This window comes from Channa argus, chromosome 19, assembly GCF_033026475.1.
Source record: "Channa argus isolate prfri chromosome 19, Channa argus male v1.0, whole genome shotgun sequence".
NCBI classification, from domain to species: domain Eukaryota; kingdom Metazoa; phylum Chordata; class Actinopteri; order Anabantiformes; family Channidae; genus Channa; species Channa argus.
The window spans coordinates 1,976,712-2,534,175 of NC_090215.1; the positions used below are offsets into that span (position 1 = coordinate 1,976,712).

Below are 557,464 nucleotides of genomic sequence, written 5' to 3' on the forward strand. Positions count from 1 at the left end.
GTTGCAAAACAATTATGTGACAACCTTTATAGGAATAATTTGTTTTTGACTTTCAGTCAGGATTTAGAGTTCATCATAGTACAGAAACAGCACTGGTAAAAGTCACCAACGATCTTCTCATGGCTTCAGATAGTGGACTTATGTCCGTACTCGTCCTACTAGACCTTAGTGCCGCATTTGACACCATTGACCACAACATTTTATTACAGAGACTGGAACATGGATTTGGAATAAAAGGAACCACACTGCATTGGTTTAAATCTTATCTGTCAGACAGATTCCAACTTGTTCATGTTAATGATGAATCCTCTTTCTGCACCAAAGTTAGCTATGGAGTTTCACAAGGCTCTGTGTTAGGACCAATACTTTTTACTTTGTATATGTCTCCTTTAGGCAAAATTATTAGGAAGCATTCCATAAACTTCCACTGCTATGCTGATGATACCCAGCTCTATTTATATGTGAAACCAGAAGATACTAACCAATTAGTCAAACTTCAGTCATGCCTAAAAGACATAAAGGCCGGGATGTCCCACAATTTCCTACTTCTAAATTCAGACAGAAGTGAAATTATTCTATCTGGGCCTAAAAATATGAGAAATATGCTGTATAACAATATCATTACTCTAGATGGCATAACTCTGGCCTCCAGTGCTACTGCTAGGAACCTTGGAGTTATTTTTGATCAGGATTTGTCCTTTACCTCACACATAAAACAAATCTCCAGAACAGCCGTCTTCCACCTACGGAACATTGTCAAAATTAGGAGCATCCTGTCTCAAAGTGATGCCGAAAAACTGGTCCATGCATTTGTTACTTCTAGGTTGGACTACTGTAATTCCCTACTTTCAGGATGCCCCAGTAACTAAAGAGCCTGCAATTAATCCAAAATGCTGCATCAAGAGTGCTGACTGGAACTAGCAAGAGAGATCATATTTCACTTTCACTAGCTTCTCTCCATTGGCTTCCCATTAAATCTAGAATAGAATTTAAAACCCTGCTTCTTACAGATAAAGCTCTTAATGGTCAGGTTCCATCATATTTAAAAGATCTCCTAGTACTATATCGCCCAATTAGACCACTTCGATCCCAGAATGCAGGCCTACTTGTGGTTCCCAGAGTTTGCAAAAGTAGAATGGGAGGCAGAGCCTTTAGCTATCAAGCCCCTCTTCTTTGGAACCAGCTTCCAATGCAGATTCAGGGGGCAGACACACTCTCTAATTTTAAGAGTAGGCTTAAAACCTTCCTCTTTGATAAAGCTTATAGTTAAAAATGCTGAGTCAACCTGTGTATTCTCTGATTTGGTGAAAAGCGTAGTCATGTTTTTCAGAAAATCCTCAGGTTTTAGGAGGCTGTTTCCAAACAAGCCCTTATGGTTTAGACTGTGTTTTCAGAGGGCACATTTAAAAAAAAAAAAATGTTAAATACAAATATAAAGCTTTTAAAACACAACTTACAATTACTGAAATTAAAAGACAAAAATTGAAAAAGGCATTAAAACCACTTTTGTCCTTCTAGACATTTGCTGAATATGTAGATGCAGATAATTTAGGAAAGGAAAAGATAGAAGTGCAACAAACGTCGCTCCCATTCCTAGTTTTATACACACAAGTTGCACGCACAAACACCTTTAATGGGGGATCACTGAGGCCCAGGTGACCCTTAGGAAGTAAATCCAACTTTGGCAAAGTAAACACATGATTGGTGGTGAGTGACAATTTCTGAGATGTGACTGTTTTACAGTGTGAAACAGTGAACATGGGATGGAGAAAAAACATTCAGCGTTTAGTTCAAAACAATCACTGTAAGACAGTCGTCTCACTGAACTGACAACAGTTGTTGTTTTGCACTTGTGCAGAGGAGGTTTTGGAGCAGGCCGACTACCTGTACAGCTGTGCGGAGACAGAGAAACTCTACAAGCTGCTGTTGCAATACAAGGACAGGTACAGTAAACTACCATTTATGCTGCCCGCATCCTACGTCCACTAGTGTCCACGCAGAGTCTGCAGATGTCTTTGTGCACCCCAATTCTGAGTAGAACCTGTTTGTGGACGTAAGGTCAATCTAACTTTACACCAATGGGAGCAAAGCTGATTTTTGTACGAGCAGTCGCTGAGTTAATCTACGAAGACTCCAGTGCTCCATTAGGACACTGCCTGTTATTGTTTGGGTAATTTGTCTATTTATGAGACTGATATGCAGTTTACACCAGATCTTAAGGTTTCGTGATTAATGTCATATTTCACACGCTGCTTTGGAAGTGTAGGAAATAATCAGTCTGATTATGGTTCTGTCGTTAAAGCCAATTGTTTGCACACTACGTACACACATGTATATCATAGGAAGTGGACTAATAACTGATTGCTCGGTTATGTGTATTTGAATAAACTCGTGTCGACCCAGTGATGATGCAGAGTTCCTGTGGAGACTGGCTCGGGCGTCTCGCGACATGTCCCTCCTGCCTGACATTGAGGCTGAACGGAAGAAGCAGCTGACGTTTGAGGCCTTCGAATATGCAAAGAAGGCCCTGGAGAAAGATGATCAGTGTTTCGCAGCACACAAAGTAAGAACATGTTTATTTGGGTTTTTTTTTTTTTTAATTTTCTTTACATAAATGTTTTAACTAAATGGAGTTTTTGGATTCATTAGCACCTTAAGCAGGTTCTTAAAGTTTAACAGCAACTTTAAAGGAAAATGACCCATTTAACATTGTTCTTCTCCTAACACAGTGGTACGCTGTGTGTCTCAGTGATGTTGGGGATTATGGTGGAGTCAAGATGAAAATAGGAAATTCATACATCATCAGGGACCATTTAGAGGTTGGAGGGGCACGTGGATATGAGCATGTCATATCATTTTATCAATTTTGTTTTTATTCTTAAGTAAAACCCTTTGCTTTTTCTAGAAAGCCATCCAGCTCAATCGCAAAGATGCCACGTCCTTACACATTCTGGGCTATTGGTGAGTCTCTGTGTGTGTTGTGGTTAGTTTTTATTAAGCAAACCATAAGCATATCTTTCATACATGCTTCAGTAGCATGTAGGGAGAGCGGAGACTGTTCAAAACAATTTGTGCTGGAAAAATACTAGTTTTGTTTTTACTCTTTGGGGGGAAAATAACTTGTTATTTATGTGAACTAGTTTCAGGTTCCTGGTGCTTTTTTTTTTTTTTTTTTTTTTAATAGGTGTTTTGCTTTTGCTGAGTTGCCGTGGTATCAGCGCAAAGTAGCAGCTGTGGTGTTTTCAACCCCACCTGTGTCCACATATGAGGAGGTGAGAGCTCGTCCATTTGGATCACTCTTGTATCGCTCTATTATTTGCCTTTTTTTCCCATCTGCTTTTTTGGCATGGAAAGCTAATTTGGATTAAGTTGTGCTTTTCTGTCTCTTTTAGGCTTTGGAATTCTTCTTGAAAGCTGAAGAAGGTAAAACCCTGCATACTAATAAAGTCACAATGGTAGCAAAAGAAAAAGCTCAAATTCTTAAAAAAAATAAAAAATCAAGACGCTTTGCTTGTCAAGGATTTCATTAAATGCATTAAAATGACTTGCGTGTGTGTTTTACTCTTCTCAGTTGATCCAAACTTCTACAGCAAAAACCTGCTGATGCTTGGGAAGACGTACATGGCCATGAGAGACAGAGAGAATGCTCTGCTCTGGTTAACCAAGGCAAAGGACTATCCTGCTCACACACTGGAAGACAAAGAGGTACATGCACCGTCGTTTGGATTCTCCACCTATATTAGTATGAGGAGTGAGCAGACTGTGTTGGTGTGAATCGTGGCATTTACACTGTACTTAATTCACTGCAGGTCCATAAAGAAGCCATCGACCTGCTGAAGAAGCTAGGATGAAGCTCTCGTGACCATTGGCTGGATTAGGATTCTACTGTTAATAATTGCTAACAAAATGTTTCTATCTATGACATTTGTGATAATTAGTCATGTAGAACTGTGAGTTGCCATGCACTCAGAAAGCCGTCATGTATTTAAAGAACAATATGTCCAGCTTATAATTACTAAGGAACCTTTGATAATTGTATTATCTTTCTGCATCAGCATGTCTTTTTAAGCCTCAGTTATTTTTACACGGACTTTACTGCGATGTCGAAAGCATTGAAGAGTTAAGACTGTGTGGACATTACATCCATTAATGCTTCATTCCAAATTCCAGTTTTTGCTCAGATTCAGTCTTTTTTTTCTGATGATTCACATTTCTGTTTATGTAATCTGCTCATTAATGTATTATTGGCTGGATGTGGCACCACTGGTAAAAAAAAAAAATCAAAAACTCAAACATGACAATAAGAGTTTGTTTGGAAGACAATTTCTGCAAATTCCTCAAATTGCTTTGTTATAATATTTTCTTTCGACTTGAAGATAATATATATTATATAATTAACTAATGTAACTTTTTATAGGTGGGTTATGGCAGCAAGAATTAAAGTCAAGCCACTAAAGTGGATGTTATGAAAATATAATTATAATATTTGTTGACAATGTGCTAAATACACCAACATGTAGTGGCACACGGGTCTCTCTAAACCCAATGAATGATTCCACGCCTGTATTTACTGAGCTAGAGAAGCTACCAGACCTCTAGGGGTAGCAGAGGAAAAATAAAGCATTAAATGCTTTCATCACTAGGGACATAAAATGCGTGTGCATGTAAAAGAGAAATGACCAAGAACTACATGACAGACACGGGACATTATTGAACTTTTGTGGGCAGTCGCCAGAACAGTCATTAACAAACACCATCCTACTGCTCAGTCTCTTCATTCAGGCCTTGGACTTTGCTTAAGATGTTTGTACATGTTTTCATCCATGTTTATTTTTACTGGGCTGAGAGATTGAGTAATGATGACAGGGATCAATTGAGCACATTGGGTATTATATGAATGGGATATGGTTCTGGTCTGAGTGCAATGACCCCACGATGGTGAAAAGAGCGAACAAACACACTCAGCAAACTCACTCCCAATATTAAAAAACTGCTGAAAACAGAACTCTGCCGCACCTTCCTATGGACTTTAATCTATTCTGTCTTTAAAAAAAATAGCTCTTTCTTGAACTTGCATCTCAGGAAATGTGAACACTTAAATAAATGTAAAAGTGATCCAATATTAAAAAAATAGCGAGTTAGACTTTGAAAAGTTTGATTCACTTGAAGCCACAAAATAATTATTTGACTTGAGCTGCAAGGTAGCGTCATTAGAAAGATCAGTTTGCTGCCTTCTGGGAAGGGGCAAAATTGAGATTGCCAAAAAAAAAATATGCTTACTGAAAGATTTTTATTCAGAAAATGTGACCAATTTAAAAACCAACAATTTAGGCTATAGATTTTACGAATTCATTCCTAGACCTTAGGGATCTGCCTGTAGATCATAAAACCCAATTCTAATTCAACAAAGGCATTTTCATCTAAGCTATTTGTATGAGTCTTGGGTCTTCAAAATATTTTCCAGGACACTAGTCCTATGTAGGCAACGGTAAGTTATTGCGCCCAACTGCTGAAATCGATTAACATATCAGTCAGATCAATCAAGTGTCATTAGTTTGGCCTTAAAGTCATGAACAAATACTTGTGCCGAGATGAATTCAGAGCAGCTGTGAAGATGGTTAAATATGTTTAACCAGGTTTGGAGAAAATACAAACGCAAAACACATGGAGGGGTTTATTCACGTATTTATTTTAATCTCATAAATCCATCTCTCTTCATTTAAAATGGCTGAAAGCAGATAAAAATGAATCTTCTATACACATCGTCTCTGGTAAAGGGGCATTCTGTACAGTGTAGTTGGTGTTTACAGTGTGTATCTACACGCGATATGTTACAGTGTGGATGCGTTTCAGACGGCCTCAACCGCAGTCTGCACAGGTAATGTCTACTGACAAACAGCTGATGAAGGCAGCCGGAAACACCCCAGCTATTTCTGACAAGAACCAAGGCATCACAGATTTTCCAAGAATGGAGCAGCGGCTCCATGTATGTCATTATAATATGTAAGTATTTTATTATTTTCATTATCTTTATACAATGAATATTCACATACACTTGCTTTTTCTTTTATTACAGGTTTCTGTTCAAAAGGAAGCACAAAGGTATGTAGTTGTAACTTTAAAGTCAGCTCCTTTTGCTACAGTAAAAGGTTTCTGTTCTTACTGTCATCCCTCCTTGCTGCTCCTCCCAAGGGAAAGCTAAGACTGACTGACTGATTACTTGACTACTTACAAGCTACTCCAAAAAATAAAAAATAAAAATAAGAAAAGCTGCTGTCTAAAGCTGCTTGTTGCTGTTTGCAGTGGTGGAAAAACTAAAATGCTGCCGGGAAAAAAAATGGCCATTCAATGCCATTTTTCTTTTGCCATCTGTTTGCGCACTGACTCAAAGAACAAGCACCATAGTTGTCATCTAGGAACAATACAGTCAGCATGACATCCTGAAAATCAAAGGGCATGGGCCCTGAAGCACTGTAAGAAAAGGGGAAGGGGGGGTGGGGGGTGCAAAAAGAAAAGCACAGCATATAGTAATGTGGCGTATCATCAGTCTCCAGATGTTGGGCTGCAGACGAGACTGTCATGTCATTATGTCTTTAATGGAGTATTACTTTTTTGTATGTGAATTAACGTGCTTAGGTTTTCTGCAGCCTCCATTGTACTGATTTACACACAGACCTGAACTGAAGTCCTCTTCAAACCTGAGCTGAATATGATCTCAGAAGAGGGCTCAGCACTATGGCTTGAAGGCCATATCAGTGTAGCTAAACTACAGTCATACTGTGAGACTGCAGGTCCACACTCTATATGACCTGTTTTAAAAGGGGAACATAACAGATTTTCAACTTGCTTCCTATGATTGTAGTTTGAATAGTACATTGTATTAAACTGATGGGTTTTTGGTTTGGATGATGTCACCTGGAGGAGTTTGGGAGAAGCAGGCTTATAAAAACTACAACCTCTATATGAGCAGCCAGATGACATCAACAGAACAGAAGATCTTCTCCCAATGATGTGATTCCGAGGGGTTTTTCAGCAAGAGTATGAGTCTGAAACAGTGTAAATGTCCAACCTAAAACCATAGGATGCAAGTTACAAATCTGTAAATGCGCTGTTTTCAAACCCCCTTAAAAACCCCAGAAAACCCTTCGGCTTAGTTTGCCCAGGTTGCATGCAGTATTTGTTGACTTCATATCCTTCAAGACTTGAAATGTAATGTTTTATTGAACCTCTGATCTACGTTATCATTTACCAAATTATATAAACACTGCATATGGCACATTCTAGATCAGCTATGGTGAGTTAATGATTATGAAAAATTTGCAAATATTCTCTTTATGAAGCAATGGCTTGTTGCAACTAGGCAATGGTTTTCATTTACTGAGAAGCTGACACTAGTGACTTTCATCACATGTATAGATGCACGAAAATGAGTAGGCTACATTTATATGAATGCATGAAGGAGATGTCCCATGGACCTCAATACAAACACTAAGATGGTCATAAGGTGTAATTTTTTCCATTTGTGACAAGCTGCATTTGATATTCTTCTTTAAAAATCTCTGCGAAGCTTCAATTTCAAAGAGGTGAAGGGGTCAGTTGAGCACACGTGAACAACTCACTCAGTGTGGCTTTTATCTTCGAATGCTTCTATGACGTTATATGAGTGCGTCTTCTGTGGGAATCTTACGTTCTGACTAAAGCACATGCCCACGGTCTGATATAGGCCTCATTACTATTAGCCACAGGATCTAGTTCTCTCTTCGCTCGCACGCACACACACACACCTCTTAAGTAACAATATTGCAGCGTTCTTTCTCACATGGCCCTCACACTTCAGTTTTTTCCTATTTCATTATCCAAACATGAAGATCCCACGTCTCTTCTTTCTAAGCCTGGTGTTTAGATGTGGGAAATTCATGTTCTCTTCTTCCAATCCGTTCATTTTATGTCTGTCTTTTTGATGTTGATGCTAAAGAAGCACTTATCTGAGACAGGTCCATGCTAAAGCTCTTTCTGTGTGTGTTTGGCGGGTGGTGCGTAGTGGTGGACGACGGACCATCTTCACAGGCAGCCATGCAAACATTCAAAAAATTCAAATAATTACCACGAGTCCAAAAAGGTTGTGGGGGGGAAACCAGGCACCAGAGTCCAATACTACTTTTTGCCTTTTAAAAGCTCTATAGAACTAGAGCTTTAAAAGAAAATTCCACTTCAATGATAAAATCCTCTCAAAAACGCTATCAGTCTCTTTTAAAAAGCCAGTCAGTGGTGGTGGGGAGGAAGGAAGTTTTGAAATATTCATGATTTCTGTTTTAAAACAGACAAGTAGAAATGCTGAAATGCTTGCATATTTCATGGTGGGGCATTCATGTAATATGCAAGGGCTGGGGAACAACGAAAACCAAGGCTGCAAATTAAGATTTGGTTTAAAATGACAAAATAGCTTATATACATTGGTAGTTATCTTGTGCAATTTTTTAAGTTTGTTTTACTTGGCTGAATAAACAGCAACGGGGTGGAAGAGAAAATCGAAGAGGACTCATCCTCTATTCTTGTCCAAATCCTTCGGTTTCCTCGATGGCGAAGAGCAGCTTTTCTTTAAGCTGTTCATAGCTTTTATAAGGAGGCAAGTCCAAGCGGTTAAAACTGAGGAGACAAACACAGCGGAGCAAGAGGAGTAAAAAAAAAAAAATTAGGTTTTTAACAGAAAACATTTAGTGATTATCAACACATACTAAACAATCCCCTGAACACTGTACTCACCACGTGTGGCTTCGAGGAAGCCACGTGTCCTTCCCCACCTTCTCAATACAAAACTTCTGGGGCCCGTTACTTCCTGTAATGCAAAACAAGATTAGGACCGAGAAGAACAGATCGTCAGTATGTGGACAAGTCACCATGTAGGCCAAAAATAAAAAAAATTATCCTCAAAAGGTTCAGCAACACATAACGCAATGACATTCGTCAAAGCCCTTTAGACTGCGTTTCAACAGAACAACCAAAACCCAAAGCTTTATCGACTGTTAAGGATTTTCCAGTAAACACAATGATTTTTTATGGCTTCCTGTTCAACAGTAGAGGGAAAAAAAAAATTTTTCTCCCATAGCCACAATAAATTTCCAATGACATAAAGGCACAGGTAGCATAAATTAAAGGAAAAAAAAATCTCTCAAATTAATGAGTCATGTTACTGTGGTTGAACTTTAGATTGTAACTGTATGTTGATCTTAAGCCTCACAAATAAAAGCTGACACCTGACATTTAGTATCTTTGAGTATAATGTGTAGCCTATATGTAGCTCTTGATGTCTGACTGATTGCAGTACATGTGTTACTCTCTCTATGAATGTGTGTATGTTGGTCACTGACCCATGAGTTCCGCGAAGCCGCCCAGAGGAAGTCTGCAGGTTCCGGTGACAAACTGCATGAGGCGCAGTCGCACCTCGTTGTCCACTTCTTTCACCAACTGCAGGGGAGGACGTGAAAAGACATAGACACTACTCAGTCAGACACACTAACAACTAGTCACACTGGTCAAGATTCTAGAACATGCCTTTCAAGTAGGGCTGGGTAAAATCAACACCATCATATTTTTTGATAATGGTATTGATGACAAGGACAAGTCAGCCGTATGTTTTTAGTCACACGTCATATCAGCAGTTTTTACAACCAACCAAACACAATCAGTGATCAAAACTAATACACCTGGATATCATTAAATACTAAATAAACCAATTTAAGTTGAGAAAAAAAAAATTCAATATCAATGAAATGTTTTACTTAGTGTATCTATGCACTATATTTAATCTTTCTCCCTTTTTGTCAAGAGTTTAGACATATTACAGTGCATCAAGCAGCTATGTTGTCAGAAGACTGATACTGATAATTAGTGATGGGTCAAACGATACCAAAGCGTGGGTGCGTGCATGAAGCACAAAGAGTGAAACCCCATCTCACCGTGTGTAACGCTTAGCGCAACATCACATGACCGATACAGCTGATGCATCGTAAGGAAGTGACACATCAAGAAGTGCTTCATTCAACAGTATTGTAAAGAATGAAAGAAGACTTTGTTTGGTTCTGTTTGAGTGTGTTAGTTTTTTGTTCCTCATCAGTCTCGGATTTTATGGAAACATCAAGAAAAAGGGAATTTTGTCCAGTCTGGGATAATTTTTATCTTAAAACAGCAAATACTGCTGTAACATAGAAATTTTGCCACTGTGGGACGAATAAAGGTTCAACATATCATGTTTTTTTTTCCACATGAAAACTTATTTGCAGGTGAAATGTCAGCTCTGCTCCACAGAGATATCTTAAATAAATACGAGCACTTCATAATTTCACGTCCTTTACTTATACTTCCTAGCAAAAATGATTGTTGTACATTCTGCATTTCAAAAGATCAAAGTTTTGTACATTCTGCAATTGACATTGACATTGTCATATTATTTTGTTTATATTCAAACTTATTGGAATATATACACTTCTCTTTCATTCAGTTAGCACTTAAATATCAGACGATTATGTAAACAGGACCATTCATTACTCCTTTGGTGTCCATATGTCAGAATGGATGAACCTTCAGTCTCCATACACTTTAACCACATTGCCTGCAATGGTTTTTTGTAATCCAGCAATACAACAACACAGTGACAACACAGTTAGGGAACAGTGCCATACACTCCATGAGGTCTCATCTATCACTACTCATAATATTACAATAAGGGAGGAATTAAGATAAGAAATCTCATTCATAATCTGATATAGCACAGCTATAACAGTTAGCTAGTGGATTGGAAAATGGTGCCTAGGTTTATTCTGAGCAGAATACGTTTATGTGCGTTTATGCGACATTACCTGCCAGAACCAGATGATCTGTTTGCTGTTCCTGGTGTAATGGCGATACACTGTGTTCCTCTGCCAGTCCTGCAGGTCTACCTCTTGCATGCCACACAGCATCACCTGCATTACCAAACACACACAGTTTTTTCCTTTTAGAGTTGTGAGGACGTTCACTGACATAGTTTTTAAAATTGCAAAAAGAGTAAATCACTTTTCACCAGCACATTTAAAGCACATTGATTTTATACGAACGTGCCTTCACCAGAAATGAAAGTAATTTTTTTATTTATTAAAAGGACAAAAACTTTTGCACCAATATAATTTTAAGTATTTTGCTAGAACTTCTTTATAGACATCTGGACTATTTTTGTTAACTCTCTTTATAAAAGATAATTTGTTCTAGTTGAATATAGATTATCATTATGTTAGGTATGAGGCATAGGATTAGTAAAATACAAAAATTGTTGCAGAAGTGTGGATAAATTAATGGTTATAGACTAAAAAAAATGATAAAGAGGAAACTGCTGTGCTGGAAACTGACTTTCTAAAAGATTCTTCAACTTTCAAGAGTTTGTATTTTGTGGGTTTCTGTTAAATTAATGAAGGCAACAGACATCCAGGTGGAGCTGGCCCAAAGCTAAAACCAGAAGCGCTACACAACATGAAGACTACTGTCAAATATTAAAGTGTGCTTTAGCAAGACACTGAACAACTGAATTTTTACAAGTAATTTATAGGTAACTAGTGTGTTTAAATTTAATGTTATAGTGGTGGCCATCACATTAATTCTAAACCTCAATCTCCTAATGGTGGTATCAAATTAAAACATGACCAGAAAAGTTTTTTCTACAGAAAGCTACATTATTTTTTCATATCAAATTGTGACTGATTAACCAGAAGAGTTCTATGGATGTTTATTGTGATCAAAACAAGCAGAGATGAGAGACATCAGCATTCAGAAACAGGAGAATGTCGACATGAACTTCCTGAGCTGCTCACCTCTAGTTCCTTTTCATCAAAGTACTGGAGCCACTGAAGTGGTACCACCTCATTGAAGCCATCCAGAAATGCCTTGGTCTGACCTTCAACCCCACGGGAGAACCTCCACTCTGCCATCAGACTGCAAGCCAGACAGCAAACATGTAAATTCCAGAACAGTGTTCACTCTAATGATCTTCACATAGATAATATGATAAAACAGTGGTTAGACTCAACCTTATATACTCTTCCTTGTTCTCTTCAGTGACAAGGACATTGGCACCATCAGGCTTGAGGTCATGAGAATTGATCTTCCCCAAAATCTCCATGTCCACTGAGAAGTACATCTCCAGACCACACTCTTCAATGTTGTTGTCCCTGGGGAGATGGGAGATACTGTTAGTCACAGCTTGACAGAGAACACAAACTAGTATTGGTGCAAAAAGAACAGATGTGTTGCTGCCATCAAATTCAAAATGAGCAAATATTTTCCATGACATGGAAAAATATCTGTTTCAAATCTGATATGTCTTTTATGTTCTATTGTGAACAAAATATGTGTTGATGAGATTTAAAATCATTGCAGTCTGTTTTTATTTACAGGGCAAAGGATAATCTGGCATTGCTAACCATGGCCATGTGAAAGTTAATTCCATGGAACAAGTTTTACTATAAATGTTAAACTCCACGCACAAAGAATAATGTAAGCCAACAAGGAGAAGTGAGAAAATATCCATCCAAGTACCATCTGGCCAGATTCATTCAGTTGTTTTGAACATTGATTTACCATTGATTGAAAGCTGTGCCCCCTTCTCTTATCAAATATTGACATGACTACTGAATGCTGTGTAGACAGATGACACACATTACCTGATCCATATGAGTGAGTTGTAGAACTCCGGGTCGATGGATTCAAGATCTTTGAGAATTAGCTTCTTATTAAGCATGCGCTTATAGAAAGGCAGAGAGAAGCCTGTGTCAATGAACTTGCCATGGAAAAGTGCCTGGAGAAATAATTATGAAGGGGATATTTTTAGCGTGAACAATCTGAAAATGTCTAAACCATAATCTTTCTTTGTGCACCTCCCTGTGCTATTGTAGGTACAATATCAACTTGCCATTGCAATGAAGCGGCCTATGAAGCAGAAGTAAGAAAGGTGGTCTGGGTTGATAGCAGATGCTGGGTTGATCTGTAGACAGTAGTTGCTCTTGCCGGCATACTCGAACAGACAGTACATGGGGTTCAGCACTTCATGGGACAACAGGAAAAACCACTCTCTGAAAAGTGAGGTTTCAAACAAAGAGGCACAAAAAGGAAAAATAATTCAAGGAATGAGGAGAATGAGAGAGAGCGCGAGTGTGAGAGCAAGAGTGAGGGAGAGAGAGCCGGGGTGGGCAGAGGGTTCAGAATGTTCACAGTTACAATTTCAGTTTACATTATAATGAAAAATATTCAAAACAAGGGATGTCTCCAAGGTCTGTCTTTCATATTAAAATCAGACATATTCAGTTGCTACCTGGCTAAGCCACCATAGTCCAGACCCTCCTCCCCTCTGAAGATGACATAGAGTCGCCTCCTCAAGTCATAAGGCTTGAGGGCCATAATCTGAAAGCACAGAAAGCACAAACAAGTTCAGCTATCCAACATCAATGCCACTAAATATACTGTATATTAAAGTCAAGTATAGTAAACTCATAACCAAAGCATGCATGGTACACTCGAAATAGAAATGACTGTTTGTGCTGCACGGATCAGTGTGAATTGGAACAGCACAGAAGTTGGGGGACGCTCTTACTTGTTGAAAAGAGTCTTCAAACAAAGTTTGTCTGGAGACAGTGATCTTCACGTGGCTAGGGAGAGCATTAGACTGAGGAAAAGAAAGAAACATTTATGCAGACATATAAAAATGAAGTAATTAAAATATGTGACAGGGCAAGAAAGGAAACACCAACCTGGCACAAGTAACGAAAATGAGCAAGCTTCCATCGGAAGCTGCGCTCATAAGCAATCTGTGGGCCTTTGGTGCTGACAAGAACAAAAAGCGGTAAAAAGGTTAAAAATGTAGCCAGTATTATGCTGACATGCAATCTTTTTTCTATAGAGAAGCAGTTTTATCTTATATAACAAAAAGTGAAACACAGGTGAAACATGCTCTGGTACGTTTTTTTTTTTTTTTTTAATTTACCCCAAATACCCCAAGCATTAAATAAATAATAAATAAATAAAATAAATTCACTTTTTCAGAATTATACAACATACTATACAAAATGACTCTTAAGCTACTGAAGAAAACACAGCCTCGGGTGTAGCTTCATGTCTAACACACAAAGTAAATGATGCATTCTTACACAGAGGACTTTCCAGTGCGGGGGTCATTGAAAGTGGTGGTTCGGGTGTTGTGATCCACGAAGTAACGAACCCCTTCTCTTGTGTAGCGGATCTCCCACCCTTCAGGCAGTGGATCCTCATTCTGTAGCCTGCACACAGACAAAGATCAATTATTATTAAAAAAAAAAAACAATGAAAGCGGTTTATAAGAGATTGTTCTGGCTCTGTAATTCATAATCTGCTGCAAGTCATATTAGATTACCAAAAAAAGTCCAATAACTACTACTACTTTCACGTTTACAAGTATATTTTTTAATACACTTTCTATTTTCCATTTTAATCATATTAGACAACAATGGATTAAATAGAGTTTGCTTGCACTGAGCTCACCCTTGAGTTCGGGGATCTTCCCACTGCGTTGTTTTTGTGTTATGGTTGACAAAGTACACTCTGTCATTTGAATCCACACGCCTCTCTAAAGTTGACAAAGACATAGTCTGTATCTCAATACTCAGCATGGACACTGGGCTGCACGACATGGCAACATACAGTTCATAAATATTGTCAGAACAAGAACACATTTTTTTGGCATCTGGCTTCTGTCCACCACAGTGGAATTAAAATTAGACATTATAGATGTGAGTGGAGTCACGACTTTCAGATTTAATTCAAGGGGTGGGCCATTAAGCATTTGTGAATTACATCTATCCACACACACACACACCTCTATTTTGGTGGCTCATAAATAATGAAACAAACTAACAGCACCACACACGTAGGGAGTGCTTTTACTTGGAGTAAAAGTCTTTGCAGTCAATGACTGCTTGAAGTCAGGAATCCATGGACATGACCAAATGCGGTTTCCTCCCTCAAGATGCTCTGCCAGGCCTTTAATGCAGCTGCCTTTCGGTGGGACTTTCTGTCTTCAGTCCTGTCTTTAGTAAGAGGAGCGTTTGATCGTTCGAATGTTAATTTGGTCTTAGCCTTATGATGGACTGAATTACTTGCATAGACAGTACTTTGGATGCCATGTTGATGGTTCCAGTGAACAGCTACCAGATGCAAACGTAAGACTCTCCAGACTTTTTATCTGCTTGATTAGTCATGGAGTAAAAACCTGGCCATTCAATTGTTAGTCAGCCTTTTGTTCCAATATTTATGACCAAGCAAAACTGGTCGGGGGCGTGTGTATGTAAATTGCTATAATTCCTAAATGGTTAATGGTTAATACCTTCAAAATGTTCACAAAGTTTAAAAACAATTATCCTCACGAGCAATGTCTATCAGTCCATAACCTGGATTAATCTTTTTTTCTATTAAGACCTCCACTGTTGTCCAAACATATAAAAACACATCAACCAGACACAACACTCCATTGGGGACATATTTCTACATTCCAAAACACTTGATCAAAAATTATAAAAAATAATAATAATAATTCCCACAAATATTCTTAATCACCACAAGAAATCCTACACATCGTCAGCTGATATTGCCCATGTCAGACAGCTGTACAAAAATCAGGCTTTAAAAGCTGCATTAGTAAAAGCAGCTAATCCATATGGGGATTAAGTTAGAAATACCTTAGGAAATAATTTGTATATTTCTTAATAAAAATTTTTGGCATGTAAATCAGTACGATGAATACTGGTACATTTCAACGTTTTGTCTTACTTTAAATGCATATAGACACATATTGAAAGGCCATTTTTAACAATAGTAACTCACCCCAACCAGGAGGTAGTGGGCCAAGAGGATCATTCTCAGCAGACATCATGGATGCCTGGAAATCAGGGATACACACATTGAAATTCATAAAAAAAAAAACAGAAAACAAACAAAAACAAAAACACAGAACAAACAAATCAGTGAAACCCTTTCAAACAAAGACAAACTGACAATAAACCTGTGGTATATGGTTGTAGCTGTGGTATATACAGGTTGTAGGGCTTCAGTTATTATGCCTCAGCTAATTTGTGTTGTAAACTAATCATCAGACATGACATCGCTGATCAGATCAAAATTAGTTTGTTTTAAAACATCTACGCAAAATGTCCATAGACATCTACTGATTTCTAATACTTAAACTGTACTGTGTGCACTAAAACCACGCGCTCTCATTATTCCCTCTCCCAAACATGTCACATCATTGGCACTAATCATCAATGACATGAGCTAAACATACATACAATACATCAAGCTATTAAAGTTAACCATGGGTATCACCTAGTATCTGTCCGAGCACGGACACCACACTCCAAAGATACAAAACTTTTCGATATGTTAATACAAACACCCCAGGGACAACAACATGCTCATTGGTGTCTTTTCTGTCTGTCTGTGCCCAGCTCCTCCAAACAAAGACTAAGAGAGCCCACAGAGAAGAACATTACATCAGGTGAAAAAATATATGTATTAATTGAGCTTAATATAACTATAAGTGTTAATGTAGGGTACACGCCATAAAACACTTGCGTTAAAAGTAGTTAAAAGTAATTGATTTGCCTTGAAAAAGTTTTCAGATAGTTATTTGTAAAAAAAAATTTGAAAAGCATTTATCATTTTTCTTTTAATTCACAAATATGTACCACTTTGTGTTGGTCTTTCATATAAAATCCAAATAAAATGCATTTATGTTTGTGGTTACATATTTATTTATATATTCATTTATGGCATAATTACGTTAACCATTTCCTATTGGCAAGCTACTACTGGCATAAGGTAAAATTTCAGCGGTTTGGAGATTTATTAAAACAAGTAACAGGGACAAAAGTAAAGCTAACTGCTGCATGGCTGCTCTCTGTCAATCAGGAGGACTGATGCTCACTGAAATACACATGCAGCAGTGCAGGTAAGGTTGTCGATTTTCCTCAAAATAGCAATGCCCTCAAACTATTCAAATTAAGGGGGTTGTGGGAATGGGAGAGTGGGTGTGGCGAGTATTGTCTTACAGAGTAGAGGTATCTCTGGTTAAACTGGTGCATGGCTCCCTGGAGCTGGCTGCGTTGGCTCTGCCACTGCTCAAAGTTACGGACTGATTCCATAGTTGGACGCTGCCATGTTGTGGTGCGGGTGTTGTGGTCCACATAGTAGATCCGGCCCCGGTCATCCACTCTGCGCTCCCAACTGGCACAGCGAGGGAGACAAGACATTAGAATAAACACAATAATACAGGATTAAAGGCAGACGGCTTAGCCAGCCAGGTAAGTCAACTTCCATTTTATTATTCCTACATAGATGTGACCTGAAGACCAAACTACGACAGTAAGCAGACACAAATATTTAAATAAACTAAAAGTAAATGATTGCAAACCAACTACAGAAATAACACTTTCAAATTCACTGGCTTTCAGCTTGTTCATTTAGGGGTCGGGCTCAGGACCAGCACCAAGGCACTTGGTGGTTGGCACAAACCTAAGAATTCACTTGGGGTTTTCAGACAGGCTCAAAACTATACATAAAGGGTTAAATCTACGTATCGCACACCTAATATCTTCGGTTGAATGTCACTTGGCAAATTTCACCAAATTTTTGCATTAAATACATTTTGGAACCACTGACTTAATATGAGTAGGTGAACGTGTATTTTTGGTACTGTATGTTTAAAGTCAATGTACCGATGTCAGACCAAAAAATTCTTGGGGTTTCCCTTTATTTAAGATGTTAGTTAAAAAACAGCTTAATACTTTAAAGCCCATATTGCCATGACAGTCGTCCAGCTGCTGTGCTGTGGACTGCAGCTTGCATATGCATCTGAACACCTAGGTAGTAGTGCCTTAAATGACAATGTCCCCATGGGAACAATAAAGTGTCTTAAAATTAAAAACATAAATAAAAAATAAATGAAAGTTATCATTTAAAGTGGAAAGCCAGGTAAAAGTAAAGACAAACAATAACCCTGGCGGGAGTGGCTGTGGTCTTTCCCAGGTAGTAGTCCTGGTATTGTGGTCTACATAGTATGTTCTCCCATGTGGGTCTTTTCTCTGCTCCCACCTACAAAAACAAGTTGAATACGAAAGAAAAAAAAGCTTAATTAGTTTGTGCAAGGTTAGTACATTATCATGAGATATATCCTGTCTGATATTTAAACAGTAATAGGCTTGAAAACAGTTATGTTACACAGTTAGGACAGTGAAGAGCTGGTGGTGGTTATTACCCTGGTGGTAAAGGATCTGAAGCTCCAGCACTGGGGACTTGCTGCCTGGGCTTGACTCCATCTGTGGTTACAGTTGCACTGCTACTACTGCTACCACCACCCACTCCTGACACATTAGCTTCCCCCAGTACTAGAGTGGAAGAAGATGAGGAAGAGGAGGTTGTGATGGTGGTGGCACCCTGGGCTGTTGAGATGAACGTGGAAGCAGCAGCATTGCAATCGTTGGGCTTAGCAGCAGAAGAGGAGGCTGGAGGCTGTGTAGGGGGTTGCAAAGGTTGCGATGTGCCATTTGAGACTGTCTCAAAGTATTGCAGAGCAGCATCTGGACTGCAATTCTCATGGTCATTTCCAGGTGGAAAAGCATCAACTGTTGTAGCACATGATGGCCCAAGACCAGCATCACAAGAATCCCCATTGACTGTGGACATATCACAGAAAGACAATGGGGTTATAATAGATGGTACATTTACATTTAGTCACTTAGCAGATGCGTTTATCCAAGGTGACTTAAAATTGAGGTACAAGGCAGCAAAAATCAAGTCAAGGAAAAAACTTCAACGCAAAGCCCAATCAGAAAAGTGTTCACATTTCATGGAACACTTTCTCAATCCATGACTTTGTGTCAGTGATACTTTAAGTGAAAGAGCTGCCTTTTAAATACCTGTCAGTACCCATTAAGCAGGATTTCTACTCCTTCCAAACTGCATGTCAGACATCCTTGCGAACCCCCTTCCCACCTACAGATTTCTAGTGTCAGCTTTGGGGTATTCCACCATTTCTGTAACTTACTGAAATCAATGATGTCATATTCTCACCTGTTTTGCAGTGTGACCTATCAGCAAGTGAAACCAGTTTCTGAATAACTTGCAGAGGGACATGAATACAGTACGCAAACAAAACAATTTTCCACTAACTTCAACAAAGAGTGCTACAGTGGTCCAATTTAACAAACCCACTTCTAATCAGTAACCTGCACTTATCTCCAAATAAAATAAAGATTTTCAATACACACGCTCAACCAGTTCCAGTTGTTTTTGATATAAGCATGTGTGAAAATACTTTACACCTTAGAAAGAACGTTTGATGGCTTTGCTTCTTTTTGAACCATCGCTTCAGTTCTCATGTATCTGAGTTCGTTTTTTTAAATGTAGCAGTCCATGTTACATACTGTTTACTAGTAAACTATTAGTATTCTGAAAAATGCCGTCCTTTTCTTTCAGTGTCCTCCAGCAACAGGCGTGCTGACAGCAGCAGATATCGCAGGCCTCAGGTAATTAAGGTGAATGTAGTTTACTTCACTAATCTTCAATAGGACCATATGACTCATGAAGAACAAAGCTGTCTGAATCCCAATGAATATCTGTTAGAAATACGCACATGTAGAACTGCAGAGCTCTGTCAGTAAGTTGCATTACTGCATCTTTGACAGTAATAACAGTTGCTTTTACATAGATTGATGAGATATTTTGTCCAGTACTCAAGTTGAATATATGATGTCTTGGCACCAATATCAGTATGAGGTCCAAAGCTCACACCCTTGTGTACTTGTGATCGTAAAGCTTCTGATACCACACCTGATACCTTACGTTAATCTCACATTGGTGAAGCATGTAAGGAATCTAGTAGCAGAAATGCTTTAAAGTATTCATAATTATGCTTACATTAGTGTGTAATCACTTGCTCCTCTAAAGCAGAAGTTACTGGTTGCCACCAAGTATGTTTTGGCACAAAAAACACGACAGAATTTCTGTTCATGTGGGATCTGCAGGTTTGCCTGCTAGTTCTTCCTACACTTTACTCAGTCATCAGGTGCGTGCTCCTTCCAGACTGTCATAGGTTAGAAATCTATAAAAGTTGGTGGAAAGAGTGTTTCAGTGAGAACTGTGCAGTGTGAAAGTCTTTCCTAATCTTCAGTTGTGTCTCCGATTTTCGGCTTCACTGCTGCTACTTGCCCAATGTCTCTCATTAGCTGCACGTTGAATTAATGAGAATTAAGCTCTCCTGTCTGTCAGTACTCAGTATAGGCAAGTACTATGACTCAGTCTGGTAAAAAGTGGTATAGGGACATACTTGATCATAATAAACAATAACATCGCCATACAACCAGAAATGACAAAATACAAAAAAGCTGAAACATACCACACAAACCATAGGAACCAAATTTATCTGAAATCTTCTACTCTACAAAAGTTAAAAATATTGTAAGGAGGGGGGTATGTGTGAATAAATATGTCTGAGTGAAATGCTACATTACCCAAACTATATACTTTGTAAGCATATACTTACATGGTATATATATTATACTTTGTAAGTATATACTTACATGGTGTATAATATACTTAAGTATTATATAAACTCCTATGTGTGCTCATTGCGCACAAACGTCGAGCAGATTTTCACACGAGGACGGTTCTCACTCAGGAGATCTCCCGCTGTGAGTTACATGTCTGAAAGGCCACTCTGGACGATGTCGTTGAATTTTTGGATGGTTCAAAAAAGAACCAAACTAGACGATGAGGTTTAATTTTGCTAACATTGTCCGGAGTTCATATGGCAAACATGCTTAACTCACCTGTCCTACTCTCTAGATCACTGTCTGAGGGTTGGTGGGCTGGCGTGGAGTTGGTTGAAGAATCTCCATTGACAACATGACCAAGGGCAGGGCTGCAGGAGTTGGAGGGTACCTGACCATCCGCAACACTGGAGGCTGAAGAATCCAACCTTGGGAGCAGGTCTGCACCATTCACTGTGCTTTAGCATAAAAACACCAAAAGACACTAAAGGGCAGAGCAAGGATTCCTAATTAATACATTCTAACAATATTTAATCAAATAGGCTATAAAAGTAAAATAAATGTAATACTAAGAAGAAATAAAAGATTTGCTTTTACTACTTGCCCAAAATAGGCAAGGAATAAATTCAAGTTAGAGATGTCAATGATAGAGAGCTAAATGTGTGCTGTCGGATAAAAGACTGACTCGTGATATTGAGACTATTGTCTTGTAGAGGTAGAGACAGGACATGTCAGGATGGCATGGTGAGGTAATGGGCACAGCTCAAGAGGCTCTTTTGTGATGCAACAGTGGAGTCTCTGCCACAGAATGGCCCACACTAAGCCTGATACACAATCTGCAATATGACTCAAATCATTGCTTTGTTTGGCTAGAGACACCAGAAAGTAATAAGAAAAACATTTTACCAGCAAGTAAGAAAAAAAAAAGAGGCAGATATCTAATGAATTCTACTTCTCAGCATACCCTTAAACCCTAATACCATTTAATATACTAATAGGCAGTATAAATTTCACAGTGGAGCTCAGAAAAGACTGGCAGACCTACTAATGATGAATATTTTTTCATTTCTACTACAATATCAGTTTTAACAATTTGGTACAAAGACAAAAGAGACCAGCAATGAAATTTTGTATGAGGACACACACAGTTAGATCATCATACAAGTTTGTACTATTTCAGCCAGCACTGAGACCAATATTATGTTCCACAGCAATCCCTTCTTAACTGAGTGAGGAACAGTGCTTACAGGATGATAGGAGAGAAAGAGGAAATGGTAAAAAGCAAAGTAAAAGGGAAATCAAGGGACAGACAAGATGAGTAAGGCTCAGACAAAAACTCTGAGAACTACATTAGGAATTAGGCTATGGTAATGGTGTATATTGTATCGTATTGTCCAGATCTTAAGCAAAGCGGTTTTATGATGCATACATTTTTGCCTAGGGCCCGACACACTCAAAGATCACCACGGTCTCTGAATGCCACTTTTTTTCTGTGTGACAGATAATACATATTCACACAAGTGGGGGAACTGATTAAACTTAAAGCATGTATAGATGGAACTGAGAAAACAGAACAGAAACTTCTGCTGCACAAACAACAAACATAAACAAACACATGCTAATGGAAGAAAATAGAACTAAAGAACTCTATGAACTCTATGCAGCCTATTAGCATCCTTTATTTAAGCATAAATATGTGCTTTTTGACTAGTAGTTGCCCTAACGAGGCCCATTAAGGAAGAGTAATACAGGTGAAACAGCATAAAACGCCTCCAAAAATAACTGGTTAATTTAGTTTGTTCACCTGTTGCCAGCCTTTGAGGAAGTGGAGGATGAGTCACCATTTTCATGGATGGCATCACCATTCTGCTGGACTTCTGGAAAACAATGTTTGAGATAATATCTGAAAATGGATATTCTGTAAATAAATTCATTGTAATCGAGGTTTAGGTCATAAATAATAGTGTTTGGTATCTGGAAATGTTTTGTGCCATTTTTTTTATCTTCACTGTTTATCATCAAACTGACAACCCCACAGTCCACCATCCCTAACTGAGCTCACTGGTGCCATTCACTGCATTGCCATTAGTGAGTGGTGGCACTTCCTCCCGGTCGGTGACAGTTAGTCCATCTAGGTAGACCGTCAGCTCCCCTGTGGGCACCACAGCTCCCTTTTGCTCCATGCTCAGCTTCAGCACTTCCTTCACATTCTCCACTGCAGAGAAGGGATTACAATGGATGAATATCAAGAAAAATCAGGTTTAATAGGTTTACATTAAAAGAAAAGACTCAATAGTGTGGGATTAACTGGCAACCTCTTCAACTCACTGGTTGCCGTGGTAATTCTGACACAATTGTCCCCTTTTATCTTTAGCAATATCTCAACGATGGAGACTGGTCAGACATTACAAGAACATTTTTTTTATTCTGTTTAATAATATGGTTCTGTAGATCTGATGTAGCTTAATCATACATTTCATGTCATGCTGCTCCAATGCTTGCATTAGGTCCAGTGTGGCTTTGCCCAGCAAAGCATCTGCTTTCAGGGTGTGGTGACTCCATACTTTGAAATCCACCTGTGTGCACGGTCTAACATTCCTAGAAAGTCAGGAACACACAAACATACACATCTCACAGAATTCTTAAAATAACTACACCACACAAACTTACACCAACATCAGAAGAGAGCTATCAGAAACTCAAAAAAAAGAAAATAATAAAATCACATGACAAAGCTACAGACTGGTTCATCATGCTCCCTCTTCTTCTGTATTACTATAAAAAAAAAATAATAAAAATGTCTATGCTACATATACTGAAATAGCTGATATCTATGTAGCACCAGTTGAGTTTTGAAATTTAAAAAAAATTACAAATAGAAATAGTACTGTTATGTAACAGTGTGAGGCAAAGCCTAGTTACTTGCACACTTATCAGTAACACAAAGAGCAAAATATGTATGTTTAACAAATCAAACCATTATTAAGCACTTCCTCCTTTCTGTTCTCACTCAAAAATCTACACTACACAGCATAGTCGTTCTTTTCATGGTTGAGCACATCATCTTAAAAAGAAAGTTCTAGAATTGCTGTATAACGTAAACACCATGTTCTTGTGGGCGATAATTACCCAAAGAGGACGATTAGCTGTTTCTGACATTTAGCATAGTCATGCAGAAACCAGAGTGGTAAATGTCTGTAATGTTCAGGCTGCTGGCACCACTACTGTCTCAAATGATACAAAGACCTCTGTTTGTTGTCACACAGAACTACCCTTCTATATGTTACAGATGATCCACTAGAAGGCTTTTGTCATTATATTCACAAAAAGCCTTTAACATTAGAATGTATTTTTAAACACACACATTTTTGCATAAGGTAGATATTGTCTGTCAGCATAATGTGTAAAAACTTCAAAATCAAGTTATAAAATGCACAAGAAAGTTAGGACAAAAAGTAGTGCTGATAGCAGCTGCTATATTAGCTGCCTGAGTCACAACAGCGCTGTAGACTGTGACTGACCCACTGCAGGTTACAAATGTCAGGATGGTCTGCATCCTGTCTCAAACTGATCATGCATGTGTGTACTTAGTTGAATTACTGACAGTCCTTAGGTAGCTGTGTGGGGTAGTATTTCTTTTCCCCCAAAGTCTGTAAAACAAATGTTTTCTTGTTCTTGCCTAACTGTTTTACACATGTAGGCCTAAAGGTAGATGACATTATTTTATGGTTGCATGTTAATTGTTTCTTGAATTATTTTATTTTTATTGTGTATTTCTGTATGTTTAAACTATGTATTGTTTGAGGATGCCATTAAAAACAAGCAGATGTGCCTTAAGGGATGTCAGAAAATTAAATAATTTTTTGTTGTTGTTGCCAAGGACCACATTTTGAACAATGTGAACAGACACTGAACTTGGAATATTGGTGCCATTAAACAGCCCTACAGACTGGTTAAATTGTTGCGTCTTACAGAGTGAGCCTCTCTTCCCATTTAGGACTGGTGGAGCTGTGAGACTTCGATGTGCGGCGTGACTCCCCCTCTGCTGTCACCTCCACATAAATAGTCGTCCCAAACAGGCTCTTCTTCCTCTTGATTTTGGCACAGGAAACTAGTGGAAGATGCATGAAGTAAAGTTGTACTTTACATATATATTACAAATAAACCTATTTTCACATAGAAACTTCTTACACAGTGCATTGGTGTCCGCTCTTTGAACGAGGTACAGGACCTTGACTCTAAAGCTAAAGCCACTACTGAATATTGGGGCCAGTGACACACCAAGTTGATCATTGTCGACATCAGCCCATTGGTAAAAGAGACCACTGTTCAGCTTAATGAATCAATCAGACATCTTTGATTAGAAGTAGATATAAACCATCTGTAGTGAGCCAGAGCAATGTAAAAAGGATGAGCTAACATTGCTTTCTACTATTTGTATATCCAAGGTCCAGGGTCTAACACTTTCTCACCCTTCATGCAAGTGCAGAATGTGAAATACTACATGCTCAATGGCTCTCAGCGTTTAAGCACCACTTGTCGAAAAGAACGATGATGCAGCAGTTGGTCTTTGACAACACTGGTTGTGCACACTGACTTGGTGTGTCATGGCCCTTACAGTGTTTAGACTCACCAACGGCATGGAGCTGTGAAGTTCCTCTGTGGTTATGGCTAGACTCTGCTCTCGATAAGAACGTGGCCATGTCATACACCACAGTGGGAAACCTTTAAAACCATACACAAACACAAAGACAAACAAAGCGATCAACCAAAGCATCCATGCTACTTTGGTGTATGGCCCCCTGTACTTCTACCAGCTTTTGGCATAATGTTGCTCAACAGCCTCTATTTATTCCAACTAAATGTCTACTAGGCCAAAAGGTTGTGATCTTATCATAACTTAGCAAATTTATCAATTATGTATTTACTTAATATTGTCTCTTCATATTTTAATAGGACACAGACATAGTACTGGGGAGGGGGGAAAAAAATCGTTATACTCACAACTGGTGTGCTGCTTGACCCTTTGGTTCAGCCTACGCCATGTCCCATGGTTCCTCTGAAAAAGAAAACAGCTCTTCTATGATTAAGGCATCATGTTATAAGTTTATATTTACATATCTCACCACATGTAGCCTCACACACAAATTGTTATTAACACGTATTAACTGTTATATTAACCAAAATAAATAAGACATTTGGCGAAATTAAATGGATTTTTACCGTCACACAATCATATAAAATCTACTTTTAAGTTAGCTGGAGAGTGGGCAAGTTCTCACTTCAAGTGATAACCAATCACACCTATTCTTCTTGTATTGGCAACCAGCTTCAAAACATTGGTCTTTTTTCAGTCACAATGTTTTTGTGAAGCGGATTTACCTTCAGTGATGCTAACTACAAAACATACACCATTTGAGCCGTACAACTTTGTGATGCCTCTCTCCATTTCCCCCACAACTCATCCCTTAGAGCTTCATAAAGCAATTGCACATGTAGTTTAGTTCTTCCTGGTCCAATTATACAAACACACAGGTACTGCAATGTGAATCACAAAGGTCTATAATAAACCGTTAAGTGACAGTCAGATTATAACTTTTATGTTTAGAATATTTCAGGTGCTTATATACTAACCAGGTTAAGCAGAACCTGTTCAAAGCCTGTGTGATCACTCACATGTTCACTTCTAAGTCCTTGAGTTTACGCTGACAGACCTGCACTACAGTGACTTCTTTTTCCATTAAAACAAAGACGTTTTACTACATTTAAAAAATAACACTGGTCATTTTATAAATTAGACATTGTCCAAAATCTCCATACAGACACAAAAAAACAAAACTGAATCTTCTCTAATCACATCTGCAACCTGAATGAGTTTGTTTGTCTGTGTCATTTGTTGTTGTCCAAACCCAATGAAAAAACAAACCAAGCAGACGAACCTGTGGGCAACATATTTCTTCATTCCGAAAACAAGGAGTCTTGTATTTCAACAAATGTTGCCCTTCATGAAACAATATTTCCCTTGTACCAAAGCCAATTAACCACACTTACATCAGTGTAGGCAATATTTATAGTAATGGATTTAATTTACAGTAATGAAGAAATGTGTCATCCAGCAAAGCAGTGTGTGGGGCTCATCAGATATTAATATCAACAATAATGGCCAAGATGAACAAGCTAATGCAGGATGCAGACTCACACCTAACGAAACATCAGACAAGATTCAAATTTCAATGTTTGTATGGCAAGTTTGGACAATACAATTAATATAGAAAATACCAAAACACCACCGGTTAGGTACCAAAACTACAGGTTTTCTGCCAGAGTTCTGGTTGCACCTGTACACACTATGTCAAGCACGTTGTTTAAGATTTACATAATCTATAGACTGGTAAAAAAAAAACAACAACTCTGGTTTAACATGTAAATGTCTTGTCTAAATGCCACAATATAAACCAGTACATTTCCTGGTCCTGCTCAAAGCATTCAACTAGGACCAAGCATTTTTTGACTTGACACAAAGGTTGGCTGCTTTAGCAACATAGACCCCAAGTTGGAGCAAGCAGTTATGCAATTTACATGCAGATGAGCAAATATAGTTTAGCAATCTGCAACAGATTAATTCACCATTCAAAATTTCAAAGCCCAAGTTAAAACTGAACTTATTTTTCAGATTTACTCAGTGCATTTAATGTCAAAACCTTAAACTTGCTCAATATCTAATTTGTAAATACTTATCTTTTAGAAAACCAGGAGGAAGGTGCTTTGGATAGAAGCACTTAACAAATGACTGGATGTAAATCAAATTTGCACGACAATATTTAACACTTGACCAACATTTTAAACATCCATCAAAACTACACTGGGTACAAGTTGCCATTACAACGAGGTAAATTGCTAAGATTAAAATGTGATAATTTAATCATACTTGATTTTCCATTACACTGTATTTCTGATGTGCTCATCAGCCTGCAGAAAGAAAAGCCAAGTAGTTTTACTCTAGGAGTGGATTTGCTTACCAAACAGCTAGTCCCCATCTCACTGCTAGACACTAACACTTCTTTAGGGAACATTGCTGACAAACCTAACAAAATGTATTATGGATCTTTTATTTCATATACATAACAATTTAAACAGCAAAATGAACAGTGCAGTCCTTCATACAGCATGAGGGTTACCTGCACTGCAATCCATCTGGGGAGGCCATGTCATTAGGTGGTGGGGGAGAGCGGGTTGCTTACATTAGCAGGATTGAACACCTCCTTTAAAAAGACACCCCAGGTGCACACAACCGGGCAAAGAAAAAAAATCCTCCACAAGAAAAAAACAAGACAATTCTGTTCTAAACCACAAGATAAAAAGTATATTTAGAACAGAATTCTGTAAAAACAGAAAGCCACTTCTTTTATACTTGCTGTAGGCTTTCATCAGTCCGTTTAGACCAATGCAGTTTCACTGCAGCTGTGCAATGACCTTCAGGCATCCCAAATTTGTTAAAACTATAAATCTTAGCCAAGGCAATGACAGGTTGCTTGTGCTTTTACCTTCCTTGGATACAGTTTTTCAAAAGTTAAAAAAAAAAAAAAAAAAAATAGTAATCTTCAACCTTTATCTCAACAACAATCAGGAGCTGTTTTGTAATTCTCACAACTTTTCTTTATCTTGGCACGACACACCGGGGACAGGCTCCAACCTCTACATTTCCCCAAAGCTACTTTCTTGCTTTTCAAAGGTCAATGTGCAAGCATGTCTGCATATGTGAGAAAGAGAATCAAACAAGGATATTTCAAAGCCATGCAGCAAAGGTGGCTGCTCAAATGACAGCTTCCTGCAATTCTCTCCGAAAGTGACACTAATATATACAGTATACAAGTGTCTAAGCTGCCAAACTGGTGTTTGTAGCTGAGACAGAGCAGTCTGCCCACTACTGGTCCACAAATACAATAGTCAAGATCTGTAAAGAATCATCAGTCACTGAAACAAATAATAATCCTGTCTGACCCTTTTCTTGTGATGTATACACAACGGGGAATGAAAGACAACTGGACCTAGACTTTATTCATATAGATTTCGCCATCTGGTATTTGCTAAGTGCAACCTAATTTTGTCCCTAATGTTTTCTAAACTCTCTTTACTTTTCTAGTCTGTCCTTATATCAGGAATACTACTCCTCTAATATGTTGTATTAAATTGCAATGTTTCAATGTCAGTTTTTCGTTGGTTTAAAAAACTAAATCTCAAACCTTTTAAAACAATACAATAGAAAATTATCAGATTTAGGTTGAGTAAACAATGTCATAAACAATGACATTACAAACGACTGGGTTAGATAGTTGTCGGTTGCAAACTTCTGTTGAAAGCCAACAGTGATCACAGCACACAAACATGGTTAAAAAACACTGGTTAACTTTGGATAATCTAACGTTGCTCACATGCTAACGTTAGGTAGTGGTAACGGATGGCCTGCGGACTGTCTTCCTCTAAAACGCGAAATAATATTTGCTGGAACATATTTTAGTGACAGACAAACGTCACACGTACAAATAAACAATTTTAGCTAACGATACATAGCGACGTAGCTAACTTGGCGAGAGGCACTAGTCTGCAACGATGGCTAACTTTAGTCGGCTCGCTAAGCTAGCAATCCAGCTACAGGCTACAAATTCTAATGTTGTGTTGTTTGTTGGAGGTAACGTTAACTACCTTCACGCTAGCTAACCAACCTTGTAACGAGTGTAGGATAAGTAACGGGTTAACCAGTCCACAAACAAATGAAACCCACAGCACAATACGCTGCTCCCACTATTCGCTAGCGCTAGCTGCACAACTTGCAGTAAAGCAAACACGGCTAGTTTGGCAGCTAACGTTACAAAGTTAGCCAAGTTAACGTTAGACGTCAGCTATGTAATTGCCGCCGGCTACTTAGCCTACAAACTAACTTATTTAGCAGCTTTGCGTCTTGTACGCCATGACGGAGCTTATCAAACAGCTCGGTTAAATGTGGAAGGCGGACTTGTCAAGAATTCATTTCTGGTGTTTTTGACAAGTCGCTGGTAACGTTAGTTAACAGTTGAAGGCACGCGAGCAGCGGTGCTTGTTTTACCTTGATCGTTGTTCCGCTCCTTTCCTTCTCCGTCTGTTTCCGCGCTTCTCCGAACGTTACGGTTGTCGGTGAAATGCCCAACCGCACAGGCCACAGAGTCTGCTACGGTTCTCTTTCCATCTCCTCTGACCAGCGAAACGCTCCGGCGACGAACGCCACCCCAAATCCTGCTGTGTAATCACACGGGGCAGGGGCGTGAGCCCACTGTTGTTATGGTGGACACACACCAGACGTGCATAACATCTACAATTTTAATTTACACATGGTGGATATTTTTTTAAAATATAACGTGTTATCTGTATTTGTCACTGTATAAAAGTTTGTTATTTATGTGTTGTCGTACAGTTGTATAAATACATCTGAATTGTTTCATGAAAAAACCTAATTGTGTTACTCTAAAGTGTGTCAATTTTTCCTAATGTAAATTAATTTTTTTTCGTACAGACTGACACTGCTACCTTTTTGTTTTCTATCAAATAGTGCAGAATGACCTGCAGTCACTTTGAGGAGGCCTCCCACTCAGAGACGCTGTGATTAGTTTTCACTCAGAGCTATTATCAGCTCATCAGCTGCACACTGAACAGTGAAAGGTCTGATTTGACAAAGACTGTCTGGGACTTTGATCGTGACACATTCAACTCTCAGGGAGAGAAAGATAAAGCCTAAGACGTGGAATATTCCTCATATCCAGTGTCGCCATCTACCAACCTCTTATTGTTGCGTATCATTACCAAGTAGTTATAATATTAACTGTATAACAACGTTAATACCCATATAGTAATAAAAAGCAGTTGAGACAAGCGGAGGGCGCCAAAGTGCATTTCTGTAAACACTTTCATTAAATACCTGCAACGTGTGGTGTAAGTAGGTGTAAGAGTACAGTTTATGAATAAACATACATGATCTGTGATGTGAAAGTATTGTTTAATCAGACATAACTTAGTTGTTAAATGACTTTGTGTATTTCTGTGATGAAATGGTAGCAACATGTCCTATACCAAACTTCCTATCCCACCTACAATATCCCAAATTTTGCCCCTTTCGGATCCCCCGTTGTCCCGTGTTTAGAACATTCTGCACCAAATTGTCCTCTGTATCTGTCCTTTCTGCCCTGTCTGCTCATCAGCTTCAATTGTAACTGTGAACAAGTGACCAAGATCATTCCCTGCCTTCTTGTCACTATGCAACCCCCCACCGAAACTCTGGCCCCGGAGCTCTGGCTCAGTCTTGATCACCTAAATGATAACTAGTCCATATCTTAGTCTAAGTCTTTCTAACTTTTCCATTATTGTTCCAGGAAGAAACAGACCATGCAACTATGAGCAGTCCCTCAACTTTAACAGACCCAGCTCCAGCTTGTTTCAGTAATGAGGACCATCCCATGACTTAATGAAATCCAGAGTAATGAGATGTTGAAATAGGCACGTTAAATTGCTATAAAACATACAAAAACAAACAAACAAAAATAATAACAAACTATGAAGATTTTATCTGGGGTTTTTCCAAAATTTTGCAATTATGTTTGTGAGGTCTTGTTGGCACCTAAAAGTTTGTGAAACCAATTAGAAATACTTTATTTATCTATAGCATTATCTATAACTTTCTGCAGAATTTGTTTGTACAATTCAGAATTCACAACTCCATTAATACTGGTAAGATGTCCTGGTCATGAAGCTGCAAAGGAAACCTAAATCCTAAAACTGCCACTGCCACATGTCACAGATGGGATAAAGTTCTTAAGTTGGAATGTGGAGTTTAGTTTGCGCCATGACACACTTCCACATTTTCACTTAGCATTGAAGTGACTATGAAATTCACTTCAGTTCCCTTTGCTTCACAAAAAATTGGAACCAAATTTCACTGTGTCTTCCAAAGAAGTATTCTACTTTTTGTGGCGTTTTCTCTTCTGAGAGGAAACAGCAGAGGCAAACATGTAATGTGGAAAAACAAATGCAGCTTTTATTCTCCTTCCTTCCTTCTTTTCATTTTATCATAGAACTGGAGGTTAATCTTAAGTATTTGATATTTATAGCATTGATATTCTAATGTTTTAACTGTTGACATTCTCAGCATATCCATGATAATCTTGTATTTTTAGGGTTCTTTATGCTGGTACTTACAGAGTTACAAAGAAATAAAATGTCAACTGATCAGACTCATTACATCCTCCTGCTGATGCAGCTGAGAGAAACTTCCAGCTTTTGACTATTTAGGGTTTCACTAGTTTCTATTTCGGTCTGTACTTGTGCTTTTAGGACAGACATGGGACCACTAGGTTCTTATTAGTTCATGCTTGAGATCAATGGGCCGATTATGACAGTTGTAAAAAAAATACAGTGATCCTGAGATATTGTGTTAATGGACAGATGGAAAACATAAAAACATAATGCCTTCAGCCTTAGATGTGATGCTGTTACTCAAAGAAAGGAAAATAACTGTCTTAAAGATTTATAATTTAATTTTCATCACTATTAATTACACAAGGACAGAGCAGCTGTCAACACAATAGCAAACATACCTCCTAAAATACCCATCAAACTCTAATTCAGTTTTTTTTTACATCCACCTAATATTTTAGCAATTTAAACAGAAATTTGATTTTGGGTGAATGTATACCTTTTTAGCACAGGATATCTCACTGGGAATTTAAAACTATATTTCAGCAACAGTACTGACATTTACTACACTACTACTACACAAACACTGATGTGAAATACTATATTCTGTCACACAGCCCAATATTATTATGACCAGTGTATGTTTACTTTAGCCAGCAACTGCATTAACAACTATATTCTGTGGGTGGCAGAGTACAGCATTCTACAGAAAGTGGAATATTTGAAATAAGTTGAGAGACTTAGACCAGGGCTCACCAACATGGTGCCCGTGGGCACCAGGTAGCCCGCAAGGACCACGTGAGTAGCCCGCCGGCCTGTTGTAAAAATAGCTCACCGTTTGTTGCTGTTCTTTTTTAAATCACATTTGATAGTTAGTGTGAGAAATCGTTAACATGATCCGTGTCTTCACATAGATGAATATCATTAATTTAATTAATTATTAATAATAACATATAATTAACAGTAAATTGAAAAAGTTGGTTATTTCAAAAGTGCGTATTAAACTGGTAGCGCTTCACATTGATCGGTACCCAAGAAGTAGCTCTCAGTTTCAAAAAGGTCGGTGACCCCTGCTTAGAGTAACTTACATGTTAGATGTACTGTAGCAGTATGTCTAAGTCATTTGTGTACTTTTATTATTTCTTTCATTCTAAAAGTTAAATTGTGTTTTTCACATCAGTGTATTTTTGTATATACAGTGTAAAAAGATGAGAAATTAGTTTACAGAAAAACTGCATAGTGCCCGCAAGAGCAAAGCATTAATGTACTGCTGAACTGAATTAAAGCAGATCATAAATAAGTCACCATGTCCTGTTGGGCATATTGCTTCTGCCTCACCTTGGGCTTTGTAACTGTGATCATTGCAGATCGTAACACTTACTAAGCCTGCAGTAAATGACAAAGTTATTACTTTACACATTGCAGACAGCATTTAAATCAAATAGGCTAGTTTACATCAGTTCATTTGCAGAAGATAGAATAACATGTAAAAAAGGCACAGTTAAAAATAAACTGATTCCATATGAAGTGAAAATTCAGGTTGATCTGTCATCGATTGGACACATTAGTAAAACAAAACAATACAAAACGTGTGTATAGTCACAGATGATGGTGCTGCTAATTTACTGTTGAAATGCAACATCAAACATATATCAAACATATGCAAAACATGATAATGCTGATATGATACAGTAAGTATTGTTTGAATTAGAAATATTTTAAGACCATTTATGTTTCACCAGAGGTATATTGCTGTAAATAACTATTTTCCTACCGATTTATTCTATTCATGTAAACCTCTCCAACAAAATTGCTTCTGATCTTCAAACAAAATCAAACATAAAACAAAGGAAACCTGCAGAAACACAAAATTAGGTTTAAGTGAGTCTTTTTCATCTATTTGAAAATGTCTTAACAGGTGACAACACATCATCAGAGGTTTTCAGGATAGTTCACTGTTTCCCATAAAGTTAGAATAATCATTATTTCAGACACAGTCCTCTTTTTTGCAAAGGTTAATTGTGGTTTCATTTTCACTGTATGTTTGGAAGAGATTGATCAATAAAGTTTTGAGAAGATATACACTTTATCTATCAGGAACAAATTACATTGTCACAATAATTTAATGAATAAGTAAAAAAATAATGTATTCCTACTTTATGGGCAACATCGTGCTTGAACTGCATCAAAGTGGGACTGGTTACAAAGCCAGTTCCACAACTCCAGGACTCCAAAGAGCCACGGTGAGAACCTTTAGCTCCAACGTGAGAAAACTTTGCACATTTGTGAACCATTTGTTACATCTGGTTGAAATAAATGCAGAATTCTGTAATAACAAGATAATGGATACGGTCAAGCGTGGTGGTGAGCGTGTGATAGCGTGGGGATGCTTTGCTGCTTCAGGGTCTGGGAAACCCAACATAACTGAGGAAAGAATAAATTCTGTTCTCTCTCAAGTCATCTGTCAGCAAGACAGGAATCCCAAGCATAAGTAAATGAATACATGTAATGTACAGTAGGGCCCCCAGACTGAAGTTTATTTCTGCAAGGTAGGTTGCATATTCAATAAAGTCTCATATATTAATACCTACATTTTTTTTATTGAAAGTAACATTTGTAACACACAAATTCTACTTCTAACCTTTCACTGCTTGATTCATTGCAGTGTTTCTGGGTTGTGTTGGTTGTTCTTTATCTCAGTGTGGCCAAGTTTTCTACCTATAAACTCAATCACTTTGAAACAACATACAGTCACCTAATATTCAGGCTCTGTTCCAGGGGCCTTCTGACCTCTATGTCTGTTTAACACTCCATCCATGGTCCCATGCTTATGATCCATCAGTCTGCATGTTGATGTGGAGGAATAAACTGCTGTGCGGTGCCGATCCAAGCCCGGTAGAAATTGGGGAGGGTTGCATCAGGAAGGGCATCCGGCGTAAAAACAGTGTCAAATCAACATGCGGACAATGATCCGCTGTGGCGACCCTGAACTCACGGGATAAGCCGAAAGGACAAAAAAAAAAAAAAAAAAGGAAATGAGAGTAAGTGACAGCATCTCTGCTCACCCACCTGTTAGTGTGTGCATTTCAGTCTATTTTTGTCTCTGAGTTTTGTCATTTCATCTCATATTGCATGTTTGTCCTCCAACAGAAGCACATTGACCTGAAGAAGCAGCCGGACTGGGGCAAACAGTTGTACGCAGGTTGAGAGCGCCTAAGCTTGGCAGGTTTGGATGCCACCTTAGATGGAGAAGGGAGGTCATTTGGAGAAAAAGAAAAGCAGTTTTCTTTTGGAAGGTGGAGAAAACAGACAAAGAGAAAGTGTTACAGTGACGCTGCCTGATATTTGGTTAATCAGTAAAAGCTGCAAACACTAAACTTTATTAATCTGTTCCAGTTCCAAAAAGGCATGTTTAAAACAAGGATGCTGTTTTTTCTGTGTACATGAACAACAATATGAACATGAACAACATGATATGCATATGGTTTGCAATTATATAGCACCTTTCTACCTATTGGCTCTCAAAGCGCTTTACACTGCTTCTTATTCACCCATTCACACTCACAATCACACACACACACTCGCACACCTTTGGGGGAGCTGCTATGCAGCGGGCCAACGCTCACCAGGAGCAACTAAGTTGGGGTTCAGTGTCTTGCTAACGGACACTTCAACTTGGGACCGGAGGAGCCGGGGATCCAACAAACAACTGTGGGATTGGTGACTGCTCTAGCTTCCTGTGCCACAGTCGCCCCATGATCCTCTGTCCTTCATACTCCTCTCTCTTCGGAAACAGGCTCCTCTCTGCCTTGTTTCAAAGGCCCTTTTGAAACAACTAGACTATGAACATAGATTATTCTTTTTAAAGTTGGAAAAGTAAAGAAGGCATTTACTCAGGTTCTGTAATTACGTACAATTTTGAGCTACCAGTAGTTCAGTTGAGTAGTTGCATTTTAGGTAAACTCACTGCCTAATAATTATAATACAAATAGAATAAACCTGATAATTAATTTGCAGATGTAGATTGTATGTTTTTAACTATATTAGTTTTTACAACTATTACCTAATAATGAGCAGGGTCAGCATACATTAAAATACATGGTAATAAAACTACTACAATTACTTCTATTACTACTACTACTAATAATAATAATAATAATACTAATAAGATGACTATACTTGTATTTTTTACCAAATTTTATGAACTCAAATACAGAAACATGTCCATCCTTATTTGTTGATAAACTGCCATATACTCCGGTATCAATACTTGTTTGAGTCTTTGGGACCTCTGAGGTTGCCTTCTTCTTCAATTATCATTTTCCTAGCAATCATTAATTGAATGTAACTCTTGTTCTTGTACCATTTATAAGCGGATGTCTGTATCTATATGTATTTTTAACTTTATTGTGCCAAGCTCAGTGTATTACTGGGCAATCCCAGAAGATATTTGAGTGATTCTTTATCAGTCATCTCTATCACCAATCCTCTCCAGCTCATCTCCTGCTGTTGTGTGTTTATTGAATCTTGACATAATTAGTAGGTTCCTAAAAAAAAATCTAGTTTTAAGTTTTCATTCAATTCCTTTCCAGGATGATGCTGTGTTCTGTGACAGCACAGTATGTCAATTGTACCACATGTTGGTAGTTCTCAAGAATTATTTTCTTGTTTAATATGAAGGGTCTGTTCAGCCAACATCCTTTTATTAATATAATATTTTATATGTCCTGTTCCGCCTTTGTGGGAGTTCTCTTATTCCCAGTCTGAGGTAATGTGGATAAGTGGTAGTTCTAATGTTTTGGTCACCCTATTTAAAGATGCTGACATAACCACCTCCTAAAATAATGTGCTCCAGTATGACTCCACTGCCCACTATGACAGAAATAATAAACACAACTGAAAAAATGAGAAATGATAACCATGTAAATGTAGAATTTCTGACCGAGCTGCTGTTTTGAATTCATTACTTGTGGTAAATATTCTGACTGCTTCTCAGTTACTCATTCACATTCTACTATCGTTTCCTCAGCATGAAAATATAAAATATTACTATGTTGCAATAACAAAGAAAATAAAAAAGGATTACAATGTTTTGATTTATTCAAATAGGATTTAGTCACCAACCAGTCTGTACATAATGAGTTGCTATGCCATGTTGTATCAACAATATTATTAATAAGTAATCATAAACTAACAAAGCTTACAAAACACTGCAGTAAACCGCTTCAGAGTTCCGTCACTTCTGTCCATGTCCTCCAGAGGTCCTCACTGGTTTGGCCAACAGAGCCTCATGCTTTTAATTGCTGCTGTTTGTGTTCAGCTTTATTTAATCTTCTCATTAGTCTCTGTGTATGCACATACTGTACAGAAGACTGTAGTTTTGGTACTTTCTCAGTCCTAAACCTAATCTGTTTGCACAAATGAAAACTATCTCTAAATATTTGACGGATTAATATTTTTTTTCAAAAAAGTCTAGAGGTATAATTAAAAACATGTAGTCCTACAGACACATCCCTGAGTCATATCACACACTTCATGACAGTGCATAAATGTACATGACTAGTTTTTGCAATTTGCAGATCGATTTTATGGCTGAAATAAACAACAACCACCTGTGAAACCCCTGACAGGATAATCATCTCCACGGGTGGTCTTTTCTAAACATAGTGATAAGAGATGGCTGGAGTTATGGGAGTCTAATTAAATCTTATTTTACTGCATAGTCCCACTGATGATATGTGTAATGAAACAATGACTTCACATAAACACATTAAAATAAGATAAGATTAAGATATAGCTATTAAATTGTCCCTGTTGCATTTCTCCTATAATTCAATGAAATGTCACTGTGAAAGATCTAACCACCCTGCAACCCCACATCAAGTACCAGCTCAGACCACATACAATAATGGGGTCTCTGCCTAATCATTCTCTAAGGCCAAACAGCTGGTCCAGGTTGAAGACATCACTGTGGCCTTGTTCCATCTCTTCACTCTACAGGCTCTCCAGGAACACTGTGGCGAGGAAGGTCTCCTCATCAAAATCTGATAGATCATTGCTCCTTTGGGTCTCCACCAACACATGGATGTCTGCTGTTTCCAAAGGGGCTTCACCAGGGGTGATATGGGTCCCCCATACTGTCAGGTCATCCTTTTTTATGATGGGGTTCAATAGTTCCACAACCTCCGAATTGAGCTCACTGCTGAGGGCTGAGTCAAACAGGGCATCGCAGTCAAAGTCCCCCTTCAGAAGTCCTATTTCCTTTTGCTCATCTATAGAATAGAGTGGAGAGCTGGAGCACCGCAGCACTTTACTGGCACCATTTCTGGTGCCCACTGATTGTTTCCTCTTGTGGCCACCTCTTCCTCTGACCACTGGCCAAGATCCCAGCATGATACCCTCAGCAGGATGGGGGTCCCAGTTTCCAACCCCAGTTGCCTCTTCAAATTCTCGAAGGAGCCTTTGGGCCTCTGGGTTGATGCACAGGCCTCCTATGGGACTGCAAGGGCCTCTGGGTTGGGGCTGGAGGTTGACCCTCGGCCTGTTCTGCAGTGCTGGGTTGATCTGGACTGGTGGCATTCGTCTTTTCTTGTAGGCACCACTCAGGAGGCGCTCAGCATACTGTGGGTCAGTCTTCCAGAAACCGCCCTTTCCTGGCTCATCTTTCTGCCGAGGAACCTTGATAAAGCACTTGTTGAGTGACAAATTGTATCGAATGGAATTCTGAAAACAGAGAAGCATATTCAGGTAAAATATTTATTATTATTTATTTAAAAAACAATTTCTATTTAACTCTATGTTAACCATATGTCTCGGCTTATATTCAGACATAGGAGCTTCTAAAAAACTGGATGGTGACATAATAAGCCAGGGTAACTTCATTCTCCACTGTCAAACAGTGCATTTGCTCAAAGGTCAGCTCTGTCAAGACACTTTCATTAGCTATGGGTCAACAGCATAAACTCTCATTTCAAACCATCAAATTTTCTGCATTTAACCTGATATGCAGAAAATGGAAAGTGGAAAGTGAAGAGAGAAAAGAACAGAGCAACAAAAAGCAACAACAAAACATGGGGCAGGTTGGTAGGACCAGTAGCTGCACGCTGAAAACACACAGATCCAAAGCCGGGGACACCTGCAGAAAGGGACAGAGAGAGGGAGACAGAGAAGGACAAAGACAACTACGGGAGGAAGAACACACAAAGTTAATGTCACATAGTGGTGACAATTGTGGGGTGAGAGGAGAGGAGACAGGGTCAAGAGGAGGAAGTAGCTCAGTGCATCGGGGGGTGGGTCCCCCAGCAGTCTCAGCCTACAGCAGCATAACTATGACTAACTATAAGCTTTATCAAAGAGGAAGGTTTTAGCCTGGCTGTCACCTGGTTTTTTCACCTGGACATTTTAGTTTTTTTTAAATTCTCAAAATCATATGTCCAGCTGAGGCTTTCAGAGGTAAAGTCAGTACTACTCTCCTTTATATCAAATGTAATGTGTATCTGTGCCAGTGCGGTTTTCTACCTGCCAAGTGGGGTCAGCATGGCGGTAGTAGCAGAAGTTATCAGTGATCCACTTGTAGATGCAGGACAGAGTAATCTTGGTCTTTTTACTGGCTTGCATGGCCATGCAGATGAGGGTGGCGTACGAATACGGCGGCTTGATGTGAGCGTTGGTCTTGTAGTCCACCTCATCTGGACAGGGACCATCCGTCACAATGCCAGGGAGGGACTGCATCCAGCTACAGGCAGCCTCTGTGGGCTTCCCCAGGGTCAGGGGCATGCCAATGGAGCTGGGTTCCCTGGCTAAAGAGGAGGCTGGGGCGCTGGAGTGCAGCTGCTGGCCGAACAGGTGCGGCTGTTGGTGGGCCTGCTGTGGCTTGTTGGCACCGAGAATGGAGAACTCCTGCAGCCACCGAAGGCTGGTCAGGCTGTCATCCATCTTGACGGAGCTGCAGCAGATGTTCTTGTTGTTGACGACACCTTCCCATTCCTCCGCCTGAGCACCGGTGGTCACCACCTCCTCCTCCAGACCCACGAAGCCTTCGGGCCAGGGGTTGGTACAGCTCAGAGACAGCATGGCTCTCCCCACTCCTCTCTGTCACCTCAGTTCTCCTCCTTCCCCTGCTAGCACCTGCAGGACTGAAGATACACATCCATCTTTAACAGTGTGAAAGTGTGAAAAGTCTGGGACAATGATGACCCTATTAGAAAACAGAGCCTAAGGTAAAGTGAAATATTTGTAGATTCCCACTTCAGTGCTGTGCCATGTCTTTCACATTAATGTCTGGTTGATTAGAAACTATAAACCTAAAATACATATTAAAAAAGTATAGTAACACAAAATATATCTCTTCATTTAATTAAATCTACAAATCTTGTTTAGCAGTTGAATTTGTCAAGCACCTTTATAAAGTTATATTATATACTATATCATTTATTATCAAATCGTCATGTATTTGTCCAGCTCGGTTGTTAAAGACCTCCAGAAGGAGCAGGCTCTATTTAAACAGTTCACTGGTGCAAATAATTCTTTGAATAAACATCCAAACTCACCTTTTGTCAGCTGTAATGTTGAGAGCTGTTGAGACCTTTAGCTATCCAAACGAGCAGCTCGCTGATGTGCACCCACTGCTTGCTTGGTTTGCACCTGTAGTCAATTTGTGACTGAGAAAAAAAAAAGAAATGAAAGGAATTCCTATGGATATCCAAAACTTTTCAAACTTCGACTTTGATTTTTTGCTTGCCTTGTACCTCACTTGTAAGTCGCTTTGGATAAAAGCGTCTTCTAAATGACTAAATGCAAATGTTTGTCCAGCAACCATACACAGTAAATTTAGCAGTGTCCATTTTATAGTTTAAATTTAGGGTCAGTGAACATATTTCCACCTCTTACAAGTAGTATTAAATCCTCAGTGTCAATTCAGCTTTGGTAAGAGTATTTGTATTTTTTACACAAAACTAAGGGTCAGCCCAGTTTACACTGGAATAAGTGTTACTCAAGTTTTAGACTATGAGGAAAATAACACTAACAGGGTCTTTTACGTTTGACACTATACAATATCAGTGTTAATCAAAAAGAACTCCAACGGTATTGTAAATACCAATAGTGTTATTTTATTTTTAATTTCTACTTAACTCCATTTAACAAATGTTGCAGTTTGGTCAGAACAATGTATTCATATCTCTATAAACATTTATCAAAAGTATAGAAATCCAAACATGAATCCTTAAAGTTTTGTTTTATTTTAGATTATTTTATTCCATGTATACAGTGTAAAATAAGTTAAGTTGACTTCTAAAAATCAGATGTATCATTGATGTTTGTCTTTTTTTCCATCTTTACAGTTTAGTGTCAACTTTAATGCATCATTTTATCAGTCTACACAAAAACATGGCTGTCCACTAGTTCATGATTACCTATATTAAAGCATAATTGGTAGTATATTATTTCTTAAATATCATGTCAATGACAAAACAGTAACACTGCTGTAGAATACTAAGAAGAATACTGCATTGATGATATCTACTAAGGTACTTAAAAAAGAATATTTTATTGATTTATGAATTTTGTTTCTCACAGCACATTGTGTGTGTGTGTGTGTGTGTGTGTGTGTGTGTGCATAGAGCTTAGCTTTAACACCATGTATGTCGGCCACTATCATGGAGCCTGTTAAACTGAAGTTTTTATGCACCACCTTAGAAAACAACCCATTTTAGTAATGTTACTTAAATCTGGGACAACCATGCCAAACAAGTGAAAAAATATATATAAACAACCAAATATAAACAGAATATTTAAGCTATTAAGACAGAACTAACTTGTTTTCTAATAATTAAGCTATGAGTTCTTGTAGCTAGCTAGGACTTGGCTTGCAGCCAAGGTTAATGTCAGCCGTTTGTAACTGGTTAATAAAAGGTAACCGCTAATGTGCCATTCATGCTAACAAACCCCCAACACAGTCTTTCTATTTCTCTCTGGGACATCTCAGATACAACACAATCACAACACACTCACCACAATAATGTTACTTTTTGTAGACACCGTCTCACTTATATCGTTATTAAAACGCGTTAAAGCATAAATTGGCTAATTGCATGTGGCACATTTAAGCTAGCCGCTGACTGTGCCGTTAGCCCTTTGCAAGTCGGCATTTTCAGATGCAAAATTCGCAAGTTTACAGTGACAAAATATATTAGGTTAGTATAAAACACAGACGTGGCTAAGATATAAAATATAGATGTTTAATATGTAACAGTTAAAATAAGAGAGGGCTTACCACAGTCACAGAAAATGGCTTTGATAAAATCGCGTCACTAAAATTCCGAAGCCCTCGCGGATGAGGCGGAGGTGGGCGGAGCTTCGCAGAGCGATTTCGGAGTGAATATCTTACACTGGAAGTGTTGAGCTGCTTCGACTCTGCGCGTTTTACACTGTGGAATCCAACTCGAGATATTCTCGCCGACACTGGTCGGGATCGTGCTCTTCCTGATGTTGGAATACTCTGAAAGAGTAAATAGATTTTGCCACTAGATCATTTATACTGGCCAATTAACTTTAGAGAAACCCACTAATTTCTATAGTAACCACTCTTAACCCTTATGCTGTGTTCCGGTCAAATTTGAAAGTTCTCTGAAAAATGTTGTTATTTGATCAGACTGACCCAAGATTCCATGGCGTTGTCCACAGAGAGGATTTCAACACAAACTAAATTGCATTTTGTTCGTTCTATTTAACTTTACTGTGTTCACTGTGAGGCAGCACAATGGAAGATTGATATACTGTAAGTGAGGCACTTGATTATATTATTTAATCACCACATTGATGACAAGGAAATAATCCAGGAAACTGACAGTGAGGATAAATTCGGGGAGGAATCATTAGAATCTGAAGAAGGTACAGAATATAATCCAGAGCTAGAATGAAATGATGGGGAGGAATACAGTGATGAAGAGGATGGTCATGCTCAGCCTGCACATTAAAGTCAAAGAATGTGAACTTATCCTGGTCTTCATCCCCACCTCAAAATCAAGGTAGCCTTTATTATATTTATTATAAAAGAATATAGTTGGCAAAGCAGGATGGAGATTTAGTAAGGCCTCCGGCTAACTAGGTGGTGCAGAACTCCAATCTATGAGAGAGAGAACACGCAGATGAGTAACTTAACAATGCCCTGTGAGATATGGAGTCTAAAACATGAGACAAGACTTACTAGAGTGAGTGGGGAGACGAGCTGAGTCTGGAGGAGAGGCAGGGGTCTTTAATCTTGAGACACTGATCTTGGAATTTTGTGAAGTTGTCAAGTGTAGTTTTAGGATAATTCTCATTTTACACAAATAAAATCTTCCCAGTCACCTTCAACCAGGAACACAACAGGTGTTTATGTGACTGTATAAAAATTTCAAATTGTTTCAAAACAAATAACCTTGGTAACTTTGACCCAAGTCTGTAAGAAACTGTATACTATGTTTCATCTGATTTTATTTTTGATAGTCATATTAATCCAGCAATTATGCTTTTCAGAACTCAAATTTAAGAAGTATAAGCTCAGATCAATGAGGCATATAGGCCATAAATAACAAAAACAAGTTCAAAACATGTAATGTTTACCAAAACTTAAGTTGATCTAACACAACAAGTAGTGATTATATATGTATTATTACATCTTTTATGATGAGTCATAATTAAATGGTTATTTCTGACCAAAATTGTTTAACATGAAATTAATGCAACATGAGGGTTAAGTCAACTGTGGCTGCTGCCTGGCAGGCTCTCAAACTGAGGACTGAGGACACTCAAGGGACCTTCATTTTTAGATTGTATTAAGGTACTTTAAGTTTATGTTTTACTCCACCGCTTTTAAATGTGACATACAATAGCATCAGATAAGATTTTAGAGAAAATATAAATATACTTATAAAATATAATTTTGCACTGGAGATTTACATTTTACTTCTATACATGGAGATGTTGTATTTCACTACATTCAATCATATCTAACCAGTGGTTTCCAACTCTTTTGACAATTTTTTTTTTTTACAATCAAATGTGTTTAAGCTGGTAAATCCAACACCACCTTGATTAGCTACAACAGAAAAATCCTGTTGAAGCACTAATGCATCAGTAAATCCGGAGATGTTTTACTGCAGAACAAGTTGTTTTACTTGTACTTTCATTGCTGGTAATTTGAACCTCATTACCTAATTATGCTTATATGTCAAACTATTACCTGGACTAATTGTGTACTTTTATACTATTGCCTCAGGGCAACTTATGATCCTGAAAGCTTTCACCCCTGGTCTGCTTGTTTGTTCGTTAGTTGATAAGAAAAAGGAACAAACAGTCCTGGCAGAATCATTTCTAAATATGAAAACAAAAAGGTCTGGCCCCTTCCTCGCTCTATTAGGGTGGCTGAGTGGTTTCCTGAGACCTGTCGCAAAGGCAATTGTAAAGCAATGAAAAGCCTTCCTCATCTCTCTGCCCCTGATGTCCTTCAGAGTTGGATGCAGAGTGTGGCGGACAACTTCTACTTTTAACGGGCCAAGTAATCTATGACCAATGCTGTGTCCTACTTCTTTCATGTAGAAGAAAACAGTGAATATCTGTACCAGTACTGAAAGTAGGACCAGGGTCTAGCAGTTATTGAGACTGGAGCAGAGACATGTGGGGGCACCTGGATGAGCTGAGCCAATCAAAGCAGACAGTGACAGTTTCCACAGAGAGAGAGAGAGAGAGAAAGAAAGAAATGGTAAGCAACACACAGCTCCACTTTTTTTATTTTAAAGTTGAAGAGCTGAATTTAAAGTGGGTAATGTCCTAATGACTGCATGAGGTGAGCAGAAATTTCCAAAAAACATTAAACTAAAACTGTGATTATTCAAAAACCATGAAAGATATCAAATAGCTGAATGGAGGATTAATCTCTCGCCCATCTCCCGTATGTACGTTTTTTGTTAAAAATGGCCAAAAGCCCAGACAGTGTCTGTGAGGAGCTGAAGATTCTCTCCGTTCATTTGAATGAGAAAAGATTTCTTAAAAAGCTGATAAAGATAGAATATACTATTTATAGTAAAACAGGAAAAGCAATTCGATAAAAATGCGTTTTCAGATGAGACTTAAAAGATGACACTGAGTCAGAGAGCCTGATTTTATTTCACAGTTCTGGAGCCATGATGGAAAATGCTCTGGGTGAGTGGCAGAAGCATTCAACAAACTCGCTTCAACAAACACACTGGCATACTTTATGTGAAGAAATTTCAAAAAAGGACTCAGTGGACATATTGCCCCCTAAATTGTTTTATCCTTGGGCATTTCTATTCACAATCACTAACATTTGGTTTTAATTATGTTTGCATGGATTTCTTTTGAATCCTCTGATTTTAAAAATCGATTTTAAACTTTTAAAAATGATTTAAAAGGCTTGGAGTTCCACAGGAACGGAAACTGGAAAATGAAGACTTATTACAGTTATTGTTAGTATAATTATAGTCCAAGTCGATGAGCTCAATTAAATATGTTAAGCATCTGTTCTTCACATGCTGTGTTTCTATTGTTTCATTCTTTCAGTTTGAGATTGGTGGACAACCGCTCTCCCTTCCTCCACCACAGTCTTCCCTCCTTTTAATCTGTTATCGACTTGGTGACTGTTACACATGAGGTAAAGCCGTCGTCCACCAATCCCCCAGTTGCTGGTTTGATCCCCAGCTCCTTCGGTCACAAGTTGAAGTGTGAGAAAGACACTGAACCTAAAGTTGCTTCTGGTGAGTGTGTGAATGTGAAGGAGAATCAGTGTAAAGCGCTGTATAAGTGCAGACCGTTTACTTTGGTGTGGTCATACTGGTTTGTGACCTCGGTGACAGTTATCCTTTTTCTCGGGGTCTCCTTCTCAGGACTGGTCTCCTAGTTATTGCTCAATATCCCGACATTAATTGTAGGTGTTGCACTTTGTTGTGATGTGTAGATACTCTGGTATGAAAATGTGAAAAACACAGTGGAGCATTAATTTGCTGTGAATTATCACTAACTATTTGAAATTGTCTATTTCATCTTCTGAACTCATTATGAGGATGAGACAAAGACGTCAACAGCAGGATCAGAGATTTGTCTTTGAAGTATCTACTCATGCTGAGTAACATGTTACTGTTGATCCAACTCAGCCCCAACATGGGTTTTAAGAAGTGTCTCACTGCATCCTGAAGATCTGGTAAATCCATAGTTGACACATGTCATGTTCTTGTCCGTGAAGTCATGAAGTGTTCCAGAATATGCAAATGAATATTTGAAATAATTGAAATAAATACATTCAGTTAAAATAACGGATATCTATAATTTGTGAACAAGTCACCCACTGTAAATCATCAAATTATAAACACCTAGAAATTATATTTTTTATACAATTTTTACACCAGATCACATTGATTAATGCAATAATAACATGTTGTAAACAAGATCCACAGTCCTCTTTCTGTAGAAAAAAAAGTCTCAAAGAGTTTATGAGGCTTTATGAGGCACATTAGGTCAATTAAAAAATTTATGAAATCTGCCAGCCTCCTCAGTTATACATGTCACTCTATGACAGCTGGGATAAGCTCCAGCCTCCCCGTGAGCCTAAACGTTTTTGCCTGGGACCTGTTAGCTCCAACCTCAGACGTTTAGCAGGATATAAACGTTGTAATCATCAAATGTGTATGTACAACTCTGGTTTGTAGATTTTATTAAAAAAAGGTCACCCAGAGACCATTTTTGTTAAGTTAGAGCTAATGGTAAACTGAAGCTTAATTAACTGAGTTTTATGTATTTAATATTTAAAGACTTATATCTGAAAAATGTAAGTCATTTTCACCAAAATTAACTGTTAAGTCGTGGAGGATGACATGAGTATATAGAGAGCAGATGAATACTTGGAAAATGATGAATCCCAGAGCTTCTTTAAATGTGTGTGGATCTAATTTCCTGACGAGAAGCTGCTCCAGAGAAGGTCACTCTGAACTGCCTTGATGTCATGCAACTATTCACATACACACAAATGTAAAATTAAACTTCTCATTCAGTTTATGGAGCATTGTTTAATGCATTGTTTTTCTGCACATAACAGATGTTCAAAATGTAGCAGAGAATTAGCCACCAAGCCTGCAGCATGAGGATGCTATTAATTTGTAGACATTTTATTGTCTTATTTCCAACTAAATCTAACATGTTGCTTCTTTATCATGGAGACAAAATTAATATGGGGGAAGTTTCTTTAGAAACAAATGACAAGACACTGAACCCCAAGTTGCTCCCGGTGGATGCTCCCGGTGCATGACAGCTGCCGCCATCGGTGTCTGAGTGTGTGTGTGAATGGGAATCAACATTGTAAAGTGCTTTGGATGAAAGTGCTATATAAGTGGCCATTTACCACTTACCAGTAGTTGCTCATGCTTTACTATTTTCAGCAGGGTTTATCCGTGGCAGAACATTGAAGTTCATCTTTGCAGCCAAGCACCAACTGTGAGAAGCAAGTGGTTTGCTTAGTTTCCAACCGGTCATTTAAAGACCCCTGGAAAACTACTGGAACACAAGGTTAATTCTTTTGTCGTTGCTACACACTGAAGAAGACGCAAAAGCACTGTAAAAGACAAACCACCAGAAAAACAAAAATTTCTGGCTGAGGCTAAAAGCCAGCTGCCTCTTAAATCCAGAGCTTCCAAGGCTGGAAAAAATCTGACTTTGGCAAAAGCTTTCGATATTTGATTCACAGATTTCAAAAATGTATTGAGATGGGTGGTTATCAAGTGAAGTAAATGAAACAAAGGTTTCTCAGGAACAACATTTGAAGAGTTCTTTATTTCTATTAAAGGAAAGGCAAATAAACATGTACAACTCCCCCTTCTACTGATGAGCCTGAGCCCACATCTGTGAACTATAAAGTATTACGTTTATTTGACCCAAGCATCAATATGGATACCAGTTGATTCCATGGAATCAAAAAAAACATACAGATGTATTCAATATTTCATTCCAACTTTAAATATTCTGATATACATCTTATTATAGTGAGTGTATAGTATGCACAGTTGATTTAAGATTTTTTTCAGTGAATTTTCCCTTTAAATCCAGGACACTAATAGTGATAACAAATGTTATTAATATAAATCTTCCATAGTGCAACTATAGATGGAAATGTGACTAAGACTCCAATTTAATTCACTTTACAAAAACACATTGATTTATTCTATTCCAAGCAAAAAATGTCTTTTTAAAAACCCATCAAAGGAAGCGTTAAGTGAAAGAAATTCAAGGCACTTTATCTTTCGTAATTATTCTTGGAATTACATATGAAGGGAATTTACAGAACTAAAAAAGATGAAAAAAAAAACACCTATTTTGGGAAACAATAACAGAGTCAGTGATCGTAAAGGCAGGTTTCTGACTTAGACTAAAGAAGTACTTAAAAAAAATTTAACAAACATTTTAAGCTGCCATTCACCCATAAAGTGCATCACGTGACCTTTTCCCAGGCCTAGTTTGAGATAAGTCAGCTTTGATTATACACTTCATTATAATCTAAGAAGGAGAACGGCAGCTGGCGCGCACATGCACGCAAGCGCACACACATGCACGCACACGTAAAACCTTTACCTCTTAGGTCTAAAGTATGGCTTTTGGTTAGGATAGGTAGGCCTGTTACCAGTCTTCATGCTGATACAGCACCAACAAGGTTGAACAGTCATCTATGTCACCAAGTTCCTCTTGAAATACCAGAACTAGACTTTTGCCATTATTTTCAAGATGTAAATTTTTAAGTATACACTTGTGGATAAATGACAGACATTGCATCACACCGACCTACATGGATGAGGACAGCATGAATCAGTAAACTGGGAGAGTTAGTACCTACTTGAATTTAATGAGGAGCATTATTCTGCATTGCTTGACTGAAAAAACCCTGATCAATTGTTCTTGAGACTCTTAAAGGCTTAGTTTACCTAAATGAAAATCTAGTCATCTCCTAAGTGGTTTCTCACGTTGAAGATGGATGTTATGTGGGATTTTGAACCATTTGGCTCTGAAGCTTGTTCTGCCAATGCAACACGCTTCAGAACATTACACCAAATTCCCTGTCAAGGTGATATTTCTGGAGCATCCTGAGTAACCACAATGTTTTTTATGCAAAAATAAGTTAGTGGTAAACATTTTTAAGGTGTGTTTCCGATTATCTCTGGGCACCAGAAATGCAATTCCATTTACTTTAACAGTATGGTGACAGAGGCAGAAATTGAAGAAGTGAATTTCTTAATATATTCGGTAGATGAACCCAAAACCATCTGCATGGGGACAACCAAAAGTTTGCGTTTTCAGCAGCGGGGACAACTGAACTTTAACTTATACCCACATTAATAAAGTTCAATTTCCTTTAAGGAAAATGATAGTGTAGTCTTAGTGTATACACTGAGAGCAGGCAATGAGCGAGATGAGCTTTAGTGTTGGAAATATTTATGCGGTCAAATCGATTAAGTCAATGCCCAAAACAAAAACTGCCACAGTATTGTAAAAATGAATATGTGTATAAAAGATGTTAGTGTATACATCTGCAATTACATTCCTCACAGAGAAAATTTATTTGACTTAGTGTGAAAAGACAAACAAAGCTCCTAAAAAAGGAGGAGATCTGTCCAGACAGTGGATGGCAGGAAAAAGCAGGAAATGAAAGAAAAAAATCTAGCATTTTTATTTCTCAGATCCATTTGGTTACTGATGCTTTTCCTAGGATATTTCGTTTATCCAGACTTTTTTCTACGGGGGCATTGTTTCTCTGGTTTCAAAAGAGAGCCTAGTGTCACTAATAAGGAGCAATGGTCATTTGCAGAAACGTTTGAGATGTTTTCTGAAGATGGTCATCAAAGCATGCAGTGATGCGATTTTTTCCCCCATTTTTTTTGGTCAAGATGCCGAACAGTGAATCGCTGAAACAGATTTTGTCTGGTGGCCACAGCACAAGGGTCACGGCTGAAAGCCATGGAATTCCAGATATAACTCTCATAGAAAGTTGGACACAGCCTTCAGAACACAGTTTTCTCTAAGTGTCCAATTAAATGGACCATTGGCCATGATAGGGGAAATAGTTTGAGTACAAATCCACTCGTTTTTAGCCATATGCAGAAACTCTGAGGAAAGGGCTGCATCAAACTGGAAGGTCAATCTGCAAGCTGGAAAGGGGAAATGGCAGTTGTGGTGTGTGGAGGACCAAGAGAGGGTCCAAAAAGGAAAAATCCAACGTAAGAAATATGTGTTGTTGTAGGAGAAGGTGTTGGAGGCCTGTGTTGGTTGTCAGTGTTACGGTTTCTGCTGGTAAAGCTGGGTGACCTGGATGACTGGAGGAGACGAGCTGAGCGTCGGGCCACACCAACAGGCAGAGGACCGCACCAGTTGGACCTCACGCCTGCCACTGAAGAGAAGGAGGTCACAACAGAAAAGCATTCAGCATCTGATGTTTGACAGATGTACACGTCAGACAACATAAAGACAGCCTGAAAAATTCACAAGGAAATGCTCAGTAGAGGAGAGATGCTATAACAGCCCAACGTGTGAGCAGTCCACGTAGAAACAGAGACATGTTACTAATGCAACGACACCAGCATGGTACAGGTACACATCCACTAAAAACACAGCAGGAAGACAGTTTTTTTCTCTCCCCTCCCTCACTAAAGTAGTTAAAAAACATATTAGGCCTGTAAGACTGGTTTAAACTTCCAAATGCAGTTGTTTGGGAAAAGGATTTAGGTCTTTCCAATTTTTAGACACTTTACTGCAGTTATTCAAATTCTATTTGTACCTATATTTTCTTCTATATCAGCCATTATTAAAAAGTGACACCTACTTTTAGAATTGTTTAAACATCTATTTTAAAAGACATAAAAATGTAAAACCTTCCTGGTGATATCCGAACACAGTGCAAAGACTAGAACCAATGGCCGACACGAAGTAAATTCTTCAATTGTGTGAGAAGATGGGAAAGTGAAAGACCTGGGATTGTAAATACACAAACTGTAAAAAAATAAGTATTTACCTTTACTTATTTTTACACCACTCTCACAGTCATTTACTATCTATACACAACAGATAGTAAATGACTACTTCTAAATGAGGATACACCTGATAATAAGTTACAAATGGCACTGACGTTGTTGAGGTCAGAGCCTTCTTAACTAAGCTGAACAATCAAATTGATCTCTCTCACAAGTGGGTTTGATGTGATTCGACATGTTGAACTGACTAAAAAGTTGCTAATGGTCATCTGACCATTGCCAATGGTAAAAGACCAATGGTGTGTCACAGCCCTAACAGCTGACAACTTAAATTTACATCACAATCAAGTGTGTAAAAAAATACGAGGTCCGACCCCTTTCCAAATCAACTATAGACTGCATGAAGGATATGCTGTGTAAAGTAATGCAGGAATCCATTTGTGATTAGCTAAGATGCAGTTCTAGTACATTATTACCGAACCGCAACTGCACAAAGAACTACGAGCTCTTTTTTCCTTTCATATGTTGAGAAGGAAAAGGATGAGAAAAGGAGAGAGGAAAACCAGAAACCGAACAACTTACAACGACAGCAGTTGAACACACACCACTGTGTATGTGAAAGAGAGGCAGTATCAGCATGTGTTAGTCTCGAATGATGCAGGGAAGCAGTGTGGCACATCCAAAGTTACACAGGGCACAGAACACGGCAGTACAACGAACACAAACCACAGCTGGGGATAAATCATTTTCAGTTCACTCAAAGCTTCACTTAAAGAATGACTTTTACTGCACTGTTTTTATAAAATACATTCTCAAGCCTCTGGTGGACTTTTTTCTATAAAACCAACATAGTATAAGGGGCTAAGAGGGGACATAATATTTGTCAGAGAGAATAAGGCCTTACCAGCTTTACAGAATTAACTGAATTAACGGACTGAAAATGACTTCACCACAGCCTTGAAATATTTCTTGACTTCAAGCACTTAAAAGAGAATTTTGGACATAAAGAATATGTGAAGATATCCTTTGAAACCGCTTTAGCAAAAAATGAGACACCACCATTGTAGTACAGCAGTTAAAAGGGGGATGCAAGTTAAGGAGAAGGTCAGCTGCTATATGAAGTACCTCACATGATATGGGGGGCTTCATTCAGACTGGGGCAACACTGCTGTGAAATGAAAGGGCGAAAAAAAAAAAGAAAGTGCAACATTTTAAAAAGAAGCAAACTTTGTGACTATGATCACTGCAATTTTTTAAATAAATCATATCCCACAAGTTCCAGTCTAAAAAACGGGGGGTATGGTGTTTATGCCATGAACTTTATTCAGTAAAACATTTGTTGATATCAGGAAACCAGAAACATAATCCCACCTGATATTCAGGAAAAGGAAAAGTTGGTAAGGACTAATAAAAGAAGGCAGTGCACAAATGGAGGATGATACTGAGCCACGGGAACATAAATCAATCAAAATGTGATTAATTTAGAATTCAATTTTTAAGATCAAAGGCAGAACCTTTTCTGGAGTTATCATCTACGGGATAGTTGGGTTAATTAAAAGCTTCAGTAAATTTCAGCTTCCCTCCTACAGCTCTAATTTTGGGAGAAGATGTGTAAGAATGGTAGTAAATTGAGTATTTAGTCATTACTCCCTAATAATGAATACATGACGCTCTAATTCCAACTAATACAAATATTTGCAATTAAGATGATGTTATCTGGAGAAGGTCTGGAGGAGGTTCTGGGGACATAATTTGGTAGAAATGTGTTATAATAGTTAATTATAGAGTAAAAAGAGGCTTTGTTTCATTCATGTACTTTCCAAACTAGAAGCAAGTTCTAAGTGGTGAAGCTGCCCTTAAATCCACAATTCTCCACCGTATAAATTATAACAGCAGATTATGAGGGTACATCTGACTGCTTAACAGCTGTGGTATCTGCATACTTGCTTAAAGTGGGCAATATTTATAGCACGTCAAATTTTTAGTTTTGGTTTCATTTGTACTGGAGTGTAACATATTTATTCAGCATGCAGTTGACTGCAGAACTTTGCATCTTTTTATGCAGAAAGAGCAGAGAGAGTAAAACAAAGATTCTTTTGTTTATCAACTTAAAATTTAATGTATATTTAGCTAGTACAGATGTTCCACCATCACCAGAAATAAGAAAAAAGGTCAAAGAGTGAATACAATATGCAAGACCTTGCTCTAAAAACTCTATTTACTTTTCAGAGAATCGTGCCTGTTTTTAATGCAGTGCTGCCTGGGGGGCTAAAGATCACATGCATCCAGCTTTGACCTTTGGCCTTGCCCCTTGTGTACGGAGATTCCTCCTTATTCTCTAAAGCTTTTATTTTTTTTTTGGTCCTTTCAACTTATCCTGTGAGTTCAGGGTTGCTAGTGGATCATTTGTCTGCAGGTTGATTTGTCACGGTCTTTATGCTGCACGCTCTTCCTGACGCAACCCTCCCCACTTTCTTCCGGGCTTGGGACCGGCACTGCACAGCTGGGAATGGGGATGGGCTGTTGGAAGATTAGTGTCTTAACCAGAGACACTTCGGAATGTGGTCGGGAAGAGCAGGCCACAAACCTCTGACCCTATGGTCCCTACGAGGACACTCTCCCAACTGAGCTACTGCTGCCCCTGTTCTCTGAATCTTTTGATGATATTATTTATTGTAGATGTTGGGATCTTCAAAGTCCTCGCAATTTCACGCTGAGGAACATTTTTCTGAACTAGTCTGTCACAGATTGGACCTCTGCACATCTTTACATTCGAGAGGCTCTGCCTCTCTGAAATCCTCCTTTTATACCCAGTTATGTTACTGACCTGTTGTCAATTAACCTAATTATTTTCCATCCTTTTGTTGCCCCCGTTCCCACTTTCTGGAGATGTGTTGCGGACATCAAATTCAAAATAAGCTAATATTTTCCATGAAATGGTAAAATGTCTTTTTATTTCTTAAACCATAATCACCCTCTGTTTTAGTTAAAAGTGTTAAACAGTTAATGGGACATAATCTCTTTAACCTAACTGAAGCATCTGATAATAAACAGATTCATTAGCAGCAGCTAAAGCAGAAACATTTTACACTCATCAGTAGTAATTCTCGAGAAACCTCAGAGTGACTGGGGATTATGTTAATGTGCTAATGCTATTAATTCTGTAGAAGCGAAGAATGTGAGCCAAGTGTGGGTGTTGTTGTGGTGTTTGATGGTGAACACACTCATACAGCTTCATCACTACTCTGTGTTGAGTTTGTGTGTGTGGCTTTTACCCAGTGTCGTCGGGCAGCTCCTGATCAGCCTCAGCAGCTGACGACTCCACATCTGGGTCTGCACTGGTGTCACTGCCCTGAGCTGACAGACCCCATGGAGACTCTGGGCTCACATACTCCCCACTGGGATGAAAACACATAACCAGATACTTGATATAGATTTAATTACTACATTTAATGTCAGTTTAGCAGTGAGTGCAAATACTACTATTATTTGTTCTATCTCTGATGCAGCACATTGTGTGAACCACATACATGTTTTTCTAGGTTACATGTGTTTCCCCTTATCCATTGTATTATACTGTATATGTTCAATTCTACTGACTTGATTTGTTTCTCCAACTGTATGATGGCCTGCTCCTTCTCCTCCAGCCTCCTCTTCAGGGAAGCAATCTCCTTCTGCTTCTCTAGCAGCTCCTTCTGGAGACGGTAGTTGCTCTCTTCCAAAGTCTCACAGAATGCCTGAAGGGAGGGAGAAACAAAGACAGCGACAGGAAAAACAAAGGTGAAGGACTAACACAGGCAACAGAAGCCTTATTTGGTATTTAAACGACACATTTACTGATTTTGAACTTGCATCTTTTAGCTTTAGTTTAAGTAGTGCATGTAAATGAATGCCATTAAACTTTGACTTCCCTTTATCACAGTATCTTTCTACTTCTAGCTAAAAAGTGTCTCCAGATGACATCACTTGGAGGAACCTTCACGTTCAGATTATATTATCTTGCTCATACTATGGAGGTTGTGATCATGGTCAACCAGCTTTTACAGAGGTCCTCCAGAAGACATCATCTCAACTTCTAATGATGAAAAACTCATCTGGGTGATGTCATCTGGAGGAGATTTTCAGCTAGAAGCAGAGAAATATTTTGATATAGGGAAGTTTAACAGCATTATTACATGACATTACAAACTAAAGCCATAGAAGGAAAGTTGAAAATTGGTGAAATTGCCCTTCAACAATCTCTGCAAAGTATTAAATTCATTAATTACTGCACAACATGTAAACTTGTAAACTTCATTTACAAACTTAAAATGATAAAACTGAACAGATTGGACACAGTTCAAACTGCATCTCATGAAAAAACCAAGCCATGAAGTCTCAAGTGTATAAAACTATTCCTAAATTTCTGCATGTTTCAAGAACAGTGACCGTAATTATGATGAAATAGACGTCTGAACCACCAGGAAACATATCACAGAAACCGTGCAGATCCTTTCCTGTTTGGTAAATGTTACAGGATTCACACTACAATAATACTTGTATCATCAATAATATTTCTTAATAATTTCCATTACTAATACTGCTATTATCATTTTTATTATTAGAATTAACAAATGCTACTTTAACATTTCAATTCACATCGCACATCACCATGAACCACTTCTTCCTCAGCTACCATCACAACAGTAACTTTTCAGTAACCCTCCATCAGTCCTTTATGGCATAGTGGTTAGACAGATGCCAGACTATTTGGAGTTGGTCAAACAATACTTAAGGAATTGGAGGACAATGATTTTGTGGTCTGATGAGACAAAGTAGCAAAACAAGCAAACAATTAATAAATCTGTCCAGTTCTTTCTCTGCATCACTCTGAGCTTTTAATCCATGCTATTACTATTACTCCGATTTTGGCTCCCCGTTCGTTTTCCTATTGATTTAAAAAAATTTTTTTTTGTTTTTAAATGTTTTGATGGTCTCGCCCCACAGTATCAGTCTGACCTCCTCCTGCCGTACACTCCATCACGCTGTCATAGGTCAGCAGTTCACTCACTCACTTTTAGTCTTGCTCTTCATAAAGAGGAAGCTTCGAGGTGGATTCGCTCTTTCAGTGGCTCCCCAAAATTGTGAAACGAGTTGCCCTTGCACATCAGCTAGGTCAACTAATTTCCTGTTTATAAATCCTCTCTTAAAACACATTCTCTTTGGCATTTAACTAAATTACTATTTTATAATTGTTAAATGTCTTATATCTATAATTTTTTTATGTGTTTTTTTTGTCTAAATGTTTCTTTACAGCACTTTGGCCAATTGTGTTGTTTTTAAGGTGCTTTATAAATAAATTAGAATTGGATTGGACTGAAGCAACTGTATTTATTATATTAAGGTGAGTCTGTGCCCTCATCATCACATGGCCTCAAACGACTTCATATCTCACTATAAAATTTGGTTATCACTTCAAAAAATTTTAAATGCAGCATTAGTTTACTATATGAACCATATATGAACTCTACTATCAAAACAGCGTATGCAGTTAAGGGCCACAGTGGAATTTGTTCTGTTTGTACCTATAAAAATGTAAGAAACAAAAATATTGTATGTTTGTATTTATTATTTAGTGTCACAGTATATTAGAGTACTTGACAGCATTTTGACGGGTGGGTTTATCACTGCTGGTTATACTGTAAATGCAAATCATTTGATTTGTACCTTTAGTATTTGACCTCTCAGAAGCTTTCCTACACTAACAGCTACATTCACAATCCCCAAAGTCATTTCAAAAAGCCAATGAGCCAAAGAGGTGATAAGGTTTTAAAAAAAACATAATGCTCTTTAAAAAGGTGATGAGGCCATGTACAACGATGTGTACTTACCCTGCTCTCCTCCAGACTATCAAAGGGTCCAGGTGGATCATCCAGACATAAAAACTCTCTCACTGCCTGGCTGCATAAGAGAAAGAAAGATGTAAAGTTTATCAGCTTTTGACTACATGACACCTATATTTGCTATCACTGAAGATATCACATAATTATGGGCTCTGGGCTCATAGTATTATATGCACATACCAGTTGGCTATGTCCTTGTGTGCTACCAGGTTTTGCAAAAAGGCCTGCAGTCCCAGCTGCCTGTCTTCCAGAAAGTCACTGTCATAGTTGTCTTTGAACCACCGCTTAGGAGGCAGTGAGAGGCGGAAGCCTGGAAACATCTCCTTCAGCTACAACACAAACAGACACACAGTGAAGGAGTCTCTCCTATATGTAGCTATTTCAGTGTGTATTAGCCATGATGGCTGTTAAAAGTTAGTGGGAATCATTACAGAGACCATAAGAAACAGTGGCTACTTTTGCTTCCAAACAGTAAACAGAGCAGTAGATTGGGGCACAGATGTTTCAAGCAGATTTCACCAATGCCAGTCATCCCAATGCCCATCTCTACATTTAACTCCATCAATAAAAAGTCTTCTTCGTTTCCTTTGCGCTGTTCCCTTTCAGGGGTAACCAAATCAAATCATGTGCCTCCATCTAACTCTGTCCTCTGCATCCTCTTCTCTCACACCAAATAACTTCATGTCCTCTCTCACTACATCCATAAATCTCCTCTTTGGTCTTCCTCTAGACCTCCTCCCTGGCAGCTCCAACCTCAGCATCCTTCATCCGATATATTCACAGTTTCTCCTCTGAACATGTCCAGACCACCTCAATCTGTCCTCTCTGACTTTATCTCCAACACATCTAACATGAGCTGTCCCTCTGATGTCCTCATTCCTAAACCTGTCCATCCTCGTCCCTCCCAAAGAGAACCTCAACATCTTAAGCTCTGCTACCTCCAGCTCTGCCTCCTGTCTTTTCTTCAGTGCCACTGTCTCTAAGCCGAACAACATTGCTGGTCTCACCACCGTCTTGAACACCTTTCCTTTCATTCTCGCTGATACTCTTTTATCACACAACACACCTGACACTTTTCTCCACCCGTTCCAACCTGGTTGCACTCGCCCCTTCACCTCTTTTCCACACTCTCCGTTGCTCTGAACCGTTGACCCTAAGTACTTAAAGTCCTGCACCTTCTTCACCTCTGCTCCCTGTAACCTCACTGTTCCACCTGGGTCCCTCTCATTCACACACATGTATTCTGTCTTGCTGCAGCTAAGCTTCATTCCTCTGTTTTCCAGAGCAGACCTCCACCTCTCTAGATTTTCCTCCACCTGCTCCCTGCTCTCACTACAAATCACAATGTCATCTGCAAACATCATAGTCCACGGAGTTTCCTGTCTAACCTCATCTGTCAGTCTGTCCATCACCAGAGCAACAAGAAGGCTCTAGCCGATCCTTGATGCAGACCCACCTCCACCTTGAACTCCTCTGTCACACCTACAGCACCTCACCACGGTCTTACAGCTCTCATACATGTCCTGCACCACTCTAACATACTTCTCTGCAGCTCCAGACGTCCTCATACAATACCACAGCTCCTCTCTCTGCACCCTGTCATACGCTTTCTCTAAATCTACGAAGACACAATGCAACTCCCTCTGACCTTCTCTGTACTTCTCCATCAGCATCCTCAAAGCAAATACTGCATGTGTTGTCTCTTTCTAGGCATGAAACCATATTGCTGCTCACAAATGTTCACCTCTGCCCTTAGCCGAGCTTCCACTACTCTTTCCCACAACTTCATTGTTTGGCTCATCAGCTTTATTCCTCTGTAGTTGCCACAGCTCTGTTCATCTCCCTTGTTCTTAAAAATGGGCACCAGTACACTTCTCCTCCAGTCCTCAGCATCCTCTCACTCTCCAAGATCTTGTTAAATAAACTAGTCAAAAACTCTACTGCCACCTCTCCTAGACACTTCCATACCTCCACAGGTTTGTCATCAGGACCAACTGCTTTTCCGCTCTTCATCCTCTTCAATGTCCTCCTCACTTCACTCTTACTAATCTTTGCTACTTCCTGCTCCACACCAGTCACCTCTTCTACTCTTCGTTCCCTTTCATTTTCCTCATTCCTCAACTCTTCAAAGTTCTCCTTCCATCTTCCCATCACACTCCTGGCACCTGTCAATACATTTCCATCCTTATCTTTAATCACACTAACCTGCTGCACATCCTTTCCATCTCTATCTCTTTGTCTGGCCAACCTGTACAAATCCACCTCTCCCTCTTTAGTGTCCAACCTAACATACAAGTCCTCATATGCTCTTTGTTTGGCCTTTGCCACCTCTATCTTCACCTTACGCTGCATCTCCCTGTACTCCTGTCTACTCTCTTCAGTCCTCTCAGTGTCCCACTTCTTCTTAGCTAACCTCTTTCCTTGTATACACTCCTGAACTTCCTCGTTCCACCACCAAGTCTCCTTGTCCACTTTCCTCTTTCCCGATGACACACCGAGTCCCCTCCTACCTGTCTCCCTGATCACAGTAGTGGTCCAGTCATTTGGAAGCACCTCCTGACCACCCAGAGCTTGTCTCACCTCCTCCCTGAAAAGTACACAGCATTCTTCCTTTTTCAACTGCTCTTCCTTTGTCCTCTTCATCTTTCTCACCACCAGAGTCATTTTATACACCACCATCCTGTGTTGTCTGGCTACACTCTCCCCTACCAATACTTTACAGTCACTGATCTCTTTCAGATTATAAAGTCAACACAAGATGTAGTCTACCTGAGTGCTTCTGCCTCCGCTCTTATACGTCACCCTATGTTCCTGCATCTTCTGGAAGAAGTCTTTACTACAGCTATGTCCATCCTCTTTGCAAAATCTACCAGTAAATCCACCTTCCTTCTCTGCATCATGTCAACCAACTCTCTAGTCTTCCCTGTCATAGTCCCAACATTCAGGTCCCTACTGTCAGTCCTACATTTTTAGCTTTCCTCTTCTCTCTCTGCCTACGAACACACCTTCCTTCTCTCCTTTTTCGACCAACAGTAGCCCAATTACCACCGGCGCCCTACACGTCAACAGCACCGGTGGTTGTTAACCTGGGCCCCGACCGATACGGTATGGAAGTCAGATTCAGTGTGAAAGTCATGATTGGCATGTTTAATTTGGCATGTGTTTTACGTTGGATGCCCTTCCTGACACAACCCTATCCATTTATCCAAACGTGGGACTGGCAGAAGAAGACACTGGCTTTTGCCCCCTTCTGGTTGCATAAACATTCAAGTAATGCTCAGGAATTTACAACATTCTCAAAACAGATGTCTAGAGATTATGACTGATAAGATACCTGAATGTCAGTTTACAGAGCAGGAGTTGAGTTACAGTGTATATGGATGTATGCACAAATATAGAAACTATAATGTGGGGCACAGCTGGGTGAGGTCCAAGCTAGAAGAAAAACACTGTTTGGCATGAGCAATACAGTGTGGAGCCAGTTATCTATTCTGCTGATCATCTTAATTCTATCTGCATGTTTGGCTCATATGCCGCAAAATCTATTTAAAGAGTAGATTCTAGGTTAAAACTAAACTGTTGTGTGTATGTGACAATAGGTCTTGGTTGCTGTAACTACTGTTTTCATGACCCTTTGCTGAAATTTTGAAGAGCTGTGTGTATTTTTCACAGTTGCATTGCATTTCAGGTGAAAAGCTCCCGGCCCGGTAAGTGATGTTAAAGCAGCCAAGACCTATTTTTTTTAAGTACATATAGGTTTAAAAATATAGTTTTTTTTTTAAATACTTTTACTCAGGCAACAATATTGTTGCCTGAGTAAAAGTAACATTACAAACCAGGTAAAGTACGACCAACGATGCTTCTACAGTTACAGTGGAGGAAAAGCAAAGCCTGTAGGGAAAAGCCACAGGAACGTGAGACAGAATGTCCACACCCCATCTCTCTCCTCTCTTTGTTTTTTTGAAAATGGGGCGTTCCCATTTACTGTATTTCCACTCTTCTTACTCTGGATTCCTGTGTGTGAATAAGTTTCACCTGTCTTAATAATAGACACTTAAGGTTTAATCAATCTTTTGCATGCCTACAATGATTTGCTGTCTATTGCCTGTTTGATGTAGATTTCTAATGTTTATTGTTCATCCCATTTTTCCTGTCTGTAATCACAAATGTCCCTACTGAAAGCCTGAGAGACTTGTTCTCCTAGGTGGCTCAGGCCTGTTGGCTGCTTGGGAACAGTAGGCTTCTTTGTGTAGCTCTAATTACTTCCACACCGCACTCAAAAACAAACAACAAAGCTGAAAGCAAAAAAGCAGTGCTAGCAAACATGGATGAATATTCGCATTTGGGACTGGCCATTCCACACCAACTGCATGTGCACGAAACCCAGGAGGGCGACTGTGGCGCACAAGGCAGAGCGGTTGTTATCACTTAGTTGCTCCTGGTGAGTGTTGCCCCCATCAGTGTGTGAGTGTGTGTGAGTGTGAGTGTGAATGGGTGAATAAGAAGCAGTGTAAAGCGCTTTGAGAACCAATAGGTAGAAAAGTGCTATATAAGTTAAGACCATTGACCATTTACCCAGACAGACCTTGTCATTGAGCCTGGAGAAGTCTGCGTATCTCCTAAAAACAACCCAGCTCTCATCTGTGCTCTTCCTGACCAGGATCTTGTAAACCTACAGCAGAGACACCACAGACAACTTAAAAAAGTGTAAAAATGTTGCCACGACAAGTCCATACTTCTGTTAGGTGTTTGTCAAAATAATAAATGTCTATGTGCCTAGTATATATTGACATTAGCCTTTTAATATGTATGATGCATTATGAGCAAGCGTACTCATCTCATTTTGCCTGTTATTATAAATACTATAATATGTCAAAACAGGTAAAATAATGCACAATTTAATTTTTTTTTTTTTCTTTAGGTCTTGCCTGGCGAATTGTAAAACAGGTGTTTCAAAGGCAGCCATGATGTCACATATGCCGTCTTTTTTCATACCGTGAACTTGGCCCTCTCTTCCATGACTTCATACCCCAGCACAGTAGGGGTGATGGGCCTCTCCTCGCCATGCTGGCTCCCAGCAGGATCTGATATGGAGCGGGGGCAGCTAGAGTACTCTACAGAGGGCTCCAGAACTCCGTTTACCCTAGCCCGTGTCACAGGGCTCTGGATGGGTGGTGGTGTCCGGCTGCGGTTGCCTCTGTCCTTGCAGCGTGACTGGCGTTGGGAGCCTGACCCTCTGCATCCTCTTCCGTGGTCCTCCCCCGTCACACTGCAAAGGAAGGAAGCGGCCTCCGAGCTGCTGGAAACGCTGCCTAGTGAGGACGCTCTATGTGGCCGTCTGAGCTGGCTGCTACCACCTGTCAAGGCCCTGTCCATGGGCACAGGGACAGGCACAAATGGTGATGCCATCTTCCTGAGATGCAAGCTCCTGCCCCGCCACCGCAGTTGTGAGCTAGGTTTTCCCACACAGCTGACCTAGCCTAGCTTCAGCGGTGATGTGCAATAATGGAGCGAACCGCTAATTTTTAACTCACCCAAAGGGGCTGATGAACAACCTTTCCACCCTGAGCAAAAAAGAAATTAAATAATTATTATTATTTGGTATGCACATTGTATTTACAATGAATTAAATACCTACAGCCTTACCTAAACATAGGAACGCCTTGCACAAATAGAGCACAAGCTTTCAGCAAACATTATCCTGAAATAAAGGCATCAGACCGCCTGTGAGGGCTGATGAATTATTGACCGAAGCTACATATCGTTCATAATTTATAGATTTGTGCATTATATATGAAATTTATAATGGAAAAGGCCTGTAAAATTCAGCAGATAATTAGCGTGTCGAGTGATGAGCTTTTAACCAACCAGCAAAAGTGTGAGACATAAGTATGAATGCTGCAAAATAAAAACATATTTAAGAAAAATAACAAGCTGAAGAACCTGCATGCTAGCTTTTATTGAAGAACAGGGGGAGGAAACATATTTGTGCTTGGATGGGGAGACTGGCAACTACTGGCCAGATGTGTTCACACGAATCCTACGCCGAAGCCCAGTAAGACTATAAGTGAACACAGTAATAGGATGGAAGGAGGCTGGAGCCTTTTCCAGCTGTTACTTACTGAGCGGGAGGCAAGATACACGTCTATTTATTACCTTCCTTTTAAATACTATATATAGTCTAATAAAATAAATAGGAACATATTAGTGTCATATTAAAGTTGGAGAGCAAATTAAGCAAATGAGATGACAAAACTAACTTACGGACTTTATTTTCCCTCACGTTTGCTTGTCTCGTATACGTTTGTGAGAAACATGACAGATGAGGATCCTAAAACACTAACTGCCCAATGTCGCTCGGGAAAAGGTTTCGTGCTTTAAATGGAGAAAGTGTTACATTAGTGAAGTCAGCAAGTTAGCAAACTGCAATTCATGCGCACAAACAAGCACAACTCCATTCACAAAACGTGACCTTATCGTTAGTTCGTATGGTGTTTCCTTCCTTTCCATTTAAGGCCCAACTGGTTGCTAATACTAAGAACGCAGAGGTGCATTGGGAGTAAGTTAAAGTAATGGTTTCCGCATAAGATCAGCATGAGAATCATTGTGCCAGCTAGCGGTAGCTATAGCTAATCTAAGGTGGCGAATGTTAGAGTTGGTAACAGTGCTGCTTGAACGTTAACGGTTATCGGTATTAGTCACTAAATTCTCTACTTGTTACAAGCTGTGTTTTATCGTTACATTTTTGCCGAATCGAGTAGCAATTCTTAATCGTCCATCTACTGTATTTTGTACGTTTCTTTTATTTATTTTGTCAATAACAAATGCGGAAACGCTCAATCAAAACATTTCTGAATGACATTTAGCGTGTCCTCCGTTCCACGGAAAGTCTCAGCAGCAGCTAGAAGCTATGACATTACGTTAACGTTAGCTAATAAGCTAACACGCACCGTATGTTGACAAGGCTCCAGCGATCCACGATGAGACGTTCCGCTTACCGTGGAAAGTCAGTGTGTCTCCACTTCAGCGGAGTATCATGTTATTCACACAAAAACCTGATGCATGCTTGTACTGCGGCTGTTTATCCACTGCATCTCCTCCCCTGCCTTGTTAGCTTGCACGAATCCAGACCACAACAGCAACAGTGCGATAAACTAGCCACGTGGCGCCGCTGTAACACACAAAGTATTATTAACACCATGCAAGACAAGGAGGTGCGGCACAAGGGTCATCAAATTATTATTATTAGTGTTCTTCTTCTTCTTCTTCTTCTTCTTCTTCTTCTTCTTCTTCTTCTTTTTCTTCTTCTTCTTCTTCTTCTTCTACTTCTCGTCCTCCTTCTCATCATCTCTCTTCTTATCTATCTTATCTCTTCTTATCTATAACTTTTCTTTGTCTCCTTTTTCTCCTCCTCTTTCATCTCCTCTTCTTATTTTCCTCCTCCTTTTCTTATTCGGTTTTATTATCAAATAATAATTTATAATAATCATCACTTTTTACCCACTACACAGGGTATTATATATAGTGAGTAGGGGGTCATTGGAAACACAGCCAACATAAATTTGTAGAGTTCCTACGTCTTTGGTTAAGAAATTCACAGCCAAACATAGAATATAGAAAAGATAATGTATATACATATCATGGAAATACGTTTTTACAAAAAATATAAATGATAGTATCTTGTCACATACATATAAATAGTTACAAAAAATATAAGTGATGAAGTTTGGAAGAAACCAAACTGTCTCACTAAGTCACTCACTCAGAACAAACCACCATGGCACACGTCTGCCTTTACCAGTGTCAAGAGAGTTGTACATCTTCATGGAAGGATACTGTTTAAGGCAGAAGCCCCTGCTCAGCAATCAGCACCTTCCAGGTAGATTGTTAGCTGACAAGTTGGAAACGTGGGTGTTCCAAAAACACATCTACCCCCAAACACACTTTAGAGCTGGCCCAGTATTATCATAACAGCAAAGATCACATGAAAGCTTCCAACCATAAATATAAAAACATACTATGTATTTCTTCATCCTATCTGTCTCTGTGCCTGCATCTTTTTGCTTAGCTGAGCCTCCTCTTCTGTCTCTTCCTGTTATACCATAAGTTAACAGTCATCTTCTGACATCCACTATAACTATGATCAACATCATAGTATTACTTTTTTCAAAGAGGCTGGTTTGTTTATCAAGATCATTATACTGTAAGTTTAGGCTTAACACTGCAGAACATTAACTTTGTGTCTTCTGTCCCCCTCTCTCTGTCCCTTTCTGCAGGTGTCCCCGGCTTTGGAGCTGTGTGTTTTCCAGTGTGCAGCTACTGGTCCTACCAACCTGCCCCGTGTTTTGTTGTTGATTTTTGTTGCTCTTTCCTTTTTTCCACTAACCCCAACCGGTCAAGGCAGATGAGCCTGGTTGTGAGCCTGGTTCTGTTTTTAGGTTTCTTCCATTAAGGAGAGTTTTTTCTCTCCACTGTTGTCTGTGACTTGCTCAAAGGGGGATTTGTTGGGTTTTCTCTACATATCTGTATCTTCTTGAGTTTGTCCTGTAAAGTGCCCTGAGATGACTTTGTTGCAAATTGGCGCTATATAAATAAAGATGAATTGAATTGAATGAGCTTGTTTTACCATTACTGAAGTAACCCTGGTATCTTAGCTACATGTTATGGCTAAACCACTTGGGAGTGTTAGTATTGATGCTGATTTGTGGACAAACTGCTGCTATATACAGAACTTTGCTGGACATATTGTTCATATTCCCATTCTTGTTTTTCTTTTCAGAAAAAATAAAGCCATATTTCTCTCTTTTTATCAGCACTATACACACAGCTATCTTGTTTGAAGCTACTACCTTTATGATCCCTAGATTTAGTCCTTTTTGTCAAGAGAGTTCAGTTTTTATTTGATTATCAGTATTATTTTTAGTATTGTATTTTAGTTTGTTTTTGGAGCTTGTGTCTCATGTTGTCCTTCTTCCAGGCCACTTTCCTGCCAGAGCGGTTTAGCCTGTGCTCATCTACAAGTTTGCTGCCTCCTTGCATGTGTTTTGATACACCATAATCAGCTCGTGCTTTATTTCCTCTCTATGTTGATACTGTAGCTTTGGACATCCCAAAGGGCTTCTTCCTGGTGCACGGCTTGTCAGCACTTTTTGCCCGACCCAGAGCAGGAGAAAATTATTTCCGTAGCTATTTTACCATAACTTGCTCATCCTGCTTGCAGGTATGGTTTTGGATTGAGCACATACTGAGTAGCCCCTATTTCCACTTGCTGCTTTTCATGTGCCCAGTATTTGAGTGATCTTTAAATTAATTACTTGTCACACTGTGTGTGGTCTTTGTGTTTGGGTCCCTAAATTAGTTGTTCTCTAATCCTGATACTGTCCTGAGGCTCCGAGCCACAGTTTATTGTTAACTACGTATTGTGGGAAGCTGTAAGCAGTAATGGTGGAAGTTCCATCCATTTATATAGCTGCTTATCCTATATAGGGTTGTGGGGGTTGGAGCCTGTCCTGGCTGTCGCCGGGCAGGAGGTGGGGTCCACCTTGAACAGGTCTCCATTCTATCTCTGGGCCAACACAGAGAGACACACACTTTCATGTCTTTGGACTGCACACAGAAAAATAAAGGTGCTAACTGGAACCAAAAATAGTTCTTGAGACTGATGCCATAGAAGAACCATTTTTAGTTCCACAAAGAACCTTTTAGAAGATGGTTCTTTGAAGAACCATTTTTTGTCAGTGGTTCACTGAAGAACCCTTAAAAGTGCCTCATAGAACCATCCAACAATAGTTCTATGAGGCACCATAAATGGTGCCATTAAGAACATTTCAGAAGATGGTTCTTCAAAGGTGCCTCAAAGAACTGCCAAAAACAGGTTCTTTAAGGAACTTTATATGGTTGCTTAAAGAACTTTTCTAAAAATGGTTCTTTAAGCCTGCATGGATTTTCAAAGAACCATGCAGGCTTCTGAAGAACCATTTAAGAACCATTTTTTTCTGTGTGTGTGGGAGGAAACAGGAGTATCTTGAGGAAACTGATACAAGCACGAGGAGAACATGCGAACTCCACACAGAAAAACAAATGAATTTCTGACTTTGTTGAACTTTGCTTTTGGTAAGGTGAACGTCCTTCCAGAAAATAAGAGTTGAAATTCTTAATGCAGTGGATGAGAAGTATGGGACAAGAGTTACACTAGCATAGCAACCGCACTGCAGAAAAGCAGTCCAGTAAAGTGGCCAGCTCACCAGTCTATCTCAGGGGCAACACAGAGAGAGACGTACGCAGAGAGAAAACCATCCGCGCCCACATTGTGTAATCAATATAGGTGTGAAACAAAAACCTTTCTCAACATGGTTTAAACACAGCACTTCTACCTTCTATTCAAAGGCTGCAGATCACTCAGCAACAGCTGAGCAGTGATGAGCAAAACATTTGTTTGGTGAGACATGACTTTTGTTTAAAAACTGAAATCATATCCGTGACATATCTGTTAGTTAAACGAACAATGGCAATGTAAGAAGAATGGGGATTTGCCTTCACGCGTCCCCTGCAATAAATAGATGTAGTTCATGGAGAACAATGCTTAGGTATTAAATACAACACCACATGTCTGCAAATGTTACCATATACAACAAATACATGGGAACACATTCTACTACTATACTGTATATTACTGTCTATTCTTCAAATCATCTGTATCTTCATTAAACATTAAACATTTAAACATTTGCTTAATGTCATTTATTTTTTATATCCTATTAATTATTTCAGAACTCATAGTTTAAACATATGCCATTTTTTATATCATGAGAATTGCTTCTGTGCAGAAGTCTTCTCTACAGCTACCGTCTGGATTTGTCTAAAAAACTGCGTGAGCATGACAAACCTGCAAACATCTTCTACTCTCTGGTCACCATCTCTTTAGCTTTGGCTATTGTGATGCTGGGGACTAGAGGCAGCTGTAGCTCAGTTGGTAAGGCAGTTGTCCATGATCCACAGCGTCAGTGGTTTGATCCCCGCTCCCAGCTACGTGTTGAAGTGTCCTTGGGCAGGACACTGAACCTCAAGTCGCTCCTGGTAGCTCAGGCCCCCTTGCATGGCCATCACCATAAGTGTGTGTGTGTGTGTGTGTGTGTGTGTATGTGTGAATGGGAATCAACATTGTAAAGCACTTTGGATAAAATTGCTATATAAGTTGCCATTTACAGCCAAACAGATGTTGGCAGTACAACACAAACACATCAAAACACACAGTGTGAATGATATATAAGTTGGTCTTTAGATTTTTCTATTATCATACTCACTTAAAGTTACATTTGAATTTAGTCTTTTGACAGACGCTTTTAAAGAGTTAACTTTTGCAGTTAGTTTAAAGCTTTTAAGAAATTGAATTAAAATAAAGTTAAAATCTGCAACTTTTGAAGTCAAGTATAAATAGTAAAGTAAGATATGTGTCTCTTGTTCCTGTTTTTAATGTTGACAGCATGTATTGCGTGTGCACATGGTGAGCTAGGCATGATCAAAAGGGTCTTGGGGAGCTTGGGGAGCAGCATAAGAGAACAGAGCAGCTGATCATTGACCCAAGACGCCCCCTTGTGGATGGAGGATCGTCCTGTATTGATTGTTCGGGGCGTCATCAGTACAGGTTCCAGGGACTGACTCAGCTCTAGTTTTACGACCTTAGTCTTTACAGCAACCGCAAAATACCAGATGAGCCGTCCCAAACCTAATATGTTGTCTAATGGTTCTAATATTCCAGTTGATAAACTCACACTCTTAAGGTTTGAATGTATTAATTTTATGCTCTAATATTGCGCAAGCAATTCTAACATGCAAACTCTGTTGCACCCAGGTTGATTCCGAGTTCCAATCAATGACGTCACTCCCATGTTTAACACACCAAAATTTTGACCACATGTTTTCAACAACTTGAAATTGATGTAACTCTCACAAATCATATTAATAATCACAAGGTGTAATAATTTTACACAGAAATACCAGAAATTGATTTGACAGCTGCCTTAAATCTGTCTGCTGTTTTTTACTATAGTTGTCATTCAGCACGATAATTGGTTAAGTTTACAGCATTTTGCTACTTTTATAAATAGTATTAATTTGGATTAAACTAGTATTAATCTGCAAAGCATTTATATTAAATGGACTATGGATATATAAAAATCAAATTAAAATCAAATAAAAAAATCAAAATATAAAAAAAAGATTTTAAAATAAAAAACAGTAATTATTGAGTATCTCAGTCTGAGATACTCAATAATTATTAACCCTAAAAACATGATTACTGGTCAAGTTTATGTCATTTACTACGTGCGCACAGCATTTATACACACACGCGTTCACAGATGTTCAATTCAAACAGAGTAAATAAAAACAATTTAAGAAATGAAATTAAAATAAAAAATTAGCATAATAAAATGCATTACATGTAGAACAGTGACTGTTTGCTGTGTTGTATGTGTTTTGGTGATGTGTTGCTCAGCACCACCGACAGCAGTCAGTGATAATGATCCATTCCTGTCTGACTACTCAGCTTCATGCCCCAACACTATTTTCATCTACTGATTTACAATAAATATTTTGAAGAATTACCTGTGGTGTCAGCATGAACTGATTTTACAAATTATTACAGAACCATATGGCCACTACTGACCCTGTGGGGACCCAGTACCTAAAAGGTCAAGTTGGGGGAAACTATTTCACTATTTCATTTAGCCTGACACCAGCCCAGGCTAAATCTCAATAACTAATCAAGTTGAGCGTTATCCCCAAAGCGGAGCCAGACTCACCAGCGCTGATTGTCGGCAGCCTGACCACTGGAGAAATATGCACAGAGTTGTCAATATAGGATTTTTCTAATTTTAAATGTATAAGCTTGAGCCTTTTTTAATTTCAGAAAACCCAAAATGAATTAAACTGTGAACAAACTTTTAGAATTTTTTCTATGCTATTAAAAAGTAGTAAAAAATTCTGCCCCTGACAAAAACAGTCTGAAGAAACTATTAAAACCCACTGTCACCAACACAGTGCTGTCAATAAGTGTATGTTAACTCCTGACTACACCTACTCCACAGAGGACAATGCCTTATTACCTGTCCTCGTCTGTCTCTGTGTTTCTGTCAGGCAGCTGTAGCTTAGGAAGTAGAGAGGTTGTCCACTCATCATTCTCATTGTTACTACTGTAATTCACTACTTTCCTAATAACTTCCTAAAAAGCCTGCAATTAATCCAAAGTGCTGCAGCAAGAGTGCTGACTGGAATTAGAGACAGATCATATTTCTCCTTCAGTAGCTTTTTTTCCATTGGCTTCCCATAAAATCTAAAATAGAATTTAAAACCCTCCTCCTTACATACAAAGCTCTTAATCGTCAAGCTCCATCATATATAAAAGACCTCATAGTACCATATCATACCAGTAGACCACCTCAATCTCAGAATGGAGGTCTAGCCGTGGTGACCCACTCAAGGGCAATGAGCTCCACTCCTCTCTCTTCTCACTGTACATTGATTTGCCACCAATGCAGGACGTTAACACTTTTCTCTCCCATAGTTGTGCTTCTCTCTCTCTGTCTCTTTCTGCAGGTGTCCACGGCTGTGTGTTGCTTTTTGTTGTTCTTTTCTTTTCTCTCTCCACTTTCCACTCACCCCAACTGGTCAAGGCAGATGGCCGCCCACCCTGAGCCTGGTTCTGCTGGAGGTTCCTTCCGTTAAAGGGAGTTTTTCCTCTCCACTGTTGCCTAGGGCTTGTTCAAGGGTGAATTGTTGGGTTTCCTCGACATACTTGTATAGTCTTGACTTTATTATGTAAAGTGACTTTATTATGTAAAGTGCCTTGAGATGACTTTGTTGTGAATTGGCACTGTACAAATAAAGCTGAAATGAAAATTGAATTAAATGGCAGGGTTGGTGGTTTCCTCCCCAGCTGGTCAGGCCAGCACCAGCCCTGGTCATCAGTGTGTGAGTGTGTCTGAATGAGAGGAAACTTTATGGCCAAAAAATAAAAATAAAAACAATATGGGAAAAACACTAAAAACACTTACAATACTGCCGAGACCGAGTTGCTCAAAAGAGAACTAAGTTGGGTTTCAGTATCTTGCTCGAGGACACTTTGACATGTGACTGGAGGAGCCGGGGATCGAACCGACAACTGCAGGATAGGTGGACAACTGCTCTTCCTTCCTGCACCAAAGTCTGCTTTTCAAATATTGTCTTTCTCCTGTCAGGCTTAGTCAATCAGGCTAAAGCTGGTTTGTACTACTTGACAGGTTGCTTGAATCTTGTCCTATGAATGACAAATTATATGTTTCTGTCATGTCATATTCTCTTTCTCGCCACTTTTTCTGCTGAGGTTCATATCGAGTGTCTGTGGCTTGCACACACCCTGCAGAACACACCCTCTGGCAACAGTGCATGTACTGTAGCCAGAGCATAATGTGGGTATCTTTCACTGATGGGTGTGAACCAAAACACTTTCTCAAGCTGCTGCCAGACCTGCTTGCGTATGGGTGTGTCAACCTCTAAAGTAACAGAGAGATGGTTCAAAGACAATACTTCTACCTGTTAGTCAGAGATTGTGGATCACTGGTTGACTTGAAGACAACTGTGAGTAAGTACAAGCGTTGGTACCTTAAATTTAATGATGCAAGACATAACATTCCAGGGGTCAACTAAAGATTTCACCTGAATTTCAAATGTGAAATAGACAGGGTTGTAGTAAAAAATTGTGTGTGTAGCTGTGGAGCTACATGGTTTCCTGCCATGTTCTGTAGAATTATTTGGTTGTCACATCAACGTTTACTGCGGAATTATTTTGTTACGAGCGCAATTGTGGGATGTGGAATTCAATAAATTTGAATTGTGTACGCCTGTGTATACCTGCCTCTACAGAGGATTTGTTCACAAGTGAAGAGTTGCAGTGCAGGTTGTTGGAGAACTGTGTTAAGTTGTTACATAAAACACCAGTGAAGAAGTGTTCTAATTGTTTAATTATGCTCCAGAAGGATTAAAATATACCAGGACAAAGATTGACATTAGTTGGACTGGATATTACTTCTTCGTGTTGTTTAACTGTATTTCTAAAGCTAACTTCTAGTTTTAACATGTGTCTTTTCCTCCCATCAAGCAGAATGGCCTCATCAAGCCCCCTCTCTAAGGCCAACACCAGCTTCTGTCTGGATTTTTCCACAAGGCTGAGTGAGAATGACAAGACGGCAAACATCTTATACTCTCCGTTTAGCATCTCTTCAGCTCTGTCTATGGTGATGCTGGGGACAAAAGGCGACACAGCCACACAGATGTCAGAGGTGAAGCACGTGCACATTAAAGCACACAGCTCGAACAACAGTGAAGTTACAGTCATCATGTTAGCACATAGGCATGGTTTCACATGCCACTGCATTACAGTGTGGGTGTGGTTGGACGTTTGCCATTGTATTACCACATCAAAAGAAAAAAGGAAAAAGGGTGTGATCAGGTTGCAAGTTCTGTCATGCGCTGATTGCCCGTTACACTGACATTCCTAATGGATAGTAGAGGGATCTTGTTGTTGTGATTCGTTATTCATATAAAATAAAGCAAAGAAGGTAGATGCAGTATATTAGAGACAAAGAGAGAAGACAGAATCCAGGTTTTGCATAAAGTAGCCTGAACATTAATTGCTCTGGAAAATTTTAACCTACATAACTGATTGTCAGATTGGGGTGTGGTTGGAGAAAGTGTCTAGACAGCTACTGATTACTCATTCTTCTTTTCTGAAATGGCAAGAATCTGGGACTGGAAATGACTGGACTGCGGGAAAGGGAGTAGCTAGATTTCTCCGAAAGTAGTCGATGAAATATAGTACGTAAAGCTCAGAATGCAGTGCTAAGGTGAAACTCGGAATCAGCCTCTTCTTGCTCCGATGCAGCTTAACTTCACACTTTACCATCTGCCACACTCTGCACAGCCCTTCAGAGAGTCTCAATTTTCAAATAACAGTAAATAAGGAGAACTAAAAAATGACAATCAAATACGTTTAGAAGTGAAGACCTTTGTGTTGCTGTCACTAACACACATCTCCATGTTAAGCTCTTAAACTATGTTAAGCTACTGAAAGAATATAAGTCCTTAATGAAACAAGCTGGTGATTGAAACATCACTAGTTCAGTTCCCTGGTCAGTAAGGATTGAATCCAGGTTGGAAACAGCAGTGCCTGCATTTACCTTATCAACAGCACTGGTGTGCCCTTGAGCAAGACTCCTAATCCCATCCACTTCAGTGGAGGGTCACAGGTCACACTGTGTTGTACTGGGAAGTCTTTGGGTGTGAAAGTGTTTAACTGTGTGAATTTAACCTTTGTACTTTGACCTAATTTCAGAGACTTTTTTGTATGTATCATTTTTGGCATAAATTTGCAGTGATAGTTCCAATCTACTGGTTAACCCTATCACACACACACACACACACACACACACACACACACACACACACACACATCATGAGCACACAAAATATTGAACTTGCGTGAGAGATTTTTATGTTAAGAGAAACTCCTGTTTGATGCCCCCAGGTCCTCCACTTGACTGAGGCCCAGCAGGGAAATCAGGAAGAAGCCCGACAGCAGACTGAGAAGCAGTCGGGAATGCCGTCTGCCATGCAGTCGCAGATGCAGACACGAATGCAAATGCGAACACAGATACAACAGTCCAGTAGGCTGCCGCAGTATCTGCTAAAGGTGGTGACAAAGAGAAAATATGGAGGGTAACTTATGGTTAGAGTGGGTGGTGTCAGAGGAAGAAACCTGAGTTTTGGGTTTCTGCGTATTTCATGCATAATTTCCCACAGTTTAGTTATTGGAAACTTAAACCTTAATGTGATGCTCGACAAGATAAAACAAGCAGATGTAGGCAGCTAAGAAGAAATTCAATATCTGGACACACCAAGAAAAAGCTTTTTCAGCTTTTTATGGATAATTGAATATTAGTGTGATGGTCTTTCATTTGATAGTTTTGTCTTTCCAAAAGCTGAAGGGGCCTTAGAAAGAGAAATTAATATTTTTGCAATGAAGATTAAAAAAATATTATGTCAATGACAAACTGTATAGCGCTTTCTGTGTAATTAACATGAAACGGCTTTAAAACACAAAATGACTTACTGTGTTTTCAGGTACTAATTACTTTAGCTCTCGGTGTATTGTTTTTGTAATATTGCTTATGTCATTTAGCTTCCCATCACCAAAATACAGTATTTCTGTTGCTTATACAAAGTTATTACCTGTTATTAGTCATTGTCATGATATTACTTTGAACCCTTTTGCATTTAATTGGCAAACTGTTACCCCTTAATGCCTTAATTAGATATTACCCCTATAAGACCATGTTATTTTTGTGGTATCACCCCACAATTATCCTATAATTACTCAGCTGTAAAGTGCCACCAAAATAGAAGTTTTGGATGAAAGTGAAATCACAAAATATAGGTTTGTCGATTAACTTACCGTAAGCAAAGTTACCTTGACGCTATTAAGAGCTTTTCATGATAGTTATGGTCTCAACACAGTAACAACTAAGTCTGAATGAGGGTTTTATTCTAACACACTTGCTTTCCCTGGATCTTTGCAGTGCCTAAAACCTCAGGATTGTCAGCAATTGGATGATGTCCATGTTCACTTTGGCCAACTGCTCAACAGGTTCAACAAGTCAGATGCTCCTTATTCCCTCAGTGTTGCCAGCAGACTGTATGGGGATAAATCCTACCAGTTTGTTGAGGTGTGTGAATGAATGAACTCAACAAGGGACTAAACTATAGCCCTGTAATTGGGTGTGTGGTGGTTGCAACATGAACTTTAAGAGTGATGCAGACTAAATTTTAACCAAAAAAAAAAAAAAGAAAAAGACATAAAATCACAGTGACATTATTTAGTATACTGTAACATACAAAAACATACACAATTAACACTGTTAACCACCAGTTTTATTTGTATGGTGAAATATCCTGACTTTTAGTCATTAATATGGGTCAACACTGGAACTTACAACTCCCACCATTTATTTCATCTGACCCTCAACTGACCTTAAAATGCCCACATTTATCAAACACCATACGCCCAGTTTATTATATAATTATATATAATATTATATATTATAAGGTAGATTTCTAAGACCAAGCTAAAATAATTTAGATTATGAAATATGTTTATGATCACCTCAATAATACACATAAATTCTATGAATAATATGAATTAAAAAGTAATTGATTGACTGATCATAAATTGGTTAGTGAAATGCAGATGTGCTGTTTCTGATTCCAGGAGTTTTTAGCAAAATGCAAAAAGCACTACAAGGCTGAGCTGGAGTCTGTAGACTTTAAAACCAACACGGAGCAGGCCAGGGTCAACATCAATGGCTGGGTGGAAAAGCAAACACAAGGTAAGATCTCAGAAGTAGTGTGCAAATCCAAACACTCCAAGCTTTTCTCATCTCATGAGACCCACTGTGTCACTGCAGGGTTTAAAACATTTGCATAACCACTAGTGTTGTAACTTCACTTCTCTGTGAATTATGAGGAAACAGTTCTTGCTCCTGTGTTATGTTTTGTGTACAGGTTGCTATGGGATTATGTAGCCTAATCAACAGACATAAATCATTTCGTATTTCCAGTTTCTACTTCCTGTTTAATTTATCTTTTTGATCGGGTGAGAAAATGTATATTTTACAAATATTTTCGTGTTTTCGTGGAAAAAGTTCATGAAAAGAGGATGCAATCATTTGCAAACCCTTTCTACGCATTTTTAGTTGGAAATAATAGTAGGACAATATATCAACAATGAAAGAAAAAATGTCATTATCTTTTGGAAAATATATGCTACTATATATGTCTCAAAAGAGAAAAAAAAAAACCCAGCTGGTAGAACATCCGATAACCTAATGAGGCAATTGGCAGGCAATGAGTCAAAATTAGGATTTTTCATGGTCGTAGTGCATTGGTGCACACAATATAGGTAACTTGTGTCATGGCACCATTAGTGCTTATACAAGTATATTTTCAAGTTTTGGAGACAACATGGCTTTTTTTCGCAACACAATGTCAGACCACATTCTCCACATATTACAACTGCATGGCTCAGCAGTACGAGCATTCCAGGCCTGGCACTCACTAAAAACATTTTGCGCATTATGATTTAAAAAATGTGACAAAGGAGGACGTGAACTTTTTGTTTTCTCTTTTTATTTACATTTTACACAGTGTCCTAACTTTTCTGATATTCAGGTTTGTAAAGGCATAATTTGGTTAAATGCTTTTGGTCCCAGGGAGACTAGACACAAAATGATGTGCTTTCCCACTTCTCCCAATGCCGAGCAAAACTAGGAAGGCAAAGTATTTGAAAACCAAAAGGTTGCAATTTATAATCTTTGGAGATGAGCAATGCCCAAAAGATATTAAACACATAAAGCTACCATGATAAAACAACAGAAGTTGGCTTCAAGGGTTGTGTCTACATGCAAAGTCAGCAAACAATGTCCTGCATTAACTCCTTTTGACCTATAGGTGTTTTTATGGGCAAATTAAGCTTTGACATAAACCATTTTTTGGTTCAGATGGAAACTAGTCACAAACTGACACAATCAGAAAGCTGGGTAGTGGAAAGAGAGAGGCTGCTGTCATCTACAGCATAAGATGGCTGCAGTTATGACTTGTCCAGGCTAGTGGCAGATATTCGTTCAAACGGGCCAATTTATGGGCACCACCCGTGGCCCACGATCTCAGACACACACAAACGAAGCACCTTGAGAAAGAGACTGTCATGATTCACATCTTGCACTTTGTTTCGATTATCGGTTTCATGCCTTCTCTGCCCTCACTTTTAGTTTACTCACACACCCATCCTCTCCCCTGCCCTGGTGTCCACCCGCTCTAACATGTACTAGATTCCCAGTAATCAGCAATCAGTCTCAGACTCTTGTCAACCCTTGTAGTTTCCAAGCCAGATCTAAAGTGTTCAGTCTGTTTATGTAGCACCTTTATCTCATTCCCATTCACATTTTTTTTTCCTGCCTTCTACATCGATTTTTAGTTTGTTCTTGCACCTGTTTGTTTCTTATTTATAGCTTAAAGAAGCCTTACGTCTATCACACTTGAGTATACCATTTATACAAAACAGGGCAAATGTCTAATTCTAATAAATACTGGGGGATTTTGGCGCAGGAAGGTAGAGCAGGGAACCAGGGATTGTTGGTTCAATCCCTGATTCCTCTGGTCACATGTCAAAGTGTCCTTGGGCAAGACACTGACCCCCAACTTAGATGCTCCCGGTGAGTGTTGGCCAGCCGCACAGCAACTCCCCCATCAGTATATGAGTGTATGAGTGTGTGTGTGTATGTGTATGTGTGTGTGAATGGGTGAATAAGAAAGCAGTGAAAAGTGCTTTGAGTGGAGCTAATAGGTAGAAAAGTGCTATTTAGACCATTTAAGTTCATTACAGCCTTAAAAATAAGCTTTTCCAGTTAAGCAATAGAGACCATACATAACAGGCATTAATGAGAGGAAGTGTTTTTGTCTCATGTTTGTCCTGTTTTGCTCACGACTGTATACCAGGTAAAATCAAGGACATGCTGGCCCAGGGTATGTTGGACAGCATGGCCAGGCTGGTACTGGTCAATGCCATCTACTTCAAAGGCAAATGGAACAAACAGTTCAACGAGGAGTCTACTGTCGATGGCCAGTTTAGGATCAACAAGGTAACGCTGCACAAAGGCAGCACCGGATGGAGAAACACTCAGAGACTAAAGCACCATTCTGGGTTTGTGAGATCATATGCAGGAAGCTCTTAGACAAAGCTATGCTGATATGGAGAAATTCAGAAGAAATTCAAACTGTAATTTGGAGATTGACTGAATTTGGAAGTTAATTTGTAGTTGGATCAGTAAGTAAGAACAGAGAAAACATATCACAAGTTACACAGCAGTTTAAAAAACAATTACAATGAGCTCAAGCTTTACCAATCAATCAATGAATCAATCAAACTGATTGTACAAATTAATGCAATTCAAAGTGCAAACACAATTGTAAAGGCACAGTATTTTGAAAAGAACCAATCTGCATATTTACTATTACTTTTAATTCTAATTGAGTATTTCTACACTGTGAAATTTTTACTTAAAGGAAAGATCTGGGTACTTATTTCAAGACTGATGTCATGAAATGTTGTGTGAGTTTTCAGTAAGACTCCGGTTTGCTGTGTTTTTACTGGGTTCTAAAAGATGCTCTTTGGCTTCTATGGTAACAATTGTGACCAACTGAACATGTCTGCTGTCTCCAGAATGACAGTAAACCCGTGAAAATGATGTGCCAGACAAGTAAATTCCCTCTTGCCTCCATTCCTGATGTTGCCTGCCAGGTAATGTCCATCGTTTTTCTTCACCACGGCTACTTGCATGTAATTTTATATGTCAGAACTTTGTGAGAAATGTTTGATCAAATTTAGTTGACAAATTTACTATGGTCTGCAAAACCAATTATTACATTTTGACACTGATATAAACCTATGGACAGTTTTGAAAATCATATTGTAGGTATAGTACTAGTACTATTCAAGGTTACGACTTCATTTCAAACACATGAACATGAAACTAAAAAACAGAATACTGTCAATCTGTGCAGATCCTAGAGATGCCCTATAAAGGACAAGACCTGAGCATGATCATTTTCCTGCCCGATGAAATTGAGGATGATACAACAGGCTTGGAGAAGGTAGGACACATTGATATACATACATATATACAAAAGCACAGTTTTAAAGAGACTTATATTTTATATTCCACACTAGCTGGAAAAGGAGTTAACCTATGAAAAATTTGTGGAGTGGACTGATCCAGCCAAGATGCATCACACTGAGGTCGAGGTGAAGCTGCCTCGATTCAAGATGGAGGCAAAGTACGACCTAAATGAAGTCCTGAAAAGCATGGGCATGGTGGATGTTTTTGATGACTCCAAGAGTGACTTTTCTGGTGAGATACATGGTGGAATACATAGCTAACGTAAGTAATTTATCACAGAAAGTATTTATTTAAAACCTTCTTTCCTCTCCGCTGACAGGCATGTCATCCACAAACGACCTGGTGCTGTCAAAAGTCATCCACAAGGCTTTTGTGGAGGTCAACGAGGAGGGAACTGAGGCTGCTGCTGCCACTGCTGTCGCCATTACTGCATGTGCCTTAATAATTCCTGCCACCTTCATCGCAGACCACCCCTTCCTCTTCTTCATAAGACATAACCCCACCAACAGTGTTCTATTTGCTGGCCGATACTGCTGTCCAAATTAAGAGCTACTGTACCTGCAGTCCATCCTGTGGACCTCTGTCTTATTGGAGATTCAAAGAGACATCATTTGGTCATTTTGTGTTTCTTTGTGGTTATTTGTAAAACATAATTTCAAACAGTAGTAACCCCTTCATGCTTTGGAGCAGGTTGATTTAACCAGGGATTGGATACACTTATAGTTACATTACCATATACAATAAGAAGCTAATGGGCTAAAAGGCATTGCAGGAAGAAAATCGTGTCAGTACATTCTTACAAATTCCTCTCCTATATTTTCAAGAATTAGATTTTACGAGTAGGTTGTTTAATACTATGCTGCTAGATTTAGATTTTGGATGCATGTGGTGGCTCAGTGGGGCTTAGAGCTTGTTAGAATACTAGCATGAATTCTGACAAATGATTTATAGTCTTTGTTGACTGTCCGACAAGTTTACTGTATCTGAAGATCAAATTTTATTTACATATTTTTAATTGTAGCCTCAAAAGTCATCTGAAATAGCTGCAGTGTGACACTACGACAATACAAATGTTTGCTCATTGGTCCATCGTGAAGCTGTGTGCTTTCGTGATAGTGACCAATGCATGAAGTTAATTTAGTGAAATGATTATTCATATCTGTATTTTATAATTCACAAATTTAGATGCATTGGAAATTTAATTTGTACTTTGTGCAAGATCACATTTGTAAGAAAGACACTCTTTCAAGCACAAATCTTGTTTGCAACTAAAAATCTTGATTTCCCCATTTCTGGATCTCGAGTTGATCATCTTGTGGATCTCATCGTGTAAATACAAATCCTTTTAGCCACACAGAGGTTTTTTGAACTTTCCTCCCGCGGGAAGGGGGGAAAAAAACCACACGCAATATTAGCTGATCACATCGCTGTTCCTCCAGCCAATCAGAGAGCTGTGACTTTTGAACTCTGATTGTAAACAAGATTGATGCTAGCAGACCTCCAGGGAACATCCCGGCTAATGTGCAGGTTAGTTAACATCTTGATGGAGTTTGGAATTAGCATAGAATTCGCACTCAAAGACTTAGAAATTCGACTCAGTACACTATTGCATGTGTCTACATGTCTGTAGCTCCAATACCAGTGTGATAAACCTAAAAACACAAGAAAAACAACTTTTAACAGCTATGCATTGAAAGCACTTGATTAGAGCTATGACCATGTGAATTTGCCTCACTTCCACTCTATCCACTCATAAATAACAAACTGTCTATTCTGGCTTGTATTTGTTTTGTTTTCTATAGCACTTTGATAGGGTTTACTCTACAAATGATCACAGTAATCAAGAGATATACTTTTAATCAGTACACCAAAAATTTGGAAGCATTATCTGTTAATGCCAAATAATTCAATTTAACTTTATTTATAGAGCGCCAATTCACAACAGTCATCTCACGGCACTTCACATAATAAAGTCAAGAGTATAGAGATATATAAAGAAAGCCCAACATGTCCCCCTTGCAAGCCTATAGACAACAGTGGAGAGAAAAAAACTCTTTAATGGAAGAAACCTTCAGCAGACCCAGGCTCAGGGTGGGCGGCCATCTGCCTTGACCGGTCGGGGTGAGTCGAAAGTGGAGAGTGAAAAGAACAGAGCAACAAAAAGCAACAACAAAACATGGGGCAGGTTGGTAGGACCAGTAGCTGCACGCTGGAAGACACACAGATCCAAAGCCAGGGACACCTGCAGAAAGGGACAGAGAGAGGGAGAAGCACAACCAGCAGAGAGAGACACAAACTTAATGTCATGAAGTGGTGGCATATAAACGGGGAGTAAGAGGAGAAGAGGAGAGACTGACAAGAGAAGGAAAGGGGGGTGGGTCCCCCAGCAGTCTAAGCCTATAGCAGCATGACTATAACTAACGATAACCTTTATCAAAGAGGAAGGTTTTGAGCCTAGACTTAAAAGTAGAGAGGGTGTCTGCTTCCTGAATCTGAACTGGGAGCTGGTTCCACTGTCACAAGTTTTAGGTTAATTTGGTCTCAAGGATCCAATTAAGGAGACGGCAAGAGGAGGTTCAAAGTAAATGGGTATTTATAATGAGGAATTAAGGGGGTGAACACAACAGAAAAAAATAAAAAATAATACTTACTCAACAAGGAGGACAAGGAATTGCACACAGAGTAACTAAAGAAAATAAATCCAAACGTAAACTTAACTACCAAAAGCGAGGACAACTTAAATTGTGACTATGTCAGGGGAGCAAGGAAACCTCATCAAAATAGCAACCAAACAAAAGGAGGTGCACAAATACCCAACAGACAGGAACAAGACCAGACAGAACTAAAGGTTGTGTACACGCGGGGTCAGACAGAGCTATAACCAACATCAAGACACACTAGTAAAAGGGTAAATTAACAGGGACTGATAAACAGAGCTCTAATCTGAAGCTTACAAACACAGACACATAATGACCAAACCAAGTGCCATCCGTCGTGACATCCGTGACATCCACGTGGCCATTTGGGCCTAATATTCAAATCAGTTAGGAAAACACCCCCTCCCTCCAACCCCCTTAGAAATCCTTTAATCCCTGTCACTCCACATCACACCTCTGTTATGAGTCTTTTCTAAAGGTATATTCAGCTTAAACTTTGTGGTCAAAATATCCTGTTTTTTTCTTCCCTGAGAAACAACAAACCAAACGAGCAGTTGCTGCTGCTTTTTTTTAACTCCTGTTGGACATTTTTCCTACATGATGACATTCGGATCTGCAGGTATGTCTCACGGAGATCTGTTTACCATTACGCCAAGTGCATTGAAAACCATACGGCACCTGCGGAAAACAAGTTAAACCTAGATCTGCAAGGACTGTATTAGTATAATGTTAACTATTTAATGTTGGAAACAATTAACAAACCCTAACAATGACTGTCGATCATCATCATGCATGTGTAAAAGCCTGGAGACTTTTCCGTACATCAGCGTGTGCCGACCCTGGTCAGTCCAGCTTCCCAGAGTTGATGTATGTGTTGCAATTAGTCACGGCTGGCGATGGGCTGAAATAAAATGAGACAAGCACAAATAAATGATATATTATTGCGTGTAGTAGATGTAGCGTGTGAAATAGGCTGAGTAAAAAGGAAATTGTGTCTTGATGCTGTTTTTTTTATAATGTTGTAAAGGTGAAGAAGATGCTCATTGCATGACCATGGCTGAAATATCAATATGTGGTCAGTAACTTCATATGATTGTCAGAATGTCTGCATATGTCATTTGCTAATAAACAAAAGAGATGTTAAAAGAAGTCCAAGGATGGCGAGCTGATTGTTGCGAGCTGATCTCAAGTGATGAACACCCAAGTCGAGAGCATTTGATTTCCCCTGGATGGACAGTGAACTGTGGAAACCCTGCCTGAGTAGCAGGATAACTTCTGAATTTATCTGCTCTTCGGTAAATGCTGCAAGGACAGTGAGGAACTCTGGGATTAAACCCTTATGCTCATTGGTGTGAGCCTACACTAACAGAAGTAAAACTTCCTGAGAGTTTTCTTACTTTTTTATTGCATGTGCATGTTTTTTTGTGTTACTATTTGTATAAAGTGATGTTCTCTAACGAGAGATAAAGAAATTGTTATTGAAATGGAAATATTTGCCTTGTTGTTAAGTAAATGATAACTGTCTTGTGTCATCAGTTACTCACACTGCTCCAGGAGCCGAACCCGAGCATCTGGTCCAAATCTCCCAAACAGAGTGTTAGCTTTGATTATTTCAACATTCTCTGGATAATCCAAGTGGGGCGGCTATAGCTCAGTTGGTAAAGGTAGGTGTTCACTCACCTAAAGGGTGAGCGGTTTGATCCCCGGCTCTGGCTATATGTCGAAGTGTCCCATTCCCCTCCCGAGCTGTGTATTGCTGGTCCAAGGGGGAGACAGAGCTGGACAGGGGGAGACACAGAAGCCATTGCTAACAACTAACTGCTAAGCTAGCGGAGTTAAGATAAGTTAAACTTGGAATTAGTTAATGTAAGCTAGTTATATGTTTTAGAAGACCAGGTGCTTGTGTAGTACCAGCGTATGTTACACCTCGGTAAGTAGTCCTTGTGCAGAGAAATCAGTTTTTTAGGTAAGACAGCAGCTACAATTAGTCAGTCCTTCCTTAGTCAGAACAGTCCTTCAGCAAAAACCCAACACAGTGAGAAGAAACAGGAAGTGAGGAAATACACTTATGGCAGGAGGAGCGCTGATACTGCTGTTATTGTTCCCTGTCCCTGTGTTCTGTTAATGCGTGGATATACATTTATTTTATCGTAACACCACCCCATCATCTCCTGAGACACAACTATGTATCTCTATTATGTAGAATAGCAACCATAAAGTCAACAACAGGTTTGCTGGTTATGGAAAATGCTAACTGCAGATATTTACTCACAGTTAACTTGTATTAGTTTCAGTTATATGGTATTTTAGATGCATCAAATGTTGATATTATCAAAGAAAGTGTGCTGTCTAAAGGCAGTGTTCCACTGATAAAGCCCACTCCCGCTGACACAATGACACAGAGGCCATTCAGGGGACACACTGCTGGCCAGGGTCAGGAGGTCAGGAAAAAGGAGAACTAAAGTTAGTCCTCAGGACAGTAGCCAACATCACCCGCAGCTGTCCAGTCGCCAAAGCAGTAATACTATTGAGTTCAACATTATTTAGTGTAACTGGGTTTGTTACGATTTCTCATATAAACCCTGAAAACTGTCATTTTAGTATAACTGAGGTTGCGTTATTTGTGGAAATTGGGCTACTGTTGGTCGAAGAAGGAGAGGAAGAAGGCGTGATTATGGGCAGAGAGAGAAAAGGCAAGTCAAGAGTGTAGGACTGACAGTAGGAACTTTAAATGTTCGGACTATAAAGCGGAAGGCTAAAGAGTTGGTGGACATTGCAGAGAAGGAAGGTGTATACACTGTGTGTGCAGGAGTCCAGGTGGAAAGGTAGCAAGGCTCAAAGCTTAGGAGCAGGGTTTAAGTTGTTTTACCATGGGTCACATAGGAAGAGACATGGAATAGGAGTTATACTGAAAGAGAAGCTTGTAAGGAACATTCTAGAGGTGAAAAGAGTTTCAGACAGGGTGATGAGTCTGAAGCTGGAAGTTGAAGACATGATATTCAATGTTCTGGAGTGAGTTAGATGAAGTGATGCAGAGCATGCCCAGAGATGAGAGAGTGGTGACTGGAGCAGATTTCACCAGACATGTAGGTGAAGGGAACAGAGGTGATGAGAATGTGATTGGCAGATTTGGTCGTCAGGACAGGAACAGAGAAGGACAGATGGTGGTAGACTTTGCAAAGAGGATGGAAATGGCTTTTTTCCAGAAGAGGCAGGAACAAAGGGTGACATATAAGAGCGGAGGTAGAAGGACTCTACATCTTGTGTAGACGTTGTAATCTGAAAGAGATCAGTGGCTGTAAAGTGTTGGTAGGCGAGAGTGTAGCCAGGCAACACAGGATGGTGATGTGTAAAATGACTGGTGGCGAGAGGAAAGAGGAAAGTGGACAAGGAGACTTGTTGGTGTATACAGGGAAAAAGGTTAGCTAAGAAGAAGTGGGACACTGAGAGGACTGAAGAGGGTAGACAGGATTACAGGGAGATCCAGTGTAAGGAGGGAGAAGTGGGTTTGTACAGGTTAAGAGGTAGAGAGATATATGGGAAAGGATGAGCAGCAATATGGTTTCATGCCTAGAAAGAGTCCAACAGATGCAGTATTTGCTTTGAGGATGCTGATGGAGAAGTACAGAGAAGGTCAGAGGGAGTTGCATTGTGTCTTCGTAGATTTAGAGAAAGCGTATGACAGGGTGCAGAGAGAGGAGCTGTGGTATTTTATGAGGACGTCTGGAGCGGCAGAGAAGTGTGTTAGAGTGGTGCAGGTGATCCGGGTGATCTGTAGCGAGAGCAGGGAGCAGGTGGAGGAAAATCTAGAGAGGTGGAGGTCTGCTCTGGAGAGCAGAGGAATTTTAGGGTACTAAGCTACACATACAGTAGGTTATTCTGTCCAGAGCATGTATACTGTATATACAGTATGTATAGTTTATGGTCCAGTCAAACATATGATTTGGAATATTATAGTATGCCTAATATTATTTTGTGAACTATTATTCAAAATTTTTTAAACAACATTAATAATTGCTATTTTTTTTATTGACTTAAGATGAATTTACTTTTTTCATTCAACCCCTATTTTGACATAAACACTGCTTTGCCTCCAGCTACAACTTTGTATTCAAGAATGTTATTTTAGCGATGGTCGCAGGAAAAAAGCGAATAAAAGTTGTGCGCACATGTCGGCTTCCGTAGTGGACATAGTGGATTGCGGAAGAGTTTCAGGGCGGGTCCGCTTGCAGTAATAAATATGATGCTTCGATCTGAAACCTGCCTGTGAGCGAAAAACTGCTGATCACCCCAGGACTAAAGACAAGTGTCTCTCAGTAAGTAGGCGAACTGACTGATTAGGTTTGTCACAGCAGGACACAGCTGTACATACAGCTGTAAAGCATATCTGTATTGCATGGCTCTGTATGAAACGTAACGTTAACTTAATATGTGTTTGTGTGTTTGATAGATTTTTTTCTATGGCCCAGGCTATGTGTTATTGTTAAGGTGAAAAGTCACTCTGTCAAACGTGCAGACATGGAGAAGATGTTAATCCTTAAGGCTGTTTTTGAAACCGTATTTCATATAAAAAAAAGGATTCTGTTAATTTCAGTTAAACTCTAATGAAAGCAACGTTACATTGCCGAACCAACCAGCATATACAATGTCTTACTATCAAGCATTTCTATAATCTAGACAAAGCTTTTATTAGTAAAACAACCAGCTTTCACTGGAGTTTGGTCCACAGTGAGAGTTAGAGTCTACTGAAGATGTTTCAACTATTTCACTCATTCTCTTACTTTTAGCAACAAAGTCAGATACTAATGGGGTAATTTTTGAAACTTGTGTTGCATTTAATAATACTTTGTCATCCTCTCCCTGCAGACACAATGGCATCATCAACCCCACTCTCCAAAGCCAACACCAGCTTCTCCCTGGCTTTGTTCAAAAAACTGGGTGATGACTGCACTGCAAATGTCTTCTACTCTCCGTTCAGCATCTCTTCAGCCCTGGCTATGGTGATGCTGGGGTCCAGAGGCAACACACTTACGCAGATGTCAGAGGTACGGTACACACCTATGCCAATAAAAGCACAATGCAGGTTAGTGCAACAGGTTCAGCTTTATATTGTGAACAGCACCATCGGATAATGCATAAATACACTGTTAGATTTTGAGATTATAATCTTGTACTCTGATGTTCATCTGCTGTTCAGAATAACTGATGGCATCTCCAACATGGAAGATATTTGTCTAATTCTGCTCAGAAATGGGGTCAGGAAGAATGGAACTATCTCTTAATGAGGGTAAAGTCCTTTGTTGTGTTTCTATAGGAACATAATCCATAATATGGGAGTGTGAGGGCAATAACGATCTCGGTACAGTAAAGCAGTCTACACCCTGTCAGTTCCACTTATGTGCTGTTGTAGATGTGAATTTGCATTTGTCGTTTTCAGTCAAACAGTAGCTTTCAGTGACAACAGTGGTAGATCTAATTCCCAAGTTATTAAAAGGAATGGAGATTTCAAAGGACCAATGTTAAAGCTTAATTTATAAAATTATAATTAAAACTTATAAAATTAATTATACTTATACGGAAAAAAGCTTTATATTAAAGATTCCCAACCCTAATCCACAGGGACCCCTTCACAACTTGCTTTCCAACTATCCCGTCACTACTCACTGCATATTACCAGGTGTGTGTTGCATCAGTCAGAAGTTGGAAGAGAGGTACAGCAAAGAAGAATGGGGGCAACTGCCCAAAAATAGGTGTGCCAAGCCTGTAGCAGTGGCATTAGGGGCGACTGTGTTGCAGGAGATAGAGCGGTCGTCCACCAATTCCCCAGTTGCTGGTTCAAGCCCCGTTTCTCCAGTGTCTTTAAACAAGACACCGAAAGTTGCTGCTGGTGAGCGTTGGCCAGCTACATAGCAGCTCCCCCACCAATAGGTAGAAAAGCACTATATAAGTGCAGATCATTTAGCATTTAGAATCATATTTAAAAAGACTTGAGGCTGTAATTGGTGCAAAGGTGCTTCAGCAAAGTATTAAGCAAAGGCAGCGAATAGTGTTGTTTGTAGAATTGTGAGGAAAATAATCACTTTAATACATTTTGGAATAAGGTTGCAACATAATAAAAAAAAGTGCTGTGAATGCGCTGTAGTTGAAGGTGGGGTGAGGGAAGGCAAACAAAATTTTCCCTTTCAAATTTTTATTAACTGAACACACCTGATCAAAGTAGTCCACAGTGGGTAGGGCAATAGTTGAAAAACAAGCAGGACAGAGATCCCTGAGGACCAGGGTTGTAAAGTAGTGCTCTAAATCATAAACTACACTTTGAGGATTAAGAAATCTCGTGGCACATATTCAACAAACATTGTTGTAATGCAAGTGGAAATTGACTTTGTGCAACACAAGACGCTTCAGTGACCTTTTGATTAATGAGAGTCACACCCGTATACTGTATGACATGCTGGCGGAGGAGTGTGGGAGGGGCAGGGCCTCACCCATCATCCACCGTGTCTCTGGAGTTAGGAAACGGCTGCTGTCATTTGATAGGAGAAAGTCCTGAGCTATAATGAATCAAACAGTTATTACATAATGTGGGCAGTTAGTATACAGTCATCATTCATTTGATGACACTACTACATACGCGTTTTCTGTTTGGGATCTTTTTTGTGCTCTGACACAACATCAGCACATTTATTACCTGGTTGTTTGGTGGGGTCAGGGACACATTAGGGGTTAGATATTGAGTGTTATGCATTGTTGTGAAAGAGTTCATTGTTCAAAGCCAGGAGCCCTGACACAGGGGGATTTTTAAATTGTGACTTATCTATATGGACTAGGTTTTTCTGGGAGATGAAGCAGTTGTCTGCCTCGTTTGATGATTGAATCACGTGGAGATGTGAAACCGCTCCTTAGCTGGGCAAAGAGTACAATGGATGACAGTGGTAATCATGATCCCACATAAGCATTGATTAGTTTGTCAGCACCTCCATGCAAGATTTTTTTTTGGGGGGGGTATTTAGAGGAGAGATTAATATAGAGTTTTAAAGTTACTGTGATACATGTTCTGTTTTCAAAGACAAAACGTGTGTGTGTGTGTGTGTGTGTGATATAGTTAAGCATAGGGAAGTTTTAGCATTTGTCTTTAGATTTGTTTTCAATGTCAAATTAGTTACTTTGCAGCAGCGAGTAACCAGAAAGTCTAATGGTGGGTTTATTTTTTGTTTGTTTCTTGTCAGTCCATAGCTGATGGGAACAAGAAGACTGGGTCAAGAACTACTTCATCTGGGTTTTTAATCTTATCTCTAACAGTCAATCTAAAGATTCAGTCATGCATGAACTATGCATACGCAGTCTACTATACTTTCAACACAGAACAAGCACCTGAAACTGCAGTTTTGCAAAGCTGTATAAATTTAAAGTAAATAGGATTCGCTTAAATATTACTATAGTACAGCACAACTTCACGACTGTGTTTCTGTGCAAATGTGTTCAAGGCGCTGTATCACATACTGTAAGTCTGATCAAGGTGATAGCGTTATTCCGTCTAAAGTAAAAAGTTTCTGAACCTTTCCCATTGGAAACACCGATCAGCTCTGGAAAGTTTTAAAGACCAATTTATCAAATCTTATATTTGGCTGACCTCCAGACACTGAAGTTAACACAACAAGTTAAGGGATGTACTCAAGGTGTGGTCAGTGTTGGGTTGGGTTATTTTCATTGTGGCGAAGGTTACTTTTCAAATGTATTAGTTTAGAGATTACTTGTAAAAAAGGGTAATAAGTAATGTAATTCATATTTACTTGATCAAAGTTATGTATCTTATTACATTTTGTTGCATTTCCAATAAATGTTTTAAACTGGGCAATAAATCTGAAAAGTCCTACAAATTTTAAACTAGACAGTGGGACCCTGACAACAGTCCTAAACCCTGATCACTAGACCTGTTTTCTGAGGTTTGACCTTTACCACTGGTAAACAGTTTTCCACTGTACAGTCATGTCACAGCCCATTGCTAATCTTTAAAAGAGAAGTGTCGATCTTCCAGCACTGAAAGGAATCCTTGTTCGACAACATGGCCTCCCACCCTGGCGTTGTTGGCTGGGTGTAGCCAGGCATGGCGGTCTTTTGTTGCCGAGCAATTTGCATTGATTTGATTGACAGACAAGAGGTTGCACAAACCCGTACTTGGAGTGCAAACTGCGAAATGACTGGAGCCCATGTAAACCATCCTACCTTTGAAATTGTTTCCTTTGAATACGTCCTGACAGCTTTGCTGACTTCAAAGAAGACCTGCACTATGAAAAGAAGCAAAGCAACACAATAAATGTTATATTATACATTTAAGCTTTTTACTGAAGGGTATATTCAGATGAGCTCCTCTTTAATCACTACTGTTTTATTTTGTAACTGTAATGCTTAGGGGAAAAAATACATAATTAACTGCAACTAATTGCATTTATATATGTTTTGTGATTTACTGACATGTAAGTAGTTCCTCTCCACCTGTGGTTAATGTTGAAGTGTGAATAGGAACATTAGACTGTACATCATCTCTCTGTTGTTGTGGAGGAGAGAGGTTTATCCTGCAACTGTCTCAAGGAGTTTTCTTTTCAAACACAACGCACAAGGGCCGTGGGAAATGACTCAGCCCATGTATCTCTGCTTGGAAGATGTTCTAACTTCCTGTACATAACCAGTGGACACTATCGATTACACCCTTAGGTCCTCCGCTTCACTAAGGCACAAACAGCGGGACGCACAGAAGCCCACCAGATGCAGATGCAACAGCAGGTCCAGAGCAAACGGACACATAATCTGCCGAAGGTGGTGACGAAGCTTAACTGAGTGTCATTTTACTAACAGGTGGTGTCAGGTGCTGAGGGATTCCATGGAAACAAAGAAACTGAGAGCTTTCAGTGGTTTTTGTACTTTCTCTTTGCTTGGTCTCCAGTATGCAGCTGTTTTTAGTATAGAAATGGCAATGAAACAGAACTAGGCCAGCTATATGCTTTATATGCTATATGATCCTCACTGAAGGTTTAAGGTGTGTGTTGACTGTCCAACAGCTCCAGACCACCCAGTGTTTAAGAATACAAAGGAATGTAGTCTTTGGTGCTTTTTTTTTTTTTTTTTATTGCATGGTTTCTTCCTGGGTTCCTGTTTATCTGTAAGAAGCAGAATCTGCAGGAAACCGGCTGATTAGAAGCAAAAGTACAACAGCACATTTTTTGGAAAAAGTGTGTACACACATAAGCATATGTAATTGTTGCTTTGCAAGTAACAGCGTGGTGGAGGGATGGTGTGTGTGCCTTCAAGTTTTTCTGGTGAGCTCAAAAGCATGGGCTTGTATTTCCATGGGTAAACGGTATTTGAAGTATTTACTCTGTATTATGTGTTTTTTGGTTTTGCCACATTTTCCAGTCAGTGTTGATATTTTGTGCACAATGTAAAGGTCACATTTCTCGTAGGCAATGAGAAAATCAGCAATAACTTTCCAGTATTTCAAAAATGTTTTTCATCACTCTTCAGGCAATTTGTCCAACCCAATTACATCTAACATTGGATCAGGGTTTCTATTTAACACCTCTTGTCTGCTTTGTTCGCAGTGCTTGAAAACCAAAGATTTTCATGATGAAGTCCACACTAGCTTTGCCCAGCTGTTGAATGAGCTCAACAAACCAGATGCTCCCTATTCCCTTAATGTTGCCAACAGACTGTACGGGGAGAAGTCTTACCAGTTTGTTGAGGTGTGTGAGTGTGAGCATGCACTTACATGATAAGGTGTGGTTTCGTTTGCAGATTGGTAGCCTGGATACGATGAGAAACCCCAAATAATACCAGTTTTCTTTTCTTTTTTCAGGATTTCTTAGGAAAAACTAGAAAGCACTACAGTGCAGAACTGGAATCTGTGGACTTCAAGACCAGCAGTGAGGCAGCAAGGCTCAACATCAACAACTGGGTGGAGAAGACGACACAAGGTGAATCCTAGACCGAAACATTCCCACACATCTGCATATCTTCATCATATCCAACTGTAATTAAGATTTTTATTTTTTATTTTTTTTACATGAGCCTGTCCATTAATTTGACTTTTAATGCTCAGACTTGTGCCTTGTTGAAACTAAACCAAAGATGTTGCTGGGTCTCACCTAGTAAGACATGAAGCCACCATGCTCAGATTCTGATAGATCAGTGGAAAGCAGTGCATGTTTGAAATGGTCCAAGAGCTAGCAGACTTAAACTCCATGTTTCACACTGAAGTTTATTTTAACCCAGGAAGAAAAATACAGTATTTCAATTTTGTTGTACAGGCATATACCTGTACCTATTATATTCCAAATAATCAATAAAAACTTTAGTAAATACTAGAAATAGAGGACTCTAAACTTTTCTGTGTTGTAACTAAATATTCTTATCATTTACCACCATTGCAAATCTGTGTTTTAAATTCGTAGGCAAAATTAAGGATCTTCTGGCCAAAGGTGTGCTGGACAACCTGACCCGGCTGGTGTTGGTCAATGCCATCTACTTCAAAGGCAACTGGGACAAGCAGTTTCAGGAGAGCGCCACACGTGATGCTCAGTTTAGAATCAACAAGGTAGCTCAAGACTGCACAACCAAACACTATTAAAAAAAAAAAAAAAAAGTCACGAAATGTCTAATAGGATAAAAATTTTAAGTTATGACATTTTGTAAGCAAAAGGTCAAATGTTATCCCCTCTGTAAAAACTGTCTTTGAGTGAAGAAATGTAATAATAGTTATAAAAAGCTAAGTATTTGCTGCATCTAGCCTGAGTCTGGACAGACATGCATGTGTTGTTTTGCAAGACTGGTATTAATTCTAGTTTAACCATGTGAGGTTAATCAGTGGTCGCATGTGTAACCATTATAAATTTGGAGTGATTGTGGAATATGTCAGAGAGTAACTTAACACCTGGGTGTTTTTTAAACCAGACTTTTACCTCTGGACATACCAATGAGTGATGCCACGATTTACTCACTGCAGGTGAGGTTGCCAGGATTTTAGCATAATGAGATTTTTCTGAATGCTGTTTACAGAATGACACTAAGCCTGTGAAGATGATGTACCAGAAGGCCAAGTTCCCCTTCACCTACATCCCTGAAGCCAGCTGCCAGGTAATCATCCAACTGAGTTAATTCATCAGGACTTTAAACTTTGTTTACCACAACTGTCAAACTTATAACCTAACTAGGTGGTTTATATGTCGCATGTAATCCCAGAATCTCTCTTGATAACATATTAACCACCACTGGCCAGAACAGTACATGTACATCATTTTCTGTGATGTTTGAAACCCTTTGTGGGACAGATCCTGGAGATGCCTTACAAAGGGAAGGAGCTCAGCATGCTCATTTTTCTGCCCACTAATGTCGACGACAATTCAATGGGTCTGGAGAAGGTAGGACACACAGGACACACAGACAATCCCACGTATAACAAAACTCACAAGATGACAACAAACTAATAATTGATTTTGTGTCCACACCCAGTTGGAGAAAGAACTGACTTACGAGAACTTTAATGAGTGGACCCGTTCAGACATGATGGATGAAGTTGAGGTCCAGGTGGGCCTGCCTCGATTCAAGATGGAGGAGAAATACGACTTGAAAAAAGTCCTCGTTAGCATGGGCATGGAGGATGCCTTCGACGAGACAAAGTGTGATTTCTCAGGTAGGGTAAATTCTTAAGGCCTCATCTTGGATTACTATGGTCACTTATAGCAGAGGGTCACTTCTGGGTCAGTAATGTCTGACTAGCACCAACTAGTGGATGCATGATTTCAGTCATCCTTTTTGCCCTGTCCATTAACATTGTGACAATCTAAGAAGCCCCAAAAACCCTGAGGGGGGGAAAAAAAGGTACCACCTCATCCAAGAAGAAGTGTGAGCAGGTGTGAAGGTGCTTGGAACCAGCCAGGCTGATGGAACCAACAAGTTAGCAGGGACACAAAGTGTTTTCTCTGCAAACCTCCACAGTAACCATCACTGCCTTCCTAGCAAAACCATTGCCTTTGTCAGGGCGGGAGAGCAGCCTCCACAGTAGGCCAACTCGTCACCATGCAAACTTAGCTGATGGTCAACCTGGGCAGGCACCTTAGATTCCCAGCACACATCACCTAAACACTACAGCGACCTGATATTGTTGTTCTATCAAAGGCAACAAAACAACTCGTCTTGGTAGAACTAATGGTGCCATGAGGAGATTGCAGGGAGGGGACATGAGAGAAAGCTTGAGAATTACCAGAATCTTCTGGAACAGTGCCGAAAGAGAGGATGGCGAGCTTGCAGCCAACTAGGGGAAGTAGGTTGTAGAGGCTTGTACTGGTAAATGGTGAATGTTCTGCACTTATATAGTGCTTTTTCTACCTATTGCCTCTCAAAGCACTTTACACTGCTTCTTATTCACCCATTCACACTAACAATCACACACACACACTCACACACCGATGGGGGAGCTGCTATGCAGCTGGCCAACACTCACTGGGAGCAACTAAGTTGGGCTTCAGTGTCTTGCTCAAGGACACTTCCACATGTGACCGGAGGAGCCGGGGATTGAACCTGCAACCGTGAGATTGGTGGACAACCGCAGAGTTTTCACACTGCTAGAATTTACAGGGGCCGGGAAGACTGGCTCAGTCAGAACCATCACAGAGGCTGCAGATAGCGCTTCTAGGTAGCTGCCTGTCTGGGCAAGGATGTCTGATGTTTCCAAATGCTAAACTCTTGATAAGCTGAGGATACATCACTAATGTGTCCCAATGCATCTATTGGATTTCTCTTTACATCTTTGCTCATCGTGGATCAACTAGTCAATACAAAGGTTCTTCCACATCAATGTGTTACAAATTCTTGTCTTGTGAGTTGAGATCGAGCAATATATTTACTGAAGAAATCCTTACATTTTTTTTTTTTTTTTCTGTCACAGGTATGTCTCCGGCCAATGACCTCGTGCTGTCAAAAGTGGTCCACAAGGCTTTCGTGGAGGTCAACGAGGAAGGAACTGAGGCTGCAGCTGCCACTGCAGCTATCATGATGCTGCGATGTGCCTTGCGTCCAGCCACCTTCATCGCAGACCACCCGTTCCTCTTCTTCATCCGACATAATGCCACCATGAGTGTTCTCTTTGTTGGCAGATACTGCTCTCCTCAGTGAGCATTATTCTACAGTGTTTATGACTGGAAGAGTGTTAGGAGTGTTGTTTAAGAGTTTCTCATAGCTGATAACACCAGACCAAAAACTACGGATTCTCTCAACTGTCTTCTAGTCTGCATCACTTCTTACATGAGGGATTGTGTGTTTATCTCCTGCCTTTCTGAACACTGTTTACCTTTAGTGCCTGATCTCATCCTTAGGATCCGCTTTACTTTGTCTGTAATACATATGTAGCTCTAGTTGCTGCACCCTCACACTCTAACCTACCTACGGTACACATCAATCAGCCACAACATTAATACCACGTTTGGTTTTAACATAAAAATATTATGTTTATAAAAATCTGAACTAATAAATGTTGATGTATCATTATGGGTTGTTACTACACTACTCTTTAGTGTTGCATACATTTACACACTCAACATTCGCACACTACTAGAAAATGGCTAAACACACTAAATGATAAGTGGGGAATAATTTCAGGCACAAACATTTTTTTTTTTCTCATTGGAGTTCTTTTGTACTTAAAGTAAAATGCAGACAATGCTTAGTACATGAACAAAAGATTGTAAGTTTACTTGGAAAATCTTAGACCGCATTTACTTGTGTTTAGCTCTGCACACAGTGTATCACATTTTGCTTCGTGTGCGTAGCTGCAGACCGATCTGAGTGACCATGCTGACCCTGGTCATCCATGGCCTTATTAAGACAATCAGCGTCAATGTTGTGGCTTGTAAGATATGATGAAATTATTTTTAATATTCTGGACTTTATTTACAAAATGTGCAATTTCATCATTCTTGAGTTAACTAAAGAGAATGTAATAAATCATTGAAAACTATTACCACGGTCATTATGTAAATTGCAGTTATAAGCAATACTACCATTATAACGAATAATTGCTCACAAACAGATTTAAGTAAAAGTGAATCTATTTATATGTATCCTGATGCTTTTACACTGGAATTAAAGCGTGTGATGTGCAAATACAGTGTCATATTTTTTGAAACTTTTACTTTTTCCTATCTGGTTCAGCTGCATGATTAAAATGAATATTTGTGGTAGTGTTAATACTGTGCTAGTTGTTGTTAACGTCTTATTACATACTGTTTAACCTCAATTAACAGACCTGGTTAATAGTCCTGCAATCTATTCCACACAAGGAGGAGCAAATATTAATTTCAATACGTTAACTACCTTGATACAGAACTGTAAAAATACTACATTACCAGGAAAGCTCCTGCATCCTACAGCTTAATGGGGAAAAAAGGAAGTTTGTCTTTGCTTTTTGGGGAATAATGGACATTACAGATTTGACTTCTTTGTGCTGCCAAACAATTCTATAAACCCTAGAAGCTAACAGCAATTTTTGAGATGCGTAACAAGCACAAAGCTCTGGAAACCACTAGGATCTGAAAAGTCCCTAAAGAACGTTATTGACTGCAAGGCTGAAAGTGTGACAACACATCAAGAAACACAGCCTGCTGCTTCATAGTGACAAATGTGGTTTTTATATAAGGTTTTTTAAAAATCAAAGATGGTCATTTGTTTACATTACTTCATATCTATACGGATTTTTAGATGTAATTTTACATTTCGTGCAGTACATCCAGGCCAGTAGTTGGGGCTAATGCAGATCTACAGATGGACAGTACTTCCGGATGTCTTCCTAGTTGTGTACTTTGCTCATTCAACAACAAATGAGTTTAATTTCGGCAAATGTTTGGACGTTAAAGTCCAACTGACATGGCTCCGAAGAAACGGACACTTTGGTTAAAGCTATGTTTTTCCAGTGACAGTTATCAACTTGCCCTTTTAGCTCCTGTTAGTCTGGTTTTCCCTGTTGGCTCGAGATGAGGAAGCTGAGGTCCACGCTCACGGAGAAGCGCGTTCTTTTCACGGCTTCCTTCGCTCTAAGACTGGCTTTGGTCGCTTACGGAGACTACCAGGACAGGACTATGGCGGTGAAGTACACCGACATTGACTATCATGTGTTCACAGATGCTGCGAGGTTCATCACTGAGGTACGAGCTCAGTTGGTGCGAGCTTAGCTCCCATCGGAGTCCCGCGTGCGCAGTGCTGGAAACTGACGCAACCCTGACTATCACGTATTCTCATCGTGCATCAATTAAAAAAAAAACATCTAAAATTCACACTTACTAACTAATTTCATCATTTCACAAACTTAAAAAAAAAAAAAACCCATCTCATATGCAGTTGGGGTAAAACACAGTGAAGTGGTATCTTCCAGATTCGGATTGAATAGACCTGATCCAGGTGATCAGCAGTGGGTTTTGTGCAAAACAAGCAGAGCAGGGGTGAGAACTTAGAACCAATGATAGAAACATTTAACTTGCAAGTTATAGATACAGTTGGAAAAAGAATATGTTCATGTTTGGGATGTATTCCATCAAGTATGGTCTATGTAAACACATTCTGAAGTATCGATCCTGTTTGTTTTCCAGATAACCCTTTAACCCCCACGGCTGTTTGCCTGAATCAGGTTTGTTCAGTCTTTGGGAAGTTGGAAGATGCCTTTTAACTTTGTCTTCCTAATCCACTCTTCTCTTCCAGCTTATAAACATTGATCTATCAAATTAGAACAATGTCTGTGAACTTTATGAACCGCTTTTTTATTTATAAAAGCAACAATAACAATTTCACCATTTTTCTACAGCATCTGGCTTAATTTTACTGGATAATGTCATAAATTGCTTTTCACTGTGATATTTAGTTTAACTTTTTAACGTGGGAAACTTTTGCACAGGGTGAATCCCCATACAACCGATCAACATACCGCTACACCCCTCTTCTAGCCTGGCTTCTCACCCCCAACATCTATGTCAGCAAAGTATTTGGCAAGATCTTGTTCATAGTATGTGATGTGCTGTCAGGACTGCTCATCTACAGAATACTCCGTCTGCGAGGTCTCAACTCTGAGGTTTGCCAGTCACTCTCCATCTTTTCTAAGCATCATTTAATTGTCTTTTGATTTTTGATCCCATTAATATTAGTTTGTGGAAGACACATGAGAGAACTGAGAAGCTTCTCTTACAGTGCAGATAAAGTTAAGTTTTTTTGGGTAATTTCTTTCTTAGACTGCACGGTGTGTTTCTTCTCTCTGGCTCCTCAACCCGCTGCCCATGGGAGTATCCAGCCGAGGAAATGCTGAGTCAATCCTGGCAGCCCTGGTACTCGGGACATTACTCTGTATGGAAGGTAAAGCTGTAGGCAGTGTTTATTCATTTATTTGACAGGGACATATGAAACATCAAATAATATGATTATTAAATTACCCAGAGAAGTGAGGTCATTTTTAGTTAATTCCGTTTGAATGGTTTATAGTAGCTAAAACCCTTTCTGCCTTGGTTAGTGTGTACATATGTAATGTCAGGGGTGAACTAATTATTGAATCATGTGCTATTGTTAAAAAATTTGGGTATAAGAAGAGATATGAGGTAGTTTGGGAGCTGCAACATTAAAGCTTTAGAACATCTCCATAATTAAGTGTTGACATAAAGGTTGACTGTCTTTTAAAAATAATAACACTATTATTGGTAATACAGCTTTAGTTCAGTAAATATGTTTTTAGATTGTGAATTAAATTTTTAGATTCTGAATTCTTTGTATGTGAATCTTAAATGACAGTCTGCTGTTGAGCTAAACACGTAACTGAGTATATTTAAGACTCAGCAAGACACGGATGAGATCAATTTACTAGTAAATTCATAGAAACTTTTCCAATAAAATTTAATGTCGAGAAAATTCTGTACTAAGTCTATGAGTAAAAAGTGTGAAAAGCACTTTGGAGATAAGCTAAAGCCTGAGATGGGGATGGAGCCTGTAACTGTGTCTTACACTTGTTTCCCCATATGGGCGACTGTGGCAGGAAGGTAGAGCGGTTGTCCACCAATCTCACAGTTGTTGGTTCAATCCCCGGCTCCTCTGGTCACATGTCAAAGTGTCCTTGAGCAAGACACTGAATCCCAACTTAGTTGCTCCTGGTGAGTGTTGGCCAGCTGCATAGCAGCTCCCCCATCGGTGTATGAGTGTGTGAGTGTGAGTGTGAATGGATGAATGAGAAGCAGTGTAAAGTGCTTTGAGTGCTGATAGGTAGAAAAGCACTATATAAGTGCAGAGCATTTACCATTTTCCTTACTGTGGGAATTCTGCCAGTTAAAGTTTGATTAAGGATATATGTTAAATGAGAACTTATGAAAGACAGCACTAAGATGGAGAAGATGGGGGCCAAAGTTAACTGTTTTGAAGTTTGAGGTTTTTATATCGTACTGTAAAAATCTGCACTATTTACCAGACCAGTGGAGAATCTATGACTCGGGGCGCCATCTGGTGATGAACGGGGATTTTTCTCTTGTTTTTTGTTTTTTTTAAGTAGATCCATTAATCTCAGAGGAGTAGACTCAGTGAGAAAATGTTGGTTAAAGGCTGCCATAGTCAGTTTATCAGAAATGAGATGGGTATTTAGTTTAACTGTTGGCAGAAGACATGACTTCAGAAACCTAAAGGATTTTTATGGCAAGGAGAAGGTTTAGCTAGTAGTTTGATTCAGCTTTCATCATATTTTGCACGTGTTTTTTTACAGTCTTCTATAACCCATTGCCCATAACACATTGACTTGCAGTCACCGGTTCAGTTAACATGCATGTCTTTGGACGGGAAACAGCACCGGGAAAACATGCAAACTCCGCACAGACAAGATGCAGTCAACAGTTGAATTTGATCTGGGGACCTTGTAGCAGCACCAACCACTCCACCACCAAACCGCCCAAGATAAAACATTCTCACTACAAAAAGCCACACAGTATCATATAATACTACAGGACTGTGCTATAATATTGTCATTTTCAAAATGGTCTCTTCAGGCATTATATCAACTATTTTCGGTGTATGTTTACATATAATAGTTATGGTTCATATACTGTATATCTAGATATTGGTATTGTTAGCCTGTGTCTAGGTTGTTAAATTGCAATAATTAGGAATCACTGCATTGCTTTCAAGATATCTTACAAATCTGAAGTTTAAACTTTGGTAATGTGTGAGGTGAAGAACAAATCTGAATTGAGAGAGATTGTTGTGTTTGAATATCTGTTTGTGGAAGAACATTTAGTTCCTCTTTATTTTTGATTTGGCACATAAAGAACTGTCACATCCATGTTCATCTGCATAATGACGTCTAAGCAACATGATGGTAGGTCACGTACCAGGATTTCAGGAAGTAAACAGACTTCACTTTTTGCTGACTTTATTGTGTTTTATATTTGATTATTGTTAAGTGCTGCGGAGATCAATTAGTATCACAACACAATAAAGGGAGCTAAAAATGAAGGTGTTGGCAAATGACGAGGCCAAGGACGGATCCGTTTGGGAAACATGCAGGAGCAAAGGAAGCAGCTGAATATTTCTGTCTGAGGTCTGTCAGTTAGATGTTTATTCAGTTGCTTGTGTATTATGGGAAAAATTAATTCTTCATAGTCTCATGGAAAACACATGGTTGACTGTGTCAAATTTCAATGTCTAAACGGCTCCAATAAATTCCCCCCTTGTCTTTTTTTTCTAACTTGCTGTATAATCCAGATACTGCTCCTACTGCTTTTATCTTTTTTTTTTTTTTTTTTTCAGGTCGACGTCTGATATGGGCAGCTATACTCTATGGCCTCTCAGTCCATATAAAGATCTACCCTGTCACTTACGCTCTGCCTATTGCTCTGGGCCTGCGCACACCACAAACTAGAGCAGAGGAAGACAAAAATAGGTGGAGGTGGAGAAACATAATTGGATTTATTGAAAGCTTCCTCAATGCGGAGCTTTTCCTCTTTGCAAGTGTGGCCGCTGGAGTTTTCTGTATGCTCGCAGCACTCTTCTATTACATGTAAGAGAAATGAATGTAGTGAATTTCCATCATTTGTGATTTACAGTTAGTTTGAACCTGAAGCAATACAAGAGTTATTTGTGCACTTCAGTCGCAATGTGCCAATCATGTGATCCCCCTGTCCGCTTTGTCAGGTATGGGTGGGAGTTCCTACATGAGACCTACCTGTACCACCTGACCAGGAGGGACATCAGGCACAACTTCTCCCCATACTTCTATATGCTCTACCTCACTGCAGGTATTACTCTGTCCAGCTGTTATTCACAAAACAGCTGTTACTCACCAACAGCTGGTCACCTTTTGTGTTGTGTTTGAGCAGACAGCAGGTGGAGCCAGTGGCTTGGCCTGGCAGCATTTCTCCCACAGCTCATTCTGCTGCTGGTAGCATCATGGGCCTTCCACCCTGATCTGGCCTTTTCCTGTTTCCTCCACACGGCCATCTTCGTCTCCTTCAACAAAGTCTGCACTTCACAGGTACACAAACCACTGGCCACAGAATTTAAGTAGAAATCATGTGGATTTAAGAAATGTGTATCAGTGGTTGACCCTGATAACCTGTTTTGTCCTTCTTTCGGTTTTTGTTGGTGGTTACACATAACTCCAGTCACAATACATTATCCTTTTACAGTACTTCCTGTGGTACCTGTGCTTACTTCCTCTGGTCATCCCTAACCTGAGCCTGTCACCGAAACAGGGAGTGGGTCTGCTGCTTCTCTGGTTTGCTGGACAGGTAATTAAGGATTAAACATGATGACAAAAACTGAATCATAACAGAATCTCCTGTTCTCATGTATGAATTCACAAGCATAACAGCTTAAACTATATTAATTTGGCAAAATGTTTGACTCAAATGAGTCTAAATGATCCTGGCATAAGGTAATTGTGTTCTTACTTGAACCAGGGAATTTGGTTGGGCCCGGCCTACTATCTGGAGTTTGAAGGCTACAACACCTTCCTGCTCATCTGGCTTGCTGGGTTACTCTTCTTGATCATCAACAGTTACATCTTGATTCAGATCATCTCTCATTACAAACAGTCACACACTCCACACAGACTGAAGATTGATTAACACTCCAATGTTTCCAATGTCGAAGGTTTTGTCCCTTTGATCGGAGCTTCAAAACGAAGCATTTGTTTTCAAGGCGGTTATGGATGCATGTACAAATATAAAGTTTTTATTTTGTTACATCAAAGTCTACTGGTGCTTTCTGTGGTAACTCAAATCATTATAGCACAGGCTAGTTATGTGGTTGACATATAGAGGAATCCTAATGGAAAATTGGCAGTTCAACCCAGATACTGCTTATGACACTATCATCTTTCACAAATCCAATATCAGTTATAATTTTTACATTAAATTATGCAGAACCTTCCATGCAAAAAATATCATTTTGTATGTTACAGGGCCCTGAAACCTATGCAGGAAAAATACTAAAATATAATAAATCAGCAAACACACTCAGCAGTTATGGCAGCTGCCCTGTAGGGCCCAGTGTAAATATTACCCAGCATGGGATCCACACAAGGCTCCTCTTCAGCTTCAATGTGCAGTTCCGACCAGTAGGGAGAAGCATTTGCCAGCAGAAGAAGCAGCTTGAGCCTCTATCCTCGCGTAACCTTCTCAGATTAATCTGCCAACTGGAGCATGAACACGACCCAAAACAAACAGTGATGGCAGTGGCTGCATAATCTCACTGTACTCTCTCCCCTAATCTCACATGGAAATTATTAGAGCATTCACTTTAGTCCTGTAGGTTCTGAGCATGTTTGCTGACTCTGCCCCATGGGATTGGTTGTGGAACAGCAGTGTATGTTTATATGTGTGTGGGCGGGAGAGAATGCATGTGAAAGAAAATTTGAGATGTACAATAGTTGTTAGTGTTGAATTGTTGGCTTCCCTGAGATCTTTTTGTAAAGTACTCTGGGCATCTGTGTTTGGAGCTTGCCACCGTGTGTGTGTGTGTGTGTGTGTGTGTGTGTGTGTGTGTGTGTGTGACTCATGGTCAGCTGCAGCCTGCATATCTAGTCCATGAATCACCAGGTTGCACTCAGTAACCTTTCAGCTGGCTAGGTGCCCCTGGGTTCATGCATAAACCATGTCATTTTCATACAGAATAACATCACAATCAGCAACTTATTTCTAAATCCTTAGACCTGGAAAATGTGCTATGAGTGCTGGGTTTCCTTCCTTTTATTTAGATCATTGAGTCCCAACAGGGGGTCCTTGCTAACACAGGTGTACCTCTGCAGTTACCAAGGGGTCCATGACAACGTGTTTTCACTTGTGAAAACAATTTTAAAAGCACATTTTGGTTAAAAAGAAATTTAATAAACCAATGTTTGAAATCAAACAATGATCTAAATTTTAGGTGTCGCATCTAAACATGTAGCTGTTGAAAGACATAGCTGGAAAATACTCTCACTGGCCACTTTATTAGGTACAGCTGTACAATCTTACTCAACCCAACACAGGAGCTCTGCCATGAATTCTACTTTTACAAGGTTGTAATTTCTCAGTTTTTAAGGTAAAACTGTCCAAAAGTGGATAATTCATCTCCCTGTTTATTACGAGCTCGTAGTGAGTGCTTTAAGAGACGGTTCTAATGTTTTGGCATCCTCACTCATTTTAAATAGAGTAAAGTAGAGGTAGTGGACCCACCCTGAAGGATTCTCCTTATTGTCAGCAGTTATATGAAGACATGAAATAGACATTGTCGTGCCTCTGCTTATATGAATGTGTGTAAGTGTATGTCTCTCTGTTTGACATAGAGCAACTGTGACCAATCGGGCAAAATGTTGAGAATGAGTCATATGAATTTACATGATAGTCTATAGGATCGTACAGTAAGCGTTAGCCTGCATACACACAAACACACACAGTCTGTCCCTCTCACAGATAATCCAGCTGTCAACAAGCATCAAACACTTTGCTTAGACTACAGCTGCCTTAAGCTGTCATTCCTCTCTTTTTATTTGATGTTCTCCTTTGGTTGCGTTCAGTCTTTTCCCGAGCTGATGTCTCCTTTCTCTTTCTTTCTGTCTTTCCCCTTTGCCTCTGTCTGTACTGAAAACTTGTCGTACAGATGGCGGTGATGGAAGATTGCATGATGATGAATATTAAACAGCCTCTTTCCTTTTCTCTCATAATCAATCATGAGACAAAAGCTAAATGTTTGTTTGGGGGAGAAAGAGAAAGAAAGTAGAAGTAAAATGTGAGGGATAAATGAATATGTCATTTGTGTTTATGTCAAGTTGTTTGATCCCTTTGCAAAAATATGTAACTTAAAGTTTGTCTTTTACATTCCAATACATTGTTTAATATTCAGAGACCACAGTTCGAGTTTAGCTAGTTAGATAAACAAAAAGTATGTCTGCCAGAGCCTCTGGCACCCCCACCCCCACTCCGCTGTGCTAGTGCTGTATGCAAAGTCCCTCATGTGTTAAGTTCCTTTTCAAGGATGCAGTTTATCTGCAGGACTGCATGTCAGTGTTGTAGTAGGTTTCTAATTTAGTAATTTTTCCCAACAGGAAGAGAATTGCTTTTGTTGTTGCTTCACAACAAAGTCATCTCAAGGGACTTTAAAGATTAAAATCAGGACTATACAGATATATAAACCCAACCCAACCCAACAAATCCCCCTTGAGGAAGCTCTAGGTGATGGTGGAGAGGAAAAACTCTCCTTTAATGAATGAAACCTCCAGGAGAACAGGGCTCAGGGTGGGTTGAGAGAAAAGAAAGGAGAAACGAGAAACAAGAGCAAAACACTGGGCAGGTTGGTAAAGTCAGTGGTCACACGTTGGAATAAAAACAGCTCCAAAGCCAAAGATATTTGCAGAAAGTTACAGATAGAGGGAGACACAGAGGGACAGGAGAAAGAAGACACATCATGCTATGATGACTAAGAATGCAGGGGGAGAGGAGAGAGTGGAGGATCATGTTTATGGGCTCCCCAGCAGTGTAAGTCTATAGCAGCATAACTAAGGGCTGGTTTTAGGCCTAAAATATTTATACTAGAGAGGGTGTCTACAAACCCAAATTGTAACTGGCAGCTAGTTCCACGGGAGAGGAGCTTGATAGCTAAAGGCTCTGCCTCCCATTCTACTTTTAGAAATTCCGGGAACCATAAGTAGGCCTGCATTCTGACACCGAAGTGGTCTAATAGAATGGTACTAAGAGGTCTTTTAAATATGATGGAGCCTGACCAGATAGAGCTTTGTATGTAAGACTGAGGGTTTTTAATTCTATTCCAGATTTAATGGGAAGTCAATGGAGAGAAGCTTGTCGTCTTTTTTCCTTTGGGCTGTTCCCTTTTAGGCGTCACCACAGGGAATCGTGTGCCTCCATCTAACCCTGTCCTCTGCATCCTCTTCTCTCACACCAACTAACGTCATGTCCTCTCTCACTACATCCATAAATCTCCTCTTTGGTCTTCCTCTAGACCAGTCATCTGGAAGCCCCTCCAAACCACCCAGAGTCTGTCTCAGCTCCTCCCTGAAAACTACACAACATTCGTCCTTTTTCAACTTCCACCACTTCGTCCTCTGCTCTTCCTTAGTCCTCTTCATCTTCCTCACCACCAGAGTCATTTTACACACCACCATCCTGTGTTGTCTGGCTACACTCTCCCCTACCAACACTTTACAGTCACTGGTTTTTTTCAGATTACAACGTCTACACAAGATGTTGTCCACCTGAGTGCTTCTACCTCCGCTCTTATACATCACATGTTCCTGCCTCTTGTGGAAGAAAGTCTCCACTACAGCCATTTACATCCACTTTGCAAAGTCTACCACCATCTGTCCTTCTGTGTTCCTGTCCTGAAGACCAAACCAGTCCATCACATTCTCATCACCTCTGTTCCCTTCACCTACATGTCCTTTGAAATCTGCCCCAATCACCACTCTCACCTCGGGGGATGTTCTGCATCACTTCATCTAACTCACTCCAGAATTTCTCCTTCTCTTCTAACTCACATCCTGTGTAAGGAGCTTTGAAAAAGAGTGTCTAACAGACAGAAAATACAAACTTATATAGATATTTTACACCTGTTATGTTGCTCACAATTTACAGAGTACTGTTAATATCTGAATGAGAAGCCACTCAAATACTGACTGGTTTCCCAAAGGTTCATAGGAAACAAGGGTTTGACAAATGTTGTTTTTACTGTAGGTAGGACAAGAAGAAAAGGAGAAAAAACTAGGGTGCAGTACTGGGATTTTTTAACCATCTGTGAAAATTCTTAGTCATCCAAGTCATGGCGATCCCAAAAGTGCTGTTAATTCATGTGACTCCAACAACAAACATGAAAGCAGGGTGGGACAACAACCTCCAGATGACCATCTACTTGTCAACAACCTAATGACTCCACAGAGTTTATAGGCATTTTTTCTCTGAAACAGTTGGTCGAAACCTACACTTTTATTTCATTAAAGCAGCTCATAACAGAAGTCATTTTATTAGTAGTCTGTTTGCAAACAAACATAAGATGTGACTATCTGGTATTTACTCCATATACAAGCATACACATACACGCTCACAGTCATTACCATAAGTAAAATCCCTCCACTAACTGATCCTGGTCTATCCTCTAATTCCCTATAAGCTTCAAGAGAGGTGAAACAAACACAAGCTTCTGGCAGAGATTAGAGGGACGAATCTCTGTGAAACCAGTCCGAAAGGCTTGGTCCTTCAAATTGGAGCATAGGAATCCCGTTGGTGGTACTGAGCTCAGATGTCTCCATACAGGTCAGAGACCAGGCTTAACTGAGGATCCATAGCAACATTAAACAATAAATAAAATCTGTTTACTCCACGGCATCAAATGACATCAGATCCTACTTTAGTCACAACACCAAATAGTGCTCCACAAGTTATCCTGGAGTACCAGCTGGTGCAAATTCAGATACTGTAATTTGTTTCTGTGTATTCAACTTTATTTATATAGTGCCAGTTCACGACAAAGTCATCTCAGGGCACTTTACAGAATAAAGTCAAGACCATAAAGATGTATAGAGAGAACCCAACAATTCCCCCTTGAGCAAGCCCTAGGCAACAGTGGAGAGGGAAAGACTCCCTTTAATGGAAGAAACCTCCAGCAGAACCAGGCTCAGGGTGGACGGCCATCTGCCTTGACCGGTTGGCGTGAGTGGAAAGTGAAGAGAGAAAATAAAAAGAGCAACAAAAGCAACAATAAAACATCGGGCAGGTTGGTAGGACCAGTAGCTGCACACTGGAAAACACACAGCTTCAAAGCCGGGGACACCTGCAAAGAGGGACAGCGAGAAGTAGACAGAGAAGGACAAAGACAACTACGGGAGAAAACACACAGAGTAGTTACAATTTTGAAGTGAAAGGAGAGGAGAGAGTGACAGGAGGAGGGGGGTCCCCCAGCAGTCTAAGCCTATAGCACCATAACTATAAATAACTATGAGTTTTATCAAAGAGGAAGGTTTTAAGCCTGGACTTAAAAGTAGCGAGGGTGTCTGCTTCCCGAATCTGAACTGGGAGCTGGTTCCACGAGAGAGGAGCTTGATAGCTAAAGGCTCTACCTCCCATTCTACCTTTGGAAATTCTGGGATCCACAAGTAGGCCTGCATTCTGAGAGCGAAGTGGTCTACTGGGATGATATGGTGCTATGAGGTCTTCTATATATGATGGAGCCTGACCGTTCAGAGCTTTAGTACTACTTGGAACAATGTATGACCGCCTTTGTTTAGTATGTTACATTTGCTATATTCTAATCTCGACAATAATTTCTCCGAAAATGACCCTGACCATTTCTGTCTGTCTAATTTATGACAATAACAACATCAGATGATTTGCTGTTAGGCGGTTAGATTTTATTGCGCATAGACATTGTGTGAGTCACACTGATGACCTACTGTACACACACACTGTGTCGATACTGGATTTGTCAGCAAGCCACTTTAATTGACACTAAGTGTGGTAGTGATTATTTACTGATGAAACGTTCTGTGTAACAATGCATGAATAAGAATTTAAATCATGCTCCATACTAAACATCCAAACTGTAGGATTTTCAAGCACAATCTTTTCAAAAAAAGGCAGGTGTGAAAATCAGAGGGTAATTAGTCAGGGACTACACCTGGTTCCTAAAGTCTGCATACTCTTATTTTGAAATGGCAAAAAAGAGGAAAACAAAAACTTTTAAACATACATTCAGCTGGCACAAATGTTCCTTCATCAGAAATTGAAGGACGCCTTTTGGATGTCGTTTGGGTAGGATGTGTAACTGAATGCCATTAACCTTCCCTCTAACGTTCCTATATTAAAATATATCTCTACTTATAGCTGAAAAATGCCTCAAAATGACATCACTTGGAGGAATCTTAAGTTCGGATTATGTCATCTCGTTGCTTGCACCATGGAGTTTGTAATCATAGTCAATCTGCTTTTCCAGAGCTTCATCCAGATGACATCACCTGGAGGAGTTTTTAGCTAGAAGCAGAGAAGTATTTTAATACAGAGAAGTTTAAAAACATTGATGTACATTTACAGCCATAGAAAGCAAGTTGTAAATTAGTGGAGTTGCCCTTCAATTAAATTTAATTGTTATTTAATTAATCAAGGGGGATGCAAACTTTTATTGTAATTTCATTTTCAATATTTAGTGCACTAAGTGCACTTTAACCACATCTTTTAGCGTATGATCTCTTTCTCTTCTTACATTTCTTGCCCTCTTCCTCTCTGCCTTGATGCCAGCATTCCCCTGGATCCACTGCTGGTCCCAGTCAGTGGTGAGAGATCGACGTTTCCCAGATCGTGTGAAGGAGCTGTCATCCCAACTTTACAGCACATTAATCATAAATGACATATCCGCTAAAGATATTCTGTATCCTGTTCTGTAAGGTGCGTTCATTATTAATAAAGACACAAATCTGAAGGATGAGACCACATTTGGTATTTGTGAAAAATCCAAAAGCTACTAAAAAGACAAGGAACTCAAATTAATACCAGAATTTTTCTTTTGGAGCTAAAGGGGAAACTATTCCGTATGGGGAATGAGCATATTGTACATTATTTTACAATATTACTTACCTCGTGTTTCTATATAGTCCGCTCCAAAAGTATTGGAATGTTAAAGCTAATTTGTTTGATTTTGCTGTACACTAAAGACACTAAAGAGTTTCAGATCAAAATACAGATGATACAAAAGTTCAGAATTTCAGTTTTTCTTTGTTGAACAGCATAGAACATAGTACAGATTATAACTGTGTTAAATTACTGGAACTGATTTAAACTAATTTAAATATATGTAATCATTTGTTGCAATATCCAGGCTTTCACTGCACCTTTCTTTAGCTGCCCTGTTTCCATCATTTAGTTGCAAATCCAGAAGAAATTCACAAATTCACAGAAGATACAAACTCAAGACTAAAACTGAGTCTTTGAACCCTCTATGTCACAGGTCACATCTGGGTAACAAGACATACATCAGCCACATGTTCCAGTGCTTCCGGCTAAGTTAAAAGTTGGATCATCTGATACAAAAGCCGCTATGCTCTATTTTGTTTAGTGTATTTTGGTGTTAATACCATTAAAAAAAAAAATCTGAACTTGTATTTCATAGCCATCTTTTGATCTTAAACACAAGTGTCTTTATTGTACAGCTAAATAAAAAATATTACATTAATCTGACCTTTGTAATTCAATATTTTTGGACGGGACAGTATTTTTATGGTGGATATATTTTTTGTGATGGTTCCGGTCCTTCATTGGGCTACTAGCAAAAACACAGCACTTCAGCCAAAGCTTCCATATATAGAAAGGTCTTTTAATAGATAATTCCCATTTGCAAAAACACGTAGAAACACTGGAAGACACTGCAAATGTACACTGCTACCTTGCAGCTAACTGCAAGTGAGACAGGTGTTGTAACATTTATCAAAAAATGTAACAGGAAGAAAAAAGCCATATTTATTGATCTTAGTGAAACAGAAAAGCCTTCAAAACTGTAGTCTTTAAATTATACACTTTTGCCTCTTACAATAAATATGAATCATCAAACATTTATTGAAATGAACACACACAAAGAGAAAAAGACAAATTCAAATCAGTGACACCATGTACAGTTGTGCGTGTCGACTTAAAAACCTGTCTGGTTAGAATAAACTTCAACTGAACTACTCCCAGTAGTGCAATTTAGAAACTACCACTGTAGCTTCATAGAACTGAGACATTGAATTTGGTGATTTTAATGTATTTGTGCAAAAATATCGACTGTGAAGACGTTTGATGTTTTTTGACTGAAAAGACAACACAAAAAGGAAATGTGCCCTATCTGCAGTGGGAACTGAAATGCTGATCTTGCCATAAAAAATATTTCAAACTGTACATTAAGTCGGACATAAAATGACATCGATTTATATTTGTGCATTCAGCAGGAGTTGTTGAAAGTATTGAGTGCTTTGAAAGATGACTCAAACTCGTTTTACCAACAAACACTTTTCCTTCAGTTCAAACTAAGACAAAAAAAAAAAACAACCCTTCAATTCATAATGAATAAAGTCACCTAACCAGTGCAGCTCATCTTTCTTAAAGCTACAGTATGTAACTTTTTCTGCACCTAAACCTCTTAATGTGTAGAGGTGCTATCGTTGCCTCCTGTGACCTAAATGTTTGGAGCGATGCTCAGCTTTTAAATCAACGGGAGAAGTTCTGCTTGAAGACTACCTGAAGCCCTGGGCAGAGCATGGCAGAGCAGGGCGAGGGAGGGCTGAGTGTAGCAGAGCGGATTAATGTTTGATCGCATGCTAACGCTAGCTGAAGTTGCATATTGTGGCTTTAGGTTAAAGGTATTCTATAAGATTAATTTCAGTGAACTGATGGTGATCTTTTCACTTTTGATGGCAATTTAATGCTCTTAAGTGATTGAAATGCGACTCACATTTGAATCACTTTTGTCATCAACGTCTTTGTTTTCATCATGCATAAATCATTTCTGTGCTTCCAACAAGAGGTCGGGGCCGAGGACAGAGCAGCACTCGTTTTTTTTCAGTACCTTGCTCAAAGATGCTTTAGCCCTACTGTGATGCAATCAGGCTCGCTCTAGGGAATATGCCTAAATCTTTGGCCGTGCTAACAGTTTTACATGTTTTGGTCTGTTGACTACAAATTGCAATTTTTTTTGTGCAGCAAAAAGCTAAACTAAAGGGAAAAACAATCGAAACACTAAGAAAACACATGTGTTCTGACAAAAAGGTGTGAATTTGTTTGTGAAATGAATTGAAAAGCGGATCCTTGTCGAAACCCCATTTTGTCAGATTAATGTAACTTAAGTAAGTCTCAAACTTTGGAAGGGTGGCTTAATAGCAAAAGATACTAAAATCCATAGAAACTAGTGGTTTCTATTTATATGTCCCTGAATGTAGTAAGGAATAAAGTTGACAATTTATAGTTTAAGTACTAAAACATGCAAAACCACCAGGCAAATTCTTCCTTCAGCTGTTAACACTGACTCCCGTGTGTCCTCATGATCAGCCATTTCCCTTGACATAGCCCAGTAATAGGTGTTAGGTCAGCTACAAAATCAAAAATAAAATAAAGTAAATTTTACAGCAAAACCTTTGTTCCGCCCACAAGAGCCAGGTGCGCACAAGACAAAAAAACAAAACATGTTTCTAGACTTAATTTTGTCCTATTGTCACTAAATCCAAAAGTGCTTCGATCCAACTACAAAATATATTCTTTAAAAAGAAAAGTTATCGATCCAAAGACTGGATTAAAAGTTTTATTTCTGGTTGTCACAATGCAAATACTAAAACCTGAGCCTTGTTTGTGACCTCTTCATCTAACCAAGAAGTACTTGACATCCTGGGAGTCCTTGTACTTAAATGGTGCTTTTTTTTTTGTAATGCTGGTGCATGTGTTTGAGTACGATAATAATACAAAGTACTATAACGCACAGTGATTGTCTATATGTGTCTGGGTGCATGTGGAGGTGGGGGAGCAGGTAATTATCTGCAGGTGTCACACTCATGGCATGTAAATGTAAGGACTGGATTTGTGGTGTCCTGTAGTCATCACACATGGCATAACGTTCCTTGAACCAACCATCATGGACTGGTTTATGTCATGGCCGCTCTCAGACCATGGTGGGGAGTCCATGGGCTCCCGCTTGATTGAGTGGATCAAACTATGACCTTTGAACTCATAAGTGCTGTGTTTGCTGTAGTCTGGTTGCACGTAGGCCTTGTGAGGGTCCTGTGGATACACGTGTGAATCCATGAGGTTGACAGATTGGTTGCTGCATAGAGAGTCTGAATGAGTGAGTCCCTGAGGACTAAAATGGTTGTTGTCATTGGTATTTCCCAGGTCTTTGTCACACTTTAACAAGCGCGTGTTGGGATTCATGCTGTTATTGACTGCATAGTTGTGGTAGTTGGCATTGTTGTACGTAGGGCTGATGCCCGCTTTTCCTCGCTGACAGGGGGAGTACTGTGGGTCGTAATAATCGGCCTCTGATTTGAGTTGCAGGCCTGAGCTCTGGTCGTACACTCCGTTATAGCGACGGTCGATGGAATCTGGGTCACGACAAGCCCAAGATCGCCCGTAAGGATCACAGCCGTTTTCAGAGTCCGAGTCGTGCTCTACTTTGATGGGCGGCATCTCGGGCATCAGATGGCCATCGTAGCATTCTTCGTAGCCATTCTCGCTCTTCACTAGATCCACACAGTAGGCATCTGGGTCTGCGGGAATTTGGATGTTCCCATAGAGCTTAGAAACAAACACCTCGCCAGCCCTGTCACCATGGCAGTTGGGGGAGAGGCGGTATGGCTTCCCATATTGGCCTGTCTTCAAACGGTTGGAAGGTATGTAGTTGACCCCCTGGCCTGCTCTAAGGGGACCTGAGCTTGGGCGCATAGGCCAGTTGCCACCTAGGCCGGGGCTGAGACCTTTATTGGGACCCATTGACTTGCAGTAGTTGAGAGGCTCTTCCTGGTTGTAGTAACCATCAGGGTGATACTTGAGGTTGTCTTTGGAAAGCGGGGTCCAGGGAGTGTGGTGACCTCGCTGGGTATTGCCAGGAGTAGGACAGGAAAGGAGCACAGGGTCTGCAATGTCACCCATTCCTCCACTGAAGGAGTGCCTGTGGAGGTGTTCCCCTCGATCGCTGTGAGGCAGAGGGGGGTGGGCAAGAAATTAGGGGTGGTATTCGGAAAAAAAGAGAACGAGATAATTAGTTGCAGAACAAGAAGACAAATCTATGTGTTCTCTAAAGACTTTAAAGAAGAGGTTTACTTTTAAAATGGGTCCATCCAAATATCTACAGTATACTTTATGGGAATGTTTATTCTGCTGATCGACGAATGACTCACAGTACAAATATCTAGGTTTAGTTCAATTTAGTTCATAAGAAATTCATTCCAAAATGACTCATCTTTTCCGGGATCTGTCTCATCTTTAAATTGAGAACAGAGTCAACATGAAGAAAACCAATGATCGATGATTGCTAGGGCTCGAAGTTTAAAGGCCCTACAAAACAGTGTATCTTAATTTCTTGTTAAAACACTGCAGCAGGAAACATATTTTAGCTTTTGGCTTTTGTGAGGGGAGTGACACTTTCCTCTACCAATCTTACACCAGAAGGGCCAAAGATGAAACAAATTAAATAATGTATGAGTTTTACATGACACAGATTTAGGAACACACATGTTTGTGGATCTGGAGAAGGCATGGGAGATCATTTGTGTCTATTCAACATTACATGTAGATGTCATAATGCATTATTTCAATATATGCACTTGATATTAGCTAATCTACAATGCCTGGAGATAATTATCATAACTGATCTTCTTTTCCTTTTGGCTGTTCATGATCATACTTGAGAATTTTAATTAATTAAGTTTTATATACAGGACAATTTTAATTACGTAAATCTAACTTTTTCCAGATTTATTTGAACATTTCAAAGGCTCAGCATCAAAGTCTATCCATCAACTTCCTATCCCAGCTGTCATTGGGCAAGAGGCCTGGTGGGCTATTCCCTGAACAGGTTGCCAGACAACTATTATTATCAATGGACAATTTAGAGTTAAGAATTAAGCTGCATGTCTTAGGCCAGGAAGACCACAGCAGGACGGTGGATTCAGTCTGGGGACCCTCTACCTGGGAAGTAGCATCACTAACCGCTCCAGTACTGTGCTGCTCTCAACATCGCAGTGCAAATAACCTTTTAAAAAATTCTGACCAGTTTTAAATTTCATCTGTAATTTAATGTAAAATGCCTGTTCTGGATAAGTAATCGGGGAAAACTTTAAATTAAGATAAACAATTCTCCAAAGAACAACAGATAAATAGTTACCAGTCTAGGTGTACAAAGCTGGTAGAGATATATTCAGACTTATTTATTAATTTTTTAATTTATCTTTATACCAGTTGCCATATTCTTGCCAGACAAAATGTATGAATTAGGCTCTAAAATCATTTTGATTAGCTTTTGATTTTAAGCTGTGGCACAAATAAAATGGAACAAAATTTTACAAAGGGGTTTGATGATCTTCTACAGGCTCTGTGTATTGTTCATAGCAGTACTGAAGACCAGCAGAGACCTGATGGTCTCCCCCATCACACCAGGGAACCTGTGCCCACATACATCATTAGTATCTTGCTAACATAATCAGTGTTGACCAGTATGATAAAGGGGAAAATGAACAGCAAAGTCTGTCTTAGAGCTGGTGTCTGCTGGTTGAGGAAAGGCCTTACGTTTGTGCCGATGCACTAATGGTCGAGTATTTTTTTAGCTGTCTCACACCATTTTGAATGCGCTCTCTCTGTCCCATGGACACGGTCGGTACTTTTACATGTAAACTGCAAAATAACAAAATGAATATGTGTGAATTATGATGATGATGGTGTGCTGTTTGGTGACAAAATGAATTAGAACTGATGATGTTGTGGCTCTGGCCTTTAAAGGTTTAAAAGTTTGACCTTTTCGTCAAGCTCCTCCATCCGGCAAATCAGTGACAGGACAAAAGAAGATGCCAAAAGGCATCAAACCAGAGCTTTTGACCAGCACTGTCTGAGACATCATGTTCGTGTTAAAAAGCTTGACCTTTAATTACTGTATAGCACCTCCAATACATCAATCAGCATTGCACTATAACAAAGTGTGAGGACACATCATCCTTCCAGCTTTAGTTAACATTGGAAATGTTGCTAATGTACAGTATGATGTCTCATTCCCTCTAACCTGTGCTCAAGTGCAGAGATTATCCCTCCTCCTCCCTTATTCTTTCCCCGCATCAACATGTTCTTCATTTTCATCTCAGTGATGGAGGGCAGTAGGAGGGGTACAGCTATGCAGAACAGAGCCAGCTGAGGAGGCATAAGGGCCCCAGAAGCTGATTTCTTTTTCTGCCCATGCAGGAACTTCAGTCGACCCTGGAACTGCATCGTCTGGTATGAAAGAGGAGAAACATTTACTGGTGTGAACATATGCAAACAGCTATGTAGTGTGTCCAAATTAATATATTATATTAATACAGTATATAACAAAAATAATTCTTTTTTCATCTGAAAGGGGACTTTCTGTGCTCTCAATAATAAAACAGGACAGAAATTGCAGCAACATTTTTTCATATTTTGTCTTTAAAAAATAAAACCTGCTTGTGTTTGTATTTGACAATTCTTTACTTTGAAATGGGCTTCAATTTAATGTAAGGAAACGATACATATATGTAGCTATACAACTGTAAGGTTCTGTTAAGACTCATTTATTTATGTTATGTATGAAAAAATAACCACACATTCACTGGGGAGGACATGGCATGTATTAGTGTTTGAACCAGAGTCTACATGATAATGAGTTTATGAGGTTATACTTACACACAAAAGTGCTTTGAGCTAAATGCTAAATCATTTAATGTTTGGCTTTCAGGTTATTTACTTGTTTAATATGTAAATTACGATAACTAACCCAATTAGCACTAAACTTGGAGTGTGGGTACTGTATTACTGGTGGCTCTCTGGGCTCATGGCCTTAAACTTTTCCCTCGCATAACCATAGGTGCTCATCTTTGAGGTCTTAGACATTGTTTTATTCTACTGATACCACAAGGTTTTTCATTGCTGTAACGTACAAATGCTGTAGTCGATAGTGTTTCCAGCAAAACTTGGGTTATTGAAAAATGTTTGCAGTAACAAGTTACAAGTTATTTCTCAGCATTTTTTCCCTTTACCTCAACAAACACTAATGTCGCACACATGTAGCCCACGTGAAAAGCTCACCAAACCAAAGTTTTAATGGTTTCAGTCAAGGTAAAAGTAAAATAGCAGCAGCCTATTTACAATGTCTACCAGGAGGATAGTGATCACTCCATTCCATTATCTTAGCTGCTTGTGCTGGGGGTTACATGTGTGCTGGAGCCGATCCCTGCTGTCATTAGGCCAAAAGAAGTATTTATTATGTATTTTAAAAGTTAAACAAACTTAAAAACACTCGTATAGGCCGCATACAGCAAGCTTAAAAAATATACCAAATGTGCAAATTCCTTTAGTAATACTGTGCATTACATGACAAATTTAGTGTCTTTGCTGCATTTACACTGACTAACAAGTAAAGCATCTTAGCAGTATTTGCTCATTCTTTGGCTACAAGTGCTTCCGGTTTATGTCAGAAAATTACCATCTAGAATTTCTGCTGTGTTTCCAAGAGCTGTGCAACCAAATTGGACTTGGTGACAGTGAACTCTACCGACACTGATGAAGGGCTCAATCGAACTCGTTTGTTCAGGAACCATATTACCTTCTGATGTCTTGCAATACAGATATAAATAACTATTTGCCCTACAATTAAAAACAAGTTTTAGTGCACCAAATAGGTCATAATACGTTTTACAGGCCTGGGACTTCTCCCAGAGCTGAGAATAGTGGGCGGCATTTTCTTCATGCAAAGCTTTTATATTTTGCACAAAGTTTAATGCAAACTGAAGTTACTGTTCACTTAAATGGGAATTTTAAACCACTCACCAAGAATCCAGAGGTGCTGTCCAAGAGGCATCGAACTCTGGCTATGAAACATCTGTTCAGAAAGCAGGAGAGCTCAGGAAGAATCCCCCCGCCCTCTGGAGAATGAAAAAGGCTGCTTACAACAAAATCTTCACCTGTAATGTAGCAAAGATCAATAATCTTTTACTAATAAAGTAATGTAATCTCTTACAGGACAATTAAAGGCGCAAAATAAAGTAAATTGACTTAACTGTTATCAAAAATGTTTCCTTTTATTTTCACTGTAACATCAGGAGTCATTGAGTTGTTGACTCAGATAAAATGAACAGAAGCCCAAACCCAGATCACAGAAGATGACCTGGCTAATGTAAAGGAGCCTGTTCAAGGGATGTGGTTCCAATCTTTCCCATCTGTTTACTCACCGCTCTCAACAGATAGTTGGGTTTCCTGGTGTCCAGACGTGCCCTGGTTCTGTGGAGGACACATAGCCCAGTGGAGCTGGCGTCTGAACTCCTGACGGTCGTCTATGTGGATGTAATCGAACACGTTCTGGTGCATCACATCAGTCTGTCAGGCAAAAAAGGATTCGATTTTAGCGAGTTTGTCTTGCCTTGAGCAAAATGTATACTTTCATTAAAGCTCGTACAGTCATAGACATTTCTAGGTTTAGTTTCAGATTCAGTTATGTCATCTCCTCAAAGTCCTAATCCCCAGAGACTGTGTGTTCAAAGCAGCAATGATGTGGGACCAGTGTGCTTTTTCTGCTCAATGCTATCAGTGCAGCTGGTACCTGCTGTCTGGAGAGGGGATACACTCAGCCCCCCATTGCACCCATAGGTAACATACTGTACACACAGTGAATGGGACCATGAAACTATGCATGTACATATGCCTCTACAAACCTACAGGCAGAAGCATTTACTGAGTGTAGTAAGAGTCTAAGGGCAGCTGTAGGGCCAATGAGGGCAGCTGTGTTTGTCAAACATTGCGTGACACCAGCTCCTGAACAGCAGTCCAACCGAGCTCCCCCTCCCCATCCACACACACACACACACACACAGTGTATGAGTCTGGTTCCAACCCACTCTCGTCATGCCTCTTTCTCTCTCTTTTCCAGCAATAGCCTTGCTTTCTGTCATTCCATGACAGATTCCTTACAAAAATGTTCAACCTTCTCCTCTTCCCTCTCCTCCCTCCTCCCTGCACTCTCTCCAGAATTTCCACACTGGTGGCACGCAAGGCTTTTTGATCGCCTGCCCCTTAAAACACAATCTGTTCCCACCGCGTTCGGAGAGTGATCCGTCCTGCGGTTTGGTTCCCTACCGGCAGTCAGGCAGACAGACGGATTGAGTGACTATTGTTTATGTTTCTTGTAAAAAACACAAGGAGGAAAAGAGGAGGAAAAATGGGGAATAAGTGATATTTTGCTGCCCTTCAAAGGGTAAGTGTCCCAGTATAAAACGGGATCAAAGGCCAGCGGAGGTTTTCTGCTCCTCTCCAGGGCTTTCTTGTGGTGCTACTTAGCAAAGCCTTTTCTTTTCTTTTTTCCTGTGGCACATTAGGGATAAGTGTCCTTCTGATTACAATTGTGGGCTCAAAATTATGTGACATGTTGTTAAGGCCTTAGAGGCAAACTTTGCGACTTAAAAACAACCGAAAGCTCCTTTGCAAAAACTTTGGAAAACATATGGCAGAGGCTTAGAGAATGTTGTGATGACTGGGGTTGTTTCTCAAATACCACTTGTCAAGTGGAGAAAAGTGAAAAGTTGTTGATTTCGATTTCCAAGCTGATCTCAGGTGACATGAAGCTTTTTGTCCCATTATCTAATGTCTTTCTCTAGAGGCATTTTTACAAATTGCACTGTCACTGTAAGTTAGCAGGGGAGATATTAATATTAGCATTTAGCAAAAAGCAACATTTACAATGTGAAGATGAGATTATGCCATGTTGAATTTTGTTTTTTGTGCGTGAATGTTGTGCGGAAGAAGAACTGCAGGTTAGCTGGAGCAATATCACAGTAGGTCAGTGCTGCTGCCATATTCGGTCATGTGACTATGACTGTAGTCATAGGTGCTGGTTTGTTAATTTGCACATTATTAGTTTTTCCAAATATAGTTGCTTGCTATTGGAATTTAATTTTCCCAGGTAGGGTCCCATTTCTTCCTCTTCCTCTCACCCCGTCTCCATCAGATTTGAATGATTTAAACAACTTCTTGGCCAAAAAAAGAGATATACAGGCAACACATCCTAACCACTGTAGCAGGCAAAGGTAATGAGACCACACAGACCACATCGCCAGCAATTAACAAAGCAAGGCCATATTTTTGTATATTTGTTTTTTTCACATCCAACAGAATAATCATTTCTTGAAAAAACTTCCAAATATTTTTGTGTCAAAAATATTGCAACATATTTAGTTTCTTTCTTACTGAGCAGCAGTGGAGGATAAAGCACTCAAACATTGTACTTAAGTAAAATACAAATACACAAACAAAACTGTAATTTAGTAAAAGTTAGTGAATGATCTGTCAAAAGTAAAAGTAGTTGACATTTTTCTCTGTCCTTTTCTGTTTCCCCGTGCTGCTTAATCTGTGTTGTTGAATACATAGAAATCATTTAGCTATTTTAAACATTGTAGATCATTCCACCTAAATCACTGCATATTTATTAACAATATCAGAAATCACTTTTACTGTGTCTACTGGGTTTTTCCCCACATGATATGGTTTGAATAGCCCATTTTGTGAGACAAACTTTGTTACTTTCAAATTGAAATAGCCTAAAAAAACCCATAACAATAACGACCAATTAGGCAAAAACTATGCTCCTTGCTAAAAGCTAATATGCTGTGCTTGGAGTATTAGCAGTGTGGTTATCTTGTAACGGTATATTGTCATTTGCGCCTGCTTTAATCCAGGTAAACACAGTGGATGATTGTGCGTAATCCCAGTGAGCACTAGCGCATGTGCCTGCTCCTGTCCTGTTATCAAGGACAGGAGAAGAACAAATCTTGTCAGTCAATCATATTAATTTAGAAATTGACAGAAACATTTCTGCCAGCTTTTTATTAATTCCTTTTGTCTGTGCACATGGCACCATGAGAAAGAGAGGTAGGTGAAGCAAATTTTAAATTCAGGAAACTTTTGGAGAACTGGTCATTACTATGTTGTAGTATCAGCAGAGTAAATTTGACATGGCATTCAATCGACCAAATTTAAAACCACATTTTACCATGAATTCAGTAGCTGTATGTCGGACAATTAGCCCGGGGGATTCTGCTTTAGCTGTGAATGCAGATGTGTCGTGAAAGGCAGGCCAAAGATTTGCTATTTGCGCTTAAATGTAGTGGAGTAAAAGTCAAAGTAACCTAATAAAATAAAGTATAGATAGGTGTAAAATATATTTAAGTACAAAGTTTTTTTTCTTCATTACTTTCCACCACTGCTGAGCAGTGGAAAATAATGTTGGGGAATATTCTAAGATAAAAAGAGGTTTCTTGTCACCATAGACATAATATATATATGCGTGTCTGTTATGTCTGTAGTTGTTACTATGACTAGCCTGACTCTGGGCTGTACAGACAAAAAAAAATAAAAAATAAACTGGAACAGTGAGCTTGAAAAAAACTAAATCTTTTAACAAGTCAGCGAGTTGTCGTCATTCTCTTTCTCAGTCCAATCCTGCAGAGAAGCTGAGACGCATGACACATAAAATTCCATAGAATCTAATCTTCTGTTGTTCTATACAGAACAGAAGAGCTCAGTAATAATCAAGCAGCAGTAGCTGTATTTACATTAAGTAACACAGTGAAATGGTTATTGTGTTATACTCAGTTGAACAGAAATATAGACTATAAGAAATCTAAGACATCCCAAATTAAAAACTGTTGATGGAGCCACAACTACACATGTGCATACACATCTCGCACTGTGCACCTCACAGTTTTAATTTCCTTTGTTTGTCTTCACTGGCTCACTCACGCATGCAGCCTCACACGCACAGTCTCAGGGTCTTTCTGACCACTTTGGTTTTCATGTCAATTATATGGTGCTGGGTTCCTGCCCCGGTCTGCTTGTAAGCCAAGTGGGAGCGCTGTAGCAGAAACATTCTTACCCCAAAGTGTGTGTGTGTGTGTGTGAGCAGACATGAGGGAAAAGGAGGGATTTTTAACAGTGAAAAGCACTTTATTCATGGTTTTGAAGGAGAGGGATGATTTGGCATCACAGGCCAGGCAGGCCGGTGTTGATATCATCCATAATTAATAAGTGGCTGGGTATAGCCGGCAGGAGAGGAAGAAAGCTAAACTGTTGGTGAGTTATCAGTGCCCACACACAGACATACACGCACTTATGCAGGGTGAAACAGAGGTCTTCACCTTTCTTTGGCATCTTAGTTGTTACGTAGTGGGTTCACTCTGCCTACTAGACAGTTATCCAGCCTGAGAGGGACTTTTTATTCAGGCTCAATAGCCATGGGATGAGTAGAAAAGACAGTACAGAAAGAGGTGGATGAAAGAGAAAAGTACAAATCAACTGAGGGTGAAAAAAGCTGCAATGGTGAACTTGAGCTGAATCAGATGCTTTGCTGAATCAAAACCTTCAGTGAAGCCATGTGTTTGGGCAGATTTATTACCTGTAAACAGAAATGTCAATAAATGTACCTGGCCTCCAATTTAATGAAAATAAATACATTTTAGATTCACTAAATGTATTTTTTTTTTTTGGGAGCTGTTTACTTTTATGTTAAGACTTGATTAGAAGACTGCGACTGCTCTCCTGTTTACATGAAACTGGAGAAGAAAAGTCTTAGTTATTTAGTGAGATAATTACTGTTTCCAGTGTGTGTGTGCTAAGCTAAGCTAGCCAGCTGCTGATTCCTGCTTTTTTAAAGTTGCATCAAAGATCTCATGGAACACTCATTTACTCATTAATAAATTAATAAATCCCACATACCTGGTATTGTGGGCTTTAGTCTGGACTGGTCTCTGGTTCCAATTCAAACCAACATATTTAATCCCCACCCTTTGATGCAACCTGAGGCAGTTTGTTACTACCCACTATCATGTCACCTCACCTTTCAGGCTACTAACTTAATCTAGTAGTTTAACAGAAAACTGACAAAGTGGAAATTAGCACCCATGACATTGAAAATGGTCCAACTAGTGTTTGAGTTCTGTTTGCAATATAGAGACAACAAAAAGAAAGAAAACATCTCATTACAAAAAAACAACATAATTGTGAATATTCACGAAAATAGAATCCAACTGCAAAACTTAATATTAACATTTTGGTTTGCTGTCATTGGCTTAAAATCCTGAAATAGTCGTATGGACTCAGGTTACCTTGGTCTCAAGCTAATGACTAATGTCACACGTTGTGGCTTGTAATATGAATATGGCCTTGGGAGTAACAACATGTCAGCTTTTGCAGGGAAATATTGTTTATTGTTGTTTAGGATCAGCTTATCTTTGCACACCTCTAAACAGGTGAGGTAAAGAGAAGGCAACGACACTGTAGTCCTGTCTGCGTGGGGAAGATTACAAGGCAACTGAAAATCTGACGCCACAGTACAATTCTGAGGAATGATAAAAAGATCCTCTAGCAGTTTCTTTTAATGTAAAGCACCAAGATATTGTTTGCTTTTTGTCAGATAGGGGAGGTTACGCTGCCACCTAGAGGTAGCGACTCAGATTTACTGTTAGGAAGAATGAGGCTTTTTGGATCTCCATCCTTCATAAGCTTGCTGCTAAAGAGACATAAATGAAGGTTGGGTTTTATAAATTATAGTGTGCTTGAATATATGTTCTGCTGGCTGACAAGCCCATTATCTATTGTTGCTTTGCTGGCCTTTTTAACTAGCCAGCATTAAATAGAGTTTTAATAATTTTAATATTTTATATTTGTTGTAGTCCTATATTAATGTGACACACTGTAATTTAGTTATTATTCGAATATGTAAAGCTACAATATACAGCTTGAGGTAATGCTAACGCGAGACTCAAAGCCTCTGCTACGCTCTTCTACCATCTACTAAGCTCCACCACTCTCTACAAAGCCCTTCTGGTTTTACTCTTTATCAAATTACAATAAATAAGAAGCTGCAAAACCTAGTAATCCAGCAGAAATAATGGAAATGTTCTAATTAGTTAGAAGGGCAAACCTTCGTCTAAAACATTTAGAAGTTGCTGTTCAAAAAGAGATTCTGCAAGCACCTCTCCACAGTAGAGTGCATTCTGGTGCATATTCCAATCAGAAAATATGTAAAAAAAAAAAATAAAAAAAAGTTTAGGTTATTAAACAGTTATTTACTGTATGAACTTAGACAGTGTATTTATTTCTCTTGGCATAAAATTACTACTATAGATTTTCCTGCCTAGGGTTAGTTTGAATAGTTAAAGTGGTTTTTTTTCATCAACTATCTTTTTCCTAGGAATGTGAGTCAGTCACCACTATATCCCAGGGGGTTGAAACCAAATGGCAATATTATTTTAAGAAGATTCACAGAATCTATTTCCCATCCTTTTTTAGGTGGTTCTTGTCATTTTGAGTGCTCTGTCCCTGTGACCGTGTGCATATACTTATACATGTAATGTATTTGTTGGAGTTGATTCTTTGTTGTAGCATTGCAGGAATTGTATTGTGTGTATTGTACATCGAACATATTACTGAGTTCCACTCACCTGGTGAAATCCCAGATAGTCTACTATGGTTGAAGAAGCATAGAAGACCATTCCATCACTGCTCACCACCAAGGCGAACCCTGTCAGAGACTGAACACACACACCAAAAGAGATGAGTGGTGAATTCAGGGCAGCTTATGCAGCCAACAAAGTCAAAGAAACAACTGAACAACACAACCAACTGAATTTCATCTGTGCCATCTTTGCCAGGCTAACGTGGGAGGGCAGGATTCACATTTAGCATACAGCCAGCAGTGACACAGTCAAATGGTTCTATTTATGAGCCAACTATGGCTACTCTAATTACTGTACAATTATTTCCTTTAAAGCAGAGACAAAATGCAGTCAGAATCTGACTTGACTTAGACTTTTTATAGCGCAGTGTTGAAATGAGATGCTTCTCTGTAGAGCAAATAGCAATAAAAATGGAACAAAAGATAGAACACCACAACAACTCGAGTACGAATGAAAAACAGATGGTCATGAAGCTGAGGGGACTGACTAATATTTGCTGATTAGTTATGCAAAAAATGTCTTATAAAAGTATATTTCTGAAACATGCTATTTTTAAAAAGTTAACTTGCAGATGATGTACACACCAATATGCTATCCTTTGAACTTATGTATTTCATAAGTGAAAAACTTTGATAATTAAGTCTGTTTGACTGGTAACATGCTTTGATTTATGATCTCAAACCCGCTGATTAAAAGCAGAGAAACTCCGCACACAAACACAGCCTCACTCCCATGTTCCCTTTCTACACACACGCACATACACAAGGGGGAATAGACAAGTGTTGATTAAAAAGAACATTTCAAATAAATACACAACTGGTTTCAGTCAAGTATGGAGGGCTGGACAGATGGAGCGGTGGAGAAAAAGGAAGGCAACGGAAGGAGACGTGGAAAAGAGGGAGAGGTCGTCCAGTGTGTGCGCGCAGCTGTGGTAGCGTGACAACTGCAAGGCTACTTCAGTTGCGTGACTCCCGCTGCCAGAGTCTGTCACCTCTGTTTTACTGCGAAACTATGCAGGTCTTCCCTGGTGAGTGTGTGTGTGTATTTTACGTAGTATTTATCCCTGTGGCCTCTAAATTCCCACTCAAACTCACTTTGCTTTTATGTCTTCTTCTCTCCCTGTTTCACTTTCTTCTAACAGTGATCTGATGGCCTTAGCGAGCAGTGCAATGCTGTGCTCTGCTCACTGCACACATGCCACATTAACCACACAATGTGCTACGATCCTTGTCTGTCAACAGAGCAATTTATATCTGCAAATCCAGAGGTATGTGAAGACTCTGATACGACAGGATCGGGAAAATGTATATAAGGGAATGATAGAGACGGGGGCCGGAGAGGGGGAGCTGACCAAGGTTGTCAGTGATATGGATGTAGATGTTGTTTGACAAGTTTAACTGCCACATTTTGTTGACATCTAGTGGGGGTGGGGTGACCCTTTTCACTAAAACACACACACACACACACACCTTTCTCGCGCAAAGGGTCAAAGGGTAAAAAAAAAAAAAAAAAGTCCACTTTGGTGTGAAAGGTGATTTGGGATCATAACATTTTAATATATTCTTTTAAGTATACTTCATATATTGGACACTGTTACTGTGTAGATTTGTTGCAGTATACGCAGAGCAAATCTATTTAATTTATTCATAGTGCATTTATTAAAGCAGTAAATTTAGTCAAAGAATTTCACTGTGATTTTATCTGTGATCTAATGAAAATCATCTGGGATAAGTCTGGCATCATCTGGCAGTGTAGCTTTCTGTTAAGAACAGAGCCTATAGCTGTAACATCACATGTCATCTATGTACACTGTCCTGGTATTATACAGTGCAGATACAGAACCTGTGTTCATCCAGCATGAGGAGACTGAACCTCAAAAGGACAGGTTCCCAGTTTTTCAGGTTGGTGTTAAAACAGCATGAAGATGTCCACATTAAATATAATACAAGTATTTCATGCTTTAACCACTTATCAAGTTCATATCAGGCCAGGACACTAAGTTTTTTTTTCTGGTAAAATAAAGGTTAAATTAAAAGAAAAAACAACAACTACTTATTCTGTGCAAAAATGTATTGTAATTCTCTATTCTAAAACTAATATGAGGCTTTAGCAGTCTGAGTTATTCAAATCAAGTAAACATTGTCCACAGTTCAAGTATGTTGAGTTACAGTGAAATTAAAATGTCAAAATGGGGAAGTTTTGTGTTTGTGTAAAAAGGCTCCAAGTTTGGAAGATATTCACCTAAAGCTGCAGTATGTTACATTCTTCAGATGTTTGTAGAAATGACCCATAACTTATCTCAAAGAGGAGAGGTGGTCTTACAGGACAACACTGAGTGTACAGCAAAGAGATTTACTTCTAAAGGTTTTTAAGTGAGGCTCATTCTTTGCACCTATCAGAGAAGGGCACGTCCACATAGTGACGGGAAAGGGAACCGTGTAAATCACTGAGGTCCCACCAGACACCATGGACTTTAACACAGTGTCAGTATTAGACATCTAGGGTGGGCTACAGCTACTCAGCTTCATCCCCACTTGAGAAAAAATTGAGAGCATGTACTATAAAGTACCCTTAGTCTTAGTGCGATTTAACGAACATGTCCAAACAATGGATAGAAAATTTACATATAAACATGTTCCACAAAGCCGTAAAAGGAATTTAAGTTTGGTTAATTTAGGTTTATTTACCCTGTTAACCTTTCACCATTTCTATATTAAGTCAGTGAAATGTCACAAGAAATGTCTGCAACATGTTTTTGAAGGACTGTGACATTTTTACTCAGCTTAACACTTTGGACTTGACACCTGAGAGTGTGGGCAGACAAACACTGCTATATTTTTAGGTTCATTACTGTAATATTTTTCTCCCAAATGCAAGAGCAAATAAATTGAATGCAGATGGATGCTGCTCATTTATTTTTCACATGTCCGAAAACATTACTGGAACATTTGAAATTATTATGTTAAAACAGAACAGTCCAGTTGGATTTACGGATTTTACAGATACGGAACTGGAAAGAACAAAAAAACAAAACAACTTTTAATTATAATCATTATTATTCTGTTTTTGTTATAAAAAAAACAGCCAACCACACCCAAACAGCACTTGTCCTTCTAAAAGTACAAAAGAGGGAAAAAAGTACTGGACGCTGTTTTTGTATGTTTTCTCCACTCACATTTCCCTCAGTTCCTCACATACTAAAGCCTTTAGGTAATGGAAACAGGCACCTGCTGTCGGCCTTCTCCACCACATATCTGCAACAACGGACACCCCCCGGCTGCCATAACTGCCCCTGGGACACTAAAAGCTTTGACTTAGAAATTGTAAGAGGCGCTTTGCACGTAGAGCCCAAAATATACGTTCACAGGATTTGGAGAAAGGGGAGAGGAGGGGAAGGTTGTTTGGTGGTTGGGCTGCCTGGTCTCACTGTTTCGACAGGGCTCCTTTGGTTTTCTGCTGTTAAAGTGAGTTGAAAGCAGAAATGAGGAGGTCATGACCAACACTGAGATGTTTTGCTACACATCCTATCTTGATATATTGACAGATATTTTTAAGTTTTGGATACGAGGCGATTCAATTCAATTCAATTCAAACAAGAAGCATGAGTTTTAATTTTCAGAATAAAACAACAGAATCTCACTTTTAGTTTTTGTTCATAGTATCAGACTTGCTTTAGGCTTGCTGTCACATCGACACTCATTGGAATAGCTTGAAAATTCGCCATGGAATTTGGTGCAGATATTTATAAGGGAAAAAGTATAATTTCAAAGGTCTTCGCAGTGTTTCCAACTTAGCCACACTGTCACTATATTTAGCGAGTTTTCAGACCCTTCTAGCGACTCTTTTTTTAAAAAAAGAGACTAGCAACAAATCTAGCCACTTTTTTCTGGTGTTATTGGAGACTCTGGCATAAAAGCATGTATCGTTCTGACTCTTCTCAAAGAGCAGCAGATGCTGCCATAGGTCCAAAGGTGGCCCAAACTTTGTGCCATGCAGCAGCTGCAGTCAGAGAAGGAAATGTTCACCCCTCCGCTGTATCCAGACTGCAAATGAAATGAATCACGCATGCACGGAGCCCTGACTGTACCCCAGGGCGTAAATGTAGAATTAAATGTAGAATTTTCTTTGTCTGAAATAAATCACTGCACAATCTTATTTTTTTTTATAAACAAACAAAAGAAAAAGCAGTTTTGCCAGTCCCATGCTTGAATAAATGAGGAGGGCTGGAATTGGGACGTTAAAAAAAAAAAACAAGAATCGACAGAGAAAGTTTATTTGTAGTTCAAAACATACTTTTGTGTTTTAACTCACTTTTTTCTCTCTCCCACAATGTCCATTACAATAACATGCACATGGTCAATTATGCAAATTATGTGATGGCGCCATTTAGCGACTTCTAGCGACTTCTAGGGCCGCCAATAGCTACTTTCCCTACTGAGGAGTTGGCAACACTGTTATATTGACAAATAACTGTATCTTTAAAGATCATCTGATTTTGCCTCTAGTGCCTATTGGATGGGCTGCTTTAGAAATTGGGTACAGATGAACTGTAATCGCTCAACCGAATGTTAAAAAAAAAATGGAATGAAACACACAATCTATTGTGCATTTCATTTGCGTCAGATGTACGAGAATTCTCACGTACGTAAGAAGTGCAATCCCAGGAAACACACATACACATACAATTAACTGTCTCTCTAAAGATCCAGTCACTATAACAACTGATGCACAGTTTGCTGTGAGGCCCCAGAACAGGTTGAGTCACGCAACAGGAGGCAGGACATCATCATGGTCAATCTAGCCTTTTGTTTACTTTCCCACCGAGACATCCAAACATGTTAACAGAAGCATCAGTGGACCAGCTCTGTTCTGCACGTGTGCATTCACAGTAGTTGCTCAATGTGCAGTGTCCTAATTTGTTGTTTGACACATACACACATTTATTTTTGGAGTCTTAGCCTAACCTTAACTAAAACCAGTCCTTACCTAACACTAACCTTACCCTAACCATAAACCATGTCGTCACTCGGAAATTCTCTTCTGTATGTAATGGGCCCCGCATCTGGTCCACACAAGTTTGCATGCTCCTTTTTTGTCTTTCGAGGAATTAAACAACATTTCTTCCTGTGGTTTATGTAAAATATTCAAGGTCAACTGGCTGCTGTGGATACAAGCTAGTCAGCCCTTTAGCACTGGTGATGCTACGCTGTGAGACAACATTATTGGCTTAGGATAGTTTTTGGATACACATGACAAAATCTGACACGGATACACATACAAACAGGAGCCATGTGGTTTCTTACTTCCAGGACGAGGCTGCTTTCATTCACGGTGGCACCCAGTGGAAGGCTCTCTTTCTTGGGCTCAGGGTTAGATGATGGTGTGCTAATGACGTGCTTCCTGGAGGTTTTCTCTTGGCTCACTATAAAAAAGGGAAAGGTCAGAGAAAATCAGTGGACACAATTGACTTCTTTCGGTTCAAACAACAAGTGTCTCTGTGATATGGCAGTGAGCGAGTTGGACCAACATTCAAACATGTGGCGGACACATTAATACTATCAGTCTCCTTTTGCATTTCACTAATGCCAGTTATTAGACTGTGCAGTAGGTCTAGAGGATTTCATAACTTTACAGGATTCCTCTCACACGATACAGCACTGTAGTACAGAGCGAGAAAGCAGACAGTTTCAATGAAGGAACATAAATAAAGGAGCCAATCATTTGTGCTTTGTCCTTTTTTTTAATCCAACATGATGTTTTATATGTGTCATTATATTTATAATAATGCAATGAGAAAAGTATTTTTCCTTCCACCCATTTAACATTGTTTTTCCAGAACTTGCACAGGTCAAATGATACATATACTTTAGTCTTTCTGGAATTAAACTTGGCAGCTCAAACAAAAAAAAAAAAAGCATTGAATCAATCAACCTTTTCCTTCAGAGAACCCAGGTTTCAGACGTGTGACTCTCATTAGAGCAGCTTCACACTTGACTGCAAATGCCCAGGTGCATGCTGAAGGTCATAGTATGATAAAGTGAATAGATCCTCTTCATCAACAAAGCGTAGAGAGGCTCGTGTGAGGTCCCCAAACCAGGCGCCTTGAACTCCAGTCCACAAAAATCACCACTAGTAATTTAGGCCAAGAACTACTGTGTTTGATTCCCCATAAATTTAATAAACCATAAACCTAATTTGCATTTTTTTTTTAAATTCATGTGGTATTGCGCAAATGTTTAAGTAGTTCTATTAAATACCGAAAAAGGTAAAGGACTTAATTATTTGCAGCGCACAACACCCTCCTTAGACCATCTGTTCAGATCAACAAACATTTACCCAAAAGAAACTTCACCAGGGAAAAGAAAGACAGGTACAACCCCAGAGTGAGTAGTATGGTGTTTCAACAGCGGAGAACATTTCAATATGGAGAAACAAAATAATTAAACTGAGACAAGCTTCATCTCTGCTGACGTATTCTTGAGAAAACTGTTAAAACTTTCCAGATCTCCAGATCCAGTGCTGCTGCTCTGTAGCTGAGCCCATGTGTCTGAACTCTTCAACAATGTCATGTCTTTACACTCTTCAGTACACATCTCCTCTGCATCATCTGATATTAACGAACATTTACTGTACAGCTCCATCCAAGACATCAGCATGATGTAAAGTATGTTGTGTTCTACCTCCTACCAGCCAGCGTGGGTATATGAGCCCTTATCCTACAGGACAGAAGAACATGTCACATGTCCACTTGTGACGTGTGTGGAGATGCATGTTTGCGTGTTTCTCTTGTGGGTGTGCTGTGAGGGGGCATGTGGTTCAATCCAAGAGATCAGCCCTTTGCTGTCCATCTGTAGCAAGCACAGATTAGTCACGCAACACACACACTAACACACACACAGCTTAAGTAATGTAATGTATATACCATATGTATCATCTGATGCTTGCATAGTTACCACCCCCACCGAATAACCCCATTACAGCTTCTACTCTCTAGCTATGCTTCTTCTACCTTTCCTCATCTTTCCAACCTGATTGTGGTGATCAACCAAGAAGTGCACAATACTGAGAGTTTCCTCTGTTCTTAATTCCACTCTCAAAAATGCTAATGCATACTTTTTTCAACCATGCAATTTTTTTAAATTTTTTTTTTACTTTCTTCCTTTTAACAGCAGTTTTCCTCAAGTTAGGCATTGAAATAAAAGACCAAAATATCAAATCTGGTTAAAGGCTAAAGAGAGCATTGACAGACAGCTCCCTAAACTCATGAGTGCCAGTAATAATTTTAAGTATTTTGTCATCACTTCTTCTAGGTGCAAACACATATAGACAAACAGACAGCCGCACACATTCTCTTCAGTCACCACAATATCATCCGAGCAGTGGAAAACCACTGCAGTGAGAAATAAATCTAATAAGCGTCTTTATTTTCCTCCTTCAACACCTGATGTATTTTTGTTTTCTCTCTTACAGCAGCTTTTGGAGAGGATGCAGCGTCAGGAAAGACAAACATACGAGATGATTAATTATCGGGCTCAGCACTTCCTCTGCCAACAATACAGGCTTTATTCATCACTGCTCATGTCTTCAGGTTTGCTTTTCTTTGCCTCTATTTTCTCCCCCTCTCTGCTCCAAAAAGGAAAACAGAGTAGGTAATGGTGAGGCGTCCATGTGCTCTGTGTGAGGACAGGCTATTAAGTAAAAAGTGACAAGAAGTGGGATGTAGATGCTGCCAAGGCGGCTGAGGCTGGTCTTTCGTTTGGCTGGCCAGGTCTTTCCTTCAACGTCCAAAATATAGGGACCACCCACCAAATAGTAATCGACAGTGGGCCTCAATTTGCACAAATTTTGCCACAGTCGGAAAAGTGAATATGAAGTCAATAATGGCGAGAGAAGACTTTGATTTCTTGAAATGATATCGTAAAAGTGAGTTTGGTGCACAGAGCAAAGTGAGAAAAGTCCTATAAACAAACAAAATGTGAATAGAATTAAGAGTAAAGGGAAAATTTATTTATTCCTCATGTACAAATGTTTAACTACCACTCTTTGCTGGTAACTAGGCATGAGTACACACAAAATAAAAAATAGTGTGTGAGTGTGTTCACTGCCTATGTGAGATTATTATGTATTCATTGTGGCAGCCTCTAGGGGGTGAGGTGCGTTTGACTGGTGTTTACCATCACAGCCAGAGTGTATTTTATCCGTTTTCAGTACCCTGTCCTCTGAAGCTACTTCCTCCCACACTACCAGCAACAGACAAAAAAAAAGGGAAATATGAAGTGAACAGAAGAAGAAAAAAAAAAGGAAAATCTGCGTTTTGAAAATAAATTTTTGCTGCCACAAAACACATGAGGTAAAAGAAATCGATGATGTGCGGTTAATTTAACAAGCCATCCACAGAGAAAATTGTTTAAATTAGCTCCATATTGACCAATAACACAACATAATATATGAAATACACAGTAATACATATTAATAGACATAATATTATAATGTTTAACAAACATAGGGAGTCATTCTTCTGTCTTATGACTGCTATTATGAGAACACTTTGTTAATAATTCCACTTTTTTAAGTGACATTTTTTAAAATTGAAACAAGTAATGGAGTATTATTTATATGTATAATAAGTAAAAAAAAATCCTTAGTCCCCCACAGCTAATATTATTTAGTTGTGTCCAGACGAAGGGGAGTTTTAAAACACATTCACTTTGCCGATCTGCTCTCTGTCTTCTTGATAAAACCAGTGTGGGTGAAATCTTTTGGCAGATGATGCTCCGCTGTGTGTTAAGCTCACACTGAAGATTGAGGACCTGAAACATGCGAGTGCTGTGCTGCACAGTGATCCCTCCCCTCCCACAAGGCTTGCGTGAGTAGAGAAAGCTCTGTGTGTGGGTTACGGCACAGTGAGGACCAGTTTTAAGTTTCTACTACTCAAGTGAGGAAATTCTGACAATGAGGACGATCCTCAAATGGTCGCAGCTCTTCACAGGGTTTTTTCAGAGTTAAGACTTTGTTTTAGGGTTATGCATTAGGTTGGGATGGTTAGAGTTAGGGTAAGGACTGTGTGTGTGTGTGTGTGTGTGTGTGTGTGTGTATACGTGTGCAATGATGTTGAGTTGCCTTACAGCCACCTCCTTTGCCTATTCCCACCCCCTTCCCTCTAAGCTCTTCTCGCTCTCTCTCTCTCTCTCTTTCGCTCTCTCTCTCTCTCCAGAGACACAGGAAAGAGCAACACCAACACACACACACAAACAGAAAGAGAGAGAGAGAGAGAGAGAGAGAGAGAGAAGCTGGATGATCAAGAGCCCGTTGTCACGCGAGCGAGCAGTCTGTCAATCTCCCCCACCCCTTCCTTCTGACAAGCTGCTGGCGCTCGGCCAAGGCCTTGCGTGCAAGCCTGCGAGCCACATTAGCCCATAAAGAATTTCATAATAGCAACAGCTGTTAAATATTGATGACTGCTGGTAAGTGCTCAATGGTGCTCCACAAAAAGGTTAAGCCTGCACTGTAATGGAAGCTAATACTTCATTATGCCACAGATCAAATGTCCGGATCTCACCTCGTCCAAATTCAACTTTTAATATTTCAACTTTTTCTTGTTTTTGCAATGTGGTGAATAGAAAAAAAAAAAAAGTCACCAGAAGTAAGTTTTTACTAAAAACAAGAGCAGACTTTTCCCACCTGTTTAACTCTGCTCCAGATAGAAGCATTAAACGACACTGATTTGATTTTCCATCATCCTTGATGGTAATATTAACATTGGATTGAAGTCTATAATCTTTCTGTTTTGGATGACAACGATTTGTTTCCCCCTGTGACATATAAGATTACATTTGAAGGGATACGCTGCCTGGATTTAGAGCAATTCTCGTTGGCCTGTAACAAAGCAACTTCTATAAAAGAAAACACTTGCGAAGGTGAGGAGGGCAGGAATCACAAATATTCCTCTTTCAGAGAAGAATGTGAAGCGAGTGACTGATGTTTGTAGGGGACTGTGTGCATGTGGAAATCCTAGAAAAAAAACTTCCTGAATAGAAAATAAACAAAGGTGTTGGTTGTGCGCCTAGATACCAAAGTAAAGTGGAAGTGATATTATGACAAAGCAAACGGGATCACACAGAATGGAGGTTGGGACGTAAACTCAATTGTTTCCACTTCTCTGTTTTGCTTGGCAAACAGACACGACAGTCACCATGTTGTAGACGAGTAATGTGCCTCTACACAAGGCCTCAGGTCAAACAGACTCGTATGGCAACTCTTCTACAGCACTGACACTGCTACTGTATGTGGCGTCACTACATGGTGAAAGCCATCATGAAACTATTGCCACACACACACACACACACACACACACACACACACACACACACACACACACACACACACAATTACATCAATCATAATATGAAACTTGTCAAACTGCTACTATAAATAGTACATAACTGATTGGGCTGCACATGTTTTATGTGAGCACAATGTTTGTTTCTGGGAATATTGCTTTTCTGATGAACCCATTGACAGAGCAACACATACAGAGCCAGTCAAAGGGCTGTTTAAACACACGCTCAATTCAGCTTGTCAAGCCTTAAGAAAGTTAACCACAACATAAGGCCATCGTGGTGCAATATTTACACAGACAATTAGAAAAACCAACAGAATGCAAATGGATAGATTGCTATGGAGAATGTGCTTCAGTGAGAAACGTGGACACACACACACAGACACACACACACACACACACACACACACACACACACACACACACACACACACAATAGCAGCATTCAAGCATGTGTTGCGTGAGATGAGCCAGTTATGCAGGAAAGCTTTTTTTTTTTTTTTTATTTGACTGTACCCAAATGAAAGCAACAGTGTGTTTTCCAACAGAGGACAACAAGACACTGCATGGTTTTTCTAAAGTTTCTAGGGATCACACGAATTCCACCACCCCAATGTCAGCTCAGCAGGGGGGTAAACTCAGGATATAAACTCCATCATGAGCCACATATATCCCAGTAATAACACTGATCTAGAGCCATACTGAGAACACAAATGTAAAAGAAAAGCAAACTGCTTCCACATTTTCAAAAACCAACAAAGCTAGTTGGGGGAGTGTTTTTTAAGGGAGTCAAGGCCATTTTTAGACATCTTCAACTTTCCAAAACTGTGTGGGGCTCGTTCTGTCTATCAGACACGTCAGAGTCTAGATGCATAAACCTGCATAAACATAAACTAAAGAAAAAAATAGTCAAAACTATAAAGGAATCTAATGTCCAACGTGCTATAACAACGTGCATGCAAAGGGGTCACTGTGTTCATTGTAAATTTACTGTTCTCCTGTCTAAACGCCAGCTCCTTGCATTCATTTCTAAAAAACTTCTCCTTGGATCCCTGTTTTGATGAAGGTTTGTGAGTCTCTAAAGGAGCAGGTGGTTAATTAGAGTTGCATTCAGGAAGTACACCTGGCCACAGTAAGTCTTCTATTTCTGTACTCACAACCTCTGCTGCATTTTTTCAAACGGTCTGAGAGTCAAAAGCTTTCGCTTCAACTGCAGCTTCATTCGCTACAGTAATTCTTTTTATTTTACTCAGTTTGACCTGTGCTCAATATTTCATTCCAAAAAGCACCAGCTTTGACTCGCCTGCTTATTCATACTGGAAAAGGAAATACTTGAGACGAGTCAAAGAACTCAGGAATAATTATTAGTTTTCTTCCCCTGTATTTTCGTCTTGCTGCATTCTTGCCTGAGAGTAGAGCCGAGGTTACAGACTGTGGTGCCACATACACCTCCACTTTAGCAAAAATGCTGGTTCCTTGTGTTGCGTGCCAACTAGTCTTGTTTAAATCATTCCAAATAACAGGGAGAGAGAACAAAAACAAGCCTTACATTATCCCTCCCCTCATTCTCCTCGCTGTTGGCCAGTAAAAAGCAACCATCACTTGTTCTGTGGTCCTTGTAAACAGAACATTCAACAGGTTTTCTGAAGAGAGAACCACAACTTTCATGATCTCTTTACCATTCTTTTTTTTTTTCCCCCGTCCATAACAGGAGGGTAATCTGTTAAAAAGATTATGGTGCCGTTTCGGCCCATTGAGGCAAATAATAATAGGCAGATGGCCCCTCAGGCAGAATCCATATGTGAAGGAAACTCCACTAATGCTGTAGCACGCAATGCTAAACAAATGCTATGGCTCTGTGGAAGGTGCACTTTACAGCTGCGCAAGTTGAGTTAATTGGCTACGTTTTTACTTAAAGAGAGATCATTTTAGTGCACAAAAAATTAAAGTTGTACTGAGTTAAATCAAGCCATCAAACTACTTATTAAAATTAGCTGAAACTCTACTGACACATATTGTTTCTGTTTTGCAAAAATGTTCTGTGTTGCGAAAAGATTCATTTTTCTCTTGTAAGCTTTGTGTCAATATGAGTCCGATGGGGATTAAAATATTTTCTTCATATGAGAAATCCCCTTTTCTTTTGACTGAAGCAGTTTCCACTGAAGTAGTAACACAGTAATACAGTATGTTCTTGGCACACACACGTGCGCACATACGCAGAAACCCCTATCGATGTGTAATTAAATGGGTGTGAGATGGCTAATGGTGTCCAGGGTTGAGGGGGATCAAGTGATAGGTGTGATGCTGATCATGCTTTATACATGAAAGCCATTAACTTGTCAGTCAGTAAACACTACCAGGGTGTTGTATATCCACTGTGCTTGTGTGGGCTCCTGTGTGTGACCAGGACCAATCTGGGAAGCTAGAGCCACGGCATTATGCAGTATTTAAGGCCTCCATCTCAGTTTAAGCCAACAGTTAGCCACAGTTCACACGGTTCCAAGCCTTTCATACCCCATAATCTGGGGGAAAACAATTGAATGCATCACTAGAAAAAATTATAGATTTAATGAAAGTCAGGATTTCACTACTAAACATGAGACTGACTGACACTCCAGACCCCTGTGCAAGTCTCCGCCTTATTTGATTTTACTTAGCATCACCTGTCAGCTTCACTTTAACATGAGTGGGTTTCACACCAACACAGCAATTTGGCCTCTGACAGAGCTAATTTATTAAGCGACACACTGAGCCAACAGTAATCTGATTATCTTTCTCTCATCACCTCATCCCTGTGTTGCAGGGTATTATCTTGGTGCTCACAGAAACATCTCATCAGCTGCCACATCAGGACCTCAACTGAGACGGGCAAAATTATGCTTGAACTGAAAACTAATTTACAAACACATGTTTGTAAGGTTTCCATACATAACATTGTTCACAGCAGTGATTTGTTTACACACTAAACATTTAACTAATAACTTAATTTTAGTTTTAAACAACTTGTATCATTAAGATGTTATTAATAGTTTTTGACATTTTCTATCTTGATGCCATCTATAATTTACAATATCTATATACAATATCTATATTTTTCCACAGTAATGATCAGCAGCTGGCAGCTCTTTAAAATCCCTGCTGCAGATGTGAGCTCTTGAAGGAAAGGTTCAAATGAATGAATGAGTGAAGTTGGTTCAGTGAGAAATCCTGTATTAGGTCTGAATACAGTGTGACTGTCCACTTTACATTGTCCCATCTGTGTGCCATTAAAATACTCTGATGTGAGCCTCTTTATTTGGACACTCTTTTCCCTGATCCCATTTAGCATAGGGAGGGATGCCATGCGTGTTTGGCATTGCCCAGCAGGTGATGTGTGTGTGTGTGTTTGTGCAAATGTGTGTTTGAGGGAAGGATATAGCAGGAGGGTGAAAGGCTTGATGGGCAGCGGTGTTGTGGTTTCACGCAAGCTTGCTAAAAGAGGCAATGTCAGGAGAGAGTCACGCATGGTAGGACTGATGCCACTCAGTCACCACTCAGCTTCCTGGCATCTGGTGTTAGCGTGATGCTACGAGTGTATATATATGTGACTGTGTGTTGTTTTATTCTCAACCAGCTGAAGAGATTTTTAGTATGTAAACAAACACCGACTTGTCTGCCGTCTCCAAACAGGTTGTCACTCACAAGAGGAAGGATTGTTCATAAAAAGCTGCTAACTGCTGTTTGTAGATGAAAAAAGAATGAATAAAAGCATAAATCTCAATTCTTGGAGATCATATTACCAGCATTAGAGATGGACTGAAGTATGTGTGGTTAACAACGCAAGTACAATGTCATCTCCTCTGTCTGTGAGCAGTAAAAAGGAAACGCAACGGTTTGCAAAAAAAATAAAAAATTAAAAATCATCTTTCTGTTCAACAAAATTGCCACCATGATGATGTTTTTGTAGGGAACATAACACATTGGATGGATTGTGCTCGAGTGAAACATATTTCTTTGGAAGAATAAAAACCTAGATTGATAAGGATTTGGTTGGGGTCACACTAGAGACCTGCGTTTGACTCCAGAGTCCCATGTGTGATAAGATTAAAGCTGGGGACATACTTAAGGACAGACAAAGACTGTCAAAGACAGTCACAGATTTCTAGTCTCTGACAGTCTGGAAGTAGAACACTCTTAACTACTTAGTAAAATAAATAAAATAAAATAATAATCACAGATGTAAAAGCGAGGACAACGAGTCTGCTGAGAGAAATGAAGGTAAAATCATTTTATAAAACAAGGCTACATTCAAGTACAGCTGAAGTTACTGTAGGTCTCCTCCTTTGTGACGTCATCGGTCGTTGGTACAGGTTATAAATATGAAACATGTTTAAACTAATCATTTTGAGAACGACTGGGTCTTAAGAGTAAAGACTAGAATCTTTAGACGGCACACAACAATGGCCTCTGCTGACTGTTACACCAACTAGGCTGGACTGCCGCTGACTAGGACCAACTCCTGCGATATCTTGAAGGATAAACATTTAATTAAGGGCCACATTCAAAACTGGTTCAAAGCAGTTTCCATCTGGGGAAATAGTACAGTACTAAGGTGCTTATACAGTATGTATGTACCAGTAAGTCTTGTTTGCTACAACTGCTTCTTTTCGTTACACATATCAAATTTCAGGGTAGTCACATTCCGGGAGAAATTTGATAGTGTGTGTGATGAACAGAGGTAGCAACCAAGACGTACTGATTTACATATGAGCATCTGATCATTGTATTAGGATTAGATAAAAAAAAAAACCTACACTATTCCTTTAATAGTCCTCCAACGATCACGTAGATTGTTAGTCTCAACCCTCATACGATCCATAACGGCTACTCTGGAAATAGCTTCCTGCTGTCAGCTGCCACACCCTCTATCATGGAAACAATCATAACCATTCAGGTCTGATTACAGTGTGGATAATACTGTATAGATCAGGAGTCTCCAACCTGAGAGCTACTTTTACAAAATGAAAATGGCCAAGAGATGTTTTGTAACATATATGTCGAGGTTTCCCTGGGCAAGACACTGAACCCCTAACAGCCCATTCCCCTCCCCGGCTGTGCAGTGCTGGTCCAAGCCCGGTAGAAATTGGAGAGGGTTGCGGCAGGAAGGGCAAATCAACATGCGGACAATGATCCGCTGTGGCGACGCTGAACTCACGGGATAAGCCGAAAGGACGACGTTCTCATAGCTTATTTCAACTCAAACAAGCTGATAAGCTGTTTTCGTGAACCTTTGCAAAATGTTGGTATTTTTGTCTGTATGCATTTCTTTCTATTGCACTGTCCTACTGGCACCAGCGGCAGCTCTATGCATATGCGACTCATTTCATTTGCAGTCTTGATGCGGTGGAGGGGTGAACATCTCCTGCTCTGACTGCAGCTGTAAGGGGCTGCTGCCTGAGGACTGGGCTCCCTGTGAGGGCTTACGGGACGTGGAAGGGGTCTATGGCAGCATCCACTGCACATTGTGAAGAGAACGTCTCCAGTGACACCAGAAAGGTCGCTAGATTTGTCGCTAATAACTTTTTTTGAAAAAAAACCCCTAGAGGGGTCTGAATACTCGCTAAATGTAGAAACAAAGTCACTTGGCAACACTGATCACCACCTGCTCATGAAGCTTGAAAGCAGCGCACTGTTTGATTGACAACTAATGTCAAATAATCATTTTGTTTAAGAAGGGGCGGGACACTTGTCATGTATGATAGACATGTAAGTTCATTTGCCAAGTGACCAGTCCAATCTGAATCTCTAATCAAGTTTTGAAATTCATGTAGGATACATTAACCCTTTGGCAAGCTGCTTGGAAAGTGGTGGTGTTGGAGACCCCTGGTATAGATGCACTAAAACAACTTGGTTACGTTTGGTAGAGATTGTTGAAGTTTGGCTTCATATTTTAAGATGAATCTTCTCCCAGTGCAGACTTTTTGGTCTTTTAACTATGTCACCAAACTTTCTTCTTTGCTTTTGTTACTACAGCTGCTAGAGGTTATAACATAATAACTGTTGATTGTAATAACCTGCTGGAGAAAACGACATATGGTTTCTTTACAAGGTGTTAGTGGAGAAAGCTATAATTACTGGGGAAAGGTCAAAGGTAAGAGGAAATCCAGTCAAATTAGGTTTTGATGAAAAAATTAATTAACATAAAAATTTGGAATATATATTTACTGTTTACTTTTTTTGGCCTATGTGTGTATATACAGTTCAATAATTGTGTGCATGTGTGTGTGTTTTAGTGATCTCATCGCCATGTGGTAAATCTCCTAAAATAAGACTCTGCTTTACACGGAAGCAATGGCACGTGTGTGTGCTTGTGAGTGTGCATGCGTTCGGATCAGAGGAAAAAAGAAGGTTTGTTTTGGACTGTAGAAGACAGCAGGGCACAGCAGGGTCAACAGACAGAACTGAGTGTCTGTCCACTGACCCAAACATGTCTGTCTCCCGATCACACGAACCCTGAGCATGGTCCCGTGTGTTCAGCTTTAGATCTGATACATTTCGGCTAAAGTGGTTCTTTAACAGATTTAGTCTTGCCATAGTTTAACACATAGGCTAAATGAGCGTCCAGATTGTATTAATCGGTTCTAAATTCAAAAGATCATTATACAACCTGAGTCATATTAGATTAAATTATGGTGATTATGGTACTTTCAAAGACAGCAGCTGCATGGAATGCAAGATAAGAGCATATACGTGTGATATTTATATTCAGGATGAAATAAAAATAGATGCATGTATCCGTCTGCAAACCCAACACCAGTTAGAAAACAGGGCCTTTGCTTTATCTTTTACTTTTGCATTCTGGAGATATTTAGGTCCAAAGTACAGTACAAAATTCAGAAACGCTGAATATTCCAGTAGAAAGTCCTACAGATGCTGTATGTGGAGCATCAGGAAGCATTGCACACTCCTCAAACCACCCTTGCAATTACTGCCACCGCACTAATGAACCTAACATTACACTGTGTGTCAGTAAACCGCCATTTAGGTTCAGCAGAGTATAAACTTCCACTGCAGCTCTTTGGTGTTGCTCCACCGCTGAGACCTGTGGGCACCACCGCTGGACCAGCGCCCCATATCCGCCCATTTAAAAATCAGTTCTGGCTTTTTCCATGGTGTCATTAATTTTAAGGGTTATTGTACATGCATCTGTGTCGCTTCTCTTTAACCTCCTGTGGTGATAAAAGATCTATAACTTTTCAATATCCAATAGCCAGAATTTATCTCTGCTCCTGAAACGGTAAAATTTGTACGTGCTTTAGCTACACACTCTTATTTATACACATGAATACATACACACACACATATATATATATATTTATATATTTTGTAGTCATGTGTGTTCACAAATATACATTAAAAGCAGATGTATGACTTGCCTAAAAAAGCCTAAAAAAGTGGTATGTGTGTAAAATTTCTGCTTCTGTATTTTTCTCATCTATTCTCTGATGTTGCAATTTCCTCAGAGGTCATCAAGCTTCATCTAACCAAACCTAATGGTAAGATGTGTGATGGCAGCATTTATGAGACAAATTGCTCTTTAATCCTGCTCAATGTGTTGTGGTTTTAAATCTCGAATGAAGTAGCTGCTTTCTCAACTTGCAGCTCCAAAGTCAAATACGGTGAAACGGCTCGGTTTAGCTTAGACCATAATTCTTCATGAGTCACATATTATACCGTAACTCTGTGTTTGCGTTGAGAAATCATCAAATACAACTGTGATTCTGAATGAAATGTCTGAGAAGTGAAGAGCATGTGTTTCATAAGACGTCTATGTGGAGCTGTGCTGTCACACTGCAGGCCAGTTCTCCAGTATTTTCTCCAGCTGAAGTCTGATTTATGAGCACGACCACAGGAATTTCTCTGCAATAGCTTCAGGATGTCTCCAGAATAAGAGCAATATCTCTGTTTTAGGAAAGTATTAGCAGCTCAAAACATACTGGTGTCACTGTGCGCAGCTCACGCAAGACAGTGCTTGACTTTTTTTCCTGAAGAGCAACTTAAACTGTGGCTTGTTTTCTGGTGTTTCACTCATTGGCAGCTAAATTTACTTTTAGCATAAGTGTTAATTTTCTAAATTAATCATATTGTCCACAATCACCATAGAGATTCTAAAAGCAACACTGAATCTACTCGGCTCTTGTTTGATTACATGTCAACCAGCAGCCTGGATTAGCTTGTTTATCTGTGCCATAAACCACCATCCAAAAGTGCTGATTCTTGTATTCGTAACAATTCTTGCCCCACATTGTCCGGTGGAATTACAGTGACTCACATTAGTTTGGAAAATATTTATAAAGAACAGCATTTTTGGACACTTGTTGAAAATGTGTCACCCAGTGAAGAAGTGTGTCTGCATGATGTGTTTAGAATAATGATGGAGGTCTATGGCACAGACAAACAAGCTAATCCAGCCTGCAGATTGAAAACTAAACAAACGTGAGCAAAGATGATTCAACGTTGGTTATGATAATTGTACACAATATAATTATTGAATTATCTTTCGAGTAAACGTACCATAACGACAAGCAGAAACACTCTGTTACAAGTAAACGTTCAGCATACAGAAGTACAAAACTCTAAATATTGGACGTATACATTTTTACAGTTGCAACACCGTCACAGGTTACAGAAATTGTCGGACATCATTATCAGTGCAAGCTCATACATGCACACGCAAAGTGAAACACAATGCAGACATGGGCACATTGACATTTTAGTCAGTTAGGGATGTAATATCCTACTCAAGGATACTTCAGCGTGACACAAAGCTGGTATTGCCGGGTTTAAAGTGTCCATTTGGGGGCAAATCTGCTGTTACACACAAAATAAACACACTAAACGCTAAACACCCACATCCTCCTCACCCAACAACAGTACTGCAACTGTTTCTCATGTGACGGGGGGGGAGCTGCTAAGCTGAGGGAGTGGCGTGGAATAGCGTGCGAAGACCTAATGCAATGTTTCAACCCCAGATGGGTCACATCAGTAGCCCACAATCACCAAATTTGGCCCTGCCAAGTTTACACGCTTTACATGTCAAAAGGGACGGCAGAGCGAAAAGAGAAAAACCTGCTTCTTCTTTTTTCAACATGCTTCTTTTTATTGCCTGCCACAGCTTATTATTAACTACAGTGACAGGCTTCTCCATCGTGCAGGAAAACTACAATGGATAAAAGCATGTTAAAGATTATAAGGATGTGATCAGAGTGGGGCCCAGCTGGACATGAGGGAATTCTATGGAGAACTTGGCTAAATGTAGTTAATGCAAGATGTCACAAGGCAGCATCCTGCTTTTCCTGTCCCCCAAATGCATGTTTTAATAACGCAAGTCATGCTCATAAAAATCTCTCCAGTTTGCTCGGTGCTCCATTAGGCCGTTTAGGGCCAGTGAAACAACTTTGTCTCCATCCAGAGAGGTTAGAGTGAAACTAGAGGACACCTGGTGTGTAACTGTAGACGGACGGCTTCCTAATGTGTTCACATTGAGTCTGTTTAAAGAAGCCCAACGATATCAGTGTCTCTGGAGAGATGATGCTTGAGATAACAAGAGTCAGCATCCTGCACCATATTATCAGTGACAAATCACACATATGCATGCTTGCATTTTCACAAAAACACACAGGACTAGACATAAGCATAAGAGATCCCCGTCTCCTACACACATACACACAGAGGCTCTGTGTGTATACGCTTTGGCTTTCTTATACCATAACAGTGTGTGGTCTTGTCACTCAGGATTTGTTTTGACTGTGGTCTTACATCTTTAAATAGCCTCCTATAGGCTGCAGACCAGATTTTATAGTACCCTGTGCAGTTTGAAATCCAATGTTCAGAACAAACTGCAAGATCTGAGGCCGTATCACTTTCGGGCTTTCCTGTGACAATGGGAAAAGAAGCTCCTGGAGAACTGTCAATGTCTGTAGCTGAAGCTAAGTTTCATTTTATTAGATTTTTACGTTCAGCAAATTTCAATGGAACACTCCCAACTAAAAGATCCACCTCAGTTTACAGATTTGTTAATAAAATAATGATGTAGAAATGTTAGGGGAATTTGCCTGAAGCAAAATGTTTTTGACATTAATTGTATAGAGGAATAGGGCCACGAAAAAATAGTTTTGAGTTTATCCTTTTTTTCTGAGTTCTGACATTGTTTCAAAAATCTGCCTTTATTCTTCCCAAGATTCAAACTTAAGGCCACTAAACACAATTTGAGTTCTGACCTTTTCTTTTCAGCATTTTTTTCCCCCCACAATTCTGACATTCAACTCTACATCACGGCTTTCCCTCGTATTTCTGGGTTTAAAGTCTAAGCTTAAGGCAGATTTCTAAAAAGAATTCAGAATTTTGGGGAAAACAAAAAAGTCTAAACTAAAATAAAGTTTTTATTGTGACCATAGCGATAATGTCGAAAAAGGTTTTTTTCCAGACTCACTTTTTCATTTTCCTACTATTATTTTGTGATCAAGCAGTAAATTACAGTTTGTATTTTAGGTCAGACTTTTCCGTTTAAATTTGATGAATGTATAAATCAAACAAAATGGAACTTAGCACCATCACTAACTTGATTATAGAAGAACAAGTGTACTGTTGCAACTGATGGATGTCCCATAGAAAAAATGGAGAACGAGAGCAAAAGATAAATAGAATCCAGGGTGGGAACTGTCCTAAAATGAAAAGAGAATGAGATTCAAAGTCTTTTTTCCCACCGGACAATAAAACATAAAAAAGTGTGTTTGAAGGAAAGAGAAATCCTTAGTGGCTCCACTGTTACGACGAGGGAGAGTCAGCGAAAGTTCCAGATGTGGCTCAAACAAGCTTCATGTTTCATTGAGATACTTAGCGCGTTTAGTGAAGCAGACCTGGGGGTTTGTATAAAACCCAATCCAGTCTGGCCCATGTTCCCACAAAAGCAGATGGTTAGCACATGATAGTTTTTACCTATATTCTATAGTTATCTGTCGAAAAGTAATTGTAGTTGTAATTTTTTTGTGCAGGTACAAGCGACGATTCGCAATGATTCACCATCACTGACACCACTGATCTATCTGAGAAGCTCTGTGCCACCATAATAGTCCTCATCATTACTGCATATTTTAGACATAACCATTTAATATATGCTTAATTAACTGTTGAAACTGTGTTTATTTGCTGGGTCACTGGCCTTTTCAGAAACCTGTGTATGTTTCTGACGGAAATCTACAGTTCTAGAGGATATTGTAACACCTCCATTGTGTCAACACCTGATGTGATAGTCAGCGGCTGACATCACCTCTTCTTTTCTCTTGCTCATTGGTCGTAGTTTCTCTGGTCTCACCATATGATTTCATTATGTTACGGTGTAGGTGGTTGATCAATGAGGCAGCCTTTGCCATTTTGTTAAAGGAAAAATAGAAAAAAAAAACAAAAACATGTAATTTCAGTACATTTTTCTCTATTTCTTTCTCTGTTTACTAAAAAATGTAGCCAAAAGAAAAGAAAAAACCATAACAGCGATCGTAGTACTAATTGAAACGTTATTGTTTTGATTTTAAAGCTAATTTATTTGCATTTACATGTTGGAAATGTGTTTAAAAGAGTTTGACGGTTGGATGGAAAGCTACTATAGCTGCGATGCCATAGTTGCCCCTTTTTCTTTCCTCCAAGTCAAACAAGCTGGTTGCTGTGCTGCTAACTGGAACACACACCGCTATGCTTCTGGCTTCTTCTCCTAATGTTTTTATATACTTTTTCTTTCAAATCACATCTGAGTTGAGTGCACATTTTTAACCTGGCACCTCATCACACAGCGTCCCCAGCTTCAGTGTTTTTATTTATGAAGTGCAAAGTAAAAGATGGAAGAACACATTCTTCTGATTGTCTGTTCCAGGTGCAGATGGTGTGTGTCTTGTGGTGTGATCTCATCTGATCAGTGTCAGGTATGACAGCTCCATATCCTAACGGCATTTTGGGTCTGTGTGTGTGTGTGTGTGTGTGTGTGTGTGTGCAGCATGGATTTACATCTGTACCTCCTCAGTGTTTTGTATCTCAATGGTATGTGTGCGTATGTGTGTGCGCCATCTATGAGTGATTCCACCTGATCACTGCTGTCAGCTCCATATCCTAGAGTTGTGTGTGTATGAATGTGTGTGTTGACGTTTAAGATAGAGACCTGGGATTCCCTAAAGCATTTTCAGTAAATCCTCAACCAGCATGGATTCCAAGGCATCGCGTGCAGCAGGGTGGGACTGAAGAGTTAAACCACGCCCCAACCTCCTACCCCCACCTATCCACTCACACACACACTACAGTTCGTACCATAGGCCAGTTTAAAAGTTAGATGCAAGGCTTAAGCTGGTGTCATGGGAGGGTTAATGGATTTTAACCATTTATTCACCTGTCATCCCTATTAAATCCATAGCTGGTCCTTCCGTGACCAAATGAGCCTTATCGCTATACCAGCTCTTGCCTGGTTAACCTCAATCTTGCTTCCACTTACACAGAAGAGGGTGTCAGTGGAACTGCATTTCCTATCCATGCTCCCAGCAGCCCTCTGTGTCTGTAAATAAAGCAATTATCCATTAAACTCGCCTTTCAAACGAACACCGATGGATGAATTCTCAATATGTTTTCGCTTTTTCCAAGGCTTAAAACATCTTAAGCTAAAGATGATTTAGAAGTGAAAGAGCAGGTCTTGGCTGAGGTGGTTTGGCCTGCAGTGTGGGTGGTCGGTCCACAATAGATCAGAGCACTGACAAGAAAAAACAGTCAAGCTATTTCTGTGTATCGATGTGTTTGAGGGTGAGAGTGCAGCCTATAATGGTCGACTATACACCATAACATGTCACTGTTGAGAAATGGTAGCTTCTCCACCTCCAAACTATTTTCAGTGACTCTTCTTATTTTGAGGAGGATACAGTAAAAGCACCTACAGGCAAAGACCATTTTCTGCCTGAATGTTGAATTTTTATGAGTGATATTACATTTATTCTTGGAGGGGCGACTGTGGCTCAGTTGTCCACGGACCACAGGGTCAGTGGTTCGATTCAGTGCCGGTCCAATCCCGGTAGAAATTGGCCTTCCTGGGCATCAGGAAGAGCATCCAGTGTAAAAACTGGGCCAAATCGACATGCGGACAATGATCCGCTGTGGTGGCCCTGAACTCATGTGATAAGCCGAAAGGACAAAAATAAAAATAAAAAATTACATTTATTATTGGAAGGGCTGAAACAAGCTAAGGGTTTGTAGTTTTTGCTTCACACATGTAGAAGAACCAGAAGCAGATTAGATAAATGTGCCACTTGGCCTTCAAGTTGTAAATCTCAACAAACATAGCAGCTGTTCTGGAAAAAAAAAAAAAAGTCAGCATATTTCTTCTGTTGTGTCTGCAATTCTGTGGTTATGTATTTTATTCTGGAAAACACAAGATTTTTGAATAATTACAGCTGTAAAAAAGCTTTTAACCACTACATGCCACTTTTCTATTTCTGGAAATTCAAATCCAGCATCTGTAATTGAAGGTCAGCGCATGTATTGAGAAAGCTTGTCAAATAATCATGTGATAACCTCCGGAATAAAAGCCAGTTTGTTGTGTTAATAAGCACAGGGCATTTAACGACTCCACAATCTGGAGCAAGAATATGCTGGACATATTTCTTACCTCCATGGGAGGAGTCATGTTTTTTAAACTAGTTAATCATTTTGATTCATTCATTAAACCTGACAATAAACCTATTAATGGATAAAGAAAGGTTGCTATTGAAACCATTCTGCCTCAGTTCAGTGTGGTTGCAAGCGTACGGTGCATAAGACCTAATGTGTACAACTTAGATGCGTAAACCTGACACCATTACAACATGTGATGCACACCACCTGTGCAAACAGCACTACAAAGACTTCCCTGTTTTCGTGGAGTTGCCCTTTAATTAGCCTTTAATTGGGCCACCACTCCCACAGTAAGGGCGAGACACACACAGACAGCTCTGGAAGGAACAGGAGCAGAGATGGGAGATTAACCGTTTGAAGGATTGGAAAATTACTTTTCCCTCACATCAACTAGTCAGTAATCAGTCATTTTCGACGGTGTGATCAGGATTTATGAGATTTGCAAAGAAGCAGGAGGAAATATTTACATTAAAATAAATGTCTCTACACTGCTAAATATATCAAGATTTACAAACTGAATCTCGAGAGTTATGCAATGTTTAAACATGTGGCCAGTATTGAAAACAAACTGTGGCACGCAACTGCAGAGAGGTCATTTTACACAGAGCAGTGTCTCACTGTTCATTCCCAGAGGAGCACTTGCACAGCTCATAGGAAGCCGTCAGACATTATGAGCTCACCAACATGCCACCAAGTTTTTCCTGACATATTGCCGCTTTAAATAGACTTTACATCGCAGCAGGGACACGCTCTGTCCTCTGCTTCCAGAGTCATTAATGAAAATAGGAGCAATCCTTTAGTATGTTGGACTGAGTGGAGAAGAGAAGAATTACGAGACTGGAACAAAATTATATAGCCCCGATCCTGATGATCAAGTGATGATAGGCTCATTTAAGTACCGCTTACTGTTAAATAGTCAGTTTGTATGGGCGTGATGTCGGGAGTAACCTGGCACAACAGCTGTTTATAGCCTAACAAGGGAAAATGCAAAAAAACAAAAACATCAATACAGTGTTTACCAATGTTTCTGATCTCCGATAAATCTTTATTTGGTGAAATACGCAGGATTTCTGAACAAACGCAAATAAAAAGGCACTCAAACCTCTATTTACTACCGGAAGGAAAAGAAACATGTTTAGCGAATATGAGCATATCCACAGATGATGGAAGAAACCCGGACAAAATCGAGGGGTGTGAAGAAACTGTAAAAATCCTCCATTTGTTTCCCATATCCTGTTCTGTCCTTTGAGGCTGCATTTGATAGGAAATTGGAGAATCGATTCAGCAGGTGATCTGATGTACCAACAAAAAGTCCTTGACAAGAGAAGCGTCAGCAGTTGTAAATTAAATGAAAGCAACATGTGTCAATCCATTGTTCTGAACTCGTTTGTGTGTTTTCTATGTGTGGACAGTCCACGTCTGTAGGCAGCATCCTGTGGAGAACCAGAGGGAAACCTTACCATTGTGTTGTGTGTGTCGACACCTCCTTCCTACCTCCTGCCTAACCAAAACTTCTAGTGTAACGGACGTACAACAATAGAAAGTGGATTTTCTTTTGAACCTCAGACGTCCCTTTGAAGGACTCCGTCAGGCTGTTATGTCAGAAACACCAAAAAAACCAACCTGAGAATTTAAAACAACATTTCTGTATAAAGTTTCTGCTTAGAGAGTAAGCGCTTTTTAAAAAATACATCAAACACACACACTTTACTGCATATTTTTCATTTCCCAGTCAGTACATGGACCCTAGGGTGTACTTCTGCAGACAGATTGTAGAGTTGTAAAGGATTTCACAAACCAGATGGTATGATTTGAGAAATCATAACATCTGCTTCAAAAAAAAATGTATATCCACAAGCTGAGTCAGACATGACACCTGAATATGGAAGCCCATTTCTGACAGTAACATATAAAATATAGATATGGCATAAAGATGAAAATAATGAGTCACATTTTTGAGTTACTAAGCCAAATGATGTTACACAATAACTATAAAATAAAAGTCATAATTATGAGAACAAAGTAAAGATTACAAAATACAAATTAAAATAAACATTAATGTTTATATCATAAAATCTGCGACCTCAAACAGGACAAGCAGTTCTGGATGGAGATTCTGGAGTTCTGGCAAAAATACCAGAACTTCTGCCAGAGCATCTATACCCGAACAATACATAATTCGGAAAAATTTGTAAAAGGAGTAAAATAATATTTCAATAATTCACATTAGCATTTAGTCATTTAGCAGATGCTTTTATCCAAAGAGACTTACAAGTGAGGTACAAGGCAGCAAAAATCTAAGTCTAACTATCTAACAACCTTTTAACATAACTACTGAAAGTGATAGTAGTGCAAATACAAACGTAACCAACCAAAAGATGATAGATGAAGAAATAGAGTTTAACCACACTATATTGTTTTTATCTAACAGGGCTGTGGATGTACACGCAGTAAGATTGATGAAGTTCGGCTGGTGGTACTGTTTGTCTGTTGCAATCTAAATATGACACCATGTGGTCTCATAAACTCAACTGTTTCACAACAAGTTTGGACTCTGAGCAGGAATCAAAAACCAGGTGTTTCCAGTGTTAAATCATGAATATTTTCCTTTGGACCCAAATCTGTCTCGGGTGACTAAGATACATATTTTTCTGCACTATTCAAGGAGTAAATCTACAAAATATTTATCAGGCCTGGTCAACAGATTTCACTTAATGCCGTGCAAGAAACGGAAAACAAAAAACCCTCCTTAGCAAGGCATAAATGGGGCATTGAGTACTGTGTCCTCTAAGTACATTACATTACAATACACCATTTAATTCACATTTACTTATGATGCGACAGCTGTGTAAAGAATGAATTTCATTTCGTGCACATGTGGAGGGAGGCACAAATCGCTACAAGTGGCCAGTAATGTATTGCTTCCACAGGATGCCCTGCATGCTTAAAACAAGCCATAACTGGCCTTAATCACGCTCAGCCATTGAGACATATAGCGAATGTGACAAGCAGTGGGGAGAGAGAGGAAGAGGACGGGGGAGGGAGGGAGCGATGGTTAGGCAGTGTGACAGAATGATTTTGCAGAACAGGATAAACTGTAAATATTGACCATGGAGAGGAGAGGGCTAAACAGGCATGCTGCACCAGAAGGGGAATGATCTCATTCACAGGGAGAAACACACAGTTCATGTTCTTCATTCATCTGGAAAACGCAGCAGCTAGGAATTTTATTGAAAGGAGATTAACATCGCGCTGACCTTCGAATGCTAACAGTGATTATATTTATAGTTTCAGACATACATGACAGTAGTCGCTTTAAGGTTCTGGCAGAAACCTTACCAAGCGCCCCCGAAACCACCAAACGCCACAATTTCAAATCAGATGATCCCTTTTACCTTTTGCGCCCCATGACTAATCCTCATGCTATGGCTGAGTGGGCTCGAAGCTCAACTATCCTCAAGCTTTACAGTGAACTTCCCTACCACCTATGATAATCATCACACACCTCAGTATCTTATTCAACTGTGGCATGTTTATTATGTTTGCTGTAACAGCTATTTTTAAGTTGTGAGTTAAAAATACTCCCAGCTGCTAATCAGGGTTTAACAAGCACTAAGCTACTTTTCACCTCCTCCCGCCTCATGACACAGTACAGTAACGAGTTCATTAAAAGGTTTCCTAGTTTTCATCAAGTAAGTGGAAAGAGGTGCTGGTCATATCTGTGTTTCTATGTGCATAAAAACATAGTGATGAAGTTATTGTCAGTTAGTCTTCCTTTCATTCTAAAATAAGAAAATCCTAGAAATTTCCATATTGCTGCACCTGTAGTACAAATTTACAAATTTGTACATCTGATATTGCTGCTGCTTTTTTTTTTTCACCTTTAACAAAAACACAGAATCTCATAAATATCACCCAATAAGTACAAATTTTGACTTTCATCAACTTAGTCTTTCCATTTTGTTTTCATCAACACATACATTTTTTTCATCATTTTCTTTTTTACTGGCAGAAATGTTCTTCCGTACCTGAAAACAATACATGAAGCCAGTGAAAGCATTGAGTAAAGCGATGTCTGAACAACTCAAGCAGCCACTTCAAGGCAAGTCTGACATTTGAACTATATGGAAAATACAGAATAACAACAATATAGTTTGGTTATAATCATTATTAATATGTATATTTGCTGTAGCCACGGGTTATTATCGGCTTTTACTTTTAATTTACTGAGATACTCCCAGCTGCTGATCAGGGTTTAACAAGCGCTAAGCTACTTTTCATCTTCTCTCACCTCATTACAGAGCACTGAGTACAGTAACACTCTCTGCTGAGAGGGTTCATTAACAGGTTTTCAAGTTGTCATTGACTGACTGCAGTGATGCTCTGGTCATTTATGTGTTTTTATGTCTGAATAAACATAGTGGTTAAAATATCACTGTCAGTGTCTAATTCCATATTCACCCCATAACATATTGTCAGAATTGTGTACATCTAACATTACTGCTACTTGCTTTTCACCTTCGGCAAAAGACTCACAGAAAATATTCACAGCGCTTAACTGTTTCACATTTTGTTTTTCCAAAATGGATTAAAGCCATAATTTTTTCTCACAATTCTACAAACAATAGCCCATAATGACAACGTGAAAGAAGCTTATTTGAAATCTTCGCACATTTATTACAAATAAAACACAAAAATATTACATGTCCATAAGTATTCACAGCCTTTGCTTAAATACTTTGTTAAAGCACCTTTAGCACCAATTAAACCCTAAAATCTTTTTGCGTATGATGCTCCAAGCTTGGCGCCTATTTTTGGGGCAGTTTCTCCCATTCTTCTTTCCAGTACCTCTCAAGCTCCATCTGGCTGGATGGGGAGCGTCGGTGCACAGCCATTGTCAGATCTCTCCAGAGATGTTCAGTCGGGTTCAAGTCTGGGCTCTGGCTGAGCCACTCAAGGATGTTCACAGAGTTGTCCCGTTGCTTCTCCTTCGTTATCTTGGCTGTGTGCTTTGGGTGGTTCTCCTGTTGAAAGATGAACCATCACCCGAGTCTGAGGCCCAGGGGAATACTTATGTACATTCCCTTTTTTGTTTTTTATTTTTAATAAAATTGCAAAGGTTTCAAATAAGCTTCTTTCACTTTGTCATTATGGGGTATTGTTTGTAGAATTTTGAGGAAAATAATGAAGTGGCTCCATTTTGGAATAAGGCTGTATTAATGTAGAAAGTAAGTACTGTGAAAACTTTCTGGATGCACTGTATAACTCACTTTGGAAAATTTACTTTATCTCATTATTTTGTCTTTTCATTGTTATGTCTTCCTCATCATCACAAGGTTTTCTTTCTTATGTGTTTTAATGGAAAAACCCTATTCCCGTATTGCAGTACCCCCCAAAAAAACACTATAAATTCGATACTACTGCTTCTTTTTCACCCTCAGCAAAATACTAATGTTGTAACCATAACAAAGTAACCAGCAAGACATGTGATAGAAACCCAGTGTTATTACACTTGCTTCGGTGCCAGACCTGTATTGGGAGCATCAGAGTGTGGGAGCCGAAAAGTGTGCATCTCACTTGAAAAGCGTGAGAGCTGGCATCCTTATTCATAACAGAGATCACAATTGTCATGACACAGACTCATTCACCCTTCTTCTCTTTTCTCCAGCTCTCTCTCGGCCCCTTGTCCTGGTATGCCCTCCTTCCCGCCATCATGCCATGTCCATGTTGAGCGACTCATGCACGGATACAATGAGCTCCACTGTGCTCTTTGAAGGCTACCATTACTGTTCACACGCAAACTGCACTGAACATTGATATGTTCCCGTTTTCTCTTTCTCAGTTTTTCCCTCTCTTTCATCTTTCACCACTTTTTAATGTTTTCACCCTTTTTCAGTACAGTACTCAGTACTCAGTTTAAACTGTTCACTGCCAATCTACAGTTTTACTCCAAAACAAATGTTAATTCCCGGAGACTGCATCAATGGGTACGTATTTTTCAAAGAATTCCGATAGATGTAAAGATTTGAAGATGTGCACAAACTCAAGCTCATTCGCTGTCATTCGTTCTGAAAGCTCAGTTAGCAAAATATGCAGGATCTGCTGTGACAAATAAAATTAACAGCTTACATCTTTCTTTGATTACATGGTGTAGGTTTACAGCCTGCCTTGCTCGCCAGAAAATAAGCAAAAACAACCACCGGTCTCGCCACAGTCGCATAATGGAAGCTAATCTGATGTTATTTTAATTATTTTAAACACACCAGAAATGTACATGGACTCATGTTGCTCAATCGTTAGAAAGAAAACACATTAACTTTAATGAATCTTACACGAACTATCACTGATTAATCATAATAAACTGACAACAGAAAGAGTGTCTTCATTTATACGAAAATGTTGGCGCATGAATTCAACCAGCCAAGTTCATCTCTAACATGTGGTGCACATTCTATATGTACATAAACGGAAGAATGTATGCACATGCAGAAATATGCATGTAATTTTACTGTAGCTGCCTCCTGTCTTCCGCCTGTTCCTGATTGTTTCCATGTGGTCGGCCTCAGGAACCTCTCCTGGATATTCAGAGCATGCCACAGCCACAGCGGGAATATGATACCTGAATTTCTTCCTCTACCTCTCTCCTGTTTTTCCCTCTCTGAAATAATTCCCTTCTTCACTGTCTTTATATGGTCGCTGATGTTTTTTTAATCACATCTGCACGAGCATGCTATGTGCTCTCCTGTGTGAAGTGGACTTGTCCTATGGCTCTTAAGGTGACCAGAAGGTGTGTATGTTTGTGTGTGTGTGTGTGTGTGTGTGTGTGTCTGTGTGAGAGAGTTGGTGTGTGGGTATTTGAATAAGTACAGGAGTACGCATGTGTTGCAGCTCTGCAGTGTCATTCAGTGACAGTGTAGAGCATAAGTTGCAAATGAACGTATTATCTGCAGGGCTGGTCTCTGTGTTGCCTGCAACCTCCGTTTCTCTTTCATTCACTCACTCACTCACTCACTCACTCACACACACACTCACTCACTCTCTCTCTCTGCTCGCTTCAACAGATTGTTTTCATAACCACTTTTCTGAGGTCACAGCCTCGTCTGCAGTAGTCACGCAACCCCCTCGCCTGCTCAGTCAGCTTTACATGCACGTACACACCACCACAGCAAAACTACACTACACCACACAAAACCATGTCTTAAAGAGACAGTGTGCGACTCTCTCCTACACAGCCACGGCATGTTACAGACTGCTTTTAAATGGTCAGCATGTCTATTTTTGGCTCTGTGCGCTCAAAGCATTCCTTCGCCGCTGCATGCAACCTGTAGCTGTGGAGGAAAATCCAACACCGGCCAAAGCTGATTTTCCGATTAAACCTCTGACTGTAATCATTTTTAAGAATGGTGTACCTTTTTTATAATGCAGGTTTTTATTTTTATTTTTGTCATTTTCTTATGTGAGACGATAAAATAAAGTGGAATCAACACAACAGTGATGTGCCAGTTCTGTTACCATAGTGCTTCAGGGGATTCATGAAAATAGCTTTTTATGTGGTTAGTACATACTTAGGAAGCACTTGCTCTGTATTTACCTCATAAACCACAGCTGAATTAATGATGCCAGTTGCTGGTGCAGGTAAGAGCCAATTCTACGGAAAAAACACATTGAAAATCATAACAATAAGCTGGTTTCTCTACTTTACACTATATCCTTGTGATTTTGTGTTCAATGTGTTGACTTCCCATTCCCATCTTTTGCTCTCATTCTCTCTGTCCTCTTGTTCCTGTGTTGTCACCCCCCCCCCCCACCCCCCCACCCCACAATTTTCTCACCTTTCTGCCATCAGAATACCCTGAGGAGGAACATACAGTAACTTGGAATGACAAGGAGCCAGAGGACAAGACAGTGTGTAGACAGAATGTGAGTGCCAGTGATCTGAGTGGCTTTAGGGAGACAGAGAAACAAAGGCATCACACTGAAAGTCTTGTAGATAAACTTCCTATAATAAGGTTCCACAAAGGTCTGGTTTTTTGAACAAAGCTACATTATGACACAATTGTCTGAATTATGAATTAAAAATGACAAAAATGTCACAAAAATACCATCCCATTTTTCTGCACCTACTACCTACAATACATTTCGTGCCTTCTTGTCATTTGCAGTCAGCCTTGCTCCTCATTCTAACAAATGTTAGGATGGTTTGCAAAACACAGGCAGTTGAAGATGTACATTATTTTTTTGATCTGCTGATCATTAAGCCCCGTCTCTCCCAGTTAAGTCTGTCAAGCTTCGTGTTGTTAAAAAGGTCTTTACAGTGTCAACACGGTCCATACAATCCACATCCTATACAATATGTGGCTGATTTCAGACCCACATAAACAAAAGCATTATTCACACAAATTGTGTCAGTTGATGCAGCTTTTGCAGATAGTGGTGTAAAATACTGGAATGAACATACAGTACGATACTAAGGAAGTTCTAGTTTAGTTGAGTATAGTATCTACATCTTTTGCTACTTTATACTTTGACTTTACTACATTTCAGAGACAATTATTACTATTACTTTTCAGAATTTGATTATTAATATTAATCAACTATATTAAAAGGTTGCATATTCCACCTTGTCACTAACTTGAGCATCATGAGTTGGTTGCAGTAGATGGGCATAGCAATCATGCTAAAAAAGGGAGGCTAAAGCTGTATGTAGTTTCTTTCATTTCTAACATAACCCTTCATTCTATATACTGGGACAAGCATAGAGGTTAGATTTATGCTATATTGTATTAATTTTGGTTAGGTTTGGTCATTTATAGTGAATAAATACTGTTACAAGTAAAGGTCTTGCATTCTAAATTTTATTAAAACTAAAGAATAAACTCAAATAGTACATTTTATGCAGAATTGCTCATTTGATTTCATTGAATACAATCTCCTTGGATTACAATTGTGACAAATTTATGAGTTTTATGAATTTATGAGTAACTTGCAACTCATAATGTTGCAGCTAGTACAAAAATGTAGCAGCTGGTAATAATGGAGTGCAACATTTTACACCGTTCTGATCATTACCTGCCCAGGGGATGAATAATGTCTTATTTTGAATTACTGTATTTTCTGTTCAGAATTTGATTTGGATAAATAACCCGGTAGGAATTGGGAGGGGTTGCGTCAGGAAGGGTTGATGCAACTGTACCAAATCAACATGCGGACAATGATCTGCTGTGGCGACCCTGAACTCACGGGATAAGCCAAAACGACAAAAAAATAAAAATAAAAATAGCTATAGATAAAGAAATAAATGTAGAAGAGTAACAGTATAACAATTGCCTCTATATTCAGTGCCTTTGAAGTATGTGCAAGCAGAAAATAAAAATACTAAAGACAAGTACAACTATTTTCATTTCTTTTTCTGAGTAAATTTACGTGCTGTAGTCACTTTGCATTAATGAGTCTCATACACCTCGCATGACACCACCTTGTCTATAAGGCTCAACAATGTACATTTGTTGCATGGAAGCATAGATGTACAGTATAATTGATGAGTATCATAAAAGAAGCAACTGTCCAACTGTTGACAGTTTTAATACTTTCTATTTAGCATTTTTATTTCTGTAAAACTTTCCCAAAGCCTAGAATAGTAATTTATTTTTTTCATGACATCACCACAATGTGAAGGCTAAGGACCCCTAAGGAGGTTGGAGTGTGCAGATTGGAGCAGCACAGAAAACCCTAGCAGGCATGAGCAGTGGGCTGCAGTGCACAGAAGCAAACCCAGAAGACAGAAAAAGTGTGAGCCAGGTGAGGAATTTTTAGTCAAGTGACTGCCTGCTATGTTTAAGTCTAGTATCCAGCTTCTTCCTATACATCCATGCATGGACGTGTACCATGATTTGCAAATGCGCGAGTGTATTGCATGTAAGCATAAACACACAAAAACCTTGTTGGGTTCAGATATCCCTATCTGCAATCTAGATCTATAATCAATGTTGACATTTTGACCTTAGTCTACATGGAGTGGACAATAATTCTTTACAAGGTGGAATGAGATTTTCCAGCTCATCAAATCTCACTTTGTGTTTTCTGTCATGACATCACCAGCAGGAAGGCGGGAGGCCACAAAACAGCCTCAATATGGCCTGGAAATTGACTGTGAATTTGGCCAGGGGAGGTTGCATGAGAAAGAGAAGGACTTGCAGTAGCAGGGGGGAGAGGCCTGCCAAGAGAAAAGGCTCAGCCCTGAAGGCTTTTGGCAGGTGTTTTGTCTCTGCTATCCATCCAGCTGCTGACTGAAAACATGAGGTGTTACAAGAGAATCTATAATCTGTAAATATAAATGGTTACCTCTCTGACTTTCTGTTTTAATGAATGCCTATAGAATCACATCACAAATATTGGACATGATCTTTGCCATAGATACAGTGCTTCAACCTAAATGACCATGTTGGTCATTTGTTCTTAACATAATGAGCGTCTACTCAGCCAATCACATGCCTCCATCTCTCAGCAGCTATTGTGGTTATCCAACTAGGTACTTTTAGCCTCCTGATCTTCAAGAAATCCCTTCAAAAGATGCTCCCTTCATCTGTGCAAAAATGTATTAAAACGTAAAACAATCCAAACTTCAGGTAGAGTTCTAGTTACTGTAATTCTCCCCTGGTTGTAACCGATGTCGCTCATAAATACAGAATTAACAGGTTCAAAATAATCCTGGAAAATGACTGTTAGTAATCTGATCTTAAGACGTTAGCAGAGCAAAGCTTGCAATTGGCTTTACTTCTGTCTTGTCACAGTTACACCTTCCCCTACCTGTTCAACAGAATGCATTACATCTGAGACGTTTTCTGAGTATGAGTACACAAGGGCAGTGTCAGACCTGACACGTAATATTGGTAATTGCAACCCATTAACTCCCTTAGCTATGTGAGCTTTATCCCTCTTTATACTGTGTCACCGGACTTTCTGCTGTGTCCCTGACACCATTAAGGTACTACATCTTTGGTTTTTTTATTGTACCGTACACATAACTACAGTTTTATGGGTATGTGATATCAAGCCAACTGTTTATCTTGCATAAGATAAAACCATAACCATAGTTTTTTAATTACTTTATATGGAGCAGACCAAGCAGAAAGTTAGTGTGTTGTGTTCCTTAACAAATACAAGAACTGCCTAACAATAAAACACAACTTGTGCTTTAGGGAAACAGTCTCAGACTTACACAGCAGCCTCAGCCTCATCAACATCATATGGCTCTGCCAATTAGGTCAAGCCTGAGCGTTTTCTACATGAATTGGCCCATCTGGCATTTTAATAAAGATGCTGGTCCAAGGATGGATGAATAGAGAAATGGTACTGTGATGGCTCAATGAATTATGCAAAACAATTGGTCTCTCTCCTTCTATTTTATGCATCCTTTCTATATTTTGTAACCATCACCCACCTCTGGTAGGAAACATTGTTATTATCCTTTTGCATGACATGTTGACTTATGTAACTCAAAGACATTTAAATGCCCTGTTCATGATCATGGCAAAATGCGTAAAGGTGCAGAATAACATCAGGTACCCTGCTGAATGAAGTCAGGCAAAAAAAAATAAAGAATCTGCAGCCTCAGTTACTAAGTCAAAAATAAATCTAATTTGAATAAATGAGAGAAAGAGTGGGACCAGCAGGCAGTCAGGACCGACATTGTCCAGACCTCCAGTCCAGGGAGTGGTAGCACTACTGGAGAAGAAGGATTAGGAGGGAGATTAACAAGCTCAAAGCAACTAGACATTTTTTTAAATAAACAGATCCCTTAAGACCTGAATACAGTGACAAGGGAAGGAGAAAATAAAGTACGATAAATAAGCGTGTGAAGAATGTAAAGCAAATGAAAAAAACATGGACTAAAGTGAACTTGATTATTTTAGCTTTCACTGTTCAACTTTAAGTCAAATTTATTACGTAACTTTAATGGGTTTGTCAGTTTTTGAAGAGGAGGCTGTTTGATAAAGCAACATTAAGACAATCCCAGAAGTGGCCGAGCCAAAACTCCTAAAGAAACTTTAATTCTTTGGTAACTTTAATTCTGAAAGTAAATTTGTTCTATTGTATATATTTTGTACATTGTAGTAATTCTCTTTAATTGTTTACATGAAAGACAAAGGTTTCCACTATAACCAGATGGTATGATTATAAAGCCTTTTTTAAAGAGTTCCACCAGCATTACCATCACTGGCCGACGCACGATAATTCATTTTTGTTGCTTCCGTGTGTCTATGAGAGCGGGAAACTACCAACACATTATGAAGAGACATGTAAGCAGGCGCGGCATCTTCATCCTTAACTCGTTTAGGACATACTGAGGTCGTTTTTCCTGGGTTTACACATTGCGTGAGAGGGGAAGGGTATCCGGTGGATCCAATTGCCCTCTGTGAGGGCGGCAGCTCCTCCATGAATGTGGCCTTTGAGTGGCGAGAGGCCAGTAGACATGCAGACAGTCTGTACTTACTGTATCTGGGAAATAGGCCTGATGCAACTTCAAACAGCCACAATGATGTTATTATGTCCCACCCCCTCCTTTCCTGAGCCTGTTTCTTCCCCTCGCTCTACTTTATGAGAACTTGTTGCTTATGAGTCACAGGGGGAAGGTCTCCAGTGATCCTCTGTATACCTTTATGCTACTTTTGGCAGGATAGGGACCAATCACTTCTTCAATTTCAGTTTAAGGGAGTGTACTGCCTCTAGGAGAGACTGAAGTAGATGATTATCTCTATTTTCCCTGTTGAGAGTGAAATTGTTATGTCGTTAAGCACACGTACCTTTGCAGCATTTATTCATTTTTATTATTTATTTATTTATTGAGCCACGTGACAAAACGCTGCACACACAAGAGAGAAGGGAAAAGTACCTGTTTTTAAAGGTAAACAAGGCTCATAAATATTACATAAAAGACAGACATGGTGAGGTGTAAGTTGCAGCTTCTAGTCAACGCAGATTCAATTCTAGCTGACTGAAATCACACACGCCACCCACAAAAGTACTAAATGTTATGTTACATTCTACCAAGTGGCTGCCAGCGCTTAGGCATTAAGATGTTTCTGCACCCTACAAGAAGTAGAAAATACCACTTTTGAACGCATAACCCCACCTTGACTTTACATGAAACCTTGAGTAAACAAGCATTTCACTATCCTTCTTCCTGAACTAGGTGAGGACAGACATTTTGTTCAAGTCTGTTTTAAACCAGTCAGGTGCCCACCTTTACTTAAAGCCTTTAAATAAACATCATCAATCCATGCTCAGTACAAACATTTCTTCTTCTTCTTCTTCTTCTTCTTCTTCTTCTGTGTTTCCCTGTTGAGTTGCAGCCAGAGAAAAGGAATAAATAGAAATCTTTGTGCTAATAATGACTTTGGAAGAAATGTACTTAATTTAAGTTATTTGGAAAGTTCTTTTTATTGTCTGCAGATACATGTTTTTGTAGTAGTAGTAGTACCAGGAATGGTTAAAGCCAATAAAATCAGTTTCAGTGTTCATATGGGCTCCTCACATTTGCTTTAAGAGATACTTGAGATATATGAGCATCTTGAACTTTAAGCCTTTGTAAGTTGTTTCTGTCCAAAAGAATATTAAATAAGGCCCCCAGAACATGTTTGATAGGCGGTAACTTGCAACAGGCAGTAAAGCTCATCAATATAATCCCAGGCAAAGCCCAAGTTTTTACAAAACAATAGCTTGGCACCATGACAATATCTACATAAAAAAAGGTTGTTTGTTTTTTTTTTACGTTTATCAGAATATTGCTGGCGGCAGCTATGAATGACGAATGGATGTCTCTCTACTTTGAGTTTGCTGCTATATTTGTGCAGGTTTTCAACATTGGAGCTGGCTGTCATATCTATGCCTTTTGATGACAATGTTTTCTGGGCTGGTCTAACTTTTGACAGTGAGACGATCTACTTCTCACAGCGAGAAACTCATTGGAGTTTATTAACATTTCATTTCTCAAATAATTAGGGTTAAGTTAAAACCCTGCAAAACAAAAACGTTTGCTTTAGTTTTTATACTAATATAATATAGTTTTTTTAACTGTGTCCCACACTAATTGACTAATCATGATTTAGCTTTGTATTAATTTACAGTTTAAGGGTTTAAGATGTGAAGGTTTTGTAGTTAAAATTACAAATATGCCAACACTCCACTCAAATTCCGTTTTAATCACCGTGCTTCCAGACTAATTGTTATCCCACCCTAGCATGTGTTAATCTGGAAACCCAGCCAGAGAAAGCACTGTGATCCATTATAGGTCAAGAAATGCTACAATAGGAATCACATATGATTGAAAAATTATGGGTGTGGTGAATAAAAAATAAACATGGGTGGGAGCCACTTCCAGCTCTATATTTGACAGATGACATTGTATGAAAACAAGGATTACACTGTCAGTAATCTGACTGGATAAATGTGGGTGTATATATATATATATTTTATATATATATATATATATATATATATATATATGTATGTGTGTGTGTGTGTGTGTGTGTGTGTGTGTGTGTGTGTGTGTGCGCGTCTATGAGTGTGTGAGTGCACACGCGCGCACGAGTGTGTATGTTTGCAATTTGCATCATCATTTGCAATTTGATGATGAAAACAAACCCAGTCACATTAACATCGAGAATTTCCCAGCTCCGCACGCAAGCTTAGTGAAGGGAGGGGGCCCAGTGTGTGTGTGTGTGTGTGTGTGTGAGAGAGTGTGTGTGTGTGTGTGTGTGTATTGCTGTGGGTGAAGCCAGTAGCTGTTTAAATTCAGTCTAACAGTGCTCTTTCTGCAACATGCCAATTTAAACACAATCCTCAGGGATAGAAAGAGCCTGGCACTTCATCTTCACTACCTCTTTCTGTCAATTTCTCTTCTTGTCCTTGTTTTCCCATTTACTCATTCTCTCTTCTTCTTCCTGTTCCTTTTCCTTGTGTCGTAAATATCTTGTGCTCGCTCTGAGAGCAGTCCTAATTCAGCAATATCAATCTTTCCATCCTGTGCTGTACAGACAACTCGCTTATCTCATTACATTGGCCATGATGTGGCCCTGTTCCTGATATTAAAAGCTGAGTTGAAGCCTTTGGTTTCTGTATTGTGTCGCCTTTAGGAGATTCTGTCATTATGCCTGATGAATAACTCGTCAGCTCTTCTCCTCAAGTCCAGAGACTTAACGTCTGTGGCTTTGTTTCTAATAAGGTCACAAACAGAATAAACGATGCTGATATTCCTGATAATGAAACTGTAGCTTTAACTAGAGAATTTATTTTTACATTTGTAACATTCAGTTTATCTGAAATACTGAGGTACTTGTTGGTAAAGTAGCAGTCAAAATGCAAATCTAAAAGCTGCTGAAAATTATGTTTTGAGACATTTAAAGCATAAACACAAAGTGAAGGTGAATTGTAAATTTAAGTGTAAACCTTGAGTGACAGTGTAGGGGATAAATTGATTAATGTTTCAGTGAAAGTATAAAAACAAAGTGTCGGGAAAGGTTTAATGTGCAGTAGTGAAGTGTGTAATTGAAAGACAATGTCAGCTACACTGCAGTGTAAGTAATAAAAGCCGTTGCAGTAAATCTGCAAACAACTTGAGACACTGCAAGGTGTTATAATGTAAGCAAATATAAAAGAACCAGTTCTATGCTGCCAAAATGGTAGCTGACATGTAAGGGCCATGACACACTAGTGCCAATAAAGACCAACTCACGTCACTTTTCATTTGGGCCAACAAGTGACACTTTAACAAACCACAGACTACAGACTACAACTGATGAGCGTGTAACATGCACATACTGCGCTTCTTTGGGGGGAAAAGAAAGCAGACGACCTGGAACAGACTAAACGAAGCAGTGTTAGCTTACATTGCTGAATTCAAAATGTTAAAATTGTTTAAAAAGCCACCAGCAGGGGTCTGACTAGCCCCCACAGTGCAGGATACACCACAAAAACTAGGCCAACCAATGTTTACCAATGGATCAACAGTGGCGGACAACTGACTATTGGCTTGGTGTTTTATGGCCCTGTGAGGTGAAAGCAGTTGTCATTTAAAGAGATGCAAACAGATGAAACACTAACTAAAACCTTTTAAATAGTATGAGTGTGTGTGTAAGATTTAATTAACCCATAAGCAGCATAAGCTTTTTTATTTGATTTGAGAACATGCCTCTGAAAATGTACCAACTCCCTAGATCAAAGATTCTAATAGGTAATGGGTTTCAATATTATGGAAATGTTAATCCTATATTTACTTCTAAGAAACAGAATGCCACATATGATTATTACAATGCTTCATAATATAGTTAGATAGTTAGATTTTCCAAGCTGTGCGATGGAGTGATTTCAGGGTGACTAATACTTTCAAAAACACTCAAACCTCCCATTGCCACCCCCTGCTTGCCTAGTTTCAACACATTCAACACATTTATAAATAAAAGAGGTTCTTCTCAAAAACGTGTTACAGTACCAAATATGGTCTGCACTTTTCTACCTATTGGCACTCAAAGCGCTTTACACTGATTCGTACTCACCCATTTGCACTCACAGTCACACACCGATGGGGGAGGTGCTATGCTGGCCAATGCTCACCAGTAGCGACTAAGTAGGGCTTCAATGTCTTGCTCAAGGACACTTCAACAGAGGAGCCGGGGATCGAACCAACAACTAGGGGATTGGTGAATGAACGCTGTACCTCCTGCACCACAAACCCCCCCATATGTTGCTTTGTGTGTGTGTGTTTGTGTGTGCGCTTGTGAGTGAGTGAGTGGCTGTGCAAAATGAAAATCCCCCTTGGAGATTTTCCCATTAACAGTGCAATGCAATTTGGTCGTCTGACATATGACAGATACAAGCTGAAATTTCTTGCCACCTCCTGTTTTTTTTTTTTTAATAGACATCCAACTACACATGCACAACCATATGCACACATCCTAAATAAATCCCGGTAACCATTAGAGCACATTTGCGACTCTATTTACCGTTGAAAACTTCAAATGTTACCTTTCTTTCTCTTGGCTAACAATCAACAGCCGGGGGGGCAAAAGAGCTGTGCCAAGCAGAAATCATGCAACTGCCTTTCTCTTTCTCTTTCTTTGTCTCTCAGTCACCATCCCCCCCCCATCACACTTTGCCCATCCTGACTGACTAGATACCTGACTGCCATGGGTAGGACACTTGCCCCAGCAGAGCTGTTCTTCTTTAACAATGTCCCTGGATGCTGTCAAGTCAAAGCTGATCCTGCTGTTGTGCTGTTCACCTCCCAACTATCTTTACCCTCGCTCCCTCTTGCTGTACCCTCGGCTCACGTCTCTCTCCACCCTAAAAAAGATTTTGTCCAGCTCACTCATTTGATGATAATTCGGCAGAGAGCAGGAGTTCACTCAGAGTTCAGACTGCTCTGGGTGCACAGAGTGCAACGAGTTCCTGCCATCCAATAAAAAAAAAAATATAACAAAAACAAACCCAAACACATACAAACCCTTTTAAACACCCCTTTGCATCACATTCTCTAGTCGTCTTTAATTAGCCCTTTGTGTAGCCTTTTTTCACTAAAACCTACGGTTTTTACAATAAGAGGTTTTGATTTGATGTCAGTGAAATTTGTATGGTGAATGTACTGGCTAACCTCATCTGAGATTGAAAAAAAAAAGAAAAAATATTCCCCTAAAGCTCCTCCAAATAACTCTAACATTATATGACATGATCAGAGGAACTATTTTTACTCGGGCGAGTTACGTGCTACTGTTTTCCCATATCAAATACTGTTGAAAGGGGACCTCATCTGGCTGATGGTAGTTAGCGTATCGAGCTTTATCGGGTCAGATGCCACCTTTGGTTAGTGATCTTTCCAACCACATGGAAACATATCGATTTACATTAGGGAACAACAGCAGGGACCAAGCCCAGGCCACGGTTGCACACTGAAGCATGCTTCAATTAAGATAAATGGAGGTGACAGACAAAACAAATGGGTTGACGTACGGTGCACCAAGGCAGCCAGCACACAGACACAATCTGATGACATGTTAATACAGGTTGTAGACATGCCACAAGAGTAACCTTCAGAAAACCAACATGGCCTATTATTATTATTATCAGGAACATCACTTGCATAAAGTTTACCCTTCAGTTTCATGTCTTTTGTTTCATTTATTCCGTTATAAAGCAGGGACAACACGCATTAACGTCAAAAGATGTTAATGTGTGAGATTTAGCCTAAAGGCTGATTTTCGTCTGCAGTCCCTGGGTAGATTGATTCAAAACTTTAGATACTATCAACAAAACAAAAAGAATATATTAAATACCATACTGTTTTTTTTTTTTTTTGTCAATTACCTAGGAAAATTACAATACATTGTCAAATCGTTCATATCAGCCAGAAGTGTGTTGCAGCCAGGTGTTGCTCAGAAAGAAAAGGCCTATTGGCTAAGCATTCAATTGAGAAGTTATCACACCATTTCATGAACTAATACATAAAGGCATTAGCCTATAAGTATTATACAAGAGGCAACCTACCATATCCTAGTAGTTTGTGTAGGTTTGTTAACATGCCATATAAAGGTCACGCTTCAGGTCAAAGGTCAAAACGTAGGTTTAGGCACAAAATATATGTGGTAAGGAAAGTTTATGGAAAGAATTTGATTTTGATTAAAACACTGAAGCACAATCGTCTACTCTTAGCTGAAAGTAGGAAACAAGCAGTTATCTCCCACTTGAAAGTCCTTTGCTTTTAACATCCACCCCGATTTCCTCCTTAAGCAGACTTTCTTTATCTTTAAAATACATCACCAAGTCAGACGGCTTCTGTCATAATTATCAGAGCTGTTGGCCAAAGGTCACCTGCTGAGCCATAATTATGAGCTGATAGTGGCTAATGATGAATGGTGTACAGCTAAATCAGCAGGGCCATATAAAGTTAAGTTTAAAGTAAAGTTTCTATTTTGATATAATGATGGTGATGGTTCCAACACGCTTCCTTCACTACTGGCACCTATCTAATAAAGGCATGAATGCCAAAAAATACCAGGAATTATTTAGCCAATTTTTGATGTAAACCACTGTATGTGATACCTGTAATGCCACCTTGTTAGGTTTTGCATGTGATACAGTAGATGACCGCATCATATGAATGCAAGACCAATGTGACAGGGTTTGTTAAATCTAGAATGAATGTTTGAAAGCCATAATTCATGTGGCTTAATTTCTTCCTTTAATATGAATACCTACTATTTTAATAGTGAGGTCTATTTGAATTAGAAATGTCTACATTTCCAAGATGCCAGACAGAAATCAAACAACTTCTTGCCTCACTGAAAGGGGCCAACAATGGATAACCTGGCTATGACTATTGTTAAAGTCAACCAGGCCAAAGTCATTTCCACGGTTAATGGAACGAAAGCGTTAACATTTTCCTGTATAGTGTCAGAGCATCAGCAGCGTATTGTAGGTCATTCATCACTTTTCTCAGTTCAATCATCGACAGTTTGCAACTGACATCTACTAATGCCACTGAGCTATTTCTGCAAGTGGCTATGTGTTACATGTAGCTGATCTTAAGAGCTCACTGTGAGGGGAAAATTGATGGCCATTTGAGCTAAAGTGACAGCCAGTTTTTGGTTCAACAGAGTGAATCAGTATCATGACATTGGTCAGTGCTTTAAGTCCCATCTGAGATCCTTGAAAACACAACAGTGGAGGGAGACATGCTTGGCAATTCAGTGATCCTTGTTTTTACTAATTCTATTGATGACACCCTGCAATGTTAATAGCAATTCCTGTAAAACCCTCATACAGTATAGTACTTGTAATGTTGCAAAAAATACTTGTTGCAAAATGGTTTTAGTCATTCAGTTACAAAACTTTTCCTTAAGTTCAGGAAGTTATTTCCCTGCACGCAGAAAAAAAAAAAAAAAAAACATTCTGAGGCTTAATGAGTTATCAAATGGGCTTTCAACATGTGGCTTTGGGCAGGATTAAAGCCGTGGGCTATATTGCATGTTTGCATGGAGATCAAAAAACTCTATTTGTTTGTTGTGTGGGGGGATAAATATAAATTAACAATATGAAATTATTTAACGGAGGCCAAAAGGGGTGCAGTTAGGTTCAAGCATGGCTAGAGTGGCGTGCTTGTAAAAATAGCACAGTGCAAAAGAAAGCAGAACAAATGTTTGCAATAATAAGTATGTCTGCCAGTAAGCTCACTACTCAGTAACAGTAAATTTTCTACAGTTTGTACACTCGGTGATCTTTAAATATACTTGACTTCAGAGCAGCTTTCAAGATTTCTAATTGAGTGACACGATATTATAAAATATGTAAAACAACAGCTGGGGTTTGTCAGCAACCTTGCAGCTTCACTGCATGCTTAAAGTGCTTCCATAATATAATTATCAACTTAATCTCCAGAGGCTTGGGGTGCTTGTTGCTTCCCTCTGTGTCCCTCTGTGCTTCTCTTGCTCAGGCAGAGCAGCGCACTAGGCGGTAGCTGTGACAGTAATTACACTAGACAGCTTCCAACAATAGTGTTGGGCCAACAAAGGCTTCTGCTTGCTGTGCCTGAGTCCTGGCTGTCCATTCACACTCATTCAAACTCAAACACACACTCTACCCGTCTGTTCACACACACACACACACACACACCTCCCATTGCTGTGCAGCCGCCACTAGCTGTTACAGTTAGCGTCTAATGGGGCTCCCCTCTGCACTTATTTGAGTAATTCACTTATGGCCTTTTGTGATCTCAAGGGGCTCTATTGACCCTCCCAGGCCAACGCAGTACAACGCCAATCAAGCGAGTTCAGTGTCTGTGGCACGAGAGGTCAGCTACAGACAAAGCTAGTGTCGCGCCTTTGATTTAAGCAACTAATGAGTTAGTTGTGAGGATCCTGAATGCATGCGGCGGCTTCTCCATTCACAGTTGACGATGCATACAAGGGATTAATATAGCTGGCCTGTCGTGGTAGTTAACAGCTATTGTGAGGACGATTACTGCAGCATAGAGACCTTATTTGTTGGCTGAAACAAAGGGAATGTATCATATTTAAACTGAAAATTAACATTTACACTGGAAATGTTTTAGCTGGCCATACGTTCACCTCTGTATTTAGCACGGAATTACACACATTGCATGCAGAGGAAAGAGGAAGCAGAAAAGCCTGAGCACTGTCATTTAGCCTGATCACGCACTCAACAAAGCAGATGGGCATGAGAGGTGATTTTCTTTTCAAAGAGGTCAGCGAAACATATAGAAGGGCAAAAATGTTTAAGATGAAGAAAAGTGATTAAAATGGGGGAAAAGTGAGAGTCAACGTGTAACTGTATCCTCAAAATTAATATTTGAAGAACAAATAACTCTTTGCTTCAACACCACACACACATCCTCATAATCAATACATATGGTTAAATCTTAAGTGCTAAGTGATGTGTGCTGATTACTTAAACAAATATGAAGCATAAACCACTCGTAAAAAAAAAAAAACAGCTTGACCACTTCTGTGACACAAAAGTTCAAATGCTACATTTCTCCACTTTAAGATAAATGCTCAAATCAATCACAGCATTTCTTATAAAGTCCTGTAATGTAACAGCTCAGGGTGAACAAGAGCTTTTATGTTACCATAACCAGTACAGCATTGGGGAAGCTGCTCGTATCTGTCTTCGAGCTCCTGTGACATATGACACTTAACCGATATGATGGGGTGATGGCTTAATTAAGATTTGGGCTTTAATACATTGCGTGATGGAGAACTCAAATGTGCAATCCTCTGTAGCTAAAGCACCAAGAAAAAAAGCATGCAAGCATGGATTCACAGCTTGTCGAGTTGACGCTAGTTACCCGGGAAGTTTAAAAGGCTCGTTCGTGTGAATGAGGACAAGCTTCTATTCATACGACAATCGGGGGGGGGGGGGGATACACGTATGCAGAGACATTCCACACATGCATGCTTGAAAATGTGATGGCCACCTCCTGATGGCAAGAAGAAGAGCTCCTTTGTTTGTTGTTTTCCACTGAACAACATCCATTATTTTTACCGCTTATCCTTTTAAGGGTCGAGGTGGAGTCAGAGCTGATCTCAGCTGCCATTAAGCAAGAGGCAGAGTACAGCATGGACAGGTCGCCAGTCCATCATAGGGGTGACACATGGAGACTACCAACCACTCAGGTTCACATTCCCAAATGAGCCATTTACAGTCAGTAATTAATATGTATGTTTTGGACTAGGGAAGATATGAGGAGTTCCTAGAGGAAACCCAAGTAGGAAGAATATGCAAATCCACACAGAAAGTCCACTGATGCATGGCGCATGCAGACCCAGGACTTTGTAGCTGTAAGGAGGGAGTGCAAACATGAAAAAGGTAAAAGCTGACAACAGTGTGTGCAAGTCTTTAACAAAGACAATGTCCCAAACGGTGCATTTACATGGTGGAAAAAGTCCACATATACTGTCATTTGTGCTGCATGCAAACCTGTAAGGATTTAGCCAGTATCTGGAGACTGTATCTCTGTATGGCGTAACTGTGGGTGCAGTCGGACAGCTCAAAACTCAGCACAATAGTGAGCTGACCACATCCTGACCTTTCTATTGCTAAACCTGTTCACGTCATTTATAGTTTGTGTGGCATGCTGATTTATCTTGCGTCGGTGTCTTGTCTGTCTTGGGGTGGTAGGGTATAGGGAAGGAAAAAGTCTAGGGTCACTGAGAGTTTAGTAAACAAACTCTTCCTGACATGCATGTTCATCCCTGAGCAAAAAAGTCAATTCCTGAAGCAGCTATCACGCTGCAGAACTTCCCTCTTTTGGAAATCGAACTGTCAGCACTTGGTCTGACCTGATCTGATACAGATTTGCAATGAAAGGGATTAAGCTAAACAGTGATGGTGGCTTATACACATGTAATTCTCTTACAAGTGTTAAGAATAAGAACCTAGATTGATTGAGCGATAGATAAATTGCTTTTCTTCTTCCCCTTCTTCCTCTATTAGACGACGGTGACTTAGTTACAAAACAGTCTCCTGTCTGCTAGCTGACGTCAAAAGTGGCGTATGCCTGGCATGAGTCTGCGGGCTCTGTGGCCTTTCTCTTCCTCTTTTATTGCAGCTCACCCAGCATTTAGAGGCAGATAACACACATACTGAAACTGTTGGGAGATTAACAAGTGTAGCTCTAATCACTGATGGCTGCAGTATGGCTGGATTGTGTGTTTGTGTGTGTGTGTGTGTGTGTGTGTGTGTGTGTGTGTGTGTGTGTGTGTGTGTGTGTGTGTATCAGTGAGGCAATCAGTATACTGGGTTTCTAAATTTGACACATATATTTGACACACACACACACGCATATGCATACATACATAATTACACTCTAATCTCTCATTACTTTTGTGTGTGCGTATTTGTGTGTGTGTGTGTTCCCTGTCAACACCCTGCCTGGACCAAGCAATAAAGAAAGGCGGGACTTTGAATTAATTGAGCACTTCGAGACAGACACACTTATAAACATACCCTAATGCGACGTGGATGTATTACTACCACAGGTATTTATTTTTGGAAAGGACATTTGTTTTTGTGGTAACATTAGGAACTGTTATGATATATTTCTAGACATTGATGATTTTCAGAGCTGCGTTGCACTGAACAAGAGGATTTTCACCTTGATGATTTCTCATGGAGGGCAGAGTGCATATCTTTATTTCTTAGCACAAAAGATCCAGATGAATCATGTGTGTGTGTCTGTGTGTTTGTCCATTTATAGAGAAAAAAAAGTGCTTTCCTTGATACCCATCCAAAGTTTTAGAGGATGGTGACTGCTGTGACTGAAGCTTTAGTGTTGTTACTCCTTAAAAACACAATGGCTTTTGGCTTATCCCTTCATGAGGCGCCACAGCACAACGCGTCCTGCACGTTGATTTTGCATGTTTTTTTTTTTGTTTTTTTTTTTACACTGACTGCCCTACCTGCCGTAACCCTCCCATTTTATCCGGGCTTGGGACCGGCACCAGGGTGGCTCTTAGCGGCTAGGTGGGGCCTCACCCGGCCAGGGTCGGATTCGAACCTGTGGCCTTCTGCGTCCCAACCCATTGTTTTAACACTGATCCACCAGGCCCTCCTTAAAATGTGCACATAAAATACGACTGAACAACATGAAAAAGTATTATAAAAAACTGTGACAGTATGTAAAACCTCTTCATAAGCAGAGAAACAACCATGGGAAATTATCTGTACATGCACATGGCTCCCAACGGATCTTTATGTTAAACTGACTTGTCTATGTCTACGACTTTACAATATCTTGAAACAAGCAACAAGGAAACAGGTCAAAACAGCCCTGATTACAGTAAGACTGAAAATCTACTGAACAAGTCAGTCCAGTCTTATAAGGTGGAATGTTGCAGGATCTTGCAATTAAAGGTGAATTTGAATATTTGAAGTGGCCCTTTCTACTAAACATTTTGTTTCTGCGCAACTAAATTGCAACCAAATGTTTTTTTGGGGCGGGATTGTTATCTCTGGATGGGTTATGTTCCAACATATTTTTTAAATGAACGCAGCGCTACATTTATTAATAAACATAATTAATTTATTAAACAGTGAGTCAGATGGAGATCATATACCAATTAGTGAACCTTTTACTGATATGTTCAGTATCAACATATTTGCAACTTGACATTTATGCTAATTGTTAGGATACAGTATACCCATTAAATTAATAGAAAATATAATCTACCTATAATAAGTTAAATAAATTTACATTAGCAGTTTCCTTGTAGGTAATGTTTTTTAGAAGACAGGGTTGTTTAAGGTGTTGCCTAAGTTACAGACAATAACAAATCCTCTGTGGGTAGAAGCCAAATGGTTGCAGTATATGCCACAAAACCTGGTTCCAGTCCAGCTGGGGACCTTTGTTACATGTAAAGCCCTTATTCTCTCTCCTCATGTTTCCTGTATTGTTTTTCACTGACACATATCAAATTAAGGTTAATAAATGCATCCCCCCCAAAAGAAACCCTAAATCTTGCTCTTGTCCACCAATCAACTTCACAACAAAAGGTTCAAGTCAATACTGAGGGTACAGAAGCTGTTGTACCAGAAGAGCGGAAGCATACATCTGATCCCCAGTGCAGTGCCATGAAGGTCAAGACCTGAGATGTTGACAGATGCCATCAGACTCGCCTCGAAGAAGCACACAACATCAAAGCGTACTTTAAAAGCAGGTGTCCAAAGGCACAGAAGTGCCGAATGAAACTTTTCTAGTCACTCTGGGCACATAGCCCCATGGTTATACTTGGGTGACACACTGTGTATTATAAGAGAGACAGGTGATAAGCCAGTGATATACAACCCACACAATATCAACCACTCACTGCATTTCACACCACAAACAAAGGCTACAAAAGAAATGGCAACATGTCGTGCCACAACACGACAAGGAGGAAGGTCTGACCCTTATTATGTAGTCTCTAGGTTCTCTGTTTTAAACTGCCATCTGATTCCAATCACAAGCACTGATGACTTTTAGCCTTGTTAGAGGCTGTGTCAGTTCATATCAGTCCAACACGCATCGGAGCAACAGGGGATAAGGCAGAGGTAAGTAGGAAAGAAAATAAACAGAGAAACAAATTACGGAATGCGATTAAAGGTGGAAAGAACACAAAACGTGTGTCACATTCCCTTGAAAGTTATCCACCAACACGCTTTCAGCATCACACATTTTGCACAGCGAAAGAATCTCTCTACAAATTGCTTTTAATTACCTCTTTCCGTCTAAAAAAAATATGACCGGAACCTGATTAAATATTCAACTATAGCAAATTGTAGTTTCTAAGATAAAAAGCAGTGAAGCACAATAGTAGAGAACAGACTCAAACAACATACACCGGAGGAGAAATAAAGGCAATCGGGGCAGAAAAACAAAGGAAGAGGGATAGTTAATCCTTAGGGTAAATATTTAACAAGCTCAGCAATTACAGCGAGGTCAGAGACTTAACATGGAAGAGTGAACACACACACACACACACATTTTTACATGGACCTACTTGCTTAGGAATCTGTCTACAAATGCTGAAAATATAGATTCCCTGACCTAAAATAGTAATTAAACAAGAACCAGGGGGCAAAGAACTCTACATCATCTTTAGGCTATGAAATGATGATTGTAATTTACAATTATTATTTTTTGAAGGGGTCATACCCTCTGGACTTGGCCCATTTTCACTGGCTCAGTGTGCTTTACCTGTATGCTAACCCATTTGAAAAAGTTTCCATGCAGTGGAACTTGATGGAACTTGATAACTAGCTTGATAACAGTTTGATTGTAGGCACCTAGAGATTGTTCCTTCTGCAGTGATCTTTATTATATTTTCTCATATCCAAACATCCTAACTTTTATTGTATATTCAAAGTAATTATTTGCATCCTCCATACACATTACACAAAACCTTATAAAAAGGGAAACTATGTGGTACAACATCAGAATCGTAATTTCTTTCCAGCTGTGGAGGCATGTGAGATACCACATTTTATCTCATTGTACTGTACCTGTAAACACGCCACACTTGAATTTCATGGAATATGATGATCAAGGGAAACTTGGGAAGGAAATCTGTCTGTTGTTGCTTTTTATTTACACACACACACACACACACACACACACACACACACACACACACACACACACACCACCTAGGGGTATATTTGCATATAGTGCATAAGTACACACAACTCACTGTGCTCCACCCATGAACAGTCACGCAAAGGAGACTCTCTGGTGACTCCAAAACCACCTACTACACTTTCTGTGAATCCTCTAACACACTAGGTATGAAATAGCTGTAAGTGTCTGAAAAAGGAGTAGAGAAAGTTATTTAAAGTATGTAATTTATATTATGAAAAAAACGTATGATGCAATCCAAGCTGAAGCTAAATCCTTATCCCTCTAATGACAACTAACTTAATTGGATAGGAGAAGTGACTCAGTAGCAACTTCTCACACATCCCCCTCCCTGTGGACAAAATGGATAACTGCACCAGATACAAATAGACATCATTCTTCCTCTGTGAAACTGTTTATAAAGACAAATGAAACTTTAAGTTGCAGGTTTTCAGTGAGTGACTCACAGTTTAAAAAGAAAGGTGGGGAAAAAAGAGACAATTATGACTGTTGTTCCAAACCACAGGAAGGATGTGGAAATCTACTTGTTGCACTTCTTAAGATTTCTCCAGAAAACCTATGGCCATGCTCCATGTTTAAATATGAGTGGAAACAAAACAGAAATTCCAAAACCAAAAGATTTGACCAAAGGGAGGGAGGGCAGTGATTGTGGACATACACAGAGCCAAATCCCTCATGTTCCACTCTAATTAATTTCATTAGTGTGGCATCAAAAGGCAGCTAAGCTGCTCTCTGCTGCCACTGATAACAAGGCACCCAGCAGAGGTTTTGGCATCAAAGTGTGTTGAGAAAAGAGAATATATTTCAAGTTAAATCACATCTTTACTATTCAATTTTATGTTTAAGAAAGCACTGTAACACAGGACCATTCCAACACATTCATATGTGACCAAATCTTCTTTTTCAAACGTTGCCCTTTACTGCACCCGGCATCGCTCCTCATTACGGTGGCGGTTGCACCCTTAATCTCTGCATTGGTTCCTATTCAGGACAGGCACCTTTAACAAGTCTGATTAGCACTTGTTCTGCAACTGTGTGTGATGGCTAACTTAAATTAGTATTCCAGGTAAAGCACCTGAGTGTGTGCATGGGTAAAGCTGCATGACCTCGGCCAAGAGAGTGTCAGTTGGTGTGTGCCATGCCAAACCGAGGCAGCGGATGATGGAGATTAAGGGTATTGTAAGGATCAGAGAAGGAGAAGGTGAAAGGGGAGACCCCCATGTGTAGAAAAGGAGCTTCAAAACTCTCAGCTGGTCAGAGGCTTACATCCCTTTGCCAGCTCAAGAAAACAGCTTTCAATGAGGAGCTTTCAGCCCCCAGGACCAGGAAAGTGGCGAGCTACCTCCCTACAGGCTTTCCTTTCCCCATCACCCCCTTTTAAATTAATCATATGCATTTACTCAGTATAAATGTGGGACGAGTCTTTGTTTTTATAGAGCTGTCACATCCAGGCCCCCTTGTTGGTAAGGCAGCCAGCACGGCCACCAGCAACAAATTACGTTCCAGAAATGGCACATGAATATTTGAAGTGCACTGTGGTGCATCACAAGCAGAGAAAATTAGGCATTCGGTGGATGGTGGGAGGGTGGGAAAACACGTGTTTTTCTCAATATATACTGCTTAATTTCACTTAAAGACACAAAGGTTATGACAGGGACTTAGAGTAAACGAAGAGTCAAATAGATCCTCCTATTTACAGATGCTATAACAGACTAGTTGAATATCCTGTACACGATCTTTCCATCAAACTGTGTTTGAGTTTAACACACACCAGCCTGAATGCTTGGCACGTCACAGACCTTACTTTTTCATTTACTAACAAATATCTTGAACCATTTCCAGCGAAAACTACTGAATATTAGATTCTATTGAAACGGGATAAAACTACATCTAAAGCTATTGTTACTGATACCAATAACATTTAGAATTTAAATACTAGCTTTCCACAGTCAGCCAGCATGCTGCATCATAGCCACACAGTATTATGGGTTGGACAGCCTTGACTTCTATGTCAATTCACAGCAGCTGATATCCTGTTATTAACCCCATATGTTGGTCTGATTCATAGCGTGCGATGCTCAAACACTCATACACACATAAACCTCAGCCCCTATTACTGCTAATGTTATCACTCAACCTCCTTTACCTTGGAAGAAGCTTTTGACGCGGAGGTAGGAAACTGCAAGGCGCAGCACGGACAACTTATCCAGCTTGGAGATCACATCCTGGGGAAACGGCAGCAGGCTGGCCAGCCGGTCCAGCTCGGCGTTCAGCCTGTCCCGGTGCCGCTTGGATGGGTTGGTTTTCTCACTGGCAGAAGACGGCTTCCTGATGATGAGACAATAGAGGGGATTAAGAGAGCATAGAGGGTATCAGGAGTGTGTGTGTGTCTAATTAATATTTCAATATTAATGTTTCATTGTCTTACCACATAAACACACTCACATCGACTGACTTTCTGGGTGAAGGTGGAGCAATGTCCGACTCATACGATATTAGCCTCATATTAGGATTTTAACAACATGAAAATATTCCGTTTGTACTAATTTGTCAAAAATGGCTCCCTACATTATTTGTCGGCGTTGTTTTGTAGTCGTTCTTCAACGTTAGGATACACGCCACAAACATGATCGTGTTTTGTCTGGTTAAGTAAGGTAACCACCGCACTTTGCCAACCCATGAAAAAACACATGACCAAATAAACCACAGTCTGCACAACTCCCTCTTTCTTTAAACTGTATTTCCTTTTGACTCAGCTTTCCCCAAGAGACCACGGACCGAGCCGATCCCGTTTCCTCCAATGACAACTCTGTTTATTCGATAGTTTGTTTCGTCACGCGACGAAACAAACCAACTTTCAGTCTCAAGAATGTGTCTTTGCAGCTTGATGTGAATGCTGTAGCTTTACAATAAAGGAAAATATACACTGTGCACTGTGACCGTCAGCAACTGGCGATATTAAAGCTGTACACTGGATACACGGCACAATCCTTGTCAGTGTTGTAGAGAATAAGAAATGCTCCTCAAGCACAAAGTTATTTGTGTATGTTAGTATGGTGGATCACAGCTTTACCATCTGTACTTAAAATAATCTGCATGGAATTCTCATCTCCAATTTATATAGCTGAATGTTTCTAATCTCCACAGAGACAATATTTCTACAACAGTGCTTTGACCTTTTTTACCACAACGACGCCACTAACAATCCCATTTTCTACTTGTTAGTGTTAAAAAAATATACAAAGGAAAACATCTGGTTATTTAGCTTAATATATTTTAAGTCCAACAATACACATAAGACCTCCAAATTGCTTTTATTTTGACAATGAAGCAATAGAAGATTAATCGATAACTAGAGGCATGGAAATGGAAACTTCAAACTCCTAAAATGTCTAGTGGCATAGCTAGCAGGGTAGAATTTCAAAAGTACAGTATCGATTTGATGTGGCAAAGATTTCCTTTCAGATCAGCAGCAAAGGCAGCACAAAACATGAAAACTTTAAAGTGCCACAGGGCCTTGTTAAATTACCACTTCCCTCTTCAAAATGTTACATAACCTGCAATTCACTATTCATGACATCAGCTGACAAGGTTGTCCAAAAAAAAAAAAAAAAAATGTCCTAAGATCTCAAGAAGAAAGGTTAGAAAACCATAAAGAAAATGCAAACTATGACTCATAAGGCCAAAGGCGAAGATATAAATATGAAGCAAATAGAAAGTGTTGAAAAATAATAGAAGCATCTTCACTGCTAAAAACATTATATACAGATATAGATATCTATATGTCTATATGTGTGTGTGTGAAATTTTCAAAGCCTTTCATATGAAGTGCTAAATTATTTCTTTATTAATAATATGTTTGCAACCAAAACAGTGTACATTATAATTGGGTATTTTTCTGCAGTGTATATCAGATGACCTTATGTTGTCATTTTTACACCTTTATGTGGCTGTCTCTAAATGATGTCATGCCTCTCTTTATCACAGATTGACACCTGCATATTAGTCTACCATGCTAGAAAAGACACACGACACAATGTGCAACTGTGAACCACAAAGCATTATTTTCACACAGGTCGCATACTAGTCCTTAACTGTTTCTGGATGGGCTTCCTCCTCTTTCTGCCCGCATACATGCAGTCTCCCGGAGGGATCATGATCTCGCGCTCGGCGGAGGTAACAGGTGCGCTGTGGATGAGGTAAAGGAACGTTAACACTCTGCACTGACACGTGTTCAGAGTTGTTTATGCACATTGTGTCAATAGAATTTACTCACTGGGGTAAAATGTGCAATAAATCTCTGCATGCCGAACATTAAAGTAAATAAGCCTAATTAATTTATGCTGTAAAAATGGGAACATATAAATACCACAATATTATGCCTGTCTGATTTATCATAGAAATGAGATTTATGGTTTGATAGTCTATAAATAACTACCAAATATGCAAATCAAAATAAGATAAATAATATTACTAAATTTGTCAATTAAGTGCAGAAGACATGTTGGATCATTAGAAAATAAACCTTAAAAGAATAATACTGCTGTTAAAAAAAAAAACAAAAAAAAAAACAACAACAACAACATCACACAAGAATTAATCAAATAAAAAATTCAACATGCACTGACCCCAAATCTCTGTGGATATTAGTTAGTTCCAGTATAGTATTGACTGTTAAGCCACATTCACTTTAAGTGCAGAAAAGAGATGCGTCTCCCGGGGTGCACCGACTCGATAATGCCGAATGATAAATCCAAGTGAAATCAAATAAACCGGAGAGGTCCCGTACGAGCTCCGAGCTGATGTTTTCATCAGCTTTGCACTGCTCGGGGCAGATGTTGGCTGATGCTTTATACCCAATTGAGTCGCCTTCACTTCCTTGCGTTTCAGGTGGCGGATTCCTCTGAATGACATGTCGAGCTCTTCGCACGCAACTCTCTGCCTCACAAACCAAGCGCCAGCGCACAGCAACACACACACACATAACCATGAGGCTTATGCTGCTTTCAGGTGCGCTCTGAAAAAAGGACTTATCATTTTTCGACTTTATTTGTGCTATAAATAGATCTATAAACATGTGGGCATTCTTTTTACAGCTTATATTAGTAATAACAGAGTATTCGGACCTAGGCTATTGTTTGTTTCGCCTTTGTCAGTTGTATTTATACATTGCCTCACATTTAAAAAAAAATTAAAAAATTCTCTTCATACTGTCACTATTGGATTTGATTTTCTTACAACTGAATAAAATTGACATGCTCCATATTTTGTTGAGCAACAAGGGTTAGAGTTGATGCCTTTTCCATTTGAAATCCTTTTTTTTTTTTTTTTTTTTTAATGTCTAACTAATTTGTGTTTTTACTAGGCGTTCGTGAAAGTAGCAGCAATTCAATCCGACCCGTGTGTACACACACATCCACACACACATTTTGTGAGCAGTACGATAGGAGGGATCACACGCGAGGGCCAGCAAAGGCATAAACCTCCAGATTCAGACGGAGGCTGCGCTCGCTCTACAGCGCTCGTGCTCCGGAGGATTTCCCTACAGGCAGCCGTAATAGAGAATGTTATTTGACAAGACGACGTTGCGTTGAAGGGGACTGGGTTGTTTCTTACTAACAATGACTTCAGTGATGTAGCTTTCAGAAACAACACACAGCTCTATCTCGGGCGGATTATGTCATGGATTTATTAAGAAACTCAAAAACTCTCACGGTTTTTTGGCTGCGTCGAGCTCGTTACAGATACCGGGAAATGCGATGTTTATGCCTTCAAAACAAAACTGTGAACGTGCCCTGTGTGATACCTTACGCGATGGGATACAATCAAACAGTTATTTATTAAAGTTGTGTGCAGTTTGTGTTCCATAACGTTCCTTTGTGTTCTACAGGAGACAAACGTGTGAAATAAACGCCTCTCATCTTTTTTTTTCCTTGTAAATGTTATTACCGGAAGTGTTCTGACGCAACTGACGTATCACCTAAGTGACAATACTCTTTCCGGATATTAAAATACCACATTTTACCCAAAACTAAATCAATTAATTTCCGACTAATACATGATTAAAAACCTGTCCAATGAATCTCTCAGATTAACATTCGGCTTTGAAAACAGTACGTGTACTGAACCAACAGAACATGTTTTCTTCTTTTCACTCCCAACTGTATTGGAGACAAAAGGAACAATGGTTTCAACAAAAGGATTTGTTGATTTTTGTTTCAAAAATAAAAAAAAATAGAAATGTGTTCATTTAATGTGTTATTAACACTATGCCCATATATTGTATAAATATAAAAAAAAACTATTTTAAAAAAAAAGCTATTTTAATGCTTTCCAGAATGAATATGGAACATACTGTAAATACTTGACATCAATTGAAAATCTGCAAAGAACTGGTAAAATGTGTAAAACTGCACAATTTAAGTTGAAGACCTGCTATGTGTATTTACTAATATTTCCATATACTTTAATGTTTCTTTGGTGTTGTCTTGTTTTATCATTTGATGCACTGACTTATTCATTTACACATTTAAATATTTCAGATAACATTTCAACTAACTTCCTTAGTTTGTAAAACAAAAACTAACTGTTTTTGTATTTGATACATTCAGAAGGGTTGTTGGTCTAAAACCTGAGTGATTTCTCACCTGTGTGGTGATTGAGGCTGCTACAAATAAATGGCAGGGGACAATAATCATTCTTAATAGTTGTGAAAATGTTATCCCAAACTCTAGACTCTGTAGTTGGTATTTCTCCAACAGCAAAACAGCTGGACAACAGCATCCCATAATCTGATTATACATTTCAACTAACATTAGCCTAATTTAACATTAGAAACTTTAAACCTAAATGATGTTTTTCATCTCAGAGACATAGCAGTTCTGCACAGCTATGTCTTAGCCCACGGCCCTGTTGTTTGTACATCATGTACAGGAGTAATGCTGGATGTTCTAATCCCGGATATGGTTATGTGGTTAAGTCACTTTTTAAACCCCACTTGAGAAATGGAAAAGAAAAGCAAGAACCTAGGAAGGTGAAAGTAAACTAAAAATAGTCTTTAAACTAGTGCTGATGTGTCAGCCTACTTTTAGCCTCCTACTCCTCTTTATGCTAACTTTCAGATCACTTAAAACCCTTTGTCCTTAAAACAAATTAGGTTCCTATTTACCAAAGAAACATCAAGCAGGGAAGTGAAGAGAACTGGCAGGGGCACACATATTATTCAGGGTAACAGAGCAAATGTTAAGTTATTTAGTCCAAATTATATAGTTGCAGAGCCCAATAAAAAGTGAAGTCTCATTGCCCACATTTGAATTGGTCGGTTATTCCATGCTTAGGGGAATGGACTAGTGGAACTGACAAGTTCCTGCTCCTCAATAGGTTTGAGATAATGAAGAGGTTGCCGGGACAACAAGCTAGATATGAACATAAATTCATAAAGAAATATGTTTCTCTTATAATTTTTTTTTGGGGGGGGGGTGGGGGTTGCTTGTAAAACTAAATGAAATAAGGGTACTTAAGTAGAGTATAGGCATGCATGACTTCCAGTCAGACATGACCTCAGTCTTGTATACTGCACCCCAGTGTACAAATGTATGCACTACAGATGATACAAAATAAATCCTCTAAAAACAAACAAGTTGTTGTGTAATATGCTGTATACGGTATATTGCTCTTGAATCACATGGTTTCAACTACTAAAGTTTTACTAACAATAGAAATGTTTCTGAAAAGCTCTAAGAATGTTTGTCTAACTAAAACTTCTGTCTAACTAATCTGCAAGCTAATGAGACCTTTAGAAGTCCTCAGTGATCAGATTTGCCTTTTGGCAGCCTGCTGATTGCAGAATAAATCACTGTTTAGTCACCACTTGTCTCCAATAATACCAGAACTAATGCATTCAGTATATGAGAGAAGCAGGGCAATACCTCAGTGCCTAAGAATGATGAGACAGGGATTTTACTACACTTCTAACTCCATTCTGAAGTGTAATTCTGACAATCGGATTGTACCTTTGGCAGAGCAGATAGTTTTCAATCATGGTGTTGCATCAAAGTGTTGATAGGGGTGATGTTTTATCTGTTGTGGCAGGTTGAGTTAGGTATTTGAAGAGGTCCTGTTAACACTGTCAGTGACTGCCATTAAAGATACAGGGAGCTTTGGTATCAATGCAAATCCACTGGCAACACTACCCAAGCTCATTCCAGATTAGCCCTGGCTTAGAGCTCTGCTAACACTGATGGGACAGCCCTTCGCACGCAACTGTTTGCATATGCGTGAGTGCATGTCTGTATATGTGGCTAAATACACATTTTACAATGATGACCATGAAGCTAAACAAGACTTAGTGAAAGCCATCTGCCAGGTGCAATAGTGTGGCTTTCATTGATTAAGATGTCTCTCTTAGTATCACCGTGGGGTTTCAAGAGACATGCAGAGCTGTGACATGACAAGTCTGATTCTAATGGACATTCATAATTAATGGAATGGTCAATATCGGAAAGTGCCAAACACATACACTCATTTCATTTCTGTCGCTGTCATTTAGGGTGAGTTGTTTTTGTCACGATTGCTCAAGTGAGCAGCAAAGTTACTGGACGAAACAAAACAGACAATATAAAATACAGCTTATAGTGTGCACGTTGCACACAAATAAGCGCACACTATTTGGAAAAAAGTGGGATTAATGGTGTTGTCCTATAGACATTACTCACAAGGGATAAGACATGTTCTAGAGATCCTGTAAGAACAGAAAGGACATATGTTTTGAACCTTGGATGCTGCAGTAGAATACTATGCACATATACTATACACTCATGCCTTTGTGCACACAAAAACACTGCACTTTCCTCTGTTTATATTAACACACATGTAGAAATGCTGACTAAGACCCTAAAGTGTTTAATAACATGACTGATCATTAGACTATGAAGCTCAAATCCACTCCATGTGACCAGAGGAGTCAGGGATCAAACCAGCAACTGTGGGACTGATGAACGGCCGCTCTAATAATATCTATTGTTAGAGTAGGCCAACACCTTTAGTCCCACTTTTTACAAGATGACATTTAGAAATCATAAAACTGTCTAATTGACTAGAGTGTGTCTGAGTCGGTGTAGAGGTCACGAATAATCCAGGGTCACTAAACAATGCTGCGGCTTTAAAAGTGTTCACTCCAGAGCACCTATGCAAATAAGAATAAAATTTTGGATATGGATAGAATTTCATCCCATGCTAGTGTAACAGTTTATTGTGCAGTTCAGTGTCAGTATTTTGAGCATCACATAAGGAGTTTGTGTTTTGCTGGCAAAGGTAAAGTCTTGCTGTGCAGCATCACTCAGTGGAGACGCATCAAACTCGTGCTTTGCCGTCACGTTTCTTTCAGCCCTGTATCATGAGCTGCGTCAATCGGTTTTGGAGACAAAATTGAGTGTTGGGACTCTGTGGGGATAATCTTTTGTTGACATTTGGATTTGGGTTTTTCAAAGGTTTTTTATGGTCAGAACGTGGGTCAGAGGAAGGTTGACTTCCTCCTCTGCTCCCCTCAATCTCTGTGTAATCTGCTCCATCACATGTCTGAGCTTTTGTTTGTGTCCACACAGAAAAAGATGGAGACAAAGATATGATAATGGCTACAATGTTGTGTAATACCCGGAATGCGAGGAAACCCTGCAAGCAAGTGAGTCACTTCTGTTAAGAGCAATGTTACCAGTGTGATGTAAATGTAATGTCAACAACTGTTTGTATAAACTTAATTTGCACAAATATGGAGAACTGTGTTTAACAATTGTTGCAAAGCTGATGGATGACAGTTATAAAGGCTTAGTCCTCCAATCCCTATTTGCCACTAAATCACAGACCAAGCCTCAAATTCTTTCATGTTCGTGACCACCACCTTTTAAATTCAACACACATGCACACAGAGTAATAAAGCCATTGCCCTAGGTGATGTACATCTGAAAGCCGCACCGGCTTGTACAGCCAGAGGCCGATGGCCACAAAGTGAATGTCATAGTAGTGGCAGCTTTTGGAGATGACTCTGGAATGATGGGAGGAAACCGCTCTATAGCCGACAACCCTCTGTAAAATAGGACCCCACTAGTGGCTAAAGTAAGTAAAGTACCAACCCAGAATTTTACCTGTACTTAGTGGAGAAAATTATAATCCATACATTAAAACACAAAAATGACTAGTAAAATCCTAAATAGAGTAATTTACCATATTACTAGTATAATATGTGGAATTTGTGTGTTCGCCCTGTGCTCCAAATTAAAATGAGTTTGGCAAAAAAGTATCTTATTATGGAGTGTAGCAGTGCACTCGTGGCATTATGGCAATGCCAGACCCAAGTGAGGAAACTGCGAGAGGGATGGACTAAACAAAACCCGTTTATTGGAAAAACACTCAATGATGAACACGAAGCGCTTCTAACAGGAGGGTACGAGAAAAGGCAAAACAAGCCATCAACTCAACTGAAACTAGGACCGAAAAACTACCGGAGTGAAAAAAAAAAAAAGTTAACCAAAATAACACTAGTGAAAAATGGCTGAGAAATAAAATTAAACGCTGATGTGAAACATAAACTGCTAAACCCAAAGGCACACTGCAAAATAGGGAAACTAATAAACAGAAAATCCCCCTAACAAAATAAGACATGGATGAGAAACACAAACAGTACTGAACATTAATCTGCGGGGTAACTCAGGAAACAAAATACACAATACACAAGCAACTAGGCTTAAATATAAACTATGAACTAAAAGATGTATGCAACAAAAAATAAAGAGCAGGTATTAATAACTAAACAAAATTGGACTCACACCTAAGGGACTAAGAACAAAGCCTACCAAAAATGCACACACACAAAATTAACTAGGAGACAGGATGGGAAACAGCCCAAACCTCAGACCAAAGAGTCCAATATTCAGGAGTCAGGATTGCTACGATCAGGTAAACCAAGGGTTCAGCACATTGGCTGGGAGTGAGGAGATGAGGATCTGGCAGGGAACTGTGGGGAAGGCTGGACTTAAATAGTGAGGGTGAATTGACTATTACTTGAAAGACTGGGCCAAATTTGTTGAAGCATAGCAGACAGTAGAAGAGCATAGTGGAGCAGGGAGGAGGAGGGCCAGGCGGAGCAGTGTGGATTGATTGGGTTTCATGATAGCGCTAATTGAAGTCACTTGTATGTAGCTTCAAATTTCCAAAGATGTGATACTGCCATGTAGGTGTCAGACCGTACGGTACATAACAGTTCACTGTGTCTGGGGCTGCTTAGCCACAGACAGGTAAGCAGCCCTGAACACAACAAAAACTGCATTACCATCCATCCATTATCCGTAGCAGATTGTCCTGTTTAGGGGTTGTGGGGGGCTGGAGCTTGTGACCAGTATCGTTGGGTGAAAGGTGTAGTACACCCCAGACAGGTCTCCAGTCCATCTCAGGGCCAACACACATTCATACTCACATTCACACCTACGGCCAATTTCGAGTCACCAGTTAACCTAACATGCATGTCTTAGGACTGTGGGAGGAAACCAGAGCACCCAGAGCAAAGCCACACAAGCAAGGGGAGAAGTCCACACAGAAAGGCCACAGCCAGCCGAGATACGAACCGGGGACCTTCTGGGTGTGAGGCGGCCCCACTAACCACCACCATGATGCCTACATTACCACCATCTTAGTGTTAAAGTGGTGCTTTGTTGGTGTAAACTACAATTAACATTTAAGTTTACTTTCCTATTTCAGGACAATCAGTTGCCTCAGTTTCAACTTACTTGAATAAATATTGGTACTTTACAAGCATATATTCAATGTCACGTTCATTGAATTTCTAAAATCAGTTGATGGAAAGCTTCCTTTTCAGAAACTAATCGCTGTGAAGTTGTTTTACAATCATTTCTAGTGTATTACACGTCAACTTACCTGCCGACCAGCAGGTAGCGCTGCAAGTGCTGCGATTGTGTAAGAGGAAGAGAAAACGGAAGATCGGGGAACAAAGCAGTGTTAGCTTACCGTGTTCACAGCTCCCTGGCTCACCACACACGGTTTATATCTACTTCTAATAGAGGATATGTCTGGTAACAAGTTATAATAACAGTACAAGGTGTTATTAATAAAGAAATCTTTTCTCATCCACCGATTGGCTAAGCTGAACAGCCAATCAGAATGGTCTTACTCACCGAGGGGCCGACGCCGACCGACGTCAATTCAACATGTTTCTCATGGTTCCCAAATGTAGGCTTTATAAGGAAGCTACATAAAACTGATGTTGGCCTGAATAAGTGAGTTGCTGTTTTTTTTTTTTATCGCAATTACCTTTATTTATTTCTTTTTTATTTATTTATCAAGAATCATGTTTAATCTAATGCAACGAGAAGAGATGCACAGTTATTAATCATAGCTAATAGCTAACTTGTCATAGACTTATTAGCTCATTTGTTAGTATCTGCTTAGCATTGGCAGTGGCTTTATGAACAGTGGCTTTATGAACAGTGTGAATTTAATAATGTGACACACACTTGCCCTCTTCGATGAGACTATTTTCTTTTTGATGCATTATCTCCATAACTCCTATTTTGTTATTCATTAGAGAGCTAATCTCCTCCCTGATTTTGTGACCTCCATGCACCTATAATATACTGCTATATCTGTTGTTCCTTACTACTGCACGACTACTGTATTGACAATTACAGACAATATTATTAAATGTTATTCAATCCAATCAAAACCTTATGTGAGTGAAAACAATTGAGAGGAAATTGAATGAGTCACTCCATTTGCTGCCCACATGCCACAGCGATGTTAATATATTCCAAATGGATTTCGCCCTCCTCCAGTTTCTTACAGCTCACATATGACAGCCCTGGAGAGGAAAGCTTTTCTATGCTGAGTGATGCTTTTCATTAAACTCTACAGGAACCCCGTCGCCTGCATGTCGGGCCAGTCTATATCTAGCTCATCAATAATCATTTCAACAACGCCAGTGTTTTGCTATTTGGTCGAGTTTGGGCATTTTTTTCAGCTGCTCTTCCTCACGTGGTGTCTTCAAAAAAACAAAAACACTAATATTTGACTCAATCATCTGCTACTAGAAGACCTCAAAATCTTGATGTTTGTGGTAATGATGAGTCCAGTTTAATTTTTAGAGTTTCACAGCCAGGTATGATATCTTTAAATCCCACTACAAGTTATAAATGTGGTGTGTTTGTTATGTGGAGGCTGGAGCTTCAATATGCAGAGATTGACAATAGAAACCGTCTTAATCTGTTGAAGCATCTCTGTTCTGACCTTTAATTTGAGTTTAAGACGACTCAAACGTTGGACAAAAGTTGGAGTCAAATGCTGGTTTGGGGATTAGTTTGGAGGCCAAATGTAGCCCAGCATGAAACTTCTAAAACTTAAAAAAGTATATTCGGATTATTTTGATGGATATAAATATACTAGACAACGAAATAGTCAAAGCAGAGTGTTTTTAAATGTGTCTGGAATGGATCTTTAATCTGTTTAAATTCCTCTGAGCACTTCAACAACGGCCCAACAACCCTGAGGACATTAGGGTACATAATGGGAATACTAACATGTTGTCACATTGTACCACAAGTGGAGTCAAAACCTCAGTAATGTAGGAAAAATCAGTTTGAGCTTTGCAAACATTAGCTCCCACCAAGTACTGGTCATACCAGACCAATGAAGACATGAGCGTGTTGAAATGAGTAAATTTGGTTTGATTGCAAAGGAATTCGACTTTTAATTTGCAAGAATTTTCCATTCAAAACTTACATGGCTCCCAGTATGGGCAGTTATCCACTAACGCAGCCTCTGTGGTTTGCTCGCTGGGTCCTCTAGCGTCCTTGGGCAAGACAGTGGACCCCAAGTTGCACCTGGGTGGGTGTGTGTATGTGCATAGTCACTTTAAAGTGACCACTGTTTCAACCTTAGTTAGCAGAACAAACCACTGATGTTCCAAAAGTTTTTAGCCCAGATTCTGATCTTATTTTAACACAGACATTAATACTGTAGCACCTTATAACAATGGTGCTTTATTAAAGCTATAGTGTGCAACATTTTTTGAATATTTTAAATAACAACATGCTCCATAATGGGATTCTTCTGCTAATATACTAATATGCCTCTCATGACACAGACTCACTGAACAGCACTGGCAGTGATGCAGAGATAATTCTAAAAGCATTTGAGCAAAGCTCTCCCTTCCGACCAATTAGAGAAAATGGTTAGTGACTGCGTTTATTGGCTTGATTAATCAGTTTATTGGCTTCTTCTTTATTGTTATATCATAGCGACAACTACCTGAAGGGCTGTGCAGAGCATAGCAGAGTGTGAAGGGCAAAGCAGAGCTGTTTAAGACCAGCGAGAGGGAGCAGTGGGCAGAGAGGAGACGACTCTTCCTGAGTCTCACATCAGCCCTAGTACACCGATGATGGTGTTTTGGTAAGTCTCTTTGGTAAGTACCTTCTAAGCTGGTATGAGAAGTCAAAGCTTCTCTTAAACACAATTAAAACAAAGGAAACCTTTAACAGTCTGCAAGGAACCCGCTGACTTGCCTCATAAGCAAAACTCATAACAAGAAATGGTTTTTCATAAGATAATGCTTGAAATGTTTCACTGTGCTTTTATTGAAAGTGTCTTGTCCTTGTGCATCATCCACAGGTTTGGTAATGCCACTAAGAAAGACACAGGAAAATACCGTTATGAACAGCCAGTAAACTGTGACTTAGTAACTTTACCAAATATGAAAAGCATCCATGGAGACCAATTTATTAAGCATAGAAAATTATAACCAATCATACAAACATCCACAATATTCTTCTTGTTGCCATCCAGGCGATGATGTCATCTTCCTCATGACTAAAAATAGAAAAAATTATTCATTTGTTCCAAAAGCCATTCTGTTTTTGAACAGGTTATACCTGTTATCAAGCAGGATGCCCAGTTGATCTGAACTAGAGCTGACCCTGACTTAGCTACTGTTCTAGCACACAATATGGGTGTGGACATGATTGATGGGGATTAACATCTTGTAACTGCAAATCTAATTTCCCACAAGGACAAAAAAAGTATTTATGAATATATTTGAATTTGGTATCTGCTGCTACAGAGCAGAACCTTTACGTATATTTATTTTGTAGTAATTGTTCATAAAATAATCTGACACCTTGAAAAAACAGCTGTATCCTTCATAATGTTTTTATTTTTATTTTTGTAATTATTTTATTCAAAAACTGCAGGTCCTCGTTAAAAAATGTTAACTCTTCTTAGCCAAAAACTGAACAAACACGGAGAATATGACTCCTAGAATGAGGTGACGCCATCAGATAGAGATGGATTTTTCTAAAGCACCAGGCCACTAGTGGTTCACCAGAATTTCTTTCCTCACAAACAGTCTTTAGCAAACAAATACATTGGCTACAGAAAGCACTTTGACAAACGTGTTACTTGCAAAAATAATGTTTAAAGGTTCAGTTTCGGAACTCAAGTCAGTCAATTGTGTGACCAAATAGTTTTTCACATCCAACATACACTAATTTTCGATGTCCTCCGCAGATTGCTGCACTGCTGAGTCCACTGATCCATTAAAACATGCGTGGATTGGTCCTGGTACTGATCCTCTCAGTTGGGATATTTTTGTGCTATCACATCGCTGAGCAAGATCTGAAGTGTCCCATGCTGATCATTCATTGCATCAACAGGGGGTTAGTGCCATCTTGTGGAAGAAACATAGCTTTACATCCTGATTTTGTTTGTACAATGTTGTTGCATGAGCAAAGCTGAACCAGAAACCTGGTTTCCAATTATCAAACTTGAGCACCAAACACAAACTGTATTTACTTTATTTTACTTTTGTTTATTGATTTAACCCATCATCCAAAGATCACAGTGTGTTTATTCATGCTTCCCTAAAACAGAACATGACTTAACACAAAATTGCATCTGACTGACCCATCCTAAAAAACTCACACATCCATCCTTTGTATCTAAGTCATGGATTATACGTATCTAATATTCAGAAATTATATATTAGTCCCACTGTGTGTGGAACAAACATTTGAGGGTGGGACCAGATACAAAAAAACACAACAGGCTCAGTGGAAACTATTGCTCATTGTGCCTTTTCAAACTAAATACAACTCATAAAATGCTCCCAAAATGTTTTGCTAACGTCTTCTCAACTCAACTCTAATAACATCTCAAACAGTAAAAATCCATCATCATATTGTTTTATTCATAGCAAAAGTCTTGACTGAGGATCATCAGTTTACCTAGTGGTCCGTAAATTCAAAGTAACACACACCAGTAAAAACGGTCCAGGAGACTGGATGACTAACAGCATGGTTATTGTCCCTCAGCAATGCACACTTTCCGTCCTTACAACTGCTTTAAAGTCGCATTACTCCTGGATAACTCAGTGTCTTTTTTACAATACGTATGCTGCAGCCCTCACATTTGATGAGTTAAAATAAAAATCTCTATCTTGTCTCATGCTCACTCTTCACTTGCTGTGTATTTTAGTTCCTTCTTATTCAACAGTTCTTGCTTACTAACTTTTCAGTGTGACCCATGTTCTGCTTTAGCATTAAATGAGGCAATGTGCAACTGATCAAGTCCTTTGTCTAAATTCAGCAGGGTCCTGGATTCAGCCAGCACTGTGTTGCATCTCCTCAAACAAGTTCAAGTGGTTTGATCCTGGAGAGTCTGATAAAGCCAGATTTTCAGGGCCCACTTGGTTGTTTGGCTGCAAGCTCTTCAAACAGTCTGGAACACGGGTGTCCACAAAACCCCATCTGATTTGGGCCTGGGCTAGTAGTTACCAGCATTTTCTCTTATCTAAAGTACCTTTGGTTCAGTTCCTGGTGGGCATCACGGCCACTAGTTACCTCTTGTCAGTGGTACGAACCTGGTGTCTCATCCAACCTGTTGGAGCTGAAGAAGACAAATAGTAAGATAAGAAAGAGAGGAAGAGGAAAAGAGACAAATCATGATGTGTTCTTTGCTTCACCGTCTCTATTATGGTTTGTTGCTCAATTTGAAGATGTGATACTCACAGCGGGGTTCACCTGTTTGCCTTGGATTACTAGCACTGCTGCCAAAGGAAGATTGGAAGTTATGGATGGTCTCTTGAAGGATCTGCCTTTCTCGGCCCTAATGACACAGATCATTATACACAAACAGTGTTCTTGCTGTATTGCATCATCATATCCACAGTTATCTGTTTCTCCATAGCTCTTTACAGTACATCTACTGGTTTATTATAACATACTGTTGGGTTGTATTGTTGGAGGACTATAAATAATTCGAGAGAAATACCCCACTAAAAGTAAAGACCCATATTCTGTACATTGAACCACCTTTCCAGCATTGAGCTCTGATATGGCAGCCAAGATCTGTTGCCTGGGTCCATCGGTTTTAATACCCAGCTCCTTCAGGTCTCCATCCGTTAGAGTCAGAAATGCCTCCATGTCCACCTGCGAGAAAGGGAGGGACAAACTATTATTTAAATACTACATGTATGGTGTAATAACCTAAATATATACTAAGCCCATTATCCAGAAAATGTGGGGCTTTTTCTAAAATGCAATTAAAACTGAAATCTAATTAATTAATAAGTCAAAAAGTACAGAGATAAGCTTTTCAGCCTTCCAGTCTTTATGACTTGAATAGGCTTGTGCAAAGCTTCATGAGAGTATTGTCAGTGAAAAATAATGTTTCTCAACTCAGGACTGCCAAGAATTTAAGTCTTTCACCATCTACACCAGATATCTTTCACAATCTACAGTCCATAATATGTGAAAATGTGAAAAGATTCAGGGACTCAGGGGAAAAGCCAAGAGTGGAAACAATTGTTGATTATGAATTATTTTCAAGCCCTCAGGCAGCATCACATAAGAAACCATAATGCTACCGCGATGAATAAAGCCACAGGGGCTCAAGGATAGTTTGGAAAACTGTTGTCACTTAACATCAGCACTTCTTCATTCATGTAACCTAAAAGCAAGTCATGCATCAGTTCGCTGCAGATGATGCCGAGTTCTCTGGACCTGGTTCTCTGACGTCATGTTCAGCTGACCGTTTAGCAAAAGGTGCAAAAGCCAGTATCAGTAATGGGACTGACTGGGGTAGCATCAGGGCCCACAGCATGGTTCAATCGCATATAGTCGCAAAAAATTAAAAGCCCTGTTTGCAGTTGCCTGGTTTTCTGTATACAATGGCCAAGTAATGTGATCTGATCACAAATAATAAGAAACACAGCATTTCTATGCTGATAAGACAAAGTCCATGTCTGTTAAAAAACTCATTAAACACAGAAAGTGATAAAGAAATAAACTAATAGCAACAATGTTTCAACACCTGGTTAAATGACCTTTGGAAAAATAACTGCTAACAAGTGCTTCCATTGCTGTGGACTAGACATGCACCTTGATAAACTTAGAAATTACTTTTCTCCTCCACAATGGCAAGTGGTCCAGGCATAGAGGCAGCAAAACAGCCCCAGATCATGACGCTCCCTTCACCATATTACGCACCATAGTTCACCCTAAACAATTCTACCTTTGTCCACAAGACATTTTGTAAGTAGCGTTCTGGAGGGTCAAAGTGGTCTTTGGCAAACTTCAGTGTGCTACTATGTTGTTTCGTTAAACAAAATGCAAACAAACTTTGGAGATTTATAGGAATTTGTAAGACATAAAAGAACGAATACCTCCTGTTCCTCAAATATGGGCTGGTATTTCTCCAAGGAAAGTTTCTTCAAGATACTAGACAGCTCATCTGAAAAAATGCAAGATGCATAATTCATTTTCAGACTGTCTATAGTTAAAGCATTTAATCGCAAATTAATTCCATGTGTATTATGTCCTTAAAATTTGCTGTCACTTTTTCTGTTTTATTATCCCTGTCGACATAGGTGTGGACACATGGTACTGATGCTACTGACTTGGTGAAGCTAATTATAACAACCTATGGTTTTATCTACATGAAATAAAAAAAAGTCCTCAATCACTGGGTGAGGTTTAAAATGATCATAGATATTCACATTCACTGATCCTTTTGTCTTCTCCACCTGACTGGTTGTCCACCTGGCTGTCTCACCTCAGCGGACATCTGCTGCTGTGACCTTTTAGGGTGTGTGTGTGTGTGTGTGTGTGTGTGTGTGTGTGTGTTTGTGTGTGTTTAGAAGCTGCCCTGCCCTCCAATGCATCACAGACATCACTTCAGCACCACAAATTTTAATATTGCATCTTTTAATCTCACTCCGGCCACTGTTCAAGTGCAAAAAATGCTAAGTCAGCTTTCCTACATTCCTACTGTCAAGCTCTGTACAGGTCATGACATAACCAGCACTGGTGGGGTAAAAGTTATGGCAATAAAAGGAATTTGCATTAATGTGTTATTATTGCAAATAATGTTGACAGTCCTACAAGATACATTAACATAAAGTAGTGGGACGTAAGTTAAAAGATTCTGATAATCAGAAGAATCATTAAGACAAAGCTGCATTAAAATAAAACTAAGGTAAGTCACAATTTGCACATAATCTGGTGCTGGATAAACAATAGCACTAAACATTATAAATGTGAAAGTTGTCAGTAATAAATAATTTAGCACATACAGTAGATTAAGGTATATCTGTTTCCTGTCTATTAATCTCCTCATTCTGACAGACCAGAGCATTCATTTCAGCTTAGTGTGGTATTACCTTCATCTGTGATGGTCCCACTGCTGGAGCCACCACTGCTCTTAGAGCGAGGATGGGAGGAGGCCGACGACAGAGAGTCTCCGGGCCCGGGAGGAGGTTTAGGCGTGGGGGATGGAGATGGGGTCAGAGTAGGAGATGTGCTCTTGGAAGTGGAGGAATTCCCTGACTGAGGTCTCTTCTTTAACTCCAGTTTCTGCAAAAGAATGAGAGTGATGAAATGAGTAGCACCACTTTACTGACATGGACTTCAGCTGCTTTACGGTACATAGTCCTCACAGTGGCGTCAGAAAGGAAACAGCATACACACCCTTCTTGAGTGGATGTCAGGCAGACTAATATCCGGCTGCGGCAGGCTGGGGGTTGAGGCTGGCAGCGGCGGTTGGCTCTGTGGCTGCCTGAGCTGTTTCTCTGGAGCTTGGACCTTCACATCCATCAGGCCTGCTGCTCTCTTCCTTTGGGCCGCAATTTGGGAGAGGACACTGTCTGCACTCCCCCCTGGTGGAAGGACGAAGCAAGATTAAGTGCTGCATTGTAGATAATGTGCATCTCTTCTATTCTTTGACGGCTGATATTGTGGATAGGCTGTGCAAATAGGAGGGTAGTGTGTTGGTGTTAACCTGAACGGTTGTGAGAATCTCGGGTGAGCCCTGCCACGCCATTGGAACCCCCAGAGGAGTGGGGGGAGTGGTAGTGACCAGAATTGGAAGGGGAGGAAGAGGAAGGCCCCTTAGAGATGCTGGGAAACTTAATTGACCTGCTAACCACGCGACTGATAGATGTCTGTTAAACAAAGAGAATAAAGTAGAGGGAGAGAAGAAATATGATAACAAAGACACAGACTGTTAGAGGAGGGTTTCACCAACAACACCCAAACACTCACAATGTCTGAGTTTCCACTGCTGTTTAACTTTCTCTGGGGTGGCATAGGCAGGCGGGGCACCTCGCTCTTTCCCTCACTGAGGAGACGCGAACGGTCCGAGTTCCACGGCTCGAAGTTGGATGGAGGCAGAAAGGGAGGGATCACAGCTTTCAGCTTGTCATTGGGCAGCCGGGTCAAGGGCGCGCCACTTCTCAACTGGAGCAGGTGGAAAACATTGTGTAAGAACAACAGAAGAATCATAAGTGATATTTAAGGAGGTTTCTATTCTTTGTATTACAAAAAAATCATTCCTACCATTGTAGTTATTAAAAAGTCCTCCTTTTCTGAGGAGGTCCTGCAAAGACCTGGAAAAAAAAAACATACAAATTTACACTTACACAGTTACATCTTGTGGGAATGCACTTGTGTAACATGAAGCTGACTTAATAATTATTCGCAGCCAGCATGGTGGTGGAGTGCTTAATGCCGCCTCACAGCTAGAAGGTCGCGGGTTCATGACCCGGCTAGCCATGTTTGCAAGTACGCCCTGTGCTTGCGTGGGTTTTCTCCAGGTTCTCCAATTTCCTCCCACAGTCCAAGAACATTCACGTTAAGTTAATTGGATTGAACGTAGGTGCGACTGTGAGTCTGAATAATTGTCTGTCTGTGTATGTGCCCCTGCGATAGACTGTAGACCTGTCCGGGGTGGACCCTGCCTCTCGCCCACTGACAGCTGGAATAAGCTCCAGGTCTCCTGTTACAATGGCCCCTTCAAGAGAGTGGGATAGATTCTTTGTTTTACTGTTTTTGCCATGTGTTGCTGTAACAAGTAAACAAGTAAAATCCCCCTTATTTCAATAAAGTCTTATCACATTCCTCCCTCAAGATCCTGCAACATAAACATGCAAGAAGTTCATGTGTAAAAATGACAGCAGTTTACCGTCATCACTGTGGCTCACCAGTATCTTTGCTCTTCACGGCCCAGGCAGTGCCTACATCATTCCCTCCCAGGGCGGGAGCTGGCGCCACCGCCCCATTAGACACGGCAGCAGGCTTTTTATTGGCCTTCATTGTGGCATCCAGTGATGTTTCAGCATCGTCAGGGAATGGAGCCAGGCGATTGGACAAGAGGCCGTGCCTCAGGGTGTGGGTCAGCTTGAGGGGCCAGAACCGATTTGACATCCTGTTCCACCAGGACTGGAGGAAAGAAGAGTAAAACACTGAACATACAGTACCACGGTGGTTTATATATGGTATACTTTGTATTTCAATTTGATTGTGATTCAGAAGTAGATTTCCTTGGCTATTATCCAGTATCATTACATGGTTTTTATTTGAACATATACCATTACGACATACATTCATGATAGGAATAAGAAAGTCACTTTTTCTTTACCTTAAGGCCTCCTTTCTCATCGTTTGGCACCGGGACATTGCTGAGTGACTGTCGACTTTTGGAGCGAGTCATTAAGGTTCTGCTGCGGTGTTTGGACTTGTCTTTATCTACCTGCATGCACACTGATGCTAACAGACGCACCAACTCAGTGTCTGAGGAAAAAAGAAAAGGATTCAGAGAGTAAAAGATAAACCAAAAAAGTATGATACTTTCAATAAGGCTGCGAGGTGTTAAGTGTGCAAGTGTTGTTATGAAAGTGCCTTAAGCGGAAAGACTATAACTAAATTGAATCATCTGACGAGTCTGATTAAATTTTCTGTCAAAAAGAATCCTAATAGTAAAAATACCTGGGTCATTCAGCAGCATAACCAAATCAAAGGCTGTGTAACCGTTCTTAGCTCGGAGGTTGACGTCAGCCCCTTGACTTAGCAGGTATTTGACGATGTCTTTATTACTAGAGAAGAAGGGAAACAGGAAAAAAATACAACCCCAATTCCAGAAAAGTTGGGATGATGTGTAAAACATAAATAAAAAGAAAGCAATAATTTGCAAATCTCATCAACCCATATTTTTCCCAATAGAACATAAACAACATATCAGATTTTGAAACTGAGACATTTTACCACTTCATAAAAAAATATTAGATCATTTTGAATTTGATGGTAGCAACACATCTGAAAAAAGTATGAACAGGGTGATGTTCACCATTGTGTAACATTCCCTCTTCTTTTAACAACTGTGTGTAAACATATAGTAAGTCAGGACACCAGTTGCTGGGGTTTAGCAGAAGAATGTTGTCCCATTCTGGTCTGATGCTGGATTCTAGCTGCTCAACAGCGCTGGGCCTTTGTTGCCGGAGTTCTTGTTTTATGATGCGTCAAATGTTTAGGGCTGGACTGCAGGTGGGCCAGTTTAGCACCTCCACTCCTGTTCCTGTTCCTGTGAATCCGTGCTGTTGTGATGGATGCGGTATGTTTTTTAGCAGCGTCTTGCTAAAATATGCAAGTCCTTACGTTGTAATATACGTTGTCTGGATGGGAGCACATGTTGCTCTCGACCTCTATGTACTTTTCAGCATTGATGGAGCTTTTCCAGATGTGTAAGCTGCCCACGCCAGAGGCACTAATCCACCCACATACAATCAGAGACGCAGGATTTTGAGCTGTCTGCTGATAACAAGCTGGATGGTCCCTTTCCTCTTTGGTTCAAACTTTGATCCATCTGACTCCACAACAGTTTAGCATTTTGGCTCAGACTATTTTAAATGAGGTTTGGCCAAGAGAACATGGAAGTTTTCCTGAGCCTATGAAGTGATGTCCACTAGACAATCATGCCTGTTTTGCTGTGCTGTGTGAGGGGTTGAAGATTGTGCGCATTTAGTTTTGATCATCAGCCTTGTCCCTTGCACACAGAGATTCCTCCTGATTCTCTGAATCTTTTGATGATATAAATAATTGCAAATGTTGGGCTCCTTAAAGTCTTAAAGAATTTTACGTTGACGAAAACTTTTCTAAAATTGTTACACATTTTTTAGACAGTTTGTCGCAGATTGGTGAACCTCTGCCCATTTTTACATTCAAGAGGCTGTGTCTCTCTGAAATGCTCCTTTTATACCCAGTCATGTTACAGTCAATTAACCTAATTAGTTGTCCAATGCTTCTCCATTAGTTTTTTTATTTGCAGCAATTACTTTTCCGTCCTTTTGTTGCCTGTTCCAACTTTTTTAGAGATTTGTTGCTGCCATCAAATTCAAAATGGGCTAACATTTTCCATGAAATGGTAAAATTTCTTAGTTTCAACATCTGATATGTATTTTATGTTCTATTGTGAAGAAAATATGTGTTGATGAGATTTATAAATCACTGCATTCTGTTTTTAATTATGTTTTACACATTGTCCCAGCTTTTTTGGAATTGGGGTTGTACATACTCTATGAACAACAGTGCTTAACCATTAAGTTTCATATGCCATTAAATTTCCTGTTATGTAGATTATAGGCTTGATATAAGGACTTAAACTCACTCAAACAACCCAGCAGCTGCTGCTTACCCGTGATAGGTGGCCTGCATCAGTGCAGTCCATCCATGGACAGCATCTTGTTTGTCTATGTCAGCTTTCTTCTCCACCATCAGCTGCACCACTTCTAACTGCCCACTCACCGCTGCCATCATCAGAGGTGACGCTCCCTCCTGATTGGACGAATTCACCTGAGCAGGATCCTCCTCCAAGATCTCTTTAACCAGGTGGGAATTCCCTGAATAATTTAACACAAAACATATACAGATCCAGAAGTATGCAACTCTGTACCCAGAACAATGCTTTTTCTAAGTCTTACAATCAAATGTAAATGTACTTACCAAACTTTAAGGCACTGAACACATCTGGTCTCTTTCTCCCATCATCTGTCAATTAATGAGAAGAGTATCAATCTACTAATCACTGCAGAGTCACAGTCACCAGTAACTCAAGTAAATATATACTTTAATACATGGAAAGAACAGAGCTAGTGCAGAAAGCATAGATTTCAAAGACACATAAAACACTCAAATGGACACTACAACTTTAACATCTTGTCCGTGGTTAGAAAATGGCTGCTCTATTATGGCATAAAAACTCATAATCGTTATTATTTTCTTCAATAATGTAATCACAATTATTTGACTGACTGGTCGGGGCTCCAGTCTGTCTCAGGGCTATCACAGAGAGACATACAGAGACAGACAACCATTCACACTCACATTCACACCTACAGCCAATCAAGAGTCCAAGACCAATTAATCAAACATTTATATCTTTGGACTGTTGGAGGAAAGAGGACTAACTGAAGTAAACCCATGCAAGCACAGGGGAGAACATGCAAACTCCGCACAGAAGGGCCACAGCTGGCCGGGGAGTTGAACCTGTGACACTCTAGCTGTGTGGCGGCCCTGCTAACCACTTCCCACTTTGGAAACTAATGTTTACCGTAATAAAAGAGGTTTAACTTTGCTCTCTTCACAGATTTCTATGCACAGTATCTTTTAAAAAAGCAATGCAGACAATGGAGCAGGTCAACAGAACTAAATCCTAAACCTTTGGTGAGTAGAGCTGTAAACATCAAAGGGGCCAGAATTCAGCACAATCCTTATGCCTAAACAACATTACATATTTACATATGGTAATGAAGATTCCCTTTCATCTAGTCATTCTGCAAAAGCCTCGTAATATGCCAAATTGTAAACCACATCCAAAAAACATTTACAACAGTATAGTTCATCACAGTCCGGGCAGAGAGGTAAGGCCTACCTGTCTGAGGTCGGATAGTGGTGATGTAGTCCAGGTAAGCCTTGATGTCTCTCTGTCTGAGCTGCATGGCTAGTTCAAAGGCTGTTTTAGACAGAACATTGACCCGGTCTGGGTCAGCTCCATGCTCCACCAACTGCTGAGCCACAACCACCTTTCAAAACACATTTCATTTATAAATGTTGGGATGTTACTCCATATGTATTTGTTATGTAACTTTGTTATAACTAACCTAATATTTATCACAATGTAAAGGTATTTTTAGGTGGTATCCATACCCAAAGAGCACCATGTTTTACATCTGTCTGACTAACCAACCATTCACCCCACCTTCCCACTAAGAGTAGCTGCCATCAGTGGTCCCCAGCCAGTGGTCTTCTGGGAAAAGTTGACATCAGAACCCCACTCCAGCAGCAGGCGAACTGTGGCCTCATGGGCATGCTGACACGCCACCATCAGGGCTGTGATGTCCATGAATTCTCTGCCACCTGCCCCTGTTGGACAGCCCTCACCACTTCCAAAACCAGTCGTGCTGTGGTAATAGAAAGACAGAGCCGCATAAAAGATTAAGTCAAGCCTCAAAGAAAGTCTAAACTGAATTTTGTTACAGTAAAAGAGCTACTTTCATGCCTGCCTAAAAAAGAAAAGAATCCAAACCTGCAGCTGTTGTTGTTGTTGCCATTGGAGACTGCTTCTGCAGATACAGCCAGGTGATCATAATCATCAACGAAAGCCCCACTCTCTAAAAGTAGTTTGACTACATGTGTGTGTCCTCCACGAGCAGCCATAGTCAGGACACTTGCCCCCAGCCTGTTCCGTCCATTGATCTCTGCCCCATTCTCCAACAGGATGTGGGCAACAGTCAGGTGACCAAACCTGGATAGAGAATTAGATACAGAGAATAAAAAAACATTCAAACTTCTTACATTTTTCTTAAGAGTTTTCTTCTTTAAGGCGAATCAGCTCTCACAGGGTTCGGTATACAAATAGCACTGTGATAAAACTAATTATTCAAGATTAGAAAATCGGTCCATATCAATGTGACATCAAACACCAAACTGCAGTTTATAACAAGCAGGTTTGACACTGACAGCTACAAAATCAAGGTTAATGAACTATAATTATTATAACTTTTGCTCACACCAGGAAACTGGTAAATACACATGATTAAAAAAATGAAGAAAATGATAACAGATACCTGTTGCTCAACTAAATTCATTATTAGAAACAGGCTATAGTTTGAATAATATTCATATACCATTGATATGTGTAAATTCAACAAAAAAATAACATACTGTACTTAAAAAACATGGGTTTAATGTAGAATTACATTTACCTGTGTAAATACTTACCATTTACCAATACTGTGTTATTGTGCTATTTTTTTTTACACTGTTTTATTAAAAGTTAAATTTAAAGTTTTTATTACTGGTCCGCTATATTGTCACATTACGACGTGGACAAAATTGACAGATTTTTGAATGGAGTTTGGTGCGATCCGCTCTTCATCCTTTAGAACATAATCGCAGCTCTACCTAGCAGCTTGCATCAGCGGAGTCCAGCCATAGTTGTTGCGGCTGTCCACCGAGGCCCCCTTTCGTAGCAAAAACCGGACCAGGTTCTCATGCCCACTGGCCGAGGCGAACTGCAGGGCGGTGTTCCCCTCCTCGTCCGTACAGTCCACCGGTACCAGCGACAACATCTCCGCGGAGTTGCACTCAGACCCCGCTTCTGACCGCAGCCTGCTCTGCCGCCCTGACTCCTTCGGGACTCCGGGCTCCAGAATCCCCCGGGCCGTTTCATAGTCCCCCTCATCGCATGCACGGAAAAGCAGCAGAGAATTAGCGGGGACACCGAAATTCATCACTTAGTTTAAAATGCTAGCGTTACTCAGACTCCATTCAACTCCTGTTTGTTTTAACGACGATAACGGTCCCAAACCTTTTCCCGTCACTTGGGGGCGGCCTCGGTTTGGAAAGCATGACGCACAGTAAAATAAAGTTTCCCTTTTTGGGTCAGTGACTGCTCTTCTGCTTCTCAAACACCACACCCAGTCCCCCATTCCCCAACACTCATGCCCCGTCACAGATTATTGCATTTCCAACATAACTTTCTGACCGGCACGGTCCCTGCCCCGGTTCCGTTACTTGTTTCTGTCGCTTCCAGCATCAACACATCTGCTGCAAAACACACGACTTCCGCTTTCATCCTGCAAAATAAAGGCCTACAGTACTTGTGCAAGGCAGTTTGCATTATTTGCTGGAGTAACCCCGCTCACTTATCCAGTCTAAGGCTGGTTGTATCTTGTCCTCCAGCTGAAAACAGTTAGGTTCTCTGACCTTTGACCCTAACTCAAACAGTGTCCTTTGTAGGAGGGGAACCAAATCCTGGTTTTAATTCCTTGTATTTCCAAGTTTGCTGTATATAATCATGTATGTAATACACACAGGATGCTTACTGTATGCAGATCACATGATAATAGGAAGATAGTGAGAAGTAGGATAATGAGAAGATAGGCAAGCAGTGACTTCTCAGTCTAAACCTATTATCAAGAAACTCTACGAAATCCAGTTTGTTGCGTTCTCTGTGCATGAAACTTTACTGTCTTAAGTTGCAACTAGCACTACCACATATGCTAAGCCAGCGAGTTTTTGTTTTGGAGGATTTCACTAAATTTCCAGACATGCAAATATTGTTTCTAACTTGCTTGACATGGATTTATTACGAGTTCTCTTTATTAGGCCTAAATTGAAGCCTTGTAATTGTTTTTAATTGTATTTTTATTAAGCAAGAAAAAATAAACTCTGCCCTCCAGTGGTGACAAACCGCACCACACGACACGTGACTGCCACTAGGTGCCGCGGTGGAGCGTGTGTAAAACACAGAAGAAGAAAAAGAAGAAACCCGGATGAACGGTACATAATCAGATCGCTTGCTTCCGCTCTTCCTTTTCCCGAAGAGCTAACCACGTTGGTGGAAGGAGTTCCTGGCTCACCGCTGTTCGCTTGATCTTCTTCCGAATAAGTCGGTCAGGAATAATTACAATGGTATGTGTAGTTTGCATACATATGTGACTGTTTTGAATGAAGTGTTTCTGTAATATTTTGTAACTACTAACTAATAAAACATTGGCGAACGCGCCGCTCATTGTCGCAGACGTTACGTCGCTCAAAGTAGACGTCAGGCTGTGGACAAACCCTTATCAACTATTTAAAGTGTATTGTTACGTTTATTATCTTGTCGGCACATGAGACACCGTGTCAACAGAATCTCTGGGGCACATTTAAGTTTTCGATATCTTATCACAGCACCCGAAGTTTAAGCCTAATGTAATGTTAACTCTTTCTCTGGGGGGCCTTGTTACATATTCTTGTGAAAGTGAAGGGTTAATCGGGTCTGTTGGCTAATGTAAGACTGGAGACCGCTGTTGAAAAAAGTCTGATTTGGGGGCATTGTTTTGACGGTGAACGTAGTAACGCTACATGTTAGAACACGCTGCTGGCTAACGCTAAAGTGTGCTAACGTTAGCTCATGCTAGCGTGGATAAGTCAGTGGAAACTTAAGTGGAGAAATGGACGTGACAGTTAAACCATGTTAAAAAATGGAAACTCAACGTACTCTTCACTAAAACACTTTTGCTAGTTAGGTGTATTGTCATTTTGAACAGTTATCGTTCCACGTGCTACTTCACATTGTATGATATACACACCCATCCTGGCAAACTGTGACCATGCAGTGTTATGTACCCAAACATAAAATAACATGTATGTGCTCAATAACAATAAAGGTTATTTACACGGATTGTGTTAACGGCTCCTGTTTCTGTGCACATAGGCTTTCAAGGACACTGGAAAGGCCCCTGTTGAGACTGAGGTTGCCATTCACCGCATTCGCATCACCCTCACCAGCCGCAACGTGAAATCACTGGAGAAAGGTAACTAAGCTCAAATTCATTCCTGTAAAGAATTGCACCTAAACTTGAGCAATGAGGATAAAAAGAAAATCCAGTGATAAACCCTGATGACTGTATACGCTATTCTGAGCCTTGGCTTAAACTACAACATTAAGTCATGTATTTTTCTTAAGATTTTAAAAGTTGTTTCTATCTCTAACAGTCTGTGCAGACCTGATCCGTGGGGCCAAGGAGAAGAACCTGAAGGTGAAGGGACCAGTCCGCATGCCAACTAAGGTAGTGAAAAAGCTCTTTATTTTTTTTTTTTAAAGCTACTCGGGTGCTTTCCTCTTTCAGCTAGCAGTGGCTTTGACAGCCCCTCTTTAAAATCCATTGTGTATAATTCATTTAAGAAGATGCCTCCAGTTTAAATGGGTATTATCTTGTGAGCGAGCTAAATTCCTGGTTCTGTCCCATCCCAGACTCTGCGCATCACCACCAGGAAGACACCTTGTGGTGAGGGATCCAAAACCTGGGATCGCTTCCAGATGAGGATTCACAAGCGCCTGATTGATCTGCACAGCCCATCCGAAATCGTCAAGCAGATCACCTCCATCAGCATTGAGCCAGGTGTTGAGGTTGAAGTTACCATCGCAGACGCATAAAATTGCAGATGATGTAATAAAGAAGTTAAAAAGGAAATTTGTGTTGTTATTTAGCTGAGTATGTTTGAAACTGAACGTTTTTAGTAAATTCAGTTAAATTGCACGGAACATGGCTGCAGCAAATGCACATGACTTCCTTTGTTTTCCCAAACTGATTTTATGTCTGTAATCAAGCTTCAGCCCAACAGTTGCCATTGTGTTTTATGAATATGATAATGAGAAGATAGTCAAGCAGTGACTTCTCAGTCTAAACCTATTATCAGCTCACACTGACTAGATAGAAAAACATCTGTCAGGTTGAGTCACCTGCATTAAACATAATTATATTACTATAAACCTGAATCTGATCTCTGAAATTCCCATGATTTGGTCATTGATGAAACATGATTATTATCTAAACTGGTGTCTTGTCAAAGGAAATGAATTGAACATTGTCTACTAAAGAGTCCAGACTAATACGGTTACTTATTCTTCAACCCAAGCTGTTTAACTGAAGCAGATATTGAAGATAAATGTACATTGTAACAAATAATTTTGCCTCAACAGTATTGAGGTTTTTATAATGTGCCATGTCAACAGACATACCCTCATTTTTATTGGATCCACATCCATTCATGGTGGCACATAAGGTTAAAATATTAGAAGTCATGGTTTGCTAGCAGAATCTACTGTATATGTTCACCTTGTGCTGCTTACTGCTATGCCCAGGCAGTTGCTGCTAATATGTATCTATAACCTGTGACTTCTATTAGCACATTATCCAGTTTATGAGGATAAAAGTGACATGGGGACAATCATATGTTGATTAAAAAGGTTCATAAAACAAGTCAGTTTCAAATACTGGCCTGTTTTTAGCATTCTGCATACAGAGTTTTTACTTTTACTGTCTTTTGCTTTTTGCTTTCACCAAACAAAACCAGAAGGTGTCAGGACCTGAACTCAAAAAAATCACTTTTCAGCGAGTGAAGAGCTGGTTTATTATAGGAAAGGCAGATGGAAAATTGTCATGCAGCCAAACTAGAACCATATGAAGCCAGTTGAAAAAAAGCTGATTTAAGGTAAATCACATATGGCACATGATCTGACGGTGTTAAAAGCAGTCAGGATTTTCTTACACACTGATTCCCATGTCTTTGGAATTGTAATATAAGCAACAGAAAAGAATTAACTCAATGGGCATCAAGCATGAAACTGTACTATGTGAATGCACGAATCTGTGAAAAGCTGTGTTGTGGAACGTTTGTAGATGTTCTCGTGTTTTTGTATTTTCAGTAAATATCTAATTCCTGTGCGGAAATTATAGTTGCAGGATTTAATTTAGTATAAATTTAGTAGAATAGTGCAGCACTGCTCTTCAGCGGTTGGTTCATTCCTAGTGATTTGCTTGGCTTTTCACCTGCTTTCAATTAAAAGTGATTACGACGTCTCCCTTAGTTTTCAGCAGAACAACACCAGGCTACCTGTCGTCGTCCTTTTTCTATGGTAAAATAAGTAATTGTGAGGCCAGGTAGTTTGTTAAGGGGCCACAGGCATTTGTTTGTTTGAATTGGTTGGAACTTTTAGAGCCGACTTTCTCAAGATGAGTGCAGTCACTGATTTAACCATTGAAAACAGCATCCAGCTCCCTGACGACATGGACCTGACTTGTATTACTCCTCCAGTCAACACTTCACCTCAGCAGGTGAGGTTTCCCCTTTTTGTTTTCGTTAAACTTTAATACTTCCTTGTTGTAATCTAAATGCGGTGTATACATTTTGTCTGGTAAAGGCTCCTTTGGTCAGGTGTCTGTGACCGTGTCATAAACTGACCAAAATGATACACAACCCCATATAACACCTCAGCTGTTCTGCACTGACATTAGCTTGTGGTTTTTGACTTCTTTGTTCCCAGAGCGAAGCGCCAGGTGGTGCCGAGCAACAGACCATGTCAGTTTACCTCCGAGTTAGGCCTTTCTCAAAAGAGGAGCTCTCTGACAATGAGGATCAGGTACAATGGTGTCTGCTGTGATGGGTGTCATAGAGCAGCTGATTGAGATGACAGCTAATGTAACCAGTTGGTTTGGTGGTACAGTAGCAGAGACTCCAACAGGAACATTGATACATAAATGTTGACGCCCCCTTGAGTAAAGAAAGTGCTTTGTAACCTACTTTTTCATTTCAATTTAATTAAATTTTTTTCCTTTCGTCTTATCCTGTAAGTTCAGAGTTGCCACAACGCATCATTGTCTGCATTTTGATTTGGCACAGTTTTTGTGCTGGATGCCCTTCCTGACACAATCCCCTCCAATTCCTACTGGGCTTGGGACCGGCACTGCACAGCTGGGGATGGGAATGTGCGGTGGGGGGACTTTTTCATTTCAATAAGTGCACAAATAAATCATTATTTACACGAGTCCCACAAAGTAAGAACAAAAGTGATACTGGTGGAGACTAATTCTTTACCCCATTTGCGTTTCATTACTTCTGTGGGAAAAACACCTTCTAATTTTCAATTTTATAACTGGTTGGGAGTAAACCTATATTATTGAAAGGCAATTACCAGAACTTCAAATTATCTCTTTATAGTCTGTTTTCCCGATGCGTCTCTCTATTGTACTACCCGCAGAGTAAAGTGTAAGTACTGTAAGAGCTGATGTAAGTGACTTTAGCTGTTTTGTTGTAACTTTTGTAGTCTTGCTGAAAACACGCCTAAGATTGGACAAACTCCTACTTGCTGCACTTTCCACACATTTTGGCTCTTTTCCTTAAACTGTGCTTCTTCTTTAAGTAAAGTTTAGCCCCCTTTACTTTGTTCTCTGATTCCAGGGTTGTGTGGTGATTGAAAACAGCCAGACGGTGACCCTGAATGCCCCCAAGGGGTCTGCCACATTGAAGAGCAGTGAGAAGGGCATTGGCCTGTCACTGCACAAATTCTCCTTCTCACAGGTAAAACGACACCTGAAATCCTGCCTATGTTGCCTCCTGAAGCTCTCTTTGTTAAAATGCATGCGTGTGCCAGTCAAAACTCTTTGGACGTGCCATTTTAAACTGGCATGTCCACATGCCGAAGATGGATGCTGCTTTTTCATTCACGCGTTAATTTAAACCGCGGCTTGTAGAGCAGACCCCAAAAACGCAAATGTCACATAAAACACAAAACAGGACAGTTGAAAGATCTGGCACATTTTTAAAAAAAACTTTATTGGTTGTTTTTCAGATTTTTAGCCCAGAGACAACACAGGCTGAGCTATTTGAGGACACAGTCAGAAGCCAAATGTTGGATTTCTTGGATGGGAAGAATGCATTAATATTCAGCTATGGTGTTACCAATGCTGGGAAAACCTTCACAATCCAAGGTATAAAAAAAATAAAATAAAATAAAAGGGAAATCGATACCAATATAATGTGAAGTCCTGTCAAAGGCTTTGGTCTATTTGCATGTGTTATGCTTCAGGAACACCAAAAGAGCCAGGAATACTCCCTCGAGTGCTGGATGCCACCTTTCACCACATTGGAGCCAATGGGTATGAAGGGATGGACCTGAAGCCCTACCTCAGGAATGATGCACAATATCTGGATCCTGAGCAAGTCAAGCAGGAGAGGAGCGCAAAGGCCGCCATTTTCTCTTCTGTCAAAGACGTGAGAAGTTTTTATCCAACTTGATGTTTCCTCTGCTCTGCCACAGACTGCTGCTGACCATCCTGCTCTCTGTAGCTAATGCCATAAAGCATGTCCATCTTTGCTTCCATGTAGGACTGTGACCTTCTCAGAGGCAGTGGTTGTTCTGAGTCCTTGTCCTGTTCTGCCACTGGCTTGTCATCGTCCTCTTTGTCCTGTAGTCAAACAGGTAGAGCTCGTTATCTCTACACAGTGGAAGTACATAATTATTTTTCTCTGTATTATCTTTTTGTGGTGTTGTTCCCTCTTTAGTGTTACCCAACAACTCAACAGAAGCAAGCAGCAGCCAGTTTGCATTATGGGTGGCTTTCTTTGAAATCTACAACGAGTGTGTGTATGATCTGCTTCAACCTTCCCTGTGCACCAAGTCCAAAAAACGCGCTGCTCTTCGCGTATGTGATGATGGCGCTGGAAATGCTTATGTTAAAGGTATGAGAAGGACGGTGCCTTGAGTTCGGAACTGGAGGCAATTGTCTTTTTAAGAGTCAAGATCAAAGAAGTCTTAAAATATATTTCAGACCTGAGGTGGATCAACATCCAGAACCTGGGCGAAGCCTGCAAACTCCTGCAGTTTGGAAACAAAAACCGAAGCGCTGCAGCCACAAAGATGAACCAGTCTTCGAGCAGAAGGCAAACCTTTCTTTGACATGTCTTTACTTCTTGTCATTTGTGTTTTCCACACTCACACCAGCTTCCATTACAGCCACTGCATATTCACCATGAAGTTACTGAAGGTTGATGATGGCACAGTTAAACGGATCTCAGAGTAAGTATATTCTGGTGTTTTTGTTTTCACCCTAACCTTCACTGGCTTCACTTGTTAAGTAATTGTTCTGTCAGATCATTTCTATGTTCATCTGAATACAAAGAAAATGAAGTATCTAATTTTCATTATTGTCAGCTTTTGCATATTTCTATACATTTTCCACTACCTGATTTAGAAACCTTTTATAAATATACAGCAGCTTCAGATCATCATTCTATATTATTAATGGACAAAATTTGACACAAAGTCTATTGGAAAGAGGCTGAATGCTAACGTTACCTCCAGCGTCCTGATCAGCGCTTACGTACTCGATTTCTCAGGTTTTCTCTGTGTGACCTGGCTGGTTCTGAAAGATGCAACAAAACCAAGACGTTTGGAGAGCGGCTGAAGGAGGCAGGGAACATAAACAACTCCCTGCTTATTCTTGGGAAGTGCATAACTGCCCTTCGCAACAATCAGACTGACAGGTATAGTTGGTTACCATATAAATATGTTCATATAGGGTTTAACTTAATACTTGCAGTATAGTACTTCAGTGGGTTTGTTTCCAATTTTTATTTTTTTCCCCCCTACGTACTCTATGCTTCAGGATGAAGAGCAGCTACATTCCTTTCAGAGAAAGCAAACTCACTAAGCTTTTCCAGGCTTTTTTCTGCGGCAAAGGAAGAGCCTCAATGATGGTCAACATTAACCAGTGTGCTTCCACCTACGACGAGACTCTCCATGTCATGAAGTTCTCAGCTGTTGCCAAACAGGTGACTAAGAATGGAGTGGGGGAAGAACCAAAAGAACCTCGGAGATGTAACAGATTCACCTGTGCTGTCTGTAGGTGGTGCAGGTGACCCCAGACAAACCCCTCGACTCCCTGTCTCCTTGTCTGGTCGGCCGCAATGGCAAACCTCTGGTGAGGGATGGGATGATCGACAACCAGGCCCTAGAGAGCTACCTGTCTGAAGAGGAGCTGCTTGATGAAGAAGATGAAGCTGACATGTCTTTGATGCCACAGAATGTACAGCTGGCACTGCATGTCACATTCAGAGGCTGGGCCTCATGCAAGAACCAGTTCTACCAAAAGATTTGTTAAGCTGCATTAGTTCTAGGCCTTTGTATTTCAAACGTGGTCTATTTGAGTTGACAATTCACATTGTTAGTGATATTTATTCACCTCTAGTATGAAAACTATTCTACACTGACTGATAAATTTAACCGACAGTTGTGAGGCTACTGCTTATAGTTACGTCATTTGTGCAACAGTCAAAAAACTACAGTCTCTTCCTTCCATTTCAGCTTAAACAGAAGCTGCTTCACAAATGTACAACAAATCTGAAATGTCCTCATCTCTTTGATTGTCTTTATTTTTACTCGACTAAGAGATGGAAATATTGACTGGTGACAGGTGATATGCACAGAGGCGTGAGAAATGGGAGAAAATAAAAGAATTCTTATCTGACCATTATGACAGTTGCATAGAGATCAGGAATGAATTGCATGTAGGACTGTGTATGAAAGTGGCCCAGATCAGATTTGATTCATTAAAAAAAATAAAAATAATCTGATTTGAGTCACTTTATGGCAAAATCCTCAGATTAGGCTTCTTGAGGATGTAATGTGACTGTAGCTTTAGTCATGGGCCACATTGCTTTAGTCTTACTGGATGCAGTCTGAGACCTTCCCTCTTTGTCGCAATATGACAATACTTTGGTACAGACAAATACAACATGTTCTTGCATGATGCTTTGCTTCCTAAATGTGTAAGGAATGCAAACTTGGCTTTATCTCAAACGTTGAACTTTTTTCTAGGAGCTTGTGAATATAATTGAGAGCCTTCGAGGAAAACTACTGGCTGAGAGAAGAAGAAACCTAGTGCAGGAAATGGAGATTCGCAAGGAAATGGGAGATGCTATGTTGCAACAGCTTATGGAGAGTGAAGAACTGCGCACGTATGTTCATTATAGTATTTTAACTTTTGTTTGATAATTTGGTAGAGTTTGTTGCCAATGATAATTCCAGCATCACTTTCCCAAACTGTTAAAATGAAAACCACGCTCTGAATGATTAGTCGGCAGATAGAGGAGCTGAAAGAAGGCTACCAGGAGAAGCTGGAACACACATTTGAGATGTATAAGGATGCTATTAAAGAGCACGCCTACCAGAGTGCTATGAACAATCTGGAAGATAACTATGTGCCTCTGGACGAGTTCATCGCTGAACAGGAGAAAGTAGAGGTATGTTGTCAATGGCTGTTTTTCCTTGTGTAGTATACAAAGCCATAAATATATATTCAATGAGTTAAAATTGGGTTTATGGCAGGTGGTCCCTGTGTCATTATGACACGTAATTAAGCAAACAGAATTGGCCGATGTTTTAGTTCTCATTAAAACATCGGGTTTTGCTCTTGTCATCTCTTTAGGCCCTCAGATGTCGAGTGTCAGAGTTGGAGAACTTAACATCCAGTACCAGAGGGGCATCGACACCTCCAACAGTGGACCAGTCACATCAGACTCAAGCACCTAAAGCAACAGAAGCAGCAGGTTAAGACACAACCTTTCGTTATTCTAAGCTCAGAATAATTCTCCTATTAATTCCCTCCAGGAGGGGAGGAGCATGGAGGCCTGGTCTTTCCTTGTGGAAGTGGTTAACTCTAAAATGGGTCTGTTTACACATAAAGTCTAGACAAGATTGTTCCTGTTCCCTCTGTCCAACAGTCATTTGTCCAACATTTTATGTGGAAATACTTGTCAACTTCACCTGTACTTGATGTTTAATACTAAGTGCATATGTTGGCCTGCTAATGTATTATGATAAGAAAGTAAACTTGTTAAGTCAGTGAGACACCAGCATCTTAATATTGTTGCTGTGAGCATGTTTCATGTTAATATTGGCATCCAGCTCCAAAATCTGACTTTGTTTCACTGGACATACCAAAGCAAGGTCTTGGCGACCTTTGTAGTGATGGCAAAGTTGACTGGATTAATTGTATCCTCACAGGGGATGATCGATGCAAATGGATTTACAAAGAAAAATGTGCCATTGAGAGGATGTGTGAGGATAAACAACAGGTAACAAGGACTAAACAATTATGTATCTTGATTAAAATGTAGGTATTTAATAACTTTAGTCCTACATCAAATGTTTGCTTTTCAGTTAATTCTGTCCTTAGAGAAAAGGCTGATGGAGCTAAGTGAAACACTCCAGAAGGTCAGAGATGGCTTTCTGGAGAAATGTGCTGAACTGGAGGCTCTGCAGAGAAAATTTGATGATCAGGTGAAATTAATTGATCGTTGCCCTTAATGTAATGGATTTACTGTAAGTGTACAAATGGAGCACATTCTGTTATTTCACAAAGATAACATTATGTGGTTTTAAATTATTTTTCCCCTACCATCAAGATGAAATCTGTGGAGGACCTCAGGCAAAAGAATATTGAGAAGGACAAAGAGATTGCCCTGGTAAAGGCAGAACTCTCCAAGCTCTCCCAGAAGTCCCCTGTGCCCCCTAAGACCAAGCAAGGTCTGCTCGCCAACATCAGGGAGGCGGTCACTTCTCCGCGGAAGAAAGCGATTGGCCGAACGCTTAGGAAAACAGTCCGTACCGCGCATCACTGAGAAGATTTTTAACTTTTAAACTTGCCTAAGTATCTTTATAATAAGACTCTAACAATCAGTGTGAAATGGCAAAAATGACTTTAATTTTTTCCTTCTAAAATCATGTAGACTGTGTTCTTTGGTACTGTATATTAAATATTACCTGTTTTAATAAAAATATAACATTTAAGTATGAGGTTGTATGTTTTCATTTGACTAATTTTGGATAACTTTTATTCTAATCGCCTTTCGTAAAAGTCGTTACAATTTACATACAGTTACAAGGGGGTCAGAGCCGATCCTTGATACAGACCCACCTCCACCTTGAACTCCTCTGTCATGGCTCTCATACATGTCCTGCACCACTCTAACATACTTCTCTGCATCTCCAGACGTCCTCATACAATACCACAGCTCCTCTCTCTGCACCCTGTCATACGCTTTTTCTAAATCTACGAAGACACAATGCAACTCCCTCTGACCTTCGCTGTAGTAGTCCAGTCATCTGGAAGCTCCTCCAAACCACCCAGAGTCTGTCTCCACTCCTCCCAGAAAACTACACAACATTCTTCCTTTTTCAACTTCCACCACTTCATCCTCTGCTCTTCCTTTGTCCTCTTCATCTTCCTCACCACCAGCATCATTTTACACACCACCATCCTGTGTTGTCTGCCTACACTCTCCTCTACCAACACTTTACAGTCACTGATCTCTTTCAGATTACAGTGTCTACACAAGATGTCGTCCACCTGAGTTCTTCTACGTCCGCTCTTATACGTCACCCTATGTTCCTGCCTCTTCTGGAAGAAAGTGTTCACTACAGCCATTTCCATCCTCTTTGCAAAGTCTACCACCATCTGTTCTTCTGTGTTCCTGTCCTGAAGACCAAACCTACCCATCACATTCTCATCACCTCTGTTCCCTTCACCTACATGCCCATTGAAACCTGCTCCAATCAACACTCTCTCACCTCTGTGGATTCTCTGCATCACTTCATCTAACTCTCTCCAGAATTTCTCCTCCTCTTCTAACTCACATCCTACCTGTGGTTCATAACCACTAAGAACATTGAACATCACACCTTCCTCCTCTCCTTCTTCGACCAACAGTTTTCCAATGGCAGTCGTCGTTAACCCGGGCCCCGACTGATCCCATTTGGAATTCATTTTCGTTGTAAAAGTCATGATTGTCATTTTTAATTTGGCATGTGTTTTATGACGCATGCCCTTCCTGAGACAACCCTCTGCATTTATCCAGTTTCCACCTTTTAAACTGACATGTTGGCTGTCTGTCCATTCTAAGTACTATCTCAGGTCCTTATAATGCAGTGGAAGGAAGCTAAAGTCTGTTTGCAGTTGTTTGCAGGGCACTGTCTGCTAAAAGCCTGGCTCTGCTCATCACCTTGTCCATAATTGTCCCAGCCAAAGCTGAACCAAACAGAACATCTGTCGAGAGACTTGATAGCTTTAGCTACGTTTAGACCTCCTGTTGTGTGTTTTTTGCAAATAAAAATCCAGCTATACATCAAACCATAGACTGTAAATATACACATAGAAACATGACTGCAGGCAATTCATGCTTAGTACACACTAAACCTTAAAGAACATGAGCCTGGTTGAATGAGGCCATCCATTATCTACTCTAGAGCCTGAAGGAAAGTCAACCACAAAGGCCTCAGCAGGACAAAGCAACCACATACATCTTTAACTTTAAGAGCCTTAATATTTTCTAATTTACTAATTTACTCATTGTTTACATTTAATTCTTGGACAAATATAGCATGATAATCTCCATAATGCTAATAAAATGTTTTTATGCAGCATATTCATCTTTCATAACTCTTTCATATTCATAACTGTTCTCCTCTCCCATAGTGAAATGGCCACTGTGGTAACAGCCAGCTGCTCTTCTGTCTCCCTGCTCTCAATGTGACTTAATAAGATTAGCTGTTCATCTGAGCCTGTGCCACTGCAAAGGGGTCAAACACAGGATTAGCACCTTGCTTACGAGTTACATCAGATTATTTAAATTTTTATCTTCCTGCCTTTAATTTTTTAATTTGCCACTTCCTTTGCGGGGCATTTTCCTAGATGTGTAATTGCCGTTTAGTTACGGGAGTGGATTGTTGCAATGCATCATACGACCAGGGGGCCGACTCTGCCGGGACCCTCAGCCACTGAATAGAGCATATTCCCGTTGGAAAGTAAAGGATCAAGGGCAGCCCAGGAAGAGAAGGGCATCTCCGCCAAAATCGGAGACTCTGGACCAGTCATCCTCATGCCACTTGGAAACAACAAAGTGGGAGATGATCATACTGTCAGCACAGACAAGGCTTTGGCTGATGGAAAGGCTCTGGTGGATTCTTTAGTGAAGGTAAAGCTGCGTCAAATTTAAAGAGTTTTTATTTGAGCTATGACTGTTTGGGACATAAATTCTATGGTTTAATTCTACAAACAAAATATGCCATGTTTTTACAGAACAAATGAAATTGAATGCAAATACATGTGACCTTCAGTTTAGAGTTATTACCAACAGGCACATTAGCAATGCAAAAGAAAAAACTTCAAAATAAAATTTGCACCAGCAATCGTACCACACTTATCATTTCTTTCTTTATTTCTGTATTCTTTTTAAAATGTTAATATTTCTGAACCCATACCAAACATCAAAACACCTTCCCCCCCCTTGGCTAAAAAAGCACTCTCCTCAAAAAGGATTTCTTGGTCCACTGCATTTTTGTTTTCATCCTTGTGCCTGTGTTACACTGTGCTGTTCCCAGCATCTTCGCCATAACTATAGGTTTTTTAAATTTTTGCATTTTGTTTTCTATTTAATGTAAACCTTTAGAAATTAATTGATTCTAGAGAAATATAAGCAACGTAGCAGCAGGACTGCACATGGCAAAGAAGTAAAAACAAAACAAGTGAAACTGTACCTAAGGTAATATTCAAAGGTGGGAAAAAACAGGATAGAGCGGTAAAAAAATGAATCAATGCATCCAGTAAACAAGTATTTGGAGAGCACAAGGTTATTTTGGCTTATCTAGAAATAGATCAATGATAATGAGATTATTTCCCATTTTTTTTATTAAAAGCACAACTGCTAATCCTGCAGGGTCAAGCTCATACTGATTAGTAAAACACAGTGTTGCCATCTGAATGTGAGAGTGGAAACACGTCACACTTATTGTTATAATCATAAAGAACTACACTGGTCATGATCATGATCCTTAAGCAGTGCACTTATGTTTTGTACCTCAACTCACAAATGATGGACAATACTGTGTACAAATGTAGTGTTATGGTTTAAGCACCTGTCTGTACATGATTAAATAGCCCTGCTTTATTCAAATCTAGTTGTTATTTGACATTGAATATTGTGACCTTCAAAAAACTTTCTTGTCCCTGGTTTGTAGCTCTCAACATCAGCTTTTTATTAGTGCTAAATAACAGTTAATTAGCAAAGAGAAGGATTTACGTGTTGATGATTTTTCATAGTAACTAGTCAGAAATCAGGTTTTTGCATTGGTTCTTTCCTTAAATCTGTACACGAATAAAACTTGCCAAAAAATTTAAGATTTCTGAAGAAACCATTTTTTATCAGTCCTGTGTGGAGCAAATCTGGAAAGGTCTGGACAGCATGTACCTAGTACCTCAACATGAGTTCAGAATTTGAAGCTGTACTTGAAGAGTACTTTTTAAAGCCGCCCTGATCTATCTATCTAACTAACTGGACATTGCATTTACAAACTTTAAGGTATAGAGTAAAGTACAGCTCCAAACCCATTTCCCCTCAGCCCTGCATATAATTAGCAAACCCATAACTTTAAAGCCTTCTTCTCACACAGGTGGTGGCATGCTACCGGCACTTGGCCTCATATGTCGGTGGGTGCACAGACAGCCTCCAACTGCGAGATGAGTTGAGACAAACACGAGAAAAGGCTCAGAAGTTGGCTGTGTCCATCTGTCACCATCTAACCTCACATCTCCGGGACAAGAGCCTGTCCGAGCAGCGGCGTAAGAAGATGGAGCTCCTCTGGGTGGCATTCTCCTCCAGCCTAGAGCTCCTTCACGTTGACATGTGCAAAGTTTTCAACATAGGTGACACCTTCTGTCTGGCCAACTCTGCTAACCTGGTGCAAACAGGCCTGCAAGGTAAATGTGCCACTGGAGGCAGGTGTTTGTTGCATTGTAGCAGAGGGAAGCATGACTCTCAGAAGTCAGCGTTAGTCTGGATGGCTTCTCTCTTCTCCTCTCAGCCACCGTACCGTTAATTTAGGTGCAGTAATGTAAAAAAAAATGTAACGTCATTACATAATGCACTTTGTAACCCTATGGTGGATCTAGAAATTTCTACAAATGTTGGCAATAGGGGTGGCAACAGGTTTTCCATTAATATTTAACAATTATTTGAATACTAGATACTGTAAATGCTGAAGCATTTAAACGATCATAGACAACTAAGAAAACATCATTAGAGCCGGTGGTTAATTTGTAGTATTTAGTAGCTACTGCTCATGACTGGTGAATATCACTTAGCTAAAACTACTGCATTCTTGAAATAGTTCCATACATTCTGTGATAAAGAGCTGTGAATTTGATTTTAAAAGTTGTACTTTCTTCATTTTTAGGGTCAAAGTGGGTTGTACAGTTTTACTGGAGTGCACTATATTAAGAGGTGGTAATGATTTCATTAATTTGAATATGATTTTTATTTTTGTAATGCAGAAGGAGGACATGAGGTAGCAGCTCGGGCGCTCAGTCTGCAAGACCTGAACCAAGCTCAGACTCCAACCCCTGCTGCTTTCCTAGAGAGTCAGGAACGCATCATCATGGAGCAGGAGATCAGCAAAATTGACCATATGATCAATGACATGGAGATGAAAGTCAATGTGTTGCGCTGGATGGTGGAGCCCCAGGGGGGGCAGTACGCAGACCCAATCAGCAGTACCTCCAGTGTCTCGCTGGCTCTGCACTCTGCTGATGAGGAGCAGCCTGGATACCGGCCTCTATGCCAGCGCAGTCACATCGTTGTGCTCTTACTGCTGCTTGCTGTTGTTTTGGTGGCAGCAACTCTGTCTGTCTGTGTTGTCTTCTTCTCATGAGCAAAACCTTAATACACACAACTGTTTTTGTGTAAGACCTCAGCATCATTGTAAAAAAAAAAAAAAAGATTTGCAGCTACGGTACTTTCTCTTTACCTAGTCTTTTCAAAAAACATTACATTTGTAATAGCAAGTATTTTATCTGTTAGCGTATTTGTCTGAAAACATTTGCAAACCAGTTTGCCATTTATTGCAATGAATCCAAAGCTGCCATGAACTTTTAATAAAATAATTATTGCATTATAGGATGTGGTTGATTTTACCTACCTGTTTCTAAAAGATGTAGCTTGTAGTATTTTCCCTTTGAACAATTTCCAAGATGTCAGCAAGTCAGATTTTATTGCTTGTTGCCATCAAGAAGATGCAGGTCCTTTGTAGTTGATATTCACTTGAAGAACTGAAACTCTTTTGAATAAGTGTTGTTGCGTACATAATCAGTGCTGTATAGATGTGAATTGTTTTTTTTTTAATTAGCAACAGGATAAAGCATTAACAAGAAATGTTCACAATGGCAATAAACTGCTTTTCACTTTTCAGTTGTTGGGTGTGTTATTATATCAACTTCCAATCAGAGGTGGTAGAAACTAACACGTAAAGTAAATATTGAAGTAAAAGTGCAAGTAAGTGCCTAAAAATGGAAGTAGATATGCCTCTTCAAAATTTTTAATCAAGCTGAGTTATGAAAGTATACTCTGTAAAAAATGTGCAATTACTAAATTAAGAACAGTGTATTTTTAAGTACTGAATTTGATGCTGCTGATATCTTGAATGCTAGTATTCTAGTATTCTGATATCTTGAAGTCTAGACCAGATGAAATTCTATCATAACTATTAAAATAATGTTCAAAAATGTTTGTGTGTGACTGTCAAGCAGGTGGAAGAGCGGTCGTCCACCAATCCCAAGGTTGTTGGTTCGATCCCCGGCTCCCCCATCGCTTTGTGTGACTGTGTGTGATTGTGAGTTTAATTGGGTGAATGAGAAGCAGTGTGAAAAAAAAGTGCAGACCATTTGCACACACACACACCGTATAGTCAAAAAGTTTTAGTCTGAAATCTCAAACGATCTAAACCCCATAACTGACATGTAATGACTCACTGACTAATATTATTAAATCAAATAATATTATTACATCAAAAAATCACCAGCTGCAGTAGTTCTGCTCCATTCAATACGAATCAGTAAAAGAAAACACGTGTGAAGAAATATTAAAAAGATTGGGAATTATTGTTAGAAATGAAAAAAAAAACCTTGGGTTATCTTTATTACCCTATTAAGTTCAATATAAAGTGAAACAAATTACGATTTTCTTGTTTCCTGGCAAGAGTGATCTCTGCTGCCACACTGATGAAGGTGTTTCGTACAGGATGCGTCACACAGGTGGACGTGTGAGCTTTATTTTGAAAAGCATGACCGGATGTTTGGAAGTTTCACCATTTTTTTTTCTTCCCTCAATCATCCATGACAGTCCTACAGTGGATAGGTGCGACAAAAAGTAGGTGAAAATTAGCAGTGAGGCAGATTTAAAGTCTTTTTTTTTTTTACTGATGGAAGTAGCTACGTTACCGCCTTAACCAAACGTGTTAACGGAACACAAGCTTTAACAATGGGGCCGAAACATGGCCATTCGCTGTTGAAGCGCTTCACTTGTTACCGCTTGGACAAGTTGTCCAATCCTCCATGTAGTGACAACGTTAGCGCTTTCGTTCCTCGTGCAGCGAACAGCTCGCTAACCGTGTTAGCACCGAGCACATCACCCTGCACACGGCGCCTCATCACTGCAGCTGTTAGTCACAGGGAGAAGCCGCCGACATGGAGGTGGAGGCGAGGTCGCCAATCTGCTCTGACACAGATGACTTTAAGAGGTAAATGTGCCTTGTTAACATCAAATACGTTTGTGGCACATTTGTTGAATGTCACAATAGAAGAGAAGTCCTGCTCAGGTCAGCTGAGGTCATGTAAGGTTAACTGTTACGTTAAGCCTGACTAGGACACTCATTGCCACTATATGGACGAAATGAAATGACACTGTAGAAACTGTCAGCAGGCAGGTTTTTGTATTGGCATATATTCTGTTCACAGAGCTGATCATGGGTTTGTCTTTGAGTTAATTAACCTTCATGTATGTTTTAAACTATCCACCGTTGCTCCTAATGTATTTACAGAATTACCAAAGGCCATTCTAAATTTCTGGCTAAGGAAATATTGAACAGTTTACTAAATGACAAAAAGCCTTAACTGGTTTCCTCAGGTTGCGACTTTTTCTGACAGCCCAATTCCCTCCCCAGCTGTGCAGTGCCGGTCCAAGCCCGGTAGAAATTGGGAAAGGGTTTCGTCAGGGCATCCGGTGTAAAAACTGTGCCAAATCAACATGCGGACAATGATTCGCGGTGAAATCACGGGATGAGCCGAAAGGAGAGTAGTAGATAGATGGCTAAGATGGTCTGCAGTGATCTGCAGTGATCAGCGGCTTTCGGCACCAAGGTGCAGGGCAGGGCTGCACCTGGTGGTGTGGGATTTGATCCCACGGCCTTCTGCATCCCAACCCGATGGTCTATCGGGGTCCCGATCCCTTTGCACGGTCTACAGTGCTAAACTTAAAACAAAACACCAGTAAAGAAGAGGCTATTTTACAAAATTGACATCAGTTTATCTTTGGAAGCATTCAGAGTTTATATTGATGCTGAAACATAAGGTTTTGGAATAAACTGTCGGTGCGCTCCTGCTTCTATGCAAGTATATTTCTTGCCCACTGTTGAACTGTATTAATTATGTGCTTGATGCCGACAGTAATATAGAAAAATAGCTGTGTCCAAAATGATGTACAGTTTGATTTTTGGCTCATACTGGTTACATACAGAGCTCAATGCAAAAATTGATAAAGGGAAAATGACAGATGCTCAAAGTTGGGTATTTATTTCCTGAATAGTCACTGTGTCTAAACACTTCTTTTTATGGATTTCAGGGCTGACTACATCCAACCAAAGCATCCAGTATGACTTGAAACCAGATGTATCAAATTCTGAAGGCCGGAAGCTGTTTTTCGACACACATGCTGTGGTGCGACTCTTTGAGGAAAATGGTTTGGCTTTCTCCTTTTCTCTTTTACAACAATTGTGTTAGCAGGGTATTTGATTTTTTTTTATTGGAATTGAAAACTTATTAGATAGACGGCCTTACTTGTGATCGTGGCACTTGACAACTGCTTGTCGTTTCCAGTTAAGGGGGTATTAACTGGGTTATAAAACACAAATGTATGAAATCTGGGGTTCATCATCAGTGATGTACTGAGCTTTACCGACCAAATCTCCTCTGTCTGTGAGGCAGCAGATTTGCCCACTACAACATCAGAAAGATCAGATCCTGCAGTAAATTTCTGAATATGCAACCCCACATGGTGGTAGAGCATTGGGTTGGGATGCAGAAGGACGCAGGTTCAAATCCCACCCCACCAGGTGTGGGCCACCTTGGTGCTGGTCCCGATCCCGTGTAAAAATGGGAGGATTGCTGCACTTCCTATGCATTTAAATCTAAAAGTCGTTCTTTCACTTGCATCTCATGAAACAGAAACATTTCCTCTCGTGGCGGTTTAATGTTTTCTCCTTGACTTGGATGGTTGCTACCTTGTACCTCACTTGTAAGCCACTTTGGATAAACATATCAACCAAATGACTAAATGTAAAGGTAATGTTGCCTTGCTGACTCGGAAGAAAGAAGGTGGAAGTGTGCTGATATGAGCTTGTAATGATGATAAACCTTATCTTCTGTCAACAGGTTTTACTGCTCCTCAAGCTGAGACGATGGTTAAAGTCTTGGTGAGGATGACAGACTCTAACATGAATATCATCTATAGTGACATGGTAACCAAAGTGAACCAGGTGGGAGGAACTAACATAAATATGTAGATCTTTATGATTTACCCAATGAGTACTGTGCTTTTATGGCCATTTTTTTAACCTCGTGTGTGTGTGTGTGTGTGTGTGTGTGTGTGTTATATGGCAGGAAATAATGCTGCAGCGTGTGATGTCTCAAATAGCAGCTGTGAAGAAGGACATGATAATCCTGGAGAAGAGCGAGTTCTCGGCTTTACTAGCAGAGAATGAGGTGAGTGCATTGATCAGAAAGTGGAAGCTGCTCTTCATATTCAAGCCTGTTGTTCTTCTCATGACCTCTGTGATGTCGTGGCCATGCACACACACACTGCAGTCAGATAGTTGGTGTTATTTTGGAGAGAAGACTTTGTCTAGTTACCGGGTAAATTTCTGTAATTTCTGTGATTGTATTTTAACTTCTCTTCCAGAAACTCAAGGTCCAACTATTGCTGCTCAAGATCCAACTTGCTGTAAGTTTTTTGCTCTGCTTAATAACCTTTCAGTTTCTTGTTTTTGTTCATGATATTTTTATGAACCTTTGTTTGTTGTGTTTTCCTATGTGTACTCTTATTTTGCAGGATGTAATGAATAAACTGCGCTCAGACAATATTTTGGACATAATCTCAGAGAAAAGCCTTGTAAAGGAATTGGTAAGTGTTTAAGGGGATTCAGTTATTAAATTATTGTAGTGATTGTAGTTCTCCAAAGTATTTGTTTTCAGAATGTATTCAACTTAAATGAGTTTATAGCTGCCTCACAAATTATTGTAGCTGTCATGTAATAATTATAATCAGTACCTGAAGTTAGTGAATGAAAGCGAAGATGAAATTTTAACATGTCATCTCCTTATTCCAACTACCAGTGTTCCTTTCTTTTCTTTCACAGACATTTCAGTCTTTTTATGTAGAGCCAAGTTGAGAGCTGACTAGAAACGTGGGAGATATGGGGTGTAACAACACAGGGCCTAAGCCATATTCACACTTGAGATACTGCAGTTATATTGCATGTGCCTTAACCAAATGACTATAAGCGCATTAGTGCTACTCTTGCAATAAAAAAAAAACATTTCAAATTTTCAGAAAACAGGGCATGAGAAGAAGTTTCTGGAAATGCGAACAGACATTATGGAAATGGTTTGTATATATCTAATGCACCCCCATTATTTAATTCCATTATTAATTCCATGACATGATAAGAGTATGATTTGATACATTCTCACTCGTTTCTGCCTTTTTTTTCACAGACTGCAGAGCAAGATCGTCATTTGACTCAGACCAACATGAAAATAGACACTGAATTTGCTGGTTTGAAAACCATTTTAGTGTCTCATAAACTGGATACTATAAAATACCTTGCAGGTAGGATGTGGTAAAGCTCTGTTTGTTAAAAGTTAATTGATCAAACATTTGTAGAAAAAAAAACTATAGTCCATCGATGTAACTTAGTGGATTTTGTTTCCCTTTTTTTTAGGTTGTGTGTTCACCTGTCTCACCGTGATCTTGGGTTTCTATCGTATTTGGATGTGAACAGTTATTACACAGTAATGTGTAAATGTTAGGTAAGCATTCCTTTGGAAGTCCAGTATTTATGATAAATGATCATTTAACCTATTAATTGCCCCTGCAGTAGTTATTAGGCTGTGTTATCCTGAAGGTGCTAACTCCCATGAGAGGCGACACTATTCTGTGGTGTTTTCTTAACTCATATTCTTACCCGTGCAAAAACACTTACTTTCTTATTAATACTTGAATTTTAAACATATCGTGTGAATCGAATGCCATTCAAAGACCAGTTCTCTTCCCCAATAAATTTTTTTTGCATGCTATTGATCAAAATTTGATCAGAATCAAGTTTTTTTTGGTTCAAATAACTTGAAAAGCCAAATTGTGTTTTCGTAGTCATATTTTATTTACAATAAATGTCAGTAAATAAACAGTCGTGTTTGTTGATGCAGTGATTAAAATGAAACTCCAGTCCAATCATACAGTTTCAGTCCAGATTGTTTTGTAATTTAATTTAAACAGTAAATGTATGTATGCATAAAGAGTTTTAGTCATTTTACGTGGATTTTTTTTTTTTCTAGTTTGTGATTTCAGGAGTTTCTTAATACCATTTTCAGACTGATATTTGAAGAAAATGAATTGTAAATAAATGTTAATAAATGAAGTTTTATGTAAACATTTATTTGATGTACTTTTGTGCTTTTTGTCTACTCGACATTTACTGTTTCCCCTCTGGCTTATATCAAGTATGTATGTCAGAAGTAATTTTCGTAGTGACTGTGGCGCAGGAAGGTAGAGCGGTTGTCCACCAATCTCACAGTTGTTGGTTCAATCCCCGGCTGTCACATGTCGAAGTGTCCTTGAGCAAGACACTGAACCCCAACTTAGTTGTTCCTGGTGAGTGTTGGCCAGCTGCATAGCAGCTCCCCCATTAGTGTATGAGTGTGTGTGTGATTGTGAGTGTGATTGGGTAAATAAGAAGCAGTGTAAAGCGCTTTGAGTGCCAATAGGTAGAAAAGCGCTATATAAGTGCAGACCATTTACCATTTATCATTAGTGAGTGAATTAGCGAAGATAACACAGAAACATAAGCAGAAATCTAAAGTTGTCTAAAAATACCACTCAAAAATGCGTTATCAGTTTACTCGAGCTTTTATTTTGAAAACCGTTTGACCCGGACGTGTTATGGTGTGACAGCATGTGTATCTGTTAAAGAAGCTTTTAACATTCAAGAAGAACCACATGGCAGTAAATCGTAAGTTTACATGTGTGTGTTAACGAGAGCACAAGTTGTAAACAGTAGTTTAAAATAACTGAGATGTTACAAAGAAACTTCTGGAGTCAGATGATATAACGCTATAGCGCTGAGTAACGTTAGTGAGGTCAGTTATTGACATAGGTTCACTCGTTAACGTAAGACAACATAACCTCCAGTTAACTGTTTTCAAGTGGTTTTCTACAATCTAACGTTTTTTGTTTGTCAGCATTGGATGTAGCCACATGTGCAATGGTGACGTACATACAGTTAAGATTACACACCGATCAATGGACGGGTGAACATTTACGCTGGCTATGATGAGTAGATTGTCAGCCACAGCAGGGTTTTACTACAGCATCAATCATTAATGTGTTTATTATACTCACCAGCTGATAACTAGTTTATTGTATATTTACAGGTACTGTTGAGTGTCCGTGAAAACAATGGCTGACGCATTCAGCAGCAGCTCGGAAACTGTAATTCAGCGTGTGGTAGATATTACAGTGACGACCAATACCGCTCCGGAAAAACTTGAAGAATCGTATGAGATTAAGAAGACTTGTGATTTTATCAGAGAGCACCACTTCGAAAAGGTGAGCACACTGTAAAAATGGAATTGATTAGCTGTCTATCCTTTGAAATTTGAAATAAATACATGATACATGTTTGTTTAAATCAGAGGTACCTATGCCAAGTGTGTAATTAGAACCTCTGGTCCAAATGATTCATTGCTTTATGTTCACAGGTTGCTTTGCAGTTTCCTGACGAGCTGCTGGTGGATTCAGTTGCAGTAGCGGTGGAGATTGAGAAAATCTGCAATGTCAAGACATTTATACTGGGAGACACATCCTATGGCAGGTAATAGATCAGATTCAACTGAGAAAACTTCAAAACATCCGCTCAAGCCACTTATCTCCTCTAAAGTAAATTTTGATCCAGTGTAAGGGATTTGTGAAATAAATAGTTTTACAAATCATGTTTTAGTAAGTGAAGACATCCCTGTAATTATCCATTCATTCACATCATCAGTGGCCTGTTAAACTGGCAAAGGTTGGTTCAGAGTTTCTGGGCATCCTCGGATAGTCATAGATTGCTTACGCGAACGTTGTTTGTTCTGTTTGGCTGAGTCAACAAACTAACTAAGTGTTTGCAAAACCTCTTAACAAGAATAGGATTAGTGATGGGTAATAAGCAGTTCACACATGTTGCTCATACCAAGCGCCTAGTTTGCCTGTTGGGTGAATGCGCAGTCATTGCTGAGGTTTTTGTAGACGGAGTGAAATTTTGCTTTCGGCGCACACGTCCACGCTGACCTTTGATAATATTTCAAGATAATAAAATTAGCATTACATTGATACAGGAAGCATACTCTGACCTTAAAATATCACCTTTAGCCACTGTGGTTTATGTTTTATTATGTTTAAACATACACGGTATCTTGTAACAACTGCTGCATGAACGTATGGATAAAGGATTTAGGTGGTTTGGCTTTTCTCTCTTCTCTTGAACAGTTGCTGTGTGGATGAGGTAGATGCAGAGCATGTCGGAGCAGACTGCATTGTGCACTACGGCAGTGCCTGCCTGAGTCCTTCTAAAAGACTGCCCTTGATGTACATCTTTGAGAAAAGGCCTGTGGATGTGGAGAAATGTGCCTCAGCCTTCAAAGAGCTCTACCCTGACACACAGAGTCACACAATCATCCTGTATGATGTCAACTATGCTCATGCGATAAGTAAGATATCACAATCTCTTCGTTCACAGCAAGGTTTGATAATAGTTTCTCTCTGTTAATCTAATACAAATATTTTCTTTTCCCAGATGATCTTGTGACTCTCCTGTCTCCAGAGTATCCAAACCTTGTCCCCTCGGAAGTCGTTGTTGAAGGAGAGCAGTGTTACAGTCACGGCCGCATTCCAAGACAACATAATGAAACCAGTCCGTCAGAGCAAGGAAACGACTGTGCTATTTATCAGTTCGGAAGACAGATCTTTATAAAAAGTGGTTCAAGCATAACAGATTACAGTGTGTTCTATGTTGGCCAGGAGGGAGCCACTCTGAGGAACTTCATGATGACTTGGAACCGCTGCTCGTTTTGCTCATTTGACCCCCTAACATTGAAGGGAAGGACTGAGTCAGTCAGCATCAACCGTGCACTCATGAAGCGATATTATGCCATAGAAAGGGCCAAAGATGCCAGCGTGGTGGGAATCCTTGTCGGCACACTGGGGGTGGCTGACTACCTGACCATTATCCAGCAGTTGAAGGAAACCATTCACAGGGCTGGCAAGAAGAGCTACACATTTGCCATGGGGAAACTCAACGTGCCCAAACTTGCAAACTTTCTTGAAATCGAAGTGTTTGTGTTGATCGCATGTCCTGAAAACTCCCTGCTGGACTCAAGTGAGTTTTACAAACCCGTGGTGACACCGTTTGAAATGGAGGTGGCCTGCAACAAGAACAGAGAGTGGTCTGAGGAATATGTCATAGACTTTCGACAACTCCTACCAGGTCAGATGGAAGTTTGCTCACATTATTTGTGTTGATGGTTTCAGCGTGTGTAGGCCTATTAGTCAGTTTTGAGAAACACTAAAACAATGATCAAATGGATAGAATAATATAATTCGGTGTTACCTCCAGGAAAAAAGTTCCATTTATTATATAAATTGCTTCTATGTTATAACGTTTGTTCTTTTTATTCATACTGTAAGTAAAATAGTAATAGTTATGATTTTGCCCTACATTTGGAAATTGTTCACTTCTACTGTTACTGTATATTGCATTGCGGTCCAAAGTGACCTCTTATTGCAATACTGTTGGGACATGTTTTAAATGATTAGAAGTTTCTTAAAATATTGAATGCAGTTCCATTTTCAGTTATTAGTGCAGAATTTATTTGCATCAATTCAGTATTATATTTTGAGCTGTTAGAGGGGCTGTCAGCATTTGACAACAGTGGGCTAAGAGAATAGCACACGGTCTCAGAAATGGCACCACCATGGCAGAGTGTCAATGGGAGATGAGAAATGATTTATTTTATACAAATACTGATAAAAGTTGCAAACAGAACCTTGCCCTGATGGCTGCAAGTGTATGGGATAGTCAACATTATTGAAAGCAGCAGAAAGGTCATGTTTTCCAAAGTCCACTGACTACAGTGAGTCATTTATTTCGAGCAAGCAAGGCCAACAGCCTTTAAACAGGATTGGTATTCAATCTTTTTTTTTTCTCAAGAACTGAGGCAAATTGAGAGAAAATGTTTTTAGAGCCACGGAGTTGAAATGAATTTCTTGCAATTGGACAGAATTTGAGTACTGGTTTTGTCTAAAAGAAAAAATTAGTAGCGATACCTTTTTTTAAAAAATTTGTTTGTCAGCCAAAAACGCGGGACTAGTTTTTTATCATCAGTGGCAATATGAAAATTGTAGACAGTTTTTTTGCTGTGTTCAATGTTTGTTTTTTGTTGTTTTTTTCTTTCCATCTCAAATGTGTCCTAGGTGGACAGAGTCATGTGCCTTTGGCTAATCGGCAACAGGAGGAGGCAGATGAGACTGATGTGTCTTTAATCACTGGAGCTCTACGCAGACACAACCTGTTGGAAGGTGACTCTGCGGAGTCTTCGTATTGCTCCTCTGTGGTCCTAAGGAACCAGACGATGACTGTAGCCAACACCAACGTCGCTGGTAGGAGCCAGGAGAATAAACTGACGCTGAATTTTAAGAAATTGTTTGTTTTAATTTCCATAAATCCACAGTGTATCACAGAATTTTGCACACAATGCATGATACCAATGCATGTTAAAGCTTGCATAAATACAGAAAACATTCATAATTAGACCTATATCATGACAAATCTTCTCTTCTCAGCATCTTTTCTGGCAGAACGAAGTTGGCGTGGCTTGGAGCAGAAGTTAGGAGAGACACCTGTGGTGAAGGCAGTGGAGGGCAGGAGAGGCATAGCTATTGCCTATGAAGAAGAGGGGACGTCCCCATAATTCATAATCAACACGGTCTTTAGCACATCATTTAATCATGAATGCCTGCTGTACCCATGTTCAGGGTATTACTCGTAATTACCGTAAGTCATTAATAAATGCTTTTCATAAACCGGTATCAAATATGACCAGTTTTTTAGCATATTACTCACAGAATAGATGATTTAGGTTACAATGTTTTACATTTGTGTAAAAGTATCATGACCATTGTTGGAGATAAAAAAAAAAAAATGTATATTCTAATGAGAAAATGGTTTTGGTTGGGTTTACTGAACCTGTTTTCAGCTGTTTAGCTGCCCTTAGTCACCTGCTTTCAAATTTGGGCTTATCACTGGTTCTTTACTGGAAGGTCTTCCACGAAAGATGCAGGGAATATTCCAGTATTCCCGTTACATTGCCCTTCCAGCCAGTCCTGGTTAACTAAGAAAAAAGTTAGGAATTAGAATCCTATTTCTTGATAATATCACAGTACTTCTGATTATTTAGGACAAATAAATGGCCAAAAGAATGGTCTCACTTTTAGAGAGCAATGTGATTCTGTCTCCTTGATGAAAACACAGATCTTCTGGATTTGACGACTCATATGAATAAAGTGCCACCAGGTAAATCCCCTTCTGTGCCTTTGCTTCACTTTGCTTAAAACCACAAAATACACGAAATAAATTTCTGCTTAGTTTAATCATGAGTTGATCGATGTGAGCTTGGTTTGCGGTTACTTCATGGTTTTCCCAACAAAATCAATTCTTTAGTTTAGGGGCTCATTGGGTTTAGGGCATTGGTTTGGGATGCAGAAGGCTGCACGATCAAAAACCAACGCCACCAGATGTGACCCTGCCCAGCCACCAAGGACCACCTTGGTGCCGGTCCCGAGCCCAGATAAAATGGGAGCGTTGTGACGGGAAGGGCCAAATCAACGTGAGGAACACGTCCCACTGTGACACATGCAGGGAGAAGCCGAAAGCTGTTGATTTGATCTTTTTTGTCACACACTTCAGAAACCAGTTGAGTTGCATGTAAGATTATTTTATGCAGGGTAAATGTAGAAGTAACCAAATCATTCCAATACCCACGTTAGGATGCTACATATTCAAGCAGAAAAGGTGCAGTTGTCGCACAGCAGTAGAGGACCACTTCTTACCTCCTTGGTTTTGCACCATAAGGTGAGGCGTCTACCACTGACAGTACTCCACACACTTTCCATATCTGTGTTGGCACTGATTACACTTTTTCCGCTGGCCTCAGATGTTAAACTAAATCGGGAAAGAAAGGATTGAATTTTATAATCCACCACTGACAAAATCCCCAAATTAAACTGGAAAGGTTCTTATGTGCATTGTACCTCAAGGTGATTGTTGTTGAAGGTTGTTTCAGTTTCTTACTGATCTTGCCAATCAGGACCCCATAGGGAGAATCACGTGGTACTGAGACTGCAAAGTTGAATGTGAAATGGACTTTGACAATAAATGAGTTGTCAGTAGACTGTGCATCCTGTTGAGGCTGTAAGGACACATAGATCGTCAGAGAAATCAAAGGAAGAGCTGTTACACTTAACACGTCAGCTTACTCAGGATGAGCAGCGTACCGTCCGTTCTGCATTTCCATTACTGTCACCAGGACCTTTAATACAGAGGATGGAAAAAAAGGCGGTGTTCAAGTGACTGATATAGTACTGTACCAGAAAATGGCAGTTTAGTTTGCTCAATTCTTGTTACTAGAAGTTTACCTTCTGTCCTCTTAGGTCTGGTTGGTGGCACTCGGCTAGGGTGTGTTCGTGCTCCCTATTCATAGTTATTTCCATTTGAATGCCAAAAAAAAAAAGAAAAGGATTAAAAATGTGCTTTGTGTGGGAGTATGCAGAATGTACACATAGTTTCATACTAATATAATCTGGTGGTCATGACAAAAATGTGACACATTTTACAACATGCCATTTTAGAAGAATATAATTTAAAATTATTATTTAAAAAAAACTACTCATACAATATCAAACATTTTCAGGACAAAATGTCAACCACACAATCCTTACTTTGGATTTTAGAAATATTCAGAAGGCGTTTTTAAAAATGTGCAGCGTGTTCAACATGACTACGGCAGAAAACAATGTTCATTCCTCACCTCATTCTGTTTAGAAGCCAAAGAGATCTCTAAACGTTCCAGGTAATTGTAAGGAACAAGTCCCCTCTAAAATATATTAGATAGTCATGTATAAATTGAGAGAGCTGTCACATAATGTAAAATGAATCATAGGTTGTTTGTGTATATTTCATTTGGAAATAGTGTACTGTCTATTGTGGATTTACTCTTTCATTGAAGACTACAGAGGCCCAGTTGTCAGCACCCTTCTGCAGCACAAACACGATGTTGCCCGGTACTACAGCCAGTTCATCACTGGTCTCAGGAACAAACTCGAACAGGACTGTGTGAGGTTCTCCTTCCAAAGCTCTGAGAAAACATAAGACACACATGCTGAGACAGTACACACAGTTGATGGCATTTACACAAGGATTCAACACACAGCTCTTCGAAGTCTGGTGGAAATGGGATGGATGTCATTTTTTGTTACTGGGATTGCTGGAAAATGAAAAACAAAAAAACAATTTACACCTCAAAACAAGTTTTTAAAGAAATCTGGTCGCAGCTTAAGGACGTCAACAGTGTAGTTAGTGTTAGCTGCTGGTTGTTAATCTCAACAGTAGGTGGCCCTCAAGATAAAGATGCTCAGCGTTATAGAAAACTAACTGGTCAAGGCAATACACACAGGAAACATAGACTAACTTAAGAACGAATTGACTAGTTTTGGCTGAAGTTAAATTCCAACCATCGCATCTGTTGTGATCATCTAGTCTATGTAGTTATAAATTGATCACACTGAGAATAGATTGTTGTACCTGAGAACCTCTCGTTCCTTTGGACGAGTTGGACCATCTTCAACCTGTGAGGTGAAAGTGAAGCATCCAGTCAGTGTTGTTGCAGAAAGTTCCATTCATCCTGTAGTTGTCCCCAGCACGATGCAGTACAGTCTCACAGTAATAGTTTCTTAGAACAAAAACTAAAAATACTCTTTAACATTGTCATGTTTAGTGTTACATAAGGGTAAATTATCACAGAATAATTTATACTGCACATTGTCTTGTCCTTGCTTGATCATCACCGAGAGGTAAATAAAGGAAGTTTACATTTTTAAAACCAACGAGGTACTGAGATCTCCTCTTTAAAGCCTTTCAGTTAAAAAGATGCAGGTCAAAATTCACAGTCCTTGCTCTTTGCAAACCTGTAAGCAAATGTGTATCTAAAGCTAACATGAGGTCTTAGCAGTTTAAATGTATTAAGTCAAATGAAATCAAGTCTCAACAGCGTTGAGTGGTAGGAACATTTAAAAGATTTAACCTGCAACTTTGGAAAAAATGCACCTATTGTGAGAAACAAATTACATCCATTTGAGGCATCTTTTGAAGGAACCTCTCAAATATGTTTCAGCGCTCATATGGGCACCTGACTGTTGTTTTAACACACACTTCCAAAATCAGAACCCCTTCAATATTCCATCAGATTGTGCTGTTTTTGTTAAGCCCATGTCACCTGTGGCTGTAATGGAGCAAATCCAGAGAAGTCATCCCGAGGAACAACAGAGGCGACCACCTGAGGGTAATACCAAAAAAGTAAAGTTATATACTTCACATTCTTCTGAAGTTTTACCTCAAATGTATTCATCTCCCTTAAAAGACTAAGCACTTTATAGTAACACAACTGGCATCTTACTGGAATGGTGCTCATGTCACAGAAACAAAGAATACGGTGGAATTAGAGAATCTCTATTACCTTTGCTTTGCCCAGATAATCCTTTTTCTCCAACTCCGCAACATAGTGCTTATTTGGTTTGAATAGCTCTTTTGATGGAAACTCCACTAGTTTAAAAAGCTTCTGTTTCTGTTGAACAGACAAGAGAGAAAATTCCACTTCAGTTGCTGATACCAGCGATTTTCAACAGATGCTGTACATTTGACCTTTAACCTCGAGTGGTTTGTATTTATTAGCATATACACTTAATCAATTCACTGATAAAGATACGTATCTGCCCTGCCATCACTTTAAAATAGAAAGAACAACTGAATTAGATGTGTCATTGATAAGTGAAGCCTCAAGATATTTTATTGCACCCATGGATTATGATAAGAGTGGCCACATTATAACTAACCAGGGTTGACTCATGAGCTTTGTTAATCAGACCAAGCTTGGCCTCTGTCTTGTAGCTCTTAGCCTTAACAAGGTTTTCATGAGCTTTTTTCCAGTTTCCCAGCTGAGCCTCAGCCAGAGCCATGTTGCAGAGAACCTGGAAGGAGACATTGTGTTAGAGAAACATCTACTTGAGAACGGAGCAAAATAAATATACAAAAAATGTGTAAATCATATAATAAGGATAAGGTTACAAAGACATATAAAACATAAATTAAGGTATTTATGACACTGTAATATCCTATCATATCATAAAGTTCTTACCTCACATGCATATAATTTGTATCTGAGACCAAGTGCTTTGTAATCTATCAGCTGGTTGCCTCTTAGGGCTTTGAAGGCATGTTGGAAATCACCTAAACTCTCCTCATACCTTTGAACAGGAATAATCCATTTAATTATGTTGCATGTAATTTTTACAGTGAGCGAGTAAAAATCTAAATTTATAACAATTACAGCACACGGTGTTTATTACACAGCGTTTTAAAATGACTGCTACTCATGAAAGTGTACTACTATGTGACCATTTTGTCAGGTGACAGCTGTGTCTTGCCTTTTCTTTCTGTAAAAGGTGATTCCTCTTTGAAAGAAGGCAACAGCCAGATGTTCATCCTTGCGTATGCTGTAATCAAACGCCTGAGAAAAATGAGAAAACATAGTGACTTCCTCTAGAAGAAAGGAGAAACAGCAAACTGTACTTCTTCTTTCTCAGTGACTGGCACTTTCAGACAGTGTAATTTTAAAAAGTGCGTATATTGCAGTTTTCTCAACAAGATATTACTTTTTTGTTGAGTAATAATTAATTATATAAATACAGCGTGCAATGCTTTAGACGTACCTTTTCTGCAGCATCCAGCTCTTGGTTAAGAAGATGCAGACACCCAATATCAAAACAGATTTTGGAGTTTGGTTCTTGGATTGACAAAAAAATCCTGAGAGCTTCTGACAAATCCTGTCTGTCAACACAACTGACAGCTTCATCCCACTGGCGCAGAGTGTCCACAAAAGACATAGCTGCGGGTCGGGAGGTTTACTGAACTGCACGCCAAATGAGGGAAGCTCTTCTGATTTTAAGCAGCAAGATAAGGAAGTGTGATGACACCCACTGTTGGTAAATTTAGAGTGTATTTGCACCACAACCAAATTTTAAGGCCCAGTACTTGTTTTTGCTTCCCCATGCGTTTCTTTGCTGCAATTCAGTGTTTGTTAGTGTTTGACTCAGGCAAATCTCATTTGGGTTTAGTTTTTAGCCAGTTACTATCTTTATGACCAGCTTATGCATTATAAACTGGGTGTTTTACATGAATTATTTCCACAGGGGAAAAGCATCACTCCTTCTACATTTCTGCTTTTTGAGAGATGATAGACTTTAGCTGTTTAGTAGTTGTCATTGTAAAACACAGAATGAGGATATTGGTGTTGTTTTTCAACGTGAACTACAAACCCATGCAACTGGAGCATCTGTTTGTCTTTAATATTGAAAATTGTTAGCAGCACCAGGGCAGCACCACTTTATGAAACAAAATTAAACTTCCGGTGAATTCTTTAAAAACACATTGCTTGTGATCTCCGCAGCACAGTATATCTGTGTTTGCTAAGGTAAATCGACGATTTTTCCGAGAAAGTATTTTACGTTTCGTCTGTTTTTTGTTTTCGTTTTCGTTTATAGCCCAAAGTAAATAATACTCTTATTTTCTAAGGACAAAATACGTATTTCCGTTATTGATCTGCTTGACTTTAGATCAGTTGCCCTGAAGTAGCTGTCGCTAGCTAAACAAACATGGCTGTTCCATATTATCAGGCAACGGACTTTAGTGATGGACAGTGGAGAAGAGAAATGTGTGACGACTAAAGCGAATCGCGGCAAATATGAAGTTATTAATGGAGAGATGATATAATGTAAAGTTTGTTAGCTTAGCATAATCGTTTGTGACCGTAGTTACCCCAGCTAGCTCTGCAGTTGGCTAATGTAGCGTTAATCTAGCAAAATGGACATTGGAACCATGTTATACAACAATTTAAAAGAAGTTACGTGGAGCACGACGTCCTTGCCATTAGATCAACTTGTCAGTGCTTACAGGTTGCCTCAGATTGTCAAGCTGGATAACGGTTCGTAAGTTTTTGAGTCTTAACCCAGCGTTTGCTAACCTGCTACTTAGTAGCTAAAGTACACTTGTTAGCCTAGGTCAACAGTGAAGTAGTTTGTTGGACAAGTTACGGTTACCTGAAATGTCTTTTAAAAATGTTTAGTGTAAGTATAAAGATCATCTATAATTGATGAAGATGAAATCTATGTTTCTTTCATCAGCTAATTCTTCAGCATATAACAGTGTTCACTAAAATAGTGGTGTTTTGTGTCCTGTAGTCACACGTTATGCTAACCGTGCAACTCAAACCAGCAGTTTGACTAAATATTAGATATTAGTTTTAGAACGCAATAAATGCACTAGAAGAGACTTTCATTGCGCAACACAGTGACTTGATAGTGTGTGCTAATCATGGTAAAGCCACACGGACAGTGCAAAGATTTAGTTGTTGTAGCAGGCTGCGCTTCAACCCTAATCACATCTACTGTATTGTTCAGTCAAGGCTGAAAAAAAAATCTTTACCCTTGTTCAGTAGTCAGCGAAATGTGTTTAGGCAAAAATGTGACAACCTCAGAAACCTCAAATAATAGCTCAATTGAAAACATCCGCTGTGGCTCACATGCACTAACACAAGCATTAATTAGGGTTTGTACCATATGTTTTGCAAAAATTAATTAAGTGAATCTGTCATTATAATAGCAGCAGAAAATATTTTGTTCTAATGTTCTGTCACACTCTGCTAACCTTCATGTGTTGTTCTGCTTCTTTGAAATGGTCATTCTTGCATTTAACATTGGTATAGATTAGGACATTAGTAAGTGTGTTGTGTAACCCAATACTTTGGGTGAGTGGAGCAACCAGTGAGGCTCACACTTGATATATACACTCACTGGGCAATTTATTAGGTACTACAGCAAAACCCTATTTAAAATGAAGGATTTTGAATTAATTAATTTGGAATGAATTCTCATAATGCACTTTAGTAGAACTCCACCACCTGAACAGGTGGTAATATTGTTCGGCCTGATGGGTGTGTTTAATATATTTTTTCTATATAGGAAAAAGTCACCAGGTTTTTCTTTCCATATGATGATTATTGTTTAAGACAATCACTAAAATTGCTTACAATTTATTTTAGTGCCATCATACTATAACACCGCTTTGTATCTAGTTAGGATATTTAAATTATTAATATTTTTTCGTCCTTTCAGCTTATCCTGTGAGTTCAGGGTCACCACAGGGCCCTTCCTGACACAACCCTCCCCAATTTCTTCCGGGCTTGGGACCGGCGCTGCATAGATGGGGATGGGCTGTTCGGGGTTCAGGGTCTTGCCCAGGGACACTTCAACATGTGATTGCTAAGGCAGTCACCCATGGACCACAGGGTCAGTGGTTTGATCGCTGGTCCCGACTATATGTCGAAGTGTCTCGGGCAAGACACCGAACCCCTAACAACCCATTCCCATCACCATCTGTGCAGTGCCAGTCCATGCTGAGTAGAAACTGGGGAGGGTTGCGTCAGGAAGGGCATCCTGCGTAAACCAAAAAACTGTGCCAAATCATCATGTGGACAATGATCCGCTGTGCTGACCTTGAATTTACGGGATAAGCCGAAGGGCAAAAAAAAAGAATTAAATAAAAATTTGTCTTGGAGATGTCATACTTATAAGTAAATCAAAATTCAAAACCTCTGTTGTGTCAAGTGACATTCTGAAAGTTATTCTAAAGGTTTAGTAAAATTGTTGTACATTTTAAACTTAAATTTCTGTTACATCTCGAAGACTCATGACAGTATGTCTTGGGTTGTAAGATATAATGTGTGGTTTTCTTTCATGCAGGTCAGTTGGTTGAAGGGCTCAGAGACAACGACTACCTCTTGATTCATTCCTGCCGTCAGTGGACGACTATTACTGCTCACAGTCTGGAGGAGGGACACTATGTCATAGGGCCCAAAATAGAAATCCCAGTACACTATGAAGGTAAGCTATCAGCAGGTTGCTGATATTTGAAACCGTTTCTCAGTTATTGGATTGACCTTGATTGTTTTGTGTGCGTTATCGTACTTAAGGTCAGTTCAAGTTACTTGAGCAGGACAGAGATGTCAAGGAGCCAGTGCTGTACTTTAACAGCGTGGAGGAGGTGGCCAAAGCATTCCCCGAAAGAGTGTATGTCATGGAGGAAATCACTTTTAATGTTAAGGTATATTTGATCGGTTTTATTATTTGTTATTATGGCTTTTGGAGTTTTTTGTGTTCCTCAAACTCGGGTTTTTTTTCGGACAGTGTATTCCAGGGCTCCAGACATGTTTCCACTAGTAGCAGTGGTGCTCCTTCCTAAAAATGTAGGAAGCACCAGCACAAAATTTAGGTGGCACCTTTTACAACTAGCCAGGTATTGTTATTTCTGTACAGGTGGACAGGAACTTAAATGATCACTTTTTTTTTGCACTTGATCATTTAATGAGTTAGATTAATTATTTTACTGGATTGTTATTCACTGAGCTTTCTTTCATTCATACACACATACATTATCAACTTGAGTTGCACTTTACCTGAGCTCTCTGCCTGCTGTCACCTCTCTCAGCTATCCTGTGTGTGTGTGTGTGTGTGTGTGTGTGTGTGTGTGTGTGACAACTGAGCCCCACCCTTGATCAAGCAGAGAGACAGAGATCACCCCTGAAGCCATTGTTCAGATCTGCTAACATTGCTGGTGCCTTGAATTACTGAAATCCTAGCATACAGTTAAAAACCAAATATGTTTCAATTTAAAATGCTCGCTCAACCCTCCCAGGGTTTATTGGTCGCAGCCCTGTACACCATAATATAAAGTATACAAAGAGAAACTTTTAGAATGATGTTTTTTCAGACCTACAAAAATGTTGATCCCAGTTTACTCTTTCCATGTATTAACTTTTCACAGATGGCTTCAGGAGATTGCAATGATGACACAGAAGTTTACAACATTACACTAAGCACTGGTGATGAACTGACATTAATGGGCCAGGCTGAGATTCTGTATGCCAAGACGTCTAAAGAAAAATCAAGATTCAACACCATTTTTAAGAAGATAGGAAAGCTCAACTCCATCAGTAAGATTGGTCGAAGCAAGATGCCTTGTCTGATCTGCATGAACCATCGCACCAATGAGAGCATAAGCCTTCCTTTCCAGTGTAAAGGCCGGTTCAGCACGTGTAGCCCACTGGAGCTGCAGATGCAGGATGGCGAGCACACCATCAGGAACATTGTGGAGAAGACCCGTCTTCCAGTCAATGTCATGGTACCCAGCAGTCCACCTCGAAACCAGCATGACCTCCATCTGATCCGAGAGGGCCATCGCTACAAATTGGTCAACATTCAGACAAAGACAGTGGTGGTGTGCTGCATTCTCCGGAGCAACAAAATTATCCCTATCCATTTTCCCTTTCATATGGCAATGCCTCGCTTTATTATTCCAGAGGAGCTTTTGCAAGGAGAGCTGTGGCTGGACACCATGGTACATCGCTGGTTCTCCTTCTGCCAGGAGCAGTTTGACATAGATGACTATTCTCGTGCAGTGCGGGATGTGCGGACGGACTGGAATGAGGATGGTAAGAGCCCCAAGAAAAGCAGTGGGAATGGGACCTGCAGTGGAAGCAGCAGCAGTTCCAATGGGTGTCCGAACCATATGCAGGTTCCCAGCTCTTTAACTTATGCCCGGGATGAACTCACCCAGTCCTTCCACCGCCTCTCTGTATGCGTGTATGGCAGCAACCTGCATGGTAACAGTGAGGTCAACTTGCAGGGCTGTATGACACTGTGTGGAGACTGGGCTCTTCTTCCCTCGGATTGCATTCCCCCAGACTCAGGAGAAAATGAACACTTGTATCCGGAGCCTTTGGACAGCACAAACAAGCAACCATCCTTCAACAAGTTGGACGTTCCCTATGAAGAGCTGTGGTTGGATAATTTGAGAGGCCAGTTCTCAAAACCCTCTTTATGTGAGGGGGTCCGAGGAATCAACAACGGCAGTGATACAATGGCAGCCCTGTCATACCCAGTCACCTGTCCCCTTGGTGCCATAACCAGTCCAGATGTTTCCCTTATGCCACCGCCAGTCCCACCGAAGTCCGAAGCTGTGAGTATCATCCATTATATAAAAATTCAGTTTTACTTGATTTGGTTCTTGAGGTGCTGTTAAGTCTTACAGCAAACAGCTGTCACTTTGTCACAAAATACATCAGGTACTATGGATGCATGCGTCAGTTCAAAGCACCACCAAACAGACTTGCATCGTTTTTAAAAATGATGTTAATCGCTTATATCTGCATATGATATGATATGTGATGGCACATCATACACACACTGACAGGACTTGGCATGTTAAGGTTCTTATAACGGGCTGTTTTCTTGAGATCTGGCTTTGATTAAACTTAATAGATCTCTGACATGGTGTGATGACACTTAGCAGTAAAGTCTGAAGTGTTGTGAATGAGAAAATTGTGTGAAAACTGTGAAGACTTCACGTTTACACAACTTAAATCCAGTGCAGGAACGACCAATAAAAAAGTGGTTATTACTGAATATAGATGCTTTATATAGCTTCTCCAGAACAAATGCATAAAGAACATCAAAAACACCATTTGGTTCTATGAAAATCATAATGTTATTAAGTAAATCAGTGTCTAACATTCGCAGTTTTGCAGACATCAGTTTGAGTCATTTTCTCTTTAGGTGAAGGAAGAATGTCGTCTTTTGAACGCCCCACCGATCCCTCCGCGAAGTTTAAAACAGATGCCATCGGTGCCCCTCCTGTCGAAGCCACGGCAGCATGAGACCCGGTCTCCAAGTCCAACCCTCTCTTATTACTCCTCTGGTCTCCATAACATGTAAGAACTGGTAGCATTCCAGAGCAAACACGACAGCAGTTACACCTAATAACAGTAAGGCCTGTTTAATCAGCTATCTAAGCTACAAAGATGCAGTAAATGCAAATGTTTTCTGCAAAGAGAACACGCACACTGCCCTGCGTCTTGGCAAGATGGGAGGCACTATTTTTACAGGGGGGAGCAAAAGTCACTTCACCGAGGTGCCAGACAGGTGACGTGTCCCGTCCGGTCAAAGCGTAAATGGATACAGAAGAGAACTGCGTAATTTTGCTAACACTAAAATTGCCACTGGCAAAAAAAAAAAAAAAAATGATGAAGATACTACAAATGAATGAATGAATACAAATGAGTAAATGAGGTGCTATGTATAACCTCACTACAAGTTATATGTGCGTTTTCAGGGACAGGCCACGTCATCATTTAACACTGCCTGTGCAAAACGATCAGAGTAGACTGACAGTACAGTATTTGCACTGATCACTAATTGGAATCCCATGACATTTGTCTCTGACCCATGCTTGCATAGCATTTCAACATTTTGGTTGACACGGTTTGCTATGCAAGTACACATCAAATCCTCCTTGTCTGTATCATGCAGTATAGATATGAAAGAGCCTCAAAGAAAGAAAGGATCCTGAAATTCTATTTGCTCTGACAAAAAGAGCGGTTGTATAAACTCGGAAGTCCCAGTATAACATGCTGATGTATTATAGTCCTGTAGTCCTTCTGTGTTATCCACTTTTTTCTTTTTTTGTTCATTTGAATGATATCTTGAGGCCTACGTGTCTGCTCTTCTGTCTCTAAATCATATTTTCTTTTCCTAGTAGTGGAACATGTGAGCAAGAAGCAGGTGACTCACAAGAGCAAAGTCCTGTGTGCTACCCCTGTAACTGGGGTAAATCCAACAGCCCTGAGCCAAATGCTGCTTTGTCCAGTGGTGACCTGCCATCAGATGGGATGTCCTCCAGGCTGTCTTGGCCAAATAACTTTAGTGGAGGACAATCAGACTGCATGGAGGAATTTCTGCCAACTAGCTGTCGCAGTTACTACAGTTACCCCCGAAAGAGGTCCCCAAGCAACCCGAAAACCTGCACTTCGAGTCTTGTGGACTTTGACGGCCGGGAGCAAGCACACAGCAGTAAGGACTTCAGGCTGCAGAACACCTCTCGGAATCAGTTCTGCACCAAATCTTCGAGTTACAGCTCAGAAATGTACAGAGACAAGCAAATAGAGGAGTCCAACACTAAGCAGAGCCTCTCCTGCCCCATCTTGCCACCGAGAACACCAAAATCTAAGTGCACAGACTCGCTGTCAAGGTCGGTTGGCGGCAGTAAGCAGGCGACTTCAAATTGTTCACTCGCTCAACATGAGCAGGGCACCAAAGACATATATTCCATTTCTAACTCAATAACTCCTAACTGTCCACCGTTTCCTCTCAGTGCTCAGTGGCAGCCGCCGCCCAGCCTGGCTGGACTTTCTATTGAAGAGGTGTCCAAATCTCTCAGATTCATTGGCCTGTCAGAGGACATCGTTTGTCTCTTTGTGTCTGAGAAGATCGATGGGAATTTACTGCTGCAGCTCACGGAGGAGATTCTTTCTGAGGACTTCAAATTAAGCAAACTGCAGGTGAAGAAGCTCATGCAGTTCATAAACGGGTGGAGACCCAAGATCTAAGTATGTGACACTAAATCCTGTCGTAAAGCAGGGGTAGTCATGCCTTCAGTATATATGCTATGCACAGCAAACCACAAAGTTTGTTTTTGTGTTATATGAACTCGTGTCCTCCTCCTGGGAAAGACAGCTGGGCTCCCCAGCCCACGCACAGTCTGCTGTTTGCCAATCGAAAGGAATCGTTTGGCACTTTCACGCAGAAAGTTTCATGTTAGCTACTTAGGAGCCCACTAGTTTTTATGTCATTCAACAAATCCTAATTCAAACATATTCAATGTGAACACTAACAAGAACACATAATTGAGGTCTGCTTGATGAGGACATTGTGTGTTTTTAAAACAGGAAAAAAAGAAAAACTTCATCTATTTCTGCTGTGGTAATGCAGTTATGGGGTCTACGCTGTTTTTAATGTTCTTGTAGGGGATTCAGTCCTGCATTCTTGTTTTCAACAGCAGGGATATTTTACCTCTTTAAACTCTTTCTAAGCTCTAAGTAGACAAACACCCCGGAGCCCATGGTTTACTGATGGGCAGAACATAAGAGTGACGGTGGTGAGTATGTTCATTTAATTCAATCATCCAAACTTTTTGCATGTGGGATAAAACCGTACAAATCGGAGATGCAGCAGATCAGTTTAACATCAGGCGAAAGCGTGTTGCTACCGACTAGGTTTTGCTATAAACAGGATAAATGCTTTTTTTGTCTGGGATTTTACACACTGTAAGCCGTTACAAAGTTGAGTCATATTTACACTTATCAGCCACAACATTAATATTATGAACTGTGATGTGTCATTATGGGGTTAACCCCTGTCAGCACATTAACTGGTTAAAATCAGCTAAACTTTAACCATCATTGATGTTTGATCCTCATTGTGGGTCATTGGTGTGTGTGTGTGTATATTTAATTAGCAAATAATTCCAAATCAAAAACTCTTATTAACTATAGTATTAAGACCCTTTGCTGTAGCTTCATATTGTGGTCACGTGAATCCGGTTTGTCTTTCTTACCCAAAGCAAATGAAATCAACTGGATTCAGATTCAGAAAGGCACAGATCTGTGTACATATTGTTGCACAATTCACACTGCATGTCAGGACAAATACCAGGTCAAGAAGTAACTCTCTGGAGACCCCAACCATAACATGATGTGGTGAGTCACAGAACAGGACAATGGCATAAAATGATTTCTAAAAACCTTGAATGTTTCCAGGATGCAAAGGCCTTGTTAATTGGAAAAAGAATGGTGTCTGGAAACACCTTGAGTCTTCATAGCTTTGCCTTTGCTAAACTGAGGAACTGGACATTGAGGACCAGATAACTAGGAATCCAACGGTCACTCTTTACACAACTGAATGCAGCCAAAGACAGGGATGTTCTTAAGAGAGAGTATCAGACCTGAGACATGGGTGATGGTCCAACCTTTTAGTATGACCATGATTCAAGGCATATAGCTAAGAAAACAGTGCTGTGTCCTTGGGACAAGTCTCTGACTGTCCTTGAGTGGCCCAACTAAGACTTAAACCTCATAGAACATTTGTGGAGAGACCTGGAGATGTCAGTTCACAAACACTTCGCCATCCAGTCTGATGGAGCTTGAGGGAATCTGTCAGGGAGAAAGAACCAAATTCAGCTGTGGAAACTAGCAGAGATTTATCCAAGAAGCTCCAGAGCTGTAATTCCGGCCAAAAGGGTTTAACAAAGTCTTGATGAGAAAGAAATGAGAGTTTTCGGTTTGGGATTTTGAATTATTAGCAAAAAAAATAACTTAACTTAAAATGGGTTACAGTGTGTAGACCGATGGGCAAAAATAGCAACTTTTTGAAAAAGTGAAGGAGTCTGAACATTTTTTTTTCAAACTAAAGCACCTGTCAGTGACTGCATCTGCAATATTCTACACTACAGACCTAAGCTAGTAAGACTGAGCCAAGTCAACGGCTTATTTCTACTTGATGCCTTTTTAATATAACATTTAATTGATCTATATTCGTTTAACCCAAAACGTTTCCGCTAAAGAAAGATTGTGGTTATTTATAACTGGAAATGAACTTGGTGACACCTAAGAACATGACGTCTTTAATGTAAAACTAACAGAGGTAAGGGACCATAGAATTATACATTAAACACAAATTATGCATCCTGCACTTTGGTAGAGTTCCATTTAATTAAGTAGAGAAGAGCATTGAATATAAGCCTAGATATGAGTATGTAGAGAAAGTGAATGCACTATATGTTTTTTTTCCAAACTAAAATGGTACTTTTCCTTTGTTCTCATCACATACTGTATGTATAGAAAGTACCTCCGAGGCAACGCCGTATAAAAAGTTTGCTTTTCAGCGCCTTAACCCAAAGACCTTAAATGATGACGTATCACTTCGGTTTAACCTTTTTCATGTCGTCTTGACTTTTTTGTCACGTCTCAACATGTCACCGTGAGCTGAGGGGGTGTGTTATGTCACCATTTTCCTAGAACCACGAGAGGCATGTAAGCTAAAATGTAACAGTTTACTTTGGTACTAAACTGTTTTTTTTTTTCTTTCTTTTCTTTTTCTACGGCTTGATTCAGAGTTGAGTTATTTATGCAGTCGGTCATTCTCAGAATGTTCATATAGATGTATAAAGGTGCCTCAGGAGCAGCCTTACATTTTTTTTTTATTAAGGTGGAAATGTAATTTTAAACAATGATTACTTTTTATTAAGAGAAGTTCCTATTTTTTTTTTTTTATTTAGCAAAACTTGGGTTTTATGTGTTTTACTAATCCAGACATTAAAACAACGTGGAAAAAGAAACAACTACCAGTCTCAGTCACACTACGTGGACACCGACCCAACCAAAGGTCATTAAGTCCATTTTCCAGATTTCCTTCTAACTTTGTCACAGCAGTCAATCTCCTATGCAACAGCCACAATCCTCCTAAGAGCCCATGGAGAGCAAAAACAAATGTCATTAGAGGGACAGAAACAGTGTAGTATTACTGTATGTGTGTACTTTTCCACAGTGTCACACACACCAAAGGAAAACTTCCATTGCTAATTTTACTTGAATAGTTCTGAGATATAAACTGTGAACCACTACCAGCGCAGTCCTATGAACACACACCCTCACCCAGCAGTCAATGTTAAAGCCTGTCAAGCTTGGGATGTAATTTATTAGTATTTCTGTGAAAAAAAAAAAAAAAGAAACGACTGTGACACTGGGCTGAGAAGAATTCTGTTGGCAGCATCACTAAAATCATGAGTCATGAACACGGTCTATGGTCTCTGATTGTATGATGAATTAAAATGGCTTCCTGTCTTAATCAAGCTCAGCTGTGGTTGGCACCATTGATCAGCTACACAACACTTGAATAATGGACGTAAACTGCAGTTTAGGAAAGCACAGGCCGTGTGTGTGTGTGTGTGTGTGTGTGTGTGTGTGTGTGTGTGTGTGTGTTTACTTTTTTTATGCCCCTTCCCCTGACTTTTTAGTTTGCTCTTCACAGCAGAGTCCCTAAGGTTAGAAGTTGACATGCTCTCCTCGGCCCTTACAAACTCCTATGCATCATCACTACTTGGCTCTGGTGGATTTTCTTTTCTTCTTTTTTTAAAAGACCTTGTAAAGCAAACAAGTATTGGTGCAAAGGTATTTAACATGTTAAACTAAGGTAATCTGATGGTTAACATTTGTATGGGTCAATAAACAAAATGTTTACATTTATGTATAAATTCACAAGGCATTCTGGGTAATTTCTTGTCTTTTGATTGTTCCTCTGAAAACGGAGCTATAGGGCTTATAAGAATCTACATCCTTTATACAAAATGTAATTATGTAAAAGTAAAAAAAGCTTATAATGCTGTTTCAAGCGAGTAATGGATATGACTAAAAATCTCCAATAGGATGAGATTGTCTCAGCAGTTACTCAATTTAGGTGTAACGTGCAACAATTTTTATTAATAGCTATTTGTCATTTGATCATTCAGCTATTGAAATATCTTTGGCTTTTAGACTCTTGAAAAGATATTGCACAAATTGTTGAGCAGAGGTTTGCTGGGTTTCTGCAACTGATTGCAGATCACAGATGTGAAACATTTCAGGAACCTTTCACTTCTGCTTTTGTAAAAACTTGTAGTTTCTTGCCTCATATTTAGCTGGTTCACATCTTGCACACAGTTCAGCACTAAAACCAATTCTGCTTTTCTCTTTTAGTTGTTCAAACTTAAAAAAAAAATGATGAGGCTGCTATGTCCTTTAACAAATTTTTGATATTGCAAGTTTTCTTTTAAAGCTTCTCTTAGCCAAGATCAAAATAGGATTTAGAAAGAATCAGAATAAACAACATACAGCATGTTACTGTGTGGAGTGTATGAGCTGTCAGGTGGCTTAAAATAAAATGCCATTGAGCTCATTCACTCCTGCAGCTAATAAGACATCAGAAATTACTAAACAAATGCTTAATTTAGAACCTGAATGAATATCGGGACAATTCGGTTTATAAAAACCTCAGTCCACAGCTGTTTGAGCCAGAAAACAAGAAATTAAGTTACACTCCCATGGCCTGCACTTATTGGGAGCATCTAAGTTGGGGATCAGTGTCTTGCTCAAAAACAACATGTGACCGAACCAGCAACCATGGGATTGGTGGACACCTGCTCTAGTTCCTGGGCCACAGTTGCCCCCGTACTCTATAGCAGAACCTACTATACTACAGAAACGAAGAGGAGATTACTGTGTATTAGTGAGCTGAATAAAGACGGAGTTTTCTGTTTAATGCCAACATTCATAACAATGAGCTGACTATCATGTAGGCCGGTGAGGATACAGATCTAAAACTTCTCCATGACTTCAACAAGCTCCACTCTACCAACCAAATCCTACTAATCCAACCATAAATCAGACTCCAGACAATCTCCATCCAGCTCCGCTGTCTTTTGAAAGATTTCATGTTTGCAGCCAAAATGCTGAGTGAAGCCACTGGTTAGAAACCAAGTCCTCTTAGATATTGGTAGAACAAAGACGGTGCAGCGTCCGTCTCGCTTTCCCTTGTTCACCTGTGCTGCAAGGTCAAACATTTAGAATCCGATTTTTAACAGCAGCCACCAAACTCGCAATGTTCTATTCATCTTTGTTCTCTCCCTCCTCAATGTAGAGCTGCTGGACAAACTGCCTCGACACAGGTCAGAGCATCTGACAGTTCTACAATACACAATGTGGCCTTTCTGTATGGAGTTTGCGTGTTCTCCCTGTGTTTCCTCTGGTTTCCTCAGTCATGCATGTTACGTTAATTGGTGACTCTAAATTGCCTATAGGTGTGAATGTGAGTGAGAGTGAGTGCACTGAGATACACTGGAGACCCTGCCTCTCACCCAGCAACAGCTGAGATAAGGTCCAGCTCCCCAAGACCCAGAACAGGAAATGTGGTTAAGATAATGAATGAATAGATACATCATTACTATGTAGACTCATATTCTGATAAGTTCATCCATGAGTCTGAGTTGGATGGTTATGACAGATGCATGAAATTCCTTCCAGACATTCCTGAGATATTGCTTCGTTTGAGAGCAGGGAACAGGAAGGAGGTGATGTCAGGTGAGGATGATGTTTGGTCCGTTCATCCTTGAATACATCTCATTTTGAATTATTGGGAGTAGATCGCTGTCACTCAATTATCAGAGTTTGTAAACCATAATTTGTACAAATGATTGTGGACAACTGACAAAATCTGCATTTCAATTCCAACTGAATCATAAATACAATGTGGCTGAAAAACTAAAAATGTTCTAGTTCCTTTTTGTCCACTTGGATGTTTGGTGTTACTTGATATTTTTATACTGTTTTCATGGATTTATTATTGTCACACAAACGTTTTCGTTTCAAACTTTATTAACAAGCCAAAAAGTGATGCTAATAACCGGTTTCCTTCAAATAGTGCAAATAAAAATAGGCAAAACACCAGTGTTTCCATATTGATTCCCATAATCTGATTAAAAACAAACAAACAAAAAAACAACGTTAACTTTCAATTTCCACCCTTTATGTTACTTTATGTGACTTCTTTATTTTAAGAGTATGGCTTCTGCCAGAACACAATGAATCCGTGACATTTTCACAGGTATAAAAACAGTTTCACATAACACGGACTTTGTAAGAACTAGTAAGTAGTAAGATCTGAGTCTCTCGTTTCTCGTTTACTGTGAAAGGATCAGAACCATGGTTCCCAGCCTCCATAAACTCTTCCCAGCACATTTGGGTCCACAGCTTGGTCGAGTAGACAGTCCACCTGCTGCTCCACTGACAAGCCTGCAGCTGGAAGCTTAGCACGGATGTTGTGCTCCTCAGTCCCCAAAGCCACAGACTGCATGTCCGGGAAGGCCGAGTCCTTCTCAAAGCCCAGCTTCAGCTCCTCACTGAGAGAATAAACCAAAGTCTTATCTCCACACACACACGCATCTTTCTGAAGACCTATAGAAATGGATTGATATTTGATGATATACCTGGTTATAACAGCTGGATTCACTCCTTCTAGTTTTCTTCTGGCAAAGTTCACCTTCTGTAAGGGGAACCAGTTGATTTCTTTGGTGTTTACGTTCTCCATCCACGTACCACCTTTCTTCAACTGTTTCAGCTCAAAGTTCTGTGTAACAGCAACAACATACGAAAGACTCCTTTATCTACAGTTTACAGATCAGTGTGTCACATCAGGATTTCTCTTTAGCAGGGTGATGTTACCTTCCAGTCCAGTGAAGGCTCCTTGACAAACACATCCATGGTGTTAAGCAAAAGGTCTGGCTCGGCCCTGTAGGCTCGCAGGGAGTGAACCATGATGCTTTGGATCAAACCGGACTCCTTCAAAGGCTCCATTAGGTTCACAAACTGTCTGGTCAGCCGGAAAGGCATGAGCTCCGGCACAGGGAGGAACTGTCAGGAAATATTGCCCAGAAATCCATATGTATGCAGCAGATGCTAGAGTTTGTGTTCATTCACAGCACCACATGTAAGTTTTATCATTTATTTCACCATATTACCCTCTATTTTTATGGTGATTTATTTTAGAACTGAGTCCAAAAACATTGTAAAATTAGCTCTGCTCCCGTTACACTTAATGTTTAACAATAAATCATACTTTGACAGCCTGGTGAAAGCTGTTGTCCAAACCTCTCTTATGCATTTTAGTAATATTTAGAAATTAGATTATGCTTTCATTACATCCTGCTCATATTATTGTAATGAAGTTTATTCCTGTCTAGACCTTTGGAGTGAGGGCTTCCTGACAGATGCTTTAGTTTCTTTTTGAATCTCGATTGAAAATCCACCTATTAAAAATGGGCTTTTGTTTAATGGTTTTAAGCTTTTATTTTACCTAATGTTTTGTTCTACTAATAATCATATAACACATTATTTTTCTTGTGTCTTTTCCAGGAGGATCATGCTTCACATTTAAACAGATGGACACGACGAGTCACACAGTCAAACCAAGTGGTGATAATTGTGACATTTTCAGTTTCTGTCTTTTGGAAATGTTGGAATGTCAGCTGGCTGCTACATCGACCACTTTAGTCTAGATTGTAACCTCCTGTTTTCCTTTGACCAACCTGTGTGGCTGAACCAAACGCGTGACCAAAGTCGATGCCAATCATGCCTCCTGTTTCCATATTGATCATGAAGTTGGACAGATGACGGTCTCCAATCCCTAGAATCCAGTGGCTCACACACAGCAGAGCATGAGAGCTGATGAAGTGAGTTCGTAAGAAAAGAAAAGCCTCCGGGCTGTTGCACATCTTCAGAAAAGCTCTCCTACAAAACGAAAGAGAAAGTAATTTGTTTTTGTGTCAACAGGTGTGTTTGCAGCTTTACATCTTGGGAAGTTCCACTGTTTTAACAAGTTGCTAACTTACTTCAGGAGATCACTGGGTACATGTTGCAGCAATTTTAGAAAGTTGCTGACCGTTTCAGCACGAGTTGCTTTCCTAGGAAAGAATAAAGACGTTTAGACTAATATCAGTCTGCTATGTGAAAAGTATTTTAAAAAGGATCATGAAAAAGGTGGTTACAGACTAAAATCTGTGGGCAGCAAAATACAATAAAACTATAGCTGAAGCAGTAAAAATGACCCCGGGTTTTCAGAAATAACATCAAAAGCACGGAGGAGACTTACTTGTAAGCGGCACCATAACATGCCAAATTCTTTGCATTTGAGAAGGTTGAAAGCCATTTAGAATAGATTTCAGGACACCTGATTAAAAAAAAGAACAGTCACATGGTTTATTGAAAACACACACACACACATATGTCAATATAAACATAATGATTCTATATATTTTATAATTTAAAATGAAAAAAACAAACAAACAAACAAAAAGTCTCAGTACCATCACAGTGGGAAGAAAAAGTCCTAGTTTTCTGCATAAATTCTAATTTGACTAGTCATGACAGGTGATCTTCACCCAAACCACAAATACTCAAACGCATTATTTTCTAAGCTGATAAAACACAGTCATAATCTTCTAGGTCTTTATTGAACACACCCATTAAACATACAAAGTGATGGTGTTCAGAAACTGGTTGAACCACCTTTGGCAACAATGAGCCCAAGCAGGCACTTCCTGTAGCTGTGGATCAGACTAAATGCACAACATTCCAGAGGAGGTTTGGACAAATCTTACAAAACTGCTTTAGCTCGGTAACAGCTCTTGAGGTCATTCCACCACAACTCCATTGGGTTGAGGTCTGAGCTCCAAAAGGTGGATTTTCTGTCTCTGTAGTAGATTTACTCCAATGTTTATAGTAATTTTCCTGCTGCATCAGCTTGTTGACAGCCACCCTGATATTATGCTGTAACACACCTTGATATACTTTGGAATTCATTTTTCAAAGGTCCAGGTGTACATCTCTCAGTAGTGCTGTGGAGGGTCAGAGGGGTCTATAGCAAACGTTAGGTGTGTTAAAATGTTTTTTGAGAGCCAAGACTTCCTCCTTTGTGTTTTGCCATAGATGTGTATAATGTCTGGTTAATTTATTTGCATATGGTTAACCCATGAACAGAGATGTTAACCAACCCCAAAGAGTCCTCAGTTTTAGCTGTTGTGATTTTTTTTTTACCTCATTTAACATTCTGTGTTGTGGGCACCCACTTCTATGAACAGTAGCCCCAGTTCCAAACATTCCCCAGGTCTTGGTGTCCTGCATAGGTAACATGTCTATTCGATATCTTGCGTATGGTTGACTTCTGAACAGAGTTTGTGAGAAACTCCACTGAGTTCTTCAAGTCTTTAGCTGTTAGTCCAGGGTTTGCTTTTACCTCACTGATCATTCTCTATCGTCACAATCCTCAGAAATCAATGTGATCTTGGCTGGATGCCCACTTCTATGGAGATTAGCCACATATTTATCGGCCGTCTGTCTAACTGGGGGCTGATGAATGTCTACAGCCAATGAGATTACTCTGTACCCCTTTCCAGCTACGTGCAAACCAACAACTCTTGATCATAGGTCTTTGGAGATCTTTGTTTTGTGAGGCATCACTCACATGAGCCCATGCTGCTTGTGAACAGCACACTGACACTGTGTGAGTGTTTTAAAACACACCTCCGTTCTCCTTTAACTGAATGGACTCCAGGTTTCCTGACAACTGACTTGTTAAGTAAGTGTTTCACTTGTTTTTTCCACCATGACCTTGTATGTAAAGTGAGCGTGTTTAATAAAGACATGAGAGATCATGGCTGTGTCTTCTCAACTTAGAAATATTGTGTTTGTTGATGTTTGTGACTTTGGTGAAGATTAGATCCCGTTTCATGACCAATCAGGAAATTACAAATAGTTCACTCTTGCCACTCTCTAGATTCTAAATTTCAGTACTTTGTAGCACATTTTCAATACTTTACAAAAATCTGCAGGTCTTATTAAATCAGAACAATAAGACAACAGCAGTAAAATGAGCTCCTACTCTTCCTCATTGGACAGGGTTCCGTGTTTACCTCTTTGTGGTTTCATTCTCTTTGGGAGTCATTGTGTTATACAGGAACTCTTTCAGAGTACAGGTATTTTCCATCCACTCAATCAGACCAACTCTGGAACAGCAGAAAATGTGGTTTGTTAACACATTGTCTGAATACATTTGCTGCAGTGTGGTGTAAAATAAGAAGAGGGGTGTCAGGAAGTACAGACAACGAGTTTAATTTTAAGTGAAGGTGTGCTGGACTTATTGCCAGGGATTTGTGTTGAGGCCAATCATTGAAATGACTCGTATTAGTTGAAATAAAGTTGATCATTATTCACTTTGACTCTACACCAGCAGTTGTTAACTTGGGGTTCTTTGCTCCCCTCTCCTCAGTTAGAGCTAACCACCATGTCCATAATCATATATGCAACAAAATTCAGCGTAAATAGACATGATACAAGCCAATTATCCAACAGCACAACACAAACTTGCAGAAATGTGTCCACTTCACTGCTCTGCCTCTACACTCCTTGACCAAACTAAGCGTATGATATCATGTGTTGCTTTTTATGTAGAAAACAAGCCTATAAACATGCACTGAAGTCTTACAGACTTTTAGGTTGAGGCCAATTAGGCTCAAAGACATTTAAATTACATTCCGACCGAATATATGGCAACAAATTGCAGGTGATGAGGGCACATTTTCAAGAATAGACAGGATTAAAATCTTTTGATCAGGACCCTTATTAACTGTAACGATAAGAAAATGGACAAAAGAGACGAGCACCTTGTGGTTATGGGAATGACTTGATAGGTGTGGAGCTGCAAGTCTCTGTGTGTGCACGCAGCATCATGGCTCAGCAAGATGTTCATGACGCCGAACAGCTGCTCAATGCGTTGGTCCTGACGGAGGTCCTCTCCACCCTTCACCAGGAACGGGTGGTCCTGCTCATCGTCCCCACGTATGATCAGACGTTTGGGACGACGGATGGAGGTCATCACCTTTACCTGCGGTGGGGGGGGGTTAAATTCACATCAGGTTACCCAGCAGTACACAGGATGCTACCAGGCTTTTGGAGCAGAACAGAAAACAACATACTCTTTCATCAAAGCCTGTTATTTTGGCATGATACTCTGGCAAAGGTTTAGATCGTCCGTCATACTGTCCTACGAATAGAAGGAAAACATCTCATGTCAGTTCCAAAACCAAGCAATTTCTTCCCATATTTCCGTAGTGTGTGTGTGTGTGTGTGTTTAAGCTAGTGACCTGGGATCTCGAGCTCATTGCAGAATGAGTCTGCTTTAAACCCACTCAGCCAGGGAGAGTATTCCTTCAGGTTGCCAGGTTCTCCCTGATTTGATTCACGCATGGACTGTGCCAGTTCATCCACCCGCCGCGCAAAGGTTTTGTCTTTCCTCTTATCAAACAGTGTCCTGCCTTTAGGTCCCAGCAGTCCCTCTACTTTTTTGGCAAATTTCTGTTGAAATCGAAGGAAAATCACTGCTGCAATGAACAAAAGTAGTCTGTGCTTGTCGTGTTGTGTAATAGATGAATACAAAAATGTTTTATTACTATCGTTACTCTTTCCTTCACAGAATGGTAAATTATTCTTTCATTTACTGGCTCATTTTAAATTCAAAAGAAGTTTTAGTGACCAACTACCGCTTAATCATTAGCAGTTACATTTACATTTTACTACGTACCTGGATGAATTTCTTGCGAAACATTCCATGACCGTCTTTGGTTGGATCCCCGAGCAAAGAGCGCATCTCGTCGTACATGTCGCCCATCTGCTTCTGATTGAAGCTGGCTTTTTCCATCTCATTTTTCACGCTTTCCCACCAGTCCTGTGTGGACCAAGTGTAAATAACCAATGAGATGCCAAAACCAGTAGGCGGCAGCTCGGATTATTAATGGATGAACTTGTTACCCTAAAAATCATCTCGGGATTTGTGAGCTGCTGCAGTGCATCCACAAAGTTCTTCACAGCTCCTCCCTTATCCAGCGTGCTCCTGAGCCTGTTAACCCACAAGACCAACAGGAGTTCACTGTTTCTGTCAAACCAAACATGCTTTTATTTATTTATCGCACTTTGTTCTCTAGACAGTTTACCTGTCGACAAACTCCTTATGCTTGTGTCCTGTGGCCGAGTCCTCAAACTGGTACGTCTCACTGCTGATCATGACAGCGTAAACCAGAGCTTGAGGGTAGAATTCTGCTATCTGACCAATGGAGTGCTGCACTGCCACAGCTTCTGGCTTGTCCAACAGGGCGACCATTTGACTGATCCAGCTAATCAGCATCCAGCAGGGAACTGACATCATCTAATAACACACAGAGAGCACTGGCACTGGCAGCACTGATGTGGAATATTATTCGTACATCCTCCACTTCTCTTATCACACTAACCTCTTTGGTCATAAGGTCCAGGGTTTCTGTAGGGTACAACTCAATTATTTGGAGCAGACGTGGGAACTTGAGGCGAGCTTCCTCAGAGTTCATCTTCAGTGCCTTCAACATCGCCTCCACTACATGAACAGGCAGAGCCAGAAGGTCTGGAAACTGGCTTTCTGTCATAAAGCATAAAAACAAGAAGCTTCACACACATCCACACAAATCAATTCATTAAATATCACTATACTGTTTAGTTCTTTAATATCTGTAGTTGTATTAGACAATTGTGTTCATTGTTACAAATCAGTGAGTACACATTTTACTTTGTTAAATCAATAAACCCTCAATCCTTTTATTTTCCTAAACAAAACTGAGGACATTGAAGTTGAAGTTAGATCAATGCGTTACTAACAGTCTTGTATAAAAACCATTTAAATAAGTATTATTTAGATATATAAAGATATTTTAAAGGGTTAGTTGTCTAGTAGTTTAGCATTCTGCTGGATTATAGAAGAGGGAAAATCGTGTAAATATGGAAAATTATTTAAGCACTTCATTATCAATCTGATTTTGATTTTGTCGTTGAAAAAAACGCAGCAAACTTTGAAAGTATTTATCATCAAGAAAAGTGTAGAAGACATTCAGCTTACACAGAGCATGAAAATCATCTTACCTAGTCCTGTTCTTACCTCAGAATGCATTTCATTGTTCTCCTCTAACTTAAGGAATCCTCTGAACCACTGCAGTTACTTGTTGTTGGGTGATTATCTAGTACTACAATAAACTGCTGCGCCATTGATACACAGTTCTGTAGCTACACACACATGCTGTCTCTCTTCCTCTCTGATCATAGGTTTTACTAATTGTTTTGGCCTGATAGTTGATAGGGTGACTGTGTCCTAAAAAGACTAGAATTTCGTTTTTAAAATGTCTTAAAAAAAACTTGAATTTGATTTTAAAAACTCGACAAAAAGAATTTTGTGGAAATTTTGTAATATGTAACTAAATCTTTTTTTTTTTTTTACAACCCAGTCTAGTGTGAATTAGCCTTCGGCATGTTTTACGCAGTTCGGCAGTTACGCAGATTTTCCTAAAAGCCTGTTTCCCCACTGATTTGCAGAGAGCACACACACCAAATCCATCACATTTCACTTTGGCCTGTCATCACTTTAAGCTGGTGAACACTGCTCTCACTTTCTATATTTGACCTATTTTTATTGAGAACCATGACGATCAGCATGGCAGGGAATAAATAAATAAATAAATAATAATATGTGCAGCCGCAGAGCTGTGACAAGAGAGCAAAGATGCAATATAGATCTATTAACACAGGTGCAGGGGATGTTACACTAGCACATGTATACCGACACTTACCTTGTTCTCTTTGGATGAGAAACTACAGACCTGCTCTCTGCACTTTAACTGAAAGGCACCGATATAATGTTAGGCATCAAGAAAACTTCGAGGATCCTGAGGAGTTACGTTAACCTTAGCATCACTGCCACTACAGCTGCTTCTACTTCAGTTAAAGTTACATTGCATGCTTTCATGATCATATCGATTAAAATCTGACTCTATTATAGCAAGTGGAGAGAGGGAGACAACGTGAGCCAACTTTACATTGTTATAAAGACTTTCCTGCATTATGTAAGAGTATAGGATGTATGTAAGATAAATGTTTGATTTGAGGGAATCACTGAAATTATGTGCAATTCCTGCAGTTCAGGTCCTGTTACTGCTGGTCATTATCTGGCAAGTGCTGACCAGCATTAATTCTGTGAGTAACTAGTTGGTGAAAGTGTTCTCTGTGGCTGGTATCCATGCTCAACACTGTCTGTGAGCGAAGACGCGTGAAACTTTTACACTCTAGAAGATCTGTTCATGTCATTACTTCATAGATATCATGTCAATAATTTAAAGCTTTAAAGAGTATTGGTGAAGCAGGACCTCTGGTATTTACATGAGGAGGATCTTGAAAAATAAGGTGTGAAATTATGATTAGTAGAATACAGTGAGTTCAAAGTGCCAGAGACGTATTTACTGTAAATAAATACGAGCATCGGATTGGATTAGATATTTATCAGCAAATAACCAAGTTGAATTGAGATAACTCACCAGTTTCATCCTGCTCCTCCTCCCGCAAAAGTTTGTCAGCGAAATTAGCTAACATCATGTACGTCTCTACGATGCTGCTGGTCTCCACACATTCTTGGGTATAAGACTGAAGTTCCTCATCTGCCTTTCTGCTAGCGTCACACAGCAACTTCAGCGCTCGTAAGTGCAGCCCCACCTCCACTTTCTGCAGGATAAACCATGTTCAGTGAAACTACAAAGCGATCAGGTAAGTACAGCCTTTTCTAATTCAGACACACAACTTGCTGCAAATTAGCACTACACCACATTCTTTTGTTCAAGGAAAACAGCACCTGCTCTAGTCACAATGCAATGAGGACTTTATTTTCAAAAACATGGACAAAATGAGTTAGTACCTTTGTGCTCTCACTGGGCCAAGCGGCTCCTGAAAGACTAACGACTCTCTGGGCTTTTTCAGCTTCAATACTTCCAAGGAGTGAGGGGCTTCTGCTTACTGCTTTGGCCAGAATGTGGTAAGAAGTACCTTGAAGTATCTTCTGGTATCTGAAAACTTTAGCTGCGGCACTCTGACAGTCCACCTGAAGATCCTCTACAGAGAGAAATGAAACATATCTAGAGGTAGAAAGACTTCAGATCTTTAGGGTTCAGGTTAGAGTAACACTATAGTATGTGAGAAACCAAATCAAATGTTTTTAGTTAAATGTTATTATGGAGTCGGCCTGAAATGTAGCTTTAATAAACTAACATTGTGTTTTCTTCAGTTCATACATTTTAAAGGAACAATATCTAGCACTGGTCTGATAAGTATGTTCCCCACCCCCTCCTCCCACAAAGGGTTGCAAGGATGAAGACACTGAATGTCCATGAACACAACTCAAATTCAACAATGTTTGACAACATGGCAAGTGACAATGAGTCCTACACTAAAAAATAAATATTCCATACTCCCCATCTAAACTTTATGTGGCACCTTTAGTTAACAAGTCAAGTGTAAAAATATCCAGGAGCTCCTACCCAGGAGTGGTACAGTCTTCAGCATGGTGTCGATTTGCTCTACAGGACCCTGGGCCTGGCTGCGCTTATGGCTGTAACGGCTAAAGCTATGAACCCACCGCATCAACCAGCCCTTGTTTGTTTTAGCTTCTCTGTGAAGTTCTTTCAGCAGCTTCGTAGCAACGGGAAAATTATTCTGAAACAACATTAATACAGATGGTCAAGACGAGTATTTGGTTGCCACATGACAGCAGAAATACAGTAGCAGTCCCCCCCTCCAGGAAAGAAAAAACACACAAACAGTTACTTTACCTGCTTCAAAGCACTATCAGCCATGCGTAGCTTCATTCTGAACTTGCAGTCATTTATTAATGTGTCAACGTCACCTGCTGGGTCTTCTGAACCATCGACTTCCATAGTGTCACTGGGAGCATGGCTCCTCAGCTGTTCTCTAACCTTGTCCAAGAAGAAACATCTGACCCATAGAGATGATATTGGTGTCAGGGTTTTTTTTATTTTATTTGACAACTCTAAAGATTAAAGTGCTGAAAAAGTGTTTCCCTTACCGAGATGTGATGATATCATCCCATATGTTCACTGGATCCACTTTACTGTCAGGATAACGCTCAGTCCAAAAGCTCATGAGCCTCTTGAGGGAGCTCACAGACACTAATGAATAAAGCACAAAGAAAGTTACCGAATTTTGACAGTAGGAACAAGATTATTAATTACGTTTTAAAAAACTAAATCCACAAACCATTTCCTTTAATGAACTGCAGGAAGTCCTGGATCTCTGTTAAGGCCTGCACTGACTGCAGGAGGGTCAGTCGACTTTGAGTCAGCAGTGTATCCACACTAGAGTAGCTCTTTATGAAGGAAAGAATTTGAGTTCACATTGTGTGCAAATTTAACGTCTAACATTTGACGATCACAAAGGCTTTTTATCAGAAGCACAAAAACTGGTCAAAGAGTGTGTAAAATAAAGCTTTAGTGACAAAAATTTTATCAGTGCAAGTTTGCATCCCCGTGACAAAAAAATTATTTAAGTTCTGATGAAGACACATATATGAAGAAGTATGTCAAACAGTAAGATGAAAAAAAAAAAGAAGTATTGTTCAGTATTTTTCATTTTTGCCATTTCAAAATAGGGGGATGCAAACTTTTGCACCTGACTGTGTTTCCAGAGAAATACACAGTATTTCACAGTAGGAAATTAAACAATATGTAACAAATATTTATGCAATAAATAATATGAATAACAAGCTTTATCGATCCAAAAACTAGCATGTAATAGACAAAAACAACATGTACGCCAGCTGACCTCCATGAAAAGCTGCATGGCATAGTTGGTGTAGTATTTGGCCCGGTCATAGTCCTCCTGCAGTATGTAAAGCAAGCTCAGTTCTTGACTGTAGTGACTCTCAAGGACCTTTTTGTGCTCCTCCTTCTTCATGGCTTTGTCGATGAAGCTGAGAAGCGTTTGGTCCCTCTCCCCCAGCTGCAGTTGCTTCAACATGCTGCGAATCATGTGCTGCAGGTACATTTCCTGGTACAAATGTAAAAGACTCACATCAGTAAAGCTTTCAAATTCACGTGCATGTAAAATGTAACAAAAACCATTCAACAGACAAGGAGGTGCATTTCATTTTTAGCTTTACTCCTTTATTGTATTCTGTTGTTTATATGTTATGTTCTAATGCGCAATTTCCTCCTCTGGCATGGAGCATCTGGGACGAAAGCAATTCCAGCTCGGGGAATAATAAAGCATTCCTGATTCTGATTTGCAGGTGATAAACCTGCACGGTGTCAGCCCACTCTGGGGCGTGTGAATTCCTACACTGTGCAACATCACTTTAGTTACCTGGTACGGCTCTGACCATATGTTCTCAAGGTCGGGTGGGGATTTTTCATCGATGTACACAGTGGAGCAGTACTGAAGAGATTTCCACTCAGTCAGATTACTGTAGGCCTCCATAGCAGCTGTTTCCCAGAAGTCCCTTTCAGAATCGGTGGGCTCACCATCACTCCAAGTGTCAGTGTTGAGAGCCTGTCAGTAGAGAGAGCAGTTTGCAATTCTCTCAGACCACTCAATTAAAAAATATCACAATATAGTAGCTTTGATTAAAAATTATGGAAATCTCTTCCCCTGAGCCACAGTTACTTTATAGGACATAGTTTAGAAAGGGGCACAACTGGGTATATAATACCTGACAATATATTACCACACTGCATGCTAGGACAAACAACAAACCATGAAGACCAAGAAACCTTCTGGAGACCTGCACAATAACATTTTGTTGTGAGACGAGGATTAGTGACTATAATCTAAAACTATTTCTAAAGATCTGAACGTTCACAGCGCACAGGGGTCTCAATAATTGTGAGATTGGAAAATATCTGGATCCACCACGACTTTTCCTAGACTTCCCTATGTGGCCAAATTTAGTAACTCAATAACTGGGTTTTCAGCAGCAGGGACAAGGCAGATACAGGGACAACTCTTTCTTGAAAACCTACTAGAGAGTGCCCGAGAAAGTGTAACCCTTTCATAAAACACCGGAGTGGCTTGAGTGGCCCAACCAAAGCCAAGACTTAACCTCTACAGAACATCTGTAGAGACCTCAAGATGACACTTGACAGTCACTCTCCACCCAATCTAACGGAGCTAGAGAGGATCTGTCAGGACGTGTGTGGGATTAACTGTAAAGGTTCCTTTAAGTGAAATGTAGATAATCTGCTTAGTACTAAGATTCAAGTGGTAAATGATCTGGACTTCTTTAGTGCTTTTCTACCTATTGGTACTTAAAATGCTTTTACACAGCTTCTTATTGACCCATTCTGGCCAACGCTCACGGGGAGCAACTAAGTTGGGGTTCAGTGTCTTGCTCAAGGAGACTTTAACATGTGACCAAATGAGCCGGGGATTGAACCAATAACTGTGTGATTGGTGGACAACTGCTTTACCTCCTGCACCATGGCCGCCCCACACTTGTAGTGGAGGAGTTATTAGGCCAATCCTTGTACTTTTACTTAGGTATTTGTGTACTTCTACCACCTTTGGACACCATGTATCCCTTTTGCTGTGTATAGGGCTGTGTAGCTGCAGACTGTTAAGAGTGGCCATGCTGACCCTGGTCCTCCTGTGACATTATTAAGACCACCAGGGGTATTGTTGTGATTGATCGGTGTATATACTGTACAGTACCTCATTGTAGAGCTTTGCTGCTTCTGCAAAGTCACTGTTGGCTTCAGCCTGAAGAGCAGCACTTGTGATTGACTTGGTCCCAACTTTACCACCAAAGATGCCACGCACAACATCATAATCCTCCAAAGATCTGTAAAGTCTAGAGAACAGAGAGACCAAAGAGCACATTAAATATTAGGCATTACAGCCATTACAATTATCCAACCTTACTGGTCTGGTCTTATAATGTAAAATAGCTCTTTGCTACAACAAACAGACAATGGGAAGTATCCATGGGAAGAAGTAAATGAACGAGATGAATTGGGATTACAAGAGATAGAAGCGCATCATAGCATCAATGTATTTCTGAAATTAATAATTCACATTTACCAGTATTTATCCAAACACTTTAACACGGTTAAATGTTTCTAATTTCCTAACAGGGGGCTACAAAAGTCAAACTAGCTCTTTAATACTTTGCAAGGTGAATCCATTTCTTGGTGTCTGGGGGGACCTCCTTACGTCCTCTTGACCGTTTTGCCGGAGGTTCCTCTTGGACGCCCGAATGAAGTAAGCTCTCCTCCAGCAGCAGGATGGCTGACGGCTGCTGAAGGCTCACCAGGCAAGTGGAGCTGATGGCTGCTGGATCGAGCTGCTGCATCTCCTTATGCTGGTAGCACATGTCCTAAGAAAAGAACCAGAAGACCCTACCTGTTTGAGAAGTGCTTTTGAGTTTTGACAGTCAAGCTATTAAAAGCAAGGATTGGAATAGTTTTATGGCAATTTTTAATCTTACTACTTATTTAGCTGTATTCCAGAGGGAAAAGAGGACAAAGTTATATTTAACTGCCTGAAATGCTAGAAATGTCTTCATATAGAAGTAAATGTGGCCAATTTACAGCTGATTATTAAATAACTCCTATCATTCAAGGAGTACTTTATTAATCAATTGTCCGTATGACGAAATCATCTGGACAACCAGAGGACATCAGTCACCTTATTATAGAGAAGGCAGAGGGACATGTTATATCATGTATGAATTCCTCAAACTAGAGGAGAAGGAAGTAAGCTTAAAATCTATGAAGCTGCACTTCAATATCAGGACTACGTCCATTTTGACACCATCAGTAAAAAAAGACTTTGACACATTAATCAAAGGATTAAAGTAACTGCTGAAGATCCTACCAGCACACATGCTATGAATGGAGGGAAGCAGATTGTACTCTCGCTCAGAAATGCATTCATGTTGCACCGCAGCTCCTCTTTTATCCTCCCATGCTCCTTTGGATCTACTTTCATTTCTTGAAGGATTCCAGCAAATAGCGAGCTGAACAGCTGTTTGGCTAAAATTGGATCTCTCTATGGGAAGCAGTCAGAGAATAAACATAAGAACAAAGTAATCAAGGTCTTTTTCTCTTTTATATTTAGTATATTTGGAAGTTGAAGGGCAACAGACAGCAGTGGGAATCTGACCTGGGCTAGTGCCTGCAGGGGGGCGATGATGCTACTGTATGGGATCTGGATGTCTGGAAAGTCTCCGACTCTGTAGTTACGATAGAGAGTCACCTGAGCTTCTTTTTGCAGCCTTTGATCAGCATGTTCTTCCTGTGGGACACCAAAGAGAAACTCCAATGGTTAGTGACACTGCCGGTTTGAACAAGTTAAGAGTGGTAAGAACTTTTACGATGCCTTGTACCATTTCAGAACGTATATGGATACCTTTTTCTGCTTTTGCTGCCGGATCTCTTTTTGTGCGTAAGCCAAACGGACTTTCTCCTGATCCTTCAGAAATCGCCGTCTTAGTCTAAGGATATTATTACGTTGCTCATTTTGTGCTGTTAACACACAGAACACGATACAAAACATTAAAGACATTAATGATTATTTACATAATCAAAGTTTGACAACAGTTTGAAACTATCTGACATTTTTGGAAAGTAAATGTGAAAGGATTTATCTCTGATCTGCTTTCCTTTGGATAAGGTTATCTTCACTACTGTGCTGTAACTCTAGACACCCCTCAACCCTCAATATTCCTCTCTTAGCTGAAGGGTAAAGCATGTAAAAGCTGCACATGTGTGGGTTTTTTCCTCAGAGGCTGACCTCTAGTGCGACTATCCCCCTCGTCGGTTGATGCAGTGAGTCGCCTCAGGCCAAATCCTTCTCCCACTGGCCTTCGTGCTACAGCCTGCCTCTCTGCTTTCTTATCAAACACTAACAGTGAAGACAGAGATTCAGAGCCCACTGTATACTCTGCAAGTGTGTCCACACTGCTGCCAGTCAGCCAGTTATATGCTGTACGTCGACCTGGGTTAGAAGACAAAAAGAGTTTAAGCTTATTTTCATAACTAAACTGTGCAACTGCATATGGAGTAGGTGTAATAAACACTAAAATTTACCAGCAAATAATATATGAGAATAAAACAAATTGTGAGCTGCTGAAATCTACAGAAATCTCTCCTGAAGTTATTGATTTAAGACATTTACAGTTGTATTTACAGTAGCGGCTTTAATATGCCGACACTGAATTACAGTGATACCTGCTGTCTGGGTTTGGCTGAACTCCAGGGAGGTCTGAGTGGCTCTGAGCTTTCCCTTCAGAGCCCCAGACTGGGATGCTGCCACACTTTCGGGGCCTTGAGAGCTCTGAGTTTCAACAAACATGGGAGTCATCACGGTGCTCCTGAAGCGCCAGTTGGAATCAATTACATAGTCCTAGGGGGAAAAAAACATCAGGATAATAGAATAAAAAAAATACCCATCAAACCGAATGGTTTAAACATACACAGAGAGAAATACATGCTGACCTGGAAGGTGCACTCGGAAAGAGGATACTCAAACATGTTTCGTTTAAAGTCAGGACTCTGACTGGTCATCTCCAGCAGCAGATTGGTCGCCAAGCTTAAGAAGCCCCTTTCTATTTTACATGAATACAGGGAACAAAGTACTGTCTGCATTCGCTTAAGGGTTGCAGTGGGAAGTCGCCTCTCCTGGCTCCAGAAGTTACGAACATAAAGCCTGAAAATGTAACAAACAGCTCTCAGCTTAAACATGTTATTGTTTTGGGGATAACACTTCCCTGCGCAATATTAGAAAAGAAAACCATATCATAAAGACACCTTATGAAATAAATAAATACATATTCGATACTTACTGAAGCCCTGGGTTTTCTTCAGACAGTCCCTGGATTAATGTTTCTTTAGCTGCATTCAGAACCTCGGCTGAGGTGCTGTCACTCATGCTCTCTGGATCACTAAGAAAAAAAAATACAGCATATGATGAAAGTTAACATCACAGACGTAGTAACCAGACACAAAACTGTGAATATTTCACGATCTGTTTGAAACCAAAAGCCAGAGAAGCCTGCAGTACCTGTAGTTGTCCTGGATCCACATGAGGATGTCATACATCCTTTCTCTGCACACAGGTGAAGGATGGGAAACAAAAGCTGTCACAGCTCCCAGGAGCTCCTGAAGCTCAACAGGAGTCAGACGGGCAATGATCTTGTGGATGAGATCCAAACACACTCTCTGTCTGGCTTCATCCCTACGTGCACAAAAGAGCGATGTGCAGAAATGAATATTTTCTTTCATCTTTCCACTTTTTATTCATACTCCCCTTATTTAAAAGGCTTATGGGAAAGTGCTTTGAACTTTGTAGAACACGCATGATGTTTTGAGCATGCTGGCAAGTTTTGTCAATAAAAGATTACCTAGTAAAATAAAAAATATCATATGGTTTTTCTCAGGATATTATAAACTTATAAATGCGGATGTATCATTATGGTTTAACCTCCTATCAACAAATAAATGAGCTAAAATCAGCTCCGCTTTTTCCAACAGTGACCTTTGACCCCCTTTTTAATTACTGTACACGTTTTGCTCAAGCCACAGCTACTACGACTAACCTGTGACTCATCATCTCAATGAAACCTGTAGTCTTCAGCTGCAGAAAGATGTCAGGGATGACATCAGCTCTGCTCAGCACACACTCCAAACAATGAGTCTTTAAGAGTCCATGTAACTTTGGCAGCAGGAAGAACACGTAGTTGACAAACCTGGAAAAAAGGCTGTATTTACCTTGGTAGAAAACTCAACAACAGTTGAAAATGAAGTTATTTTATAACAGAAAATTCAGTTATTTTATTATACATTCACTCAGTGCCAATTTATATAAATGTTGTGCATCTTAATGAAAAAAGAAAAATAAGATTTCATTCATGGGGTAAAATGTCATATATGAAGAAATAGATCAACTCACCGATCCATAAATGAAGGAAAGTGCTTTGACACTTTGTTCAAGCAAATAATAAATTTGTCATCCATGTCATTTTTCTTCAGATTTGTAATCTTAGTTGCAGCAAGATTGAGAAGTTCTTGACGTTGCTGAGAAAAAATAAAAAATAAATAAATACATTTAATTATGAGTGATATTTACGTGATGAATATTTAAGATTTAAAAACAATTGTTTCTTAGTAACATTTCAAGAGGATTTTATCATGAACATATGTGTTTGCTGACACTGACAAATGAAACAGTACTAATTCAGCCGAACTGAGGAAAGGCCCCTACATTTTCCATGTCCGTCATATTCTTCAGAGTGAGGCCAATAATTTCAGCAGCAGCTGAGTATACGTCTTTATACCGGACAAAGGACATATTGTTGGTGAGAGACTGGATGTACCTGCGGGGGAAAATAAATAAATAAATAAATAAAAACTTCATCTTCACTTCACTTCATGCAGGTTGTAAAGTCAACAATATTCATATTTTCTACAGAATTTGCATGTGCAAGTGCCACAGCATACAGTTATTACAGTATATAATGTACCTGTCATATTCAATTCCACATGAGGCATCGTAAGCAGGGAGGTTGTTGGCCAGGATGATTCCCAGCAGCTGAAGGCCAACAGAGTTGTCTTTGCTGTTTGGGTCAGTTCCACAAAATCGCTCATATATCAAACTGCAAGTTCAATAAAAGGGAAAAGGCCAAGTATCAGTTAAAATGAATTCTAGTTATAAAATACAAATCTTACAGTTTTATGCGACTAAATGTATAATAATCATGACTGCATTGCCCCTTTGTAAATTAAGTTTTTTAAACATATATCCACTGGTTTATTATTAATGACAGGACACAATTATGAGCTAAAAACAACAAACAAGCTGATTTCTACAATGACTACTCTGCTTTTAATAATGTTTCAGAAACATCTGACCATCAGAGACTCTTGAGGATTCATGGTTTTCCTAAAGTGAACTCTGTTGGAAAAGGTGAGACTAGTTATATGTGTTTTCTTTGCACACGCGGAAAACAAAAAACATTATTATGTCAATCCATACGCACTGGTTGAGACTAATAACACAATGAATTACCCACAACCTATTCTCTTTAACTGGGCAAAACACCAAGGCACACGATAATGTGCGACACCTTATTCACACTTCCTGTGAAAAAGGTAATGTTTTAAGGTGCAAAGAGGTAACACGTAGGTTTGTAGTCAGCACTTCACTCTGGATCATTATATTAAAGCAGGCACCACTCAGCACCACAGAAAGGGGAGAAGGTCTGTAGTAAACATTTAGCCACACAGGAAACAGTGTCCTCTTTGGCCGGTGTAAATGTTGAAGCTGCCACTGATGCTTCTCAACTGGACCACCATTATGTTTCCCACCCACCGCAGGTCAGAAACATTAACATAAATTATGTATAACGTTACCTGTGATGTAATATCATTCATGTACATGTATAAGACACCACATAAACACATTAAACATCTTTGTCTGAGATCTAATCTGTGTACAGGCCAAATATAAGCGATACAAGTGGTGAGAGTAATTAAATTGGGTATATTTACATTTATCATCAAGTCAAAATGTCACATGAAAATATTCTCAAATGTTGTTGAAATATAGCAACCTGGGTAAATGTCCTGCTTTATGAATGTTTGTACTCGTAACTACACATATGCAGTCATTTTATTCGTTGACAGAGAAGTTGAAAAAGCTACTGCAATCCATTGTTGCTGCATTGTCGTTGCATAGCACAGTGTAAAGCGGAAATGGGGTTACCCGTTTGAAACTGCTTCCAGTTTTTGTGGTCTATAACTGTGCAGGTCACAGAAGTACACCACTGAATAGCAGGCTGAGTAGCATGGATAACGGTCTGTTTAACAGTTGGGGGCACGAGGCTACGTCACTATGGCAGAGTAACAGAATAGAGATTTGGAGGATGAAGAAAGTGAAACAAAGCAAGGTTTTAGGCTAAAGAAATAAAAAACACAAAGCAGATCAAAACACTACTTGCTGCTGGTGGTGGCAACACTAACAAGTTACTTCCTCACCTGCAATGCAATGCCAGGCGTTTGTATGGAGCAGTGGAGCAACATTGCAGCGTACAATTCTGATTTTTTTGTAAATGCCATGTATTATTAAATGTATTAAAAACACAGCGATATAAATATTTGATCATGCCGCTCAGCACTACTCAGCCCTCATCAATTTTGAGCTGATGAGCTCTCTATTGTCTCCCATAGCCAAAACTTTTAAAATATTGTTAGTTTGTAGGTTAGGTGACAAACATATTCAAGATCTTTGTGAATTTAAATTTACACGTCTTTTGCTTTCTTCTTTTGTGTGGAAGCTTTTAAGCAAGCTATAGCTACTTTGCACTGAAAGAGGCCAGACATCAACCGGCAAGGAGGGTCACTGACGTGAAGGGGTCACTAACGTTAGTGACCACTGTATTGCAGGGGTCACTAACGTTTTTGAAACTGAGAGCTACTTCTTTTGTACCAAATAATGTGAAGGGCTACCAGTTTAATACAACATCTGTTTTGAAATAACAAATTTGCTCAATTTACCTCAATTTAATAATTATATGTTATTATTAATAATCAGTTAAATTAATGATATTCACCTATGTGAAGACACGGATCATGTTAATGATTTCTCAAAATAACTATCAAATGTGAAAAAGAATAGCAACAAAAAAATTGGATGCAGCTCATTGGTAAGTGGCACTACGGTGAGCTATTTTTAGAACTGGCCCGCGGGCTACTCATGTGGTCCTTGCGGGCGACCTGGTGCCCACGGGCACCATGTTGGTGACCCCTGCTGTAGTGTGTGGATCTGTGAAGATATTACTATCCAGTCTATTTTCTTTGGATCAATGATTCACCCTAATGTGCAATGACAAGTGATTTGTAAATTTAATAAATGTAAAATATACTTATTGTTCAATGAGAGCATAGTATATTACAGGGGACACCAACAGCCCGCAAGGACCACATGAGTAGCCTGCGGGCCTGTTCTAAAAATAGCTCACCGTAGTGCCACTTACCAATGAGCTGCATCTAATTTTTTTGTTGATACATTTTAAATGACATTTGATAGTTATTGTGAGAAATCATTAACATGATCTGTGTCTTCACATAGATGAATATCATTAATTTATTTAATTATTAATAACACATAATTAACGGTAAATTGAGCAACTTTGTTTTTTCAAAAGTGCGTATTAAACTGGTAGCCCTTCGCATTAATCGGTACCCAAGAAGTAGCTCTCGGTTTCAAAAAGGCTGGTGACCCCTGGTATATTACCTGTAAGGGACATGCAGACAGTCTTTCCAGCACTCTACCAGAGTGCGAATGATCTCCAGGTTGTGACGGAAAACAGCTCTCTTGGAGTGGAAGCTGTGCTTCATCAAGAACTCTAAGAGCCGGTTGGCGAGGACCTCGTCTCTTGGGTTACCCTAAGAAAAATTTGTTAGACCTTGACGACTACTCTGTTCAATGAAAATCCACAGAATCTCAGGTAGCATGATATAGTACTTTGGGTGCTTTTTCTTAAAATAACTTTCCTATAAATTGTGGTATGAGCACAAGGCAACACAAAAAGTATTATTGACTTTTATTTGCTGCCTTTAAAATGTAAATATTAGCAAACCTTGGGGCTGGCCAGGCTTGTCCAAGAGAGCACTGTGACCACAATATCCACCACCATAAAATGAACCCCCTCTCCTCCATTGTTTCCTGACACAACAAAGTTCACCAGTGGCCCCAGCCAGTGTTTTGCATAGGGTCGGAAAATCTGCACAGATACAGAATCAGCAAAGTTGAAATTTAGGACCAACACGAAGAAGATATGTTATTTGTTATTCAATGTATGTATTTTTAAATACAGTGTGTGTGTACGGTATGAATTATGTATAGATAGAAAGTCCTGAAGAAATCAATCACCTCCTCTGTATTGATGACCAGCTTTGAGATGAAGAGTCTAATATTTAGAGGTGTAGCTGGATTTGATAGTTTCCCATGGAGAAATTTCATCCACGGAGGAAGTTCACTAGGCATTTTTCCCTGATTCATAAACAAACAAAAAAATAATTAATGACTAAAATGAACTAAAATAAGAATGTTTGAAAAGAATAATTTTGAAAAAAAGCCACTAAATGGCAAAACATGTTTTTTGCTCTTCTACATTACCACTGACCTGTTCAGTTTTGGCGATTATGTTGTTCCTTTGCATGTGTCCAATAAGGGCAGTCAAGGTTGCCATACATTCATGCTGATTCAGCTCATCCATTTCTAAGTCCACCATTGCATCCTGGGAGATATTTGTCTCCTCTGTCTCCTGCATCCAGAAACACACCAACCAACACTTTTGTGACTACAAATCCAGGGTAAAATAAGTCTCAAAACATTCTAAGTGTAGTTTTAAAGGAAGAAATTTATGTGACTAACCTTTTTTACAATGGTGCGTCTTTGTCCTTCTGGGTTTTGGGAGCTGAAGGAAAAGCTTTGGACTCCGGTGGAGAAATCAAACTGACTCATCTCTTCACTTAAGCTGCTGTCGGCCATGTAAGACTGGGAGGACAGATAAACTGGCGCTTCTGTGAAGATCACAACATAAATTGAATAATCAAACATAATCCACTTTTAAAAAAGGTGGTGTTACCTAAGTGAGATCAATCATACCCATATCTTATTTTAACGAGTGGGACACTTTCGTCCAAAAGTTTCAAAACACTGTTGTGAATAGTTAATACCTCCATTCTCCTCACTCAATTCCTTTCGAATCATGGTGTATTTCTTCTTTCTCTCAAGTGGGACCTATATTGATAGGAAAACAATTTATTAAAGATACCTGCAATTTAAAGTACTTTCCACTGTTAAAGTTTCAAAAACATACCTCAATTTCAATTGGAAAGTTGTAGGTCCTTTTCACGTCAATGATGTTTTCCAGGATGAACTGATTCTGTGTAATAAAATTTAAAAAGAACAAAAAAACAATGAAGGTTGTCCTATTAAGTTCTACTGACCTTTAGAGAAAAAAGGTCCACGAACGAGACAAAGTGAAACTCATTATACTGTAAGTGTGAAGAGTTGGGTTTATTGCACTGCACTTCATAAAGACTAATGATGACTGTACTGTTAAAGTGAGCTGGATATACTGCAGTTACAGAAGCCTGCTAAGTACCTTCTCTGGTTTTTCACTGAAGAGGAAGCCCTGGTAGAATTTGGACTCATTGAAACTGCAGCAGATGACTGCGATGGCACAGTTGTATGCAGCACAATGATAGAGTCTCCTGAGTTCGAGGAGCTGAGTCTCACCAGCCATGTTCTCTGTGTATGCTTCAAAACATGACCTATGAAGAAATTATTATAAAAAGTAATAATCACAGTTGCCATAAGTCTGATCTTATATCACTGTAAAGATTAAGTCCTACTTGATCAGGGTCTTGGACATCTCATTCCCTTCAGGCTTGTCTGAACGACAGTAGGCTTGATTAATGCGGGATTCCTTAGAGTAAACCTCATCTTTGGGAAGCCGTGAATAGAGGAGCTCCATAAGCTTGTAACAGCCATTCTTCTTCAGCACCTCGATCTCAAATGCTGTTTGATTTGACTGAAATTGATAAATTAATATAGAGAATTCATTCAAACTACAATGTGCTCATTCGACCTAAAGAACTGCTGCCAAACACTGTTTAGATGCTAAACATCCTAAACTGATTTATAGCACAAATATCGTAAAAGAACACTGAAAAAGGTGCTATGCTGCAGTATGACTTCATGGTTACTACTGTAAAAGTAACACTTCAATAAAAACACATCGGGTGTTTAAACATTTAAAACAAACTTTCAATAATTCTCTACAGAGAAGACTACAAATAATATTAATTAAAATGAGAGAATTATTAATGCACAAGGGGGCACAAGCCAGTGTCTTCATGTCTCAAATCTGAAAATGTAGAGGTTGTGTCAGGAAGTACTTCCTATGTAAAACACATGCCAAATTAAACATGCAAATCATGACTTCCACACTGAATCTGACTTTCATACCGGATCTGTCCCTGCCCAGGTTAACAATGACTGCCACCGGGGCTGTTGACCTACAGGGTACCTGTGGAAATTAGACTAATGTTGGTCAAAGAGAGGAGGAAGGCTTGTTCTTAGGCAGAGAAAGAAGAAGAAGCCAAGAGTGCAGGACTGAATGTTGGGACTATGACAGGGAAGCCTAGAGAGTTGGTTGACATGATCCAGTAAAAGAAGGTGGATATACTGTGTGTCCAGGAGACCAGGTGGAAAGGTAGCAAGTTGTTTTACCATGGGTCAGATATGAAGAGAAATGGAGTAGGAGTTATCCTGAAAGAGTAGTTTGTGAGGACTGTTCTAGAGATGAAATGAGTATCAGAAAGTTTGATGAGTCTCAAGCTGGAAATTGAAGACGTGATCTTCAATGTTGGAACATAGGGTGACGTACAAGAGCGGAGGTAGAAGCACTAAGGTGGATGACATATTGTGTAGACGTTGTAATCAGAAAGAGATCGGTGACTGTAAAGTACTGGTAGGGGAGAGTGTAGCCAGACAACAAAGGATGGTGATGTGAAAAATGACTCTGGGGGTGAGGAAGATGAAGAGGACAAAGGCAGAGGATGAAGTGGTGGAAGTTGAAAAAGGTAAAATGTTTTGTAGTTTTCAGGGAGGAGCTGAGACAGACTCTGGGTGGTCAGGAGGTGTTTTCAGATGACTGGACAACTACAGCTAATATGATCAGGGAGACAGGTAGGAGGGTACTCGGTGTGTCATCTGGAAAGAGGAAAGTGGACAAGGAGACTTGGTGGTGGAACAATGAAGCTCAGGATTGTATACAGAGAAAGAGTTTAGGTAAGAAGAAATGGGACAATGAGAGGACTGAAGAGAGTAGACAGGAGTACAGGGAGATGCAGCGTAAGGTGAAGGTAGAGGTGGCAAAGGCCAAACAAATATGTGGACTTGTATGCTAGGTTGGACACTAAAGAGGGAGAGGTGGTTTTATACAGGTTGGCCAGACAAAGAGATAGAGATGGGAAGGATGTGCAGCAGGTTAGTGTGATTAAAGATTAGGATGGAAATGTGTGGAAAAGAGGTGAAGAGGCGAGTGCAGGCAGGTTGGAACGGATGGAGAAAAGTGTCATGTGTGTTGTGTGATAAAAGAATGAAAGGAAAGGTGTTAGAGACGGTGGTGAGACCAGAGATGTTGTTCGGCTTAGAGACAGTGGCACTGAAGAAAAGACAGGAGGCAGAGCTGGAGGTAGCAGAGCTTAAGATGTTGAGGTTCTCTTTGGGAGTGACGAGGATGGACAGGATCAGGAATGAGGACATCAGAGGGACAGCTCATGTTAGATGTGTTGGAGATAAAGTCAGAGAGGCCAGATTGAGGTGATTTGGATTTGTTTAGATCGAAGAGAAGGAAAGTTCCAGTAGATAAAAAAAACGTAAAACAGAAACACACTGTTAATGAACTCTGTATGGTATCCATGGACACCATATGCCCTTTCTGATTAAAGGTGGGCTACATTGAAGAAGAGCAGGAAGAGCCCACTTTAAAAAGGTAACAACTTAAAAGTCCTCCGATATTTAAAAAAACCCAAACCCTGTTTGAGAGCACCAACAATTTATGAGAGAAACCTTAAGAGTGTTCTGAAATGGCTGCTTTATAATCCTCAAATTAATCCAGCGGAACAAAACAAAAAAACAAAACACTGAACTCAAACCAGGTGAGAGGTGGAGCAGTTTGCTCAAGAATAAATTCACATTAAGAGCTTGACTGCAGCGATCCATCAACATAGTGTAGTATAAATTCTAAGGGTGTAAGAATGTTAAGGAACAAACCTTGGTGAAGCGATTGAGCAGCAACTCCATTATGTTGCAGACATTTGCCACAAAGAAGTCATTCAGCGCCTGGGTGCTACAGTGAGAGGCCAGAGGCAGCAGAACCCTCTCCATCATGGCCTGCAGCATGGAGCTCATCGGCACATCACCTTGCTGGATCACCCCATATACAGTACACAGTAGCTGCAGCTGCCGCTCATTGCTTGATCTAATCAGACAGTTAAAGGCAGAGTCAAAATCTGCAATTGTAACGGAGCAGTACAGGTTCCTGTAATAATGCAAGGCATATCACATCAGGGTTTGCTGACCAGGAACTAGATACATCAGTACTGACAACTTTCTTGATGATGCCAATAAAAAACAGCTAAGAAAGAAACCCCATGTGTAGCTTCATATTTGGATGTGAACGCTTCACTAACCGCTTTGCAATTCTTTGGAAACAGACTTGGAATTGCTCCTCCATGATGTGTTTTCTATCTTGACACAGAATTCTTGCCAAACGTTTGAGCAGGAGTGGGCTCTGAGAAAGCTCCAGGGCATCCAGCAACTAAAAGACAGAAATTTCAGCTTGTTGTTATGAAGTCAAAGTACGAAATGGTCCAAGCACCACTTGCTATTAAAATTTATTAAAATGTCCTTCACAACTTTTCCTTTGCAGCAGCACCTCTTGAAACGCTTGTGGTAAAGCTAACGTATATCACTGACTTCACCTTTCGGATACAGTCCATGTAGTTGTTGCGCTGGAGCGAGCCCTTAGCAAACTCATCGGACTGCATGGGGAAGTGTGAAGCTACCAGGGCATCCAGGGCTCTCTGCAGCTCAGATAGTTGCTCCTCTGGGAGGGTTGTAAAGAAAGGCAACACCAACAGGGCCTGACTCTGAACACATGAGAAAATCCATCAATTGGACGTACAGAAGCCTGTACCTTAATATTTGTACAATAATCTCTGTGTTACCTTTAGATTCAAAGGGAGATTAGTGTCAACAAGCAGCTGAGTGAATGTGGAAAACACTGGTCGGAAGGCTTCATGGTTGATATTGGAGCAGACAGAGGAATCAATCTGATGAAAGAAGGAAAGCACTTAATGTCATAATGCAACAGTACAGGCAAATATGCACTATTTTAACTGGAGCACACAACTTATGACTATTTAAACGTGGTAATGAATTTACTTATGTAGTGACTTGGTAGTTACAGATTCTGTTCTTGCTTTTAGTAGCAAATTACAGCGGTAACTTCAGCTTGTACCTGTAGGAGCTTGGAGAGTAACAAGAGAGTAGCAGTTTTGCTTTCTGGTGTGGAAGACTGTCCCTCCCACCATGACTGCAGACTATTCCATCTTCTTAGCACTTCTTCAACCAGCTGTTTTCCCTGAGTCTTCCTCACAGAGCACTCTCTGAAGCTGTGGTCCAGCATGCCATTCAGCAACACGCTTACCTGATGAAAAGTTCAAAAACATGTTCCTTTGTATGCGCACTTCCATCATACAATCAGCTTCTTTGTCTATAAAGTGAAAGTTTTGTTCTGTTGTCCTTAGACTAACTAAAAACGTGAGAACAGTTGATAAAGAGCTACCATGCTGGAATTTTGAGAGGAAGCTTGCATTAGATGTGGTGCTGTGGTGTAAAGATTTCTCAGCAGCTCGGTGTTGATGGTCGTCTGAAAGAGGCTGTAGAAATACTCGCCATGCGAGAAGCTGAAGAAGTTATGGCTTTGGTTTCCAGATATTGGCACAGAAAGCATGATGGTGTTCAGGAGCAAGTCCACCAGCTGCTCACTCTGCAGGAAAACAATATACAAACGGAGGCTGTAAAAAAACATGTGAAACACATGGTACACTGACGGCAAAGAAAACCTTACATTGATACTTTTTTTTATGATAGTTTTATAAATCACTTTAAACAAAAAGAGCTTTATGCTACAGACTATTATGCTGCAAATCTTTTGTTTTATTGACTGAGTTATAACTTGATAAATAGATGATTGAGTAAAAAATAATTATTAATGCCTCCAACAGAAAAATCCCAGAATCAAAATGTTTCTTAAACTCTGTATGAAATGAAAACTAGGTCTGATATTATTCACTGCTGAAGGTGGTAAAGACGGCAGAGGGAGGGGCTGTTTGAGAGTGGGGGAGCTGCTAGCTCTCCTCCTCTCCCCTCAGTCTGCATTTGTAGGTCACCATTGCATGACATAACGTTGTGTTATCTTTCTCCGATAGTCTTGCCTCCCCCTCTCTGTCCCTTTCTGCATGCTTCCCCGGCTTTGGAGCTGTGTGTTTTCCACTGTGCAGTAGCTGATCCGACCAACCTGCCCAATGTTTTCTTGTTGCTCTTGTTGTTTTTTCTTTTCTCTCTCCACTTTCCACTCAGATCACTGCCTGATCTGCTGGAGCTTTCTTCCATTAAAGGGAGTTCTTGCTTTCCATAGGGGAAAGGAATAACTTGCTCAAGTGGGGTTCATTGGGTTTCCTCTACAGTCTTGACATTATTACGTAATATGCCTTGAGCGGATTTTCTTGTGAATTTGAGCTATATAAATAGTGTATTTATATATATTAAATAGTATATAAAAGTATGTTTTTGGCTTGAGGGCTCACCACTTGTTCACTCTCTCTTGTCAACCAATTCTCCAGTCTGGTCCTCAGCCACACAGAGGACAGAACGCATTGTTACCATGATAACTTTAATCATATCTTGTAGTTTCAAATGCTGATAATCAGTTGGCATTCCTACTGATACTAGTAACCAAAGCTGTTATTTATATTCACATGCTCCAATTTTCAGTTGCATATATTAAAATCTTCCACTGCCAGGTCCTGCCTAGGTACCAAACTTTGATATCAAAGTGATATAACGAGGCTTTTTTCAGTACTTGATATGACTGAAGTCAAATACCCAGCTTAAGGTAGTTACAAGTTGATCAATTTTTACAACTCACCTGTTGACTGAGACAAAAGGCAAGCTGAAGCAGGCCATCTGCTACCCTCCTGGTATTAATGTCCAAGGATGGAAGTGCCTTCCTGTCCTCTCCAGGTGCGATGCCTTTATACACAGTCATTAGAAGTTGAGACCCGAGGGATTGGACATAGGCTGAATCCTTAAAAAAAAAAAAAAAAAAAAACCAAGCAAACACAAACACAGAGTAAATGTTGTAAAATATGCAACAAACCCTGCGGAACAATCCTACAAAGACCTATATATATGTATATGTATATGTATATACATATACATATACATATATATATGAATATAAGGCCTACGTTGACTCAATGTTCAAATACCTCGCTCTGTAGAATGGAGCTGAGAATACCAGCCTTGTGCATTTGCTTACAGGAGGAGAGAACCATTTCTATCTGGTCATGCCGACCCAGAGAGCTAGAATGGTAGAAGTCTACAGCACACAACTCCTCTACACTGTGGAAAGTCAGAAACAAAGAACAGTTTAGGTAATAGTAGTGTAAGTATCCGTGGTTATGGTGGACTAAAAATATGGTTAAGTGGCTTGTCGTTGTCTTTAAAAGTTAAATCAAAATAACAATACTCGAATTTTACTAACACACCTTTTGCGTGAGATCTTTGTCCGCAAGCTACTTTCTAGAAGAGTGCGGTACGGCGAGGACAGCAGGGCTTTCAGCAGAGGGACACACACTTCCGGCAGGTTCTTCATTACCTCCACATCTGCCATGTTGAAGCCGACGGAGGATGGCTCACACACCACCAGTGCAGTCAACTCAAACAAAACTGTGCAAAAAAGATCTTGTTCCAAAGGCTGTGAAAAGTTAGAAATTAAATTGTGAGAAAAAAGCTTAAATAAATAAAAATCTAATAACTTCCAAACTAAGACTCTTGACTCTCAATGACCTAAATTTTGTGGTACCTTCAAAAATTCTGGATCTCCTTTGACGAGCACCATGGTAGCGAACTCCAGCAGGCGAACAATGATCGTACATTTGCTGCAGTTGTACTGCTCCACCTCTCTGGGGCTAAAGTGAGACGTCTTCATGCTGTGATGGAAGCAGCTCTCTGCTGCTGCCAGGTCATTAGTTGCCAGCTCAGTCAAAAAGAAACTGATAGCTTTCAAAAAACTTGACTTGTCTTTGAAGCCTTGGAAATGAAGGAAAAAAGAATCTACTGAGATCAATGCACTGCCAATACAGCCAAAATAACAGGATATAGGCCCAAATGAAAACTCAGATTTTATGCAGGAGTACATGTTAAACAAAGGCCTAACTATAACCCTAAACCATTCCACACGTAAAACTTACTAAGCATGTGTTGAGGCTTGATTAGGTGTAAGCGGATGAAGGTGTTGTAGCAGTCCAGGGCAGCCAGCAGTAGATCCATCCACTGTAGAGTGACTCTGACACTAAAAGGACCTGCCAGATCCTTCAGAGTTGGCTGGGAGAGGAGTCCTCCACCTTCAAACTGTGAGATCAGGAAATCTACGCCATGATCCCTCAACAAGGCATCCAGCCACTGAGGTAGAGACTTCTTTCCTGAATTCAGTCACAAACACCCGTCGACAACATTATTCACGTGTATATAAAAAGTACATTTAGCCAAAGTAGCAGCATCAAGGAGATCAGTGTTGGCAATAAATGTATTGCCTCATTACAGAGCTGCTTTGAAAATAGAAAAATATATCTTTGATTACATATGTTAGGTTATGTTCTCATCAGGGCAAAATGTGAACACTGAAGCACTTGGTAGCATTACTCACCTGGAAGCAGAGAAACAAACTCATAGAAGAGCTCCATGCATTTGTGGCGACATTCAGTTTGAGGTCGGCCACATTGTTCCAGAAGCCATAAAACCACATCTGACAAGCACAGTTTTTTTTCAGATGGAAAGCCCCTACAAGCAGAGGAGGTCGGGGAAGGAACATTTTACCTAGTAGCTGAATGTCATAAACACTTTTTAAAAACATTTCATTACAATTGAAGGAAAGTGTCATCGCTTGCCAAGTACCAACCTCGGAATACGTCTCTTAGCATTGTGCTGATTGAGACTGGGGGCCTTTTTATTGATGATTCTTTTCAGGTGGTCAATGGCAATGCCGCACTGTTGCAATGTACCTGAAAAAACAGAGTGACAGAGTAGCATCATACAATTGACAACATTTACTTTGTATTTTTTCTTTAATGGAACCTCTCAGCATAAATTAGTGCGCATTAAATACGAGTTAAATTAAAGTTAAAAACAAGAAATCTAAAACATTATGTATTTGGAATAACTTACAAAGCATATTTCATAGTAATGTAACAGGTTTATACTGTAGATACTGATCTTCAAAGGACCTGATTCACTACTGAAATCAACATACATTGACACACTTCACATCAAACCATTTATTTAATATACAACAGGAACTAATTGATGTGTTCTGTCTATAAAACTAAACACTTACCCATAGAGCGCTCATCTGCGTGTGCAAGAGCCAGACTTTCGACAAATATGACGAGAATCTCAAAGACAAACTGATCCACCAAGGAATTTTCCTCCCTGCAGAGACAAACAGCAGCATTGAGCAAAGACATTTTTCTTTCATGTGAACAACTTTTATTTTCCTTTTTTCAAGGGTCTAAGGTTGAATGCTTTCACACAGTACAACCAGACTTCTAAAGAGAATATCAGTCATTCATGAGAACCCAATTATTGTACCTGCATAACACATTAAAACACGGACTTTCTACCTTTCTACCAAATTCTGAGCCTTTTTCTACATTTTTGTCAAAAAAGCTAAATAAAATCAACCATCATTTGATTTGTAAAATAAACTATTTGTAACATAAACAATAGCAGAAAGGCACTGTGTGAATTAGTCTGAATGCCACTGGTCTTGGTCTTGCAACTGGTCTTGCAACTGGTTTCCATCTATTAAATGTGGGCACACTAACTAGTCCAAAGCCAGAAAAGAAAAGTTTTTTTTTTATATAAATTAAATAAATTTTTTAAATAAATGGTATTTATAATGTATGTGATATTGAACCATTTGTTTTAAAATTATGACTGCAATCGGTGGAACCCTTAATATCAGGGTTGTAATTTCATCCACGTATTTGGCCCACAAGTTGTAAGACTCTACAGTAACAAGAGAGTGAGGAAGTTCACACCTGAATTGTCGGTAGATGCTGTTGAATGCCAAGGCAGCACCAAGTCGTTTGAACCCCCCGGGGTGGAGTGCCAAGCTGTAGATCCGTTTAAACAAAGACTTCATGTTGGTAGGGCTCTTCTCTTGCTGCTTAGGGGTGGTCTGTTTGATTGACCATTTGACAAACTCTTCAATGCAGCGCCCACAGAAGTCTCGCAGAGTGCTGTCCATGGGATCAACCACACCATCCTTAGCAAAGACAAACAGGAGGCGGGGCAATCAATTAGTGCAAGAATTTTTTTTTTTAAAAAGCAATGAAACAATTATGTCTTAAATGAAATGATAATATTTAGTGAAGCATAAGCCATGTACAGGCCTTCACACTTACCAGTATTGCCTCTAAAACAGCTACTGTGTCTTGGCTTTCAAACTTCTTGTTGTTTGTGAACCAGTGAATTAGCTGCATGACCAGTGGTTCGAAGAGCTGTCTCGTTACCTGCCAAAGACATTCCCGTCATCACAAGCCTTTTACCCAAGCACCTCTGAAAAGAGGTCTCATCTTTTTGATTAGGATCTGATTTTGCATTGTGGCCATGGGCTAAAAATACAGTTTTTATTTTATTATGCCACATGATTATAACCTTTCCAAGTCCTGTGATATTGAAGACCAGTGGGGGTCTATGCAGATTAGCTACAATACAGATGGGAGTGCACACACCTGATCGACATCACAGGCCAGACGCAGTAGCACAGGGAAAAGCCTCTTATGTAACTTGTACATAGGTGGCAAACTACTCTTGTCTTCAACCATCTGAGCACTCTTCCCAACCATGTAGACCACCAAGCTGTGGAGCAGCTCACAAGCCGCTACCTGCATTAAAGATGTGAGAATCTGATTGTAATAATCATTTATATATACTTTCTTATATCGTTGTCATAATGTCAAAGCTGTGTCAATTTCTATCGCAAGTTTGTATGAAAGTAATTTAGTGAGCTGAATTAGATAAGGAAAGCTTTGAAAACTATTTTGACGTACTTTAGTTTGTCGGTCACTTGTGGACAAAGCCAGTTCACTGATGCGAGGCAGAAATGGGTCCAGATAGATGACAGGCTTGATGTCAGCGAATGGCACTGCAAAACTCAGTCTTTTCTCAGAGTCCCAGGCAACAAATTTCTTCATCATCTCTTCTGATGAGACCACTATGCCACAACAGATGGTCAACAAAAACTGTTAACATCGCTATTCACTGTCATGAGCTCTTGGAACAGGTCTCTGACTGTTTAAGTCCATACCGGCTACAAGGTTCCTGTTAAGCTTCCCCCCCAGGTGACCGAGCAGTTTTACCACCCTGAGCCTCACTGCGACAAGCGGAGCATCTTCCTGCATTTAGACACAAAAAATCAGGGAGCAGAAACAGAGGACCTGAGGAATATCAAGCTTCTGTACACAAATCGTTTCCTGGACTGTACAATAACAGGTAGCTCATGACTACCACCTGAAAAATTACTTCTGTAATACTACAATGTGTTTTCCCAATCCCCCTTCAATCACCATGGAAAGCTGCTTGGATTGCTTTAGAAGCCTTGTCAACACTCTGGTGTATCCTCTGTCATTTCTTGAAGGCAAACGAGACATCACCTCCCAGCTGCTCTCATCTTTGTCTAAAGACAGCAACACATTCATTTGACTTTTCATTTATTAAAACACAAATGTGCTTGACCTCCCCTGACACTAGCAGGACTTACTGTCTTTGGAGATGGCTTTCAGGTATCCATCCAGAAGAGGAAGGATGTTGGTGTAACAGGGCTGCATGATCTCCAAAGAAATGTGGGAGGACCAGTCCTCAAGAGCATCTAGGGCGGCATTAGCCAAAGGAACATGGCTCAGACCCAGTTTCAGAGCCGCCTAGACACACACACACACACACACACACACACACACACACACACACACACACACACACACACACACACACACAAAGAATCTAGTAAGTATAGTAGTAGGCAGTTTGAACTCTACACTGGTGTCCATTAAAAGACGCATTCACAGATTCTGAATGGTTTTTTTGGTTCTAATTCAGGTAGTAAATGTACATAAATGCCATTAAACTCCTCAATCCCTTCCCTATATCAAAGTATCTCTTTACTTCTAGCTGAAAAATGCCTCCAGATGACATCAATTGGTGGAACCAGTTCAAATTATGTCATCTTGTTGCTCACAATATAGAGTTTGTATTCATGGTCAACCTGCTTTTCCAGAGCTCCCCCAGATGACATCATCTGAACTCCTAATGATGAAAAACTCCTCCAGGTGATGTCATCTAAAGGAGTTATTCAGCTAGAATCAGAAATATATTTTTCAGATACGGAAGTCAGAGAAGATTTTAAAAGCATTAATGTACATTTCCACCCAAAAATAAACCCATAGAAAACATAGAATAGAAAAAGTTGAAATTTGGTGAAGTCTGTGTCTTTTATTTTAAAGTATTTGTACCAGTATTTTAAAGGGTTAAAATACTGGTACATTCTCCCATGTTTCGGTCATGAGCCAAATGTGTAAATTTTAACTAATTAAACTGAATATTACTACATTATTTAAGACTAAAAATAAATATAATAAAGGATGTAGCTTTATCAATTTTATTCATATATTGAACAGTCAGTGTTCACTGCATAGGTAATGATTTGCACTGCGCATTGCTGTTTATCCATTACTTTTAGCTATTTCACAGTATACTCATTACTATTTTACCATTGATTTATCAATTACTTTGAGGTAACCACTGCATTCATCCATTTACTACGTTAAGTTACCATTTTTCCATAATTATTTTAGCCACTTTTGCAGTACTATTTACCCACTTCCACTGTTTATCAGCTAGTACCATTTATCAAACCATTTCAGTTGTTTAATATAGTAAATACATTTCGTTTTTACGCTTTTAAAATGTATCATTGGGCTTTTTAACTTTACTGCTACTACTACTACTACTACTACTACTACTATTATTATTATTATTATTATTATTATTATTATTATATATTATATTATTTCATAAAATTACTTGGTAACTGCAGAAGTATCCCCTGAGGCACAAGCATACCTGATTGGAAGATCCTTGGAAACCACCAACAAATCCATGATAAACAAATAAAAAGCATCTAACCTCAAGAGCAGGACAATAGGCCTTGATGTCCAGAGCAACAATGTTGTGGTGCAGCGAGAGGATAAATGTCAGGCAGGATGCCAGCAACTCATCTTTGTATTGCTTCGTCCTCACACACACCTATGTGGGAATAACATCACTTAGATTTTCTATACATTTACCTCCTCAGTAATACTCAATTTTAGTGATTCCATTTCCATGAAAAAAAAAACTACCTCTTTTCCAAATTTTGAGAAGAGCGCCAAACAAGCACTTTTCACAGTGTCGCTCTGGGGGGATGTGGAGCTTCTCAGGCCAACTCCCTGTTCAAATTGGATTTGCATGACTTTTATTATATAATATTCAATATGGTGAGTGCATTGCATGACATTCCTATTTGGGTTCTGAGTGTTTTCAACTTACATCTGAGCCAACAGACATTTTCAGATGGTCACATAATTATAGTTTTCAAACATAGTTTCTTAAAATGATGCCATGTGATCACCAGATAAACACATTGGATGGCACTGGTAGTTATATTAGCAATATTACCTGGTAGTACTTGATTCTCTTGGCTATTTTCATGGTGACAGAGAGAAGCTTGTAAAAGCCACTGACAAGTGGATTTCGTATGGAGTGGAGAATAAGTTCGTGGCTTAAGGGATACATCCAGGACTGAAAATACTCCACATGTTTAGTCAGCAACAATTCACTGCAGAGGAAAAAAGAAAAACGTATGATTACCTTTCGGTTGCCCGCAAGTTGTGTCACAATAAAGTTGGGAATCACAATTTTGTTCTTTTTCTCTGCTTGGCAGGAGTGTTTTTGTTGTGGCTGTGTCACCTGCAGAAGTCAACCAGGTTGATGAAGGCCGTGAAGTCTTTGACCTTACTGGGCAACAGATGAGCTGTGGGGTCAGTAGAGGGCAGGACATGGGCTGCATCCCTGGGATCCTGACAGACAAAGAGGAAAGGGGCATAGATCGGCAGACAGATGCAGACAGTATATGTATCAACGTTGGGCCTGAGAGTGAGGTCTCACCTCATCTCCAGTTGTCACTTTCTGCACAGACAAGTCCAATTTTTCCACTATACGGAGAATTGATTTCACCAACTCATCATAAAGGAGGCGGCTCAAAGACACAACCGCAGAGTTCTGACTTTCAAAAGCCCCATCAAAAAATCCTGAGTCCTGCAGAGGATCAACAAAGACATTGCACAGAATGTTCTCTGGTACCACACAAAAAGCTGTCAAATTATAGGCATGAAATAATCTTCCCTAGAACAAGATATGTTTTAGCTAAATTTTGACAATTCATAATTTAAAATGAAAGACTCTGGAAGTGATCTTATCATGTTGTAAAGTAGTTTTAAAGTTGCTTAACGTAATTATTTCAAAACAGGCTTTACTGGACTTTAAAGCTGGATGGTTAAAATGTAAATGTGCAAACAAATTTCCGATATCATACAAGCAATCTGATACATAAAATGTTAAATTACACAACTGTACCTTCAACTGATCACAGTCTAGAAGTTCTTTAAACAGACCAAGGTAGTTGTGACTGGATGGAATTTTCCATTTTCCAGTTCGAACTTGGGATGACTGATATGGACTGTTTTCACTGTTCTTGTCCTGAGAGAAAATCCCATTGCAGTAAAGAAAATAAGACTTTCTGTTTCAGGCAAAGTGAATTGCATAGCTCATAAAACGTGTGTTTTAATATGAAAGCAATGTAAAAAGCAAGCACCCCACCTCAGAAAGCATTATTGGTTTTGAACAGACTCTAATCAAGCCCTGGTGCACTACAAAAGAAGAACAAAGTGAATATTTAACCAGATGTTATTCATTTTCCTCTCAGATAAGAGTAAAAAAGCAGCATGTTGTTAAAATGTAACGTTTCACTGTATTTAAGAAGCTGTTTATCACTATTTAAATCTCACAGAGCTTTACAACCCTAATATTCAATCTTGGATCCTCAATTTAGCATAGATGTGATGGAGACTCAAATATATACAAACAAATCTAGGCTCCTCTGCACACTACACACACAGATATACAAAAACTTTGATGCAGATACAGAGTAATTATGACCAACATACCCACTGAGCTAATGAAACTCCATAGTACAGGTCCTTTAGAGGCTATGGCCACCAGCACCTTGAGGATGGACCTGGAACAAACCGTCTGCATTCTCTCACTGTACTGAGGGAAGCTGTCAATCTGTACCACAATAAGACGTTCCAGGAGTGGTGTGTACACCTCTGGAATCTGAGGCCATAGACACAAAGCAGAGGTTCAAATTAACTTGGGAATGGGTTTAAAATCGACCTTCCCACTGCGGGGAACACAATAAAGATATAACGGTGCATACAGATAAGATTGAAAGGAGCCATCTCATGTTATGAAGTTGTACTGCGAACATTTGGTCAAAGTAAATGATTGACTGAATTTGTCACCTTGTCCAGGTGAATGAGGACACTGGCTATAGAATCGAGGAAGCTGGGCAGCTGGTAGAAGCTGTCGTCCTCCCCATCAGACTCAGTTAGATACATCTGCTTACAGCGCTGAATCAGCTCAGTGTACATCAAGTCCACATCCTGAGGGCAAACTTTCTTGCATGGCTGCACAGGGAAAAAAATGCATTTTGCAACAAGACTTCTTCTTTGTACAGATGTTGCCGATGCCCAGTGTACTTAAGTAGCACTTACTCCAGACCAGGCAATTTTAGTTCACAATAGTTCATTACTGTTACATTTTTTACTTTAAACTATTTATTAATGAACCTTAATGAACTGTGGATCTGTTAATTCTCACTATTTCAGTTCTTTAAATTGCTATTATGTATCTAAATATATACATATGAACAACAACAGAAGCTCTATGACTTAGGATCGTGCAACAGTAAAGGAACAGAAACATATACACAATTCTATCTTAAAAGAAACCAATAGCACTGTAGATTACAACAATTTCAAACACTCGTACACAACCATCTACAAAAATATTGTTTTTAATCACTCCAATTAGAATAATCATTAAGCATACATACGGCTGCAAAGAATCCATATCCTCGTATGGCAATCGACAGTTCTTTGTGGGTGGAGTCCATGGTCTTAATGATGCCGCAGAACTTCTGCATGAAGAACTTCAACTTGCTTTTGTGCTCTTCGATATTTTCTGCCACCAGAACTGCAACCTAGTACATATTAAATAAAAGCGGCTCATCGACAGGCTTGGAAAAGGTTAAAAAAAAACTTTTCTAAAGAGTATGGGTCTCCACAAATGGATTGTCAGGCACTTCATGTACAATCAGAAGGCCTCTTCATCAATGGCAAATTCCATTGTTCATGAGTCTACTATAAAACTAACACTGAACCAGAACATGGCAGAATAGCAAGGAGGAACCCAATACAATTGCTGCATAAACAGGTTTTTACTCCTAGGCCTTGATAAGTTTACCTGTTTGAGGAAGGCCTCAAGTGCATAGTAACTTGTCTTCTTCATTTCAGCGTTGATGTGTCCACAAAGCTTAGACATGACTTCAAACAAAGCTCTGTAGTGGTCCAAAAGGCAACTGCTGAACTGGGATGCATGTCTGGCAAATAATCTAAGACCAGCTGTTTGAGAAACAGTCAAAGATACATAGATGGGCCCATACGTATATACTGTAATAATTATTTTGACATCATACTGTACACCACCACAACAGATGTCAACTTTAATGCCATATCTTTATTTTGCATTTTAAAATGGAGGATCTTACCAAATGTGACTGCATAGCGACTCATTTCCATCTGCAAAAGAATGGGATAACAAGCTATTATGAGTTATAGTACCTAGTTTGACATTTGATGTAAAGTGCAAAACAGATCACAAAACAGATCAGCGTGCCATGTTATAGTAAACACAAAGCATAAGGGTTAATATTAAAATATGCTGTATGCTACATAATCAAGATAACATTTTCTTAATTAAATGTACTGTCCACAGTCATCATACAAACAACAAAACCATCAAATTTTCTCATGTTTAGTCACTTGTCAGCCTAATTAGCTTGTTTATGTACTGTATGCCACAGACATTGTGGCATATGTTCTCTTTGGGAGTGACTAGAATGGACCCGATATGAAATTAGTACATCAGACAAATAGTTCATGTTAGATGTGTTGGAGATAAAGTCAGAGAGCCCAGATTGAGATTTCAGAGGAGAGACTGTGAATATATGAGTATAATGATGCTGAGGTTGGAGCTGCCAGGCAGGAGGTCTAGAGGAAGAGCAAAGAGGAGATTTATGGATGTAGTGAGGGAGGACATGAAGTTAGTTGGTGTGAGCGAAAAGGACGCAGAGGACAGGGTTAGATGGAGACAAATGATTCGCTGTGGTGACCCCTGAAAGGGAACAGCCCACAGGAACAGAAGACAACAACAGAGGTCTATGGCACAGACAATCAAGTTAATCGTTTCTGCTGGTCTGACAACAAGTGAAGATACAATGTTAGTTTTACCATGTGGACAATAGGATTAATTTAGAAAATGAACAATTATCCTTTCACAACTTAGAAGTGTGCGTTTAACTATTTCAATTACCAGTATGTTTCTATTGCCCGTTTGAGTGGTTTACTAAATGGATTTCTGTACACGATTGAACTGCTCGCTACATATTTCAGTTTGTACCAAAACAGCACTGAGGCGTAATACTGAACTCTACACATATCATGTACACTTCGTTTGTCATGCAGGGTACTTCCACTGTAAAGGATTGTTAGCCGAGATGATAACATTTACCTGAGGACTGATTGCCTTCAGTGCATACTGAAAAATTTCCTTAGATGTTGCTGGGTCTGCAAAAAGAGAGACACACTAATCGTAAAGCTCTAGCAACAACTGTGACTTTTTTGTAAAAGTGACATAAATTGAGTTTGCAAAAATTAGGGATGCACACAAACAAACAAACACACACACACACACCCCCAGCCCACCCACCCACCTTCTTCCATGCTTTTAGGGAAGTTGACCATTAGGGCGGTGATTCCTCTCAAACATCCAGCAACGACAAAAAGTTTTGGTTCCTTAGTTGAAGAAGTCATCTGGAAAAAAATAAACTACTTATATTTGCTGAGAAAACCAGGACTATAACAAGCTGTGGACCAGTTATAAAAAGCAGGAAAAATGATTTGCACTGCATAGGGATTTCTGCATTTGAGCTATAGTGATGCCATATCATCCGTAAAACAAACCTGTTCTTTCAGCTCCAACAGAAAGGCTTTGTAGAGTTTGTCAGAGTTGTCGACCATCTCACTGGGGTGCACCTCTGCAAGAACTCCCAGCAACTCATAAATTTTGCCAAGTACTATTCCCAAAAGAAAGAAAGAAAGAAAGTATAAATGTTTCAGTAATTAAAATGTTCATGACCTGAATGAAGTTGTTTCATAATGTTAAAACTTGGCAGCACTAACCTGAATCTGGTAGCTTGCTCTTCTGATAAAGCTCACTGTAAAACCTGCTAAATATATCACGGATTTTGAAGTCTGCAGCAACACTGGAATCCTTTGTTGTTTGGAGAAGCTATGAAGACAATTTACTCAGAATAAACGCCAACCACTGTTAAATATGTATCAGGGGTAATTAATTTCATATTTATATAACATTTTTATAATCGTGTCACATCATAGCAGTCTCCTTGAGGGCAGCTTATGATGCTCACTAGGCTAAGGTCAAAGAAAATACATAAAGCCAACCTTAATAAGGAGCTCCAGCACTGAAGTCCTCGATTTCGCAAATTTTTCCTTTGTATAAACAGCCATGCACATGTCCTGCATGAAGAAAAAGGAGAAAATAAACAACCAATGAAAAACTACATTTAGCTTGCTGGTGGTTTAACCACATTCATAAATGCAAGGTGATTTGTGTAGTTAAACTACTCATTGACATTTGGGTATAGACTACAAATCGAGTCATTGCGAAGAATTAGAACCTTTTTCATTTATATTTCACCTTTGCGTCTCTACAAGGTGCAAGTTGAAGACAGTCAGAAGTCAGATGTCACAAAAAGACAGTTGGTCAAACAATCTAAAAAGGTACAAGTATTTTTTGTACTTTAATGCTTGAATTGTAGTCAGATAATACAAATTTTGTCCGTGTGAAAAGCCAAGATGGACTGAAATGTTTAGGACAGGTTACGTTTTGAAGGAATTCCAACAAGTGGAACTGTCAACTCACCCGTGACAAATATTTGATTAAAGTTTAGAATGTTTGGACTGTAACTTTAAAAAACTAAACTTGAACATATGTTGATGTCATACGTATTGTTATTTCCATTTATTAACAAATGTTCTGAGGAGTTATTGCATGCTGTTTAGAAGTTACCTGTCTAAGTGTAATCCTGCTAACTCAAGTATCCGCACCTGACTGATAGACAATGGCTACTAAAACAAAAGCTCATTATTATTAAGCATCATTATTAAATAATAATAAATGTTGATTTATCATGAATTACCATAATCAATATTGTTTAAAATACTTTTTTTTTATTAGTGGAGTACTTGTATTTTATAATTTAAGTATATATACTTAATTAAAGTATATAAAAATATATACTGTATGGGGCTGTGTAGCTGTAAACTAATAAGAGTGGCCACAATGACCCTTGTCCTATGACATTATTAAGACCACCAGTGGTAATGTTGTGACTGACTTTAGTCCAAGTCATTTGGTTTATGAACAGTATAACTGTGATCTAAAATGCATATTTTGCATTAACTCAGTTGAATGGCATTTTTGCTGGCATGCAACTTTTGTTATAACGTCATATGTATCATATGTACACTCTCAAATTTGATCTTTTTGTAACTAATGTGAGCTACTTTTTCTAAGTAAATTAACAAAAATATATCTAAGCTTAACTGAATTTCTTTTTACAGCAGGATTTCCAAGTGTGAAATGATCAGTAGCGTAAAAGCTAAGCTTTCAAAGTGGCTCTCACAACACTGAAAACAACATCATTTGTTGAATGTGGAATACTATACACATGCAAATGAATTAGTTTGTAGGTCTTCTAAATTCTCAGCCACTCTCAGTTTTAGTGGGACACTTGGGTACACCTGTCCAATACAGCAGCTCTGTCATGAAGTCTACTTTTACGAGGTTATAATTTCTGTTTTTAAGTTGAAATTGTCAGAAAGGTGATAATTCTGCTCTCTCTCTTTATTATTGAGGTCACAGTGGGTAGTGGAGTCATACTGAAGTGCATTAGAAGAAGACATGCTTCTAATAGTTTGACCACCCCATTCATTTTTAAATAGGGGGGGTCAAAACATTAGAATGAATGGCCGAGCTGGTGTATTAGACTGCATTAGATTATACAGGTAAATCTAATAAAGTGTCCACTGACTGTAGAATTACATGTTATATGTAATGGTGATTTTGGTTTTGTATATACTGACCTGTGAACTTCATGCTTAAAACCAGTCTATAAGAGTATTTAATTTTTTAAAGTTGTTTATTTTTATCATAGCAGAATTAGAGAACTCACTCTTATGTCAACAGCATAGGTCTTCTCCCAACCTTTGATCCATGGTGAAACCTTGTCCAAAAACGTCTCCAAAAAAGATAAAATCTCAATCCGGGTGTCCCGAAGCTGGAAGTGAGATGTTTGTTTTAACATAGGAATTTTACTGGTTTCTGCATAATTCATCACGATTTGTTGACTAACACCTACCGCCTCTAATGGCAGGGACTTCCTGAGGAAGCTGAGCAGTCCATAGTCTTTTGCAAACAATAGGGATGCCTGTAAACCTTTGAGACAAAAGTACAAAATGAGGATTCAAAGATAAAATCAGATGGAATTATCAACAGATTCTTTACATAATGTTAATTTGAGGTGCAATGATTATTTGGTTAATCAATTGCTTTCTCCTCAGAAAATTAATTAGCAACAATTTTGATAACTGATTAATGTTTCTCTGATTTTTCAGTTCGTCTAAAAGCTTATATGCTTAAATTGTTTCCCCTGTTTATGTGTATAGAAGCCATTTGATCCATTTGATTATCAACCTATTATCTTCTACAACTTATCATGTTAAAGGGAGGAAACAACATGAATATTAATAATGTCACATTTTTAAAGACAGGTTATGAGATAAAAATGCAGAATGGGTTCGTACCTCTACTTTTTAATCTTAGAATTTATAACTTAAATTAAGTAAATCAATCTCATAATCCTGATTTGAAGTAAATTATCCTCAACACTATTATTTTTTCATGGGGGAGGCAGTGACTCAGTTGGTAGAGTGGGCGCCTACCGACCACAGGATCGGAAGCTCACGCCCCGCTTCTCACGAACACATGGTGAAGTGTGTTTTATTTCGTCTTTTGTTTTTACACAGTGGATCGTCCCAAAGGAATAGAAACCACTTGCAAGGTCTGCCCACTGTCAAATATTCGCTTTTTAAAAAAAAATAAAATTATTTACATACTGTTTTCGAACTGAGCCTTCCCACCCCCAACATTTGTGGTACGCTACAAAATCTGACCTATGCCAGGTGGGCGTGGTTTACGTTGGTATTTAAAAACCCTACGTAACAAGCGGCACCCCGGCACGGATAAATGGAGTGCGCCTAGAGTTTTGGCGGAAAAGGTTTAGTGCTACAGGCAGTGTAAATAATAAAGTTGTAGGTATATATTCTATACGACGAAATTATAAGAAGTTATTAAACACACCTGCATCAAATTTCAGTACAAGATGTTTAACGCTTGTCAACACACGACGCAATAAAAAACATTATTCTACAAGATTGTTACTGGAGTTTGGCGCGGATTTGATTCGTTCTTATCAAACAATGAGAGGAGTCGCACGTCATTTTATTTACTTTCCTGTCTTACCAAGCTCATTCTCGGTTGCTGTTAGCATGCAATCTTGTCCCAAGTCACCGATAATATCATGACATTTCAAGGCTGCAGCTCGACTGTCTTCGTCTGAAAGTGATTCGTGAAGTTTGAGAAGAAGCCCGTGAATTCCCCCAGCTGTGCTGCATTGGGAAGACATGACTGCAGCACTGAGCTAAGATAGCATTAGCATCACTGTATCTGAGAGGAAGCTTACAGAATGCTGCTCTCTCTGAACCAGCTAATCAACAAATTGTCAAACTCGCCAGCGCGTAGTCATTCAGTCGTAAACATCCGCCACATTTCCGGAAAGACTAAGATACACTTTCCACGTACTTCAAAATAAAAGCCCTGCAGTTCTTTTTTTCTGCTAATTTAAGTATAAGATACATTTACCGCCACCTACTGCTTTGCAGATTTACCTAATCTGATTGTTTCTTTACTTTTCTTTTTGTCTATCTTGTTCCCTCTTATTACTCTCCATGAGAAGCTTATATGCACAATAAACACCTCAACCGAACAACACTCACATACACGCTAGACTGAAGAAGCTGTTTGGATAAGGAGTGAAATTGCCAAAAAAAAGAAAAAGGTCCTTTTGTCATCACTCAAATACCAGATTACTACCCCTGGATGGCTGTACCATGTCATCGTCAGCCTTTAAATTGTCTCATTATGTATATATATGCAAGTTCCTACATTTTTATTTGGCTAAGTTATAAAACAAACAGAAACATTCCTCATGTGTCAGTAATCCATCACTTTTGTGCTTCTACTGCTTTACTCCAAACGATTCTCACCTTTTCGTTTCTCTTCAAACCGTGCAAAGAGAATAAGCATCTGATCATTTCACTGCACTACTGTCATTTCACCAGCAGATGTCACGTGTCTGCTGTCTAGTGGCTTAACCACCAGTTAAATGAAGCCCGGCTGATTACGTCCCCCTGTGGATCTTACGTAATATTTTCAGTCAGTCAATCAATTAATCAATTATATTTTCTATATATGCAGTACTGTAATTTTGTTACGTTAGTCTGGTTTGGATTTTAAATAAAAAACAAATCATTTCAAAGTCACACCATCACAGTTCCTAAATAAGTATATTATTTTGAAAGGCAGAACCGGAGGTCCTGCGTAATTACTGTTTTCCTAACTTGCCGCTGTAAAAACTCCAGACACCTGTTGCTAAGGGAGGAGTCCACACAAAGTCCCGAGCGCATTACACGCACACGTTGCGGCCAGTGTCACATGGAAAAGAGGAGGCGAGTGAAGTGGAGCTGAGCCGACCTGTGAGGGTTTGGGGATATGGCTGCAAAAGATAAGGTTGGCGCTGGGGTTGTGGATTAAATTGTCCTACTTTTTACTGACCACCAGTCAACTTCAGGAATTTGTTCGACTGCAATGTTTCAGGACAGAACGGAAGGTGTGTAATTTGGTGTTTTAGCCTCGTCGAGTTAGCTAAGGGCAAACTAGTGAACAGACTACATTAATTATAATGTTTTTTAAAAGTGGAAGAAGAAGTGATGGAGCGTGGTGTAGCTCCATTTTTTTAATATGAATGACACGCGAATTCCCTTCAAACCTAAAGTTAGTAGTGACCGTTACCGTTTCGCCTGGAAAAACTCAAATCTTTCTCTAACTTCGAAAACATTAATTCTACACATTAATTCTAATGCACGTGGTAAAGTTTTGGCTTTCGTAAAACATTCATTCTTGATTTTTTTTCTGTTAAATTGCTTCTCTCGACCAAAGTTGCTTCAGTCCAGCGTTTATCAATGACAACAAACCCCAACTAGTCGAGATTATATCAAAAGGTTTAATTAAAATCGTTAGATTTTAGAAATGTCGATTAAACTAGCTGAGTTTTATACAACAAAAAAAAATTCTATCTTTATTATTATGATATTTTTAAGGACAATTCCCTATAGAGAATATGCACCGATAGCATTGCAATAAAGTGCAGAACATGTAACGTAACAGAAATGGAAACATCGGCAACAGACTGACGTGTTACAGAAAGGTGAATTTGAGAAAACACTTAGGTTTTCGGTTGTGTTTTGCGTCATTACTCTGTTAAGGTAAGGAATTAGTCGATTATTCGACATAAGACAAATTACTTAAGTTACCATGTGGTTCCAAACAGCACTGTTCTTGTAAAAATACTGCAGGCATATGGCAAAACTCTAGATGCACTGTTCCATTCATCCAAGTCAGATGCTGTAAATCCACCATGTGTTTCCAACACATGACAGGCAGCAGATATGATGGAGTCAAAACAATATAAGCGTGTCCAGTTATAACCGTAGCTGTGTCCTGCAAAAATGCACCTGTTATACAAAATGTAATGCTCCCACAGTAAATTTTGTCAGGATTATTAAGAGTTTTCTTTGTTCTTGACAGTGTCCTTCATCCTAGTTTTGGTCCAGCACTGTGTCTGAGAACTGAGCTGAACAGTGGGGTAACGAGTCACCAGGCCCGAGGGCCACTGGACCTGTAAGACATGCTGGCAGCAATGCTGCGCCAGAGCACTGGTGGAGGATCTGGAGGAGGTGGTGGCGGTGGTAGTGGTGGTGGAAACAAACTCTCTTTAGGTATCCCTCGACTCTCTAGCTCCAGCATGGGTTCAACGGGCCCTGCTGGCTTTTCCAAGAGGGGCTCGTTGAGCACAGACAACTCGGATATCGCCCTCTCAGACCCTAACTACATCATGCAGCTTGTCAGTGATGTGCGCAAGTTCGCAGATAAGCTTCTACAACTTAAAGAAGTTTTCAATTCCAAAGGTATGTTTAGGATGTGTCGTTAAGTTTTGTCAGTTATGGCCACATTGTTGCTTTGTGGAAAGGGGCCATACGATTTTCTAACCGAACAATACTTTATTGCACACATTGCAATAATTCAGTTATATTCACTCTAAAAGATTCAAATACTGACATCAGCATGTTCATATGTTTTGGCTGTGTTTTATAGTATTGCTGTATTAACATAATGCAAATTGAGATTTATTTATTCAGTCTCAGTAAAACTACTTAAGCTACTACTTAAGAAACAGCACTGTGTTTCTGAAACATTGCAAGGCAGGAAGTAACAATGTAGCAGAATTGTTGAACTACACAGTTTATTCTGAGAAATCCAATCCGAAGTCCCTGCAGACTCACTATTGTCAATAGACATGGGAATAGTGAAATCCACCTGTCCAACAAAGGGCAGTGGGTATCTCTGTCTTAGACCAGAACATCATAATGCAACTTGTCAGTAATGTTTGCTAAGGTGCTTCTACAGCTCAAAGAAGTTTTCAGCTTCAAAGGTATTTTTGGAGCGAGTGGCAATAAGGACAGTATGGTAATATACACATGGTGACAACCCTGTGATTTTCTACCTGGACATTATTCTGAGAGGTACTGATAAATCAGTTATATTCACTCTAATAGATTCAGATGGTGACTTCAGAAATTTCTGCTATTTGCACAGTTTGTTTGGACAAAACCCATAAACCTCTGTGTTTCTTGTGAATGAGGGCTTTTCAACATTTCATGCTTGTGAATGCTTCCAAGTTCTTACTTGTGATGACATAAACACGTCTGTGTGGTTAAAATGATATTCTGGTTTTGTGCTAACAAACCAGATGCAAGCTTTCTATTTAAATCTGAATTTCTGTCAGAATAGAGGGGCAAAACATGGAACAATGCAAGCATGTCAAAGGGATTTGTAATGGAATGTAGCAACCAGTCAACTCTTGTGTACACACTGTTGCTTTCACCCCAGAGTGCACAGTCCCAGGCTATCTACCTGTTTTGTCCTGCTGCGGCCTTGACTGCATGGTCAGTCAACCAGGCTTATCTCTCTTGTAGCTTGGCTCTTATACAGTGAAATAATGTGCACTCAGTAATGACATGTTGAGCTCTTTGCAGAAAATATTGTCAATATTCTGATCTGAAAAAGCAGGTGTCTCTATTTTTAAAGCCATCTCCTCAAAATAAAGAAAAATATATTGTCTTGTCATCAAGCAGCAGCAGCAGCAGAAGCATGATTTCAGCAGAGGTTTACTTATTTTTTCACTTATTTTTTTAATAGGCTTCCTTTAATCAGGGAATTATTAAATGAACATTTTCCGAGAGACAAGGCTGATAAACACTGCTGGTTGTGAGACTCCGTATTTGCGTAGGTGGTTATTACATTCCTGTCTCACTTTGTTTGGTGTTGGCTTTTGGTTCAGATCCAGATTTGTTAATCCCCAAATCTAGTAAGCGAGGCCTAAGGAACGTAAGGTGGCCATGCCCCTCTGTTACCACTATGCCATGACACCCACGCCTCAGGAATCAATGTCAGCTTTTTTTGTCTGGAGAGGTCAGAAAATGTGCTTGACCCAGCTTGACTGGCTGCTGTTCTAGAGAGCAGAACAGGCGCTTTTTAAGCAACAATGTTGCATAGCTGTCATTCTAGATGTTTTGCCCTTGATGCTTGTCAAGGTAAGAAACCGGTTTACAATCTCTGCTCTGTCCAAATATCAATACACAAACTATGTACAAGTAACACAATCCTTTTGAAAGTGACTTAAGCTTAATCTGCGGCTAATGTAAAGCACACGCTCGGTTATGGAAACGAGATGTTCATGTGTGAATCTAAAACAGGACTACTCCCATTAGAAGGCTTTTTTGGCAAAATACAGGAAAGGGCAGGTTTAGGGAAGCCAGGCTGGATGAAATAATAGGTTTCTTGTTTAAGAAAGTAGAAGGATTGTGTCTCAAAGTGATTCCAGATTCCAGGAAAAGGAAAAAGGAGTTTGTTTGATAAATCAGTGATTTTACATTGGATGACACTTGGTTTCCATGCAAACACTCTTTGGAATCTTATCACTGTCTCTCTCACTTGTCCTCTCAGCACTGATTCAAATAAGAAATGGGGGAAAAATACAAAGGCTACCAAATATTGTCATACGTTAAAATAAATAATTTTCTTGGTCATATGCAGCCAGTTTGTGGTTGTGGTTGTTGTGAGCATCGTCACAGTGTCATTGTTGAGGTTTAGTCCCTTGAGCTTTAACAGATTCTTGAGAGGCACTGACTTGTGCTGTGATTAGATGTGATTTAACCCCTTCCATCTTAATTTATGACCATATTGTCTCTGCTGCACCACAATAGTTCAAACCTCTCCTTACCACAGCCACTCACTAAAACTGAAGTGATCCTTTTATTTTTTTTTACCACACAGAGCCAGTAGTCAGTGGCAATATTGAGTTTAGTGCCTTGTACTCCTCGCAACAGTGCCTGCATTCACTTTCAACAATGTGAGTCTGACACCCACCGTCTCCGGAGGCATCTCCAGACTAGCATGCAGCAGCTAACTGGCAGCTTTTGCAGAAATGATGCTTTCCCAAGTCAAGAATAGCTGTGGTTTGTGGGATTGGTCCCTGGGGGTATCTTACGCCTAAAAGTATTTTTTCCTAGCAATGCACATCAACCATAAAAGGTAATTGTTACATGGTGAGTCTTCAGCTGTGGTTGTTGTCAGCGATGCTTAATAATTTCGATTTTTGATGTGTCTGTTTTTGGTCAATGGAGATGACCTGTCAGAGCATCCATACAGTGTGATATTTACGTTTCCTCTTTAATTTGTGACAGTGTCCAGTGGATTTGTACGTAATTGAAGGAAGCTCAGACTAAACGGCATTTGAACTGTTCTGGAGCTGCTGTTATCTTCCCAAAGCTTTGCAACGGGTTGCTGTGCATCTCATCTATTTTTAGGAGTGACGGTGTGTTGTTCTCTGTCTGACTAAGACAGGTGTGTCATCGGTGTTTACGTGCCAGAGAGAATGATGGCCTCCTTTGTTCATCAGCCACTTAAGAATGAAAACTGCAACAGGAAGAGAGTCACTCAGTAAAGCTGAGTGTGGCAAGGAGGCATTTTATTTAAGCCTGTATTAGCCAGGTGTGTCATTTTTTAAAAAAAAATCTGGTATTAACACGTGAAGAAAACTCATGAATTTAAAATGAGAAGTGAGCTTGGACAACGCAGACTAACTAAGGGTAAAGCTGTGTTTTACTCTTGTTCTCCCTTAGTTGAGATGTCAGTCATAAATCTCAAATATGTTCAACATAGAAAGAGACAGAGTGACATCAACCTGATCCAACTAGGTCCAACATATCATCGCCACCAAATCAGCTCTAAAGTTTCTCATCGTTACACCACTCGCTCAACCAAGCAAATGCCTGCCTACTTTGACCTGCTTGAGACAATGTCTAAAGTTTGTAAAACTGGTAAAAACACTGTCACAATTCCACAGCATTGTCACAATATTATGAAATATTCCATACAATTACACTGTATTGTAATTATGGGATATTAGGCGTAGTTTTAAAGTGGCTAAAAATATAGGAATCTTTTGGGTTTTTCAATATTTTAGATGATGCTTCTACTGTATGTGTTCATTTACCTTGTTAATTTGTAAATGTTCATTTGAGTTCATTGTTATTACATACGTACAGTTTTACACATGTGCGTGGAAAATGGCAAAATCAAAGTAATTAGAAATTGTTGCTTTTCACAAGGTCATACACTGATATTCTGTGACGTACAGGCAAGCAAAACCAACCCTAACCCTAACAACTGCAGTGCACCATAGCCAAATCTGTGGAACTACTGGAGAGATGGAACTAGTGTCTTTTAAAAGATGTTCCCTCATTTGGTCTTTTGCTGATTAGTGGTGGAAAGTGCTGTCTAACGTGTCAATGTAAAATCTCCCATAATCCTAATTCCACTGCTGCTGCTCATCTTATTTTTACATATCACAGAGCATGATTGGTTGTTAATTACCCAGGTGGAATATCATGCGTGTTTATTATGTTCATCCAACTTTGTCAGCTGTCTTTATTTTGCTGCAAGGCAACGTATTTATGATCAGTTATTTGAGTAGAACTCTGTAATGTTTAATTGCAGCACAAACGTGTCAAACTATCCAAGCCTGGGTTCACCGACTGTGTGCGACTATGACGCAGGAAGGTCGAGCGGTCGTCCACCAATCTCACAGTTTCGGTTCAAACCCCGGCTCCTCCGGTCACATGTCGAAGTGTCCTTGAGCAAAACACTGAACCCCAACTTAGTTGCTCTCGGTGAGCGTTGGCCAGCCGCATAGCAGCTCCCCCATCGGTGTGAGTGTGAATGGGTGAATCAGAAGCAGTGTAAAGCGCTTTGAGTGATAATAGGTAGAAAAGTGCTAAATAAGTGCAGAACATTTACCTCAGCCTACTGACCATGAGTGTATCCTGTCAATACCAGTTTGCTAACTCTCAAATACTGTGCCCTTATTCTTTCTAGGAAGGGTTGCTGTGCAACAAGCATGCATAATAACAAGTTTGTACCGCAAGTTCATCATCGGCTTTACTGTTAAAGCCAGCTGAATGTTTTGCTTTGTGTCATAAGCACTGAGTCATATGTGTCCTCTGGTAATCAGTGTGGGGTTTCTTCTCACAGCTGAAATTTGGTCCTGGGTTTTAATGATTAACAGATACGTACTAAAAATGTTCCACAGGTGTTGTGTAATGTAGAATGACATACTCTTTGTAAGTGGCAGGTGCACCTGACCACTCAAGCAAGTGATAATTTCGAGGTGCGAAACCGAAAACAGTCTATTTTTTTTTTTGTCCCTGTCATCGTTCTAAAACTGAACGGTACAATTAGTACATTTACTGCATTGATGTTACACTGTACATAGTTTGTGTGCCTTTAAGTTGAAATATGCTGTGATTAGTTTTTCTTTTTTGGAAGCCTGTTAAGTATTCTGCCGTGATACTAAAGCTTTGTGGGAAAGTGCTTCTGGTCTGGGTCCTCAGAGAATGCCTAACTACTATTTTAGTGATTTGTATTCTAAATCACCCCTTGTGAAATACCAGCCTAAAATTAGCCCTACTTTGGCTTTTCACTAACAATTCCAGACTTTCTTAATAGCTGTAACTGTGCTCTGTTTCAACAGTCTGTCCCACCAGGTCTGGGATCCTCTGTAAGCATTGCAGTCGTCTTGTTCTTCCAAAGAGTTCCTTTTATGGTTCTTTTACTGCAGCTGTATTTAAAGCCACTGTAAATTATGCCAAGCACAAGACAGCAAGCCTTCTTTACTTTGAAGATGTCTCTCTTAAATATCCAGAAGGTTTGGGAGTCTGATCCCGAAATAAAACTTTTTAAAGGATCTCGATTTAATACTATCCTTATCTTGTTAAGTAAGCTCCCTAAAAAGGATTTATAACATTAACTTAATTGCTTTGTGTGGGTTAAGAGCACAGACAGAATTAGTCGACATGCTAGGGTCAGATCTTTAGATTGTTACCCAGCCCCCCACTCTCAGGATTTAGGTAGGGAAGTATTTTGACATATGGCAGGCTAACTTATATCCTCGGCCACGGCAAACAAAACATGAAATGGTTTACTATACCAAGCAGCATCAGCTGAAAATGTGTCCTTCGTCAACCCGCAATGTTTGCAATGAAGGCGCCCTGTGATAAAAAGAGGCTGACTTTAAGTTAATAACTTGAAGATTTGTAGGTTGTTTTGAAGTTGGAACCCAAGGGAGCTCCGTATGTGTGTGTGTCACTCCTCTTTCCTTTTCAAAGATTTATGTTATGGGCACTGTTTTTGCTGGGGCAACTTTGTTCCCGAAGTCTGCAGATGTCTGCCACACACACACACACACACACACACACACACACACACACACACACACACACACACACACACACACACACACACACACACACACACACACACACTAAGATTCCCACAGCATACGTGAGAACCTAAGGGTTGTGTGCTCTTGAGAAACTCTCTCAACTAGAGGCATCTTACTCTATATACAGATAAGCTTTTCGTCTAACTGTAATAGATTATCCAGAATAGAACATATCATATGATACCAGTGTCATATTCTTGCATGTACTGTGTTACTCAGAACAAAGATGGCCAATTTAACCAATACATCTTCTTGTCCTCATTGGATTAAAGCTTTGATACAAGGATGGGCAATTTATCCTCTGAATGAGCTTATATGGGCCCTGAATCTGTTGCTTGATCCCTGCATTAGATTTAAGTCATTTAGAATTAGGCAGGGCAGTTTTAATTAGACACCCTGCACTTTTAAACAAGATCTAAATATTTAACCACAAACGTTGTCATTTATTGCAGATATACTCGAAGGAATGCCAGGTTTATTCGATTTGTATACATTATTTTCCAGCCATGTTTGTAAGGAGTTCATCTTAAAAATGAATAAAATGCAAAATAATTGTATGTTGTTGTGGGTTTTTTTTTTTTTTTTTAAATAAAATCTTATATTTATCAGATTTTTGCAGCATAGCACAGGTGAAGCACTGTATGCACAATAAACAACGACAAACGGAACTTAATGGTTTGAATCATAACATCATAACCAACATCCAAAAGTGCTGCTTTCATTCTGCTCATCATGATTTAACAAGTTGCCTCCCAAAAACTAAATATAAAGGTTCTTTGTAAGAGATTTTATTGGAAAAAACAACTTGGATGCCAGTTAAACTATTCTTACATCAGTAAATGGACTGTAGGTGGTAAATGCATCAAGAAGCAACACATTTTCACTTTTATTTATATTCAAACTATATTTAAACTATATTTATATTGATTTTCTTTCTATTTATTTATTTTTCTTTTTTTTATTGATTATGACTATAAGTTGGCAAGGAAGGATGTGTACTGCGTCTGCCAGTTAAAAGTTCACTGTAAATGCTGCAAGTGACAGGTTCTTAATTGTGCAGTTCTTGAACATTGATTGTTGCTACTCATGGCACAGTGTAGGACTCCCAGGCTCCTAAGCCTTTGCTAATTGTTGTCTGCAAAATCTCTCTTCTATTCCCATTTGTGTACTAAGGACTGTATTCAGCATAATTGGCCTTGTTTTTAGGGCAACTTTGGGGCATGGTTGCATATGACTGGTTCAGCCCCATGCTGGGTTCAAAATTGTTAAAGGCCAATAGAGCTGATGGCAGCGAGAAAGAGAAACCGCTGTCGTCTTTGTCTGCAGAATTTTGTGAACTCCAAGTTGCTGTGTTCAACAAATCTAGCGTGGCCCCCGTTTAGTACCTTTTTAACAAGGCTTGCAGGTGTGGATCAGTGTTGCTGCCACGGACCTGAATGGCTTCACCACCATACAAGGCCTGTGTCTAGCAGCCCCTTCAGGTTTTTATGTACCTTTTGTGATAGTTGCAGGATAAAATGCCTAATTTGGCTAATCTTTTCAAAAAAAAAAAAAATAATAATAATAAAAAAATGTGATGGATGTTGCAATGTTTTTTTTGTGTGTGTGTGTTTTAAATTGCAAGGCTGTGCAGAATTTATGGAGGATTAGTTGAATAAATTGTTGTGATTTGTTGTGCGCTACATTGCAAATTCCTGGAGGGACTGATCTATTAAAGCTGTTAATTGTAACCATGGTTTAAAAAAAAAAACAAGACCGTGCCATGTGTTCACAGAAGGCGCTTGTTACTCTTCCAACTGAATCTGTTCCTGAAATTCTACAGATACTTGGCCCAGTTTCTTGTTTTCAGAATTTGTACACATCTCCCTCAAACCCTTTCATTTTAACCAATAGAGATGCTCAAAATCTGAGAAAGTTGTTTTATTTAGTGCATTTGAGTCCATTAAATGCCAAGAGTGATTATATTCAAAAGCATAACCCTGCTGCCATACAAAGCACATTCTTCCAGGATTACGACGCCGGTTAAGCCAAACAGTGTCTTCTTGTTCTGAATGCTGTTTTTGCCCCGTAACCTCAGCCCCCTCAAATCCCACTTCTGCCTCTTGACAGGTGCTGTAGAGTAAATAGGCCTGTCTTTGAGCTTGTTGGACCCGATCTCCCATCTCCCTGGCCTTCTGATGTTCCTTTGCCTACATTACTCTCTTCAGGTTCTCTTCAGGGCCCATTTGGCTGCCAACTAGAGGTTGCACAGTGGGGGGATTTTCAGACTCTCCTTAAAGAAAGCATAGTTGCAATGCCAGCCTTGAGAGTTTTGTATCAACAGTAGGTGGTGATTTGGCGGTTATCTAAACCGAGAGAGGGGGATTGTCTTGCCTCTCTGTTGACTTGAATAAAAGCTTGCAATGTTTTGCCAGTTTGCCATTGGATTTGAGGATAATTTTCAATTTTCACATTGGCTGTAATCTTTATTATGAATATGCAATATATGGTTATACCACAGGGTTCTCTCTATTAGTCAAAATTAATTTAATGCATTTCCTATTGTCATTATTCACTGTGCGAAAATATTCATTGGCTTAAGGTGTCCAGAGCTAACAAGACTGACAAAGGCAGTAGCCTGTGGAGTTCGAAGATAAAAGCCCCCCCATCTAGTTGTGAGGTGCTGTGTGTCTAGCCTAGGGCTCTTTTCTAAACACTAGGCCTGTGTGCAAGCAGTCATGGGGAAAAACAGCTTCAAAGGTGAAGCTACAGGGAATGCTGCGGTTTTTAAGTTAAAGTGTGGGAAGGCAACTTTTCTTTGTCTTTTACCAGCTGCATGTAATCTGCTAATCCATAAAGTGGACCACTGGTGGTCTGTCGACAGAGGTGGACCAGGGCTGCTGACCGCAGGAAGTATGTTGAGGAGGGGGATATGAAGTGATGTATGGGCCACCCATTGCAGTGACCCTTGCAGAGCGTAAAAGGTTAAGTGGACCCATTTTGACAAACCCCATTATAGTTTGAGAAACAGTTAAATGTTGTATTGAAAGGGTCATTTTAACCAATGAGTTGCTACATGGGCAAATGAAAAAAATTTGGCCTTTCACCCAAGCCAATTAAAGACGAATCAAGTAAAGCAAGGCAATGCTTATTGAGTCACATGCTGATTGATTGGATTTGGTTGCTTGTCTTTTGAAGAATAGGATGAGTTTCGAAGGAAGCCCCTCAGTATTAGCCGTCCCAGAGATTCTGATGAATACACATTTCTTTGAAATAACTACCACTACTGAATCTTTGTTGGTTACATAGAGAGTGGCCAGCTGTGGAATGGCTCAAAAGGACACAATGGGAACTTTTGATTGACATTAGCCATGCCTAACCTGTCCAACATCCTATTTTGTCTCCTCTTCCATGATGTGCTCCCATTTGATTGGACCTCTGCCAACCGTGTTTTGACACGTTTAGTAATTTCACACTTGCTTTGTGGTAATAAGCGGCCCTCCATCTCAGATGTTTTGAAGCATAAATAATACATTGCTCCCATGATTTGCGATGCATGACTGAGCATAGCTAGGGTCACAGTTGAAGGAATGTTGCCAAGTCATTTTGTGTCAGGCCCCCAGTGGAAGTTTTGTGCTTCAAAAAGTCAAACCATTGATGCCCAAAAGTCAGAATGGCAAGTTTCCTTGTGGTACATATCAATATTTCTTATGTGGTTTTTTTATACTGTGGACAAATGTATTTACAAAGCTTTTCACATTAAATGCTGGCATCTGAAATGTTGTGCAACCAAAAAGACAGATGTGTTAAACACTAAAATTTGCATAGCTTACATTTGATAAGACGACTATGTACATTCCAAGGACCCTGGGGTCTTTACAACTGCGCTAGATATGCATTTGCAACAGGTGTGAATGATTCTAACACAATAACACTACTACAACAAACGTCACAGAACACAAGTTCCTAATTGAACATGTTGTACCCTTCCTGTTTTTTGTCTAATGTTTTTACTGTCAAGCAATATACATTTAGATATTTATAAGGAAACCAATAGTGCCTCCTCACATACTGCATAGATTAAACAACCAGTATGATCTTTCTATACAAGACCCTTGTATACAATATTAAATTTTATTCCTTGGCCTTAATGTTTGCGTAATCATAGGTCTGTGACATGAAAATGTTCTGCTTTCAGTGCAGCATCCCAATATTTTGAGGTGTGATGGCGAATGATTCCATCTGCCCTGCACTCCTGCAACTCCCATTCCCGCTTCAGAACAAGAGGCTAGAATGTGGGGTTTCCATGACGCTAATGAAGTAAAAACCTAGCAATGGGTTCTTTGCAGCTTGTGAGCAGCTCCTGATCTGCGGCCTCCTTCTCATCAGGATCAGAGTTTGATCCTCCTGTAGCCTTCATTCACCAGAGCTTATTATGCCCAGGAATGTCTCTCACTCTCTCCTTCTCTCATAACCCCCACTGAAGCAGGGATGTGGGGTGCAGGGGTAAATTTAGTGACAAATCCCAAGTGAGAGGGTCGTTCCAAATAACACACACCCCTTTCTCCTCCGCCTTTTTTTTTTTTTACTTTTATATTCACAAAAAAAAAACCTCTTATGACTCCCTGCAATTTTCCCACCACTACCCATCACTCTACACTTCGCTATATTACCGGTAAAAGTGAAAAGCTGGCGTTGTGATTTAGTGTTCCATAAATGCTTCATGTGACAGGCCCATGTGGTGACCAGTCCCACTGTTTGCTAGTGGCCCCAGGGACAATAGAGTTCCTGGCACTCAAACAAAAGCTCACTCAAAACTCGGTTGTCTTCCCAGTGGAAAACAGCTTGATCGTCCCAGCAGTTTCTTCTTTTAGCCACTTTTTAGATGGCCTTGAACTGATGTTTGCATTATTTTCTGTTATTCCAGTCCCACAAGGATGTCCTCTCAAAACTTTCTTTCTTCTTAAAAAAGTACCACCACTGAATCAAAATGCATTGCCCTTTGCTTGCCTGGTGGGAATGAGTTGTCTTCTCTGTCAGTCGAAAGGGTTAAATAATTAGTCTCTGTACATTATCATGTGTCCTGCTGGGCAGGGGGGTGCAATCCTAATGGCTTGCTAATTAGCCTCCATTTATGGCCATTCCAATAGGCCACACATCCGCCATTGAAGTTGGAAGCCCATGGAGCTTGCAAAGGAAGACGCTCTGTCTCATGGGTAGTTATGGTTTGGACTCATTCTAAATGTCTTGCTTGTCCAGGCATGATGCCTCCAGGACTCAGGATTCAGTTACTTGATCAGTGAATAGGAAGTATATTCTCTGTGGGAGCATTAGGGCCTTTGTGTTTACTTGTTATTCAAAGGATAATGTCCATAAATGGGTCCAACCTGACCAGGATCATTTAAGAGGTTAAGGGCTGTAGCGGCTTGTTGTAAACGTTGATCCTTTTCAAATCATTGTGGGTTGGGCTCACTATACAAGGTTGTGGGTGAAGCTTTTTTTAATTGAACGTTTTGTTTATTTTTATAACATAAGAATATATTAAACACTCCAAAATCAAACATCACACCAATTTTCTACTTTACCCTTTTTAGCCATGTTTCAAAGACAAAATTATTTCGGCTACCAACTGCGAGAATGACATTCTCCATACGCCCATGTGCATTGACTGTATTGACTCAGAGTCGGATGTGTGGCTGGGCCAGAAGCAGATTGTCAGCCCTATTCCTGCTTCGTGGGGAGCTGGGGTGCTGAAACAAAAGGACAAGAGGCTTTCGTTATCAAAAGCCACCAGGTCTCTGGCACTGGAAGGAGCCGTGCATGACAGCTGATGAAGATGGATGAAGATGGTTGCTAAGGAGCAGGATAAGACTCTCTTGAGTCCTGCTGAGAAGATTTTGGCATACTGGAAGCAACAGGCCATTTTGACCTGGAGTAGTTCATGTCGTGTTTGGTGTAGTGTAGTGGGACAGTCTGGGATGTTTGTCTTATGTAATCGTTTTGGTCATTGCGCTCTTCTGAATCGGGTGCCACTTTCTTTCTTTACTTATTTATATATTTAGTCAAGAGCTTGTTTACATAAGAATTACTTGACCTTGACCCCCTTGTGGCGTTATTTCCAGGCGTTATTGCGCCTTAACTTAATACTTACAAACTATCTATGCACACACACACACAGCTAATGGAAGCTAATGGATACTGTTTGGCCTGGATAGTTTTATTTTAATATATTGTGTGACAGTTGTGATCTTGTGGATTATTGGTAATTTGAACTTGTCACCTGCTGGTCAAAATTACAGGTCAGCCCTTACTTTGCATCGTCATGGTACCATACAGGACCAGCATTAGTAGCTCCACTGTGGGTAGTATTTGTCCCACTCCAAACGAGAGGGCTAACAAATAAAAGAAAAAAATAGGAGACAGCTAAAATCTTTCTGATCCCCCCTTCCATTATGTGGTAATCTGGGAGTGATCGTCAGCACAAAATCAGGCTTTGACTGTCTGTATCCTGTGTGTGCGTGTGTTTGTGCATGTGCACCTGTGTGTGCGTGTGTTTCATAATTGAAACATGCATAACTCAAAATGCATGTAACTGCACATGTAACATTTAAAACGTTACATGAAAGAAACCTACTAGGCAGGCTGCGGTGTGATTCCAACCGAGGACCAGAACATATTTTAGACACAATTATGTGTGTTTATATTGTGTTTTGTGAGACGGGGCGGCAAAGACATTTCCCACCCCTTTCCCTTTCCATTTAATACTTCTAGCTGTCATTCATGGCAAAACTACTAACTAACCGTTTGTAAATGGTGGTTATTCACTGTAACTAAATCACTTCTTCTACCCAAAACTCTACACACGGTGGATTCTTCCTCACACTAATTGCATTGTTGTGAATGGATGACATAGTATGACATGGCTGCCATGGTCACCCTTTGAACCAACAAAGCTGCAGTGATATGTGGTAATCCAGTTGCCATTGAGGTCTCAAAATTCATTTATAATAACTGGGTTTAATCCGCTAAGTATTTACTGCGCCGGTTAGAACTATTGTTCAGCCTCAAGTTCTTTCATTTTTACGACACACAGATGAATTTGAAACCAAGAGGCCTCATTAAAACTCTTACATTGTGACTTCAGCTACTCTTATTAAAATACATGTACTTAATTGACATAACTAAAAAAAATGGTACAATCCAACCACACTGCATATTACAAGAAAGATCAAATGCGACGATGACCTACCGATCACTGAGCGGGGATTTATATTACGTTTAGATTATTTATATTTATATTACGTTTATATTATTTCGGATAAAAGAACTATCTTTATGACTTTCCAGAGCACCAGGGCTTCCTTCATCAGGCAGTCCATGAGCGTCTTGGAGAGCTGCTCAGAGTCCTGAAGGCCATTATTGACAAACACCAGAGCCTCAACTCGGTGGACATCCTCAGTACAGCTGGAACCGTCATCGCCACAGTCAAAGGTGAGCTCTAACGACCGGCCTTTAACACACACACTTCCAGCTTTCCTGTGAAACATACCAGCTACTCCTCCGCTCCTCCTTTGGTCTGTTTTCTGTCTCTCCTTATCTATATCGCCTCCTCCATCCTTCCTTGACAGTCTTCTCTCCTGGACAATCGCTGTTACTATAGTATGTCCTCTCTCCCCCACTGTCTTCCTATGGCTCAAAGAGAAATGCCCAGGGAACCTTTTCTTGTAGCTTTAAAGCAACACACTCTTCAGAAGTCACTCAAGTGCTCAGAATGCAACAGTGGGCATTTTTTAAACCACATGTGGGGAGTAAGAAAATAATATTTGGGAGTCAAATACCTGCTTGGGGAGACAGAGAGAAGCGGGTGTCCTTTGTGCTTTGTCTGCCAGTCTAGAGGGAAATACACTGAGGAATCCTTTTCAAGCTCTCATTCTCTGAGATTTTGATCTGGCATGCAGGTCAATTCCTAACTTGGCTGCCACACAAGAATCCCCTGACTGTACCTCATCTCCATTTACATGCAAAGAAGGACATAGAGGGGCTGCATAGCTTATTGAATTGTTTGCACTTAATAATGAATGGTGACATGGGGAGCTGAACAAAGTCTGAGGCGGCTTTGCACATGATTGTGGTTTACCTTGACTAAAATATTTGTGTGTGTGTCAAAAACAGTTATTAAAGACGTGCAAGTTCATGTTTTGTGCAAGAACAAGCACATAGAAAGTCACACAGAAGGACATTTTTCAAGAAGCAAGCCTTAGATTTGACAGTCCTAACAGCCCTAGGCTCTTAATAATAATGATTTTATGGTGGCATCTTAACAATGTATAAAGGATAAAAAAGTATAAAAATTGCAGCCACTTACAACCCTGTCTTATTAATACCAACTGGTTTATTTGGTGACATCTATGAACAGGTGCCTGTGTTGAATAGACTCTTCTGTAAATGGTCTATCATTTCACACTAGTTGTTATAGGCCAGTGTTCTATATTTATTTGCACTGACGTGTGCTGTAGCACCTGCTTTTAGCCATTACATGTTTTCTGACACTAGGTGGCCAGAACTGCTCACTTGTTGACCCCCACACAATAACAAGGTGCTATCAGCTGTAGAATTTTACCAGTATTTTAAAGCTGTCGGTCTTTGACATTATTCAACATTACAACACCAGTGTGTTCTGTTGTGTTCTGTCCTTAATTTACCAGTTATAAATAAGCAATAAAAATGTGTGCTTAAACTTTCAGGATGTGTGGGCTTTTGGGATTTCTGCTCCTTCACATTATGTCATTCTCCAACACTACATTATATGGTTGTTCATAAAAACCTTTTCATGTCCTCCATCTAATGATATTACTGTACGTGCTTTCTAAGTCTTTGTGTTACTCTTCATTGGAAGTAATTCCTTGTAGACTGATATTCTGCGCAGCATTTTCAGGCTGACAATATTTTCGAGAGACTTATGCTTTTCCAGGGAAACAATGCAATTTTTCCTCGATGATGTAACCATGTTTGGACCACTGGTTTGGGCCTGAGCGAGTACTAGCATTGTATTCCAGCAAGCCTCAGGATGTCCTGTTGGGGGTAGGGGTTGGACAGAAGAGGAGGAGATGTAACAGACCAAGAGAGTTATGTGCTTTGGATAGTGGTGGCTACAGTAGCTGCTTTGGACTTGACAAGAGGATCCAAGAGGCTCTCATTGGACCCCATTAAAACTTTTTCTGGCAGGATTACAACGGAGCCCTTACATTTCCTGTGACTAGGTCTAAGACACGAATCTTTGCGTTGGATTTTTTTCTCTATCGGTTTTTTCTTTTTCCTTGACAGAGGAACATCGTAGCTTTTCAGTGGCCTGTTTAAATGGCTTTGGAACGAAACTTTGCCTTTCAGTCACGCTTTAGTGGTGGTTACTGTTCATTAAGAAGGCTACTTTCTGTTTGAAAGGGGACGAAGAACCGCTTGGTTTGAGGTTGGTTGTTATGCCATTTGTAGCACAATATACTTTTTGCTAATACTGTTTACCACTTTTCATTAAGTTACTTTTACACTGAGTCAACTTGGACTGACTACTATCCAAAGGGAGTTACAAAGACAATCAAGTGCCATGGTAAGAACTGTTTATTTTCGGGTTCATCGAATGTAGGTTCCAGAAAGGGCAGAATAGCTTTATTTGTTTAATTAAAGGAAGTTGCGAAAGGAGTGCTTCTTTAAGCTTTTATTAATATTGGGAGTAATTCTAAGAGCTGAGCAAACGGAGTTTGCAGGACCATTGAGATGAAGAGCTGTGCTTGGGATCTTTTCCTCTGTGTTGTCGGAGGAGCAGAGGCCATTTATTAGCCGAGCACGATCGGCGAGAGCGATTGTAGACCTGGAGGAGGGTGTTTAGGGAGGAAGGTGATGTTGAGTTGACCACTCTGTAGGTGAGATTCAGAGCTTTAAACATGATGCGGACGGCCGATCAAAGGCAGTGAAGAAATATGAACAGTGTTCCACTAAACTAAGTCAGTGGGTAACTCCTCGTCTTTTCGGTCCCATGTCCAAAGATTCTTGGTATGATGCTTCCAGATGAAGTTGCTTGTCACTTCGGATAAAAAAAAATGTCTGCCACTGAATGTAAATGTGTCCTTTGTGGCTAATCAGTAATGAGCCACACTGCTGCCCTTCCTTTCATGGTCTGTCTATGTACATGTTCTTTGAACTAGACTAGACTATTCCCAGCTCATGCTTCTTCCACAAAGCCTGTTTTCTATTTGAAAGATAGAATTCACAACACATTTATTTAAAGAGTCACTGGTTACAATCAGCTGAAAGAAAATAACCAAAAACAGTGGATCTTTGAACCCCAAAAATCTCCATTGTTCTAATGGAAAGGAAAGGCTGAGGAAATCACTGAGGCGGCAGAGCCGCGCACTGACATCACAGATTTATTGCTCAGTGTTTGAGATCATTTTCTGAGCGCCTCTCTCCTAGTTTATTTTCTGTGCTCAGTAAGGACAGGAAGTTTATTGTGAACGCTGATTACAGCCGTATTTACGCTGTTGTTTTTCCTCCATTCTGTCCTCAGTCATCACTGTGTTTGGACTTTAAGCAGGAAGTTGCTGCTTTTCAAGATTACAGCCAGATATACACACTTGCGGTCTTTGCTTATCGTTTTTGTGTTTTGAGGTACACAGTTGTTTTTGGATGCCTCTGAGGGACTTTTCAAAAGTGAATGTGAATGTCCGCACATTTTTACATACAGTATGATGTGAACAGCTCCTTAGTGCTCAGTGTTATCCAAGGAGTTCAGCATGACTCAGTAGAGATCATCACAGGAGCAGGATGATGAATCATGCCCTAAACACAGGATGTCTCTAAAATGCAGGGCTTCGGTTTGCCACCAAAACTTGACTCATTCTTACTTCATCCCGATTTGATAGGAGTGAACTTCAAGGAGGTGAACGAAGAGAACAAACAGCAGCTTTTTGGAGAGATATACACTGCTATTGACACATTGGCATTCACATTTGGCAATGTGTAAGTATGATGGCATCACTGTGATTAATATTAATCAAGAATTTTGTTTTTTTTAAAGGTAAACTCCCTATTTGCTCCTTGTCAACTGTGAGAGTGCATCATTAATTTAAGTTAATAAATCTGCTTATATAAAAGTAGAAATCAATAGGGATAATTGGAAAAGAACAATCCTGGTCAGTAAATAAATGTGGGGGGCTTGAGATAAAATGGAATGTGTAGGTCTTTTATCATTGTCATTATGAATGTGCTCAAAGTTTCTTTATATTTCCTGCATATGTTCTATCTAATTAATTCTCTGACTCGTATCAATTAATTTCTGGTTTTCCTTTCCTTCAGTGTGTCTGACTTCCTTATGGGAGATGTAGAGAATGGATCGGTGTTGGGGCTTCCCCTACCTAAGATAAGCAGGGTAAGGAAAGTACAAAATAATAGATAGTTTTAATAAAGTGATGTATTCATCTCTTCATTATCTGTAACTGCTTATCTTGCTCAAAACCATGCGGTGTCAGCGGGTGAGTTTAAGTCTATGTCGGGGGCAACACAGGGAGACTAACACGAACAGACAACCATTCACCCTCACGTTCACACCCATGCAAGCACAGGGAGAACATGTAAACTCTACACAGAAAGGCCACAGCCTGCGGGTAGATTCCTACCAGGGACTTTCTAGTTGTGAGGCTGCAGCACTAACCAATCCTCCACCTGCCATGTATCAAAATAATTCCTACCATGTTCCATATATAGTTCAGTTGGCATCCTGTTGATGCCAGGATGTGGCCTACTGCCCCTAAACTGTCGAGCAATACATACGAAAAATTACTGCAGCAGAGTTCAGGGGTTAAGCCAGTAATTAAACACTGACACCAGTTCCTGACGCGGTCTCTGCAAGCGATGAAAGAATTCTCTGTTTTGTTGTTTTGCTGTTGTGGCTTTTAGAGTAGCTCTAAGGAGGAAGGCAAGCTTGTGATAAGCCTTGTGTTTGATCTGTTTTTCAGTCGTTTGAGACCCTCTCTGTGGAATCTGGAGGATCCGGCCCTGAGAAAGATGATCCGCCAGGTAAGACAGATCTCAGTAACACACAGCTACTCTACGTCAGTGCACCTCAGTGAAAGTGAGAGATTGAGCAAGTTTATTCATGAATCGTTTAAGCTGAGCTACTGTTGTTTTATCATTCTGTTGTTTCTAGAGTGTCACTGCCATTGCAGACAAACCTGGCACCGGGTTCTATAAGCTTTCAATTCTTGATGACAGTTTCCTTAACTACTTATCAATATGTTTTAGAGCCAGTCACTTGTCAGTACTGTTTACCTTCATATTATCATGCGAGGCCAGTGAAGGCTTTTCTCACTGAGTCGCAGATGATGTTAGCTAAACGCATGTCCAGCAGAGGGGAGAGGTGTGTTGGGTGGGGGTTGGTTGTCATGTTTAAAGCCCATCATTTACAAGCTCCCTCATGTTATCCCCATGGTTGTCACAGGGCCATGTCCGCCAGTTCGGCCCGAAGAGGTGGACAGGACACTGCAGCGGCAGGACAGTGGGGTGGAATCAGCGCTGCTCTATGCCAAGGCCTGGTCCAAGTACACCAAAGAGCTGCTGGCATGGGTGGAAAAGCGTCTCAACATGGGTGAGTTAGGAGACAGGTGGCAGGAGTATTTTTGAACACGGCTAAGTATTACGTGCTACTCTGATGTACAGAGGTCAGCTGGCAGGTGTTGTTGTTGCTGTGTCATGAACTATGTACTTAACTTGAGCACTTCATAACATGTTAGTGTGGATAGTAATGTCAGGGTATTTTCTGACAGGATTTTATATATGTGTTATGGACTTTTGTGCCTTTAAGGGGCTTTAAAAAGCAATATCATATTAACTCAACACATCAAACAGTGGTACTAAAATATTACAACAAATCCTCTCAAGACATGTTATAACACACAAAAATACACATGCTTAAATAACAACTGATACACCCTTCAGACATTTTTTGTTCCATTTCTATTTTTTATTGCTACTCTCTCATTTTTATATGCTCTAATGTGCAAGCTTTGAAAACTGCACAAGATCCTACTGTTAAACTCGAGTTGACAAATAGATTTTTTTTGGTAAAACTGTACTGTGCAATATTCTGCAGTGAAGGACACAATTAAAAAAGCATGCTGAACACACTGAGCATATTTATTTTCAGAAGAGTTTGCAAATTAGACAAGTAGGTTTTTACCAAGAAGTACTCACAGTTGTTAGTTTTATTTAAAATATACACTACACTCTGCTCCACCCAAACTTCTCTCCCCCAGTTCTCTGCCGTCTGTAGCTTTAATTGCAATTTGATGTGTGTTTCTAGAGAAAAACTGCTTTAGAAACTGTTTTTATTCAGTACATTTTGGTTTTTTTTTATGTTTAATCGCACAAAGTTAATAGAAATTTTACAATTCTATTAACTTTGTGTGGTAGTAAATCATATTTTTCCTTTTCTGTCTGGTTCATGTTTGCATGTTCACAGCTCTAGGCAACACTTGCTTCCTGAAAATGTTTTGCTTTAGTTTAAATTCCAGATAGAGTTTTGAATGACTATACATCACTAAACAGAATTTTAGCTCCACCCAAATGTGGGTATTAATTAAGAGCTTATTTGCTGAGAGGTTTTGCTCAATCACCTGTACTGGCCTTAAAACAATAGAGGCCTGTACAGGCTCAAGGCTGAGTGTGTGAATGTGTGAGCTTTTGTTTTGTACATTGGTTAATGAATGGGTTCAGTCTACTAATACTTAGTCACAGAGTGACACAAAGAACTCAGTCATGCAAACAGGCATATTTGCTAAACACATCCACTGTAATTAATGCTTTACTTACTGATTTTATGTTGTAGTTCTGTCTCCTCTCGTTTGACCACACTGTGGACCACTACTGGGTGATTTTATCAGAAAAGGCTCAAGTGGTTTTTAGTCAGTGTTTCAAGATTCAAACAAATGTATTGATCCTTTGGGGAAATTTGTGTTGCCTTGCTACAGCTGCTCTCCACGTGAAAAGTAGAAATGAAAGGATACACTTCCACCAAAGACAATAAACGAATACAAGTACAAACTACTGATCAATAAGTAAGAAAAAACCCAGCTAGATGAGTAAACGTAAGTGAAATAAAAAATAATAATTGAAATAAAATCAATACTATTTGTCCATTTTGACCATTTAGTCCCCCTCCTTTTTACAGCAGAGGGGGTGAATAGAACAGTTTAATGGCCACTGGGAGTATTTGACTATGATCAGTCTGTGGCAAACAGTGGAGTTAATGGGAGGGGTTGTCGTGGGTTGAGAGGAGTTTGGACAACATTCTCCTCTCAGTCACAAGATGCAGAGGGTCCAGCTTCTCCCCCCAAAACAGAACCAGCCCACCTTAGTGAATTGTCCAGTCTGATACTGTCTGCCACCTTCATATTGCTGTCCCAGCAAACCACGGCTGGAGCTGGCTACCACAGACTCATAAATAATCTGCAGCCTATTCGGCAGATGATTGAAGGACCTTAGTCTCCTTTAGAAAATACAGCCTACTCTGGGTTTTCCTGTAGATTGGTGCTGCATGAGCTAACCAGTCCAGTTTATTGTCCATGTGGACACCTAGGTATTTGTTCTCCGAAACTACTTCCACCCCCTCTCCCCCTACATAGTGAGAGTTGACAGGAGTCCCAGACTTCCTGATGTCCACCACCAGTTCCTTTGTTTTATATTTGCAGGCCTTTAGAGTACACTGTACATGTTGTTAAATTTACCGAATCTATATCAGTTTTGCTGTGTTATTTACAGATATTGAGTGTGCAAAGAGTTACGCCAAAATGGCCGAATCAGCCAAGACGCTCGCAAGTCAGCAGGTGAGTTGATATTGCCTCTAGTTTCTCTGGCATTTGAATTGCTGCTTTGCTGTTAAGGATTAAGGCTTTCTCTTCTTTGTTTAAGGAATTCATGCCTTTCCGTGAGATCTACATGAACGCTTTCAAAAATGACATTGAATACAGTCAGCTGGTACTTCACACTGCTTCAATACTCCAGAGCAACAAATTCATGCAGGTTAGAAAACAAACTGTCTACTGCTCCTTTCCAAATGGGTCTTTGTCTTGGGCTGTACAATGGTACAATGGAAACAAGAAGACTTGCTGACTTGCTGTGTGTGTGTGTGTGTGTGTGTGTGTGTTTGTGTGTGTGTTCCAGCCTCTCCTATCCAGAAAGAATGAACTGGACAAACTTCGAAAAGAGGTTAAGGAGCAGTGGCAGAGGGAGCAAAAGAAAATGGTGAGTTGACCTATTTAACATGAAAGTCATTCCACAACTTTTACACTGGTCTCTTTCAGATTATTAGAAATGCATTGTGGTAATGTTTGTAATAATTAACGTTATCTTAAAAGAGGATAAATACTTAGAATCTGTTAGTCATTTTAAAAGTTTACCATAATAGTTTTTTTTTGTTTTGTTTTTTTATATTTAAGTGGACAAAAACATCAGCTGCCAACAGCCTAAAGTTACAGCGTTGACGTATGTGGTGGTATCTGTACTTGCATATACTGTATGCGTGGAATTGTGTTTATTTCTGTTGTGTATTAATTGAATATATTTACATCTCCAGCATGACGCAGATACTGCTCTGAAGAAGGCTCGGCTGCTGCAGGCTCAGCGACAGGAGGAGTATGAGAAGGCCAAGGTTTCTACTAGCCGCCTGGAGGAGGAGCAGATTGGAGGAGGGGGAGGAGGAGCAGCAGGGGCTAAACAGCTAGAGAAGAGGCGAAGGCTGGAGGAAGAGGCTCTGCAGAAGGTGTAGCACCTATTCTGTTGAGCTTTGTGTTCACTGTACACTGTAGATTGCTATGGGCCATGAACTTCTGTTTTAGCATTTCTTCTTCTGTTTTGGTATCACCGTTATGACATGAAACACTGCCGACTGTTGATTGGTCAGAAAAAAATTCTGTATCACCTTTGAACCATAGCTGTCTTATCATCTGAGCTCTGAAGAACTATTTGCAAAATGAATGGCATTTCTCCGGGGGGCAGCTGTAGCTCGACTGCTTTACCAACTGGTAAAGCAGTCGTCCACGCACCACAGGGTCAGTGGTTCGATCCGCAGTCCCGGCTATATGTCAAAGTGTCTCTGGGCAAACCACTGAACCCCTAACAGCCCATTCCCATCCCACAGCTGTGCAGTGCTGGTCCAAGTCCAGGAGAATTTGGGGAGGGTTGCGTCAGGAAGGCCATCTGGCGTAAAAACTGTGCCAAATCAACATTCAGACAATGCGCCGCTGTGTGGACCCTGGACTCACGGGATGAGCCGAAAAGACAAAAAATAATAATATTTTTTTCGATACCCTTTATTATTGCTGTGTGTTAAGGTGGCCTTCCCATGATGACCAGCTACAATGAGTGCATTTACATGGAATTAAGTAACCAGATTTCTCTGGAAAGCTGATTTTATTTTGTATTTTTTAAATGTTTTTTAAGCGTCATGTAAATGCGAAAGCTTTTTTCCAAAGTCCAGGTTTAGAATCAGGGAAGCCGGCTTTCTCCAAGTAGATTTTTGTGGGAGAGCGCTGATTTCTTTGCCGTGAATACACGTAACCAGGTTTCTAATCATCTCTCTCCAACTGCTCATGTGCGTAACAAAAGGCTGCAGACAGGAACATGCAGCTGAGTGAAAGAAAGAATGAAAGGTCATTAATGGGTGATGCTGCCTCAACAGTCTGATCATGTTGAGTACTAATCCTACACAAAAATTTAACACAAAGGTCCTCATAGAACTCTAAGTCATAGTTTTCTCTACTGCGACACACACACACACACACATTATCCGAAAAAGTTGATTTCTCCCAGTAACCCGGTTGCTCAAGTGCATGTAAATACTGTCGAGGTGGAGAAGTGCTGTCAGCTCCTCCCATGACACATAGCACTTCATGACACATTGCCCTTCTAACGAATCAGACAAGGTCACACACTCTCTTCACACATAAGAAACGGTACCTTATGCAGACCTATGAGATGCTACAAGCTTTGAAACAGTGTCAGTATTTGACACCCCAGGTGCCTTGTGTCCCAGCTACCTTGATCCCCAGGAGTTGCATATTTTTACTTAAATGCCAGGAATTAGGCCTTTTTGTCAGCAAGCTCAATATTGAGCCATCCATGTAATAATTAAAGTTTCTTCTGTTTGCAGGCTGATGAGGCCAGGGAGCACTGTAAAGGTTGTCAGATTGACGTTGGAGAGAAGAGAGTGGACCTGGCCAACACCAAGAGCGTGATCATCACTCAGATCCGAGAGATGGTCTCTCAGTGTGATCTCACCCTTAAGGCTGTAAGCTTGCTTTCAATGTTTTCGACTAAATGTTTAGACTAACTGTGTCTCAGTATTTGCAAGATGATAATGTTTCGTTTCCTTTAGGTCACAGTTAACTGGTTCCAACTCCAGCAGGCCCAGGTTGTTTCCCTCCCAGTTAACTATCAGAGTCTGTGTGAAAATGCCAAGCTGTATGATCCTGGCCAGCGCTATATCGACTTCGTCAGGACTTTACCCACCAATGGGCCTCGCCTGGAGTCCCACTCTTTTGATTCAGCTGTCACACAAAACTCAGGGTGAGACTTCAGGATACTGTTGCTGGGTGATGTAATCTCCGAACACTTCCACCATAATGTGAAGGCTGGGGTTGTCTGATCTGATCAAACCCCTTTTCCTATGATAAATCTACAGAAGCTTTTTAGAATATTGCTTTTGAATTAAACTGACATGTTTATGCACATTCAGTTAAAATTCAACTTTTAACTGAATGTGCATCGACATGTCAGATTTGCATCATAGGATTTTGTGGAAACAGGACGGTTTACGTATTTATGGTAAACGAGTGGTTGTGAAAATTGTGGTTAATGGAGAGCTCAGGGTTGAGGAGGAGCAATGGAGTAAGAGAGCTTGTTTTGGAAAGCGTAAAACAATTGGGTTTGCCAAGGGGCTTCCTGCGGAAATGACTGCGGTCGAGAGAGAGAGAGAGGGGCCGGGGCAGTGGGATTCAAGTTTTCCGTAGCTTTTAACCTATGACAAACATGGGGGGGGGGGGGATATTTTTTATGTAAGTAATTTTTAGCACCCAGAGAGTTTCCTCTGGAGAATTTTGTTGACACAGGTTGGTGCTCACACACCCCAGATAGATGGAAATAAGAGTGCTTTTGTTAGTTTTCTCCCTCCACCTCCACCCCCACCCCCACCCCAACTCTAATCCCCGTGATCAAAAGAATTCATTTTGGGAGAGAGGAAGTGCAACACACACACATATGCATCCTCACCACTGGTCAGCAGAAGATTAAATATAGACCACTGACCTACATACTGTGTTTTTATCAGATACTTTGGGATAGTTTTACCAACAATTGTTGGCATTGTTTATTCTCCAGCCATTCCCAAAGCATATGGGAATTATTTAATCATTGTTCTCTTTTAATTAACAGCTGTCTTTGAAGAGAACATGGGGCTGATCTCATGATTATTCAGTAGTCTACATTGAGCATTATGGCAAAAACAATATAGGCCCATAGTAATCGGTACCAAAGATCAGTGTTACCCGAGAATTGATGTGGAACAAAAACAGCCCCTGGTAGCGCTGATCTTATAATTTATGTAATGTACTGTATTTCATCCATAATAATATATCAGTATTTCTTAGCTGAACATTTTTAACAACTTTCACCTGCAAAAAGTAAATAGTTACTAAAGCACTTAAATAAATGTAGTCAATATTTCTGTCTAAATTGTTGTCAAGTAAAAGTGACATAAAATGGAAATACTCTGGTAAAGTACAAGTACCTCAAATTTGCACCTAAGTATAGTGCTTGAGTAAAATTACTTACCACCACTGGATAAACACAAGTTTGATCGTATGATATTACAGAATTATATCAATATTGTCAGTTCTTTTCCACTAAATGACATGTTTCTTCATTTCCAAACGAGAGTTTTCTAACAGTAAAACCAGTTACTGATTCTGTGATGTCCAGTTCAGTCATACAATGTTTACATCATAGACGTATCTCGGTTTCAGCCTTCAGCCCTTATGTTCATTTTATCATTTTCCTTTCCAGGGGGCTTTTCAACAAGTGCTCACTAAGTGGGTCACAGGCGCCTGTAACCTCCGACGTACTCTGTAGCGATGACGTGGACGGTGCTCAACATGGCAGAATCTCAGAAAGATGCTCCAACAGCAGCACGGACATCCAAAGTATGCATATCTACATTCTTCGTAGTAGCTGATGCTTTTATAGAGTGTCTCTTATTATTTGAGCTTTTGAAACATTGAATGAAGTTTCTGATATGACTAGTTTCTAGTACTGTTTACCAGTTTTACAAATTTACTTCACTGTAGGCGTGAGGCTTTGTGAATAACAAAACCAAAGAAGCAAACGTGAAGTGGGAGGTGAAGATTACAGGAGCTTAAAACTGTAGCCAATGTCCCTGTGTTGTTATGTCCCTTTGTTTTGTTGTACTTATGCATGCAAGTCGGATCCACCCAGGTCGTCTCATGAAGCTGTGGACTAATGGGTTTATCAGTGCTAATGGGCTCGTTTAGCTTCAAAGATGGCAGTAATAGTAGTGATCTCAATAGATCAGTGGTACTAAAGCCTGATAGATGCAAATCGGCCATCACACTGCAGGTTGATTAGGTGTTAATACTCTGTGTGTGTGTGTGCGCGCGTGAATGTGTTGTTTTACAGCTCTGGTAAAGAATGTTACATTAACATTAACAGGAAAACCTGTTGGCCTGTAGGCCTGCAATTAACTCAAACAAAGGGTCATACTGTAGTACCAGAGATTTATGTAGTATTGTCACAGTATCTACATTATATAAAAGAACAGAATAAATAAATTGAAATTGAAATCATGACTGAAATGTTTTTTTTTTTTTTTTTTTTTCTATAGTTCTTCGAATTCAGGCCCCAATTCGTCCCTGGGCTACAGCTGGTCAGGGAGGAGGGATGTGCAGTGACTCAGAAAGTGCTGGAGGGAGCAGCGAGTCCCGGTCCATGGACTCGCCCACTGCAAGCCCAGGTAGGTTCTGTGGAGACATTCTTAGACACACAACCACGCTATTGCTTCAGAATGTAGCTACTGCACCTCATTTCATCATCAATTGGTTTACTTCATAAGACAAAGGATATTTAGAGATTAGAGACAATCATAAGCAACAGTCAGTTCAGTGGAATTGTCCCGCTTATTTTTATTTTTTTATTTCCCTCAAATCTTTGCAAGCTATCACATTTGCATTCGAGGAAATGGAAATACATTTACTTGTTTGAAGCCTCTGTGTTTTCACAGACATCAGGCTTATCAGTTGTAAGTCATTCATGAAGTAAAGCCTCACTGAAAATAACAGACAGGGAGAGCATTCCTCAGTGGTGACTGCCTCGGGTGCCACAGGGGCATCCACACCTTTTTTTTTTGCATTAAATACGAAGTGTGCGCAATGTACATAAAGACAGAAAGTAGTGGCTTTGGTGCAATTGGGGTTTCGGGGGTGGGATTCTGTCAGTGTTTCTTTTGCTGCTGTGCAACAGCACATATGTGTCACAGAGTAATGTTCCTGCACAAACAAGTACAACTCAGGATCCGTCAAATGATTACAGACAAACGTTTCAGTCCATGCTTTTGGTATGTGTTCACCACAGATAAGCTTTCACAGCTGAACCTACATGTTCCCTTTGACTAATTACAGGATGACAGTTTGACAGGCACAAATGAAACAACTGCAAAACACATGCAATGCGCACACATATTATCTGGAATTTAAAACAGGTTGTAAGTAATGAAAAACCTTTACTCAAGTCCTTTAATTACAATGAGGTACTGTGAGTTTATTTGTACTCTGCTACAGTCAACAGAGAACAGAGAGATATTGTACTTTTTACCTCATTGCATTTATTTGACAGTTTTAGTTAATGTCTTCAGTTGAGATTCTTAATAGAAATCTAATCAGCTAATAAAAATGTATGAATTATTATTGATAAGGAACATATTTAGTGCATCAAATAAGCTCCACCTTTACCTGCTGCTCTTTTTGTTCCAAAAGATTTCTAGAACACTGATCTTTGGGCATCATTCTCTAAAATCTTCCTTTTTTATTAACTTTAATCATGAGAAAAGTCTATATTCAATTGATGATATGTTGTTAAACTGCCGACTGTTCCTTTGAGGATCCCTTCGCTCTCATATGTTGAAAGTGTACTGTAGCTGCTGTCGCATGCCCATAAAAGGGCACAAGACTGTAGGACTGTGTGCACACATGGGACCCGTACACAAAATCTGAAGAGAAATAATGAGGAATTCAAGAATGGCCACAGAAAATGTAAAGATAATGTAGCACTGGACTCCCAATGAAAGAAAAACATGTGGTTCTATCTAATATTTTTTTCATTGTTCACTAAATCTGGACTAGACTTCAACGTTTATATTAACAATATTTAAATTACTATATTATTTTAAATCGCTTCCTTTCCTTTAGATCGATGCACAGGGAAATCGCCTTCTTACCAAAGTACATTTTACAACATGTACTTAGTAATTCAACTTAAGTAAAGAATTTAAATTTGTACTTTTACTTGTAGTGGAGTACTTTTTAGGCATATATTTTTACTTAGGCTGCGTTTAAGTACAGTTTTCTTAGAGGTGATACGTGTGCTTTTTATGTTTAACCTTTAGTATTTCAACCTGACCCACTTTTACTTGAGTATTGAGTTTGTGTCCTTCTACCACCTCAGTACGTTTGAGCATCCTTTTTTTCGAAACACTAATGCACTGATTTCTGTTAAAGACTTAAGGATTTAGAATGTAGCTGGTGGAGGATTGTTGCTCATTAGTCAACGATAAACAATACTGTATATCAAATGTTTGTCATTTCTCCACCTACCATCCCCCAGCGTGAACAATGTTAGTCTTTATCCTTGATGATCCTTAATGGTTCATCAGAAAATCCTTACAATTAGGCCTCATTGATCAGCCAGTTGGAGGTGGGATTCACCCAACCTGGAGTGGGCCGTGGATATCAACAACATCTTGACCACACCTTTTTATTTGGAGCATTAAATTCGGAAAGCTGTCCAAGTTTTTCTCATCGGCACCACTGAAGTCGACCACAGAATTAAAGGGAAGAAATGATTTAATGTGACTGTGGAGATGTGGACTTATTGGCCTGTGCTGTCTTTTTGTACAGGAGACCTCAAGAGGAGGTTACCCCGAACCCCCTCCACCGGCACCATGTCTTCTGCCGATGACCTGGATGACAGAGAGCCTCCCTCGCCCTCTGACAACGGTAAGTCAAACTGGGGAAATGTTTGTCCACACTTTGTCTCATGTATCACACAAATTTGTCTGTTATAGTTAAAGTATTTGCATGATTATGTTTAGTTATTTTCAGTATTGTTGTTCTGGTTAGATTAGTTCATGAAACTAGTTTTGTTTTTCGAGCAGTGTAAAATCTATCTTCTTTCTGCATAAGCAGCACAAGGTTTTTCACTAGGATTGAAGTGTGCAACGGATGGGACAGACATGCCTTCGAATGGTCTTTGTTCGTTCCCTCTGCAGGTTTAAACGAGATGGTGATAGAGACAGCCAGCTCCCCGGGTCCCTTTAGAAACACCCAGATGTCCAAGGCAGCTCAAACCCACAAGCTGAGGAAGCTCCGAGCACCCTCCAAGTGTCGAGAGTGTGACGGCCTGGTGGTGTTCCATGGAGCCGAGTGTGAGGAGGTAACCTTGGTTTCTAGTCATTCTCTTTTTACAACGAGACCATGATACTCTGTTTGGAGTGTTAAGATGCACTTTGCCAAAGCTTCACAATGGCTTCTTTATGACTCACAGTGAGCAGAAATCAAACTAAAACAAAGGAGATACCACCTCTGCCCTCATCAAAACATTTGACTAAAAGGCAAACATTGAATCTGGCCACAAATTCTCCTCAGAGACCGAAACCACCAAGTGCTCTCAGTCGGGGAACGAGCAGTGGAAACTAAAGTCCTTTTGTCTGTCTATTGAGGAGCCCCCTCACGAGTTTATTATAGATCCAGTGTATTTCCATATTTAATAGATACAATGAGCTATATAATAATAAAAGAGTTACTGGAAAAATGTTTTAAAGTTTATGTAATGCTGTTAGAAATTGACATAAATGAGAACATAAATGTGTTACTGGAATTAGTTCATCTTACGTGGTTTGTAGATAAAAAGTATCACTTGTCGGCTGTTTCTGGTCTTAATTCAAGTTAGTTTGCGAGATTGTTTTGTTTATTCTTTTAGTCAGTCATCACACATAATACAATTTCAACAATATTCGGTCGACAAGTCAAAGAATATAAACAACTAGGCAAAAAGGCATCTTTGGCTTTGGAGCCGTGTGTTTTCAGTATGCAGTTACTGGCCCGACCAACATGCCCAATGTTTTGTTGTTGCTTCTTTTTTTCCGCCCACCCTGAGCCTGATTCTGGGGTTGGTTTCCTCCGTTAAAGGGAGTTTTTTTCCTCTCTACTGTTGCCTTATGCTTTAACGAGGGGGATTTGTTAAGTTTTCTGTCAAAATCTGTATTATTATGTAAATAATATATATTTGCTTATTGTATTTATTTATTTATTGCAAATACATATACATGAGCCCAAGTAAAATGTTGGCACCACAGGTAGAGAGAAATGTATATGTGTATGCAAACTCATCAGATGACAGCACAATGAAACAAGCCACATGGCAAATGTAAAATTAGCTTCAATATTAATTCTGGTTTTTATATTTCTATTATCAGCATGTATGAAGATCCTGCTTTTTCTGCAAAAATATACTACATACTGCATGTGCTATGTTAACGCAAACGCGTATAACCACAGAGCAAACTGCTGGAGTGTTGCTCCAATAATTTGTCCATATTAAGAATCGGTCGCAGATCAAGAGAAGGCAGTATTTGCAGCAAGTTATTACTTTTTATGTTTTTCCTCTTGGGGGAAAAAAAGCCTCTTTATTAAGTCTCCTTATTAAAAGAACAATATCAGATACCAAACCATCTACCTCTATCATCTGACAGCTAATGCAAAAATAAAACTCTTCATTTCATTAATTTATTAATTACCATTGAACACACAGTAACCATGCGAAGTGTCCTAACTGAGCACTGGGTCGTTGGTGATGTCACATGGAAATCAGTCTATTGAGTTTATCGTTCAGGGTAAAGGTCGACCAACACAAACACAGTAAGATAAGCAAGAAAGTAACTGACCTCATACTTTATTTAATCACTGTTTATAAATGATTGCTGACAACTTCTCTCCTATAATAAAGTCATAAAATTGTTTCAGTGTTAGTTTATGATCAGTCACAACCACAAGAAAGTTTGTTTCCAAGCTGTTTTGATTTTACTTTGATTACACATTTTGCTGGCAAAATGTATTAAAAATCAAAAAGTGATTACTATTTCGATAACCTGTAGCATCCCCTTGTGCAATAATGACAACTTTAGGTCTCCTCCTTCCATTTCATGTTCCATCACATTGGGTTGGAAGTGTCTGTGAACTCCCTTCGTTGTCATTTTGGGCTATTGAGTATAGAGTCAAAGTCAAAATTGCTATTTTAGCCGTTTAAAATTAAACCTTCAACACAATAAAACATGTACAAAGTTAAAGGGTAAGAATATTTTAAGAAGCGACATTTCTTGTTAAGCAGAATAATCTACGATTCCTTTCCATCCATCTCTTTAATCTCTACCTTTCAGCTGTTTGTTGATACAGAATGCTGCTCTCTAAGCCCTTTTACGTAACTGAGATATGTGCGCTTGTGTACAGTGTTCGCTGGCCTGTCACAAGAAGTGTTTGGAAACTCTCGCCATCCAATGTGGCCACAAGAAGCTCCAGGGGAGGCTTCACCTCTTCGGCATTGACTTCACACAGGCAGCTAAGAACAGTCAGGACGGAATCCCTTTCATCATACGGAAGTGTACATCCGAAATTGAGAACAGAGCACTCAACATTAAGGTAAAGACAGATTTATTTGGTATAGAATTTATTGGTTTGATTGCTGTTGAATGCATAACTGTAGAGAATGTTAAAACACAAAGACTGTTTGTTTCTTTTTCAGAGGTTTTCTCTTGGTGGAACAGTTTGGTTGATGGAGCAAATTGCATAAAAAGTTTTCCAAATTCAGTGCGTTTTGTTTTTGTGCTATGCAGGGAATCTACCGTGTGAATGGTGCCAAGTCTCGGGTGGAAAAATTGTGTCAGGTGTTTGAAAATGGCAAAGATCTGGTGGAGCTCTCTGACCTTTATCCCCACGACATCAGCAACGTACTCAAACTCTACCTGAGACAGGTTGACTCCTTTTGAAATCTTTCCATAACATAATAACCACCATATTAACCGGTGTCCGGTCATAAGTGTACTCTGCACACAAAATCAAGGAATCATCCCATTTCTAATTGTGTCTGCGTTTGTTTGCATATGTCAGTTGTCTGTGTTGATAGTCAACTTCCTGGTCTCGTTTCTTTAACTTCTTTCACCCGTGCTTTCTCCTGGCAGCTTCCAGAGCCACTCATCCTGTTCCGCTTCTATAACGACTTTATCGGCTTGGCCAGGGAAAGTCAAAGTATTATTGTGGAGGAACTGGAGGCATTGCGGCTCAGTCCAACCCCAGTGACCCCAGCCCAGTTTAGCGTGGAACTCAACCGGGTCCTCTTCAAAATCAAGGACCTGCTGAGGCAGCTGCCGCCAGCTCATTACAAAACACTGCAGTTCTTAATAGAGCATCTGCACCGGTAAGTCTCACATTTGTAAAAACTTAGAAATTACCATTTTAAGTGATTATTTCCAGCTAATGTTTTTCTCTCTCCAGTGTGACAGAGCGGTCGGAGGAGAATAAGATGACTGCCAGCAACCTAGGTATCATCTTTGGACCGACGTTGATCAAGCCGAGGCAAGCAGACGCCGAAGTTTCCCTTTCCTCACTGGTAGATTACCCTTATCAGGCACTCATTGTGGAGCTCCTGATCAGACATTATGAGATGGTCTTTGATGCCCCCCTGAGCCCACTTAGTGGCACCTCGCCCACAGAGGTTGATGCCCACACCCGCCTTACCCAACAGGAGAAAGAACAGCAGCTGAGCAGGCACTCAAAGTCATTGGGAGATATTAAGGAGGTAATTAGTTTTCATGCTAAAGATGAGATGTTAAATACCAAAATCATATACAGAGCTTGTCCATTTGTGATGTAACATAAACTTGTTCATTTACATTTTTTCTGTTGTGGACTGCTTCACCATTTCAGCAAAGCTCTAAAGTGTATAAAAGGCATTCCTCCATCATTCCGTCTTCCCACTTGCTAGCGGAGGTTGAGGAGACCATGCAAAGCATTGACGGAAGTGACTTTGAACCCGGTCAGTATTGTCAAAGAACTATATGACCTGCAGAAAGCAGTATTAGTACACCAGTATTACTACTGAATCACATTTCTTTTTCTTGTGGCTTGTGTCTGTGAATGCCATGAAAAGTCCACGTTAAATTACATGTTATGTAAATGTTTAACTTTTTCTAATCTCCCTTTTAAGCGGATGAAGAGGATTCCGAGACCATCAATGGAGTTTTATCATCAAGTGTCCCAAAATCTGGTGAGAGAGGACTCTGCCGTTCTCAGCACATCACTGTGGCCAGGGTCCAGCTCCGACACCACCGCAACAAATTGTCCTCCCGGCCAGCTAGCATGCCCGCTGAACGGGTTCATGGCCGAGGCCAAGTCGATGAGAATAACGCTCGGAACAAAGCTGACCAAGATGTCAGGAAAGGAGGAAGCTGTGACCAGTCCATCAAAGAAGTGGACGAAACTGAGAATATAAAAATGCGAGTGTCTACACACTATCGGAGAACATTCATTGACACTCAGACATTACGCCGAACTTGGGACAAACAGTACAAGCGCAATGTCGCTTCTAGATCCATTGGAATTGTGGCCAGTTCACCCACAGAGAACGCATCAGTGGATGTCAGCCTATCGGCCTCTGTGCCGTCAAGCCTCTGTCTTGAAACCACTGGGGACACTATTAGCACCATCTACCCCAACAGACCTTACACTGTCGCAGTGCGACCAAGCAGGACTTTAAGAAGAGAGGACAATGTAGGCAAGTACAGCCCTGTCACCACAGCTTTCAGGGCGTCCAGGACTCTCCAGCCTCCCCCTGGAACTTTCTACAAACCCCCATCAGGGTGTAAAGCTAAAGCAGTGCAGAACTGCACCTTAGCAAACAGCGCAGAAGAGGATGAGGAGGACGACGATGAAGAGGACGAAGGGGAGGAGTTGGGAATTGAGTTAGAAGTGTCTGTAGATGAGCCTCTTGAGGAGGACATTGTGGCTGAGCAGGCAGCCACATCTCCCAGCTCTAGCCCTGAGGAACTGGGCCAAAACCAGGCAAAACTAGTGTATCAGAGACTCAGACCCAGACGCCTCCAAGAAATTGAACACAGAGAAGCTCATTTTGTGTGATTCTGCGAGGCGCTGGCTCTCGGAGGTGGTGTGTGCCAGATTCTGCAAAGACAGTTTCCAGATGTACTATGACTGTGTCGTGAATCCATTGGTCCTCAAAAGACAAAACAGGAGGCACTTAAATGATGTATATTGTGAACACACCACCAATATTTCATTTATCAATCACTTGCTCAATCATCTCTGGCAGCTGGTCAGAATATTTATAATTATCGTCTCAAACAGTGCAATTACATTTTATTTGAATATTTTGTATAGTTCTTACAGTCTCACTTTGTATGTTTATATACCAAAAACTATCTTTGACTTCAGATCATGTACAGATTGAACAAAATGCATTTGGTGCACTTACTGAACTTAATATTGTTCCATAAATCGTTTCTCAGTTTCTACCCACTCTGAGACTGTTTTAAACTGTTACATTTAGGTTATAATTAATCATTTTGCTATTAGCTTGTGTGTAAAGCAATATATTGACCTTTGTTTCATGCTGCAATGAGTAGTTGCAAAGGGTATAAATCTACTTGTTTTTATACTGTTGAACTTGTATGATGTCAAATCAGACTGAAGTGAAAAGCTTTTGAAAATGCCACAAGATTCTATCATGGTATTATTACTTTTGTTATTTTAAAACAGCATTTACATTTCTTAATAGCCAAAGTGTTTTAAATTTTTTATTTTTATTTTTTACAACTGATTTGCTTATATACATAACCTAAATCTTACAGCTTTGTTTATTTAAATGGTATCTGGTTTTCCTGATAATGTGCCAGGCTGACAGAATGTTGAAAGATTCAGTGTAAAAACAGGTACAGGAAAGCAACCACCCTTTTGTAACTTATTAAAATATATCTGACAACTTGTAATTGTGATGTTTTTTTGTCTTTCTTTGAATGAGACATAGAATTATTTCCTTGATAATAATTCATGTAATTGTAATTAAAATGGACATTTTGTTTGACAGTTGCCTGGTGGTTAGGACACGTAGGCCTCTACACGCGGATAAAAGACATTACAGTCTCGCCCACACAGAGAAAGGAGATTAAAACAATCTGCTTAACTATTTACAAGGTCTGGAAACAAGCTGTGTTAGCAACCTCATGAAACCCACTGTAGAATATGTTGTGCTATGATTTATTTACTGGGGAGGCTACGCTGCAAGTGTTATTCTGAGGTAAGGGATTCTTATTCTGCACGATGTGCTTTGGAATTTATTCATAATTCTTATTCTCATTATGGATATGGCCACAATAGTAATAGTAATAATGACTCAGATAAAAGTTAGTTTGGCATCAATATTTGGTGTTAGTTGGGTAGTGATGTTGACTTTTTTGTTTAGATCGTTAAAAGGTTTGTAATTGTTGCTATATGAAAGTGTGTTAAGCTCATTGACCTAATTACAGAGCTATAGCTGTCGTTCCCATGGAGCACTCAGCTCTGTAGCTCCATAACGAATACAACTTCACGTCTGTTGTCTATCGAACAGGCTGTAACGCATAAAACGGCTTCCTTTTAGCTCATTACTGTATTGCGGGCTGGTTAAATACAGGTTTGTTGGCTGCTGCTTAGCCCCTGCAGGGGGGAAAACAAAGGAGGCATGGGGGCAGGAAGACAGGTCAAACTCCTGCTGTGGAAGAACTGGACCATCCGCAGGAGGCAGAGGGTAAGAATCCTCTCATTCATCAAGTCTACACCTCATTTGTCTTGAGGAAAGTTGCCGTAAGCTACGTTTCCGTCAGCTCTCGTTTTTTTCCCAGATGATTTAATTCATTTACCGAAAGGTTTTTATAGTCCGAAAGTAGCATTTTCTATACTGATACTGAGTGTGATTTTTAAAGTTGGTTGTTTTTATTTTATTAATGTTAATAAATGTGTTAAATTGATGGTATATCCAAATTCAATTATTATGTTATAATAAACTACATTTATTCTGATTAACAATCTAAGTACTAGTGTTGAAAAAGCTTTCTGATGAGAGTAACAGTTTTATTCTCTGTCACTCAGTATATATATATTTCATCATGTCAAATACTCGATAGCATATTGTTAAACTAGAAGCCTGATATCTAAAAGACCACTTCGTGCATTTGTCATAAAGGGAAAACTTTGACACTTGTTATCACGCTTAATTATAGATTATGGACTTGCTGCACCCCAAAACATGATTTAAAATAAAAAAACAAAACAGATTTGTAAATGCATTTATTGTTGTGTATTTTAACCAGGTGCGTTTCTTCATGGAGATCATGTGGCCTGTCATGCTGTTCATGGGTCTGGTGTGGCTACGAAGAGTGAACCCACTCTACCGTCAGCATGAATGTAAGAAAAAAAAAACCCAGCAGCATTTGGGTCCAAAGAGACTGAAAATGTGTGATCGTGTGTCTTTCTTATATAGTAAAAGTTGATGAATGACATGGGAAAAGCAGTGAAAGCCAACAATATCTCCACTCCCTCAGGCCATTTCCCAAACAAGGCCATGCCCTCCACAGGGGTCCTGCCATGGATCCAGGGAATCTTCTGTAATGGCAACAACCCATGTTTCCCATACCCCACCCGTGGTGAATCTCCTGGCCTTGTGTCCAACTACAACAACTCCATGTGAGCATCACCCTGGGCAGATTTAAGACACAGATGTTTCAAACTTTTGATCTTTGAGGAAAAGGCAGAATTATGTAATGGCATCAAAATGAGTCAAAGAGAGTTCAAATGCCTTTGGATAATGCTTGACTTGTGTGTGTTTTAAATGTGTGATCCTCAGATTGGCTCGGTTCTACTCGGATGTGCACGAGCTTCTTTTGAGTGATCCACAATTTCTGCAGCTCGGTCGGCTCTGGAGGGAGCTGAACGCCATGAGTAACTTCATGGACGTACTGCGCACCCACCCTGAGCAGGTCTCAGGTCAGTGCTCCAGGCTTTCATCCACACACCGTGTTGTTCTGCAAAAGCAAACATACACTTCCAGAGGTGATTCTGGGTGGTTTTCTCAGTGACACACTGGAGGGACGGTTTTATAATTGTGACCTATTAGATTGTCTAGTAAGAGCTTTCATAACAGGATTAAATCTTATGGAGGCTCGTAACGTAATCTGCTTACTGTCAACACCAGTCTGTTTGTTGGGTTGGTTGCAAAGCAATTCATGCTTCTCTCCTCATGACTGAACACACAAGCACTGATCTTCAGGGGCACCAAGCTACCAATTCCCAGTTCAATTCTGTGATGTGTACATTTATACTGTAAGTACTTCGAGATTTTCTAAAAAAAAAAAAAAAAAACCTTATAGAATAGGGATGAGTGCATTCCAGCCTATGATTGATTCCATGTGGCTGCTCTCCATGCTGCCACTCTCTTGGAGGAGTTTACATAAATGGACTAATGGAGTTACCAGAGATATGGATCCACATTCCATAAGCTATAAGTGAACAAGTTCCCATGAGCCTAAGGCACAAATGAAATCACATTGATTGTACAGAAAATGTTTATGACAATGTGTATTACGTGCTCATGTTTCAAGGCTCTTGATAGTGAGGTGTGTGGTCCCTATAATAACAGTTAAAAAGACACCTGATACCTTTCTGATGTTATGTTATGATATGTGTCACAGTACCCATGAAAACTATTTTCCCCTCTTGGAAGTTTTCCCCTATAATTCTTTCCATGTTGAATTATTATGGTATGGTAAGTAATTTGGCTTTTTTGACAAAAAGTTTCAAAGTAGGACTCCTGATTGCATAAGTGTTCACCCATCTCAAGTCAGTATTTAGTAGATGCACCTTTGGCAGTAGTTCCAGCACTGAACCCATTTGGAAATGTCTCAAGTAGCTTTAAAAATCTGCCACTTTTTCTGTTCTTTTTTGTGAAACTGTCAGTAAATGTCAGTGTCAAATAGTCCTTTTCACTTCCAGCCACAAAGTGTTTTGTTTTGTCTTCATTCTGTAGTTTTTGCTCAGGATATTGATTCAGTAGTAACTGAACTTTACAGATACACATGTATTTATACTACAATACTTTAAACGCGTTCACTGCACTCTGATAATCTCTGTTATGCTAAAACCAACTGGATTGTCGCTTCAGTTATGTCAGGAGCGAATCATGTTTGACACTTTACGCTACATATTTGAATTATATTAGATTATTTTAAGAACCATTTGAACGTTTGCACTAAAATGTCTTTTTTGTTTGTCAAAAAAAGCAAATTATAGTGACTATTATTTAATGCTAAAAATAATTATGAAAGAAGTGTCCTAGTTAAAAAGTGTGTGTGTGTGAGAGAGAGGTCATAAAGTATCTGTTTTATCTGTTGTGTATCTACTTTTACTCCAAGGACTTTTGTGTCAGCAAATAGTGCCTCACTTTCACTGGTTGTAGCAACATGTATTTTCTCACCACCTCATGCGGTAGAACAAGTTTTTTTCCCATGAAATTCAGAAAGCACAAAAATGCATTTGTCATAAAAGCTTATTTAATGTTTCTGCTGATATAATCATGACCATTTTGATTAAATGTTGCTCAACTACATTTTGAAAACATAATTTGTCCTCTGGCTGTAAATGCACTATTAGAACATTTCCAGATTTCTAACATCTGTGAGCTTCTGAAACGTCGAGGCCACGTTTAGCATTTGATTTACCAAGGCAAACTTTATTCATGCACAGACGGGCAACTGGAAATAACGAGCCAATCCAGAGGTGTGTGTGTCTTCATCCTGTGTTTATCATTTTAACACAGCAGATGTCACAGCATGCTCCGAGTATGTGCCACAAAGTATTCACTTCGTGTTCCAACTTATCCAGTTTATCCAGCATGTGACTGAAAAGCCGCTTCATTCAGGGAGTTTTGAGGCCCTCTTTACTTTTTACATAATAACAAAGTAAAAGCAGAATTTCAGAAATGTCTGTGAATTTATTAAAACGGAAAAACTGAAATGTTACATGTACATAAGTATTCAGACCCTTTACTCAGTACTTTGTTGAAGCATCCCAGAGTGTTTTGGGGTATGACGTGACAAGAGTTGAACACCCGGACATGGGGATTTTCCCCCATTCTTGTTTGCAAATCTTCTCAAGCTGATTCTGGTTGAATAATGACCGTCGGTGGACAGCGATTATCAGGCCTCTCCAGAGATGTTCAATAGGGTTCAAGCCAGAGTTCTGCTGGGCCACTCTAGGACATTCACAGTTGTCCCTGACCAGCTCCTGTGTTGTGTTGGCTGTGGGCTTAGGATTGTTGTCATGTTGCAAGGTGAGCACGCTGCTGCAGTTATGGTTGTCCTTCTAGAACTCTGGAGCTCAGTCAGAGTGATCATCATGTTCCTGGTCTCCTCTCTTTACTAAGACCCTTCTCCACTGATTCCTCAGTTTAGCTGGTTGCCCAGCTCTTGAAAGACTCGTGGTTGTGCCAAACTTCTTCCTTTTAAGAATTAGGGAAGCCACTGTGCCCTTGGGAACCTGTAGTGAATCAGAAATGTTTTGTAGCCTTCCTCAGATTTGTGCCCTGTAATAATCCTTTCTCTGAACTCTGCAGTTCCTTTGACCTCATGACCTTTGTTCTGATACAGTATTGCTGTCAGGCCTTCTATAGAAGTGTGTGCCTTTCCAAATCATGTCCAATCGATTACATTTATGTCAGGTGGTCTCTAGGTGTAAAAAGGCTTAGAAACATCTCAGCAATGACTGGGTCTTAGTACTTAGGCCAAAGTCATTTCTGTTTTTATCTTTAATAAATATACTGACATTATCACTTTGTCACTATGGGGTACTAAGTGTAGATTCATGAGAAAAAGGAATTTAAACAACTGCAGAACCAGGGGTGGAGCAACGTGTCAACATAATTAATTTTTAAAAATGTCAATTTACAAAACGTTCGCCAACACGTTGCAAGTTGGGCTGGAAATGATTGTTACACAAAGATTCAATGCCTGGGACAATAAGGAATTTAACTCACAGTGCACAAATTGAATTGTTACAGGTTAGCTAGAGCACGAAAATATAAAGATTTATATTCTGAAATCTCCAGATGTGAATTCTTCAAGACACCACTGAGATATCGAATAAGAAAATAAACGTGTGTAGCTGCTTCTTCTCTCTGAGTCTGAGGGAGGACAGAGCTCAGCCAACTGCAGCAGAGACTGAGCTCAGAAAAAGTCACAATTACTTCTTAACTCGACTGGACAACATTAGTGCTCGTTCGGGTACTGGCATAAAAACACTCCGTAAATTAATGGTAAGATTAGAGGAAATGATCAAAAATCTCGTTAAACAATCAGAAACATGCAGAAAAAGCTTGAATTCCAGCTGTGCTCGCACTTTCCCATCCACTGTCGTGTCCACCACAAAAGGCTTGTTGGTTTAGCACTAACTGCTACGAACACGTTAGTTCACATCCACCTAAAACCGGAAGTTAGAAAAAGCTGTACAGCTGTAACTGTTCAACCTAATGTGCCACAGGTTCTGGTGGACACTGAGACATTCTTCTTCTTCTTTGGAGTTTTATGGCGGCCGGCATCCAATTTGTTGCAGAGCTGCCATCTGCTGTTTGTAACCTCTCCATACTTATACTGTACCCTTATATTCTAAAGATCAGGGCTGTCCTTTTTAAAAAAAATCAATACTGCACCTCTACATTGATTGTTTGGCTCCAGTATGTCCTTTGCCCAAGGGCAAGCTTGGTGCCGGTCCCGAGCCTGGAGTAAACATGGAGGGTTGCGGCAGGAAGGGCACTCGGCATAAAGACACATGCAAGATCAACGTGCGGAACAAATACCACCGTGGCAGCCCCTGAAGGGACAAGCTGAAAAGCACTGACTTTGACAAACGGCTTCTTTCCCTGCTCAGGCCGAGGGGTAAAAGTGGAGATGATCCTGAAGGATGATGAAACTTTGACGTCATTCCTGCTGAGAGACATTCCTCTGACAGAGTCTGTGGTGTATCAGCTTGTCAATGCTCAGATCAGGCCTGAACAGGTACACAAACACACGCACAAACACACACCTACACCATGGGGTTGTCGGCTTCACAGTGTAGCATTCCCTTTATTTTTTGACACATTCAGTGGGTATTGCTCCTTTTTCATTTAAAATGAAAAAGATTTAGAGCTTTTGAGAATTTTTATTCAAGAGTAAATAGAGTAAACAGATTCCATACTCCATTTGATTTCAACTCTTTACACTGGAATCAATAAGTCTTTAAGTATCCTACTACTCCTGCCACAAAGATTAATAATAAGAAGAATATTCCATTTAAAATGCAGCATGGGAATATAGTACACAGTTTGGTGAAAATGTTTGCATCCTCTTATTTTCAAGTGGCAAAAAGAGTTAAAGGGTTTTTATCAATAGAATATTCAATGCACGTTTAGTACAAGTGTTTCATCAGAAATTGATTAAAGTGATTTTATTTTTACATTTTTTTATTAAAGTGGATGCAAACTTCTTGACCCAACAGAAAACAGAGGAGACAGTGCTCACGTCACCTTAACTCGGGTCTCTTGTCTGCCTTTGTTTAGTTTGCCCATGGGGTCCCTGACTTGCATTTAAAGGACATAGCCTGCAGCTTGAACCTGCTGGAGCGATTTCTGATTTTCCCCAGCCGCCGAGGACTCTACGCCGTACGCAACGCCATGTGCATCCTCACCCCTCAACGGCTGCAGATAATTGAGGACAAATTCTACAACAATGTTGACCTTTTCAAGCTCTTCAGGCTGGTGAGTGCTTGTTTATTCTGGGATATTGGAGGCTGATACAGATGGTAGCTTGTTGAACTTGCTAAACACATTTTTGGCTGTTTTTTCATATAAATAATCACCATTTGTAAGTTGACTGTACAGTTTGTGCTGAGACTATTTACTTAAAGTATGATCCAAATTTATAATTAAGTAATCTAAGGAAAACAATGCATTGGACTGTTTTTTGGGTGAGTCGCGTTCAAAAGTTCAAAGTTATTTGATTTTAAAGATGCTATTCATGACAGGCTGAGCTAAGCAAAGAAGGCTGAATAAACTAAGGCTGGCAGAAGGAACTAAAAGACTTCTAGAATATGACATTGGGAAAAGAATGTCATGTTTAAAAGTATTACCACAGTATGTGTCCAAATAATGCAGTAGTATGGTTGGTGAGGTCATTTAATAAAGAGATTAGTGGCAAATAGTAAAAATATGTACAGTGTGTATATCACGTTTATTTCACAGTAATGTTTATTATATTGCTATAGAATATTGAGAAACCTACTATTTTAATGAAATACACCAATGTGTCTCCATGAGAAATTAATTAATTTAAGCAGATTTCTCAAAGTCACCTTGTGGTTTCAGGTCTAGATTTTTACTCTTTACTCCCCACGTTGTACAAACAGTCCCAGTCACCTCACACGAAGCATTTAAAGTCTGACAAGGCAGTGGATTAAGAGCTATCCACATTTTATAAGGACCATGACTCATAGGACAAATATAGCTAATATCAGAAAAACACATCATTCTGTGGTTGTGTTAACAAAACCACATTTAAAAACATGATTGTATGTTTTATAGCCAACGATTACAGATCATTTTCCTGCATTAATTGGTCATAAAATGTGGTCTGTTTTTAATCAAAAGTCACAAGCAGAGACAAACACAATACACATTGTTGTAATGGATTGGTGCAGAAGGAGCAGCTCTGTGGTGTGAAAAGGAGACTTTCATACCAGAGAGAAAACATCATCTCACAGCATGCTATGATTTGGGGCCTTGCTGCCTGAGACCCCCTTCTTGCTGGGTGATGCAGCATCTACATTAAGACTGTAAACATTATATTTCGTATCTGTTGACCGCAGATGGTCCAGTGCATCTCTTTTCAGTACATGACATTAATGCTCTTGTAAATACAACAGTTCACATGCTGTTTTGTCACATTTTGTCTATAATTATAACTTAGATGAAGATTACATCCCATTTTATGTCAAATTAACACAGAAAAGCAGGTGAGTGGTGCCACAGTATGTGGATGATGATCTACATATGTAGTGTAAACACTTTTGCCAAAAAGAAAAAAAGTTTAACTCTGGGTTTGGATTAGAAACAGCATTATTTCAGTTCGAATAATAAGAATAGCAGTATTACAGCGGAATGGAATAAAGGAAAATTGAAGAATACAACAAACTAATCAGAGACAAATCAGACGACTTCAAATGAATCAAAAATGCCTTCAAAAATGAACCAGTGTCAGTTATTTGCGAAAATTGTTTAGCTGGCTTTGTTGTATTGAGGCAGCACCTCACTTGTCTGCAAACAGTTACATTTAGACCATGTCCAGACTGTGCCAACGAGCTCCTTCCAATAGAAAAGGAAAGATAACAACAGGCAGAAGCTGAGCAGACAGACTTGGCCTCCTTCTGTAATTAGCTTAGTGAGGAGACGCTGCTTTTTCTAGTAACGACATGTCACAGAGTAAACAGGTGGCAACAACAACACGGGCTGCTTCAGTTTTAGACACATCACACACACTCTCCCTCTTGCTGTCTGAGACACACAGACACACACACCCATAGTGAGATAAGAAGAAATGCCACAGAGGAAGGATGTCTCCTCTGGCAGCTCTGTGTCTGTTGGCCTTGTGCTTCTTCCTGAACCTTTAGCCCATTGTGTTGTGAGCTGGCTGGAAGATGTGTGGGCAAAGCAAAGCAGCAGATCCTCAGGAGAAGGCAGATGTGAGGGAAGCTTTTACAGTAACAGAAGAAAGAGGAAGACAATTTTAGGTTTCCTCCTCGAACCACTAAAACCTGTTCTCGTCAACGATTAGCTGTCTATGGTTCACTTATACAGTGGAAGTTGTGCTTTATTGCAAACACCTTGGTAACATCCCCATCATCAGGATGAAACAGTTTATGGGAAATGGAATATTTTCCTAAGTAATGTTACAAATGCATTGAAGGTTATGTGTGTGTCTCCAAAGCTTCCTCTCGTTTTGGACAATCACTCTCGAGGCATAGACATTCACTTCTGGGTACGGGTCGTCTCTGCCGCCTCAGACAAACTGCGAGAGGTAAGGAACGGCCCAAACAGCCCCCTCCCCATGTAGTTCCATTCAAAAGTTCACCAAATGCTATTTTTAGCAGTCAGGAAACAGTTGCTTCCCGTTGCCTGAGTTTTTACGCAAACACTGACTGTGGAGGGACATCGTTTAGTGCGTCTGAGGAAGGCTAAGCCCAGACCAGGCCCATTCAGCCTCAGTAACACATTCATCATCATGATGGTGGCAGCACACAGGCTGCAAAAACAGGTGAAACCTCCACACAGGACAGTTAATAAAATAAATAGAGGAAAATTTCTGTATGTCTTTGTCTCATCAACATTAAAACTATACCCATTATTTTTGCTTGGACAACAATATTTATTCAGTGAAGTCACTCATTGCGTATCGAAGTCAGTAATAACTCGATCACGAACTAAATGAGCTGTAAAGGCGGGTGACTGTGGCGCAGGCTGCATAGCAGCTCCCCCATCGGTGTGTGAGTGAGTGATTGTGAGTGTGAATGGGTGAATAAGAAGCAGTGTAAAGCGCTTTGAGTGCCAATAGGTAGAAAAGTGCTATATAAGTGCAGAACATTTACCATTTTACCATTTAGAAAGTTTGCATGGTTCAGTGTCCACTGCAGCTCTGACTCACAGAGTTGGACATAACTGAACATTGTATCAGGGTCAATCTAATTTAGCTTTTACAACAAGAATTTACAGAAAAAGAGTCTTTCATGTTCTACCAAGTAATTTAAATTAATAAAAAATATAAAGCATGAAATAAATGAATACACGAGTACTGACACCGTTTAAATAACTCGTCCTAAACCATCACAGATGAAGCCGATCTGATTTAGAAGTCACACCATGAGTGAAATGGAAGTCACCTGAGGTCAGTGCATGGTGATGATTGATTGGTACTGGTTTACCAGTAACTGGACCTTTCTCGATACTGAAGTATTTATTGAATACCACAACCCTTTAAACACATTAACTGCACTCAGGGGATCTCTAACAATATGACTTGATAAAATCAGCTGGCTGGACTGGTGATGATGTAGGGGATTCTCGTTAAATACATATGAGATCCCTCCTTTTCTCTCTTTCCTCATTTTTATTAAAATTGAAAACCTTTTTAAACTTCTTTGCAGAAATCTTTTTCTAGAGACCGCGTTTTAAAATTTGGAGATTTGTTGTTGTCTCTGCTCTGCTGTATCTGTGTATTTTGCGGTATTATGTGTACATGTACGTGTGGAAGTGTTTTGTTTGTTGTGGATATTTCCATGGTATATTTAGTGGAGCTGACATCCTGTTGGCGAGACACTTGTCTCTGTCGTGACGATGGAAGGACTATCGTCGAGACAGATGAGTCATTCCCTGGATTTGTACAGCACAAATTCACATGTGGCCCATGGCTGTTATAACATATTTACATTTTCTGACAGATTATGATTATTATGCTCTGTGCAGAGGTTCTCTGTAAATTCACCTACTTTCTGAGCTTTTTACATATATTTCATTGCCTGCTGTTCTTTTCTCTGTTGGAGTAGTGACATAGAGAGACCTGCAGGTTCTGGGGCTGCTGTAACATTTTTGACATTACCTTTAATAGTAACAATTACAGTGGATATAAAAAAAATCCTGGACAGCCAAAAAAAACAAACCAGCAGCCAAACATAAGAAAACTATCATGTTGGGTTCCCATCCTCTTCATCCTTACCAAAGTCCTGTTTTCCTTGCCTTATCTTATCTTGCCCACAGTTGTTCCAGAGGAACAGCTCCAGCGATTTTCTCCAGGTCATGACTCCTCTCTTTCGGAACAATCTATCCTCCAGGCAGGTGATGGCCGCTGCCTCCAGCCTAGTGTGTGGCTACACTGAGGGGGCTTCTTCCCGGGTCACCTCCTTTAACTGGTACGAGGACAATAACTACAAAGCCTTCCTGGGTATCAGCCACGGCAAGGCAAAGAGCCACTACACATACGACAACAACACCAGTGAGTCGACTAAGTATTTTAATTTAAATACTGTAGTTACATACAATTTTAGGTACTTTGCCTCGGTATTTCCATGATATGTAACTTTTACACCTTCACTTGGATTTGACTTTACTATATTTGTATGACAGTTTTAGTTACGAGTTACTTTGCAGATGTAAATTATTTATACAAATTATTCATCCATCTGTTATCTGTTGGGCTTATTCTTATTCTTATAAAAGTGTTGCAGGGGGGCTGCAGCCTACACACTGGACCGTCTACCACAGGGCTTAAAACGAAACCATTCATGGTGTTTTTAGGAAGGATAAACCACCTGGATTTACAGGAAGTGGTTAATATAAAACTGGAGATATTTGCCTCTTATTGTTTTATTAGTTGTGTGAAATTTTCTTTTCAGTTTATAGCCCCAATACGAAAAAATACATATTTTCTACTTTTAAAATGTTTAATTTCACTGGTGTTTACCTCCCAGCATTTGTTTTTCATTGCTTGTGACTAAAGACTTTGTGATTAGAAGGAGATAAATGAATGTTAATGTATTTTGGGGATTTTACATTTGAATTGCATCTCTCCTTAAGTCTGTATGTGAATTAAACTGAACAAGGGCTGAAAATTTGAGATTTCTGCAGAAACTTCATTCATGAGCCACATGTAGAACAAATCTGGATTTGACTGCATTCATGTTATGCAGTGCATCAAGTTCAGTAGTGTTTAAAACACTTTATTTACCACAAGTTCAACTTTATAAGTCATGCTTCTACTTGTAGTGGAGTACTTTTTAGGCATTACTTAAACTTTTCCCTTACTTTTTCTTCCTCTGATCACAGCTGTTTTTCTATAATTAGTTGCCAATTTCTAGTTGATGTGCTCTGTCTGATAATGGTATTGAAAGCGCAGTATTAAATGAACATTTGATTAATTTTGAAACAGCATCAGCATCATAGTTTATACCTTTGTTAACTCTCTCTCTCTCTAGCTCCTTTTTGCAATGATCTGATGAGGGAGCTGGAGTCCCACCCTGCCACCAGGATTGTGTGGAAGTCTGTGAAACCCATGCTGATGGGACATATTCTCTATGCACCCGACTCTCCAGCCGTCAGACGAATCATACGGAATGTAAGCAGCACTGGCCACTTTGCGGACGCATTTTGTCCGATTCTTGGTGTAGTTTTAAATGTTTAAACCATTTTATATGATGTAAGTCAAACTTCAGTTCGATTTATAAACAGGAGCATCTTAAAAACATGGACACATGGTTCTTTCCATTCCTCCATGACATCCATAACTTCAGAGCAGGGAAGCATACTGCACAGAACAATACAGCTTCCCCTCAAAGGGCATCAGCTTTCCCGATGTCTTGTTGGGCATTTTGCATCTAGATGTAGATATGTGTTGGTCAAAGCCATTCAAGGGAGCAACAGTCATGGACGGCTTGGTTACAATGGAAGAACGCAAGGTTCATGGCTGTGGTGACTACCGCACAGTCCAGTGGCGCCATGGCTTTTTCCCTGTTATGTAAGCAGCAAGAGTCTGTCTTTAAAGACGTGGGATCACACACACAAAGAGATACGCACCGTCCTGTTTCCTCCTTTCCCCGACCTTTAATGCCCTCTTTGTTTCCCTCTGACCCTCAGATTGGGATCTTAATTGCGCCAAGAAACTAATGACCAAGGGGTTAATCCGTTACTTTACAGGACCAAAAACATGGCCTCTGCAAGATCTTTGTTTTGTTCCTCTGGGCTCTGTGTCTATCTGCATCCTGACATTCCTGCTCGCTTTGCTGGACATGTTATTTAGGTTTCCACTAAAGCATCAAGCTTGAAATTCCTTCACAGTAGAGTTGGACGCATCAAACACGTTCTCAACTAAAACTACAGTTAATTTTGTGGTAATTTTAAAATACTGAAACATTGTAAAATACATCCCTGCGTTCTTCTGTGGTCAAAATTGTCGATACCCATCTCACAGTTTAAAAAACTGAGCATCTGCAAATGCTTCTTTGTGCTGTTGTCCGACCCTAAAACCAATGTAGCCACATGATAGTCTGCTTTTCTAAATATAAATGGTGCTACACATGGACAGGTTACTGAACAGGCCTACTGGGCCCAGGAGATTCGGAAGTTACTTAAAAGAGCTGGAATAGAGATCACAAAATGTCTGAAAATCGACATAAAATAACCAAAAACTGACAATAAATAGACACAAAATGAACGATCCAGACACCAAATGTCCAAAGATAGACATAAGCAAATGTAGAATGAACTCGAACAGACTCAAAACTACCAAAATGATGACAGCAGTCATGATCATTCATGACAGAGTAGATACTGTAACTGTTGGACTGACGTTGTTGCAACAATGAATGTATATGTGTGAAATATGTTTCTTGCATAAAAAAAAGAAATATGCAAGAAACATATTGGACAGCTACAGTACCCTCTGATTGCACCCCCCCCCCCAACCCCTTGACCCTCATTTTTTCCCCCTGCTGTTTTAAACCCCCTCGGGGAATGAAGAAGCACTCACTTGTGGGAACCTGACTGGGATTCACTGGGCAGGCTGAATGAACTGGGGCCAGTTGTCACCAACGGCCTCCATTGTCACCCCAGATCCATTGTCCCCATTGTCACCCAAAATCAGACGCACACAAGAGGAAGGCGTTTAATTGGGTGTACTCTTGAGCGCTTTTATCCCCCCACCGCACATGACCTAATACTGAAATAGCCAGTTTTTGCTACTCGCCACACAAACCACTGTATCCACACACAACCGGGGGTTTTTATGATAAGCGCACTGTAAATATTTGATGATTAGGTACTGAGTGCATTTGTCGCACATGCTGCTGGTAATGTGAACAGCCTCACAGGAATATTCTTTGTGTGAGAATTGCTGTGTTGTCTTAGCAAGAGCCTGTTATCAGAGAGTTTAATGTGGGAATGGTATGTAGCCGGAGATCAGGAAGACGTGAGAGTGTGTTTATTTGACTTTCTGAATGTTGTGTTCGCATGTGGTCTGGATGTTTTCCTCTCAGTTTCTTATGTACATGTGGAAAAAAACATTTGCATGTGTTCCTTGCAAGTTTCTAAATCTTGTGCATCCAGAAATGGGAATTTGTTTTGTTTGTGTCACTTCCTTTCTTTTCAATCTTGACACACCAACCATCCACACACAAACACACGCACACACACACACATCCCTGTCTTTGCTGTAGGCAAACACAACGTTTGAGGAGCTGGAGAGACTGAAGACCATGGGGAAGGCCTGGGACGAAGTGGCTCCTCAGATCTGGGCTTTTTTCCAAGACGGAGTCCAAGTCAAGATGATCCGGGTAGGACAACAACCTAGTGTGGCTGAAAATAAAATCATGTGACCGTTGTAGAAATTGACATCCAACCAACCAAATATTGGAAGAGAGGTTAAATCCCCATTATGTACCAGCCCCACTGCACCTAACACAGCAGCTGTGATCAGGATCCACCTTTATATTCAGCTGATATCCAGTGTCCAGCAATTGTCCCTATAATTGAGAAGATTAATGATACAGCTGGTATTTTATCCTGATCATTTCTGAGGAGTTTATAAAGTCTTTACCTCATGTTATGTTCTAAATCTGTTTTAGTTTCTGTTCCTCTTGTAAAAAAACACCTCGACATGCTTGAATAAAATGTTATTGTGTGTCCTGCTATTGTCTTAGCAACGTTGTCCTTAAAAAAAAAAACACTCTTAATGGAAAGTGTGAAAAGGTTATTCCCATCCTTCATTATTTCCAGGACACTATTCGTAATCCATCGGTGATGGACTTCATTGACAGGAGTCTAGAGGAGATGCCGTTCTCCTCCAAGCACATCCTCAACTTCCTGTGGAATGGCCCACCGGAGGAACGTCCTGACAATATGCCGGATTTTGACTGGAGAGACATCTTCAACCTCACTGACGGACTCATCCAGATGCTCAACCAATATGGGGCCGTAAGAGTGCATTACTAAAACACTGAAGAGTTTTTAAAATTAGCGTCTCAAATACAATTGACTGGACTGAAGATTTACACAGGACTGTGTAAAATTAAGCTGACTAGTCAGGATTTCCAGATGAAAATATGGTGTCAGACCGTCCAAAAGCAGTAACAGTTTCCCCTGTTGGACTGTGGCAGTAAGAAGGTCTATTTCTACATTTCAGTTCAACTGATAATTCTAGGGTTAGTCACTGAATAATCCATTTAGGCACAGGTCTTGTTGCTACTTGAATAACCTGGTTGCCCAGAGAATTCCTCATTTGAAGTCATGTCAGTGTTTAGATGAGCTGTGTTTGGGCTCTGCAGCCCGTTCCCCTGTCCAGACACACTGAAATCCACCCAGGTGGTTGAGAGTCCGAACAAAACACTAGCTGTCGAGTCTCTTTTATTTGTTGCTGATGGAGCGAAGGGTTTAAAAAGAAAAAAAAACTAAAACAACAAAAAAACATCACATAGCTTCTCTTGTGAGGGCCCTTCACATTTAAAGTGGGCCAATGCATTTGAAACAAAGTTGAAATCACCCTTTTGGATGTGGAGGCTAATCTGGATGAGAGGCCTATCACCCTGGGGGGTGACATGAGGGACACCTTGGGGCATTGCTGTGTGGAAGGTTGGTGCTCTTTGTTTTTTGTCCAACTTGAAGCTTACAGCACTTGAGCGTGACAGGGAGAGTGGGAACGATTGAGGCCGATTAGCTACAGCTGCCACTCCATCCACCGTCCTTTATACAGCGGCAACAATGACTGTGGGCTTGATGACTGGTTGGCTGCATGTTGGTGGCATGCATGTGTATGGCACCACACAGTGGGGCTGCACTGAGAATAGGTGAATGCTTGGCTAAGTTAGGGCATGGTCTTTAGGATTTGAATCAATACATGTGTGCATGGGATTTCAGTGGCAAATAGTGCTTCCTCTTTGATCAAGCCCCTCCCTCTTTGCATTAGCCTACAGTGAATGGCTATGTTAGTGATGCTTTACGGGGAATAGATAATGACTGCGCACCGTCACTGCGAATGTGCACGTGGAGTTTGGATCATAATTACGCGAGCCACCACTCGAGGCATCTTTGGCCTTTTTTCACTTTTTAAGAAAAGGTGTATTGAACAGGATTAAATATTTCCGTCAAGTTCCTGTTACACTTATCGGGTTTGAGTTCAAACTTTTTTAACCATGCAATGATCTGATCCGGGAAAATATCAAAGTTACTGGACAGATTGAGTCAAAATGTTGGACTAACATTCACGATCCTCCTCGTGACTTTGGTCATCCCATCACTTGTTATCATGCTCCATATGAGATTGATATTTGGGACTTGGAGTGAAATGTTTAAACAGTTGTTGAGTCTAATACCATGAAATTCAGTACAGTCACGTTCACATAAGGTGTTTTTACCCTGTTTTGCTCAAAACTTAGGTTTATGACCAAATAGCTTAAATGAAAAAGACATTCACTTGCTATATTTTATGTTTAGTGCTGATAGTAAATATTATAATGCTACTAGGAGGCTGATCAGGGTGTTAACATGCGGCTCAAAGGAGTGTTGTCCCTAAGTATGAACTCCCAGAGCTTCTAGCATTTTGTATTTTGTTGGTCATTTGGCAGGTGCCTTCATTCAAAACAACTGACAAGTAAGGAATGCACCCCATCGACGCCCGAGAGCTCAATGTCCTGCTTAGTGGCCAGAACAAACTGAGAATAGAACCACTAACGTTGTGGTACACAGATGACTGCTTTACCAGCTCAATGTCAGCCAACCGACTGCGTAGCTGCTTGCTATTGTTTAAAATCAGCTCCTTGGCAACACTTTTGGCTAAGAAGTCTAAAATGGTTTGAAAACTGAAATGTTGGACTGTTTAATCTACTAGTTTCCATTTTGTTATTCCGTTAAAAAAAATTCAAGAATAAAACAGTGAAATAAAACCACACTGCTCACATGTAGAAACCTGTTTATTCTCCTGACCCAGTGTGTGAACCTGGATAAGTTTGTGCCTCTGCCTGATGAGGACTCTATCACCCATCGGGCCTTGGACCTGTTGGATGAAGGCAAGTTTTGGGCAGGCCTTGTCTTTGTGAATATGTACCCCTGGACCACCAGTACCCCACCTCATGTCAAGTTCAAGATCCGTATGGATATTGATGCAGTGGAGCGCACCAACAAGGTCAAAGACAGGTAGGAATCAAAGGCAGTTCTACCAAAATGATGTCAATTATTGTTTTAGGGTGTTGAGACTAAATTTGTATATATTGTTCAGGTATTGGGACCCTGGCCCCAGAGCGGATCCTATGGATGACCTCCGCTATGTTTGGGGGGGATTTTCTTACCTTCAGGACATTATAGAGCACGGGATCATTAAGACTCAGACAGGAAAGGAGTGGCCACTAGGTGTTTATCTTCAGCAGATGCCCTACCCTTGTTATGTGGATGACCTGTAAGTGGAAAACACAATAATTCAGTACATTTAAACACACACAACATGTAACATTACCAGAATCCTGCCAAGGTTGATCATTAACTCCTTTTTTCGTGATGAAACCTTATGAATGATGAGAAATGATGAGAATTGCACATCTGATCTCTACAACATTCATTCTGTCTTCTCCATCTTATCTCCTCCTCCTTCCTCCATTCAGATTCATGCTGACATTGAACCGCTGTTTCCCCATCTTCATGGTTCTGGCCTGGGTCTATTCTGTGTCCATGACCGTCAAAAGTATCGTCCTGGAGAAAGAACTTCGTCTGAAGGAGACCCTGAAGGTCATGGGGGTCACCAATGGCGTCATCTGGTCCACTTGGTTTATTGACAGCTTCATCATGATGGGCACTAGCACGGCTCTCCTCACCATCATCATCATGGTTTGGAAACCTTTTCGAACCTTTTAGAAAAATAGCTGTAATATTACAGTGCATCTTTAATCAATCAGTGTGGCTCTAATCATGTTAAGGTCGGGATACAAATGTTGGGATTTCACCTGTTCTTCTTGAATTGTTATCAGATCATTTTCCTTGAAGTAAGCAATTAATGATGATGAATCAGTGATTAATAAATCATTAATGAACAAGAACAGTGGGGAATTATGTCAAGGGCTGCAGGAATGAGCTGATCAACAATTATTAACTCTTCTAGCTTGTAAAATAAATCGCCTTACTATAGCAAGATGGGCTGTTTGGTCCTCTAGTGGAAGCTGTGTGTAAAGAAACATGCTTTACCAAGATTCTTGTTAAAAACATGATCAGTATTGTCACATGAGACTGACTGTATATTTTTACGTTGCCATGGAAAATAGCTTCAGAAACATTTTACAAACACAACACAAATTTTCCTTGAACGACATTTACTGTAGTTCAATACAACCGAAAGCATTATTCTTTTTTTTCACCTGCAGGGAGGGAGAGTACTCAACTACAGCAATCCGATCATCCTCTTCCTCTTTCTGCTCACCTTCACTACGGCTACCATCATGCAATGCTTTCTCTTCAGTGTGTTCTTCAACCAGGCCAACCTGGCAGCGGCCTGCTGTGGCATTATTTACTTCACCCTGTACCTTCCACACATCTTCTGCTTCGCCTGGCAAGAACGCATAACCAAAGACATGAAGATCCTGGTGGTGGGTGTCACATGTCTTGAGCAGGACCAACAAACATAATAAAAGTTTAACCCTTTTACAATATCAGACAGAACCTCTCCAAACCTCTTCCCTCAGAGTCTGTTGTCCCAGGTGGCGTTTGGCTTTGGGACAGAGTACCTGTCTCGTTATGAAGAACAGGGTCTGGGTCTTCAGTGGGACAACATTCAAACCAGTCCCTTAGAAGGGGATGAGTTCTCCTTCCGCACCTCTATCTGCATGTTGGGCCTGGACACAGTGCTGTATGCGGTTCTGGCCTGGTACCTGGACAATGTCTTTCCTGGTCAGTGCATTAGGGAGACGCAACGGGTTCAGTTACAACTTCTGCTGAATTTTTAAATAATTTTTAGTCCCAGTACAAATGGCTTTTCTGTCCTCACAGGAAAGTATGGAATTGGCAGACCCTTTTACTTCCCCCTCCTGCCTTATTTCTGGATCAACACTGTGGCTCCAATTGCAAGTGGGCTTATCCTAATATCAACATGTCTAATTCCTATCTCTAAATACAGTGTCCCGTTGCACATTGCACCAATCTCATCCCAAAGTCTGTTTTGTGTACCGTTTTTTTTTCTCTAAGGCAACAACAACCTTGAGTTAGATAAAAAAGGCTTTGATAACTTGGCAAGCAACAAGCAAGAGGAGCAGCAGAAGAAAGAGGAGGAGGAAAACCAGCAGAAGTCACCGGAGAAGACCAGCTCATGTGAACACCAGAATCAGCGAGCTGAGATGGGAGGCGAGGAGAACAAGGAGAAAGATGGTATGACATCTCCATATAAGTCTCATTATTGTGTGAGTCAATCAGTTTCAGTGTGTGGGAACTCAGTGCCCTTGTGTGTGTTTGTACATTCTAGCGTACAGTATGTGAACACACACACTGCAAGTTGCTCAGTTATACACACTGTTAATAAGTAACAGAAGGTTTTGTCTACATTCCAGTCTCCTGATCTCATATGTGTCCTCTTTGATTCACATGTGGGAAAAGAAACATTTGTGACTTACTGAAAAGAGATAAAGATGGAAGATGCTGACATCAGTTTTTTGGATTTTGGTTGAAAGTTTTTCTACCTCAAACCTCCAGGAACTATGTTCAGGCCCTGCGTGTTTGCTGTGTGCAGGTCAGGTCTTCTTTGAGGCAGAGCCAGCAGATCTGGTAAAGGGTGTTTGTATCCAAGACCTGGTCAAAGTGTTCAGCAACGCCTCCAGACCGGCTGTGGATGGCCTCAGCATCAGTTTTTATGAAAGCCAGATTACAGCCCTTCTCGGCCACAATGGAGCTGGGAAGACCACCACCATGTACGTCATACAAATACCATACCGGTTCTGATGGTACTGGCATAGTCACCCCAACTAGTGCTGAAAGTTGAACGTGTAACATAATGTCAACACTGTCTCTCATCTCATCGCTGTCCATCTTTCTTCCTGTCTCTGTCTCTCTCCCAGGTCCATCTTGATTGGTATGCTTCCTCCCACATCAGGGACAGCCACCATTTATGGCAAAGACATTCGCACAGACATGGATACCATCCGTCTGTCTCTGGGGATGTGCCCCCAACACAACATCATTTTTCACCAGTATGTCACTCCCCTCAAATAAAGTCAAACTCGTTAAGAGAGACTTCTACAAATGAGTAGATTTCAAGCATCTACAGAATTTAATAGACGGGCAGTGTAGAAAATTTGCAGTTTTAGAGTTGTATCAGGCTTAATACCACACTTCATCTTGTTGTTTCTCAGTATGACTGTAGCGGAGCATATCATGTTCTACTCACTGCTGAAAGGTCGTCCAAAAGCGGAGGCTATGGAAGAGGTGGAGAACATGCTGCAGGATCTGGGTCTACCTCACAAGAGAGATGAGCTGACCCAAAACCTCTCAGGTCTGTCTGGAGGCACAAGTGGAGTAATGCTCAGATACATTCACATTTGTATATGTATCTTTCTAAGGAAATCGACTGACAGAATGTTACCCCTCTTTCCTTACTCTAACCGAGGTTAAAGTAGTTTTTTGAATTAATGCTATTGTCCACAGTCACCACACAGATGCTAACAGCTACATTATATCTGCTGCCATTTACATTTACATTTAGTCATTTAACAGACGCCGCGACAAACAGATCCCGTGTTCAGTGTCCTGCTCAAGGACACTTCGACATTTACCCCAGAGGAGGGTCTTGAACTTCAGAACCTAATAGAGAAAGTACCAGTAACCTTCTGGTGTGAATGCAGCCTTATTGCCTAAGCTCGTCCTCTAACCTCAAACCCCTAAACCTAAATCTAAACTTGCCAAACAGTTCCTCACTTTCCTGAAATGTTCTGACTCTCATAGTAAAACATTCAAAGCTGCCCTCACAGTCACCAATAGAGTACTTCATGGTTTGCTGCTGCAGGAGGCATGCAGAGGAAGCTGTCAGTCGCTTTGGCATTTGTTGGAGGGGCTAAGGTGGTGATCCTGGATGAACCCACTTCAGGTGTGGACCCTTACTCCAGACGCTCCATTTGGGACCTGCTGCTGAAATATCGCACAGGTAACACTGACCTCTGCTGGCATGAAGATTGTACAAAGTGCTAACATGCAGCGTACAACCGACATGTACGTGTGCAAGGGATTAGTGAGCTACATGTAACTTGCTGATAGTTCAGCTACATTTATATTTGGATATTGATTCAAATGCTTAAATTATTTGTTTTGTCATTTTTTGTGTAGTTGAAAGCTGAAACTATAGACATCGGAGTGTGTTAAGAACAGGTTTATCTGTTATGGGTCAACCAGGAAGTTGGATTGCCAGTTGACCAGTAATAAAAATTTGGCTCTAGTTTTTATCTTTTCAGTCTGAATTTATAAAGTGAAAACTTGAATACATACGTAAGGTATCAGTCAGATGTAGTGATTACTGCTAGTGATTTGTTTGTACAAAGCTGTTGCATGCTATAAAATGAAGCTACCTGGGCAGGTGTCCTGGTATATTTAAACCAAAAGTGACATTTCTTATACTTTCCCGTGAATAATGGGGTATTTTATTTGTTAAATCTATCTATGACCTGTGAAAAACTCGGCTCAGTCTAGTATCTGCTGCCATGTGATGATCATTTTGTACTTTTTCTAAGTAGCTTTAGTGTGTCTCAGCTTTTTCCAGTGTAAAGTCAGTGGTAGTTTACAAAGCTACACTTTCAAAGAAGCTTTGCCAACACATTTAATATCATGGCACTGTCCTGAAATGAACCTCCTTTATCAGATATGCAGATAAAAGGGAGGAAAGCACTTGGCCCCTTACACTGTAAAGCTTTACACACTTTCTTGCATATGTCGTGATTGTACTGATCATCCACAAGTTTTGAAATGTGTTTCTGTCACATTAACATACCATTTCATACAAAGTTGAATATCTTTTAAAGTCAAGTTTCCCCTCACAAATACTATTTACTTGAGCCTAGTCAATTACATAATTAGATTAAAATCATTATAAAATAAATAGTGTAGACTGCAAAATGACATTATATGAAATAAAGAAGTTAGATGATGAGAAAGCCTGACACGTTTAGTCAGTCCAATTCAACCTCAGCTCATTAGGTAGCTAAACTTTTGCAGTAATCGTGTGGTAATTAACTCTCTTCGTCCGTCTCTGCAGGGCGTACAGTAATCATGTCCACCCACCACATGGACGAGGCCGACCTGCTGAGCGACCGGGTGGCTATCATCTCACAGGGCCGTCTCTATTGTTGTGGTTCCCCCATCTTCCTAAAGAACTGCTTTGGCGCCGGTTTCTACCTCACTCTTGTACGAAGGATAAAAAATGACCCTCCCAAGGTGAGAGAACAAAGCAGCATAGTAAATGTCTGTGGGGGTCTGGTCTGACCTGAATAAATGGATTTGGGAATTGAAAATAAATGATGCTACATTTCTAGCCAAATACATTTAACATCAGAGTGATAAAATTTGAATTAAAAAACTCAAATGCCATTTATGGTTCCTGCTGTCGTCGTGTCCTCCAGGCCAACTGCGACTGTACAAAGGATTGCTCCTGTAATTGCTCAAAGTGCTCAAAGTTTAAGGCGAACCAGGTAGAGAGCAGGACTCCGGACAGACAGATGGATGGTAAGGTAGTTCCAATTCCGTGTTATCCCACAGATTAGTGTGGAGTGGCCAGAACCTTTGAAATCTATCTATAGTGAAAATGATTGGTAGGACATAATCTTTTTGTCATGTCATTGAATGTGTCACTTGACTTGAAGTTGCTCAAAAAGAGAAAAACTGAAAGTTATTTAAGGATGTGGTCATTACACAGTTTTACATATAGTTATGGGTAAATCATTAAGCATTATCAATTATTATTATCTTCTCATTATTTAGTATGTTTCCTGGATTCTGAATTACTCTAGAATTCAGGCCCAATTGATTCAGTAATTACAGGTTCTGTTTCTCATTCATTCTTCAGCAAAGACTCACAGTTTTGTAAAGTGTTACCCAATAAGATAACAGCGTTATGGCATCAGGCTGAATTCCATAATAAGTAGTAATGTAAATGAAGAGTGTGACCGCAGTTGTCTTCGTCCACTCATCTCCAGGTAACGTGGAACGTATCACAGCCCTAGTCCATCATCACGTTTCGCAGGCTCGTCTGATCGAGGCCTTTGGCCAGGAGCTGACCTTTCTGCTTCCCAACCGTAACTTCCAGCCCAGGGCCTACGCTAGCCTGTTCAGGGAACTGGAGGAAACCCTGGTCGACATTGGCCTTAGCAGCTTTGGTGTGTCTGACACATCACTGGAGGAGGTGTGTGGAATTAAGATAAGTAATAATCACGGTTGCAGGCAATCACAGTAAAATCAAAAAAAGCGATATATATTTACAAGTCCCAGGATGTAAAAACAAAATGAGTCAATACGTCAAACTGACAAAGATGCCCTGTGTAAGAACAATTCACGCAAGTACTCGTTTCATTTTCATTGTGAAGAAGCACTTTGATGTCTTTTTGAGGCAATCTGTCATTCAGTCGCTGCCTTACTTTACGTTTCATAAAGATTGTTTTTTTTAAAGAACCTCTGTTAACTTTGGGTCCTGACTATTGTTTTGTAGATCTTCTTAAAGGTCACTGCTGATGGGAATGCAACCAACAAGAAATGCATACCAGGTAAGGAAAGAAAGAGGAAAGAAAAACAGAACAAAAAACATTTTTGTAGCTTCTTTTTCCTTCCTATTGATTTACTGTATGTCTGAATGTGTAGCTGTGTCTCCATTAGACTTCTTTTTACCGTCTGCCTCTCATCACGTGAGCTGTATCCTTTGCATCCCACTCTCTTACTCTTGCAGTCCAAAAATCCTTGCAGGAGATTGTTGGAACTAGTTACTGCGTGACACATTCAGCAGAGTGGCAGTTGATATGGAATCACTAGAAGGTGAAAGCAGCTTTCAGCGCACAGCTCCGGATAATTGCTGCTGTTGCAGAGAAAAACCCCAGTAATTTCTGCAAGGGATGAATCAAAGCAATAGTCTGAATTAAATGAATAGTTTGGACAAAGACTCTGTGCCTACATCTAAGTAGAGCAAAGCTGGCAATGCATAGGTCGTTGCTTTATGGTCATCAACTGGCCTCTAGCTGACGTCACCTGTGAAAGTCAGGCTGGGAAAGTTACTTGAACTCTTTATTCCAGAGACAGATGGAGCTTTGCACACCAATGGCCAGGGCCCATGCAATGTTCAAGATGGTGCTGCAGGCAGGGGATCCTACCAAGTCATAGGCCTGCACCTGACCATTAAACAGTTCTTCGCGTTGCTCATTAAGAGGTTGCATCACACCACCCGCTCCTACAAAGACTTCTTTGCTCAGGTAACCTGTAGAATACTATATTACTTAGATCCAATACAATCTGCTGGGTAACATGTACAGTATGTATTAGAAACAGTTTAAAATCTAAGTCTGACAACTGAAACACCAAGCAGCCTGTCTATTTGTCCCTCACAGGCCACCTCTGGACAGTGGTGTCTGCTTCTAAAATCACAGTCATGTCTTTGTTTCTGGTAGATGGTGCTGCCTGCGAGTTTTGTTTTTCTTGCAATGACATTCACTCTGATGGTTCCACCTTTTGGAGAGTATCCAAGTCTGATGCTCACACCCTGGATGTATGGGCGACAGTACACATTCTTCAGGTGTGTGTAAAGGGTCCCAGATCATCTAATGCCATTCATTGGTTAGATTGAATTGAATTTGTCTAAAAGTCTTCATTTACATTTAGAGTTTTATCATTTGTGCTCTGCAGTAATGAACGTCCTGCGGATGCTCAGATGAGCTATTTTGGGGAGGTCCTGCTGGACAAACCTGGCTTTGGGACACGTTGCATGGCTGATGAACCGCTGGAGTGAGTAATCTCTGCAGTTTTCTTTTTTTCCAGGCTTCTCCTTTGTGCTGTTTAAATGTACCACTGAATCACCTTATCCCATTGGTAGAGATTTCCCCTGTAACAACATCACCACAGAGTGGGAGATGCCCCTCGTTGACCCTGCTCTGGAAGATATGCTGGCGGGTCCAGAGTGGAACTCCCTTAGTCCGTCTCCAGACTGTCAGTGCAGCACGGCCAAAAAACTGACCATGCTGCCCGTGTGCCCTGAGGGAGCTGGAGGCCTGCCCCCACCACAGGTAGGTGGTTGACCATAGAAATGCTCACATTAAAGCTACAATATGTAAGTGAAGCTAGCAGTAGCGTGGAACTTGAAATTCATACACCTTGTTCAGCTGAGCTATTCCTCTTCCTGCTCAGAAACACCTGTGGTTTTCCCTTTACTCTCGACCACATTCTGGAGAGCTTCAGTTAGTTGTTGTTAAGAAATTTTAATAAATACGAATACAGCAAAAGTCAGTGAAATTCCGATTTTTCAGAGGGACACGCCCCACTTAATAAGTTAATACCTCAGTGAAATGAATTTCTGCACTGTTGTCAGTGCTGTTCAGTGAGCCTGGATCAACACTCTCCACTGTAAGCTATGTTTGGAGCATATTTATAATTTTTTCAAAAAGTTGCACAATATAGCTTCAAGTTCTGCTGTGCATCACTTCACATTTTTGTGTGATGTGTTCTTTCTGTGACTTTTTTGTGCATTAGAGGATCCAATCAACAGGAGATGTTCTCATAAACCTAACAGGCAGGAACATCTCTGACTACCTGGTGAAGACGTACCCCAGCCTCATCAGAACCAGGTGTATCAAACTTCCCACAGCAGATGAAAATTAGTTTCTAGCTAAATCCGGCATTTTTACATAACATCATGTATTTGCACCTCTTCATTAATATTCACTGTCCTCAATAATTGAAATAATTAATGAAATGAAATGAAAATGCATCAAAAACATGAACCATCTGCATTCACTTTAGAACTCTGTAGGTGTCACCATCACAGTGTTGTGGATCTACAACACTGTAGATCTATCACATTGATTACACAGATGAAGATTATCTGTACATATAGCAAAAATATAGTACGCTCGTAATCTACTTCTGTTTAGGAAGTGTTTAAACTTCCCATGTTGTTCACATGCAATAGAACATGTTGCAAGTTTTTTGAATTGAAATGTTGTCAGTATGAAGAAGAATAACAACGTGGTCTCTGTGTGTGATCTCATTCCAGCTTGAAGAGTAAATATTGGGTGAATGAACAAAGGTAAGTTCAAATTTGCATTCAGCTGCTTCACTGTAAGATTACATTTAGCTCCAATAAGGGAATATCTATTACCTGCACAGATGTGTGTGCTGTGCTGCCATCCAGTGGCCATAATTATGTAGCATCTGATCTGCAGCTGGATGTTTGAGCCACAGATATCAGCAGCCTTCTCTCTGTGGTGTCCAGGTATGGAGGAATATCAGTGGGAGGAGAGCTTCCTATTATAGTGCTGCAACCAAAGACCATCCGGGATGTAGCAGCACAGCTGGGAGGACTGCTCAATGTTACCGGGGTTTGTCTTCAAAAATCCATGTTATATTCGCCCTGTTACCTTTGTTTTGTGCTTCACCCTTTTGCCCCATTGTCACTTCGTATGTAATGGGCCTGCAAACATTTGGTTGTAGGGCGAATACTCCAAACAAACGCTGAAAGACATAGAGACCTTCCTCAGGTACATGGAGAATCAACACAATGTCAAGGTAGGCCTCGCCCACCCGATGGAGCTTGCATCGCTTAGATTTACTTGCTTCATTGTCTACCACAGTGTAACAAATAAACCATTGATATTATATACGAGCTGTGTTCCCAGTCTATTCATTGTGATCCCACAGGTGTGGTACAACAATAAGGGCTGGCATGCTATGGTATCGTTCATGAATGTGGCCAACAATGCCATTCTCCGTGCAAACCTTCCCAAAGGAGCTAAACTGGATGAGTATGGAATCACTGCCATCAACCACCCTATGAACCTCACTAAAGAACAGCTCTCTGAGCTCACTGTGTGAGTGACCCAAGCCCTTATCCAGCCCTTTGTGCATTCCAAGCCCAGTGACTGCTACTGTCCTCCTCACGGACAGGTCTTTGGACAATGTTTATGTCAAAGGTTCTCTTATTGACTCTTAAATCAAAGTGGTCACAGGTGTTTTTCCTCTCCTTTCTCCAGTCTGACCACCTCAGTGGATGCAGTAGTGGCCATCTGTATCATCTTTGCCATGTCCTTTGTACCAGCCAGCTTTGTTCTCTATCTCATCCAGGAGAGAGTCACCCAGGCCAAACACCTGCAGTTTGTCAGTGGTGTTAGTCCACTGGTTTATTGGACGTCCAACTTCCTCTGGGACATGGTACAGTGACCTTCTTACTTAATCAGAGCATACTAATGCTCTATGGAAATAATAATCAAAGCAAAAGTAATTATTGTGGTTGCAAGGTAAAGTTATATATCAGGCTTTGCTTGTGAAATAAACTTTAAGAGAAACTAATCTACGTGACTGTGGACTTTCTCCAGCTGAATTACTCCATCAGTGCAGCAATGGTGGTGGAAATTTTCATCTTTTTTGATAAGAAGTGCTACACCTCACCAATCAACCTCCAACCACTCATTGGCCTGCTGATGCTTTATGGGTAGGTGTTTTTATGCTCTAACACTGGAAGTCTATTTTATTTTTACAAAGCACATGTTAACTCATTCATTAATGTACAAACCCAATTTCCAGAAAAGTTGTGACACTGTGTAAATTAAAAAAAAAGAGAAAAGTCATTTGAAACTTTGCTGTGTGCATAGTTTATTTTTTAATAGGGGTTAGTATTTTTGTATTCTGTAAAAAGGCAGCTTTACAATCATACAGAATACCAGAAGTCCATGTGTCTCCCTTACGCTCAGCATCTTCCCTTAATCGCTATGGTGGAGTTAACAAGTAGATTAACAGACAGAGCCCGGAAATAGTTTGCAAAGACCACGTGTGAACAAATCATATATAATTGTCAATCAATGTCCGTCCCCCAGGTGGTCTGTGACGCCTATGATGTATCCCATGTCCTACATGTTCAACGTCCCCAGCACAGCCTATGTCTCTCTGTCATGTATCAACCTCTTCATTGGCATCAACAGCACGGCCCTCACCTTTGTTCTGGACCTTTTTGAGGGAACCACAGTGAGTCCAGGGTTCTCATTTGTCTTAAATCCTTTAGCCCATCATCTATGTAACTATCGTTCACATGTGTCTGATGGTTTTTTCAGGCTCTGTACAAATTCAATCAGCTTCTAAAGACCATGCTGCTCATCTTTCCACATTACTGTCTGGGTCGGGGTCTTATAGACATGGCCATGAGCCAGGCTGTGGCTGATACCTACGCTCGCTTTGGTAACAACAAACTTTAACTGTCAGCCCCCATCTCAACACCTACGTAGAATAGATCATTGCCACCATCAAGACCCAAGTTAACTGCAGATTTATAAAATCATTTTCTTTGAAACAATCTTTTCTGTGTCCTCTGCTCCGAAATTATGCTTTCTGTTTCTTCAGGTGAGGACTACAGACCAGACCCATATGAATGGGACTTTATTGGGAAAAACCTTTACTGTATGACTCTCGAAGGATTCCTCTATTTCACTCTTAATATTCTCTTCCAACATGGCTTCTTCCTGGATCGCTGGTAAATGCAACAGGGCACTACTAGATGTGTGTTTTGAAATGTGTGATGCAGAGATATTCAGATTTGCTCTGGATAACAGGGCCTAACATAAGACATACTGCATAGATTGCTAAATGGTTGCTTTGCTGACTGGTTGTCCGTTGGCAGGACATCGAAGTGCCCAAAGTCTCCTATTTTGGATGAGGATGTAGATGTAGCTGATGAAAGAGAGCAAATCTACAGAAGTGAAAAAACAAATGACATTTTGCGTATAAGAGACCTGTCCAAGGTGAGATGCTTCTCTGGTAAAAAATATGGTCAGCGATTAACAGTGGATACAGGCTTGAATGTCCATTCTGTTCTCATTTTGCTCTGTCAGACATACAGCGGTACAAGTGTCCCCGCAGTGGACCGAATCTGTGTTGGAGTATCACCCGGAGAGGTTTGTTAAACTATTTACAGGACAGAGTGCGTGAATCTGGTCACACTATCGTTCATTTTTGTTTGTTTTGTCCCTTATTTCCTGGCAGTGCTTTGGACTCCTGGGGGTAAATGGAGCAGGCAAGACCACCACCTTTAAGATGTTGACGGGAGACATTGATGTCACCTCAGGGGAGGCCTCAGTTGCTGGTTATAGGTTAGTAATGCAGTGTTATCATAGAGTAAATAGGAAGAAAACAATACTGAGGCTGATAATCAGCTGTGTGCCATGAAAAAAACCCCAATAAACTGAGCTGATTTATAATTGAGTTACTAAGACTCTCCGATGGGATCCAGGATCATAATAGAAATAGCTCACTTAATCCATGTGATTAGCTTCCTATAAACAGGTGGTGTAATTTGGATTCATTAAATGGTGAACTTCATTTAATTTGTCCTGCTCCTCCTCATTTTTTCCTTGTTTTCGTCCTGGCAGCATTTTAACCCACATCCTAAACGTCCACCAGAACATGGGATACTGCCCACAGTTTGATGCCATAGATGAGTTGCTGACAGGCAGGGAGCATCTCCACCTCTACGCCCGCCTCCGTGGAGTCCCTGAGTGTGAGATCAGCAGGGTGAGCTGGGTGCCTTTGCCAAGAAATAAATCACTTCAAAGTGCGCCTGGCAGATCTGCAGCTCAGTGAAATGATAAAAGATGCCCCCCCCCCCCCTGTGTAGCTGGAACTCTACAAACCTGCCCATTTTTTATTCCTGCTTTACGGCAGCACAGCTTGAATTTACTTTATTTTGACTGGATTGTCCTCCATGTGCTCAGGTTGCAGAGTGGGCCATCCATAAGCTGGGACTGTCAGAGTATGCAGGAAGCAGTGCTGGGACCTACAGTGGAGGCAACAGGAGAAAACTCTCCACAGCCATCTCCATGATAGGTTGCCCTGCTCTGGTACTGCTGGTGAGGACACCGCTAGTGATGTGTCTGGGTTCAGATTAGAGGTTTAGACTAGGGATCACAGACAAGATGATAGATGTGTGTGTGTGTGTGTGTGTCTTTCTAACATTAGGATGAGCCCACTACAGGTATGGACCCTCTCTCCAGGCGCTTCCTCTGGAACTCCATCATGAGTGTCATTCAGGACAGACGAGCTGTTGTTCTTACCTCACATAGGTAATCAATAGTATATGGTGTGTGTGTGTATAGCGTCCTCTCCAAAAGTATTGGAACGGCAAGGGAAGTTTATTTGTTTTTGCTGTACAGCAACAAATTTAGCTTTAAGATCAAAAGATGAATATCAGATGAAGGTTCAGAATTTTATTTGATGATATTTACACCTTGTTACATTTAACAACAATAATGACCACCAACCACCTGGGACCAACACCATTTCTATCAAATCACCCACATTTTATGTATTTCATGTCATTTATAAGGATTTATTTTGAGTCTTTACAAGTAAATGAACATTGCTCATGCATTTTATTGCATCTGATTACAATTTTCAGTCAGTGTTCTATTATGTGGTACTTGAAGTCCTTGATACTTGATCTCTTCCGTAGTATTACAGCTTTTAGTATTATAGTGAATGAAATTGCAATTTTGTTTGTGCAGTTTAAAGTTTTAACAACTTTGGTTCTGCGTATCAGACTAAATTCTTAAGATTTTGTCTTCACAGCATGGAGGAATGTGAGGCGCTGTGTACCCGCTTAGCTATTATGGTCAACGGATCCTTCAAATGTTTGGGAACCATTCAGCATCTCAAATACAAGTTGGTCTTTTGGCTTGATTCCATGTTGCTGATCAATATATGGAACTTTATTTTAATGTTTTTTGAAACAATGAATCCTAACTTCGGTTAGGATTCCATAACATTGCTCATCAACATTATGTAGATTTGGTGACGGCTACGTGGTGACCATGAAGATCAGGGCAGCTAAGCCCAGCTGTGCCCCAGATCTCAACCCTGCTGTAGCCTTCATGGAGAACACTTTCCCTGGCTGCATCCAGAGTGAGAAACACCACAACACTCTACAGTACAAGATCTCCTCTTCCTCCCTGGCTAAGATCTTTCAAATGGTCCTGGCTAATAAAGACAAGCTAAACATCGAGGACTACTCTGTGTCACAGACTACTCTTGACCAGGTAAATGAGTATAGTGAAACACAAACACAGACCTGTTTTCCATTCAAAGAACATTTTGAGGAACTTAGTTCCTCCATGTCAGTTTCCAGCGGAGGATTGTCCTCAATTTAGCCCTGGGGCTTCAGTTCTTTCCCCCAAAATGCTGATTACGAAATAGTACTTTCTGAAGTACTACTACCGGTACTAAAATACTGGCAGTGTGCTTAATGTTTCGGGGGAAAGAAGAAGTACCAGGAACTTTCCAGTGGAAATGCACCTGCACTAACAAACCTTACTACGTTGTTCATGTGTATGTTTTTGTGTCCCTGTAGGTGTTTGTGAATTTTGCCAAGTGTCAGTCGAGAGAAGACGGCGCTATTGTGCTGCATCCAAAAGCAGCTGGGGCACAGCGATACTTTGAGACCAAACCTACGAAGACTGCGGAGAAGTGAGCTCACCTTAGCGAGCTCAACATGTTTTCATTTCATTTCCCATAATGTCATCAAAGTCCCACCCGAACCTAATTGAGACAAGAAACTGGCCAACGATTAGTTGTGGGACACTAAAAGCCACAGAGGTAACACTGGTTGTATCCTCCAACTTTTGGGTGCATTTCTCACAAACATTGCAGTATAGTAAGTCATTTTTGCCTTTTTGACTTGTGATAACGCTATATGTGATCTACTTTGCTTTACCAGTTACCAGGGTTAGTGGGCTGTAAATTTGGAAGATGCAGAGGATTTTGTGCCTACTGCATCTTCCATTCCCTGCTCACCTTGTAGGCCTTACAAACTGAATGAAACAGAACTTTGGCTTAAATTTAGCTTGATGTGAACTTATTTGAAAGCACAAAAAGCACTGTGAATTTGCTTCAGATGCCAAGCAAGCTAATATTTTATTTTTGCCTTGTTTAGGTATGTAAAATCAGCACAGAGAGAAGCACTTTATTAAAGCAGAATTAACTAAAGAATCGCTTTTTACCAACATTTGTGGCAGTCTGCCTGAAACATCTGCTAGTGTTAGTAGCTAACAGTTTTAGAAAATCCATTTGCTGCTATAGAATTATTTTTTCTTCATTGTTTTGTTTTTCAAAATCAATATTGGGACTATACATTAATTTTATTAGGTACAGTAGCTCGCACCAAGCCAGGACTAATAAAATCTTATCGAACTGATCTGCAATAAATCCTCCTTCATGAAAGTCATTATGTTCAATTTCTTAAACTGTTTTAGAGTGTTGATTCAGTGATCACTTAAAGGAAATGGTTTGTGCTATACTGCATTATACAGAGATACCTTCTGATTATAAACAGGTTGGACAGTGTTGGCGAGGCTACTACTCCACACTGGAAGAAATGGAGATAAAGCAAAGCTACACTGGGAGAAATCTAGTTTGTTTAACCAAAGCTATCACAATTTTGTACAAGGACGGTGAGAGAGAATAAACGGGTTTAATAATCAAAAGCTAAAGGGTTAACAAGAATTTGCTGAACTGAATCAAAGAACAGAACAAACCAAACCTCGCCCAGGAAACAGGACACAGAGTTCAAAAACAAGAATCAGGAATCCAACAACAGATGTCAGGCAAACCAGGGAGCAAGGTGCACTGTCAGGGAGTTAGACCGAGGATCTGGAAGGGGCAGAGAGCTGAGTATAAATGAACCAGGGAACAGGTGAAAACAATCAGAATGATTAACGAAACATGAGGCAGGAAGCAGGTATCGGGGGTTACAAAATAAAAGTCCTGGGCAGGAAGTGGAAATGAGGTCCAGATCCTGACAAAAGCTACTAAGAACTATTAAGTTCAAAATGACAATGTGCATGGTATAGGCCTACAAAATCTATTACAATGAAGTCACACGGCGCTGAGTTTAGTGCAAAATGTGCCAACTTCTTCACAGATCATACTTAAACTAAAAACATACAACTAAACCCTATTTATGAAAAAGAGCTTTGGCTTTATTGACCAATGTCAATGTCTGATATCAGTCTCATACCTGTCTTTCAGAAACTAGTGAGAACCAAGCAAGATTATTTAGTTACCAAACCCCTTCACAGAGCACATAAAGCAGATTCTCTCTAGAAATAATCAATACTTATGACTAATTGCACATGTATGAACTACTTAACACGCTCGTGTGTGGTGGTGGTGACTGCCTGATGAATGCGTTGAAAATAAAAGGGGTTGTTTCTCCAGCATTTGATCCACAGCTTTCAGGGATGTGAAAAACCGATCACAGTATACTGTTGTGCCAGGAGTCCCTCTGCGTCCTGTACCTGTGACCTCAGTGCAAGTGCACCTTGGTAGACTTCAAAGTCCAGCACAATGCCACCTGCCGTAGGCAGCACAAAGTTTTTCATGCCAAGTGGATCAGGTTTTAGTAGCACCTACTGTCAAATTGGACAGGCTTCTGTAAACGGAATCATCAGCTCATCAATTGACACACATTTTGGTTGGTGCCTGAAGCAAGCAGCCTTTAAGGATGCTATTGATAAAGGACCTGGCCTGGAATCTGTCAGCGTTCCTCATGTCTTCATCAATGAATACTTCTAGAAGTTTCCTCAGTTGTAAAACTCTGTCAAGCTTGGTTTTGTCTCTAATGGAAGGGATTAGCAAGGCATTGGACCAGAACGTCCTAAGCTTTGGGTAAAGTACACAAGACATAAAAGTGGATGCTTCAAAAAAGAACTAGAAAAAACATTTGTGCAGTTAGGAAACCGGTTTCATCAACTCTCTATCATTATACTGCTCACTAGTGGCTGCCAATCATGTCAATCATATGTTTCATCTTCAGCCTCAAGCTGCACTATGTCTGGGGTGAAGGCACCTGACCTCAAGCACACTTTAATTTTTGCTAGATCCTGGCTCATCAGGGGGTGTTTCAACACTCTGATGTTTCCGTGCATGTTCTGTGGATCTCTGTTTATAGGCATTTGGAAGAGGTGATAGCTCACTGCTCTGCTGGTCAGATTCTGATACACCAGATGGAATATAATCTTCATCATTTACTTTATCCAAACCACTCCTCCACCTCAGAGTTCTCTCCTATTAATGCATTCAGCAGTGTTACTTTTGACAAAGAAATATGCCCTGCATGCGCATAAAAAAGAAATCAATGTAGACTAACGTGCACCACATGCAATGACTGCTTATACTTACATATCCTGGAAACTATTAGTTTTTTCCCAAATCTTACTTTCTTCACTTGGATAATGTACGATAATCATGTCCCAATGTCCTCAAATGAGTACTTCCCAATTATAAACTTCCTAACATGTTACTATTGCTAAAAGTTGCATGCATGCATCAAATTTAGATGCCATATCAAACTACAGACATTACTACGCATCAATAAACCATTTTCAACCATAAAGCTTTATGAGGTTTTGTATCTTGTCCATTTTTAATTTTTAGATTATTTCGTGTTTAAACTACTAAAAGCAATGCAAAAATAAACTACCTGTGAGTTACTGCAAAATGTATGTAAACTACTGGCTTTGGTACATGTAGTTCACTAACACTACACTAACACTGATAGTATCACAGAATATTTAGTCCTTAAAATATGTGGTCCTGAAAAAGACACACAAAGGTGGCTGTGGATAGGTTGTCCATTAACTGCAGGGTCAGCGGTTCAATTCCTGGTCCTTCAGATCAGATGTTGAAGTAGCCTAGTTAATAGAGATTCTGAACCCCAAACCCTGATTGCTTTAAATGTAGCAGACTTTTCACAACCCACACATCCAAATAAAAAACATGGCACAGCACAGCATAGCAATCATTTGTATTAATTATATACATACAGTATATCCAACTCTTTAAAAAAAGTCTGACTTAGTTACATAAATTCAAAATTTTGAAACTTTTGATTCCAGTTTTATTTATTTAATTTACATTCACAGAAACTGACAGAAAAGTTCTTGGTACAACAAAAACCTGAGAGTGGACAGTAAGAGCTAGTTAGCACCCAACACACTGATGCCCGAAGTTACATTTCTACGATACCATTAACTTTCTCTGAAGAAGATATTTGGAAATATACAGCTTTATATTAACATCATTAAATGTCTGCTTTAGCAGCATTTCTCCTGAGAGCTTCAAACGATGCCACGGCATTTTAAATCTCTGAGTGTGCTTCCACAGGCTCTGTATTATGACTTTTTTTCACTCAACCTGCAATGAAAAGAAGTAACACCATGTAGACTAATAGGCCAGTGTGCAGTGAGAACTTCTCACTGGTTTAAACATGGGTTGCTAAAATGCTAATGTGTCATATGTCAGCTTTCAGTAATGAAGGAGCCAAATCCGTAACTGAAACGCTTTTGTTAAAACCAAAGGTTAAACGTTGGCAGCAATTTTCTGTCCCCACGACATTATTACTCTTTCCATATCCTTCATTCATTAATACGAATGCATCGTGCTGTGACACCTTTGTAGGGAAGTGAATACACAGCTGTTATATTCTGCCTTACTTTTCCAACACTGTCAGAGAATCAGGGGGATAATGGCCATCCGGAAGCTGGGATAGTCCTTGAACTCCCTGTTGTAGGCTTTGTGCTTCCCTTTGGCCCAGACGGTCATCTGGATGAACCCCAGTACTGTGTACAATGCCACTGCAAGACAACACAAAAGAGAGTACACAAAAACACACAGAAAAGTATTACATCGATAGAGCGGCTTGATACCAAGTCTTCACCTTCCTGCAGTCCACTGCATGTGTACAGGTGATAGTGATGCTGTTAGGGGGGGGTCAACAAAAAGTCATGTACTGTAGGCTACTACATACCTGGCAGGCACTGGGTCATGATGGTGAAGCTCACCCAAGCTCCAACCTGTAGAAGGTGTCGAATAGATAAGGAGGGAAATGCATGCATGGGTAATACTGATCCATACAGTACATTACAACAAAAACCTACCTCATATGTGTAATTAGGACAGGATACAAAGAAAAACAGCCAAGTGAAGGGGTTCTTAGTTGGAATAGGGTACCTTCTGATCCTGGATCCTTCGAAAGAGTTTTGTGGAGAATGAGAGAATGAATTTAGTTCATACGCAAATTAGCTTTCAAGTAGCATCTGTTTTACTGTGGATTAACTGAAAGAGTTTTAGGACACAGCACTAAGGTCATGATCAAGTAGATTAATGCCTAGTTATGCATTGATCAGTGGGTTCACACTTTATGCATTCCTCCTTCAGCTACTAAGGAAGTAAACAGAATCAAACACTCACCATTCGCTCTGAGATTATTCAGAGCCAAGTGAATGGAAAAGTTTCCCAGTTCACATATCTGGAGCACAAATATGCATTTCACTTCATACGCAGCAATGAATTGATGTCAGCACAGTGAGAGTATCAGCATATACGTACCAAGAATACGACTAGTGCATAGTTCACTTGTAGTTCTCCATATGCTGTGAAGAGAAACAGTGTTGCGGAAAACAGACAAACAATATTTTTTGTGTCCATGTATCTGTGTGTGTGTTTGTGTGTGTCTCAACTTACATGGAGGTGTATAAAGAGGGTGGTTGATATAATAGGCCAACCAACCTGAGAAACCCCAGTAATAGGCACAATTCTAAGAGAGGGAACATGTACATAGTACAGTGAAGCTGAAGAAATACTGTTTGTTGTATCTGGCTAAAAGCAGTGTCACAACAACTGGCCTGAAAAAGGAGAAGAAAAAAAAAAAGGACACACGTTTTAAAAGAGGTTAATGGTCTTCTTTTCAAGGGTAGTCACATCCTCACCCTGACTATTGTCCTGAGAGGCATAGTCCCATGGGAGAAACGATGCACAAAGATAGTCTCTATCAACCTCTTCAAATAGTGGAAGGTGTGACACTCACAGGCGAGTCTGAGAGAGACAGAGGATGTAAAGGTCACACCGACAAACAGTGTTGTATTAGTGTGCAGCTTCATTCTGTTGGAACAGTTACTTAAATTTGAGAAATCAGATTGTTCTGGTACGTGTACAATGATATGTGATGCAGTGCAGTTAACTGATGCAAGTAATAAAATGATCAGAGGTTTAAACTGGGTTAGAAAACAACCTTAGGCCACTAAGTATCCACTGACCAGCCACAGTACCAGAACCTGGTGGTTCTAACGTTGTCGACAGGGGTATTGACACCGGCCAATCCCTGGCACCATTAAACATTTCCCTTGTTTGTAAAACCAGGTGGATTTAGTTTTGTGACTGGTCACTGTATGTAACCAGCACTGGATGTTGAGCTTGTTAACTAGTTGGTTTTCTAGCCTGCTTGGTTTAAGCATAGCCAGCCTTAGAATTTGCTTTTGCACTTACTTGACCACAGGATGGGGGCTGGAGGTAAAGGCACATCTGTGCAAGTACATGTATGGTACTCGAAAATAGAAGAAGAGGTAGATGAGAAGGGGCCCGACGTACTCTGCCAGAAACACCTGCACACAAAAGACCATAAAACACGTTAGACTGTGCCATGACTTTTTATTGTTTGGATAATAAAAGGGATAGGGCTGTGCCACATTGTTCAGAATATTAGGATCAAAATGCAGAGATCGTTTAATAATATACTAGAGATATGTAGCACTACTACCGATAATAATGGTCATCAAGGCATAGCTGAATATGAGAACAAAATATCGTTATGAGGCAAAGTCTAACTAAAAAATAACTAAAGTCCCGAAGATTAGAATAAGAAAGAACTAAAAATTACATTGAGCAGGAGCCAAATAATGAGCTATGGTGGCAAACAGTGAGCAGAAAATCACTTTACAAGGAGGCAGTAACCAGATACATACATACTCAACATACTCTGAGCAACACTAAACTATAGGCTATAGGCATGTAGAAGTAAAATGTATAAATGTGACAAGAGGTTTAAGAAAAAGGGGACGCACACAGTTTGTCGCCAAAAATGCTGACGAACCCGGGACTTACAGGGTAAGTACAGAGAACCTACTGTGTACTTATTAGTAACAACGGTGTACCGCCACAGTACCTATGGATAGAAATTTGTTGTTACTTGATAACGAAAAGCCGACTTTGGGGAATAACGGGGTAACAAGATATCTACAATACAGTGTAAGTATTTTGTAGGTGAGGATTAAGAAGAGGGTAAGAGGCTCCACTTTAAATCCTTCACACCTATTGCACCTCTTATGTGATATTTAATTATTTATCAATAAGTTGTTTACAATAACTGATTTAAATTGGTTTTGAGGCAATAAAAATAAATTAAACCTCTTGTTATATAGTAGGTACAACCAGAGGCCCTCCATGCCAGCAGGCAAATGCTTGGGGCCCCAGGCCAGTAGGGGGCCCCCCTGAGGGCTGACAAAAGTTAAACTATGTACAGTACGGACTGTGAGCATCGTTGACTTTGCTCCTCTTACCATAGTCCAGCCTAACTGGGGACCAAGATCCCTGAAGTACATGGTGGCTGTGGTCCCAACAGGAAGATTCTGTAAGACTTCATCATCTCTGAGTGATTTTCCCTCTGAAGAAGAAGAAAGAAATGCTCCTAAAAAACAATTCTACTCTCCACATTCTTTTTCACAGTTTACAAATGGCCACACTGTCCGTATTTAAATGCACTTATGGAACCTGGTTACTTTCATTCGTTGTTAACATTGTTAACTCTCATTCATTCTTTCACTCAGATTTGCACATGCACAGTTGGAGAAATGCCGATTAGAAACCCGGTTAGTAATCTGCATTTTCCGACAGAGACTTGGGGAAACCCGGTTTCCATAATCATCTACCCCAGTTCCAGAAACCATCTTATCAGATTTCTGGAGAAAGCTGACTGTAACCCGCTTACTTAAATCCATGTAAACGTGGTCCCTGACAGTTGTGCTCACAACCAGAGGAGATACATAAAGTACATGAACTCAGTAATGTAAAAGTCAAAGTAAGAGTGCTGCCTACTCCAGTAAGAAAACTGTGTTCCAGTGGTAGATGAAGTACTCAAAAATTGTACAAAAGTAAAAGCACAAAGAAACATAGTGAAAAAAAAATATTGGCAAAGAACTTTTTTTTAAGTCATTTAATGAAGAATTTAAGAATCAACATCTGCAAAAAGCAACTAGTAACTAGCTGTGACATAGCTGTACAGTAATGGAATAAAGTAACATCAACTAATTCCTGAACCAGCTCCTGCTATATTATTATGAATTATTTATATAATTGTATGTTTCAGAGTCATGGGGGCTCAGATAATATACTCAGCTAATTGGATGACATTTGTAGAACATCCTCATGGGGCCCTGGCCCAGATAGCTTTTAACCAAATGTCTACTTTGGGCTTTTTATTAAGGAGTGAGAGCTCACATGACATTTGAAACAAGTCCTTTCCCATGTACAAACAGCCATCTTTGTCTTTTCATTTAGGCGGAAATGAATGGGGAAAAGGATGCTGATCAAACAGTGGTTTCCACAGTCATGATTCTTTTAAGATGTGCAGTGTTCTTTACGGCTCTCATTCACCTCCAGAGTGAAGGTTATTGTAAATGTTATTGGTTGGCAATGCATAATGGCGGTGATTTAATTCCAGCAGCTCTCATTAAATTCCCCTTAGTGGAAGCTAGGTTTTGCAATATGTTTAAGATAAGCAAAGAACAGCATCAGCTTTGTGTGGAGGACATTTAAAATGCCCCTTTCGGTAATTTCAGTGGATGGAGGTACATATCTCTTCTAAACATTTACAAGATTAAGAAGCAATGCAGACATCAATAATAAATGATGGTGGAGCAGCCTGGATGGACGTCTACAGTGCATTACTCAATATGTGAAGCTTAATTACTGCACACCTTCTATGGAGTGGACTCTGTATGCATTCAAATCCATTTGTAACATCCCAAATTGCCCTCATATAGGACAATTTGCGTGCGTGACAAAGCATAAATTATCCTTAAACAGTTGTGTGAGCACTCAGAGTGGCCCCCTTTCTACTCTGGATGATTGGATGGCCAACATAAGAATTCAATTTCTACTTTATCTCATTATTTGAAGGCAATGATGTCCATTTTTACAGTATTAGACAGTACTAGGATGCACCACTTGGCGACTTACTGGGATCAAGCTTCAGGGCCTGTCTTGCTGGATACCAGTGAGGATCTGAGTGGATATTAAACACACACACACACACACAGTTAGTGCTAGCATTGCATAGCACGTACAGATTTTGGCCACAGGCCCATATATAATTGATCACTATGGAATAGAGTTGAGCTGCAGTGACGGTGCTGACAGCTTTGGGCTGTCATTTCTGACCAGACTCACTCTGACAACAGAGGTACTGTAGGCTACAAATGGGTAAACAGGAAATAGTTTCTAGCAGAGCAGGTTTTTTGGAATATGGTACGACAAGATGATAAGATATGTAGATCTAAAATTCAAGTCAATTCATGTTTTAATTTACAGGAAACATGCTACAATAGACACAGGAAAGTAATAATAAGAAAACACTAATGTATCAATATGACTATCTTGAATAATAAGCCACAATAAGATGCAAAAAAACCCCAATTTATTAAGTAGAGCGGAGGATTGTACTTTGATTTCACAGTCAGGGATCAAGATAAAAGAGGCCAGTAAAGATAATGTATTTGTCCACTCACATGATTTGTGAAAAAGGCTCTTGATGTCTCCTATTGTTGAATAGGGCTCCACCTGAGTGGAGCAGAAACAGAATTTATGTAGGTGGGATGTTGAGCACCTGTAAAACCCGCAGTCATTTCAAGCTCATGTTCGGCAGTCAAGTATTTTTCAACCCCACAGGATTTTGTTTCAAATCATGGTTAAGTTGTAAACACAAAGTGGTCTAAAGATGCCAATTATGTATTTTGGGGAAATCTGTATGTCCAAAAGTTGCTATATTCATCCATCATCTGTAACCACTTTCCCTGTTCAGCTTCATGGGGGGCTGGAGCCTCTTCCAGCTGTCTCCAGTCTATGTCAGGGCCAACACAGAGAGACATACACAGACAGACAACCTTTCACACACACAGTCACACCTATTGGCAATGTAAAGGCACCAGTTAACCTAACATGCATGTTTTTGGACTGTGGGAGGAAAGTGAAGCACCCGGAGGAAACTCTTAAACTTAATGCAGGGCAACTTAAAACTAATACTGTGTCTTATTTGGTTTTAAATAGTCCTGAATCAAAGCAATATTATCTGCATACTGTACCTTATCTAAAAAACAGAGCTGCTCTCTTGTCTTGACATCGAGGACCTCCACCTAAAGAAAAGATGTGGCACTTTTGTAAAGACCCAAGATTCAGCCACACATTCAAGATCTTAAGACAGATTTGTTTTTAGAGAATTCAGGATGTGGTCAAAGGATTCAGCCTCTACATGCCACTTCAGTAATACCCACACCACGATAGGCAACCAACGCTGGACTACTTTTAAATCCTTCCTTACATTCCTTTCTAAATACATTTCTGCCTAGTTGACTGGAAAAATAGCTTCAGATAAGAAATAAGAAATATGATAAGAAATTACTCGTTAGGAGGAACCGGGCTGTAACACCAGATTAGTTGTCAGTCTGACCAATCAGAAAATGAACAATCACGTCCTCCCTACGTCACGGTTCCTGTTCAGCTGGGAAAGTACCCACTCTGCAGTATGAGCTAAAAAGGATCCTCAAAAGTTGTAGTTCCTGCAGTCCAGAAACACAAAACGGGGACTGTCCAGCTACAGCTCTAAGAACTACAAAAAAGTTTTTCAGAACTTGCAGGCTCTTCACATACTTGCAACTGCTAGAAAAGCAGGCAAACTCTTAATATACTGTAGTTTATAGTGGAATCGCTAAATTAAATTCAAAGCCAGTTCGACTAAATCTATATTTACATCACACTCTGATCCAGAGTGACTCACAACGGAGGACAATTTAGATACCTAAGTAGAAATGTATGCCAAAACACTCCAACAATGATTTTGAGTCTACTCGTAGGGATAAGTGTCTCGGAGGCCCTACTGCCAAGTGTGTCGAGTTTTTCCCGGCAGGTAGCGTCATCTCAATCTGAATGATGAGTCTGGAAGAAAAAAAAGAGATGTGTTGTCCTGCTACTCTCTTGCACACATCTTAATTAGACTATGTCAGTAGTGATGTACAGCATATGCAAGGAGGATGGTGGGTGGCGGCTCACAATTTGCCCTGAAAGCACTCCACACTGTGCTGCTCAGCAAAGCTGTCCCAGCTAAATTTGCTCCCTAACTGGACGGTGTAATAACCCACTAATGGATACCTAAAGATTTGCTGAGTGCACCGTCGAGAGAGAGAGACAGAGAGAGCTCTAAACATAAAGCATCTGCTGTTTACACTGCAAAAAACTGAAGTAATTTAGTTTGTGTTTGTTTTCAATATTATAGCTAATATTATCTGTTTACTTATTCATACTAAAAAAGGATTTGTATCCTCACTTTTTTTTTAACGAATGGCCTGAAGTTGAAACCAGCAAAAGGTTTTCCGTTAGGTCACCACATCTTACTAATGCTAGATAATAACTATAAGCATTTTGTCCTGACACTTTTTACAGTGTGTGTTTGTGCTTTGCAGGATCTGAGCGTCCTGGGAGACAAGTTTGTTTTGCCTCCCATCTGCTGACCTACCCAACTGCATTCTCGCGGCACATGTCGGGGCATCAGAATGTTGTTGAAGAGTAACAAGAGTGTGATTGGGGGGCTGTGGGGGGCTGTGGGATGTAAAAGCCTGTGCACTCGCTTGAGCTGTGCCCTTGTCCTCTTGTGGGGATACAGGGCACTGCTGGCGACACAGGTCACACACACCATGTGCTTACAGTATGTGCTTGTAAGGGCTTTGGTTTTTTTTGTGTGTGTGTGAGTGGCATGTGGGCGTTTGAGGTTTGTTTATTCTGAGCTGAAATTTAAATTTATAAAAGCTTCTAAAATCGTTTGACTGACTGTTTGTTCAAAGAGGTTTCAAAAGTAGTTTGAGGCAGAGGTCCAGTTTGTGTTTTTTACAATAACTTGCTTTAATCATCCAACTAATGGAAACCCACTGTCATAATAGCTCCTTTTAATGTAAAGGCTGATGAATCTAATGGCTGTTCTGGAACCACAAGCTCATCACTTCAAACTGAACATTGCTATTCAAGCTGTACACGTCTGCCCAGCGTTTGCCATTGTTCTCTTCGCTTTTACACGAACGCAAACTGACAGATTTTCGCTCGGAGAAAATAATCAGCTAAAGCCCTCAGCTGTCTCCTCACATTCTGCCAATTCCTTTAAATGTTCCACATGCATTGTCCCGGTTAAAGAAAGAACGTGCCTCGACAATTTACCGCTCACAAAAAGGACTGCGTCCAAATGTGTCACTTTCAAATACCAGGTTAAACCTGAATGACTGTCAGGTCGGCTGAGGAAAAACAAAGGACATCTGAGCTTTTGTAACAGACATCTTACTGTAGCATGTGGTTCACTGTATGTGCTTTGTTCAAATCTGATTTACAGATCAGCAAAGATCAGTGCTAAGTCTTGGAAAGTTCTGTAAAGTATTGAAGTTGAAGACACTATATTATTTTTAATGTGTGGCCACTAGATCTGTCTCCAGTTGTCCATGTTGGCTGTTCATCCAACATCAGGAAGAGTAAGTTTCCCCCCTTTCTAGGGGGATGAAAGGTGTTGAGACTCCCCCTTCTCTCACAACCCCATGTGCCTCCTAACAAGCCTCTTCAGGCCAGGTGAGAAACAAAAACCTACACCGGAGGATAGAACTGGGTACCATAGCCAACTCTCCCCTCAGACTGAAGAAACTAATTGAACGAGTAGCAAACATGTCAAACTAAGAAGAAGTCCAATTGACATGACCTTTTAGACAATCTCACCTGGACATCTGACAACCTTCCAATGAAATACTGCTCACTTGTGAAGCTGAACTTTGCAGGCTTTACACTTAAGGGTTTTGTCACAAAGCATTGCCAGCTGTTGCCAGTCTTGATGCTAAGCTAAGCTAAGTAGCCAATACTGGTTAGAGAGTTGTGTAAGTCATCTGACATAGGCCTCTGCAAGGGAGCAAATAGGGATATTTGCCAAATTATCAAACTATTTGTTTAAAGGGCAGCTGCACTCAGAGATTTACTTGTCTGCTTCTCCATTAGAGCTCATCAGGCCCTGCAGTAAACAATTCTAAAAGAAGCCTCTGGCTCATGTTTGTTTGCTGTGACATAGAAACGTCCTAAACTCTGCTGAGACAAATTTCATGTGATTTGGAATGCGGCCAGCCATAAGAAGTTCCCAAAATAGAAATCATTATTTAAAAAAAAAAAAAAAAAAAGATTATTTAATTGAACCTCAATAATAATTCCCCACGTTCTGTTTTTGCGGGAGTAGATACAATTCAAAGGAGCCTTTTGCTTAAGCCAGGTTTTGTAAAACAAATTCATCTAAAATAAAATAATCTCTCAGAATGTTGCAGTTAAAAGTCAGTCACTGCTTTATATGGTCTTACCTGAAAGAAGGTGGTCCGGCTCATACTGGTGGGTTATTATTACTGTGTCCTCTGTATACAGGATGAACCAAGTGATCTTAAAGCATCACTAGAAGCTACTACCCACCCACACACTCCTCACACACATGCAGAAGTAGTTTCCTGTAGAGGACAGTTCCTGGACTGACCCTGTTGTTCCCAGCCTCCTTTTCTCCCTCCCTCCCTCCCTTCCTCTCTCTCTCTCTCTCTCTCTCTCGCATACACACTCTCTTGCTCTCTCTATCTTCATCTAAGATAGTGCTGGGACACAGAAACCCTGCACACACTCTCCTTTCTGCTTTTCTTGCCTCCGTCTTTTTTCTCCGTTTTTGCGGTGGTACCTCCGCAGACAAAGGCAGTTTGCACAGCAACTTAAGACAACTCAGATGAGAGACAGCTGTAAAACATAAGAACTTAGGTGAACGAGGAATAATTAAATATATAAAATGACAAAAAAAACGTAAACTCTCCTGTTGAGAAAGTGGGCCATCGCAGCAGAGAACTACACATGTACTTCACATGCTAGAGAATGATACAGTCATTAAATAATGATGTATTTTTAGAACGTTTTTACTCACTACCAGATGGGAATATTCTTACATTTATCACTGTATTCTCCTAAGGGTTTTCATTTAACTGTAAGAACCATATTCAGCTAATCCTGTCCATGAAACTTCAGTTCTGAGGACTAAAGATGTGAGACATAGATCTCTTCACATATTTTGAACATTTCTGAGTTTTTAGTTTAAAGATGACCTCATATTCATTCTCGTGTTATCCAGTGTGGCAGTTTTATTTCCATGCTCATGTTCCGTTTAGAGTTTCGCAGTTTTTTTAAGCATTTTCTCAGCTAGTTTAGACTTTGTTTGTTAAATCAGCGTTTACACTGTAATGAAACCTCCAGCAGTTTGAGGATAACAGCCTGTCTCTGCTTGATACAATATTTAAACCCGTGTCAGTTCTTCCCTGAATCCAGAGGTGAGAACCATCCTGTTGTCTACCATTGCACTTTGGATGGTTACACAACTGGTGGCTGTTCAGATAAGCACAAACATCACATATTCAGTTTATATTTCCGTGCATTAGTGAAGCCGTTTGTTAGCTTAATGCACATAACTCTGTTTGGTTGACCAACAGTCTCTGTAATAATCCTTAAAACACTTGTATCTACTTGGACAAAATATTCATTATCAAAAATTTTAATACTGGAAATGATTATACCCTAGATAAGAGTGAAGCAAATACAGTCCTGAAGGCTGAATTATGAATTATTAAATGTGTTTTATCAAGAGATAAATCACAGTCTGCCTGTCATGCACAGCCTCCGTGAGAGTTTTATCCTGTGCTGCGTTGAGGTTTTTCTTCAACCTGCTTTGCCCTCTAGTATAGCACATGTGCTTGCTCAGCTGTGTTTTTCTCCACCTCTTCCCTTCAAAAATAGATTCACACAATGAAAAACCAAATTGGGCATGTATTCACAATACAGTTATGATGCCTGAGGGGATTCAATTTGTGAAGAACCAAGACTTTCATGCAGAGCTGGGCTGGCTCCCGAGGGCCTCAGGCAAATGTAGAACCAGGTAGAATTCAGTGCACGGTGAGACAGACGTACTGTGAATACTACACACACAAAATATTTTTACTTTTAAACATTTGTGGAGCAAATCTGAGCTAGACCACATTTGTTATCAACATCATCAGCTTCCACATTATTAAAAATACAGTACTTTTGTACATTAAGCACAAGTATTAATTCAACTTGACTGACGAATTTCCACTTTGTATTAGAATATTTTAAGGCAGGTAATTGTGTACTGAGATCGTGTACTTCTGGGTAATAACAATAAATCACCACTTGCATTTTGTCTGAAATCGATCATCATATGGGAGAGATAATAGAAATTTTTCTTACTTTTCTTGGAACAGACTTTAGTTTTCCTTCATTCCTATATTTATATTTTATTTATATTTTATTTCAGGTTAACTTTGATAGATGCAAATTTCACTTGTCATGGGTCATAACAGTGCTCTGTCGTTACACAGGACACATCATCATGATCTGGGTTTTATAAAGTGGTGGCACACAAAGGTCCAATAAACTATAAACATCTTATTAACACAAAAAATATTTTTTCCAATTTAATTGAATGTTGTTACTTTAGGAATGAGTATTGCTGTCATTCAAAAGTTAGTACCCCCTCTTTTGATTCTATGTTTTCTTGAGTAAAAACGTGATAAAAAAAATAATCTAATTTGTAGCAGCACTTAGTATTACACAAATGCAACCTCAGAAAAACAATATATCCCTTTTTTCATCACGCCATTATTTTTTAAAGAAACATGAAGCCAAAAAGAATAAAAAATATGTGGAAAATATTAAGTTTTACTGCTTCCATAGATTAAAGAGGGAAGTTGCAGTCAGGTGCTGCTCATCATCAGCCTTTGACTAACTGATCTGCAGCAGGTCTGCAGACGTCTATAAAAAGCAGAAGTTTGGAAATTTGCTCCTCTGGAAAATTCAGGTGTTTCAAGATGGAAAGACTTAAGCGATTGTCTTAGAAAAGCTATTGTTGCTGCACATCAATCTGAAAATGGTCAGAAAACAATTTCTGAACAATTTGGAGTTCAATGTTCTCCAGTGAAAGAAAACATTCAAGACAGTTGCCAATCTCCTCATGAGAGGACTTCCCAGCACATTCACACCAGGGTCAGACTGAACAATGCTCAGAGAAATACAAAAAAACAAAAAACCCAAACCCAAGAGCTCCATCTCAGACCCTACAGGCCTCAAGTCCATGAGGCCTGTAGGGTCTGAGATGACGGCACAATTTCAATAACTAGTACATTTTGTTTGGAAGGGTTGTTAGGAGAAAGTGTCTTCCGTCTAAAAAGAACAAGAAAACACAACTGAGGTTCACAAAACTGCATCTGAACAAACCACAAGACTTTAGGAACAATGTCCTATGGACAGATGAGACCAAAGTGGAGCTGTCTGGCCTTAATGTCCAGCACAATCTTTGGTCAAAACCAAACAGCATTTCAGCAGAAACACCTCATACCCACTATTAAACCAGGGGGGGGAGTTGTGATGATTTGGACTTGTTTTTCATGCACAGGACATGGACACTGACAATGAAGTCCTCTCTATACCAGAGGATTCTAGAAGATAATGTGAGACTATCTGTCCAACAGCTAAAGCTTGGTTGGAATTGAGTCATGTGACAGGATAGCATCCAAAGCACACCAAGAATTATGGCTTTGGCCTATGACCTAGTCGCTCGCTCAGGTGTGTCGCTCACTCAGCGCTAGCTTCCGTGGCTGCCCACTGCCCCCCCAGGGGGGATGGGTTAAATGCAGAGAAAGAATTTGATTGTAACATGTATATCTGCTCAGTGACAACAATAAAAATCCTTTTTCTTCTAGTCCAGACCTGATTCAGGAAACTATCAACTGAAGTTATTGCTGCTAGTTTTCAGAATCACAATCATTATTTCTTTTTTTATGGCTTCATTTTTGTTCAATAAATACTGGCAGGATTAAATGTATATTTATATTTATTATGTTTTTTAAACATAAACATCAAATTGAAACAGGGGTACAAACTTCTGAATATGACTGTATATGGAGTTGGTTTCAGACATGAGGATGATTCAAATGTAATAATGAGCCAGTAACCTATTGTTAAGTTCCACTCACCTCAAATCATCCATACAGCCTTTAAAAGGACATCTGTGCAACCTTCACACTGGTCATGCACATCATGTATGTACACATCAGTGCACACACCTCTCAATGCACTGCCTTTGATTTTCTCCAGCATCACAACAGTGTCTCCACCACTTTAACATCAAACATCAGGTGTGTGTGTGTGTGTTTATGTGCATATAAAGTCATCCTGAAAAGCCTCAGATCTCTGCAGAAAAAAGTTGACGGCGACTTCCTGCCAGCCACCATCACACCCCCTCATCTTGTAGTGTGCTGATTGCATTTTGCTGGAGCCTCCAGCCTCTTTCCATATGTACCCCAGACTGTGGGTTGCTCATTTAGAGGACCAACAGCTACAAGGAAAAAGGCCCGACACTACAATGAGCTGGCGTCCTCATAGGGTTAGAGGGTGATGCATACTGATGGAGAAATCAGTAATGACCCTCCGGAACAGCAGGCGACAAATCTTGAGTGTAATGTAGTCTCAGACTTTTGATCATAGAAAGCAAGTGTCATGGCGAAGCTCTAAGCTGGTGAAAATCATTATGGCTGTTTACCAGAAACCTTTTCCCAAAAGGACCCCATATTCAAAATAAGTTAAAAGGGTGATTCTTTCACTAATTGCATATTTGTTGAGACAAAAATACAAAGACATGATTACAGGTGCATTTATTGTGAAGTATAATCATTTATCATCACTGGTCATCAGTTGTGTGGCTTAAGCTCGGCTCTCTTGTCTACTTTACACTCTGCCGGGTGCCTTCTGCAAATTGCAATCAATAAACTAATCTACACAGTACAAACTATATGTTAGTCTAATTTGGTCTGCTGCACATTGTTTAATTGTGTGCTCAAGTTCACATAATGTTCCTCCACTAGGGGGAGATGGAGACCCAGCCCTCTGCACTACAGGTATCCAGTTGATTCAGTTACTGAAGATGCAGGAATCTCTTCTTCTGAGTTCTTTGAATCACTTTCTCTGTGTGATCATGTTTTACAGACTCTGGTTAAGGTCTGAAGCTCATGAGACAGAGAATTTATCCTCCTGTTGTTCTTGACGTGCAGATGCACAGTAAACTGGAGATGAATAGTCTGAAGCTCTGCTGGAGGGTCAAGTCCAGATTTGAATAATGTAAAGACATGTTATTAATTAATTAATCATTAGTGCTTCCACAGACTAGTATTACACATGCTGCAATTAATATCAAAACAGTTGTAATGAATGAACTACATACAAGTAATATGCAGTAATACATAAATACTGAGTATTCAGCTATGGTCCTCAGCACCCTCTGCTCTGCTTGTTTTCTCACTATCATCTGCCACTGCTTCTTACCTGGATCAGGTGTGTTCAGTCAATCAGAAGCTGGAACGCACCATTAATTATTCCAACGTTCTGCTACTAAAAATAAGGTTTTTCTACATTAAGTTTATTTGATAATTATAGTTATAAGTTACTTTTTATAATCTGCCTAATAATGCACATATTATAATCACAGGACGTCCATTTATTCATAATATTGAACACTTATCCCATTTAGGGTCGGGGAGGCTGGATCCCATCTCAGGTGTCACTGGTCGAGGGGTAGGGTCCAATCTGGACAGGTCTCCAGTCCATCCCAGGGCCAACACAAAGAGACATACACACTCACATTCACCCCTACAGAGTCAGCAAATAACCAAACATGCATGTGTTCGGTCTGTGGGAAAAACCACACAGGATGGGGAGAACATGGAAACTCAATGGAAACAAATAATGATTGTTAAAATCAGCTCCATTGTTACAACATTAAAATGAGCCATTCTGCACCACTTTTTAAATCTCAATTATTTTTGTTTTGCCAATACTTTTGCAGGATTTTACCTTGTAACCGAGTATTGCTACAAGTACAAGTTGCACCACTGTAATCAGTTGTATGTGCAGAATCTCTGCCACCAAGGGAGTTTGGATTAGCAGGATAGAAAATGAGTTAAACCGTTATTGATTGGTCAGGTTTTCATCTCTCATTGCTTTCACAGCACAGTGTGCTACTTCTGTTGAGATTCGTTTTCATGAAGTGAGAAGATGATACCACAAAGAGCTAACACTAATGCACCTTCCCAGGCAACCCCCCCCCCCCAACCTTTCGTTTTTAATTTTGAGAAAGCTAATGGGTTGTTAAAAAAATAATGAGAATCCTGGCAAATGACCTTAATCAAAATGCATTTTGCAGGGAAAATGGCAGACTCAGTACTGCCAGGTAAGTCATTCACCAAAATACAATGTCAGGTTGATTGAGTTTTTCACAGGCTGCAAATCATATTGCTAATGAATATTTTTAAAGTACCCTGATCCAACACCATCTAAATCAGACCCAATCAATGCCATATTAGTCAAACAATGGTATAAAAAAACTAATTACTGCATCATGTAGAATACTAACATGGAGAATGATGATGCAAAAGGCCCATATTTTTAAATGGAGTGATCTTTTTTTTATTATTTCTTTTTGCAACTTTAACTGTTACTAACTTAAAATACAGAAATAAAAAACATACTAAAAGCTTTTTTTGCTGATATTTTTTTTTTTACACTCAAAGTTAACTATACAAATACATAATCAACAGGTGAGTCATCGGTAAGTCTGATGTGTGCAAACAATGGAGGCTGAAGTCTGAGTTGGAGCAAAGATGAAGTAAATGTTTCACCACATTAACTGCAGATATGAGGTTCCCATAAGGAGGGATGTCATCGCTGCCTTTTGTTGCCTTGTCAGAGCTACAGGGAAAAGATATTACCGTTGCTGTGGAAGAGATCCCAAGTAATCAGTCAACGTATTACGATGTGTCACCGCAACCCCACACATCATTGTTTTCATTAGTTTTTACTCACGTAACGTCATCTTCGTTGACCAGACAGATGGTGAAGCAGACAGTTGTAGTGGCAGCCATTATAAAAGTTTTATTGCAGCCCCCAGACTGTGGGCAGAACCGGCAGCATCACCCCCATTTCATCACTGACGTTCTCAAAGCCTTCGTAAAGTCCATCTTTGTTGTTTGTTTCTAGCGGTTTTAGAGTATGTGCTCTATGGTCTGTGTGTGGCCCTTGTGTTTTCAACCGAAATATTTTGACCATCCTTAACAACAAAGAACTCCTTTGTGATGAATTAACTCTACTTTTTTCATTGCTACTAATTATTATTGTTAACAAAAGGTCTCAAGTACTTACCAGATGTTGGTACAACATTTTTATATTTACTATAAATCAATTTTTCCGATCTTTCCGAAGTGTAACATTTACTGAAAAATATTCACAAACACATCTAATAATATATCATCAGTTCTCAGCACTAATCTATGCATGTGTTTGTTGATTAGTTAGATAGTAAGGACTCCACAACCCAATAGATTTGGAAAGAAATTATTATTTTTTTTCATTGAATTACTAATCAGCATTGTCTGAACCTGCAACTACACTGTTAATTCGTGTTCAGGATTAAGGTGGATTGGTGGATTTGGGGGATTTTGGTGAGTTGTTGTCTTTTAACTTAACTTTAATAAATAAATTTTCAAGTCTAAAGGTCAAAGTTCGGTCAATTTAATTTAAATCTATAAAAAAGTAAGAACCTAACTGTGGAAGCTACGTTCTGTCTCCATATGTAGTGGCTCGTGTGAAGGTGAGGATCAATGTAGCGGCATCGGCTGTAATATGTTTATGATATCTGCTGTGGTGAGAACAAGGGGAGGGACACAGGAGACAAACATCTAGACAGTGAGACAGTCAAGTGACCGATATCAATGCACTACAGCAGCTACAGCAGCATTATCTTCGCATCTTCACACATTTATCCTTCAAAATTCCTTCAAAGCCCCATTCCAGTAAAAAAAAAAAAAAAAATTGTACTGTAGCAAAGTACAAAGTGTCCAGAATATCTGTGTGGAGTTGATAGAGCCGTCGATCAATAGCAATGACTCAGTGATTACCTGGCTGAGTGCTGCTTTGACTTTCTGAACTAACTTTGTGACCTGTCCTGTTTTGAGGTGGAAACACGCTCTGTACTTTAACATTTATTTAAATGTGTCAGTCAAACAACCAGTCACATTGACCTGCGATGTATATTGTAATGTATATTTTGATTTTTAAAAAAAGAACTGTTAACTGACCTGAACTGTTATCTACATACTTAAACAGAGAAATTTTATGTGGAAGTTTTATGTGCGCTTTAGATTTCTATAGTAAGTGGATATGGACATATTAAGGAGCAGTACAGAGAACTGAAAAGTTCTCCTTCTGGCTGGAAGAATCCAATGGGAGGCTCCCTCCAGACCTCCAAAATCCGTACCCTATGTCAAGGGCTAAGCCCATGTTTCACCAATCCTGACTTTGAGATAGTTGGTGCGGAAGGTCATTTCCCCCCAAAAAGGTATCAATCCACCATTTTGGCCTTGGTTTCTAAATTCCAAGTTGAGGAAGTACTCCAGGTGGTCTATTCTTCAAGCAAGGCTTTTTCTATGGCCTTATCTGCTTCCATGTACTAATCACTTTTAATCAATTCAAGAATTTAAGAAGGCTATTTCCCCCCCCCAATACATTTGTTCCTTTTTCTTGCAGCAAACAAAGAGCAGTCCACATAATGCATGCACAGCGACTGCCAGACTGGAGACTCCTGCCAGAAGAACAATGACATATGTTGATCCATAAAGGGCCCAATACTGATGCCAGAGATGGAACATCCTCTTGTAAACAATGACGCAGTATAATTAGTACAAACATATAACTACTAAGTGCTTTACTGTCAACAATATTCACTCGAAAATGTTTGATGCAGCATCTATTTTGCGTCGTCTGCTTTGCTTTGCTTTTTGGTAAGTAGCTTCCTGCTTCTCTGTGTCTGACCACAAATCATAGCAAAACTTAATTTGTTAAACCAGAAAAATTGCTCACTGAGATGAAACCTGATAGATCTGTTTTACAGTGTCCTCAAGATCATATAGGCTACAAAGCATCTATTATAGGTCAGGACCAGCCTGATTCTGTTAAAAGTACATTTATATAGCGCTTTTATCCAAAGAGCTGTGTAATGTTGCTCTCATTCACTTATTCAAACACATACTCACACACCGATGGCAGTGGCTGACATGCATGTGCTCACCTGACCCACTGCGAGCAATTTGGCGTTTAGTTCCTTGCCTAAGGACACTTCAAAACGTAGGACCAGGGTTCAAACTACTGACCCTGTGGTCTATGGCTGACAGCCTTACTAACTGAAGTACAGCAGCCCTGAAATAGTACTGATATAATTTCACATGATGATAATTAAATACTACAAGTGATCAGCATGTTTTTCATTTGTATTTTACCCAATTAATTGTATTTTTTTATGAAGCAATACATTAATCGAAACAATGTATTTGAATTCAATTCCTGCACAAAACTCTGGACCTATTTGTGGACTGGAGCCACTACAATAAATCATAGAGTGTGAAAAAACATGTTTTTGCTGTTGTCTTTTGTTTTTTTTGTTTTTTTTGATTAAATGGATTATGCTTGCATTGAAGCCCCTATTGCAATAATTTTGGGATTTATGAACCAGAACTATAAATTCCCTTTAAAAATCAACTAGACATGTCAAAGAAAGAAATTATTTTCAAACAATCAGTTGGACTTTTGCTGAAAGTAGTGCAGATAATGTGTCTACAAATTAAAATTGGAAAATTTAATGAACTCACTGTTACTGTGCTATGTTCATACAGGGCTTATAAAAAGTATTCAGCTTCTATTTTAACAATATAGAATATTGGTCGATTTAATTCAGCCTTTTTACCACGATAAAAAATACTCTTGTCAAAGTGAAAGTGGATTTCTATAAAGTAATCAAAACTTATTAAAAATCTAATAGAAAATAATTCACTGCATACAAATTCACCCGTTTTAAAGTCCATCCATCCATTATCTGTAACAACGTATCCTGGGGCTAGACCCTATCCCAGCAGTCATAGGGTGAGAGGGGGGGTGCAGACCCTGGACAGGTCGTGAGTCTAGTCACCAGTCCTACTCATATTTACACATAGGGGTAATTTAGAGTCACCAATTAGCCTAACATGCATATCTTTGAACTGTGGGAGGATATTGGAATACACATGGGAAGCTGTGGGAGGAGACCCACGCATGTACAGGGAGAACATGCAAACTGCACAAAGTGAGGCCAACATCTGCCCCATAAAGACAAAAGAAACACCTGTGTAAAAAGATCATTGAAAAGCAGAAGTCAGTGAATGAAAACTACAACATTTCAAAGTCACTAATCGCCCCTGTGCATCTAGATGGTAAATATGACAAAATATCCCCTTTTTTGAAACTATATTCGCTGGCATAAAAATTTAAATGATGATGATATGTTTTTTCCAAAAGAAAAAAAACCCAAGACAATCACATAAAATACATAAAAGAAATAGACATTTTCAGTCACTACAGCCTTTTTTTTTTACAGTTAACAACTGAAGCATCCTACTAAATGGTTCTAAATTCTCAGTTGGGCTTTGGATCAAATCTAAGACCTTGACCTTACTGTGCATGTTAGCAGACAATGAGATGTTGCTCCCCTCTGGCTGCCTTGTTAACTAAGAATCTATGTATTAAACTGCAAGAAAAGTCCTGGAGTCAAAATGAGGAAAATAGAAATGACCTTCTGGGCAACAACCAGCAGTGTGTGGTAAAGGTCAGAAACAGAGAAGCAAGAGAGTAGAACTGAGAGGAAAGCTAAGACTGAGAAATGAAAGCAACTGACACAAGATGTTCAGACCCACAGAAATATGTCAAGCAAAGAGAAATGTCACAGATACCTGAGAGAAAATGACAAGCCACCTAGTGGAAGCAGGTTTGGAAAGACCGAAGCACATGTGAAGTGAAAGAGGCAGCTAGAGACATCAGATAAGAACAAGGAAAAACAAGAGCAACTTAATGGATAACTTTAGAATTCCATTAGAGGAGAAACACAGTGGAATGGATAAGAGACAGGAGAGGGACCAGGTATTTGAAGAAAGAAACAAATTAGAGATAGAAATCAATAATTGTGTGCAGTGAAGGAGTAAAACTCGGCACAAATAAATGGAGAAAATGGGGTGAATTAAAACTAGAAAATGTGAACACAGTGGAAAAAAATGTTGCCCTCACATCTCTCACTAAAGGGTTTTTCAAAATACAAATATACTGTACCATCCATAACTTTCTGACATATAGTCTTTTAAAAGTGTTTCGCATGCAGCTGTTCAAACTGTTGTTATGTGCATCCCGTTTTGGTCTTGGAAAAAAAATCTAGAATGTGACTGAAGTCCACATGAAGTGAAGTGTGCTGACTGAATATACAGTTGATTAGAAAGTTACACTAAGCTGCACCTTAGGACAATAAACACGCCACAAAGTCAAAGCAACTTCATCATATCATATGGTCAGGAATATTTTAAGGCAGGTCAAGTATGTAAAACTATTTCTAAGGTTTCACAGTGACCTATGATGACAATGTGAAACCATATGATATTTTAAAAAAAGTAAAAAATCAAATGCCAGAATCTCTCAATTCATCACACGTGGATTTTTCCTCTCAAGTTCCATCAGATTTGCTGGGAAGTGCCTTTGAACTAATGTCTGCAGGTTTCTCGACGGATGTAATGTGGGGTTTAGGTCTTAGCTTTGGTCGGGCCACTCAAGGACACTCAGGAATTTATTGCATCACGGTCATACTGAATGGCAACCCATTACCTCAGTCTCAAGTTTTTTTCCTGCTGCTGAGAAAATCTCCTATAGCAACCCAGTCTACAAAAATAAAAATTTGCATACAACGACAAATGCAATTTCATTTTTACAAGAAATATTTACAAAATTAATTTGTTACCTTATTTGATCCATGAACACAATAGACATATTTGACATTTTAACGTAAATGGTGAGTTGCAAATATGTTAATACTAAACATATTATTAAAATGTTGCCAAACAGCATATTTTTGTGGGCCAAAATATCACATACTGCAGTAAAACGTCCTGTTTTTATTTTCTGTTTAAATGTACAGCTTTGCAGTAGAAAATCCCGTTTGTCCATCTATTCCTTATCTTGAACCGATGATCCTATTAAAGGTCACAGGTTGCTGGAATTAAGCTAACATGCATGTGTCTTTGGCCTGTTGGAGGAAACCCACAAAAACTCAGGGAGAACATGCAAACTGGAGAGAGTCCACAGCCTGCAGATAAATTCAAACTGGGGACCTTCTAGCTGAGAGGGGGCAGCAATAACCCCTCCACCATCGTACTGCCCACACATTTGTCTGAGTGGCAATAACAGTTGGTTAGCATTGCATGAAGATCAAGGACTTGGCTTAATAGATAAAAAAAAAACACACTTGTTTAATCGCTTTTACAGCAACGCACAGTCTTTTTCTAATCCTAAGTGCTTTTGTTGCCTTATCCTAACCTTTTGATCATATAAGAGATTTCAATTTTGGATTTTTATTTACAGTATTAAGCAAAATCTAAATACTACTTTGCTGTGATCATGTAGATCCATCCCTGCTGTAGAAGCATAGTAATGTGTTTGAACTAATCTGTCCGTGTAGAGCACATCAGAAGAACAAGATAAGTGTAACGCATAGGGGTCATGTAGAGACACCCTACTACTTTTTAAACCACTGGCTCACACCAAAAAGCTTCTGGGAGTTCAGAATCTTTTGTTTCATATAAGCAGGTTTCAGCGGAAATGTGATATTGGTTTTTAAGCTCCATGTAGGAGCTAATTTTTATAATCTGTGTTGAATCTAGAATGTACTTCTAACAGCTGTTTGTCAGTCTTCCTCAGAATCTCATATCCTATGGAAATTGTCCAAAAGGACACTTCCCATCAGGCTGCAGGGGGATGAAAAGCCCTTTGGCAGGTTCTTTTTTAATTTAAAGTAGACATCTTGAGTGAATGTTTGTTCCCAAGGCTCACACTGTGTTTTGGGTGTTATATATTTTTTCAAATCTTTATCTCTTAGTTGCATAAGCTCTAAAAGCTCTTTTCAACCCATCTTTTGTTCAGTGTTTTCATTATTTTCTAACCCGATTGTGCACCACATCCCAAGGTAATAAATACCAACTGCTGACCAAAGATTTAATAAAAATACCAACAAATCTTCATACTGTGGTGGAGCTGATTCCACAAACAACGGGTCAGCCTGATTTAAAAGACTGCACCAGTGGGTTTTGCATGTTTTGGCCCATTAAGTACAAATTGCATATGCTTTACATCGCTGTCTATCATTTTCCAAACCACACAAAGTTTCTAGACTGGGTTCCTACCTGACAAGCAGCCATTACTTTTAGTTAATTTCAGTATACAAAAAACTTTCTTTAGATAGATGATGCATAAGAGTAAACATTCTATGGTCTCGATTTATGTTGCAGCTGTAAAGTGCGGTTTTTGCTCCCCAGAGGTTGACTGCTGCCAATGCAACCGCAAGGAGACACAAGGCAGTGTCTTCTTGTCCCAATTCTGGATAAATGCAGAGGGTTGAGTCAGGAAGGGCATCCGACGTAAAAAACATGCCATACTGGATCGGTCAGAGAAGGAAGGTGGATATACTGTGTGTCCAGGAGACCGGGTAGAAAGGTAGCAAGGAAGGTTCGAGAGATGAAAAGAATATCAGACAGGTTGATGAGTCTGAAGCTGGAAATTAAAGGCGCACTGTTTTATGTTGTTAGTGGTTATGCCCCACACGTAGGATGTGAGTTAGAAGAGAAGGAGAAATTCTGGAGAGAGTTAGATGAAGTGATGCAGAGCATCAACAGAGGTGAGAGAGTGTTGATTGGAGCAGGTTTCAATGGGCATGTAGGTGAAGGGAACAGAGGTGATGAGAATGTGATGGACTGGTTTGGTCTTCAGGACAGGAACACAGAAGGACAGATGGTGGTTGACTTTGCAAAGAGGAAGGAAATGGCTGTAGTGAACACTTTCTTCCAGAAGAGGCAGGAACATAGGGTGACGTACAAGAGCGGAGGTAGAAGCACTCAGGTAGACGACATCTTGTGTAGACACTGTAATCTGAAAGAGATCAGTGACTGTAAAGTGTTGGTAGGGGAGAGTGTAGCCAGACAACACAGGATGGTGGTGTGTAAAATGATGCTGATGGTGAGGAAGATGAAGAGGACTAAGGCAGAGCAGAGGATGAAGTGATGGAAGTTGAAAAAGGAAGAATGTTGTGTAGTTTTCAGGGAGGAGCTGAGACAGACTCTGGGTGGTTGGGAGGTGCTTCCAGATGACTGGACCACTACAGCTAATGTGATCAGGGAGACAGGTAGGAGGGTAACGGTGTGTCATCTGGAAAGAGGAAAGTGGACAAGGAGACTTGGTGTAGGAACAATGAAGTTCAGGAGTGTATACAGAGAAAGAGGTTAGCTAAGAAGTGGGACACTGAGAGGACTGAAGAGAGTAGACAGGAGTACAGGGAGATACAGCGTAAGGTGAAGATAGAGGTGGCAAAGGCCAAACAAAGAGCATATGAGGACTTGTATGTTAGGTTGGACACTAAAGAGGGAGAGGTGGATTTGTACAGGTTGGCCAGACAAAGAGATAGAGATGGAAAGGATGTGCAGCAGGTTAGTGTGATTAAAGATAAGGATGGAAATGTATTGACAGGTGCCAGGAGTGTGATGGGAAGATGGAAGGAGAACTTTGAATAGTTGAGGAATGAGGAAAATGAAAGGGAAGTAGAGCAGTAGAGTTTCTGACTATTATGTTTAACAAGATCTTGGAGAGTGAGAGGATGCTGAGGACTGGAGGAGAAGTGTACTGGTGCCCATTTTTAAGAACAAGGGAGATGTGCAGAGCTGTGGCAACTACAGAGGAATAAAGCTGATGAGCCAAACAATGAAGTTGTGGGAAAGAGTAGTGGAAGCTCGGCTAAGGGCAGAGGTGAACATTTGTGAGCAGCAATATGGTTTCATGCCTAGAAAGAGAACAACAGATGCAGTATTTGCTTTGAGGATGCTGATGGAGAAGTACAGAGAAGGTCATAGGGAGTTGCATTGTGTCTTCGTAGATTTAGAGAAAGCGTATGACCGGGTGCCGAGAGAGGAGCTGTGGTATTGTATGAGGACGTCTGGAGCGGCAGAGAAGTATGTTAGAGTGGTGCAGGACATGTATGAGAGCTGTAAGACCGTGGTGAGGTGCTGTAGGTGTGACAGAGGAGTTCAAGGTGGAGGTGGGTCTGCATCAAGGATCAGCTCTGAGCCCCTTCTTGTTTGCTCTGGTGATGGACAGGTGAAGAGGCGAGTGCAGGCAGGTTGGAACGGGTGGAGAAAAGTGTCAGGTGTGTTGTGTGATAAAAGAGTATCAGTGAGAATGAAAGGAAAGGTGTTCAAGACGGTGGTGAGACCAGAGATGTTGTTCAGCTTAGAGACAGTGGCACTGAAGAAAAGACAGGAGCCAGAGCTGGAGGTAGCAGAGCTTAAGATGTTGAGGTTCTCTTTGCGACTGACGAGGATGGACAGGATCAGGAATGAGGACATCAGAGGGACAGCTCATATTAGATGTGTTAGAGATAAAGTCAGAGAGACCAGATTGAGGTGATTTGGATTTGTTCAGAGGAGAAACTGAATATATCGGATGAAGGCTGCTGAGGTTGGAGCTTCCAGGCAGGAGGTCTAGAGGAAGAGCAAAGAGGAGATTTATGGATGTAGTGAGAGAGGACATGAAGTTAGTTGGTGTGAGAGAAGAGGATGCAGAGGACAGGGTTAGATGGAGGCACATGATTTGCTGTGAGAACAGCCCAAAGGAAGAGAAGAAGAAAGAAGATTGACTGCTGCACTTTAAGCTCGTCTAAAAGTTTTTTTTGTAAGTCTATTTTTCATACAAACACACTGCTGCCCTGTTTCTGAAACCTGCCGTATCATTTCTTGGATGTCCACTTTTTCTTGAATGTTATCCACTTATAACTGCAGTACCACAGCATGTACATGGACAAAACAAAAGGTATTTCACACTGGTGGAACGAGAAAGCAACAACCCTGGATGATATAAAATTCTTTTGAAGAACGATTAGTAAAACTCCCACTGTTATAGTTTATTAACTACTTAAGTCTTTGCAGGCATCACAAAAACATGGATTTCAGTGACAAGGACTTGACAAAGTGACGGGTCTGTTAAGAGCAGTTGTTTGGGCCCTGTCCACACTCTTAGGTTTGTCCTGTCGTGACACTTTGTGCATGATGCTGTCCTCTTTCCTATTTGATCTCTATTGCTTCATTAAAATCGTTTCGTTGGTGCTCTCGTTATAAGACTCAAAAATACTTCTGTATTATAGAGGCCGACAGATGAACTCTGCTATATTTTGTGAACGTGCATTTACTGTAGCTGCTCTTCAGATTGCTCTAGGTTTCATCACACTTCCCCCCAAAAGTCAACATGCAATTAAGTTTGAGCTCCATCACTGAACACTCCACATCTCTTCCTTGGAGTTTACTGCACAGGAGTCGCAATAAGACTTGGGGGTGATGACAGCAGTGCTTTCGGAGTTCTGCTTAGCTGTGAGTAAACCAGAAAGTATAAGAGTTTTTAGAAAGTGATGTTCCATCCTGAGGGCACTAATTAACCTGCAAATAGTTAACCTCTCACTTTGCATCGAAGCCGTTGAACCAAAGCTGGCCAGTTTAGAAACCAGGTGAAAGGCGGATTGGGCATCTGATTCAGGTTGCCTGAGTGCTGTTGTCAGCGCTGTTACTCATCTAGGTTTGACAGTAAGACTGCCACATATAATAGCCTGAGGCGGTTCCATGCCTGGAGGGATTGATTCGACACCGCTGTCCCTGACCATGACAGAAAAAAATGTCCACACATTTAGACTCACCCATGGTTTATTCAACAAGCTGCTAGCTCCCAGCACAGGCCCGCTGTGGATTTTTTTTCTATCAGATGAAAGGACATCTGATATCTCTGTGGGATGAGGGAGTTCATCATACTTGGTTCTTGTACTTGACACACTGTCAGTGTGTTTGACACTCATCTTCTGGTCAGGATATGGCTATGAATATTAAATTCTGCAGACGGCGGAGGTGGCGCTGAAAGCAACAGATGCTAGAACACTAGGCGTGAGTTAAGATGAGCTGCTAAAACCTTTACTCCTGAATTTCATCATTAAAATGTGGTTCAATTACGTTATTGTGTGATATCTTTGTAGTTAAAGTGAATCACAGGCCTACAACTTCACTATTTTGCTTCAGTCCAAGTGCACTTAACACATAGTGGAGCATTTATCAGATCAGGATATTTCCCCTTAGGAGCTGGTGGAAATAGCAATAAATGAGAGTGAATATTGGACCTGGACCTACATTTACATCACTTGTACACACACACACACACACACACACCACTCCAAATGTGTGTTCCCAGCTTAGTTCTTCTTCTCCAAGTAGCTAATGATTTGTTATTGCATGTTCAAGAATTTAAAAAATACATCCCACCTGTCACTTTTCTGTCCCACTGTGGTTCCAGACCTCTGAACTGCTGCTTAAAGTACATCTCAATTTCTTGAAGCCCTCTGGCTTACATGACCATATACTCTTCGTTATTGTTCCACCCTCTGATGCAATCCATAGAAACAGACCAGGAATATCCGACACTTGTCACCATGGTTACAATGTTAAACCTTTTTAAAAGACTAATTTTGTTTTGTGGGCATTATTCTCATTGTTTTGAGTGTTTTTATCTTTTAATGTCTATGCGTTTTTTCTTCTTTCTTCAACTTTCAGTCATCTGTAAACCACTTTGCATTTGTCTGTAAGAAAGATGTTATATAAATAAGTTTTGATTAATTATGGTTTGCAACAGATGCTGATTTGTTACCTTAAGGTATTTAGCTGTATTACAAACCTCCTTGATTGTTCAAAAATTATTAAAAACATATCAGCCAGACACGCCAGTCCACTGTGTGACACATTTCTTTTTTCAAACGTGCTTGGTTGTAAAAGCAAAACATGTTGATATGGCTGAGCTTAAGAATTGAAGATCTGGCACAGTGTTGCACATGCACATTCAACTCTTGCTGACGAGACAATTGTCTTGAAAATGCTATTCAGAGCATTTGGAGAAACATCTTAAAAGTTTTGATGGTGTGTTTGGCAAATGTGCTGCAGTTTTTAATTGTCTTTGAACAAGACTACAGACTGATGGGCACTAAATGTGATCGTAGGAGATTCTTTGTTGGTTTTAGTGTCTGTAGAATAATCTTAAAACACGAGTAATTTAGATCACGACTACAGTTGTCATTTAAGGCAGGGAACCTTTGTAATTGTTGTTAAGACTCTGAAATGGCGATAGGTGAAGGAAATACACTGACTCTTTCTTAGAAACACTTAATAAACAATGATCTATCTAGCTTGACTTCTGGGTTCTGTACACTACCCTCCCCGCTTGTGGCATAACTGCTAAAGCTGCCTGTAGCGCTTTTGTATATGGGAAGGTCATAAAGTGTTAACCCCTCTCTGAAGGGTTCACCGTTTTTTTTTTTTTTTTAAATCATGGTCATTTTAGAATAGCCGGCAGTTTGACTTCAGTTTGACCGGCAGTGTGGCCTGACTTCCCCTGGCCATGTGTCAGTGTCACACTGAACACTGACACTGAATGCCCTAAATGTCCAACCCCAGGAACGGACGATGTGCAAGCCAGCGCACATGTGAGTGCTGTCCTAAGAAAGTGCAAACTATGTTGGGTTGAATCAGCTTTAAAAACCTGTGGCAAATTAATTTTTGGAGCTCATGATCCATTATAACAACCCCAAGCTTTTTAGATCAGCCAGAAAAGGAATTTCACTAGCAAGGACCACACATGCAGATGAGTTGTCAGAAGAGTTTGTTGCAGATAAAAAGTACGAGTAACGTCTGCTGAATAGGAACTGTGATGGATGATGAAATGGGGTGATGTCAGGAGTGTTTGAAAGGGGTAACGGCTGCAGTGTGGAAGCATGAGCCAGGACAACTGCATATTGGGGAAGGGTCTGCTTTTGTTCCGTGCACAGCAGACCTTCCTCACCTTATGAAGAAAATAGAATGGAAAGAAGCAAGTACAAACAGGGGAAGTGGGTCAAGCCAGAAAAGTATTCATAGACAATAGACTGGAAGGGGAGCGTTTAAGGTGTGGCCCTGCTCTTCCCATACTAAAGCCCATGAAAAAACAAACAATCTTTCATTTTTGATGAACAAATTACACATGACATATTTATATTTTTTGTCCTTTCAGGGTCGGCACAGCGGATCGTTTGTCCGCATGTTGATTTGGCACAGTTTTTACGCTGGATGCCCTTGCTGACACAACCCCTCACCAATTTCTATCGGGCTTGGAACTGGCACTGCGTGGCTGGGGATGAGGATGGGCGGTCGGGTAAATTCATCATTAAGAAATTAAAGAACTGTAACATAAATCTGCCCAGCGCAATTTGTTCTCAATAAAGTGTGTGACAGTGTAAGAAGAAGACTAGTGAGGGAGACCACTAGGACATGTATGACTCCTCTGAAGGAGTTTCCTGTGGCTGAGATAGAGCGACTGTACGGAAAACTGCTGCTCTGGTTCTTCCATTGTTAATAGGCACTGTGCCACAGTCAGCATCCAGGAACATATGGAGGAAGTCAACGGTGTATGTATGAAATAGCAGCTCACAGCACATATTAAAGGCTTTAAATAAAAGAGGAGGATTTACTGCTTTAGCCCATTTTCCTCAATGGAAGATTAAGAGACAAGCTTTTATTTTTAGGACACTTCTCAACAGTGTTTGGTTAAGAAGCAAACACCGCATGAGCAGTCATGTAAATGGAGAATAACTACAAATCAATAGAGTGATTATGGATTTGCATCTGTGCAGAGGTTCTTTGTAGAAACTGTCTCAAATGTGTGTGTGTGTGTGTGTGTGTGAAATCAGACTTCAACCCCCAGGCAGACGAAAACAGCTCATTTTTCACCACATGATTCTAGTTCTGCTCCTAAAAAGTTGAAATATGATTATGAAATACTAAAACGATTTCAAATTTGTGTGCTTTAAGATCTCAACACTCAATATTACTGCAGCAGTAAAGAGACAGTAAAGGTGACCGGGAGGCCACTGTTCTCCCAGCAAAGTCAGATTAAAGCTTTATGTATATAGGGTGGAGGTTGCGTAGCCTCGGGCTGAACGATCTGTGTGCATCCCAGAAGTGATTGTTATCCAGGACTGAGAGGATGTGGCTGAACTATTGTTTGACATGAATTTTCAAACTGGGCCACTGAGCAGAGCAGCAGATGACATGGGACCCAGAAATGAACACTCACCCCGAGTGTGTTTAAGCCGAAGCTGTTGCTCCGTTTATGGGCAGCTAATGAGAAAAGGTTAAATGAGAAATAGCTTGAGTATACTGCCACAACCAATCTGCCATTCTGCTTTGGAGTTGCCACTAATAGGGAATGGAGCAGCCTTTACATTATAACTGTATCTTTTTATGTTTCATCCTAAATGGAGCTTTAGCCTACTGTTCCTGCACAGCTGATGGATGTCAGCACCTGTCAGAGAGACTGGAAGCATGGCAGTGTGCTTTAAGTTCAGTCAAGCCACTTTTTGATGCACATCAACCCCTGAGGATTGTCAGATGTGGGGCTGCAGGAGTCAAAGACAAAGCACAGCCTAAAGGTAAAGCCAAGACTGCATCAGAAAAAGTGCAATAGAATGAACTTTCTTTCTTAATGTGCTCGGTAGCACGTAGTGTGGAGGTGCATGGGCTTAACATCTTATGGGTTAGGCCACAAGACCACAAAAAGTTTTGGTTCTTCCCACTCCCAGGTCATGTGAAATAATTAAAAGCTAAATATGCAAAATTGTGACTGCATACGCATTCATTGCCTTCAGATAAAGGTTTTTGGTTTGAGGCACCTTTGGCAGCAGTTTTAGCTTCTTTTTTACGTATAAATGGTTCTCTGTTATTTTTTTATATCAGCTGGCCGATAGACTGGTGAACTCTCCATGGTTCCCTGCCCTTTGCCCAATGGCAGTTGGGAGAGGCTCCCCCCCCTTCACCCCCCACACCTTAATCAAATAAGTGGTTTAGATCCCAGATGGATGCTCTTAAAAAACTGACAGATTGTATATATTTGTTTCTTCCAGCCAGTTCTTGGTTTGCATGTGTAATAAAAGTTAGCAGGAGGAATGATGAGGTGAAATTTTTTTCAACACCTACTAAAAAACAAAAAGACAAGACTGGCACCGTCTCCTCCACCACCAAGTATTACTTCTTAAGGGACTTCACAGTGATATGGGGTCAGTGATTGGTGCTGTCAGATAACACGTTTGATTTAACTTTTTGACCTCACCTTTTGTGCTCAGTCATCAGACACTCACACAACAATGGCCAATGTTCACCGGGAGCAACTAATTTGGGGTTCAGTGTCTTGCTCAAGGAAACTTCGACATGTGAACGGAGGAACCGGGGATTGAACCAACAACTGTGAGATTGGTGGACAGCCGCTCTACCTTCCTGCGCCACAGTCCCGTAATTTTGTGATGCCACGGGTATCCTTGAACTCTTGGTGGATTTGAAGTTCCTGTGTCTTGTTGTACCATCCAGCACCCCGTCCACCTCCCTATGAGACTCTCTAGAGTCTCTAGATACTCTACATCAAATCTTGAAGACGACATCATCTGGGTTTTCCAGTGTACTACACTAAAAGCTCCGAAAGCCGCTCACCGACGCTAACAGGTAGCCTCAGCATCGGCGGGTAACACAGGATAAAGTGACCCTTTTTTGACACCTTGGGAATGAAAATGTTGTTTTAATGTGACAGTCTCTATTCACTAGCTCCAGATTAATTTGTTTCCAGCTTTGAAAAACTCAAAAATGTAACAATGAAAAAATTAGGCTCATCAAAATAGTCACTGTATCTGTTGCAACTGCTCTCAGTGGACAAAGAGCAGAATCAGTGCTGCAGAGGGACCTTTCTACACTCCTGTTCTTTTGCCTCATCTAAATGCTAAATGCATGTTTACAAAGAGAGTAATGGATTGAGAGAGAAGGCCAGACTGAGCAGATGGGGGGGGAAAAAAGCTGAGAAATACAAAGATTTTTTTCTGAGCATAATTCCTAGATAAATGGCCTGGAGCAGTGTGCATGTTCCTGTGAAACTGTGTGTGGGTTCACGTATTTTTTGTCACTGCCCTTTAGTTGTGTTAATTAAGACCTCTTCTGACGTACTGCCTGCAGATTAATCTCCTTCACTGCATTCAACTGGGAGAAAGTTCTGTGTAGACTGTATGTCAGACAGGTGCTGCAAACATTCTCCCTAATTAATTATTTAAAAGAAATATATAATTTAAAATCACGTCTGCTTCCTTTTCATATTTTAAAATGTCATTGACTGTTGCAGAGAGAGAGAGAAGGAGACCACTTGAACTTCAGCTGACACTTCTACTTATCTACAATGATTTACATGCAAGATCAGGGACAGAGTCAGCGGTCAATAGACATTGACTGTTGCAAGGTTAAACCAGGAACCTTCAGGCTGCAGGACACTGTCAGTTGCTGAATAAATACTATGAAATTGTCACTGAAGGCTCCACCTTTAGTAAAGTTTACACATGGATCAAGAGGTATAATTTAGCAATACATTTTATATCATTCTGCATAATGAGAACATTTACCTTTGGTATATGTAGATGTTAACCAACACTAACTGGGTGAAAAAATGTTTTTTCACAGTAAAAAGTTGAGAATCCAATTATTGTATTGGTTCTCTCCTTGAATCTGTACCTGAACATTTTAGATTATTTATAAATTAGACCAAGAACACATCTGGATTAGACTTTCATGTTATCGATAGCATCGAATTTAAAATAGTTTAAAATACTGTCCATCAGACCGATGATCAGAGAAATCAATCTCACTTCCATGTTTGCACTTAAACTACATTTTAAAGAGCTAGTTTAGACCCTAAAAGTAATATCTTCTAAGCAGTAAATGCAATAATATTTCCATGTCAAATTCAAGAATACATTACCTCCTCAAGCACAATGGGCAGCCTGGCAAATAAGCTTGGTTAATGAGTACCAGATGCTGACACATGGGAGGACGTATGAGTGGCACTGTACATGAGCTACACCAGCAAAAACACAAGACCTGACACATTGCGTGGTGAAGACATAGTGTGCTCATTGAATGTAGGGATGCTTGGTTACTGAAGTACAATCAAATTATATAATTATAGTAGATAGAATATAATTGTGAAGCTCAGTCCTATAAATGCAGTCATCCAACAACTCCAGGGTTGTTGGTTTGATCCCCGGCTCGTCCTGTCACATGTTTAAGTGGCAGCTCCCCCGTTGGTCTGTGAGAAGCAGTGTAAAGTGCTTTCAGTTCCAATATGTAGAAAAGTGCTATATAAGTGCAGAACATTTTCAAACTTTTTTTTTCTAAAAGTTCCAAACATCATTGTCATTATCGAACAATCAAAGATCTGACAGTGTTGTGTAATAAAGTCATTAAAGTGAGTTCAGAACGTCACTCATCACAGACACAGAGCTCAGGGTCTTTTAATCATAGGATACATCCCAAAGAAATGAGACATGAGACATTCTTGATTCTGATGAAGGCTCAGCTGGATGCATGAATTATAGATGGATTAGTGAACCAATAAATATAGTAATTTACCAGTAATTTTTTTTTTACATAGCTGATTATTTGACTGTGCATTTATTGGCATTCTGTATGTAAATTCATGATTCAGTGGCCCAATTCAGGTCATGATAATAATTATTAATGTGTTTTAAAGCTGAAGTTTTGTTTTCTTGTTTATTGAACCAAATGTTTAATCTGTTGCCCTGCACTTCGCTGTTGGTGAGACTACTTCAGTACATACATGTTAGTGAATGAATGAACGAATGAAATTCGGTTCAAGCTCAGGAACCAATGAAATACTCTAAACTTTCCTTCGTGTTTGATGTTTTTATACCTGTTACTTCACAATAAACCCAGCTACTGTTCAGCAAAGGACAGAAGAGAACAGAAAGCCTGTCACATACAGTGTAGGAGTACACAAACCATTTGGCTTTCTAGAATTTGGTTTTGTCGTCCTGTAACGTTTCAAATTAATTAAACACTGTGAATTAACCTAAATGAATATTACAGTTTAAACAGGCATTTAAGTAAAACATCACCTCTGTCAGTTACCTATACTGTAAGATAGAGTATAGGATCCATGACTTAAACTCACTAAACTGAAGCTTCACATTCCCTTCCTATCTGTTCTAACCCTTCTTCCTCTGTCAGACATAGTGACCATACTAACACCGTGACTGAGACTAAATAAATGTGCACCAGTGGCCTTTTTCTCACTGAAAGATTGTGAACTGCCATATTAGCTTCTGGACATCTTAATAAAAGATGCCTGTTGGCTAAGAAGACAACCCCCGAGAGTTTCTGTTAGAACTGTTGACTGCAGCAGTGTTAGCGGTGAATCACAAGTAAAACCGTAAATGTGATGGTGCTCTGCTGTGCTGGTGCGTTTGATGTTGTTTTGATCAAATCAAATAACGCATATCAAATGAGCAAATACTCGTCTTATGTTGTCCATCATTATATACACTCTGAGGTTCAGCACTTAAAGGATAACTTCGGTCATTTCTAAACTAATCCTGTTTTCTTCACATTTGACTGGTTCTGTCTTATAAATCTCAATCATAGTGGAGATGAGCGCACACGTACGAGGGTCATTTCCACAGTTTGCCATGAACGGCAGTACAAAAGGCTTTAAACATGAATGTACATATAGGTTCAGTCTACTGGGTAAAGGAAGATTTACTGCAGCAAGACAGTTATTACACATGATTGTTTCACATGACTGTGGTCATCTGTAGTTTGGTTACTGGTCATTTTATTCAAGCTGCCTCTAGAAAATTGTGTACGCATAGTCTGAAGCCCGCATGAGGTGTGCAAAGTCATTAGTGCTTATTTCATCTTCTTTGAGCTTTTAAGGCAACAGTCAAATGGTGACACGACTCAAAGAAAAACATTCCCTTTTTATTTCTTTTTTTGTTTGCAGAGATTTTCTGCAAGTGGAGTTAAGTCCTTTTCTGCAAAAACACAGATTGAATGTGCCAGTCACTGCATATACTTAAAAAGACACCAGTGCCTCAATGGGAATAAAATAAGGAGATTTTCTTTCACATGTTTATGCCCATTGTGCATCATGTTAATGTATAAATAAATACATTCTGTACTGGAGGTTCGTGCCCAGCTCTTCCCAAACACATGTCGAAGTGTCTCTGGGCAAGACACTGAACGCCCAACAGCCTGTCCCCAACCCCAGCCACGCAGCGCTGGTCTCAAACCTGGTATAAAATGGGGAGGTTTGCGTCAGGAAGTGCATCCAGAGTAAAAAAAAAAAACAAAAAACTGTGCCATCAACATGGGATGAAATGAGTTGCTGTGCCAACACTGAACTTACAGGATAAGCCGGAAGGACAAAAAATAAAAACTAAATAAAAAATGTACTTCCCATCCCATTTGGATGTACTAGTGACTGTTTGGTCTCTGAATTACTAGTGCAGCCATGAACTACCTTTGTGGATGTCATCTCAATAGCATGCGAAAAACGCTTTTTTCGAATTTGAATAAATGGGTTCAATGCTGTGGCATTTCCTCTCTCTTCACTTACACTTTTCCCCAATACAGACAAAAGCAGCCATCGATTTCTATCAAAGAGAGTCCAGAAGTAATTTGTGAGAATATAGAAAATTAGGAGCCAAAAAACGAGGCATGGAGATGTGTTGATTAAAAACATGGCTACTCCTAGAAGGTCAATTACAACACTTCATCATAAAAGATGTTCCTGACTTCCCTGAAGATCCCAGGTTGGTGATAGTATACATCAGTGAGAGAAACGTTTTTATGAAATAAAGTGTGTTATGATGCCAAAAGGCCCATTGGTTTGTGATAGATGGATTCCCCATTGTCCATGCTCACGTTGTGTCCCCGTCCCTTCAGAATGTCCACTGATACTTATTAGAGATGTGGAGCAGTGTGGGGAAGGAAAGTGGCCAGGTCCACTTTAAAGATCACGCTACCTTGAAAGCCTGATTTGCCTCTGTCAATCCTAGGTGCAGCTTCTTAGGATTTTTCCTCAGTGCTAAATGACGCAGACATTTCAACCATTCTCAGGCCTGCTGTGAGGTAAACACTAGTCTTTTAATACAATTGTATATGTCTTTTTCATGGTAATAAGCATGAGATGCCCTAATGTGAATTTCCTGATTGTTGGCCAATTTCTTGAGTTGCAAGTGCTTACACGATCAGAAATCTAGAATAGGTTGGCCCCCATGGATGAAGTCTGTGCACCCTGTTGAATCTTCTTACTACGGCATTTGCATAAACTAAACCTTCTTTTACATTCTACAATCTTTTCTGAATTAATGAATACATGGCCATGAGAATGATTAATGGAAGCTCTTAAAAATTCATTGGAAAAGGCTAAAAAACAGTCTTCTGAGGGTGAGGTGGGGGGTGCAGGTGAGTGGTTGACCACTCTGTCTGGCTACTGCTATGATAATGATCTGCCTATAAAGTAGGCAGAGCACTGATAGGAGGAGGCCTGTCTGCTTGGTTCGGAGATTTGGCAAAAAGTTAGCGCAGAGTCTAAAACCTAACAAGTTTGGTGTGTGTGGGTGTGTGTGTGTGTGTGTGTGTGTGTGTGTGTGTGTGTATTCCATCATTTGGTATCCATCTATGTCATTTATTGGGTTTTGGTTTTCCTTCAAAAACCATGACTAGCTATGTGTTATGACATCTTCAGTCCGACCTGTGACTTTCCTCTGAGTCAGTTGCTCAGTTTAATTAATGCTCAATTTCTGGTGGCTCAATGGGTAGAGGATCAGGCTGGATTACAGAAGTCTTCTGGTTCAAATCCCAGCCTGTACACCAGGTGTGTACTAACTCCACTGCTGGTGGGTTAAATGCAGACAAACAATTTAATTGTAATGTGTAAATGTACTGAAAGATGGCTGAAGGAAGCTCCTAAATTTATTATGCAGCATTGCAGGTTCAGAGGGCAGGTGCAATGTGTCTGGTGTCATTACCCCACCTCCTGATATTAATGCGTATACCTCCAAAGTTTTCAGCTGTATTTTGTTTGCATCGTAAGCCCCTCGCACCACAAAATTGCCAGGAGGCAGCTACTATGTCTTGGATCTCTACTGTGTGGACTTTGCTGCTCTGTACACTGTGAGACATTTGTTAGCAAAAACATTTCAAAATAAAAATCTGACTGGAAGAGACAAGACAGAGTGAAGATGAATGTAGTGCACATGCAGGATGCCCCTTTCTGGGTGAGTTATTGAGAGGCAAAGGCTCTAACATCAGGGATTTGACGGGAGATTGGAGGCCACATGATTAGTGATAATGATGGATGAACAAATACTGGAACCACTAATTATTTCACTAATCATCTATCAAGCTGTGACATTGTTTTCAAATCTGTCAGAGTGTCGCTTAGAACCATGTAACTGATGTTCAGAAGCAGCTTAAGATTTATATCATACCATTGCTCTCTTCTAATCAGCAGCTGCTACAGTTAGTGTCCACATGCTTGTCTTAAGAAGTAATTTCAAAGAAAAAGTGAATTAGTTATGCTAAATGCAGACAATTGTTCACAAAGCAATATGGAATTGGTATTAGGGAGACAAAACTGGACTAATTGGCTCCTTAAAGCAAGACCCGAGCTTTGAGAAGTGCCTGTCCAATATGTCCCTGTAGTCTTGTTTCTTTGTTGAGCCAGTTCTTTGCTGATCTGTATTCCTCTCTCTTTTTTTTTTGTGCCTCGTGAGCTTCCTCAAATGTGTTCCCTTTCGCCTGAGCTCTTTGGTAAAACCATGGCTTGTTGCTGTAGCGCACATGAATGCAAATGAGCTTTCTGAAACCACAGGAGTTTCCAAGCTTACTTTGTTTTCTAATACTGCAGTGAATTACACACCTCAGAGCAGGTTATTGTACCCTGCTGTACAAATATACAGGGATGCAATCGAAAGAGAGGCCGTCCTGAGATTTCACGTAAACCGGCTACAGAATCGGTATGTTAAGCTTTTGTATCACTATATTATATGTTTATTACTAATAATCTATGTATTTTTTGTTTTGATTGTAACTTAAGCCCGTATTATTAATCCATCCACCATTATTGCTATTATTATTCTTTGGTAAAAGATCAGCAGTGTATGAACATACTGTTTTGTGCCAGTAGAAATTGTTTTACTTATTCACTGTTTTGGATAAAGGCTTCTGTAGAACTTTTCTAGTCGTAGTTTGGACTTGGACCAGGACAAGTGAATTTTCCGTATCTCTGCATGTGGGAGGAGCAGGCTGAAGACTCCGGGCTGGAAAGCAAATGCAGCACCATAGGGTAACATCACTGAAAGGGTTTGTACTCTGAGAGCCAGAATGTAGATGAGAGAAATGTCACAAGACCAAACTCTCCACCTACAAAGAGAGGATTTAATTAGTGTTTGTACCATGGCTTCTTTAATTCCCCTAATCAAAACTACCCCATGGAGTTCAAACTTTACAGTTTAATCATTTTCTTTCATTGAATCAACCTCAGTTTCTCATGCTACTTCTCTTTTTTCCATTAATAGCTGTTCAAACGGTGAATTATGTAGTTACTTTCATATATGCGTGGATGGATTTATGAAAAGGGCTACCAGGCAGGCCAGGGGCCCAAGAGGTCTGAAGGCCTGTGGCCCAGAGCATTTGGAGTTACTCATCATACTTCATGTTTCAAAAAGGTTGGTTAAAAGACACAAAATGTCCACAAAGAGATTAAAAACAAGTCAAAATTGATCACTAAGAAAAAACATGGGCACAAAACATCCCAAATTAGACATTACCTGGCTTAAAAATCATACAAATGACATTTCCATTCCCATCCCTTGTTTTTAACTAGAAACGTGCCTATAACTTATTTTAATGCGAGAGGTGTAGTCAACAAGTCACTTGACACATCCTTCCAGAACAACTTATTGCATATTGTAGCTTTAAACTGACCATATCATCATATATAAATTTAGCATTTGCCCACTTTGGTGTCACTGCATTTATTCACTTTGCATTCGATTTTTACTGTTTAAATGAAAAGTGTAAAATCAGGCCAAAATGAGTCATGTTCTTACAACCATGTATAAAGAGAATTATGATTTTAACGTCTTCCCCTGGTGGCATCATCGGTTTTTACAGTGCAACTGATTGCAACGTGTTGCCTTTGTATATAATTCTGTGCCCTTTATGTGTTATTCTATCATTCGAAAGCCTGTGGGAATCTTCCTAACAAGGGCTGTCCACACATTATTATCACCCAGCTCTGGCAGATGGTTAGTGCTGGCACAGTTCTGGATCGAGAGGATTCACTTGACTGCAATTCAGACACGAACTGAATGCTAACATTCATGTTTATCAGAGAGAGTGGGTGAAATGTACTAAGAGTAACTTAAGTAGCCTTTATGCGCACTCTGTTTAACTTGTTCAAATGGGAAGCTGTGAGAAAATGCTTTCAGCGGGAGACGGGACACAATGCAAAGAGTGTCTCCTAACACTGTCTTGGCAGCTCGCAGACCAGGTGGAGAAAGGTGGCATCAGCAGGCATCTAAAGAATTTGAAGGATGTAGACACTGTAATGTCCTCAGACCTTTGTCCAAGAAGAAAGAAGTTACGCTCATACATGAGAAGTTTAAAGCCTGTGTCCAAACTCTTTTGTGGACTAGAGGCACAGAACTGGCAGCATTCAAAGCTAATGACAGTTACTGGGGTCATTAAATCATTTTTGGCCACATTAGCGTTGGCTTGCTGAAAGGCAACGTTAATCTTTCTTCTGGACCTGAGTATTCATATAAGCAAAATGACAAACTGCTGTGGTCTTTATTACCCGACTTTTTGTTTAGGGGTAAATATTCAAACAAGTTGTGTGGCAGATACATTCCTGAATCATTTTGTTGAGTCACCGACAGTATTCACACATACTGTACAGATGTGGTAGGACTGTGCAACATGAGCAAATATCCCAATACAGGTCCTTTTATCATATCACTATTTATGATGTTTTAGGGAATACATTGCAAAATGTTGGGGTTTTAAGTGAACAAACACATAAAGGAAAATACATTTCATGAGTGCAGTTTCATTTTTAAATGAAGTAATATATACAGCACCAATGAAGGATTTTTTGCTGTGGACATTTTTTGTGAATTCAATAGTTTATGTTTTTTTTTTTTCCCTTTAAAACCTTTTGTGCAATTTTTCATTTAGGCAGGTAAAAACATTTGTGCCTCAGGCAAAAGCCAACAAGCAACGTCTGAGTCGACATCACAAGGTCCCCAACCATGTTGCTGAGATGTGTGCAGCTGATACACTTGTTTCTTAATCAATCCAGTTGTTAACCAGGTTGGATGAGAAAACTAAAATGAGACCTACTCACATTTGGATGTCGGGGTCCTGTGTTTTTTAACAGGAAAAACTCCTCCCATCTGCAACAGATCAGATACGTTCTGTACAGTAGGCTGCAGTACGTCAGTGTCATTGATTGCATAATTTTTGTGGTTCTCTTAATATATAGTTGCAATATAAAATCTTCAGTTCTTTCTATGCACTAATTTTCCCAGTACAGAGGGATATTCAGGTTTTCTGCCGGTAGCGCCTATTTCTCACTCTCCACACCTGTTGAAATAGGCACAGTGTTTAATTAAGAACTGCTTTAACTTTTGAGATGATACAGATTGATGATAAATAACATAAAATCCTGGGATTATTAAAATAATTTCTGTTTCCCCTAGTGCTTATCTTTCTTATCGCTGCCTTTGTTGTAGAAACTTGGGGAAACAAGAATAAGCACGTTCTCATCCATAGTGGGTCAAATGGTAAGGCTCCAAATGGGATCAGATTAAACATGATTTTTGTCAAACAATTTTTCACATTTCTCTTAAATGCGAGCTATTAGCCGAACGAGTTACACACTGGAGCTGGACTAACTACACAGGGAAAATTCATCCAGAGAAACTCGCCGACTGAACTGTGCACAGCAATTCTTTCACCAGGTTGGTTTCTTTACATGTTTGATTCTTTGAACCTGTGAAATAATAGAATAAATTCCTATTACATAAAGTATTTGTTACTCTACAAAGAGTCGTTTGGTCCAGCTGACCTGATTTTAAGGTTGGTGAACAGATTCACCAGGACGGCGATGTGGATTAGCATTGCTAATGTATTAGTTACAGACACAACTACACTCTGATAACTCTCATCCCTGGACACATCCATATTTAATAAGTCCAGCATCAATATGTCACACTTTTTGCACCACAACTTGCTCAGTTGGCTGTGGAGGTACATTGTCTGTGTAGATGGTTCTGTGAAAAGCTCAAACTGCTGCTCATATACTGTAGGTTAAACTGAACAAACATAAGCTGAGAATATTTGGCGAGAGAGGGAAAGACAGCGGGAGAGAAGGAGGTAGCATGAGTGCGATTAGATTGATAATACGTTTCAGGCATTTTTGGGGCTGGATATGCCTTGAGACCTGGCTTGCCTTTAGCTGTAAGGCAAAACTGTTTACTTTCCAGCTCAATTATAGCAGGGTAATATTCCAAGGTAAAAGGGGTTATGCTGATTAAAAATAACCCATTGTTTTAAATAATAACCCGGTAACAGCTTAGTATAAGCAATGACTATTTCTACGTATTATGGGGGCATAATCATATTGGTAATATTGTGGAAACACCAAGAACTACAGCAATCAACTCAAAACGAACCTGATATTTTAGTGTAATAACCATAACTGAGTGCTGAAAAATGTTTCTATTTAATTTCATCTGAACATGTGTTTTAATAAGGCTGGATGACATGACAGCTTCCCTGAAGTGAAGCCATCTTATTCCACAGCTGAAGTCAGCATTAAATCTTGTAGGTGTTTCCGATGCTCTCAAATAATAAATGTCACTGACGTTACCTGTAGAGCCACCGTGAGGCTGCAAATTGTGTTCGTAAATCTGCCACAGACTCTTTGCTGGTACTGTTACTCTCCAGCTGCTGTAGTTCAGGAAGAGTTTCAAGCCAGCTGTGCAAGCTTGAATGTTTTTCACTTGAATTTGTATATAAGCACCTTCAGTCAGTGTCTCTGTGCAGCGTCGCTGCATCATTACTAAACTCAGGCGAATCCCTGCACGAATCTGCCCCTTCTGAGCTCTCCTCCAAACGTGGCCAGAGGGCAGTCCCAGTTGTTGATTGCAAATTTTGGCCGCTGCCTGAGTAATTCTGGTGCTAATTATGTGCAGGTTGCAGGCATAAATTGAATGTATGGAAACAGGATGCTGAATATTTATCAAAGGCGTGTAAAATAATAAGATCTGCTCAGAAGCATTCAAGCTGGAGATGAAACCTGGAGTACAAGCCCTGGTCTGGTGCAGTAACTATAGCAACTAGTAAAAAAAAAAAGATGTGCAAGGTGGAGGTGTTAGGCCTGCTCTGCCATGGTCACACTAATCTTTTGGTGTCTATCAGTTAAAAGAGGAACAATGCGAGACCTCCTCTCCAATTAAGGAAGAAATGAATGAGTATGTGACTTTTCTATGCAAATGGAGCAGCATTTGTACTTCAGCCCGCACAATTTGCAATTATAGTGTTTTAGAAGGCTTGTTTAGTTGTATGTTTAGTCACTTGGTATTTTTGGGGGGAAAGCAGAGGATCATTTATGTGTAAATCAACAGAGACAATTGTGTAGCCAACATCCTCAAGACTGCAGACAGGTGTACTGCACAGGATGTCACTGGAAACAAGAGGAGAAGAAATCCAAAGTTTTGACGGGATGTAGGGTCCGTTGCACATCCAAACTGGAGGGTCTCCAGAATTAGCAAGATTTATGACAATAATTTGGCTGATACAACTGTGGATACTCTGGATGTAAATAACAGCTGGAATGATTAATTTACTCCAAAAAGTGACATGTTGAGCAGAGTGTGTGCGGAATCACAAGTAGGCTGCTGAATGGATTGAGTCAGATTTCATTATCAGTGGAATTACTCTCTCCTCTGGTATCACGAGTGTGATAAAGAGCAGCTACAAGGTTGCTGAACTTACCCACTGCTCATCTGCACTGCCATTATAACTTTGTAATCGGATGGCTAAATTACATTAGTATAAGCAATTGTGCTGGGTAAAGTATAGATGGCAACATTAGTACATGCAGGTTTTACTGATTTGACGACTCGGTTGATTTTCGGCCTACATGAATCGCTAAAATTCTAACTATACTGTCACAACCCGCTAACTAACCACTTCATACAATAGGTAGTGGTTCATCTGCACACAGAGTAGCTCTATGTGTCAGAAGTAGAAATTAGTTGGCCATGAGTGGAAATTTGCTTGCACTAGCTCCATAATACTGTTTTTCCTATCTGCATACAATCGTTGTGGATGTAAATAAACGTCATGCTGCATATTCTACCTGTCTAAATACTAAAACAGTTCATTAACCTTTAGTGAATATTCTGTCTAAATCCATCATTTCACACTTCCGGCCCCAGACACTCATTATCCCAGTCTCCTCACTGCTTTCACTATCTCACCGTTCTTCACAAGATAAAGGCGAACATCACTGTCACTTTGCAGAAGAATTCACACGTCTCAGCTATTTTCAACTAAAGGACTTTTCTGATTAACTAAAACACCAGCGACTCAACGTGCACTTCTTTCTCTCTACCTTTGCATTTTTTTACACTTTACTCGGTTTTCTTTCGAACATATGTTGTGTTAATATTTATAGAATGTATTTGCACCAGTTCTTTAAATGTAAGTTTTTTTTTTAAATCCAGGTTCCATTTTTTTCATCTTTTTTCTCTGTCTCTTTTGATAGTTTGAGTGGAATTATTTAAAAAAAAAAAAGACCAGGCAATATATCAGAGTGAGGAAGTGAGAGAAATTGTCACAATCTACAGAGTAGACATCAAAGCTTTCTGTAATTTTGAATGTGTGGGCTATTATCAAATATTTGTTCAGTAGAAGCCATTTCCCTCAGAATGACATTACTAGAACTGAATTGCAAATGCACTCACAGGGGGAATGTAATTCAAACAGATAAAATTTTCTATTACAGTAAGTGGCAAGTCACAAATACCTTGTTGCTCAACATATCAGTAAAATACACCCTATTTGAAATGAATGAGGAAGCCAAAACATTTGACTCCACTACCTGCATTGACCTCAATAATAAATGCATGGTAGAATTATCACTCTATGACAGATTCAACCCAAAAACTAAGAAATGATGAGCTTAAAGGTAGAATTCATGGCAGAGCCAATATATTGGATTGTATTAAAATTTGTTTACTTTTACATTTTTCAGTTTAAAGAAAAGTATTAAAGTGAAAAACTGGGAGTTGAAGTAATTTTGTACCATAATCAGCACAAGGGGCAGTTCAGCTTATATGGTTATCCAAATTTAATTTCTAAGAAAATAAATGATGTCATATTATTTAAGACAAAGAGTTTCCATTATGAATATTTTTCAAACTACAGCAAATAAAAAAAATCAAAAGACAATAATTCAGCTCAGTGAACGTAAAATTAGTAAAACTTCCATACTTACATCAAGTTAACAAAAAAAGCTTAGTCAACGAAGGCACTGCCATGTGGGCAAATGCACCTTTATTATAGTGTAGATCAGGTAATAAATAAAATGTAGTTCACATCCTTTTCACTGACACGACAGATACAGGGCAGAAGTCCAGGTGCTGCATTCACCCAGACACCAAGCTGTTAAAACTGGTCTCCATTCACACAGGACAAATTCTTCCAGAGTACGAAAAGACATTTTTATTAGTGCAACTGATAATTATTGAGTTATTTGTTGTCTTTAATCCCCCCGAGCATCCTTTGTTCCCCATCAGCACTGGTATTCATTTCAGCCCCTATTCCCTGTTGTTTTTCTGCACCTTCAGAAGGTGGTCCAATAACCCGAGTCCTGCCCGCAGGGACTCCTCTGGGTTTCATTTCATTTGCACATGATTTAGGTGTCAATCATCGTGCAGCATTTGCCGCCTGCCACAGAACATCTTCTCTATGAGAATGAAGACAGGTTGACATTAAAGCTTTGGAGCAGTCGCTTTTTAAGTTAACTGTTCAGATACCGTCTTCAGCTTTCTACTGTTGCGCTGTGGGAGCCATTAAAGTGAAGGTGAAGTTAAAGTCCTCCAGCAGAGTTAGATCCTGCTGGGTACTTTGATGGGTCCTTGTGGGGAAGCCTACTGTATATGAGGGAGCAGCTTTGAAGAGTTGGGGAAACTACAGCTTTCCACACCATCAGTGTCTGCAATTATTAAATAATTTACTTTTCAGTTAGACAGGATGTTCTGTTCATATTTTGTGCAAAGCCATTTTAAAAGGCCACATCACTCACAGACTGGAGTGGTCGGTTGACATTTCACCAAAATGGATCTAAACTATGACTAACCTGTGAAACTCCTGTGCTCACATAACACACACACACACACTCATAGAAAATCCACACCGTAAGTCAAAAAAGAATTCCATAACTGTCTCACCTGTGTTCCCTCGTAATTCCGTCTGGATGTGGCTGTAAAAGCTAAAGTTTTAACTCTGTGACAGACAAAGCCATGCTAGAGTAAGTGACAGTGACATTGACTGCAGGCTCACCCTTCCATAAATCCACCTGACATGAATGTAACGGCAAAGAGAAATTCCGAACGGGATGTCTCCATACCAAGCATATTGATGTGCTGCAGTTAATCTGTGGCAACTTGCCATGAACAGGCACTGGCTCTGAAACTAATGCACACCTGTGGGAATAAATCAATGCCTGCAATGACAGCCACTCATTTTTTATGCGATTGAATTGTAGGGAAATAATACCATGACTGTTAAATCCCTTGATACATCTCATTAAACATGTTCTTCCCTCACATTTCTTTAAGGAGGACTCCTAATGATTCAACAAACCTCCCCGGTTTCCTGAGTTGGCTCGGGTGGCTTTGTGTATTAAGTGAGTCACTTTTCAGTTCAATTTCTTTGATTATCAACAATCTTGTGCTTAAACAGACAAGAGGAGCAGATGAAGACTATAAAGCTGTCAGTGTTGCTTTACTTCAAGTGAGACAATGTTTTACATGAATGCAACACATTTTCTGCAAAACCAAATGCTTTGATGAATCTCTTTGTTGCAGCATCCAACCTGGACGCTGCATGTGCTTTGTAATTTGTGTCCATGCTTGTTTTTGGTAATTAAAGTCCCTCCTTTGGCTCTGTTATGATGTACACCCTGTCCCCTACAGTAGATCTTGCTTTGCCTCTAATCTGATTTGAAAGCCATTCATTACCTAATAGGTGCAACAACAGGTGAGGTCGTGACAGGATGAGACCAGCATCAGTACATGATGGCCACGGACCTACAGATGTGTTATTAGTTTTGATAGTCAGATTAATTTTTGTCAATCTGTGCTCCTTTGGGAATTTATAATGAGCAGCCATCAAACAAGTGATGCAATGAAGGGGAAATATCTGGATTTGCTCTAAGGAATAAATTATAAGAAAACACACAGTTAGTTCTTGAGAACACATCCATAAGTCATTAACTTCAACTCACGCACCAGCAGTTACCAGCAACCAGTAAATGTGCCAAAAGTTGGGTGAGCATTCGTAATGAAGCTTAACGTTCAGGATAAAGGATGTTTCGACGGATCATTTAGCCCCACGGTGGCAATGCATGTTATAGGCAGTCACAGGTGACAGGTCATCACCCAAACAAAGAGTTAATATTTAGCACTTAATCCAGACTCCTTTATGCTTTATAGCTGTTTAGCAAAAGCTACAGGCTGGCTCCACTGGCTTAGGTGGAAGTTTCATCCCAATACCACTCGTTCAGCCACTGTCTCTTATTAACTAGCTTCACTGTTACTAGTAGTTAGCCGTTATATCAGAAGCTTACTCCTTTTAACCACTCTCTGCACCTTTAAGTCTGTCCTCATCCAAGGCCTTACTTCTGTCTACAGTACAGTCAGCCTCTTCTCATTCCCGACGCATCAAAGAGCATTGTTCTGTCCAGTTCCTTTGAGTTACATGCTAATGCTTGCGGTACCCATTTGTGTTGGTGATTGATGCTCTAAACTTTTAACTCTGGTGCGAGATGTGGTCCACTTTATGGATGATCTTAATACAACATGGTGCATGCGGTTACAATAGTAAGGAAGTAGGTGGGGACTATTATCAGTGTGTAGTGTTTTGCTTTTATGTAATTTATCTTACATGAAATCAGTCCACCAATCCCAGGGTTGTTGGTTCGATCCCCTGCTCCTCCGTTCACATGTCGAAGTGTCCTTGAGCAAGACACTGAACCCCAACTTAGTTGCTTCCAGTGACTGTTGGCCAGTTGCATAGCAGCTCCCCCATTGGTGTGTGTGTGCATGAGAAGCAATGTAAAGCGCTTTGAGTACCAAGAGCTAGACAAATGCTGTATAAGTGCAGAGTATTTACCTGTAGCGTCAATGATGTGGCAAAGGCCTTAAAAGTGATGCTGCGGGATGAGAATGTGTTGGTCCAGTATCTGCTCAGGTCATGCTGCAGCCTCGGCATTTTCAGAAAGTCAGGCCTGTTTGGTTGGCTGACCATTAACACCCAAGATAATTCTACACTATCGACGTTTTTTGTCATAGTTAGAATCTACAACAGTATTTACATTTAAAGGCACTTCAAGAATAAGAAGAAAGAGAACTATAGTGTAGGTATAAGGCCATAATGCACGGGAACAATGAGCCTAGGAATTCTCAAAGAGACTATACTGAGTTGTAACTGATGTAGAGAACCCGATAAAGTGGTGTGTGTTTTTTTTCATTATCTTGTAACGTGAATATAGTGGTCGTGTGTGATCAGACTGTGCACTGATGCCTTCCAGTGAAACCTCTGCGGCCTTAAAACGGTCTTAATCCTGCATTATCACTCTGCCAGAGACAGTTAATTTTAAGCCTATTCAAATGCACTCATTGATTGGGGGATTGGCTGATGCTAACATTTAAATGTTTTCCTGTCATTTCTGTGCAGTAAGTAACAACTTACTCTTCCTAAGAAGTGTGAACAAAGTGACACCACATCAGTCTTCAGCACAGAAAGACCAAGAGCTCACTTTACACTGTTTTATCTGAGTAAACTTACAAACCCATCTGTGTGTTTCTCAGTGTCTGAACAAGCATAGAAAAATAAACACAGATGACACTGAAAGTTCAAAAACTTTTATGAACGTAGGATAATGAATTGTCACAGATGATACGGCCGTATTAGTTCTCAACAGTTCCTTGCTTTAGAAATCATTAGTTCGGGGGATTTTGCTTTAGCTGTGTGCACTCAGGTACAAGTCGGGCGCCTGTGAGAAGTACTACATAAAAAATGTAGAATTGCTAACACAGGCCCTTTTCAAACACTGCTTATCATGGTGCTGCTGTTTATGAGGGACTTTAGACTTTTGCCATTAAATTTTGAGTTTTTTTTTTTCAGTTGAAGAATACTGAGATATTAACTAGGCATAAACAGTCAGTCTTCGTTGTCTTTTTTGTGATGGATGGATCACGTTCAGCTTTCAGTTTCTCAGTGTGATGTTAGGGCTCAATGATGCTGACTGTGACCATTGTGTTGACCTGTTTTCATTTCAGAAAAATTTCAACAACAGGGAATCGAAAGTACAGCAAGTTTACCGATCCATTATCTGATCTGCTTACCCTGTAAAGGGTCATGGGGGGCTGGAGCCGATCCTAGCTTTCAATCTGTGGACAGTGCACAGGTCACCAGTGTATCTCAGGGCTGATAGAGACAATCATTCACAAAACAGGAAGATCAATGTGAGTGTGGTGTTTGTAAAGCTGGTAGCACTAAGCCGAGCTATTAGACGTGTGTTTATGGTGGAACCTGTGCAGCCTTTTTTGCAGCTACATCATCCAGCAGACATTTAAGTGCAGAGGAGCCATGTGCACACACTTTTTTTCCCCCCCTGCTGAGAGGGTCTGCGTGTGTCTTGATGACAGCTAGAGGAGTAGCACTCTGAGCAGCTGAACTTCGATTTCCCTGTTACTGCGAACAACTCTAAAGCTGTTTTAACTTTTATGAATTACAGAGACCACCAGCATTCACTGGACATCTGCATATTGCTTACCATGACAGTGAAATTGAATTCAGCGTGGTCGACTTTTATAATTTGCTTTTATACAGGAGAGTTTGCAGCTCCATCCTACTGCTGTGCTATCTGAAATTAATGTCTATTAAATGAAATTGTCTTTATCCATTTGAATTTTTTCCTCCCTTACAGCTGGCAACTACTCAATAATTTGTCTGCGACTTAGGATACTTTATTTCTCAGAGCCTTATCCCCATCAACGCCTATGACAGCGATCATACACCTTTTCAGCAGAAAGACTAAATACATTATTTTTACAGGTCATTTTATGGCTGAGACCTTTCCTGAAAAATGGTTTTTCCCCTCTTCATGAGTGCAGGTAAAGAACATCACTTCACAGCCCTTAAGATACATGGGATGTGCCAAGGAAAATACAAATAAAAGAGCCAGTCACTGTATAGACCAAACACGGAAGCAAACTAAAAGTTTGCTATAATTTATATAGAAATCACCACAAGACTTAGACTTGTGAACTGAAATAAATATGGAACCTTGGTTCTGATATAAGGGTTCAATGACTGCTGTTTTGTTATAGGTGAGGCTGAATCCAACTCAAAGCAGAGGAAAGAGGAAAAAACATGGCCCACCTTGTTGCTTTATTTCCACGGTGAAAAAGGTTCGAGTAGGGCCACACATTTCCTCTCAAATAGATGTGACTGTTTTCATTCACTTTTACTTTTAATACACTGTCAAAGGATTTGGAGAATTAATGAGAGTGGGGTCTTTTCTTCTTCATTGAATGAGCTTTTTAATGCAATGTGCAACCTTAGAGCTTCATCAGCTTGACTGTTGAGGGTCCAAAAACAAGCCTGGCCATTTAATCTTCAAAGTAAAAGATATTAAAATGCGGGGAAACCAAATCATCTTATGTAACCTCGTAGCTGGTCCAAGTTAGGGGGCTTTAAAGGCCACATGTTTATAGGAGCCCACAGAGACATAATGCATCACTCCTGAAGACTTGACTCGTTAGACCATCAATTACATTTTGATAGGACTCTGGATGTTGTATGTGCATCCTCTTGCGTTCGCAAATATTACCACAAAGTAATGGAATAAACAGACTAATGACTCAAACAAGGAATAAAAAATAAATAAGAATCACACAGGACAAGCTTAATGCATAAAGTGACAGGCAGATTTTAAAAAAAGGAAAAATTTAAACCAGCCATTAGTTTCTTGTATTTTGTTTGTTATAGTGTTGAGGATGGTTAACACAGCATCCTATGGAAAAACCCAGGTAATGAATCTATTAATAGCCAGGGGGATGCAGATACAGTGTCATCATTTTTTTTCATTCATCCTAGCAGCACTCTTTTAGTGACAGCTAATAATTTCACCCCATCAAGTGGCATGTCGGAGCATGTCAGGTTAAGACACACAACTTTTACTCAGGTGACATGACAATTATCTACTACAGCGACCACCAGCGCTGTGAGGTCATTACTCCCCCGTCGGGTAATTTTCAACCCCTTTTTTACCATGGTGATGAAAATGGAGAGGAAGAGAGAGAGAAAGAGAGAGATACATCAGTCAAAAATTAAGCAATTGAACTCTCACTTTGCTGAAGTGGTTGTGGATGTCCCTCATAAAACCTATATTACATTAGGGCTTTGGGGAAAGGAAGGATGGGATTTTAGATTATGATTAGAATTGATCAAATAAACGTTAGTGTCTCTACATGTCAGCCGAGCTAGAGGTTGGGTTTTGCTATGCCTGAACTTAAACTACTTCTGGCAGGTGCTTTCTCAACCTGTTTCATGGACTTCAAGTAATCCAAGGAACCATTTCAAGGCACCCTACAGGTTTGTAGGCCAGGATCACGTGATCTGAAATCAGTTAGAGTTCAGGAGGATTATTGGCAGATACCACATTACAGCTTGTGAGCAAAATGACTTTTCTTGGGAGCTTCCATTACTGTAGTTGAAATGGAACCGTGTGCTACGACCCTGCAGAGCCACCTATGGATCAATGAAAACCAACAACAGAGAAATCCCAACGGATGTGTTCTGCTAAAATACACCAGAAGGTTGTTGTGCTGCAGAATTAGGTTTCCATCAAATCCATGATGCAATTGTGAGATAGCAACAGAAAGCACATGAAAAACTTTAATATCAACACCTCAGGAAATTCCATTGTGGAAAATTAAAAATTAGGCATTTTCTTGTGAGACAGTGTGTGTACAGTAGTTCAGTATGTCAAAGGGAACTACTTCTAGAACATTCATCTGACTGTTACACAGCAGTCGTACGATTTATTGAGATATAATGCCATTATCACAGGTAGTACATTTACTCAAGTGCACTTTACTAAAGTCTACGTTCTGTAAGTACAACTTCAAGTTTCTAGATTCAAGATTCAAGTTTCTACTTTATTTTTTTTTTTAATGTAGATGCAGATTCTTAATACAAAATCTAATAAATGAATGCTGGAGTGTTATTACTACATAAAATTCAGCTCATCCTTTACCAGCTGCTGTTTTTGATCCACACAAATTTATTTTGTACTTTTTTTTCTATTATTAATAACAGTAAATATATGTATTTTTTCAAGCCCTTTAACCTTTGAGTTAAAGGAGTTAAATAAATGCTAATGATTTTTTTAAGAAGTCACTTTTTGAAGTGGGTTTTCTATTTGAATCTGTACACCAATTAAATGGTTAAATATTTCCTGTATACGTCTCATTTAGAATACGGACAAATATGAAACAAATCTGGACTAGATTGTGTGTTATCACCTGCTTTAATTTAGTTTAGTTTTCTTCATGGAGTACTTGTACTTTTATCTTTAAAGTAAATTTAGAGAACAGAGTTAGTATGTGAGGTTGAAAAAATATTTGTTTTACAATTGAGACTTTGCCTGTCCCTTGATTGAGTTTTGGTAGTTTTACTTTTCAGCCAGCCCTGCCTATTAGCGTGGGGCGGGGCCAGAGTGGAGGAATTAACCAACCCCCAAATCTTATTGGCCACTTCATGTTCCACACCCTGCCTGAATATAAGTTAATAGGTGGCTGCTGTGAAACTTTCAGCACAAGGAGAACTGGCGAAATCTGAAGCTGAAGATACAATCAAACACACCCTCTGAGAAACCAACTCTGGTAATTGGCAGGTCCATAGTCAGAAACGTGAAGTTAGAGACTCCAGCAGCCGTAGTCAAATGTCTTCCTGGGGCCAGAGCGGGCGACACTGAATCACATTTGAAACTCCTGGCTAAAGATAAACGTAAATACAGTAATATTATTATTCACGTGGGAGTTAATTGATGCCAGATTACGCAAATCGGAGGTCACTAAAATAAACGTTGAATTGGTGTATAACTTTTAAAAACAATGTCCGACTCCGTAATTTTCTCTGGCCCCCTGCCAAATCTGACCAGTGACAACATGTCGTCATTCATCTGCTGGCTGTCTAGGTGGTGTCCAGCAAACGATGTGGGCTACATAGACAATTGGAAACGGTTTTGGGGAAAACCTAGGCTGATTAGGAGAGATGGCATCCATCCTACTTTAGATGGTGCAGCTTTCTTATCCAGAAATATGGCTGGTTTTATTAGACAACCAAAAGTATGACAATCCAGAGTTGAGCCTAGGATGCAGAGATCCAGTCCTACACGCCTCTCTGCAGTGTCCTTACAACCGTCACCCCCCCACAACTCCCACATACCTATAGAGACTGTGTCTGTTCCCCTACCTAAATTACATAAAGTAAATATGACAACAAGAGGAGTTAATCATAATAACATAATAAAAGTTAAGACTACTCCTCTTACAGAACAAAACCCCAAAAACTATTAAATGTGGATTATTAAATATCAGATCTCTCTCTTCTAAATCTCTGTTAGTAAATGACTTAATAAGTGATCATCAATTCGATTTATTTTGTCTCACTGAAACTTGGTTGCAGCAGGAAGAATATGTCAGTTTAAATGAGTCAACCCCCCCAAGTCATATTAATTATCATGTTCCTAGAAGCACAGGCCGAGGTGGAGGAGTTGCAGCAATCTTCCATTGTAGCTTATCAATAAACCCTAGACCTAAACATAGTTATAACTCATTTGAGAGTCTTAATCTTAGCCTTTCACACCCAAACTGGAAAACTCAAAAACCACTATTATTTGTTATCGTGTACCGTACTCCAGTCCCTTATTCAGAGTTTTTGATTGAATTTTCTGATTTTCTATCTGATTTAGGGCTTAGTACAGATAAAGTCATTATAGTGGGTGACTTTAACATTCATGTAGATGCTGACAGTAGCTGCCTGAGCACTGTGTTTAATTCATTATTAGATTCAATTGGTTTTTCCCAAAATGTAAATAAACCCACTCACTGTTTTAGTCACACGTTAGACTTTGTCCTTACGTATGGAATTGAAGCAGATAATTTAACCATATTTCCCTACAACTCTCTTCTGTCTGACCATTTTTTAATAACATTTGAATTTACAATAACGGCCTATACAGCATTAAAATTCCACTATAGCAGATGCTTAAGTGAAAAAGCTGTCAACAAATTTAAAGAAATTATTCTTTCATCATTTGCTTCACCATATGTTAATACAATGGAAAGTAGTCTCCTTAATGTTTCTCCTGCAAAAGTAGATTATCTTGTTGACAATTCTGCAGCCTCACTACGTAAAATACTCGATAGTGTTGCCCCTCTGAGAAAGAAGGCAGTAAATCAGCAGAGGTGATCTCTATGGTATAGTTCGCAAACAGGCAACTTAAAACAGGAAACATGAAAGTAAGAAAGGAACTGATGTTCCAGAAAGTTAGAAGAATCTCATTTATCCTGGAAAAATAGTTTAAAAATGTACAAAAAATCTCTCAGTGATGCCAGAACAGCATATTATTCATCATTAATAGAAGAAAACAAGAACAACCCCCGGTTTCTGTTCAGCACTGTAGCCAGGCTGACTAAGAGCCATAGTTCTGTTGAGCGTAGTTTTCCCTTAACTCTGAGCAACAATGACTTCATGACTTTCTTCATGAATAAAATTATAGCTATTAGAGAAAGAATTCACCAGATCCTCCCCCCAAATATTATAGGTAGATATTCACGTACAGCATTGCTAGAATCATCAATAAGACCCCACTCCCTGTTAGACTGCATTTTACCCATAGATCTCACTGAGCTAACTTCAATTATTACCTCATCTAAACCAACAACCTGTCTGCTAGACCCTATTCCAACTAAGCTGCTCAAGGAAGCTTTACCCTTAATAGATACATTCATATTAGATATCATCAATCTATCTTTAGAAACAGGCTATGTACCACAGGCCTATAAGGTAGCTGTAATTAAACCACTACTTAAAAAACCCTGTCTTGACCCAGGTGTTTCAGCCAATTACAGACTAATATCTAATCTACCTTTTATTTCTAAAAGAATTGGAAAAGTAGTTGCAAAACAATTATGTGATCACCTTCATAGGAATAATTTGTATAAAGACTTTCAGTCAGGATTTAGAGTTCATCATAGTACAGAAACAGCACTGGTAAAAGTCACCAACGATCTTCTCATGGCCTCAGATACTGGACTCATCTCTATACTTGTTCTGTTAGATCTTAGTGCTGCATTCGATACTGTAGAGGTGATCTTACTCAAATCTGACGCTTCTGACGCTTTAACACATACTTCACTCCAGAGATCGTTGGTAGACAAACATTGAACATTTATTGTACTTGCTTCTCAACTTAGCCAACGGCAGATCAATTGTAGACACAATTTTAAGCACAGTGATCTCACAAGCACGCTCACTTGAAGCTGTTTCATCAAACAAGGTTCTCAAAGTATGTCTGAACTCACAGGACTCGCAGAACTCGGTAAGAAACCGTGTGCCTCTACAGCTACACACAGAACCTTTTCTTCTACCTTGTTGTGGTCCACACCTTGTAGTCAGAGTTCCTCTGCTCTAGTTACTGTGTCACGTCTACACCCTTCAGTAGCTAAGCTAAACTGCATCTCTCCTTGATCTGATGCTTAGCATTGCGTTGTTTCCTTGACTACTGGTCAACAAACTTAAAGGTAATCTACAGGGCAACCATCATCAAAGTCACTAACTAAAGACATCATCAGTATATAGACACATCACAAACGCACATTACCTAAACAATTACATTACACACACAGGCAAATATTACATAAAACAAGTAACTAAACTAACCCCCTTGGTTGGCTCATACAGATACCACTGATCACAACATTTTATTACAGAAACATGAAATTGGGATTACAGGAACTGCACTAGGTTGGTTTAAATCTTATCTATCTGATAGATTGTAATGTGTTCATGTTAATGATGAATCCTAAATGCACACAAAGGTTAGCTATGGAGTTCCACAAGGCTCTGTGTTAGGACCAATACTTTTTACTTCATAAGTGTCTCCTTTAGGCAACTTTTTTAGAAAACACTCCATAAATTTCCATTGCTATGCTGATGATACCCAGCTATATTTATCTATGGAACCAGATGAAAATAATCAGTTAATAAAGCTTCAAGCATGCCTACAAGACATAAAGGCCTGGATGTCCCACAATGTTTTACTTCTAAACTCAGACAAAACTGAAGTCATAGCATTTGGGCCCAAAAATCTGTCCAACCATATCGTTACTCTAGATGGCATAAGTCTGGCCTCCAGTAATACTGCAAGAACCTTGGAGTTATTTTTGATCAGGATTTGTCCTTTACCTCACATATAAAACAAATCTCTAGAACAGCCGTCTTCCACCTACAGAACATTGCCAAAATTAGGAGCATCCTGTCTCAAAGTGATGCCGAAAAACTGGTCCATGCATTTGTTACCTCTAGGTTGGACTACTGTAATTCCCTACTTTCAGGATGCCCCAGTAACTCCCTAAAGAGCCTGCAATTAATCCAAAATGCTGCAGCAAGAGTGCTGACTGGAACTAGCAAGAGAGATCATATTTTACCTTCACTAGCTTCTCTCCATTGGCTTCCCAAACCCTGCTTCTTACATATTTGGGGGGAATTGTTGGGTTCTCTTTATACATCTTTATAATCTTGACTTTATTCTGTAAAGTGCCCTGAGATGACTTTGTTGTGAATTGGCGCTATATGAATAAAGTTGAATGGAATTAAATTGAATTTTAATATTATGTAAATTTAAAGTGGTTTCATATACTTTGTTATATTATAATTTTTTTTAACATTTTTTGTTTGTTATTTGTTTATGACTATTAGAAGTTAAAAATTCTAAAAATGTTACATATTTAACAAAATAACACTGAACAAACTCATTTAAAACACATTATTAGCCTATTTTTTATACAGTTTATTATTTCTAATGTTTTTTTAAATAGTTTAAAACCTTTTGAATCTTGTTTTTCAGGCAGTGATCCCAGAAGAATCCAAAACACATCACAGGTGAGTGTAATACCCTGACGCCAATGTAGGCCCGTCATCTGATATACAGTAGAAACTGCTGGATCATATCCAGCCTGTGCTTTCTATCCAGTGACAACCACTGAGGATAGATAAAGAGGTGTGTGGTCATACATGCAAACTTTAGTGTGATGCTCCTACCTCTATGAATAGGTGAGGAGGAGGAGGTGCAGCAGGAAGAGGAGGAAGAAAGGAGTAGAATGATCGATGCTAATTGAGTTCTCTGCATGAGCCATATTTTGATTTAATTAAAACCCAGAGACCCAGAGAAGGTTTATGTCTGTTTTTATAGCTGCTGTTGTGGTGGTGGAGTTGGAGATGCATGTGCTTTTATTGAGTGACACTTGAAGCCTTGATCCCTGGACTGGGAATCAATAAATGAGGGAAGACAGTGGAGTAGGCTGCTAAACCCAAACACACAGCTGAGTAATATGTATAGTATAGAAAATCACAAATATAACTCTCTCTGCTTTAAACCCACAAGCATTTTATAAAGTTCTAATGTTTCATCTTTCAGCTACAGAGGCTCAGAAAAAAGCTTCAGGCCACACAAGCTAATTACAAAAGCTTTATTTTCATTTCAGTGGATCACGGCAATACTTTACCTCTAGTCTCTTAATTTGTGTTATAGATCGCTCCTCTAATTAGTGAACTTATCACTTTTGTTGGTGGAAATTTGTGGTTTTATTAAAATGAAAACTTGTGTCAAAAGGTCAAAGAGGCTGATGAAATTAACAGGCGACAGCCCACCACCGAGCTTGTGTCTGCCGGAGGTGCATGTGTGCACCTCAGGCATGTTTCATTAGATGTGCATGAAAATATGAGTGTGTTTGGACATAAAACTGAAAGATCACACTGTGACATATTCAGAAAGCCCCCATCAGGTACCATCAAACAAATGTCTCTTATAGAGACAGGAGCGTGAATCACTCAAGTAGTTTACTGCCACTTCATGCTGATTGAAATGCCAAAGGATCAGTCTCAAGTCTTCACAAAGCCTCATGCTGCGTGCATAAAAATCCTGTGTCATCACCATCATCACTATTATTAATATCTTTTATTATACATATCCATGTTATTCTCAGTCCTATGATACCTTGTGATAAAATATAGCTGCAACTTGTAGTTATTCTTTAGATTCAGTTTTATGTTGCTTGTCTTCAGCTTTCTTTTTACTTCGTTTTTCCCCCCACACAAGAATATTGGTACCTTTACAACAGAAGGAAACCAGAATACACACACTTTTAAATATATATATAGATATAATCCCAGCACATGCACCACTTATACCCACTGTTTCCAAGACGGGTTCTAAAACCGAGCTTATGGATACAGTGCGAGAACTAGGATTAGGAAGATCATTCCACACAAAATAATGCCAGTTTTTGTGTACTTAAATACTTGATTTGTTCAGGTCACATGGAGAAACACAGTGTTTACAGAAACTATTTTCTCTTTTCAGATATTACTTACAGATTCAGGTTGTGCCTTGGCTATTCAGTTAGTTGGATCTGATGATCTCACCTTAAATTGCCCTCTACTTCTCAGGCGAGCATGATGTGAATAAATCTCACATAACATATTACATATGGGTGTTTTGCTTGCTTGACTGAGGTGAATATTCTGCAAAGCTGTAAGTCTTATCATTCCTTAGATGATGTTCCAACACTGTTCCAGCAACGTGTTTCGCTTGTTGATTTGGCATTTTTATACCGGATGCCCCTTCCTGCCGCGACCCTCCAATTTTTGTCCCGGCACGATGCCCCTTGGTGGCTGGGTGGGGCCACAACTGGTGGGGAGGGATTTGAATCCGAGGCCTACTGCATCCCAACCCAATGCTCTACCGCTGCTTCACCAGGCCCCGTCATTAGACTTATTCAGCCAGTGCTGAAAAACTGAGTTTCATGTTTACCACACCTTTGTTCAAGCAATAAGTTTAGTTTTGCTGGCACCACAAACAGCACAAGTTGTCCTTTAACTAGATAGTTTGTTACTGCTCCCATCCCTCAGTAGTACAAGAAGTCTGTGAGGTGACACTATCTTCCAAAAAAGCATAGTAAGAAAAGGGAAGACACTTCTAGCACACAGTTCTCGTTTTGGCCAGTTAAACTAATACAGATATTTGGTTTGATTTACATTGAGAAGTTGGATGAGATTTTCCCCACATGAGACATTATGTATATTATGATTTTTTTTCAGGTGAGGAAAATGCCTTGTATTTCATATAAATCAGTCAGCTATGTAGATCCCTATTTAAACTGAAAGAGGTGGAGAGGTACCATGGAATCCTCTGGTGATAGAGGCTTCCTGAACAGAATTGGCAGCATTGCAGAGAAATTCAATCCTGAATGAGTGAGACTGACCTTTCTAACCAATGAGAGCAGAGCAACAATCTCTGACTAGTAAGCAATATTATTTATTGTAATTTGATTACTTTAACTACCACTGTGGAGAGTGCAGTGGAACATACAGAACAAAGTAAATCTGTATAGGAGCAGAAGACAGAAGGCTGGGCAGAGCATAGAGGATTCCTGATTCCTACATCAAATCTAATGCGGCTATAAGTCTGCTAGAAGGGCTGTGCCTCAGGTGGTTGCTGATGCTTATACTTTAGTGTGGAAAGAGTTTGGAGAAGCTATGGAGAATGACACTTATCTCAAGGAAGTTTTGGCAAACCTCTGGCCTCAGAAAGGGAAAGCAGAGCTTGGCCAAGGCAGTACTCACCAGGAGAGGAGAACTGCTTGCCCTGACAGAGAATATCATCGGACGATGGAAGGAAAACTTTGAGGAACTCCTGAACCCGAAGAGCATGCCCTCTGAGGAGGCAGAGTCTGAAGACTTTGGAGAAGCTTTGTTCATATCACTGATGGAGGTCTCTGAGGTAGTTAAAGAGCTCTTCTGTGTGGATGGGATTTGCCCCAGGATGCTGAGGGGTCTTGACTTTGTCGGGCTGTCTTGGTGGACATGCCTGTTTGGGTACAGTCCCTGTGGATGGGAAATCTGGGATAGTGGTCCTCATTTTTAAAAAAGGGGACGGGAGTGTGTGCTCCAATTATTGGGGTATAACACTGTTCAGTCTTCCTGGAAAAGCCTATGCCAGTGTGATGGAAAAGAGGTTTTAACAGATTGTCAAACCTAAGATCCAGGAGGAGTATTGTGGTTTCTGCCCTGGTTATGGAACCATGGACCAACTCTTTACACTTGCAGAACTACTGGACTAAAGTCAAGACTCTGCCTCCTCAGAGGGCCTGCTGTTCGGGTTCAGGAGGTGTCATGTCAGTATGCCCATAAAGTCTACATGTGTTTTGTGAACTTGGAGAAGACTTATGGCCGTGATCCCTGGAGGGTTTTGTATGGGGTGTTGCAAGAGTATTGTGTGCTGGGTCCATTGTTACAAGCAAGTTACAAGGTTCGTCTGTATTCTCCATAAGAAGTCAAGCATGTTCTCAGTTGGTGTTAGCCTCCATCAGGGTTGCCCTTTATCACCAATCTTGTTTGTGATTATTAGGATTTCTAGGCGCAACTTGGCGGTATAGAGTGTCCAGTTTGAGTGCCTCAGAATCTCTCAACTGCTTTTTGCAGATGAACTTCAGCACGCACTGGAATGGTTTGCAGTCAGATGTGAAGTCTGAGGCCAAGGTTCTCTGAATCATGAGATTAACAAGTGGATTGACAGCAGTAATACTAGCACTATACCAAACTGTTGTAGGAAAGTGGGAGCTATGCCACAAGGAAAGGCTCTCAGTTTACCATGCAATCTATATTCTATCCCTTGCCTATGGACATAAGCTCTGGGTAATGACCGAAAGACTGAAAATTGAAATTAGTTTCCTCTGTAAGGTGGCTGGGCTTAGCCTTAGAGAAAGGGTGCAGATCATAGACATCCTAAGGGAGCTTAGAGTAGAGCTGAGGTGATGTGGGCATCTTATAACTCATATCTTAAAATAACTTATATCTTATAAGGCTTTTCTATGCATGCCCAGCTTATAGGAGACCTTGTGGTCTACCACAAGGTCTCCTAGAACTAGAACTTGTTGCAGAAAGTATATATCTCCTCTGGCCTGGGAAGGCCTCAGAATCCGGAGGAAACCGGATGAGGCGGCTGTAGCTCAGCTGGTAAGGCAGTCATCCATGGACCACAGGGTCAGTGGTTCAGTCCCGGCTATAAGTAGAAGTGTCTCTGGGCAAGACACTGAACCCTAACAGCCCATTCCCATCCCCAGCTGTGCAGTGCCGGTCCAAGCCCGGTAGTAATTGGGGTGGGTTGCATCAGGAAGGGACTTTGGTGTAAAAACTGTGCCAAATCAACATACGGACAATGATCCGCTGTGGCGACCCTGAACTCACGGGATGCTCCTCACCTGCCCAATACCATCCCTACAGTTAAGCATTGTGGTGGCAGCATCATACTGTGGTGGAGTTTTTTAGCAGCAGGGACTGGAAGACTAGTTAAGGTTGTGGGAAAGCTAAATGGTGTAAAGTACAGAGATATCCTCGATGAAAATCTGTTCCAAGGCACACAGGACCTTAGACTGTGCCAAAGTTTTACCTTCCAAAATAACAACAATCCAAAGCACACAACCAGACATTCAGTGAATGTCTTAAAGTGGCCCAGCCAGAGCCCTGACATAAACCCTACCGAACATCTCTGGAGAGACCTGAAAATAGCTGCCAGTGATGGTCCCCATTCAACCTGACTGAGCTTGAGAGGATTTGCAAATAGCAAATGCAAGATACTGAAAATGTATATCTATTATCAGGCAGCAACATAACAAAATAGAAAAAAGATATAAGATTGGGTCTGCTTTCCAAAAGCAATGTATATAAAATATATAGTATTAGTATAGTATTTATGGGACTAACAGGCCACTTGTTCAGCAAGGTTTGGCCCTTGGAACAACATGGACACAGTTTCCATTAGATCCATTAGATAATTGCAGATACATTTTACCAGTCAAAACCATTTTAATGAAATGTATAGTATTTTTATTTAATGAAAATGCACAGATATTCTGCTATGGTTTACTTTTATAAAAAATACAAATGTTCTTCTTCCACAGAGACTTACATAACAGCAGTATTTTACAAGCCCATCTTTAAAAGAACGGCTACTACATTTTCTAATCATCTAGCTTTACATGGTAGCAAATCTGCAGGACAGGTTGCCTTTAAAGTTTAAATACTTTTAAATAGACTTTAAAATGGACAAAACACTGTAAACAAAACTGATTGGCAACAAAAACACAGCTATAATATAGGAAATTGCTGCAGACAAAATGTGGACACTCATGCAGAAGCTATCAAGAGCTTTCAGCTGGCAGGCTCAACATACAACAGCTAAGGCATACCAGTCTGATCAGCAGCAAAGAAAAACTGTAAAAATGTGTCACATGTTTTCCAATAAGATACAGTCATTTGTGTCCATGCTCAGCCAAGAATCCAGAGCCACAAATGGCAAGTAAAGATACCATAATCTGTACTTGACAAAGGAAAAGTTAATTAGGAAGTCCTTGTATTACAAACAATGGGGCTTTAGTTGTGGGGAGAAATGCGGTGTTTAAGAATCATCATCAGTTTTTATGACATGAAACAGAGTGACATTAAATATTACCTGGTGTCCGTTATTCCAGGCATAAAGTGCTCTCTCTCGTGCATTGTAGTCAAGCATGGAGATGTGAAAGTACTGGTTGTGGAAAGGAATGTCTATGTACTCGTAGGTCGAAGTCTTCGTTGAGTAGGCGTAGTACACTTTGGCTCCCGACAGGTGGGAGTTAGTGATATACAGCGTCCCGCAGATCATGAAGGACTCGCCCGCATTTCTTTTGGAGTATTCAGTGTTCCAAGTCTTCAGGACCTGCAGGGTGTCGGGGTCAATCTGGGATATGACGACATTTCCCGCGTTTTGATTAGTGGCGTACACGACCCACATTCCCAGCTCATCAGCCATCACGTCGATGTCGGAGTATCCCCCCCATGTGTACGGGTACATGTTGTGGAAGCCGGCGAACTCCAGAGCTCGTTGGGCCAGCACACTGCCCGTCTCAAAGCTGTACTTGACAATGATGTTGCTCTGGTATTTGTTGTAGTAAAGTGATCCGTTGTAGACGATGTGATTGGTTCCCTCCCATTTGAAGGGAAGGCTATAGGTTCGGGAAACCACTCCAGCTACAAAGTCTTCCACTGTCTTGTACTCACGCACAATCTTGCTGTTGGTGTAACTGTCCATGTACCACACCTGTATCAAGAGGATGAACACAATGAACAGTGACAACCTGATGGAAATCATTTGCATAAATGTTCCAACATAACATCTTTCAGTTCTGACTTCATGTGATATTTAGCCAACTCACACAACGCAGCACAAAATAGTGTACACAGTGCACGAGCATTGCAAAGCAGTCCCCCTGCTTTCACAACTCACCCTGTTGTTTCTGCTTGCTGCTAGAGGATCGGTCATCCATGCCCCGAACCGGGTTCCAGATGTCTTTATTGTAGCAGGTCCAGTGATTTTCATTAATTTCCCACACGCTGTTAATAAAGAAATGCAGCGATAAGATGCGCTGGGGTGGTTTTTGTCTGTAACTAGATTTTTCAAGCCAATTTCATGCCTGTGCCACCAGAGAGTGGGCCCTCTGTGCATACTAAGATAGCACCAGCAGCAAGTTGCTTTGTTTAACTTAATGATGTGACTGCTGTTTGTAGCAAGAGGCAGCTCAGCTTTCTTACAGTATGTCTGTATTATCTAGTGCTGTGAACAAATACTAGACCCCCCCCTCTTTTTGTGTGTATTTCATCCCAAACCGTCTCAGATCTTTAAACTATATCTAACATAACAAAGGAAATGTGAGCATACACAAAACACAAGTTTGAGATGGCCATTGGGTTTACTTATGCAAACAGGTGGTGGCTGTCATTTTTATGTAGCTTCATGCCATCACAAACCTGAAAAAGCTGTAACAGTTCTGCAGCAGGTGTCAAACTGTATAATACTGAGCATCATGTGAAGGGCCACGAATTGCTGCAAGCTGAGAGGGGAATCCTGTGTACTGTGCCTATCCTTTCTATTCATGGATCTAACTGTATAATGCAACAGATGATTACGTACAACTTACACTTATTAACGAGGTAGAACATGCTGGCATTTTGAAACACTTGTAATTTTATTTTCTACAAAAATGGCAAAGACAAATGGCATGATGGGGTTTGAGTGATTGGATCACACTTGTATTTAGTGCTGTGTATGATCCGAATACCCAACACACATCCATCCATCTACCCATTATCTAATCTGCAGACCCTGTGTGAGGTCGCCGGGGGGGCTGGAGCCTGTCCCAGCTGATACTGGGTGAGAAGCGGGGTACAGATATAAATTTTGAGTGCAAAAAGTGTCATTAAATATTTCATGAGAATCTTCGACGGTTTAATGGGTCAAACATTTTAAGTTAAGCATCGTGAAAAACGGGTCCAGTTACATCTACTGTAAACCGAACACCATAGCTACATTCACACATGGTGGTGGTGGTATTCTGATGGTGTGAAAATGGTTTGCTGCATCAGGATGACCTGTTATATTAGACTGAAACATTTTTTGCTTCAATGAATACAATAATAATATCAAACGTGTTTTTTATGTTTGCCCACGTTGCCTTTGTTCGACTTTGTTATAGGTTTCCAAACTAAATCTAGTTTATTATTAGCTCCACACAACGAAGAAATCAGGAGGGGGTCTAATATTTGTTCACAGCCTTGTGAACAATCCACTTTCTCCATCTATAGTAATATTCATAAAACAGAAATGTGAGGGTTATCATTTCGTACATGTATTTCTAGAACTGTTTTTCTGTGAGAAACAGGCAGACATTATACATTTCTATTTATATTTCCCTGTGGTTATTTCTGCAGCAACAAAACACTATAGCATGGAGACAAAAAGACTGTTACTATGACAACAGTATGGCTGTGTCATATTGTGACATCAAGCACTTTTGCTGGTGCTACTCATTTATTAGTTCCACTGTCAGTGCTATCAGCGATGAGACTGTAGAAAACAGTTATACAGTTCCCATTATACTAGAACGTAAATTAGTTGTCAGTTATGGTAGAATCCAGCCGCCTCCAGTGTTCACTACTCACTGAGTTTGCCCATGCAGCTGCGGAGCCTGCTGTCCAATCGCAGGACTCGCTGATAGAGCTCATCATAGTCGTAGGCCCCGAGTTCCTCCTGGATGCCTGTCAGCACCGCCGACAGGTTCCTGATCTCCTCCTTGAACTGGGAGATGAGCGCAGCATCCATCTTGTATTGCTCCAGCACAGGGATCAACGGCTTTAGCTCGTCCATCTTCTCCTTAAGCTCCTACAAAGTGACAGTGACAGCAGCATAAATGGAAAAAAGAAAAGAGTGGAAGAATGTGGCAAGGTGAAGTAAAAAACCGACAGTTCGTTTGACAGAAGTTTGAGAGGAGAATAAACCTTCGGTACATGTCAAATATTTCTGATCTAAAAGAATTATTGTGTGAGCCTGGAGCACTGCAAACTGTAATTTTGCCCATGGCCTTGTGGTTCTCCAAGCTAATGTCATAGTATTAACCAGGACAAAACAATGTGAATGTGATGTATAAAGCACCCAATGGGACAGTCATTAGTTTTTTCATTCATTCATCAATCCATGCATTGTGAAAACTCAGCTTGTGACACACCATATATTTATCCACTATGGAGGCCAAATGAAACGGACAATCCTCCAAGTCTATTTCTGTTTGTCTCTTGTACTGTGATATTGGTGGTCGACCACAGTGTTATTCCTGTCATGCTGGTGGTTATTGTGCACAGTTGTTTCTGTGCTATTCAGAGATATTACTACTCCCTCAACAGCTGTCCAGTCAAATTCACGCAGGGTAACTGCAGCAGTAAAAACAACCTCTAAAAACAGCCAAAGATGAAAGTGCTTTCTGAATTAAAGAAGCGCTTTGGTATGTTTGATTCGGTTTACATATCCTTTATTTTATCACACCTACTTAAAAGAGACATTCTTCTTGTCTTTGTCAAAAACCAGCCTGTCCATCCTGTTCAGAGGCTCTCGAAACAAAGGGAAATAGAATGATTTGCTAGTTGGATGCGGCTGTTAGACTTGCATATGAAAATCTAACCTACATGGTATCTTAATGGAACATACGACCAAGGTGCATAGCAATCACCAGTTAATTTCACTGGGTTTAAATCGGATGCAGGCTCCAGTTCTGCACTTTTCTCTTTTTTATAATAACATAAATAATCATGAAAATAAATCTCAGCTGAATTGCAGCACTGCAGGTTTAAGCAAAACTTGTGATCACAGTTGTCTTAAATAAATCCTAATAAACAGAAAATATCCATTAAAGCAGGCTGTGGAGTACCTGGAAGTTTTTGGCCATGATGGATTTCCTGTCATCCTCAATCTGTCTGAACTTGGTCCTCAGGCCTTTCATCTGGTTTTCCATCTTCATGACATATTGGAAATCTCTCTGCGTTCTTAGGTTCAGTACCTCAATGGACTGTGACATGTTTTGTACCTTGAAAAAAAAACGAGCCACAATAAATGATCATCTCAACGTGGGTCATAATACACAAATGTGACATTTAGCAGTGTTGTATACTGCAGTTAACTCTGCAATTGTTAATTCCTTACACTGCCACTAATTGAAAGGTTCTTGGATGGCTGCTCATGGTGAGCTTGTGTTTGTACATTAATGTATAACAGACTACTGTTGAACAAATGTGGCAACGCCTACCAGCAGTGTACCTGTATGAATTGCACATGGAAATAAACTATCTATTAGAAAGAAATTTTATGAAACTCCTAAAAAAAGATTTGTATTTCCATCTTTAGCAGAAAAGTGTGTTTATGTGTGTGTGCTGGTGTATGTGCATGCTGCGCTGAGGGTGGTAAATACCCCACTTTACACGTGCTTACTTTCTCTAGTAGCTGGCGGAGCTGTCTGCTCTTGGCATCTCTGGAGCACAGACTCTGTTCTGGTGCCACCACTGTGCAGATACATCGCCCATCAGCATCCTGGGCTGAGCTGTACACCTGCCAGCCCTCCTTTGGGCCGATTGTCTGCACGTACAAACAAACACGCATAACCCACTCTAGACTCAGATATGAGTTTTAGCATTGCACAGACATTGATTTATGTGATACTGGTTTAGACACCTGTTAACCACAAGTGTTTCTAAGCACAGCAATGAAGACTTGCTGCTGCGTGTGTTCACTTTGATATTAGCTGGGCACACTGTGTCACTGCTAAGTATAAAGCCGAATATGGATTTTAATTTTTTTTCATGCCTTTATCTCATGAAAACAAAAGTTGGTTTCTCGGGACAAGATCAGTTATGAAAATGATTGTTTGGTTTATTTGATGACACCTGATGCCATCACATAATCATCAGCGTGTGATTCTTCTATGGTTCAACAGTGAATATGTTTAATTTCCAGTTTTACTGCAGTAGTAATTAGACTAGTGAAACAAACCACACTAGTGCCTCTTCTCTCACTCCCCCACAATACTGTGCTCCAACTAAAAGAGCACTATTCATCTGTTTTCTTCTGATGTCTTTCTTATTCTGGACCCCTAGAACACGCCCACCAAGTAGATAGTTCACATTGTGCCCTCTAGATCCCTTGGACAGTGCCAGTATCATTCACGCATACTGATTAAATCATATGCAGATGATGCCAGACTACTAATAAATAACCCCACATGTCTCTATACACATAACTCAGTGTGATGCTTGTTATTCCAAAGATTACAGATTACTAAGGCTCATTAACCTCTGGCCTTTTTTGCAGTTTTTTCAGTGGTTTATGTTTTATTCTGGAAAGGCTTTACAGTAGATATTCTACATATGTAAGCGGTGTAAAAACATGAGAGAGTAGAAGATAACATAATATACATTTCATACACAAATGCACAAAAAATAAACCCTATTCAGCGAGACATCTTTATGGTGCAGAAAGGTGCAGAAACAGGACGCTGGAAGCCAGGATGTTGATGCAGCTTTTTCTCAGTTCCATCTCTTTGAGCAACATTGTTATGACACTTCTGAGGTATCACTGTCTGTCATGTCACAATTGATTTTTTTTTTATTCATTTATAATTATGTGGAATAAGACTCTGAGCTTGCAGATGAATGAGAGGCTGTGGATCTGAGGTGCATGCATTCAGTCACAGTCACATATTCACTTATTCTAAAAGAAGCTGAATGCCGGAGAGGATGACACAGTCCATGGGCCACGCTACATAGATTAGGTAAAGCCAACTAAGGTGTCAGAACAAGGAATCAGATGCAAAATCATATAGTTTATTACACACACTTTGTAGAATAAGGCATCAGGTGTGATCAAATAAAGCTGCCACTGAATTTGATTTTAATACATTTTCTCATGATCACAATAGAACAAACTTCCAAATGAAATCTATTTTCTCGTACTGACACACTGTGATCCCCACCATGATTGAGCAGTGGGCTCACAGCGCTTCCAAAAACTGCTTTCTATTTGACCTGTACACCTTCTGCCAAGACACATACACACACGACTAATGTTGCAGCTGTTGCTCTGCTGACATGCTGCTCACGGCACAACTTCTGTGCAGACATGACATGCAGCTTATGATCATGAAGAATTTATAGGTAGGTTTACATTCTTTCCAGTCTTAAATAGTAAGGTGCCCTCATAAAACAGGTTCACAAAGAAACCACTTCTCAAGGTCTAGATGACTCAGAATCTTCACAGATGATCTTTTTAAATTCAATTGCATCAAAGTAATAGGGGGCAACATCCTCTGTGAAGAATATATTCAAGCGTAGTATATATAAAAATCTTTAGCAGTCTGAGTTTATTTAATCAAGTGAATATCTTCCAAAGTCAAAGTCTTTATGTGAAATTCCCTCTTTGTGTTTCAGGACTTGAGTTGCAATCAAATGCAGTGAAAGGAAAATAAAGAGGAAATTTAGTACTAGAACTGCTGCACATTTGGACCATATAGTATTAGCTAAATATGACTCATTTGGAAGGAGGCAGCCTTATATTGTCTTGAGATAATAGTTTCATTACATCTTTGGCCTCATCACTCACACAGGCAGCATCTTTTGGAGAAATCCATTCAAGAATTGTATTAAACCCAAACACTTACAGCAAATGAATTCTGTTTCAGTGTTCACCCGGGCACACGACTGTTGTTTTAAAATAGACTGCAAACCTAACCATTCATCCATCCATCCATGTAGGAAAATGTCTTATGGTCTGATGAAACCAAAATTGATCCATCTATCTGTAACCACTTTTCCTGTTCAGGGTTGTGGGGGGCTGGAGCCTATGCCAGCTGTCATTGGGTGAGAGGTGATCTATCTCAGTCCATCTTAGGGCCATCACAGAGACAACATACACAGACAGACAACCATTCACACTCACGCCTATGGGTAATTTAGAGACACCAATTACTAGGCCTTGTCCTCACATACTATACAGCAGTATGTGAGGATAGTTTGTGAACGAAGATTTAGCACTATTTCTCCATAACTGTCTTTTGTCTGTATTTTGAATTTACTGAATTTATTGAATGTATTTATTTATTTTGCATTAGCAAAAAGCATTAGATAAGGCAAACCTCAAAACCAGTTAGTCACAATTTCAGCTTATATGTATGGACCAATAGTAGCAAGGACGACAAAAGGAGAATGAAGACAGTAAAAATAATTTTGAAAGTGAGGACAGAACAAAGACGTAAAAACAAAAATGGTGGGAACCCAATGGCAACATTAACTAAATGAAAAACACAGAGAAATTAACCTAATTAATTAATCTAACAATCTAAATTTGTTCGAATGATTTCCATTAACATAGGTGGCTCAGTGGTAGAGCAGCAGGCCATGGGTTCAAATCCCACCTCACAAGTTGATCTTTGCAGGATGACAACTGGAGAACATGCAAACTCCACTGCCGTAAAACTCTCATCTGAAAAATTAAAACTGCAGCTTACACAGAAGGAAGACATTTAGGAGAGGTCAAGCTTTCTCCCTGCTCTGAATGATGGCATGTAGCTGCCTCCACTGGAAAATGCCTGGAGGCTGTCTGCAGATTTAGAACAGCTATTTTACTGTACTCAGCTTTCTAAAAAGTAGCTCTGCATTGTGCACTTGTCTGCTGACAGGATCTTCAAAACTGCTATCTGTCTATAATTGAGTCTACTTATTGAGTGTACATAGCCCCCGTTCATAACTAGTTGGGTGTTATTTGTGATCTCAGGATTTGGTTCATACACCACAAACATCTTTCTTTCAGAAACAAAAACCCCATGTAACTGTACTCACAGATATCTTGTGTGGCATGAATAAATCAATTATCTTCCACAATGGGACGCTAAGCCCAGAACCCTCATATTAACATTAGTAAACCTTTCGTAAAAACCCAGAGGTTGAAGCTTCACATCTGACCTTAGCTAATGTAGAGTTGATGATGCAGGTAGAAGGTATCAAAAGTAAAGGAACAATTGTGGTATTGCAGTGTAAGTCCCATTTTGTTTTCATGTGGTCTTGTAACCTAATCTCATCTCACCAATCTTACCCTGAAGGTTCTGTGCCTAACCCAAATCCATTTGTCTTTTTACTTAGCTTAACCCTGACGTTGGTTTTCCCAACCCTGGCACAGCTGTGTGTATCCATAAAGTCGCTCCCATGCGGTCGAACGGTAGTACTCCTGGAGCGTCCACTAGTGACTCCAAATGATGTACTGTGTGATTTATTACCTTGGGAAGCATTATTTTCTGAGGGGAACCTGTTGGCAGTGGACGGCTAGTGCTACATACAGTAAACGATAAAAGTCGAAGAATTGTTTCTTTGTTGCTTACTATTTAATTTACATGTCATTCCAATGCAGCCCTGTTTAGATGCTTTAACTTAAATACTTTAAAGAAAAAGATTGGCTACGTTTTGTTGAATATAAATCCCAGCTGTAGGGAAATATCACCAGCACGTTTGATGTTGTAAACTAAGTTTGTTATATTCACACTACAAGCTATAACTTGTACACTTTGAGTCATGGCCTTGCACCATATAGGCAAATGCTTTTTTTAATTATCCGCTTTGTTTTTGTGTTTAAACTCTTTACGTACACCGTATTTAAAATGAATGAGGGTTCCAAAACTTTAGAACCACCTCTTCTTATAATGCACTATGCAGTACGACAAATATAGAAACAATATACGATGTTTTTGGCCACGGGTCGAATCACAGAGTCTGTGAGGGCAAAGCAAATAAGAGTGATTAAAACTAAATACTAAACCGATCCCTTGTCAGTATATTATATCCTTAATACCATTAGTTTGCCATCATGTGTATCATGGGTTTGCTCAGTTTGCTTCAGTATAAACTGCTTTTATCATACAGAGAACCACTAGAACCCAAACCTCTCTGAATATAAGAGCTTCATTTCTGATGCTGCTCTAACAACTGTCCCGTTCTCTTCCTCCTAATGTGGCATTTTGAGGTGGTGGAATAAATTTGGTGTTTTCACCCTTTGTTGGTCCAAATTTCCTACGCGACTTCAAAATCACAGATGTTTGAATCAATGCTGAGCCATTTCCAAATGACGGAAGAAGCTACCTTTTTTTTTTTTTTTTGGGTTGTGTAAAAAAACTGTGGCCAACAGAGGAATAAAAGAAAGACAAGACGATGATAAGAAAGAACTAGAAAAGAAGACTTGGCTGTGAATTAATGGGTAAGTGAGGAAGGGGCAGGCATATATCCTACAACAGGCAAGTTTGAAGGCAACAAATATAAAATGAAAAGATGACGGACAAAACAAGGACGGCATCAACATGTAGAGAAGAGAAAATGAAGACAGAGGTAAAAGAATTATCCACAGTCTCACACAGCAATGCTGCAGCAATTAGCTTAACCACTTCTCTGCAAATATATGACCTGTCTAATTACCCTAAACGATGTGTTTTTGTCTAAATGTGTGTATTTACAATGTGTATTAATGATACAAAGACACATTTTTCTTTTGTTCTGTCTCTCACTGCCTCTGAAGACGATCAAACTCCAAGGCTACAATAGCTTCACAGAGCTGCGCGCCAATGTCTGGTCATTAATCATCCTCACAAAACAGCATCCAGAAGCTCCAAACTCCCCAGCTGCTCAGCAGAGTTTCACTCTCTGCACAGGCGTCTGTCACGTACACACACCCACACACACCCACACACACACACACACACACACACACACACACACACGCATGAGTGGCTACATCAAGTATTTACTGCTCTCAACCTGTTGCTAACACACATCCATGTTTCTTATGTTTCTTCCTTGATCTCCCAGTCTCCCTTTGCTTGGGTTTGACTGATGCAGTACTTATCAATATCTTTTGAGAGGGAAGTTGCCAACAAACAGTATTTTGTGCCAATATGTTTTAGTGTCAGAACCACTAAAGAACAGCAGAGTGTATAACTCCTCCATGTTTGACCTCACGGTGCTGAGCCTGTGTGTTTTACCATAAATGAAAAGAAAATAAATGCTCTCTCTCGATCAGTATCTCTCAAGCGTGTGCATTAACGCTTTGTTCAAATCAGACCAGTGACTCTGATTTGTACAACATGTACACAGATGAACCTGTAACTCTTTGCTTTGGAAGTGTTAAATTACTCCATGGGAAACACTGCAAATTAAGTTTCTAATGTAAATTTATTTTTGGATATTTTTCAATCATCTTTCTTATCTTTGATTCCAACCTTGTTATTAAATATAATCCATAGGGTTAAAGAGGGCAAGATGCAGCCAGGTGCTGATGTTATGGTGATGTTAAAGTCCATTAAAGCCGATTTGGAATGAGACTGAACAAGTAAAGTTTGATTGAATGAGTTGAAAAACCTCTTCTGTCCAAAAAGAACATGAAGAAGATTTCGGATAAAATGTCCTAAAGACCAAACAAGGAGGACAAATGGACTTGTTTATCCTCGATGCTCACTCAGCACTATGCTTGGTGAAAACCAAGCACAACATTTCAGCAGAAACACTGTGATGATTTTTCAGACACAGAACCTGGTCATTGCAGCCTCTCTATTCTAGATAATGTGAGACCATATATCCAACAGCTAAAGCTTGGTCAGAATTGGGTGATAGAACAGGACAATGATCCAAAGCAGAGCAGTAAATCTATGTCAGAATGGCTGGAAAAATAAAAGAATGGAGGTTTTGGAATGGACTAGTCAAAGTCCAAACCTTAACCCAAGTGAGAAGCTGTGGCAGAACCTTGCAACAGACCTCAAGGAACTGATGCAAAGTTATAAAGAAGACTGGACCAAAATTCCTCAACTATGACGTGAGACCAAACTGAAACCCAAATTCATACAAGAAACAATTACTTCAACTTATTCCAGATAAATCAGTCACATGTTGTTGTTTCTCTGAGGTTGTATTTGACTAATAGATCATTTTTATTATGGTTTTACCACCAAACAGAATAAAAAGAGGGGAACTAACTTTTGGACATAACTGTAGTCCTATGTAAAAGTAAATGTAACTCTATAATTTTGACAGGTCAGACATGTCATATTATTAGGAACCAACTGTATTATAGTATTCACCCAACATCAAACAGTTATTTAACATTGTGCTGGTATTTGAAAATATATAATTGGATGATCTAATAATTCACAGATGCAAAGATTATTAAGTGCAGGTGCAACTTATAATGAATGATCATGACATGATAATGATAGTTATAATTTTCAGTCTCACTACTTCGTCCTGTTAATGTTGGATTTTTATGAGGTGACCTAATTAACCTGAAAGTGGATCCTCAAACCTTTCACACTTCAGTGATGCAAGAGAGACTAGTCCAGTACTGTTTATTATTGTGTGGCATCTAACCATCAAAAAATAACCAAACGACAGCAAAAGAATAGAGGTGTTATTGAAATAACTTGACACAAAATGCTCTATGTAACGCAGTGTTGTTTTGTCTGTTGTCATGTCAGTATCATTACATTTTATAGAGACCTTTCAGTTCCCACAGGAATAATCCTACTGGCTTTGTTGATTCTTTAGTGGTGCATCCTAATTCTTCTGCATTTAAGACACCAATATTACCTGATTGCTTAGGTTAGATGAAGGCAGATGATGAACAGCCAAAAGGAGAAGAAGAAGCTTCTGTGTATTTGGGCCCATAGAGCATGTGGACTAGCAGCCCTCTAGAGTTGAGTCCTTTGGTTCCCCCAACCCATAATGGTGTAAAGCAAAATCATCCTATGTCTACCCTAGACTTTCTAAATGATATTAGACAGAAGGGATAAAATTCTAATACTAAGAAGAGTCAGCTCACAGCAAAAGTGATGCTCAGAATTTTCTCCTTTGCCTCCATTTGCAACAATTCTTTATGAGAAAAATTCTTTTTGGGCCAATGTGTGCTATGTGTTTAAAACTGAATTTGCAACATCACAGTCTGGATGCCAAAATTGCTTCAAAGCCCAGTGCTAATCCTAGAGGCTTGGCTGATACACATGCTTGTGATGTGGCACCACTAGCAGGTCAAAGAGTGGAGTCACTCTGCATCCATTTGATGGATGGGCCCAGTGTTTTGAAAAGCCAGTTATATTTCCCAGATCCTTTGACTGCGGTGATCCTTTGACTTTTCCTTGGGCATCAACATGATTTTGACGGTGGTGGTTTTGAACAAAAGGTCACAACTGTATTAGATGAACTGCAATGAAATTCTGAACAAATATTTATGCCCCCTCCAGATGCATCGCCATAACTCTTTTAACCTTTTCTTTTGCACCATCATAAGGTCAAAAACATAATTTGTCCAATTCTTTGATTTTTGACCGACTTGAATTTGATTGACCCATTTGGAAAATGCTTAGGAAAAATCTCAATATAAGAGTTACATTTTCTATCCTGTCCTGAGACAAATAAGGAATAGGACTAGTTGAAGAAGATTTACTTTAACAAACCACAAACTTAATCCATTTGTTTTGCAGAATGTAAGTCATTGATCATTTTACACACAAAATACATTATATGATAAGAATACTTTACCCCTTAAAATGTAAGAAATGTAACAGTGACATTCAAAATATATATTAAAAGTCTGACCCATTCAAAAAGCAGGCATAACATATTTGAATATGTAGGAAAACATGGTAAAAATTGTAACTGAAATATAAATTTGAAAAGAAAAGCATTAGTTGTTTATTAGTTACTTTAAGTTTCACAATTGAATTATTTCATTATGTACTTTCTGAATGTTTCTTGATTTTAAAGCAAAGTTTGGGTATTATAATTATATGTATCACATAGTGAGACAGAAAGTGCCACTACATATACTTCTGTAATTTTCCACATAACAATTATGATGTTTTTAGGAAAACTGTAAAGACTTTTTATGCAAATTATTTTTAACCATAGGAGAAAACAACTGAACTCTATTAAGCAGCTTCCCATAAACACATTTTAATTGAAAAGGTAAAAAGCCAAAATTCACTTCTTTACCTTCCAATGGCTCCTGCAGTATCATTGCGACTTCCTTTCTGAGCACAATAGTTGTGTCCAAATTACTGAGAGTTCAAAAAAAAATATACAGTCACACCAGCTCCTGCATCAGTATGTGTGATTGTAGGTGCAAATGGGTGAAAAAGAAGCAGCGTAGGGAGCTTTGAGTGCTAGTAGGTAGAAAAGTGCTATATAAGTGCAGAACATTTCCCATTTTATTCAGATTCCTGTTTTTTATTGAGAAAAACAGGATTTGGCAGCAAATGACTACTTTTGATGACATGTACAACATTTCAAAACTATTAAAATGTTTTATATCATTATACATTTTTGTAGAACTGAATTCTTAAGTTCACACTGTTAGTTCAGCTCTACAAATCATCATACGGCTAACATATGTCAAATATCTTGAAAAATAATTTCAACAAAGTTTTGGCAAATACACTATGAAACATTCAGTTCCAGATTGTTTTCATGTAGGTTAGTTAGTCTACTCACATAATGTGACGTTTTCCAGCTAATTTGTTGGAAGGTAGTAAACACACTGTAAAATATAATAGTTGTTACTGAGTCAAAATGATTATTGTCAAGATTAATATCTCAGCTCAATTCAGTTTCTTAGCTCAGAGAAATGTGGTACAAAGAAGGCAATTAAACAGTTCTTCAGCTGCTTCCTCCCGGTGTTTAGAGGTATTTCAAGTCTCTTTGGTCCATCATTTTAAAAAAACAACCAAAAATGTTAGCACTGACTTAACATCCTATCAGAGGAACAACAAAAGCATGTTTTATTATTACGTAACACCGTGGTCAGGCTGAATCTTCAGTGTTACGAGTGAAAATAAAAATCTTCTCTCCCCACTATCGCTTGTCACTTGAAATCTGCTCATATGCTGAATAAATGGATAAATGCATGATCGATCACTGAGAGGCAACGTGAACAGTGCACCTACACAGCGTAAGAACATTAATTATATCTTCCACAGCAGGGACCATCTCAGTTACCTGAGTGATTCCCTTTACTGTCATCAACAAGTGTTTTACCTTGGCTACAGCGCACTTACCTTTACCTTTGTCCTCATCAACCTTTTGGTGTGATTTAGGGAAAGACGTAGGGGGTAGATGAGGGTTTAGATACTTCTACATTGGTATGATATAGTGAAGATTGAGTTAGATGCTATACACTTACACACGGCTGGGAGCAATTCACCAATACAGTTCTAAACACTGTTTTCTCATTTATCCCAAAGTGATGACTTTATCCTGAGCATATTCTAAAAGACTAACTTTACACATTGAAACATTTCTTAACCAGTGGAATAAAGTGTGAAAGTAGTTGCACTTCAGCAAAGGAAGGATTGTGTTAAGTGCTAATGGGATCTGTTTTAGCCACTGCCAAGATTCCCAGCAAGTTCATATACTGTAGCTGACTGCACCGTAAACTAATCTCCACCCCGCTGTGTATAGCCTTGGTCCCTTTATTTAATTTCTTTGCCAGGCTCATAATGGCTAATTCCATTTGCTACGCCGCTGCAGCGTGAGACTGGCAATGGGAGGAAACTCCCCAGAAACATACCACAGGTGAGAAGCTGCTGCTAAAAGATTAAAAGACTGTCAGTGGAAGTGGCAGAAATCAATCTGTTAGAAATACAGACTAGACATCAACTGGAGCGGCAGAGAGACCACAACTGGGCAACTGGTCTAATTGTATACGGGAGCTATTGACTGTGTAAGGAGATGCCTTTGCTACTGCTAGATAACTAAGACCATTACAAGGAAGAGCAGTGAATTGGAATCTGCTCCTGTTTTATAGGATTTTTCTGATTTGATGGTTAAAGAACAGGTTTACAATATCTCAAACATGTCAACACTGAAACAGGTCTTACATTTCGTGAGGACTCCTGACCATGAAGACGTCACTTCCTGATGCCCTTCTAGTCGAAGTGAGGACTCACCTTGTTCTGTGCAAAAATTTATTCCATTGTGTATCTAAAGAGAATTTGAATTCATTGAATCAAGTTGACTACAATTAAACATTTTATATTATAAAATGTGTGTTTGGTGTTTTTCTGTTGAATTGCATTAGAAGGAACATTAAAAATGGAATTTTGTATTAAAAACATGTTTTAACTTTAAATTAAATGCGACCAATTATAAAAGTCTAGTTTATCTTCTAATAAACATTTTAATAGATTTTGCACAGATGGAGAACTGTGCGTATTGGCCCCTATCACTTACACAGTAAGCATCTTTTGGAGGAATCTCCTAAAAGCCTGCATTAACAGGAGCAATGGTTACAGCAAGTAAAAGCCTGTTTCTGTTGTTTTAGGGACAAACATAGCAAGAATTAGTCTGCTCCTACTAATCTGCAGGTTAAAATAGGCCCTTTGTGGTACTAAAACATGGGGGGAAGCCCTTACAATACATTTGGAAATAAATCCAGGGGCCAGTGATGTCAACAAAGCTCTATCTGTATCACAATAACACTACCATCCTGCCTGCCACAGACAGAGACCTAAACAGATGCTATCTATCCAGTCATCTATCAACCTGTCCAAACAAAAAGCCACCAGGGTATTGGAGGCAAGTGAAGTGGAATGCACATGTCAGTACTGTAACTGATGATCATGCTGTTTAAATGAGTTAACATTTTAGCTCTAATGGCAGGGGAAGATGAACTCGCATGTGCAGCCACCTCCATAACCAGACTGATGCAGACATCTAAGACAGAAATGACAAATGGAACTCCCCCTAAGCACAGCAGCAACAGCAATCCTGGCAGCAGTAATCCTGAGACCAAAAAGGTTCCAGTAAGATACTGAAAAAGAGAAGCTGCGTATTATGCAGGGCTAGAGGGAGGGGAAATAAGACTGCCAAAAAAAAAAAGGAAGAGAATGATGTGATGAAAGGCATGCAGGGGGATTAATTTCCTAGAGGCGTGCCACCTTCTTGCCTTTTTTGACCCCAGTGAAAAGAAGATTGAATAGATAATTCTGCCAGAGCTCTGCATATTCAGCCCTATAGCGAGTCCCTGAATGAGCTACAGCATTATGAAGTTCACACCCTTGTGATTCTTCTCTGGAGTGTGCTACAGTGTGTCTTCTGACGGAACAAGACAAACACGTCAGTCAGAAGCGGACGATAATGAGAGAGTCATCAAACATCATCAGTGGAGTAAAGCTGGTGGACGGCTCAGGGCCACACCAAACGGCACATGCAGAATGCTAAGCAGCCGTGGCAGTGCTCTGACATCAAGGGATTTTTTGCCATGCTAAGATAAAGCCAGGATGGAGCATGTCAAAAGCTACAATGGGTGTGTTTCTTCGGAGTGTCTGGGTGATCTCAGTGGACTAAACAAAGTACACCAGTGTAGCCAAATTTAAAACATAAGATGACAGGTTTACCACTCTTTCGTGATAGGTGTCCCTTCAATTTCACCTACAGTAGACTGTTCGTAGTTTGACTCTATTTCATTAACATGTGTAGAGTAAAGCGCTGTCTCATTAGTAATGAGAAAATCAGCAGTTTTCGAATCCCGGAAAAGGACATTGGTGCCACATTAATGCCACTGACTTAGACAGGGTCACCAAATGTTGAAGCACAGTCGGTTCAGCTGATTACTTGTTGCTCTTTGGCAACCACGGAAGTTTCTCCTCCTAATTGTGCTCCACAGTGGTGACAGTATGCTGAAAGCTGCAACAAAGATTCTTAGGTAGCCAGAGGAAAGTGAGCCTAAAACAAGATTATGCATCAAGTATGGGTGTAGATGTTCACAGTGGTTAAGTTTAAGCAGTGCAGCAGCCAAAAATTGCATTAATAAGACCCACTTGGACATAAGTCATAGCATCAGGATACTGCTTTACACTCTCAGATACCATTACGCTGCATTAGTATGTTCACTGCATTCCAGGAGGCACTTTGAAGTCGTAATGCAATTTATTTGCTGTAACTACTTTCTTCAAACTAACTTTCTTTACTTTTACTTTTGAGTTAGATTTCCCGTTTCTTAGAATGTCTTTCAGCAAATTTCAGGGAATGTGCCTAAAAGTATCATCTCCGCTAAAAGCCTCCTGAAGGTCTCCTGAAGCTGCCGCTGAATGAGACCTCTGCTATGTATGAGAGCGGAACGTTTGTGCAAAATCAAAACCTTTTTCTCTTGCAATTAACATTTCAGACTGACATTGATGTCATTTTTACAGTAGCTGTACTGGAGCATTTTGTTCACATGCTGAGTGGTGTGCGTGGGGGCTGTAGAATGGATGTATTAAGGGAGCTGGAGTCTGAGCATCATATGCTCGGCTTCCCCAGTGGTCACAAGGGCCAAAGAGCAATTCCCCCATACATTAACTAAGCGATGTGTAAAACTGCTCGTCGGACGTTACCAGGGTTTTGTAAATCTATGTAATAAAACTTCCTTGGAGCTTAGTTAAGCGAGTTACTTTCATGATGTGATCAGGAATGTGCAGGTGGAGCCATGCACATATACAGTTTGAACCATCCATCCATTATCCTAACCATTTATCCTGTTAAAGATTGCTTGGGGGCTGGAGCCAGTGCCAACTGTTACCGGGGGAGGTGGGATACAGCCATAACAGTTTGCAAGGAAAAGTGCATGACACTAAGGAGAAGTGGAAAAATGCTGGACTCAATCAAGAACATTAATCTAACTATCGTACGTTACTTGGATGTTCATCACATGATTTGACAAAAAGCTTCTTCTATAGAGAATCATTACAAAAAAGGCCGCTAGTGACATCTTTACATTAGAATTTTAAAGCAATTAATAAATTTTAGGAGAATTTGACCCATTTAGTCGAGCAAAATTTTCAAAATCTGAAAGAACCACAGGAAGATGCACCACCGAGCAGCCTTCATGCAAATGAGTGGGGCAACATTGTGATCCAATATCCAGTTCTCTTTAATACATCCATACTTGAAAATACTTTTTCTTTTGCAGTTTTCTGTTAAATGAGTGGGAACCATCTTTGAAATTGGGATCCAGTTCACGCAATACATCCATAGGCTGTAGAAACAGTATTGTAATATTAACCCTCGAATGACAGCAAGTATAAGGAGCAGATTAAAATGTGTGATTATCTGTTCTAACAGAAACTGCTATCGAAAAGCCACATTATTAACTTACTACAGTAGTTTGTAGTGTCACAAAAAATAGATTATGACTAAAATAAGCACAGCGCAGTACTTCTATCGTGTGGATGCTGCCCTGGAGCCAATGTTAGTTAATATAACATTATGCAACACAACACAATTTATTTCAATAAAAGGAAAAATCCTACTGTTTAAACAATTTCCTAGTTTCCTGAACAAATTGGTTAGAAAATGCGATCTGATCATCACCATTATCAACAAACACAATATTTCTAAGCTGATAAAATTCAGTTCGCATGTCTTTGTTATTAAGGAAAAACCTGTGCCATTATTTTGTGACTGTGTTTAGGCTTAGAGTTAGAATGGAGAAATAGTGTGACCACAATAATGCAAGTCTTTATTTCTACGTCTTCTAACAATTGCCCCCCGTTACATATCTTTATATCATGTATGGAGACTTCAAGTGCATTATATATTACAAGATGTCTGTGCTAAAAACATTAAAATACCAGCCACAGTCTGCGTTTTAGCCCGATAACGTCGGCTTCATTAGGTACAGTAGCTGAAGCTGATCAAACGTACCAGCCAAAGACATCATTTCTGCTGGGAAATCCAGTGGTTGCTGGCTATTAATGAGCAACCTGATCATTTCTACCACTGTCTGACACCAGGGTTTCACACAGAAATAGGATTTTTTGCATTTGATTGCAAACATTTGTTATCATTTAAAGCTGAATGTATGAGCACGAATGAGCTTTAGTAAGCGGTCAGTTGGTCAGTTTGTTTTATAGCACACTTTTTCTTTAAGTTTTATGAAACTCATAGCAAACTCTGCTGCTGCACTTTACCATGACTCTCCACTTAAGCCACTAAATAAGTGATATTACATTTTATCTTTGCTAGTAAGAAATTAACAAGCATAGCCCATAATCATTTGTCTGGCTGATTGAGTACATTTACATTTATTGAGACCACAAATGCCCACCATTCCTCTCAGGTCCAGCCTCTCAGCTCTCATCCAGTGATATGTGCCTGATATGGAGACCGCTTGGGCTGTAATTATAGTAATCATAAGGGGAACAGAGAGTGGGCTGTAACTATACCCCTGGTAGTTTCAACATCATGTCTCAACTCCTGTAATTATGCTTCCACTCTTTTTTAACTCACCCAGAGGAGTGAAAAAAAAAGAGCTTGGAACGAGAGAAAGTGAAGAGTCATAATTATCATATATAAAAAGACAGCAATTTCAGCTATTTCATAATTACACATTTTAATAATACCTGTGTTGATGTATCTCATTCTGGAATAACTAGTAATGCACCAGAAACCTGGAAAGGTCAAAACAGCACATTACAGGAGAAACCTTGTCCATGTCTGTCTCAGACATATTGTAACTAATCAACAGGATGAATTCACTTGCCTGACAAATATAATCTCAATTGAATTATTCGCCAAATATGCTGCACATTTCTAAAAAGCGACACATCCTACTACACAGTCAAAGGAATTGACAGAAAATTCATTAGAACCTCACACACAGGCTCAAACAGTCCAGCATCTCTCTCAGTCCAAGCAGAAACTGTCATATTTATACCCTGCTGCTGGTCTAAAAGATTCCCATCCATCATCAGTGGACTTGCTTTCCTTACTTCCAGTCTATCGGCTCTGACTCCCCCCCCCATCGGCACCATCCCACCGCCACCACCCCACACTCCCCAATCCACTTCAAACATGTAGCGGCACAACTAATGACTTTGCTGGCAGTTGTGTGCCTCAGTGTTTGCTTTGTTTGTGTTGACACATAGTTAGAGGATGTCATCTTTAATTTGGCCCCTGGTGGAAACGGTGATGTGAAATGTGTAACCAGCACTTATTTTTTTTTCTCCCGCTGCTAAATGGCTGTGTGAATGTGTAGGTGGGTGCGCACAGCCATCTCTCATCTTTTAATATGGCATCTGTGCCAAACAAATTTTCCCTAGCAAGCTTGAGTGTATCATCCGCATAAATGCTAATGTACGCTGATAAAGGCTTTCACACAAGCAAGAAGCAATACCAGCTCTTGGCAGATGACCCCCCCCTTAAAATAAACAATGCACAGTAACTTGGAAATAATGCCTTTCCATTTTTAACATGATGAATGATGAACAGGATGTCATGTAACATTTACTCTGCAGGATTTCACCCGCTAGTCGCTGCTGTGATCACATTTTTAAAAAAATTAGATTTTTCTAATGTGACCTCAAACCTTTCAGCGGAAGCAGAGCCTGAAAACTGTAACTCAGAAAATTGGTAAAACTGGCATTTCCATTACAAGTGGATTTGTGTGCGAATGTGAGTGGATGTGGGTGCTTGTGTGCCTGCCTCCCACCTACTCACAGTGGCTAACACACAGAGGGCAAGTGCCTACACAAACCTCCATCCCACTGGTGTTGTAGCTAAATCCCTAAGAGAAACTGTCCATAAAAATCCATTATTCATCCTCTAGTTTTGTTCAGTGCAGACATGAATATCATTTATTCTTTCACCACCTGGGTGCAAACATATTATAAGAAGGATTTACTGTAGGTGTATGGTGTACACTAAGAGCAGCACGGTGGTGGAGGGGTTAGTGATGGGTCTCAAAGCTCGAGGGTCCTGGCTTTGAATCTACCTGCTGGATTTATTGGCCCTGTCCGGGATGTATGATCTCTCACACCTGCTATGACCCTGAGGATGATAAGTGGTTGCACCTGTTCACTGTCTCGATTACTTCATCTGGCAGCAAATAATTGTGCAATGTGGAACCAAGTGGCACAAAGGGCTCTTTTAGAATCCGCCAAAAGCTTCAAACATGTGGTTGTTCCTGACTTCCTGCAACTGACTTTGAAATGTGTCCTTCAGGGAAGGATAGCTCTGAAAAAACATGAAGCATAACATAAATAAAATCAATGTGTCTCGACCTAAAATCCGAAAATCCAAAAATAATTAAGTCATTCGGTTGTGATAAATGCAGTTCTTCAATTCTGGCACCACTGTGATGTCAGGCTACTCAAGTCTATATCTCTTATCTAATCAATACGTCCCCCAGGTGCACAGTGTAATGTGTAATCATGAAATACACATTCCAGTCATCGTTTTGATCCCGATGAGAATAACACGATGCCGTTAGCAGCCACTGTGTAATTACCCGGCTGGCACAGACCATAAGGGAAAACTCCACTAAGCAAATATCTCATTCTCCGGGATTCTGTTGTGTACACAGTAGATGTAAAATGTGTCCCACTTGAAATCCATAACACCAGCCCTAGTTTTAGCCACTTTATTCAGGTTGAATGGATTAGTGTGAAGTTGCTCAACAGAACCCGCAGGAAAACAAAAAATTCATCACTAACGCATAAATTCCAATAGGCAACGGCTGCCACCTCTCACCAGATCAACGCAGCCTCGTGTACGTCTGACAGCCAGCGACTGACGGCTTAATAATTTCCAGTTTATTGTAATACCAGAAAAGCTTTTGCCTTGTAAAGATCATTTTGAAACTGTGAAGCCGAGGGCCTTTGGGGCAAAACTTAGCAAATTTGCACGCAGCTCTCGCTCAAGCAAAATCTTACACTCCTCAGTGGTTCATTGATTGAATCACACACAGAATGACTGAAAACTGAATGATACTCAGACTTAACACTGCACTAAAGAAACCTTCACAGCTTTTTGTTAATGCAATGATATAAACATACAGACGATGTATTAGAATGTTGATTACTCAATAAATGTTTCAATTAATTGAATAGACTATAGAATGACATAACTGAAGTACAACTATATGAACTGTTGAGCCTACTCTCCTCAGCATCATTATACTGTGCTGGATGTGGAGGGATGGAGAATGTTTTCTGTTTTTCTGTGGGCTGCTGCATAGTCAGAGAGAATGTGTAATGAAGTTTGAGCACTAGACTGGACAGCTCCCCACCCTCAGCACCACAGGACCCTGAGCCCCGAGCAACACATTGATTTCTCCATTAATTATAAGAGACTTTGAACAGAGTTGTCAGCTTTACTCATGGTTATTCCATCTTTTCCCCCAGTACTAAACTAAAACCCTGCAAGTGCACGTCCTTGTCCCTCAAATCTGCTTAAAGTGAAGCACACAGACACAGATGAAATCCCGATAAAATCAGAGGAACGGCATACAATTCAGACAGAAGACAGCCCTTGGCAGGAGGGCAAAGAGGTTCACTGAGACATATCCATCCCTCCTGCTGAACAGTTATCTTAATGTATCATCCTCTATCAGGCAGAAACCAGTCAGTCGCCTGTGCTTAAGTGCATAACAACAGAAAATGCAAAAGTGGGGGATGAATAATAATAATAATAAAATCATTTCAGGGAAATCTGAATTTCTTATGTGATGGAAACAGTCTTATAGTTTTTTTTCCTAGGTAAAAAAATTTCATGCAAAACTGCATGAAAAATGTGGTAGTTTTTTGTTTTCCTGCTTAAAGGAAAAACTCACATTCCCTATAAAACAGCACTTATACAAGCATGTGTTACATTTGCCATAGGCCCAGTCTACTAACTAGCTCTGTATGCCCCCCCCCCCCAAAAAAATAAACATCTTTGAACTGAAAATCCTGCTTGTTTCAGCCCACATTGGGGGCAGTGGGGGGGGGGGGACTGCAGACACACACACATTACCGTTCAAAGTTCATTGCAATTGCAGATACACCGAAGTGTGAAGCTTCCCGAGGAATTGTGACGTCTTGTCCAATCGAGGTAATTTCATTGATGGTAAATATAGGAACATTAAATTGTGACACTTTTCAGTGAAGTTTGGCGTGACAGTCCCTTCAAATTCATCTAACGCCAGCTCTGAAACCAAACAAGTGGAGAAAAGCCAGTAGAAAGCAGCGGATTGAGAAACTCACCATGGAGGGGTATAATCCGAAGATGCTGAGAGAAAGGAAGGAGTAGAGGATGCTCAACGGGACCCGCATGCTGACGAGCTCCGGTCAGCCACTTTTCTCCAAGGTGCAGTCCTTTAACATAGAGCTCCTGTCCTGGCTTTCACCCTATCGTTTTTTAAAAAAAATTAAAAAAATTATCACTGTGGACCCGCAGATACAGCGCTGTGGCAGCGGCACAGCGACCACACGTTCACCGGCATCACACCCAGCGCCCCCCCCCGGTACTGCTCCGACTGTAGCAGAGGCGAGGAAAAAAGTTTTGAGCGTGGAGAAAATATGGAAATATTTCAGTTACAGCAGACTGCAGGGGAGGTGCACCAAGGATGTGACATCACCTGATGGGTTTAGGGGACTGACGATCCATCCATCCATCTATCTACTGTAACTATCTGTAGACTGTTGTCATATCATATGACCATGATTAATATTTTTCGATTTACCTCACGGTTATGTAAATATATTCCATCTAAATATGAAATGGATTTTCCCTCGTTGCAAGTCTCCAGAGCTGAGTGGCGTTGACTAATAAAATCTGAGTGTCCTTTAGTCAGGAGGATGCTGCCTGAGGACCAGAGCTTCTGTCTTAGTGGTAACCAGCAAACAAAGGCTTAAAAAATTGTTGTACAGTATGATCTGGTTTTCTAGTATTTCTTGGAAGCTCAGCAGATGAGAAGCCATTAAGCTTTAACTTTGGCTTAATTGCATTATGGTTTAACCCTGAACACAGGCTAAATTACAATAATGAATAATCAAACTCAGATGATATAAAAACACGTACAACCTTCTCCAACTCGAGCAGAAACATAAGTTGAGAAAAACACGAATAACTGACTTTATTTTTTCACTGACTTGACAGAAACTGGGAGGTCACTGACAAAAATAGCAACAACTATTCTGACAGCAGTGTTTCACATTTTTAAAAATGGAGCCAATATGTTTTTAGATGATCAACATAATCTTTACCTGTTGGATCAGGATTAGAATTATTACTGATTAAGCGTATGAAAGTTTGGGGCATCCAGCATCTCATTTCCAACAGATAAATATTTGATTGTGGAAGCTGGTCACTTGGTGAGGCGTATAGTACATTTACTAAGTAATATTAATTCTCGTTTATTATTCATAATATTAGATTCTAATGGATTTTAACACTGTGTGTGTCATTCATATGACCCAGTGTTACACACATCAACAGAACAGGAGCTGGTCATGGGGGACACCACAGAGGATGAAGCATCACTGAACACAACCCTTCCCAATGTCTTTGGAAACAAAGACCCATCAAGGAGCACTACACACTACACACTAGGGTTCTACCTGAAAATATAAAAAAAAAAAACTGTAATGTGAGGACTGAAGCAGAGCAACGTTTGTGCACACACTGTCGCCAGAGCTATGGGATGGGGAGAAAAAAAGGAGGGAGGAGGGTACGTGACAGCTCAGACACAGGGGCTTGTGTTCCACGTCGTTGGTAATTTAACATCGTGATTTAGATGAATATTATTATGATCTTTGTTAAATAAACTTTCTACAAAATTGTTCCAAGAACTTCCCTGACGATTCATCACCACAACTCTAATAGTCCCACAATCGGTTTAGTAGCTCTTCAAAGATCCTTGATTAGTGGGTGATTCTTAAAAGTCTTAAGACTTTCTTTGTTTTCGTGATGTGTTACTCTCCATCCTTTCGTCTGGTTGACTACTAACGAGCTTAAAGTGTAATGCTAAATTAGCCGAAGCCAGGCAAAAATAAAAGCAATAAATTCCCCATGTTGGTAAAGCTGGAAGATATAAATGAGCACTATGCAGCAGGCCAGTTTCTCTGATCAAAGTCCAGTTTTTAAGATAATCCCAAAAATGATAAACTGTGTGTCAGCTGAGACTGAGAAGAATCACAAAATGTCTCCTGAATCAACTAAAAATAAGATCATTAGTAACTTGTCAGCTACTATGATATGATTGAAATTTATCAGTTTGACACCGTGTTAACTGTTGGGGGTGTGGGTGCCATCATGAAACCATCTGTAAAGAATTTCAGAAGATTGTTTGATTTTGTATCCTAAGGTTGAATTATAGATGCATTTAATTATGCAACTGGGTTATTTAAAAAAAATGGATGATTTAAATATGTGTAAGCTTGTTAGAGTAAATGATATTAAAAATGGGCTCCGTGCTATTTCGGCTGAATAATGTAGAAATCGCTTTGTAATACTTTGGGTTTTGTTATTCTGTGATTGTTTTTAGAGAAACGTGTAGTGTGGTTTTTAGACAATACATTTTTGTGTTAATTGAAATGTGTATTGAATTTGTGTCCTTTTTTTTCACAGCAGATCGTTAGTCCGCACGTTGATTTGACACAGTTTTTCCTTTCCTGACACAACCCTCCCTGATTTCTATCGGCTGGGGATGGGGATGGGGATGGCCTGTTGGGGTCTTGTCAGTGTCTTGTCCGGGGACACTTTGACATCTGGTCGGGAGAGAGCGGGGAGCAAACCTCTGACCCTGTGTTCGGTAGGCGGTCACTGTAACACATCTGGATGACCATCTTAAATAAAAGGAAGCTGGGAATAACCTTGTTATGTCATCCTGATGAAGGCACGGTTGTCAAAAAGATTTGGTGAAAAAAGTGCTATCTTACCTTTGAGAGCATGAAAGTACTTGAAAGAGACACTGGAAAGTTTTCTCATGTCTCGTGTTTATCATTATTAATGTTTCAAAATACCATTACTATACCAATGTATTGTTTCCACATAGTTTCCCTTTTCATCCTCTCTCTCGGTTTCCACCTCAATCAATTCTAAACAATTACACTACTCTGCATTCATAAAATGGTATCTTTGATTATGGAAATGGAAATTTAAAAAAGGGTGTCAAATTATTCTAATAAAAAGGGTCAAGGTTTCTGAGAAATGGCGACAATACTAAATCAGCTAGTAAGCATTATTGGGCCATTGAGTGGTTTGTTAAATATGGTCAAATATGCTTTTAGTATGTCACCTACCACTTCTGAAATATTTACAGTAATATATAAATTACTGTAACCCTGATCTTTTTGTGTCTAACCCTAAACAAACGGTACGTTTTCACAGTTGGTTTACCGCATTTTTAAAAAGGGCGTTTTAGTGCCTGGTGATAAAAGGGTTGTAAATCCAACAGACAGCTGCCCCAAGCAGGGGCACGTTTCAATAAATGGTTCTGTTGGTCATATGGCAGGATAGGAAGAGACGACTTATAAGGGCACTGAGACAGTAGGTCTTACTTAACCTTCTTGCTTTTGCACCTAAACCAAACCACACAGTGGCAGATAATTCTGCATCAAACTGAGCATGTGTAGCAGATACCTACTGGCCCATAGCTGTGGTATTAAAATGGTCCTATGGTCATATCATCCAAAAACACGAGGGAACACAGAGAGCTACAATGTATACATACAATGTGTAATTACGTCGGACCAATACGATTAAAACCTACCTGTACAAATCTGGCTTGTAAAACAGTTACGGGATGTGATAAAAGTTGGCAATGCGATGTTTTAAAGGACAAAATAAAAATGTGTCAGATGAGTGAGCAAAGGTCATAGTATGAAGAGTGATGCCAGGCGATACAGCAATCTGGTAGAGGCACCTTCTGTCTGGCCTTCACAAACTTAAAAATGTCTGGAAATAATGATGTTGCAGTAGATGTTGTGCTGGTGGAAGTTCAGACGAAGGTGTACTTCCAGGATATGAAGTAATTCTGCTTTTCACCATCTAAGAAGTGTTTTCCTGCTTTATGCTTTCATACAGTGTACCAGCCTTCAAGATCACCAGGGGAGAAAAAAAGCACATGCGAAACAGGCTTCACAATAACAAAAACCCACCACTGATAAAAGCTTCCTCACGTTTTTTTTTCCCAGAAGAGGAGAAGCTATCGAATGAGCCTGGTTCTTTATGACCGTCATTCAGAGCTGGAGCTGAGAGCTTTTTATTTACAAGGTCGACGGGAGAGGGATTTTGCACACATCTGTGGTTAGCTTCATATGCTTTCATGAATATCTCCAGCCTGAGGTATTCATCAAACTATTCATCAGTGGAGCAGCAGTTGGGAGATGAGGTGACGGTGCAGCCTCCAGAAAAGTAGTAGTATAATGGCATGAGATACAGTGCTACTGGTTGTAGTTGTGTGACACTTTGCTGTGGGGGTTCTCATCTCTTCTTAAACACAGTGTATAACCTCATCTCCTTCTCTGTGTTCTGCCATGCATTTCTCCTCATTGTGTGGTTACAGCCAGTGAAAGCTCTTCAAATCACTCTAAATAAAAGGTCACCATGGTTTGACGATGTGTTTTTTCTGGTAGATTCTCATATGAATGTTGACCCTTTGCTCCTAGGAATCAGTAGAATTACAGTGTAAAGACTTGCATGACTGTTCAATTTTTCTATACTCTCAAGCGACACTGCAGCACTGCAGCTCTAAATCTACAATAAATGATATATAAAATATAGCTCCCCAGTATAGATTTTATCCGATTGGGACATTACCATACCATTCAGTAGCTCATAATTGTGGTTCAATAGGTGAACTTTTACTTTCTAGGAGGTTTCGATTGGTTTTCATGACGTATTTTACAGCACTCGATGGTTGATTTACACCAACAGTTGCAGATGTTTAGCCACACAATGAATGTGGTTAGGTTTAGGGCTGTGACACGTCAAACTATAAAAGCACTAGTGATGGTGGTGGTGTCTCATCTGATGGTGTGTCATCAATCGTGTTTCATCTCATGTCATCTTTTGTCTTGGCCACCAGACAGCGCTTTAACGTTTCAGGTTTGACAGCCAGTTGTATAGAACAGGACCGTTAAAAAATACAAGCCATTCAAAGCCTACAATATTCACAGCAGTCTTGTTTTTTAACTACTTGTAATTGACGCCATCTAATATAGATAATATTTCTAATAAGAAGTTACAACTGGCAGTAAAACTGTTAAATCTGTGGTCTATACGTGTGCACTGAATCGCTAAGCTGAACAGCCAGTCAACACTGGCAGGTGTCCTTCTAGTGACGGTGGTGTGGGATACGCCACAAAACATGGGCCAATGGGTGATCGCTAACAGCCTCACACTGGCCAATGGCTGATTGTTGGCTTAGTCACAGGAAAGGAAATAAATTCTTCTACTCACTTGACCAGTTGAAGGAGCGCATATAAGATAAATAGGCACTTGAATGTTTAGTTTTTGAAATGAAATTCATACAGTCTTATTTCAGTGGAGCCCCTGAATAAGATAAGAGCACAAGCTCTGCTTGTTTTATTTGTAGAACAGCTTCTTCATGTCGCCTCAATATCAGAATATTTGGAGGTACGGCTACCTAATGAACCATAATTATGGCTTGAAAACAACTGATAATAACACATAGAATGATGTGTTGAGAGTCAGCTAATCCTAGAATAACACAGTAAACTTTGACCTAAAGCTGAAGTGTATCTGTTCTCTCAGATGCACATGAGAATGAAAACAGCGACTAAAGGCTTCACTTCTTTTCTCTGGCTCTGGACATTTTCAGTCATCACTCAATCCTTCATCTTGATGAGTGCCCTTCTATATTTTGGCTCCACAGTTCTGGATTGAGCTCCCAGCTGAAGTTAGTTCAGCAGAATCACTGATCATAAAACCCCACCCTCTTAGACCACTTGTCATACCTCACAAGCAATTACTTATATCTCAATTGTGCTGTAGCATGAAACTTTCAGTCATTATTAAATTGCACTCGCAAATTTATATGTAGCTCATGTGTTATAAATGCTATTATTGTACTGTAAATCTTTTGGACAAAAAAAAAGGTAAAAAAAAAAGTATTTAATTATTTTTTATTTAAATAAAACTAACATGGTTTAACAGAATTGGTTGCAGTAACATAGAGGGGAAGTTTAGAGCATGATGGAAAATAAAATACTGTAGAAAATCTCAGCTTATATCTGGTTGTGGTCACAAACACTTGGTGTGGGAATAGGACACTGAAGTGGTGACCAGGCAATGAGTATGTGAAAGTTGGATCCTTCAGAACTTAGGGGAGCTCTTCTCATCTCCATGGCTTGTTCAGCTCTTGAACGTGGTGAATGATGGTGGAAGTGCTTAAAGTGGTGAAATGAAAAGCAGTGTAAGAGGTTATGGAGGAGACGACAGTCTCAACATAACATACGATTGAAGATAAGCAGCTACTTAAAATTCTGTATCTTTGTTATATCTGGTTGTGTATTTGCATGTTAGACTTTTAACTTACTTTCCTGAATGCAGCCCAAATGTTGTTCGCTGACAATGTTCTTCTGAGGTGTTTCTGAGCCCATGCACTGATTTCCAGTACAGAATCATGTCTGTGTTAATTCTGTGCTGCCTCAGGGCCTGAAGATCACAGTCATTTAGTGTTGGTTTCTCTGGATTCCATGAAACTTTTAATGATATTTTAAACTGAAGTTGTTTAATTGTTTGCTCTTTCAGTGGGATCCCCTTTTATACCCAATCATGATACTGAAATGTTGCCAATTAAGTTCAAAATCACTAACGTTAGATGTTAGAATAATAATTAAAATAAGTCTATATTTTCCAAATCACATTCGAGATGTGTTTGTTGTACTATTGTCAGTCACATATAGTTTTTAAAATGTGCAGTCGGTACCCGCAGTGGTTATCGTTGTGAGTGTTTAACAGTAGCTACTCATGTTCTGCTATTCCACACACACTTAACGCATAACACTTCCTGTCTCAGGCATTAGTCGCATTTTCTTTTCTTACTAATTGAAATAGCTTCTTGTTTTAGTGACACGCTGTGCTCACACTGCATGATAGCATTCCCTCCACAGCAGATAGAAACATCACCTGTCATAGCAACAGGGAATAAGGCTGCTTTTGCAATGCAATGAGGACTGACACTGTCATTTGTTTGAAGATAAAACTTTGACACTAGAAAGGTAATGAGCTTAAATCCATCTCTACAGTTTAATTAGATGAGCATTGCCTCCGGTTTTACGGTGAAATGATGAAAGCAATTAAATGCAATCTATACATAAACAGTATAACCACATCACTACATTGGTGCAGGTTATAGTTAAGTTTAGTTCAGATAATTAAGTTGGAGATATGAAAATGAAACACAGCTTCCACTGGATGGCTTATTTCTATATTCTTTCAGAAGACTGTGTTTGTGAACTCCAGGCTCTGTCATGTACGATGCTGTATCTGTATGTAATAATGGACGCTTCTGCATTATTTACCACCCTATTAGAAGGAATTTCACAAACAGTGCTATTTGTTCTGCAAATTAAAAACGTCCATCTCTGCTCTTTTACACCTTGGAAAACACTGCAGACTGTTTGTTTCTCTACTCCCTCTTTTCTGCCGTCCTTTCATCATTTTCAAATCATTTTCCAAGTCTGTTTGGGTCTTATAAAAGACTGTAAAATAGCACAACTGAGGTCTATAATGTATGAATTATGTAAAGCACAGCCGCAGTATTCAAACGCTGAAATGTTTGCACATGTGCAGATTATCAGATGTGAGGTGGTGGGAAAAATAATGCATTGCTGCAAGACAGGAGTATGTGTGTGAGAAAATGTTGTATGTGCAAGCTCATCTGCATTTATTCCCCCAGAGGAGATTTAATGATCTGTAGGATGTATGGAACCTCCAGTTCCTTTGTCCTGAAGTCTTTGTTCCAGTCTTTTGCGTTTTTTGTATTCGTTTTCAGTTAAATGCCTTTAGTAAATGGTTAAGACAAGGTCAAGAGCTTTTACAGTTTATTTTAAGATGTAAATTTCATCAGTAAATACCCAACTGGCACTACTTCTTTGCTTTTGCTTGCCTTAAAAAAGGTGACTACAACCAGGTGGCTAAATGAGAGTCCAAAGGTCATCATGCTGGACACAGAGACTCATCTACTCACTGACCAACCTTTACAGCTTTGTTGTTTTTATAATTCATGATCACTTGTTCAATCAGGTCATGCTAAGAAAAAAGAGATTATTGCACTAAATCTAATTACAAATTTTGAGCTTAGTGGTCTTAATGCGGACGTAATGTGGCTGAGTGGTGAGTACAAACACAGGGAGCCAGGAGTGTAGTTCACTCAGTGTGGGATTTATTTCCAGTGAACCCACAAAAACAGCAGCCAATACTGATTTTATTAATGTCTGGAAAATTATATACAGAAACGTAAAATAACAACAACAAAATAAACTTAAAACTGGTCAACCCAAATAAGAAAACTGAACTCGAGAGAAAAGAAAAACTTCGCTAGGCCCATTGCTACAGGGCAGCTAGCAGCAGGTCTACCAGCCAAACTGCAGCCAAAAAAAAAAAAAACTCTCTCGAGAAGCTTCTACTCCAGGGCTTATCATAGACAAACTAAATGTTAGTACGAGTACTTTTACTAATATTTCCCCATAAAAATCGTAAAACTTCCCTCTATTTCATCTCCGGATGGTATAGCCTGATTCCCCCTGCCATAAAGACTTTTCAGAATAAAACTAGTAACACAACACAACTAGACAACAACAACTCTATTCTGCTGGCTAGTTGGTAATATGAATAGAATTGGCAGTACTACTGTGTGATAACAAACTTGTCCCTGCTCTCTGCAGGGCATGGGTTAGCCCCATGACAGACTGTATTTAGACTTTAAAATCATGGTAGCAGCTTCATCTGTAAAGGTTATCTGGGTGAACAGAATTTAGCCACAGAAGTTAACGTCTTTCTTGCCAATAGGATTTTAACAATGGCTTTTGGAGTATTGCAGAAAATAAGCTCTAAGTTGGCCGACAAAAATATGTCAGTCCTCTGGCAGTGAGGACGTAATGTACATCACGTAATGTAAAGAAGCAGTCATGCTGAGACAAACCAAAACCTGTTTCCTAAACCTAATCATGCTACTTCTGTGCATACACCCAACCATGCTCATTATTTTGGCTGTAGACTGAAAACCTTTGGGTTTGACATCAAAAAATGAACATGAGACAACATTTGAACTTTTATATTTAGGTTTTTACATCTGGATCGGATAGACAGCTTACAAGATGCCACATTTTTTGAACCCATATAATATATCTCCAAAAGTGTTCTCCACAACTCCTTATTGTCTATATTGTGCTGAGTTTAAAGTTTTTAGGTGTTACTCATTAATGATTCAGTAATTATCTACAATTTTTGATTGATTCCTCAGTAAATTCTCCCATTTTTGTACGCTGTATTGTTAAGTGTTAATTTGTCATTCACTGAGCGGCAGCATGAGCAGAATACACAACCGTCGTCTTACCAATTTGGACCAAGTTTCCAGTCAAAACTTGTTACAAATCTTTTAATAAGTTTAGACAAACTCCTTACATGTCTCCTAAGGTATGCAGTTTCTATAAATGCTTCAGAGATTTTTTGCAGGAGCAGACAGTGAATGTGGCCAATAAACAAATGCTGACGTTCAGTTTTCACATGGGTCTAATCTACATTGTTCAAGGTCAGTCTGCAACCTCACATTCTGAACAGTAGCTGGTAAAACTAAGAGTGTCCTGAAATTCAGTTAAGCTGAACTATTCCGACTTATAAAGCAATAAAAAGCATGATTACACTGCGCCAAATCCTCCTCAAAACCCTAAGTGTACCCTTAGTGCACATCCAACTAATAAAATGAACACAACGGGCATCCTGGAAATTCTATAAGCCAGTTGTAAGAACACATATTGAAATATTTTAATGCTGAAAAACTGCTGAAATACACACAAACAACTATAAATTATAACAAAGTGGGTCTGGCTGGCAGATCTAAACATGTACAGCATGTCACATTAGGTTGAACTGTTGGTGCTGGAATTGTGTTCTTCATAACACTATGGCCAAGATTAAGCAAGACTTTAGAAACGGGTCACTTCTAATGTGACATTAAGGGTCTCATGTGTCGTAGGCTTTGGGTCATAACCTAAAGGTCACAGCAGAGCAGGGGGCATGAGAAGCAACCGAAGAAGCACCCAATGGGTATGTTGAGATGGTTCAGTTTGAGGTTTGCACTTCAGTCCCCTCAGTGTCCTTCTGCTGTGACATGAAGCTGGGCAGTTTCCTAATAGGGTACAAACGCACCCTAGATAAATGATGTTTTTAAAAAAAATCATTTGTGCACTCAGAGCAAAAAGAACAAGAAATCTGCAGACAAAAAAAAAAAAAAAAAAAAAAAACCCTAAGTCTCCTAAACTGCAACAACAATTAGACTTTTATTGTTCATTAGAACAAATGTTTTTGAAGTGCAATGCAATTTCTGCAGAAAACCACGAAAGAAGCAGCTGGATGTCCAGAAAATCATACAGTCCACAAATGGACACACACACATGTGAAAACAGAATGATGCATATGATGGCGTGGCTTTCTAGCTGAGCCTCTCCAGCCCCTCAGTTCCGTCTCTAAACCAGTTTTAATAGTTTCGGTGAGAAAATATGTGTCTGTTTTCTGTTTGCCAGGACAACATTGCCAGAGCAAAGCAGAGTTTTATTAAATGCTTCCTTTACTGTTAACTCCACTCTTTTCCTCTGTCCTCTGCCTCCTTAGCTTTTTGTTCTAGAATTACCTTCCTGCCCTTTTCTCTCGACTCATCTAAAAAACATAATGTGCCATCCTTCCTCTTTCATTCCATCTGCTGTGTTATTCCTTTTTTCATTCTCTCCCATGCTCTTTCTGGCATTAGTTGCTCAGCAACATCAAGTGATATTTGGTGGTGAAGAACAAATAGTGGGGAACAAACATCACATTCAGTGTGAGGGGTCCTTTGTCATTCTGTAGAGCTGGTGAGTGGGAAAAGCTCTTGGATGTTGGAGCAGACCTCTGGTAAGACTATCATTCACTGATTAAACAGTTCTACTATTTAAAATACACAGCACTTTCATCCGTGCTAATTAATTGTACCCTGTGGAGTAATTGTCCACGTGTGTTGCTTTAGAGCTCATTATTTGATGGGTGGTTCTGCACCTTGTATTTGTTCTATGGAACAAGATCTTATGTGCACAATGTAAGCACAGGTGTAAAGCACATTTGTAAGGACTGACGTCACTAATGGGCATCAGCAGCTGGTGGAAGCAATCTGCTGGAAAAAGGTTGTAAAGCATCATTAAAGAGTAGAGGAAGAAGGAGCTGGGTCACTAAACATGTGAAAACATTCAACAAAGGCTTTGTAAAATGTTTGTGTCATAGGAAACGCACCTATCCATCCATGCATCCATCCATCCACCTTGTTACCTGCTTATCATGTTCAGGGCTGAGAAGTGTCACGGGATACATGGCGGGATGCACCCTGGACAGGTTGCCTGTCTCTCCACATAGCCTGTTGTAGCTGAACCCATACTGGAAAGGTACTGTACTGCTGTCAACAATCTTCACCTCACATTGGTCACATTCGTGTCAGTTTGATCTCTCAGCAACACCTGGAGGGAATTTCATTCCATCTGGCAAAAGGATCTGCTTGGAATTACAGATGAACTGATTAGAACATGAGTCTGGACAGACTGTTATAAAACTGTAGCAGTAGTTCGAGTTGAATTTGTCTAGTTGTGAAGTTTGCTGAGTCTAATTAAGAAGTTAAACCGCAAACTCCACAAGTAGAGAAGTATGTCTGATGCTATCAAGATGTGAAATAGTTTCTTTCGCTTATTGTTACTTCTTCAAATGAAGCTGAAGAACTTTCAACAACAACACATTGATCCTAGCGCACGCAGCTAATTACAATGTACAGTGCACCAATTAGCTCGTATGTAATTGCCTCTCGAATGCTGGAAGTTGAGTGGCCTCTGGTGTATGACTCTTCCTTTGATTGAACCAAATATAGATCTCTTTATTATCCTCCACAATAAATTATGCCTTTGCTTATTAGTCACATTTGATATCTAAGAAAGTGCCGTCCAAGTTGTGATCTGACTGGTGAGTTTAGTACATTCTGTCTTTGCATCTGGCACTTACAAGATTATGCTAATTTAGCCAAAGGGTCGGAGCAATTAACCGGAAACCAAACAAGCCTTTCCCCTTTCTCCTTCAAGCCACTGTAATGAATTTCTGTTTGTGCAGGATCCTCCCTCCAGCTTTCTGTAGGACAAAACAATGCACATAAATTGCTGTCACATAAGAAGAGCTGGACATATGACAGGATATACATTTCACTATAGATGCACATAAATGAACATCTTGACTACTGATTAAGATGAGGATAAATTATTTCCCCGATTCCTCTGCTGATTGGCCCATCAGCATAGCCGCATGATTCACATTAGACATAACGCTTGCAGCAAATGTAAGAGGTTTGTATTTCTTTAATCTTCCCTTCTCTCTTCGGGTCACTTATGTTACAGGCCCCAAACAACAGAGACCTGTAGACAGGATATATACCCTGTTTCAGACAGGAAAAAGTAGAGACGGGAGACGTTAGTTGTGTCCGTTCAATCAGGCTGTTTCTGTCTTTATTAAACAAGCATATTTTATTCTCATTTGACTCTTCTGTTTTGTTTTTATAAACATTTTTCTCTATTTCACAACAACTCAATTCAACATGTTTCCATTAACATACATTGTGATTTCCATCTCACAGGTTAATATACTGTAACTTACAAACAGAGTCTGGAAATACAGTGCAGTACTGTTTAACATTAATAGTATTAATTCACCACTATAGATTGCATTAACAATACTTACTTTGTGTCTGCTATACTAGCTCTCACTATACACTACCTCAGTAATCCTGTTACTAGTTAAATTCAGCCTATTGATCAATTTTTATGTTTTACACATTTGCAAACATTTCAACAAAGTAGTATACAAAATAACCCACTGGAACTCTGTGCTGAAAACAATACAGAACAGGAAAAATTCGTTATACAACCCATATTCCTCACTCTCGGTCTCACATACAACTTAATTACACATGAATTATATTTCTAACAAATGTCCAGGAGTCTTTAGTCCACACAGAAACACTCACAATAAAACCGCCAATGGTATCGTGTTCACACACGGAAGCTAGCAAAACTTTACTTCGACAAACAACTAATTTTAGGCTTTAAACGCTGCTCAAATGTGTGTTTATCTCCTCAAACCTAACCGTAGTTAGCTCAAAAAGACCTTAGACATCCTATGGAGTATGTTGTGATTAAAATACACATGCTACTAACCTGTTTCAGACAGGAAAAAGTAGAGACGGGAGACGTTAGTTGTGTCCGTTCAATCAGGCTGTTTCTGTCTGAGAAGCAGAGGCCTGAAGGCTACGTTCAACTAGCGCTCATTTTGATGAATGCTCCACCTAGTGGCGTAACTTGACAATTACAATGAAAAGCTTGAAACCTAAACCCATGGTAAATGTTCAGAAATTTAGCCTCTCTGCACCAAAATACAAAAAAAAACACATAATCCTAATCAACAATTGTGACCAACCACTGGTGGGTGTCACACTTATATCTCCATGATACAGTTCTTTTTCCCTTTTGTTTGAAATGAAATTCTGTATACTGCAAAGGTGTGTGGACAAACAATCTGACTACCTTCATGCTTGACTGAGAAGACGGGGAAACGTTAGTGGAACCACAGCAGAATCACAGTCCTGACAATACAATGGTTCAACAGGGTTTTTTTTTGAAAATATCAACATTTTTGCATTTAGGATCCAGTTTTTTCACCATGACTCACAGGCTGTGACCGAAATCATCCCCTACGTGCTGTGTAGTGCACTATTTAGTGTACTCGACTTTGTGCTATAAATCTCACAATTCAATGCTCCTCGTTCTAAAGATGAGAAAATGATTGTTGCACAGCTCAAACAGCTGTTAGTGATAATGCAATGTGACAGTGTACAAAATGTCAATCTATTGCTCACTATCGAGTGCACTACTTAGTGTCCATTATATATGCAGTAGGGAATGAGTGAGCAGGGGGTAATTGGGACACAGCCACAGTCTTTCGGTTGCCTTGTACCGTGCCCTGTAAGGATTGTCCATGCACAACATTTCCTAATAGGCTGAAGCCTCTGTCATTGTCATCACTAAAGTTCTGTGCTTAGGCACGGTTAGCGATTATACTGCAGTAGATTTGTACCATGCCCAAGTCCAACTGAACAATGTCCAAACCCACGATCAAGCGAGTCAGGGTGCGCTATGCGGAAACAGAGCAAACCACACTTTGTAGGCCAAACATGCTCTTGTTCAGTCCCTTCTGTCTCAGCCCCAGAAGCTTGTAGTTCCTTTAGGAATCCTAGATGCTTTGGAGGCCTCCCTCACACTACTCTTCTTCATATTCAATCATTTTTACATCAGTTTCTCAGTCTGCTCTTTGCAGATTTGAATCTGTGACATATTCCTTTTGTTTCTTAATGGTGGATTTAACTGGACTCCAAAAGATATTCTGTGATCAGTAAATGTTCTTGTCTCCATCCCTAACTTAACTTTTGCTTTTCAATAATCTTGTCACAGAGTTGATTGGAGGTTTCTTTTCCCTTCATGGTGTAGATCTTGGCCAGAATTCCGAATTGACATTCTTGACCATCCGGATACATGTGGATTTATACTACAATCCATTAAACACATTTACTGCACTCAGGTGATTTGTGTGTGTGACAATGTGATAGTGTGACTGGGAAATCTGAATTGGGTGATTTAGGTGGGTCATTGTAAAGAGGAGGATACTTAAGCACTTATTTTCAGTTTTCATACTTTTAGGTTTTCACTCTGACATGAATGTTTCTGCTATAGTATTTTGTCAAAAAAGCCAAATTAAGCCAACAACCAAATATATGATTGAATATTAGAAATCAATAAAAGGTAAAAACATCCAAGAGGAATGAACACGTTTTATAGGCATTGTACTTTCTACAACTCTCTACACCTGCACTTTTATTTAACAGATGGATACAGGTTCAAGTTATATGGATACAAGTTCACTTCTTATTGCTTATAATTCGAAAAGGAAATAATTTACTGCAGGAGAGGTTGATAAAGGACAGATAAGAAGCTCATTATACAACTCCAACTCCCAATAGAACATAAACGACATATCAGAAGTTAAAACTAAGATATTTTAGCATTTTTGAGATATGCTGCTGCCATCAAATTTAAAATGTAACGGTAAAATGTCTCGGTTTAATTGGTTGTTTATGTTCTATTGTGAATAAAGTATGGGTTGATGAGATCTGCAAATTGCTGCATTTTGTTTTTTACATTTTACACATCGTCCTAACTTTTTTGAATTGGGGTTGTACATCAATACTGATATACTGATAATCACACACACTCACAAATCTCAGTCAGGAAACTAGACGTTTCTAGTTTTTTTGGACTGGTGCAGTTACCGCTTCAGTTAACCACCTTCATCTTCATAAGTGTGGAGAATGAGGTTGAGAAGGTGAAGACTATATTGTTAACAGAGATTTTTCATATTAATCATAACCCTCATCTATCAAAAATTTCCACTCAGACTGTGTTTAGATTCTGGTGTATTATTGCTTTGCAGAAAAAATTATGTAGTTAGGATGTTTTTATTCTTCCCACTAGGGAAAGTCACTGAAACAATTCTGCAGATTATTACATTTACTGGAACCATTACATAACATTCAGAGGTTACCAGCTGTTATATAAAGCGCTGCAAGTTTAGATGGTTTCTTGTTTTAATACTGTCCAAAATAAAACATCTGAGAGCGAATATGAATGTGAGCGGGAATATGAATTAAACAGTGTGTCTGTGCTAATCTAAGCAAATCTCATGTCCAGGTAAATTGAGTTAAGTTGAGTTAAAAAGATGTTCACAGCTGGCAAACATTGTGAAATATTTCCTACTGTGTGGAGGTGGGTGTCCTGTATCCTCTGTCCTGCTCTTTACTGGACTTGAGGAAGGTTACTAAAGTCCAGTAATTGTGGCCCTTGTTCTAATAAAATGTTTCCTCCTGCAAAAAGCAAAAAGTAAAGCCCCTTTTTACAAATATGTCTAGCATCTGTTTTTCTTGTATGTGGGCTATAGGCTACAAGGTTGTTAGAATTAATATCTGTAGAGCTAGTTGCACTATTTCTTGATTTTCTGCTGACCGTGTGCTTGGTATAGCTGATAAGTCTAACGTCAGTCTTCTAACAAAGTCAAATAGTACTGGCCACTAGAAACTACCAACAGATACACATTACCTTTGGCAACATGTAGTGAACATGTGACCATCACATTGTATTTAGTCTCCATTATTTGTCTGGAGGTCATTTTGGTAAATGGTCACAAACACAAATCTGGGATTGAGCCATTTGAACAACTACTGCTGTCGCTGAAGCATATGACGCATGTTAAGGGACACGTGACCTGATGTAAGAAAGTATTGATTTTCTTAAGGCATATTGTGATCTTTATATTGCATAACCAACACACCCCTGATGAGAGAGTGGAGACAAATGACCTGTAGGGAGATAAAGTTTCAGAGAGTCTTTTTAATAATTCAGTAATAATATGTTCGTTGTGAGATGCCAGTGTAACCTTTTGACTTTTGCTTATAAGAAATCAGTTTTTTGTTTTGATAGCAGCAGCCTGAGCTGAAGAGCAGTGCTGTGGTTGGATTCAGTTCCTGCTTTGAGCTGTTCATTGTGGCTGTGCTACGTTCCATATCACATATTGTAACTACTCTTTTCCACCAACCTCAAGGACACCAAAAGCCCTCTGGGAATAAAAACTTGTAGCCTGTGAATGTAAGAATGACTATTCATGTCTATGAGTGGCTGAGGATGTTAAATGTAAACTCACACATGTATTTGATAGCTGCACATTGATGATTGCATTTTCTTGAGTGAAATGCAAAAAGGGTAGAAATGTGTCATCTCACTGTGGTGATTATTCTATCCATTTACAATTTCCACCACCTGCCCAGCTTTACCTCTGTCGTTGACTAATTGACCAAATGAGCAGTGATGATGACGGTTGGCTCAGTGATACGCTGTGTTCTTTAGTTCATTTAAAACATCATCCTGTAATAAGCCATATCTATACGTACAATAGTTTCCATTATTTACAGTGATAATTATCCATTCATCCTGGAGCTCTCATCAGACAAGAGATGGGAAAAGAGGCTGTCAGTCTATCTCAGGGCTAAAATACAGCGACTATGTTTACATGCACTTAAATGTAAGAAACCTGGTTACTGGAAATCTGTGTATACATGCAGCAGAAGAGTCACATGATTTCTGCTCCACCTCTGGATTATTTCGGAAGCCTGGCGCAGAGATTTGATCTTTATACTGACAGAAAACAGAGAAAGGAAAAAGAGGGGAGACACAAACAGCTGATCCACAACAGGAACTGTGTGAATTAAGAAAATCTGCAGGGGAAAGCGACTTCTGTGAGGCACTTTGTGTTACATTTTCCAGTGGACTTTATGCAAAATTTGTTTTAAAAATAAGGCGGCAACAGCAGTTAATGATCTTTTCTTTGATTCTTCTATTCTTTCATTTAGTTGCATGTTCTTGTCTGCAGCTTTTGTTCTGCACATGCACACTTGGAGAAAATCAACTAGAAACCTGGTTACGCATATACGTGGCCAGAAAATCAGCATTTTCTGACAGAAATGCACCTTGGGAATTCAGGTGTCTCTAATCCCCTAACCCGATTTCAGAAACCAGCTTTCCCATTTACATGATGGTTAAGAAATCAGCTCTTCTGAGGAAAACTGATTGTAACCTGGTGACTTAACTTTATGTTAACGTGCTCAGAGAGAAGCTCATAGACTAACAATCATTCACACACGGATTCACACCTACAGGCATTTTAGAGTCACCAATTAACCTAACATGCATGTCTGACTGTGGTAGGAAACCGCAGCACCTGGAGGAAACCCATGCAAGCACGGGGAGAACATGCAAACTCCACACAGAAAAGCACAGAAGAGTTTGTTACGTGATTTAAGATGGCACTAAAAACTATAGTAATTAATTAGAAAAGGGTGAATAAACATATTGAAGGAGATTCTTCAGCATTCTTTTTACATTTAGTTGGCTTTAATCACTCAACAGCTACAGAGGTGAAATTCTTAGGAGGTACAGCCCTGTAAATGTATTAAGAATGGATATGTTTTCATTTTTCAGTTTATGTAAAATGTAGTTTATGTATTTCTAAATGGTTATTTGTGACTACTATGACGAAGATGAACATGTGAAGTTGGCTGAATTGTCATTTTAATATCGAAACGATCAATACACATTTGCATTTTCCAAGCCTTAAAAAGCCATTAAAGTTCATCTTGTTTGCAAACACTGAACTGCAAATGTTCAATTTATGCTGTTGAATTATTGAAGATAATTACTTTTAACATTCCGTCAGGATTGGGAGTGTGGATTAGGGTCAGTTGCACTGTACTGCTGCAGAGGGGAACGTGAATTAAATTCAGAAAGGTAAAATAAATCTTGTTGTGTTTGTGTAGGGTCTGGTCCAATATCCTGCCCTTCAGTGTAGCTTCATACAGGATATACCCACTCATCATCTCCCCTCTGTCTCCCCTGTCCTCCTCCTCTGTGCTGCTTAGTTCTGCAGGATAAAGAACCTGTCATCTCTTCATTATCTGGAGGCTTCAAGCATGCTGGTTTTTATTTAATATGCATATGTGTAATTATGGTGAGGCTCTCTTTGGGTTCTCCGGTACAGCCTCAGGAGATTATAGCAGTTACTCCGTCTGTGGCCGTGCCACACACACGAAAACGCACCTCTGAATTGTGTCATTAAAATGTCAACCACGCTGGCTTGTGGTCAAATGCTCGATAATAGGCCATTTATCATTCTGCAGCCGACGCGTTCAGTTCACCACTGTCCACGAGTGTTTTAATTTCCAGTCTCGATGGCAAAATGCCGTCATAGTTTCTCAGATTTAAATGCAGAAATAGTCTCTGCTTGTGTCTGTCATCCTCATTTACTGGGATTTATTGTCAGTAAATACAGTCACAATCAGAAGAGGAGAGCTCTGCGTCTCTTTACGGCCATATTTAATCAACATGGGCTGAAGTCATGAGGCTGTTAAATCCCATTCACAATGTGTCTAGAAGCTTGATTTTCTCACTTTTGAACTTCTGGATATCAAATGGGTAGAGAGTCCCAGCACTTTAGGGTGCGGCCAAAAAATGTCTCCATATTCCAGGATATTAATGTCCACTAAATGCAAGGCTGAGTTTGTGCTCATCACCTGAACACATGTTCTGTGCTGTTTCCAGGATAAATTACCTGTTATGGCTTGAAGGCTGAATGAAGATAACAGATTAGATCATGCTATTTAATTATGCATTGTGGGCATTTTACAATTAGAAAACAACCTCCCAGACGTGGAGAACTGTTTGTGCCACTGTATTACCAAATTACACAGTCCAATAAATCGTTAGCGACAACTGTCAGTGCAATTTTACCTTCCACATATCAGTCCACATGTAGATTATGGGGTAATGTACAATCAGTCAGGATACAGACCACACTGTGCTGTCTGTGAGGCTTTTTCTACTCAAAGGATTAGATCACTGATGTGCAACATAATCAATTTTTTGGTCCAAAAAGGGGATTTTAGCACACATAAGTATTCCATTGCCTGCTCAAATAAAAGTGAACAACAGTTGACTCTAACTTCGTCTGATGCAAGCTGTGACGGTTTGTGACTGTTTCTGAAGCTGCAGAGTGAAGCTGCAATGTAATAATGTAAAATTGATTCAGTGCAATTATTTCTGAATTTGATGGAAAGGTCACCTGTTTGCAGATCAACACAATTTTAACGAGGAGGAGGAGAAGAAGAAGAAGAAGAGAAAAAAAAAAAAAAAAAAACACTACCAGAAACCAGAAAATGCAAAACATTTATAATGGTAGTTAGAAATGAAAAAGGATTTGGATGGAACATTAGAGCCCAGAAGTGATGTGTGGTTTATTTCCAAATAAAACTGCCAATCTTCCAGGTAGAATATTTTCCCTCTGGGAGTGTGACAGGATTTCAGATGGTTGTGATGTGAATCAAGCTGCAGAGGAGATGTGGGCTAAATATCAAATGCATCAGAAGCAGGTCGATGCCATTGAATAGTCCATTATCTATTATTATCAGCGTATAGTTATGATGCATTGGGTCACGTACCTCCTCCCAGTAAGTTCATTATTATCGATAATTGTTGATAAGTGATAATGAGGTGGCTGTTAATGTGCAGACAATCTGTTCTTAAACCTCTTTCACCATAAATTCTTTAACAACTTCACTTAGTCTATTTTTACAATAACACACCCACACTTGTCTAGTGGAGTCAGGTGGTTTTTAGTAATATGCTGCTCTACAATCTTACTCCCAACATCGTGAATAACATATGAACACAGAGATTCATCGCCTGCTTGGATTGCCCCTTCCTCTAATTTCATTTCCCTGAGATATCCTCTCATACTTTCAGGAAAAAGAACAGCAGTTGAAAAGTCTACCTTTTCAAAGTTTTAACAAGTGCTGCCAAGATCTATTCAGACTCATCTTGCCCTCGCTGTGAGATTTGCCTCCCTTGTCCTTGGCTGGTAAACACAATTTTCACGCTTGTCCCTTACCTGCTATTTAAGAGCGCACCAGCTCACTAATTCCCGGGAGATGCACTTGAATTTATTGGTAGGGAGTTCAGAGGGGCTGTTGTCCTACTCAGGATTACATGCTGCTCACGGCTGCGTTAGCTCGTGCACAGGATGGGAGAATGCCGAACAGGGCTCATCAGAACGTATTCAAATGAGACCCCCTTCGTCTTTGAAGCGTTGCATGGGGTTAGCTTTGTTACAGGCCCCAGTGGGCTTGCTGTTGATAGTCTCGCAGGGTTTTTTTTAACGAGGGTACCCTTGGCATGCGCCTTAGGGCTTGTTCACAATCGCTTGGTTTGCCTCTCTGATCACTCCCTCTGCCTCTTTATCTCCTCTTTTTTTTAAATGTGGCCTTGAAGTCCACTTGAGGATTATGAAAGGCAAACAAGAGCAAGACTGTATCCACGAGGTAACAATTCCAGCACAGGAGGATCATATTATCCACTGAATCCTTAATAGCAGTGCAAGTTTTTTTTTTTCCCCCAAGGATGCTGTTGCTGTGACTGATGCCTGCTGAGACTGCACTGCTTTCAGACATCTTTCAGATGCTTCCCCCCTGACACTCACAGCTGGGACGGGAATATTCATTTTTTGAAGCAAGACTATGTATTAATAATGACATAACAATTATTTATCATCATGTTTTACAGCTGAGTTAGTCCTGGGCGGGTCCATGCTGAACATGTTGACCCCATGGTTTTCATCAGGACAAATAATTCACGTTCTTCTGTGAAGTTAAATGCAGTTCAATGCATTTTATGAACAGTGGTCTTCTTCTTGGAGAGTGACTGTGATTTTTCACATTGATACAGCAGTTTCCACTGATAATGATTGTAAGGTTGGAATAAATTGTGTGTGGCATCAGTTTTTACTGCTGCTGTAATTCAAATAAATTTACAGGTGGATTTTATCATATCACCTTATGCAGACCCCCCCCCGTTTAGTTTTGTTTGCATTTCCGGTTTGTATCTTCTAACTTTCAGTCACTGTTAAAACTGTTGGTTCACACCACCACAGTGTTTCAGTTGTTTAAAGCTGTGAACACACTTCCACATGAGGAGGAGATGAGAAACTAAAACCTCAAAATTCTTAAAAGGCTTATTGAGAGCACAACAAAGACGAAGCCTCCAAGGGAGATGGTTGAAGCCCTTCAATGGATAATGAACTAAAACAGTATTTTCATCATGGATAGCAGCTGCAAGAGACAACAAAGAACTAAAGAAGCCTGTGGCTGCATATGTGATATATGAAATGTTGCACATTTTCACTATTGACTCTCCATCTTTCAGACCCCAACGTAATATAATAAGTAATGCAAAGAGATCTATGAATGTATCCATCTATCCATCCATGCATCTATCTATCTCATTATCTCATCTAGAGAACGAGCCCAACACTGTTGTTGCAGCTGTGCAAGTCCTTCACACTGTCTGTCAGGGTTTTAAACCTTTCAAACGTTTGCTGAAGCTTTGGGAATGATTTACACAGTGTAACATATAGACCGTTCCACTGCACACAGGACGATGGACAACAAAAATAACAGCTTTAACACACTTCCTGGTTGTTAAAACACAGAAGATGCTCTCAGTGAACCAATACTTGCCATATTATACATTGTTACTACTAATTGTAAAACTGTGTAATAACATGAACCCTAGTGCAACTGTTTGATGACTGTATACTTATTCCTACTGTTCATCTTCTTTTTATTTTTATAGATTTTTTTCATATTGCACAAAAAGTTTTGTCTTGCATCTGCACATTTTTCTGCTGTAACATGGAAATGTTGGGATGAATAAAGGTTGATCTTATCTTATGTTAAGACCATAGGTCTGCAGGTAAAGTCAATTTTGTTATAGTGATCATTTTGAATTTTCCATGCAGTCTACCTCACCTGTTTGTGTTTAATGATGTAAGATATAAGATCAAACATTTTAGGGTATTACTGTGCTGGCACTCATAAGAAGGGAATGGGTTGCTTATTTTCATGCTTTTGCTAATCATGCTACATGCACTTCTGTTATATGTTTTGACTTGTAACCAGCCTAATTTGTATCTTTTAATGACTTTGTGTTTATGTAAAAAGTATACAATTTGTAACACATTTATTTTGTATTGCAGCGCTTCATTGAGTAAAGTTCTAAACTGAAAAACTACATGTTGAGGGTGTTTACTGAAAGGACCTGTTAGCTATCTGTCAAGCTAGAAGCAGCTCTCCACAGAATAAGACAGAATAATAATACATATACAGAGTACAGAATAATTACTTCTTTTTTTTGTTCTTTCAACTCGTCCCGTGAGTTCAGTGTCGCCACAGCGGATCATTGTCAGCATGTTGATTTGGCACAGTTTTTACGCCGGATGCCCTTCCTGACGCAACCCTCCCCAATTTCAGCATTGTGCTGCTGGGGATGGGAAAGGGCTGTTGGGCGTTCAGTGTCTTGCCCAGAGACACTTCGATATATAACTGGGAGCGGGGGATTGAACCACTGACCCTGTAGTTTGTGGATGACAGACTTACCAACTGAGCTACAGACACACCACACTACAATATAATACATTAGTAATAATGTGTGTAATAATATGTATTCTACAGCTTGTAGGATGCAGCACAGCTGATAAACTATTACAGAGTAACTGAACCAGCTCTTTTCTGGGTTGTAGAGGTTCATTTGTGTTTAGCTGAAGATTTGTGACTTTACACGGTTCCAATTTAAAACAAAATCTCACCTTCCATCATGCAGCTGATTTACTGAGAGGGAAGTTCTTTTAGCAAAAAGTGCACATCCACCTAAATCCTCGAACATCCCAACAACTTTGGTTTGTGTTTGACTTTTATCCACCATTTTGTCACTGATGCCCTGAGACTGTGCAGAGAACATTTAGAGCACAACAACATACCTCCCTTTTCTGTCTTCTCTTTGCAGGAGTTTGTATCTTTTATTGAGGAGAGAGTAGAAATAACCACACGATCTGCTAGTTAGATCTGTGCTCTTACATGACGCTGAACTGAAGACATACGTAGCTTGTAAATTTTACGTCTGTATCGCTTCACTGTGGATGTGTGGCAGTGACATATACATATACATGAACAGCAGTTGTCAGTTGTCATGAAAGTAACTGCATGTTTGTGGCTCCCTACACTTCATCAAAGCCTTCATCTCCTCTATAGTGATCAGTGAGGGAGGAAATCAGACTGCTGCAGTTGCTAATTAACAGAATTATAAAAATAGCTTAGAGCATATTACATCCCCACACAAAGTTTACCAAGCGTAGATGTGAAGATGACACGGTGGTTGAAGTTGAGAAACAAGAGCGTTCCCTTGTGCCTCCCAGCAAGTCAGTGCAGTGAGCAGATTTCCCCACTTCCCTTTGTGAGGATCTTGCTTTAAAACGATTGGCACTCAGTCCCTCTTTGTGCTGACCAAGCACTGTGCCTGCATGTTTAATGCACTGCTTTGGCTTGGTGAGTCCTATAGAAACAGGAAAAATGAAGTGTACATCTGGCAATGGCCCATCTGTCATTTAGAGACGCTGCTTACTGTAGAAGTTCTGCAGCAAATGTGAGGTGGCTATATATGGATGATTTGAAATTTGGTTACGGAAAGGGGGGGTTTTCATCGGTGCATTTGTAAAGTGTTGATTTTTGTGGAGATAAGGAAAATAACAGGTTAAAATCTTCATTGTGCTGTAACAAAAACACTCCTCTCTGCAGGCATTTTCAGGGTCAGTAGCATTAATAATTAACATTGGCCCTGAATACTGCTACTGAAGTTAGGAGGACATTGAGGAAGAGGAGCTTCTGTTGATGTTGGTCAGTCAGAGACCACTAGTGTAACCGTTTAGACTCTGACAACTCCATCCATCCATGTTCTATCACTTATCTGGAGTCAGGTCACAGTGGCAGCAGGTTTGCAGTCCCAGGTAGCACTCTTTTTCACCTCCAGCTGGGGATTCCCAGACATCCGGTGTACTGACCTGTTGCTAGTTATCCTCATTGATTGTAAAATGTTCTACACGTCAAGGCAGCAGTCAGCGCTGGCTAAAAGCTGCTGGCTGATTGTTTTGTATGCTTGATTTTTTCTAATGACTCTCTTTTTACCAAATGTTGCCATCACACTCTCATCCCACTGTGTTCGCTTCCTAAGGAGTCAAACTGGGCCACGTTTTACATCCTACAGTAGAACCACTATTTGACGTTATGGGAACAACATTATATACACAGAATAACTGCGTCAAGGTTAGTGAAAACAACTTTAGTGGTTAAGAAACAACAGCAGTTAGGGTTAGAGCTTGACCGTCCAGAGCTTTGCATACTGTCACTTTGTGTCTTCTTTCTCTCGTAGTTTCCCTCTGTGTCTCCCTTTCTCTGTCCCTTTCTGCAGGTGTCCCCGTCTTTGCAGCTGTGTGTGGTTCCAGTGCGCAGCTACTGGTCCTACCAACCTGCCCAATGTTTTGTTGTTGCTTCCTTACTGTAGTAACCACGTTGTGTTACGATCATCATGAAAGTGCACAACATCTTGCACTAAAGTCAAACCCCAGTCTCCTGTGGAAATGTCCTATGTGGTTTTGTATCATCTACAACCCTGTCCACCTCGCTATGAGACATTTTCACTATACTACATCATTGCTTTAGGTGTCAATAATTGAAGTTTCTGTTTAACTACACTGAAAGCGTGGAGCAGCAATCACCAACACAAACAGGTACCGTAATTCTCAGTATGTAAAGCAAAGGGTCCTGGCTGCAAAAGTCTCTAGTGCATTTTAAAGGTCATATAGTGATGAAGATAGTATGTTGCTTCTCATTCACCCATTCACACAGACACACACACACTCACACACTGATGGGGTAGCTACTATGCAAGGTGTTCACCTGACCCCACAGGAGTAACCTAAGGTTCAGTGTCTTGCCCAAAGACACTTTGACATGTAGCCAAGAGGGACCAGGAGTCAAACCATTGACCCTGTGGTCACAGACTGAGCTGCAGCCACCAGAGAAGTGGTCTGAGGTACCCAAACCAGACAGTATCCTTGCTCTGACTGAACCTTGAAATCCTGTGGTACGTGCCTGCATTCTATGTACATATGCAAAAGAACAGTAACCTGATTGATCTTCCACTCGACTAACAGACTTTAACTGTACAGTGACAGAAAGCACCACTTTCTGACTTTCTTCTTCTTTCCCTCTTTCTGCGTTTGTGTCTCTGCAAAGAGACAGCTGCAGGGGGAGGGAAGACAGGGCAGAGACACACAGCTTATACACAGCACAAAGTGGATGAACAAATATCTGTGGTGGAAAGTGACTTATTTCAACTTCTACTTAGGCACTAAGGCACTTAGTGGTAGTTTCATATTCAGTTGGACTTTGATTTAAAGATGAGGCAGCATCGCTGCATCAGTCATCTTTCCCTCATTCAGCCCGTCTCATTTAGCTGCTTGCCTAGTTGCCTTTGTTAAACACATGCGCTGCAGGAGAAAGCTGATTAGAAAACTGGTGATGAGTAACCAGTGTTTCCCAGAAAAAAATCAGGTTCCCTAATCCCCTACCCCGATTACAGAAACCAGCTTCCCCCTTTACATGACAGTTAAGAAATCAGCTTTCTGAGTGTAGCCTGGTTCGTTGGGTACATGTAAACACAATCACAAGAAAAGAGCCAAGAGGCCAATGCCAACTAGAAACATGTTTGACTTCCTGCAGAGAATGTTTATGAAGCTCTCACTTTGGTTATATAAGGACAAGCCCCAGTCTTGAAAATACACTGAATTAAAGTCCTTTTAACTACATTGCATTTATTTGTTGAGCATCATAGTGAACATTACTTTTGTTCTAGTTGAAAACAAGACTATGATAATTGAGTAATACAAAGGATTCAATTAATTTTCTCAACACACAGACACACACACCTCACTAAGCCACCAACCCCCAACATGAAAAGCTCCAGGCTGGATGTATTTGCTGCTGACATTTTGCCTTTTTTCTCTCAGCCTCTCTTTATCGCTAATTGCAAATAGTCAAAACGAACCCTTCACAAGGTGACAAACTGAAATGGTAACAACACAATACATCTATGTAGTCACTGGGACAAGGGCCATGTTGAAAAGTGATTTTCCAGCCACTACATACTGATCACACCCCTGGCAGCACACTGAACCACAGTAGCTACAGAAATTAAAAACAGTAAGAAAAGCATTAAAAGCTGAAAAAAACATCATGCCCCTGAATGTGAATTGTTGCCCAAATCCGACCTCCAACAACATTAAAAGCCACTCAAGTAATAGTTTTGAGTTTTCATTGATTCTATCCAAAAGGTTTCCTCACAAGTGGAAACTTATCAAACACTGACTTGAAACATGATCCTCCAATACTAAAGTCTTAGCATCTGTCTGCTTATATTTTGCCAAGAATTTTTATGGACATTATTCAATAAGCTGACAATTTGCAATTCAATCAGAAACAAAATGATTTTTTTAGGAAGCACAATGAGGTAGTGGTTAGTCGTGGTGCCTCACCGCTAGAAGGTCCGGATTCAAATCCCCTTCTGGCCCTGGCCCTCCCGTGTGGCGTTTGCATGTTCTCCCAGTGCTTGTTTTGGTTTCTTCCAGACACATCTGTTTCCTCCCAAGGTCTAAAGACATAGATGTTAGGTTAATTGGTGTAAATGGCTGTCTGTCTGTGTATGTATCTTTGTGTTGGCCCTGAGATTGACTGGAGACCTGTCCAGAATGGACTCCACCTCTTGCCAAATGACAGCTGAGATAGGCTCCAGGCCCCTGTGACTCTGAACAGGATAAGTAGTAAAGATAATGGATGGATATTTCCTCTTATTTTCTAGAAGTGTGAACATTTTCAAACTTGCTTTGAACTTGTATTTTTAAATGTTTCGTGGAGGAGGACCAGGGGTCAGCATGGTCACTTTAAGCAGTTTGTAGCTACATAGCCCTATACAAAGCAACATTTGATACACTGTCCGCAGAACCAGGCTCAGGGTGGGCGGCCATCTGCCTTGACCGGTTCGGGTGAATGGAAAGTGGAGAGAGAAAAGAAAAGAGCAACAAAAGCAGCAACAACACATTGGGCAGGATGGTAGGACCAGAAGCTGCACACTGGAAAACACACAGCTTCAAAGCCGGGGACACCAGCAGGACGGGACAGAGAGAGGGAGACAGAGAAAGAGAAAGACAACTACGGGAGAAAACACATGGAGTTATTGACATACAGTGGTGGCTATTGAGGGGTGAGCGGAGAGGAGAGAGGCTCAAGAGGAGGAAAGGAGCTCAGTGCATCGGGGTGTGTGTGTGTGTGGGGGAGGGGTCTAAGCCTATAGCAGCATAACTATAACTAACTATAAGCTTTATCAAAGAGGAAGGTTTTAAATCCAGACTTAAAAGTAGAGAGGGTGTCTGCTTCCTGAATCAGAACTGGGAGCTGGTTCCACAGGAGAGGAGCTTGATAGCTAAAGGCTCTGCCTCCCATTCTACCTTTGGAAATTCTGTGTCCATTCACAGAATGGACTGTTAACACTGTCCATGCAGTGTCAATTCACTCAAACCCTCATTTGGACTCTAAATAACATCCAGTGGTCCCAAGAGACATCATCAGTCTTTTCAATAAATGTTCTCTGTAACCTGAGTGCTGTTTGCTCATTACATGCTTTGACCCAGACCTGTTTTTGGACCAAACCAGTTATTTTCAAATAGTTTATTTGTGACATATTTTTCTATTTAGTATTCAGAAAAGGCTCCTGTGGGTTGTATGAGGATGTCAGTGCTCCTTTAGGTGGATGTGTGTGACTCCAATCTCACAAAGTCAATCACATTTTTGCTCTTTTCTTAAATCTGTTACAACGGCCTCATGCTAGAGTTTAAACCGATTAAAAGCACGTTTGATTGTTCCTTGGTGAGTTCAAATGAAGGACTGCTGCTCTCTTGTCTCAGATGAGTATCTCCACTTTGTTTTAATCCAACTGCGACTGTGAGGTCCCCATTTGATCCCTGGGGATCCCTGTGAATATCCCCGCATCGTCTGATCCAGGGGAATTCAGGAACACTTTGGACAGCCAACAAATGGGTTTTCCTCCCTTCTATGCTGAGACGACTGGAAATTTGCTGTACATACTGTTCACCCAAGCAAAATAAATAGTCACTGGTGACAGTCTATATACCACAGGTTGATGAGGTCAAAGTATAAAACCTCAAATTATGTAATGTATCAACAGGAAATAAAACTGCTCTTGCTCTAAATCTTAACACAGTCCTTTCAAAAATATAGAAACAGTGAGGCTCATTTTTATTGTATTTCAGCTTTTATTTGATGGTATTATTTGTTAAATCACAGTGAGCTTTTGTATCTATTTCTTAAGTATTGGAAGAGTAGTTCGTGGTAGAATTATTTAATCCAAACATTTTGGAAGAGACAAAATGTTGGTGATCTGACAAAAAAGACGTTTTCTTCTATGAGTTTAATGTATCAAGGTGTGAATACTTTTAAACGAAAGGTGAAATTCGGGTCTGATAACCATCTTTCAATCAAATGTGTTCAGCCACTGGATGTTGGTCATTAAGGGACCTAAAACTGAGAGTTAGGCAGAGCTGTTGGAGGCACTCGCGCTAGGTGTCACCATCAAAAATGTCTTGACTATAATATTTTATTTATTGCCCACATCGTACCTATATTTCTGAAACAAACTTCGTCCATCTGCCTCTTGTTGATAAAAACTAATTTTCTGGAGGTGGCACTCTTTGTCTTGTTTGGTGAACAGAAACTTTGAGGATACTCTTACAAAGTAGAGACGTATTTTAAATCACTCTCTTGTTTTGTCAGTTGGTGATCAACAATAGCAAAAGTGACATTTATATGATAATGTAGGAGATTATTGCAATGATCTCTCACAACAACTCATGTAAGTTTGATTGCTTCATTTAAATAAAGTGTGTGTCCTGAATATGTAAAAAGATCCATTATGGATGCAAACAATCTCCTGAGACAAACACAGTATTTGTTAAAGGACTGAAAAGCAAGTTGAAAGACGCGTGAGTGTGGAGCTGATGTCTTTTCTGGCGAACATTTCTTAATTGTTTAACTCGTGTGTGTGAGGTTACACATGAGTATTCTCTTTGGTTTCTTCTCTACAAAGACCCTCCGCCCCCAAACTCCAAAGAAAGACGGATCAAAGGAAAATACAAAGTCCATTTCTTTTGCTGCGCTGCACAGGCTTGTCAGTTTTTATTATGCGGATTTCTTTTGCACTCTTTGAGTGTAAAATAAGTGATTTTGTAGTGGTCAGTCCTCTGAAGTGTGACACAGGCCATTGCTACTATTTGTTTCAAGGAGGCAAAGGATGCCTGAATACTAATTGGTTTATTTTTTCCCCCTTAAATTTCAAGGACAGAGCAAGAGTTGGAGTTATGTGGCTGCCTCAATGGGATTAGAAACCCTTTGCTTATTGGTTGAATTACATCAAATAAACAATTAAAGGAGCAGTTTGTCTTTTTGGGAATCACACACACAATTTTTCACAGTTGTGTTTTAAACAGTATCTATTTCTGCACAAGCAGCTGGTGGAGGAAAATGTAAATCTGTACAAAGGAATGGATTTAGACTTCAATGGCTTTAACTAGGACTACTGCAAGATGTCTAACTTTAGATGCTGTAGAGATTTAAGGTAAAATAATGGCAGTAAGTGTTGTGCACAGGTTAGATAAGTTCATAGATGACAATCTGGTTTAAGGACGATCATTCCACTGCATTCACACTAATGGAATTAGTAGAAAAAAATAACCAACACGATAGAAAAAAAGAATAGATGGTGGGAATTTGTGGTTGACCTTTAAAAGCAGTTTGATGACTTAAGACTATAAGTTACAGTTACAGAAATTAGGAAGGTATTGGGTTTAAGGTGTTGCACAACCATGGCTACAGAGTTAGCTTGATAATATACACCAGTCTGTCCAGGTGATAACACTGTTTCAGAAGTAGCAAGGTTGAATTGTGGAGTACTGCAAGGATCAGTAAGGACCAAACTTATTTAATTTGTATATAAATGATCTTGTCACAGTGTCAAAAGTAAATGGTAAATGCTTAACACTTATATAGCACTTTTCTACCTATTGGCTCTCAAAGCAATTTATAATGCTTCTTATTCACCCATTCACACTCAAAATCACACACACACACTCATACACCGATGGGGGAACCGCTATGCAGCTGGCCAACACTCACCGGGAGCAACTAAGTTGGGGTTCAGTGTCTTGCTTAAGGACACTTGAACATGTGACCAGAGGAGCCGGGGATCGAAACAGCTGTTGGATCGATTGACCGAACTACCTCCTGCGCCACAGTCGAACCTGTGTTTGAGTGCATATTCACAGAAAAACTTTTAGTTTGCTGAAGTTGAAAGAGAAATACATTTAGGATATTCACCGATAGAATGATTAGTAAGGACGTGAAAATAGAATTACATTGGCATTGACATTAAATAAATGAATTGTTTGTGAGTCATCATTGGTAACAAGCTGTTTTGAAAACCACATACAGATGTAGGACTCTGCTGCATGAATTTGTCTTTTGTGGTGCGGGACTGCATGCGGTTACAGTATCTGGTCCGTAGTTACAACAGGCACTGCATGCGCAAATCTTAGGACCTACTATAATGTACTGTACCATTAGTACTGCATACAAAATGCAGTACTAATACAGTATAATATTCAAAAGCCATGAGAACTGCAGAGTTTTGCTAAAAATATAGTATAGTAAATAGAGCACAATCAAAATCATACTAATCAAATTTTCCTTTTAAAAATAAGAACTGTAAGAATGATCAGTATAGGGTCTTATCGAAAAACCCTCAAACCATCTGTTCCTCAAATCACAGTTAATGCTTTGTCAATGCCCCCACCCACATACACACTCACACAAACTGCATATTCTATTTAACAATTCATTTTGTACAAATTAAACAAGCAACATCCTTCTATTTATTCTGGACAGATTATAATTAACTAGTTCCTCCTTTCCACTATTCATGCTAAAACCTGCTAATACATAAGCTAAACCACTATATTTACTACACACATGAGTGTTATATTTGTAAGGAATAAGCATAAATTATGGGCTGCATGTAAGACAACGAGCCTCAGCTTCTCTACCCATCTTTCCTTCAACCAAGCTGTTCAAAACTGCCAAAACTGCCCGTGTGTTCCTCTGCTTTGTTCAGCAGAAACAATGAAAACACTTACAGGTAACTCAAAGATAATGAAGAGCTCAACCTCCACTGTTGCAACTGAGGTTAAGTATAAAAATGATTCATAATGGTCATCGTGTGTAGCTGTGGTAAACACGAGGTAAAATCCCTGCCCTCTCTATTGAAGCCGTGATGTTTGCTTCTTTCTGAGTGAATTAACACTTATCTAGCAACTGTGTGTGTGTGTGTGTGTGTGTGTGCACGTGAATGCAGATTGGTAAAAGTCACAGTGGCACACAGTGAAATGTCCACTGTAGCTTTAAAGGCCAAAATTCATCTTCAGGAGCACATGGAAATAAGCAGCAGATTTTTCATCCTTCCTATGACAAAGGGGACATTTAATTCACGTTTGCATTCATGTACTCAGGATAAAAGGAAATGATTGTAAGGTACTTTATTGGTTTCAAGAGAGATGGAATTGCACCAGCCCAGGGTCTTAGTTGGATGAACATATTATTGATTTAAAGCATTTGACATGTACAGTAGGTAGATCTACCCCAAACTCATGTTACATAAACCATTGAGACATTCGGTTCACTGAATCCAGTTTTTAATTTTGAAATGAACTATAAAAAGCACATTAAAACATTTTCTCATTTTAGTTACAAAAATGGGTCACCTCGAGGTCTTCTCATTGCATTCACAGAAGGATTTAAACAGTAGATGTCTAAAGTATTTCTCTTTTTAAAAATATCCCCACCCCAAATATATAAACTTAATTGTTTAACCAAGGTATATACAGGGCTTAACATCCTTAAAGGTTATCAAGAAAGTTTGAGGTATACAACCGAAATAAAAAGCCTGTCAGAAAACAAAACAGAAAAAAAAAAAAACAACATAGAGAATTAAATAAAAGAAAAACAAATGCCACGATTGCTTCCTACTAGCACAAGATCACAACATTAGTGGGAGATGTTGCCATATATGTGCTGGTGTGATACTTCCAGTTGTTTCACCTATGGTCACAAGGGCAAAACAGCAAATAACTCAAGCTGTCACTATATACAAAGGGCATACAGTCTCATTTAGCAATAGAGAATTGTTTGAATGCTCACTTTATTTGCTTCATGACAGGTACACGGTGTGTGTTGGACAAAAACAAAATTCCAGAATTATTAATTTATTTGATTAATTCTTTAAGTTATGCTGCATATCTTGGCGCCGACATTGAAATTAAAGAGCCAAAAGCAGAATCTGATACACATGCAAGTTTTGAAAGTGGATTCAGAAATAACAGTATTGTACAAAATAATTACAGTTTTTATAATTATCAAAATACACCTTCTTTCTTAGCACCTCTTTATACTTTTGTGTGTTTTGAACAAGCACCATGTAGTTGTTTTCATACAGCACCTGGAGAGCCCAGAGAGGAGGTCTCTGTCCCCTTCTGTCGCTGACCCCCTCTTCTGGTTATCTCCGATTCCCCCTCCTTTGCCACATGTTCAAATGTCCTTCACCTTTTGCTCCATAACGTGGTTCATGTCATGTGGTTCGAGCCCTACAAGGGCAACAAGTATTTTCCCGGTTTACATACATGGAAAGACAGGTTTGCTACACCATCTCTCATTCAAAACTTGCATGTGGCATAGAAAAGGGTGGGGGGCTAGAAATGGGGTCTGGTGGTACCCAAAACGTCTCAACTTGACTTTCTTTGCTGGCCCCATCAAGTTCTTTTATTTCTTTTTAATTTAGCCAAGGAAGCAGACAGGCCCAACGTCAAACCCAAACTTCTGGTTAGGATCCCCAAAGTCAGTCAACATGACATCGATGATTGGAACCTGATCGATTTTGGGAGTATTAATCTCCACCACAGTCTTTCCATAGCCCTTCCTTGTCTGCAACAAGAGAGACAAGACAGTTCTTCTTAAACTTAAAACAGCAGGGAAGCAAGTGTGCAGAAATCAAGCTTACATTTAGCAGAAAAACCCTTAATGAGGTTGTACTGCCTAACTGGATCAGCTAGGTTTTCTCATCAAATAAAACCAAATCTTTAGACAAACTTACCGCACATCCGTCTGAAAGAGCCTTGATGTAAGGGTTATTGTCATAAGACATCTCCTCATCGTTGGCACCCAAGAAACGCAGCGCCTTGTTGTAGTTGTCGCTGGTGATGTCGTGCCACGCCACAGACTGGTGGCAGTGGTAGGTGAAGTTCTGCCTGGCCGAGGCAGTCAGCAGTCTGAGGAAGGTCATCTGCACCATGTTGATTGAGTTTCCATCTGCGTCAACGTAGGAAAGCTGTCGGAGAGCAAATAGAGAGAAAAACAGAGAGGGGTCAACGAAGCGCACACTTTGTACTTAACAGTTGTACTCAAATGTAGAAAATGATCAAAGATGCACATCTATAAGGGGACAGTCCATATACACATCCAGTAAACATATACAGGTGCTTACTTCTGAGAAATAAGCAGGGCTTGTAGAAACCCCTCACAACCCTGCACAAACTCCCCAAATGAAAAGGTTACAGTTTCTTTGATACAGCCATTACCTTGGTTTGTTTTGAGAGGTAGCTCTCTAAATACTACAACCCAAAAGTCAGCATGAATATAAGACATATTGAACCAATGTTACAAAGGAACAACTGTTTGTTTGTTGTCTGTTTGCTGGCATTCGAGAAGGCAATATATGGCCAGGGATTTCTGTGGAAGGCAATATGCAGCCATGGCCACAAGCCTGAACCAAAGTTGTTGATAATGGCACTAAAAACTGTGTATAGAAGTGAATAAAATCAAGAGGCAGATATGTACTCTATAAATGTGTCTTTTGTATCAGATCACCCAAATGGTATCTCTTCCGAAAGTATTGGAACCCACAGATTCCAAGTTAAAGTATATGTAACTTTCATGTGTCCTATGTACAGATATTTAAACAGAAATAATATATAAACTACTGGTCCATATAAAGTACTTAAGCAAAGGATCAATCCGAATCAACCTCCCAGATATTTCAGTCAGCATGAGGAGACACTGTTTCACTAGGACTAAGGCATCAATTAGCCTTAAGGTACTTTAATTCCAACACGGTTAACTTTATTTAATTATTGTAATCAAGTTGGAGTCTTCCTTAGCCAGCTAATGTCCAAAAAAGAGAAGAGTAGAGAGGAGACTACCTTGTTATAGGCTATTTTGTGTTCGAAGCAATTAAGCAATCAATTCAGCTTCTGGTGTCCATACATCACTGTGGTATAGTGTGCGGGGGGATTACATTGTACTGTATATATGGTAGCTTAATAGCACATGCATGTTGCCAACATATATATAACACAATATTTCCATTGTCAGTTTAATAAATCTGAACCGAGAAACAAGAGTTATGCGGATCACATGAAGATTACGGGAATATTAACTTGGTGTGTACTTTGGGCGAACGTGAGCATTAAGAGCTCTTAGTCAAGCACCAGACGACGTACTGTACTTAAAAACCCGAAGAGCAGCATAACTTCATGTCAGTCTGCTCTGTGAAAATACATCAACGTGACACATCAACGTTTTGATAGACCAGGGGGGGAAAAAAAAGAAAGAGAAGCTGATGTTTACAGGGATATTTTTAACTGAGGACCACTGGAATAATAGAATGCTGAGCTATTCTGCTTGAACCCACTGTAATGTTTTATTGATGCATTGTTCTGTATATGGAACAGTCTGAGAACTGTAATGTTTCCAAAATGAGGCATTAGTTCAAAAGGATGTGGATTGTTTTAAAGAGAAACCCATCTTGTTCATGAGAAAAACACATTTCGTGTGCTTTGAAATTCTCTCTGCTCTGGCATTTCTTTATGTGGAGCAACCTTGGGTCACTGCTTCACAATTTCATGGGTGGTGTTGCTATTTGAGTCTATTAGAAGTTGCAGAGGCCCTGCATCGTCACATTAAAGACAGCAGAAAAAATGGTGTGCAACTAGAGAGTGAGGGAGTTTCTACTTTGTGCAGTAAGATGGAAGAGGAGATGATGGGAGGGATGAAGGAATACTTACTATTTTACCACGCTTAAATTCACTGAACCATGTCCCAGGGACATCTTTGGGCCATGAGGATATTCTGACCTGTGGATGGACAAAACCAGATGAACCACATTAATCTATATTGATATAATGGGGTTTGTATTTTGTTCTGCAGTGAATGTGGAAATGGCTCAAGGGAAGTATCAAAGTTGATAATCTGGGAGCAGGAGATAAACCAGTTTGTTATTTTAATATCTTGAAATATCTCAAACTTTAGACAGTCAGATCATTGTATTTGCCTTTTGGTGGTTTTTTTCTGTTTGCACAAAAAGTGAATATCAAATCGGTACAAGCTTAACCCTGAAGCAATTCAAATCAAATGTCCTCCTTTGACAAACTCCGGTTTGTTGCTGTCTGTTAACATGTGGCTTTATATTTGAAGAGAAATCCTAATTACAGTCACGAATTTGCAGGGCACAAATCCAGTGTCACTTACTGCGTTGGACTTCTTATCAGGGTAGATGCAGGTTTCGCCCCCGGCGGTGAAGTTACAGTAGACTTTGAAGGAATCCCCCGAGCAGCCTTGGTTTGGATCAATCCAGTACTCGCCTGAGGAGGAGCAAGCACACTAACATATAATGTCCACAGAAAATGGCTTTAAGCTCCTTTTCATTCTGCTCAAGTTATTTACTGCTCATGTCCATGGATTAGACAAAGTTATATTTATGTACTTTGGCTATGTTATAAGAATCAATCAGTGAAAAAACCTTTGAGACCATCAGCAAAGTTTCTTTGAGTATTTCTTTTTAGACTTAACAGCTAAACTCACCATCAGGAAACTCGGGGTGGCAGAGCTGCAGGTCTTTGCATGTCCTTGCCGGGTTGTTCTGTGTGCCCATGGGATACTTCATGCGTTCAATGTCCTGCTTGAGGTTGTTAAGTGAGCTAAAGATGTCCTCCATGCCTTCGCCATAGTCCATGATTGTACTCGCTGCATCTGACTGCATCTCGGTAGAGCGCTTGGTCTTAGGTGAGTGGAAGGGCAGAGGCTGGATGACCTCACCTGGTGGGCCCTAAAAGATGCAGAGAGATTTTTATTTTCTGATATGAGAAGACTGACCAAAAAAATGCATACAGTGCTGCTTAGTAGCAACAGAAATACTCACAGGAGGACCAGGAGGACCAGCTGAGCCAGTGTCTCCTTTTGTACCAGGGGGGCCCTGAGTAAATGGAGATGTATGATAAGCAAGTGTGTTAAAAATAACAACAATATGCCTTTTAAAAAAGACTACTTCTACTCACGGTTGAACCTTTGGCTCCTTTGGGACCTTGAGGACCCTGCATGAGACAGGACATAAGCACAGCAATTTGACCAAGTTATTTAAGCTGCAGAATGGAATCTCTATGAGTCAGTGAATCAGTAAGACTTACAGGCAGGCCTGGGGCTCCTGGGGGACCAAGAGGACCTGAAGCTCCACTGATACCCTGCAATATGATGAGAGGTATATTAAAGAAACATCAGAGACACTAACGAGTTAAATAACGAGTGAAATGGAAAGTCTGAATATGATAAGCCACGAAATGAATACAGATGTGTAATCTTTCACATGGAGTATTTTATGAACTGCGAGAGGTTTTATTTTAGCCACTAAGTGGAGGCCAAACACTGCACTTGGTTGTTCATTTGAACCCAGTAGTTGACAATATTCTTGTCAGAAAATAAAGCCAAAAACTATGAGGCCTCTTTCCAGGCCCTGAAATAGAAGACTGAAAACTTCTGAAGCCCTTGTGCTCTGACAAAAGGGGACATTACGATTTCATTAGGCCTAATCTCCAGATATTCAATCCAACCCCATCACCTTAAATCACTGCAGCAGGGCAGGCTGAGGGCCACAGCAGGACAGAGTCACATATTCAGTCCCTGTGCAACGTTAATTTAAAAATGGATGAAGGTTGTCAACGGTTCTTTGTCAAAGCTGAGCTTTGAGGTCCGTGAGAAAGACTGTTTAACACTGTAGCTGAGTGAGTCAATCCCTATTTTCACAATATTATACTATCACAGTAGTTATGAATCACAATGGAAACAAGTGATAAATATAAAGTCTGGAATGTTCCCAATGGAGAAATGAGTTATCTTCACTGAGGCACAGACTTTAAAAGGAAGTGATGAGTTCAAGAAGTTTAAACAAGATGCCACTTTTCGAAAAATCTGAATAAATGGCCCAATCTGTCCCAGGCTGGAACCAATAAAATGTTTGCTCACTTTGGATGGAACGCACTGCAGAGCTTTATTCAGTGGGCTGTAGTCAACAGCGAGTGAAACTAGGTAAAGACTTGTGTGACTACAGTGGAAGGGCAAATAGGCTACAAAATAGCAGGAGGGGGCGGTGGAGGGGGCGGTGCGGGGATGGAGTCATCAATCACTTACGCTGTCACCCTTGCCACCAGCCGAACCCTGTGGCCCGGGCAAACCTCGGTCTCCCTTCTCTCCCTGCTCACCAGGGGGCCCAATCAGACCGATCAAACCTGGGTGACCCTGCAAGATGAAAACAAGTGTGCGTATGTGTGCGCGCGCACAAACACACACACACACACACACACACACACACACACACACACACACACAGAACAATCAATGACAGCAATATCCCTTGAAAATGAAATGCACGTTGGAGGCTGGGGAAAGGTGAAAAGAAAAACTCATCTGGAAACACAAAGACTTTCATATAGGCGAGCTCTAACCAGGCCCAATGACAGCGGTAAAAACACACAACACAGTGCCTCTATTGTGCACTTTTAAACTGCTCTCTTTCAAGCCATCATGTCAGCATGTGGGAGGCAATTTAGATAGAGTAATGTGCGCTGTCTGAATATCCTTTGCAGTTATATTTCACAAGCCAATTTGACAGTAGCAGCGAAGAAAAGAGCAAGATTAGACAGATTAGAGTGATACATCACATTTTGCTGCATATTCAATCGTGTTGAGAGGTTTTCTCCTACAGCAGTTATGGCAAAAACTAATTTGGTTTCCTAAATGTTAACATAAGCCTACAGTGGCATTAGCACTGCTTTGTAATTCTAAAAGATGCGTTGTTTTTGATCATTTGTCACAAAAGGTTTATAGATAAATTGTGAGTTGCCTCAACTGTAGTGTGAATCAGCATTCCAGCCTTTTTGGAACCTGGGAAATGAAACCAGCTTCAGGACGTAGGCACAATGGAAAAATAGGCAACACTCACCTTTTCACCCTTAGAGCCAGGGTCACCTTTGAGACCTGGAAGACCAGGAGGACCCTGAAAAACAACAGTGGAAATACAAATTGAGTTTTGTAAGGAAAACCCCCCAAAAAAATAAATAAAAAATGAATAAAGACAGAACAAAAAGTGACAAAACACCTAAAGTGGGAAATGAGGCACATAAGGCAAAGAAACTCGAAAGTGAGTAGGAGAAGAGCCAAAACCGAAAAACTAATCAGAAGAAAGATGAAAACACCCATGTGTTTCAGATTATAGTACAGGTTTTGGGAAACTATGCAAATCCAGAACCAGATGAGATAGTTAATAACAATGTTTATTCCTGTATATCCAGTAGAGTGAGAGCGAATCTGCAATAACCGCAATTCACTCAACACTGAGAGCAAGGGAAAAAAACCTCCCGCTTCACTCTGTGAAAAGTGTAAAAATTAACTATCCAACTGCTCCGACTCTGCATAGGTAAAAAGTGAAAGGGAGATAAAATGCATACTAACCATGGGACCAGGTGGACCATCTTGTCCTGGGGAGCCGGGCAGTCCTTGTTCACCCTGTGAAAAGCCATTCAGTTGAAGTGAGAACTTTGGCCGGCTGTATTTTCTCAGACCTGCCATTGATTTTCTGTGTTGAACACAATGATTAATAGCCCAAACAAGGGAAAAGTGTGCTGGAATAAACAAGCAAAACTAAAGTAAAAGCCAAACGGGGCTATTGATTATTGCATAAAGTCTATTATCATGCTTTAGCGCTATATTTTAAGTTGTAGCTCAGACTTACAACAGGGCCGGGAATTCCACGCAGACCCTCTGGACCAGGTTTTCCTGGAGGTCCTTGAGGCCCAACTGGTCCAGTTTTACCAGCTGGACCCTCTGCACCGGCCTCACCCTGCATATGGATAAGTCACCCAGGATGTAATAATAATAATAATACGTTGGGATCAAAGCAGCTGGTATTATGCACATGTTTGGAGGAGCACAAGATTTATGGGAATATTCAGTTTAATGTATTTTCCTACCATCATGAGAGACACCAAAACAATTTCAAAGAAATAAAGTGAAAAGACTTGTTTTAGATAATTGTAGCTGACATGAACCATATATTATGGTATATGAGCCATATCTGGTGTTTTATCAAAATCATTTGTAATGTTTGGTGATGACGTAAAATCTAAAATTCAGCTACAACTTGTCAGAATTCTTTTGGAACCTCTCAGCTTCTCTGTATCTGTTTTTATCAGAATTCAGCTGCAGGCTGCTTTCAGCTTTAAATTATGCTGAGACAGTGTGCAGTGTGTAGACTGGTGAACAGGGACAAGTAAACAAGTGGGACTTATTAAATGTGCCCCCTTTTCTCCAAATGAGGACCACGACAATAGATGGTGTTGCTTCCTCATACAGATCCAAAGGGCTGACCAGCTTTAATCTACATTAGACTACACACAGCACATGGAAATATGATTGACAGATTACAGGTTGAATGAAAAAAGACCGGCACTGAATTTCTTCCTGCTACACTGCGCAGCAATCAAAATGAATTATTCAGATTTAGAATTTTTTTCAGAATGTATTTTTTTTTTTTTACACCAACGCTGAACACATGAATTAGTATTTAGAAAGTGTCTAATGTGTTTGGCATTAAACACTAAATGATTTGGGGAGTTTGTCACCCATAAAACCTGGCACAGTGAAGAACAGAAGTGTCTTGTAGTGAATTAAATACAGTGACCTCCAACTGATTGTGGCTATGTGCCTACATGTTTAGACCAGAAAACATTTTTGCATATATGTAGTTGCATTTTTTCTTCTCATAATCTTAACTGTAAATATCTCAAATTGCATTTTGACTAATCATAATAGAAATATTTTTTAATCTGTATTGGTGTTTTTAGTAGTAACTCAAAGATCAATGGCTTTTAGCTGGTCCCTTCAGGGGTCGTCACAGCGGAATGTTCCGCACATTGATTTGGCTTGTGTTTTTACACCGGATGCCCTTCCTGTCGCAACCCTCCCATTTTTTCTCCCAGGTTCAGGACCAGCACCAAGGTTGCCTTTGGCTGGGTGGGGCCACTCTTGATGGGGTGGGATTTGAACCCACTGCCTTCTGCATCCCAACCCAACGCATATTCATTTTGAATATCTGAAATGCAAAGATTATAGCCACAACTGTTTTGCCCTTCTGCGGACATTCAGAATATTAATTACAATAAATAAAAGCCCAATACACATGAACAATGAAAGTGAGATTGTTTATCCTTTTAAGAATGACATAGATATCTGAAATGATAGCTGTGAATAGGAAGAATGTTTTTGTGGATATTTGAAATGTTCTTTTCTAAAAGGAAGATAATAAACTACTGATATCCACTATATATATTTAGCCTACAGTACCTATTAAATGTTAAAATGTACTTATACATACTTATGCTTTTTTAAGGAGTGTTAGATATCATGAATGTAGTTTTGACTACCAAAATTAAATATGTAAATATCTTGAAATAAAATGTCTACTAGTAGTTTTTTCTAGTAATTTGTACTAGTAGTATCTTTAATTACTATTATGACTTGTAAGATTGCAATTTTGAGTAGGAGAAATACTATTATGGATATCTACACTTTACAGAGAGGATAATTACAGATTGGAGTGCGGTTCGATTTAACATGTAAAAAACTGTGTAAGCTAAATTTAAATTTCCCTCAGCTGTCAGGGAAAGAGAAAGCAGGACAGGTCTGATTACCTTAGGGGTTGACATAAATAGCACTGACATTTTTTGTCAGTCTTGTTATTAAGACACAGCAAAATGAAAGAATTGAGTATATCTTTGTTTTACTCAGATGGGAAATGGGTGGGAAAACAATTTCTTCTGCATGATGATGCCTCGTATTCTAGAGGAGGAACAATTGGGGTTACAGTGAAATTGACAGGGTGGAGATGTAGAGACTTGCTGAGGTGGCTCTACTGTGCCAAAGATGGATTGGCTTTGTTACCTTGGCGCCCTTCTCTCCTTGCCTGCCCTCCGCACCTGCAGCTCCTGGAGGTCCCTGCAGAGGACGACAGGACACAGGTTTAGCAATTCAACACAGCATCAACACACCAGCCGGTACAGACAGGTAACTGGTCATCATTGACTATTTTAGTGTCTGAAAAGCGACACATAAGAAGCAAACACACAACTCAGTTGTGTGTCTGAGCTGTGTAAACAGCGAGTGATTACCAGCACAAGCCACTCGAGATTTCACTTTCATGTTATTAGAATTTATATTGAGCAATTGTCCTGCCTGATAAATACTCGGTTGGTGTTGTGCTCGACCACAGAAGATAATCCAATGTCCTTGAATGTGCACTACTTCAGTTATGCCAAAATCTATTTGAGTGACATGGACGTGCCTTTGTCTCCACATAGAGACATACAATCGTGCAGCTATGCACAAGTACACAACAGGAGACACACACACAGCCTTCGTCATTCGTGCTAAGGGTTTGCGGGTCATATTTATTCTGTGGTAGGGATCTCTCAGGCTCGCAACAGCTTCTTTCAACTCCACCTCCAGCCGTCCCTCTTCAAAAAATGCTCTCCGTCCAAATTCCACTCTGATCTGGCCGACTGCATTCTGAGTGCTATTGACTGAGAGCCTATAATGTGAGCTCGCCTCCTGTCTTGGAGCTTTCATCTTCTACTGATGTGCACCTCTTACTGGTGGTGAAGAGGCAGGCTCTTGATCAGCACAATGAACCATTTCAATTGCGGCTCAATATACAGTGGCTGAAATAAATGCGCTGGGTATATTCTTCTTGTCAAGGTCGCAAGACCACTTAGCTCAGTAGCAGTTTATTACTCTTCATATTTGAATAAAACTCAGAAACTGAGAAAAGACAGGGTGGCCTGAACCCATAAGAACTAAATAGAAATGAAGTGTATTTACCTCATTCAGTTTTAATAAAGAAGCAAAGTTGAACATATTTCCAGTATAAATGCATTATTGTAATTGGTCGTCCTTTGCCTGACCCTCCTACCCTTCGCTGACATTTGTTGTTAGTAACTCCCTCACATCTCTTGCATTTCCCTTTATCCTCAACCTATGTCTCTTTTGCTTATTTGTCGTTAAAGCCTTCTTACTAACTACACCTTTCTTGCTACCTGCATCCGCCGCTTCCAAAAGCTTGATACTACAGGTTTATCTAAATTTGCTGTTAGGCTAAACTGACTCCTCAAAATGGTAAATGGTCTGCACTTATATAGCTGTTTTCTACTAAATGCCACTTAAAGCCACACAGTTCAGTCTCTTGCTCAAGGACACTTGAGCATGTGACCAGTGGAGCCAGGGATTGAACCAACAACTGGGGGGACTGGTGGACGCCCACTGTACTTTCCTGCGCCACAGTCATATAGGCAAAATGCTGACAAGACTCGAGGAGGACCAAAAGATCCACAACAACTCGAGCTGAGCAATTATGCTTTCAGAGCAGCAAGTTTTTGGGGAGTACGGATCATCCTGGGTCCCTTTTTTTTCAAAGCCATTAAAGAGCCATGTGTGATAAAATATCCCTTTCCTTACCATAATCCCCAGGCCATTTAGGTGCACCATATGTTGATTCCATGCTAAATGCTTCGAATGTAAATTTCACTGGGCCTATTAGAAATGCAATCAACCCTGGTTTAAAAATGCATGACATATTTTTTTTTCTTTTCCACTGGACTGAGCCTTGGAGTCTATGGAATGCACTCAGGGACCTTCACATTCAGGAGAAAAGCGGCTCATTTCCATGTGGATGGTGAGCTTCACGTCCTACTGGAAATATGGTAATGCTCTATATCAGCTGTGCATTCAACTTTTCAACTTTTATTCAACACTGTTAATGAGGTAGAATCTTCGTGTTTTGACTTAGCTGGCAGCCGACCAAACTCTCCGTCATCATATCTGCATCACAATTAACACATTTACAAATTCAAGGTTTGAATTTATTTCATGTTTTTTTGTTGGTGGTCCTGAAGCCAACCCATCAATTCTCATAACCTTAACAACTTCATTGTGTCCGGAGTAAGCCTTTGTGTTGTTGTCAGTCAAGAAGCTATGGATCAATAATGTGTCAGACCTGATAAATTCCTTCGGTTGCTGCCTACTGCCACAATCACCTAAGAGTTGGGAACCCATTGCTCCTTTTTTCCAGCTAAGCCTTTTCAATTTCTTGCTAAGAAAAAAAAAATGTATCATGATTTTGAATTCCTATCTTTCATTTCTGAACAGGCTTTGAGGCAGCTTTCCTTCGCAGACACCACAATGCCTTGACCCCTTAAATCTCCTACTTTGTTTTCCTCAGTCTACTTTTAATGAAAATGAATCTCTCCTGCTTTAGTGCCAAGATTAAGTTGTTGAGGAGGAGTTGTTAGGAGGCGAGACAGGATGCCCGTCTGCTGGCAAAACACAGCCTATGTACAATGCAACGCACTCCTTTAAACTATTTTTAATAGCTATGGAATTTCACACAGGTTTGTCGAGTCTTAACAGTGTGGTCGGCAGGAGATTTTTATACGAAAACAACTAAGACATCAGACCAGGTCTTGAATTATTTCCATCATACAAGTAATGAATACACAAAAACACTGTGGTAAAATTTGTTTCAACAGACTCACTCTCTTGCCAGGTGGTCCAGGCGGACCAGCTTCTCCTGATGGACCTGGAGGTCCCTGAAAACAAGCAAGGAAACAAGACATGCCGTCAAATCATACATACTGGGCTCTCTGAGACACTTCCATCAAATTATATCAAAGTTAATTGCAAGCAATCAAACCATGCTTAATTATAAATGTACTGGCAGCATTACAAAGAGAAGGTAGTTTTTCAGCTGTTTTGTAGGTTGGGCAGAGACTTACATGTATATACAAGTAAGAGTATAACATTTTCCTATTAAAGAACAATGAGCTCTTATAAAGAATGCATCATTTAAAAATACCTCCTAGACACTTTCCTTCAACGTTAAATTTCAGCAATATGTAACATTCATGGAGTAATTTTGTTGTGTTTCTTTGGCATTGATAAATACTCATTTACATTAATAAATGTTAATAAGAGTCGTGGTTTGTGTTTGTGTTTTACAGGGCCAGCACATTACTGTTTGGCTTTCTAATCATACTTAATGAGACTGCAACGCAGATAAGTCCATTTACCCTGCACCCAAGAGTATGAAGCAAATATCATGAATTAGAATGCTGCAGTATGAATAATTATATTCACAACTGTAGATATAATTACAGCATTTACTGCAAGCAAACCGAGGTTCTATGTTACATTCTATGTCTTCAAGTTAACTGTGTGTAGTACAAGATATACAGTAGAGTCAGGAAATCATTGTTCAGTCCAACTTCTGTGAAAAAACAGCAACTTACTGGCTGACCAGGCTCACCATCCTCTCCCTTCTCCCCTGGTTCCCCATCAGTGCCCTGTAACAGAGAAATGTGCATTTTAGGTGTCTGACATTGAACATATCTATTCTATACTACTATTTAATATATGGATTCAACATGTTTCATAATAAAATTATCTATATGACCCTTTATAATATTGACCAAGAATGTAATACTTACAGCAACACCAGGCTCTCCAGGAGGGCCAGGGTCTCCAGGGAATCCAACAGGACCCTTTGAAAGAAAAATAATTAGATGCACCAGTGTAGTAAAAGAAACATCAGGTGCTGTTAATGATTGGTTCATGATTTAATCCCTTGATTTAACAATTGAAGGCAATTTGATGGACTTAATGATGATGCTGCAAATCGTGAAAAAAATGCCTAACTGCATTCCATTAGCATACAGAAATAAAATATAATCTCCTTCAATAAAAAGACTTTTTAGCACCTGAATAAGTGTTAGGATAAAACAGTGTGTCTAAAGGCTGTGTTTCCTCTGCCTGTCTGACTGAGTGCCAAAAACCTCCTCTGCAGTTTTTGAGAGCATTTGGCAAACTTACAGGGTTGCCCTTTGGACCGTCATCTCCAGGGGGCCCTTTGGCACCTGCAGGTCCAGCAGCTCCAGGTGGGCCAGCTTCTCCTTTCTCTCCTCTCTCGCCTTTGGGTCCCTACAGTGGTGGGAGGTGATGGAGGGCATTCATAACATCAGTATCACATTGGAAGTCTACACTGAACTGAATGGTGGATAAAGACTGACATGTGGCCAGAGGCACCAGAGAGCTGATGTCAGTGTGTGCAAGTAAGGACAATGTCTTTAAATGTCAACACACCGCTGTCTGAAAATGATTCAGTCCCACCAGCTCTTTGAATATTACTGTGTCTCTATAGTTCCCAGAAAATAGGATCTAATCTCAAAAAGCTGTAATGGTAAGACAAAATTGAAACCATTTTCTCAATATAACAAGCCATCTGATGAAAATAAGTATGTTGGATATAGTTTTCATATAAGCTTTTAATCCCTTCACCATCTGTCATTGCCAGACACTTTGTAGCTCTATTCACCTTATTTGTATGATAAGCACTTATATTTGTGCATTGAAAGAATGATCCGGGTTCCGTGAATATTCATATGGGTGGAACCTGCTGCTGATTTGAAAGGCGGCACCAGATGACCACAACAGCTGTAGTTTCATCTACTGTAGAGCTTTTATAGATGTAAACATGTACCTCAAGGTAATACTGTAATTACTTTTATTCATATTACTTTGCTTGTAGCATGCATACTCATTTTTACTGTTGTTTTGAACCAGCCACATGTTAATACTATTTTATAGTATGTCTTTATTTTTTTATCAGAGGTGGTAAAAGTACACTAAATCAATATTCAAGTGAAAACACATGCTCTAAATATGCTTTAAGATGCACTGGAGCTGTGCAAAATGCTTTACGTATAAGTAGCAGTACTGTCAAAAGTAAAAGTTCTGAATGCAAAACGTTACTTTACTTAATAAGTAAAAAGGTATTAGCACAATAAATACTTCAACAAAAGTAAAAGTACTATTTATGCATAATGGTAGAATTCAAACCAACGAATATCATTATTTGATTGTAATTACTGATCCATCACTCTAATGTTAGAGATGGTAAAAATCAAGTTTATTTTGACAACCTAATACGCAAGTTTTTTGATCACATGTATTAAATGTAAAAAAATGATATACATTAAACAGTGTATAGAATTTATATACAGCATGTACAGTATAATGGCATAAGTATACAAAAATTGTAGCCATTCTAAGTTTGTTCCAGTGCAATCAATATTGGAAAAAGTAATAAAATAACCGAAGGCTTAGACTGGGGCTGAGTTCATGGTGAGCTGCACACCACTCTGACTGGAAATAGGCAAATCTTTCAATCTGTACTTCACTAATGATAAATGAAGCATCTGAGATAACAGAGCCATCAATGATGGTGGTAAAAGTTTGAAAAAGCTAATCAAATAGTCAGAAATTTCGGTTTTTCAGGCAAACATTGAGATATGCTAATTTTACAAGAATGTGTGTTTATTTAACTTAAATATTAGTAGTAACAAATATTACTAAAACAATCATAGCAATTAAAGCCATACTACTGAGAGGGCTTACTTAAAAGTATTTTACTACTGCTCCATTGCAGTTATCAAATTGCAACTAAATTGCAACTCTGGAAAATACATGTGTAGTGATTTGATGCCAACCTGCTTCATGATGGCTGCAATCTTCTCTCTTTAGGAGAGAACCAACCAGGCGTATCCCCCTGGAAATTATGTCTTAAAAGTCTGGGAAGATACTTAATTTGGCAGGCTATGTGGACGTGGGTTTCAAAGCTGAAGAACCATGCTGAGATGAGCTACCAGCCCCAATGTGAAGAGCAATTAGATTTACTGTGATGTATATGCAGAGTCACACTGAGGAGGAAAAGAAAGTATTTTGTTCCATGTTTGCCTCAAGTTATCAGTTAAGTACCTGTACTCCTGGAAATGACCTGAATGTTACCAATGTTAACAATCAGAGAGTAAATCAACCAGAATGATGTGTTTATTAAAGTGAACTGAAGGGAAATTCCTTTTAAAATGTTTTTAACTTATGGGCTAAACATATTCATGCTGCAAGGGGTCGTTTGTGTAAAAAACTGAGAAAGCAATATTTTAAAAACATGTACAAGCGAACACCTTCTAGCACATTAAGACATCCAAACATAAAATACTCACATTTTACATATTATATAAAAACAGCAGCAGAGCTTACTTACCCCAGTTCCAGGCTCTCCAGGTGGTCCTGGGTTTCCAGCCTCACCTTGTTCACCCTGTGGTTAGACAAACGGACAAATCAACTCGCCCCTTGCACATGAAATGTGATCACATGTAGACACAGCAATTAAATTAAACACATCTATTCTAACACCGTAGTTATACACGATGTTCCTTAATGATGTCATTAACATCAACAAAAGACTAAAACAAGTCTATAACGGTAGTTGATAAAAGGTTGTTAGGTTACTATATTGCAAGTGCCCTCTTCATGTTTCATATTCCATAGTCATTTTAACAGCCATGGTACAACACTAACAATTTATAGTGCAGCCATCTGCCAAATGGCAGTAAAGTGGAAGAATCGTGTTGAAAGTGTTGTAAAATAGACATTAATAGAGTCAAAGCTCTAACTTAGACAAAAAACCTGCAGCTGCTAACAACAGGGGCAGCTGGCTGGTGTAAAGTGGGCTGGGAGGGATGGACCAGCACTATAGCAGTATCTGTGTTGAACAAGGCAGAACAATCAGCAGGGCAATGTTCTGATTCTTACCTTCTCACCCACAGCTCCCATGGGGCCCACACCACCTGGAGGACCTTGTGGACCCTGTAGCACCACATAAATAAAAAAATTAGCAAATTCCTGTACTAGAGGACACATGATGATATCCCAAATTTTCAAGACAGGTGAGACAAAGGTGTAGTGTCGAATTATTTTGTCACATTCCGACATGAAACTGACTCTTTTTAATTTATGTAGGTAATAGCCATACATACGTCAGCTCCACTAGGACCTTGAGGACCTCTGGGACCGGGTGGACCAGGAGGGCCCTGCAGAAAAGATATGCAATATTGTTAAGGTGTATTAGAATATTATATGTGTTATGACAAGAAGCAGATTTAACTCTTACCATGGGGCCAACATCACCATTCTCCCCCTTCTCACCAGGAGGCCCAGGAAGCCCCTAAGGATGAGAAATGACCAAATGCTTATATTATCAGGAAAAAAATACTATAAAGTGCTATTGAATAAACAATAGTCTTCCTGATACTAGTTTCTTTTTACTGTTAATAGCTATAGAGCTGCTCCAGGGGGAATTGTTGGGTTCTCTCTATACATCTTTATAATCTTGACTTTATTCTGTAAAGTGCCCTGAGATGACTTTGTTGTGAATTGGCGCTATATAAATAAAGTTGAATTGAATTGAATTGAATATAGAGTCAATGCTGCTTGAGGTTTAATTGGGCTTCAAGAATGAACTGTACTAAAATATTAAATACATCTGTGACCATGAACATGCATAAATGAATTGCCTGAATCCATGTTTAAACTGAAGCCTAGACCTATTATCTGGTCAATGAAATACTGAATGAGTAAATACTGAGCAAGGTCAAGCACAAGTCCACTACATGACCCCTCATTGCACATTCAGTCTGTGGTGGATGAACAGAATAAAGCAATATGTGTCCTGAAAGTGGCACCATTTATTGCAGAATTTCTATTCCTTGAGAAAAACTGTCAAACATCTTACAACTCTGCATCCAAAGGCCTGATTTTCTTAGATTTTGTTTAGATTAGTTTACATTTTTGTGTTATGTGACAAACTCAATATTGTATAGTATCAGATATCTCCTGCAACATGGGTATAATCTTCAATAGAACTTCAACACTGGCAATAAAAGTGTAGAGGGGCATGTTAGGAGATCAGAGTATTAATTTCTCTACATGTGTTTACATCAAGTTCAAATACAATACAGTGGGAAAAAGGCACTCGTTGCTAACTGGGTACATGTGTGTGTTGGCCTACATTTAAGTTTGTGTATGTTCGCTGGTGTTAAAAAACAAGTGTAGCCGCATGCTGATTCCTTGCGTGCTGAGAAATCTCATCTGGGTAAAAGGTCTTCTCTAGTCTGAAATCATTAGCGATGCTACTAATTATGCAGCATAGTAAATGTGCTCGATGAGGAAACGGACTATCGGAGCAGGTCAGTCCTTGCAATTAATGGATTCGCAATGGGAAGTGAAGTACTTCCAATTAAAAGTCCATTGAAGACAATCCTGCAGAGATAGGATAGTACCTTGGAATGATGAGCAGTAGTCTGTGTAATTTCATCAAGAAAATTACCTCAATATCTAAAGGAAACTCTTAACGTGTTTAGCTTAAGAAGCTGATAGCTGAAAAAACACAATTACCAATAGGCTACTTCTAAAAGGAAGGTCCAGCTCATTAGATTAATATTACAGCATTACAAAACATCAATAAGCCTCACTGTTGGGCACATAGGGGCTTTACACAGAATAGCCAGAATAGAGAATAGTTGCCAGAATAGAGGGAGTGTAGATGTTGTGATGAAAAAGAGCCTTAACCCAGGTGGTGATTGAGGAAGGATGTTGCCAGCAAATGGAGGTGAGAGGTGTAATCACTGCAGGTCAAAGCCAGGTCAGCATACAACAGACGACAAAGATTCAATTAAAGCAGAGTATACGGCGCAGGCAACTGCGTAAGTGTGAATTTGTGTGACGGCCTCTGATGGTTTGTGGAATGGTCTGGGAATGTCACACACATGCCCTGGCTCTTACTGTTTAGAGGTCACTGAATGATCCTGATCACTGTGTCATCACTAGACACTGCTTCTATAGGACAAATGTGCACATTACTGACAAAATAAGTTTCAATTCTTGCTACTCCATATTAATAAAGGCTAAGAGAAATAGAAGACACAGCAATCAAGAAATGTATTTTTTATTATTATCTTTATAAAGTGAAGGCTGTGACTGGCAGACAACAAATATTTATATACCTCAACTATATATTGTGCATGTCATGTAATCGCAGAATGAGAAATGCAAATTGATATAAAAGTGAAGCAGAGTAACAGTGCTGTGGGAGCATGTCTGATTAAAATCCTGGAGCCTTACAATTCTGAAAACCACCCCGAAAATGACTTCCACCTAGGCCAGCGTTTGCCTCAACACCACCTGTGTGTTTCTTTATATAGAAAATAATTGGAGTGGCTTTTTGTCATAAAGCACTAATATGAGGTGGACTAAATATGAATGGAACTGACACAAACAACTCATATGATAAATTATACTAAGATGGCCATTTTCACTACAAACAGCAAAATGCAATGATTTCATCTCACTGCATCATTTGTCTTGTTTCATGTTCCATGTTCAATTCTAGAAATCCTCTGTCCTAACAAAAGAACCCTTCCTGTGTTGTACAGACAGTCTTAACATCTGAGTGCAGCACGGAGCCTGGTAAGGAAAAAGTCTCGTCTATGTACATCCCTCATTTCTTTTTTTACACCACGTAAATGCTTATCTTTCAGCTTGTGAAACTTCCAAAAGCCAGTTTGCTTTTTCATCGGCTAGAGGGCTACTACAGAGTCTTTGTACAACACACGTCTAAATATACATATACTGTACTTTTAGCAACGCTGGCACCAGGCACAAAAACAAAAACAAATATAATCTCTATATGCTATAGACACTCGTACAATAAAGTCTCTGTACAAGTGTTGCTTTGCCTACATTTGCATCCAAAAACATTTTCGCATCAATGGTTGGTCACAAAAATATTGCCCTGGGTCCTGAGTCTAGACCAGAAAAGAGTCCGTAGCACTCAGATCAAAAGAAAGGCACTATAAATGTATAAAAGAGGCTTTTCCAGTTTCATTTGAACAACACAAACGGTGATATTACACAGTTAATCCTCTCCTAAATAGGACATGTGTGATTGGTACTAACCTGCAGACCAATGGGACCAGGGGGTCCAGGAAAACCTCGGGGCCCTTCATCTCCCTTCTGTCCAAACATACCCTGCTGCCCTCTGGGACCAGGTTCTCCATCCGCTCCCTAAGAGTCAACAAACACATTTTCCAAGTTTAACATTTTTACAGAATTTGTTTGTTTGATTTCATACTTTTTTGTCAAAAGCACTTAGGGGAATGTTGGTAAACATTGCGTTGTGCTAAAGATATTAATAATACAAAATAGATTCCAAATACACTAAATACAGAATGATTTTAAAGGTGATGAACGTCTCATAAAAACATCTGTTATAAGAAACCTATTTCTTTGTATTATGATTGTTTTCGTGCACGTTAGCAAAATGGTTTATTTTCAACTGCTTCCCCACAGCCAGGTGTTGAAACCACCTACAGCCTTTAAAACAACAGTAAGACATGTATGTAACACAATAATAAAAATAGCGACGGAGCAGAGCAGCAAAAACATGACGGAGCTGAACATAACTTGATGAAGTGATGTAGCGACAGCACGGAAAGTGCATCGTTTGAAACAATGATAAGCACACAGTGAGGACAGGTCATTAAAACATGGCAACAAAAAGATAACGTCTCACCTATGGTGCACACACTCCAGGTGTGATGGCAGGTCTGTTTTTTTATTGTAAAATATTATGTTTACTTGCAACAGCACAGTGAGAGTCACTATGTCCTAGTGAATCTGTTTCCCATAGTACAAAAGTAGATATTCTTGTTTTAAATGGGAAATATGTTATTCTATGAAAGATCTGCATTGTAATATTAAGAAATACTATCAGCTCATCTAGCTTGTATCTATTTTCTTCTGTTTTTCTTTCCGGTTCATTGTGCTATAAATATCATTCATGGTCCATTACAGCAATTTCACCCATAGAAGACAGACAGGACTTACAGCAGGTCCTGGGGCACCTATGGGACCTTGGAGACCACCTGGGCCAGGAGGACCCTGGGCACAAACAAAAAAGAGCTGTTACAACATCCCCAAAATAACCCCGAAAATGTAAAAGCACTTATGCTTCCCCTTGAGACATGTGCACTAAGTTCCCTACATTTATTATAAAATCAGCTTAAGTAACATCACCTACTGTGAAGAATGGACGCACGGGGGAGAAAAGACACACACCTGTTCTCCTTTGTCTGCTTTGCTTCCTTTCTGGCCAGGCTCTCCAACCTCTCCCTGGGATACAGAAACATACACAAACACACACACACACACACACACACACACACACACACACAGTCAACCATCAGCTCAGCTTTGCTTCTTCTTCAAATGTCAACAGCTTATAAAAATCATTGAAAACCTTTAGCTCAACATAAACAACTATTATCTGCTGCTATAATCTTGCCAAAGTACAAACATGGAGATATATGTTTTTTATTGTCTAGTTTATTACATAGTAAACATCTGCAGTGACATGTTTGTCAGCTCAATAAAAGGAACCTTAAGGAGCATAATGACTGCAAGAAATGACATGAACACCAGTCTTTCACTTTTATAGGATGTAGTTTGAAGAAACGACACATTTTTAATGGACATTGCCGTAGTGAGGACATAGGTGGTGGTGAGTGCAGTCGACTGACCTTATCACCATCCTCTCCAGGTGGACCTTGTGGTCCTGCAGGCCCAGGGAGACCAACAGGACCCTGGACACCGTCACGACCAGCTGGACCTTGAGGACCTTTCTCACCCTGGACAACAATGACATTTGTTAAAATTATATTTTGAAATACAAAGAAAGGGAAAAAAAAACGAGGAATAACACTTACAGGTGCTCCCTTCTCACCAGCAGGACCTGGGGGACCCTGAGGGCCAGGTCTACCAGACAGGCCAATTGGACCAGCTTGACCAGCAGGACCTCTCTCGCCAGGAGAACCCTGTGAGAAAGAGAGAGATGATGACTCATAATTACAATAAATGAAAGCAATAAGGCAGATTTGTTTATCCTGAAGAGAAGTAGACTTATTTCAGAGTTCACTAATGGATTCAAACACATATATGCATGTATTACCCAAGGAATATGGAGACCTAGAGGAATATGGGGACAACACCGGGAGCAACACACAGAAACAAGTGGCTTTTAAGTTCTAATAAAGCAGCCTTGGAAGGAGCCAGCATTATCTGCTATGGGAGAGCTGATGTCTTAGTGGCTTCCTTAGCTGTGAGCATCTCACTCCTGCTGCTGAAAATGCATTTCTGAATCAAAGCGGGTGCTGTTGTGTATCAGTACTCAGAAACAGGAACTCACTGTTCACATAAATCCATAAAACATGATGGTGAATGACACTCTGCATTTTCTATCTCTGCTGCACTGAATCAACACTCTGTGTACCTGCATGCACATCAACTTTGTGCTCCTAGGAAGACATAAGGTGTCAACGTGGATTAACCCATTTACTGATGCCCAAACAGAAAGGAAAGTGTTCAAGTGGAAACTTTTATGATACAAGGAAATTGACTTCATAGGAGGCTCCCGCAGCACCTTTTTTCAAAATAAGATTCATTTCGGTGTTTTATTTTTACACATAATATTTTTATTTTAACACTATTATAGCCTTAAATTTGTGTGCACGTTAACTTGAATTTTAAAATTTTGCAATCTTGGATAGGGAGTTTGAATGTAGTCATTGGCCAGCGCTGTTATTCCCGTGGTAGGGCCACATTCCTGAAACCTCAGTCTCAACAATGAGGTCCATCCATCCATATCTTATTAGTACCCACTTATCCTGTTCAGGGTCACGAGGGGATGGAGCCTATCGGACCTATTATTAGGGAAGAGGCAAAATATGTCCTGGACCGGTCTCCAGTCTATCTCTGGGCCAACATTGAGTGCATTTACATGGACACAAGTAACCAGGTTACAGTCAGGTTTCTCGATAAAGCGGATTTCTTAAGTGTCACGTAAACGGGAACGCTGGTTTCCGAAATCGGGGTAGGGGATTACAGAAACCTGGTTTCCCCAGGTAGATTTCTGTCGGAGAATGCTCATTACTCTGCCATGGAAATGTGTAGGCAGGTTTCTAATCGGCTTTCTCCAACTGCACACGTGCGTAACCAGAGCTAAGTGACAAATTGAATGAAAGGACAGATTGTTGACTGGGCGACGAAGCCTCATTTTAAAAACAAAGTCTGCTTAGGGTGCGACAGAAAATGTTATTAACACAGAGCTGCTACTCTTGAGCTGCATGTATATGTGGATTTCCCGTAACAAGGTTTCTTAAGTGCATGTAAACACTGTTCCCCAATTGCCCGAAGAAGCTGATTTCTCCAATTACCTCGGTTACCTAAGTGCATTTAAACATAGTCACAGACAAAAAAACCTACAAGCAATTTAGAATCACCAATTAACCTAACATGTATTGGACTGTGGGAGAAAACTGGAGTAACTGGAGGAAACCCATGCAAGCCATGAGAGAGCATGAGCATTTGGGAACTAGGGACTTTCTAGCTGTGAGGTTTATTGCTGGAAGCAGGGAAAATCAGCAGGATCTGAGTGACTTTGAACATAGGTACATTTTAATAGTTAGACCACTCGGTCAGGGCAACTCTAAAACAACAGGTCTTATGGCGTTTTTTCCCGTCTGCAGTTGTCAGTACCCACCAAACTCCGTTCAAGGAAGGACAACTGTTGAACTGGCAACGAAATCTAATGTGCCCAAGCCTCACTAATGCACATAGGGAACAAAATAATCCTGTCTGGTCCAATCCCACAGAAGAGCTACTGTCGCATGAATTCTTACATATTTTAATGTTGTCCAGTGGTGTCGGACAATGCAGAGCATTGTAGCTAAATGCATATGGGGCTGTGCAGAGTGTAATACATAGTGAGATTAAGTAGCAATACACTCTGTATATTTGTGGTGTGCGGTGTGTGTGTGTGAGTGTGTGTGTGCTGTGGCAATGAGAGGAAGCAAATGAGAGTCATTGCACAGTAGGATGCCTGGACGTCCTTAGCAACTATTCTAATGGCTACTGGAAAGAAGCTCTTCATCTGTTCTGAGGCATCTGGTGGGGGTCTCTGTTAGAGTTGATGTTTTTCCTGAAAATTATCATTAATTTAAAAAGATGTTTTTAATGGGTGTTATTAATTCAATAGTGTGGATGCAAAGTGAAAAGAGCACTAAACAATGCCACAATTAGGAGCAAGACAAAGGTTGTAATGTGACGGGAGCAGCCACACGCAAACCACACAACGTGTTTTATGAAGAACCTCTGAAGTGTCTGTGACAATCTGAGAAAAACCGAGAGCACAGCAGGTGTAAAGTGCCGCATTGCAACCTTTGAGACTGATGTGAGATGTGTGGGAGCAAAGCCCGAGAAGACTGTAATCACCATTTGGATGCTCTCCTGACTGTGTGGTTAGTAGTTTGTTTGTTTGCTCAGGGTGTGTGTGCGAGGAGGCAATGGAGCAAACAGTTTTGATACCCAGCTACTCTAGCGCATGATCGCTTCACTGACAAGTCACTGTGTGCAGTGAGATGAGATGATTTCCACTGAAAATCATCTCATCTCACTGCTCGTCATTGAAAATTTAATAAATAAGGACATTAAATCATTGTTGTCACATCTTCTGGATCTCAGGCAACAGTATACTTACAACAGGCCCAGGTGGACCTTGGGGTCCCTCTCCTCCCTTCAGACCCGCTGGGCCCTGGGGAAAGAAGAAAACAACAGGTGAGGATTTCCTTGGGAAAGACATGGCTTTCTGTTAGCATGTGTTTACTCTCTACAATCCTGCAGTTCAACAGGTCCATTATTAGATAACAATCCAGCCAGGCCTCCCTTTTTTTTTTTTTGCTGATTTGTCACCTACACCAGAACCACTAGAAATGTGCCTTGAGTCCTTTAACCTTAAAGCACTGATTTAGGAAACGTCACGTTGTTGACATTTTCATTCTCGTTAACTCCAGCACATTGTATGTTAGAAAACAATCTAACATCCATAATACTTACCTCAGTAACTTGTGGCACATAAAGAAAAGTATATCATGTCCTTCATAAATGTGCTCTTGATGTAGTTTGTAGTTGGGTGAGCTGCAGAAATACACAGGTGTGGGTGCATCTGCATATACTGTATATAACGCTCTCCATCTTGTTCTGCACACGTAAGTTTGTGTATTTTATTTGGAAATTGTCAAATGTGTGTCTGTGTGTGTGTTTGTGTGTGCAGCTCCCTTGTGGGCCACAAAAAGCACATGGCAGCCTGGGTAATGAGTGCGTGCTGGCTCTGGCTGTGAGCTGAAGTAAATTACAATGGCAGAAAACAATCAGCTGTGCTGTTGGTCTGCAGAGTCTGACTGACCTTGAGGATGCAGCCAGCACAACACTCTCTACCGTATATCCATTCCCAGCTGCCAAACTCTAATTGCCAGCATTTCCCACTTAATAATTTATTAAATAAATAATACATACAGAGACAACCAAATAACCTTTCTGCCCCCCAAAAACTCTACAAACATCACTACAAGTCCCTGAGTTAAACTAGGAAAAGTCTTTACAAAGGGAATCATAACCAAAAATTCCCTACTTCTGTAATAGACGCCCATGAAGCATTGCGGGCGTTAAAACAGTGGTGTCAGTGCTGGTGGAGCGATGCACAGGCACGCCTGTTCATTTGTAAGGTGCCACTTTAGATTTCCCCTGCAACAGATTGATTGCTAGGAGTGAATTCCAAGGCTGCTGTCTCTAATGAAGTGAATAGCTGTAGATAGATGCTGGTTCATTTGCTATGGGGCAAGGTTCTGTCACTTTCTACTTGCAAACCTGTGTGGTGGAGGGGAGCTCTTACCGTGGCGCCAGGTAGACCTCTCTCTCCCGGAAAGCCTCGAAGTCCAGGGGGTCCATCTTTCCCCGGGGATCCTTGTGGTCCAGGGTCTCCCTGTACACACAATCACACAGTAAGGTAGCGTTAGACAACAACATATAATTGTTTACTAGTGTTTTCTGACAATGCATATTCAATTCATGGTGCCACAAATGCTTATAATTACAGGGCATATGAGCAAAACTAGTTTTGGTTCTACTGCTTAACAAATAGTACACCGGTAAAAATGTTGTGATGCAAACATCGGCAACAGCTCAACAAAACAAGTCATTCATCCAAGTTCAGTGTGAGACATGTTATCTACTGTATGTGCTGACTACCTGAAATCATGCCACATAAGCAAAAACTGTTCTGCTCTGTTTGCCACTGATGATTCATATACATTTCAATACTGTCCAAACCCAATTTTTTTTTACAGAATTACTTATATAACATATAAATACACTTAATTTTCATTTTCATTTTAGTGGTCTATCAGTTGTCACTCATAAAATAGACTCAAGTTAAGAAATGTCAATTCTACACTAAGATGCTAAACATCTGTCTCCTCTGGTGAGAAGTGTACATAAATGTTTGAGCAATTCTGTAAAATAAAGTCCTATCCACACAGTTTAGAGCTGAACAAAAGCGCTCCAGGTTACTTAAAAGGATGTGAAAAGCAAATATTACATATATTAGAGGTTTTCTACACCTCACTAGGGACAGATGTTTACTTATTGTGTAGTTGATATCCATCTTAATGGACCATTAGCTGCAATTAGGTGTAAACATGCATGTTTTCTGTGGATTAATTATTGCTGTCACACAGTCAATACATGATCCTCAACTCTAATCACAACCAGTGCAGAGCTACTTTGACATATGAACACCATAAAACACAAAGAGGCTGGCCTTTTAAAATCAATGTAGTTTGGAGAAAGATTACTTATTTACTTAAGAACATGCTGCTTAACAGCTTCAAAGCATGACCACCGATCTTTCTGACTGAGCATATGATACAGTGCTCGCTTAAAGGAAGGACAGTAAAAATGCCCTGCAGCACTTTGAGTTGATTCAGTACCTCCCCCTCAGGCACTAAATAACCCTTGTTGTATTCTGAAGAAAGGTTCATCGTGTGGTTCATTTTGTGCAACACGTCTAAAACAGGGACATTTGACTTACTTACTAGAAAAAGTTACTTCTGGTTATGCTCTCTTTTCTATTGGCAAGCTGACTTTATCTGCACAAAGGGAGGCACAGAAGAGTGGGCTTGAGAGGTATAAGAGGATTTGGGCTCTGTTGCCAAGGCCTCCACAAAGTGTCCCTGGCATACAGATGCACAGGCCCGAGTTGAGCGAGGGAGGAAAGTGGGGCTGTAAGTGGCAGAGGGTTTGGAGTTAGCTGACGAACTTGATTAAACTGTCTGCTTGGGCAAGGCAGGAAGAAAATGAAAGCAGGAGACATGGGGGTTTGAGGGAGGGGATTGGGAGCAGGGGATGCTGAGTGGTCCTAGGAGTATCAGGGTTGGTTTGGAGCAGCCCATACTTCTACGAAATGGCTGCTGTCTGCTACTAATGGGCAGTCAATTGCCAGGCAGGCCGTGCAGGGAACATAGCCAGATGCTCCCCAAATCTCGGTGACAACATCCTCACTTGCTAGAGTCTTGTATTGCACAGAGAGTGATGGTGAGATTGGTGCATTGGTGTTTGCTTAGAGGTGTGTTTCTCAGTGAACAGCTGTATATTTCTTCTTGCATTTTCAGAGCTGTATTCAACAATGCACTACTTGCTTTGCATGCCCTGAAGAACAACAACTGTTTGTCAACGCAGCTGGCTCAATTTTTGCAGAGTTAAATCATGTACATTAATTGTAACTGCAAAAGTTCATTCTTTCAATCTCTCCATCACCCTCCCTGGCTTCCTGTTATCAGTGTAATTAACACAAATCTAATATAGCCCACGAGGAAAGGCCAGCCCAATCTTTTCAACAAATTATTCCTGTATGTCTGTTAGCGAGTGGTGGAGAAAAGTGTGGCCATTTCTGTTGTGCTGTGCTACTCCAGAAACATAAAGAAGGATTTATTTTTTGGGTTCTTTTGATACAACTTTGTTCTTCTCTGAGACTATACTTAATGAGTGTAGTCAGTAACGGAATGTCCCTTTTTGTGGTTTCTGCATACCTTGGCTCCCTCCTTGCCAGCAGCCCCCGGAAGACCTTGTTCTCCAGGTGGACCTGGGGGTCCAGGGTGGCCTCTCTCACCAACAGGACCAGTTTCTCCAGTGGGTCCCTAAGATGTGGGTTTTATTTACAGTTCAGTCCCAAAAAACACATTTTAACAGCTAATCAAATACTAATCACTGATAGTGGTATGTTCACATGCAGGTATCATTTTGAAAGCGTGACAATAATAGTATGTTTTTGATTGATCTGTTCAAATCTGTTGCCACGGCTGTAGGTTGTCATAGACATCATTTGTTAAGCTGAATTACAAAACATTAAAAATTGCAATGCTTCATGATACATTTCTCTTACCTGGGGCCCAACAACACCTCCAGGGCCTGGGGGACCAGTTTTACCTTGGAAACCCTGAAAATAGATTATACAGGCTTATTTACATGATTTATAACAAATAACATTTATTTAACAAAGCTTATCTAGTAAAACCCCAGTAAAGGAAATATAGTGATTCTACTTGAGTGTGTTTCATCTGTACAACATTCTAGATTTTGCCTTTTGTATTTGTGATAAGATTTTATGGCTTCAAGAAGCTAACAGGAAACACAGAGAGAAGGATGACATGCAACATATTTTCAGCTAAAATCACACCATAGTATCAAGACCCCCATTGAGACTTATAACTATATTACTATAAATTCATATCATTTATTTTTGATCACTGCCTGTTTTAAGGAAGATAAAGGGTTCACACACTTAAATCCATTTACTTGATCTGACACTAGGCTTTCAGTCTTCTTAACGCTAACATTTTCTCTATTGGTATCCTTATGTGAATGAGTCACTTACTTACTGTAGAACTCTGCAGCTCTAAGCTGATTTCAAGTTTGGTTAATGTAGTTTCACAAACAGCCTATATCAACTTGTAGCCAATTGTTACTATTAAACAAGGTCTGGAAACCCCATTGTAATATCCTTACTTTAGTCTGGTAGCAAAACATGTGGTTGTAAGACAATAATGCAAAGTAATAATATTTAGATTTTCTTATTCTTGCAAAAAAATCACAAATATTTTACAAATTAGCACATCTTTTATCACTCAAATGCCAGCAAACCAGATAAAACTATTTAAATTAGACAATGTGCAGTTTGGCTATTACACTGCAACAATAATACAACACTAGTACTGATAAATAGGAATCTTTAAAACCTTGAGAACCTTTAAAAGTTAGCACCCAGTGTTCTCCAGGGTGATAAAGGCCAAGAAGTTGTAGTAAAGTTGTTGCATAAGTTTATATTCACAGTGTGTGGTTGATTTGCAGAGCAGTGTTCCCTGTAGATATAGTTAAGCAGATTCAAACTGTAGAAGAGGACCAGCCAAAAAAGAAGTTCAACATCTCAAGTATCGACTCTGCAGCACAATCAGATGAACTTCTTTCTTCCGGGAGAGGAACAATCCAATCTGCATTGGCTTGAGATGTCTTCCGAATGTATTCCCCAAATATTAACCCTATGTGATCCTTAGCAGGCAGCTATTAAGTCAATTGATAAAGCAGGAGAAAGAAGTTAACGTAGATTTCTTACACAGACGTGTTTGCCAAATCTGTGTTCCTAAAATGCTGCTGTATTGTATGAAAATGTGATGTTTAAACAGGCACTGAGAAGCACAAAAGCAAACATATCCAACCGCAAAGGCAAAATGTAGGTGAGTCATTAAACACAACCAGTTTTCACTTTCAGTTTTCACCAATTTGCATTTATAACTCGTTTCATTTATAGCCTTAGAACTACACAACCTTTTCAAATCCAAGCTCTTAGAAAGCTTATCCTGGCTGTCTTGTGACTCCAGGCCTATTGATCACTATGTGTTGTGATTTATGTTGATGTATTATTCAAAGGAAACCTTCAGGCCATGCTGTTACAGCATCAGTCTGACTAAGAGACACCAACCCAAATCTTTATTTGCACTTCCTCAAATGTAAGTTGTGTTGCCAAGGCTGGGAGGATTTGAGCCTCTTTATTATTGTGATCAATTCTCATATTGGATGCTTGTGGGGCCTGTTCATCGGCGCATAAATCTACAGCCGTAAACATCTTAATGAAGACTCTATAGCTGTCGCTTCAACAGCAGCAAAGGCAGCAATGCACTCATCTGTGGTGTGTTATGTTATCTGAAGGAAAGAGGCAGGCAAAAAGGCAAGCTTTAATGATAGAGGTGATGATCTGTCGAGCTTTTAGTAGAATTTATTGCCCTCTGAGCCTCATCAAAGCAAGGTGCAGTGATGCATACCAAGTCCAGTGGAATCGAAGAGGAGGGCAAGGGCTTGCAACTAGCTGTGATCAAATCGAACGTGTCCCACAGGATAGGCAATGATGCTTCTTTGGGACAAATTTACAACAGCCATTTCTCATTAAGCTCGTAAGTGTATCTTGACAAAACCACACAAACCACCATATCATGGTGCAGCACATTTTATGGCCACTGGTTTAAGTTATTACTGCTCGTTACCTTGTTGCAACTGCTAAAGTTCAGCATCCGCTTACTAGATATTTGCAAACTTGCCAAAGTTACAACAAGACAGATGCTCCATCAGAAATGGATGGTTCCCCAGCTCCCTTATGTGTGAGATAGCAGTCTGAGCCATCTGGATTTACTCAGACAGAATGCGGTGTGTGTGTGTGTGTGTGTGTGTGTGTCAGAGCAAGAGAATGGACGAAGGCAGACAATGCACAAGAGCTTTTTCTAGCTTTGCTTTTGGCGCCACACTGAGACGTTGTATAAATGATTGTGATCCTTTTCATACAAGAGCAATAAAGGTAAGTAGTGGGGGAGGAGAAAAGGGGGGTTCAATTGAAGTGGAGCTCACTGATTGCGTGGATCAGCTCTGTCCTGCAAGTGAGAGGTAATTTGTGGAACGAGACCTAAAAAGGTCTGGCAGGGAACGAACTAAATTAATTGTTGGAGGATAAAAATATGGTTTCAAAATGTTTTTTCTGCTATCTTTGCGATTACATTTATTTTAGTAAACCTTCCTTTGAGGCTTAATATATTTGTGCAGTCTAAGTCTGAAAAACCTGAGAGTGAAAGTGAGGTGTGAAAAATGACTGGTCAGTGCAGATGTGAAAAATAAGATTTAGGTCTCAGCTAGATGTGAAGTCTTCGGTTTGCACATTTAGCAAAAAATATGGAGTCTGAACCTACAGCCATAACTGAACATATGAATTACAGCTCATACAGGATGCTGCCCGACTTACTGTCTCTCCACGCTGGCCTGGGTGTCCGGGCAGGCCATCCTTCCCAGGTGGTCCCTGTAAGGCACAAATTCAAATACACATTAACTAAGTAAAACAGGACATTCATCACAATGATGTGGAGTGAATAATAGTGCTACGCAATTGACCCTATTGTTGGCATCAAAGTTTACTGTATATTAGATTTTATAATTACAGTATTGTGCAAACAATTCAAAGTCACAACACACAGTACACACATCACTGTCAGACTGGCAAAAATAGACTGAATAGTGGAACAATTATGAAAAAATAACAGGTTCTGTTTTTTTGTTGAAAGAAACAACATCGGTGGCTGAGGGCTGACAGCCAGCTGTGAATCTAACCTGAATCAATAGGTGGAAATTACCACTTTTCTCCCGCTCAGACTGGAGAGTGAGAAAATGGATTCTGCTCCAGTTAGACTAGTGATCCCAGCGCAGAATTAGGGATATTGCTCTATAATACCCCGTGAATTCCGCCAAATTAAATCAATTGCGACATCGAATGTTTGAAAACTAGGCTTATTTGGTGTTGAGAAAATAGGAAGAAGAAAGACAGTAAGAGTATAGACGCTGGACATGTAGGTAGTTTGCAGCTAATTCCTGAGGAAAATGATTTTACACTGAGCTGTCAAGTGTGTGTTGCAGAGGAGAAAAAAATGCTTACAGGGGGGCCCTTTGGTCCTGGGAAGCCCACTGGTCCCTGAGGTCCTTGAGGTCCCTGCAATTAGCATATTAATCATATTATTGAGAAATTCCCAAAGGACTGGAAATGGTTTACTGCATTATACAAAAAGAAAACCAACAACACAACAAGGTTAAAAGCTGGAAGGTTATTACATGGAGATTGTGACAAATTCTAAGGCAACTTTAGAAATTTACTGAAGCTAACTAGTATGAAATCTGCTTGACAGCAACAGTGTTGCAGCCAAGGGAACATGTGTGGCTTAATTTACTATGATTTAGTATAATATAAGAAAGTGAATAAATAGATGTGAAAAGTGTCAGTGTATAAACTAAATAACGTTAAAGGCGCAGGAACATAAGGAATGTGTGAAGAATGAACAAATGTAGACATGAAGAAACCGCAAAATCACCCATCTGTGGACTCATAACCTGTAGCTCCTGATCAGGAAACCTGTTTCCTCCACTACCCCAATATCTCTGTTTCAAAAGCTAGTTTAGATTCAGTGCTATGGTTGTACAGTAAATGTTACATTACCAGAAAATCTCTTTCGTTTTGATATCTAAAGCATTATTCCCAGGAATAATGTTAGCAGTCAACACTCTAAATGTTCCTCTATATGTTTGCAAAAAGATCTCATTGTTTTAATGTTATCAGATAAAATTCCTCCCAATTACTGAATTACTGGCAGGATGGGGGAAGAACAACCTTAGTAACCACGATACCCAAGAAATACCTATGCGTGTTAATATAAAAAATATAGGATGAGGATGATTCTCAAATGTTGCTCATGGAAGTTGGTGAACTAGTTTTTGCTGCCAAAATCTAAAATAAAACTAACATAAACACTAACTAACACAAAAATTACATTTTGGTCATATGATTAAATTACTAAAACTAATCAAAAGGTGGTAATGATTTCTGACCCTTCTCCAAGAATAATAATGTTATATCACAACATGATGCTTAGTGTACAGTACACACACACACAATGACGTTGTATTTGTAATGACAGGCTGAGAGCAGCAGAAAAAGAGTCCAAGGGAAAATGAGACAATCGGAGAAGGAAAGTAGAAGCGAATAATGAACAAAAAGACAATTAAAGTCTGGCATGGAAGAAAAAGAGGTCAATGTGTCACTTACACAACATAACTGACAGAGATGTTCATATTCAAGCATTGTGCATGTGAAATATGTGAATAAAGTGCACATCTGATTTGGAAAGCTACTGTATATTGTTAGGATAACAAGGCCTTGGGATTTAGAGAGATTAAATATAAACCACCATAGAAACTATCTGATGCAAACTGAGTTACCCTTTTTACACTCTCATTTACACTTCCCCGCAGATTAGATTGTTTCATTTCATCTTTGAATCATGCACATCCATCAGATTGGAGTTGAATCTGCCGCGGTTGCTCTGTGTGAGCACCGATGAAAGTATCTCATTTTCATGAGTTCATGACATTTTAGTTTGGCCAACTAAACTTTTAGAACTCTGAATCTCCCGGAACTGCACTACACCCACTTAGAATCATGTAGTTCATGTAGCTCAAACACTGCCCATCAGCATCTGCTTTAATATTCTAAGTGTTGTGAAAAAGTCCCCACAGGACTAAGGGGCAGGCATTTTAACAATGTTCTTTGTGGCGGATGTGAGCAAGCTGCTTACATATGATGCTGTATTTAAAAAAAAAAAAAAGAATATTCTCAAATGTGTAGACTTGAAAACACAACCTAAGAACTGACCATTGTAGATGCGTAGTCTTTGTTAAAAATGCCCACAATTAACACTGGCCTTTGACACTGGAAACACTGAATTTGACTATTTTAATGAGACATAATAAGGAAGTTACTGCGCTTGGCCGTGTAGCTCGTGTGGAACACAAAAGGTTCCATTATTGTATCAAAAAAGATTTATACTTGTGCAAAACTTCTGGAGTAACATTTCAACACTGTTGAGTCTTCGTCAGAGTCAGGTGATTTGTTTTTTTTTTTACCCTGATGAAGACAAGGATGTGTCACATTTGGAAGAACACACTAATTTAGAACATTTGCTATGCACTACTAATAGAAGCAAACATATCACTATGATCCAGACTTTTTAAAAAAGATTTGTTGTCTTTTATCTGAGAAGCACCTGAAGCAGCTACATATCATTAGGTGATGTTCAGAAAACATCATTTATTTTTTCGATCTGATAGAGGTCAGGGCTCTGTTTTCTTTTCACCCCTTGCAAACTCACCACTTTCTGCAGCTGCTTAATAGTTAGAGTTTGTTTTTTTTGTTTGTTTGTTTCAAGCCTTCTATGAACCTATGTTTAAATTCCAGCCAATGTTTAAGATCATCTTCGTTACACAGCAAAATGAATTCCACCAACACACTACTGAAAGTCTAACAAATTTAATGAAATGTATTAAATAAAGTCCCACTGCTGGGAGGCTTTTATTGTAAAGCAACTGAGTTAGCCACCTCGGGCGACCTCATTGCACGATAACAAAATACTATTAACGGAGACTTGAACTGTTTTCTTTTCTTCTTTACTGGACCATCAGTTGGAAACACTGCAGTGTGCTGAGAATGGATGGTAAAAGGGAGAAGTGAAGGAAAACAGAAACAGAAACTGCTGGCTGCTGATAAAGCTACGAACATAAACATAGCATTGAAGCAACACCACAAATCAACTGTTCTGCATGATAGTATGTGCAAAGTGTGTCACCTAAGCTGACCAAGCAGCTAGACCTGTTCACTTGTTCTAGGCCAATGGGGAATATCTACAGCTAAGTATTTCTAATTGTTTGCTGATAATTAAGGTGCATTATATTGAATTGCATTGAATGTTTTCTTGCTTTTTTCACTTCCTTATCATTATGCTGGGGAACTAGAACATTTAAGCACTTTGATCAAATGTAAAGGTCAATGCATTATGATGGTGAAGGTGAAGAGATACTGAATGGCCTCAAATTTCAAATCTAAAATTTGTAATCTATATATAATATAGCTATCCCCAAGTGAGTGAGATCTGGACTTACTCTCTCACCAGGTGGGCCTGGAGGACCATCATTGCCTGATGTGCCCTGCAACACACAACAACAAATCATCAGTTACACTCTGCATATGCGGCCTGGAGAAGAGCACTTGAAGGCAGCACCGTGCGAAAATCTGGCAAGTGGTATTTGACCTTAACTACTGTGTTTTACACTTTGATGGAGCTCAATCTAGTAAAAAGCCTATAATAAGTGTGAGAGTTGTGCTTTGTTGTTTGTACCTTGGGACCTGGTTTTCCTGTTGGGCCTCTGGCTCCTCGAGCACCGCGAGGACCCTAGCGAGAACAATAAAAAACCTCAAGTGAAACACAGAGCTCGGAAAGTACTACAAGTTACAGCTAGTACAGTCTAGTTTAATGATGACAAGTCTTCCAATCGTCAGAATGCATGAAAATCAATGACATGGGACAGTGCATACCGTTGGACCTCTTTGCCCTCTTGGACCAGATTTGCCTGCTACACCCTGTTAGATAACAAAACAAATAACCTGATTAACTCACACAATTTCATCAATCCTTGTCTTTCATTTTCAATATTAAAACCCTTTTCCTGCAGAAGAGATTTAACACCACAACATTCCTTATTGCCAACAGAAAATACTGGGGCTGCGTGTTTATACAGTAGGTACACCATGCTCAGTCATGTCAATTATTGTTCTTCCCATTGGAAATAATAAATAACTAATTTGTACAGCACAAAGAGACTGCTACTGAATGCAGTGAAAATATTCCAACAAAAGCTGAAAAATGGCTTCCTGGCTTTGGGTCAACACTGCCCAAAATTCATCTGATGAAAGAAGTACTGAGTGATTACCTTTGGCAGGTAGCCTTGGCCTAAGTGATTTACCTAGACTACTTTTAAAAGCCGATATATAATTCTGATGTTCTCAATGAAGGAAACAGCTGGTTTCCCTATAGCACATTGTACATTAAGATCATCAGACATTCTTACTTTGTCTTTACCTCGATGAATCAGCATTTTAAAAAGGGTAAACCTGGATAAGCCAGCGTAGCAAGTATATGTCTATTTCATAATTAGCTGTTAAAAATAAAGTATTTACTTTTAAACTATTTCACAGCAGTTCTCAAAATATTGTTTTACTTTTTCTAGAAATAAAGAAAGTACCTCAATGAAAGCACAACTACTAGCACATCTTTTGTCCTCTCCCAAACATTGATTTTGTTGTTTGCTGTTATTTTTTGTGCCAAGTCATAATATAGATGCCTTGTATAATAGGAATCAATTTTCTTTTTTGTTGGGATATGATGGCGTGGTGATTTTCATACACAAACAGGCACACCGAGTGTTTTCTTACCCTGGCTCCTTTCTCACCGTTGGCTCCAGGGAACCCGGGGAAACCGCTCGAGCCCTGTGGATAGAAGAGACGAGTGGGTCAGAGCATGAACCCTTTATAGTGTTTCTTATCTGCACCATTGTTGGATGTCAGCTTCAGTTCGTTTGTCATGGTGTGACACTATGGCCCTTATGTAAAATTCCATGAAAATATTATCATAAAACCAAACCATTCAATGACCTTAACACTTGCTCCTTCCTGATTTGTTAATGATATTTTTTAAATGTGCTTTTGCTTCAGCTGAATGATGCCATTTAATGCAGCGAATTTGTTAAAGTTGTAAAACACATTATGTAATCGGCCAGTGCAGTCTAATAATGGAAATTTTATTAATAATATGGGCACACACACACACACACACGCACACACACAGACAAGACCCACACAAGACAAGGTGACAGGATGTAAAAGTCTGTGAACAGGGGAATAAAAAGCTGCTTACCCACAGTGCAGCATCTCACCATATGTTGCATTGGGAATATTTAGTCAAAGTTGAATCAGTTGCAAACTTTGACTTTCTCCAAATGTAAGATTTCCACATATTACTACTTTATTAGTTAACATTATACATAACATATTACACATGTATAAGATATATCTTAAATTATTTAATCCTAAACTGTGAGACACTGGTATGAATTAAAAACTGCACGTTACAATATGTGCCATTACGTCATACACGGAAAGACAAAACCTTTTCGTGTATCACAATTACAGCTTAGATCATTTCTATCAAGTGGCAAACGAGATAATATCCAACAGTGTTTAAGAAAAATTGTCCTGTCTTATTCATTTAGGATAACCGCTCTATGACAAGTGTGTAAAAATGATCTAACAATGATTGATTTTACACAGAAGGAAAAACCTGTTAGTTTAGCACAATTACAGATAAAGCTTAGCTCATTTCAGTGAAGGGGGGAAACCAGATAATAACCAACAGTATTTAAGAAAAATGGTCCTGTCTTACTCATTTAGGATAATTATATCATATTACATTATATTATATTATATTATATTATATTATAACTGGGAAGTCATCCTACTTAGAAACTTAACAACGTTACCGTATTGCAGTAAAAAATGGTACAAAATGTCTAAACATAAAATGTTATGTTTTATTTAAAATGGTATTACATAGAAATGCAGACCCTATTCTCATTTACTGTCATTAACTTCAAGAACCAGAAAAGCAAAAAAACATCCATTACTGTGGTGAGCGCAATGCTGACTTACTTTAGGTCCTTGTCTTCCTGGATAACCTGGCAGCCCTGGAACACCAAGTTTACCCTGAAAAACATTAACAGCACAAGTCAATACAGCAAAAACCACAGCTATGTCATAACAGCAAAGGTAGAATACATGTGCCTGGCACCTATATTCATCAAGTGTCTCCGACTAGAACATTTTCCTAGCTGGCCAAAGTGGCCAGTGTCCCTTCTTTTAAAGGGGCCACCGGCCTTTATTAGCCTGTTAACTATCCTTCGTAGTCAAGCCCCGTTACCTTTTCCCCAGCAGGACCAATGGGACCCAGTTCTCCATTGGGTCCAGATCGGCCTTTAGGACCCTCAGGACCATCTTCACCACGGGGACCAACCATGCCAATTTCACCCTTTGAAACAAGCATATATAAACAGAAATTATGGAGCTGACATCAGTGTTACCGAACACTTACCGAAACACAGGACTGGAGTCATTTATATGACAGATGAACTTATTTCACTCAAGTTTCTCACCCGGTCTCCTTTGATTCCCATGTCTCCCTTGAAACCTGGGAAACCATCCTCACCCTAAAAACAGAAAAAAAAAACATGTTACTGCATTTACCAGTTATTGCTTTTGTCTTGTGTCTTCATAATAGAGTATCTCTCCAATCTATGAGAATGCAATAGGCTCCTGACATTTGTGTATTGAGCAAAACTGAGCCTGCTCAGGTTCCTGTAGATCGAAAGATAGCCGCTGCTCTCTGCTGGCCACATAGTGGAAGAGCATACTCTTAGGTGGAAGCTGTTGACAGATAAGCTGTGTTCTAAGTTCAACACCTTAACCAAATAATCGTATTTTAAATATATGAATCAAATAACATAAATCATAAACACAATTGCATATCTGTTGCTCAGACAGGATAAAGCCTAGACATATCTGGAATAAATGCTAAATCAAAATGCCAAACAAAACCAAAGAAACCAAAGAGCAATTCTGTGAATTCTAAAAGTGAACCAGATTCGGGAGCCCTGATAAACAGAATCGAATAGATTGTGAAGGCTACTATTCAGTTTACCCAGAGCCCTGTCCTTTCCTTTTCTAGTCTGTCACCTGCTCTGTGTTTTCAACACTATCTGATGCATAATGCAGCACAGAGCATGTCTGTTACCAGCAACTCCACATTGCTAAGACCACAGGCACAAACACACACACACACACACACACACACACCTGAGATAAAGCACATCCTTTATTCATAACAAAGCCTTTTTCCTCAAGGTTTTGGCTTTGGAATCTCTGTCGATAAATTATTCAATAAAAAACTGATATGAATACCTGTCACTGTAATGAAAACAAAAGCCTGCAGTCAGGTAATAGATTTTATACAGCAGCATAACTGTATTGATCTTAAGTGCCGTGCATATTAAAAAGCAGCTTAGTTTACATTCAAAGCTTTGACACACACAGCTGAACACTTCAAAAGCACTTGAGATGGATTGCGGTGTTCTTTCAAACTGAAAGCCTCTAGCACCATGGCTTCACGTTCAAAAACTGATTGAGGGTCACTCCAACAAAGTCTCCACTGAAGATGACTATCGACTGACCTCTGCATGCTGCTGTCAAGCTGCAGCAGCTGTCCACTCCAGCTCAAAACAGTCAGAACAAAGTTGGAAGTGCAGACAGTCAGCTTCAAACAAAAGGAGTGTGACATAAAAAAAACTGTATTTTTTTTTATCCCTAACCTTCCTGTCTGCTTAGTTATCTTCTCGGTTGGACTACTGTAATTCCCTACTTTTGGGGGGGTCCTAATACATTTCTAAAACGCCTTCAGTTAATCCAAAATGCTGCAGCAAGAGTGCAGACTGGAACTAGCAAGAGAGATCATATTTCACCTTCACTAGCTTCTCTCCATTGGCTTCCCATTAAATCTAGAATAGAATTTAAAACCCACCTCCTTACATACAACGCTCTTATTAGTCAAGCTCCATCATATTTAAAAGATCTCATAGTACTGTATCGCCTGATTAGACCACTTCCATCCCAGAATGCAGGCCTACTTGTGGTTCCAAGAGTTTGCAAAAGTAGAATGGGAGGCAGAGCCTTTAGCTATCAAGCCCCTCTTCTTTGGAACCAGCTTCCAATCCAAATTTGGGGGACAGACACCCTCTCTACTTTTAAGACTAGACTTAAAACCTTCCTCTTTGATAAAGCTTATAGTTAAAACTGCTCGGTCAACCTGAACTAGCTCCTACTTAAGATGCTATAGGTTTAGATTGTTGGAGGACTCCCACAACTGCAATGAGCTCCTCTCCTCTTTCTCTCTATACTTTATTTGTAATTACTGAATGCTATTAATTTTGTGTCTTCTCTCTCCCGTAGTTGTGCTTCTTCCCCTCTGTCTCCCTCTCTGTGTCCTTTCCTGCAGGTGTCCTTGGCTTTGGACCTGTGTGTTTCCAGTGTGCAGCTACTCGTCCTAACAGCCTCTATAATGTTTTGTTGTTGCTTTTTGTTGCTCTTTTCTTTTATTTCCCTCTTCATTTCCACTCACCCCAACCGGTCAAGGCAGATGGCTGCCCACCCCGAGCCAGGTTCTGCTGGAGGTTTCTTCTGTTAATGGGAGTTTTTTCTCGCCACTGTTGCCTACGGCTTGCTCAAGGGGGATTTGTTGGGCTGCCTCTACACACTGGACTTTATTATTTAAAGTGCCTTGAGATTACTTTGTTGTACATTGGCGCGATATAAATAAAGTTAAATTGAATTGAATTGAGTTGAATAGAATTTGAATTGTCAGTTGGGTGGTAAACTGAGAAATGTTGTGGAAAGCATTTAGTATTTTAAGACTGTATACCTTCTCTCCCTTTGACCCTTTGAGCCCACGCACACCATCGGCACCCTGTTAATGAGGAAACAGAGATTCATCAGCATTACCAACTTCAGGACAGTAATGTTGAATAGCCTAAAACCGATGATGAAAATAATATAGACCAATATACCAAACACAAACTTTACCTTCACACCACGAGGACCAGGATAACCAATAGGACCTTGTGGACCTGGTGGACCCTGAAAAGAAGAAACCAGTGCATTTTTCCAGTAGTTAATGCAGTGTGCTTGGAGGAACACTGAAGAAATAGAATGTACGTTGGTGGCATTTATTAATTCAAGAAACTTGGGTCAGGCCACATTTCTTCATTTGTTGAGAAAGTATTCATACGGTAAATTTCTTCTACATTTTGTTATGTTACAGTCTTATTTCAAAATGGAGTTAATTTTTTATTTTTTTTTTATTGCAGAGATTGTAAATAATGACGAGTATGATGAGTATGATGCTACAAGCCTGGCACACCAATTTTTGGGCAGTTTCTAACATTCTTCTTTCCACTACCTCAAGCTCCATCAGGTTTCAGATCTCTTCCAAGATGTTCAATCGGGTTGTGAGCCGCTCAAGGACATTCACAGAGTTGTTCCCTAGCTACTCCTTTGTTATATTGGCTGTGAGCTTAGGGCCATTGTGCTGCTGAAAGCTGAACCATTGCCCCAGTCTGAGAGCGCTCTGGAACAGGTTTTCATCAAGGATGTCTCTGTACATTGCTGCATTCATCTTTCCATCAATACTGACTAGTCTCCCAGTTCCTGCTGCTGAAAAACATCCCCACAGCATGATGCTGCCACCACCATGCTTTACTGTAGGGATGGTATTAGCCAGGTGGTGAGCGGTGCCTGGTTTCCTCCAGACATGACAGACACTTGGCATTCAGGCCAAAGAGTTCAATCTTTGTTTTATCAGACCATGTTTCCCATGTTGTGGTCTGTCATATGCCTTTTACTTAGGAGTTGTTTCAATCTGACCACCCTACTAAACAGGCCTGATATGTAGAGTGCTGCAGGGATTGTAACGAGCAATTAAGTCTTTTTGGGGCGGCAGTAGCTCAGCTGGTAGGGCAGTGGTTCGATCCCTGGTCCCAGCTACATGTCAAAGCGTCCTTGGGCAACACACTGAATCCCAAGTTGTGTGAGTCAGGTGAGCACCTTGCATGGCAGCCACCGCCATTGGTGTGTGTGTGAATGGGTGAATAGGAATCAACATTGTAAAGCGCTTTGGATAAAAGCGCTATGAAAGTGGCCATTTAGAATTTACCAACTCTTCACAGACAAATGCTGCAGCTCTTTCAGAGTGACCATTGGGTTCTTGGTCACCTCATGGTCACCCTTCTCTCCCAGTTGCTCGGTTTGGCCAGGAGGCCCGGTCTAGGAAGAGTCAATTCTAAACTGCTTTCATTTACAGATGATGGAGACAACTGTGTTCATTGGAACCTTCAATGCTGCAGAAACTTTTCTGACAGCAGGTGTATGCTTGACATCAAATCATGTCCAATCAACTGAATTTCCCACAGGTGGACTCCAATCAAGTTGTAGAAACAGCTCAAGGATCATCAGTGGAAATAACAATTTTTATTTTTTATTTTTATTTTTAATGAATAAAGCAAAGCATAACACAAAGATTTCCAACAAACATCTTTTGGTGCTGGGGTAATGTTTTTGAGAATTTTGTGAAAAATAATGAATTTAATCCATTTTGAAATAAGGCTGTAACATAAAATGTGGAAAAAGTGTGACTACTGTCTGGATGCAGTGAATCACATTATTGTAATTTGTGTTGTTGCTCAGCTAATTTGCTATATTTGCCACCTGGGCTGGTTAGCTGGATGCCAGAGGAAGCATGGTAATGAATATGTCATTTAATGTAAATAATATGAATAGGAGAAAAAAAGCTAAATCATTTGTGAAGACAAGTTATTGTCTGCACGGTTTAAAATAAAAAACATCTTTACGACATCATGCTAACCAAATGTCCCTTTTTCGTCTCTGTAATAAACTGTCATTCTGCTTCTAGCTCAAAAACCCCGTCCTCAGACAGAATACTGTCCATATAAAGTCATGTAGAACCAGATGACCAACTAGTCAGAACTGAACTGAAAAACTAGACAAATCAAAAACAACCTTTTAGGCTTTAACGACACTAAAACATTTAGGTAATGTTTGTGGCACACGCAAATATAAAACCAATGACCAAATCATTTAGCATTCAAAACACCTACTTGTCCTCCTTTCTCCCCTGGTGGTCCCTCCTTACCAGGATGGCCCTGTATAACAAGATGCACATAGTGGTTATCAAACTAATGCTAAGCATGAAAAAGAGTGAAAAATCTTCTGCATTTTGTTGTTCAGGTTTTCTCCCCATTCCTCAGTGTGAAACATGCCAGAGTGCATGCGACGCTGGGTTTTCACAAACACTCTTCTGGGAATTAATATTTAGAGAGATGTTCCGCATGTCTTTGCATATTTATGTGATTATTAGGGCAACATAAGAGGTAGATGTATGTCAGTATTTCACATGAAACATGAAAAATATGGCTTTTTTTTTAGGCAAATATGAGTCTGAATAACAGTTTGGTTTCTAGTGTCAATTGTCAAATGTTGATATACACCCTCACACCTGGCCCTTTGCCGTTTGGGGTGTGAGGTTGAGGCGGAGGGCTATAAATCACCAGGCTCAGAGGTTTGAGGACACCATCTCATAGTTAGGGCAGAGAAGGGGAAATGTCATGAGCATCCTCAGATCTGGAATAACAACCCACTGGTCCTTTACTATATTTGTGCTGATGAAAAAATGCCTTGAGAGATCCGTGGGATATGGGTCTACACTAATTCAAAAGGATGGTGTGTCATACAAGAAGAAGAATGGTAAATACCTTTTTTTTGCAGAATCCAGTTTTCTTAACTTTTTTTCAGCAGACACACATCTATACAGATTCAATTATACGGGAATTGCTTTATTATAATAAAATCTTTTGAAGTGTTCACAAATGATAACTGTTTGGCTTTATAATCCCCACTGCTCACTATCTGTAAGCGGAGATGTCTAGTCAATGGGTTGAAATGAGTAGATGGTCTCCACAGTAAACAAAGCCATTGTCCCATTCTGTCTAAGCTTTATGGGGATTTAGCAGGTCATCGGATTTAGAAAAGGGTCACACAGGTCAGCTATGTTGGGAAAAGTGGGTCCTTATAATAGAATGATGTCTATGACCGCCGCGTATGTATCCATTTACACCTGCTTATGTCGCATACTGTGCAGTTGTAGGAACATGCGTGTGTGAATTTAAAAAAATAATCAATTGGCAAAGTGTTAGAGGTTATAGTGGATGATACAAAAGTACAGTTGTATCGTGTTTCAGTTTGTGTGTGATACTACTACAAATATATCAAATATAGATGATAAAAGTACGCACTGGAGGACCATCAGCTCCAGGTAATCCAGCCAACCCCGACCTGCCCTGAGGACCCTGCATGAGGAAAAGAAGGCAACAAAGGTCACAAACTAGTTTCAGAGTTGATTCCAAAAAAGACTATGACCTGTATTGTGGTAGGAAAGTCGAACTGAACAGATTAGCCTGCGTTAATAAAACTATAAACTTTTGTATTACCTGCAGTTAAAGATGGGAAGAAAACATATTGGTACACAGCACAATCACTTAAAACGTTTTCATTTTGTTTAACAATACAATAAATAAAGTCTTTGCCCTGCTAAACCTGGCTTATTATAACTGATTCTGAAATATTGCTAACTGATTACATCTCACTGATCAATGTGACTATATCATGCACAAAACCAACCACTCTGATTGTTATCTTTTGTGTTACTAGGTAACGTTAGAGTAAAAAACATTTATAAAATGGGACGCACTTTTTCTCCGGGTGGTCCGATAGGGCCTTGAGGACCAGGAAGACCCTATGAGGCAGAGATACATAGATGGAAATTTGAGTGTGTTGCTACAGCAACAATAAACATGCTCAAACACACACACACACAAACAAACACACACACTCACACAAATTGTACCACATACTTGTTTCCATATTTCTGCGTTTGCCTGATGTGTGCCTGAGCGTGTGTGTGAGTGTTTGTGTTGAAGGGTAATTTGAGGCACTGAAACTTGCTCCAGCAGGTGTGGCAGCTTTGCAGGAATTCCACTACCAACATGAATAAGATGCTTTCAAATGAATCAACCCTGAAGTCACCCCCACCCCCTCCTTAAGATAAACCCATAAAAAATGTTTGAGAATGTGTGTACACAGTGTGTGTGTGTGTGTGTGTGTGTGTATGTGTGCTTTTTATATCTAGAGGAAGAAGTGGCAGAAACAGAGGAAGGGTGGGCAGCAGTGAGCTGAAGCAAATTGAAAAAGGAAAAACAGAGTCTAATTTGAGTTCTCAAATTGAACATAAAAAAGCAAGACTTCATCCTTTCCCTGGAAAGATGAACGACATCACACCACGGTGTGAGAATGAAGCCTTTAACTGCGTATCCAATTCATCAAATGCATCTCCAAAGATCACAAGCTTACAACTTTCAAAGTAAATCAGTTTTTCTCTGTGTGTGGAGTTTGTGCTGGAAGCTCTGCTGGCTCTAGCATCTATCTACACATCATGCTGCAGGCATCTAGCTTGCACGCGTTGTGTTTGCTATGGCTGGTGAGACAGTGTATAATTTTTTTTTTTTGCATACCTGAGTTCCTGGGATTCCTTGCTGCCCGGGTGGGCCTGGTTCTCCTTGTGGTCCCTGAAAAAAAAAGATGGAGGCTGTCAAAACTGGAAACGAAATCCCAGACCTAGAGGAATCCTGTCCTACATATTGCCAGGAGAACTACACACATCAGTGTCCGCAATCAGGAGGATTCGATCCAACCTACTGTTTACCGACAGCATCATTACTAGATGCACTAGAGCATGTTTCTATTTGCTGCAGCAACTGTGCCAAGTTGACCCAAAAGTCTGAATTTAAATAACTAACAGAAAAAGGAAATAATACATTAAATAGCTGCTTTTAGATTATAACCAAAACCAAAGCTTGAGATAAATTCAGCAATGCATTCTCTTACTCTAGTAGTTGAATTACCTCTCTCTTGACCCAGCCCCATCTGCTTCAACATGATTCCCTACTAATAGGCTACCATAGAGTATTTATCTTATGTTATCTTGTAAAACCTTCAATGTATAAAATGGCAAAGGGAGTACATCAGTGTAGCTCCTATGAGGCCTAGGATTGACCTTTAACCTGACACAGCTGTTTTAAGCTTGGTTATTTTAGTGTGCTTAGATTTTGCAAACTCAGGAGCTGATAAAGCAACATTGCCGATTGAGGAGACGATCATACCATGTTTCCTTTGGGACCTGGGGGCCCGTCAACTCCAGCAACACCCTGAGAAAGACAGACCAGAAAGATTCATGTATAGCTTATAACAATTTAAGGAACGGATGTCAGACAAGATAAAGGTGATGTTACGTACAGGAGATCCAGGAGGTCCTGGAGGACCACGGGGTCCCAGCAAACCTCTCGGACCCTATAAAGAAAGAGACATCGTGGCCTTAAATAAAATGTGTTTGATTCCACATTTACTATACCAATAAATCATTTTCCATAGAGAATTTTGGTCCCTTCGTGGATGCTTTTGTCAAAAAGAGACCAGACACCAGAGATCACTTGAAAATTAATCATAAAGAGGATCTTGTTGCAACTTGCTCCCATATGTTTAGGATGTCAAGATGAAACAGCAGTCTTACACTCTCGCCCGCTAATCCTCTGGGCCCAATCTCTCCATCCTCGCCCTGGGGAAGAAAAGTCAGAGTAGATTTATTAAAATGGGTTTCAGTGAAGTTCAGCTGCTCAATAATTTTAACAAATACAATAGGGACCACAGAAGGAAGATCGTGGCCAAGCTGGTGCACAACTGATGTAAATGATGGTTCCCTTAGGTTAAAGGTGTTCAGTTAAATGAGGAAGAACTTACTCTTTGACCATCCTCTCCAGGAGAACCTGGGGGTCCCATCGGCCCTGGCTCTCCCTTAGGTGGAAAGAGTGGAAGAAAGTGAATGTAAGAAAAAATGTAGATTGTTGATTATTGTTTGAGATCACCAGACCTTTGTGTTTTGATCCAGTCAGCTAAAGGCTTGTGCAGTTTTCATGCTGTATGCAAACTGCATCTTTTTTTCTCAGTGTATGCACAGTTTTACCAGATAGACATTGGTTAGTTTTGGCAACTTTATGCTTCTGTTTTAATGTTTTCCTTTTGAAAACAGGTGTTTTTTATGTATTATACTGTTTGTTACAATTTTGTATCATATATGTTTGGGTGTATTACAGATGGGTGTATTAAACTGAGCTATGGGATGATTTTAATTCATCGACTCATTCAGAATTACCAGTAATATGTATCAGTCGAATGCAGTCTGCAGTAAAACTGTGACACATCAGCCTATTTAAGTGCAAAACTGTAACTGTCACAACATCTTTCCAAGCAGGCTGATTATTGGAATAGTCTAATAGAACATTATTATTCACATATGCCCAGGTTGAGGTTCAATATTAGACAGATATTGAAACTGGTGATTGCAGTCAAATATATTTAATTACTTTACAAAATTGCCCCTACTTAAACCATATCCTCCCCAGTAACTTGACACAAGCCAATAACATGGCCAGTTTTGTGATTTACTATACGAAGCAACAGTGTTTTTAAGCTTGAAAATCTAAAATGTTTGTTTTTCACACAAAACAATACTCTGTCGTTCATAAAAGCTCCCTCCAAATCTGGTCTTGTGTTATTCTCAAAAGACAAAACGATTTGTTTATTTTTTCAGCCATATTTGCAACAGTAAAGGACCATAAAACTGCTGATGTCCACTTACCCTGTGTCCCTTTTCACCAGGCAGTCCAGGGAGGCCGTCAAAGCCACGGTCACCCTGTAATGAGCACAGCCGTGAAGGGCACCAGATCACAGAACATCATGAGATATTAAACTCATCATGGCCTGTGCAAAATTTCACATCCACTATTTCTAATTTGTAGCTGGTCACATGAATGTGAATATTGCTGGCATTTGTTACCTTGGTGCCTGGCTCTCCAGGCATCCCACGGGCACCGTCTGCTCCAGCACGGCCCTTAAAAAGAAAGAACGAAGGAACATGCACATGGACTACAAGTCAAGTAAAAGTCAAACAAGAAAAGTAAAAGTTTAAACAGGTAAGTGCAAAAAAAACCTTTTATTATCATCTTATTATCTCAGTGTAACAGTGAAAAAGCATTTTGTAACACTTTATTTTCTATATGACGCCCAGCAGGTTTTCCTTCTTTACTAATCTACAGCATAACAGCTACATAACATAACTACATAACTACATAACAGTCTTTCTGAACTGTAGATTTGTTGGCGTCATGATCCTGGACTTTTGTTTGTTTTCATTTCTCCATTTTAATGTTGCATTGTTGATTGTTGGATTGTTGGTTTGGTCCCTTGTCGTCCCTTCTTTCGTCCTGTTTAACATTCTGTTCTTTGTTTTGTCACCGTTAGTTAGTTTCTGTGTAGGTACTAGTTTTCGTTTTTTTGATGTCTTTCCTGTGAGTTGTTTTTTCAGTTTTTCTCTGTTAGTGGGTTCCTGTTCAGGCATTAAGCCCTTTTTCTGTTTGTCCCTGTCAGTTGGTTTTTGTTTAGACACTAGCTGCCGGTGTAATGACTGCACGTGTGCCCTGTTTAGTTTATTGTTAATCTTTGATGGTGTGTGCACCCCTTTTGGTTTTTACTATTTATTAATTGCTTTCTGGTTTCTGATTTTGCTGCATCCTCAGTAAGTTTCCTGTTAATCGTCGGCTGGTTTGCCCTCTGTTAGTTTGAGTTGTCTTTGAATGAGTTGTTTTGGTTTCCCTTCTGTTGGTTTTTGTTCCTTTTCATCATAAACCCTCCTCATCGTCACAGCCTCCAAGTCCTTTAAACACACCCTACCACAGTTGGATTGTCCAAAGTATTAACTAAGTAATGATTCCACGGCTACAGTGACTTTCTGTTACAGTAATTTTAATGCGATGTCTTTTTCAGAAACTATTATCTCTTTTCTTTAGAAGCATATACGTTTTTTAGGACCTGCCGAGGTGACAGAGAGAAGGCATGAGCGTAGTTTCACGCAGTAGGAGGTTTGTAATTTACCTACAGCCGTTCACATAATTAAACCTTTGATGACAATTGGTTACATTAAAATAATGTAATGGCTTAAAGCTGATCCATGAATCAAGTTTGCATTGTTAATTTGCCTACAACTGATTTATGTTCATTTGTAGACATTCGGGTCACATTGTTTGGCCGGAACAGTGACTGCACTGTAATGCTAATTGTTTAGAACATCCACAAAAGTGTTTACCATTTTGGCATTTTCAGACAGATTAAGTGCCGGACATTGATCCGAGGATTGGAGGCAACACAAGTATTTAAGCACATATCAACCAATTGTTTGTTAAACTGGAAATAAGCCTCTCAGCCTTTGAGCAGTGACCACAAGTCCTACAACAACAAACACAGAAGCATGTGAGCATGCACGCAGACACACAGTGCAGCGAGGGTGCAGCAGGTCACCGGGTTCACTCACCCTCTTGCCAGGCTTGCCGAGTTGTCCTGAAGGCCCCTGGATGCCACGGGGACCCTGTGCAGACATCAGAACCACATAGTAAGCAGTGGAGCTAACCCCCTGAGTGAGATGTGTTGTACAGTAGAAGTTGATGGATATTTTAATGCATCAATCATGGCATAAGTTCTTTGTCACCTGAGGTCCAGGGTCTCCGCTTTCACCTTTCAGTCCAGGAGAACCAGGTAGACCCTAAAGATAGATAAATAGGGCAAACATCACACTTTTCTATTAGTTTGCAGCTCATGCAGTTTGCTACAGTCCAGATTGGTTAAATATGAAGTAAACAGCAGATGGCGCTGTTCCGCTTAATAGTCACATACAAATGCACTTTTTTGCAAAGAAAAGAAAATTAATGTGTTAACATGTTTTGCATTCATGCACATTCTGTACAGCTTATACAGAAATTACAGTGAAATTGTGTTTCTAGCACATTAGCATCTTCTGAAGTTGCATTTAAAAGACATCCACCTATATTAACAATCAGTCTTTATGCCATATATTTAAGGCTAAAATGAAATGGTAAATTGTCGGTCTAGGCAGAGATTTGGGACATGGTGTATACTGTAATCTGTCTGCAGACCAGCACAGATTCAAAGCTGGTGAGAATCCTAACATTGCCTAACTGTTTGAAGAGCGGGGTTTTTGAAAAGCTCCTCGATCACAAACATTTCACCGTGGTACATTTTCAGCAGATATAAATCCAAAATTCTTTATCTCATCCTCCACTGCTCTTTTTTGTAATCATTCAGTTATCATTGTAGATCGTTATACTTGGCCTTCAGTCTGCGATGAGCAGATTTAACAGAAGGTAAATCTTTGTGTCTCTCGTGGGGCCTTTTGCCATCAGATAAATAGTGGATCATGTATCAACAAGCCGGAGAGGGGAGGAGGATGGGAAACAACATGAATGAAATCTGGCAGCTGGTTAACACAAGTAGCTTGGACACTGAGCCACCATGTGCTGAGGCAGTAACAACAATAACAACAACTAATCTGGTTTCTGCTCCTTGTCTGTCCTGTTAACAACAGGACAAGTTATTTGTATTTTGAAAAGTAGTCATGCTGTTTCTGAAACACTGGCGAAGAGCAGATACAGTGAAGTGTCCTAAAGTAGATTCCAATGGACCCACATTATGGATATAATATGTGTATATGATAACTTTAATTGTCATTCGTGAACAATGTGAAAAGTATAAAGAGAACCAACCACGAACACCACAAAAACTCACCACTGGCCCTGATCTTCCCGTTAAACCCATCGGCCCAGGGGGTCCCCTCATAGCCAGCTGCAGGGCAGACACAGACAAGAAGGTCAAATCCCATTCAAAAATGTCCCTTGTATCCATTTATGAGGAAGACAACATGGATACTGTTTGCATAATTTTGTTGGCACTAGTTCATCCTTATACAGAGCTATTTACCCTGTTTTGTATTTTGTCTTTTCACACATTTTAATTGTACTGATTTTTGTTATCTTGGTCCTCTGAATTCTCTGAACGTCAGCACATTTCAAAATCAAATCGAATAAAAAACATTTTCAGAGTCATTTGTTGTTCTTCAAATACACCCATTATTCCATAGGCATAGCTGTAGCTTTTTTGAAGTGGTTCTTGTTTGACCTCAGACATGCTGAATCTCAACTTCTGGATTCATCTTCAAGAGCTCTACACTAAATATAACACAGACATGAAAAACATGATTGAAGACTTATACCAAACCATTATATTTTGTCATAGCAAAGTATCACTCACAATATTTATATATCTGGTTAATTTTAATGCTGTTTTTTATATTCTGCATCTGTTGTACGATGTAGTAAACTCACTTCTTATTTCCACATTTCAATTCCTGGTCGATCATGCTGTCTGAGGGTGTTACTAGATGCAAAACCAAGTCCAGACTTTCTCTATTTAACAGCCCCATTCCTCCCCCATATACATACAGGGATCTTCCACACCTGTTGGTTCAAGCCACCCACAGACCAAGAGCCACTAAAGTATTTTTAACAGTCTTCCCTGTCTGTCCATCTGTTCAAACGGTCCTCTTTATGTTGTTGCTTTTCAGGCTGCAGGCCATGTCTCTGTTTGAGTTTTGCTAAGCCAACAAAATGCAGTGTACGTCCCCTAAAGAGCAAAATGCTGCCTCCCTCCCCCTCCCCCTTTATGCCCAGTATTTCTCTGTGGCTTTGTTTACTTACTCTGGCCTGGGAGAGAATGGCCTGGGCTTGGGCTTCTTGAGCTGAAACCACTGGACCCTTCTCACCATCCCCGCCAAAGCGGAACTGCACACACAAGCATTTAAAACGTGGCTCAATCTCCTGTCCAACACTATTCAATGCCCTAGAAATGAGCTTGCATTTTTAATAATGTGATGAAAGGTGACTGGCCTGGCCTTCAGTTGTGTTATCTGAGCACTTACTGGCAGCATTAGCATGGTACCAGGGGGTCCTGGCAAACCATCAGCACCAGGCAGACCAGGACGACCGGGTGGACCCTGCAATACAGAAGAGGTATCACTTGAGCGATCAAAGACTGGAAGACGAACGAACCTAAGAACCTTTAGGACAACAAGATGATGGAGATTTGGTAAATAACCTAAAAAAAAAAATCCAAAAATTAATACAATTTCTGGATGTTTATATATTATCCTGTACTACTTTCAGTAGGGACAGATAAATTATAATGAACTAAAGTAGTATAACATTTAACATATGTACTTTTTGTGGTGTTAGAGTCATTAACATTTGGGTTAAAAGTTAAGTGTTGATCAATGAAACTAAAAACACAGACAGAATGAAAAAAATGCACTAACACATGTCTCCATATGCTTTAAATAGTGGCAGTCATAAGGAAGGAAACACACCAAACGTTGGCAGACACACAAATGGAGCAGTAAAAGGTGGAGGTGTAAGTTTGCCCAACACATGGACACATAGGCTAAGCCTGTCCATGTGTAAATCACGCTACTGTCTGTCCTCCAAAATCAACATCCTGCTGCATGAATTCTGCTGTGCGCATGTCTGTGTGTGTGTTGCATGTCTGTGAAAAAGACCCAGGGCCAATAGCATCCTGCACATTCCAACCTTCTAAGACTCTAACCACAGTAAATGAACCGTTAAAAATTGACACAGGTTACATGTCACACCTTTTAATTTGTGCTGTGTTTGGGTTTTTCCTACATAAGGTTGGAAGTTTGCCATAATAGTGTACATGAGCATTAAGATGCTGGTCACCACATGGAACCAATGAAAGTTCTGTTCTACATTAGTGCATTATAATATACAGGTTGACTCTGGTATCTGACACTGTATGTAATATACTATATATAGAGTATAACATGGTCTCTACGCTAATTTATAATGATTGCACTACTTGCAGAGTCTCAAGATACAATGACAAAAGAGGAGAAAGCAACTGAACGATCACTGAGACAGCTTCTCATGTTGACTCATATTGCTGCAAGCCGTATGTAAACTTTTCACCACGGCCAATGATCTAATAGGCCGCAGTGATGCTTGAAAAAAGTAAAAACACTGTTGCATGAGAAACGCAGGTGCCTCACTAAACCAAATAGCTGCTTTTGCTGTAGCTATAGTATAGCTACTTTGAAGAACGATCAAGAGAGAACTATCATAAAATGTAGCCACCAACAATCAAACCAGAAACCAAACATGGAAAAGTGTAATTTCTCAAAGCTAATTAGAATTAAAGTACCTCGTACAACTCTTTGTCATTGAACTAAGCACCACCACACCTACCTTTATGAAGTCGAGACGGCCGAGAATTGTACGTGACATTTTGTCAATTTTATGCTTTCCATGACTAAACATGGTAAGCTGGGTAAATTCCTTTTATCTAAAAAAAGGAGTGATTGTCCTTTTTTGACATTTATGCACAAGTACTTACATAAGTACAATTATGTAAATACAACTATAACTCGTATATTGTATATACTTGTACCACTTTCATGGGTCTGAGACATACAAGTACCAACAAATTTGAAGTCACATTGTATTTACAGTTTACCCATATTTTAAAAGCTGCTTGTTTGGGGACATAAACAACAACTCACCCTGTCACCAGGATCTCCAGCAGTGCCTGGGGGTCCTTGTAGACCTGAGGGACCTGGGAGACCCTAAATTGGTAAAGCAGATCACCAGCTTGCCACATTATTATATTGCGAATACAGTGCTGCAAAACTATACTCAGGCACAAAACACGGACAATTCTTTTTAACGATATACTCACAGCTGGGCCTGGGGGTCCTGGTGGTCCTTCAATTAGCATGCCCTGTAAAAAATAAACTCAGTGTTTTTCATTATGAATACGTTCTGGTGTGTCAACTAATTTGAGGTAAAAGTTTCAGTTCGACTCAAATTAAAAAACAAATTTTCCTAAAACACAGCAAAAGGTTGGGAGTTTTGATTTGACGTAGTTTCACGCTATTCTCAATTGTTTCAATCTTTAAATAAAAGTGGCCGAAGCTCAGTCTGTACATGAAAATCTGAGCTACAGTGACATCTGCGTAGATTTTGGGAGGTCTTACAGGTTCAATTACAGCCGGCTCGCCCTTCTCACCCTTCTGTCCGAAGGCTCCTCCAGCACCAGCAATCTGGAGTCACAAAGAGAGCACAGAGGTAACTTTCTTCACGGGGCAGTTACAGTTCACAGGTGAAGGGATGATAGAGGAGAAAGTCCAGCCGGTCAAAAGACTCTGTGTGACCAAGTTTTACTCTATTTCATACAAGTATAACTACTGCAGCTATCAGAGGCAGAAAGTGGAAGGAAGAGTAACAAAACAGGCAAAATGTTAGTCACTCAGCAAGAAAGGACATGTGTGTGTTTGCAATGGAGCAATGCTCTCATTGCACTGCCACTGTGCAGCACGGCTAATGGTGACCACATAAGGCCTTACTTAACACCAACAGGTTACTACTGTCATGCAAACTCCAAATAATGTTATGAAAAGACAGGGTAAAGACATGTGAAGAATAGTCTTCTTTTGTATTTCTGAAATGTCACCATTTATATATAGCTGAATGCAGCTGTGCTTTCATTATTTGTAGCCAACTAGTCCACCTGTCCTGTTTATGTGTTTGTTTGTTTGGCGTGGAAGTGAAGAAGATGTGGTGACGTGGAAAGGATTGTCTCTGAGGTGGCTGTCGGAAAGCGAACCACAAGATCTTCTATAGAACTACATGTAAGGGTGTGTGTGTGTGTGTATACTTCGATGTGCACACATGTTCACAGTGCAGACATCTGCCTATTAATTACGGTGGGTAAACTATTGTGCATAAGAAGAGGCTTCTTGGTAAAATAGTAATGTAGGAGAAGGAGAAATCAGCTCAGACTGCTGGAAGATGAGTGCTTGTTGGGTATGTACGGGCGGAGTGAAAGACAGAAAGTGATTGGAGGCTGTTTGTGGAGATTTGAAGTGTGAAGCTGTGAATCACTACAGTGTGAGAGTCCAGTTACATCATCGTTACTGACATTTACTCCCTCAACATGTCAATGACACATTTCCCATGCCGAGCAATCAACTAGAAAAATGTGCAAGGGGAGACTGAGTGAGACCATAACACACACAGATTCGCTAACATGAGCTGTTCATGCACACGCCCCTCAGTCACCAGGTCAGGGGTGTAATACTTACAGTGCTCTCAGAAACATCCGTTTCAGCAGCAACCCCGGGTCCCACCTCATCATCAAAGCCTGTCGTGGATTTAGGTGGGGCTGTGCCATACTCTTCATAGGGCTCATAATCATACAACCTGTTGTCTACCTCGCCCAAGTCATACTCCTTTAGGTCATATTCCTTAAAGTCATATCCTTCTGCACCAGTGTCCAAGTTGTCCACCGTTTCGGGTGTGGCAGTGTTCTCCGGAGGAATGGGAGCAGCCTCGGTGACAGAAGCACCGAGGGCATCTTCCTCAGCAGCCTTTCAGGTGTTACCCAAGCAAAGATAAGGGGGAAGGTAATGGTGAGCAAATAAATGTTAGTTAAGCAAATGAGGCAAACAGTCTACTTAAGGATGTTATTAAAGCAGATTAAAAATCAATTTTAATTAATATACTGTATAATATTAATTAATGATAGAAACTGTAACACTTTTGTATTCCCAGTATAACAAGATCATGGAGGAATAAATAAAGTGTTACTCTTATGACTGGGATGATCCAATGTGGAGATAGACTTGATGTTATGTCAACCTTCTTTTCTTTCTCATCATACAACCATATATGATACACTGATAAAGAAAGTAAAGAAAGGCTGAAATACAGTGGCAGCAATTAGCATGAACATCAAATCTGCCATTGTTGTAGCTGTGCAGATACACAGTGCACCAACATATATCAAACTGAAATTTAAACTTTTAGTTCAATTAACCTTTTTTTTTTTTTTTTTTTTGTAGAATAGCTTTTGAACAGTTTGGTACACTGTGTATTTGTGTTTGTGCGCTACAACCAAAATAACTCGGTACAATTTTATCTGTCATTCCGGACAGTGATCACTGTGGATTTAGCTTCAGAGAGAAAATAGATGCAATTACACAGTCGTGATTTGGAGAACACCCATCTTTCCAAATTATTTATTTAAAATTGCCTGTATAATCACATCCACTTTGTCAAATGCTACAATGGGCAGTACTTGGCCGTCCATAGTTGGCTGTGACCAGCCTTGTTGATCATAGTTTTTTTTAAAGGTAATTAACAGAAGTAGTGAATAAAACCAGATTTGTGATGGGACAGACAACAGGGCATCTTGTTAAACAGATAATCTGAGAGAGGCTTGGGCATCCTCAGCTCCTTTTAACCCTGGATGTGGCTGCAAGTCTTGTGCATAACTGGCTTTAAATAATAAAAAAAACATATTTTGGCTTTTGGTAAAGGAGCACATGTTACTTCACACAAGGCCTGAGTGGTTTTTATTAGTAGGTGGGCCACAGGGACTGTCAAAGCCACATGTTTCCAGAAAAAAAAGCTCTTCTCTTGCTACGGTAATTGTTAACATACAGTTCACCATGTATGGTGTCTTCTATGATCCAACCAAACAGCCCATAGTGTCTCATCTCATGCTGGCAACTAACTAAACCTGCAGCCTTCGCTAAAATTGAACAATTTAAAGCTGGAAAAATAAACTCCTCCACAATGTCCACCGCATTATCTTCTAAGCATGCAATGCAATTCTAGATCCACATGGTGGATGAAGTGGGGCAAGTGAGTTGTAACAAAAAAAAAGACACATGGATTCATTCGAATGGTTGTGTCTTTGTCATACCAGGCACTTCCAAGGATCAAATCTTCCTTCCTCACATTCCAAGACACTTTACACAGTGGGTTTGAAAAGTAAATGACAATAGAAATGAAAATTACCTCATAGGGTCCACTTGTGGCAAAAGGCGACTGACTTTGAGTACCATGTACAGTTCCGTAGTCAATGTCTGTATTGTAATCTCCTTCTATATTGTTTAGCTGAGTCATGTTGAAAAAGGAAAGAGGAATAAAGCGAGTGTTAACCAGGTGTTATTTGCATGGGTTCCTCTCAAGCTGGCTACAGACTCTGCTACTCTACATAGAAAAGGTTAGGGAGCTGTACCATCACAGATTTTCCTTTTAGAATTCAAGGCAGGAAGATCTTGATGGGATTCGGTCTTTTACTAACATGGACGTTTACCCTAAAATTGCCTCTGTGTTGCGCGGGCGCTGTGGCCTGGTAGCCAGGGATCTGTCGCTTCTTCTTAGTGGCAAACTTTTTAGCTGGTGATTTTTTGCCAGACAAAAACTTTAAGGTCTTGGCCTTAGTTTTACTGAGGGACTTTCTGGTCCTCTTCTTTTTCATGGAGACACTACGTTTCTTTCTCTGCAAAAGGTTGCGGCGACAAAAAACACCAAGACAAACATGTAACATTCAAAAGTGGAAAGGCACAAGCTACAAATTTTGTACAGAGGCTTGTTCATCTCAACAGTCGGAGCCCACGTGCTCCACTTTCCAGCAGAACCCTGGATGCAGCAGTCAGTCCATACGGTGTCCTTTGATATGTAGACTATGTACATCAACTACAAGAGCTGCATCTAGATGACATGTCTGTTTATGCTATCTCCAAAACATTTGCCTGTCGGCTAGACAGGCTGCTGGACAACAATTGAGGATTGGGCCTTCCAGGTGACACAAAACAGAAGAGGACAAAAAGCGGTGATTGAAAGTTTATGATCCCTGTGACATTTTCTGTATTTCTACATGTATATAACACAAAATGTAATCATACGAGATTGTACACAAGTTCTAAAACCAGATAAAGGGAAACTAGTTAAACAAGTGAGATTAAAAAAAACACATCTATTTCTTAATTTATTTTGGAACACGATCCAATCATGCAACAAGCAATCAAATTTTTGTTTGTGGCAATAGACGTAACCGGTGTAAAGATCTTTTGTAGCTATAATGGTTTCAATATGTAAAGTAGAACAGCTTTTATAGTGATGTTTCTCCCAGACAATCCTTTATCTCTGTGTGCTCTTTGTTGGCCAAGAACTCGTGGTAACAGTGATGTTGAATCTTCCCCTTTTGTACACAGTCTGCATGACAATCAACTGGTGGAGTCCAGAAACTCTTAAAATGTATTAGTAACTCTTTCCCCCCAGGTCAGCATCAACAACTCTTTCCCTAAGATCTTAAAAAAACTAAACTGCCCCAATTAATAAACCTTTTGCCACACAAAATATGTTAGATTGGATACTTTTCTTTTGTAAATGAATTCATGGTTGTAAACTTTTTTGTCCTGTTTGTTCGATTCATTTGAATGTAGCGAGTGTTAGGGCATGTAAAAATTTGATCGTGTTTTGGGCCATATTTATGCAGAAACAGAGAAAATTCTAAAGGGTTCACAAACGTTCACGTCCCGCTCCATATATGTATTAATTTGGGACTGATACAAAAACAGCATAGGGTCATATTTGCCTCCTGCCACACTTTAAAGCTACTGCAGCGATAAACAATAGCAACAACTGTTCAAATAATGTTGCTGCATTTTCCAAAAGACATGCTGAAATGCACAAAACACTAAGTGCAGACAGCATTTTCCTAGTGAGAGAAGACAGCTGAGTCATTAAACAGACACAAGGTGGACTGTAACACAAGTATGTTGACATGCGCACACATTTGTCTACCTCTGCAGTAAGAAAACAGTTCAGGACATTTATGGTTTAATATTTTCCATTTCTGGCTGGTTCTTTGACGCTTCTAAACGGTATTACCATAAAGTTGATTATTTGCAGTTGCTGGAGTCTTGGTGTGCACATAAACACAAGTTTGAGAAACTCAGACACTGCACAAGACATACTGAGGGATGGAATGGACGGCAGACAGGACAGACATTAAAGGAAATGCATATTTTTTCTTCGTTTGTTTCATTTTTTTCATTTACCTGTGGTTCAGAATACTCATCGGTTGGAACAGTGTCTGTGGCTCCCTCAGAGTAATCGTAGAACTGAGTGTAATCTAAATCATCAGTAGCGTACTAGAAATGTTAAGAGAGAAGAGAGAGAGAGAGAGAGAGAGAGAGAGAGAGAGAGAGAGAGAGAGAGAGAGAGAGAGAGAGAGAGGAATGAAGAGAAGTCTTGTCAGCATTAGGATGCAGAGTTTGCTTTTAGCAGGAAGATGATACATGTACTACATACAGTATCATCCTGAACATGCTACATGTTCAAACTTTTAAAAGCCAAGGTTTTATAATCCCTTTTATTTCCAGACATTATACAAATTGCATCACATCACACACAGTGTGATGCCACAATGTATCATAATCTATCATTTATAGCATATTAACATTTGAATCTTAACTGCTTATGAAAAAATGACAGTCAATTCCAAGTGTTACTAAATTAAAAGCAGTTCAATATGGTGAATAAATGGGTAAATAAGTGCTGAAACTAACCATATGGGTCTTGGCCTACAAGCATGTAGCAGATGGGATGTTTAAAGGCTCATAAAACAAAGGAGAACAAAAGGGAAACCTTCAAAAAAAAAAATACCAGCTGGATTTCATGGATTCGGTAATGGAACTTTCTCAATGAAAGCATATGTAAATTATAGTCTTCAGGGCCTCTGTACATGTTTATCAGCGTCCAATTTAAAGATTGAAACAAAAGTTATTGTGTTGTATAGCAGTTCCTAGGAGGCCCAAATAAAACTACACATCATCAAAGCACTCAGGTAAAGTGCAAGCAGAAGCCCTGACTTCTAGTCATAAAGGTTTTTCATTTTAAGTTGAAACTTGGAAGTGTCGTCTGAACATGAAACCATGCTTAACTGATTAGAAATTGCAGGAAGTGGTATCTGAAAGTATGTGTATTTCCAGCTAAATGAATAAACCCAGGTGCAGGTTCACGCATCATCTTGCACTATAAAAAAAGAAGAAAGGTCACTCTGCCTCTAGAATAAACGGGTTAATGTGTAATTGTAATGTTTACAATTACAAATACAGAACTTAATTCTAAAGCAGACATGTTTCACAGGCATGTGAAAATGTATTGGGGCCATTGAAGCGATTAATAAAGCTATGGACTAACAGATAGAAATACACATAATCCACTTTGTCATTGGCTGCTGCTTGCTCTTGTTTTCAACTCATTTTACTCGCACGTACAACAATAGCAAGAAAACAGCTATCATTTTATACTGCATCCTTCAGAATTAATAAGACAAGTTAGGGAGAGAGGAAGAAAAAAGAGAAGCAATAGGCAGCTCTATCAGCCGCTTTCAATATCACCGCTTTCTGTGATGCGTTGGCCTAAAATAAGAATACATCATTTAAATGAAGAAATACATTATCTTGGAGATGCCATGTATTTGCTGTTCTGATAAGAGTGTTTGTGTCCTCAATGTCCAAAATGCAGCCGTTTTACTCAATAAAATCTGCACTTAACAAATCGTTATATCTGTTCAATGATAAATGTCGTTATTGTATTATCCTCTTCACTCATATTTTTAGATAAGATGCACCAGGATCATACAGCTTTACCGAGATCTAATTACTTACCAAAGCATTTGAAACTCTTATGACCAACTGAAAATAAGGTCAGTGCAACAGGTCTGCCTCAAAGAAAAGGTTAAATATTAGGACTCTGACTTCTCATGTACACATTTCCTTCTCTTGCATGTCAGACATCCACAGGTCATAATATTAACAATAAGCAATGCACCCTTAGATCATTTCAATTAATCAGGACCCGTGACCCTCTGTGCTTTGTGGAATCTCCCCCACCCTCCCCGGTGTGGCTGACCTCATTCTCTGGCTCCTGGGCTTGCAGGGAATCACTGTGAGGAGTGTCACAGTCTGGGCTGTAATGTTCACAGTAGTCATATGCTGCTTTGGGATCAGCCACAATCAGAAGTTGCTGGATGTCACCCTGCATCAAACAGAGAAAGAAACTTCAGTCAATTTAACGTATTTACATTGAAGCAGATTTGGCCTACACGGAATCTGCCATGTGAGTTTATAAAGAAGTTAGTACCATTTACATGTGCTATGACTGACAGCTCTCTCAGGTGTTAAAGGAACCTAGATCATTAACAACTGACAAGACAAGGCAACAGAGACATACTGAGAAGAGCGTCATGTCTCATCTTGCTCACACGCTAGGTAAAGGGGGCATGAATCTTAAATTATAGACGTGATCTTTTGGGCCCCATACACTTATAGAGTCTGGCAGAGTAAATTCCCCCCTTGTGTGATTAAACAGCTTGACACACACACCCCACTGAGTCCACATGGTGCAGGGAGGAAACACTGGGACAGACACTATGAAAATTATTATTATCAGTACAGTGGTTTACCTCAGGAAATCAAATAAACAGGTATCATCAAGGCACAAGCAACACCTGGCAGGGCCATATGTCTACAGCGAAAGACTTCTTTACTTAATATTACCTACTGGCAAGTCCATATTATTGGCTTATATTTTGCATCGCAGCTCTTATCGTGTCTTTGTTTTCCTAATTTAACTGTTGCTGTTTATGTTTTAAGGATTTAATAATTACTGAGAGATTTATACAGATACTTCTATAAAATACCCTATGTTGTGACTTTTTAACAATTTAATTTGATGAAACCTCGGCAAAAAAAAGTTATTTAACAAATGTGAATTTTTCATTTCCATTCAATGAAGAAGCACGTCTTTGGTTCCTGATGTACTTATGTCAGCTGGTACACCATACTGTACACTGAGGAGCGTAGCAGAAAGTAGATTGGCAGCGAAACCTGAGAGAACTCAAGCAGGCTACGACTTGTCAAGAGAATGTGTATTAATTCTCCCTGTTTCAAAACGAGATCTATGGATTCCTAACATCAACCAGAGTATAAACATGCATGTGCTAAGGCTTGTCCCATGGGAAAATAAGCAGTGCTCCTTGAAACAGTGTGACCATCCATCAACATCCCACTGCACCGCTTCAGTTTGACAGCCAAGAGAGGTCTCCCTAAATAAGGGGGATGAATATTTTTTCTTTTTACATAAAAGATGGAGATTGACTGGCAAATAATAACAAGCATAATGTAGCACCAACACATTCAAGAGTTTCTGGCCCATTCCTCAACCTGTCAAATATCTGATCTTATACTGTTGCCTAATTCTAACAAATACTGCAGGTGTTAAACTTTCAGTAGCTGCTGCCCTTGACACTGCAATCTAATCATCACTCCTGCTGTAAGAAGCTTTCCCAACAACTGAGAAACAGGTAATACCTGCAGGTAATGTCAAGTTTGGTGGTGGTCAGTGTTGTGCTTCCAGGCACTTTGGTGAATCAATCCAAATAATGTGCAGACAAACAATTGCCATACCAAGCAGAAAAGAGAACACAACCTGCCAAATATGCACAGAACAGAAGTAAACAAAGGTGCCAAGGCCTCAGGCCTCAGCATAGGTGTGTGTTTGAGAGAGATCAAGCCCTGCCCGGAGTTAAGTTTCCATGTATTACTTCATGTGTCACCCTAAGACCAACAGTGAGCTGAGCCTAAGAAGTCCATGTCCAAGAGCCACCTGTCTGCACACCAAAATGCTGAGGAGACACGCTATTAACCCTTAAAGGACTTCAGCACAACTAGGAAACTTTCGGCTACTCATCATTCACAATCAACATGACTGATACATTCAATAGTGAATGCAAGCCAAAATGATCATATATTCTATGTTCTCATGGAGATGTCTCTAAAAGACAACAACGACGACTTTGGAGGAAAGACTCTGAAGAGCACATAATTCCACTTCCAGCAGGAAAAAAGCAACTGTACAGATTGCAACTACAATCACCAAACACAGAGGAGCCAATTCACAAGCCAGAGACAAGGCAAGTGAGAAACTGATGTCAGCAGAGAAAGGGAACACCAAGGAGCACACAGAGACAGACAGGCAAGGCTTTACAGCGAGCAGATGGGATGGTAAAAGATGTTTTGTGCTGGGAAGCACCTGGGGGGAGTTATACCAAGGCCCAGGCCTGTCTTCCATTGTGCAGTGCTGAGATAAAAGCCTCTGGCGACTTGGAGCCAAGCCAGAGCTCCAAAATATGCCCCTGCTGGCTACAGTGCAGCACAGAAAGAGGGGCAAAAAACAGAGTTGTGTGTTAATAACTGCTGTGCCAGAGGTCAGTAAGAAAAACCAGAGGCTGAAAGAGAGAAGGCAGGTCAGAATCCACAGCGGAAACTTGTAAATCCTTGTAGATATTCATTCAGCCATCGTTACCTGCAACATCCACTACATCCTTAGTGTGTAGCATTCAGAATTTGTTCCTCCTGCATTCGATTAACACCTATAACACAGCTATTAGTGAAGCTACATTGTTTTAAGATGTTACTTGGAGGTAGCTTCGTAAAGGTTAGATAAAGGTTATCATCAGGTAACATTAGCCGTTCACTGCTCTGTGGTGACAGGGACAGAAAAATGTCTGTTGACAGTACAGAGCTCATCCACCGTCTTTTTTTAAATCCACATAGACCTCATTCGGACCATAGGGGCACTGTGGGATATAAATGGAGCGGCTGAAGGTCACAGCCGTGCATGGTAAAAGAGTGGCTGCATGAAAACCTGCATGTTCTTAAGTGATCATTTTCTGTCTTTTACCTACGATATTTGCATGTATTAATTACAGGGTGAGTGTAGGGCGTCATAACACAAACAGTTGTTACCACGCAGTCGATCCTTCGGCGTCCCTTTGAATAATTAGTGCATCTACGACTAACTGTATTTAAATGGCCCCACGCAACTCCTACAGTCTATGCAGTACAGTGGAGAGGAAGACAGACTTAAGATACCAAGGAAAGGCAAAAGGAATTTCCAGAGCAGGGGCCTTCAAACAATCACATGAAAATACTAAGACAAAAAGTGTTGCAGTTTTACAGAGGCCAGACTGAAGCTATGCAGCAAGCTGTGATGGACACTGTGTTCCAACACCTGTTGATCATGAACAGCATTCGGTTTTTGCATGCTGACCTCCGTCTACCGCAACATTAAAACCATGAGGTGGTATTAATTTTGTGACTGATCGGGAAACGGGGAAATGAAATTAATTGTATTTCAATCATAGTAGAAACACACAGAGTTGTTCACATGATGCTTTTAGTAAAAGACGTAGCTAAAATGTTCACCATCTGACAATCCTGGCGACACAGGCATGTACGACTCATGATGCCATCTACCTGTTCAGCTGAGACAAACTAATGAGTGTTTTCTACCCAAGGACACGGGAATAGGCAGGTATGGACAGTATATGTTTGTGCTGCGTTCAGACAGGTTGCATACTGAAAAATACTGTCACAAGTACTGTCAGCCAGGCATGAAAAGGCAGTCTCATGGCTCTGGGACAGTAGGAAGCCCATAAGCTGGAGAGGGTGGAGAAGGGAAGAGGAGGTGGTGTGCAGGGGAGAATATGGAGGGAGGGGAGTGAGGAGGAAATGAGGAAGGCCTGGCTGGGCAATGAAAGACTCCCATTCATCAAAATCAGTTCTCTCTGTGAAGGTGGTCTCCTTTACTGTGGGGCAGGTATAGGATGAATAGATGCTTATGAAAAATGCAAGTCACCGTGTGAGGCCGAACTCACAATTTCATTACCAGTGCAAATATTTTATTATCATTTGATTCGTTATTAAATCTCACTTTAGAAATCAAAACTTCACCTACCACAGTGATTTAACAGGTGAGAAGAATATAACTTTTTAGGGGACTATAACTAAGTCAGATAAGCTGACATCTCTCACATTTTCTTACACATACTGAATGAAATGAAATATAACCTCAGACCTCCTCTCTTTATTTTTTTAATAACGAGAGGAGGTCTGATGAGAATCTGCTAAGGTCCAACATTTCCTGCAGATTCCTTTGCAGGAAAACAGATTTTACCAACTAATTATAACCACTAGCTTTAATGCACGGCACCAAGGTATTTCCTTTCCCTGTATATCCCAGCATGCATCAGGCCCTGTCGATCCCTGAGGAGAGCTGGGACAGAGAACAGAGAGGAGACCTGTTCCAAAACCCACATAGAGAAGACCCTGTTAACTGACTTATGGTTTCTACAGTAGGTTCAGCCCTTCCAACATCTGACTAGACTAACTGTTTAATACCAATTCGGGCTTCAGTGTCCTCTTATAAGTATAAAAAGATATTGTTTTATTTTATTGTTTTGTTAAGTAATATGACAATAGTGTTGATTTTAACAACCTACACTGAGGGTGTAAGTCACAAACTTAAAACACCATGATGGATTTTTTTATTTAGTCATGATTCAAATGACCACAGTGTGGAACAACTAACTAACCCCCCTGGGTAACAACCCCGAACGCTAAAAACTATGATTTAAAGCAAGAGTAGCAGCATCAATCATTTAAACATATGATCGGGATGAAGACCAGACATTCCTGCTGCTCATAAACAAAGCAGCACTCTCTCACAGGCAAACAGAGACCCCCACACAGCCTTTCAGTGACCTTTACTTCCCACCTGAGAAAACCATAGGTGTCAATACAATTCATCCATTGTCTGTCACTGTTTGCATCCCCTAACGCCCATGACAGCATCCAACCCTGGATAAAATGTGCCGCCAAGCATAAGTTCAAATCTCTGACTGACACAGTGGTACCATAGCCCAAATATCCGGAAGCTGCTCTTAGACTTTGAAACTGAAAACTGAGAGATGCAGATTTGTATTATCCTTATAAACATTTTCTCTACTATTTAATATTAAAATGCAGTCCAATTGTAGCTTATGTTAACTGCCGCTGTATTTGGTGATGCCAATGCCAAATCTGCAAAGTAAAATCTATTGCGTTTTAGATTTAGCAGCTGTACAGTAGGATCAGAAAGCAAGCAACAAATTGAGCAAAAAAAAAAAAAAAAAGCATAGTTCACAGACGATAAGTGAAAATGCCGAGTGACAACAATGCCTCTGATAAAACAGATGTTTTCGCACATCACGTCCTTCTACTGACCCTTTAAATGCAGCGGTGTAAACGCAATAGCTGGTCACCACTTCACTTCCAAAGCTTTAGATTCAAACCTAATTCAAAAGAACATTTCCAGAAGCCCAGCTGTGTTCTTGGTAAACCTCTGCAATGAGAAGCTGCAGCAGTATGGGACAAAGCTTTAGCTTTATTGTAAAATCACTGTGGAATGAAACAACAAATGAAAGCATTACCGTGAAAACCGCCTCATCCTGGATTCTGGTGCCGAACACAGTAATGCCATTGGTGTCAATGGAAGTGTGGTCACTCCTGAGGAGAGGCTTTACGATCTTCTTCCTACAGTCTGCAATGATAGTGACTGTATTCTTCTCCACACTGATGGCCACACGATGCCACCTGGTCAATAGCAAAATAGGAGAGGTGGGCAACAAAAGAGGTGAAAGTCATTTGTCGTTTGATCCACTGGTGTCAACAGGTGGACTTTGCGACATAAATACAATTACATACAAGATTTTAGATTTGGGGTATTTTTCGCCTAGTTCACATCTCAGTCCTGCAAAATTGAATATCTGCTGATACTGAGTAGTAAAGAGATTAAATAGCGTCTATGCAGCTGAGTGCTATACTTTTCACCTGTTAGAGAGATCAGTGCAGCAACACCAGCAAGCTGAGGTGAAAAGAACACATCAGAATTCAGTGAAGAGCAGGTCAGGTCAGGTTTTTGACCAAATGTATTTTAGCCAATGCTTATCTAAAATATGCCTGGAATGGTGCAAATATGCATTAAAATATATATGTTCTAAGCAAATTTAAGAGCTACAACCAAATATTGTAGTCACTTATCTCGAGCACATTTAAGGGATTAAAACTGTAGAAAAACAGTAGGGCAATTAGATTATTAGACACAATTAGACACCTCAAAGAAAAATACATGATGTGAATCATAACAGAATGAAATACTCTACAAACCGCGAACAACGGAGTTATGTTATATTTCACTCAACCACAGTCATACGTGCAAAATGTTAACCGGGGTCACACGTGAGTCTGACACATCCTTTGCCTCCAGACCATTTGCTGCTGCACTTAAGAACTGTGGCATACCAGGCAGCAGTGCACCACATTCTTGCCCCCACACTTTGGCCCTTTTTAACACAGGATTACACTCATTAAACTCCAAACTTAATCCTCCTTCTGGGTTACTCAGAATGACAGACATGGTGAACATTGTGGAAAGTGTGTGTCAGGATCCAGAAAGGCCTGCCTTGCCAGAGCAGGAGACACACAGTCAAAACATTGTTCTGAGGTGGAAGATGAGACCTGGCACCACTGTAGTGCAAGATGGTAGCACATGTGTTAATTGCGGTAGCATCTATACACAGCTTCTGATGTATAGTCCGAAAATGGAAATGTCTTTCAGGGCCGGCAGCTTAGAGGAAAATAAGATCTCTCTGTGCAGAATGGACTATGTAACACTTTTTATGGCAAAAAAAACAATGTTGACTTCAACAAGTTCAAACAATTTCTCAAATTTATGAAGTCTGCTAAAGCCTGAAGTAGTAGAGCGGCCGTATATTTGGAAAGTAATGGGTCAGCCTGGTCTTTAACATTTTAAAGAGCTTAAATAGCACAAGACCCACAGAATACACTGGAACAGCTCACTAGAATACTTCCCATTCCCTTTAAAGAAAGGGATAATGTTCTTGTTCACCTCATCAATATCGTCATTGTGCCTCTCTTTTCATGCTTGGCGTATGCGTCCTAGTAACAATGAATACATCCACGGGGCCTGCAGACTAAGCTGCAGCCCCTAAAGACCTAGACAAGGCCCGTAGCTGGAATTTGTCCAAAGTAAGAAATGTTAAAAATACACTGCAGGGAACACTGATCTTTAGACAGCGGGTCACACAAACTTCATGCCAGGACAAAAAAGCCTAAAAGCCTAACACAAAGCTGTCTGCGAGGGTGAAATCTTTCTCTTTGCTGCAACCTGCACATAAGGCAGAGTTTGTGCTGATATCAGGCTTGTGAGGGATTTACCAAGTTTGTTCAATCATTACAACTGTGCACGCACTGGATCTCATCTTAAGCCCATTCCAGGTCACAAACACATTGTGACCGGGTTATGACTTCCTTTAAAAACAAACTGTCCTCAGATAACATGTTTAGCAAGTGAAAAAATGTAATAACACAAGAAGACGTAATAAAATACTATGTCAAATTACACATTTCCCGGAGGTCTTTCTGTTTATTTGTTCCATCCTACCCCTGCATATGGGCTCATGTCAGCTAAACACAATCTCTGAGTAAAGATTTCTGGACCTGGGAGCAGATATTTAGGTTTAAGCTAAAGGGTTATTAGTGAGGTAATTCAAAAAGGTAAAAACTTTCTTTCCTTCTCTAAAATAACAGAGGCAGTGAGTTCATGGATGAGGTCAGGTTGCCCATAGCAGACCCTGCTGTGCCCCAATAATCCAGTGTCTCCCTGTCTCTGACCTGTCTCTGTGCCCAGAGACCCCTGATGAGATGGATAATCCGATGATGAGCACCTGTGGCGCAACAATGGAAAGATCTGGGTTGTTTTCTTGCTTTTGTCAAAAAGAACAAGTCAGCAGAAATCAGAAAATGATTGCATGTTTCAGCTGATTTCCTTGTTGCACTGGTTTTAGCTTGATCCACATGATACTGGAATCACTTCACTTGGGCAACACAGAGCAATTCATTCCAACTTTCATTTACATATACGGAGCAGCTAGCAAAATAAACCAAGACACTTGGACCTACAACTTTTTTTACTCTGCTCGCTGCATGTTATATCACTTTCTCCATCTTATTCTACATCAGTCATGACTCTGCAGGTGTGTCTGAGCATGTAACTGTTTGAGTGCATTTTCGATATTTGACATACTTTCCATCAGCGAGGTTGAGATTATTGAACAGGGGGTAATCCTCCGGCGCTGGTTTGCCGGTCTGATCCTCATAGAGGAAGACAGGTGAGCGCCCCACTTCCACACCCAGCTGCTGGACTCCCTGCTCATTGTAAATGGACAGCAAGAAGGACTGGAGGCCAGAATTTGGGCGCAATGTGGTCAGGATAGAGAAGTCCTCAGGAAAAACACCTCCTACATAGAGGAGAAAACCCATATTACACATTACTATACTTACCATGTTATACTAATATATTTTACTGTCTATCCATTCACTTAATGCAACAGGTTTCTTATTTCAAGTAATAAAAGACTTAAAATGCTGTATCACATGCTAAGAATAGCGGCAAACATTTCTTTCCTTGCATGTACGGCCTAGATTTTTCTTAGTTTAAACAAAGAAATCAGCCATTGGCAGTACAGGCTGGAGTCAATCAATCATGAAACACACAAGATGATAGCTGAAAGATGGAAAAGCCTAAGAGGCTTGTCTTACCGGGGAATAACTGCGTGGTGGGGGCACTAATCTCGACCTGCTCGGCAACATTGTAGGCTGTGTCCGGTTTTGATGCTCTCCGGTTTGTGCAAAATCCTGACGTTTTCGTCACTCCTTCGGGGTAACTTTGAAATTCTAATACTTTTAGGACATCCACTGGTTCTGCTGTTTAAGAGGCAAATAAAGCAGAAGTTAAGTCCTTAAGTGCATAGTGTATTTTCAGGTGGTTTTATGTTGTGGAGTGTGAGCAGTGTCACTGCATGATTCATGTTACTCTATTAACCCTTCATGAGTGTCACATACCAGTATAACTGATACAATATAACGTACATCACTTAATGATAATTAACTAATAAATCACTGAATTGCTTTAATAGTGGCCAATACCAATGTGCAGCATATATGTAGGTATATTCCTACTGCTACAACCAATAACACAACGTGAATCATGGAATTCTGCCTTCATGTGACTGTGCAGGTTCAGAGACAGTCAAGGCCAACCAAAGAGGATAATGGACAGAGTGACAACAAAGACCTAGTTCTATGACGCCTGGATAAATTTACCTCGATAAGGCTCTCAGGGTCTTTCATTCACTTCAATCTGATGCACTTTACATAAAGGAGCCTGTGTGGCCTGAGGGTGCTCAAAGACCCATGAGAAAGAATTATAATAATGCCTCTTCATCAAAACCACCTCTTAACATAAAACAGTAGCTTGGTGAACATGATAGGTGAGAGACCAAAGTGCTGCAGTATACTCACCGTCTGTTGTGTGCACCATTATACCCGGGATCTGTTTGCTAAGCAAGGTCCTATTAAAAGTTCATGCTAAATGAAACCATGCATGACTTTCTAACAATACAATCCATGTTTGGCCAAGTTACTCTATTGTTTGGAAAGGTAATTTGACATGCAGTAACAGAAGAGGTAGAAATACATTTTGATTCCACCAATTAGCCATCCTTCTTTCTGATGCCTCTAAAGACACTGTCTTCGTTAGCATGTCTACTTAAAATAACTCTTAAACATTTCTGTCACTTCATTAAAAACTGTCTTCCAGCTGTAGTAAGGAGATGGAAATTATGAGCCTGTTTCATTCTGTTCAGGAAATCCTTTTGTTTGGAGACAAGACATGTTTCAATATAATTCCTGTATACTAGAGACTATGAAGGTGCCACAAGCACTGCTCATACACATGGTTTGTACAGATAGTCATTCTGCTTTCTGGCCCACTGTCCAGAAGAAAGAGACAAAAAGTCTTTAAATAACGTGACTAGATTTTTATTTTCTTTATTTTTTTTTATAAAGCAAGCAACTGAACACACTCAATGAGTATTTTAGCTTTTCTAAGTCTGGCCTGTTCTACATCTGGTCTCTACTAACATCTTAGACAAGACCTGCAATAATCCAGATGTACTTCATAACAAAGCCTTACGGAGAGAGATGATCTTTTCTTTGATTTGTGGAACAAAAAAATCTGCGAAATAATAATAATTAAAAAAAAAAAAAAACATCTAAAAAATGCAGCGCTGAGAACAAAATCAGCAAACTGTTACAGTACTCTGTAGGACTGCTACTCCTAAGAGCAACTTGGCCTTATAAGGCTGAAGGAGCTACTTACTTTGGACAGTGAACTGAGGACCTTGTTGTGAGTTCCTGCGGCGCTGCTTTCACTTCAAACTACAGCACTCATGTGTTCCAGATGTGGCAATTTGGCCAGGCTACGACCCTCACACGGAGGTGCTGAGACAACGTCAATACTGGCCAATCCATTAAGGTGGCCAAATGAGCGTGCACAGGTTTTAAAAGAGTGCATATGAAGAGCAGGGCTACGCAAACAGGCCCACACACTGTAGCTACCAGGAGGTGGCATGGACAAATGGACCTTCCTCAGTCTAAAGGAAAGAGAAAGTTCTAGAAATCCTACAATCAATCAAGACCATTTCTGTTGCTCAGTTACTTAATCATCCAAGTGTCCTTTATGCAAATTGCAGTAGCAGGCAGGGAAAGGAGGAGCAGTATGACACATTACCGTAAAACAGACTAATTTGATATTATCTTGTTCAGAGTTGTACATTGATGTAAACAGAGTGATCCAAGAGATAATCTAACACCGGTCTTTTAAATACCGACCCCCCCCCCTCCGCTTTATTTTTGGCCCTTACATGTTTACAGAAGGGTGAAATTGGCTGGGAGGAGGACCTTTTCACCTGCAGCTCCCTGAGACTCTACAAATATCTTAGGGCAGAATGTCTCTCTCTGTATACCCCCCTCTGTCCCACTCTCCCTCACTGCTTCCTTTACCTTGCACTGTGCTGCTGGCTAAAACAAGACGGCTTTATGCTGGTGTCATACCAAAGAAACTTCACTGAGACCTACCCAGTTTTTCAAAGCATTTTTTCCTTCCACTCATCCCCACCTCATGAATAGTGCCTCCATATGAATACCTGGGTATGTTACCATGCTGTGTTTAAACCATTTACTAATCCCAAACATTCATGTCATTAAAAAGAGGGGTGTCTCGAAAGCCACTGTGAGTTTGAATTTGCACGTAAAGCACAGTTCCAAATGTTGGCTTAGAGTAGAGGACAACATGTAATGACAATGACTCTAAAGGGAACAGCTTCAGTAGGACAGAAGGTTCAGAAGGGTGCTGATCAGCTCACGGGCTGAGTTGAGTACATCGGGGAGAGAAGACTCTAAAAATGCTAACTTTGTCTGCTGGAATGTGCATCTGAGCCTGCGCCCTGGGGGCTGAGGAAACATGTCTGTACACTGCTAGATTGAGAGGGCACCCTGCAGAAACAGATTTGACTGCCATAAAGAGTTCAGAGAAAAACTGACTGAGACACTGGAATACAGTGCCTGCAGCACAATACTTAAGCTTTAAAAAAAGGGGGCAGGAGGTGACAGGTTTGAAAAGGTGGGTTTGTCAGCATGTGCTATATGAAGTGCAATTACAATAGAATTGCATCAACATTTTGTGATTTGTTATTTCTTGTGTGATTTCGTTCAGGAATTCTCTGGTTAACAGGTGGAGACATCTAACGTCCAGTAAATGTCGTAAATCCATCTCATTTAAAGGTACAAGGTTGGGTGTCTATAGGATAAGATGAGAGGCCTGAGTAATCCTGAACCCTGTGACTTGTGGTCATTATGGCTGCAGGCCAGGCCCATATGCAGAGCTGCTCTTTGAAGGCTCTGAAATCATAGGGAAGTGCAACAAGAACCATCATCATATAACTGCTCAGTACTTAGAGGGGAAGCATTCCCACCACTCACACAACACATCGTTGTCCTGCGGCCGACCAAACGTCTAAGTGCAAAGCTGAGGGGAAGAGCTGGGCACGAGGAAGGGAGGGGGGGCAGGGGTCTGTACAAACCAGCGTTTGGGCTTCGGTGTGGACCAGGGCACTGTGGAGATAGGGTGAACCTGCCTGACCATTTAGCCCCCTGCAGATATGAAAGGGCTTTGCATCTGAGACCCACTGAGGCCTCTGTGAGAATGTACTTCACTTATTAAGTGTCACAATGCTGTACACAGAAAATTGTTGCATAAAATCCTTCTTTTAACCACGCTGCCATCCTGGATGCTCTACACAGCTCTTCGGGTATTAGGTTTCCCTCTAGAAAGAGACTGATTCTTTACGATTGTGCCATAATGTACATCCACAATATCACACACCTCACTATACCAACACATGTCCAGTGTCTTGGTAAAATCCACCCGCTAACCGTGTCCACATCCACCAAGTGGACCAAGGTCTAACTAAAGAGCTTCGTTTCAGCCTAAATAAATATTTAAAAGCAGGAAAACTGCTCTGTATTCCTGATCTCTATGAGCACATACCAGCGGATGAGGAGGAATTCCTCTGGAGCGAGGTGTCTCATCTCCGGGACGCGTTCCATTCATGCGTAAAAACTTGTCTTGTTGAATACAGTGTTTTTGGCCAGCGAAAGATGGCTACGTGGGTATAAGCAATTATATCATAAGCGCATCGGCATTCTAAGTGTTCTCTGGACTTAAAAGTTTAACTGTCCACTTCACTACACTAAAGCAGGGCACAGTTTAAGTGTAACGTCCCCTAAGCTGGATGTTTGATGGCTTCCACATAGCGCTCGATCCAACAGATATATGAGCTAATTTTCCCTAATGAAACTGCTTTAAGTGTGGAATTAGGGGAAACACGTGTATTTCTGACTGTGATGTATCCAGTCAGGTAAATCTGTTAATCTCCCAAAGTCCAGCATCAATTCCCAGGCGGTCCTGTCTCCGACTACTTTCGGCCAGATAAAGTTCATTATAGAAGTTTGGTTCCAAATATTCTTACCTGCTCTGACATCGGTCGCCTGTAGAACCAGGGTTAAAGTGATGAATGCGGTTACAGTAGAATCCATAAGCCACCTTTTCGTTTTCCACCTTGTGGACCACCTCTGCATCTCCATGGTTGGTCGCCCCACAAGTGAATCAAACTTCTGGGCGACTTCAGGTGATTCTTAACGACGTCCCTTCCACAATCCCAAACGATGATGGAAACTTTCCTACAAACAAGCCATACGTGAGGGGTTTTAGCCTCTTTTCTCAACCACAACGAGGCCCCCGAGCTTCCTTCCCAGTGCCCAGCCTTCACAGTGAAGGTAGTCGGGCTTTAACCAAAGCGCAGAGGCTGCACTCGGTACACTTGGTGAGTCCACGGGCAGGAGGGCTGGGCAAGCTGCACAAACCAGAGCCGCGATTACAGGGAAATGACAGGGGAACCAGCCCCCGATTAGCAAATCACAGGGCTGGAAACTCTCCTTCGGGTCCACCCATCATCTTTGTAAAGCATCCCCATGTCTCGCTGCCTCTGAGGAAAGAAGAGAGACTAAAAACAGTGATAAATGTAACTAAAATTGAAAATAACACAGCATTCAAAACATGAAAAGGTCAAAAAAATGCAAAGAAAATGCTAAGCATCTGTATGTATGAGTATCTCAACCCTGAAAATCTATAGAACACAATGGACATATTTAACACTGTTCACCACAATCATAAAATACCAATTAAGGGAATATGTTTTTGGAAGAATGGTTCCAATGGTTCCAGGTGCATTGAAGCAGCTATGATGACTTGTGCTGCTCCAAAACCATAACAAAAAACTTTATGATGTTGCTTCCATTAGTGTAGTTTGTTACTTATCTCAATGACAGATCAAATGTTCAGCATGAAGTATTTTCTTTCTTTCTATCACCTTCATCTTCTGATGTACTGCGGTTTAAAAAGCCATGAGAGATTCCTATACAGGCATTTTAATCATTTGCTGTTTTTAATACAGCACCAATTCATTGTTTGAATTACAACTTGTTGCGGATTAATTTTATCATGTAAATGAAAATAAATAAATACATCAGTTTCTTTATTCCAGAATACGTCTACAGGGTAAATTCAACCTGCACTTAGAATAAATCAGTTGCCTGCCAACGGTGTAAGATAACTCTAATTGTTCCCACTGAATTCCTCTGCAAATGGTTGTATCAATGTCCAGAAATGAGACACAAAAGCAGGTGGAGTGTAACGCACTTTGAGACAACCATAAACAAGGATAGCAGGGGGATGAAGGATTCCCTTTAGAAGTTGGGGTCACTCCAGAGGACAGTCAGCTCCTTGTATCTCTTGGCTCGCTCCAGTTGAAGGCATGGATCCTGACCAGGCTCTGTTTGTCAGCCAGCTCGTCCTTCCCAGCCAGCCTCAGTTTCTAGCCAGATGGTTTCAGATGCTCCTCCTGGATGCCTGTTGGCAGAAGGCCATTTTTCTGCGATGAACTGTTGTCCGGGCAGAGAAGGGTTCATGCTACATCTTGTCCCCTCATGGTTCAGAAAGCAAGGGCATTCATTTTCAAAGTGGGCTCCAGTATCCATTGGTTCCAAGTTTTCCCAGATAAAAAAGACTAAACGCTGAGTTTGCATTTTGATTAATAGGAATTTTAAAAAAGTTAAGTTAAAGTTTCCTTAAGTTTTTTTTTTTTTTTTTTGTCTAGTGGTTCAACAGAAAACCAACCGGGTGACAGCAGCATATGGTGGCCTCAGGGGTAGTGAGGCTTACTTACAGTTGGAAGTTTTCTGGTTTGATTTCCTGTCAGATACAAAAGATCTGGGCATTCAGCAAAGCACATTCTCCCTTCATTCAAAAAAGGTGTCAGTGCACTTACAATCAAGTCAACTACAATTTATCTTTTAGAGGTGGATTGTGACCAATTCTAGTCTAACTATAATATACAGTGTGACATGTTGGGTGTGAAATCACAGACCAATTCTGCAGAGTAAGCTGAGTAAATAAAGTAACTGCAGTACTTAGCAACATGATGAGGTTACAAAGATAAATGATATACAGATGTATTTATAGAATATTAATCAAATGACTTTATTGAAAAGGTAAATCAAAAGTAATTTAGCACCAGAAATAAATTCATCTCAACTCAACTATTCTCCCCAGTATGTGAAAGTACTTGTTCTCAGCTGTGACTTTGTTAACAATCAGCCCTTGTGCTTAATTGTTAGTGCATCCACTAATGAGATGACCCTCAAACCAACAGATAACCAAGCCAACTGACTGCTGCCAGATAAGCTATGAATAATCATTTTTGCATTACAGTCTGCTCACTATTGTAGCCGTTATAATTAGAGATTCTGTACTGTAACTTAATAATAATCAAAAGAAACAATAAAAACATAATCATAAATTATTGTTTAACACCCTGCATCACATTTTATTTGTTTGACAAATTGTTCAAACACAGAAAAGCTGAACACTGTAAATAATACCTTAATATTACAAAAAAAGAAAAAGAAATCAAATGGGTCGGGACTTATGGGTGGAAATATCCCCCCCCCCCCAAAAAAGATAAATTAAGACTTGAAATACTGAAATACATTTTCTCCTGTCAATTAGGCCACAGGTTCTCATCAACATCACACTGGCTGTTTTTCCCTCCTCTTTGAACCAGACTTGCAAATAGCAACACAGAGCATCATATTTTATAGGTGGGTAATTACTGATCACTGATTAAAGAATTTTGCATAGGGTGTTGCACACAAATACGTTCAGGCCTTCATAACTTTGCAAGTAACATCTGTAAAGTGGGAACATGTGTTTCCCAGCAGATTGATTTGGCATGCGTTTTTACATCGGGTGCCCTTCCTGCCGCAACCCTCCCATTTTTATCAGGGCTCAGGACCAGCACCAAGGTGACCCTTGGTGTCTGGGCGCGGCCACACCTGTTGAGGTGGGATTCAAACCCGTGGCCTTGTGCAATGACAATAGGTTGCTAGTTGTGCTTAAACATTGTGGCCTGTGTGTTGCTATTGTTGCATCAAAGTGATTAAAGAATGAATAATGTGTTTAAAGTTTTGCATAAAGTTGAATGACTTAATTATCTTGTCATTCATCATATAATCTGCCTCAATACCACTATACTGACAATGAGCCAATAGTAGCTGAAATAGTGAATCAATGTTTACATCTGCTTCCTTTATAAAAGAGAGTATTTTGGGCAGATATTTGGAAAAGCCCCAAAACAAAAAACCGACCCAGGCAGCAGGATGAGTGTGGTGCTTAGTGCTGCTGCCTCAAAACTAGAAGGTTATGGGTTTGTGTCCGTGACAGACCGTGGCCTTTCTGTGGGGTTTGCATGTTCTACCTGTACCTGTGTGGTTTTCCTCCAACAATCCAAAGATAAGTAATGTATCTATGAATAAAAAGAGGATGTTGGTGCCTGTGTTTCAAATCTGATCAATATTTACTGGGTAATATAAAAAGTTTATATGAGAATAGTTCTTTTTACTTGCTTCTACCTGGCATGGTAGCAGAAGACATGGACTTCTCACAGGTAAACTCCAGCCAGGCACCCTCCACTCTCTGTCACTGTTTACACTCTGTGCCTAAGAATATAAAGAGCTTATTCTCCTCACTCAGTCTAGTCTTCTGTGTAAAACAAGCTAGAAAGTCTTCCCCTCACTTTACTAACATTATTTTTGGCTACCACAGTATTGCATATGAAAAAACAGCAGGGCCAAGGTCCAACAGTAGCTACAGCCACTGGGCACGCCTATGGCTGCAAGTGGCCTCGTCTGTAGCTGTAGCTACAACCATGCCATGTTCATAGCCACAGCTGCTGCCATGGTTACAGGTTAGTTATTTATTACTGTAGTAAAAATAAACTAACGAAACACTCAGACAACACATTAAGCAAAGTCTCATTATAATTGTGTGGAAATGCAGTTAGTGGAGGCCTTCTTGGTGGTTTTGTTTTGGTTTTTGTTGTTAGATTAAAATATGGGAATATAATGTAAACAGACCTCAGCATCAGTTGCAGATCTGCTGCTGAGCATTTAGATCTAACTCACTTGATCTAACTCCAATTACAGTTTCATGCTTAATTTACACTCATTTCCTTTTGTGACTAGCACAGCAATTACTGGTATCATTTATTGTACTGCAATTTGGGCATTTGGCACATGTAAATATTTCGTTTTGGTTCCAAAATATCTGTGAAAAGCAGCACAGTAATTCTATGTTAAAACATGTAACAATATCTCTCCCATAAAAGAAATAGCTTTCACCTGCTGTGCAGCTCTTCTTTCAGCCAATCAGGAAGGACCTGAAATCAGAGCACTGAGTATGTTCAGACCACCATTATTACAGGTAAAAGTTAGAGATTCACACTGTGACCGATATTGTACATATCTGGACTCACAGGAAACCTCCAGTAGAAAGGTCATGAGTAAATGTGCCTTTAGGTGACATGGAGCCAGCCTGGGTGAATAGAAAGGCAGAAGGTCTAGGAGCCACCTATCATACCTCTTTTAGAGGCAAATTCATTACAATTTCAAATTTTGACCTAGGTTTGTGCATTGACAATAGATGTGGAACTATACTGATAAAGAGCAGTTCAGCTTTCACACTAACTGCAAATTGTTTGATCTCTCAATGACAAAAACAAAAAAACTGAAACTAGGATCGAACCAAATCTGAAGTATGCACTGAAACTATTAAGCTCGGTTAAACTCGAACTATCGGACCCTAAACTAAACCTAACCCAAAATACATCAGCACACTTTGATGGTATCTTTGTAGATTAAATTGGACAAAGGGTCGTGTGTTTTTGCAGGGTTTTACCAAATCTGATGCTTGGCTGGATTTCACAATAAATTCCAGGCTATAACAAAATGTATCATGTAAATATGAATTTGTGATATTTTTACACACTGAGTCCTGTATTAATGCAGCCATATGGTATCTTAGCACCACACATGACTAATATGGTGCAGAGGTTTGCTCCTTTTAGCCAGCGCTGACTCAAATCTTCTTTCTCACATTTCCTGGTTTACTTTGTGGGCAGTGGTAGTCAAGCCTCCTTCATAGAGCTCCTTTTCATACGTGTCTCCCTCCCACCCTCAAACTGTCTTTATGAGAACTGTCCAGTATGCAGCGTGCAGTGTGCATCTACTGGGGCAGCACTGAAAGACTGTGGCCTCAAAATGGAAGCTTATAATCCAGGGTTCAGAGACTGGCTGACGGGTGTACTGTATGTCATTATTCACAACGTAAAATGACAGGGTGTGTGGGCTAGTGCAGGTACGTCTCACAGCATGTCTGCCTGTCTGTGACATCTTAGCATTGTACAGTGAGTGTGTGATAATTACCCAGTTTTTACTATGACCTTGTTAAAGTTCTATTAATCTTACGTGTCCTGTTTCCTTCCATATACTGCAATGCACATGTTAATCCGGGCTTGACATTAAGACCCACCATGCCACCAGATGGTTATGGATTTTAGGGGTGACTACAACTCCCATAAGCACTACCTGCGGAAAGTGTTTGTGTCATCGATCTATCGTGAAGCCTATTGCTTTGCGCATCCGCACTAGTGACCAATGACACATGAAACTGTTAACAAAAGATCCCTGTGGAGAACATGGTGCACATGTAAACTGGAGAAGAAATGTGGTGGCAACATAGAAGGTGAAAAACCAGACATAGGTCGGCCTGAAGTACTTTGTTATTCACTTATCGTACGAGATATGGACAGAGGTTTTTTTTGCTGACCTCGATAAAGTTTTTGTTTAGCATCTTAAGGGGATTTAGATGAAATAAACAGCGAGGTGGTGCCAACTTCTTTCAAAAACTGTAGGTGAGGTGTGTTCATCTGAAGTTCCTCAGAGAGCAGCTCTGTAAAAGGTGTTCAGGCAGTTCAGGAACAGTGCCCCCTTCACCCCTCCGTCCATCTTTAAAGTTTCTGAGAGTTGTGGCCAGTGAAAAACCTGTGTGGTTTATAACTTTGGAAAACAGCTAGCTACAGTGGCTGGTGAGCAAAATAAATATCAAGCCTTCATGGTAATCCAGTCATGTTTACCTCATGGCTCTAAAGGCAAATTTTATCTCTTCCCAAGGTTGTGGAATATGCATCTTTCCTTTGTTAACCGCATATGTCTTGTGACATTGATTTTGAAGCAATAAATATTAAATGACTACTCTTGGATTAACCTTTGGCTTTACCTGTAAAGACTGTACTTCTTGCTACAAAATGAAAAACCAACACTACAACCAGACGGCTGTCTATGAGTAAAAAGTAAGCTTCTAATCTGAGAAAAGAGGGACAACTAAGAGAGCAATTGCACAAACATTGGGCATAGCCAATACAATAATTTGGAATGTCCTGAAAAACAAGTCAGTGGCGTACGAAGCAGGTCAGCAAACAACATGCATGTAAGAAGCATCACAAGAGCCAGGAAGAAAAACCCCAACAACACTTATTGACATCAGAGTAGAAATCCAACCATCAATCTATCTTTACATCTATACATCTATATATGGGTGAGAGGCAGAGTAAACCCTGGACAGGTCTCCAGTCTATCTAGGGGCCAACACAGTGAGACGTACACAAACCAACATGCATGTC

General features: G+C 39.9%; 22 protein-coding genes, 2 long non-coding RNA genes and 1 other non-coding gene across 53 annotated transcripts in view; 15 read left to right on the forward strand and 10 right to left on the reverse strand.

Annotated features, from left to right (window-relative positions):
* rmdn1 (regulator of microtubule dynamics 1) overlaps positions 1-4,325 on the forward strand; it is an 8,993-nt gene extending 4,668 nt beyond the window's left edge. The window contains exons 3-10 of one of the 2 annotated variants that reach the window (XM_067485679.1): positions 1,859-1,943; positions 2,404-2,563; positions 2,730-2,819; positions 2,906-2,961; positions 3,185-3,272; positions 3,393-3,423; positions 3,572-3,705; positions 3,810-4,325. In XM_067485679.1, coding sequence (XP_067341780.1) covers positions 1,859-1,943; positions 2,404-2,563; positions 2,730-2,819; positions 2,906-2,961; positions 3,185-3,272; positions 3,393-3,423; positions 3,572-3,705; positions 3,810-3,851 — 686 coding nt within the window. In that variant the 3' untranslated portion in view covers positions 3,852-4,325. The remainder of the gene's footprint in view (positions 1-1,858; positions 1,944-2,403; positions 2,564-2,729; positions 2,820-2,905; positions 2,962-3,184; positions 3,273-3,392; positions 3,424-3,571; positions 3,706-3,809) is intronic. The other variant, XM_067485680.1, reaches the window with a different exon arrangement.
* A 1,343-nt stretch (positions 4,326-5,668) lies between these two features.
* On the reverse strand, positions 5,669-29,884 carry LOC137104462 (NEDD4-like E3 ubiquitin-protein ligase WWP1). Of its 2 annotated transcripts, none has more exons than XM_067485671.1 (25): positions 29,701-29,884; positions 25,602-25,656; positions 25,231-25,322; positions 24,570-24,708; positions 23,071-23,195; positions 22,651-22,812; positions 22,402-22,474; positions 20,877-21,055; positions 18,305-18,722; positions 18,046-18,141; positions 17,100-17,274; positions 15,877-15,931; positions 14,539-14,623; positions 14,169-14,297; positions 13,773-13,845; positions 13,616-13,687; positions 13,337-13,425; positions 12,938-13,097; positions 12,690-12,823; positions 12,057-12,197; positions 11,841-11,961; positions 10,857-10,961; positions 9,369-9,465; positions 8,764-8,836; positions 5,669-8,646 (listed from the first exon to the last, which is right to left on the reverse strand). In XM_067485671.1, exons 3-25 carry the CDS (start codon positions 25,298-25,300, stop codon positions 8,547-8,549), a joined length of 2,871 nt encoding a protein of 956 aa, XP_067341772.1. In that variant the 5' UTR covers positions 25,301-25,322; positions 25,602-25,656; positions 29,701-29,884; the 3' UTR covers positions 5,669-8,546. The 2 variants fall into 2 exon arrangements, with proteins under 2 accessions (XP_067341772.1, XP_067341773.1); XM_067485672.1 differs by having other exon boundaries at positions 22,660-22,812; positions 29,701-29,883.
* Positions 29,885-37,797: 7,913 nt separating this feature from the next.
* LOC137104919 (forkhead box protein J1-A-like) lies at positions 37,798-39,890 on the reverse strand. The gene is made up of 2 exons (XM_067486796.1): positions 39,336-39,890; positions 37,798-38,540 (listed from the first exon to the last, which is right to left on the reverse strand). The coding sequence occupies exons 1-2, from the start codon at positions 39,888-39,890 to the stop codon at positions 37,812-37,814; spliced, it is 1,284 nt and encodes a 427-aa protein (XP_067342897.1). The 3' UTR covers positions 37,798-37,811.
* Positions 39,891-47,617: 7,727 nt separating this feature from the next.
* On the reverse strand, positions 47,618-63,856 carry snx16 (sorting nexin 16). 4 transcript variants are annotated; one of them, XM_067486475.1, is made up of 9 exons: positions 63,651-63,855; positions 61,696-62,264; positions 61,286-61,372; positions 56,881-57,029; positions 56,689-56,758; positions 54,419-54,555; positions 54,094-54,216; positions 51,949-51,986; positions 47,618-50,238 (listed from the first exon to the last, which is right to left on the reverse strand). In XM_067486475.1, the coding sequence occupies exons 2-8, from the start codon at positions 62,107-62,109 to the stop codon at positions 51,968-51,970; spliced, it is 999 nt and encodes a 332-aa protein (XP_067342576.1). In that variant the 5' UTR covers positions 62,110-62,264; positions 63,651-63,855; the 3' UTR covers positions 47,618-50,238; positions 51,949-51,967. The 4 variants fall into 4 exon arrangements, with proteins under 4 accessions (XP_067342576.1, XP_067342575.1, XP_067342573.1 ...); XM_067486474.1 differs by having other exon boundaries at positions 51,944-51,986; XM_067486472.1 differs by lacking the exon at positions 51,949-51,986 and having other exon boundaries at positions 63,699-63,856.
* Positions 63,857-71,163: 7,307 nt separating this feature from the next.
* LOC137104923 (leukocyte elastase inhibitor-like) lies at positions 71,164-80,236 on the forward strand. Of its 3 annotated transcripts, none has more exons than XM_067486804.1 (10): positions 71,164-71,320; positions 71,840-72,017; positions 73,262-73,426; positions 74,313-74,459; positions 75,002-75,119; positions 77,287-77,429; positions 78,011-78,088; positions 78,352-78,441; positions 78,518-78,698; positions 78,787-80,236. In XM_067486804.1, the coding sequence occupies exons 2-10, from the start codon at positions 71,841-71,843 to the stop codon at positions 79,011-79,013; spliced, it is 1,326 nt and encodes a 441-aa protein (XP_067342905.1). In that variant the 5' UTR covers positions 71,164-71,320; position 71,840; the 3' UTR covers positions 79,014-80,236. The 3 variants fall into 3 exon arrangements, with proteins under 3 accessions (XP_067342905.1, XP_067342906.1, XP_067342907.1); XM_067486805.1 differs by having other exon boundaries at positions 71,179-71,320; positions 71,837-72,017; XM_067486806.1 differs by having other exon boundaries at positions 71,179-71,316.
* A 5,058-nt stretch (positions 80,237-85,294) lies between these two features.
* LOC137104776 (leukocyte elastase inhibitor-like) lies at positions 85,295-95,275 on the forward strand. Of its 2 annotated transcripts, XM_067486447.1 has the most exons (10): positions 85,295-85,440; positions 85,991-86,169; positions 89,837-89,938; positions 90,721-90,861; positions 90,975-91,092; positions 91,570-91,712; positions 92,174-92,251; positions 92,446-92,535; positions 92,627-92,807; positions 94,062-95,275. In XM_067486447.1, the coding sequence occupies exons 2-10, from the start codon at positions 85,996-85,998 to the stop codon at positions 94,286-94,288; spliced, it is 1,254 nt and encodes a 417-aa protein (XP_067342548.1). In that variant the 5' UTR covers positions 85,295-85,440; positions 85,991-85,995; the 3' UTR covers positions 94,289-95,275. The 2 variants fall into 2 exon arrangements, with proteins under 2 accessions (XP_067342548.1, XP_067342550.1); XM_067486449.1 differs by lacking the exon at positions 89,837-89,938.
* A 659-nt stretch (positions 95,276-95,934) lies between these two features.
* Positions 95,935-101,367, forward strand: pigm (phosphatidylinositol glycan anchor biosynthesis, class M). The gene is made up of 8 exons (XM_067486818.1): positions 95,935-96,312; positions 97,056-97,229; positions 97,387-97,507; positions 99,932-100,181; positions 100,316-100,419; positions 100,501-100,655; positions 100,810-100,911; positions 101,083-101,367. The coding sequence occupies exons 1-8, from the start codon at positions 96,142-96,144 to the stop codon at positions 101,248-101,250; spliced, it is 1,245 nt and encodes a 414-aa protein (XP_067342919.1). The 5' UTR covers positions 95,935-96,141; the 3' UTR covers positions 101,251-101,367.
* A 7,806-nt stretch (positions 101,368-109,173) lies between these two features.
* ahrra (aryl-hydrocarbon receptor repressor a) lies at positions 109,174-178,498 on the reverse strand. 2 transcript variants are annotated; one of them, XM_067486582.1, is made up of 9 exons: positions 178,177-178,498; positions 177,644-177,736; positions 175,695-175,876; positions 128,150-128,268; positions 122,832-122,921; positions 116,574-116,718; positions 116,173-116,267; positions 114,395-114,600; positions 109,174-112,315 (listed from the first exon to the last, which is right to left on the reverse strand). In XM_067486582.1, exons 2-9 carry the CDS (start codon positions 177,703-177,705, stop codon positions 111,178-111,180), a joined length of 2,037 nt encoding a protein of 678 aa, XP_067342683.1. In that variant the 5' UTR covers positions 177,706-177,736; positions 178,177-178,498; the 3' UTR covers positions 109,174-111,177. The 2 variants fall into 2 exon arrangements, with proteins under 2 accessions (XP_067342683.1, XP_067342682.1); XM_067486581.1 differs by having other exon boundaries at positions 116,173-116,306.
* Positions 123,646-136,585, forward strand: LOC137104831 (uncharacterized). Its single transcript, XR_010911746.1, has 5 exons — positions 123,646-123,873; positions 123,988-124,113; positions 130,317-130,434; positions 131,613-131,712; positions 135,989-136,585. It is a non-coding gene; the product is annotated as an uncharacterized lncRNA (long non-coding RNA).
* Positions 178,499-185,524: 7,026 nt separating the features above from the next.
* LOC137104713 (uncharacterized) lies at positions 185,525-189,248 on the forward strand. The gene is made up of 3 exons (XR_010911728.1): positions 185,525-185,832; positions 187,849-187,999; positions 189,113-189,248. It is a non-coding gene; the product is annotated as an uncharacterized lncRNA (long non-coding RNA).
* Positions 188,740-200,988, reverse strand: LOC137104710 (ankyrin repeat and SAM domain-containing protein 6-like). Of its 4 annotated transcripts, XM_067486304.1 has the most exons (19): positions 200,335-200,988; positions 199,457-199,675; positions 199,130-199,331; positions 198,803-198,953; positions 197,875-197,919; positions 197,567-197,771; positions 195,865-195,971; positions 195,518-195,669; positions 195,081-195,318; positions 194,437-194,486; positions 194,143-194,337; positions 193,880-194,042; positions 193,570-193,757; positions 193,263-193,455; positions 192,267-192,334; positions 190,915-191,031; positions 190,612-190,708; positions 190,403-190,489; positions 188,740-189,272 (listed from the first exon to the last, which is right to left on the reverse strand). In XM_067486304.1, exons 1-18 carry the CDS (start codon positions 200,661-200,663, stop codon positions 190,440-190,442), a joined length of 2,769 nt encoding a protein of 922 aa, XP_067342405.1. In that variant the 5' UTR covers positions 200,664-200,988; the 3' UTR covers positions 188,740-189,272; positions 190,403-190,439. The 4 variants fall into 4 exon arrangements, 3 of the variants coding, with proteins under 3 accessions (XP_067342405.1, XP_067342404.1, XP_067342406.1); XM_067486303.1 differs by having other exon boundaries at positions 188,740-190,489; XM_067486305.1 differs by lacking the exon at positions 200,335-200,988 and adding an exon at positions 200,152-200,314 and having other exon boundaries at positions 188,740-190,489.
* A 698-nt stretch (positions 200,989-201,686) lies between these two features.
* On the forward strand, positions 201,687-203,393 carry rps20 (ribosomal protein S20). The gene is made up of 4 exons (XM_067486306.1): positions 201,687-201,846; positions 202,634-202,733; positions 202,915-202,988; positions 203,174-203,393. Exons 1-4 carry the CDS (start codon positions 201,844-201,846, stop codon positions 203,354-203,356), a joined length of 360 nt encoding a protein of 119 aa, XP_067342407.1. The 5' UTR covers positions 201,687-201,843; the 3' UTR covers positions 203,357-203,393.
* On the forward strand, positions 202,779-202,848 carry LOC137105103 (small nucleolar RNA U54). Its single transcript, XR_010911772.1, has one exon. It is a non-coding gene; the product is annotated as a small nucleolar RNA U54 (small nucleolar RNA).
* A 148-nt stretch (positions 203,394-203,541) lies between the features above and the next one.
* On the forward strand, positions 203,542-211,512 carry zgc:56231 (uncharacterized protein LOC406257 homolog). The gene is made up of 18 exons (XM_067486307.1): positions 203,542-205,037; positions 205,247-205,342; positions 206,161-206,280; positions 206,552-206,690; positions 206,789-206,973; positions 207,088-207,181; positions 207,265-207,441; positions 207,531-207,642; positions 207,716-207,778; positions 208,099-208,245; positions 208,368-208,533; positions 208,608-208,787; positions 209,579-209,718; positions 209,838-210,003; positions 210,189-210,309; positions 210,767-210,837; positions 210,923-211,042; positions 211,168-211,512. The coding sequence occupies exons 1-18, from the start codon at positions 204,936-204,938 to the stop codon at positions 211,381-211,383; spliced, it is 2,415 nt and encodes an 804-aa protein (XP_067342408.1). The 5' UTR covers positions 203,542-204,935; the 3' UTR covers positions 211,384-211,512.
* A 2,127-nt stretch (positions 211,513-213,639) lies between these two features.
* rgs9bp (regulator of G protein signaling 9 binding protein) lies at positions 213,640-217,209 on the forward strand. Its single transcript, XM_067486917.1, has 3 exons — positions 213,640-213,735; positions 215,210-215,516; positions 216,090-217,209. Exons 1-3 carry the CDS (start codon positions 213,640-213,642, stop codon positions 216,464-216,466), a joined length of 780 nt encoding a protein of 259 aa, XP_067343018.1. The 3' UTR covers positions 216,467-217,209.
* A 688-nt stretch (positions 217,210-217,897) lies between these two features.
* mcur1 (mitochondrial calcium uniporter regulator 1) lies at positions 217,898-222,520 on the forward strand. Its single transcript, XM_067487048.1, has 9 exons — positions 217,898-218,329; positions 219,430-219,546; positions 220,239-220,342; positions 220,467-220,568; positions 220,765-220,806; positions 220,915-220,986; positions 221,416-221,469; positions 221,580-221,694; positions 221,807-222,520. The coding sequence occupies exons 1-9, from the start codon at positions 218,071-218,073 to the stop codon at positions 221,860-221,862; spliced, it is 921 nt and encodes a 306-aa protein (XP_067343149.1). The 5' UTR covers positions 217,898-218,070; the 3' UTR covers positions 221,863-222,520.
* Positions 222,521-222,987: 467 nt separating this feature from the next.
* On the forward strand, positions 222,988-227,203 carry dph2 (diphthamide biosynthesis 2). Its single transcript, XM_067487047.1, has 7 exons — positions 222,988-223,093; positions 223,515-223,689; positions 223,842-223,954; positions 224,608-224,828; positions 224,915-225,604; positions 226,591-226,776; positions 226,960-227,203. Exons 2-7 carry the CDS (start codon positions 223,540-223,542, stop codon positions 227,085-227,087), a joined length of 1,488 nt encoding a protein of 495 aa, XP_067343148.1. The 5' UTR covers positions 222,988-223,093; positions 223,515-223,539; the 3' UTR covers positions 227,088-227,203.
* Positions 226,808-232,380, reverse strand: ncf2 (neutrophil cytosolic factor 2). Of its 3 annotated transcripts, none has more exons than XR_010911770.1 (16): positions 232,159-232,380; positions 231,874-231,956; positions 231,585-231,693; positions 231,283-231,417; positions 230,907-231,014; positions 230,667-230,726; positions 229,976-230,019; positions 229,388-229,529; positions 229,203-229,268; positions 228,811-228,865; positions 228,670-228,704; positions 228,427-228,584; positions 228,226-228,337; positions 227,605-227,722; positions 227,363-227,507; positions 226,808-227,059 (listed from the first exon to the last, which is right to left on the reverse strand). XR_010911770.1 is itself a non-coding variant. In XM_067487046.1 (16 exons), exons 1-15 carry the CDS (start codon positions 232,330-232,332, stop codon positions 227,416-227,418), a joined length of 1,491 nt encoding a protein of 496 aa, XP_067343147.1. In that variant the 5' UTR covers positions 232,333-232,380; the 3' UTR covers positions 226,808-227,059; positions 227,395-227,415. The 3 variants fall into 3 exon arrangements, 2 of the variants coding, with proteins under 2 accessions (XP_067343147.1, XP_067343146.1); XM_067487046.1 differs by having other exon boundaries at positions 227,395-227,507; XM_067487045.1 differs by having other exon boundaries at positions 226,808-227,507.
* A 131-nt stretch (positions 232,381-232,511) lies between these two features.
* garem (GRB2 associated, regulator of MAPK1) lies at positions 232,512-243,124 on the forward strand. Of its 2 annotated transcripts, none has more exons than XM_067487043.1 (6): positions 232,512-233,429; positions 235,246-235,386; positions 235,476-235,606; positions 236,327-237,520; positions 238,117-238,271; positions 239,096-243,124. In XM_067487043.1, exons 1-6 carry the CDS (start codon positions 233,309-233,311, stop codon positions 239,943-239,945), a joined length of 2,592 nt encoding a protein of 863 aa, XP_067343144.1. In that variant the 5' UTR covers positions 232,512-233,308; the 3' UTR covers positions 239,946-243,124. The 2 variants fall into 2 exon arrangements, with proteins under 2 accessions (XP_067343144.1, XP_067343145.1); XM_067487044.1 differs by having other exon boundaries at positions 239,099-243,124.
* A 2,659-nt stretch (positions 243,125-245,783) lies between these two features.
* On the reverse strand, positions 245,784-289,070 carry prkdc (protein kinase, DNA-activated, catalytic subunit). Its single transcript, XM_067487041.1, has 86 exons — positions 288,801-289,070; positions 287,638-287,714; positions 287,452-287,556; positions 285,659-285,733; positions 285,377-285,485; positions 285,158-285,270; positions 284,908-285,007; positions 284,706-284,761; positions 283,684-283,714; positions 283,380-283,537; positions 282,970-283,116; positions 282,377-282,541; positions 282,020-282,188; positions 281,673-281,722; positions 281,430-281,552; positions 280,962-281,111; positions 280,764-280,873; positions 280,473-280,632; positions 280,157-280,243; positions 279,942-280,061; positions 278,521-278,680; positions 278,327-278,436; positions 278,068-278,155; positions 277,811-277,974; positions 277,493-277,645; positions 277,163-277,270; positions 276,797-277,023; positions 276,091-276,185; positions 275,656-275,758; positions 275,404-275,537; positions 274,949-275,179; positions 274,561-274,787; positions 274,244-274,452; positions 273,965-274,097; positions 273,622-273,780; positions 272,257-272,460; positions 271,930-272,118; positions 271,637-271,741; positions 271,391-271,558; positions 271,100-271,227; positions 270,681-270,888; positions 268,253-268,431; positions 268,003-268,171; positions 267,715-267,780; positions 267,572-267,635; positions 267,267-267,415; positions 267,016-267,156; positions 266,763-266,882; positions 266,470-266,613; positions 266,124-266,275; positions 263,353-263,484; positions 263,094-263,205; positions 262,782-262,906; positions 262,429-262,578; positions 261,894-262,067; positions 261,676-261,774; positions 261,329-261,539; positions 261,062-261,236; positions 260,625-260,828; positions 260,241-260,356; positions 259,995-260,126; positions 259,707-259,880; positions 258,998-259,206; positions 258,543-258,681; positions 257,199-257,384; positions 256,659-256,883; positions 256,095-256,203; positions 255,904-256,006; positions 255,650-255,812; positions 255,359-255,533; positions 254,740-254,933; positions 254,366-254,549; positions 252,266-252,426; positions 251,969-252,180; positions 251,787-251,874; positions 251,560-251,703; positions 251,123-251,333; positions 250,955-251,022; positions 250,643-250,863; positions 249,893-249,985; positions 248,074-248,151; positions 247,814-247,885; positions 247,511-247,712; positions 246,648-246,836; positions 246,413-246,552; positions 245,784-246,325 (listed from the first exon to the last, which is right to left on the reverse strand). Exons 1-86 carry the CDS (start codon positions 288,961-288,963, stop codon positions 246,121-246,123), a joined length of 12,330 nt encoding a protein of 4,109 aa, XP_067343142.1. The 5' UTR covers positions 288,964-289,070; the 3' UTR covers positions 245,784-246,120.
* Positions 289,071-289,995: 925 nt separating this feature from the next.
* On the forward strand, positions 289,996-325,882 carry arhgap29a (Rho GTPase activating protein 29a). Of its 7 annotated transcripts, none has more exons than XM_067485946.1 (23): positions 289,996-290,126; positions 291,204-291,583; positions 304,846-304,989; positions 308,415-308,511; positions 308,848-308,920; positions 309,507-309,567; positions 309,989-310,135; positions 312,307-312,371; positions 312,457-312,567; positions 312,709-312,789; positions 313,121-313,306; positions 314,696-314,833; positions 314,921-315,111; positions 316,606-316,742; positions 317,441-317,569; positions 319,728-319,826; positions 320,099-320,262; positions 322,335-322,523; positions 322,718-322,855; positions 323,063-323,298; positions 323,376-323,679; positions 323,808-323,916; positions 324,088-325,882. In XM_067485946.1, the coding sequence occupies exons 2-23, from the start codon at positions 291,304-291,306 to the stop codon at positions 325,014-325,016; spliced, it is 4,008 nt and encodes a 1,335-aa protein (XP_067342047.1). In that variant the 5' UTR covers positions 289,996-290,126; positions 291,204-291,303; the 3' UTR covers positions 325,017-325,882. The 7 variants fall into 7 exon arrangements, with proteins under 7 accessions (XP_067342047.1, XP_067342051.1, XP_067342053.1 ...); XM_067485945.1 differs by having other exon boundaries at positions 290,002-290,226; XM_067485950.1 differs by lacking the exon at positions 291,204-291,583.
* Positions 325,883-326,598: 716 nt separating this feature from the next.
* Positions 326,599-358,441, forward strand: abca4a (ATP-binding cassette, sub-family A (ABC1), member 4a). Its single transcript, XM_067485953.1, has 49 exons — positions 326,599-326,679; positions 327,242-327,335; positions 327,473-327,614; positions 327,775-327,914; positions 331,848-331,975; positions 332,518-332,715; positions 334,940-335,029; positions 336,763-336,997; positions 337,977-338,116; positions 340,212-340,328; positions 340,771-340,968; positions 342,977-343,182; positions 343,265-343,441; positions 343,644-343,866; positions 344,397-344,618; positions 344,715-344,919; positions 345,019-345,096; positions 345,214-345,393; positions 345,752-345,929; positions 346,077-346,208; positions 346,371-346,510; positions 347,021-347,158; positions 348,260-348,438; positions 348,624-348,726; positions 349,197-349,402; positions 349,706-349,760; positions 350,281-350,456; positions 350,652-350,776; positions 350,887-350,985; positions 351,074-351,263; positions 351,727-351,821; positions 352,250-352,282; positions 352,469-352,574; positions 352,687-352,761; positions 352,894-353,063; positions 353,226-353,403; positions 353,568-353,683; positions 354,066-354,213; positions 354,300-354,423; positions 354,586-354,715; positions 354,863-354,983; positions 355,074-355,136; positions 355,225-355,331; positions 355,611-355,752; positions 355,953-356,087; positions 356,197-356,300; positions 356,806-356,898; positions 357,023-357,272; positions 357,584-358,441. The coding sequence occupies exons 1-49, from the start codon at positions 326,614-326,616 to the stop codon at positions 357,701-357,703; spliced, it is 6,870 nt and encodes a 2,289-aa protein (XP_067342054.1). The 5' UTR covers positions 326,599-326,613; the 3' UTR covers positions 357,704-358,441.
* A 2,693-nt stretch (positions 358,442-361,134) lies between these two features.
* On the reverse strand, positions 361,135-370,826 carry tecrl2a (trans-2,3-enoyl-CoA reductase-like 2a). Its single transcript, XM_067486368.1, has 13 exons — positions 370,710-370,826; positions 367,425-367,475; positions 366,852-366,903; positions 366,304-366,348; positions 364,626-364,729; positions 363,556-363,671; positions 363,000-363,105; positions 362,755-362,827; positions 362,620-362,663; positions 362,482-362,539; positions 362,169-362,257; positions 362,039-362,084; positions 361,135-361,865 (listed from the first exon to the last, which is right to left on the reverse strand). The coding sequence occupies exons 1-13, from the start codon at positions 370,731-370,733 to the stop codon at positions 361,738-361,740; spliced, it is 936 nt and encodes a 311-aa protein (XP_067342469.1). The 5' UTR covers positions 370,734-370,826; the 3' UTR covers positions 361,135-361,737.
* A 51,205-nt stretch (positions 370,827-422,031) lies between these two features.
* Positions 422,032-445,725, reverse strand: olfm3a (olfactomedin 3a). Its single transcript, XM_067486938.1, has 6 exons — positions 445,583-445,725; positions 426,997-427,140; positions 426,440-426,595; positions 425,181-425,400; positions 423,469-423,575; positions 422,032-423,282 (listed from the first exon to the last, which is right to left on the reverse strand). Exons 1-6 carry the CDS (start codon positions 445,649-445,651, stop codon positions 422,605-422,607), a joined length of 1,374 nt encoding a protein of 457 aa, XP_067343039.1. The 5' UTR covers positions 445,652-445,725; the 3' UTR covers positions 422,032-422,604.
* A 32,235-nt stretch (positions 445,726-477,960) lies between these two features.
* Positions 477,961-551,239, reverse strand: col11a1a (collagen, type XI, alpha 1a). Of its 8 annotated transcripts, none has more exons than XM_067486425.1 (67): positions 550,859-551,239; positions 546,528-546,689; positions 546,013-546,226; positions 543,338-543,500; positions 537,937-538,062; positions 536,079-536,171; positions 534,028-534,126; positions 532,308-532,592; positions 531,201-531,266; positions 530,903-530,944; positions 530,727-530,789; positions 529,074-529,148; positions 528,853-528,936; positions 527,885-527,941; positions 526,791-526,844; positions 526,617-526,670; positions 525,087-525,140; positions 524,889-524,942; positions 523,991-524,044; positions 523,764-523,808; positions 523,490-523,543; positions 523,357-523,401; positions 522,709-522,762; positions 521,889-521,933; positions 521,434-521,487; positions 520,240-520,284; positions 518,150-518,203; positions 517,989-518,033; positions 515,671-515,724; positions 515,439-515,546; positions 515,171-515,224; positions 513,899-513,952; positions 513,002-513,046; positions 512,805-512,858; positions 512,569-512,613; positions 509,519-509,572; positions 508,835-508,888; positions 505,937-505,990; positions 505,584-505,691; positions 503,390-503,479; positions 502,199-502,252; positions 499,371-499,478; positions 499,185-499,292; positions 498,724-498,777; positions 498,493-498,546; positions 497,563-497,670; positions 494,720-494,773; positions 494,586-494,639; positions 494,362-494,415; positions 493,811-493,864; positions 491,581-491,688; positions 491,199-491,252; positions 491,001-491,054; positions 490,248-490,301; positions 487,603-487,656; positions 485,396-485,503; positions 485,116-485,169; positions 484,607-484,660; positions 483,796-483,903; positions 482,799-482,852; positions 482,670-482,705; positions 482,534-482,587; positions 482,197-482,440; positions 481,864-481,976; positions 481,401-481,469; positions 479,432-479,665; positions 477,961-479,262 (listed from the first exon to the last, which is right to left on the reverse strand). In XM_067486425.1, exons 1-67 carry the CDS (start codon positions 550,971-550,973, stop codon positions 479,116-479,118), a joined length of 5,430 nt encoding a protein of 1,809 aa, XP_067342526.1. In that variant the 5' UTR covers positions 550,974-551,239; the 3' UTR covers positions 477,961-479,115. The 8 variants fall into 8 exon arrangements, with proteins under 8 accessions (XP_067342526.1, XP_067342533.1, XP_067342525.1 ...); XM_067486432.1 differs by lacking the exon at positions 536,079-536,171 and adding an exon at positions 534,329-534,514 and having other exon boundaries at positions 546,528-546,692; XM_067486424.1 differs by having other exon boundaries at positions 546,528-546,692.
* Between the last annotated feature and the right edge of the window lie 6,225 nt (positions 551,240-557,464).

Coding starts and splice junctions, on each gene's coding strand:
- LOC137104462 (XM_067485671.1), bottom strand. CDS start 25,300: ATGGCCACGTTCTTATCGAGAGCAGAGTCTAGCCATAACCACAGAGGA. Junction 11,962..12,056: donor AACAAGGAAGAGTATATAAG/GTTGAGTCTAAC, acceptor TCTGGCTTGCAG/TCTGATGGCAGAGTGGAGGT. Junction 8,647..8,763: donor CTTCCTCGAAGCCACACGTG/GTGAGTACAGTG, acceptor TTGTCTCCTCAG/TTTTAACCGCTTGGACTTGC.
- LOC137104919 (XM_067486796.1), bottom strand. CDS start 39,890: ATGCTGTCTCTGAGCTGTACCAACCCCTGGCCCGAAGGCTTCGTGGGT. Junction 38,541..39,335: donor ATGCTGACCCCACTTGGCAG/GTAGAAAACCGC, acceptor CTCTGTTTTCAG/AATTCCATTCGATACAATTT.
- snx16 (XM_067486472.1), bottom strand. CDS start 62,109: ATGGCATCACCATTTGTGCCTGTCCCTGTGCCCATGGACAGGGCCTTG. Junction 54,556..56,688: donor ATAGTCTGGAGGAGAGCAGG/GTAAGTACACAT, acceptor CCCTCCCTTCAG/GCATTCTGTGAGACTTTGGA. Junction 54,217..54,418: donor CAGTTGGAGAAACAAATCAA/GTCAGTAGAATT, acceptor TTTTCATCCCAG/TGGGGAGTATGTGAGCCCAG.
- LOC137104923 (XM_067486804.1), top strand. CDS start 71,841: ATGGCCTCATCAAGCCCCCTCTCTAAGGCCAACACCAGCTTCTGTCTG. Junction 72,018..73,261: donor CAGCCACACAGATGTCAGAG/GTGAAGCACGTG, acceptor TGATGCCCCCAG/GTCCTCCACTTGACTGAGGC. Junction 78,699..78,786: donor CTCCAAGAGTGACTTTTCTG/GTGAGATACATG, acceptor CTCCGCTGACAG/GCATGTCATCCACAAACGAC.
- LOC137104776 (XM_067486447.1), top strand. CDS start 85,996: ATGGCATCATCAACCCCACTCTCCAAAGCCAACACCAGCTTCTCCCTG. Junction 91,093..91,569: donor GGTGGAGAAGACGACACAAG/GTGAATCCTAGA, acceptor TTAAATTCGTAG/GCAAAATTAAGGATCTTCTG. Junction 92,536..92,626: donor ATTCAATGGGTCTGGAGAAG/GTAGGACACACA, acceptor GTCCACACCCAG/TTGGAGAAAGAACTGACTTA.
- pigm (XM_067486818.1), top strand. CDS start 96,142: ATGAGGAAGCTGAGGTCCACGCTCACGGAGAAGCGCGTTCTTTTCACG. Junction 97,230..97,386: donor TGCGAGGTCTCAACTCTGAG/GTTTGCCAGTCA, acceptor TTTCTTTCTTAG/ACTGCACGGTGTGTTTCTTC. Junction 97,508..99,931: donor GACATTACTCTGTATGGAAG/GTAAAGCTGTAG, acceptor TTTTTTTTTCAG/GTCGACGTCTGATATGGGCA.
- ahrra (XM_067486581.1), bottom strand. CDS start 177,705: ATGATCCCTCCGGGAGACTGCATGTATGCGGGCAGAAAGAGGAGGAAG. Junction 175,877..177,643: donor AGGAAGCCCATCCAGAAACA/GTTAAGGACTAG, acceptor TCTCATCATCAG/GAAGCCGTCTTCTGCCAGTG. Junction 116,719..122,831: donor ACTATCTGGGATTTCACCAG/GTGAGTGGAACT, acceptor TTTGCCTGACAG/ACTGATGTGATGCACCAGAA.
- LOC137104710 (XM_067486304.1), bottom strand. CDS start 200,663: ATGAATTTCGGTGTCCCCGCTAATTCTCTGCTGCTTTTCCGTGCATGC. Junction 195,319..195,517: donor ATGAGAAAGGAGGCCTTAAG/GTAAAGAAAAAG, acceptor TCTTTCCTCCAG/TCCTGGTGGAACAGGATGTC. Junction 191,032..192,266: donor CCATATTTGAGGAACAGGAG/GTATTCGTTCTT, acceptor CCTTTCTCGCAG/GTGGACATGGAGGCATTTCT.
- rps20 (XM_067486306.1), top strand. Junction 202,734..202,914: donor CGTGAAATCACTGGAGAAAG/GTAACTAAGCTC, acceptor TATCTCTAACAG/TCTGTGCAGACCTGATCCGT. Junction 202,989..203,173: donor CAGTCCGCATGCCAACTAAG/GTAGTGAAAAAG, acceptor GTCCCATCCCAG/ACTCTGCGCATCACCACCAG.
- zgc:56231 (XM_067486307.1), top strand. CDS start 204,936: ATGAGTGCAGTCACTGATTTAACCATTGAAAACAGCATCCAGCTCCCT. Junction 206,974..207,087: donor TTTTCTCTTCTGTCAAAGAC/GTGAGAAGTTTT, acceptor GCTTCCATGTAG/GACTGTGACCTTCTCAGAGG. Junction 210,004..210,188: donor CTGAACAGGAGAAAGTAGAG/GTATGTTGTCAA, acceptor TCATCTCTTTAG/GCCCTCAGATGTCGAGTGTC.
- rgs9bp (XM_067486917.1), top strand. CDS start 213,640: ATGCCACTTGGAAACAACAAAGTGGGAGATGATCATACTGTCAGCACA. Junction 213,736..215,209: donor TGGTGGATTCTTTAGTGAAG/GTAAAGCTGCGT, acceptor CTTCTCACACAG/GTGGTGGCATGCTACCGGCA. Junction 215,517..216,089: donor GGTGCAAACAGGCCTGCAAG/GTAAATGTGCCA, acceptor TTTGTAATGCAG/AAGGAGGACATGAGGTAGCA.
- mcur1 (XM_067487048.1), top strand. CDS start 218,071: ATGGGGCCGAAACATGGCCATTCGCTGTTGAAGCGCTTCACTTGTTAC. Junction 220,807..220,914: donor TGCTCAAGATCCAACTTGCT/GTAAGTTTTTTG, acceptor CTTATTTTGCAG/GATGTAATGAATAAACTGCG. Junction 221,695..221,806: donor TACTATAAAATACCTTGCAG/GTAGGATGTGGT, acceptor CCTTTTTTTTAG/GTTGTGTGTTCACCTGTCTC.
- dph2 (XM_067487047.1), top strand. CDS start 223,540: ATGGCTGACGCATTCAGCAGCAGCTCGGAAACTGTAATTCAGCGTGTG. Junction 223,690..223,841: donor GAGAGCACCACTTCGAAAAG/GTGAGCACACTG, acceptor TTATGTTCACAG/GTTGCTTTGCAGTTTCCTGA. Junction 224,829..224,914: donor CAACTATGCTCATGCGATAA/GTAAGATATCAC, acceptor TTCTTTTCCCAG/ATGATCTTGTGACTCTCCTG.
- ncf2 (XM_067487046.1), bottom strand. CDS start 232,332: ATGTCTTTTGTGGACACTCTGCGCCAGTGGGATGAAGCTGTCAGTTGT. Junction 231,015..231,282: donor AAGCTCATGAGTCAACCCTG/GTTAGTTATAAT, acceptor TCTGTTCAACAG/AAACAGAAGCTTTTTAAACT. Junction 229,269..229,387: donor CTGTAGTCTTCAATGAAAGA/GTAAATCCACAA, acceptor AATATATTTTAG/AGGGGACTTGTTCCTTACAA.
- garem (XM_067487043.1), top strand. CDS start 233,309: ATGGACATTGGAACCATGTTATACAACAATTTAAAAGAAGTTACGTGG. Junction 235,607..236,326: donor AAATCACTTTTAATGTTAAG/GTATATTTGATC, acceptor AACTTTTCACAG/ATGGCTTCAGGAGATTGCAA. Junction 237,521..238,116: donor TCCCACCGAAGTCCGAAGCT/GTGAGTATCATC, acceptor TTTTCTCTTTAG/GTGAAGGAAGAATGTCGTCT.
- prkdc (XM_067487041.1), bottom strand. CDS start 288,963: ATGTCTTCCCAATGCAGCACAGCTGGGGGAATTCACGGGCTTCTTCTC. Junction 287,557..287,637: donor AGTCCCTGCCATTAGAGGCG/GTAGGTGTTAGT, acceptor TCTCACTTCCAG/CTTCGGGACACCCGGATTGA. Junction 260,127..260,240: donor GGCAGCAAAAGCAGAAAAAG/GTATCCATATAC, acceptor GGTGTCCCACAG/GAAGAACATGCTGATCAAAG.
- arhgap29a (XM_067485946.1), top strand. CDS start 291,304: ATGCTGGCAGCAATGCTGCGCCAGAGCACTGGTGGAGGATCTGGAGGA. Junction 310,136..312,306: donor GGAAAAGCGTCTCAACATGG/GTGAGTTAGGAG, acceptor TGTTATTTACAG/ATATTGAGTGTGCAAAGAGT. Junction 312,372..312,456: donor AGACGCTCGCAAGTCAGCAG/GTGAGTTGATAT, acceptor TCTTTGTTTAAG/GAATTCATGCCTTTCCGTGA.
- abca4a (XM_067485953.1), top strand. CDS start 326,614: ATGGGGGCAGGAAGACAGGTCAAACTCCTGCTGTGGAAGAACTGGACC. Junction 327,615..327,774: donor TCCAACTACAACAACTCCAT/GTGAGCATCACC, acceptor TGTGATCCTCAG/ATTGGCTCGGTTCTACTCGG. Junction 345,394..345,751: donor GGAGAACAAGGAGAAAGATG/GTATGACATCTC, acceptor TGCTGTGTGCAG/GTCAGGTCTTCTTTGAGGCA.
- tecrl2a (XM_067486368.1), bottom strand. CDS start 370,733: ATGAGCCGGACCACCTTCTTTCAG. Junction 367,476..370,709: donor GCCGGACCACCTTCTTTCAG/GTAAGACCATAT, acceptor TCTTTTCTTTAG/GTGGAGGTCCTCGATGTCAA. Junction 363,106..363,555: donor AGCCCCCATCCTGTGGTCAA/GTAAGTGCAAAA, acceptor TGTCTCTCTCAG/ACTCGCCTGTGAGTGTCACA.
- olfm3a (XM_067486938.1), bottom strand. CDS start 445,651: ATGCGGGTCCCGTTGAGCATCCTCTACTCCTTCCTTTCTCTCAGCATC. Junction 425,401..426,439: donor TCATGGCCAAAAACTTCCAG/GTACTCCACAGC, acceptor GTCACTTTGTAG/GAGCTTAAGGAGAAGATGGA. Junction 423,576..425,180: donor CAGCTGCATGGGCAAACTCA/GTGAGTAGTGAA, acceptor CTTTATTAACAG/CGTGTGGGAAATTAATGAAA.
- col11a1a (XM_067486432.1), bottom strand. CDS start 550,973: ATGGAGATGCAGAGGTGGTCCACAAGGTGGAAAACGAAAAGGTGGCTT. Junction 494,640..494,719: donor ATGGTGATGTTGGCCCCATG/GTAAGAGTTAAA, acceptor TCTTTTCTGCAG/GGCCCTCCTGGTCCACCCGG. Junction 491,689..493,810: donor CTGGAGAGCCTGGAACTGGG/GTAAGTAAGCTC, acceptor CCACCACTGTAG/GGACCCAAAGGCGAGAGAGG.